This window comes from Ambystoma mexicanum, chromosome 13, assembly GCF_040938575.1.
Source record: "Ambystoma mexicanum isolate Mex_15411 chromosome 13, UKY_AmexF1_1, whole genome shotgun sequence".
In the NCBI taxonomy this organism is placed as follows: Eukaryota; Metazoa; Chordata; class Amphibia; order Caudata; family Ambystomatidae; genus Ambystoma; species Ambystoma mexicanum.
In genome coordinates, this window is record NC_090938.1 from 3532227 (window position 1) to 4108942 (window position 576716).

At 49.8% G+C, this 576716-nt stretch overlaps 1 protein-coding gene across 1 annotated transcript; it reads right to left on the bottom strand.

Moving 5' to 3' along the window:
- Positions 1-22002: 22002 nt before the first annotated feature.
- AHCYL1 (adenosylhomocysteinase like 1) lies at positions 22003-466593 on the bottom strand. Its single transcript, XM_069632975.1, has 17 exons — positions 466386-466593; positions 281027-281135; positions 278358-278501; positions 200143-200243; positions 198941-199043; positions 191781-191875; positions 173604-173710; positions 162468-162584; positions 162314-162377; positions 162083-162171; positions 150323-150393; positions 149525-149619; positions 117900-117998; positions 112019-112087; positions 51714-51792; positions 48091-48211; positions 22003-28268 (listed from the first exon to the last, which is right to left on the bottom strand). The coding sequence occupies exons 1-17, from the start codon at positions 466485-466487 to the stop codon at positions 28262-28264; spliced, it is 1572 nt and encodes a 523-aa protein (XP_069489076.1). The 5' UTR covers positions 466488-466593; the 3' UTR covers positions 22003-28261.
- Between the last annotated feature and the right edge of the window lie 110123 nt (positions 466594-576716).

Consider the following 576716-nt stretch of genomic DNA (forward strand, 5'->3'; position numbering starts at 1 on the left):
ACTTTTTCACTTACTCTCAGCTGGTACCTTACAGAGACCTTCGATTGAGCAAACACGTGGTGCTGGACCACTCTGTTAAAGATATCATATCTTGGTTTCAAAGTTCAATCACTCATCTGCAGTTCAACTTTACTCGCGTTGGTTATCACATGCGTTTCATACAATGTTCGTTCCAGCGCTAGCCATAGAATGTTGCTGCTTGCAACCTTGGCTTCAACACAGACTAGTCTTGTAAGGGTTTCCCCAACTCACCGGCTGTGTGGATTTCACTGACGCTGCTTTGTTGTTGGAGCCAAGGACAGTAGAATAGCAGCTGGAGATTCTCCCCACCTTGATTATCAACACAGGAGGGCCCTTCGTACCTCTGACACACAATGCAGGATTCCTCAGCCTCGTTTCCTGGTTTTACGCTTTCTATTCTCGAGGCTTTGTGAAAGTAACAGTTCCTTGTTGAAAAGGTCATAGGAACTTCCCTCCTTTAGATCCCCTTCTGTTTCACTGTCTTTCTCCTCATGTTAAACTGCCATCTTGGAACTGCTGTTTCCTCGTGTGCTTTGCTTTGCTCAGCCTTTTATCCGTGTGGGGAAGTGTAATGGAGGTCAGGTGTGTGTGATGGTCAGTAATTGCCTGACCTTTTCTCACCACTGTATTGGGACATGTCAGGTATACGGCTCGGGCGTTAGTCCATTTTCTCTCATCGTGGGCTGTCTGTGAGAAAGTGTTTGTGTTGTAAAGGGGTGGGGGATGAGTTCCTCAATATCCTACCTGGTATGATGGGGTAAAGGTGTTACAGGGAAGGGGATACTGCGTCTCGCCATCACCTGCCCCACTCCCACTCCCCAAAGACCCCTCACCCAGATGACCCTCCCGCACTGGTCTACCCCCAGGAACTGGATCCAAAAGTAATAGCTGTGTCCTGGCCACCTGGATAACAGATCTCTGGGGACCAGTGGGTGAGACAACTTCTAGTTTCTCACATGATACATTGCCCATATTGTGAATCCAAGCATATGCTATATATCATTGTTGAATTGAATTGGCAGATATTTCCTTATTGTTCTATTGGTTGTACAAGTGAGGGACAGATATCATTTTCTTACAGTGTTTCCTTTAGTTTATTTTAGGTAGGGAAATCCTTGTCAGGGTAGGGATAGTGAGGTGTGTGAGGGGTCAGAAATGTGAAGTGGACAATTTTTAAAAAATAAAATGGCTAAAGTTCAAAACACTTTTACAAAGTTGTTCACCTCACATATCTGACCCCTCACACACCTCATCAGGTAGATCCAACTTCTCGTTGATCTTCCTATTAGGCAGCAATGCCGTGTCACCCACCTGTATAGTGGACGGCACCAAGTGTCGACGTCTGGAATCCTTGTTATTTTTTTCCCTCTGTTTTGTGACCACCGTTGGCACTTCCAGTTCCTTGGCTACTCTCAACCTATGGTCTGGAATCAGTTAGCGAACCTTCCGTGGTACTAATGCCTCAGCCGGCGATACCCCTGTTGTCATGTGAGGCATGGTCCTATAGACAAATAGGAATGTCGTCAATGCTCTCTCTTGCGGCACGCCTTCCCCTACTGCTATCCAGAACATTTTATTGAGCGTGTGCATAAACCACTCCACATCCCCATTTGCTTTAGACCAGCATGGGGTAATGCGCTTGTGGTCAATGTCCAGGTCCCCGCCAACCTTACGAAAAGAGGGCCATTGTCAGTCCTAATGGAGTGAGACAGCCCTTGTGCCATGAAGGCATCCTCTATGACGGAGATCACCATCTCTGCAGATTTGGAATTCACGAACCGAACCACGGGATACCACGACAACTTGTTGAGTAACACCAAAAAAATGTTGTTCTGTTGAATCATCCTGAAGTACATGCTCAGGGTGTGCCACGGTTAATCAGCTCTCATTGGCGTTTTGTTGGGTGGTTTTGGAGTGGCCCCGCCACCTGGCACGACTGACATTGCGCTATCATTGAGTTCACATATGCCTCCCAATCCGGAAACCACACATTTTTCCTGGGTGCAGGCTTTTGTTTTGCATGCCCCCTGGTGCTTGTGTATGCTTTCTTCAGAACGGTCTGAATCATTGATGAGGGGAATTACTATCCTTGTGTCCCGGAGTAACAGTTCTACAGCTTCCACTGACAGTTCAGCGCTCACTCGCCAAAGACCAAAAGCATTCTCCACTGGCTATCTCTTAGCTGATCCATCAAATGAATAGCAGCATCCCTCAGTGCTTGCTCGTTTGCTTTGCAATCCCCTCCAATGACATGGAGTTTGGTACCGCGGCCCTGGTAACCATATTAACCAGTTCTTATGTTTCCATGGTATGCTCAGATTCCACCTGACTGTGCAGCACCGGATGTCGGGATAGATAATCTGCCCGGATTCAAACTCCTGACTCACAGTGCACTCTTAATGTGTAGTCCTGTAATTGTAGCAACCACCACTCTGAGAGGTGGACGCGACACAGAACCCTGCTGGTAGCAGCAATTTGTGGTCCGTGACCACTGTGACAGGCCGACCAAACCCATAGATGTGAAAGTGTCAGCAGCCCCACAGCATTGCCAGTGATTTTCGTTTGTTTGAGAAAAGCTCCTCCCCGGAGTGCGTGTGAAGAGAGAGAGCACATAGGGGCCCTCTAGTGGTTGGCAATGAATCTGCTCAGCAGAATGCTTGGGCATTATGGGGGCTGCCATCTTGCAGTTGTCATCAGCATGAACCGTCTGATTGGCATTCTACTCGCGTACTTCCAGCGATCCCAGAGCGACCAGTGTCAGGGGCGAATCATAACACTTCCTCTACCTTTCTTCGTCACAATCTGCATCTCTTTTACACAGCTACCATTTGTTTTTCTTTCCTTATCTCTCCTTTCTCGACTGATTTCTCTCCCTTTTTCACCAGATTAAGCTGTGTCCTTGCTCCACTCTGCTCTTATCTCCACTCTCAAACTACTCCAAACAAACAAACAAACTCTATCCATCCCATCCTTTTACTCCCTCCCGGTAGCCTCTTCAGTCGGCTTTCACCAGCTTCTGATCTTGCTATTCTCTTTTCTCTCTGTTCCTCTTATGATTCTTCAGTAATTGTTACTAAAAAAATGCGATTTTTATGATCCCATTCAATCCTTCTCTTCTCACCCTAAGCGTGTGTTTCTTGTGTATTCTTCTCCTGAGCCCTCTCTTCTCCCCTTTCTTCCTCTTACTTTGCTAACTATTGTACCTCTGAAGTCTCTCTTCTAGGCCCTTTTTTGCCGTCCTCCACTCCCGACTTCCTTTTTCTCTTCTCAATATTATCTCTCACACTTTTATCTTTGATTTTGATGCTGCCACATTCCTACCTTGCACTCAGCCTACTGCCTCACCCCACAATCCTCTACCCGTGTCTTTCATTCCTCCATGTATCCTTCCCTTCTACCTCACTTAACCTCTTTCATCAATTTCTCTTTTGACCTTCAAGTACGCTATTATTCTTCCTATGTTTAAGAAACATGCGCTTGACTCCACTTTTCTGGATAGTTTCCATCGTGTTTCCATTCTCCCGTTTCTCTCTATGGTGCTTGGGCATGTGGTCTATGCTCGAGTATCTTCTTTCCTTGACCAGATCTCTCTTTTCCTCTATCAGTCCAGATTCCGACTACCTTGTAAAGACTGGTAGGGAGTGTCTGTACTTCTGCTCTCTATTTGGTAGAGGAGAGACACAGAAGACCCCAGCCAAGATTCTCTATTACAGTAGCAATGGACGAGCAATCAAGGCCTAGCTTCTCAGGAGGTGATGTAGGCTGGTTCTTAAGTACAGTGTAGTCCCCAAACCCCCACAAAGGAATGTCCACACACTGTATTACTAAAAACACAGTCTTTATATAATTAATATTCAAAGGTATGTACACGATCACAATAACGCACTTTGTACTCGGAAGTCAACAATGATAAATATATACAATTCTAAAGTGGTACCACCAATGTCATCAAATCTCATTAAAGTGCATCAACTGTACAGTTAAAATGTCACACAGATCAATAATGAGGAAACCAGCAATAGAGATAGGCAGGAACGTAAGATGGTTGAAACAATAGTCTTATTTCCTCCTATTAAGGTTTTACCCCCCTAATGTACCTGGTGGAGTAGAGTTCGCCGAAGATGCATCGACCGATCCTTCTTGAGTGACTCCCTTTAAAGCAGGAGCCACGGATCGTCGAGAAGCGTCGAGGAACTCGGCGTTCGGTGTCGGGGAATCAACGGCCTTTCTTGAGTGCCCTCCCTTTAAGGCAGGAGTCACGGGTCGTCAAACGTCCGACGGCGAACAGGTTGAACTATGGCTGTGAAGTGGCAGCTTCGTTCCCAGCGGTGCTCGTCGACGACAGAGCATAAGCGTCCTGCAAGGAAGAGGCGTGCGGGGCACCTCGGTGACGATAGTTCTGGACTGCAAAGAGATGATGAAGAACTGTGGCCCAGCGAGGGCGTCGATTCGTCGGCGTCTCTGTGGTCCTCAGGTGGTGGGAAACCCACCGGCGGATGCTCCTCGGCACGTCGACGGTCGGGCCTTCTCCAGCGGAATAAAGCGGGTAACGATGCAGACGAGAGCGTCCGATGATCAAATGAAGTTCTTAGGCAAGCGGGAGCACGGCGGCTCCGGTCGGCGACGGCGGTCGTCGACAGTGGCGGACAACAGTCCGAGTGCTTCTCTTTGAGATTCCGCAGCAGTTCCCGTCTCGGGTCGGCAGCCTGTCGAAGGTCTGTCTACCAGGGAGCTTTGGCAAAGATCAGCTGAGCACGATGGTCCCTCGTAGCTCGGGAAGAGGGCGCCTTACCAGGTCCTCTCTGGGTCAGTCCTTGGAGGCACAACAGCTTTCAGATTGTGAAAGAGAGCAACAGCAATTCTTCTCGTCCAGCAGGGCTTCAAGTTCAAGCTTCAGTTGCTCCAGTTACTCATCGTAGTGGACTTCAGCTTCTGAACACGATTCCTAGCAGTGAGAGGTCCCCAGATATACTGTTGATCTCCCATTCATTCCGCTGGGTCACACTCAAGCATCCAATCACGACTAAGGGCATTCATGCAGGCAGGCAGCCAATCAGGCACACGAGGTATTCAGGCCATTCACTTCTCTCCAGACAATCACAACAAGTTATGTGTATTGGGACAAGTACCGAGCCATTCAACACTCCCAACTGCATTCATACCGGTTTCGGGCAGGGTTGTCTGTTACGCTCACCTTGCTCCCACAGAGGCGTCGATCTGGACTGGACTGCTGCGATCTCCACCAATGTGACGCGTAGGGCCGAGATGACGGACTGGCCCACCTAGCTTTGTTTGCTTGGCCCGTAGGGATATTCTTCTGCAAGTGGAGAAAGGGAATTAACCACCCGTGGAGTTGAGCGTAAATCCCCCCACCCCGTTGTTCTCCCCACTGATCACCTTGGATGTCCCCTCTTATAGTCTCACCTGATGATTTGAAAAGATGAGCTCTCCATCCTGCATTGAGCGCAGGGGCGCGTAGATAACCAGTTGCTTCACTGGCTCAAAGGAATTGGTGAGTTCCAGGACAATATTGACTCCGATATTCCCGGCAAGACGCCGTAAGTATGTAGTTCGTAAGAGTTCAAATGCCTGACTTTCACTCTTGTCCGATTCTTTGCAGGTTGCAGCTTGACCTTACTGAAGAGTTCCTCGTGGCAACCGGTAATGTTCTGGTAAGGATTTGTATTATCCAACACAGTTCGATAAAGTAATGTCCATATGTAACCTGTTGCTTTCTCCCTTATTCAGGCGCTGAGAGAAAGTATGAAGTCTCGGGGAATAATGCCTCCTTGTTTCACCTTGCTGTCCTTTTGTTTCCCCTTAGGGGCCGGGGCTCGGCTAGGATGCAGTGGAAGCTGCGCCGACCCGTGAAGAAGAATAGTACCCTTGGTGGTAAAATCAGGTAAGTCTATGGGGAGTATTCCTCTGTGTATTCCCTTGGCTCACCTTGCTGTTCTTGTCTTCTCCTTAGGTGCCGGAGTGCGGCGGAAACATGCAGGAGGATGCGGTGAAATGTGAAGATGCTGCGAAGGCCGGTGAGTTCAGCGCGGCGCTGCAGCAGGCGAGGCGACACGCATAAAATCACTTCTTTCTTCCAGTCGAAGGCGCGATGAATCGGGAATTCAGGTAAGGATCAAAGGTATTGCTATTGTTCTAACCTTTTCTCCTTCTTTCTCCCTTTTTCTAGGAGCTCCAAACTCGAGGCGGACGTGGCGGGAGACTGGATGCAGACTTGCAGGCACAGTGAGCGTTACGCTGCTGGATGCAGAATAACGCGAAGCGTGTGCTGCTCTTCGGGCGTGGTTTAAATAGCCTCCAAAGTAGTCCCAGGTAAATATTCCTCCCCAGCCCCACCCGAGTAAAAAATAGTCCCTAGGTAAAATAGTCCCTTCAAAGCCTCTTTTGGCTTGGAGCTCTTGCAGTATGGTCTGCATCAGGTAAGTTTGAAGCACGGTCTGCATCAGGTAAGTTTTAATCTATGAGCCTGGCGCCTATGGCGCCAGGACTGACTCTCCATATGAGCCTGGCGCCATAGGCGCCAGGACTGCACCCAAATAGCCCCTAGCAGGGGTTGTTGGGCTTGCTTGGGGTAACTTGATGCCTGCTTCCGGGGTTGCTGGACTTGGTCTGGGTCCCCGGGGGTAGGCATCATGACAGTACTCCCCCCAAGGCCCCTCCTAAAGTCGTTCTTCCCTGTTGTTTCGGTTTGTCTGAGAAATTTCGGTGGAATTTTTTCACCAATCGGGGTGCATGAACATGGTCACTAGGTTCCCATGCCCTTTCCTGTGGTCTGTAACCTTTCCAGTCGATTAAATAAAAAAGTTTTGACTTTATCAGCTTGGAGTCCAGGATGTTCTTAACTTCAAATTTGGGTTCTCCGTCTACAAGGATGGGGTGTGGTGGCTTGGTTAGTCTTGTCTCTGGTTGTACTGGCTTCAAAAGTGACACATGAAAGACGGGATGAATTAGCATATTAGCAGGTAAGTCCAACTTGACAGCCACCGGGTTGATAATGGCCTTAATAGAGTAAGGTCCCAAATATCTGGGGTTAAAGGTCCGTGTCCCCTTTAGAGGTATATGTTTTGTGGCTAACCATACTTGGTCCCCTATTTGGTATTGTGGAGAATCACTTCTATGCCGATCAGCATCTTTCTTGTATTTTTCTTTCGCCTGTTTTAAATGTGTAGTTGCTTCCTTAAAGGCTTGTGTAATCGTAGCGTGCAGATGGTCCACTGCAGGCATTTCTAAGTGTTGGGGTGAGTCAAGGTCTGAGGTTCGAGGATGGTGCCCATATAAGGTATAAAAGGGGCTTTGTCCTGTTCCAGAGTGTACTGAATTATTGTATGCAAATTTGGCGATCCAAAGAATGTCTTTCCAATTACTCTCCGTCTGATGTAACATACAACGCAGGTATTGTTCGAGAGTCTGGTTGGTCCTCTCCATTTGACCATCGGTCTGGGGGTGGTGACTGGTCGATAACCTCCCATCGATTTGCGCCAATTGACAGAATTTTTTCCAAAAATGTTAAATGAATTGACTGCCCCGGTCAGAGACCAATACGGACGGAAATCCGTGTATGCGAACAATGTTTTCGAGGAACTCCTTGGCCAGGATTGAAGCAGAAGGTAATCCCTTTAAAGGAATAAAGTGGGCCATCTTGGAAAAAAGATCCACAATAACTAGAATGGTGTTAAATCCATTGCATGGGGGTAGATCAGTAATAAAGTCTAACAATAAGGTGTGCCATGGTGTAGGCAGAATATCTAAAGGTTGTAAGAGTCCAGCTGGTTTTTTCTTTTGACTTTTGTTTTGGGCGCAAATGCCACAAGACATCACAAATGATTTAATATCCTTTCGCCAGGTGGGACACCAGAATTGTCTTTTAATTTTAGCTTCAGTTTTTGAAATACCTGGGTGCCCCTCCATTAGGGTATTATAATAACGGGAAATGACTAGCTCTTGTAGTTCCTTGTGTGGCAGAAATAGTCGTCCTTGGTAATAAGGCAGATCCTTGGTGACAGAGTAGTCCGGGCCTTTCTTTACCCAGTCCTGCAAGGCTGTAGAATCAAAGAGTTGCTGGATCTTTACCTGAATGTCCTTGAGAGTCTGTAGAGTAGTCATGCCAAGAATCCTTTGTTCGGGAATTAGAGGTACTGGTTCAGGGTTCACTTCTGCCTCTCCCATCCCTATTCGGGATAAGGTGTCTGCTTTACCATTCTTACAACCTGGTCAATAGGTTATCAAGAAATCGAACTCGGCAAAGAACAATGCCCATCGGAGTTGACATGACGATTGGGCCTTGGCTGTCTTTAAATACTGTAAGTTCCGGTGATCAGTGATCACAGTAATGGTATGCCTGGCACCGAGAAGATAGTGCCACCAAGCCTTGAAGGCGGATTTAATGGCTAATAACTCCTTATCGGTAACCGCATAGTTTAACTCAGGTGCCGAGAACTTTCTGGACCAAAACGCTACTGGGTGAAGCTGGCCAGTTTCAGGGTCCTTTTGAGACAGGACAGCTCCCATGGCTAGACTGGATGCATCAGTTTCCACTATGTATGGAAGTTCAGTGCGCGGGTGCTTTAATACAGGTGCAGATGTGAATTTCGCTTTCAGCTCTTGGAAGGCATTTCCAGCTTCTTCAGTCCACATAAAGCGTTTATTTTTTCGTAAGAGTGCTGTGATGGGATGTACAACATGTGAAAAATCCGGGATGAATTTGTGGTAGAAATTGGCAAAGCCGAGCATACTTTGTACTCCTTTAACTGAACTTGGTGATGGCCACTTAAGGATTGCGTCCACCTTTCGTGAGTCCATTCGGACTCCCTTTGGGGTCAGGATAAACCCAAGGAATTCAACTTCTGTGGCATGAAAAACACATTTTTCCAGTTTTGCATATAGTTTATGCTGGCGCAATTTCTCAAGGACTGCTCGGACGTACTTCACATGGTCAGATTCTGAAGAGGAGTATACTAGAATATCATCGATATATACGACAACACAAACATCAATGAGTTCACGAAGGACATCGTTCATGAAGTATTGGAAGGCTGCAGGTGCATTGCACAACCCGAAAGGCATCACCTGGTATTCGAATAACCCATACTTAGTGCGGAAAGCAGTCTTCCATTCGTCGCCCTCTTTTACACGTACCAGATGGTATGCCCCCCAGAGATCTAATTTAGTGTATATGCAAGCGTCCTTCACTTGGTCTAGTAGTTCCGGGATTAGAGGCAATGGGTATCGGTTCTTAACAGTTATCTGGTTCAATGCGTGGTAGTCTATGCATGTTCTGAGGTCACCTTCCTTTTTTGGCACGAAGAACAAAGCTGAAGATGCAGGGGACTTAGATGGGCGAATAAAGCCATTGGCAAGGTACTGGTCTAAGTATTGTCGTAGGTGAAGGTTCTCAGGTTCCGTAAGGGCATAGATCCTACTACAAGGAGGTTGTGCACCGGGAATGAGATTGATTTGGCAATCGTACGATCTGTGAGGAGGTAAGGTGTTTGCCTGTTCTTTTTGAAAGACATCCTGGAATTCTTGGTATTCAGGAGGTAGTTGCATGACTGCTGTGGTTACTGTGGCCAGGCTTGCGCTCAGATTTTTCTTTGGGTAACAGGTTTGCGCACAATCCGGGAAGGTTATTCTCTTCTCTCGCCAATCAATACAAGGATTATGTGTTTCCAACCAAGGTATCCCCAGTATTATTTGGAACTGTGGGGCCTTGATTAGATCAAACACAATAGCCTCTCGATGCCCATCCGCACCCAATAATGTATTCTCTGCGGTGGAATGAGTTACAGGCCCAGAGCCAATTTCAGTTCCATCAACTGCGGTGAAGACATCTGAGGTGGTTTTTCGGCAGAGAGGCAGATTCATCCTGGAAGCCAATTCGTTGTCCACATAGTTTCCTATGGCCCCGCTATCAATGTATGCCCTTACTGCGTGCATACGTGATGGCTGCCCTGGATCTATGAGGACCATTGGTATGATGAAATGCGAGGTCTGAGTATCCTTCAAGCTCGGCAAGCGGACCTCTACGCTTGTCAGGCGTGGTCGTTTCCAGAGTCTGACTCCATATGGCTTTTATCAGCAGCTCCTACCACCTTCTTGGGTGGTTTTACAGGGCAATCCTGTAGAAAATGCCCAGAAGTTCCACAATATAGACACAATTGCATTTGCCATCTCCTTTCTCTTTCCTTCTGGGTTAAGGGTCCTTTATCCCCTCCGATTTGCATGGGTTCTGAAGCCTCTGCTCCTTTGGGGTTAGCGTGGGTTTTGACCAACACCCTGTTCTCAAACTTGGCTCGATCAGCCTTTCTGTTCTGAAGTCTATGATCTAACTGGACCACTAAGTCTATATATTCAGCACAGTCTTGAGGTGGGTTCACGACTTGAGCCAAGACATCCTTGAGTTCTCCTCGAAGCCCTCGATGAAACAACGTGATTCGTTTTACCTCAGGCCATCCAGTTTCCACTATCAACCCATTAAAGGTCGTGATGTAAGATAGAAGGTCCTGGTTACCTTGTCGTAGGGACAAAAGTTTGTTATCCAGGGCCTGTCCTTGGGAGTGCCGGGCAAATAGTCTTTCCATGCTCGTTTGAAAGCCCTGAAAATCCCGAAGAATTGGGTCATCCTGAGTAACTAGTGGAATTGACCAATCAGCTGCACTGCCGCTGAGATATGACAATACAAAGGCTACCTTGGCTTGATCGTTTGGGAAGGCTCCAGGTCTGCATAAAAAGTGCAAGCGGCAGTGGTTCATAAACACGCCGAACCTTTTGGGATCTCCAGCAAAGCGTTCGGGTGGAGCTAGTGGAATATTTCCAGGTAGGTTTATTTGCACAGGGTTACTCGATAACACAGGAGCTGGATTTCCCCCGGAACCAGGTAGGGGTGCTTGTCCAGCCTGGCTTTGCAATAGTTGCCTAACAAGGTCATCAGTTCGCTCCTTTGACAAAATCAGTTCCCTCCTAAGGGCATTGGTTTCTTGACGGGGGGAATGTTCTTCAGCCCTCAGTTCCCCTAGTAATTGGGCTAATTGGTCAGTCTCTGAGGTATCCATAACGCCTGGGTGGGAATTTGTAGGTAGGCTTCGCGTTCTGTTACGCTCACCTGGCTCCCACAGAGGCGTCGATCTGAACTGGATTGCTGCGATCTCCACCTATGTGATGAGTAGGGCCGAGATGACGAACTGGACTGGCCCACCTAGCTTCGTTTGCTTGGCCCGTAGGAATATTCTTCTGCAAGTGGAGAAAGGGAATTAACCACCCCTGGAGTTGAGCGTAAATCCCCCCCATCCCGTTGCTCTCCCCACTGATCACCTTGGATGTCCCCTCTTATAGTCTCACCTGATGATTTGAAAAGATTAGCTCTCCATCCTGAATTGAGCGCAGGGGCGCGTAGATAACCAGTTGCTTCACTGGCTCGAAGGAATTGGTGAGTTCCAGGACAATATTGACTCCGATATTCCCGGCAAGACGCCGTAAGTATGTAGTTCGTAAGAGTTCAAATGCCTGACTTTCACTCTTGTCCGATTCCTTGCAGGTTGCAGCTTGACCTTACTGAAGAGTTCCTCGTGGCAACCGGTAATGTTCTGGTAAGGATTTGTATTATCCAACACAGTTCGATAAAGTAATGTTCATATGTAACCTGTTGCTTTCTCCCTTATTCAGGCGCTGAGAGAAAGTATGAAGTCTCGGGGAATAATGCCTCCGGTGGTAAAATCAGGCAAGTCTTTTGTGGTGAGGAGGGTTCCCCTTGTTAGTCCCTTGTTTCACCTTGCTGTCCCTTTGTTTCCCCTTAGGGGCCGGGGCTCGGCTAGGATGCAGTGGAAGCTGCGCCGACCCGTGACGAAGAATAGTACCCCCGGTGGTAAAATCAGGTAAGTCTATGGGGGGTATTCCTCTGTGTATTCCATTGGCTCACCTTGCTGTTCTTGTCTTCTCCTTAGGTGCCGGAGTGCGGCGGGAACATGCAGGAGGATGCGGTGAAATGTGAAGATGCTGCGAAGGCCGGTGAGTTCAGTGCGGCTCTGCAGCAGGTGAGGCGACGCGCATAAAATAACTTCTTTCTTCCAGCTCGAAGGCGCGATGAATCGGGAATTCAGGTAAGGATCAAAGGTATTGCTCTTGTTCTAACCTTTTCTCCTTCTCTCTCCCTTTTTCTAGGAGCTCCAAACCCGAGGCAGGCGTGGCAGAAGACTGGATGCAGACTTGCAGGCACGGTGAGCGTTACGCTGCTGGATGCAGAATAACGCGAAGCGTGTGCTACTCTTCGGGGATGGTTTAAATAGCCTCCAAAGTAGTCCCAGGTAAGTATTCCTCCCCAGCCCCACCCGAGTAAAAAATAGTCCCTAGGTAAAATAGTCCCTTCCAAGCCTCTTTTGGCTTGGAGCTCTTGCAGCATGGTCTGCATCAGGTAAGTTTGCAGCATGGTCTGCATCAGGTAAGTTTTAATCTATGAGCCTGGCGCCTATGGCGCCGGGACTGGGTCTCCATATGAGCCTGGCGCCATAGGCTCCAGGACTGCACCCAAATAGCCCCTAGCAGGGGTTGTTGGGCTTGCTTGGGGTAACTTGATGCCTGCTTCCGGGGTTGCTGGACTTGGTCTGGGTCCCCGGGGGTAGGCATCATGACACTGTCTCAGTCATTGTGTCAACCACCAGATACTAGTCATCCACAACACAGAATGCATATTCGTCACACACTCTATTCACCCGGGTCCCACCCACAGGAGGTACCCACAACATACATCACTGGGAAGGCTCCAGCTAGTCTGGCCGGGCCTTCACAACAACACCATATATGGCACTTCCACCCAACAGCCAGTCAGGGGGAAGGGACAGAGTCAGGGCTTCCCAGGACTTTGGGAAAACAAGGTAATAGGTAATAGAAAGCAAGAGGCCGCAGGGGCCATTTTGTTTTCCATCCGGAATCAACTGATCCCAATGGCAGGGCCGGGGTATCCCAAAATGGAGGACACTCTGCGCACCTGTCAAATTCAGCATGAAGCTGCCACCAGCCCATACCCTGCTCTGCGGGCCACCCACAGGTGCCCAAAAACATACACTAGGGACACAGGGTTGTACCCCCACCGATGGGTGCCATAAGGGTATCCCACGGGTCCGTTCACCAAACCAAAAAAGAGAGAGCTGCGCCACCAGGAGTCCCACATGAACTCCTGCGCGGAAAACACGACAGAACACATGATAAAAAGCAGTAACGGACAAGGATACGGAGGCCCTGTCCCTACGATGCATTTCCAGCATCACAGTCGCCCCCCCCCCCCAGACTGAGGGGGAGGGTGCCTAATCTCCCACGGGATAGACACCCTCATCCAGACGGTCAACATACCTTCTGGAAAGGCCATCTGCATTATCGTGACTCTTCCCTGGTCTGTGCTCTATGGTGAAGTCCAGCCATTGCAGGCTAATGGACCACCTGAGCAGTTTCGGGTTCTCACCCTTCATCTGCATAAGCCACTTCAGGGGCTTATGATCTGTTTGGACCTTGAAGGTAGACCCCGTAAGGTAGGGCCTAAAACGCCTAAGGCTCCAAACTATACTAAAACATTCCTTTTCAACAGTAGCCCACCTAAATTCTCTACCCTTGAGTTGTCTACTGATGAATATGATAGGATGTTCTCTCCCTTTGTCATCTAATTGGGACAAGACAGCTCCAATTCTGGTGTCGCAGGCATCCGTCTGGACGATAAAGTGTTGGCTGTAGTCAGGCACTCACAACACGGGTGCCCTACACAGACTTTCTTTCAATCCATCAAAGGCCCTCTGATAGTCTTCAGTCCAATTAACCTTCCTAGGCTGTTTGGGTGAAGTCAGAGCTGTCAGTGGGGCAGCTATGGTTCCATAGTTCGCCATGAAATTGCGATAATACCCAGTGAGGCCCAAAAAGGCTCTCACCTGGGTTTGAGTAGTGGGAGTCTCCCAGTTATGTACATCCTGTTCCTTACTGGGGAGAGGTTGGATTCGACCCCCTCCTACCTCATGACCAAGATACGTGTCTTTCCCTTGAGCTATCTGGCACTTGGTGGCCTTGATAGTGAGGTTAGCCCTTTACAAGGCCTGCAACACTCTACCCAGATGTGTCAAGTGCTCTTCCCAAGTGGAACTGTAGACGGCAATGTCATCTAAATAAGCCACACAAAAGGCTTCCAGCCCACTGAGAGCATGATTGACCAATCTCTTAAAGGTAGCAGGGGCATTCTTCAACCCAAAAGGCATGACCCTAAACTGGTAGAGTCCCTCTGCTGTTGAGAACGCCGTCTTTTCCTTGGCATGGTCCGTCAGAGCTATTTGCCAATAGCCTGAGGTGAGGTCAAAGGTGCTCACAAATTTGGCAGCACCTATGGTGTCCACGAGCTCATCAGCCCTGGGCAATGGGTGCGTGTCAGTTTTGGTGACGGCATTGACTCCTCGGTAGTCCACACAGAACCTCCAATCCTTGGTACCTGCCTGGGAACTTGCCTTGGGGACAAGGACCACGGGACTGGACCAGGGACTGGTTGAGGGTTCAATAACACCCAGATCCAACATCTTGGCGACCACAGCCTGGATGTGGTTCTTAACCGTATCTGACATTCGGTAGCTCCTGCTCTTGACAGGCACGCTGTCACCAGTGTCAATCTCGTGCTTACACCACGGTGTAAGGCCTGGCGTCAGCGAAAACAAAGAGGCATACTGCTGGAGCAAAGTCCTGCAGGCCCTCTGCTGCTCGGTTGTGAAATCTGGAGAGAGATGCACTCCCTCCACGGAGCTATCCTGAGGGTTGCTATGCAGCAAATCAGGAAGGGGCTCACTCTCATCCTCTTTTTGCTATGAAGCCAGCAAGAGACATGAGACTTCGGCTCGCCTGTGGAAAGGCTTGAGCCTATTAACATGGAATACCTGAGGGGCTACCTCTGGGATTCCCATAGTTGACCTCGCCCATCTTGGAGATTATCCTGAAGGGTCCAGTCCATTTATCTGCCAATGCCCGAGGCTTGATAGGCTCCATCACGAGGACCTCCTGTCCCGGAGTCCAATCCACTTGCGATGCTTTAAGGTCATGCCAGTATTTGTTCAATTCCTGGCTGGCCCTGAGATTCGCTGTTGCTTGACCCATCATCTGTGTCATCCTCCGTCTGAGGCCTAACACATAGTCCCCCACTTGCTCGGCGGGACCTGGAGGGGTGGCTTCCAAGCCTTCTCTGATCAATGCGTGTGTCCCCCTCACGGGATGTCCAAAGAGTAACTCAAAGGGGCTGAAACCAACACCCTCTTGAGGTACCTCTCTGTAAGCAAAAAGCAGGCATGGCGGGAGAAGATCCCATTTCCTCCTTAGGGGCTCTTCCAAAGCACCTAGCATGCCCTTGAGAGTTTTATTAAATCTCTCAACCAGACCATTGGTCTGGGGTGGTAAGAGGTGGAGAACTTGTAGGTTACCGCGCACTCTTTGCACATGGTTTTCATGTAACTAGACATGAAGTTGGATCCTCTGTCAGAGACAACCTCCTTGGGGAATCCAACACTGGTGAAAGTGCCCAGGAGAGCCCTGGCAACCACCTTGGCAGTAACAGTCCGAAAGGGGTATAGCCTCAGGGTACCTGGTGGCATGATCTACCAAAACCAGGATGAACCGATGTCCACCTGACGTGGGAGGGTCAAGGGGACCGACAATGTCAATGCCCACCCTCTCAAATGGTGTGCCAACCACTGGCAATGGCTGCAGTGGGGCAATTACACTGCCTCCAGTCTTGCCAGACAACTGACAAGTTGGGCAGATCCTGCAGTGGGACTCCACTTCTACTCCCATCCGAGGCCAGTAGAAATGGGCAGAGAGCCTCTGCTTAGTCTTCTTGGTACCAAGATGACCAGCCAAGGGCACCTCATGCGCCAACTGCAGTAGGAAGGGCCTGTAAACCTTGGTTACCACCAACCTCTTGAGGGCACCAGGTTCAGGTTTAGTGGGCTCACTAACAAGGAGCTCACCCTCCCAATAAATCTGGAATGTCCTAGGCACTTCTCCTTGTGCCTGGGACAGGACCTGTTTCCTCAGACCCTCAAGAGAGTGACACTCTCTCTGTCCTTTACAGAAGTCTGCCCGGGAGGGTCCCCCTTCAGCTAACAAGCATTGAAGATCGGGATGATCCTCCGGGTTGAGAACCTCTCCCACAGGATAGTCTTCTGGCTCTTCTCCCACAGGGGTTGAGACGGGGTTTACCACTGGACCCAGCCCGTCCGGAGCATGGACCCCAATGGGTGCTGTAAGAACAGCAGGAAGAGAAGGAGCTCCCTCCACAGAGGTGGCCTTCTTGCTCTTCCTTCGTCTTGCCTTAGGCTCGGGTACCTGACTCACTGGCAGACCCGGTGTCACCTGTGATCTAGTGACCGCAGCAGCAGTCATGGGAAGACCATCCGCGATCAATCCCAACTCCACTAGATCATTACCTAACAGAATGTTAGCAGGGACATTGTCCTGAACCAGGACAGGAAGCTTTGCTGTCTTGTCTCCAATTACGAGTGTGACGCGGGCTACAGGCGATAATCTAGGAGGCCCACCAGCTAACCTGGTGGTTCTCAGAGGAGCACCTACATAGTCCTCTGGCTTGAGCAGGGTCCTGTCCACCACTGTCATGCTTGCCCCAGTGTCTCTCAAACCAGTAGAAGGCTGGCCATTCAAGAGGACACTTCTCAAAAACCTATGGGTGTTCTGTGGGATAGTCGCCAGTACTTCTGCGTACTGGTCCCAGGCCCCAAGTGACACTAAGGAAATCTCTACAGGAGCACCAAATGTGATTCCGGTAGAGGAGGGGAGGACAGTGGCCTCCAACTCAGACATGGGGTAAGGGTAGGTCAGGCTGACAGCCTGTACTCCAAGTGCCTTACCTTTACACTTGGAGTCACCCCTTCTTTGATCCAGAGCCCCACAATCCCAACAAGTGCCGGGAGTGCGGGGTACGGTACTGGAACCACCGGGAGCCTGCTTTATAGCAGGTGGACCACTACTCTTATTCCCACCCACAGATGACCTATCCCCACTAGATTTTTGGGTCTTCGGAGAGGAGGGTTTAGGTTTACCCGACTGTGACTGCTTTTGGGACTCCTCAGCTTTCTGAGAGGCCCCCTTTTCTTTGTCCTTGTCCTTCCCACTGGAGTCCTTAGGGGACACCCGGTGGGAGACCCACTTGTCGGCCAACCTAGCCAGCTTGAAGGGATCCAAAATGTTCTGGTCAGCAACATACTGACGCAGCTCTGGTGAACAGGCTTCAGAAAAATGCTCAAAAAACAACAGGTGGGACAATTCAACAAAAGTTTTCACCTTGTAACCATCAATCCACCCCATCATATTCATGTGCGCAGCACTCGCCCAGTCAACCCAAGACACATTCTCTCTTTTCTTAAAATCCATGAACCTTTTAAGGAATTGGGTAGGTGTCTTGCCAAACTTGGCAATCAAAGCAGATTTCATACACTCATACTGACCCCTTTCTTCCACACTCAGCTTCAGAATACAGTCATACCCAGTCTGAGGCACTCTGCTTAGCAAACACTTAGCCCAATCTCTTTTTTCAACATCATGAATTGCACAAGCCATTTCAAACGCTTCAATCCATTGGAGGATATCTGAACCCTCCACAAACACACCAACCAAATCTTTCATGAATTTAGTTGCTGGGGACCTGACACTCTCACTGGATTTCGCTGAAGTCTCCACTTTAGCTTTCTCTAGCTGGATTCTCTGACATTCAGTGTCCTTGTCTTTGAGTTCAAGATCCCTATTTTTGAGTTCAAGATCCCTATTCTTGAGCTCCACTTGTTGAGCCAACTCCTCCTTCTTAAGATCAGCATCTATTTCCAACTTGCGATATTCGAAGGCCAATTTCATCCTCAATAACTCAAGCTCCAAGGAATTGCTGGGGTTCGGAATAGAGGCAGCAGGAATGGTGGCATTCCCAGAAACAGATTCAGTAGAAACCCCAGGGGCAGAGTCCTCATTGGTTCTATCCCTCCACCCCCCTCATCAAGAGTTTCACCATCGGTCTGGTAGTCCACCAGGGCAGCTATCAGCTCAGCCCTAGACTTATCCACAAAGTCCAACTCCCTTTCTTCACAAGCACTCTCGAGAGCCTCTAAGCTCATCCGAGTCAATTTACCATTTGCAATAGACTCCATTGCTTGTAATGCAGTTATTTTGTACACAACCAAACCTTAATTTAATAAAGTGCAGATATTTTGTAAGTGGCACGGTTATACACTGATTCATTAAAACCATAAGCATCCCACCGCTGCCACCAGTGTAAAGACTGGTAGGGGGTGTCTGTACTTCTGCTCTCTATAGGGTAGAGGAGAGGCACAGAAGACCCCAGCCAAGATTCTCTATTACGGTAGCAATGGACGAGCAATCAAGGCCTAGCTTCTCAGGAGGTGATGCAGGCTGGTTCTTAAGTACAATGTAGTCCCTGAACCCCCACAAAGGAATGTCCACACACTGTATTACTGAAAACACAGTCTTTATATAATTAATATTCAAAGGTATATACACGATCACAATAACGCACTTTGTACTCGGAAGTCAACAATGATAAATATATACAATTCTAAAGTGGTACCACCAATGTCATCAAATCTCATTAAAGTGCATCAACTGTACGGTTAAAATGTCACACAGATCAATAACGAGGAAACCAGCAATAGAGATAGGCAGGAACGTAAAATGGTTGAAACAATAGTCTTATTTCCTCCTATTAAGGTTTTACCCCCCCAATGTACCTGGTGGAGTAGAGTTCTCCGAAGATGCGTCGACCGATCCTTCTTGAGTGACTCCCTTTAAAGGAGGAGCCACGGATCGTCGAGAGGCGTCGAGGAACTCGGCGTTCGGTGTCGGGGAATCGACGTCCCTTCTTGAGTGTCCTCCCTTTAAGGCAGGAGTCACGGGTCGTCGAACGTCCGACGGCGAACAGGTTGAACTACGGCTGTGAAGTGGCAGCCTCGTTCCTAGCGGTGCTCGTCGACGACAGATCGTTGGTGTCCTGCAAGGAAGAGGCGTGTGGGGCACCTCGGTGATGATAGTTCAGGACCGCAAAGAGATGAAGAACTGTGGCCCAGCGAGGGCGTCGAGTCGTTGGCGTCTCTGTGGTCCTTAGGTGGCGGGAAACCCACCGGCGGATGCTCCTCTGCGCGTCGACGGTCAGGCCTTTTCCAGCGGAATAAAGCGGGAAACGATGCCGACGAGAGCGTCCGATGATCAAATGAAGTTCTTAGGCAAATGGTAGCACGGCGGCTCCGGTCGGAGACGGCGGTCATCGACAGTGGCGGACAACAGTCCGAGTGCTTCTCTTTCAGATTCCGCGGCAGTCCCCGTCTCGGGTCAGCAGCCTGTCGAAGGTCTGTCTACCAGGGAGCTTTGGCAAAGATCAGCGGTGCACGATGGTCTCTCGTAGCACGGGAAGAGGACGCCTTACCAGGTCCTCTCTGGGTCAGTCCTTGGAGGCACAGCAGCTTTCAGATTGTGAAGGAGAGCAGCAGCAATTCTTCTCGTCCAGCAGGGCTTCAAGGTCAAGCTTCAGTTGCTCCAGTTACTCGTCGTAGTGGACTACAGCTTCTGAACACGATTCCTAGCAGCGAGAGGTCCCCAGATATACTGTTGATCTCCCATTCATTCCGCTGGGTCACACTCAAGCATCCAATCACGACGAAGGGCATTCATGCAGGCAGGCAGCCAATCAGGCACACAAGGTATTCAGGCCATTCACTTCTCTCCAGACACTCACAACAAGTTATGTGTATTGGGACAAGTACCGAGCCATTCAACACTCCCAACTGCATTCATACCGGTTTCGGGCAAGGGCTGTCTCAGTCATTGTGTCAACCACCAGATACTAGACATCCACAACACAGAATGCATATTCGTCACACACTCTATTCACCCGGGTCCCACCCACAGGAGGTACCCACAACATACATCACTGAGAAGGCTCCAGCTAGTCTGGCCGGGCCTTCACAACAACACCATATATGGCACTTCCACCCAACAGCCAGTCAGGGGGAAGGGACAGAGTCAGACCTTCCCAGGACTTTGGGAAAACAAGGTAATATGTAGTAGAAAGCAAGAGGCCGCAGGGGCCATTTTGTTTTTCATTCAGAATCAACTGATCCCAATGGCAGGGCCGGGGTATTCCAAAATGGAGGATACTCCGCGCACCTGTCAAATTCAGCATGGAGCTGCCACCAGCCCATACCCTGCTCTGCGGGCCACCCACAGGTGCCCAAAAACATACACTAGGGGCACAGGGTTGTACCCCCACCCATGTGTGCCATAAGGGTATCCCACGGGTCAGTTCACCAAACCAAAAGAGAGAGAGCTACACCGCCAGGAGTCCCACATGAACTCCTGCGCGGAAAACACGACAGAACACATGATAAAAAGCAGTAAAGGACAAGGATACGGAGGCCCTGTCCCTCCGATGCATTTCCAGCATCACATACCTCCTCACTGTACTCAACCTGCTCTTCTCTATTTGAATAATGTTCTGCCTCCCACTCATCACTCTAAACTATCTCCTATCCTGGTCCGACTCAACTTGTTTGCTGCCTTTGACATTGTAGATTACCCCATCCTTCTATCTTCATTTGGTTTTTCCAGGTCTGTTAGTTATCCAATGGTTCTGCTCCTACGTTCACAACTGCGCTTACTCTTTTTCTTCGGCTGATAAACTCTGTGTCTTCATTTTGGCATTCATCAGGATCCATTCTCAGCCCTGTTCTTCTCTTCTCTATAAACCATCATTCGGGTCATTGTGTCTTTCGATCTCTCCTGTAAATACTATACCGATGATTCACAGATTTTTTTTCCTTTCTCCTTTTCTGATTCCTTCCACAAAAATCGGGCTGTCCTGCTATTCATTCTCAGATGCATTCCTACATTCTCCTCGTCAATCCTGCTAAAGCCTAGCCACCTTTATTTCCCTCAAACTACCTCCCTCTTTCTCTTCTACTGTCCCCCTACCTCATCACACAACTTAGGTGTTTAATCCTAAACTTTCCTCTCTCTTTATATTTAGGACATGGCCTACAACTTCTGTAATCAACTATCTGCAAGCCGGCTTTTCCTCTCGTTTAATATTACAAAGCTTCTCATCACATGTGTATTGTTTTTCATCTTGAGGATGCTTGGCTCTCTTTGTCAGACTCCCTGCTTCTCATCGTGTCTCTCTTGGCTCAGTCTTTAACTCTGTGTCTGCCATCTATTTGTTCTTCATGGTACCGCCACCACTTCCTTCCTTTGATCTCTCATCTCCTTTTTCCTTTCCTAATGTATTGTAAGTGCACTCATGGCCTCATTATGCCCTACCGGTCTGATCTCGCTTCCTTTTATCAACCTCTTTATCCACTTTGCACTCAGTCCCACTTTCTTCTCTTTGTACCAAAACCTCCCTGTGCCAAAGCTCTTTTTCCGCTCCTTTTCTCACCTCACTCATCAGCTTTGTTACAATCTGCCTCTTACTGTCAGGTGTTCCCCTTCTCTTGCCATTTTCCCCACATGTCAAATCTCAGTTTCTTCCTGCCCTCTGTGATTCTTAACATCTGCCCTCTTTTGACTACCTTCTCTTTCTTTTTGTATTAGTTACATGTTCCTTTATTATGCATTGTGCAGCGCTTTGGCGAAAGCACTAGATACATTCCAATAATAAATTACTAACACAAATGCAAGCCTGGACGTCTCTCTGTCACTCCCTGTTTAATCTGCCCGTGACAGTGCTAACTATTCGCTAAATTGCCAGCGCCTGGAATTATCACACATTTTTGAGCATCTGCAACAAGTCTGGGGTTCCAGGGCAAACATGTTTTTTCCATCCTCTGTGAAGGCTCCGCCCCTCTGCCACTGGGAGCCAGAGTCCGTCTGATACCTCAAGAGCTGCAGGTGAATGAAGGAAGAAGGTTCTTGATAAACTATAACATGCAAAGATAGTCGATGATCATGTTAATTGTACTAATGATTTATTGCTTATTTGCAAATATTAATATCAGTTTGCATTCATTAAAAATCATTCATATACAAAATAAACCTATTCGGCTGGATTGCTGGAGCATGCGCTAGCAATGCCCAGCCCCCTGCAGCCCTTAGCTCAGCGTTAGAGTGAGACGGTGACGTGAGGCAAAAGGGCTATATCACAACAAATCGATCCAAATGGACATGTAAGGCCTGGCAGACAACATAGCATGATCTATGAACATACAACGCACAAATGGTCCTGGTCGGTGACAACACAACGCGCATTAGGTGATACAGTTCCTGACCAATAGCATCTTGGAAAGCACAGCAGTCTTAAGCCCCTGAAGCAAGGAGGAGTCTGAGGACTTGAAAACAGGCCAGAAACTGTCCTTGTGCCATGGATTGCTGTTACGATGGCCAGGCAGGTCTTGGCAGTTCCACCTACATTACCAGGTAGTTTCAGGGAGGACAGGTCTTTCAATACTGCCCACCACTGGTGGTGGCAGTGCGGTGAGGAAGCATATCCTCTCATTATACAGAAGGATGTTAGCTTTGTAAACCTCCACATCTAAATTGAGGCAAAAACTAGATCGAAATCAGATATTAGGACCAATGTAGAAGAATGAAAGATAAACGGGTACATTTAAAGGAGGGAATGGAAGGCGCTACGGAATGGAATGAGAACACTGCAGCTGTTGGCGAATAAGGACATTGGGCCTCATTCCGAGGCTGGCGCTATCCATGGAGTAAATAGCACCATGGTAAGCAACCATGGAGCTATTTACTCCATGGAAATCCGGCATGGTGAATGGAGTAATTACCGGTCCATTCCAAGGTTGGAGGGACCGGTAATTCCCCATTCACCATACCTGTTCCCCATCCCCATTCCTGCCCCCATAGGGCTCAATGGGAATGGGGAAGGAGTAAATTACGGCACCGTAAATTACGGTGCCGTAATTTACTCCAAGGTCCCTTTGCGGGTTGGATTTTTAACGCCTGCTAAAAGCAGGCGTTAAATGCCAACCCGCAAAAGGGAACTCGGAATATGGTGGTAAGTGTTAATGGTCACCGTTGCCATTAACGGTGACCGTTAACCCTTACCGCCAGCCTTGGAATGAGGCCCATTGAGTATAGATCGCTGCCGGGGTCACGGTACATACATTCAATTTGGCTTCCGCTAATCGGTACTTCCTAGGTAAGAATTAATCAGTCTCATCCACAAACGGCTGCAATGGCTGCCTACTGTCATTTCAATAGTGACCCCTTCTGCCCATTGTTCCCAGTGTCGACTGAATGGTACCCAGTTAGTGCTGTGATTAGGGCAACTCTATAATTTAATGGTACATACGGCAAAACCGCTGCTCTAGAATGTTTAGGTGCTACAGTACAGACAACAAAACACAGACAAGTGCCTACATGTATGCCACTAGTGGCTGAGACAGCAATTCCTCCGGTCAGGGTTACGAGGTCAGTTCAAGGTGATACCAACTATATTCTATAAACGCGGGGAACAAGCAGGGGAGGGTAGAGATGGCATAGAGTTAAGGGACCCTGGAACAATGAAGTCAGAAACAGTGATGTCAAAAGGCATTGTTATGAAGTAAGGCAGGTGATGGAGGCGTGAAATGAAGGACAAAAGGGAGAAGATGATATGGATATAACACTGATGAAGGAGGGCGACAAAGAAAAACCATGACAAGCCCGGAGAATTTCATGAAAATATCCAAAGCAGCAGGCCCAGAATTCAAGTGTTTTTGGACAGAGTGGGGACCCGTTCGGCACTGCCTGCCTTATAACTCGAAGCAGCAGGTCCAGAATGCAAGTGCGTGTGAGCTTGGGACCGTCAGCCTCATACATTATACATTAAAAGCACTCCAAAGCACAGGGCTTGTACTGCATCTGTTGAGTGGTAGAAATCCTGATGTTAAAGGACATACACGCAATTTCAAATTGTTCTGTGTGGGGTCTAGTTTAGCCCCAATTTTGGTGCAGAAGTGGGGCATGTGCTAAAGAGTGGATACAGTGGTGTCCTCGGGAGGATAAACAGGTGACAATTTGGGGGCTGTAAGACCCTAATAGCATCTGAATTATGTTTTTTAATGGATATTTGTGAAGGCTTAAAGAATCACTTTCCAACCAAGCGAAGGGTGGTCACCAGACTCCTCCACCACCAACAAAGGGAGGTACATGGACGTTATTCAGAGTCCTTCCCCAACTATGAAAGGAGGACGGAGGATGGAGTCAGAATCCCAGCACATGCCAAGGCCAATGGTGAGCTGCTATTTTGGAGTAAGCCCTGTTACCACCTGCATCAGTTCTGTTGGGCTGGGCTATTATGTATGACTGGCAGGTCTATGACACGGTGCATCTGAACCGTGATGCAGTGCAACCCTTCATGCTAAGTGGTAAACAGCGCTAGCATGCTGCCTCCCTCTCGCGTTTGAGGACTCAGGGAGATAGTAGCATGCAGGGATTCCAAAGGAAAGCAGGGTTTGACCAGCTGCTGTAAATGGAGTAAGCATCAATGCACCAAAGCAAATGTGCTGGAGCCTCCTGGGCCTCGGAACACCATCAACGCCTTGTTCTGTAGATCGAATCGCTGAGTGACCCTGAGGACACATTAGGTTTCATCTTGTAGCTTCCCTGAGTGCAATGCACCAACCTAGCCTGGTTCTGGCATCTGTCATCCTTTGCTGTCGGCAGCTGTTATTTTGAAGTAGGAGGGGTCCGGTGGATTTGTGGGGGATGTTCTTCTCTTGAGCTGGTGATATGAGCTTCGGCCCTATCAGCATAATCAACCCCGGAGAAGTGTTTGGGGGAGTGGAAGTGGAGTGCCCTGAGTATATCCATAAGCACAGGGTACTCTCTTGGGTTATGCAAGGCTTTGAGTATTGTCTGTTTGCACCAAAAATACCCATCAAATGAGCACAAGGGAGGCAGGCTTGGCATGGATGCCACTGCCATCATCCTACTGATCTTTGGCTCATATAATGCATTACTGGCCACAGCAGATGGGATGTAAAAAGGAGCACTAGCCCCCTGGGTAGGGGAGTGTGACAGCAGAGCTTCTGGTGTGATCACAAAACATAAGAAGTGGAACAGGGACAAGCATCCTCAAGCTCATCCGAGACGCACTTCGAGCAGAAGACCTTGTGGGGAGGGAACCGGGTCAAAAGATCTTATGGGCAGAATCAGGAGGAGAAAGGGAAAAAGATCGCAACATGCCCTGGGCAGCATGAATAGTGAGCTCTGAAAGGAGGACATTATTGGGGCTGAATGAGGACATCTGAAAGAGGATGAATCAGAAGATACCAGAGACAGAAAAAAGGATGTGTGAAAGGAAACCAAATTCCTACATTGCTGGGCAGGCAGGATGAGGTGCTGATCATGAGGTTCTCTGGGGCATCTGTACAAGGAAAATGCAACAGGATGAAATTCTAAGGAACACATGGGGAGATATGCAGAGGAACAGGATCGAAGGCTCATTGAGGAGGTTATCTGGAAGGGAACTGACATGTAACAGGAACACAAGATCACTGGGGCAGGCACTGGGGCAGGCTGGGGAGGACATCTGAAAAAAAGGAAACTGTATTACAAGATCTGAACGATAAAATTAGGATATCCGAAAGGGAACATAATCGGGCAATCACTGGGGCAGGATGAGGAGGCGATCTGAAATGCAACAGGATTCCAGGGCAAGAAGGAGGATTTGAAGGGATCAGGATCATAAGATCCCAGGTGCAGGATCAGGAGGACATCTGAAAAGAAAAAGCGTCACTGGGCCAGAATAAGGAAAAGATCTGACAGTAAAGAAGACAATGGGACTGGTGGGGCAGGATGAGGAGGCTTTAAGAAAGGGAAGCACTGGTGAACTGAAGTGAGTGATCCACATTACCTGTCCGAAACACGTGTCCAAGACACAGGAATGTAGAACGGAGAAACACCTTCTCAAAAAAGTATTTTCTTTTTGGAAGTACCATTTATTCACCACATCAGGGAGCATTAAAGGCCCCAAAGCCAGCCTTTTCTGGGACATTATTATCCCTTTTAATGGCACGTGCTGGAATTTGTTTAATGGCCATTATACATTAACCGACAGAAGTACTTCTAGCAGAGAGGAAGTTCAATATCTTTTTGATTAAATCCATGTCTGCTAGTTTTCTAGCGTTGAGTAAAGGTTGTTTGTTTGAAATTAAACTCAACTAGCAGTTCCGAAGGCAAAACTCTGGCAATCAAATACTGCCTCTTACATGGCCTCCCGGCTCAAATTCCCTGCGTCTGCCTGAATGGATCTGAAACAAGAGTGACTTCCGGCACAGTGAGGCTATCTAATGTCCCGATGGCTGGTGAATCCAAAGGAAGCGTGAAAAGTATCCTGAAGCGTAATGACGTGCTGCAAGGCGTTCTTGAAGATGGACTATAGAGAGATGAGCCCAGACCTGCAGATGCAAATCACTTATAGAGAGATGAGGCCAGACCTGCAGATGAGAATCACCCAAAGGAGGGTTTTGGGGACTGTCTATCTCCCAGGGAGGGACCTCAAAGACCAGCTCTTCTTCCTAATTTCCCACTCGAGAGGGGTGTGTTGGTGGGGTTGGTAATCTCAGATACTTGCTCTGCCTTCTAGCTGCTCACTCATGTCACAACTGTAAACCTCCTCCTTTGACAGGGCAGGTAGAGTGTCTCATTGGCATCCTCTGCCAGCTATGCCCTCAATCAGGCACCAGCTCCAGCATTTAAATTCTTGTTCTGCAGGTGTGGGTGTCTAGTGTCAGGGGACAGGGACCTGCGCTGCCCCTGACAAGAACCTTCTTGCTCGAGAAGCAGACGGTGGCTTGTGAACCTAGTCTAATACTGTTCTATAACACACCTGCAATAACGGTGAAGTACTGGTCCAGGGATACCAGTTCACATCTGGCAAGGACTCAACTCTCATGCAAGACATAGTTACAGCCATAGGCCCAGTGTCAGGTGTCACACAGCTATTGTATAATAGAAATAACACCAGGCAGTGACTTTTAAGGCAGTGAAGACGGAGAGATTGGGACAGCTGTGTAGGTGAATGGGACGCTTTGGGGCACATAGAAGCGCCACTTCAAAAATGACCAGTCATGGAATGCAAAGACTGAAACAAGAGGTGAATGTCTGCAGATAGGCTGGGGGCATACATAGGCATTCAGAGGGCAGTCCAACCACATTGTAGGGCTGAAAGGACAAAATAAATGAAAAAACACACCACAGAGTTTAGAAGACCAACCAACACTGACTGGGAAATCATACCCTACCCTATTGCAGAAAACCGGGAAGGAAATGGAGCTCATTGTTGGGAGGTCAAACAGAGAGACTGAGGCAGACTGTCCCCTGTTACTGGGAGCTCAGGTGTGTGGACAAAATGTTCATAGACCAGTCCCTGGAATGATAGAGAGGAAAGAAGCAAACCTTGGATCTGGAAAAACAGCAGAAAGGAAGTTGCTCCAAGATCTGAGAGCAGAGCTACAGGACAAGAGTGAAACAGTGTCCTGCACCTGGGAAGTCAGAAAGACTGAAAAATGTGCCTGGTGCTTGGAAAGGTAGAGAAAAGGAAATGCAGTGTCAGAAGACAGGTGGGCAGAGAGGATATGCAACCAGCATCTACACCTCTGAAGGCAGATAAATAAACCCCACACTGTGCCTCTAGAGACCGACAGAGAGACAGAGAACTGTAGCCCTTCTCTAGGAGGGCAGATGGAGAGGACCTGCACCTCCAAAAACAGATCAATACACCCCACAGTGTGCCCCTAGAGACAGAATGAGAACTGTAGCTCTTTTCCAGCAGGGCAGATAAAGTGTGGGCACCTGCACCTCTGGAGACAGTCAGAAGATCCACAAACCGTGTCTCTAGGGAGAAATGGACAGATTGACAGACAAGAGTACTGTGCCCCTGAGAAGTGCACCATGTGTCTGAAGGAAAGACGGACAGAGCAGATGTGCTCTTGGGGGAGAATCCACACAGTACCTGGGGGAACAAAGAACACATACACTGCCTCTCAGAGGACAGACAGGCCTACCCAAGTAGCATACGTCTTTGGGACTGATGGATAAAAGAAAAACAAAGACAAGACTGAACAGCAATGATAAAATCACAGTGATATAGAAAATAAAATTAAAAAATATTTAACAATGAAGTAGAATAAAATAAAAAGATCTTAAAAAATAATCGTTTTCTCTCTAGATGACTTGAGGCTCTGGTACATCAGGGGGGTCTCTCTTAGTATCTGTAAGAAAAAGAGAAAACAAGAGTCAGCTTCATTTCTAAATAATAATGTACAGTAAGAGAGTTGACATTGCTTAGAATAGACAAGATGGGGGCTAAGATGGGAGCGCATGGAAGCTACCAAGAAACAAACGAATAGGGAGAGGATGGGAAGTGTAAAAGGGTGCCAAGCTGAGGACTGAATGGAAGCAGGAAGTCAAAAAGGAAGACAGTCAAAAGGGAAAGTGATAAGGAGTGCTATGGCTCCTTTTCTAAAGCTCCAACCAGATCCTTGGAGGTGCGCCAATATCTGGGTGACCCAATACAGCACCACCATGCTAATGCCCACCTAACCTACCACATGATCCCTGCATAAAACAGCTTAGCAGAAGCCCTACCTACAGCAGAGGCTGTACATGTACTGTGAGAAGCCTGAGGGTATTCTCACTCCTATTCCCCATGGATCCTCTGTGCAGGTGGCCAGGGAAAGGCCATCGCTTTTGGATCCCAACCGTGGGGGTGGACAAGCGAGGTAGGATCACCTGGATGGAGGGTCCTTGGGGACTGGGAGTGGGGGACCCTTGAGCAAGGTTAGATGTGGTATCCCCCTTTTCCTAATAACAAACCACCCAACCCATCTCCAACCTTTATGGCGTATACTCCTACGTCCCGTCCCCTTTCCTCCATACTTATGGGACATTCCTCCGTCCTGTGAGACGGGACCGGAGCACTTTGTAAAAAGCATCACATTTTTCAAAATGTGTCGTTCCTCTCTTTTTACGCGGGGTACCGCACTCGGCCGTAACCCCGCCCTTCTTAGCTCCGGCCAGCGCATCAGTCCTTTTCTCCACATGATCGGGACAAGACGCACTTGGATCTTTGGGAGATTTTTTCCTTCCAGTGTCCTTCCTTCTGCTCCGGCTTAGCGGTCGTGTAGTAGTCCGTCTATGCCATTCTGGTTAGATTTTCCCAATTGTTCTTCCTGCGATCAATGCTTTGCTAGGGCGGATCCCCATCCTCTTTGTTTAGAGTGTTTGGTTCCGGACCACCGATGGGATTCGTGCTTCTACTGCGATTCCCTTTCGGTCCGGGCGCTTCAACATCGTCTGGAGTGGTGGGAGGAGGTGTTTCAGCGCACTCCTCCTCTGCATTTTCAGAGCTCCATCGACGAGAAGAAAACACGCCCGGTAAGTTCTTTAGTTTTTAGAGCACCCTGGCTGGGGACTCCTTCCGGGGGTCTTCCCGGTCCGGGAGGAGCTTCAAAAGCTCTGTTACCGGGGTTTCCCCTGAGGTGCTTTCTAGGCCTATTAAGTGTACCAGAGTTTTCTCGAAGGGCCCCGGTAAGGAGCCTATTGCCACCGGATTACAATCCCAGGTCCCTCCTCTGGGGGCTGTTTGTGGGCTCAGTTCTACTTAGGTGGTGGGTACCAGAGCTTGCTTCGATGTCTCTTTGTCTGGAGCTTCCCATACAGACACTGAGGTACACCCTGAGGCCTCTGTGGAGGTTTTCTGTACTGAACTAAGGTTTGAGGCCCCTCGTGAGGGGGCTGTAACCAGACTCGGATCCAAGGTTCCTCTGTAGGCTAAGGTGACCGACAGTTCTAAGAGGCTTGTAAAGGTCTTGTCGGTGAGGTGTACTCCTCATCGTTCCTGCTCGGGCGGTGACACTGGTTCTGTCGAGGGGGGCATACAGTGATGTCCTTGACCGGAATTCCTCTGTTACCGGCGTGGCCGAGGTCCCTCCGTTGGAGGCTAATTTGGCTGATAGCATGTCTCAGAAACATCCTAGGCGACACAGTACTGGCTCTGCCGAGGTTCCTGTGTCAAGGCTAAAATGAAGACCCCTGACCCATCTGTGGAGACCCTTGCCTCACTCCCACATGTGTCGCAGTTCTCCTCAGGTGCTGACAAAATGGCGGCCGTTCCTGTGAAGACTACAGCAGCCATTTTGGATTCCACCCTTACACCTACGCCATTGGCTTTAGGTGCTGGGAGTGGTTTTTCAGGTGAACATCGTTTTCCTTGTGCGCATCCTTTTCGTCCAGTGTATGACTGGAACGCTCGGATGCATTTAATGCACACTGTCTCACTCCCTGTGGCATCTGAGTCCTTGATCTACGTTGATTCGAGTGGAGAAGGACCTTCTTGGTAGCCCTCTCCCTTACGCCCCTGGAGCTACTCCGCTCACGAGAGGCCCCTCCTGCCACGCCTAAACTGTCGGACGCCTTTTTCAGAAAATTTCAAAGGCTTATGCACTCCGACCCCATGAAGGAGTATTTCTGAGGTTTGTTTAGGGAAATATGCCCTCCAGTGGCTCCTGCGCCGTCGGTTGCAGCCGTGGCAACGGTGGTTCCAGCAGCTCCGCCTCTACCGGCCGGCCCGCCTCCAGCTCTCCCTCCCTTGCCTCCCTTGTCTCCAGTGGACAAATCTTCAGCAGGGCCAGATGCGACGCAGCTTGACCCGGATGTGTCGGATGACACACAGGGGGATCAGGACAGCGAGGACCAGCCCCGCTCTGTTAGAGCCTTCCACGACCGTGTGCTGGACGTGATGTGTCTTCTGGATGTTCCAGTACCCGAGGCACCCGCTCCCCAGGAAGGGGTGCTTTCTGGGGCATTCACCTTGTCATGTCTGGAGCGTACCGGCTTGTTCTTCCAGAAGGACGTTTTGTCCGAGGTCCGAAAGGGCTGGGATAAACCACACTCTGAACTGATTGTTAACAAAAAGATTGACACTCGTTATAGGCTTCATTCTTCGGAAGAGTTAGCCTTAGCGTCTTGTCCGCTCCCTTCCTCCACGGTGGTGGCGGCTGCCACGTTACAATCCAGACCGGCTTCAGCATCCTCTACAGCGGCAGCCCAGGTTCTGGCCAAAGAGGACAAGATTCTTGCCTCTTTGGGGAGGAAGACCTTTGCTAATTCAGCCCTGCAGTTGCATCAAGCGAATGCAGAGCTTGTGTTAGCGGGGGCGAATATGAAAATGTGGAAAGGTCTGTCGGAATTTGAGGAATTCATCCCCGCAGATAAACTAGACGATTTTAGAGCGGGTTTGTCAGATGCCAGGGTCCTGGCGCAGGATATGCTTGAGGCTGCGGCGCATCATGTCGACACCTCGGCTCGGGGCCTCATGCTTGGCGTGGACACCTCTCGTCAGGCTTGGCTTCATACCACAATGTTTTCCAAAGAGGTGCAGGATGAAGTTCTGGACTTGCCTTTTGACGGAAAAGAGCTTTTTCATTCATCGACAGACGTTGAACTGACCAAGACTAAGGACAGCACTCAGACTGCCAAGTCCCTGTCCGACTTGGTGAAACCGCCTTTCAGGGCGCAGAGGACATCTTCGCAGCCTCGGCCTTCCTCTGGATTTCAGGGGTTTCTGGATCGGAAGGCACGTAGAGTCGACACTCCAACAGGAAACTCCCGTCGGCGTCAGCAACAGGGCTGTTTTTTCTCTTGATCCTCGGCCTCCTCCTCAGGTTCTGGTGGTACAGCCACCGAAAAACCAGCTAAATGAGGATTTTCGGTGCTCGCACGAGACCCCGGTGGGACGGCGCATTGCGTCTCACTGGGAGGCATGGCAGACCATCACCAAGGACCGGTGGGTCTTTTCAGTTGCTCAGGTGGGCTTCCGCTTGCCCCCTCTCCCTACCCCACCCTTCAATCCTCCCTTCCAGCAGTCGGGGTCGCCCTCCCTCAGAGCCGAGTTCCAGAAGCTTTTGGATCTCAGGGTGGTGGAACCCGTTCCCCTATGGGAGCGAGGGGAGGGCTTCTACTCCCGGCTCTTTACGGTGCCCAAACCCAACCAGGCTGGCCTTCGCACCATCCTAGACCTTTCCCAGTTCAATCTCTCTCTTCCCCAAGAGAAATTCAAGATGATCACACCCTGTCAGATAAAGTCCTCCTTGCAGAAGGGCGACTGGCTCAGCGTGGTGGACCTTCAGGATGCTTATATGCATATCCTTATCTGGAGTCCGCATCGGAAATGCCTACGGTTTTCCATGGGGGAGGAGCATTTTCAGTTTCGTGTGCTCCCGTTTGGTCTCAGCTCGGGACGGTGTGTCTTTATGAAGATGATGTCGGTCATCGCAGCGTATCTTTGGCTGCAGGGTATCCATGTGTATCCGTATTTGGACGATTGGCTGCTGCGCAGTCCTTGTCCTCTGTCAGCCTCGAACAACCTTCAGTTTCTCCTCCAGCTCCTGTTTCACCTTGGGCTGTCAGTGAACTGGCAGAAATCCTCCATGACAGTCTTTCAGGACTTGATTTTCCTGGGTTTTCGTTGGAACACTATCGACTGCAGAGTATACCTGACTGGGGACAGAATGGCGGACCTCTTGGCCACGTGTCAGGCGTTTATGCGGTCGGAGAGCATGTCGACCTGGTGGTTCCAGAGGCTTCTGGGCCTCATGGCCTCGTGTGTGCTGGCTCTTCCTCTTGCTAGTCTCAAGATGAGGAGGACGCAGATGGCTCTTCAGAGCTCTTGGCGCCAAGCAGTGGATCCAGACTCCAAAATGATCCTGGTTCCATCCTTCATGAGGATAGATCTCCAGTGGTGGTCTTCTCTCAGCAATCTGTTGGTGGGCGCGGCTTTTCAAGACCCCTGCCCGCTATTGAAGTCACAACGGACTCATCCCTTCTGGGTTGGGGTGCGAAGTTGGATCTTCTTCAGGTTTCCAATCTATGGTCGCCACAGGACAGACAGCTTCATATAAATCACTTGGAGCTCCTGGCGATATTCCTGGCGCTGAAAGCGTTCAAGCCTGTCATTGTCAACAAAGTGGTCCGTGTCCGCATGGACAATGTGGTGTCCATGTTTTATATCAACAAGCATAGGGTTACTAAGTCCCTCCTTTTGTGGATCTTGCCATTCAGATTTGGGAATGGGCTGTTCAGCATGGCATCTGGCTGGTGGCGGTACACATCCCGGGCCAGCTGAGTGTTACTGCAGATGCCCTCAGCTGATGAACAATGGTCAGTTACGAGTGGGAACTGAACACAGGGGTCCTCTTACAAATTTTCCATTGTTGGGGCACTCCAGAAGTGGACCTCTTTGTGACGTCGACAAACAGAAAGCTTCCCCTGTATGCCTCCAGAAACGGGCTGGGAGCCTCCTCTCTGGGAGTTGCTCTCGAGATTTCCTGGCACAACATGAGAGCCTATGCTTTTCTGCCTCTGCCTCTGATTCATCAGGCGCTTTGCAAGTTGAGGGGCACAGTGAATTGTTCTCTTCTGTTCATAGCACCGTGGTGGCCAGCCAGGTTTTGTCTTTCAGAGCTTCAGCATCTATTGGTGTGTGCACTGATCAGGCTTACAATGGTTCCCAACCTGCTTCACCAGAGCGATCGGCAGTTGTGGCACCCCTCCCCACAATCGTTCAACTTGGCGGCATGGTGCCTGAGTTCAGATCCCTAGAGCACATCAATTTGTCCACAGATAACATGAGCATTATTCAGGCGCCCTGGAAGCCCTCGACAAGATCTCAGTATAAAAGTAAATGGCTATGGTTCTGCCCCTGATGTTTGGCTAGGCAGCTGGACCCCAGGGAGGCTACGATCAATTCAGTTCTGTCCTGTGTCTCACATCTGGCAGAGACTGGCATTCATATCTTGCCCTGCAGGGCTTTTCTGTCGGCTATTGCCACTTATCTGTCCATGGATAAGTGCTCTTTTTCGCTGTCAAATCCAGTCATTAAAAGACACTTTGCGGGCCTCATGCACCTTTACCCTCCTGTTCGCAAACCGCATCCAACGTGGGATCTGAATGTGGTCCTTACGGCCTTGTGCCATAAGCCCTTTGAGCCCATGGCTACGGTAGACCTTAAGTACCTTTCGTGGAAAGTGTCCTTCTTGGTTGCTGTGACTTCGGCAAGGCGTGTGAGTGAGCTCCAGGCCTTGTCGGTGGAGTGTCCCTTCCTGGGTTTTCAAAAGGATAAGGGACGAATCCTTCCTTCCTTCCAAAAGCTCTGATTTTCATCTGAATCAGTCAATCTTCTTGCCTGTCTTCTTCCTAAACCCAGCCTCAGAGGCTGAGAGGGTTTTGCATTGCCTAGACGTTAGAAGAGCTCTTAATTTCTATCTGGACAGAACATCTGAGTTTAGGAACTCTGGTCAGCTTTTGGTGACTTTCGGTAATCCGCAAGGTAAGCCGGCCTCGAAAGCGACCATCTCCAGATGGATTGCTGCCTGTATTTCTGAGGCTTACGCTGTTCAGGGCCTTCAACCTCCAAAAGGGATTCACGCTCATCTTGTATGGGGCAAGGCGGCTGCTGTTGCCTTCCAAAAGTATGTCCCCTGGGAGACTATCACGAAAGCGGCTACGGGGGCCTCCCCATCGGCTTTTTGTAGGCATTACTGTCTAGACATGAGCTCCAGAGCTGATGCTCAGTTCGGTCAAGCTGTGCTAAAAAAACAGTTTCAATAAGGAGTTTTCCATCCACCCGTAATTTCTGTGAGGAGTGCTTGGGAATCTCCCATAAGTATGGAGGAAAGGGGATGGGACGTAGGAGTATAATAAAGTTACTCACCGTAGTGACTACCTTACTCCTAGTACATAGTCCCCTTTCCTCCATACGCCCGCCCGCCATCCCCACTAATAAGGTTCTTCTATTATTGCTTAAAGGTCTCAGACCTCGCGATAGAAAAGGACTGATGGGCAATGCGCTAGGCGGAGCTAAGGAGGGCTGGGTTACGGCCGTGTGCGGTAGCCCGCGTAAAAAAAGAGGAAGGACACATTTTTGAAAAATGTGATGCTTTTTACAAAGTGCTCCGGTCCCGTGCCACAGGATGGAGGAATGTCCCATAGGTATGGAGGAAAGGGAACTATGGACTAGGAGTAAGGTAGTCACTACGGTGAGTAATTTTATTATTATCAACTAGCTCCCCTTTTTTTGTCTCAGTCATGTCATTCTAGTACTGGGACCAGGAAGAGACAAACAGGAGGCATACACACCAACATATAATCACACACGCTGGTACTGAGATGAGGAAGAGAGTCTCAGAGGTATACCGCTCAAGAGATCAGGTAGGTCACACTAATAGGCCTAACTATTGTCAGGCAATTGACAGAGAACACTCACACCTGCAGCTCATTCACACACCACAGGTGTATACAAGGTGGGAAGATAAAAGAGCAGAGAGAGGAGGGAGAGAAAGACAAGACACTGCTATGGGCTGTTGGATGCAGAACTGCCGTATGACAAGGGACGGAATACCAGGGATTGCAGAGGCTGGCGGTCCGAACTGGGACAACTTGAGAACAGGAGTTCTCTGACGTAACTGCAAGACAAGAGAAGGCAGCCTGCTGAAGGGCCGGCCTTCTAATGAAGAGGCAGTGTGCTCATTCTCCTGTGGTTCTGCAAGAGCGCAGGAATGTCTCAGGGGCAGAAGAGTGAACCCTATACGCAACAGAACAGAAGCAAGTCCAGTGCGGTATCCGAGAACAATGCAAAGAAAGCCGGTGAGTTTCAGAGACCAGGAAACCCGGTGTGAAACTGACCACGAGTGCTGTGAAGGAACCAGTGATTGTGCAAGTATACAATGTAGCACAAGGGTTGCGTAAGTCTGAAAGAAACGGAACACGTTCTCGAAAGTCTTTGTCTGAAGTGTTTAACAATTAACAGTCACGTGAAGTGTTAAAGGGACTGCGCACCTTGAGAAAAGGAAAGGGGCAGTCCTGAAAGGATCCAACTTGCGAGACAAACATTTCAATGGTGTAAACTAAAGAAATCTTTATCGCTCGGCCGTATAAAACCTACAAAACCAATTTGAACATTGAAAAGCAGATGGCTCTTTTTCTTAAATACTGGATTGAATGCAGGTCAACCACCAGAAGGTGAAAACCAGAAATTGGGAGTCTTTTCAGCCTATTAATACTGTGAATTATTTTGAACTTATGGAAGGCAACCCCAACACCTCTTCTGTGAATTATTCCGAACATGTGGAAGGGAACCCCATCATTTCTACTGTGAGCTATTCTGAATTTGAGGAAGGGAAGCCCAGCATTTCTACTGTGAATGATTTTGAACCTGGGGAAGGGAGCCGCAATATTTCTACTGTGAACTATTCTGAATTTGGGGAATGGAACCCCAATGCTTCTACTGTGAACTATTTTGAACTTGGGGAAGGGAACCCTGGTGCTTCTGTTGTGAACTTCCTTAAACATGGGGAAGGAACCTTGGGTCCTGATTCAAACTATTTTCCCTTTTGTCTATGAAAGATAATTTAGAGAGTGTGTTACAAAGCTACTTTACACTTGGCGAAGGGGCAGAACCTTGGGTTAAACACTGTTTTCCTTTGGTTGTTGATATCCTGACACATTGTATAGAGCCAGTTGTTAGGGCAAGTATAGGTTTTTCACACAGACAGATTCTTCAGTTGAACTCTTTGACTCAGACGTTCCTTGTTTTTTTTTAGGTAGGGAAATCCCACCCTAGATTAGGACAAGTTAGGCCTTCTTCCATCCTGACATTTAGGTGTTTATATTGAGATCTGAACCTGTTGTCTGTGTCAGTCTTTATGGTGCCCTCAGAGTACCCATCCCCTCCCCTCACTTTCATGCTTCGTTGATAGCTCCATGGCAATATTATTGCCAGATCACTGATCTTTCCTTTTGGAATTCACACCCAGCCTTTGTGCAATATCTCACTCTCTCGGGCCAGATGCCCCATGTTGCTCCTCAGGTATTGACACCACTCCTCCAAACCATCATCGCTGCCAAGCCTTCTTAAGGTGAACCAACAGCTTATCTAAATAGTTGCAACTCCTCAATCTTTCTCTTGATGTGCTGGTCACCCTCTAAAAATCTGTAAACCTAGTTGTAATCTCCTTCTCACTGAACAGGTTTCCATTTGACAGGCTGCGTTAGCAAAATAGGGGCTTTCACTTGCTCCGACTACCAAATATTGGGGTTTCATGCTGAACTCCTGGGTATTATTTCAATCCCATGTTGCACAGAAGACATGGGTACATTCCAGTTGTCATTCTTAGAGCATATTATAGCGATCACTGATATACCGGGAGCATAAAGGGCCGGTAACGGCCTACCAGCCCGAAGCAAAGGCAAAGCCGGAAGACCAAACAAGAGAGCAATCAATTGCAGAGCTGATTAGGGCTATATCCCAGTAGACCGAAGCCTATGTGGGCTATAAGCCTGCCCCTACCTAAAGCAGGATGACCAAAGACAAGAGGAGCTAATTGCAGAGCCTAGTGAGGTATAGAAGCCCACAGCCTGGCTAGGGTCCGATGACCAAAGGAGTGATGAGCCAAAGGAGGAACACGTTGTCTGCAAGCCAACAGGGGACTGTAGCCCAGTTTCCTGGCTGTAGCTACATGACCAGAAAAGAGCATTACCGGAGCATATAGTTGGCTTAAGCCTGGGAAGTTTATCCTGGGCTGGTGGGTGAGATCATAATTTATCTGAAAAACACCTTGGAGGCGATGGGAGAATACCTGCAGGTAAACTGCTGAGTATCCCCAGTGTTAAGGGGAATTGCCAGTTCTTACCTGGTAGGCCTGTGTCAAATCTGCACTGCTAGAGGCGCCTACGAAAAGAGCACTGGAGAAAACTGCAGAATCAAGGAAGGACAGAGGAGGAAATCAAGGATGTGTGCTGGAGCCGTATAAAAACCCTGTGAGTCTGAGCTAACCAGCGGAGGGCTATATCCCTGCAACTGTGTTTGTGGAATAGGGCAGGGTACTTGAACTCGGACGTTAGTTCCTCTGAGGTTCGACCCCTGCAAGTATTGGTTTGACCTCATTCAGACACTGTTGGACTCATGAGATATCCCTCTGTGTTCTGGTTATACCATAGCCATTAGCTTCTGTGAGTGTCAAATGATACATTCATTCAAAAGCTAAAAGGATGAGTGTAACCCACAAGGCAAACCCGTGAAGCCGGCTTGAACAGAATGACCAAGTCTGGTCTCAAAACTTGTTTCTTCATTTGTCACCTAGAAGGTGTTCCTCCCAAATGTGTTACACTGTCTCTAGTTGGCTATTTTCTTTTGTTTGTCATCTTCGACATCAGCAGTTTAAGAAATTGTATTCTTGTTGCAGTATTGTTCACTCCTTCCTCTCTTCCCGTGCCTGACCGCTCCTTCGCAACTCACCAGATCTTTTGGAATCACTGTTTTTACTGCTATGTACACTCAAATCAAATTCTCCCCAGACATGAGGACAGTGGCCCGTCTAACACCCGTATTCTTTATTGGTGTATGGAAGCCATACACACTTGTGTGTATGCCCCCTGCTCGAACTAAACCAAGAAATGGGCAAAGTACTGATACTCAACGTTACGCTCATCTGTGGAACTCATCCTTCAGGCAGTACACACTCTCTAGAGCCCTTCTTTATTCAACCCCAAGAACAAGCACATAGCTGGAGGCTTGCCTTCTCCATCCTCAATGGTGAGCAGAACAGTGCCTCAGACCATACAGGACATTGAGGACCGCATAGCCTGCAGTAAGGCAATTAAGACCTGGCCTTATACCTCTCTCTACACCCTTCTTTGCCCTTCTCCAATCTCTTGTCACAAATGCTCAACACTTACCATCTAGACCTCGGCGGCCCAAGCCCGACGGGCTCGGTACACGGTGAGAACGTGGTGGGTTCTCCCCCCAGCACCAAGGGTCCTGCGTTCTCCGTGGAGGTTTCCATGGCGCTTACACAACGCTGTGCGGTGTGGGCACCAGTCAGGTTCCCAACGCATGTGATCACCAGTCACGTGACTCCTACTACCTTGGTTGAGTAGTTGTGCTTTGCAAATGTTATATATAAGAAAGAGATGTCAAGATTCTGCTTGGTGGCAATCTCTGCTTGAGAAAAGATATGATTTTATTTATTTATTTAAAATTGTAGAGCGCACTACAGCCCGCAGGCATCGAGGCGCTATATCAGAGCTTAAGAAGGCTTGATTAAGGGTTACAAAGAAGCCGCCCAAGAGTGCTTGTTACAGTTCAGTTCAGAGAAAGTGTTTACAGAGTATCACAGAATGCATGCAGGTGCATATTGTCAAAGAATCCATGTTAAAGCAGTCAGACAAAGAGGTTAGTTTTGATGGCTTTGCGAAAGGCTGAGTGGGATTCAATGTTCAATGATCATGATGTGAGGCGGTAGGGAGTTCCAGAGTAGGAGGGCGACAGCAGGGAAGCTGGAGCCACCTGGCCAGACCTTACGGGTTCTGGGAACCGATAGGAGGTTAGAGTAAGGGGATCTGGAAGGTCTGAGGGTGGCGGGTTTGGTGATTCTGCATGACAAGTAAGGGGGGGCAAGGTCGTGAAGGCACATGTGAGTCAAGGCCAGGGCTTTGAATGTGATCCTCTCCTTGACTGGGAGCCAGTGGGCCTGTCTTCTAAGTACCGAGATGTGTTCTCTACGCGTGAGGCCGGTGGTGGCTCTGAGCGCGTTATTTTGAACGATTTGGAGTTTGGCGACATTCTTGGCAGAAGTGCCGATGAGTAGTGCATTACAGTAGTGAAGCCTGGAGCCAATTATGGCCCTGGAGATAGTGAGGCAGTTCTATTGAGACAGGAAGGGTCTGACTGCGTTGATGAGTTTAGAATGATAGGCAGATGAGGAGACTATGGCGTTGACCTGCCTCTCCATGGTTAGGTCAGGTTCGAGGTAAACAACTAGTGTTTTGATGGAAGGTGACACAGTGATGGGGATGTTGTCAATGGAGAAGGTGGAATATTTGTTATCCAGTGTGCTCAAGGTGGAGGGGGAACCAACTAGCAGCAGTTTGGTTTTCTGACTGTTGAGACATAGCCAGTTTTCTGCCATCCAAGATTGGATTGTTGTGTAGATGAAATTGAGGGTGTGCTGTGGCCTCGTGAAGATGTTGTAGAGGGTGGGGGCCGTGCAGATGAGAAAAGCTTGAAAACGGGGAGGTCCAAGAATAAGCTAAAGAAAAGATTCATGAAGAGGCTGGAGGGATGAGTGATGGGGTGGGGATTGGCCAGAAAAAAGAGCAGAAAGGTGTAAAGGCCACAAGGTTACATTCATAGTGGTATAAACACACTAAGCTGTGTCATGGGCCCACCACTAAGCCCCTGCCCCAGTGAGCACAGCCACATTCAAACGTCAGGAACCCCTGCACCAACAGCCTCAGAACCCACCCCACCACCCTTCTCCATAGCCCTCCTAAGCACAACCACATGGTAACCTCAGAACCCCCCACAAGCACAGATGGCCTCAAAACGTGCCTCCCCAATTCCCCTCTCCATAGCCATGTAAGCACAACCACATAGTAACCTCAGAACCCCCCACAAGCACAGATTGCCTCAGAACCCCCACACCTCCATCTCCCCTCCCCACAGCCCTATGAGCACATCCACATAGTAACCGCAGAGCCCCCCATGATCACAGACAGCCTCAGAACTCCCCCCAATGCCCTTTCTCACCCCTAAGCACAACCACATAGTAAACACAGAACCCCCCACACAAACAGCCTCAGAACTCCCATCTCTCCTCCCCATAGCCCTCAGAGGACAAACATTGAACAACCTTAAAACCCACACTAACTACAGATGGCTCATTGCATCTCTCAGCACAGACATCCTGGAACAACAGACTTACTGATTGGATTGTGGCACAAGCAACAAACAGAGGGCATAAATGGGCAGGCCACCATCTTAGAGTCAAGTGAGCCTGCCATGGTTAGCGGGTCTACTGACTGGATTCCTCTGCTGCCAATGAACACTTTCCCCTGCTCATGTGTCCTCCGGTTTGGGGACGTGCAGTCTGCCTGCTTCCCAGTATTTGCAGGCTGCAGCCCTACTATAGCCACCTATTGTTCCTTGTCTCCTACGTCCCTGAGTCTTCAGGACGATTGTGGATTGGATGCTGCAAGCCTAGTGTACTCTAAGCTCTCAGTGTTTTACAAAAATCGTCCTCATGATGAAGTGTTAGGATATGGCTCATCTCGTCACAGTCGCCCTTTCCACTGCCTTGTTTGCAGTATTCTTTTTTATTGGGGCAACCCCCATATATCCCCACAAACACCCTCCCTCCCCCACCTCTACCTAATTGAACAATTTTATATGAACACTAATCTGAACCTCCTGTCCTTAAAAATGCTACAAAAACACGACAAAATGGCAATTTCAACAAATGCAGTGAAATGACGCGTCGAGGCGGGCGGTTTGAGTAGTGATTGGGTTTCTGATCCTTGGTCTCATAATAACCATTAGTGCCCAGATATGTGGAGCCCTGTGTCACCAACTAAACACATTTATGGATGATCCACAAAAGAGTGGCTTCGTTCTAGGGGGTATTTTGGAGCTCTCTGCTAGTGGGGCTTGGGGAGGTGGGTGGAGTCCGGGGGATACCCCATTTACTGTTCCAAAGGTTGCATCACCTATCTGGTGCCTTTCCCTGGCCCAATGCGACCCTCTGTCATCAAATGAAATCTATTAGTGCCCGTCTGAAGCCTATGAAGCCCCATCCCAGGGGTACTCACCATTCATACCTCCTCATGGTCTCTTGGCTCCTCCTGATACTCCACTCGCTCACAGGATAAGGCTTTCGATCCTTCCCCTGCCTTAGGTTTGGGTTGGGGGCTCCTTTGCGTCCAACCACAGAGCCACTTGTGCCTCCCCGATGGTTTAAGGGTGACCTAGGATAATATCCTATCCAATCAAGTTCTGTGTGGAAAAGAAATCACTTTCCCTTCTCTCTCTCTGGTGCGTCTCTCACCCCTCCGTTTTGCTCTATCATGTACACAGTTGTCTGTTCCAAAGGGGAGGACCATTAGGATGGCTTGTGATTGACCCAGGCATTGGGTCCTGGGTCATATTCTGGGTTCCCTTTGACAGTTCTACTGCTCTGGCCCTTTATCTCCAGTGTCTTCTCTTCATAGGTCCAGACATTTCTCGCGCACCTGCCCCAATCTTTAAGTGGAGGCTCTCTTTTCACTGCCACTCCAAAACAGTGTTCACTGGATGGAAAAATAATGTCTTCTCCACAGCCCAGCCCACTTCAATCTGGCTCCTTCCCTTTGAGATCTTTCCGACAGTTTCTTTTTCAACACTTCCCTTTCTTTATAGGCCAGGGTACTCGCTCCTTCCCCACCTTCAGTTTTGGGTTGGTGCCTTCCCTTCCTCGGCCACTCCTGATTCACTCCCACACACACTGGGCCCTTGTCAGGCAGAGGGTATGTCGGCCTGCTGCCTGCGGTCTCTCCTTTTTAGGCTTCAATTCCTCAGGTCTTCCTTCTTCTTCCAGGTCACGGAGGTGCAACCCTGCAGGGGGCTCCACCTCCTTCACCCCACTGGCCTTGCTATGTGCTCTCTGGCTTGTATCTGCCCGAGCTTCTGATGGACAGCAGGGAGCAGGCCTAGATAGAGACCTCCCTTTTCCTACAGGGAGCAGTGAGTAGCACGTCCACTTCCTCTTGGCTTGTGCACCTTAATGGCTTCTTCAACCGCTTTTATACACCTGAGCCGATGTGTGTCTTTGTAAGGCAGCCCAGGATTGGTATTTTCCTTAGGCGGCTTGTTTCGGGTTCCATCATTGTCCCTTCTTGATTGGTTCTTTATCTTAATACTATTATTCCTTTTGTAATGGGCAATAGGTAAATTACCTTCAATATCGTTAATTGCTGGCTCTGCAGCTTCAAATGGATGCCCTGCCTTTAGTGCCATCTTGGAATTTCCTATGGGTCAGTTTGCGGTTCCACTGTGCTCTGGGGTTGCCTGTATTTGCTGGTTTAATGGGTGCGCTCTTCGTGCGGCCTGAAGGCAGCCTGGAATCTTCCTTCTTTCCTTTATGTGTGTATTCTAGTTTTGCTAAGCGTTTACCGTTGAAGTATATCTATATAAGTTCAGCTAACTGTCCTGGCAAGTGTCCGGGCTGCTGGGACTTGTAGTTGTGTTGCAATGTTTGTCTCTTCTGGCATTCTTCAGAGGGAAGACAAAATACTGCATCTCAGAGGGAGTGACTAGCCCAAGAAACCCAGACCAACCAAGTCCCCAGGGACTTGCTGGCTCATAGGAGAGGACAGGGAGTGTCTCGACCTCTCCACACCATCTTCAGTATAGAAACAAGAAAACCCCCAACCTAGTGTCTTTTTGCTCCACAAGGCTTTGTGACCCCGCTCTTCCTTCCTTTCATCTCCTCTTTCTACATCACCTTTCCTATTGCGCTCCCTTCATCCAGTGTTTCTCTTCCTCCTTTCCTCCCTTCTAATCCGTTCTTTCCCTATCCTCCTCGCCTCTCTTCTGTATTTTTCACCTTCCCTCATCTACTCGCTTTTCCACTCCTCGCCTGACCTTCACACTCTATCTACACTACTCCACCCCTTCAGTTTCTACCCTTTTCCTCTCTGCCTCCTCACTGCTCCAATACGCTTTCCTTCTCTCCCGTGTCTACCCTCCTTCTCTTCCCTCTCCTCTCCACCTCCTTGCTGTTTTGCCATGCTCTACTTCTCTATTGTATCTATCTTCTTCTCCTATTTCTCTCCCCTCTCCACTTTCTCCTCCATCCGCCAGGCTCTGTCCTCCTGCACACTCTCCTCCATACCAACTGCTTGTCTCCCTGACTCCTAACACCCAGACGAGATCTCTGTGCATGTTGTGTGAAACATGAAGGTGTCTACCTGGCTAGACCCTGGGGATCTGTCATCCAGGTGGCCATTACACGGCCATCGCTTTTGGATCCAGTTCCTGGAGGTGGACTAGTGAGGGAGGATCACCTGGATGGGGGGTCCTCGGGGAGTGGGCTTGGGACACCGACGGGGGAGACACTGTATCCCTCTTCTTTCAACACCTTTTCCCCATCCTACCACGTAGGACATTCAAAAACACTGCCCCCGCCCCTTTTCCCACACAAACACTTTTGCACAACACGCAAGAGAACAGACTAACACCAGAGCAGTTTACCTGACATGTCCCAATACAATGGTCAGGCACACACACCTGACAGCCCTTTCCCTTCTCCACAGGGATAAAAGGTGGAGCAAGAGAGCACAGTATGAGCAACCCAGACCACACGACAAGACAGTTAATCTACCCTGGCAGTTCAAGCAAAGGAGAAAGGTGGCGAGAATCGAGAGGGTGAGAAGGAGAGAAGCGACCTTGCCCTTTCCGACCCAAACCTGCGAACCCTTCTGAGAAGAAAATGTAAGCACGAGGACAATAGCTAAACAGTCATGCAGCAGATGTCAACGGTACACAGGGCATGCCTACGCCGATAAGCCGGAGCGAGGGAGACTCCTTCTACTGTGGTATCGGCCTTGACTCCAGCGGTGAGGAAAGCCAAGCATTTCATCACAGCCGGTGAGTTGAAGGGGAAGCCGATAAGAAACCGAACTGTATTGAATGAAACCCGCAAAGTGGCAGATTGAGAAGAGTTCAAAGAACTGTGAATTATAAGGGGAACACAAGCTGCAGAGGGGACCGGCACCGTGTGGGTGCTGACCCAAGAAACTATGGTCAATCCCGGGTGAATGGAAACTACTGATACCAGAAGGCCTTAGGAGAGCCACCAAGATAGGTCAAAGTGGTCATACATGACGTCTAGCAAAATCCACGTATAGTCGAAAGCCTTTGACCTAAAAACTATAAAACAAGGGAAGTGAATCCTGCAGACATTGAAATTGAATGTTAATAAGAAGTTGGAAAGAGTGAACCCGGTGGAGGGACGCTGACGAAGATGGGGGAAAAGTCTAAAGTCCCAAGAACCAGTGTGTTGACCAAGGTGAACCTGGAAGAGGGACGTCTGCGAGAACTGTTAAAAAGGTCATTAAGATTTGTGGAAGAGAAAAGCCATAGTGAACCCGGTGGAGGGAGGCTGATATTTGAGAGGGGTTGGCGCCCAGAAGAGGGTGACCCAGAGGTGAAGAGAAGTCACCTTAAGTGCAATCCAAAAGGAACATTTGTTGTGTTTTTTGTTAAAACCTATCAGGCCCACCGAATGCCCTGATACTGCTAGGAACTGCTTTTGAGGATCAAAACTCAGAAGGGGGAGATCCAGGGGGTGGAAAAACTATCACCCGAGAGCATGAAGGGAATAAGGGACAGCTTCCAGAAGAGGGGGACCCAAGGGTGAACCATTACCACCATAATCGAGAGCAATAGGGAGAGCGGCGGAGGGAGGCTGAGACTCGAGATGGCTTTGCGCCCAGAAGATGGGGACCTAGGGGTGAACCCATCACCCATTGAACATTGGAAACTGAACTTCATTTGTTTGTTATTTTGTTATCATGAGTACATCAGGTCCTTGAAGGCAAGAGACTTTCAAGAGAAACGAGACTTGGCCATCGACGACCCTGATAGCTGAAAGCAGAACTGCCGTCTTGTGCTGGAGAAACTCGAGAGTGTACTGTGCTACAAGATCCTACCTTACCCTCAAAACATGGGAAAGGGAGGCTCAGGCTACTGCATCCTGACATATTATTTGCGAACACTTCCTTCTTTCTCCTGAACATTATCCCACACTCGTTTACATTAGTTGTAAGGATTGGCAATAGGCTTTTCTTAGTATAGGCCCTTTTTATTTGACACAACACCACTAGGACTGCTTTATTTTTCATTTGATGGTCGATGCTTGCTCCTATCTTCGATTTAGGTTTAGATTAGGCATTTTTCCAACCTGCATACGGTTTAATAAATACCCTTGAACTGTGATCACTTGTGTCTGTCTTTACTGTTGCCACCATGAGTTCCTTACACTGTCCACTTAAGTTAGGCTGCAGTGGTGGGGCCGGGCTGTAGGATTGTGTCATTTTGTGGAGGTTTGTATGCACTTTGAGTATAACAGTGGAGTCATCCACGGATACGTAGCCAACGCAGTCTCCAAGTGCTTTCAATAGGAAAAGGACCATCCTGCAGAGGCTTCTCGCCTTGGTCTAGGCAATGTTTTGCTAAAGCCCAAGTCCACCTTCTGGCTACTCTCTTTGCACCGCTTCAATCATCTAATTTTCTAGGACACCCTCATTGATTTCCACTTTCTCCTTCACTACTAGACAGTTCCTCACTATACTACATTCATACCCAGCCAACCTCACATGCTGCCCTCATACACAGCTATGTGAGCCTCACATGCTGCACTCATACACAGCTATGTGAACCTCACATGCTGCACTCATACACAGCTATGTGAGCCTCACATGCTGCACTCATACACAGCTATGTGAACCTCACATGCTGCCCTCATACACAGCTATGTGAACCTCACATGCTGCACTCGTACACAGCTATGTGAACCTCACATGCTGCACTCATACACAGCTATGTGAACCTCACATGCTGCACTCATACACAGCTATGTGAACCTCACATGCTGCACTCATGTGAAGCTCACATGCTGCCTTCATACACAGCTATGTGAACCTCACATGCTGCACTCGTATACAGCTATGTGTACCTGGAATACTACATTCATACACAGCTAAAAACCTCACATGCTGCCCTCATACACAGCTATGTGAACCTCACACGCTGCACTCATACACAGCTATGTGAACCTCACATGCTGCCCTCATACACAGCTATGTGAACCTCACATGCTGCACCTGTGCACAGCTATGTGAACCTCACATGCTGCACTCATACACAGCTATGTGAACCTCACATGCTGCCCTCATACACAGCTATGTGAACCTCACATGCTGCACCTGTGCACAGCTATGTGAACCTCACATGCTGCACTCATACACAGCTATGTGAACCTCACATGCTGCCCTCATACACAGCTTTGTGAACCTCACATGCTGCCCTCATACACAGCTATGTGAACCTCACATGCCGCACTAATACACAGCTATGTGAACCTCACATGCTGCACACAAACATGGCTATGTGTAGCTCACATGCTGCACTCATACACAGCTATTTGTACCTCACATGCTGCCCTCATACACAGCTATGTGAACCTCACATGCTGCCCTCATACACAGCTATGTGAACCTCACATGCTGCACTCGTATACAGCTGTGTACCTGGAATACTACATTCATACACAGCTAAAAACCTCACATGCTGCCCTCATACACAGCTTTGTGAACCTCACATGCTGCCCTCATACACAGCTATGTGAACCTCACATGCCGCACTAATACACAGCTATGTGAACCTCACATGCTGCACACAAACATGGCTATGTGTAGCTCACATGCTGCACTCATACACAGCTATTTGTACCTCACATGCTGCCCTCATACACAGCTATGTGAACCTCACATGCTGCCCTCATACACAGCTATGTTAACCTCACATGCTGCACTCATACAGCCGATTCCCACATACTGTACATGACTATCATCACGACATAATAAACCAGACACCGCTGTGTGATCTTCCCCACATACTGTTCATGACTATCATCACGACATAATAAACCAGACACAGCTGTGTGATCTTCCCCACATACTGTACATAACTATCACGACATATAAACCAGACACCGCTGTGTGATCTTCCCCACATACTGTACATGACTATCATCACGACATAATAAACCAGACACCGCTGTGTGATCTTCCCCACATACTGTTCATGACTATCATCACGACATAATAAACCAGACACAGCTGTGTGATCTTCCCCACATACTGTACATAACTATCACGACATATAAACCAGACACCGCTGTGTGATCTTCCCCACATACTGTTCATGACTATCATCACGACATAATAAACCAGACACAGCTGTGTGATCTTCCCCACATACTGTACATAACTATCACGACATATAAACCAGGCACAGCTGTGTGATCTTCCCCACATATTGTACATGACTATCACGACATATAAACCAGACACCGCTGTGTGATCTTCCCCACATACTGTTCATGACTATCACGACATATAAACCAGACACCGCTGTGTGATCTTCCCCACATACTGCACCTGTAGTAGTTTGGCTTGAAAGGTCCATTCTTGTTAAGTCCCAGATACTTTGCTTGATCATCTGATAACTCTGTGAGATGAGCATCAAAGGAAGGCAGGTGCAAGCTTGCAACATATTCATCTGGTGAAAAACAGCGAGAAGCAGATGGTTTAGCTCAGTACAAGCCCAAATAGGAGTCAAGGCCCCACAACATAATACAACCGTGCACAAATCAGTACGCTGCAGGTCTGTCCAGCCCACGGCACGCCGGGACAAAAAACCATACCATGGCCTTCCCTACAAACTAACACTAGGTCTGTCCAACACTATACACTCTACCAAACACACTGCAGGTTTGCTCAACATACTACAGACTTGCCAATACACTACACTCTACTGCAGGTCTGCCCAGCCCACGGCACGCCGGGACAAAAAAGCCATAACATGGTCTTCCCTACAAACTAACACTAGGTCTGCCCAACACTATACACTTTACCAAACACACTGCAGGCTTGCTCAACATACTACAGACTTGCCAATACACCACACTCTACTGCAGGTCTGTCCAGCCCACGGCACGCCAGGACAAAAAACCATACCATGGTCTTCCTTACAAACTAACACTAGGTCTGCCCAACACTATACACTCTACCAAACACACTGCAGGCTTGCTCAACATACTACAGACTTGCCAATACACTACACTCTACTGCAGGTCTGCCCAGCCCACGGCACGCCGGGACAAAAAAGCCATAACATGGTCTTCCCTACAAACTAACACTAGGTCTGCCCAACACTATACACTTTACCAAACACACTGCAGGCTTGCTCAACATACTACAGACTTGCCAATACACCACACTCTACTGCAGGTCTGTCCAGCCCACGGCACGCCAGGACAAAAAACCATACCATGGTCTTCCTTACAAACTAACACTAGGTCTGCCCAACACTATACACTCTACCAAACACACTGCAGGCTTGCTCAACATACTACAGACTTGCCAATACACTACACTCTACTGCAGGTCTGTCCAGCCCACGGCACGCCGGGACAAAAAACCAGACCATGGTCTTCCGACAAACTAACACTAGGTCTGCCCAACACTATACACTTTAGCAAACACACTGCAGGCTTGCTCAACATACTACAGACGTGCCAATACACTAAAATCTACTGCAGTTCTGTCCAGCCCACGGCACGCCAGGACAAAAAAACCACACCATGGTCTTCACTACATACTAACACTAGGGACCTCATTATAACTATTGCGGAATGGGTTTAACGGCGCCGCTAATGGTGCCGACGCTGTTAAACCCATTCCGCAATATTACGAGGTTCCCTCGTGGGACCCGCTCTGGACGTCTAGTTTTTCCAGACGTCCATAGCGGGTACCGCGAGGGGACCAGGAAGCTAACAACGAGCCCATTCCTAATTACGAATGGGCCCGTTGTTAGATCCCTCCCCATTCCCATTGAGCCCTATGGGGGCTCGAATTGGAATGGAGAAGGACCGGGCCCGGGTTCCCTGAAGGAGGAAATACCGGGCCCTCCATACTCGAAATGGCCCGGTATTTCCCCATTCAGGGAACCCGGACCTGGACACGGTTTTGGAGGCAGCCATGCCCTTATTAAGGGTATGGCAACCTCCAAAGTCGTAATGAGGCCCTAGGTCTGCCCAACACTATACACTGTACCAAACACACTGCAGGCTTGCTGAACATACTACAGACTTGACAATACACTACACTCTACTGCAGGTCTGCCCAGCCCACGGCACGCCGGGACAAAAAACCATACCATGGTCTTCCCTGCAAACTAACACTAGGTCACTGCAGGCTTGCTCAACATACTACAAACTTGCCAATACACTACACTCTACTGCAGGTCTGCCCAGCCCACGGCACGCCGGGACAAAAAACCATACCATGGTCTTCCCTACAAACTAACAGTAGGTCTGCCCAACACTATACACTCTACCAAACACACTGCAGGCTTGCTCAACATACTACAGACTTGACAATACACTACACTCTACAGCAGGTCTGCCCAGCCCACGGCACGCCGGGACAAAAAACCACACCATGGTCTTCACTACAAACTAACACTAGGTCTGCCCAACACTATACACTCTACCAAACACACTGCAGGCTTGCTCAACATACTACAGACTTCACAATACACTACACTCTACTGCAGGTCTTGCAAATACACTATTCCCTAGTTTCTCGCCGTACACACTATTCTCTTGGTCTGTATTTATTTGGACTGATTAGATATTTCCAATAATCCCCCTGTCCTTGGAAATGTAGTTGAATCTGGATCCGCTCCGTGTTTTCTCTCCGTAAGAGGGAGAGGGATTCTGCGTGATGTAGCCCTTATTTGTTTGTTCCTTCCCAATTGTCTAGAAAACGTGTCCTTGTGATATATTTCCAAGTCATTCCTGGCCTCAAGGACTTGGCAATATCACTGTAAAGTAGCTTTGTCACACTTAACACAAGAAAGTAAGATAAAGAATGCTGAGCAAGACCAAAAAGCAAGAACAAATGTTCTGAGCAAGAGAGAAATGCAATAACACTAAGGATCGGGAAAGAAGAAAGCAAGGAAAATAAGATGGCGCAAGAGAGAAAGCTAAGAAAAACAAAGCCAAAGACCAATGAAAAGCAAAGAAAATAAATGAGCAAGAGAGAAAGGAAAGCAACGAAAAGGCAGGTAGGAGGAAACAAGGGCTCTGCTGGGGCAGAGAAGTGAGAAAATCACCAAGCCAGAGGAAAATGTAAGAAAAAAACAGAAGAGAGAAAATCAAGATAACAAGACTGAGCATGAAAGACCAGCAACAAAAGCAATGTTGAGCAGGAGAAAAAACCAGATCAACGGATATGCAGGATATGCAGGGGAAAAAGCAGAGAGCACGCCCACCAAGAGAAAAGCAAGAAAAACAATGCTCAGCAAGAGAAAGCACCAAGAGCAGACCCCTCTCTACGGTAGTCACTGTAAAGGGAACCATGTCTGTTGCTGCTTCAGCATTGGAATGCCAATGTGATCCCATCAGTGCATGTAGTGGCCTCGCCATGGGGCGCCAAAGTGCAGTAGGCACCAGCGGTGTGCACCAGCAGTGTGCACCAGAGGAGGCGCCGAAGAAAGCAGCGTAGAAGATAGTGAGGAGCTACAAGGTGGCAGCGAGGAGGAGTCTGGGAACCCTCCCACAAAAGGGATCATGGAGCCGGCGTTCCATATGCCGGGATCCTGGGGTGTGGGTAAGGGAGCGATGCATGGGCGATGGAGAGAGGAATGAGGAATAGGGCCGGTAATGGAAGTGGCACAGGTGAGAAGTGGGCAGAGCCCACAATGATTCCTTATGGGAATTCCGGAGGCACATGCACGCCCTCAGCACTGTGCATTGCTTGGCCAGAAACCTTGTTAAATTGCTATGAGAGGGCATGCCTTCTGTGATGAGGAGTATATTGCAATTGTGATACACATTCTAGACCACAAAATCCCCAGAAATCACCTAAGAACATGGGTACAATTCTACCAAGTCCCTCTATGCACTTTCAAAGAGTCCCAACTTATATACAAGTGTCTGATTCAAATATGTTAGTGCCCAGAGCTCTATCCCTACCTGCCCAGTTCTCATACTCACCCATTTTCTTAGGCAACAGGTACACATCCTGCTTATAGCGTCCATCAGGGGCGTTGTAAAGTTCTATCAGCGCCAGTGCCTGCACAAAAAGAGACCACTGTGTTATGCAGAGGGAGGGCACATCACTGAAGCTTTGTGTAAAGGGACTTGACACAACATGAAAAGCACAAGGTCACCCATCACTTCACAAGGACGATAGACAACATGAAGAGCACAGAGCACACATTTACTGTGTGAACCTGGTGGTTTCAGAATTCACAACAAAATCAGTGCATGAAGGGGAGCTGCAAACACATTATATAAGTGCTTCTTGCAAGGAAGACATGGTACCAAGAATAGACAGACACAAGTGATCACAGTTCAAGGGTGTTTTATTAAACTGTATAGGTAGGTTGGAAAAACACCTAATCTAAACCTAAATCTAAGATGGGAGCAAGCTACGACCATCAAATAATAATGAGGCAGTCCTAGTGGCCTTGTGTCAAATAAAAGGCCCTACACTAAAAAAAAACCTATTGCCAATCCTTACGCTAAATACAAAGAGAGTGTGGGATAGGGTTCACAAGAAAGAAAGAAATGTTCACAAATGATAAGTCAGGATGTGTTAGCTGGGGGTCTCCCTTCCCCACGTTTTGAACACGAGGGGCACATGCTCGAGCTTTCCCAGCACGAGACGATAGTTCTGCTTAACGTATCAGGACCTTCGGTGGTTAAGTCTCTTTTCTACAAAAAGTATTTTGCTCCAAGGACCTGATGGCTTCCAAAAATAACAAACAAAAGAAGTTCTGTTCCAAATGTACATTGGGTGATGGTCTCACCCCTGGGTCCCCCTCTTATGGGCGCAGACCGCTCAAACAGTTCTTATCAATATCAGGATCTTCGGCGGTTGTCTCTACTGCTTACGAGGACCTGATTGATTCAAAATGACAAACAAAAAGTTATTTTGGATTGCACTTGAGGTGATGATTCTTCGCCCCTGGGTCCCCCTCTTTCGGGTGCAGACCCCTCTTGAATATCAGCCTCCCTCTCGTCGGGTTCACTCTGGCTTTTTATTCCATGTGTCGCTGGGTGATGACTTTTCACCCCTGGATCCCCTTCTGCCGGGCTCAGAGCCTTCTCCACTGTTTGCCTCCCTCTATCGGGTACACTATGGCAATTATCCATTGAACATTATTTTCTCAAGTGCCGGGGGTGGGGACACTCCGCTTTCCCTGGTCTTTCTTGATGTCCTGTTTGCTGAGTGCCAAGGAGGACAATCCACTTCCTTTGGTCTTTCTTTCTTTTGGGATCTCCTTCTGCCGGGCTCGGACCCAAGTGCCAAGGGGGACAATCCACTTCCCCTAGTCTTCCTGGCCTCCCTCGATCGGCTCAGGCCTTTCCGAACAACTTCACCTTTGACACTCACAAATCTTAATGTCTTTTTAAACAGTTTACCATGGACATCCCTCTGCCGGGGTTCACTTTTGTCAACACACAGTTTCTTGGAACTTTAGACTTTGCCGCTCTTTATTGGCATCCCTCTGCTGGATTCACTCTTGCCATTTCACAATTCCTTTTACTTTCTTCTGATGCAGGATTTACTTCCATTGTATTCTTAATGGTTTGTCGGTCAAAGACTTTCGACTGTACAGGGATTTTGCTAGACCCCTGTATGACCACTTTGGCCTTCGCGGCTCCCCTAGGGCATTCTGGTATCAGTAGTTTCATTCAATGCGTGATTAACCAGAGTCTCTCGAGTGAGCACCCACGTGGTGCCGGACTCCTCTGCAGCTGCTCTTCTCCTAACAATTTATAGTTCTTTGAACTTTCCTCAATGTGCCACTTTGCGTCTTTCATTCAACACAGTTCTGTTTCTTTATCAGTTCCCCTTCGACTCACTGGCTGTGATGAACCTCTTGGCTTTTCCGAATATCTGGAGTTAAGGGCGCTATCACGGTAGGAGACGTCTCCCTCTGTCCTGCTTATCAGCGTAGGCATGCTCCATGTACTGTTGACATCTGCTGCAACACACTTGGGCTATTGTTCGCGGCCTTAAGTTTCCGTCTGTGAGGGTTCGCAGATCTGGGTCGGAAAGGGAAAGTTTGTTTCTCTCCTTGCCGCCCGTTTGGTTCTCGCTGCATTTCTCCTCCTCTTGAACTGCTGTGCATGGATAGCTCTCTCGTCGTACTGTATGCCTTGCTCTTCTTGTGCTCTTGTGCTCCACCTTTTATCCCTGTGGGGAAAGGAAAGGGCCATCAGGTATGTGCGGTTCTGGTTAATTGCCTGACTTTGCCTGACCCTTGGGTTGGGACATGTCAGGTAAACGGCTTTAGGGTTAGTCCGTTGTCTTTCGTGGTGAGCAAAAGTGGTTATGTTGGAAAGGGGGGGTTGCCGCTCTTTTTCCCACTTAGCAAGCCACGACCACCTGGTGCCTTTCTGGTTTCCGCTCTTTTTCCCTGCTTAAGGAGCCCTCCAGCCTCTTTTCCTTTGCAGATGGGGAGCAGGTGCAAGTGGATCTTGGTCACCTGGCCTAAGCCCCGCCTACCTGATGCCTTCCTGGTTGCCTCTCTTTTCCCTACTTAGCAAGCCCCGCCCACCTTGTGCCTTCTTGGTTGCCGCTCTTTTTCCCTACTTAAGGAGCCCTCCAGCCTCTTTTCCTTTGCAGATGCGGAGCAGGTGCAAGTGGATCTTGGTCATCTGGCCTAAACCCCGCCCACCTGGTGCCTTCCTGGTTGCTGCTCTTTTTCCCCACTTAGCAAGCCTCGCCCACCTGGTGCCTTCCTGGTTGCCGCTCTTTTCCCCTACTTAAGGAGCCCTCCGGCCTCTTTTCCTTTGCAGATGCGGAGCAGGTGCAAGTGGATCTTGGTCATCTGGCCTAAACCCCGCCCACCTGGTGCCTTCCTGGTTGCTGCTCTTTTTCCCCACTTAGCAAGCCCCGCCCACCTGGTGCCTTCCTGGTTGCTGCTCTTTTTCCCTACTCAAGGAGCCCGCCAGCCTCTTTTCCTTTGCAGATGCGGAGCAGGTGCAAGTGGATCTTGGTCCCCTGGCCTAAGCCCCGCCCACCTGGTGCCTTCCTGGTTGCTGCTCTTGGTGCCTTCCTAATTGCCCCTCTTTTTCCCCACTTAGCAAGCCCCACCCACCTGTTGCCTTCCTGGTTGCCGCTCTTTTTCCCTACTGAACGAGCCCTCCAGCCTCTTTTCCTTTGCAGATGGGAGAAGGAGCAAGTGGATCTTGGCCACCTGACCTAAGCCCCATCCACCTGGTGCCTTCCTGGTTGCTGCTCTTTTCTCCACTTAGCAAGCCCCGCTCACCTTGTGCCTTCTTGGTTGCCACACTTTTTTCCTACTTAAGGAGCCCTCCAGCCTCTTTTCCTTTGCAGATGGGGAGCAGGTGCAAGTGGATCTTGGTCAACTGGCCTAAGCCCCACCCACCTGGTGCCTTCCTGGTTGCCGCTCTTTTTCCCCACTTAGCAATTCCCGGCCACCTGGTGCCTTCCTGGTTGCTGCTCTTTTTCCCTACTTAAGGAGCCCTCTGGCCTCTTTTCCTTTGCAGATGGGGAGCAGGTGCAAGTGGATCTTGTTTACCTGGTCTAAGCCCCACCCACCTGGTGCCTTCCTGGTTGCCACTCTTTTCCCCACTTAGCAAGCCCCACCCACCTGGTGCCTTCCTGGTTGCCGCTCTTTTTCCCTACTTAAGGAGCCCTCTGGCCTCTTTTCCTTTGCAGATGGGAGAAGGAGCAAGTGGATCTTGGCCACCTGACCTAAGCCCCATCCACCTGGTGCCTTCCTGGTTGCTGCTCTTTTCTCCACTTAGCAAGCCCCGCCCACCTTGTGCCTTCTTGGTTGCCACACTTTTTTCCTACTTAAGGAGCCCTCCAGCCTCTTTTCCTTTGCAGATGGGGAGCAGGTGCAAGTGGATCTTGCTCACTTGGCCTACACCCCGCCCACCTGGTGCCTTCCTGGTTGCCGCTCTTTTTCCCCACTTAGCAAGTCCCGCCCACCTGGTGCCTTCCTGGTTGCCACTCTTTTTCCCTACTTAAGGAGCCCTCTGGCCTCTTTTCCTTTGCAGATGGGGAGCAGGTGCAAGTGGATCTTGTTTACCTGGTCTAAGCCCCACCCACCTGTTGCCTTCCTGGTTGCCACTCTTTTCACCACTTAGCAAGCCCCGCCCACCTGGCGCCTTCCTGGTTGCCACTCTTTTTCCCTACTTAAGGAGCCCTCCAGCCTCTTTTCCTTTGCAGATGGGAAGCAGGTGCAAGTGGATCTTGCTCACCTGGCCTACACCCCGCCCACCTGGTGCCTTCCTGGTTGCCACTCTTTTCCCCACTTAGCAAGCCCCACCCACCTGGTGCCTTCCTGCATGCCGCTCTTTTTCCCTACTTAAGGAGCCCTCCAGCCTCTTTCCCTTTGCAGATGGGGAGCATGTGCAAGTGGATCTTGGTCACCTGGCCTAAGCCCCGCCCACCTGGTGCCTTCCTGATTGCCGCTCTTGATGCCTTCCTGGTTGCCGCTCTTTTTCCCCACTTAGCAAGCCCCGCCCACCTGGTGCCTTCCTGTTGCTGCTCTTTTTCCCTACTTAAGCAGCCCTCCAGCCTCTTTTCCTTTGCAGATGTGGAGCAGGTGCAAGTGTCTCTTGGTCACTTGGCCTAAGCCCCGCCCACCTGGTGCCTTCCTGGTTCCTGCTCTTGGTGCCTTCCTGGTTGTCACTCTTTTCCCCACTTAGCAAGGCCCACCCACCTGGTGCCTTCCTGGTTGCCACTCTTCTTCCCACTTAGCAAACCCCGCCCACCTTGTGCTTTCCTGGTTGCCGCTCTTTTTCCCTACTTAAGGAGCCCTATAGCCTCTTTTCCTTTGCAGATGGGGAGCAGGTGCAAGTGGATCTTGGTCAACTGGCCTAAGCCCTGCCACCTGGTGCCTTTCTGGTTGCTGCTCTTTTCCCCACTTAGGAAGCCCTGCCCACCTGGTGCCTTCCTGGTTACTGCTTGTTTTCCCCACTTAGCAAGCCCCACCCACATGGTGCCTTCCTGATTGCCGCTCTTGATGCCTTCCTGGTTGCCGCTCTTTTTCCCCACTTAGCAAGCCCCGCCCACCTGGTGCCTTCCTGTTGCTGCTCTTTTTCCCTACTTAAGCAGCCCTCCAGCCTCTTTTCCTTTGCAGATGTGGAGCAGGTGGAAGTGTCTCTTGGTCACTTGGCCTAAGCCCCGCCCACCTGGTGCCTTCCTGGTTCCTGCTCTTGGTGCCTTCCTGGTTGTCACTCTTTTCCCCACTTAGCAAGCCCCACCCACCTGGTGCCTTCCTGGTTGCCACTCTTTTTCCCACTTAGCAAACCCCGCCCACCTTGTGCTTTCCTGGTTGCCGCTCTTTTTCCCTACTTAAGGAGCCCTATAGCCTCTTTTCCTTTGCAGATGGGGAGCAGGTGCAAGTGGATCTTGGTCAACTGGCCTAAGCCCTGCCACCTGGTGCCTTTCTGGTTGCTGCTCTTTTCCCCACTTAGGAAGCCCTGCCCACCTGGTGCCTTCCTGGTTACTGCTCGTTTTCCCCACTTAGCAAGCCCCACCCACATGGTGCCTTCCTGGTTGCGCTCTTCTTCCCTCCTTAAGGAGCCCTACAGCCTCTTTTCCTTTGCAGATGGGAAGCAGGTACAAGTGGATCTTGGTCACCTGGCCTAAGCACCGCCCACCTTCTTAGCCCTGCCTCTTCCTTCCTGCTCTTAACTCTTAGATCAAGGGCGTGTCTCGCCGGGGTGACCGAAGCCAAGGGCAGTCGAAGAAAAGGGCAATTTTTTTTTGGACCAGGAGGATCCAGGGCCCGAACCCCTGCTCAGACAGCAGGTAAGCATGCACCAATATGTGTTTACGCCCTCTGTCTCCACAGGCCATCCCCACCCCTCTGGTCCCCCCTTGATGTTCCCTTGTGCCACCCCCTGCTTCTCGCACACAGGTGTTGCCTGTTTTGCTTGATTCTTCTACCCTGCTCCCCCCCTCTCCAGCCTACTTCTGCAGCCTACTTCTGCAGGAATCTGTCCTGACACATTCTGGTTTCATTGGTCTTGCGGCCAATGCTGGATTTGACTTTTATGGACTTCACTGATTCACAGTGGGTCACCCTTGCTCATGGTGGCCCTGAATCATGGTGTTGCCATCTTCATCTTGTATCCAGGCTTGCAATATTATGTGCAACTAGTGACTTCTGCAATTGTATTCGCTCTCCCCTCTTTTTGACTGCTTACTCTCTGTTCTCTCCTCCTCTCCCTTTCTTCCTTTTCCTATCTCCTCCCTTCCTCCCCTTGCTTTCTTCTATGCACTTACTCTATCAGAATTGTCCCTGCACCTAGTATGATAGCAACCTTGTCTGTCTCCTCCCTTCTCCACTTACTTGTTTATTCCCTCCAACCCCTCCAACACTATCTGAAATCTCATCAGGCCTAGTACAATAGTCGCTTGTTTTGTTCCTCCCCTACCCTTTCTGCACCCTTCTCCCTCACCTTTTGTTTTCCTCCGGCTCTACCAGAAATGTTGTCAGGCCTAGTACGGTGTTCCTATATGTCGTCAGGCCGAGTATGATAGTTAATTTCACATCATTACTGCTCATGGCCTGTAAGAATGTCATGGTATTTTCCCTTGTTACCTCCTTTGCCTTGAAGCGCTTTGAAACACATTGGGCCTCATTACGAGGTAGGTAAGGACACCGGTGCCGGTAATCCCTTACCATCCTATTCCGACGTTCCTTAGCGGGTCCCTTCCTTAACGCCTGGTTTTACCAGGCGTTATGGAAGGGACCCGTTAAGGGACTTCAGAGCTAATAACGGTACCGCAAATTGCGGTACCGTTATTAGCTCCATCCCCATTCCCATTGAGCCCTATGGGGGCTCGAATGGGAATTAGTTCCCGGAATGGGGACTTACCGGGTCCTCCAAGGTTGGAATGACCCGGTATGTCCCTATTTCGGGAACCCGGACCCGGAATGCGGTAAGGGGGTAGCCATGGCTACCTCCTACCTCGTAATGAGGCCCATTGTGTATAGGCGCTATATAAATAAACAATCATATCATATCATATAATCAAAATATAAAGAAAAATCGAACAACAAGTGTTCTCCAAGGAGAACCCCTTGGATCCAGAGGGTGGGTCTCTTCCCCTGGATGATTAGGTAGGATGGCAAAAATGTCTCTTTATCCAACAGTACTTTTGGTTCTTTATACTGGATTCAGAATGTTCTGGCTCAAACAATTCATTCCTTGAAATCCAATACTTCCTTGGTTTCCTGTACTGTATTCACAAAGTTCTTCTTCATATGATAAATTCCACCATTAACTTTCTTTAACTTCTCTTGTACTTTGGCAGTGTCATGAGGGCTGGAGGCTGGAAGCTTTGGTCCCGATGGAAGCACCATTAAACTACACATTACGGCACCTCCAGCGCCGTTCTAGTAGTTACGTTTTGGGAGCATTCATAACGAGGTTAGCCACGCCCCCTCAGTGCGTTGCAACTATCTTCGTTTCCTCGCTCCACTGTAGTCGTATACTTCAGTGCTCCTAGCGTTCTCCAGCCTCAGTTTCCTCTTTCCTTCTGCATTGCCTTCCCTTCTGATTCTTACCTACTTGTCCTCCTGACTTTCGCTCCGGTATTTGTCTGCCATCTTTACCGTCTTACCGTCTCCTATTCCCCCCCCCCCTTGCCCTTTCTCCTACACCTGGTATTTCACGAGTTCCGGTGTTTTTTTTACCTTTCTAACGGCTCGGTGAGTTTTCTCCGTAGAGATTGGGGGATCCTTTCTCTTAGCCCATTTCCCTCCTCATTCTTTCTTTTACTGTCGTACTTTCACTGTTATTTTTGCTCCATCTGTTCGCCTACCTGAAGCCCTTCCTCCTTAGCTTCCTGTGTCACTGGCTTACCTTACATCTGGATACCGGGTGGTTGGTGAGGGCTTCCCCTCCTGGTTATACAGTCTACATACTGGGGAAACTCCTGCCCAGCCTCTACTACGGAACATTCTAGGAAATCTCAGACTCAGCCTTTGCTTAAGTACAGTTTGCGGAATCTCAAGACCAAGACTTTGGACACTCCTCCTCTTTCGGTTTCGGAATTGAATGCTACTGGGGTTTTTTATGCCGCTGGCTTTTTCCCCATATAGGGCTGTAGAGGGAAGGTGCCATATATTATTGCAGTCTGTTTTCTAATAGCAACCATTGTGGCGCATTCCCGAAACAGACCCTATCTCTTCTCAAAAAAAGGATATTCCAAAGAGACAACAGAACTACCCGGATTGGAATTATCCTCCAGTGAATCAGACACCGAGATACAGGTGAGCTCCACTCTTGACAGGCAGATTGCCTGGTGTATTCCTCTACCAGGAATCCTTTTATGGGCTCTTCACATCTGCTGGTGTACTCCGCTGCCAGGTATCATCCCACAGTTTTAAGGTTTTTATACAATTTCAAAAGGCTTGGTATATTTGGTTGCCTGGACTTCTTTTATGGACTTCTTAGATCCCCTGGTATACCTCTCTGCCAGGTATCTTGCTACAATGTTAGAGGCAGTATGCAACTTTGGTGGATTGCCTGGTATACTCCTCTGCCAAGAATCCTTTTGTGAGTTGTTCAGATACCCTGGTATACTCCCCTGCCAGGAATCCTCTAGTGGGTTCTTCTGATCCACTGGTATACTTCCCTGCCACGTATCTTTCCCCAAATGTCAACTTCCTGGTGTATTCCTTTTACCAGGACTTCTTACTGGTTTCACTGTCCTTTTCACCATGCCACAGCTGCATCAACTTTGTTGTGTTTCAATATGTTTACTTAGGGTAACACTTGCTCCAGCTTTCCCGCACATTGACATTTCGTGCATAGGAATTTGTTCATGTTTTGTTGCTGCACTTTATCGTGTCGGCATTCAAGTAATCTTTCTTTTGGGCATTGCTTTAACATTGGGTCCTGTCTGTATTTAAACCGTCTTTGAGTATTGACCATAATGATTTTTACAGTAAGGGGGATTTGTGGCATGACAACAAGCCACCAAGAACTTGGGTATTATAAGGTCTTCTTCTGGGGGAAGGGGAGAATACTGCATCTCGTCTGATGGAGCCGCCACTTCCCCCCGACCGCTGTCTCCTCTCATGTGATCCTCCCTCATATATTTGCACCCATGGTCAGGATCAGGTAGCGACTACGATCACCTGGCCTCATGGAAGGGGATCGCTGCCGGAATCAGTGATGACTCCACTGGATTCATCACAGACTGTAGTGCATTTCTGGGTCTCTCTTGTCCTAACTTGTATTTGCAGTGGATCCAGACCCCCAGGTGGGGGCGCAGGGGGTCATATATTGAGACTTTGAACTTTCCTGCCAATTAGTCATTTTTCTTAAAAGGCAATGAAATGTCTAAGTGCCCAAATGTAAGTCATCTGCCTGCTGGAGGGGGCTAAGTGGGGGTGACAAGGGGATCCTTCCTTTAACACCCCCGAATCCATCATCCAAAGGCTCGAAGAGACACCCAGCCTCCTGAGTCACATCACTAAAATCCCCCTTCCACACGCTGGACCGGATCCTCAAAAAGCAATGCAAATCAAAGGAACGCAGGAAATGCCCTGGTTTCATCAGAAATGCTCAGGTCTCATTCACAAAGATGACCTGAGCATTCAGGAGGCACTGAACCGTGGCGCAAAGAGGGACTGTTCATAAAGGGCCCCGTCTCTGTGAAAGTATCCAAAAATAATTGGGGCATGGAAATGCACATATGACAGCCGCGATTTAAACCACGGTTGTCACACTTAAAAAAAATACATCATGACAGGATCAAACAAGAGGATTTTGCAAAACACAAGCTTCTTTATGGAGACTTTCATTGGCTTTTTCCATAGGGGGCACTCGGTCTAGGCGCAGCTTTCGGAACACACGCTTCACCCATCACCGGTAACACAACCTATACCCCTTCTTGACTGCTATTTATCAACAATTGTCCACTGCTTTCCTTTATCAATGACGCTTGTCTCTTTCCTCAGTGTCACACTCTTTCAACACTTTCCTGTGGCTTGCTTGGCTACCCGGCACTTTATTACACCTTCTGTACTCTTCTGGCTCTTACCAATACAGGTCTTCCCTTAACCTGCAGTTCCTTGAACTCTTTTAACTTTGCCCAATAATTGTTTTTTTCTCTCATACCCTTCTTGGTAGTCTCTTGGCTTTGCCAACACTTATGGCTCAAACAATTAATTCCGTGGTATCTGCTACTTGCACTACTCTTGCACTACTCTGCTTTCATTTTACTCACAAGTACCCTCACTTTGAACACGCCCCGCCTGCCGCCATAAATTCACTCTACTCCAGCGCACTCGCGCTGCGCACCGCGAAGGACTGACAAGGACTGTTTGCTGTGCTGGTCTCTTGTCGAGGAGCTCTGCGCTTCGTTTTTGCACGGCCATCGTGCATTGGTGGACTTTCCTTCTTTGTGCCTCGCCTCTCCTGACTTTGTGCTGCCGTGAGAACAGGAGGAAGTCTTGCGCTGCGACACCGTTGTGCCTGACCTACTTCACGTCAGGAAACAGGTGCTTTGAATTGGGCTTCCCTCACTTTGAACACGCCCCGCCTGCCGCCATAAATTCACTCTACTCCAGCGCACTCGCGCTGCGCACCGCGAAGGACTGACAAGGACTGTTTGCTGTTTGCGGTGCGCGACGCGCTGCAAATGGCGGGCGGTTGCTTTTAAATTGTTAATCAAGTGTATTGGTAAGCCCTATTTTTCTTTAGTATTCTGTCCCTTTATTGACAGTTTAATTCACACTTACCTATGGCTGTGTTTTTAGAACGCAACCTCTAAATAAAACAAAAAAAAAAAAAAAAAAATATAAAAAGAAAAAAAAACACATCACTCTCTTCTTGTGAATTGTTAATGTTGTGATGGTATTATAGGTGACGTGTCAGACGCCAATCAACCACTAATTTATGGATTCTTCTTTAGTCATTTTAAGGAATGGGAAACGATTGCGGGAATCCAATATAAAATCTGGTCTCAAATCTATCTCAAAATCAAAAATGGAAGTAGTTGGGGTATCAGAAACTTGTATACAGTCTGAGCCTCTTGCTGACAGACAAACGACGTCTATTTCCAATCCTGTAGAACTGCTTTCTGAACAACACACAAGCATGGAAGGCTTTGTTCCTTCACTTGAACTACAAATGCATACACCTTTCACTCTACAAACTGCTAATGACATAGATACCCAAGCTAATGTCTTTCTCGGGGGGATGGATAATGGCCCTATGCCTATCTCAGACACTTCTATGCTCGCTCCTGGTATAATCTCGGCCTTAGAAAGGCGAATTAGTCTCTCTCTCGGCCCTTCTACTCCTGTATCAGCTTTTTGCGGAGCGAGGGAACATGTCCATTTTCATCAGACGCCATGTCCGTCCTCTGCGCCTTTTAATCACCCCTCTTCATCCAGAAGTCACTCACGCGAAATGTTCGCGCTGAGCAAAACGAGAAGCTCCCCCACTTTTGAACCTCAATCTCTCATAAACCCACAATACGAGAATACTGGATTCTCTGATCCTTTGAATAATCACTTACCACATGTGCCCTCCCTTGATCCTATTGCTCCCTATTCTCCTATATCCTCAATATCGAACAATGAAAATTCTTCACATTTACTGGAGCGTGAATTACATTCCTTTCCTGTACTAACCCGCATTTTAAATTTATTGGACAAGGGACATGAACTCACACACGTGTTATTAAAGGATATAAAAGAATCTATTCTTGACAATTCGATTAAACTAGCAAAAATCGAAGGGTTTATGTTAGCCCAGGAATCTTGTCATAAGTTTCATACTGCTTGTCCTGAACGTATGGCTGAGCTTGTAAAGAGAGGCTTGCCTGCCAACCTGGCAATACAGGCTTCAATATCACAAAGTACACAAACAACCGAGATTACATATTTGTTAAATGGCATGGCCACCACCTTTGCTAATGCCACTGCTGGAGTTAGTTTGCCTGCAACTTCTACTTCTGGTCCAACTCCAATGGACATAGCAGAGGTGGCGAAACTTCAGCATGAGAGAATATCACAAATTGAACAGCTGCTATATAGATCAGAGCTGTTCTCAGCTGACCTTCTTAACAATGATTTAAAGGCTCAGGCTGCTACTGCGGATGAGCAGGCTCCAGATAGTCCCTCAGCGCTTACAAACTTACTTGAGGATTCCATCTTGACCTCGACCGATCTGACTGAGATGCCATCAAATATTTATCATCCCTCTCGGAGGATAAAAAAATCCTATCAGAGAGCATTGAAACGAAGAAATAAAGCAAAGAAACACGATGCCGCCATTGCGAACGGTGGCAGTGCAGCCATCTCTTTACAGGCGTCAGCCAAAAATTGCACTCACGGGGATTTATCACTAAATACTTCACAAATTGGAAGCGAAGATTTTCGTTTTAATTCTAGCCAACTGAACGAAGAAAGCTTAATGGCGTTACAAATAAATTCCTCCAAAAAAGCCAAAAAAAAAGCAAAGAAAGGAATGTGTTCAAATTCTCTTAAACCCATTAGTGAGAATGCATTAGAAGATCTTACTCAAGCTGATGAATTAGTGGCCTGTGGAGATGCTGTAAGTTCCACCACATTAGTTCAGGCAAATCTCAATACTTTCTTTCCCCTGATTGCAAACAAAAAAACGTCGGGCTGTAGTGAGACTAGCAATATTAAGAAAGAAGCACTAGTATACATTACTCCAACTACTATGAATGTTCCAGCAATGTTTCCTCAACCCATGTCCACGACGCAATTGCAAGAACCACAATCCTCTCTCCCGCAGAACACTGATATTCAAATGCTCCCTCCAACTGTGTTGACAGCCTCTAATAATTCCAGTGGAGTGGCTCTAGCAATGCAAGCTGATTCACCTTTTGCCATTGCCATCTCCTCAGAGGTTACCCCAGTAGTGGCTGCATTTCCTTCTATGGAGGCGAGCATGACCTGTCGAGAGCCCATTGCTGAACATACCTCGGCTGTCGCACAGGTCATAGTTAATCGTGATCTGCGCTCCTTCAATGAAATCCCTGAAGAGACGCAGACCTTGATCGGCTGGTCCAGTAATCAACAAATCAACGGAGTGGCGCCCATCAATTGTTCATTCTTGATGAACACCATATATAAAATCCCTCCGTTGCGTAATTTAATCTCCCAAGACATTGAATGGATAAAGTTACCCTTAATCAACAATAACCGCATGCTTTGCAAGGTGATTTCGCCCATTATTGCAAAGCTAATTTGGGAGCATAAATTGGACCTAGCTTTCTTGGGATTGGAACTACAAGCATTTTCTTCTTTCGAAAAAGCAACGCAATTCTTGGAATTCATTCCCCCACCTACTCCGTCTAAATGTAATGCCCTGACTAACTCGGCCCTTACACCTTTTGAGAATGAAAAAAATTTAGTTCAGCTTGCCTCCCTTACTTCGGCTCTGAATGGACTTCTGGGAATTTTGCCGCTTTCTCAGCAGCCCTTACAAACAATGAGCACGTCTGCGGCAGTCTCATCATAATGTAACAAGCTTATTGTTCAATCCTGGAATTGCTGCGGCTTAAACAATCTTCTCACATGGTTTACAAATAGAAAACTGAACGCTCTTCCTTCTATTTTATTTTTGCAAGAAACCATGTGCTGTAAAGAATTTTGTTTTGATGGATTCACAGCTATTCATAATACCGCACACCAGCCACCGACTGGTCGGCCAGTTGGAGGCATTTCCATTCTTCTCAATAATGATCTTGTCTTTGTAATAAACTCTAAGCTGTGCTCTCAATTATTTGTAATGACAAATATCGACATTGACATTTCTGGGCCAAAAAAGGTGATGTTGATCTCCATTTATTGGAACCCCGCTAAGCTTCCCATTGATGAAGCAATTCATATTTTAAATGAATTACTAACAAAAACTTTTTGTAACTATCCAGCGACAGAAGTGCTGATTTGTGGCGACTTTAATGCTTATTTATTCGCATCTCAACAAGTTTATCCTTCTCACATAGCCTCTCAGCACTTCAAAACAGCACATGCAAATGGATTAAAATGGGCCCAATTTTTTTGGTCTTGGGATCTAATAATTGTAGATCCTTTACTCCCTCAAACTTTTCTAACTTGGCATAGGGGAACGGCTTGTTCGACTATTGATTATGTGGTTGTCTCCCAGGGTTTAGCGGGCATTATTGGTCCAATCACTTCGTTCTTTCCCGCATACGGCGATCATGCCATATTACAGTGTATCATTCTTGCTAAAACCCAGTCCTTTAGCAGACTCCAACCGCTGTCTTTAGTTCAAAGCGATAGACAATGTTTGTCTATTCATTGGAATATTTCTACTTGTCGACGTCTAACATTTTTAGTAAACCGGGACTGGTGGCCTGATCATGATCAAGGGGCACATTCCTGCCAGATTATCCTTGCATGGAATCTGCAAATGATTCATAATCATTTAATTGCTCTTGCAGAACTTGCATTGATACAGCCGCAATCAAATGCTCCTGAGTATGTTTTGACATGTAAAATCGCTAAATTAAAATCGGAAAGAAATCACGAGCTAAGAATTCTTAAACAAAACTGCTATTCCACACACTGTAGCAATTATCTTGTAAGAAAGAAATTATTACTAGGCAAATATAGATGCAATATAAGAGCGGCCAGATCGGCATTTCACCTAACTCGTAACCAAAACATGGTACGTCTAATCTGTAACCGCAATACGCGAGACATTTGGAAACTACTGCGTACAGTGAACATAAGCAGTAGGCCTTCGTTTGATTCTTCGATTGATGGCATTGCTTGGTCCAATTTTTATGCACAGAAATACCTGCTCCCATCAAGATTCTCTTCGGTAGATATTATGGACCTAGTTATTCACATTCCAATGATTTGCCCATGGACTATTGAAGACATTCTGTTTGCTATTTCCAAACTTAAAACCTCCAAATGTGCAGGTCCCGACGGCCTTCCTCCCTGTGTAATCAAAGACGACCCACTGTTCTGGGCCAATATTTTTTTGAAGATTTTTCAATCTATCTTTATTCAAAAATATCTTCCGACCTCGTGGGTTTGCTCTATTATCATCCCATTACATAAAAAAGGACCTAAAAATAACCCCCTCAATTATAGGCCTATTGCACTTATGGACGTGGCATCTAAAATCTTCTCTCTCCTCCTATTGAAGGAGGTTGAAGCCCACATCTCTGAGAATCATATTTTGAATAAAGTACAGACTGGTTTTCGAAAGAATATGGGCACACAATTAAATGCCACAATCCTAGCACATCTAAAAGCTGAAGTGCTTCGTCCTAATCATGGTCCAATCTTTATAGCATCCCTGGATTTATCTTCTGCATTCAACTGCGTTATTCGCAGTAGGCTCTGGAACAAAATGCTTCAACTGCAATTCCCCCCCTACTTAGTCGCACTAATTGCACTGTTACATGACAAAACATCTTTTAGAGTACGTATCTCGAGTCAGGGCAATTTGACTGCCCCCATTCCCACTGCAATTGGAGTTAAGCAGGGATGTATTCTCGCAGCAGTCCTATTCAACCTTTATCTATCTGACATTGAAGAGCTTTGGGACCCGGCTTTTTCTAACACAATTCGTCTTGGCAGACTTCAGCTGTCTTGGCTAGCGTATGCCGACGATGTGCTTCTTCTTGACAGTACCCAATCAGGTTTACAAAACAAACTGAATATTTTTCAGCATTATTGTGGCGATAACAATTTGACGATAAATTCTATAAAATCGAATATTCTCGTGCTCTCCTCAAAAACAAAACCTCGCAAATTTCGATGGCACTTGAATTTTTGCAATATTCGAATTGTTAAACAGACTATCTATTTGGGCTACAACCTTGCAAATAATTCTTCTGCTATTTTTTGGCAAATTACACTCGCAGAAAAAACACGTCCCTTGCAAAATCAAATGAAAATGATCTTCCATAAGTATTGTAAATTCTCTCTACTTCCGTTGTTTGAATTTTATTCCAAGAAGATTGAAGCAATAATTTTGTACAGTTTAGATCTTTGTCTCTTAGACCTATCAGTCTTTCTAAATAAACTTCAAGCAAAACTGTGGAAGGCCACATTAGGTCTTCCGAATTATCTTCCTAATTCAATATTACTACATGAATTAGGGCTGAATTCTTTGGCAGTGCGTCATGACTGGCGCACTTTAAAGAACTTTGCAAAAATGTGCACTCCGATTGAAAATTCTATCTATGAGGACTTTAAAATCATGTTGCAGGAAGCTTATCCCATATCGATTAGAACTTTCTACAAGCGTATGCTTTCTATTTTAGCGAGCATAAACATTTCTGCTGAAGCTTTTCCATCTAAATTACTTAAAGCACATAAACGACTGTTCGAGAATGACTGGGCGGTTATCTGTTCGCAAATTGCGGTTTACAAATCGTTCACCGAATATGCAAAATTCCGTCACAAGCAATCGCCAAAGTTACCATACTTGATACTCTGCCCTTGTGCTGAAACTAGAACCCTCTATATGCGATTCCGTCTAGATCTATTACACACGAAATCAAGAACGAAACATTGGGAGAGGAATGCTAATAATACTTACAGTATCAGTTGCAGATTCTGCAATAAATTGGAAGCAATCGAAACTTTAAAACATCTTTTTCTAGTATGTCCATTCTTTGAAACCGAAAGAGTGAAAACGATTAAATCTTTCAACTTGACAGACTCGAGTTTAGCAAGAGAATTAGTTTGGTCACGTTGTATGTGGGGTTCTTCAAATGCTATCATCCTAGCGACAGTACGCTTATTGAAAATCATTGAGGAGGCACTATCATCGAGCTTAGAGACTGCTCGCCATTGAGTCACAACTTTTGGTGTTTAGGTCAAGACTATATCCATGCATATATGTGTGTATCTATATATGTATGTATATATTTATCTGTGGTGATCACTAAGTTTTCTTTTATATGTTCACTTTCTTTGCCCTACATTATGTCTTTTAAAAATTCAAAAAAAAAAAAAAAAGTATTACATGATTTTATATACGATATCTGTAATTTGACGTTCTGTTTTTGGTCCTTTTTAAATTCTGTTTTAATTCTGTGAATTGATAAAGAATTATGATATTGTTGTTTATGTAATTTTGGGAATGAACTGAATGTACTAAATTTTACAAAGATGTAAAGATGTTATCAGATGTAACTTTTATGAACAATGCTATAATTTTGTAAAGATGCGTATGCATCAAAAACAAAATTTTGATTAAAAAAAAATTTAAAAAAGTACTCTTAACTTCCTTTTACTCTATGCGGCATTCAAAAGTGCTTATAATGTCTTCCAATTCGTTCAGTATTCAAAAGTATCTGTTTAAGCCTTCAAAATTGCTAATAACAACTTTCAGTGTGTTTGGTTTTCTAAAGCACTTGTTTCACCATTCAAAAAGTGCATTTAACAATTTTCACTTCGTTCACTATTCAAGAGTGCGTGTTTCAGGCTCCCGGAGCACCCTGGTAAGAGTGTTTCCTGTTTTCACTCACTGGCTCCACACAGCAGCTCCCTTCTGCTTTCCTTGGCTCCTCGCACTGCTTTCTGGCTTCTGGTAACTGCTCTACCTTCGCAGAGGCCATAGAGAGCACTGCTCGCTCTCCTGGCAGCTCGCAGTGACTTGAGTGCTTTGTGCGCCCCACAGCTCCTGCTGCGTGCACCCCGGCAGAGTGCCTACCGGACTTCCAGGCCCTCTCGCGGCCAGCCTCTGCCACAGCGTCGCTCTCTCATGCCAGACACAGCTCTCGACTCCCTTGCCTCCCGCTCCTTTCTCCAGCCAGATTCTCTCCAGCCCGATTCTGCAGCCCGCTTCTGTATCCTGCTTCTGTATCCCTCTTCTGTGTGTTTTCTCGCTGTGCGGCAAGGCTCTTTATACTTATTTGGATTGTAAAATGACCACAGGTCTGGGTCATTAGGCCAATTGCCTGACCATAGTGAATCTCGTTAGCTGGACATGCCTGGCTGTTCCATCGGTACAACTCTATAGCCCTCTTCTTCGTCTCAGTTCCAGAGTGGTGTTTGGGGATATCTGAATTAGAGGAAATGTGCATAACTCTATGTTGATTCTTCCTGGTTTTGGTACTTCATTGATATGTGTCTGTATTAACATATCTGACATGTGTTTATATCACCCAAATGAGGAGGTGTCCCCCTAGTTGGTCTTTTTCTCATCCCAGTCATGTGGTGGTGTTTTTGGGGGACATTTTGGAGGGAAGAAAAAGGAAAGGGTTGACAGACTCCAAATGCTTGAGGGATAGAAGGTTCATTCTGAAATGGGAATGTGGGTTACCATGTCTCACCAGGGACGTCCTCTCCCTACTCCACAAGTTCCCTCCACCCAGGTGATCCTCCCTCGCATATCCACCGCCAGGGTCGGGATCCAAAAGCGATGGCCTTTCTCTGGCCACCCGATGGGAGGGTCCAGGGAAAACAGTGAAGACGCCCTCAGGTTCCTCACAGTGGCTAAAAGAATTTCAGGGTGGACCAATATAGAGCTTGACAGATCGAGTCATCTTTGTCGCTATTCTCACAATTCGCACATGTACCACAAAGTAGTTCAAAGGTTTTTCCAGCAGTGGGGTTTCTCTTAAATAGTTCTTGATGTAGTTACGCTGGAACCTTGCAGTTTTCCTGCTACATACGTAATAAATGTTTATTTATTTATCTCTTTGAATTTGTAAAGCGCCCACTGCCCTGAGGCATCGTGGTGCTGTTAAGACAGCTTACTTGGTTACATAAGTGCTTTTAAAGGCATACAAACATGTTGCTTCATACAGGTTATAAAGTGCATGACATAGATTAGCTGGTTGTGTGTGCAAACTACAAAGGTGCAAATACATATTACATTGCAAGGTCTAAATAGTTTACGTGGTCAAATACAGTGAGCGAAAGCATGGTGCCAGACATTTCTTATATGGCGGTAGCAGCAGGCATTTGCGTGGACATAGATAGTTGAGCATATACGAGGTGCCAGCCATATGTTGCGTGGCGGCAGCGAATCATGTATGCAAGGCCATAATCAATGGGTAGGAATGTGGTGCCAGGCATAATAGACCAGAGAAGGCATGTAAGGATGCAGGGTACAAATCAGCTTCTAAAAGCATGGGGCCAGTCGCAGGGTGCGGGGTGGCAAGTGCATCGAAGGGCGTACTGCAGGTCTCAGGTATTACGGGTGGTTACACACACTACCGTGGTAGGGCGGTGTGCGGATGGACCCAGAGGTCCAGAGGGGGGTGGGCGGTTAGATAAATATACAGGTTGCTCATGCATATGGGGTGAGGTGGGGGGGTTACTCATGCATACGGGTGAGGCGGGGGAGTTACTCATGCATACCGGTGAGGTGGGGAGCTGGCGGGCGGTCGCTCATGCATACCGGTGAGGTGGGGGGTTACTCATGCATATAGGGTGAGGTGGGGGGTTACTCATACGGTGCATACGGGTGAGGCGGGGAGTTACTCATGCATACCGGTGAGGTGGGGGGCGGGCGGGGGGTCGCTCGTGCATACCGGTGAGGTGGGGGTTGCTCATGCATACGGGTGAGGCGGGGGTGTTACTCATGCATACGGGTGAGGCGGGGGGTTGCTCATGCATACGGGTGAGGCGGGGGTGTTACTCATGCATACCCGTGAGGTGGGGGGTGAGGCGGGGGTTGCTCATGCATACCGGTGAGGTGGGGGGTTACTCATGCATATGGGGTGAGGTGGGGGGCTACTCATGCATACGGATGAGGCGGGGGGTTGCTCATGCATACGGGTGAGGCGGGGGTGGGGGGTCACTCATGCATACGGGTGAGGCGGGGGAGTTACTCATGCATACCGGTGAGGTGGGGGGCTGGCGGGGGGTCGCTCATGCATACCGGTGAGGTGGGGGGTTACTCATGCATATGGGGTTAGGTGGGGGGGTTACTCATACGCTGCATACGGGTGAGGCGGGGGAGTTACTCATGCATACCGGTGAGGTGGGGGGCGGGCGGGGGGTCGCTCATGCATACCGGTGAGGTGGGGGTTACTCATGCATATGGGGTGAGGTGGGGGGGTTACTCATGCATACGGGTGAGGCGGGGGGTTGCTCATGCATACGGGTGAGGCGGGGGTGTTACTCATGCATACCCGTGAGGTGGGGGGTGAGGCGGGGGTTGCTCATGCATACCGGTGAGGTGGGGGGTTACTCATGCATATGGGGTGAGGTGGGGGGGCTACTCATGCATACGGATGAGGCGGGGGGTTGCTCATGCATACGGGTGAGGCGGGGGTCGCTGATGCATACGGGTGAGGCAGGGGTTACTCATTCATACGGGTGAGGCGGGGGGTGGGGGTGGTTGCTCATGCATACTGGTGAGGCAGGGTTGGGGAGGTTGCTCATGTATACGGGTGAGGCGGGGGGTTACTCATTCATATGGGTGAGGCGGGGGGTGAGGGGGTTGCTCATGCATACGGGTGAGGCGGGGATGGGGGGGTTGCTCAGGCATACGGGTGAGGCGGGGGTTACTCATTCATACGGGTGAGGCGGGGGTGGGGGGGTTGCTCATGCATACGGGTGAGGCGGGGGTGGGGGTGTTTGCTCATGCATATGTGTGAGGAGGGGGGTGGGGGGGTGCTCATGCACACAGGTGAGACGGGGGTGGGGGGGTGCTCATGCATACAGGTGAGGCGGGGTGGGGGTGTTTGCTCATGCAAATGGGTGAGGCGGGGGTGGGGGGTGCTCATGCATATGGGTGAAGCAGGGGTGGGGGGGTTGCTCATGCATACGGGTGTGGCAGGGGGTGGGGGGTTGCTCATGCATACGGGTGAGGCGGGGGTGGGGGTGTTTGCTCATGCAAATGGGTGAGGCGGGGGTGGGGGGGTTGCTCATGCATACGGGTGAGTCGGGAGGCACTTACCAGGAAACAAACAGGGCCTTAGAACCAACATTATGATAAATAAGCCTTGACAAGATGCAAGTTTGATGAAAATAATGGGTCGAGAAATCTTATCTCCACCCTTCTCCTAAGCAGGTTATACTACTGCTCAAACTTCTTTCTGGACTTACTCTCCAGTCCCTTACACCACTTGACAAAGAACTCAACTTTGAGTGCCACGCCCTCCTGAACACTCTAGCCGGCTGACTCCTTTTGTTATCACCATCAGCCCGCTTCCAGTTGACTATCCCGGAAACCTTTGATCATCTAGACCTTACCAATACAGCTTATAAAAATCTGCTGGACCTGAAACAAGGTTCCATAGATATTCTCACATATGTTACTCGAATGAAGAAGTTAGCGGCAGTGACAGGTATACAATAAGGCCTCTGTAGATAGGGCTGGTACACAGCATCTAGTCCGTAAGGTGAGGAAACAAGGACTTGTGTACAGTTGGTGCCATTGGTATGTGGGCCCAGAGTATGGATGTCATGCAGCTCTGTGGTGTGCGTTTTAAGGTTCATGTTAAAATGTCACAAATTTGAGCCTTGTCCATGTTAATGACTCACACTCTTTCAAAGTGTATATATTACAAATTGAAGCCAACAATCTGGTAAATGTTAAGAAAACCCTGAATATCAGTTGGGTTTAGGTTACACAGCTACATCACCCACTCATGTAAACATTATTGACTCTGTGAATACTGATGGAGAGGTGTGTGAGGAATCTGAGGGCGTCCTTACTCCTTTTCCAGCAGAATCCTCCTCTCAGGTGGCCAGGGAAAGGCCATCGCTTTTGGATCCCGATTCCCAACCCTGGGGGTTGATATGCAAGGGAGGATCACCGTAGTGGAGGAACCTTGGGGATTTGGGAGAGAATGTCTGCAGGAGAGACATGTTATCCCCTTTTCCTTGTAATAACCAACATTACTCTCCCGCTGCCTTAATAGGCTGTTGCCAATCCCATTCTATCATTCCCCCTCAGTCACACCACTATACTACTGGGACGAGGAAGAGGCGACTAAGAGTGGTGGACACAGGCATGTCCAGAAAATTCCACTAATTATGGTCAGGCAAGTGGGCTTGAGGACACACACCTGCAACCTGTTAAATGGTTGCAGGTGCATAAAAGGTGGGGCGACAATCAGTGGAGAGAGACCACCAGGAGAGAAGCCGGGCCGAGCGTTTCGGGCCTGAGGGGGGAGAAATCCTGCGTAGGAGGCTGCTGAGGAGGGTCCTGCCTGGATGCCAGGATGCCGGTAAGTACCTAGGATAGACTGTGGCGCTGAGGCTCAGGCAGGCCATGAGCGGGTCACAGTGCTGGGAGCCTCTCTGGTCGGGTGCCCACAGCAGGAGCTGTAGGGGACGGAAACAATCCAATTGCTGTAAGCTACCGGCAGCATTCGCAAGAGCCGAGCGGAGCTGCCGGCAAACCACAGAAAGAAGACTGGAGTGCGAGCGGGGCTCGCAATACCACAAAGACATGTATGCAGAGCAGAAGGAGAGGAAAGCAGCTACCCGGTGGAGCCGCCAGGAACCGGTGAGTGCACAGATGGGAACACTCGTACCGGGGCACTCCTGAGTGCTGTTACGGGCAAAAGTAATTGCAGAACGGATGAAATGTGATGTGCAAGATAAAGTGGACCCAAGGTGAAGGGTTGTAGTGAACAATTCTATTTATATTTTATTTATTTATAACATTTGTTACACGCCCAATTCTAGGGGTATCAATACGAACAAGCTGAACTGTGAACGAAAACAATATGAAATAAGAAATATTGAATACCGAACTAAAAGCAAGCTTTTGATAAAGCCTAGGAATGGAAGGCAAGCTTGTGTGAAATACAGAGAACAAGTTACTTACCCCTGGTAACATTCTTTCAAATGGATGTTCCTCCTACGTATTCCTCATTTTATGATATCTTCTTTCCAGCTTCAGCTACTTAGGAAAAATGTTTCTTCTCGGCAGAGGGTGCTGTGCATCGAGACGGTTGACCCGATGTCCCTCGAGGGCCTCGATCTCGGTTGACATCATCGTTGAGTACATATACCACATGCAGCATTCGTTGGCTTCAGTTCTGTTTTACGCCACCTATATGCAGAATTACCACTATTGACAAGTGCCTTTAATTTATCAGACCTTAAAAGAGCGTAAAGCCTAAAGCTAGGAAATTCTACAGTGGGGTAGGTTCGGAGGGCGATGAGGAATACATGGGAGGAACATCCAGTCGAAAGAACGTTACCAGGGGTAAGTAACTTATTCTTCTAATGGATTGTGTCCTCCCACGTATTCCTCATCTTATGATAGACCCCCAACCCAGTATTAAGTTCTTTTGGAGGAGGGAGTAAGAATTTGAGAGTTATTGTTTGCCAAGAATGGAGCACAGAACTGCCTTCCCAAATCTTACCTCATTGTTAGAAGTTTCTAAACAGTAATGTTTTGTAAACGTGTGGAAGGTGGACCATGTAGCAACCTCGCAGATGTCCTTTATCGGAACTCCCCTCTGAAAGGCATAGGAAGTTGCCATGCCCCTAGTGGAATGTGCCCTTAAGACTACTGAGGATCTTTCCCAGCTAGCCCGTAGCACTCCGATATAGCTAGTATGATCCATCTGGATAGAGTTTGTTTAATAACTAACAGACCTAGTTTGTGTCCTGTATAACAAATGAAAAGGTGGTTGCGCTGTTGCAAATTGCCATTCTTGAAACATAAAAGCTTCGAGCTCTCCTTGGATCGAATCTATGAAATCTTTCCTCTTCCTTGCCACGATGAGGTGGAGGACAGAAGACTGGAAGCACAATTTTCTGTGCTAAATGGTAATCCGATTCAATTTTAGGTAGAAAAGAGGGGTTGACCTTAAGGACAACCTCATCCATGACAAAGGTGGTAAACAGAGGTTTACAGGATAACGCCTGCAACGCATTCACCCTGCGGGCTGATGTTATCGCTACTAACAAAATAGTTTTGCATGTTTCTCTGCTTATGCAGTTGCACTGCAACCAAATTGTGTTCTTCTGTAAGGCAAAGATATGTAAAATTCGGGATCTGATATGCGCTGAAATACATGCTCCTGACACCTCCTCTGATGCTCTTTCTTTCCTGGCCACTTCCCCTGTCAATAATTTTGAGTTTATGACAGTGACTGACACCATGGATACCACTGCTCTTTCTAAACTGAAATCTAGCTCTCCTATGGATCCAATACCCCTGCATATTCTGCAAACTCTCTTTCATGAATTTATCCCTCTTCTTACCTCGGCTCTTCAGCATTCCTTCTCCACTGGCTATGTCCCTGACGCACTTAAACACACAGTGATCTCTCCTCTGCTGAAGAAGCCACATTTAGATCCCATTGCTGTGGAGAACAACCAACCTATTTCTCTCCTTCCAATAGTAATGAAACTGCTTGAAGCGAAGGCCACTCCACAACTTTGCCTTTTTTTCTAAACTAACCATCTTCTCCATCCTTTCCAGGCAGGCTTTTGCCCTGGTATCGGCACTGAGTCTGTTCTGGTTTTTCTTCTTCAGGACAGCAAAGAGGTTGGTGTCCTTAACCTTCTGGACCTCTCCGCGGCCTTTGCAATGGTCGATCATCACCAGCTTTTGCAGTGTCTCCATGAGGTAGGCATCTCTGGTACCCCTCTGAAATGGCTGTCATCTTTTCTCTCGAACCGGTTTCAAACTGTTTCTCTTTCTCCATTTAATTCATCCCCTATTACTCTTGACTGTGGGGTCCCGCAGGGATCAGCTCTTTCCCCTCTTCTGTTTAACCTATAGATGATGGCTCTCGTAAAATTGATTTCTAGTCACAGCAGCTATTTCTTCTCTTACACTGATGACACACAAATTCTCTTTCGTTTGAATGCTCACTCTACCGGTCCTCCTCACAAGCTAAAGAACTGCCTCTCTGCAGTCGTGGATTGGATGTCCACAAATCGGCTTAAGCTCAACTGTGATAAAAACCGAGGCTCTGTTGGTTGGTTCCACCTGTTCTAATTCTCTTTGGACCTCTGATTAATGGCCCTCCTGTCTTGGCCCTTGTCCCGAACCTGCTTCTGTAATCAAAAGCTTAGGCATAAAAATGATGTCTTCTGGATCCAGATCAGCCCAAGTGTCGGCAATCTGTCAAGCCGGCTACGCCAAACTCAAACTTTTAAAAAAGGTTCTCCTTTTCCACCTGGCTCATTCTAGATCCAAAATAGTTACAGCCGCCATTATGGGCTCTATTGATTACTGTAACTGAATCTATCTCGGCCAGCCTGAATTCCTTCTTCAACGTCTGCAGATTCTTCAGAACTCGGCCGCGCGTCTTCCTTTGAATGCTCACTCTCAGAAGCTTCTCCACCAACTCCACTGGCTCCCCGTGAAAAGCTGTATCAAGTTTAAGGCCCTCTGTCTTGTGCATCGAGCTATTCACAATGGTGGGGCAGAGTTCCTACAATCTAAATTGGTACCGTACAGACCCAACACAGCTCTACGCTCATCCAATCTTTCTTTGCTCTGCATCGCTTGCTTCCACCGATCCGATGCCAGAGGGCGGTCTTTCTCTGTGCTCGGTCTTACCCTATGGAATGCTCTTCATGTTGAAATTCGTAACATCCCTCACTTTCTCCCCTTTCGCAAATACCTAAAAACTCTATTATTTTAATTCCTTTGAATGTCCTCCTTCTCTTGCTTTTTAGCGCCTTGATGCCTTAACAGTGTTGTTCGCGCTTTATTAAGTTCTAATACAATACATGTTAGCAACCTTAAAGGGCAGGGATGGAGTGGCTCAAACGGCAGCGGTATAAGGACTTTACTGCTGACCTTCTGACTGAAAGCAAAACCTTCATTACATAATCTAGGAAGTCCCAATCCTTGTAACTCAGCCTCTCAGAAACCATGTGTGAAGGCTGAGTGTCTTGACCTCTGAATGGAGAACCCAACCCTCCTCTCGCGATAGAAAGTCCTCTCTTTGTCAAAGGCGTATTGGAGGGCAGATGAACATGTCCGGAAGGGACGCGTAGCACGTCCTCCTGGCCCAATCCGGGGTATTTAGGATCATGGATTTCCCAAACTTTCTCAACCTCCTGATCACGTGAGGAGTGACAGGGACTGGAGGAAATACATACAAAAGTGGAAACTCCCAGTCCACTACAAATGCGTTTCATAGAGCTCCTCCTGGGAGAAATTCCCTGGAGCAGAACAGTTCGCACTTATGGTTGACACTGGTCGCAAACAGATCCACTTGAGGGGTTCCCCAAAGGTGAAAATCTCTTGAAGGACTTCCTGAGCTAGTTCCCACTCGTGGAAAACCATGCTCTGCCTGCTCAGAGCGTCCACCGATGTGGTCTCCTCTCCGGCTAGGTGTACTGCTGAAGAGGAGATTGCTTCTTGAATTGGCCAGAACCAGTGCTGCATTGCCTCCCTGCACAGTGGTAATGACCCTACACCTTCTCTCTTGTTGAAGTGGTACATGGCCACTGTGTTGTCCATCATTATCAGGACATTCTTTCCCCGTAAAGAAGGCAGAAAGGCCTTCAGCGCCAGTCTGATTGCCCTCAGCTCCAAAGAGTTGATGTGTAGTTTGGACTCCGATGGAGACCAACAACCGCTGATTGTCCAATTGTTGGCATGTGCGCCCCACCCCATGAGTGAGGTACCCGTTACTACTGTTGCCTCCGGCCATGTTTGCCAAAAAGGTTCTCTCTTCAGAAAGTTGTCCTCGCAGGCCCAGCACAGGAGATCTTGTGCGACCATGCTCGAAACCTAAAGTACATCTGACATCTTTCCTGAGAAATGGGACCACTGTGTTCTGCGAGCCAATTGGAGGAATCTCATTCTCAGGCGAGCCTCTGGCACCAGGAAAATGCAGGATGCCATGAGGCCGAGCAACCTCAAAAATGTCGAAGGCCAGAAGACGCTGTGCATTCTGGAATTTAGTTACCATCTGCAGAATGCATTCAGCCCTCACCTCTGGTGGCAAGGCTTATCCCAGGGATGCATCCAGGACTGCTCCAATGAACTGGAGTCTTTGAGATGGTCCCATGTGGGACTTCTTGTAATTGAAGGAGAATCCCAGCCTGTGGAGAGAGTGACAGGTTACGCTGAGATGATCCAGGGCTTGTTTGGGTGAACGAGCCCTGATCAGCTAGTCGTGCAGGTAGGGGTAGATGTGAATCCCCCCTCTCCTGCGACTCGCTGCCACCACTGCCATTAACTTGGGTAAAACCCTTGGGCCAGAGGTCAGCGCGAATGGTGAAATTGATAATGAGAACCGCCAACGGTGAACCTCAGGTACTTTCTGTGCTTGTGATGGAAAGGCACATGAAAGTAAGCATCCTGAAGATCCAATGATACCATCCAATCCTGGAGCTGGAGGGCCTGAAGGACCTGAGAAAGTGTGGCCATCTTGAACTTGTACTTCCTGAGGAATTTGTTCAGGTATCTCAAGTCCAAGATAGGTCTCAGTGCGCCGTCTTTCTTGGGGATTAGGACATATGGGGAATACCATCCTTTGTTCCTCTCCATCACAGGTACTGGTTTTATAGCGCGTTTCTCTAGCAGGGTCAACATTTCCTGCAACAGGAGTGGGTCTGGAACATTTAGTGAATGGCATCCCGTTGTATGATCCGGAGGTCTCTGTATGAAAGGGAGGTAGTAAGTAATACCTTGCCATTCTTTCAGATGCTGTGAAAGTCTGCCTCCCACCGGGGTGCCGTGAGTCAAGATCTCAGAGAAGCAGCGGCTGATGGCAAAGACACCGCTGCTTGGGTGAGCTTTGCAGCTCTCCCTTGTCCACAACAAGGGAATCTTCTTTGACCCCTTTGACCAGCCTGTCCTCTCGCTCTTCCAACTGAGGAGTAGGAGCGAAAGGACCTACCCCTCCAAGATGATCCACTGGGGTGAAAAGGCTATGGCTTCCTTATAGCAGCATCTAGGGACTTGGCTGCCACCTTTGAGGTCGGCAGCTTATCAAGACTTTCGTCAGCCTTATTACCAAATAAATGGGAGCCATCAAAGGGCATATTAACGAGTCTAGACTGTACATCAGGTGCACATCCTGACTTCCTCAACCACGCAAATCTGCGTATGGCAGTGCTTGCCGCCATGGCCCTGCTGATGCTGTCAGCCGTGTCCAGACCTGATTGTAGCGACTCACACATGGCTATGTTCAGCCGCCATAGATGCACAGTCCCACAGGGTGAATGTGAATTCTGCAAGAGCACATGTAGAGTTAGCAGACTTTAAAGCCATGCTGCTAGCAGAGTATACTTTTTTGCCTATGAGTCAACGCGTTTAGCCTCCCAATTAGGGGGTATGGTTGCATATGCAGGTTCCTTAGAGGCGGATGTAGCAGTTGCACGACTAGACTTTCCAGAGTCAGATGTATCAGGTAGCCAGGGTCCCTACTGGATGGCCTGTATTTTCTGGTGAGATTTTTATTTACTGCAAGGGCTGGACTCTGGAGCCTCCCAGTTTGCTGCAACCCTTTTTTGGCGTGCCACATTAAATGGTAGTATAGGGTCATATTGAGGACCTTTGTCTGATATGTCTGTAAGGTCATCTTCCTCAAATGAAGGAGCTTGTCTACTCCATCCTAGGAACTCTACAACTCTGGATATGAGGCTTCTATATGATGCATCTGCATGATCAGCCGGGCCCGGTTTCCCAAAATATAGCTCTGGAGAGGTGTCTACCCCACTAGCTGTCTGTAGGGTGTCATCATGTAGTTCCCTAACCCTAGTATCTTCTGAAATTAAGCATTCAGGGACATTAGTAGCTCTATGAATACTAGGAGTATCCAATTGAAGACCACATGGAGGGGTTTCATCTGAAGTGTCATGGCCCTCATACATTGAGGATAAGGACCTGGAAAAATCCTTTTAGGTAGAGGTTTAAAAACGTTTTATTTTTCTTGACTTTTTTGAGGAAAAGGCGTCGATGAATGCACAGCCGGCATAATGCTTTTGCATCGGCGTTGAAGGCGTCGACGTCCGTGGCTTCGATGGTATCGACGATTAGTCCTTGGACTTGTGCTTCGAGGGACTCGACCCTCGACAATGATTTCTTGTATCAGCGAGTACTCAAAGACTCTTGAAAAGTCTTAGACTTATGACCCGGGCTAGAGGGCGTGCAGAGTTTTGCCTTCGCCTTATGCTTGTCATTGACCGTAGCATGACCACTTTTCTTATGTTCCGAGGAGGACGGGGTTTGTTCCTCGAAGATTTTAAACATTTTATTTCTAGAAGTCCCACTCATCTTTGTAGGAGGATTTAGTTGGGCAGATTATGCTCCTTTCCCAAGAGTTATCTGAGGAAGCAGAAGAAGAAGAGGGTGATCTATGCCTTCTCTTTGCTTTTTTTGATGACGAAGCAAAGTCACTGCTCCGTGAGTGGGATCGTTTTTTCGACCTTTTTTTTGGGAGGAGATGAATCTCTCGACTCGTGGGATGACTTAAATTTCGAAGGAGTGGACAGGGATTTGGGGACAATTCTACCCACTGACAGTTTAGCTTTTTTGCTCTTTTAAGGCCTTACCTGTCATTGACTGACAGGATCGACAGTCAGAGGTTTCGTGCTCGACATCTAGGCACCAAATGCATATTTTATGCAGGTCCATCATGGACATTTTGGCGCTGCATTTTAGGCACTTTTTGAAGCCTGTATTCAGAGTAGTAGGAGTCGAAGACAAGACCATCTCGAAACGTTTTAGTGGAAAACTGTAATTCTCAAAGCAATCGCATTAATGGAAAAATGGAACTGAAGCCAGTGGGCGCTGCGCGTGGTATATGTACTCGACGATGACTTCAACTGAGATGGAGGCCCTCGAGGGACATCGGGTCGACTGTCTCGACACACAGTGCACTCTGCCGAGAATAACATATTTTTTTCGAAGCAGCTGAAGCTGGAAAAGAAGATATCATAAAATGAGGAATACGTGGGAGGAGTGTCACGCCTCCTCCCTGCCACACCATTGCCAGACAACCTTTCAGGTTCACATCCGCCACCCCTAACCATGCACGCTTCATCCGCCGTGTTCCCCATAACATTCATCGCACTCAGCAACTGAATTACCAAGTACGGCTACGACCTTTCCTACATTGGAATTTGCCATGGCGCTTCTTTCCGGGACGGCACCCGTCCACGGGCGCCCGGAGACTACGATCCAGCGCACGGAGTGCTTCCGATCAGGTGACCAAACGCCGGCAACAGGCGGCCAATCGCCGGCAGACTCTCCGTGCAGCGTCGAGGGTCATGTGACGTGGATCTGCGTTTTCCTCGTGACTGTATCACGTGATCAATTCAACACAGTCAAAAGGACAGGGGAAACACGGAACAAACGCTTCACAGCTGCTTTTCGGAGTGCTGCACGGCGTTTTTGGATCTTGCTTAGAATTCGGATTTCTTTGACCACGGAACGTTGCACGGATTGCTTTTGGTCTCTTCCTCAGGCTCAGGCGAACTTTAATCTTCAAGCTTCACGACCTTTGGCTTTGCACACATTTTTGAACTTTGGATATTGGACTTTGGCTATCGTTCTCTCGGCTTTCGACCCTGGACTGTTAACGGATTGTTACGGATCATCCACTGGCTACCTGACCTACAGGTGTACTCCATCAAGAGTGCCCACAAGGACCCTTCTGTTTCCCCTACCCCTTTGAGGCATCCTGACCAGCACATTTGGGTAAGCCCTTTAGCTTCTTCCACCATATTGCATTGTGATCATTGTGACTGTCTGCCCTAATCATTTATTGCCTTACAGTGGTCAGGGGGTCCTTCCGGTGTTCCTGGTTCCAGCTTGACCGCACTCCACACCTGTGGCCTCAAGAATTGCAATGGTAGTGATATTATTCTTACCAGTGTGGTACTTGGGGACGGAGGTATCTTCATCTACACGACCATCAAGATCACAACAAGGAGACAATCCATTTGAATATATATATTGGAAAACAAAGAACAATTCATTTGAAATATGATGAAAAGTAAGCAATGAATATCACGGAAGAGTGTGAAAGTAATGTGGTGAAGGAAAAAGAGAACCACAGAGTGAACTGTAAGAAAGAACACATTGGGACTCATTATGGGTCCTGCGGCCTGGGAAGGCAGGCTCCGGCAAATTGTAAGTCCCCATTCCCATAGAGTCCTATGGGACTCTATGGGAGTGGGGACAAGGAAGCACCTGCACCATTAGCAAAGGTGCCGGTGCTTCTGTGAACAGTCTGCCTACCGTGGACGCTGTACTCAGCAGGGTCAGACCTGTCGGGCACAGCAGCCACGGCAGGCGGACTCAAGAGTTTGCCGATCCGGAAACAAGGGTGCCGGTGGGCTTACTGGCACCTTTGTTTCCAGACTGGCAAACTCCTAACGAGGCCCATTGTGGCAAAGTCAAGAGACTGACACAGAGGGAATCACATTGTGCCAAAGCCAAAAGGATGGCAAGGAGAAAGCCAAGTGAATGTGAAATAGCACACAGGCACAGTAGCAAAAGAACCTGTTTGGGCAAGAAAGCCTAGGGTTACTGGTTGCGTGACCTGCAGTGGGTGGACCGTGTGGTCCGACTATTGCACCTAGACTGGGGAATACCCTATCTATGAAAGTTGTGAGACAGGCATGGTATCAAGAGAGACACAGATTCAAGTGTTAATAGTTTCAAAACCTTTATTTACTGTAATGCTAGGGTTCCCTCAACTGATGTTTCCAAGGGCCATCAATGTCTGAAAGTCCAAAACCAAAATCCGTCTTGAGTCTAAACCTATCCTTGCCCTCACTCTCTGATAAAAGTTAGTAGGAAGTCTCTTTAAAGGAAAAATAGTGACTCAAAAATGAATATATACCAGGTGTGGCTTGGTCAGTATCATCAAAGTTCAGCACAAACAAAAAGAGGTTGTTAGTTAGCTATTCTCCACAAAGTTCTTACACTCTGTTCAAACAACTCCCAAAATCATTACTTCCTGGGGATTTCCTTCCCCAAGCTTCAATCCTTCCAAGTTTCAGATCCAACTAAAACATAACACAGTTTCTTCCTGGCTTCTCAGGGTTCCCTTCCCAAGCTTATTTCTTTTATTTATTTCTTCATTTGTATAACGCGCACAAACCCTAAGGCATCTGGGCGCTGTAGAGGAAAAACAAAAAAAAAAAGAAATGCCTGGTCACAGTCCAGGGACATGAATGGTGGGTACACAGGTGATACAGGTACGAGTAGATTACATCAGGTTACAGGAGCACAGCGTTACATTAGATGAACAGCCAGGTTTTAAGAGCTTTTCGGAAATACACAGTAGGAGTGCTCTGCTCTTAGCGCCTGTGGGAGGGCATTCCATTCCTTGTCTGCAATGACTGGGAAACTGGATACACCTGCTTTGGCTGTTTGTACTTAGGTTGGGAATGTCTGTGGGTGTAGGGAGTACTCATAGGCCTGGACGGGTGGATCATAGTGATTTTTTGTGATAGGTAAGGCAGAGCAGTTTTGGAGATACACCGGTGAGTAATGGTAAGAGTCTTGAAGGCAATTCTTTCGCTAATCGGGAGCCAATGCGCTGCTTTGCAAACAGCAGTGATGTGTTCTGTTTTGGGGATGTTTAGGGCAACTCGTAGGGTGTTATTTTGGATCATCTGGAGTTTTTTAAAGTTGTGAGCCCAGGTTCCGGCTGTCAGGAATCGGAATCAGGACATACACCCTCGGGGGAACGTCCCTGTCAGGCTTGACTATCGTGGTAAAGGCACTACACGTAGAATAATGGAAGCTATACACGCTCTTTGCTTCTACGACGGTCACCGTTCCTGTCTCATTACAGGTCATCATGGCGACAGGGTGTGCTTGCTCGTCCACTTCATTCACCCGGAAGCACTTCAGCAGCTGTGAGACGCATTGCGCAGAGACGCACATACGGAACTAATAAAACACACCCCCTGCATTGGCAGGCGCTTCTGATTGAAGTTTCTAGACCTGTTTGCTCTCGCTACGCTTCAGGACTTTTTGCCTTTGGAAGTTTTGTTTGTTGCCCTTGCTTAGTCTTGCTCCCCTCTTCCTTGGTTCCCCTCAACGTACCCTGCTTCTGTGTTCCTTTCTCCCGTTTCGTTCTGATTCCTGATTGCCTTCCCAGAGCCGACACGGACTGCCACTGGATTGCCTCTGCCACTCGTTGCACTTCGAGACGCTCCCCTTATGTGATACGACCCTGCAAAGCTAAACGGACTGCCACTTGTCTTCCCTCCTGACCCGTACGTTGCCCGCAATTTCCCAGACCCGGAAAGCCATACAGACTGCCCTTTGCTTCCTGTTTGGATTCATATGCTGCCCACACGTTGCCAGACCCGGAAAGCTACACGGACCGCCTACTGCTACTCATTTGGATTCTTACAGTGCCCACACGTTGCCAGACACGTAAAGATTAATGGACTGCCATTTGCTCCCTACTGGATACAGCAACTCCTTTTGCTGCCGCATAGGATTATTGCATTCCTTTATACTATCTGGTTGTTCACTTGCTCAGGACTTACTAAGCACCAGGCCTAGAGACGCTTGCTGAAGGTGCTTTTTTAGGCATCCTCGTTCCGTCGGGCTAGGTTTATGAACTTGTATCTGGGACCTATCTAGGTGTCCTTGTGTTGTCAGGGTAGGGTTCCTGGAGTTTTTCCTCACGTCGAACTTCCAGCCTGGCCGGACCATCGTGAAAACATCAAGGAGAACGCTTCATCATCCATCAGACTGGTTTTGCGGTAAGAGAGTACTTTACCTTCTGAGTTAGAGATGTTATCTGATCATTCTTGTTTAGTCCTTCATATTTTGTGTTTTTGTCTTAGACTCCAGTACTGGGATTCTGGGGACATTCCATCACCGCCTTAGATTGACCAGTTATCCTCTCTGTACCCATCAAGGTTGGTCTCTCTTCATTGGAGTTGGGGGGGGGGGTGGTTCAGTGTACGGTCTAAAGGTACTGACCTGTTTGTATTTTTCACAGCCGGTGAGTCGTGAGCGTGTCTCCTCTTTTGACTACCGCTAGATCTCTCTGTCTGTTTTTGTCTATACAGCAGAGAGTTAAAACAGTGGGAATAATTCTTCAGCTACTGTGCAGGCTCTCTGGACCTTGTCCCCCTTCTAAGGAGTTCCCCTCGTACAGTGGGTCTGACACCAGCAAAGAGATCGTTACAGTAGTTCAATCTTGCGCCAAGTACTGCTCAGGCGATAGGCAGCTTTCTGTGGAAAGGAAAGGTCTAGCAGCGTTTAGCAGTCTGGTTGAGTAGGTCGCTGAGGAGGCTATGGCATTTACTTGCCGGGTTAGTGACAGTGTTGCGGCCAGGTAAACCCCTAGGGTCTTGACCGCAGGTGAGACTTTGATCAGGGAGCAATCAATGTTGAAGGCTGCAAAGTCAGGATCTTGTTTTTTTAGCACGGACGAGGGCTCCCAGAAGGAGAAGTTCAGTCTTCTCATTGTTAAGACAAAGGCCGTGGGTTGCCATCCATCCTTAGATGGTGGCATAGGTGGAGTTCAGGGAAGCGGCATCGATGGTCTAGGTGCCGGAGGTAGTGGAGGAGGATCTGCATGTCGTCGGCACGCCACACTGTCCGTTTTATGCCTACTTGTTTCATCAAATAAGGGTTCACCTTTGATGGGCCTCTCAGGGTTCCCTTCCCCAAGCTTAGGCCTCTTCAGTTTCAAATACAAAATTCAACTTGTCAAATAAGTACTCACCTCTTTTTAGGCCTCTTAGGGTGCCCTTCCCCAAGCTTAGGCCCCTTCCGTTCAAAACACAAGTTCATTTCAAAACACAGAATTCAACTTGTCAAGATGTGCCTTTCTTTTATTTATCGTTCCTTTCACACACAACTTTTTCATGGGGTGTTATCAGAGACTTTCGAAAACGCTAGGTTCTTTGCTACTCCTAAGCACAACCACTCTGATCTTTGGCCCCTCTCTGTATTTCCTGTACCTGCTTTCCTTCTATCCTTTCCTCCTTCAGGTGCTTCCTGCACCCCTTTGTTATCTTCCACTTTGCTCTGCGCACTTGCACCTTCTTTGTCTTTCTCTTTTCTCACCTTGCCGTGCCCCTGGCTCCTTCCTTTGGGTTCACTTTCTCTTCACTGTGCCTCTTGCACATTCACGTCTTTGCCTCTGTGCACCCTTGCACCTGTCCTTTTCCTTTTCGTGCCTCTTGCACACTTGTTTTGCTCTCCGAGGCCCACTTGCACCTTCCTTTCACTTTCGGGTCACTCGCACACTTCTTATTTACTTTCTAGCCTATTTGCTTCTATTCCGCTCTCTTTAGCGCTTCGGTGCGCACTGGCCCCTTTCCTTTACTTTTGGGTCACTCGCACCCTTCTTATCTACTTTCAAGTCCATTTCTTCCTTTATGGTCTCTCAGTGCCTTTCTCTCGCTTTCCATTCACTTTCCGTTATCTTTCTTGTTTTCTGCTTCGTGCCGCTTGCAAACTGTGTCTTTTTCCCTTCCCGCTCCAGCTAGCCGCATGCTCCCAACTTTCTTTCGCTTTCAGGCTTGAAACTCAACGGGTAGCGTTGCGCTGGCGAGCGGTCCTCTCAGGGCATATGGGATTGAGGTCAGGGTCTCACCACCTGCCCCTCAGACCACCTTGGGACCGTCACACGTTCCAATGGAACGAGCATTTCTCCACACGTTGCCAGCAGGACATGGGCTGCCTAAATCCAGCTCCCTGGAGACACAGCTCCCTAGCCATGCTTCAGCCCCTCACAAGCACTGGGCCAGCGTCTCGGCACGCTGCTATTCTCCGGATGCTCAAGGCTTCTCTCCTTTCAGCTCCCTGATACTTGGCTTCTTTCCAGATACACAGCTCGCGCAGTTGATTGTGCAAAACCACACCTTTTATACTTATAACAAGATTCAAGTGGAGTCAGGTGTGAGTAGTCCGTGTGAAATGCCTCACCCTGCTGACCCTATTAATGGGACAACCTAATGGTAGTAGGTGGCAGTCTTCCTTTTGTTTTTCATTGTATTTCGTGCAGGTAATCCACACTACTCTCTTCTTCTTCCCAGTATTTGACGAAAATGGGGAGGGGAAGATGGAATGGGATTGCAAATATCCCATGAAAGCTGACGAAGGGAATTGAATTGGGATTGATTGTTACTTCTATTTACCAGAATGCTGTTAGGAGATTGACAGCGGATATGGGAACATTCTCTAGCCTTGGTGCACCTAACTCTTTTCCTCGTCTTACTTGAACCATGAATAATGGGCTTTGAATCTCAAGTAAAAAGAGCTGGATCAGGGCTAAGAGAGTCAGAATACCCCATGAAGGCTTCTGGGACTTCTTCCTCCTCTCCTATTGTCCCGTGGGTATACCGCATCTCGCCTGGGTCACGCCCATGAGTACATTAGTGTTGAGGGCAAGTATAGGTTTTTCACACAAGACTTTTAAGTTGAACTTTCTGACTCTGACTATCCTTCGTTTGTTTAGGTAAGGAAATCCCACCTTAGCATCGGGCAAGATAGGCCTTCAACCATCCTGTAAATAGAGCTATTTGTGTTTGAACCTTGACTGTGTTGTCTGTGTCTTGCTTCATGATGCCTTCACAGGTGATGGATGCCCGCCCCCTCCCCTGATTGGCGGCCTTCTGTTGTGTGTTTAGGGTTACTGGGCTCCGAGTCCCAGACTTGCTTCCTTCCTCGTGGTATCTGCAGGTGAGGAAATCGTTGACAAAGCCCCCCCTGGGCTTCAATTGTGTATTTTTATTTTGTTTGCTAAAAATGATTTTTATTTGAGCTTGAATCACTGCACCACGAGCACCATTGGTCCGCCTCTCGCTCCCTGCTTCCAGTTCCTGGTTGCTTTCCCCCAAGCCTCCCTGCCCGCCCCCTCCCCTGATTGGTGGCCTTGCTGCTCTTTACTGTCCCTCCTTGGGCAGCCCTCTGCCTGGCAGCCCCTGCGACTAAGGGCCCCTGGGCAAAGGGCGGCTCCCATAGAGGCGGCTCTTGGGTGTGTCTGCAGGTGTCCGCAGGGGAAGCCAGTTGCCAGCCATCTACCAGGGTTGATCCGCACGCTAACCTGTTTACCCCTGTCCACTTAGCAGACTCTCAAACTTAGATGTGTTTTTCTCCTGTTTTTAAAATTGCATTGTGAAAGTATTGAAAATTGCATTGTGAAACCTAGGCCTTTCTCCCTCTATTCAGGACTCTCAAACTTAGGTGTGTTTTTTCTTGTTTTTAAAATTTGCATTGTGATAGTCGTTTAAATCTGAGTGTCTTTCGTCTTGTCCAATTGTTCAACTTGTCTCGCCTCTCTCTGTCTCATCGCGTCTGCTTGCACCCTGCCCCGTGTCCATACCTAGTGTTCTCCCCTTCCCTCTCCCTTCCTCTTCTCTCCTCTCCCCACCTACTGTATGGTGCTCTCTGTCTCTCCTATTTTCTCTAACTGCTTCTCTATAGACTATCCTGCTCTCCTCACTAAATCTGGTAGGAAGAAGTTTAAAAAGGACATCCTTGTCTCCAACCCTAGCCTCCCTATCGCTGACACCTATACCAGTGCCCCCTCCAGGCAAACTTTCACCGATATCCTCTTTGTTGTTCCCTCACCAGACCTTTGGACCCTAATTATGGTCTCTGTGCTCTCTCCTTTCTCTTCTTCTCCCATTAATGGTGACACGCGGTGGGAGGCCCTCCTGACCTTTCCACCATTCCACTCCTCTAAGGTCATCATTAATGTGTATGTGAATGGTACCGTCTTGGTCCAAGGCCCTAAGGCCAACCTAGTCCTCTTCGATAGATGCTTCCAGCGCCTCATCAATTTCCTTTCTTCTTCTGCTGTCCCCTCTCATACCCCCCTGCTGCCTCCTCCTTGGCTACCTTGCCCTCTCGTCCTTCCCTTTCTCCCCATCCCTCGGGCTTCATCTACACCTCCGCAGGGCATACCTCTGATTTGTACCCCTCCCCAGAAGTCCTTCAAGGACAGCAACCTTCTTCATATTGCCACTCTTATCTCTCGCTCAGCTGTCAAACATTCCGACATCTGCCGCCTTCTGGAGGAACTTGACCTCGATGTCCTCGGTCTCACTGAGACATGGTTCATGGCCAGCTCTGCCACAAGCTTTAACATTCTCCTCCCTGATGAATACAAGATCCTCTCCGAGCACAGGTCCAACCGTTCTGGAGGGGGTGCAGCCCTGATCTTCCCAGAGTGGATTCCTGCCTCTGTCATTCCTACGCAGGCCTACTCCTCTTTCGAATGCCTCGTCTGCAGGATCTCTCCCTCTCCTAGCCATTCCCTTACTGTGGCTACTATCTATCGGCCACCTGGTCAGATCTCCTCCTTCCTCTCTGAACGGGCGGACCCCTCCTCTTCCCTCCTAGTCTCGACCACTCAACTCCTCCTTCTTGGAGACTTCAACATCCACCTGGATGCTTCCTGTCCTTCCTCTGGACTCTTTCGCGACCTTTGTGTCTCTCTCTCACTCTCTATTCTCCCCTCTGGCCCGACTCACTCTGCAGGGAACACTCTGGATGTTCTGATCTCCCCATACCTTCTCCTTTCTACCTCTCTCACCACTCCTCTCTCATGGAGTGATCACATTCTCCTTTCCTCCCAGCTCACCCTCTCTACCCCTCAGGCCAAGCCAACTCCAGCACTGCCATGCACCTTCTCGGTCATCCGACCCATGAAGCGCGTGTCAGTTGAGGCTTTCGCCGCCACTTTCTCACCCCCTCCTCACTCCCTTTGGCAGACTCACACCCTGACACAGCCCTTTCCATTCTCCACTCTGCCATATCTGATACTCTCGGTGTTCTTGCCCCTGTCATGAGGATCGGCCTGAAGCCCAAAGCCAAGTGCAACTCCTGGTACGACTCAGACCTCGTCACCCGTAAACGCGAGTGCAGGGTAGCTGAGAGGAAATGGCGTGCTTCATGTACATCCTCTGACAAACTGACCTGCCGCCTGCTCCAAAGTCAATACCGTCTCTCTGTCCTCACCAAGAGAGCTCGCATCCAAGCCTGTGTCTCTGCGGCATCCAACAACTCGGCTGAACTCTTTAAAATCTGCAAGGAACTGTCCAATCCTGCCGCAGTCTCTACCTCTCCTGTCCCTTCCCAGGCCCTCTGCATGGCACTGGCTTCTCATTTCAATTCTAAACCTTCCAGCCATCACTTCTTTGTTTTTGCTTTGTCACCCCGAGTCGGACGGGTATGCCCAGACGTGGGTCCCGTGCCTGCTGGGCCTAGAGACCCAAGCTACTCCTCACTGATGAGCCCCAACAAGGGCGAAACATGTTTGGGGATGCTTGTGGTCTCGTGCAGAAGGGATGTGACCTAGCAGTTCGGGCTGGACTGCCCCTTTTTGGGTGGGGCCAAGCCTGATTTGCATATGGTCTTTCCCCTTCTGTAATGGCTTGGCAGGTGAAGAACAGTGGTCTGGAGGGTTGCCCAGAGCAACGCCAGTGGTTAAGATTAATTCTAAACCTTCCAGCCATCACCTTTGTTTTTGCTTTATCTCTAAAACACAGTACACCCTGTCCTCTCTCTCCTCCTCTCCCCTTCCTCCCTCTACTCCCTGCTCTTCCTCTGGCCCTTCTTCAGCCACCTCTCCTCCCTCCTTCTCTGGCTTTCCCCTGTTCTCCCCAGACAAGGTTTCTAGACAAGTCCGATCTATGAAAGTCTCGCCACAACAAGTTCCTCCATGTTCCTCCAAAACCATCAAGGACCACATTGACTCCCTTGGCGACCTCTGCAACCACTCCTTCGCCACTGAAGTCTTCCCTTTCCCACTGTAGCACTCCCTTGTGCACCCACTTCTTAAGAAACCCTCTGCCGACCAGTCCTACCCGGCTAACTATCGCCCAATCTCCATCACTCCTTTCCTGGGCAAACTCTTGGAAAAGCTGGACATCTCCCAGCTCAATCTCCACACTGAATCTGTTGGTTGTCTCCATGATCATCAGTCTGGCTTCAGGGCGGCCAGAAGCACGGAAACTGCTCTCCTGAACATCCGTGAAGACCTGCTCTCCAACCTTGATGCCAACACCCCCTGTGTTCTCATCTTACTTGATCTCTCTTCTGCCTTTGACATGGTCAACCATGCCATTCTGCTCAACCGTCTGCGTGATAACTTGGGGATCACCGGTCAGGCCCTGGCATGGCTGACTTCTTTCCTCTCTGATCGACCCTCCCAGGTTCAACTTGGGTCCTTCCTCTCCTCTATATCTGCCTGTGGTGTTCCCCAGGGGTCTAACCTCTCTCACTGGCTGTTCAACCAATATCTGGCACTTCTTGCCCACCGCATTGCAGTGCTCTGCCCCAACTTCCAGTGCTATGCAGATGACATTCAGCTCATTTTCAGGCTACTGTCAGCCACCACTTCTCCTTCTCTCATCTCTGACTGTATGTCCGCCATCCAAGAGTGGTGTGCCGCCGATGATCTCTGCCTTAATGCTAGTAAGACCGAGATTCTCCTCATCGGCAAGCCCACTCCCTCCTTTCCTGTCACTCTCTGGCCGGCCTCTCTTGGCCCTCTTCCTGCTCCCACCCGTGAGGCTAAAAACCTCAGGGTCATCTTCGACTCCACACTCTCCATCTCTCCTCACATCTCTGACGTCTCTAAGAAGTCACACTGCCAGCTGCACCTCCTCAGAGGTATTCTTCCTTTCCTCTCCTTCCCCCAGAAGCTCACTGTCTCCAGAGCTCTGGTTCTCTCTAGGCTGGACTATTGCAATTGCCTCTTTCTAAATCTGCCTGCTTCTACTCTCCGCCCTATGCAACTCATCCAGAACAGCCCTGCAAGACTTGTCCTTGGCCTCAAGCCCAGGGATCGTATCTCTCCAGGACTGAAATCTCTGCACTGGCTCCCAGTGGCTGCGAGGATTAAGTTCAAAACCCTCTGAATTGTCCACAAGGCCTTCTGGGGCCTGGGGCCTCTATACCTTCAACTCTTTCTTCTTAAATATCTTCCTTCTCGAGCTCTTCGTTCATTCGCCTCCAACTCCCACAGGATCAGTCGCTTCTCCAAACAACAAGTTGGTGGTAGATCTCTTTCTTCGGCTGGGGCCTCCTTCTGGGGCAGCCTCCCTGAAACTTGAGGAGAATCATCTCCGGTTCCGGAAGCACCTCAAAACCTTTCTCTTGGCTTCTGCTTTTTCTCCTCCTCTCCCCTGCTGACTTCCTGGCTGATACTGAAACTGCACTGGTTACCTGGCCACCCTCTGATCTCGGGCCCAGGTCCCCTTCCCCACCACTCACACACCTGCACTGCCTTCCTTGCAACATCCTGCACTTGGGGACTGTTTTCTGTACCCCTTCAGTCCCACTACCAGCACTTGACACCTGATGTCTGCACTTATTCTTGCACTTGCCACCTGCTGGCCGTACCTTTACCTATTGTTATTTATTCTATTATCTCATGTACTGCACTGTCCCCTCTCCCTGCACTTTCCTCCTTCCCATGCACTTTTGCGATCTGAATGACACCTAGCCTTGTAGGATCGCTGTCTCTGTCTTCCCTCTGTTCCCCTTCCCTTGCCTCGTTGCGCCTTGAAACACTCATGTATTGGCACGTTATAAATATATCATATCATAGCATTTCATATCATAGATAAACGGGCCTATACAGTGCGGGCAACATACCAGGACAGTCTACATAGGTTGATCATTAGGGTCCCTGATCTACAGCTGTATTGTTACATCCTGCTATAAACGTTGGTCCTTGTGGCATCGCGGCAGGACGTGCCGTTCCGCATTTGTGAATCCCCCCAGTATGGTGGCGTCTCTTTCTTTCTATTCTTTGAGTGCCGGCATAGTTGTTTCACGTACTTCTCAGACGCTGTCAGCGGGTCATGTGACCGGATATTAGGAACCGATTGCTTTGCCTCCGCGCGTCGCTACTCCTTTAGCCCAGACGCTTCGTAAGTGATCGCCTCCTAGAGATCTTTACTCTCTGACTTGTGTTCGATTGCTAACCCTTTTCCCTCTTGTGTGCTTTAGCATTGAATGTTCCAGAATTAAGGGATTCTTTGATTCCACCCGCCGAGACCCCCTGCAGTGTATCGCCGGACCTCTATCCGAATCTAGTACAGTTGCTTTCATTCTACGGTACTTACTTTCAGGCCATTTCCTCTTCTCTCTTCCGCCATTCTGCTACTTTCTACTATTCTACTAACCATCCTCCTCTTCCGTACCTTCCAGGAGTGATCCTTCCATCCTTTCAGCCTTCCGAGTTCCTTGGTACACGGAGCGCAATTTGTCTACATTAGAACATCCGAGGCAGATATAGGTAGGCGCAGGGTTTCTGTGGGACTCTCCCCTTCCGACCTTTACCTCTCTCATCAGCTCTTTCTCATTTTACAGAACTCTTCCCGACTGAACTCGTACTTCAGCATCTCAGTTCCCGCAAGATTCCAAAACATTGAATCCAGCCCAGTACCAGAGTCTTCAGTGCCGCGCAGGTTTTTTTTACCATAGAGGGTTTCCCTGGGGGCACAGTCCTCTCTTCTCCTGGTTGTTCAATCCGGGTAGAGAGCGATTGGGCTTATAGGGAAGCCTTTGCAGTCGTCAGTACCTTTGCCCTTCCGGGTTACAGCTGGATGTACAGGTTAGTGCATTATTCTTTATATCTCTAACTGAGCTAATCGCTATTCAGATAACATGTATCCCGTTTGGGCCACTGAAAAGCAACAGAGCTGGCTCATTACGAGGGTGAGATTTGATTGTTTATTGTTGAGGGGTAATACTGCAAAGTGGCCTGGAAACCCTGAGGACCTCAGTTGCCCAGTGTGTGGGGCCTCAAAACAGGATTTAAAAAATGTTGTCCTATTTTGCCTTGGCTACGGGGACGTAAGAAACCATACAATTTTACAGATTTTGAAGCACACTAACATGGACCTGCTCTGTTGTGTTTTAAAGGGATAAGACTCTATTTTATTATTCTGTCATTTTTTATGTGATTGTATCTGTACGGTGTATAATTCTGTTAGTAAATAGTTCTATTTTTATCTTGTATTATGATGTTTTTTAAGATGTATATTGTTTGTGTTTGATGGATGTTTTTATGTCCGAATAAACATGATGAACTGAACTGTTTCCCAATTAGATGCAACCCTTTTTTGGAGGGAAATATGGAATGATAATAGTGGATCTTTCTCGGGGCCCTGATCCAATATATCAGTCAAATCCTCCTGCTCAAATGGTAGTGCAGGTCTACTCCAACCCAAAAATTCTACCATCTTGCACATAAGTTGTCTATATGCGGCGGTAGCGTAGCCAGTTGGATCTGGCTTCCCAAAATCTAATTCTGGAGAAGTATCTACTCCACTGGCTGTCTGCATGTCATGATATAAGTCCCCAACAACTTGAGACCTATCACGAACTGTAACTTCACCCTTAAAGTTATGGACAAGATAGCAACCGCACAGCTTCAGGAATATGTTGAAAGTCACGAGATCCTCCACCCACAACAATCAGGTTTTCGAGCCGTCCATAGCACCGAGACGGCAATGTTGGATTTACAGACCAAAATGCTGGGGATTATGGACAAGGGTAAGGCTGGCCTACTGGTTCTGCTGGATCTAAGTGCTGCGTTTGATCTGCTGGATCACCAGTTACTCCAACAAGCACCTGAAAAAGTTGGCAACTGCTCCAAGGAAGCAATAGGTTGGCTGTCCTCTTTCCTTGAGAACAGAATCTCTCGAGTACACTGGGGAGATACATTTTCATCTGAATTCAACATCTTTTGTGGCGTACCGCAGGGTGCTAGCCTTTCACCACTGCTCTTTAACCTGTACATTCGATTCCTGTGTGAACTGCTAGACCATCTGCAGGTGTTTTTCCCCAACTATGCTGATGACACTCAGCTGGTTGTGGAACTGAGCGGGGACTACGCTAAAGAATATTACAGGACTGAACAATCTCTATAACAATATAGAAGATTGGATGGAAAATAATTGGATGTGCTTAAATAGCAATAAGACCGAGCTAATGGTCTTCGGCTCCATCCAGGCATGGGCTAAACTTTCTTCTGACTACCAAGCATTTCAAATCAAAGAATCCCGTATTGAGGTCTCGGGCAAAGTTCAAACACTTGGCATGACATTAGAAGCATCCCTGAACGCGGATGCCCAAGCAATGTACGTAAGTAAAAACTGCGCCTACTACACCAGATTACTTAAAGCAATTAGACCCCTGCTCAGTGAGAACAACTGCACTACAATAGCTAGAGCCAACAGCTTATCACGCCTAGACTATGGAAACACACTCCTTGCAGTTGCCAGTAAACAAAGTATGCACACATTTCAACTGATTCAAAATAACACGATCAGAACAATCAAACAAAAAGCAAGAACTGAACATATTAGTGAAGCCACACGTGACCTCCACTGGTTGAAAATTGAAGACTGCATACAATTTAAATCATTGACCTTGACACATAAGTGCTTGTACGGCAAAGCACAAGCCTACTTGAAATCTAAAATCATCCTCCATAACCCTCCCAGGGCACTAAGATCAGAAGCCCAGGGACTAATAACTGGAATGATGCACAAGAAAGTACACGGCTTGGGTAGAGCATTCCCAAACCGTGCAGCGGCCAGCTGGAACAAACTTCCAACCAGCCTCAGGCTGGAGACTAACCACTCTACCTTTCGGAAGAAGCTTAAAACATTTATTTTCAAGTAAACCATCATGAGGAAATTCCTCTTAGGTCGAGAACTGCTCTAACTACTCTGGTACTTGTCATTGTCTTGTGAGCACTGTTTGTCTTTGTCTTCTCGTCTGCACCCCGATGCCTGCGGGCTGTTCGGCGCTATACAAATAAATGAATAAATAAATACATTCTAGACTTCAGAAATGAATTCATTTGGCACATTTTGGGTACCCATTTATCATCTGACGACTCATCGGCTTCATAAATTCAAGTTAACTTTTTAAGGAAATCCTTTCTTGGTAAGGGTTTGAAAATCTTACCCTGTGTTATTGGTGGCTTCCACAACTTCGAAGTAATCGTTGAAAATGACTTCGAAGTTAATGGTTTCATAGACTTTGACTGTGTCAGAGTCGACTTCAATACTGGCGTCGACGGCTCCGAAGCCGATTGCGTTGAAAAGATTTATATCATTTCCATTGGAGTTTCCGACTTCTTCTTCGAATAACCTTAGAAGGATTGGACTCTTGGCTTATTGAAGCCCTCCACGATTTCTCGTCGGATCGAGATTTGGATAGTCCTCAATGTATATCCAGTTCATGTCTCAGACTCAAAGGTTCCGGGGTTTTTGCCTTCGACTTCCCTTTGTCATCTTTAAGCAGAGAGACAGGGGCATGGACTTTTTCCTTTTCTAATGAGGGGCCGGGCCGCCTTCTCGAGTATTTTTATAATTTCTTTATGAAAAGTATCCCATTTGGCTGGGGAGTCGAATTTGGTTGGACGTTTGATTACCTAGGAGGAGGAATCACTAGAGGCTGAAGGTGACCTGTAATGTTGTTTCTTTGCCTTCTTGGAAGAAGACAAAGAAGGAACAAGTTACTTACCTGTAACTGTAGTTCTCCAGCATGGGTCTGGCATGGATTCACATGCTCATGAATATTCCCCGTCGTCAGGCTGGGAATCCTCGGTAAAGAAAAAATCAGTATCAGTTTCGTTTCTGATCTGTCTTTCTTAGTAGTAACCAATCACTGGTCTCTGGGTCATGACTGCTCTCTCCCTAAGCCCCACCCCTGGCAGCCATCCTCAGATTTGGTAGCACGTAAAGTGGCAGTATGACCAAGTGAAGAGCCGCAGAGGGGAAGGAGGGAGCGTTCGCATGTGAATCCATGCCAGACCCATGCTGGAGAACAACAGTTACAGGTAAGTAACTTATTCCTTCTCCAGCATGGGGTCTGGCATGGATTCACATGCTCATGAATATAAGAATACATAGCAGTACACACATGCACAACCACGGGAGGTGGCAAGGCTCAACATTAAGCAATACATAAAACTCAACATTAAGCATCTCTTACCTCCTCACCAAGCTCTTAAGCGAACAGGTTGCGCAGCACTGCCTGGCCGACTCTGGACTCCTCCCTGGAATCCCGGTCGACGCAGTAGAATCTCGTGAAGGTGTGCGTCGACCTCCACGTAGCAGCCCTGCAGATGTCCAGCAGGGGCACAACAGACAAGAACGCCGTGGTAGCAGCGATCGCTCTGGTCGAATGGGCTCTCGGACGGCCGGGCAACGGTCGGTCTGCCAACCGATGACAGTGCATGATGCAGCCGGAGAGCCATCTGGAAATGGAAGCCTTCGAGAGAGCCTTCCCTTGGTTCACAGGTCCAAAGTTCACAAACAGATGTGATGTCTTCCGAAAACTCTTAGTTCGGTCCACGTAGAACTTCAGCGCTCTAGCTCCATCCAGCGAGTGCAAAGTCCTCTCGGCCCGCGACGAAGGCGACGGAAAAAAGACTGTTAACACCAAGGGCTCGTTGAGATGGAAGTCCGACGGCACCTTGGGCAGGAAGGAGGGGTGCATCCTCAGCACCACCCTCGTCTCATGGAAAGTCAAGTATGGAGGCTTGCAGGAAAGGGCCTGAATCTCTCCCACGCGTCGTGCAGAGGTGATGGCCACAAGGAACGCTGTCTTCCATGACAGGAACTTCAACGGAGCCGAATGCAAGGGCTCGAATGGCGGGCCCATGAGCCTGGTCAGCACCACGTTGAGCTCCCACGCCGAGGCTGGAGCCTTCACCGGCGGGAACGATCGGAACAGTCCTTTCATAAACTCCTTCAACAGGCGATGAGACCACAGGGACGACTGTCCTGCAGTTCTGGTGTATCGGGAAATTGCTGCCAGATCTATCTTGATGGAAGTGTGAGCTACGGTAGCACTTGAGGGGCTGTAATCCATAGAGGGTTAATCTTTTGTGCACGGCACCAGACAGAGAACCTCTTCCACTTGTGTCCGTAGCACTTGAGAGTTGAGGACGCCCTGGCCTTTGCAAGAACCTCTCTGCAGTGAGCCGGGATATCATACCCTCCAAACGCTAGGGCTGCAGGAGCCAGGCCTGCAAGTTCAGCGACTCTGGGTCGTGATGAAGAATGGCACCTCCTTCTCTGGAGAGAAGATCTGCGTCCGTCGACAGTTTGACTGGTGGGGACGCTGACAAGTCCAGAAGGTCCGGGAACCATATCTGTCTAGGCCACCTCGGTGCAACGAGGATCATCCTGCACCGGGACCTCGAGTTGGTTGATGAGCCTGAGCAGCAACGGCAACGGCGGGAACGCATACAGGAACAGGCCGTCCCAGGGGAACGAGAAAGCATCGCCCATGCTCCTCGGCTAGGGGAAGCTGCTGGCGAACCTCTGGCACTTGGAGTTCGTTGCCGTCGCGAACAGGTCGATTTGGGGTTTGCCCCATCGCCGGAAGAGTTGATCCACTTGATCCTGGTGTAGTTCCCACTCGTGGCACGAGCGCAGCTCCCTGCTGAGTGAGTCGGCAATGGTGTTTTTTTATCCCTGCTAGATGAAAAGGCACCAGAAACATCCCCTGGGCAACGGCCCAGTGCCACAGATCCTGGGCTTCCTTGGACAGGGCTGGGGATCTGGTTTTTCCCTGCTTCCGGATGTAGAACATCGCGGTGGTGTTGTCGGCGAAGATCCTCACCACCTTGCCCTTGAGGGATGGGAGGAATGATTTGAGGGCCCAGAACACTACTCGGTGCTCCAGTATGTTGATGTGGAGCGGCTTCTCCTCCGGCAACCACAGGCCTCTCATGTGAAGATCTCCGGTGTGCGCTCCCCACCCCTCCAGGGTGGCATCCGTCGTCACCGTCACCTTGTATGCTGGGGTCTGAAAGAACAAGTTACTTACCTGTAACTGTTGTTCTCCAGCATGGGTCTGGCAAGGATTCACATGCTCATGAATATTCCCCGTCGTCAGGCCAGGAATCCTCGGTATAGAAAAAAAACAGTATCAGTTTTGTTTCTGATCTGTCTTTCTTAGTAGTAACCAATCACTGGTCTCTGGGTCATACTGCCCCCAGCCAATGACTGCCCTCTCCCTAAGCCCCGCCTCCGCAGCCATCCTCAGATTTGGTAGCACGTAAAGTGGCAGTATGACCAAGTGAAGAGCCGCAGAGGGGTAGGCGGGAGGGTTCGCATGTGAATCCATGCCAGACCCATGCTGGAGAACAACAGTTACAGGTAAGTAACTTGTTCCTTCTCCAGCATGGTGTCTGGCATGGATTCACATGCTCATGAATAAGAGAATACATAGCAGTACACACATGCACAACCACGGGAGGTGGCAACAGGCTCAACATTAAGCAATACAACAACTCAACATTAAGCAACTCTTACCTCCTCACCAGGCTCACCTTAGGCGAACAGGTTGCGCAGCACTGCTTGGCCGACCCTGGACTCCTCCCTGGAGTCCCGATCGATGCAGTAGAATCTTGTGAAGGTGTGCGTCGACCTCCACATCGCAGCCCTGCAGATGTCCAGCAGGGGCACACCAGACAGGAATGCCGTGGTAGCAGCGATCGCTCTGGTCGAATGGGCTCTCGGACGGCCGGGCAGCGGTCGGTTTGCCAACCGGTGACAGTGCATGATGCAGCCGGAGAGCCATCTGGAAATGGAAGTCTTCGAGAGAGCCTTCCCCTGATTCACAGTCCCAAAGTTCACAAACAGCTGTGACGTCTTCCGAAAACTCTTTGTGCGGTCCACGTAGAACTTCAGCGCTCTAGCTACATCCAGCGAGTGCAAAGTCCTCTCGGCCGGCGACGAAGGCGACGGGAAGAAAACTGGCAACACCAAGGGCTCGCTGAGGTGGATGTCCAACGGCACCTTGGGCATTAAGGAGGGGTGTGTCCTCAGCACCACCCTCGTGTCATGAAAAGTCAAGTATGGAGGCTTGCAAGATAGGGCCTTGATCTCTCCCACTCGTCGTGCAGAGGTGATGGCCACGAGGAAAGCTGTCTTCCATGACAGGAACTTCAAAGGCGCCGAATGTATAGGCTCGAATGGGGCCCCCATGAGCCTGGTCAGCACCACATTAAGCTCCCACGCCGGGGCAGGAGCCTTCACCGGCGGAAATGATCGGAATAGTCCCTTCATGAATTCTTTCACCAGGCAATGAGACCACAAGGACGCCCTTCCCGTAGTCCTGGTATATCGGGAGATTGCAGCCAGATGTATTTTGATGGAGGCGTGAGCCAGTCCAGCTTTGCCCAGCGACAGTAGGTACGGCAGTACTTGAGGGGCCGTAATCTGCAGAGGGTTAATCTTCTGTGCACGGCACCAGACAGAGAACCTCTTCCATTTATGTCCGTAGCACTTGAGAGTTGAGGACGCCCTGGCCTTTGCAAGAACCTCTCTGCAGTCGGCTGGGATGTCGTACCCTCCAAACTCTAGTGCTGCAGGAGCCAGGCCTGCAAGTTCAGCGACTCCGGGTTGTGGTGAAGAATGGCGCCTCCTTCTCTGGAGAGAAGGTCCGCATCCGTCGGCAGCTTGACTGGTGGGGACGTTGACAAGTCCAACAGGTCCGGGAACCAGATCTGTCTCGGCCACGCCGGTGTGACGAGGATCATCCTGCACCGGGACCTCTTGAGCTGGTTGATGAGCCGGAGCAGCAACGGCAGCGGAGGGAACGCATAAAGAAATAGGCCGTCCCAGGGGAACGAGAAAGCATCGCACATGCTCCTCGGCTGGGGGAACCTGCTGGCGAACCTCTGGCACTTGGAATTCGTCACCGTCGCAAAGAGATCGATTTGGGGTTCGCCTCATCGTCGGAAGAGTCGATCCACTTGATCCTGGCGTAGTTCCCACTCGTGGCACGAGCGCAGCTCCCTGCTGAGTGAGTCGGCAATCGTGTTTTTTATTCCTGCCAGATGAAGAGGCACCAGAAACATCCCTTGGGCGACGGCCCAATGCCACAGATCCTGGGCTTCCTTGGATAGGGCCGGGGACCTGGTTCCTCCCTGCTTCCGGATGTAGAACATCGTGGTGGTAGTGTCGGTGAAGATCCTCACCCCCTTGCCCTTGAGGGACAGAAGAAAGGTCCTGAGGGCCCAGAACACTGCACGGAGCTCCAAGATGTTGATGTGGAGAGACTTCTCCTCCGGGAGCCAAAGGCCTCTCGCGTGAAGATCTCAGGAGTGCGCTCCCCAACCTTCCAGGGAGGCGTCCGTCGTCACCGTCACCTGGTGAGCTGGGGTCTGAAAGTCCGTGCCCGCCGACAGATGGGAGCGGGTACCCCACCACCGGATCGCCTGACGGAACATCTCGTTGAGAGGGATCCTTTCCTCGAAGCTGCCCGTCGACTGGACCCAGCGGGCGTCGAGGAACTCTTGTAAGGGGCGCATCCGAAGCCTGCAAAGGCGCACCAGATAAATGCAGGAGGACATCATCCGAGGAGGGATTTGATAGATCTTACCCTGGCCATGTCCATGGCCAGCAGACGCTGCACCTTGCCCAGAATGGTCCTGGTCCTTTCCTCCGACGGCGAGGCCAGCCGCGCCACTGTGTCGAGCTTGGCTCCCAGAAACAGGGTGACTCGCGACGGAACCAGGTAGGATTTTGGAAAGTTGATGGAGAATCCCAGGTCCGTGAGCAGCTGGACGGTCTTCGCAATGTGCTCCACGGCGAGCTCCCTTGTCCTTGCCCGGATGAGCCAGTCGTCCAGGTAGGGGTAGACGTGGATCCCCTGTAGGCGCAGCCGTGCCGCCACCGGTGCAAGGCACTTGGTGAACACCCTGGGTGCCGACTTCAATTCGAACGGGAGGGCCTTGAACTGGTAGTGCCGCCTTTGGACCACGAACCTGAGGAACTTTCGGTGTCTTTTTAGAATGGGGATGTGGAAGTACGCATCCTCCAAGTCCAACGACGACAGGAAATCGCCCTCCTCCAGCTGTCCCAGCACGTGCTGGAGGGTGACCATACGGAACTTCTGTGCCTTGATGTACTTGTTCAGTCGTCGTAGGTCCAGGATGGGGCGCCATCCTCCTGTCTTCTTTTTCACAAGGAAGTACCTTGAGTAAACTCCGGAGCCCCGAAGCCTCTTTGGGACGAGCTTGATGGCACCCTTCTTGAGCATCGCCCTTACTTCCAACAGTAGTTCAGGGACGTGATTTTCCTTCATGGCCACGGGTGCAATGCGAGGGCACTTCTTCTGAAACTCGAGGGCTTGCCCTTTGGCCAGGGCGTCCAGCACCCAACGGTCGGTGGAGATGGACTCCCACACGCTGACGAACCTCGCCAGCCGGCCTCCCACTGGGGTGCTTCGGCGGGGGCCCGACCTCACAGTCGGTTCAATCTTGTTTGGAGGCCACCTTGCCTCCTTGACCTCCCTGTCGACGATGACGGGCACCACCTGACTTGCCGCATCCCCTGTAGGCTTCCTGGGACGAAGATCTTGCCGCTTGGCGGCACGTGGAGGAGCCACTGCCGGATCCCTTGGAGGCACCTTGTCTGCCTCCGGAGCTCCGAAAGGACGGCCGTCGTTGTTGGAGCACTCCCAGTGCCCGGGCAGTCTCTGTGTCTGTCTTGATGGCCTGAAGGGACTCATCAACCGCCTTCCCAAACAGGTTGTTCCCGTCAAAGGGCATGTCCAAAACCTTGGTTTGTACGTCCTGGCGGAAATCCGTGGCCTTGAGCCATCCTCGTCGTCTCAAGCAAACGCCGTTGCCCAACTGACGGAAACCGGTGTCGGCGATGTCGGTTGCCACCGTGATGGCGTGGTCCGAAGCAATCTCACCCTCCTGTAGGATTTCAAGGGCCTCAGCCCTTTTGGCGTCCCTAAGGAAGTCCAACAGAGGGGCGATTTTGAACCACAACTCCCTGTCGTAGCGGACTACGATAGCGAGGGCGTTGGCTGCCTTGATAGTCGTCGCTGCGGATGAGATGATCCGCCGTCCCATCGTGTCCAGCCTCCTGCCCTCGCTGTCCGGCGGGGAAGTTGATGTCGATGCCGATGCCCCCCCAGCTTTCTTCTTTGCCGCCGCCGAGACGACCGAATCCGGGGTAGGTTGCGCCCGAAGGCACAAGGGGGCAGCATCGGGGACCCGGTACTTCTTCTCATAATGGTCCCTCTTTGCCGGTGCCGTGGCAGGGTTCTTGAGGAGTGCGAGCCCCGCATCCCAGATGTCATCAAGAAGCGGTACGGCGAGGACCGTCTTCCTTTTAGCTTCGCGCCGTTGTTAAAGGAACCCTTCCTTCTTCTTCTCTTCTGGGCAGAGCTGGAAGAGCTCGGATGCTCTGGAAATCATGGCATGAAAGGATCCAATCTCGTCGGGTGGGGACGCCCGAGCAGGGTGAGATGGGGGACATGTCCCGTTGTCGCCTCCGTCGTCATCTGTACCTGTCGTAGCTGTGTCCGTGCCTGTATCATCCCCGTGGGTAGTAGACCGGGGGGAAGGCAGAGCAGGCCGCAGAGGTGGGAGAGGTGGCGTAGGATGCGTCCTCCTCCTCTTATGCGGTGGACTTTCCGAAGGTCCTGGCTCCGGTTCCCCCGTCGGGTCTGGCTCAGGTACCTCCGTCGGGGGGAGGGGCAACCTTGTCCTTATCTCCGAACATAAGGACTGAATCGCTGACAAAATGGCCACCGAAGTGTCCTGCGGTGCCGGAAACGATGGGCGCGAGGGCTCTTGAGGAGCCTTGTCGGTGACCCCGTCGCTCTCGTCGTCGCCCTCGTCGAGATTTCTCCCGATGGGCTGGGTCTCTTCCACGACTTGGATGAGCTCTTCTTCAGAGGTCGTGTCCGTATCCACGATGGCCACCAACCCCTCCCCCACCTTTTCCAACGAGGACTTCGTGGGGGTCTTCTCAATGGGCCTGAAAGACAACTCCCTCCGCGGTGGCAGGGAGACTCTGGGTCCTGAGGGCGCCTCCACTGGTGTAGCCTCCATAGGCTGAGCCAGGGCCGCGGCGACATCCTCAATCGAGATCTTAGCAGGGTGAATTAAGGCCATCGTCACCTTCTGGACGCCTGGGGCCTTCACCTTGGGCGGAGGGTCCGGCCTCGCTCCCCCTCTGCCGGAATCTTCGAGATCGACCGGAGCCTCTCCAGAAGCTTCGCCGGGTTCTCGGACTTCCTCTTACCCGAACCAGAGCCTTGGCTCGTGGTTGATGGCGCCGGGGAGGATGCGCCCTGCCTGGCAGCCAAGGAGCCCGACCGTTCGGCGCTCCCGGTGCCCGCGGGCTCGCGGTGCTTAGCCTTTTGTTGGGCCCCCGTCGCCGGGGCACCCTCACAGGACGTAGAAGACCGCTCGGACTTCTTTTTCTTCTTCTCGCCTGACGGGCTCTTCCCTTCCAGCCAGTTGGCGAGACTGAGGTGGCGATCCTTCACAGTTGGCGAGACTGAGGTGGCGATCCTTCATGGTCCGCTCCGACATGTTCCCACGAAACACACAGTCCTTCTCCGTGTGCGTCTTGTCCTCATGGAGACAGTAGAGGCATAACGAATGCTCGTCCTCCTTGAAAACATTCTGAAGCTGGCATCCAGGGCAGGTCCTGAACAGCTTCCCGGGCGTCGAGCTTCCTTTCTCCTGGGCCATGTCCGGGGTAGGCCTCGGAACTTCTGGAATCCTCCAAAAGCGTAACTCGACGAAATCTTCACCCTTGAGGGACGTAGAAAACTCTGAAACAGATCCCCGTTGATTGGATGTAGAAACGGTGGAGCTTGAGGCTCTATTTAACCGAAAAATGAGAAAAATCTCCTGAAAAAGCGCGAAAACGCAGCAAAAGCTCGATAGCTACAGCACGAGGACTCCCAACACTTGAACGTGCGGTAAAAATCTGAGGATGGCTGCTAGAGGCGGGGCTTAGGGAGAGAGCAGTCATTGGCTGGGGGCAGTATGACCCAGAGACCAGTGATTGTTTACTACTAAGAAAGACAGATCAGAAACGAAACTGATACTGATTTTTTTCTATACCGAGGATTCCCGGCCTGACGACGGGGAATATTCATGAGCATGTGAATCCATGCCAGACCCCATGCTGGAGAAAGTCTGTGCCCGCGGCGAGATGCGCACGGGTGCCCCACCATCGAATTGCTTGGCGGAATACTTCGTTGAGCGAGATCTTGTCCTCGAAGCTGCCCGTCGCTTGCGTCCAATGGGCGTCGAGGAACTCCTGCACTGGACGCATCCGAAGCCTGCACAGGCGCACCAGATAGATGCAAGAGGACATCATCCTGAGAAGTGACTTGATGGACCTCACTCTGGCCACGTCCGCGGCCAGCAGACGCTGTACCTTGCCCCGGATGGCCTGCGTTCTTTCCTCCGACGGCGAGGCCAACTGCGCTACTGTATCGAGCTTGGCTCCCAGAAACAGCGTGACCTACGACGGAACCAGGTGGGATTTGGGGAAGTTGATGGAGAATCCCAGGTCTGTGAGCAGCCGGACGGTCTTTGCTGTGTGTTCGACGGCGAGTTCCCTTGTCCCTGGTCGGATGAGCCAGTCGTCCAGGTAGGGGTAGACGTGGATCCCCTGCAGGTGCAGTCGTGCCGCCACTGGTGCTAGGCACTTGGTGAACACCCTGGGCGCCGACTTCAATCCGAATGGGAGGGCCTTGAACTGGTAGTGCCGCCCTTGGACTACGAACCTGAGAAACTTTCGGTGTCCTTTTAGGATGGGGATGTGAAAGTACACACCCTCCAGATCCAACGATGATAGGAAGTCACCTTCCTCCAGCTGGGCCAGCACGTGCTGGAGGGTGACCATGCAGAACTTCTGTGCCTTGATGTATTTGTTTAGCCAACGCAAGTCCAGGATGGGACGCCAACCTCCTGTCTTCTTTCTGACGAGGAAGTATCTTGAGTATACTCCGGAGCCCCGGAGCCTCTTTGGGACGAGCTTGATGGCTCCTTTCTTGAGCATCGCCCTTACCTCTAACAGCAGTTGAGGAACGTGGTTTTCCTTCCTGGCCACGGGGGGAATTTGGGGGCACTTCTTTAGAAATTCCAGAGTGTGTCCATGGGCCAGGGCATCCAGCACCCAACGGTCGGTGGAGATGGACTCCCACACGCTGACAAACTTTGTCTGCCGGCCTCCCACCGAGGTGCTTCGGTGGGGGCCTGACGCGACGGCCGGTTCAGTCTTGCTTGGAAGCAGCCTTGCGGCCTTGGCCTCCCTGGCAACGACGGCGAGATCCCCCTGACTTGCCTCGTCCCCTGTAGGCTTCTTGCGACGAGAAGCGGCCCACCTGACGGTAGGTCGAGGAGCTGCCGCCAAATCCTTTGGAGGCACCTTGCTTGCCTCCAGAGTTCCGAAAGGGCGGCCGCCGTTGCTGCAGAACTCCCAAGGCCCGAGCCGTCTCCATGTCGGTCTTGATGGCCTGCAGCGACTCATCCACAGTCTTTCCAAACAGATTGTTCCCGTCGAAGGGCATGTCCAAAACCTTGGCTTGCATGTCCTGGTGGAAATCCGTCGCCTTGAGCCACCCCCGCCGTCAAAGGCAAACGCTGTTGCCCAACTGGCGGAAACCGGTGTCGGCAATGTCCGTGGCCACAGTTATGGCATGGTCCGACGCCACCTCACCCCCCTGTAGGATCGCCAGGGCCTCTGCCCTCTTGTCGTCCGGGAGGAAGTCCAACAGGGGGGCGATCTTGTACTACAATTCCTTGTCATAGCGGGCCACAATCGCTAGGGTGTTGGCCGCCTTAATTGTCGTCGCCACCGACGAGATGACTCGTCATCCCACGGCGTCCAGCTTCTTTCCCTCGCCGTCCGGTGGGGAAGTTGAAGATGAAGCCGATGCCCTCCCCCCCCCGCTTTCTTCTTGGCCGCTGCTGAGACGACCGAATCCGGGGTTGGCTGTGCCCTAAAACACAACGGGCGGTGTCGGGGACCCGGTACTTCTTCTCGTACCGGTCCCTCTTGGCAGGTGTCGTGGACGGGTTCTTGAGGAGGGCAAGTCCCTCGTCCCAGATGTCATCCAGCAACGGCACCGCGAGGACCATCTTCCTCTTAGCCTCGCGCCGTTGGTAGAGGAAGCCTTCCTTCTTCTTCTCCTCAGGGCAGAGCTGAAAAAGCTCGGATGCCCTGGCAATCATGGCGTGGAAGGAGCCAATCTCGTTGGGCAGGGATGCCAGAGGAATCGGAGACGGGAGGCCAATCCCGTCGTCATCGCCGTCGTCATCCGTCCCCGTCGTGGCCGTGTCCGTTCCCGTGTCGTCCCTCAGGATCGGGGAAGGCAACAAAGGCTGAGAAGGCCGTGAGGGCTGAAGGGGCACTGGATGAATTCTCCTCCTCGTGTTCGGAGGGCTTCCCGACGGACCCGGTACAGCTGGGTCGTCCGTCAGGGGAAGGGGCAGTCTCGTCCTTATCTCCATGCATATGGCTTGGATTGCCGTCAAAATGGCCGCCAAGTTGTCCTGAGGCTCGGGTTGCGACGGGCGTGCCGGGAGCGACGGTTGAACCTCCACGGGAACCTCGTCGTCGTTGCCACCCTCGCTCTCGTCGAGCCCTCCTCGGGATTCCTCCCGTGGGGCTGGGCCTCTTCCAAATTCTCGGTCAGTTCCTCCTCGGAGGTTGTGTCAGTAACGTCCACTGCCCCCCTCTTTTTCCACTGGGGTCTTCACGGGGGTCTTCTCGATGGGCTTAAAAGAGGACGGAGGCAGTGGAACTCTGGGCCCCGAGGTCGCCTCCACTGGGATAGCCTCCACAGCCTTCGCCAGGGCCGCAGCGACTCCCTCGATAGAGGCCTTAGCCGGGTGAATCAAGGCCTTCACCACCTTGGGCGCGCTTGAGGCCTTCACCTTAGGGGGAGGGTCACCGCCTTGCTCCCCCTCGGCCGGTTCCTTCGAGATCGACCGGGGCCTCTCCAGAAGCTTAGCCGGCTTCTCAGATTTTCTCTTCCCCGAGCCAGAGCGTTGGCTCGCGGATGATGGCGTCGGTGAAGGTGCGCCCTGCCTGGCAGCCGAAGAGCCCGACCGTTCGGCGCTCCCGGTGCCCACAGACTTGCAGTGCTGTCCCTTCTGTTGGGCCCCCGTCGCCGGGGCACCCTCACAGGACTTAGAAGACCGCTCGGACTTCTTCTTCTTCTCACCTGCTGGGCTCTTGCCTTCCAGCCAGTTTGAAAGACGGGTCCGGCGCTCCCTCATAGTCCAATCCGACATGTTCATGCAAAACGCACAGTCCTTCTCCATGCACGTTTTGTCCTTGTGGAGGCAGTAAAGGCATTTCGAATGCTCATCCTCCTTGAACACATTTTGTAGGTTACATCCAGGGCAGATCCTGAACAGTTTGCCGGGAGTCAAGCTTCCCTTCTCCTGGGCCATGTTCTTCTCGTCCACGAGGTAGGCCTCAGAAACTTCTGGAATCCTCCAAGAAGCGTAACTCGATGAAAACTTCACCCTTGAGGGGCGTAGATAAATCCGAAACGGGTCCCCGTTGATCGGAAGTAGAAACGGTGGAGCTTGAGGCTCGATTAAACCGAAAAATTAGATAAATCTCCTTGAAAAAGCACAAAACGCAGAAAAAGCTCGAGAGCTATAGCACAAGGACTCCCAACAACACTTGAACGTGCGGTAAAAATCTGAGGATGGCTGCCAGGGGCGGGGCTTAGGGAGAGGGCAGTCATTGGCTGGGGGCAGTATGACCCAGAGACCAGTGATTGGTTACTACTAAGAAAGACAGATCAGAAACGAAACTAATACTGATTTTTTCTTTACCAAGGATTCCCAGCCTGACGACAGGGAATATTCATGAGCATGTGAATCCATGTCAGACCCCATGCTGGAGAATGATGCAATCGACTTCTCGATCGAGTTCTTTTAGTTCTTTTCTGTCGAGGAGACTCTCTTGACTCTTCAGACTTTCATTTTTTCAAAGTATTTAAAGGAGATTTCAAAAGTAGCCTACCCACTTTCAATTTACCTTTACGCTCCCTTAGACCCTTGTCGGTCATCACCTGACAGGAGCTACACCCGGACGTACGATGTTCTGTCCCGAGGCACCACGCATACGCGGTGGGGGTCGGTGATTGACATTTTCGACCCAAAATTGGCATTTCTTGAAGCCCGTCTTAGGCGTTGATGGATCCTACGGTGAAGACATTTTTGATTGTCACGAAGTTCAGATAAGAACCGAAGCGTGCTGTAATTCGTCGAAGCGAGAGCTCAGAAAAACGGAACTGAAGCAAACGGGCTCTGCGGCCGTACTTATACTAATGATGATGTCGACAGTTGAATGGAGGCCCTCGAGGGACATCGACTCGACCAGACAACACACAGCGCCCACTGTCGAGAAAAACATTTCAGAAGCAGCTGAAGCGGGAAAGATGTTATCAAAAGATAAGGAATATGTGGGAGGACCCAATCCATTCGATAAAAGGGAAATGCCTATAACGAGGTAATTGTAAAAAGGTGTTCTCAAATAAAAGTAAAATGGCTTTAATGCAAATGTTTTCCAGAATGGAAAATACCTTAATTCCAAGGGGTGTTTCCCTTCCCCTGGATCCTTCACATGATGGGGGTCATTCCGAGTTCGGAGGTAACCATGTTGCTATTAGAACTATGGCTGCTTCCAAACTCCGGTCCGGGTAGGCGGAATGGGGACCTACCGGGACATTCCGAACTATGCGGACCCGGTAAATCCCCATGCCGAATACCATTCCCCATTCCCATTCGAGCCCCATAGGCCTCAATGGGAATGGGGAAGGTGCTAATAACGGGCCCGCTATTTGCTCCCTGGTCCCCTAACGGGACCCGCTAAGGACGTCTGGTCTGACTAGATGTTTGCAGCGGGTCCCGCTAGGGAACCTCGGAATAGGGCGGTAAGGGGTTACTGGCAGCGGCATCCTTACTGGAGCCGGTAACCCCTTACCGCTCACCTCGGAATGACTCCCGATATCTCTATAATTGACAGTTCTTTATGCCCTCCTTGATCCACAACAATCTTGTTAGAGGAACACACTTCAATATTGTAAATTCACTTGCAACACAAGGTTCTTTCTGTTGAACACAAACACTTTTTCTGCTTAACAATCCTTGTGGGTTTGCAATATGTCTCGTATACTCCCCTGCCAGGACTCCTCCTGCACTCTCAAATGCCTGGTGTACTGTCCTGCCAGGTCTTCTCTTTGCAATTTCGAATGCCTGGCTTACTCTCCTGCCAAGACTTCTCTATGCACTTTAAAATGCCTAGTGCACTATCCTGCCAGGACTTCACTTTGCACTCTCAAAATGCCTTACAGTCCTCTTTAATATTCAAGTAGCATATACCCTTCTTCTTGCCTTGCTATATCTACTTGATAAACAATTCACACTTTTACTTTGCTTTCCACAATCTCATAGTTAAAAAATATTCGGCTCTTTTTACTTTCCGCAGTCACAATGTTAAAAAATCTTCTACTGTTTCACTTCTGTAACTTCCCAACATTCTGCTTCTCTTCAGCGATGTCGCCGAAAAGCCCCAGGGTCCCCACTCTGCTTTGGCAGACTCACCGGTAGTTTGCAGCATTCGCAGGCTTCCTCGCGCTCACGTTGCATGCCTTTGCTGCCGGATCCCCACTCTGCGCAGCTCCGATGTCTCACCAGGCTCCCCCTCGGCTCTGCTCCTGCATGCTGGCTTCTCTCTGGCTCCCGAAAGAACAGTGCTGCTTCTCTTGGCTGCCCGACACCCAGGGACCCTCTCGCGGTTCCTGCCGTCTCCTCAGCCCACCTCGCACACACCACGCTTCTTGCTTTCTTCACTGCCGGCGAACCCTTTCACCTCACCATACCAACCCGAACATTCAGCTTCTGCATGCCGACGCGTGCCTCTAGCTTCTGTGCACCGGCTCGTGCCTCCAGCCTCCGTCGGCATCCCTGGAGAGATCATGTCTTTTCCTGACTCCTTCTTTCAGTGTGATGGCCATTTTTAAAGGACCCATGCACAGGTGTTTCCATCCAATAACTAGCACGTTCACCACGTTCGCAATTCAGTATCAATTGCTTCCTCTTCCTCATCCCAGTACTTGAGTGGTTATGGGAAATGAAGTCCACTGAAATTGAGGATTTAGGTGGTTGTGAGAATAAAAGTCCATTGATGGTTTCTGATGCGTGATTCTTGAAAGCTCTTTCTTAATGAGTTCCCACGGAAGATCAGTTATACCTGAAGGAGAACTAACATGACCATAAGCCATTAGGGTATTGGGCAACAGGGAGTCTCCCTCATGGGAAAGTGGGGAACACTGCGTCTTATCCAATGAAGCCATGACATCCCCCAGTGGCTATCTCCTCCCATGTGATCCTCCATCATAAAGCCTCCCCCCGGGTCAGGATCAGGTAGCGGCTGCCGTCCCCTGGCCACATGGGAGGAGGCCACCGCTGGGGAACCCATGATAACTCCATTGTAGTCATCACAGCACGCACCCCCTCATCTTCACACGAGGGAAGAAGAAGGATTATTACAGAATGAGGCACTCACTCCCTCACCTCCACATGAGGGAATAAGAAGAATCGTAAAGGAATGAGGTGGCAATGAAGGACAGGCATTTCTTACCTGCGTGGTGGCAGTGATGGACAGTACAAAGGTGGGGACCGTTGAACAGCTGAGATTGAGAAGGCGACCCTAAAAGAAAACATGAAAAATAAAAAGTGTTACAGTTTTGTACTGGCAGGTCTGCACAGGGAGCTGCTGCCCAGTGTTATAGTGTAGTACTGGCAGGTCTGCACAGGGAGCTGCTGCCCAGTGTTATAGTCTAGTACTGGCATGTCTGCAGAGGGAGCTGCTGCCCAGTGTTATAGTGTAGTACTGGCAGGTCTGCACAGGGAGCTGCTGCCCAGTGTTATAGTATAGTACTGGCAGGTCTGCACAGGGAGCTGCTGCCCAGTGTTATAGTCTAGTACTGGCATGTCTGCAGAGGGAGCTGCTGCCCAGTGTTATAGTCTAGTACTGGCATGTCTGCACAGGGAGCTGCTGCCCAGTGTTATAGTTTATTACTGGCAGGTCTGCACAGGGAGCTGCTGCCCAGTGTTATAGTCTAGTACTGGCATGTCTGCACAGGGAGCTGCTGCTCAGTGTTATAGTCTAGTACTGGCAGGTCTGCCCGGGGAGCTGCTGCCCAGTGTTATAGTCTAGTACTGGCATGTCTGCACAGGGAGCTGCTGCCCAGTGTTATAGTTTATTACTGGCAGGTCTGCATGGGGAGCTGCTGCCCAGTGTTATAGTCTAGTACTGGCATGTCTGCACAGGGAGCTGCTGCCCAGTGTTATAGTGTAGTACTGGCAGGTCTGCAGAGGGAGCTGCTGCCCAGTGTTATAGTCTGGTACTGGCATGTCTGCACAGGGAGCTGCTGCCCAGTGTTATAGTGTAGTACTGGCAGGTCTGCACAGGGAGCTGCTGCCCAGTGTTATAGTGTAGTACTGGCAGGTCAGCACAGGGAGCTGCTGCCCAGTGTTATAGTCTAGTACTGGCATGTCTGCAGAGGGAGCTGCTGCCCAGTGTTATAGTCTAGTACTGGCATGTCTGCACAGGGAGCTGCTGCCCAGTGGTATAGTTTATTACTGGCAGGTCTGCACGGGGAGCTGCTGCCCAGTGTTATAGTCTAGTACTGGCATGTCTGCACAGGGAGCTGCTGCCCAGTGTTATAATCTAGCACTGGCAGGTCTGCCCGGGGAGCTGCTGCTCAGTGTTATAGTCTAGTACTGGCACGTCTGCACAGGGAGCTGCTGCCCAGTGTTATAGTGTAGCACTGGCAGGTCTGCACAGGGAGCTGCTGCCCAGTGTTATAGTGTAGTACTGGCAGGTCTGCACAGGGAGCTGCTGCCCAGTGTTATAGTATAGTACTGGCAGGTCTGCAGAGGGAGCTGCTGCCCAGTGTTATAGTCTAGTACTGGCATGTCTGCACAGGGAGCTGCTGCCCAGTGTTATAGTGTAGTACTTGCAGGTCTGCAGAGGGAGCTGCTGCCCAGTGTTATAGTCTAGTACTGACATGTCTGCAGAGGGAGCTGCTGCCCAGTGTTATAGTCTAGTACTGGCATGTCTGCACAGGGAGCTGCTGCCCAGTGTTATAGTTTATTACTGGCAGGTCTGCATGGGGAGCTGCTGCCCAGTGTTATAGTCTAGCACTGGCATGTCTGCACAGGGAGCTGTTGCCCAGTGTTATAGCCTAGTACTGGCAGGTCTGCCCGGGGAGCTGCTGCCCAGTGTTATAGTCTAGTACTGGCAGGTCTGCACAGGGAGCTGCTTCCCAGTGTTATAGTCTAGTACTGGCATGTCTGCACGGGGAGCTGCTGCCCAGTGTTATAGTCTAGTACTGGCAGGTCTGCCCGGGGAGCTGCTGCCCAGTGTTATCGTTTATTACTGGCAGGTCTGCATGGGGAGCTGCTGCCCAGTGTTATAGTCTAGTACTGGCATGTCTGCACAGGGAGCTGTTGCCCAGTGTTATAGTCTAGTACTGGCAGGTCTGCCCGGGGAGCTGCTGCCCAGTGTTATCGTTTATTACTGGCAGGTCTGCACGGGGAGCTGCTGCCCAGTGTTATAGTCTAGTACTGGCAGGTCTGCAGAGGGAGCTGCTGCCCAGTGTTATAGTCTAGTACTGGCAGGTCTGCAGAGGGAGCTGCTGCCCAGTGTTATAGTCTAGTACTGGCAGGTCTGCAGAGGGAGCTGCTGCCCAGTGTTATAGTCTAGTACTGGCAGGTCTGCACAGGGAGCTGCTGCCCAGTGTTATAGTGTAGTACTGGCAGGTCTGCCCGGGGAGCTGCTGCCCAGTGTTATCGTTTATTACTGGCAGGTCTGCACGGGGAGCTGCTGCCCAGTGTTATAGTCTAGTACTGGCAGGTCTGCACAGGGAGCTGCTGCCCAGTGTTATAGTCTAGTACTGGCAGGTCTGCAAGGGAGCTGCTGCCCAGTGTTATAGTCTAGTACTGGCAGGTCTGCAGAGGGAGCTGCTGCCCAGTGTTATAGTCTAGTACTGGCATGTCTGCACAGGGAGCTGCTGCCCAGTGTTATAGTCTAGTACTGGCATGTCTGCACAGGGAGCTGCTGCCCAGTGTTATAGTCTAGTACTGGCAGGTATGCACAGGGAGCTGCTGCCCAGTGTTATAGTCTAGTACTGGCAGGTCTGCACAGGGAGCTGCTGCCCAGTGTTATAGTCTAGTACTGGCAGGTCTGCAGAGGGAGCTGCTGCCCAGTGTTATAGTCTAGTACTGGCAGGTCTGCAGAGGGAGCTGCTGCCCAGTGTTATAGTCTAGTACTGGCAGGTCTGCAGAGGGAGCTGCTGCCCAGTGTTATAGTCTAGTACTGGCATGTCTGCACGGGGAGCTGCTGCCCTGTGTTATAGTCTAGTACTGGCAGGTCTGCAGAGGGAGCTGCTGCCCAGTGTTATAGTCTAGTACTGGCATGTCTGCACGGGGAGCTGCTGCCCTGTGTTATAGTATAGTACTGGCAGGTCTGCACAGGGAGCTGCTGCCCAGTGTTATAGTCTAGTACTGGCAGGTCTGCACAGGGAGCTGCTGCCCAGTGCTATAGTCTAGTACTGGCAGGTCTGCACAGGGAGCTGCTGCCCAGTGTTATAGTCTAGTACTGGCAGGTCTGCAGAGGGAGCTGGTGCCCAGTGCTATACTCTAGTACTAGCATGTCTGCACGGGGAGCTGCTGCCCAGTGTTATAGTCTAGTACTGGCAGGTCTGCACGGGGAGCTGCTGCCCAGTGCTATAGTCTAGTACTGGCAGGTCTGCACGGTGAGCTGCTGCCCAGTGTTATAGTCTAGTACTGGCAGGTCTGCAGAGGGAGCTGCTGCCCAGTGTTATAGTCTAGTACTGGCATGTCTGCACGGGGAGCTGCTGCACAGTGTTATAGTCTAGTACTGGCATGTCTGCACGGGGAGCTGCTGCCCAGTGTTATAATCTAGTACTGGCAGGTCTGCACAGGGAGCTGCTGCCCAGTGTTATAGTCTAGTACTGGCAGGTCTGCAGAGGGAGCTGCTGCCCAGTGTTATAGTCTAGTACTGGCAGGTCTGCAGAGGGAGCTGCTGCCCAGTGTTATAGTCTGGTACTGGCATGTCTGCACGGGGAGCTGCTGCCCAGTGTTATAATCTAGTACTGGCAGGTCTGCACAGGGAGCTGCTGCCCAGTGTTATAGTCTAGTACTGGCAGGTCTGCAGAGGGAGCTGCTGCCCACTGTTATAGTCTAGTACTGGCAGGTCTGCAGAGGGAGCTGCTGCCCAGTGTTATAGTCTAGTACTGGCATGTCTGCACGGGGTGCTGCTGCCCAGTGTTATAGTCTAGTACTGGCATGTCTGCACGGGGAGCTGCTGCCCAGTGTTATAGTCTAGTACTGGCAGGTCTGCACAGGGAGCTGCTGCCCAGTGTTATAGTCTAGTACTGGCAGGTCTGCAGAGGGAGCTGCTGCCCAGTGTTATAGTCTAGTACTGGCATGTCTGCACGGGGTGCTGCTGCCCAGTGTTATAGTCTAGTACTGGCATGTCTGCACGGGGAGCTGCTGCCCAGTGTTATAGTCTAGTACTGGCAGGTCTGCACAGGGAGCTGCTGCCCAGTGTTATAGTCTAGTACTGGCAGGTCTGCAGAGGGAGCTGCTGCCCAGTGTTATAGTCTAGTACTGGCAGGTCTGCAGAGGGAGCTGGTGCCCAGTGTTATAGTCTAGTACTGGCAGGTCTGCACAGGAAGTTGCTGCCCAATACCCACAGTGAGGGTCCTGGGGAACTGCTCCCTGGCCCAATCAATGACCATTGCACCAAATCCTCGCTATTAAGTTCATGGATCAACAGGGATTACATGGGTGTTCCCATGCCTGAGCAGGACCATATGTCCCCCTATACCCCAGACATATATGACCCACACCTGTTCCTGGGTCCTCACTAAATACATGTCCCATTAGGAGACCCAAGTTCCATCGCACTGACGAGGCCCAATGAGGCGCATACATCTGTGGGGTTGTTTGACGGCTCGTGCAGAAGGCATGTGACCTAGCCTGAATTGCATAGAGCCTTCCTTCTTTCTGTCATGGCTTGTCAGGCTGGAGGGTTGCCCAGTCCCTTTCTAGTGATTTTATATCATTCACAACCCTCCAGTCATCACTCTTCTTAGTTCCACTCAGAACCTGGACACTTTACTGTGTGTGCCCCACACTGGCTGCCCACACGCAATTGCATGTTCTGTATGTGTGACATGGGTCCATGATACCTCTCCCTGTGTACGTGTGGGCATTTGCACATGCATGTCTGTCCCACTCTGGTTCTCTAGACCTCACTGGATGCAACTCCCACTCAGGTCTCTAACGGCTCAATGTGTGTTTGTGTCCATACAGGTCCCCGATACGTCTCTGGATGTATGTCCTACTTGTGTGCCTAGCACAAGTGTGTGTGTGTGTGTGTGTGTATACACACACCCCACCCTGGTGCCAGAGGCCTAATGAAATGTATATCCCACTCACGTCCTGGACACCTCACTGTGTAGGAGTCCAATTCTTGCTCATGACACCTACCTGAATCTGCTGTAAGTGCGCGGGGAGCACTTGACACCTCACTGTGTGCGTGTACCCCACTCTGGATCCTGAGACATCACTATGTGCATATCTGACTTAGGTCCATGTTGCACATGTGCACGGTGTGCCCCACCTTTGCTCCTGAATCCATGCTAGACATATGTTGCACTCAGGCCCCTGACAGCGGACTTCTGTTCCATTTAGATCCCTGCTAGTTCTCTGGATGTTTTTCCCACATAGATGCTGAAGACTGTCTCCCCGTTCTGATTCCTGGTACCTCGCTGAATGTATGTCCTACTCAAGTCCAGGATACGTCACACCCCTGCACCCCAGACTGGTCTTCATCCCCAGGTGCACACCACCTTCGAGCTACTGCCGCCACTCTGCATACATGTGCTCTTTGATGTCTGTGGCCGGACTGGAAGTATGCTCCCCTGCTCGCGCCTGGACATAGAAACCTCCACTACAGGAAACAGCATGCACTATTCTGCCAATCACACACCCACAGATCAGATGTATAAACTAGCTTAGAATTAAACCAGAACATGTGTGTGCTCATTTCCAAGCATCTCAGGCCCACTCTGAAACTGCCCACCAGTTGGCATCTGTGATGTTAGAAGCTACAGGTGCAGCCTTCACTCAAGAGCCTAGATGCTTTGGCTGCCAACTCTTTCCAGGGCGCTGAGTGGGTGAGAGTTTGATTGTACAGGGCAGACCCATGGTAGCAAGCACACAATACTCAACTTGATCTTCACTTGAAGTGGCCAGTGCAGGCTGAGACTGAAAACTGCTGCCACCCTGGGGCATGATGCCACCTACTTGCACCCCCTGAACACTCCACGTAAACACAGAAACAAAGGAGGTCTTTATGGGGCATCACCTTCAGCGACCATCAATTCATTTCCTTGCATGATTTAAGGGGCGCACAAAGAACTTACCTCTGCAAGAAGAATAACCCGCTTGCCGTCTGGCCAGATGACATGGTCAACCTGAGAACGGACTCGCTCCCATGTCAGCTCTGGGGTACGCAGGCTGGTCTGTAAGGCAGAGAGAAGTTTCTTAAACATACATTGCAAAAGAACTTTAGGCACATCCCAAAAGAAGAGAGACATTAATAAGCGCTCACATGAGCATTGCCACTGGTGCCTACAATAATGAGAGCTGTCACTGATACTGACATGTTATGGAGAGGTCACATAACCACTGCCACTGGTGTCTACAATAATGAGAGCTGTCACTGATACTGACATGTTATTGACAGGTCACATAACCATTGCCACTGGTGCCTACAATAATGAGAGCTGTCACTCATACTGACATGTTATTGACAGGTCACATGACCATTGCCACTGGTGCCTACAATAATGAGAGCTGTCACTGATACTGACATGTTATGGAGAGGTCAAATGACCATTGCCACTGGTGCCTACAATAATGAGAGCTGTCACTGATACTGACATGTTATTGACAGGTCACATGACCATTGCCACTGGTGCGACAGAAATAATAGCTGATACGACCATCATTGGTGCATAGACCAGAACAAGAACGCATGTTGGTATCACCATTGGTGCAAAACGCTATGAGGAGTCACCAGACGATTCTCATCGGTACTGGTCAGTACCAGTAAGGACAACGTAACAGCACATTATCTAGTGCCCATTGATGAAACCAGCCACCAGAAAATGTCCTGTCTAAATGGCACGATACAATGAGACCTCACGCGCCCATTGATGAAACCAGCCAGCGGATAATGTCCTGTCTAAATGGCACGACACTATGAGATCTCACACGCCCATTGATGAAACCAGCCAGGGGATAATGTCCTGTCTAAATGGCACGACACAGTGAGACCTCACACACCCATTGATGAAACCAGCCAGCGGATAATGTCCTGTCTAAATGGCACGACACAATGAGACTTCACGTGCCCATTGATGAAACCAGCCAGCGGATAACGTCCTGTCTAAATGGCACGACACAGTGAGACCTCACACGCCCATTGATGAAACCAGCCAGCGGATAACGTCCTGTCTAAATGGCACGACGCAGTGAGACCTCACGTGCCCATTGATGAAACCAGCCAGCGGATAACGTCCTGTCTAAATAGCACGACACGATGAGACCTCACATGCCCATTGATGAAACCAGCCAGCGAAAAACGTCCTGTCTAAATGGCACGATACGATGAGACCTCACCTGCCCATTGATGAAACCAGCCAGCGGATAACGTTCTGTCTAAATGGCACGACACGATGAGACTCACACGCCGATTGATGAAACCAGCCAGCGGATAACGTCCTGTCTAAATGGCACGACACAGTGAGACCTCACACGCCCATTGATGAAACCAGCCAGCGGATAATGTCCCGTCTAAATGGCACGACACAGTGAGACCTCACACGCCCATTGCTGAAACCAGCCAGCGGATAATGCCCTGTCTAAATGGCACGACACAATGAGACCTCAAGTGCCCATTGATGAAACCAGCCAGCGGATAACGTCCTGTCTAAATGGCTCGACACGATGAGACCTCACACACCCATTGATGAAACCAGCCAGCGGATAACGTCCTGTCTAAATGGCACGACACGATGAGGCCTCACACGCCCATTGATGAAACCAGCCAGCGGATAATGTCCTGTTTAAATGGCACGACACGATGAGACCTCACACGCCCATTGATGAAACCAGCCAGCGGATAATGTCGTGTCTAAATGGCACGACACGAGGAGACCTCACGTGCCCATTGATGAAACCAGCCAGCGGATAACGTCCTGACTAAATGGCACGACACGATGAGACCTCACACGCCCATTGATGAAACCAGCCAGCGGATAATGTCCTGTCTAAATGGCACGACACGATGAGACCTCACACACCCATTGATGAAACCAGCCAGCGGATAATGGGCCTCATTACGACCCTGGCGGTAATCCGCCGTCATTACCGCCATGGCGTAATGAACGTTAACGCCGTGGGACGATGGCGTAAAGGGCGCCACATTACGACCCATCGCGCACGAGCATTACGCCATGGCGGTAATGTAAACTGCGCCATGGCGGTAGTGCCCCCAAAACGGCACCTACCGGCATCGTATGCGGCGCAAGGTGCACCACCGCCACCGCCGTACATAGCGGTGACCGTAGTTAGCGGTCACCGCAATTAGCGTTGACCGTAGATAAGCGGAACCGGAAGTAGCGTCACCGCGGCGGAACGGGAAAGAGCACGGCGGCCATCTTTAAAAACACAATCCATTGCCATCCTCCGAAACCACTGGACATCCGAGCCTGAGACCCCGCAAATACCGGCTTCAACCTTCTACCTGCAGGAAGATGCCTAAAGTTGTGAAAAAAGCCTGTGACCGCCAGCGGCAAGACCGCTTCTCCAGAGAGGAGCTTACCATGCTAGCGGAGACCCTCCAGGAGAACGCTGCAGTGGTATTCTCCAACCAACTGACAAGACCGGCCATATCCAAGAAGAAGGCCATATGGGCACTGGTAGCTCAGCGGGTCAGTGCCGTGGGAACAACACCCCGCAATGTCAAACAGTGCCGCAAGCGGTGGGACGATCTCCGGCTCAGAGTCAGGAGCATACTATCAGCTAACATGAACCTGGCAATGGCAACTGGGGGAGGATCGGAGTCCCCTATAAAATTGCAGCCATGGGAGGAAATCTGTGCCTCCACAATCGGAATGCAGAGCATTGAAGGAGTAGGAGGAATGGAGAGAGGAGCCCCGACATCGGGCGATGCAGGTAAGTGGCTCAAATCAAGGCATGCAAATCTCACCTAAGTCCATTCATGTGAAGTACAATGTTGGCCCATAGTGTAAATGCAACACATCAGCCGGAGACTGCCCACAGATACATCCGATCTGCACCCTGTACACATGCAGTATGCACACCCTAACAGCAGCCACCCACATACCTCCATGCTACTTCCACACAAAAGGGAGACAACTTTTTTCCCCTGCATGAAATGTGCCACATGTACTAACTGATAAGATGCCAGTCGCCACAATGCCCGGCCAATGTCCGCAGACCCATCAATAACACTCTCCCTCCTCTGTCCCACCACAGGCTCAAATTCTGACCTTGAGGAAGAGGACACCACTGCCTCCACACCCACCAAGAGGGCCAGGCCAACTGTGCCAACACCACAACCCTCCACCTCTGCCCTCCCGAGGAAAACCCCACAGCAGCCAAAATCCATGCAAGGGAAACAGGACAGGGCACAGACAGCCACCCCAGCAGGCAGTACAGCAGCAGCAGCAGCAGCAGACATCACACAAATCATGCCCACAGAAGCCACAGCCTCTGCTGCAAGCAGCACAATTGGGGAAACTGCTGCCATTGCTGCCTCCTCCGACAGCGAAGCAGGGATCTTTGAGGAGAGTGATGTCAGAAGCCCCACAGGCCACCCTCATTCCCCCTACCTGTCCCTAAGCAGCCCGCATGCGGATGCCACACAGGGTCAGCCAGAGGATGACGATTGGCCAGCCACTCCATCCCCGCTGCAGGGGCAGATCAGCCCAATGGGAATACCACTGCCATTAGCCATGGGCCAGAATACCAACCATTCTCTGGAGGCGATTGCCACCCGGCAGCAGCAACTTTCCTCGCTGCTCGAAGAACATGTTGCTGAATGTGGGGGGTCATGTGCAGCAATGGAGAAATGTGCAGAGACAGTGAAGGCAGCTATAGAGTCGTCCACAAAGGACATCTGCGCGGAACTAGCTGCTGTGCGGCACGCCATCACTGACCTTGTGCAGACAATACGGGCCATGCGTCCAAATGAGCAGGCAGGATCCTCCTCGGTTGCCAGCTCGACACCGAGCAGCCCCATCCGCCGATCGGGGAGGAACCTCCGCAGCACAGGCAGGGGTGCCCCGGGGGCCAGTGGAGGGGGCTGCCAATAGTGGCCGGACAGTGTAGGAATCCTACTTCTGACACTGCTGCACAGACTAACTCACACCTTTGTTGGGATTCCAGGGGGGGGGGGAGGGTGGAGGGGGGAGTGGGTGTGTTGGGGTGTGCAGGGGGGTGGCGGGGAGGTGTGTTGGGGAGTTAAGGGGGGAGTTTGGGGGGGTGTGTGTGCAGGGGGGAGGTGGGAGGTGGTGGGTCACAACGTTCCATGTCTTGAATACACTTTTACCTTGGAAAAAAACCCAGAGTGTGTTGATTTTTTCTTTGCGCATGTGTGCTTTATTGGTGTACAGTCCACAGTGTGCATGTCCCGGTGCCACACAGTGCCCCAAGTGCAGTCACCATATGACACACACCAGCCATGTGTGCTAGAAGCAGTGGTCGATGATAGTTTGGCGCATTGCACGCCCCTCCTGTGCATTGCCTCCTCCATGGGGTGCCGCCCCATCTGCTCCCTCCTCATCCTCATCGTCAGGTGGTTGTAGTTCTGCGTCAGGGGGCAGGGGCACATTCTGCCTGACGCACATATTGTGTAGCATTACACATGCCATGACGATCTTTGCCACCTTCTCATGGCCATACAGGAGTGCCCCACCAGACCTACTGAGGCTTCGGAACCGTGCCTTCAATAGGCCGAATGTCTGCTCTATGACCACACGAGTACGTGTATGTGCACGGTTGAAGTCCTCCTCGTGCTGGTTCTGCGGGTTCCGGACTGGTGTAAGGAGCCAACTCTTCAGGGGATAGCCAGCATCACCTGTATGTAGGCGAGAATGTATGTGTCAGTCATGTTGTCTGATCAGGAACATGATGTTCCATCATGGCTTGCTTCCAACTGTTAATTTGGCTCACATCTACATGACCTAATTTATTCACACAATGCTACCTGTATATGCTCATGGCCTCCATGGCCTGTTTTGCATGCCATCACCCAATGTATGCAGAGGGGTTGTGTGCATTGTAAGTGCCCATCCTCTGTCTCCGATCTCCGTGTTACTCACAGACAGGTGGAGTATGCATCCCCCCCCCCTTTCAGCCAGGTGGAGTATGCATCCCCCCCCCTTTCATCCAGGTGGAGTATGCATCCCCCCCCCCTTTCAGCCAGGTGGAGTATGCATTCCCCCCCCCCTTTCTGCCAGGTGGAGTATGCATCGGTACGTCATTCACCTGCCCACTTCCATTACATTGGACTCACCGAGTAGCCAGGATCTTGGGCCTGCATGTTGCTCCATGTAGCGTGGTATTGTGGAGTTCCTCAGGACCATGGAATCATGGGTTGATCCGGGGAATCGGGCACAACAATGTGTGATGATCTTGTTGGAGTCACAGACCATTTGCACGTTGATTGAGTGGAACTGTTTCCGGTTGCGGTACGGTACCTCCACGGCACGTGGAACCACCAATTCCACATGGGTGCAGTCGATGGCACCAATGCAACCGGGTATGCCGGCTAGTGCATGGAAACCCACTTTGGTGTTAGCTATCTCCTGTGCAGTCCGTGGTAATGAGATGTGGTTGTCTGTGTGCTTGAGGAGGGCATCGAGCACTTGGATGAGTGTTTGCGAGAATAATGGTTGTGAAATGCCATGCAGGTGCCCCACTGTGTGCTGGTAGCTGCCTGTGGCCAGGAAATGGAGTACAGCCACTACCTTCAGTAGGGGGGGGATGGCGGTTGGACTTTCTATCATGCTGACGATGTCGTTGTGTGTCATGTCTACGATGGCGGTGATGGTGTCCCGGTCCAAACGGTACAGGGTGTGGATCTGCTCAGCAGTGAGGTTGAATGGATTGGCTCTGATGCGTGGGATTGGGGGCTGCCTGCGTGGTGGCACTGGCTGTGCAGGTGGGGCTTGCTGGGCCTGCCTTGCCCTCCTTCTCCTCCTGCGTCTCCTCTGTGCTGCCTGGTGTTGTTGCTGTTGTAGTAGTTGTTGTTGTTGTTGTTGCTGTTGTAGCACATGCATTGCTATCAGGTCCTCCAGCCCCAACATTGCCATTCGAATTGGTATCATTGTGGAGTGTGTCTGGGTGTGGGAAGGGGTGGGGTGGGCTCTTTTTGTACTTCCTGAGTCTGTATTGCCTTCACCTGTGCTGTTTCAGTGCACCTGTGGCAGCTGCATTCACTTAACATGGCCCTTTACGGTTGGTTCGCGATGGCGTTGTTAGCACCATGGTGGTAAGGTACTTAACGGGCTGGGTGATGGCGTTAGGTGCATGTCCGCTTGGGTCGGGATTTGCGTAACTTTCCGCCATGGCGCTAAGTACGGTGTGGGCGGGCGCGGACCCTTGTCGCAGTTAGCGGCAGCGTTGACTACGATGCCGCTAATGGCATCGTAGTTAACGGTCACATGTCATGATCGGACCTGGCGGAAAAAGATGGCGGTAACCATTTACCGCCATCGTTTTTCACTTAGCGCCAGGGTCGTGATGAGGCCCAATGTCCTGTCTAAATGGCACGACACGATGAGACCTCACACGCCCATTGATGAAACCAGCCAGCGGATAATGTCCTGTCTAAATAGCACAACACGAGGAGACCTCACGTGCCCATTGATGAAACCAGCCAGCGGATAATGTCCTGTCTAAATGGCACGACACAATGAGACCTCACACGCCCATTGATGAAACCAGCCAGCGGATAACGTCCTGTCTAAATGGCACGACACAATGAGACCTCACACGCCCATTGATGAAACCAGCCAGCGGATAATGTCCGACACAATGAGACCTCACATACCCATTGATGAAACCAGCCAGCGGATAATGTCCTGTCTAAATGGCACGACACGATGAGACCTCACACGCCCATTGATGAAACCAGCCAGAGGATAACGTCCTGTCTAAATGGCACGACACAATGAGACCTCACACGCCCATTGATGAAACCAGCCAGCGGATAACGTCCTGTCTAAATGGCACGACACAATGAGACCTCACACGCCCATTGATGAAACCAGCCAGCGGATAATGGCCCTCATTACAACCCTGGCATTAAGGGGTTAACAGCGCCGTAAAAGGTGGCGGCGCCGTTAGCCCCTTAACGCCTGATTACGAGGTCCCTTTGCGGGTTGGCGATTTTAACGCCTGCTTTTTGCAGGCGTTAAAATCCAACCCGCAAAGGTACCTTGGTGCTAAGTACGGTGCCGCAATTTGTGGCACCGTACTTAGCGCCTTCCCCATTTCCATTGAGCCCTATGGGGCAAAAATGGGAATGGGGAAGGGCCATGGCGGCATGGGGAATTACCGCCCCGCCAACCTCGGAATGGGGCGGTAATTCCCCATTCCGCCATGGCGGAGTCGGTAAGTTACCGGCATGGACCATGGTGCTATTAGCACCATGGTCCAACGCCAGGGTCGTAATGAGGGCCAATGTCCTGTCTAAATGGCACGACACAATGAGACCTCACATGCCCACTGATGAAACCAGCCAGCGGATAACGTCCTGTCTAAATGGCACGACACAATGAGACCTCGCATGCCCATTGATGAAACCAGCCAGCGGATAACGTCCTGTCCAAATGGTACGACACAATGGGCCTCATCACGACCCAGGCGGTAAGTTACCGCCTGGGCCGTGACTTTACCACCATGGCGTAAACTACGTTTACGCCATGGTGGTTGGCGGACTTACCGCCCCATTCGGACCTTGGCGGGGCGGTAAGTCCCCAATCCCCATTTACCCTTCCCCATTCCCATTTTTGCCGCATAGGGCATAATGGGAGTGGGGAAGGCGTTAATTACGCCACCGTAAATTACGGTGACGTAATTAACTCCATGGTCCCTTAGCGCCATGGATTTTAACACCTGCTAAAAGCAGGTGTTAAATTTGCCATGGCGCTAAGGGACCTCGTACTCAGGCGGTAAGGGTCGGCGCTGTTTACAGCGCCGTAAACCCCTTACTGCCTGGGTCGTGATGAGGCCCAATGAGACTTCACGTGCCCATTGATGAAACCAGCCAGGGGATAACGTCCTGTCTAAATGGCACGACACAATGAGACCTCACGTGCCCATTGATGAAACCAGCCAGCGGATATTGTCCTGTCTAAATGGCACGACACAATGAGACTTCACGTGCCCATTGATGAAACCAGCCAGCGGATATTGTCCTGTCTAAATGGCACGACACAATGAGACTTCACGTGCCCATTGATGAAACCAGCCAGCGGATAACGTCCTGTCTAAATAGCATGACACAATGAGACCTCACGTGCCCATTGGTGAAACCAGCCAGCGGATAACGTCCTGTCTAAATGGCACGACACGATGAGACCTCACATGCCCATTGATGAAACCAGCCAGCGGATAACGTCCTGTCTAAATGGCACGACACGATGAGACCTCACGTGCCCATTGATGAAACCAGCCAGCGGATAACGTCCTGTCTAAAAGGCACGACACAATGAGACCTCACATGCCCAATGATGAAACCAGCCAGCGAATAACGTCCTGTCTAAATGGCACGACACAGTGAGACCTCACACGCCCATTGATGAAACCAGCCAGCGGATAACGTCCTGTCTAAATGGCACGACACAGTGAGACCTCACACGGCCATTGATGAAACCAGCCAGCGGATAACGTCCTGTCTAAATGGCACGACACAATGAGACCTCACACGCCCATTGATGAAACCAGCCAGCGGATAACGTCCTGTCTAAATGGCACGAAACAGTGAGACCTCACACGCCCATTGATGAAACCAGCCAGCGGATAATGTCATGTCTAAATGGCACGACACAATGAGACCTCACGTGCCCATTGATGAAACCAGCCAGCGGATAATGTCCTGTCTAAATGGCACGACACAATGAGACCTCACGTGCCCATTGATGAAACCAGCCAGCGGATAATGTCCTGTCTAAATGGCACGACACGATGAGACCTCACATGCCCATTGATGAAACCAGCCAGCGGATAGTGTCCTGTCTAAATGGCACGACACGATGAGACCTCACCTGCCCACTGATTAAACCAGCCAGCGGATAACGTCCTGTCTAAATGGCACAACACGATGAGACCTCACACGCCCATTGATGAAACCAGCCAGCGGATAATGTCCTGTCTAAATGGCACGACACAATGAGACCTCACATGCCCATTGATTAAACCAGCCAGCGGATAATGTCCTGTCTAAATGGCACGACAGGATGAGACCTCACCTGCCCATTGATGAAACCAGCCAGCGGATAACGTCCTGTCTAAATGGCACGACACAATGAGACCTCACCTGCCCATTGATGAAGCCAGCCAGCGGATAACGTCCTGTCTAAATGGCACGACACGATGAGACATCACACGCCCATTGATGAAACCAGCCAGCGGATAATGTCATGTCTAAATGGCACGACACAATGAGACCTCACGTGCCCATTGATGAAACCAGCCAGCGGATAATGTCATGTCTAAATGGCACGACACAGTGAGACCTCACACACCCATTGATGAAACCAGCCAGCGGATAATGTCCTGTCTAAATGGCACGACACAATGAGACCTCACATGCCCATTGATGAAAGCAGCCAGCGGATAGTGTCCTGTCTAAATGGCACGACACAATGAGACCTCACCTGCCCACTGATTAAACCAGCCAGCGGATAACGTCCTGTCTAAATGGCACAACACGATGAGACCTCACACGCCCATTGATGAAACCAGCCAGCGGATAATGTCCTGTCTAAATGGCACGACACAATGAGACCTCACATGCCCATTGATTAAACCAGCCAGCGGATAATGTCCTGTCTAAATGGCACGACAGGATGAGACCTCACCTGCCCATTGATGAAACCAGCCAGCGGATAACGTCCTGTCTAAATGGCACAACACGATGAGACATCACACGCCCATTGATGAAACCAGCCAGCGGATAATGTCATGTCTAAATGGCACGACACAATGAGACCTCACGTGCCCATTGATGAAACCAGCCAGCGGATAATGTCATGTCTAAATGGCACGACACAGTGAGACCTCACGTACCCATTGATGAAACCAGCCAGCGGATAACGTCCTGTCTAAATGGCACGACACGATGAGACCTCACCTGCCCATTGATGAAACCAGCCAGCGGATAACGTCCGACACAATGAGACCTCACATGCCCATTGATGAAACCAGCCAGCGGATAATGTCCTGTCTAAATGGCACGACACAATGAGACCTCACGTGCCCATTGATGAAACCAGCCAGCGGGTAACGTCCTGTCTAAATGACACGACACAATGAGACCTCACGTACCCATTAATGAAACCAGCCAGCGGATAACGTCCTGTCTAAATGGCACGACACGATGAGACCTCACACGCCCATTGATGAAACCAGCCAGCGGATAATGTCCTGTCTAAATGGCACGACACAATGAGACCTCACACGCCCATTGATGAAACCAGCCAGCGGATAATGTCCTGTCTAAATGGCACGACACGATGAGACCTCACGTGCCCATTGATGAAACCAGCCAGCGGATAATGTCCTGTCTAAATGGCACGACACAGTGAGACCTCACACGCCCATTGATGAAACCAGCCAGCGGATAATGTCCTGTCTAAATGGCACGACACGAGGAGACCTCATGTGCCCATTGATGAAACCAGCCAGCGGATACTGTCCTGTCTAAATGGCACGACAGAATGAGACCTCACACGCCCATTGATGAAACCAGCCAGCGGATAACGTCCTGTCTAAATGGCACAACACAATGAGACCTCACACGCCCATTGATGAAACCAGCCAGCGGATAACGTCCGACACAATGAGACCTCACATGCCCATTGATGAAACCAGCCAGCGGATAATGTCCTGTCTAAATGGCACGACACAATGAGACCTCACACGCCCATTGATGAAACCAGCCAGTGGATAATGTCCTGTCTAAATGGCACGACACAATGAGACTTCACGTGCCCATTGATGAAACCAGCCAGTGGATAACGTCCTGTCTAAATAGCACGGCACAATGAGACCTCACACGCCCATTGATGAAACCAGCCAGCGGATAATGTCCTGTCTAAATGGCACGACACAATGAGACCTCACCTCCCCATTGATGAAACCAGCCAGCGGATAACGTCCTGTCTAAATGGCACGACACGATGAGACCTCACGTGCCCATTGATGAAACCAGCCAGCGGATAATGTCCTGTCTAAATGGCACGACACAATGAGACCTCACACGCCCATTGATGAAACCAGCCAGCGGATAATGTCCTGTCTAAATGGCACGACACGATGAGACCTCACGTGCCCATTGATGAAACCAGCCAGCGGATAATATTGTCTAAATGGCACGACACAATGAGACCTCACGTGCCCATTGATGAAACCAGCCAGCGGATAATGTCCTGTCTAAATGGCACGACACAATGAGACCTCACATGCCCATTGATGAAACCAGCCAGCGGATAACGTCCTGTCTAAATGGCACGACACGATGAGACCTCACGTGCCCATTGATGAAACCAGCCAGCGGATAATATTGTCTAAATGGCACGACACAGTGAGACCTCACACGCCCATTGATGAAACCAGCCAGCGGATAGTGTCCTGTCTAAATGGCACGACACGATGAGACCTCACACGCCCATTGATGAAACCAGCCAGCGGATAATGTCCTGGCTAAATGGCACGACACAATGAGACCTCACACGCCCATTGATGAAACCAGCCAGCGGATAACGTCCTGTCTAAATGGCACGACACGATGAGACCTCACAGGTCCATTGATGAAACCAGCCAGTGGATAGTGTCCTGTCTAAATGGCACGACACGATGAGACCTCACCTGCCCACTGATTAAACCAGCCAGCGGATAACGTCCTGTCTAAATGGCACAACACGATGAGACCTCACACGCCCATTGATGAAACCAGCCAGCGGATAACGTCCTGTCTAAATGGCACGACACGATGAGACATCACACGCCCATTGATGAAACCAGCCAGCGGATAGTGTCCTGTCTAAATGGCACGACACAATGAGACCTCACACGCCCATTGATGAAACCAGCCAGCGGATAGTGTCCTGTCTAAATGGCACGACACAATGAGACCTCACACGCCCATTGATGAAACCAGCCAGCGGATAATGTCCTGTCTAAATGGCACGACACGATGAGACCTCACGTGCCCATTGATGAAACCAGCCAGCGGATAATATTGTCTAAATGGCACGACACAGTGAGACCTCACACGCCCATTGATGAAACCAGCCAGCGGATAATGTCCTGTCTAAATGGCACGACACAGTGAGACCTTACGTGCCCATTGATGAAACCAGCCAGCGGATAACGTCGTGTCTAAATGGCACGACACAATGAGACCTCACGTGCCCATTGATGAAACCAGCCAGCGGATAATGTCCTGTCTAAATGGCACGACACAATGAGACCTCACATGCCCATTGATGAAACCAGCCAGCGGATAACGTCCTGTCTAAATGGCACGACACGATGAGACCTCACGTGCCCATTGATGAAACCAGCCAGCGGATAATATTGTCTAAATGGCACGACACAGTGAGACCTCACACGCCCATTGATGAAACCAGCCAGCGGATAGTGTCCTGTCTAAATGGCACGACACGATGAGACCTCACACGCCCATTGATGAAACCAGCCAGCGGATAATGTCCTGGCTAAATGGCACGACACAATGAGACCTCACACGCCCATTGATGAAACCAGCCAGCGGATAACGTCCTGTCTAAATGGCACGACACGATGAGACCTCACATGTCCATTGATGAAACCAGCCAGCGGATAGTGTCCTGTCTAAATGGCACGACACGATGAGACCTCACCTGCCCACTGATTAAACCAGCCAGCGGATAACGTCCTGTCTAAATGGCACAACACGATGAGACCTCACACGCCCATTGATGAAACCAGCCAGCGGATAATGTCCTGTCTAAATGGCACGACACAATGAGACCTCACATGCCCATTGATGAAACCAGCCAGCGGATAGTGTCCTGTCTAAATGGCACGACACGATGAGACCTCACCTGCCCATTGATGAAACCAGCCAGCGGATAACGTCCTGTCTAAATGGCACGACACAATGAGACCTCACCTGCCCATTGATGAAGCCAGCCAGCGGATAACGTCCTGTCTAAATGGCACGACACGATGAGACATCACACGCCCATTGATGAAACCAGCCAGCGGATAATGTCATGTCTAAATGGCACGACACAATGAGACCTCACGTGCCCATTGATGAAACCAGCCAGCGGATAATGTCATGTCTAAATGGCACGACACAGTGAGACCTCACACGCCCATTGATGAAACCAGCCAGCGGATAATGTCCTGTCTAAATGGCACGACACAATGAGACCTCACATGCCCATTGATGAAAACAGCCAGCGGATAATGTCCTGTCTAAATGGCACGACACAATGAGACCTCACATGCCCATTGATTAAACCAGCCAGCGGATAATGTCCTGTCTAAATGGCACGACAGGATGAGACCTCACCTGCCCATTGATGAAACCAGCCAGCGGATAACGTCCTGTCTAAATGGCACGACACAATGAGACCTCACCTGCCCATTGATGAAACCAGCCAGCGGATAACGTCCTGTCTAAATGGCACAACACGATGAGACATCACACGCCCATTGATGAAACCAGCCAGCGGATAATGTCATGTCTAAATGGCACGACACAATGAGACCTCACGTGCCCATTGATGAAACCAGCCAGCGGATAATGTCATGTCTAAATGGCACGACACAGTGAGACCTCACGTACCCATTGATGAAACCAGCCAGCGGATAACGTCCTGTCTAAATGGCACGACACGATGAGACCTCACCTGCCCATTGATGAAACCAGCCAGCGGATAACGTCCGACACAATGAGACCTCACATGCCCATTGATGAAACCAGCCAGCGGATAATGTCCTGTCTAAATGGCACGACACAATGAGACCTCACGTGCCCATTGATGAAACCAGCCAGCGGGTAACGTCCTGTCTAAATGACACGACACAATGAGACCTCACGTACCCATTGATGAAACCAGCCAGCGGATAATGTCCTGTCTAAATGGCACGACACGATGAGACCTCACACGCCCATTGATGAAACCAGCCAGCGGATAATGTCCTGTCTAAATGGCACGACACAATGAGACCTCACACGCCCATTGATGAAACCAGCCAGCGGATAATGTCCTGTCTAAATGGCACGACACGATGAGACCTCACGTGCCCATTGATGAAACCAGCCAGCGGATAATGTCATGTCTAAATGGCACGACACAGTGAGACCTCACACGCCCATTGATGAAACCAGCCAGCGGATAATGTCCTGTCTAAATGGCACGACACGAGGAGACCTCACGTGCCCATTGATGAAACCAGCCAGCGGATACTGTCCTGTCTAAATGGCACGACAGAATGAGACCTCACACGCCCATTGATGAAACCAGCCAGCGGATAACGTCCTGTCTAAATGGCACAACACAATGAGACCTCACACGCCCATTGATGAAACCAGCCAGCGGATAACGTCCGACACAATGAGACCTCACATGCCCATTGATGAAACCAGCCAGCGGATAATGTCCTGTCTAAATGGCACGACACAATGAGACCTCACACGCCCATTGATGAAACCAGCCAGCGGATAATGTCCTGTCTAAATGGCACGACACAATGAGACTTCACGTGCCCATTGATGAAACCAGCCAGCGGATAACGTCCTGTCTAAATAGCACGGCACAATGAGACCTCACACGCCCATTGATGAAACCAGCCAGCGGATAATGTCCTGTCTAAATGGCACGACACAATGAGACCTCACCTCCCCATTGATGAAACCAGCCAGCGGATAACGTCCTGTCTAAATGGCACGACACGATGAGACCTCACGTGCCCATTGATGAAACCAGCCAGCGGATAATGTCCTGTCTAAATGGCACGACACAATGAAACCTCACACGCCCATTGATGAAACCAGCCAGCGGATAATGTCCTGTCTAAATGGCACGACACGATGAGACCTCACGTGCCCATTGATGAAACCAGCCAGCGGATAATATTGTCTAAATGGCACGACACAGTGAGACCTCACACGCCCATTGATGAAACCAGCCAGCGGATAATGTCCTGTCTAAATGGCACGACACAATGAGACCTCACGTGCCCATTGATGAAACCAGCCAGCGGATAATGTCCTGTCTAAATGGCACGACACGATGAGACCTCACACGCCCATTGATGAAACCAGCCAGCGGATAATGTCCTGTCTAAATGGCACGACACAATGAGACCTCACACGCCCATTGATGAAACCAGCCAGCGGATAATGTCCTGTCTAAATGGCACGACACGAGGAGACCTCACGTGCCCATTGATGAAACCAGCCAGCGGATAATGTCCTGTCTAAATGGCACGACACAATGAGACCTCACACGCTCATTGATGAAACCAGCCAGCGGATAACGTCCTGTCTAAATGGCACGACACAATGAGACCTCACACGCCCATTGATGAAACCAGCCAGCGGATAACGTCCTGTCTAAATGGCACGACACGATGAGACCTCACGTGCCCATTGATGAAACCAGCCAGCGGATAATATTGTCTAAATGGCACGACACAGTGAGACCTCACACGCCCATTGATGAAACCAGCCAGCGGATAGTGTCCTGTCTAAATGGCACGACACGATGAGACCTCACACGCCCATTGATGAAACCAGCCAGCGGATAATGTCCTGGCTAAATGGCACGACACAATGAGACCTCACACGCCCATTGATGAAACCAGCCAGCGGATAACGTCCTGTCTAAATGGCACGACACAATGAGACCTCACACGCTCATTGATGAAACCAGCCAGCGGATAACGTCCTGTCTAAATGGCACGACACGATGAGACCTCACACGCCCATTGATGAAACCAGCCAGCGGATAATGTCCTGTCTAAATGGCAAGACACGATGAGACCTCACACGCCCATTGATGAAACCAGTCAGCGGATAATGTCCTGTCTAAATGGCACGACACGATGAGACCTCACACGCCCATTGATGAAACCAGCCAGCGGATAATGTCCTGTCTAAATGGCACGACACGAGGAGACCTCACGTGCCCATTGATGAAACCAGCCAGCGGATAATGTCCTGTCTAAATGGCACGACACAATGAGACCTCACACGCCCATTGATGAAACCAGCCAGCGGATAACGTCCTGTCTAAATGGCACGACACGATGAGACCTCACGTGCCCATTGATGAAACCAGCCAGCGGATAATATTGTCTAAATGGCACGACACAGTGAGACCTCACACGCCCATTGATGAAACCAGCCAGCGGATAGTGTCCTGTCTAAATGGCACGACACGATGAGACCTCACACGCCCATTGATGAAACCAGCCAGCGGATAATGTCCTGGCTAAATGGCACGACACAATGAGACCTCACACGCCCATTGATGAAACCAGCCAGCGGATAACGTCCTGTCTAAATGGCACGACACGATGAGACCTCACACGCCCATTGATGAAACCAGCCAGCGGATAACGTCCTGTCTAAATGGCACCACACGATGAGACCTCACACGCCCATTGATGAAACCAGCCAGCGGATAACGTCCTGTCTAAATGGCACGACACGATGAGACCTCACACGCCCATTGATGAAACCAGCCAGCGGATAACGTCCTGTCTAAATGGCACGACACGATGAGACCTTACACGCCCATTGATGAAACCAGCCAGCGGATAATGTCCTGGCTAAATGGCACGACACAATGAGACCTCACACGCCCATTGATGAAACCAGCCAGCGGATAATTTCCTGTCTAAATGGCACGACACAATGAGACCTCACACGCCCATTGATGAAACCAGCCAGCGGATAATGCCCTGTCTAAATGGCACGATACGATGAGACCTCACACGCCCATTGATGAAACCAGCCAGCGGATATTGTCCTGTCTAAATGGCACGACACAATGAGACCTCACACGCCCATTGATGAAACCAGCCAGCGGATAATGTCCTGTCTAAATGGCACGACACGATGAGACCTCACGTGCCCATTGATGAAACCAGTCAGCGGATAATGTCATGTCTAAATGGCACGACACAGTGAGACCTCACGTGCCCATTGATGAAACCAGCCAACGGATGATGTCATGTCTAAATGGCACGACACAGTGAGACCTCACACGCCCATTGATGAAACCAGCCAGCGGATAATGTCCTGTCTAAATGGAACGACACGAGGAGACCTCATGTGCCCATTGATGAAACCAGCCAGCGGATACTGTCCTGTCTAAATGGCACCACAGAATGAGACCTCACACGCCCATTAATGAAACCAGCCAGCGGATAACGTCCTGTGTAAATGGCACAACACAATGAGACCTCACACGCCCATTGATGAAACCAGCCAGCGGATAACGTCCGACACAATGAGACCTCACATGCCCATTGATGAAACCAGCCAGCGGATAATGTCCTGTCTAAATGGCACGACACAATGAGACCTCACCTGCCCATTGATGAAACCAGCCAGCGGATAACGTCCTGTCTAAATAGCACGACACAATGAGACCTCACACGCCCATTGATGAAACCAGCCAGCGGATAATGTCCTGTCTAAATGGCACGACACAATGCGACCTCACATGCCCATTGATGAAACCAGCCAGCGGATAATGTCCTGTCTAAATGGCACGACACAATGAGACCTCACGTGCCCATTGATGAAACCAGCCAGCGGATAATGTCCTGTCTAAATGACACGACTCAATGAGACCTCACATGCCCATTGATGAAACCAGCCAGCGGATAGTGTCCTGTCTAAATGGCACGACACGATGAGACCTCACCTGCCCAATGATTAAACCAGCCAGCGGATAACGTCCTGTCTAAATGGCACAACACGATGAGACCTCACACGCCCATTGATGAAACCAGCCAGCGGATAATGTCCTGTCTAAATAGCACGACACAATGAGACCTCACACGCCCATTGATTAAACCAGCCAGCGGATAATGTCCTGTCTAAATGGCACGACAGGATGAGACCTCACCTGCCCATTGATGAAACCAGCCAGCGGATAACGTCCTGTCTAAATAGCACGACACAATGAGACCTCACACGCCCATTGATGAAACCAGCCAGCGGATAATGTCCTGTCTAAATGGCACGACACAATGAGACCTCACCTGCCCATTGATGAAATCAGCCAGCGGATAACGTCCTGTCTAAATAGCACGACACAATGAGACCTCACACGCCCATTGATGAAACCAGCCAGCGGATAATGTCCTGTCTAAATGGCACGACACAATGAGACCTCACCTGCCCATTGATGAAACCAGCCAGCGGATAACGTCCTGTCTAAATGGCACGACACGATGAGACCTCACGTGCCCATTGATGAAACCAGCCAGCGGATAATGTCCTGTCTAAATGGCACGACACGATGAGACCTCACACGCCCATTGATCAAACCAGCCAGCGGATAATGCCCTGTCTAAATGGCATGCACGATGAGACCTCACCTGCCCATTGATGAAACCAGCCAGCGGAAAACGTCCTGTCTAAATGGCACGACACAATGGGACCTCACACGCCCATTGATGAAACCAGCCAGCGGATAATGTCCTGTCTAAATGGCACGACACGATGAGACCTCACGCGCCCATTGATGAAACCAGCCAGCGGATAATGTCTTGTCTAAATGGCACGACACAGTGAGACCTCACGTGCCCATTGATGAAACCAGCCAGCGGATAACGTCCTGTCTAAATGGCACGACACAATGAGACCTCACGTGCCCATTGATGAAACCAGCCAGCGGATAATGTCCTGTCTAAATGGCACGACACAGTGAGACCTCACGTGCCAATTGATGAAACCAGCCAGCGGATAATGTCCTGTCTAAATGGCACGACACAGTGAGACCTCACGTGCCCATTGATGAAACCAGCCAGCGGATAACGTCCTGTCTAAATGGCACGACACGATGAGACCTCACGTGCCCATTGATGAAACCAGCCAGCAGATAATATTGTCTAAATGGCACGACACAGTGAGACCACACACGCCCATTGATGAAACCAGCCAGCGGATAGTGTCCTGTCTAAATGGCACGACACGATGAGACCTCACACGCCCATTGATGAAACAAGCCAGCGGATAATGTCCTGGCTAAATGGCACGACAAAATGAGACCTCACACGCCCATTGATGAAACCAGCCAGCGGATAACGTCCTGTCTAAATGGCACGACACGATGAGACCTCACGTGCCCATTGATGAAACCAGCCAGCGGATAATGTCCTGTCTAAATGGCACGACACAATGAGACCTCACCTGCCCATTGATGAAACCAGCCAGCGGAAAACGTCCTGTCTAAATGGCACGACACAGTGAGACCTCACACGCCCATTGATGAAACCAGCCAGCGGATAACGTCCTGTCTAAATGGCACGACACAATGAGACCTCATGTGCCCATTGATGAAACCAGCCAGCGGATAATGTCCTGTCTAAATGGCACGACACGAGGAGACCTCATGTGCCCATTGATGAAACCAGCCAGCGGATAATGTCCTGTCTAAATGGCACGACAGAATGAGATCTCACATGCCCATTGATGAAACCAGCCAGCGGATAATGTCCTGTCTAAATGGCACGACACGAGGAGACCTCATGTGCCCATTGATGAAACCAGCCAGCGGATAATGTCCAGTCTAAATGGCACGACACAATGAGACCTCACGTGCCCATTGATGAAACCAGCCAGCGGATAATGTCCAGTCTAAATGGCACGACACAATGAGACCTCACGTGCCCATTGATGAAACCAGCCAGTGGATAATGTCCTGTCTAAATGGCACGACACAGTGAGACCTCACACACCCATTGATGAAACCAGCCAGCGGATAATGTCCTGTCTAAATGGCACGACACAATGAGACTTCACGTGCCCATTGATGAAACCAGCCAGCCGATAACGTCCTGTCTAAATGGCACGACACAGTGAGACCTCACACGCCCATTGATGAAACCAGCCAGCGGATAACGTCCTGTCTAAATGGCACGACACAGTGAGACCTCACGTGCCCATTGATGAAACCAGCCAGCGGATAACGTCCTGTCTAAATAGCACGACACGATGAGACCTCACATGCCCATTGATGAAACCAGCCAGCGGAAAACGTCCTGTCTAAATGGCACGATATGATGAGACCTCACCTGCCCATTGATGAAACCAGCCAGCGGATAACGTCCTGTCTAAATGGCACGACACGATGAGACTCACACGCCGATTAATGAAACCAGCCAGCGGATAACGTCCTGTCTAAATGGCACGACACAGTGAGACCTCACACGCCCATTGATGAAACCAGCCAGCGGATAATGTCCCGTCTAAATGGCACGACACAGTGAGACCTCACACGCCCATTGCTGAAACCAGCCAGCGGATAATGCCCTGTCTAAATGGCACGACACAATGAGACCTCAAGTGCCCATTGATGAAACCAGCCAGCGGATAACGTCCTGTCTAAATGGCTCGACATGATGAGACCTCACACACCCATTGATGAAACCAGCCAGCGAATAACGTCCTGTCTAAATGGCACGACACGATGAGACCTCACACGCCCATTGATGAAACCAGCCAGCGGATAATGTCCTGTCTAAATGGCACGACACGATGAGACCTCACACGCCCATTGATGAAACCAGCCAGCGGATAATGTCCTGTCTAAATGGCACGACACAATGAGACCTCACACGCCCATTGATGAAACCAGCCAGCGGATAATGTCCTGTCTAAATGGCACGACACGAGGAGACCTCACGTGCCCATTGATGAAACCAGCCAGCGGATAATGTCCTGTCTAAATGGCACGACACAATGAGACCTCACACGCTCATTGATGAAACCAGCCAGCGGATAACGTCCTGTCTAAATGGCACGACACAATGAGACCTCACACGCCCATTGATGAAACCAGCCAGCGGATAACGTCCTGTCTAAATGGCACGACACGATGAGACCTCACACGCCCATTGATGAAACCAGCCAGCGGATAATGTCCTGTCTAAATGGCAAGACACGATGAGACCTCACACGCCCATTGATGAAACCAGTCAGCGGATAATGTCCTGTCTAAATGGCACGACACGATGAGACCTCACACGCCCATTGATGAAACCAGCCAGCGGATAATGTCCTGTCTAAATGGCACGACACGAGGAGACCTCACGTGCCCATTGATGAAACCAGCCAGCGGATAATGTCCTGTCTAAATGGCACGACACAATGAGACCTCACACGCCCATTGATGAAACCAGCCAGCGGATAACGTCCTGTCTAAATGGCACGACACAATGAGACCTCACACGCCCATTGATGAAACCAGCCAGCGGATAATGTCCGACACAATGAGACCTCACATACCCATTGATGAAACCAGCCAGCGGATAATGTCCTGTCTAAATGGCACAACACGATGAGACCTCACATGCCCATTGATGAAACCAGCCAGAGGATAACGTCCTGTCTAAATGGCACGACACAATGAGACCTCACACGCCCATTGATGAAACCAGCCAGCGGATAACGTCCTGTCTAAATGGCACGACACAATGAGACCTCACACGCCCATTGATGAAACCAGCCAGCGGATAATGGCCCTCATTACAACCCTGGCATTAAGGGGTTAACAGCGCCGTAAAAGGTGGCGGCGCCGTTAACCCCTTAACGCCTGATTACGAGGTCCCTTTGCGGGTTGGCGATTTTAACGCCTGCTTTTTGCAGGCGTTAAAATCCAACCCGCAAAGGTACCTTGGTGCTAAGTACGGTGCCGCAATTTGTGGCACCGTACTTAGCGCCTTCCCCATTTCCATTGAGCCCTATGGGGCAAAAATGGGAATGGGGAAGGGCCATGGCGGCATGGGGAATTACCGCCCCGCCAACCTCGGAATGGGGCGGTAATTCCCCATTCCGCCATGGCGGAGTCGGTAAGTTACCGGCATGGACCATGGTGCTATTAGCACCATGGTCCAACGCCAGGGTCGTAATGAGGGCCAATGTCCTGTCTAAATGGCACGACACAATGAGACCTCACATGCCCACTGATGAAACCAGCCAGCGGATAACGTCCTGTCTAAATGGCACGACACAATGAGACCTCGCATGCCCATTGATGAAACCAGCCAGCGGATAACGTCCTGTCTAAATGGTACGACACAATGAGACTTCACGTGCCCATTGATGAAACCAGCCAGCGGATATTGTCCTGTCTAAATGGCACGACACAATGAGACTTCACGTGCCCATTGATGAAACCAGCCAGCAGATAACATCCTGTCTAAATAGCACGACACAATGAGACCTCACGTGCCCATTGATGAAACCAGCCAGCGGATAACGTCCTGTCTAAATGGCACGACACGATGAGACCTCACATGCCCATTGATGAAACCAGCCAGTGGATAACGTCCTGTCTAAATGGCACGACACGATGAGACCTCACGTGCCCATTGATGAAACCAGCCAGCGGATAACGTCCTGTCTAAATGGCACGACACAATGAGACCTCACACGCCCATTGATGAAACCAGCCAGCGGATAACGTCCTGTCTAAAAGGCACGACACAATGAGACCTCACATGCCCAATGATGAAACCAGCCAGCGAATAATGTCCTGTCTAAATGGCACGACACAGTGAGACCTCACACGCCCATTGATGAAACCAGCCAGCGGATAACGTCCTGTCTAAATGGCACGACACAGTGAGACCTCACACGCCCATTGATGAAACCAGCCAGCGGATAACGTCCTGTCTAAATGGCACGACACAATGAGACCTCACACGCCCATTGATGAAACCAGCCAGCGGATAACGTCCTGTCTAAAAGGCACGACACAATGAGACCTCACATGCTCAATGATGAAACCAGCCAGCGAATAACGTCCTGTCTAAATGGCACGACACAGTGAGACCTCACACGCCCATTGATGAAACCAGCCAGCGGATAACGTCCTGTCTAAATGGCACGACACAGTGAGACCTCACACGCCCATTGATGAAACCAGCCAGCGGATAACGTCCTGTCTAAATGGCACGAAACAGTGAGACCTCACACGCCAATTGATGAAACCAGCCAGCGGATAATGTCATGTCTAAATGGCACGACACAATGAGACCTCACGTGCCCATTGATGAAACCAGCCAGCGGATAATGTCCTTTCTAAATGGCACGACACAATGAGACCTCATGTGCCCATTGATGAAACCAGCCAGCGGATAATGTCCTGTCTAAATGGCACGACACGAGGAGACCTCATGTGCCCATTGATGAAACCAGCCAGCGGATAATGTCCTGTCTAAATGGCACGACACGAGGAGACCTCATGTGCCCATTGATGAAACCAGCCAGCGGATAATGTCCAGTCTAAATGGCACGACACAATGAGACCTCACGTGCCCATTGATGAAACCAGCCAGCGGATAATGTCCAGTCTAAATGGCACGACACAATGAGACCTCACGTGCCCATTGATGAAACCAGCCAGCGGATAATGTCCTGTCTAAATGGCACGACACAGTGAGACCTCACACACCCATTGATGAAACCAGCCAGCGGATAATGTCCTGTCTAAATGGCACGACACAATGAGACTTCACGTGCCCATTGATGAAACCAGCCAGCCGATAACGTCCTGTCTAAATGGCACGACACAGTGAGACCTCACACGCCCATTGATGAAACCAGCCAGCGGATAACGTCCTGTCTAAATGGCACGACACAGTGAGACCTCACGTGCCCATTGATGAAACCAGACAGCGGATAACGTCCTGTCTAAATAGCACGACACGATGAGACCTCACATGCCCATTGATGAAACCAGCCAGCGGAAAACGTCCTGTCTAAATGGCACGATACGATGAGACCTCACCTGCCCATTGATGAAACCAGCCAGCGGATAACGTCCTGTCTAAATGGCACGACACGATGAGACTCACACGCCGATTAATGAAACCAGCCAGCGGATAACGTCCTGTCTAAATGGCACGACACAGTGAGACCTCACACGCCCATTGATGAAACCAGCCAGCGGATAATGTCCCGTCTAAATGGCACGACACAGTGAGACCTCACACGCCCATTGCTGAAACCAGCCAGCGGATAATGCCCTGTCTAAATGGCACGACACAATGAGACCTCAAGTGCCCATTGATGAAACCAGCCAGCGGATAATGTCCTGTCTAAATGGCACGACACGATGAGACCTCACGTGCCCATTGATGAAACCAGCCAGCGGATAATATTGTCTAAATGGCACGACACAGTGAGACCTCACACGCCCATTGATGAAACCGGCCAGCGGATAATGTCCTGTCTAAATGGCACGACACAGTGAGACCTCACGTGCCCATTGATGAAACCAGCCAGCGGATAACGTCCTATCTAAATGGCACGACACAATGAGACCTCACGTGCCCATTGATGAAACCAGCCAGCGGATAATGTCCTGTCTAAATGGCACGACACAGTGAGACCTCACGTGCCCATTGATGAAACCAGCCAGCGGATAATGTCCTGTCTAAATGGCACGACACAGTGAGACCTCACGTGCCCATTGATGAAACCAGCCAGCGGATAACGTCCTCTCTAAATGGCACGACACGATGAGACCTCACGTGCCCATTGATGAAACCAGCCAGCGGATAATATTGTCTAAATGGCACGACACAGTGAGACCTCACACGCCCATTGATGAAACCAGCCAGCGGATAGTGTCCTGTCTAAATGGCACGACACGATGAGACCTCACGTGCCCATTGATGAAACCAGCCAGCGGATAATATTGTCTAAATGGCACGACACAGTGAGACCTCACACGCCCATTGATGAAACCAGCCAGCGGATAATGTCCTGGCTAAATGGCACGACACAATGAGACCTCACACGCCCATTGATGAAACCAGCCAGCGAATAATGTCCTGTCTAAATGGCACGACACGATGAGACCTCACGTGCCCATTGATGAAACCAGCCAGCGGATAATATTGTCTAAATGGCACGACACAGTGAGACCTCACACGCCCATTGATGAAACCGGCCAGCGGATAATGTCCTGTCTAAATGGCACGACACAGTGAGACCTCACGTGCTCATTGATGAAACCAGCCAGCGGATAACGTCCTGTCTAAATGGCACGACACAATGAGACCTCACGTGCCCATTGATGAAACCAGCCAGCGGATAATGTCCTGTCTAAATGGCACGACACAGTGAGACCTCACGTGCCCATTGATGAAACCAGCCAGCGGATAATGTCCTGTCTAATTGGCACGACACAGTGAGACCTCACGTGCCCATTGATGAAACCAGCCAGCGGATAACGTCCTCTCTAAATGGCACGACACGATGAGACCTCACGTGCCCATTGATGAAACCAGCCAGCGGATAATATTGTCTAAATGGCACGACACAGTGAGACCTCACACGCCCATTGATGAAACCAGCCAGCGGATAGTGTCCTGTCTAAATGGCACGACACGATGAGACCTCACACGCCCATTGATGAAACCAGCCAGCGGATAATGTCCTGGCTAAATGGCACGACACAATGAGACCTCACACGCCCATTGATGAAACCAGCCAGCGGATAACGTCCTGTCTAAATGGCACGACACGATGAGACCTCACACGCCCATTGATGAAACCAGCCAGCGGATAACGTCCTGTCTAAATGGCACGACACAATGAGACCTCACGTGCCCATTGATGAAACTAGCCAGCGGATAATGTCCTGTCTAAATGGCACGACACAGTGGGACCTCACGTGCCCATTGATGAAACCAGCCAGCGGATAATGTCCTGTCTAAATGGCACGACACAGTGAGACCTCACGTGCCCATTGATGAAACTAGCCAGCGGATAATGTCCTGTCTAAATGGCACGACACAGTGAGACCTCACGTGCCCATTGATGAAACCAGCCAGCGGATAATGTCCTGTCTAAATGGCACGACACAGTGAGACCTCACGTGCCCATTGATGAAACCAGCCAGCGGATAACGTCCTGTCTAAATGGCACGACACGATGAGACCTCACACGCCCATTGATGAAACCAGCCAGAGGATAACGTCCTGTCTAAATGGCACAACACAGTGAAACCTCACACGCCCATTGTTGAAACCAGCCAGCGGATAACGTCCTGTCTAAATGGCACGACACAGTGAGACCTCACGTGCCCATTGATGAAACCAGCCAGCGGATAACGTCCTGTCTAAATGGCACGACACAGTGAGACCTCACGTGCCCATTGATGAAACCAGCCAGCGGATAGTGTCCTGTCTAAATGGCACGACACGATGAGACCTCACACGCCCATTGATGAAACCAGCCAGCGGATAACGTCCTGTCTAAATGGCACGACACGATGAGACCTCACATGCCCATTGATGAAACCAGCCAGCGGATAACGTCCTGTCTAAATGGCACGACACGATGAGACCTCACGTGCCCATTGATGAAACCAGCCAGCGGATAATATTGTCTAAATGGCACGACACAATGAGACCTCACGTGCCCATTGATGAAACCAGCCAGCGGATAACGTCCTGTCTAAATGGCACGACACGATGAGACCTCACGTGCCCATTGATGAAACCAGCCAGCGGATAGTGTCCTGTCTAAATGGCACCCTCAAAAGGGATCATACAGTCATGGACATGATTAAAGGTTTGTCCTAATGTAGTTGGGTAATGGGTAAGCAGCAGGTCCCAGGTCACACAGGTTATTAGTACGCAACGCCTAAGGTTAAAAAGAACAATCTTCCTAGGACGAATAGAAGTATACTAGCTCCACCCAGCATATGATCTGCCGATCTAGCGCTCGCACTCGCTCTCTCTCGATCTCGGTCAGTGCGATCTTTGTGATTGTACTGCCACGCTCTCTTGTTCTCTACGCCTTGGTCTTTTTCCTCTCTTCCTGTCTCTCTATGGCTGTCTCTCTCTGGCCGCCTGCCTGAACAGTCCCGACTAAGCGTAAACAGACATTCCGAGAGCATTCTGAGCCCATGGCAAAGCATCATGGGTGCTTTGCTAATCATAACTGGCACATTTGACTATTTTATAGGTTTTGCATTGCAACTATAAGATCATTTTAACTAATTGTTTTTACAGAATTTCTGACGTTTCTATAAGAAAAGATTAACCACAATGTCCTTTTAACAAAGGTTCTTTTTCAGTTGAAGATATGTATTATGGCAGCGGAACTATAAATGGATATTCCAATACCTTTCCCTTCCTTGTGCTCACTATGGGTATGCTTTCAGCGTTACATGGGCATAGTGAACCACCATGACCTGTGGGCCTTTGACCATGGTCCGCACACAGTGAACACACCCACAGTGCTCACTGGGCATGGACTGCTGCTATGCCCAGTGGGCCTTTGCCCATGCTCCAGGCGCAGTCAACACACGCAGTGCCCACTGGGTATGGACTGCCACGATGCCCATTGGGCATTTGCCCAAGCTCCAGGCACAATGAACAAACCCACAGTGCCCACTGGGCATGGACTGCCGTCATGCCCATTGTGACTTTGCCCAATCTCCAAGCAAAGTGAAAGTCCCATGTTGGAGGTTGGCTGATGGGACTGGTGTGGTCCTTGGGCCGGTGGGCAAGTGGGGATGGGTGCCAAGACCGGCTCTCTGATGTGGCCCCCAGGGAAGGTACAGAGAGGAACCCCCAGGTTCACCAGACCATCGGCATCCTCGCCTCTATAGTTCTGTCTTGGGACCATGATTGCTCCTGGCTTTCATGCGTTTCTTTCTTGCTTAGTCTGGATGTGGATTTATTGTCGGTGGGTTACTGTGAATGTTACATTGTGTATGTTTCATAATGTCTTGCATTGTGTTAGTCATGAGTCAGGGCTGTGAAACAGGTTCTTCTGGTGTATATCTTCCCTACCCGCCAGGGGGGATAGTGTAGCAGGGAAATGAGGTCCTGAAAGATAACTCACCATTAAATTAGAGGCAAGGCCCAAAGGGGGTGAGCTCCAGAGCATGGACAAAGTCACATGTGCATGTCAACAAGTACCCCTCCGCTACCCAGTGAAGGGTGAGTGGAGGTCCCAGGTCCCTGCTGTGTCCAGAAGAAACTCCAGCATTGAAGAGCCTGGAGCAGCCCAGAGAAGCCCCCGCCCTGTTTGATTGACACACCTTTATGTATGCCCTGAGGCTAGCCAATGATAACTCGCTGGGAGGATTGCCCTATTGTAGTGCAGAACGGATTCACTGTTAATGCTTCAGGGTATTTACAAAAAACCTCTCAACCACATAATGCCAGCCTTATACTTCCGACTGCTAACGACCAATCCCAAGTCGGCTCCCAAGTCGGCTTCAGTCCCATGAGAGCAAATGAATCAGCTAACGACCAAGCCCAAGTCGGCTTCAGCCCCATGAGAGCAACTGAATCAGCTAACGACCAATCCCAAGTCGGCTTCAGCCCCATGAGAGCAACTGAATCAGCTAACGACCAATCCCAAGTCGGCTTTAGCCCCATGAGAGCAACTGAATCAGCTAACGACCAATCCCAAGTCGGCTTCAGTCCCATGAGAGCAACTGAATCAGCTAACGACCAATCCCAAGTCGGCTTCAGCCCCATGAGAGCAACTGAATCAGCTAACGACCAATCCCAAGTCGGCTTCAGCCCCATGAGAGCAAATGAATCAGCTAACGACCAATCCCAAATCAGCACTCCTCTCTATATGGGACAACCCAAAAAATTAACATGGACAACAGCAGCCAAACAGCCCTCGTACTACTGGACATACCAGCCGCCTTTGACACAATCAGGCACACAACTCTAACCAAGAGACTGCAGGAATGTGGCAATCCAAGCTTCGTACTACAGCGGCTGCAATCTTTCGTCATCATACAAACCGAAAGAAGACACCTGCTCAGAGGCTTATCATTTCTAGAGCCAGATTGAAGTGCCTCCATCTCAGAGCGGTTTCCGCTCTATGCAAGGGAGAACCTCATATAGACCACTGTCTGTTCTGCCAAGCTCTGACTGAAGACCTTTAACGTGTTATCTTTTTTTGCCCGACTTACTCATCAATTAGAGCTACGACTCTAACTCCAATATTACGCGAGCAGGGCTTCACACCATGTCACCTGGCTCTGACGTACTTGCTGTGGGCCGACACTCCAAGAACAAGCTGGGCCCTATTGCCATTCTTAAAATTTGCATCGGACAAAAGATGCAAATTAATAGCTACCCACCTCCAAGCCCCACCTTATCGTTTATTGATTTCTACCATTCTAATTACGTTGTAAGGATATGCTTGTTTGTTTTATTATTTATAATGCACGCCAGACCCGGGGGTATCAGGGTGCACAAAGGTAGCAAGGAAATTCTCAGCTTGGGTACAATGCTGTGTGATACATGCAGAGAAGATACATAATATACCCCCAAAAGAAGATGGCAGAGGCTGTCCGGAGTAGGGTGACCGAGAGTTATGATATATACGGTATATACAAGGTAGGGAGGTGGGGTGCTGCTGCTGGTGGCGTCGGGATTTAGTGGTCGTTGTCTTTAAACCAATTGATGACATTGGGCCTCATTACGAGTCCGGCGGTAACCGAGCCAGAAAAACCGGCAGGTTACCGCCAGACTCGTATTACCATTCCGCCTCCGTGATTCCCGGAATTACCAGGGCAATACGACCCCTGTGACCCGGGAATTCCAGAGGCGGAATTCTGTTAATCCCCATTCCCATGGAGTCCCATAGGACTGACTCCATGGGAATGGGGAAGTGGAAACACCGGCGCCATGCTGTAATGGTGCCGGTGTTTCCATGTCTGCCTGCAGGTGGGTGGTGTTACACCCGCCCGGTCAGACCTTGCGGGAGTGACACCTCCCCCCTGCAGGACTCGGAATCAGCCGGCAGCGGCGAGTTTACCACCCCCGTTCTTTCCGGACTGGATGACTCGTAATGAGGCCCATTGTGTCGGAAGTGGGAGTAAGTTTGGTCAGCTCTAATGGCAGGAATTAGGGGGTTCAGACACTGCACACCTTACCAGAGGTATTCTAAACACTTATGTAGTTATAACTCCTATTAGATTCCAAGTATCCCAAGGCTAATCTAGTGACAATATTCCTCCGGTCAATGGACACTTTGTTTTCACTGGGACTGTACAGTCCTTTTAAAGTAGATCAACAGGGACTCATTTTTCATGTTTGCAGTGTCTCTTTTACGGGTAGTTGAGAGGCTGTAATAATATGTTTTTCTGTAACAATATCTTTGATGTTTTATTGTGTACACTTGTTTCATGAAATTAAAGGAATGAGAACACACCTACTGCCATTTACATCAAACACTAGAAACATCACCTGAGGTGGACCACAAGGATCAAGCCTCTCCCCCCACCCTCCCAATGAAAGTCATTCAAACCCAGCAGGTGCCTGCACACACCAGCCCAATACCTGCACAGATATCCTGAGACTTAAAATCCGTGCAGAGCCAGAGCATGTCAGTGTGGGATGAGGAACACATGCACGGTTCCAGTCCTGGCTCTCACACCTCAATGTCATTGCAGTGCACACCTCCAGAGGGGTAGGGGGGGCAAGAGAGGGGGCAAACAGAGAGAAAGAGAGAGAGAGAAAGAGAGAGAGAGAGAGAGAGAGAACAAGAGGGAGGGAAAGCGAGAGGGAGGGAAAGAGAGAGGGGGTGGAGGGGGACAGAGCCAGAGCATGTCAGTGTGGGATGAGGAACACATGCACGGTTCCAGTCCTGGCTCTCACACCTCAATGTCATTGCAGTGCACACCTCCAGAGGGGTAGGGGGGGCAAGAGAGGGGGCAAACAGAGAGAAAGAGATAGAGAGTGAGAGAGAGAGAGAGAGAGAGAGAGAGAGAGAGAGAGAGAGAGAGAGAGAGAGAGAGAGAGAGAACAAGAGGGAGGGAAAGAGAGAGGGGGGAGGGACAGGGCCAGACACCTCAATGAGGACGAAGGAGAAAAATAGAGCGTCTCCCAATAACGACATGGCGCCCGCCAGGGGTAAAGGAAGGAGAGAGAGGGGGCAGAGGGAGGGAGAAAGAGAGCAAAGCAGGTTGAAATGGGGAGAGAGATTGGTGCACTCATTTTGAATTTGGTAAACTTTCATTGACATTTCCATGCCTCAAATGATTGCTGAAAAAACAGGGTATTTGCATTGCAACTTCCAGAGAAGATGAAAAAGCTATTTTTTGTGACCAGATCTTGAAATTGGGAGGGATGTGCGGCATTCTCGAAAAATCAAAGAAAACAATTATACCGGGGTCGAAATGGTGCTTTTTCAGCATCTGCATCAGCACCTTTTTTCCAGGGATAATTTTGAGCGTGAAAACCTTCATGGCATTTCTCATATTCAGTTTTGCCTAAATCAGTTGAGTGGCACATTTGGTGAATCTTAATGGACGAGAAGGGAAGTAAAAGAGGAAAACAGATGTTCCTATCTGGTTCGATGTGACCGAACGACCACAGGCTTAAGGCTCAGCCTATTGGCTCCTCATATACTGAGGCTAGCCTACGTAGGGCACGGGGTTTTGATGGTTGGTAAGGGGAGAGAGGTACCCTGGGCACTGCCAGTATAGCTCACCACGTCGATCTCGGTGTTGGAGTGCCCCATGTTACACACGATGCAGCCGTTTTTCATCCGGTCCAGCTGCTCCCGAGTCACTACATTCTTATTTCCTACAGAGAGAGAAGGGATTCAAGTCAGAGGTGAAAGCATAACATGCCAACGCATAACTCACCAAGGGGGTCTTCCGGTCTACACTCCAGCGGGCAGTGGGCTCACACATCTAAGTCCCCTCGGGAGATTCAGGGGCAGATCACAAGTCAGCCAGACTACATGAAACGGGTGGCTAGTGGGGGCCCTAAATGACACGCCCAGCGGGGGGCGCGAGGGGAACATTCATCAGCAACAGTGGAAGGATCAGGAGGGTGCTCTGATGGGATGGGAAAGACAGGATGGGTAACAGAAGGAGCGCTCCGCACTGACACGGAGAAAAAAGAAGTGTCGTTTGCATTTAAAAAAGAATTTAGAAAGAAAAGCGGAAATGTACAGCCTATGGGAATGGAGGATGGAGTGACCTAGGCGCGCCAGAATGGACTGGGCCGTGCTTGGCAGCAGAAGGAGGTTTAGCTGGCGGACCGGTATCCTGCACACCACACACCTGTATGTCTTCTGCAAACATTTCCACTCTGCTGTATAGCGCACCCCCTCCTGCCCCGTCTCTCTGACATCCCCCCCCTTTGCGCAGAGAGTCCATGGTTCCTGTGATCCTGCCACCGCGTCTGCAAAGGGTCTAGTGGTGCTACTTGAACTGCCACACAGTATCAGCCCCCCCCACACACCCCCCGCCCCCCACTTTCAGACCCCAGGCCACTCTACCTGTGCAGGTGATGACTACATCCACCAGTCGGATGACCTCATTCAGTTTCACCACTCGGAACCCGTCCATGCTGCCAAGAGAAGAGAAGAGAAGAGAGAAGAAGGATTAACAGCAGCACACGGGGCACGGGTGCACGTGCAAGACGCCTGCCCATCGCTAGGAGGCCTCAAAGGGGGGAGAGCAAAACAGAACCCACCCCAAGCACCTGCGCGCAAAGAGAAGTCACATCTGCAGAGGCAGCAAGAAGGCAGAGGAAACGAGGCCACGTGCCAAGGGGCCAGGGGGTGCGAGATCGAGCTTCTGGGGCACCTTCGGCCACCCACACACTGGCCCACCGACCTCTGGCCCATCTCCAGATGCTTTCAATAAGATTGAGAAACATACCCCCTCAGCCCACTGAGCTTGGCCACTGTTCTCTTAATAAACCTCAGCAACATGGACCCCATTCTGGGCACAGCGCCCGTCCTGTCATCTCCAAGCTATTGCCGGGCACTGGCCTGGATGGATGACGAATGCCAATCCTTGCCCAGAGGCCGCATTGATGTGGGCAGCACTTGCACGCAAGGTGCCGCTATTCTGCTCAGGGTGGGGAACCTCGGTTAGCATATCCCCCCCAGGCGATCACAGACTCCGCTGAATCGGGGCTGCCCGCCCACGATCCATAACCCATGCTACTGTTCATGTGGTTCCGTCACATTTGAAATCTTAAAAATCGATTTTTTAATGAGCGGTACTGCTATTTTGATTGTAATACAAAAATAAATACTACACAATGTTTGATGTTGTTGAATGTTGTCTTCCAACATTGCAGAGGCATATAACGTCTTGTAACCGCTTTCAGTTTTGCACAGCAAATGCTTTCTTTTAATTGTGCCCTTGCCCTGCTCCCAGCAACAGGCTCATTTAAAGTGCAGACCATAAGTACATTGGCAGCAGAGAAGCAGCATTCCTGAGCATTCCTGAGCTGGCGCTACACACCCACAGGCTTAGAGCTGCAGAAAAAGACGGAGTGTCTATTAGACTTACTATCGGCATTCGGGTACCATCTATGCGATGTGCAACTCTCTGCCAGCGTTCAGGTACTCTATGGGAATCAGTGACACTCTGCCAGCGTTCAGGTACTCTATGGGAATCAGTGACACTCTGCCAGTGTCACAGATTCCCATAGAGTTCCTGAATGCTGGCAGAGTGTCACTGATTTACATAGAGTACCTGAATGCTGGCAGAGTGTCACAGGTTCCCATAGAGTACCTGAATGCTGACAGGGTGTCACTGATTCCCATAGAGTACCCTGAATGCTGGCAGAGTATCACTGATTCCCATAGAGTACCCGAATGCTGGCAGAGTGTCACTGATTCCCATAGAGTACCTGAATGCTGGCAGAGTGTCACTGATTCCCATAGAGTACCTGAATGCTGGCAGAGTGTCACTGATTCCCATTGAGTACCTGAACGCTGTCAGAGTGTCACAGGTTCCCATAGAGTACCTGAATGCTGGCAGAGTGTCATAGATTCCCATAGAGTACCTGAATGCTGGCAGAGTGTCACTGATTTACATAGAGTACCTGAATGCTGGCAGAGTGTCACAGGTTCCCATAGAGTACCTGAATGCTGGCAGGGTGTCACTGATTCCAATAGAGTACCCTGAATGCTGGCAGAGTGTAACTGATTCCCATAGAGTACCTGAATGCTGGCAGAGTGTCACTGATTCCCATAGAGTACCCGAATGCTGGCAGAGTGTCACTGATTCTCATAGAGTACCTGAATGCTGGCAGAGTGTCACTGATTCCCATAGAGTACCTGAATGCTGGCAGAGTGTCACTGATTCCCATAGAGTACCTGAATGCTGGCAGAGTGTAACTGATTCCATAGAGTACCTGAACGCTGGCATAGTGTCACAGATTCCCATAGAGTACCTGAATGCTGGCAGAGTGTCACTGATTCCCATGGAGTACCTGAATGCTGGCAGAGTGTCACCAATTTACATAGAGTACCTGAACGCTGGCAGAGTGTCACTGATTCCCATAGAGTACCTGAATGCTGGCAGGGTGTCACTGATTCCCCATGGAGTACCTGAATGCTGGCAGAGTGTCACTGATTTACATAGAGTACCTGAATGCTGGCAGAGTGTCACAGGTTCCCATAGAGTACCTGAATGCTGGCAGGGTGTCACTGATTCCCATAGAGTACCCTGAATGCTGGCAGAGTGTAACTGATTCCCATAGAGTACCTGAATGCTGGCAGAGTGTCACTGATTCCCATAGAGTACTCGAATGCTGGCAGAGTGTCACTGATTCCCATAGAGTACCTGAATGCTGGCAGAGTGTCACTGATTCCCATAGAGTACCTGAATGCTGGCAGAGTGTCACTGATTCCCATTGAGTACCTGAACGCTGTCAGAGTGTCACAGGTTCCCATAGAGTACCTGAATGCTGGCAGAGTGTCATAGATTCCCATAGAGTACCTGAATGCTGGCAGAGTGTCACTGATTTACATAGAGTACCTGAATGCTGGCAGAGTGTCACAGGTTCCCATAGAGTACCTGAATGCTGGCAGGGTGTCACTGATTCCCATAGAGTACCCTGAATGCTGGCAGAGTGTAACTGATTCCCATAGAGTACCTGAATGCTGGCAGAGTGTCACTGATTCCCATAGAGTACCCGAATGCTGGCAGAGTGTCACTGATTCCCATGAGAGTACCTGAATGCTGGCAGAGTGTCACTGATTCCCATAGAGTACCTGAATGCTGGCAGAGTGTAACTGATTCCATAGAGTACCTGAACGCTGGCATAGTGTCACAGATTCCCATAGAGTACCTGAATGCTGGCAGAGTGTCACTGATTCCCATGGAGTACCTGAATGCTGGCAGAGTGTCACCAATTTACATAGAGTACCTGAACGCTGGCAGAGTGTCACTGATTCCCATAGAGTACCTGAATGCTGGCAGGGTGTCACTGATTCCCCATAGAGTACCTGAATGCTGGCAGAGTGTCACTGATTCCCATAGAGTACCTGAATGCTGGCAGGGTGTCACTGATTCCCCATAGAGTACCTGAATGCTGGCAGAGTGTCACTGATTCCCATTGAGTACCTGAACGCTGGCAGAGTGTCACTGATTCCCATAGAGTACCTGAATGCTGGCAGAGTGTCACTGATTCCATAGAGTACCTGAACACTGGCAGAGTGTCACAGATTCCCATTGAGTACCTGAACGCTGGCAGAGTGTCGCTGATTCCCATAGATTACCTGAACGCTGGCAGAGTGTCACTGATTCCATAGAGTACCTGAACACTGGCAGAGTGTCACAGATTCCCATTGAGTACCTGAACGCTGGCAGAGTGTCACTGATTCCCATAGAGTACCTGAACGCTGTCAGAGTGTCACAGGTTCCCATAGAGTACCTGAACGCTGGCAGAGTGTCACTGATTCCCATAGAGTACCTGAATGCTGGCAGAGTGTCACTGATTCCATAGAGTACCTGAACACTGGCAGAGTGTCACAGATTCCCATAGAGTACCTGAATGCTGGCAGAGTGTCACTGATTCCCATAGAGTACCTGAATGCTGGCAGGGTGTCACTGATTCCCCATAGAGTACCTGAATGCTGGCAGAGTGTCACTGATTCCCATTGAGTACCTGAACGCTGCCAGAGTGTCACAGGTTCACATAGAGTACCTGAACGCTGGCAGAGTGTCACTGATTCCCATAGAGTACCTGAACACTGGCAGAGTGTCACTGATTCCATAGAGTACCTGAACACTGGCAGAGTGTCACAGATTCCCATAGAGTACCTGAATGCTGGCAGAGTGTCACTGATTCCCATAGAGTACCTGAATGCTGTCAGAGTGTCACTGATTCCATAGAGTACCTGAATGCTGGCAGAGTGTCACTGATTCCATAGAGTACCTGAACGCTGGCAGAGTGTCACAGATTCTCTATGGAATTAGTGACACTCTGCCAGTATTCAGGTACTCTATGGGAATCTGTGACACTCTGCCAGTGTTCAGGTACTCTATGGGAATCAGTGGCACCCTGCCAGCGTTCAGGTACTCTATGGGAACCTGTGACACCCTGACAGCGTTCAGGTACTCTATGGAAATCAGTGACACTCTGCCAGCATTCAGGTACTCTATGGGAATCAGTTACACTCTGCCAGCATTCAGGTACTCTATGGGAATCTGTGACACTCTGCCAGTGTTCAGGTACTCTATGGAATCAGTGACACTCTGCCAGCATTCAGGTACTCTATGGGAATCAGTGACACTCTGCCAGCATTCAGGTACTCTATGGGAACCTGTGACACTCTGCCAGCGTTCAGGTACTCTATGGGAATCAGTGACACTCTGCCAGAATTCAGATAACAAACATTTATCGGAGTGACAAGGGTACTCTTAGTCCATAGTCCCTTTTCCTCCATGCTCTTGGGAATGTCCTCGTCCCTGCCATCATTTTATTACTGTCGATTTATGTGCCAGGCTCTTCGGTCTGACTCTTGGGGTAGAGTTACCATGGTAGCTGGGAGCTACTGCCCGCCACATGATGCTGGGCACAAAAGCAGCGTGAGCAGCATCCCATGACTCATCCCAATATGCTTTTGTGAGTTGCATGGCGTGCTGGAGGAAGGAGTCGGACAAAGGGGTGGCGTGGTATAAACACTTCTTTATTAAACAATAAGCAAAAAGGCCTAACTCTCCCTATTCTAAAGGGTATTCCCTACGTAACTAAGTAAAACTCGGGTGCTCATCGTCAGGGTGGTTATCCAACTGTCCAAAACGACCTAACTCCAGCCTTACCACTATATAGACAAACGACATACAGCACATCAGAAGGACTCCCTTCTCCTAGTTCATTGCTATCCAGCTTGGTGATTGTGTTCAAGAGTCTTAACTAAGAGTTCATGTTCCGCAAGGATATAGAATACAAGGAGGATACCTCTCTCCTCCGGGTCCAACGGTTGAATGCCTTGACAATATATTTGCCAACAGTTGCCATAGTTTCTGAATCAACTTCTTCTTATTAAGCCTTGTACTTCTTAAAAGGTTTCTGTTCTGGCTTCCAAGTGAACACGCTGTGGTATATAACCAGGAGAAGGCCTCCCATCTACTGGTTCACTTGGATGTCTGGTAACCACTCTTATTAAGCCTCGAGCTCTCAGCAGGATTCTCTCACATTTAGTTTAAATCTTCCACATCCTCCTGGTTTCTGTGGTTCAATGACACTTTTACAAACTTCGCAACTGGTACTGGGACACGAGAGATCACTCTCGAGGTTTACTTCACTTTGATTGCCTTAGCCACATTCCATGAAACAAGGCAGATTACTCCAGAGGCTTTGGTTATCTTCACAACAGTTACTTAGACGAGGGTGATCACTCCTGATGCACTTCTGACTCACAATGTTACTCTTAGCACTTCTTCACCAACCACTGTAACGAGGGAGCTCCCTCCTGATGCTTTATCAGCTTCACAACAATTACTGAGACAAGGAAGATTACTCCCAATGCACTTGTCACCAGGGACGTCATTTCACCAAAATGCCAGGGGTAGCGGAAGTGACATCACACGGCTCTTGACCTCTGATGACATCACAGGAAGTGATGTAATTTTACCCTGCCCCAAGTGGCATTGCGGGAAGCGATGGCACATGACCTTCATATGCGTCTAACACTCGTGTTTCCAGGCGCTCTAATTTCAGCCACATATAAGAACCATGGCATAGAGGGAGGTGAGATTTGTCCACGATCACACATTTGAGGAATGTAATTTTCCAGATTCGATGTGGAGCCTATATGTAAAATACACATAATGCAGTACACGTCACAGGGTAACCGAAATCTCTAATGAATCTCTAATGCAGGCTACAGCTAGTGTATGAAACATCTATAGATCAATGGACATAGAAGTACTCGTTATCTGTGGCATTGATATGTTAAACAAGCCAAAAAAGCACTGACATGGGCAGGCGTGCGCATTCTGTTTACCCAGGAGCAAAATGTTGCACGAGCAAGGCCTGAAAACTAAATAATTGACCAGGATTTAGTATCACCAAAATTCCCTGGTTATAAATGTATTTTTGAGTCAGCTACCACTACGATAGAAGAAACCTATTGTGCGGGTGTAGGCTGCGGCCATCTGTCTCCGTGTGCATTTATCTTTAAGCTATGTGACAAGCAACCACATGCTGTCCCCCACAACCCAGTGCCGAACATAACACCTTAATGTCCTAGGCTTTGATACATGACTCTTCTTCAGTCTTTTTTAACGGGGTGAGGGTTGGGTGGTGTAAAGAGGGTGGGGCTGCACTTCCGTCAAGAGTGGGGCTCAATGCATCTACGATTTTCAGAGCTCTATGAGTGAGGTGCGTTATTTAATTACCCCCACAGGACCGGCCCGTGAATGTAGCTTCCACAAACCACAAATCCCTTTCCAAGGAGTTTGAGTGGGGAGGGGTGGGTCACTCCATGGCGCTCTCACTTGTGAGACTCTGTGTCCAACACTTATTTTCTTAAATCGTGTTGCACCAGAGCAGGGTCCTGGACAAGTTTGCAGCCCCTCTTAACCAGTCACATTACACTTGAATGCGTTCAAGGTGAACCGAGCCCAATCAGTGGCGTAGCACCACATTTGGGGGCCCCCCTGCGAGCCATGCTGAGGCCCCCAGCTCCTTAACAAATAACCAACCACAGGGCACGCCACATACCGGGCCAGCCCAACTACCACATGTGCGCAATGTCCATGATGATTATGCAGCTACTGGGGCATGCGTCAAGTGAAAGAAGTAAACATGTTTGTTAATCAAAGCTTAAATGTTTCACCTAGCATAGAAAGAAGGGGGCGGTGCCTGGTCCCAGTGGTGGCTGGTGAGTTGTTTTATTGGAGGGTGTAAATATTTGCCACCAATTTGCAATAGTAACTGAGCATAGCGAGGGGTTCCATGAACTAACGAAAACGGGTTTGGAGGGGTTAGAGGGTTTCTTCCTCCTCCCATTTGAACATGTTTTGAATAATGGGTTAAAATGGTGCATTACACAGCACACTCTCTGTGAAAAGTTGGGTAAAAGGCCAGGCAGTTTGCAATCATTTTTTTTAAGGTGTAGGGTAACTACATTTCCATGCTGGCTCCACCAACATATGCTAGTATTTCCATATCAGACCATACTCATGTTCGGTTTGAGGTGTTTTTATAGTATCATTACTGGCACTAGTAACAAAGCTAGCACTGCCAATATATGCCAGTACTCCTATGTAAGAAAATACTCCTGTTGGTTTGGCCATTAAAAGTGACATGTCACAATTAGAAAACATGTGCAAACTTGTTCCAATGTATGCCAGTCTAGACCCATAAGAGCACTTATCATCCTTGCTTCATCATAGAGGCTCAGTTAATAAAAAGGCATGCTACAGTAAGAAATATACAGGCCACTACACCAAAACCTCAGTCCAGCGAGGTAACACTACTTATCATGCTTGCTTTATCAAGGAGGACGAGTAATACATGTCATGCCACAGTAAGCAATGGCTAGACTGGCTGTACCAGAATGTACCAGAATGCCAGTCTAGCCAGGTAATGACACACGTGAACTTGGCTTTGCCCGAAAATACCAGTAAAACATGGAAAGTCACACACACGCATCGCCCACCCATACATCTTCATATATACACACACACACACACACACACACACACACACACACCTGACCCCCAATATAAGACCCTGCTTCTCACTGACATCACTCTTGCCACTTCTCGACCGCCACTGTAACAAGGGAGATCCCTCCTGATGCTTTGATCAGCTTCACAACAATGAATGAGACAAGGGAGATCCCTCTTGATGCTTTGATCGGCTTCACAACAATGAATGAGACAAGGGAGATTCCTCTTGATGCTTTTGTTATCCTCCCCCTTCTGGGTCTAAGGTGGTTAGCGTTACCTCTTTCTTTCTGGGACCACGTTGTCTGTTCTTCCTGGGACTTTGGGGCTGCTCTTCTGCATTCGTCGCCACTATTTCATTGCTTCTCTCTACCTGATTCGGTTCTGCAGGGCCTTTGTTTCAGCGGTATCAGCGTTGTTAAGGTACCTACCGATCCACCTCGCTGAGATTATGCCACCGTTCACTGGATTGCCACCGGCATTGGTTGGGCCTCCTTCTAGCTCCAGAGGCTTCTTCCGACCTGCCAGCCATTTCCTCTCAGTATTTAGTCAAAATATAGCTTTTGAAAAATCAATTAAAAAAAGATTGATTTCGAAAGACCGCTCTGTGACCGCACAGAGCCGTCTTTCTAAAGCGAACTCTCAGCCCCTGCGATGCACACGAGAGCGCGCAGGGGCTGACAGGCACAGCTCGACCGAGAGGAGTCACGGGAGGGCCAGGTGTGAGAGTGTGTGAGTGTGTGTCAGAAAACAAATGTTTGAGAAGGGCAAGGGCAGGTGGGAAATGCAATTGTTTTTGTGTTTGTGCGTGTATGCAGTGGGGGGCTGGGTGAGCAGGGCAGTAAAGTGCAAAGTGAGGTTTGGGGGGGTGAAACCCCCTGAATTAAAAAAAAAGAAACCCTCAGGCATGTACATTTTCGTCTTTATGAGGGCCGCACATAATCGGCTGAAATAAATCAGTCTTTTTTTATGTGCGACCTTCAAAAAGTGGAAAAATTACATAGAACCGCCCTCTTCCGAGTGCTCGTTTCTCCGTCTTCTGTCTTAGTGGCCGGGTTTACAGCTTCTCGGGCAGGTGCGTATTCACGCTGGCTTCTCTCTGGTTTCAGGCAGTTCTTTGATTGTTTTTATGGTAGGTAGCTGGGGTCTCCCCAGCGCAATGTCAAAGTCCCTTATCTGTATCGATGATGCACTCTTCAGGCCTCCTCCAGCCACCTCTTCTCAGTACTTTCGAAGTCACATGGAAGAGTAGTTTGCATAACCCCTGTGATCTTCTTCTTCACAGTATTTCCATAAGACAGTAAACTGGGTTTTATAGAAAGAAAAGGAGGAGTCTCTCAATAACATAGCGGCACTGTCAGGGGCTTTTCTTAAAGGTCTTAGGGATTTCGGGGACTCAAAGATAAGAGGGAAAGGGAGTCACCAAACCCCTGAGGGAAGTCTCTCCCTGTGAGGTCCTCCAGCTTTCACCACCCCTAGGAGGAATATCAGGTAGCGGTCTCCCCTCCCTAGCCTCACAGGTAAGAGCTCCCCCATGGCAAGAAGGGACGTGATCCCACGATTCAGCACAGTTGGTAGGCGCTTCTCACGAGAACCAGACCTATAACACTGTCCCATTAAGGGGGCATAATGTCTAGACGGATCTGCTGAATGCTCCACCCTACCCTGGCAGGTGCCATCCAAATTAGGCCTGTTGTAAAAGGAGTACAGAGTATAGGCAAGACGTTAGTCCTCAGAAAAATGGGCAATTGTTGGGGAGCTCTGCAGTGTGGAGAACCCTTTGAATGATGAGGGAAAGTGAGAAGAAACTTGTGCGATCCTCAGCGTGCCTCCATTCCCTGACGTTGTGGATTACTCACAATCATGGGAGGGCGACGAGGAATCTGCTGCACTGCAACACTCTATGCGCATGCATGTGCATCAGGATCCAGAATGCTGCCAGCACGCAATTAATTATTTATTTCATCATTTATAAAGCGCACGTAACCCAAGGGCATCAAGGCGCTAGTGCAGGAGTTACATTACAACGTCGAGAAGAGACATAGAGCAGCGTGTAAGGCAAATGGAGTGTCTGTATGACAAGTTCTAGAAGGATGCACCTCCTCTACACCCCTTTGGAGAATAACAGTGTTTTGAGATGCTTACGGAAAGCCCAGTAGGATTGCTCCGATCTTAGAGTCAGTGGGAGGGCATTCAAATTATTGGCGGCAATGGCCATGAAGCTCAGTCCATCTGATCTTCGTAGTCTAAATCTCTGGGTGGTAAGGCATTCATACCAGCTTAGTCTGTGGAGCAAAACATCAAGAGCAGCAGGGAAGCCACACACAGGACAGCGTTTGCCACTCCGGGATCGATCCATGAGAGGGAGAGAGAAAGACTGATATAGTCTGCAGTGTGGTATACTTAGATGGAGGGTAGATGGGGGAGGGCAGGTGGCACAGTAATATGGATTCAGACTAAAGTGGTAAAGACAGATTATCCTACACCATGCTTGAGGACACAGAGGGGAGGAATGGAGGCATTCTGAGATGCGGAGGGCCAGAGGAGGCAACGCTGAGGACAGAGAGGAGGATTGGAGGCACTCTGAGATGCGGAGGGCCAGAGGAGGCAACGCTGAGGACAAAGAGGAGGATTGGAGGCACTCTGAGATGAGGAGGGCCAGAGGAGGCAAATCTGAGGACAGAGAGGAGGGATGGAGGCACTCTGAGATGAGGAGGGGCAGAGGAGGCTAAGCTGAGGACAGAGAGGAGGATTGGAGGCACTCTGAGATGAGGCGGGCTAGAGGAGGCAAAGCTGAAGACAGAGAGGAGGAATGGAGGCACTCTGAGATGAGGAGGGCCAGAGGAGGCAAAGCTGAAGACAGAGAGAAGGAATGGAGGCACTCTGAGATGAGGAGGGCCAGAGGAGGCAAAGCTTGAGGACATAGAGAGGAGGATGGGGGACACTCTGAGATGAGGAGGGCCAGAGGAGGCAAATCTGAGGACAGAGAGGAGGGATGGAGGCACTCTGAGATGCGGAGAGCCAGAGGAGGCAAAGCTGAGGACAGAGAGGAGGATTGGAGGCACTCTGAGATGATGAGGGCCAGAGGAGGCAAAGCTGAGGACAGAGAGGAGGAATGGAGGCACTCTGAGGCGAGGAGGGCCAGAGGAGGCAAAGCTGAGGACAGAGAGGAGGAATGTAGGCACTCTGAGATGAGGAGGACCAGAGGAGGCAAAGCTGAGGACAGAGAGGAAGATTGGAGGCACTCTGAGATGCGGAGGGCCAGAGGAGGAAAAGCTGAAGACAGAGAGGAGGAATGGAGGCACTCTGAGATGAGGAGGGCCAGAGGAGGCAAAGCTGAGGACAGAGAGGAGGATGGGGGGCACTCTGAGATGCGGAGGGCCAGAGGAGGCAAAGCTGAGGACAGAGAGGAGGATGGGATTCACTCTGAGATGAGGAGGACCAGAGGAGGCAACGCCGAGGACAGAGAGGAGGATTGGAGGCACTCTGAGATGATGAGGGCCAGAGGAGGCAAAGCCGAGGACAGAGAGGAGGAATGGAGGCACTCTGAGATGAGGAGGGCCAGAGGAGGCAATGCTGAGGATAGAGAGGAGGAATGGAGGCACTCTGAGATGCGGAGGGCCGGAGGAGGCAAATCTGAGGACAGAGAGGAGGGATGGAGGCACTCTGAGATGCGGAGAGCCAGAGGAGGCAAAGCTGAGGACAGAGAGGAGGATTGGAGGCACTCTGAGATGAGGAGGGCCAGAGGAGGCAAAGCTGAGGACAGAGAGGAGGATTGGAGGCACTCTGAGATGAGGAGGGCCAGAGGAGGCTAAGCTGAGGACAGAGAGGAGGATTGTAGGCACTCTGAGATGAGGAGGGCCAGAGGAGGCAAAGCTGAAGACAGAGAGGAGGAATGGAGGCACTCTGAGATGAGGAGGGCCAGAGGAGGCAAAGCTGAAGACAGAGAGGAGGAATGGAGGCACTCTGAGATGAGGAGGGCCAGAGGAGGCAAAGCGATACACACCCTTCATTGCAGCAGACAGAGGGTACAGAGATGGTATATCCAGGAGTCTACCTTACTTCATCACAGCGAGATGGGCAGTACAGGAGGATAGCATTGTCAGTCTTACCACGCCTGTAAGGCACAGATGGGGTCGATTTCTGTGATACACACAACGGCTCCCAATGCTTTCAGAGCTGCACAGCACCCCTTTCCAACCTGCCGAGAAAATGTAAAAGTATCAGTGGGGAGATCCGATGTAAACTACTCAATGGAAACAAACAGAGCACTTCAGAGAGAAACATAATGAAACTGCAGCGAGAGTGAGAGGATGAAAGGCAGAGAAAGAGCAGAAACGCACCTCTCCATACCCGCAAATGACCACTTGCTTCCCGCCAAACATCACATCGGTGGTCCGCTTCAGCCTGGAGAAGACGAATATATAAGGGTGAAACGGAGCTTGCAACATCTGAATATAGCAAAGGTGCCCTAAAAGGGCCTCAGCCCACACTCACCCATCCAAAATGGACTCTCGGCAGCAGTACAGGTTATCAAACTTCTGTTTGGTGACTGAGTCGTTCACATTCATGGCAGGGACACAGAGTTTTCCAGCTTTCGACAGCTGATACAACCTACGGGGAGTAGTGAAGAGGCAATTCAGAGTCTGTCACTCTATAGGAGGGGTAGAAATATCCCACCAATCGGACAGCAGACGATTTGCACAATTAACAGCTAAGAAAGTAAAGAACTGCCCAAAGTCAAACTAAGAGAAGAAGCAGCCTTGGACCCAAAAAGCAGACCTAGGTCAGAGGAAAAGGAGAATTTCAAAGTGATTCAGACCTACTAATCTTTGCTCTCCCTCCTACATAGTCTGCAAGTTCTTCTGGAAGCAAGGCTCTGTTGTCTCGCTCTACCTGCTTCCCAAATGTTTAGGAATTGCCGGTATTGCGAGCGAGACAACAGAGCCGTACTTTCAAACATCAGAGTGAGATAAGAAGGAACTGCTGGCTTGCCCAAAACATATTAATAACAGAAGAAAAGGCCTTTCTGCCCAAAATCATATTATCATCAAAATAACAGCTGGGATCCAAACTGATGTCTAGTCGGTCTTTCGCTGGAGGGTTTGAACACAGATCTCCAGTATTGGTGTATTTTACAGATTGACATACTTTTGAATTGGTCTAACGCTTATCCTGGGAATCCCCAGAACGTTTAAAATCTCTTCAATATGGAAAGCCAACCTTTTCCTATTGTTTAACCATAGCCTACGTAAATAGATGCATGTCCTCTTGTGATCATTTGCACGCGCCTTCCAGCCACTCACCAACTGCTGCTGATTACCTCTTTTCCGAACCCACATATTCGCTATCAGATTTTTGCCACAGGTTAAGCCAAACATAGCCCCACCAGCAGCCTCCTTGGGAAGGAGGGCAGCCATTTGTGCACTGTGACCAAGTTCTCACTTTGAACCCGGGAACAAGCAGCAGAGTGGTGATAGGGGCTGAGTGCAACCCCAAGCTAGAGGATGATGGAATCTGAGGAGGTGAACAGGCGACCCGGCATCACCCATGCTGCCTTACTAGGGTGAGCGAGGAACTTGACACATGAGTTTACCTACGAACCCCATTAATAGCCATGGAGAAGGACTTCCCTATAAAGATCAGGCGGTTAGTCTTATCTGTCCTTACTAGATTCTAGAGAGGTTGTCCCTTCCAGTCACCCAAAGAATGCCACCTGGGATCAAAAAGCATGTATGCCGCTTTAAGGGATCCAGGCTGCAGGCCTTAAAAATGAAGAGACATTGTAAGGATTCAAGGTTATCCTCAACACTCATGCATGTCAAGGTGAAGTAGGATTTCTCATAGTGAGTCTAATGCATTGGATTCTCTCACCACAGCTTCTAGGGGAGAGGAGGGCAGTTGTAACATAGTCAAGCAAAGTTTGAAATCCAAATGGTGCCTGGCCTTACAATAACTTTAGGAGCAGACTCTATAAGACCACCTGACCCTAAGCACATGAGCCAATCCAATACCAAGCCAGCCCTCAACTCCCAGGTGCAGCAAGTTCTGCTAGACTCCACCTAAGGGAAAGGCAATCAGGATAAAAAAGCAGCCCTTGAAAGTGCCTCGGGGTGGGCTTCCCAGGTAGGTGCTGCTGTGGAGTGTTTACAGGAGAGAGGAGAGCTTGTTGGAGAGATAGATGCTTATTGGTCATGCAGGAGATTGGAGGAGGAGTTTTAAGGCTAGGAAAAGGGAGTTGTGCTGAGAAGGAGGTATCATGTCTACGGGGAGGTTGTCTAGTTGAAGGGGGTTGCAATCTCTGTGCTGGCAAAAGTCAACCCCATAGGAACAGCTAGAAAAGCAAAGTCCCAGAGAGAGGGGGAGATATTTGCCACAAACCTGAGCAGCAGGCTGGATCTGCAGGTTCCAGCGAGCCAGAGTTGTTCAGGGGAGACATTCATGGTGGCTGGAGGAACAAGTCAGTGAAACTTCCTCAAAGGGCTGGTGAGGGTGACTCCTGGGACAAAGCCACCGAAAAGAGAGGAGAGCAGTGGCCTGACCAATGGCCCAGAAGCCTGGGAGCAGTATTTTATGCTAAAGAGGTTTGGCAGGTACTTGGACCATTTGGAAGTAGCTCTATAACTGTGGCATGTGCTGAACATCCAGCAACGGAGCAACCCAAAGCAAACAGGCCTACTCGCGCAGGTTCAGGAGTCCCTGGAATTCCACAAGCCGAAGACAAAGATTCTGGTTTTACAGTGCATGATGGATCTGGCTTGGACGGGAGCTGGACGGGAGCCAAACAGAGATCCTTGTACGACAATGTTCTTCTCTGTGTTGACTATTCACTTGCTTTTTCCCTGGGAGGGAAGGGGGACAGCCCACATTTGGAGCAAAGAACCCATTCTTTAGAGCAAGGCTAGTCCCTTCCCTCACATTACGGCCTGACATTTGGAGGCACCACCTTGATACATTCTATTTTAGTCTGTCCACCAAACACCTCTTCTACGGTATTCTGTGTCAGAGTGCCAGTTCTGGAAACGCAGAGATAGGCTGATGTTCTACCTGCCCGTCAAAGCATCTAGAATTGACACACATGCTAGAGATCTAGACCCACAGGTAAGAAACATTTCAACTCATTATTCGGTCTTTTACAAATGCACATAACTTTGAAGATAGTTGATTATTTAATAATGGAAGCAATCCAGATGTACCTCAACACATTAAATAAGCATGTGTGGCACATTATTGTTTCCATATTTGGGATGGAGAGTAGGAGGCCTCTCATTGAAACACACTCCTCTGCACGGTCTGACCAGCCAGTGCATCCGCTTGCGCGGTCGTGTCCTGACAGTAGTGCTTACAGAACAAAGTATATTTCTCCTGGAGAAATGTATTTGCAAAGAAGTCGCAAGTTTGTAGTGTTGCCTCTAGTTGAATGAGAAGTTACACGTTTTGGTAACAGTCTTCTTGCTTTTCCAAAGGAGAACTTTAAACAATACACAATTCCGCTAGGTACGACTTGTTCTGAAATAGCTTGTCCTTTATTCTGAGTTGAATAAGACACAAAACAACTGATGAAAATGTCTGAGAGCCTTAGTCCTTTCTAAGTAGTCATTTTTCCATCTAGAGCAGGAAGAGCATTAGTAACCAGGCTCCAGTACTTGTAGTCACTGGCGAAGGGATGCTATGCTTCAGATGGAAGCCTGACACCACTGGAAGCACACAATGAGGGTTACTTCCCTACAATGTGCGCTGATGAAGTTTGCATCACCGACAACCTCTCTGCTCAAGTTACAGCTAGATTAAAATGCACCTCCAAAGATAGACATGTCAGAATTCAAGAGAACTATGTCTCAAATGGAGCACGGTCTGAGCACCCATAAACTTTGAAATGTCTGAGTTGGCAATTGCATATGGATTGTTGGGGCCAGGCTTGCATGCTCTGGCTAATGGTAGGGTTGTTCCCTTGAAACGGGAGCCAAGAAGGCACCTTCAGGCACAGATCCCGGTCGAGGCTGAGCTCTCGATCCTTGGCTCTAAAGAATGTGTGTGGTCGTTGGTGCAGTTATCTGCATTCTTGGAGCCCCGTGCTCACCATGAGTTGGTGGCCCACTTTCATGTCTGGGGCTCAGCCCTGTGCTGCCGAGACTAGTTTCCCATTCACGCAATACGCACATGCAGGCCCTTGAGTGAGTGAGGAGCTTCTGCTGACAGTAGTTGATACATTGTCCCGTTCCTACTGCGCTCAATGGTTTAGGCATCTCCTTTCCCCTGACAGACTTCCCATGCATGGGATGAATGCTGCCTCCTTTTCTGGAATTCTTGCTGGGCTCTATTATGGTGTGCTCACTCACCATGAGTGGCCAGGAGGACGCTCCCATGCCCGGCATCCTTGGCTTGCGCAGTTAGGGGTTGAAGTGCTCCCATACCTGTTCCTCTCCATATAGATTCGGGGTGTGCTGAGAATCCGCCCTTCTGTGCACCCCTATGGGGTATGGCTCTAGTTCTCTCGGGTCCCTTGCGCTGTCTATGACCCCTCATGCATGGATTGAACCCAAGGAGCCTGTTCCCTGCACGTACCTTCTTTCTTTGTCATGACAGACACCGCAATGAAGTCTCTGATTTCACAAGATGTTGTTGTCCCTATGGTCTCGTCCCCGGGCGCTAGCCTGCTGAGGAGAGGCCGTCCCAAAAAGCATCCAGGTCGCAACATGTGTGTTTGCCCTAAACATGCCGGGCAATAACTGCAGTTTGGCAGAAGCAAAACTTCCTGGGCAACCTGCACAGCACCGGAACCCGTTGGGCATAAGAGATATGTTTTTTCCACCAATTTTGAGAGCAACTCTACACAGTAGCCCCCGAGCTATCTGGAACTACAACCAAAAGAACCGAGGCTATAGCCCACTGACGCATTCCTCAATGACCTCCATTCTACATCACCACACCCTGATAGAGGGATTGTCACCTTTAACAAGAATATGCCACATCCCCTTCAGGTGTGCTTCAAGTGTCGAGAGTCAAGGCACCCTGTGCTGCAAACATTTCCACATTTCCACAGTCGCTACAGGACACAGAATGTAAACCCACTTGCAGAGCCGCGCTCACCAGATCTAAGTGAGAAATTAAGCCTTCCTGTATCACAGTGGTGTGGAATTCATTCAAGGCACAAGGCACGTATGTTGCTTTTAATACTCGGCTACCTTTGTGGTACACATTTGCCAAAAATACAATCCTCTCCTTGGAAGCAACCCCCCCCCCCCTCACTCTCACCAATTGCCTTTTTCACCTCACCATCTTCCTCCCACAGATATTCAGCACCCTCCTCTTTATTCACACCAACTCCCTCCTCAATGTCACCAAGCTCCTCCTTCAAAAGCGTGCTTATATTACCCCTGATCTCACCAACCTCTTCCAGATTTGATATTCAACCAGCTCCTCCTTCAAAATCTTGCCCATACCCCCTCAATCTCACCAAGTCCCTCCAGATATGATATTCAACCAGCTCCTCCTTCAAAATCTTGCCCATACCCCCTCAATCTCACCAAGTCCCTCCAGATATGATATTCAACCAGCTCCTCCTTCAAAATCTTGCCCATACCCCCTCAATCTCAACAAGTCCCTCCATATATGATATTCAACCAGCTCCTGCTTCAGAATCTTGCCCATCCCCCCTCAATCTCACCAAGTTCCTCCAGATATGATATTCAACCAGCTCCTCCTTCAAAATATTGCCCATACCCCCTCAATCTCACCAAGTTCCTCCAGATATGATATTCAACCAGCTCCTCCTTCAAAGGCTCGCCTATATCCCACTTGATCGGCCAAACCTCAAGATATTCACCAGGCTCCTTCTTAGTCACACCAGCCTTCTCTTTAATCTCTTCAGCTTCGTCCTTACTATCACCAAACCACTACTCCAGATCTTACTCAAGCTATCTCTAAAATTCACCCCAATCCTCATTACTCTCACAACCTTTTCCTTATTCTCACGCACCAACTCCTTAAATAGTCCAAGATTTTAGAGGGAAGTCTCTCCCCCTCTAGCCTCCAATCTCTTACCCTCCTGATTCCTTCTCCAAACTCATTTGTCCAACTCCTTCTATTTTACTCTGGCCAGCTCCTTTAGTAAACAATGACTTCCTACCTCCAAACAGCCATACCAACTATCTGAGCTTGGGACCTTTTATAATGAGGCCACCTTCCAGACCCTCTCTAGTGGAAGAGGATACAGGTGTGCTAGCTGGGATGGGTATTGGCTCTTGGGCTCCGCCTTGGGAATAGCATATAGCCATGATGTGGGACTTCTCTGCCCGCCACATCCTGGTCCTGCCTTCCAGGGGACTCAGGTGTGTTACTTCGGACAGCTGGGGTGAGGATTGGCTGGTACACCCCACCCCTGAGGATGGCTTCCAGTTTTTATGTGGGACTTGGTGATTACTAGTCCCTCCACTTGGGTGGTCTGATCTCTGGATGTCACTCCTTGATCCTGCCACAGGGTACACCCCCTTAGCTTATCTCTTCCAAACTGTATGAGAGTTGAGGGTTTGTGTGATGGCTGACTGACGGCTTGTTGAGTTTCCTGTGCCAATTCAGGCCCCCCTCTTCCCCTCTGCAGACTTGCATGGAATTTCTGTATCCATTTAAAAGGAGCCGAGTGTGCAGGCAGTGCCGGTTCTGCTGGGATGTCATTCCTCGACTTGTGTTGCCTCATACCATGTGACGGAGACTAAGTGGGGTTGACTAGTGGGTCCCCCATATACCTCAACTGGATCCCTCATCCATATCTTGGTGAGGTAACTAGTCTTTTTGGTCTCCATATTAGATGTCACCAGAACAAGGCTGGTGGCTTTGTCAAAGGCTTCAAGCGCAACACAATCCTTCTCGAATTAACTGCCACAAGAGCAAGGCATTTTAAGAAAACCTTTGGCCCTTACCAAATTCTAAAAGGCAACAATTTAAACTAGTACTGCTGTGAAAGGAGCTTTTGGCTGATGAAAGTAAGCATCCATTAGATGCAAAGCACACAGATTTGCCAGATCACAGTCTCCCTGCGCAAGGGCACCCTCTTGACAGTCTTTTACACAATGAACTTGTCTAATGCTTGCAGTACGCAACAGATCTGTGCTCTCTTTTCATCTTCATTTGAGAGTCACTTGAATACACTCCCTGTCTTCTTTGCAACCACCTTGATAGAACCTATACCCTCTGATTCACCTCCCGCTCCCCGTCAGCTGTTCTAAGTGCTCCATTGGCACCACTTCCCATGCTACTGGCATGTACAGAGGGCTTCACTGGAATGCCAATGTGTGCACAGAAATGCAAATCGCGAAGAACTTCAGCATGGCCTGTGGAGGGAATTTGTAGAAAATCACAAATGGTGTAGACATTGCTGAGAGATCTTGATCCCAATTGGAGCAGGTACTCGGCCTCCTTCAGTGCAGAGTCCTCAGACGCAGTCCTAGAGGGAAGGGGCAGACGAATGACCTTGCCTGTATACATCTCCTTGCATCCTTCCCCCCACCAGCACTTTAGTTTTTCTAAGGATTTCTAAGGGGCTTCTGGCCTCTTACGTTATGCCGCCACACCAGAAATCTCCGTGGCCCACCCCGCCTCATTCTGGTGGACCCATTTCAACAGCTGACAAAAATCATCCTGAAAGGGATGAAGGCAGTAGACACAAAACGTGTGTGGGTCCTCCCACCCCATCTTCTTTCATCACAGACACCTCACACCGGTTTCAGAACTACAGGCAGCTGACAAGCATGAACTAACCTGGCCCCTGGAGCTCTGGTGCACCCTGACAACCAAAACCCCAAGTTTCCTGTACAAATCACACTTCCAGACATCCCGAAGCAGCGAAGCTGGAGCAGTCTCCAGGGATGCCTGTGTCAATGGGCGGGAAAAGAATCTGAAGGCGGGCAGTGCCTTAGGACACTCATTGCTTAGTGGCGGGCTGGCTGTTCATGTGCTCTAAACTGGACATGCAAATATTTAAGAAAACTATGGTAAAAAAAATAGAAGAACCTGTGATTTCCAGCCCGCGAGGTGAAAATTAAAAATGATCCGTATCTATAAAGACACAGTAATGGAGATCAGCAGAACCTGTGTTCTTGCACACAATCAGACTGTGACTACCACTGGCCAAAGACTGACCAGGTCACTTCCCACCTTTGAAGCCTGAAGGAACTGTCAGTAAGGTGAAGGCTGCTAAGAACATTAGGTGGAGGACCCCAGAGGTACTGTTAGGAGCTGTGTGATCTGCAAGGTAGTGGCTTTGGTGAAGTGAGACTTTGTGTAGTGTTGTTAGAGCAGAGTGCCTAATGGGGCTTTCAGGCGCTTGAATGGCTCTGTTGAGTGCTGTGTAGGGATGCATGTTCTGTGGGTGGGGCAGGGCTGTGTGGCCCCGCATGTCCTTTTGATCCGCTGAGGCACTGTTAGGACCAGTGTGTGGTGCGTGATCCTGCAAGGCGCTGGCTGTGGTGATGTGAGACTCTGGGTGATGGGGTAAGAGCAGAGGGCCCTTGCTGGACCCTGTGAGGTGCTTAGCTGACCATGGAAGGTAGACTGGTCAGGTGCTGTGAGTATATCTGGGGGAGGGTGGGGGCAGGTCTATGTGGCCCTGCATGTCCAGTTGATCCTCTGAGGCACTGTTAGGACCAGTGTGTGGTGCGTGACCCTGCAAGGCACTGGCTGTGGTGATGTGAGACTCCGGGTGGTAGGGTAAGAGCAGAGGGCCCTTGCTGGACCCTGTGAGGTGCTTAGCTGACCCTGGAAGGTAGACTAGTCAGGTGCTATGTGTATATCTGGGGGAGGGTGGGGGCAGGGCTGTGTGGCCTCCATGTCCTGTTGATCCTCTGAGGCACTGTTAGGACCAGTGTGTGGTCCATGATCCTGCAAGGCGCTGGCTGTGGTGATGTGAGACTCTGGGTGGTGGGGTAAGAGCAGAGGGCCCTTGCTGGACCCTGTGAGGTGTTTAGCTGACCCTGGAAGGTAGACTGGTCAGGTGCTGTGAGTATGTCTGGGGGAGTGTGGGGGCAGGGCTGTGTGGCCTCCATGTCCTGTTGATCCTCTGAGGCACTGTTAGGACCAGTGTGTGGTGCGTGATCCTGCAAGGCGCTGGCGGTGGTGATGTGCCGTTCCCCTTTTTTCTGCTGACGAGATTTCGAGACAAGTCCGATCTATGAAAGTCTCGTCAAAACAGGTCCACCTCTGTTCCTCCAAAACCATCAAGGACCACATTGACTCCTTGGCCCCTGCCCTGGCTGACTTCTGCAATCACTCCTTCGCCTCTGGAGTCTTCCCATCCCCCCTCAAGCACTCCCTTGTGCACCCCTTCTTAAGAAACCCTCTTCCGACCCCTCCTGCCCAGCTAACTATCGCCCAATCTCTATCACTCCCTTCCCGGGCAAGCTCCTGGAGAAACTGGCCATCTCCCAGCTTAATCTCCATGCTGAATCTGTTGGTAGTCTTCATGACCATCAGTCTGGCTTCTGAGCCGCCAGAAGCACGGAAACTGCTCTCCTGAACATCCGTGGGGACCTGCTCTCGAACCTTGATTCTAATATTCCTTGTGTTCTCATTTTGCTTGATCTCTCTTCTGCCTTTGATACTGTCAACCATACCATCCTGCTCAACCGTCTCCGTGATAACCTGGGAATCACTGGTCAGGCTCTGGCGTGGCTGACCTCTTTCCTCTCTAATCGACCCTCCCAGGTCCAACTGGGGTCTTTCCTTTCTGACATCTTTTTCTCTACCTGTGGTGTCCCCCAGGGTTCTAACTTCTCCCCCTGGCTTTTCAACCAGTATCTGGCACTTCTCGTCCACCGCAACGCCGCTCTCTGCCCCTACTTTCAGTGCTATGCGGATGATACCCAGCTCATTTTCAGGCTACCCTCGGCCTCCTCTTCTCCTTCCCTCATCTCTGACTGTCTTTCTGCTATCCAGGACTGGTGTGCCGCCAATGACCTCTGCCTTAATGCCAGTAAGACTGAGATCCTACTCATCGGCACACCCACTCCCTCCTTCCCTGCAGGTCTCTGGCCGGCCTCTCCTGGCCCTCTTCCTGCTCCTACCTGCAAGGCAAAAAACCTCAGGGTCATCTTCGATTCCACACTCTCCTTCTCTCCTCACATATCTGACGTCTCTAAGAAGTCACACTACCAGCTACACCTCCTCAGAGGTATCCTTCCCTTCCTCTCCTTCCCCCAGAAGCTCACTGTCTCTAGAGCCCTGGTTCTCTCGAAGCTGGACTACTGTAACAGCCTCTATCTAAATCTTCCTGCCTCTACTCTCCGTCCTTTGCAACTCATCCAGAACAGAACTGCGAGACATGTCCTTGGCCTCAAGCCCATGGACCATATCTCTCCAGGACTGAAATCACTACACTGGCTCCCAGTGACTGCGAGGATCAAGTTCAAAACCCTCTGCATTGCCCACAAGGCCTTCTGGGGCCTTGGGCCAAAATACCTTCAACTCCCTCTTCCTAAATATCTTCCTTCTCGAGCTCTTCGCTCATCCGCCTCCAACTCCCTCATGGTCAGCCGCTTTTCCAAACAACGAGTTGGTGGCAGATCTCTCTCCGCTGCAGGGGCCTCCCTCTGGAACAGCCATCCTGCCCCCCTGAAACTTGAGGAGAACCATCTCCGGTTCCGGAAGCACCTCAATACCTTCCTCTTCGCCTCCGCTTTCTCTCCCCCTCTCCCCTGCTAAAGTTACTAAATTGCACCGAATCTGCAACTGGGCCACTCACCTTCTCGGTCCTTGGCCCAGCCACTCTCCCCTGCACTGCCTCCCTGGCACCCCCTGCACTACGGGACTGTGTCTGTATCCCTACAGCCCCCCTTCCCAGCACTTATCTGCACTTACTTCGCACTTGCCACCAGCTGACCCTTGTTACTTTCCTGTATGCTATTACCCTGTACTGCACTTTCCCCTCTCCCTTTCCCCTTGCACTTCTCCCTTTCCCCTCCTCCCTTGCACTTGCGCGAACTGAATGACACCTGGCCTAGTAGGATCGTTGTATGTCTCCCCTTGTTCCCCCCTGCCTCGTCGCGCCTTGAAACACTTGTGTATAGGCGCGTTATAAATACCATATCATATCATATCATATCATGTGAGACTCTGGGTGGTGGGGTAAGAGCAGAGTGCCCTTACTGAACACTGGCCCTCATTACGACCCTGGCGGTAAGGGGTTTGCGCCAGCGTTAGCTGCGCCGACCCCTTACCGCCAACTATGAGTTCCCATAGCGCCATGGTCATTTTTCCGCCCGCTTTTTGCGGGCGTAAAAATCCATGGCGCTATGGGACCTTGGTGTTAATTACGCCACCGTAATTTACGGTGGCGTAATTAACTCCTTCCCCACTCCCATTATACCCTATGGGGCCGAAATGGGAATGGGGAAGGGTAAATGGGTCAATGGGGACTTACCGCCCCGCCGACCTCGGAATGGGGCGGTAAGTCCACCATCCGCCATGGCGTAAACGGACTTTACGCCATGGCCGGAAAGTCCGTCGATGGCGGAAAAAATCCGCCAGGGTCGTAATGAGGGCCACTGTGAGGTGCTTAGATGGTGGGGTAAGAGCAGAGGGCCCTTGCTGGACCCTGTGAGGTGCTTAGCTGACTTGTTAGGCCACCCATGGGCTTCTCACCTGTGGACTCCTGTTACACTCTCCTCCACGATGCCTCTGATCTTCTTAAAAACATTGGGGTACTTCTTATACACCCAATGGGTTAAATCTCCACCATCATCCAGGATCTGCAGTGTAGAAATAAACTTCTGGTGAAAATGAATCAACCATCGCTGATGAGTCTCAGAAGCATCACTAAAAATGCAGGTCGGGACTAAGATCGAAGCAAAACCAAGACAACAACAGAGAATGCAGAGAGCACAGATTATTAGAGAATTGAGTGAGAACGTGAGAGGATAATCGCAAGAGAGAAGAAGACAGTGTGGGAGAGCCCCAGAGAGAGGAAGAGAACCTGAGGCAAAGAGCTGAAGAATCTGAAATAATGTAGCAGAAAGAATGTATGTGATGGCGATTCTGTGGGAGAGTGTGAGTTAGTGAGAGCCAAGCACTGAAGATCTGAAGGGAGTCTGGGGGATAATCAGGGAGTGCGCGACAGAGCATACTGAGAAACTGCGTAAGAGCATGTGTATATAAGAACAATCGGGTGAGCCCTTCTTCTGGGTGGAACGCACAGAAGCTGACACAACACTTAAATGCAGTAACAGGACATTGTGTTCACCACAACAAGGAATTGTCAAGAAGCAAAATGTAAGTCTGTTACAACAGTTCTAGGAGTGGGGGCCTTCCACTGCTGCTTGCAAGTTCACTTGGTAACTGTAGCCATTGCCTTCAATTTGGGGGTTCACAGTTCCAAAATCTTGTTGGTTGAGTATGCTATTCTGGGCCTTTTGCAGCTGGGGCACTATGGGCTTGGGTATGCTGGCAGGTCTCCCCCAGCTTACCCAAGTCCTGTGAAAGTCTTCCCAGTAGGGTCCCACTACCCTGTGCTCTTGGGATGAGGCTGTGGGTGCTCTCTACCAGTCGGCTGCCTCACTGTATTGTTCCCTGAGTAATTTCCTTGCGGACTACCCCACAGTGAAATCCACGGTCTAGTACCTACGGTGAGAAACCTGAAGGTGTCTCCCTGTCTAAACCTCAGGGATTTGTCATCCAGGGTGCCAGGACACGGCCATCGCTATTGGATCCAGTTCCTGGGGGTGGGCCAGTGAGGGAGGATGGGGAGTCCTCGAGGAGTGGGAGTGGGACACCGTCGGGCAGGGGTGTTGCTATGTCTGGAAAAGGTCCGGGGCTATGCTAATGCCAGGACTGTCAGGACTCGGGGCTAGCTAGCCTTTTGGTTCTAGCCCCTGAGATTCGATCTGGGGCTGCAACCAAAAGACAAGGGGATAGGGTCAGGCAAAGCCAGGCATTTGATCAGAATCACACACAACTGACTGCCCTTTCCTTCTCCACAGGGATTAGAGGTGGATCAAGAGAGTACAATACAAGCAAGGCGAGCACAGCAGACAGCACGACGAGACACAACGAGACGGCTAATCAGGTACGGCAGTTCAAGAGATGAAGAAATGCGGCAGGAATCGAGAGGGTGGCGAGGAGAGAAGTGACCCTGCCCTTTTTGTCCCAGGTCCGCGGAACCTTCGTGGAAGAGAGCCTAAAACCGCAAACAATAGCAAACGTATCTTGCAGCAGACGGTAACAGTACAACGGGGAAGCATACGCCGATAGGCAGGAGTGAGGGAAGCTCCTGCGCCCGTGGTACCAGCCATGACCCCAGAGAAGCCAAAAGCCAAGCAGTTAATCACAGCCGGTGATTTCAGGGGAGAACCAATAAGAACCGGGCTGTGTTGGGTGAGAATCGGAAAGTGGCAAGTTTGAACTATGTTCAAGGAGATATGAAAGAACTGTAAACAATATTAAGGGGGAGATCAGCGACAGAGGGAAACCGGCACCACGTGGGTGCTGACTCAAGAGACTCCGGTCAATCCCCATCTGAGCGAAACTACAGATACCAGAAGGCCATAGGAGGGTCACATAAATAGGTCAAAGTGGTCATAATGAGGGTCAAGCAAAATCTCCATACAATCCAAAGACTTTGATCTGCAAAATGTGTGAAGAAAAGTGAAGTGAATCCCCCAGTGAGAGGACATAAGGGAAGCAAATCCCAAAAGGGGCAACCCCTAAAGTCCCAAGAACTGTTTGAAGGGACACTGAGAAATTAAGGGAACTGAATCCCGCTAAAGAGACTGAGGAAGCCATAGAGAGCCCGGAGGAGGAGGCTGAGATTTGAGAGGGGTCCGAGTCTGACCAAGGGAGATCCAGCGGGGAAGCTATCATCCAAGTGCTAGCAGTCAAGGGGGTCTGAGCCCGACCGAGGGATATCCAGGAGTGAAGCCATCACCCAAGAAATGACAGTCAATAGGGGTCCGAACCCGACCAAGCAAGTTCCAGGGTTGAAGCTATCATCCAAAGTTTATAAAGAAAAGAACTGTTATATCATTTGTGGAGTACGATATGTGAGAGGTCAGTGCCCAGAAGAGGGGGACACAGGGTGAAGCCATCACCATACGTGAATAGTGGCTAAGAATTGAGAAAGTGTCAGCACCCAGAAGAGGGGACCCAAGGGGTGAACCATTATCACCCTAACAAACTTTCATTTGTTTAAAGTTGTTTTGTAACAAGTCAGGCCCCGAAGGCAAGAGACTTTCAAAGGAAACAAGACTTGGCCATCAACGGTCCTGAGAACTGCTATTGGAACTGTCGTCTCGTGCTGGAGAAGCCTGAGACTGTACTGTGCTCCAAGATCCCACCTTACCCCGTGCCCAAAACACGGGGAAAGGAGACTCGAGCTACCGCATCCTGACATATTATTTATGAACTCTTCTTTCTTTCTTGAAAACTGTCCCACACCGTTGTTTATTTTAGTTGTAAGGTTTGGCAATACGTTTCTTAGTATAGGCCCTTTTTATTTGCCACAACGCCACTTGGACTGCCTTATTTTTCATTTGATTGTCGACGCTTGCTCCCATCTTAATTTAGGTTTAGAATAGGCGTTTTTCCAACCCGCATACAGCATTCATTGTTCAATAAACACCCGTGAACTGTGATCACTTGTGTCTGTTTTACTTTTTGCCACCATGAGTTCCTCAAACTACTCTTAACTTCGCTATGCTCTGCCCTGGACCCAATAGGCCGATTGGAACCAACCCAATCTTGCTTTGAGAGGGCCAGGGGACCACTCCGGTGGTGATAGTGTGGAGTACAAATGTCCTTTAACATTAACATTTGTAGGGATTCCTCTCACCTTCTCCAGAAGAGTAGGGTTATCCCGCCTCTAGTCAGCACTTCTTTCTCGCACACCAATTGTAAAGGTTTCTGCTTCCTCTACTCCCCAAGAACTCTTCCTCACTTGATGACAACCTGCACTACTTCCAGCCTACTACCAACTCTCGCCCTTCCTCTGATGGTCCATCTCTAACACCTCGCCTCATTCTGATGACCGCTCTCACCTACTCCAAAATCTCCCTCTAGCTGTCTCCCCCTGCTCTACTCTCAGCGCTCCGCTTTTGTGGAGCTCTTCACTAAACGCCATCTCTAACACCTACTTGAACTCCCCGCAGCAATAGATAGAATGAGCTGGCTGCATTATGTAGTAGGGTCCCCCCCTCCCCAGTGCTGGGGAATATTGATTTTGAGACCACCTGTGCACCGAGGATAGGCTACTAATAGGCTCTGGGTTGGTGGTCATGTGGTTTGGAAGGGGCCTTGGATGTGACTGCCCAAGAGTGTAGGCTTGATGCTCCAGCTAAGCATCCACTAGCTTGAGAGGGCACCTGACTCCTTTGACCGCCCCACTCTGGATTCCCAAGGTCACGCAGGGGGTTTTGTTTCACTACCTATTGATCTCACTCACAAGGCTGTCCCGTTAGGGTGGTCATCTCATCAAGATTTTAATGTTAACTCTCTATACAGTGACCTTCTTCAGACTGATTTTGTGAAGCAGGTTATCCCCAAAAAATCTGCAAGACTGGTTTACAACTTCAAACCTTACCATCACACGTCTTCAACACTTGGTCAGCTCCAACTCAAGGTCCCTAAAGACTCCTCTATTTTCCCTCAGTGTTTAATTGCTCGTAGCTGTGCCTGGCATATCCTACCCCGATATAGCTCCCTCTGTCAGGGGGTTCTTCATCAGGGTTGAGAACAGTCGTACTGCAATGGACACTAGAGTCTGAGGTGCTCTCTCTTCCCTCTGGAGTTTATGCCATGAGCAGGGCCTTTCTCCCCCTCTCTTTTTTCTCCCCTTGTCTCCCTCTGAAGTGGGCTGAGGAGAGTGGTCCTAGATATATATTTACAGACAACCAATCAATGCAAATAAACTCCAGGCTCTGGGATTAGTCTGTAAGAGGAGTTGAAAACACAGAGACTCATCTTGGAAAGTAACACTTTGGGCCTCATTACAAGTAAGGCGGTAAGGCAACAACGGCGCTGGTATCGCTACCGGCATAGTTGCTACCATACCGCCATACTACGAGTTGTGGTCACGGATCTCGCTCTACCCGCCAGGTTATACCTGGCGGGCAGTGCGGCACCCGCGAGCACAACTCGTGGATGCACCGGTGCATCCGAGCTCCCCATTCCCATTCAGCCCTATGGGGCCGAATGGGGATGGAAAGTCCCTTCTTGCCGGCACCGCGAATGAGCAATTACCGGGTCCACCGACCTTGGCATGACCCGGTAATTGCCCATTCGCGGGTGCCGGTGAAATCAACAGTCCGGCGGCAGCCGTGCCTTTGTTACAGGCACGGCTATCGCCAGACCCGTAATGAGGCCCTATGAATGTTTGGGCTTGTAACAAGAAGAACAAAATAAATTTGCGTTCAAGCGCCAAGAAGAAAATAAAAATAGAAGTGCCTGCTACTGTTATACAGTTAAGAGCACGTAGGTCCTTCTTGTTCTAAACCGATCACAGCAGCAGTAGATTTACACAAGACTTTAGGGATCTACCAGTGCTCTGCTGTACCTCCACCACTGTTCAATGGGTTCTATGTGAAAGCAAGCCAAAGTGTGAAAATGCAGTCAGCAAAACGTCGCTTTCAAAGATCTAGTCCTTCAATACAAGCAATCCAAAGTGTGAAAATGCAGCCGCAAAACGTCGCTTTCAAAGATCTAGTCCTTCAATACAAGCAATCCAAAGTGTGAAAATGCAGCCAGCAAAACGTCGCTTTCAAAGATCTAGTCCTTCAATACAAGCAATCCAAAGTGTGAAAATGCAGCCAGCAAAACGTCGCTTTCAAAGATCTAGTCCTTCAATACAAGCAAGCCAAAGTGTGAAAATGCAGCCAGCAAAACGTTGCTTTCAAAGATCTAGTTCTAGTCCTTCAATACAAGCAATCCAAAGTGTGAAAATGCAGCCAGCAAAACGTCGTTTTCAAAGATCTAGTCCTTCAATAAAAGCAATCCAAAGTGTGAAAATGCAGCCAGCAAAACGTCGCTTTCAAAGATCTAGTCCTTCAATACAAGCAAGCCAAAGTGTGAAAATGCAGCCAGCAAAACGTCGCTTTCAAAGGTCTAGTCCTTCAATACAAGCAACCCAAAGTGTGAAAATGCAGCCAGCAAAACGTCGCTTTCAAAGATCTAGTCCTTCAATACAAGCAATCCAAAGTGTGAAAATGCAGCCAGCAAAACGTCGCTTTCAAAGATCTAGTCCTTCAATACAAGCAATCCAAAGTGTGAAAATGCAGCCAGCAAAACGTCGCTTTCAAAGATCTAGTCCTTCAATACAAGCAAGCCAAAGTGTGAAAATGCAGCCAGCAAAACGTCGCTTTCAAAGATCTAGTCCTTCAATACAAGCAAGCCAAAGTGTGAAAATGCAGCCAGCAAAACGTTGCTTTCAAAGATCTAGTTCTAGTCCTTCAATACAAGCAATCCAAAGTGTGAAAATGCAGCCAGCAAAACGTCGTTTTCAAAGATCTAGTCCTTCAATAAAATCAATCCAAAGTGTGAAAATGCAGCCAGCAAAACGTCGCTTTCAAAGATCTAGTCCTTCAATACAAGCAAGCCAAAGTGTGAAAATGTAGCCAGCAAAACGTCGCTTTCAAAGGTCTAGTCCTTCAATACAAGCAATCCAAAGTGTGAAAATGCAGCCAGCAAAACGTCGCTTTCAAAGATCTAGTCCTTCAATACAAGCAATCCAAAGTGTGAAAATGCAGCCAGCAAAACGTCGCTTTCAAAGATCTAGTCCTTCAATACAAGCAAGCCAAAGTGTGAAAATGCAGCCAGCAAAACGTCGTTTTCAAAGATCTAGTCCTTCAATAAAAGCAATCCAAAGTGTGAAAATGCAGCCAGCAAAACGTCGCTTTCAAAGATCTAGTCCTTCAATACAAGCAAGCCAAAGTGTGAAAATGCAGCCAGCAAAACGTCGCTTTCAAAGGTCTAGTCCTTCAATACAAGCAACCCAAAGTGTGAAAATGCAGCCAGCAAAACGTCGCTTTCAAAGATCTAGTCCTTCAATACAAGCAATCCAAAGTGTGAAAATGCAGCCAGCAAAACGTCGCTTTCAAAGATCTAGTCCTTCAATACAAGCAAGCCAAAGTGTGAAAATGCAGCCAGCAAAACGTCGCTTTCAAAGATCTAGTCCTTCAATACAAGCAATCCAAAGTGTGAAAATGCAGCCAGCAAAACGTCGCTTTCAAAGATCTAGTCCTTCAATACAAGCAATCCAAAGTGTGAAAATGCAGCCAGCAAAACGTCGCTTTCAAAGATCTAGTCCTTCAATACAAGCAAGCCAAAGTGTGAAAATGCAGCCAGCAAAACGTCGCTTTCAAAGATCTAGTCCTTCAATACAAGCAAGCCAAAGTGTGAAAATGCAGCCAGCAAAACGTTGCTTTCAAAGATCTAGTTCTAGTCCTTCAATACAAGCAATCCAAAGTGTGAAAATGCAGCCAGCAAAACGTCGTTTTCAAAGATCTAGTCCTTCAATAAAAGCAATCCAAAGTGTGAAAATGCAGCCAGCAAAACGTCGCTTTCAAAGATCTAGTCCTTCAATACAAGCAAGCCAAAGTGTGAAAATGCAGCCAGCAAAACGTCGCTTTCAAAGGTCTAGTCCTTCAATACAAGCAATCCAAAGTGTGAAAATGCAGCCAGCAAAACGTCGCTTTCAAAGATCTAGTCCTTCAATACAAGCAATCCAAAGTGTGAAAATGCAGCCGCAAAACGTCGCTTTCAAAGATCTAGTCCTTCAATACAAGCAATCCAAAGTGTGAAAATGCAGCCAGCAAAACGTCGCTTTCAAAGGTCTAGTCCTTCAATACAAGCAATCCAAAGTGTGAAAATGCAGCCAGCAAAACGTCGCTTTCAAAGGTCTAGTCCTTCAATACAAGCAATCCAAAGTGTGAAAATGCAGCCAGCAAAACGTCGCTTTCAAAGATCTAGTCCTTCAATACAAGCAATCCAAAGTGTGGAAATGCAGCCAGCAAAACGTCGCTTTCAAAGATCTAGTCCTTCAATACAAGCAAGCCAAAGTGTGAAAATGCAGCCAGCAAAACGTCGCTTTCAAAGGTCTAGTCCTTCAATACAAGCAATCCAAAGTGTGAAAATGCAGCCAGCAAAACGTCGCTTTCAAAGATCTAGTCCTTCAATACAAGCAATCCAAAGTGTGAAAATGCAGCCAGCAAAACGTCGCTTTCAAAGATCTAGTCCTTCAATACAAGCAAGCCAAAGTGTGAAAATGCAGCCAGCAAAACGTCGCTTTCAAAGATCTAGTCCTTCAATACAAGCAATCCAAAGTGTGAAAATGCAGCCGCAAAACGTCGCTTTCAAAGATCTAGTCCTTCAATACAAGCAGTACAAACTGTGAAAATGTTGCCAGTCATAAGGTCGCCAAAAAAGCTATTTTCAAATACACAAAAGTACAAGGCTGTAACCCTAAATATACCCCAAACCTTTAAGAAAACCTCTGCAATCACCCTAACTCCATTCCTAAACCTTCCACTAACCCTGTTCCCCCTGAACTCCTACAGAACACCAACCCTTCAGCGCCCTAAAGCATTTTATATGCATGTTACTCAATACAAAATGCACAAAGAACCTCATCTCCAACCCTATCATCAGCTCAAAGTACAGAGCCCTTGCCCTAATCCAAACGCTTGCTCTAACACTAACCTTGGCCTCACCATAACTGCAACTCTGACACTTAGCAAATGCTTACTTTACCCTCACCACTAGGTGTATCCTGACCTTTATCCTATGCCAACATTACCAGCCCTCTCCAACCTCCATATCCCTTTCATTCATTAACACTGATCCAAACCATTACTCTTTTAGCCCTAGCCTTACAATAACCCTGGCACTTAATCTACTCAACTTCTTTACTCTAAACCCTATCCTTACCTCATCCTCTATCCTAACCCTAAACCATGCAATCACAAGCCCACTAAACCCTTCTTAATCCTAACTATAGCAGCACCACATTATTGGCTACTTTTCAGCTGCATTTTTGACTACTTCTTGCTGGGCGACTTTTTCACTGCAGAGGTATTTTCACTACGACTTTTTCACTGGCTACTGTTTAATGATGAAGGAACTATGCATCTTTGCCAGCAAAAAAAGCAAACTGCTCCAAATTGCAAACTCGATGCCACCACCACCATTGCAAAGCAGCGGCACAAGCAGCAAACAAAGAACTCCAAGAGCAGGAACTCCCAATACTCCACATGAAAGCATCTCATCTGTTGTCGTTGCTGATGGCATGGCATGGGCACATGGTTTGGTAGCTGTGGCATTCATTATAAAAGTTCAACAGAAGTACTGCGAGTACACCGACATAAACATATTGTTGGACACATACCAAGAAAACGCAATCAAGACTATGACCAGGCAACAGCGGCTGCAGGGAATTGCACCGGCCCGCTACACAATCATGGACAGCAGAAACACAGATACATTCACTGGGAAGAAACCACTTTCCCATTAATAGCAAAGATGAAATACCTGTTTACCTAGCTCAGAAATGTGTGTGGGCATGCAGAAACGGCCAGAACATACTGTGTAGCGGTGTGGCGCACAGAAGTGGCACATCATATCATTCTTTGCAGTAGAAGAGGCCGAGAGACAGATATTCTTCATGCTATCAATGCCAAAGAAAGAGGAGCTACTAACCTCTCTCTTCATCCTTCTTTTATTTGCACAATACACATGTATGTTCATGCTTACTATAAGAAGCGGTCCAAAACTCCCCAGAGTCTAACTTTGTTTCTACTTCAAACACCTTATTTCAACTGCAAGGATATTCATGTCACTGGGCTCCGTGAAGGTTTCTGCCTTTCCTGCTGGACCTGCATGCACGGGTACTTTTTTGTCAGGTAAAAAACATGTCTAAACAGGTACTTGACAACCGGAAGAACAAATTACTTACCACTGGTAATGTTCTTTCTAATGGATGTTCCTCCCACAGACTCCTCATATTTGATATATCCAATATCCTGCTTCCAGCAGAGGGTGCCGTGCGTTGTCGACTCGAGGTCCCTCGGCAGCTTCCATCCAGCTCTTGGATGTGACGTTGGCACTGGTATAAACAGCAAGCACCGCGCCCGTTGCCTCAGTTCAATCTAAATCAATGAAAATTCCCCCAAGGTTAGAGGGGCAGGCTGGGAGGGCAATGAGAAATCAGTGGGAGGAACATCCATCAGAAAGAACATTACCAGAGGAAATTAATTTGTTCTTCTAATGGATCGTGTCCTCCCACGGATTTCTCTTTTTTGATAGACTCCCAAAGCAGTTGGAGGTGGGACTAAAACATTTTCTATTGATTTACGCTGTGAAGAACAGCTTTGACAAATCTAGCTTCCTGACCCGACAAGGAATCAAGGCAATAATGCTTAGAGAAGTTGTGCATTGAAGACCAGGTTGCGGCATTGCACAGAGGGTGTCATGGCCCATAGAACTTGCCCCTTCTGGACCTCCTGGTCCTTATCGAGCCGGGGCTTGTATTCCTTGTTACTCCCAACATGGCCGCAACAAGCGACTTGCCTCACACCAGCTTTCACGTCGCACACGGCATGTCCTATAAATTGGCCACGCCCCCGCGGCCCCGCGCGTCTCAATGCTATCATTAGGTAGTGACTTGACGTGTGTGTGCTGTTCGGCGAATCTTCTATCCAAGATCCTGGTTTCCTTCCTCCTTCCTTCTCCCTTTCCCTCTATTCGACTCCTGGAATCCCCACTCTTAGCGACCGCTACCTACTTTCCTGGACATCCTGGAATAACGGCTTTCCCGGAACTCTGAACGCGCTCTGCAGCCGGACGAGACTCGAGCGAGTCTATACGAAACCCGATCAGTCCACAAGAGGAATCCTCCCGCGGAACAGAGCAAGAAGCGATCCCAGGTGAGACGGGGGGAGATTTACGACAGAGGGTGCATCACAAGAGAAAGGATCAATATGTTTAGCTCTACACCAGCTGCAAAATCTAATCCAGCGGCAGTAGTATAGTGCTTTTGTTGCTGGTCTGCTGGCCGAAATGAACACCTATGTCATGTTTCCCGGGAGGTACCAATCCTTGTAGCTTAACCTCTCAGAAACCAGGCGAAAAGGTTCAGATTTTTGATTTATGGGTGAAGAATTCGACCCCCGTCTTGCAAAAGCAGGTCTGCTCTCTGGGGAAAATGGATTGGAGGGCGGATGGACATGCCTAGAAGACCCGGGTACCAAGTCCTCCTGGCCCAATCCGGAGCAATCAGGATCATGGACTTCCCGAACTTCCTCAACCTCCTGATGACATGAGGAATGACGGGACTGGTGGGAACGCGTACAGAAGTGGAAAATCCCAATCCACCACAAAAGCATCCCCCAGAGCTTCTCTCTGAGAAAATTCTCTGGCGTAGAACAGGTCGCAATTCCTGTTGACACTGGACACAAACAGATCCACTTGAGGGGTTCCCCAAGGGTACTCTCACTCGTCAGAGACTGTGCCCTACCTGCTCAGAGCGTCCACCGTCGTGCTCTCTTCTCCAGCTAGATGAACAGCCGACAAAGCTGCATTGCCACTCTGTACAGTGGTAATGACCGTACACCTCCTCTCTTGTTGCAATAATGCATGGTCACTGTGTTGGCCGTCATTATCAGGACGTTCTTCCCCCACAAAGAGGGTAGAAAGGCCATCAGTGACAGTCTGATTGCTCTCAACTCCAAAAGGTTTATGTGTAGTTTGGACTCTGATAGAGATCAAAGACCGCTGATTGACAAATCGTTCATGTAGACCCCCCCATCCCTTGAGGGAGGAGCCTGCAACTACTGTTACCTCTGGACACGGTTGCCAAAAAGTTTCCCCTTTCATCACATTTTCCTTGCAGGCCCACCGCAGGCGATCCTGTGCGACCTTGCTCGGGACCTGTAGAAGGTCCGTCATCCTGCCGGAGTACTTCCACCATTGGGATCTGAGGGCCCACTGGAGGGACCACATCCTTGGGTGGGCCTCCGACACCAGGAAAATGCAGGATGCCATTAGCCCGAGCAAGCTCAGAAAATCAAAGGCTGGAAGATGATGGGCATTCTGAAACTTTTCCACCATCTGCAAAATATGCTTAGCCCTTAAATCAGGGGGCAAAGATTTCCCCAAGAAAGAATCCAGGACTGCACCTATAAATTGAAGCTTTTGGGAAGGTTTAATGTGGGACTTCCTGATACTGAGGGAGATGCCCAGTTTGTGGAAAGAGTGCAGGTGCTGTTGAGATGATCCAGAGCCTGTTTGGGAGGATGTACTCTGATCAGCCAGTCGTCTAAATAGGGAAAGATGTGAATATCTCCCCTCCTTAGATTCACTGTCACCACTGCCATCAACTTGGTGAAGACCCTTGGGGCAGAGGGCAGCCCGAAAGGCAGTAGCCAAAACTGAAAGTGAGAACTGTCAATGGCGAAGCCGGGTACGTCTTGAGCTTGGGATGTATAGGGACATGGAAATAAGCACCCTGAAGATCCAATGACACCATCCAATCCTGGAGTTGAAGGGCCTGGAGGATCTGCAAAATAGTGGCCATCTTGAATCTGTCCTTCCTGAGGAACTTGTTCAAGCATCTCAGGTCCAAGATGGGTCGCAGCCCTCCGTCGTCCTTAGGAATCAGAAAATAAGAGGAGTACCAGCCATGGTTCCTCTCCGCTAGAGGTACCATTTCGATTGCACCTTTCTCCAGCAGGGAATATCTTCCAGAAGGAGCAGATCTGGTTCCAGGAAGGGATGTCTGCTTGGCGGACAATCCGGGGGGCTTTTTTAAGAATGGAAGGCAGTACCCATGGGCTACTGTTTGCAGTGCCCAAGCATCTAAAGTAATGCTTCACCATTCTCTGCCTCCCAATACCGTCTTGTGGACCAATTACTTCAAGCGGTTCTGTTGCTGTGGATGCAGCGGAGGGCAAAGAGGCTGAGGCTTTGTAGGTAGTTTTACCTCCATGTCCTCGTGCACAATGGGGAAGTCTTCTCTGACCTCTCTGAGCCATCTGTTGCCTTGTCCTACCGACTGACGAATAGAACCAAAAAGAGCGACCCCTCCAACTTTGAGCGGTTGAGGGTCTAAGGGCCTCATTACACGGTAGGCGGTGGACCAAGGTGCTATTAGCACCTTGGTCCATGCCGGTAAAATACCGGCACCGCCTTGGAGGAAAGGGGAATTACCGCCCTATTTCAAGGTTGGCGGGGCGGTAATTCCCCCTTCCCCCATTGCCCTTCCCCATTCCCATTTTTGCCCCATTGGGCATAATGGGAATGGGGAAGGTGCTAGTTATGGTACCGCAAATTGCGGTAGTGTAATTAGCACTCTGGTCCCTTTGCGGGTTGGTTTTTAACGCCTGCTAAAAAGCAGGCGTTAAAGTACCAACCCACAAAGGGACCTCGTAGTAAGGCAGTAAGGGTTAACGGTTACCGGTACCATTACCGGTGACCGTTAACCCTTACCGCCTTCTGTGTAATGAGGCCCTAAATTGTGTTTGGCGAATTGCTGCTCCTAACGATTTAGCAGCTGCCTTACATGCCTGCAGCTTCTTCAGAATCTCATCAGACCCCAAGAGCCAAATAGATGTGAACCATGAAACGTCATGTCTAGCCTGCACATCTGGGCCAAACCCAGACTTGCACAGCCATGCAAATCTCCTAGCAACCGTGCTCGCAGCCAAAGACTGACTCACACAATCAGAAGTGTCTAACCCAGACTGTAATGATTGACACATTGCATCCTTACCATCCTGGACAATATTAAGGAATCCTTCCCTCATTTTCCCTTCAGGAATATGTTCTGTGGCTTGAACCACAACACCCCACAGGGTCTATGTGTACTTTGCCAGAGCACAAGTAGCATTAATGGCCTTCAGAGCCATACTCCCTGCCGAAAAGAACCTTCTTTCCCATGCCAGCAAACTTCTTGCCGTCCCTGTCAGGAGGGATTGTCGGGTAGGCAGCCGCCTTCGAAGTAGTCATAGCCACTTCCACACCTACACTTTCCAGGGTAGAGTGCATAGGGAGATACTCCGGGGCTATAGCTGATGGCCTTTATTTCCTTGCCAGATCTTTACTCACGACCGGTATAATGTCTGGCTTCTGCTACTTGTCGATGATTCTGTTTTTCTATGCCGTATGAAAAGGCAAGACAGGATCCTTGGGCGGTCCCTTACCAGGATGTCTGTCAGGTCATCCTGCTCTATGTCGCTGACAGGACGTCCCCAGCCTAGGTATTCTGCCACCTTACCCATGACAGACCTGTAAGATGCATCAGCATGACCAGCTGAATCAGGGGGATGGCGGGGGGCAAAATCTACTTCTGGTGAAGTGTCTAAGACACTGGCATCTTTTAAGCAGTCAACCAAATTCTGCAACTTGTCCCCTTCTGAAATGAGTTTATCAGGTACATTTGGAGTACCAACTCCAATCCACAAGGAGATTATCCTCCTCCTCAACCTCATCTTCCTCAAAAATGGAACCATAGACTTAAAAAGTCTTCCTTGGACAAAGGCTTAAAAACCTTAGATGGTTCGGAAAACAAAGTCGATGGCTTCAACGTCGAAGGCCTTGACATCGAAGAACTTGATGCTGACTCCTTCAACGGAGTAGAAGAGGGAGGCAGTGACTTCAACTTTTCTTGAGTCGACGAACTGGTCGACACCACGCAAGGGTACTTCTCTGACACACTGCCAGGGCTCTTAGGTATGAGAATAGCAGTCTTTAACGATTCCCTGTGGGCCTCATCAGGCATAATGGGGTCAGAAGCTTTTTTTCAGTTCCTTTGAAGGGCTGGGGGGGACCGCCTTTGAAAACATCTCAAGCATTTGGAGGTGAAATTCCTCCCAATCAGCCTTAGATGCCTGCTTGCTAGGAAAGCTTACCTCTTTCTTGTCAGGCGAAGAATCAGAAGATGCATGGGAGCAATGACGTCTATTCTTGGATCTCTTATACAATGACAACTACGAATGTCGTGAATCACTCCTGAATCTGGAGTGCTTGGAGTGTTTTTGTATGCTTTTCCGACTCTGCTGAGAGATGTCCCTCCAACTTTTCTCATCGGACGATCTCTTTTTATAAGGGGTGGCCAAAGGAGATTTGGATGCGACCTACCCAGGATGAGCTTTCTGTTCCTCTCCTTCAAGGCCTTAACGGTAATCGACTGACATGACACACAGTCATCGACCTTTTGATCCACCCAAAGACACCAGAGGCATATCCTGTGAGGATCTGTAATCAACATTTTCGACCCACAGTCCGCACACCTCTTAAATCCCGTCTTCGGAGTAGACATACTTCGAAGATAAAAGGTAAAACACAGTTGAAAATCGCGAAGGTGATCGAACTGTTTGAAGCGTGCTGTGCATGCAGAAAAATTGAACTAAGGCAACAAGCGCAGTGCATGCTATTCATGCCAGCATCAATGTCAAGTAGGCTGGCAGTGTGCTGTTGGTATCAGCCTGTCAGTGAGGGTGCACAGTGTGGCCCTTGTGCAGGGGATGACTGCACGCCTCTGCCTCAACACCTGCATCCCCATCATCCTCCTCCTCCTCTCCCTGGCTTCCTGTTGCCTCTGCTGGTACTCCGGAACCTGTAGTTGTGGATTCGTATGCATCGCCTCCAGCTCCATGTTTGCGACAATGACTGGCAGCATGGTTGTGTTGGGAAGTGTTTTGGGGGAAAGTGTTGCCCTTTTGTCCTCTTCCTGTGTGCATTGGGTGCACCTGGGTGGATTGGGTGCACCTGTGGCCTTATTTCCATCACCCGTGTCTATTTACCGACTGCTCTGAGGTGTTGTTATTTCCGTCTTGGTTTTACCGGTAACAACGACAAATGATAGCCGGTATTACCGTCCAATCCAATCTCTTAATATTGCGGTGATACCATTTTATTTGTTATTTTCATTGCCAGAAATTCCGAATGAAGTGATACCAGTGCCGGTAATGCCAGCAACTGTGTTCTGGCAAACTCATACTGTAAAAGTGCTGGTAAACGGTATTACCGGCCCTTTCACGTATGCCGGCAAACTCGTAATGAGCCCAATGTTCTGACTGCAATATCAGAATTCATTTCCTAATCAGGTTTACCACTTATGAATGTTGACCTGGAGGCTGAAGGAGAGAGCTGAGAGGAATACGACCCTGACAACATTCTTCCGTTTTTCAATGTGGCTCCCCCAAGTGCAGAGGGTTAGATGAACTTGTGGAACATCTGAGGCAGTGGTGTCATACCCTTGTCTACCTGGGTTCCAGCCCCACACTTCCGTAAAAGGAGGATCCGTGCGTCGTCCATGGGATTAAAGACACCCAGTCAATATTGTTCCATAATATGGGCTAGGGAGTGCATATAGATGTTAATATGGTTCCATAATCTGGGCTAGGGGCTGCATATAGATGTTAATATCGTTCCATAATCTGGGTTACGGGGTGCATATAGATGTTAATATGGTTCCATAATCTGGGCTAGGGGCTGCATATAGATGTTAATATCGTTCCATAATCTGGGTTACGGGGTGCATATAGATGTTAATATGGTTCCATAATCTGGGCTAGGGGCTGCATACAGATGTTGATATGGTTCCATAATCTGGGCTAGGGGCTGCATATAGATGTTGATATGGTCGAATAATCTGGGCTAGGGGCTGCATACAGATGTTGATATGGTTCCATAATCTGGGCTAGGGGCTGCATAGAGATGTTGATATGGTTCCATAATCTGGGCTAGGGGCTGCATACAGATGTTAATATGGTTCCATAATCTGGGCTAGGGGCTGCATATAGATGTTAATATGGTTCCATAATCTGGGCTAGGGGTGCATATAGATGTTAATATGGTTCCATAATCTGGGCTAGGGGCTGCATACAGATGTTAATATGGTTCCATAATCTGGGCTAGGGGCTGCATATAGATGTTAATATCGTTCCATAATCTGGGTTACGGGGTGCATATAGATGTTAATATGGTTCCATAATCTGGGCTAGAGGCTGCATATAGATGTTAATATCGTTCCATAATCTGGGTTACGGGGTGCATATAGATGTTAATATGGTTCCATAATCTGGGCTAGGGGCTGCATATAGATGTTAATATGGTTCCATAATCTGGGCTAGGGGCTGCATACAGATGTTAATATGGTTCCATAATCTGGGCTAGGGGGTGCATATAGATGTTAATATGGTTCCATAATCTGGGCTAGGGGCTGCATATAGATGTTAATATGGTTCCATAATCTGGGTTACGGGGTGCATATAGATGTTAATATCGTTCCATAATCTGGGTTACGGGGTGCATATAGATGTTAATATGGTTCCATAATCTGGGCTAGGGGCTGCATATAGATGTTAATATCGTTCCATAATCTGGGTTACGGGGTGCATATAGATGTTAATATGGTTCCATAATCTGGGCTAGGGGCTGCATATAGATGTTAATATGGTTCCATAATCTGGGCTAGGGGCTGCATACAGATGTTGATATGGTTCCATAATCTGGACTAGGGGCTGCATACAGATGTTGATATGGTTCCATAATCTGGGCTAGGGGCTGCATATAGATGTTAATATGGTTCCATAATCTGGGCTAGGGGGTGCATATAGATGTTAATATGGTTCCATAATCTGGGCTAGGGGCTGCATATAGATGTTAATATCATTCCATAATCTGGGCTAGGAGGTGCATATAGATGTTAATATGGTTCCATAATCTGGGCTAGGGGCTGCATATAGATGTTAATATGGTTCCATAATCTGGGCTAGGGGCTGCATAGAGATGTTGATATGGTTCCATAATCTGGGCTAGGGGCTGCATATAGATGTTAATATGGTTCCATAATCTGGGCTAGGGGCTGCATATAGATGTTAATATCGTTCCATAATCTGGGCTAGGGGCTGCATACAGATGTTGATATGGTTCCATAATCTGGGCTAGGGGCTGCATACAAATGTTGATATGGTCGAATAATCTGGGCTAGGGGCTGCATACAGATGTTGATATGGTTCCATAATCTGGGCTAGGGGCTGCATAGAGATGTTGATATGGTTCCATAATCTGGGCTAGGGGCTGCATATAGATGTTAATATGGTTCCATAATCTGGGCTAGGGGCTGCATATAGATGTTAATATGGTTCCATAATCTGGGCTAGGGGCTGCATACAGATGTTGATATGGTTCCATAATCTGGGCTAGGGGCTGCATACAGATGTTGATATGGTCGAATAATCTGGGCTAGGGGCTGCATACAGATGTTGATATGGTTCCATAATCTGGGCTAGGGGCTGCATAGAGATGTTGATATGGTTCCATAATCTGGGCTAGGGGCTGCATATAAATGTTAATATGGTTCCATAATCTGGGCTAGGGGCTGCATATAGATGTTAATATGGTTCCATAATCTGGGCTAGGGGCTGCATATAGATGTTAAGTAATAATTGCCAAGGGGAGGGAAGTCCTAGATAAATATCAACTAACCATGATGGACACCAGGGATCCTGAGGTGAAGCCAAGGCCCGAACTCCCCAGTCAGAACCGGTTCTAGGGCAATAGAATACTAGGTAACCCCTAAGGGCACTGCTTGATTGTTCATACGAGTAGAAAAAGGGAAACGGCCTGGGCAGGCAGAGCAAAATCAAACTTTCTACATTCAATGATGGGGCTGAAATCCTTAAAGTGGGTTGTCCAGCACTGACTCTACTTGCTGCGTTCCCAGGTCCCTGGGTCTGTTGAGCATGCTTCACTCAAGCCGAGGAAGAAGTTACATCAAAGGAGTGGTACAACAGAGCAAAGCAGGGGAGGTGTAGATTAAGAGGAATTTCAACGTACCATATTTGCCTGCCATCCTTCCATGTTGACACAGCGATCAATACACCACCAGAAGTCATCCTCCGACTCACCTTTCCAGGCAAACACAGCAACCCCTACAGAGAAAGAGAACACCAATTATAGGCCAAAGCGCACCCTGTAGATAACACACAGCTATTGGAGGCTGAAGCCCCCTCCCCCACATAGACAGAGAGCACCAACCCTGGGATTAATAGACAGCGCCCCTGCAGAGACAAAGCACACACATCAAAGGTTGCCTGATCAATCTCCTCCTGCAAAGACAGCGAGAAGCAATCAAAGGATGACAGAGCAACACCTCTTTAGGGACAGACAACAGCAATGACAGACTCTAACTCCTCTGCATAGACAGAGGGCACCGATCAGAGGCCAAAGGAGCAAAGCCTGCAGCAGATACAGAGGGCATAGTTCACAGGGTGAGTAGACGCTACGCCGCCATTGTTTGCCATGGTAATGGTAGCCCAATAAAACAAACGTCCCCTTCAAGTCTTGAACAGCACAAAGGGCACAGGCACCCCTATACCCTTTTGTGCAGCCAGACTGCACTATGTAAAATTAGACTCGCTTTTGGTTTCACCCCAAACATCGTGTACTATAACAGAAACTTTGACAAAGAGATCTCAGCAGTGCTTTTCAAGTACACCTTGAATATATGATCTCAGGGGTGGCTAGCAAGTACACTCGGGGGAGGGTAACAGTGGTCACTACAGCAAGTGCACCTGGACCAGGAAACAAAGGATGTGGAGGAACTATACTCTGACATGGGGATTTCGCTGGTGTGGGGCAAATACATTAGGCCGAGGTAAACAGTGGTGCTAACACAAGTACACCTTGACAAGAGGATCTTAGGAGAGAACAAAGTGAGCATAAGTCTGTCATGCACATTCCTCAATACAGGACAGAATGAAACAGCATTAAGAGCCTGGAATTTTGATTGTCACCTGCTGGGCACACTATGGGAAATATGTTTGAAAGACAGGCTAAGATGTGAGAGATCAGAGGAAGATGTCAAGGGATGAAGCAGGAAACAAGAGTGAAGGGGGGAGGGAATGTCAGAGACAGAGGGATCAACAAAGGACTTGAGACTCTTCTAAGGGTTAATCAAAGACTTCTATTTGGTCCAAAACACAAGTGGGGTTGGAATAAGGATAACCAAATGCAGATCATTTTCCTTAACACAGTGAGAGGATTTAGGGATAACCAACATGGGTAGAGAGCCAGGCTCTTGATAGCCATGGCCCTAAGTCTAAAATATCTGGACCTCTTGTAAAAGTGCATATAAACAGATTAGCAATGACAAAGGTTCCAGAAATAACTGGCAATTGTATCTTTTAGTAAAGTTCGCTCGCAATCCCAATCCAAGATGGCCCCCAAAATTCAAAATGAGGCTTGAACAACCCAAGCCTTGGTTTGGAAAGAACAAAAAGAAGTGTAATAAAGACACCATATTTAAAGAGAACAAGAAACAAACATGGTGCCTTTGCAAAAGGTTTCTGCACACTGTTCCAGACATTGCTGCATGTGTCCAGAGATTATGAACCCGTTTTTCTGCCTGCTTTGATATCCTGAGCCTTTCCTGTTCTTGTTGTAACCACTTGGTTCTAATTGTGTCAGATTTGCTCTGCCTTTGCAGATGCTTTGGTTTCATCTGGGTTTCCCAGTACATGCTCCTGTCTTTTGCTTACTTTAACTCATTGGCCTCTTGTTTGGAAATGTTTTACCTTGTTTTGGTTTATTTCCTTATTCCTGCACATGTTCGCCTCACACCTCTCCAACAGGGCACAACTCACCCAGATGGGCCTCAACAGATACTAGCACCACCCAGTAACAGGCTCCATCCTGTCCCACGTCATCGTCAACCTCTACATTGAACCTCAGGGGGAACAGCTCGTCATCCCGACATCAAGATACAGCAATGCACAAGTGATACACAGCTTGCATTAACAACATGCCTTCGACTCAAACATTGCCTGACCCTTATCCAGGCTTGGATGTCAAACGCCTGTCTGAAGTTCAACCCTACAAACATTAAATGCATTCTCCAAGAAAACTCCAACAAGCATAACCAAATCCAGAATTGGCTGACTGACATGAAACTCAACGGATGCACGCCTCAATTCTCACCCACATCTTTTGGCTTTACTGTTGACTTTGACCTCTCATTTAAAGCACACATCACCAAGAAGACCCAAATAACATGGTACTAGCTTGGGATCCTCCGCAAGGTCGGTTTTGCAACAGTTATCCTAGTGTTATGCCTCGGCAGGCCCGGAGGAGGATTATTGCCCTTCGTAAGGGCATGCGTCACATTGCACATCCATTCTACGCCCACTGGCAACTGCCCTGGAAAATAGTGGCTTCGGCCCACTCCGCAGCGCTCTGCGGCAAGTTGGACTACGATTCCCAGCCTTCCGCCTCCCGCTGTCAGCAGAGAGGCGATGATGCGTGAACCTCGGTTTCGTCCGGTTCCGCCTTTCTCCTTCCCGATTTAAACCTCAGAACCGGGCAAGACGCTGCTTCTGATTAAAGTTGCATCCCGGTGTTTAGAAGTTCCGTCTTCGATCCTACTTTACTTACCTGTGTACCAGACCTGTTTCCTCCTTCACGGACTGCTTTTGCCTGCCGCTTTTGGAAAACTACTTACCCGTGTACCAGACCTGTTTCCTCCTTCACAGACTGCTTTTGCCTGCCGCTTTTGGAAAACTACTTACCCGTGTACCAGACCTGTTTCCTCCTTCACGGACTGCCTGTACCTGCCGCCCTTTGGAAACCTGGGATCACGGCATCGGTAAGACACTTCTTTTTCACTGCTTGCTAAACAAGCATTTCTTGTACTCATTGTACCTTGCCGCTGAACTCCATCACCTGCAATACTCCAACCCAATTGTGCCTCTTATTTTTGCTGTTACCATCATCCCCACAATCAGACTTCCATTGGACATTCTTCAGTAGTGCACAGGGACGCCTTGCAGATAGTGCACCTACCCGACTCTAGTGTGGCCCTCGTTCCGCCCGGGTTCAGTTCCCTAACTAACCTACCCATTTGTTATTTTGCACTTCCGTTTTATGAACTCTTTGGGACAAAACAGACTCAACAGCACAGCAGTGGTAAGGGTTTTCTATTCTTATGATTCCGTACCTCGTATCTAATCGACCAATATAGTTAGTATAGGTTACATTCTCCTTTCTTACTTATAGGTGGTTCCGGTTGCCTTAAAACAAGGGGAGGGCATAGCTCAGGTACTACTAGAAAGAAGTATCAAGGAAAAGGGATTCTCTTAAAGTTCCAATTGCTCACCTCTTGTTTTTCCTTTACAGCTGGGTTCTTGGCGGCGTGTCCTCCCCGCCCTTTTGAGCGATCAGTCCATCTGCCTGGTCCTACCCAGCAGAGGGTCATATCGTTAAAAAGGTCTTGTGCCCTCACAGAGAGGAGGCTAGGTTGGAGGCCCCGACCTAGCTCTTCAATCAATAGTTCAGTCCTGTGTCTTCCGGCCACCGGTTTGGTTTACTTCCCGTCCGGTGAGTAACACCTAGCCCTTGTAATCTCCTACCTGTACATTGACAATGTCCCATTCGCAGAACCCTCTCTGACAGCCGCCCAGCACACTTAATCAGAGAACTAATGAAATTCAACCACATCTCCCCATCCTCACTGAGTTACAATGGCTACCGCTTCCAGCATGCACCAGGCTTAGGACTGCCCGCATCAGCTACAAATCAGTCACAACCAAAGGTACTTGGATGAGACACTCACTATCACCGGAGGCAGCAAACTACCAGACGCCACAATATCATGGATGTCCAGTGCTTACCTAAGCTCAACCCCTCCAAGACTGAATCCCTACCATTGACCAACATCACTGAACACCCAGACATCCAGGCCTGGCTCTCTGATATGCACTTCAAGGGCTTCACACCCCATTTGGCCATCTGCACCAAGTCCCTTGGGTTTGACATTGACAGACACCTCACCTTCAAACAGCGCGTAGCAAGGAACACGCAAACGGCCTGGTACCAACTTTCTCTCCTGTGGAAAATGAAGCCCTTCATCCTAGAAAACAACTTCAGATCTGCTGTGCAAGCCTTGGTCCTTTCCCACCTGGATGGTGGCAATGCCCTTTTGGAAGTCCTTCCGGTGAATATCTGGCTCCCTTAAGATGTGTCCTGCATGCTGCAGCATGACTCATCAAAGGACTCAACCACATCACCACAACCCTCATCAAACGGCACTTGCCCCTGTGCAAGCCCGTACCATCTTATAATCCTGCGGCCTCATCTGCAAGGCTGTCCCCCTGAAGTCTCCAAGCTCCTTCACTGAGAAACTCAGCATCCCCAGAGGCCTGTGATCCACCAGAAGTAAGGAAATGTGCAGACTAGAACTCTGACGCTGCAGGAAAGAAAGGTCTAGAAGGCAGGCCTTCTCTGACTATGCCCCAAGACTCTGGCACCTCCTCTCCCTCAACATCTGACTCGCCCCCTCTCTTCTAGAGTTCAGAACGGAGCTCAAGACCCTTTTCTTCAAGGAATGGCTCCTCCCTAACACCTAGGTCCATCCACCATCCACTCCCATTGCTACTTGTAGACCCATTGCTGACAATTGCCCGCTCTGCCCTGCTGTTAGATCCCCACTCCCTTGTTTCTCTGCTCCCTAACGTTGTTCTTCACCGCATGAGTGTAAAGTGCTCTGTTGCTTCCCAAAGCGAGGTCTGCGTTCAATAAATGCCCTTATAATAATAATAATAATAATTTCACCAGGCTGGAAAGAAAAGGGCAATATGGAAAATGTCAGTGAACAGTCCTTTTCCTGCTATGCATCTTGCCTCTGGAATAAGTTGCCAATGCAGATAAGACTGTTCCCTTCATACTAAACTTTAGGAAGGACCTAAAGACACTTGTATTCAAAGAACATCTTGCCAACTACCCCAACCCTATTCTGCCCCACTAGAGTTCCCCCCTACCCATGCAGCTCCTCAGCACCCTAATTGCAACCTCCTGGATGTGTCCCCTTTGTGCAGTGCTCTGTTGCTTTCCATCTAGGTTGGGGCTTTATACATCTCATGCACACAAACACACACAGACGCTCTCTCCTTGGTTGTGAATATGTGATATTCTATCCTCACGATTTCTCTGCACTTTAGCATACTGTGGAGGATTCTTAGTTAGGGTGTGTTGGTGGTTCACTGTGTGTCGTGCTGGGACTCATAGTGGTTGCTATTCCTCGCATTCTCTGCCTATTTCACTCCGCACCCCCGCGTGTTTGCTCCATTTCTCTCATGCAGGCCGCATTGGTTGCGCTAGTTGCATGTCTAGAACCCTAACAGTAGTGTCGGGAGTCCTCTAGTCTACGACAGGTCTTTTGAATTGACACCTTACTGTCCTTACACCTCCGGAGGAATTACTGAGGCATCGCTGAATCCCAGTTACTGGGAGAATTCTCATGCGTCTTGTTTCTTGATTGAGGGCACAGATAATTATCAAGGTTTGTGAACATATCTATCTCCGATTCCTATTTAGTGCTCAAGTATTAGTTGCTTGGATCATTCTTTTGAATTGTTGGTTCAGCTCCCTCCAGGTTGGATTTGAAAACCTTTAGGATTCCAGAAGGCCACAGATTCAAGTCAGGTCAGCTGGGTGGCTTAGAAATAGCCCACATTATTAACAGAATAAAAGAGAATCATTCATATGTCGGCTTTTCCTTCTCTCTCTCTTTCTCTCTGGCGATGTAATCTCCATTTGGGTTCTCAAGTGGATTAAAGCTCCCTCACACTGCCAGTATTTGGATTAGGGTTCCTGGACAGCCTGTTTCTGCTCGTCTTCGCTGACTCGTTTTGTTAAACATGTTTTCTTTACTTCCCCCTAGTGCGTTTGCTGGTCTCGCCAGTATCCGGCGTAGGGCTGTGCTTGGGTCTTCAGGCTTTGCCCCAACAGGTCTTCGGGCCAAGATTCACTAGGCTCTCAACTCTCTCAACACAGATACACTCGCTGCTATCCAGCTCTGGTCCCAGTGGGGTAGCCTTATGGCTCTGGGAAACCTTATCAATCGTTGGCTCTCTTTGCTTGCCCAATGGTGGTAAATACCACTGGGCTTCACAGTCCACCTCCCCAACTTTCCGCCATCTGTAGCCACTAGGGATGGCCTTGTTTTTGCATTACTGATTGCCAGTCCACAGCTGTGAGGGCCAATGATTGTAAAGATAGGTCCTTAATCTTGGAATCGGGTGGCCTTGCCATAGCTACCACCCGATTTTGCCGTCCTTACTCTCCTGGGCTTCTGTTTCTGCTACTCATCTCCCCAGACAACTGCCAGTGTTTGTTCATGGTTTCAGCTGGTTCTACATTGGCCATGAAGAACAGGTGAGGGTGTGGTTCTGATGTGATTCACAATCCACGCTCACAGCTAGTTCTCTCTCTGCTTAGGTATGGGTAGCGAGATTTAAACCTGCAGTCTCCCTGTCGTACGCTTATCCTTCTCCAAGGATTTAGGGGTCTATGCTTGTTGGTTATAATAATGAGGGTGGGAACTGGGGAGAGGCCCTGGTGATAGCCTGTATAACTCCTACAGGGGTGGTATCCCTAGCCAGGGGTGACACCCCCACCCCCTGGCCATCAGTGTCCCTGACACCCCACTTCTTGGCCTCACAAGCAAGACTCTGTCCTAGACCATGCAGACCAAAGTGAACAGTATATCGAGAGAACCAGCAGAACAGTAGGAGTGGACTAGTGGGTCTAGCGCTGGGTCGGAGGAGAAGAAAGGGTGCAAAGAACGGTACAATAAAGAATAGTGGTCAAAGAGAATCAAAGTGAGGACAGAGGAAAGGACAGGGAGACAGGAAGAGAGGGTGCATGAGGATGATGTGGGGAAGAGTGAGCATGGTGAATAAGAGAAAAGAGAGCAATGGAGCGGAGTGAATAAAAGGGTGGAAAGGATGAAAGAAGGTCCAGAGCATGTTAGGATTAGTTCAGTGGCCCTAAAATCAGGCAATACATAAAAGTTTTCCACTGAGCAAGTAAGAAGTTGGAGAGGCAGATGTGCCTGAGGCAGGGGATGCTGAATGCTCCACAACAGCGAGCCGCATGCACAGTGAAGAAGCGAGGACATAGTTCTCTGATAAGAGAGTCACTGGAAACCATGCTGTACATACCAGACTCTGCCAGAGCAGCCGCAACCTCGTTCTGTGTGGAATAGATATTGCATGCCGACCAGCGGCACTGAGCTCCCAGGGCACACAGCGTCTCGATCAAGACCTAGCAATAGAGGAAGAGAACTTCAGACAGTCGCAAGCAGTGCCCTGGCTAGATCTGGGTGATAGCGGTTCACACTACTTTCCTGCAACAAAGACTCTCTAGCTTGGGACCTTTAAAGGAGTCCTGCTCTGGTTGGAGCGGCTCGGAAGAACCTGATTACATCCAAATTCTGGTTGAACTTAGACAATGCCTGGCTTTCCATGATTTCATTTTTAATGGCATTGAATTGTTCTTTTCATCTAGTTCACAACAGTTATTCTGAGAAGACTTGACTGAGCTTTGATACCAGAAAGTGAGCAGCTTGGTGGTTAAGACGCATGGGGTATTGAGTTGAAGACAATCTAAACCAGGTTTTGGAGTCAAGACTTGGTGAAAGTAGTCTTAACAGTCTCTCGTCCGCTTTCCAATCTTAGTGGGGCACTCCTCCACACTAAATCAACAAAGGAGGAGAGCACTCCCTCACAGCCAGTAGAAGATCAGAATCCATGTACATCCCCAAAACCAGCAGGGGACCAGACCACTCCCAAGGCGGAAGTACAAACTACCGCCATGAAATCAGTGGAGAACCAGAGCACTTCCTCACACTGAATCTCCAGAGGAACCCTCCCACCACAGTCAGGAAAGGACCAGACCACGTACTAATCCCAGCCTTGATATCCAGTACTGAATATGCAACGTTCTACCCTGAGCCAGCAGATAATCAGAACAACTATGCCCTGCTAGCACTGGTCTAAACCCTTGCCTTGCACAACAAGGTGCAACCAAACCCCCACCACTACCCACCCACAGATCACAGACCCACACCCATCAGCCAGCAGATTAACAGATTGCCTTGCACAGTGAGCCAGCAGAGGACAAGCCCCCCCCCCCCACCCAGCCCCACTATGGCATGCAGAGGCATAGACACTCCCCAAGTCACAAAGGGTAGTTCAGCAACCCCATCTCTCCACACAGTAAGACTGACAGAAGACTCAACAGTTGCTAGCAGAGAACTAGAATGTGTTGCCCACCTCCCCCAACTAGGAGATGCACTCTCCCAGAGACTCCATGAACTCCTCAAGAGGCTCTTCCTTACCTTACCTGTGCTCAAAGTACTCACCGCTGTCTGGGCTGTTATATGAGTGCAGCCGACGATTTTAGCCCCAGCCAGAGGTTTCTCTCCCTGGGCCCGCTTCCGGAGGGAAATCAGAGCCAGCATGTCTAGAAAAGAAAGAGAATCCAGTGTCCAATCCAGATCAGCAGTATCATGTCTCCATTCAAGCTCATCCTGTACGCCCTTTTGACATTTATTCACTTGGTTACAAACTCTTACATTTCTACTTCTAACCTCTGTCACATCTCACTCCTTACATACCTCTCTGTTGCTCTTCTGTTCAACATCCATGTCACTCCTCTTCTTCCCCCACCTCTTTTCGATCTCAGCTGGCGAAGGACCATAGGCAAAGGGCACCTCCCTAGGGTACCTCCACTGCCTGTTTGCCTGCCCGCCCTGCATACCGTTTACAACTACAATCAAGCACAGTGGCAAGAAGGGGGAGCACAGCCAGTGCTATGCTTCTGAAATCTTGCCACTACTTCATTACTACCACCTGAAGTTTCCCATTGTGTTGAATCTAGCTGCCCTGTGAAGTTTTGCCACTGCCTTAAGTCTTGCTGCGCTCTGAAGTTTGCCATGGCTTTAAATCTTGATGTGTTCTGAAACTTGCCATTGTGTTGAATCCTGCTGCCTTACGAACTTTGTCATTGCCTTTACTCTACTCACCACCCCTGCTCCTCGCTCCTCTGCTGCTCACCTCCCACATGCCACATACACCCATATGGGCTAGCCTTACAACACACAAGCCCCACATCCGCCACATGAACAAACTGCTGCAAACATACCAGACGGTGGCCGTTGCCCCTTGTGAGACAGGCATGGTGACAAGAGAGACACAGACTCAGAAGAACAAGTTACTTACCAACTGTAACGTTCTTTCGACTGGATGTTCCTACCATGTATTCCTCATCTCGGATAGGATAGTGGCCTTCGAAGTGATAATAGTAGTGATCGCAACCCAATCAGCTTGAAACAAAGTGGTCTTATGGGTGGGGTAGGCCTGCCAGATAGATTTCCTTGCATGATAACATGGAATGATGTGTCCAATAGGAGAAGTACATGGGAAAGAATCCGGGACACAGATCTGCACCTAGATATTCTGGCAGCGAACATATCCGCTATTTATGGAATTCTAGATAGTGTCGTGGATCCAGCGCAGGTGGTGGGGGCCCTTATCAAGGGCTTCACGGCAAAGTGCAAGGGAAAGGCTAGCCCTTGTAAGAGGGGATGGTTTAATGACTATTGTAGTAGTGACCATAGTGTTCAACGCCTGCCTTGACACTGGCTACCTTGTGGAAATCAGCCATCATCTTTCCCATCTTTAAAAAAGGGGACCCTGCGAGTCCGACGTCTTACAGACCCATAGCCTTGTTGCATAGCTCTTTAAACATTTTTGGGAGGATACTGCTGGGTTACATAGAGTCCTGGCTCACAGAGAATGCAGTCCTCTCAGATGAACAAGTTACTTACCAACTGTAACATTCTTTCGACTGGATGTTCCTCCCATGGATTCCTCATCTTATGATGAACGTATCTCGCCAGCTTCGCTGCTTCGGAAAATAAATTCTCGGCAGAGGGCTCTGTGCACGAGGTCGTGGTGTCGATGTCCCTTGACGGTCCCCGTACCAACGTCACCATCAGTATAAGTAGCTCGTGCCGCGCCCGTTGGCTTCTGTTCTGTTTTGTCAAGGAAATATTCGAGGAACGCCCAGGCGTGCCTCATGACTGAAAACCTCTTTCGGGAGAGAGAAGTATAAATAACACAAACTGGACTGCGGGGTAGGATTAGAGGGGCGATGAGGAATACGTGGGAGGAACATCCAGTCGAAAGAATGTTACAGTTGGTAAGTAACTTGTTCTTTGAATGGATTGCGTCCTCCCACGTATTCCTCATCTTATGATAGACTCCCATAGCAGTGGACATTTTGGAGGTGGGAGTACTAATAATTGTTCTCATGGACGGAATGAAGTACCGCCATAGCAAATAATCCTTCATTGGAAGAAGAAGCATCTAAGAAATAATGCTTGATGAAGGTATGCATTGATGCCCATGTTGCGACTGAACAAATACCCGCTACAGGGACTCCCCTCTTCAGAGCTGCAGAAGTAGCCACCCCCTAGTGGAATGGGCTCGAAGCCCATCCGGTGGGTCCTTTCCTGCCAGTCTGTAGCATTCAATTATAGCCAAAATGATCCAGCGGGATATAGTCTGTTTTGTCAACGCTAATCCCAATTTATGGCCAGTATAACCCACAAAAAGTTGGTCATCCTGACGCAGTTTTGACATTCTTGATATATAAAAACTGAGAGCCCTTTTTGGGTCCAGCTTATGCAGTCTCTCCTCTTCTTTGCCCAAATGAGGAGGAGGGTAGAACGTTGGTAGTATGATTTTTTGTGACAAGTGAAAGTCAGAAACTACTTTTGGGAAGAAAGAAGGTTTAACCTTAAGTACCACCTTGCCCTTGTGAAAAGTGGTGTACGGAGGTTTGCATGAGAGAGCCTGCAACTCACTAACCCTGCGGGCTCATGTTAAGACCACAAGAAGGACTGTTTTTAATCTTAGAAGCCTCAAGGGACAGGAGTGCAGAGGCTCAAAAGGTATACAAGTTAGAAACTCAAGTACAAGATTTAAATCTCAAGTTGGGACATGAAAAGGGGCTAGAGGGTATACATTCGTAAGCCCTTTCAGGAATTGAATGATTAATGGAATTTTGAAGTAAGAAACCTCTTCAGAGGAGCGCTTGAAAATGGACAGCGCAGCCAGATATCCTTTAATTGTTCTGATCTTGAGCCCCAGATTTGCTAGATGCAATAGGAAAGAAAGCACCATTGGAGTGCCACATTGAAAAGGGTCCACATCCTTATCCCTGCACCAGACAATGAATTTATTCCAACAACACCGGTACAGGGATTTAGTTGCTGGCCTTCTGGCCGAAAGCAACATTTCCATTATGTCATCCGGGAGATCCCAATCCTTGTATCTCAACCTCTCAGAAACCATGCGTGAAGGTTGAGTGTCTTGACCTCGGGATGGAGAACCCGACCTTCCTCTTCCGAGAGAAGATCCTCTCTTTTTGAGAGATGTATTGGAGGGCAGATGGACATGGCCAGAAGGTCTGGGTACCATGTCCTCCTGGCCCAATCCGGGGCAATTAGGATCAAGGTTCTCCTGAACTTTTTCTAACTCTTGATTACATGAGGAATCACGGGGACTGGGGAAAACGCATACAGAAGTGGAAACTCCCAGTCCACCACGAACGCGTCTCCCAGAGCTCCTCTCGGAGGAAATTCCCTTGAGCAGTACTTTTCGCACTTCCGGTTGACCCTGGTCGCGAACAGATCCACTTGAGGGAGTCCCAAAAGGGTGAAGATCTCTTGAAGGACGTCCTGAGCTAGTTCCCACTCGTGGGACACTGTGTTTTGCCTGCTCAGAGCGTCTGCCGCTGTGTTCTGCTCTCCAGCTAGGTGAACTGCCGATAGAGAGAGATTCCTTTTCGTATTGCCCAGAACCAGAGCTGCATTGCCTCTCTGCACAGTGGTAGTGACCCTACTCCTCCTCGCTTGTTGAGGTAGTACATGGCCACTGTGTTGTCCGTCATTATCAAGACATTCTTTCCCTGTACAGAGGGCAGGAAGGCCTTCAGCGCTAGTCTGATTGCCCTCAGCTCCAACAGGTTGATGTGCAGTTTGGACTTCGATGGAGACCAACGACCGCTTATTGTCAGATCGTTGGTGTGGGCTCCCCACCCCGTGAGTGAGGCGTCCGTCACTACAGTTATCTCCGGCCCAGAATGCCAAAAAAGATTCTCCCTTGAGAATGTTGTTGTTGCAAGCCCACCAAAGAAGGTCTTGAGCAACTGTGCTTGGAACTTGCAGAGGATCTGACATATTCCCAGAGAATTGGGTCCACTGAGTCCTGAGAGCCCATTGAAGAGATCTCATCCTCAATCGGGCCTCAGGCACAAGAAAGATGCAGGATGCCATGAGACCGAGCAACCTCAGAAAATCGAAGGATGGCAGATGTTGGGCATTTTGGAACCTTGTTACCATCTGCAGAATGTGGAGAGCTCTCACCTCAGGAGGCGAGGCTTTGCCAGAGGAAGTATCCAGGACTGCTCTGATAAACTGGAGCTTTTGGGATGGTATCATGTGGGACTTCTTGTAATTGAGGGAGAAGCCCAGTCTGTGAAGGGAGTGACAGGTGATTGGCAGATGATCTTGAGCTTGTTCGGGAGAACGCGCTATGATCAACCAATTGTCCAGGTAGAGGTAGACGTGAATCCCCCCTCTCCTGGGACTAGCTGCCACAACCACCATCAGTTTGGTGAAAACCCTCGAGCAGAGGTCAGCCCGAATGGCAGAACTCGAAACGGATAGTGAGAACCACCAACCGTGAACCTCAGGTACTTTCTGTGCTTGAGATGGATCGGCACATGAAAGTAAGCATCCTGGAGGTCTAGAGATACCAACCAGTCCTGAAGCTGGAGGGCCTGAAGGATCTGAGAAAGGGTGACCATCTCGAACTTGTCCTTCCTGAGGAACTTGTTCAAATTTCTTAAGTCCAAGATGGGTCTCAAACCTCCGTCCTTCTTTGGAATGAGAAAGTAAGGGGAGTAGCAACCCTTGTTCCTCTCCGCTACAGGTACATGTTCTATTGCACCTTTCTCTAGCAGGGTTATTATTTCCTGCAAAAGGAGCGGATCTGGGATCTTGGTAGAATTGGCTCCCAGTGGATGGTCCTGAGGTCTTTTTAGGAAGGGAAGGCAGTAACCTTGAACTACTGTATCCAGTGCCCAAGCATCTGAAGTAATGCCCCGCCATTCTTTCAGATGCTGTGAGATTCTGCCTCCCACCGGGGTCTTGTGTGATAAGGCCTCAGAGTGACTTGGAGGCGTCTGGAGGAGCAGCTGAGGGCAAAGATGCCATTCCTGAGGCTGGTTTCGCACCTTTTCCTCGTCCACCACGAGGGACATTCCTTTTACCTCTTTGTATGGCCTGTCCTCTTCCTCTACCAAAAGAGGAGCAGTACCGAAAAGAACGACCTGTCCAGGAAGATGAGCCCGAATAAGGTTTCTGAGGCTGTTGCATAGAGGCGCTGAGAAATTTAGCCGCCGCTATAGAGGTCTGCAGTATTTCTAAGCTTTCATCAGCTTTACTGCCAAACAGCCTAAAGTCATCAAAAGGCATGTTGAGTATCCTGGCCTGCACATCAGGTGCAAACCCTGACTTCCTCAACCATGCAAATCTGCGTAGCACTGTGCTTGCAGCCATGGATCTGCTGATACTATCAGCAGTATCCAGTCCAGACTGGAGACATTCCGCCATTGCCTCCTTGCCATCTTTTATAATATTCAGGAAGCCTTCCCTTTCCTCGCCTTCCGGAATATGATCAGTCCCACAGGGTATGGGTGAACCTGGCCAGGGTACAGGTGACATTTGCTGACTTGAGAGCCAGGCTACCCGAGGTAAAGACCTTACAGGCCCAAGCATCCACCTTGTTATCCTCTCTATCCGGGGGGATAGGTGGATAGGCTGTTTGTCTTGACGAAGTTTCTGCCTGAACCTCCAGACTCTCAGGCGTGGGATGCCTCTTTAAGTAATCAGGGTCACAACTAGAAGCTCTGTATTTCTTTGGAAAATTACAGTTAACTGCAGAAGCAGTCTCAGGAGCCTCCCAGTTTTTTTCCACTGTCCTCTGAAGTGCCCTATGGAAGGGGAGAACTGGGTCCTTCTGGGGGCCCTGGTCCAGGATATCAGTCCTATCATTCTGATCAAATGTGGGTGAGGATCTACCCCAGCCCATGTATTCCACAACCCTGTTCATCAAACTCCTGTGCCCTGAATCTGCATCTTCTGCAGGGTCAGGTTTTGTAAATTCTAGCTCTGGTGACATATCAATGCCACTAGCAGAGTGAAGGGTGTCACAAGGGTCTCTCATTTTCGATTCTGGATCGATTAACTCCTCTGGCACTCCTCTGGTACCAAACTGTACCCCAAAAGGAGAAACTTCTTCTTCTGAGGCACTCTCCTCTTCAAAGATAGAGGACATACACTTCAAAAAGTCTGATTTAGGTAAGGGAGTAAATCTTCTTTCCTGTGTCTGAGTTTGCCTCAAAGGGATCGAAAGAGTCTTCGAAGGCATCGATGACGTCTTCGAAAAAGGTGCCAAAAACTCTGATGGCGTCGACGAAGTGCTCGAGGGCTTCAACAACTTACGTTTCTTCATCGGTGTCGGGGAATCACTTGATTCTCGAGGTACCTTCGACGATTTGACGTCGGGTTGAGATTTTCGAGCTTCACCCATACTACGGTTTTACCCACAGTAGTTTTTAACTCTCCTGTGTCGTCCAACGGAGCAACCAGGGTCTGGCTCTTTCAATGTTTATTTGAGGGGGTTGAGGCTGCATTCTCAATGACCTTCATCATCTGCTTTCTAAATTCATCCCATTTCCTTGGGGAATCCGACTTAGTTGGACATCTTACCAATTCGGTAGACGTGTCACAGGAAGGGGAGGGAGATCTGTGTCTCCTCTTCATCATCTTTGAAGAAGAAGATCGAGAATGTTTCGATCTATTACGTGATCGAGACCTCTTCGGATGTTTACGCCGATCCGAATCCTTCGATTTGCCCGACTTTCTATGTTTTTTTGACAAAGCCTTCGAAGAGGCCTTGGAAGCTTCCCGCCCCACTGCCAGTTTACCTTTTCTCTTACGAATAGCTTTCTCTGTCATCGACTGACAGGAGCCACAGTCGCCAGTTCGAAGGTCCGAACCCAGGCACCAAAGACAAACGCGGTGAGGGTCAGTAATCGATAAAACATTTTTACCTCGTCTTTGGAGTAGAAGGGGTAGAAGAAGACAACATTTTCTGGAAGAAAATTTGAAGCGCGCCGTTAACTAGAGAGCGAAGCAATCGGAAAAACGGAACTGAAGCCAACGGGCGCTGCACGAGCTACTTATACTGATGGTGACGTCAACATGGCACGGAGCTCATTGAGGGACATCGTCGCCATGACCTTGTGCACATCGCTCTCTGCTGAGAATTTATTTTCTGAAGCAGCGAAGCTGGCGAGATACGTTTATCATAAGATGAGGAATACGTGGGAGAACACAATCCATTTGAAATACAGTTTGGTTTCTGCCCCGGGTGGGAACCATGGAGCAGAGTTTAAACCTGTATTTATTGGTTTTAAATTCCGTCTTTTGTAAGGGAGAGGGGCTGTATCCCGTATTAATGAACCTGAGCACGGCCTTTAACAAAGTGGATAGATCGAAGATGTTTGCCGTGCTCGGGTCCTTGGGATGCCCGGAGGAAATTTTAACTGTGCTACAAGAACTTCACAGGGAGAACCAGGCTTGTGTGTGCAGCGGAACAGGGGGACAATGCACCATGTGCTTTGAGGTGGGATGTGGGGTTTGTCAGGGCTGTGTTCTAGCCCCAATCCTGTTAATCCTTTACATCAATGGGCTATTAAATGCCTTGCTGGATACTGGAGCGGACTATCCGAATCTGGGGGGCAGGGCCTTTCCGGTCCTGGCTTAGGCAGATGATACAGTGTTAATAGCCAGGACCCCCAGGGCCCTCCAGATTCTGATCACCGCTTATGCTGCCTTTATGAATAGCCTAGGGTTAAAAATAAATTCCACAAAATCATTGGTAATGGGATGTGTGGGAAGGAAAAGGTCGGCAGAGATGCGCTCAATGCTACGTAATGGGGTTAATATTCCTAGTTAAGGAATTTGACTACCTGGGAGTAAGATTGGAGGAGTCTGTTACGGGGAGTGCTCATGTAACAAACAATCAGTGAAAATGAGCCAATATGTAGGTGGCATCTCCCGCCTCTTGTCCCGCTGTCAGGGCCAAACCCTAGATGCAGCCTTAAAAGGCTATGCAGCGCAGACAAAGGTCGTGACACTGTATGGAGCACCACTATGGGGTTTTTCAAACACACCAGAGATTCAGGTCAAGGAGAATACGTTTTTTAAAAGGCTTTTGGGACTCCCGGATCCACACCTTGCATTTCCGTTCATAGGGAACTGGTAATGGATTTCTGGAAGAACAACGGGTCTTAGCACTGATCACTTTTTGGCTTTGTCTCTGGGTGAACGACTACGCCAATCAAAGTCATTTTATCATTAGGACCATTATGGCAAGAGAGAATTGGCAAAAAATCCCTTGGGTAGCATTCATTGATGAAGCCCTGTCCCCATGTAATATTTGCGTAGTTTCTCCACCAGATAATCTGCTGACCTCTGGGCAAATGTGCTCTTATAAGCACATTTTGACCCGGGCAATGAAGGAGAAAAGGGACCTTATGGAGTTTGTCACAAACTCGGACAGAGCTCCCGCAGTGATCAGCAGTGTGAATGAGATCGAGCGATACCTCCTTGGAGCTCCACAAGGGGAGACCGTTGGCTGATCACGCATGCCAGATTTGATTGCTTACAGCTGAGGGGAACTATGGCAAAGGGGTCTGGGTACCCTGAAATACCTGGGTTATAGAAGACATTAGGTTAGGTATTACTAGTGTCTATAGTGGTGGCAAGATAAGGTAATTGCATAGAAAAAAAGCATTCCTTAACTTAACTATAATATCAGCCAGCCACTATTGTCCCAGTTCAAGATGGTGGAGTACTTCCTGTCCAGCAGTGATTGGTCATTGGCCATTGTGATGCAGTTTGGAACCTTAGGAAAGGTTCTACGCTGCCTTTCATTCAGGATCAGCTCATGGATGGTCACAGCGCATCTAAGCTCCAGTAATTTCAAGGAGAGAAACTAAAGAAAACTCCAGAATACCAGAATAGAATTCTTCAGAAAGAGCCTGTGAAGTGACAATTCAGATAAGTGACTCTGTAATGCTAACCAATTTGTGAGAAAAGTTATATTTTTATTGAGTTAACTCAAGTTCAGTTATATTTTTGAAAAGTCAATAATTTCAAGTTATTAATTGATGGAAAGTCAAAGACAGCATGTTGATCAACAAATGTAAATAATTTCGGATAAGAAACTAACTACAATATTCAAATGAATGATCGTTTCATAAATGTGCGCACAGTATTTGAAAAATCAATCCATCAGCTCGCGTGCGTCGTTAGAAAACAAGCAGCGTGAGCAGAGGCGTTCGTAAGGCTTCGTGGTTTGGCATTATTTGAGGAAAGGACCCGACTACGTGCAACGGCGTGTCCGGGAAGTTCCTCGCAATAAGCATTATTGTTTTTGTAGCATCGTAGTTGAGGAGATATGCGAAGCCGCAGTAATCTTTTCTGCGTGGTTTCATTCCGGAGGTTGTGAGTGGCTTCAAGTTAAAGCAAGCGCGCATTGATTGAAGTCAGCGAACTTTTTTTTGTTACCCTTTCGCAATCCAGTGATCGAGCGCAGCGGTCTCAATACAGAGGGCAGCGTTTATCTGATTAACGTGATACTGAGGCGGCAAAGAGACATCAGGTATCGTGAGCGCTGCATCAGTTTAAAATCTTTTCAGCTTGACGAAAATAACAGCGCATGGTATAAAACTAAGATACAATATTTCTACAGATGAAAATAATATCAATCAATAGAAATACAAGTCAAGTACCCTCATCAATTTAAAGACAATTAAGAATTTAGCAGAAAGAACTTTGTTATGTTCAGCAAGCATTCAAAGACATTCCATTCTTACAAGTAAAAGTAAAATAACAGAACAATTGAAGATTCTTAATAACACAGAGGAAATTCAGATAGTGTTTGTGGAGTTTGTAGTTATAAGAATTCAGCAGAGCTAAGCAAGTATAAAAGAAAAGTTAAGATTCTTCAAGAGTCTCTAAGTATCTGTACAGAGACTGTCAGGTAACAAAGGGTTCTGGGAAGGTACATAGTAAATTGGCAGTGAGTTGTTTTTATTAAAATTTAACTGTTGATGTATCACTGTATTTTGCAGGTAACCAGAGTTCCAAAGTTCCAAGCAGTAGAGGACTCCACTGTTTCCTGACCGTTTGTTTTGTTCTCCAATTCCCCCTTTCTCCCATTCTGGTCAATTCAATAATTGTTCTATAGATTGTTGGATATACTGGTTTGAGGGACTAGGTGGGCTATTCCTGCAGGAGAACGGCGCTGGGACCTGATACGGCGTACGGGGTAGATAGAGAGGACTTGAAGCACCTCCTATTGTTTTCCCAGCATACAACATCGTTAGACGGTCCACCTTATTGCTGGTTCTCAGGTGATATAACATTCGCTCCCATAGGCCAGCAATGCTCTTTATTCTGGCTGCGGATTCTATTGACGGCTTGGGCACTACTGCCCTTCTTGAAAAGAGATATTTACCATAGAAAGGGGATATTGGCCCAAATGAACTGAATTGATTGTTACAATTTATTAAATATGTACTGTGCACTGTAATTTGTGTTTTTTTATGTTTTGAGCTTTTAACTGTGAGAACACCATTTTTTATAAATGAGATGTAAGGGCCATTTTTTACATGTATTGTACTTGTGTGTTTATGTGTTTGATGGGTGAATTGATCTGAACAAACATATTGACTGAGTGACTGAAATGTATCACAGTTCAATTTTTAAGCTTCTCTGGGATCCTTTCAACACTGTAAAGCCAACCAACAAGTCTCCACCTTGGCCGGGCTTCTTAGGGTGCCCTTCCCCAAGCTCATGCCCCTTCCAGCTTTCAAACACAAAGTCAGTTTTATCGATTTCTTAAGTAGGCCTCTCAGGGTTCCCTTTCCGCAAGCACAGGCCCCTTCCAGATAGATGAGCGACGCTGCCTGCTTCTATCTGCTGGCTCTATGGAGAAAGTTGATGCAGGCCACGTGGAGGCGGCCATCTTGCATTGGAGCTCATGCTTCTGTGTTAAATAAGCATTTTGGTAGCATTTCCTCAGAAGCCTCCTCCTATCGAACGAAGAGCTGCAGGGGCGGGCGAGCTCATCACTCCTGATATTCCGTCGTGGAAGAAAGGCCCGGACAGGCATCGGGCCTTAAAAGGGGCCCTTAGATGGATACTGTTAGGGAGGCATGGTATCGCAAGTATGACACTGACACAGGCGGTTCAATTTGTAAAACCTTTATTCAGTTTTCAGGGTTTGGAAAAACTCCTACTTTGCCCTGTAGCTATGATGTGAGTAGTCTCTTTCATCAAATAATAAAGAAAACACAGCCCTAGTCAATCTTTGTCAAATCAAAATGGCCTATACTAACAAACCCTAATGCCTGCCCTTTATCTTATACAAAAAGTGTGTAAAGGGGAATATGTATGCAAAGGAAAATCAGTGTTATAACATTAAGGATCAAAGTGTCTGAGTCAGCTCTCCTCCCCATGTTGGTCAGCGCAGACAAAGGCGCCCCCCGCAGACAGGATGACACACTATGGCTCGGCTCAGGTTCTCAAAACAAAGGCAGTTCAAAACGTGGATCGAGGCCCACCGGGCCTTCCACGTTAAAGTCACTTACTCCAGCGTTCAAAACTTTATTTCACAGTTCAACCAAAAAGGTCACGTAGGTCTCCCTCCGTCAGGCTCGGACCTCTCAAAGCTTTAACAGTTCGTATAGGTCTCCCTCAGCAGGGCTTGGATCTCTCAATCACAGCACTTGCAGGGGTTCCCTTCCTCAAGCTTAATTCACATTCATTAGGGGTTCCCTTCCCCTAACTTCTCACACTTCCGGTCTTTCTCAGTCGGGCTCAGACCTTTCACTGATGTCGAAGACTTTTGAATGTGCAAGGCTTTTACTATAGACCTCTACAGGACCACTTTGACTTTCTCTTTAGCTCACACTCTTATGCTATTTGTCCCAGTGTCTCTTGGTCTTAGTTGTTCAGCACCATAAGCACAAAAGTTTAAAGAAATCTTTCTCTTCAAGCATTCACCCTTTCACTTCCCCTTTTGCCTGGATTAATCTTGACCATTACGCAGTTCAGAGTTTGTTCACTTTGCCACTTTATAACAAAACATTTTACATTTTGCTGAGACTTTCGATTGGGTTACTTCCTTTCACCGGACTACTCTGTTGCTCTGTATCAGTGTCTTCACAGTTATCAGTCACTTAAAAGTTAATCTCTGGTTAGCTTTCTTTCGCGTCTCATCAGCAAGCGCGTATCCTTCAATTGTGAGATATACTGTTGCAACTTCAATCATTACTTACACACACACCAGCCTTTCATGTTGTTTGCTAACTCACTGGCTGTGTGCATTCCTCTCTTGTCTTTTTCAGCTTAAATTCACAAGTCAAGGTTAATACCACAGACTTGGCCTCGTCTCCCCAACTCTGTCGTTCACCCGGTAGGGTCGCTGGCGTCCTTGAAACACAATGCAGCCTTCTTGTCTGGGATTTGGCCTTCTCTGCGTATCTTTCACGGCTCTTCAGAGGCAACAACCTCCTGCAGGGATATTCTGGGTTTCTCTACGCTTTGCTCTCGTCCCTCGATCGGTTGTTCTGCGTCAGTAGGTTCGCCTCCCCCCTGGAAGATCTGCTCCTTCTCGTGTTCCACCTTGCTCAGAGTGTGTCTCTATGTTCCTCCTTTTATCCATGTGAGGAGAGCTAATGTGTATCAGATGTATGTGATTGAAGTCAATTGACTGACATTGCATGACCCAATTGGCGGGACATGTCCAATGAGATATGTAAGGGTTAGCCTTTTAACTCTCAGTCGCCCTCTTCCTCGGCCCAGTGCTTGTGCAGAAAGGTGGGGGGGAGTTGGGACGTTGGAGAATCCTATAAGATAGGATGAGATATGGGAAAGGGGGGACTACTGCACCTCACCATCGGTTACCTCACTCCCACTGCCTGAAGACCCCACACCCAGGTGATCCTCCCACACTGGTCCACCATCAAGGTGTGGACCCAAAAGTGATGGCCGTGTTCTGGCCACCTTGATGTTAATGTTAATGTTAAAGGATATTTGTACCGCGCACTATCACCACCAGAGTGGTCCCCTGGCGCTCTGGCGGCTCTGAAAAAGGGAAAAGCGTACTAGCGGGTGAGACACCTTCAGGTTTCTGAAATACTCTTCCCCTATGCGATGTAGTCGCATCTGTTTCACAGGGGAACCGAAAGAGGAAATCCACATTCCCTTGGTCTTTACCTTTTCGGTGCTCCACAGTGAAACAGTAAGGTTGCAGATCTAAGAACCATCGCATGACTCGAGGGTTAGTCTTTTCGTTGGCTAATCCAAACTAGTGGAGAATGGTCCGTGACAAGTGTGAACTTTCTCCCTAGGAGGTAGTATCTAAGGTGGATAATGGCCCACTTGATGGCAAGGGCCTCTAATTCCAGCACAGAGTCATTGTTTTCATGTGGAAAAGGTTTGCGACTCGTAAACAATATGGGATGTTCCAATCCGTCGCACATTTGTGATAAAACTGCTCCTAGCCCTGTAAGGGAGGCATCTGTTTGTAGTACAAATTCTTTTGAGAAATCTACCAGGTTTAGGATCTGGTTCTGGCACAGGGTTTGTTTTAGGTTGTTGTAACATATATCATCCTCGTCAGTCCAATTAATTTTCTGGGGTTCAGCTTTCTTTAGTTTATCTGTCAGCCTAGCTGTCCTGTCTGAGAAGTTTGGGATAAACCTACGGTAATAAACGATTAACCCTAGAAAAGCATGCATCTAGTACGGCTTTCACTTTCTTGCATTGAGGTCCCATTCCCTACAAAGAAGCTGAGGTATTTCACGGCTGATTGGGCCAGTCTGCATTTGGATGAATTGGCAGTTATGACAGCTTCTCTGAGGGCTCTCATAATAGTAAAGAGATGGAAAAGTTGGTCTTCGCAAGTTTTAAGTGTAACATTTTGTCCATAAACCGTTGGAAACTGGCTGGAGCCTGATGTAAGCCAAAAGATAGTACTTTGAACTGAAACAGTCCTATGGGCATCGAGAAAGCTGTCTTTTCCTTATCAGGTCTATACACTGGGACTTGCCAGTACCCTTTTGTTAAGTCTATGGTTGATAGAAAGGTGGCGTTTCCGAGTTTTATCAATTAAGTCATCGATGCGTGGCATGGGATAAGCATCGAAGTCAGAAATGGCATTAACTTGGCAGAAATCTATGCAAAATATCCAGGAATAGTCAGGTTTGGTGACCAATACGTTGGAGGAGGACCATGGGCTTGAAGAGGATTCAATAATGTTTGCTTTTAACATTTTATTCATAGGTTCAAAGATACTTCCCGTCCAACCAGTTACCCCGACAGGATCTAATAACCAGTTCTGCCTGTATATATAAAAAATCGATGGGTTCTTCCTTGGTTTTTATAAATTACAGGAGCGTTGATGCATCCAATCTAATTAGTAGTAGTGATGAGGGACAGTTTGTTCTCCTATCCCTATAAGATAGGCGGCGCACCATCCATTACCTAGGGCAAGGCACTCCTGCCGGTGAGTTTTACTTAAGCCTTCTGTGGATGTTTCTTTTCTATATAGCAATCCTTGCTTTAAGATGAAAGGACTTACCTTCTCTACACGCTCTCCTTTGGGAATTGCTTGTAAAAAAGCCTCAGCGAGGGCGGGCTCATTTCGCTGGGTAAAGGCCAGGTCGGGATAGATGGTAGGCTCTTCTCCCTTTTTATCTTCAGTGTTAGATGGTTCATCAGCTTCCCCAAAGCCTAAGGTACCACTCCCCATTTCTTCTGGTTCACTTTTAAAAAAATAAGGAAATAGAGCTTTTTCAAGAATCCCTTGGACAATTGTGCCCCCATGATGTACTTCAAATGGGATCTCACTATGGTTCTTTAAGAGAACCTTTATGTCTCCTCGGAAGTCGGCATCGATGGCGCCTGCTGGACGTCTATACCGAACTTCCAAGCCAGGCCAGATTTTGAGGCCAATCTTATATAACACCCAGGAAGGAGTATCAAATCTAGGTCTGTGGGAATCATTCCTCTTTTCCCAGGAGGGATAGTAGCCTCTCTACTGCTACAGCTATCAAAGCCTATTGATTCTTTTGTGGCAACAGAGGGGTTGGAGGCTCTATGATTGAGCTTCTGGAATTGTAGGGTTCCCCAATTTGTTTCAATTGAGTCACATCCCACTCCTGACACCACATGTAAGGAAGTCATGTTATCAACAGCAAGACAGACACAAGTGACCACAATTCAAGGGTGTTTATTGAACTTTCGCAAGGGTGTGATAAACACCTATCTAAACCTAAATCTACAGATGGGAGCAAGCTACGACCGTCAAATAATAATAATAATGCATTCCTAGTGGAGTCTTGTCAAAATAAAAAGGACCTATACTAAAAAAACGATTGCCAATCCTTACTGCTAATTTACTAATAGTGTGGGAGTAGTATTCATGAAGAAGAAAGAAGTGTTCACAAAATGATATGTAAGGATGTTCGGACCAATGGCCTCCCTTCCCCATGTTTTCAGCACGCGGCAAGGCGGTTCATTCAAGCAAAGCACACACTCTGGCTTCTGCGGTACCAGGATACAGTTCCATTACCAGCATCAGGACCTTTTGTGTCCAAGTCTCTTTACTTCATAAAAAGTCTCTTGATTCAGAGGGCCCGATGTACAAAAACAAGATGCAAAAGTAATTTTCTTTTTACAATTATTCAATTTGGGTGTTCACCGTGGATCCCCCTCAGCCAGGACCAGATCCCTTTCCAAACAAAAGTTCAACGTTGGATCACCCTCTTCCGGGCTCAGATTCCCTTAATACAATTATCAGAGAATATTCTTTCTTGGGTGACTCACGGTTCACCCCATATCCCCCTCAGCCGGGCTCAGATCCCTTTCTTTTAACCAATTAGTCTCCCTCAGCCATGCTCAGACGAATTGCAGTATACCTGAAACTATCGAAGACCTTCGAATGTGCACAGGTTTAGCTTGAACCGTTGCAGGACCACTTTGATCTCAAGATTCCCTTTTGTCACACTTAGCATCAGTTGGATACCTAACAGAGACTTTCGAATGAGCCCCCACATGGCGCCGGACCACTCTGTCTTCAATGGGCCTCATCACGAGTTGGGTGGTAGCCCTTAAATGCAGTGGTAACGCTATTACCGCTGCATTAAAGGGTCTGCCCAATCACAAGTCTGGCAGCATCTACCCTCAGCTCCAAGCTGGGGGTAAATGCGCCAATGTAACGCCCATTTTCGGGGGCAATTAGAGCTGCACTATTAGCGCGCACTAAATGCGCCGCAAATGCCACATTGGGTCCCACAGACCCAATGGGGAATGGGAAATACCCATTACCACCCAACCCTTGATCCGGCGCTAATAGCACCGGACTGGGTGGCAGGAACGCTATTAGCCCGGGCGGTATCCCAGCAGTAATACTGCTGGGATACCGCCCAACACATCGTGAGGCCCAGTATCTTTTCTTGGCCTCCCAAAGATCAGTCACTCCTTTGGTTTCCAATTATATTCGCGTCGCTCGGCACATACGTCACACACTGTTCTCTTTAGATATCTTCATACAATGTTGCTGCTTGCAACCTTGGTTCAAAACACAGGCTGGTTTGGTATCGGTCTCTCCGACTCACTGGCTGTGCTGTCTTTACTGACTCTACTTTTTTGTAGGAGCCAAGGACAGTACCACGGCGGCAATCGCTCCTCCCGCCTTGGTTATTGACGCGAGAGAGTCCCGGGTACCTCCGACACACTGTGCAAGTTTGATCAGCTTTAGTTCCTGGTCTTAGGTTTTTTACTTTCCAAGGTTCACAAAAGTAACAGTCTTTAAGGGTCAAGTGTAGTTCCCTCCTTGCAGCCCTCTCTGGTCTCGCCGTCTTTCTCCTCGTTTTAAACTGCCATCTTGGAACTGCTGTTCCCTCGTGTGTTTTGTCTCACTCAGAGTGTGCTCAGAGTGTGCTTTCGTGCTCACCTTTTATCCGTGTAGGGAAGTGTGATGGAAGTCAGGTGTGTGTAATGGTCAGTAATTGCCTGACCTTGCCTGACCATTGTATTGGGACACGTCAGGTATACAGCTCTGGTGTTACTCTGTTGTCACTCACGGTGAGCTGTCCGTGAGAAAGTGTTTGTGTTGGGAAAGGGGGACATGGGGGTGTCCTGTCCATGACCTGGCCACCTGGATGACAGATTCCCTTGGACTAGTGGGTGAGACATCTTCAGGTTTCTCACATTGGACACTGCTATTCCATACAAAGATGCTGAGGTATTTCACGGCTGATTGGGCCAGCTTACATTTCATTTGGATGGATTGGCAGTTAAGCCGGCTTCTCTATGAGGGTTCTCATAATAGTAAAGAGATGGTAAAGATAGTCTGCCCACGTCTTACTGTAAACGACTATGTCGTCAATTTAAGCCCCAAAGAAATCGCAGTAGGGCTGTAATATCCTGTCCATAAGCCGTTGGAAAGTGGCTGGGGCCCCATGCAGGCCAAAAGGGAGGATTTTAAACTGGAATAGTCCCAGGGGCATCGAGAAAGCTGTCTTTTCCTTATCAGGTCCATGTACGGGGACATGCCAATATCCCTTGGTTAAGTCTAGGGTTGATAGAAAGATGGCACTTCCAAGTTAATCTATTAACTCATCGATGCGCGGTATCAGATAGGCATCGAAGGCGGAGATGGTGTTAACCTGTTTGAAGTCTATGCAAAACCTCCAAGAATGATCAGGTTTTGTTAGCAATATAATAGGGGAGGACCGTGGGCTAGAAGAAGGCTCGATAATGTTTGCCTTCAGAATTTTTTTCACTTCCTCTACCACTATTTGTTTTCGGACTAAGTACCATGTACTCTCCCTGGTTTCTCGCAGAATACATCAGGGAATGCCATGACCAGGTCATTTAAATCTTCTTGCTTTTGTCTAGATAGTTCTTGGGGAATGAGCTCTGAATTGTCGATCTCCTCCAGTATTAAACAAGACAATATTGAAGTTGAGTCAGTAGAAAGATTTTCTTTCCACTCCTTTAAGAGATTTACATGGTAAAGGTGTTTGTTTTTGCTTCTTATCAGGTTGGGCTATTTTATAGGTATAAGTCCCAGTTTGCTCTTGTACCTCATATGGCCGTGCCACTTTCAGACAAGTTTATTTTCAGAGGTAGGTAAGAGGACTAATACCCTTTTTCTCCTACTGAAAAGGATCTTAAATGTACTTTCTTGTCATAGGTGGACTTCTGTTCGGCTTGAGCTTTTTCCATGTGACTGTAGACTAGATTTCTAAACAAAGTAGCCGTTTGTGAAAGGGGAATAGTTGCCTCTTGCCTTTCTTCCCAGGTCTCTCAGAGCATGTCTAAGACCTCTCTTGGTTCTCTACGTTAAAGTAGTTCAAAAGGAGAGAAAACGGTGGAAGCCTGAGGGGTCTTTCTTGCTGCAAATAGGGCCCAGGGGATGATGCTATCCCATTTGTTTCAATCCTGATCTACCAATTTTCTCAAAATCATCTTCGAGGGTTTTATTAAATCTCTCGACCAATCCGTCCATTTGGTGACGGTAAACTGAGGTTCTTAAGGTGGAGATATATAGTAATTCCTTGACTTCACTCATCAATGTGCTCATAAAATTGTATCCCTGATCTGTTAGGATTTCCTTGGGGAAACCAACCCTAGAAAAGAATGGTAAAAGATGTTCTAAGATCTGTTCGGGTTGTATTGTTCCACATCGGGGAAGGCTTGGCTTCTGGGTATTGGGTAGTGTAATCAACGATTACAAGGACATATTTATTACACAGTCTAGAGGTCTCCAATGGTCCAATGATATCCATCCCAATTCGGGAAAAAGGCCCTTCTATGATTGCTAAGGGATTTAGCGGGACAGGTAAGGGAATATGTGCACTGGTTTTCTGGCATATTTCGCATGTCTGGATTAAGTTCATTATGTCTGCACGGATACCAGGCCAGTAGAATTTCCCACTGATCTGAGCTTGGGTCTTAGATTGTCCTCAATGTCCCCCAGTCAAATGAGAATGTGCAATCTCTAACACAACCTTACGATGGGTTTTTGCAATTACTAATTGAACTTTGCTTAGGCTTTCTCTGGAGGTTTCCTTTCTATACAGTAATCCCTGTTTCAAGAAGAAAAAGGGTCTCATCTTTTCTTGTTCTTCTCCCTTAGGAATTACCTGTACGAAAGCCTCTGCGAGTGCTGGATGATTTCACTTGGTGAAGGTTAAATCGGGAGGATGGTAGGTTCTTCTTCCCTCTTTGCCTCAATGATGGGTGGTTCATCAGCCTCTCCAAAGCCTAAGCTACCTCTCTCAGTTTCTTTTGGTTCACTCTCTTCCTTAAAAAAAAAATTCTCTGTGAAATGTTGTCCCTCCAACGCATTTCAAATGGAGTTTTGCCATGATTCTGTAGGAGAACCTTTACGTCTCCCCAGAAGTCAGGATCTATGATGTCTGCTAGGACATCCAGACCAAACTTCCAGGCTAGACCAGATTTTGGGGCTAGTCTTATATAACAACCCTCTGGGGGTATTAGCACTAAGTCAGTGGGAACCATCCATCTTCTCCCTGGAGTGATAGTAGTGTCTCTGCTACTACAAATGTCAAAGCCTATGGATTCTTTTGTGGCGGTAGAGGGATCTGGGGCTATGTGACTAAGTTTCTGGAAGTCTAGGGTCCCCCAATTTGTCTGAACTGAGTCACATCCCAATGCTCACACAACGTGTAAGCAAGACATGGTATCAAACAATGAAGACAGGCACAAGTGATCTCAGTTCAAGGGTGTTTATTGAACTTCAAGGGGTTGGTTGAACGCATATCTAACCTAAATCTAAGGATGGGAGCAAGCTACGACCATCAAATAATCATAACGCAGTACTCGTCAAGCCTCTGTCAAAATAAAAGGGCTTTTACTAATAAACCTATTGCCAATCCTTTTTTTTAAAAAAACATGTTATTGACATTTTCCAAACCAACAACAGATTACAAACCACACAAAACTGCTTCACATCATGTCATCATATCTATTACTCAACTGATCCTAACTCTACTCCAAACTCCCCCCAACTCAGCCTATACACAGTGCCTCAAGGAATAACCTAATCACACTGCAGCTCCTCCCCCACTGTAGCATGTGTAGCCACCTCTTCGTTATTGCATGCAAACAAGGTCACAGTTAGCGCTATCCATCATTGAATTCCCTTCCTGAGTCTGCATCCTGTTCTCCCAGTGCCTTCTCCCACATCCAAGTTTCTGCTGCAACCCACTTCTCCAAGTCTCTCCACCACCTAGTTACACTCGGTTCCTTGGCGTCTTTCCACTTCATGGCTATGCTACGTTTGGCCACTATGTACATCAAGTCTTTGATTTTATTCAACGATTTATCTTTCCCGCTTCTCTTATATCGACCTAGCATGCAAGCCTCTGGGGTCTGAATATCCAATTCTATACCTCCTCGGTCGCTTTATGTGCCACATACCCCAAGAACCTCTGCACTACCAGGCATCCCCAAAACATGTGTATAAATCCGGAGCCTTCTTCCGTACATCTGGGACATTCCTGTTTGCCCGCACCCGACCTATTGCTAATCCTTACTTCTGAATACAAAGGGGGTGTGGGACAATAAGGTATGCAACAAAGAAAAGTGTTCAAGAAATAATATGTCAGGACGGTTGAGCAGTTTGCTTCCCTTCCCCGCGTTTTCAGCACGGAGCAAGGTGGCATGTTGGAGCTTTGCATACACTCTGGCTTCTTTACAAAGAGGACACAGTTCAAAGCACAGACATCAGGGCCTTCTACCAAAATCTCTTTTCCAATAACAGTCTCTTACTGGAGAGGGCCTGTCGTACCAAACAGATATCAAAGTTCCATTTCTATTAGGATCTTCACATGCACAAGTTATCGCTTCCAGTATTTATCATGTGCTCCCTCTTTCAGGCTTGGACCCCTTTGTACCACAATGTTTACTCTTGGTCTCCCTCGTTCGGGCTTAGACCATGGATCTCCCTCGTTTGGGCTTGGATCCTCTTGATATCAAAGTCTTTCGAATGTGTGATGGGTTTTGCTTAAACCGTCGCAGGACAACTTCGACTCACTTCATACAATATTCTCATCAATCTTTTGGCTTTAATTTCTCTTGGCGGGATACCTTACAGAGACCTTCGATTGAGGACATTCATGGTGCCGGACCACTCTATTAACGGTATCGTATCTTTCCTTCGCAAGTTCAAACATTTATCAGCAGTTTAGCTTTACTCGCGTCTTTCATCACACGTGCTTGCAACCTTGACTTCAAAACGGACCGGTCTTGCATCGGTCTCCCCAACTCAACTGCTGTGTTGATTTTTCTTTCTAATGGTTCTTTGTTCTTGGAGCCATGGACGATACCCTGGTGGCTACTGCTCCTCCCCACCTTGGCTGGTTACGTGGGAGGGCCTTTGGTATCTCCGACACACAATGCAGGAGTTTTCACTCTGGTTTCCTGGCCTTATACTTTCTGCTTCAAAGGTTTCTGGAAAGTAACGGTTTCTTGCCGAAAAGGTCAAGGGTATTTCCTTCCTTACAAACCCTTCTTGGTTTCCTGTCTTTCTCCCCTCGTTCAGCTGCCGACTCGAAACTGGTTTTCCTTTGTTTGCTTTGCCTCACTTAGAGTGTGCTCTTGTGCTCCACCTTTTATCTGTGTGGGGAAGTTTAATGGAAGTCAGTTGGGAGTGATTGTCAGTAATTGCCTGACTTTGCCTGACCATATTAGGGGGACATGTCAGGTACACTGCTCAGGTGTGAGTCTGTTTTCTCCCAGAGCGGGCTGTCCCTGTGAAAGTGTTTGTGACGGGAAAGGGGGAGTGAAGGGGGGGTAGGATGGGGTAAAGGTGTTGCAGGGGGGAGGATACCGCCTCTCGTCATCCGGTGTCCCACCCCCCGAAGACCTCTCACCCAGGGGATCCTCCCACACTGGTCCACCCCCAGGGTCTGGATCCAAAGGTGATGGCCATGCTCTGGCCACCTGAGAGAGAGATCCCCGGGGACTAGTAGGTGAGACACCTTCTGGTTTCTCACACTATATATAGCCAAACAGAGCCCTATACACAAAGGTGTTACCATGGATTTATTGGGCCCCACATAATGGGGAACACCAGCAACCATATAGTGGTCTCAATACTGAGTTTATACTCATTTTTGAATACATCCTCTTGACGATTCACTAAATGGCTCCCTGTATCCAAAAGAGAAGTTCTTCTGGACAGCAATTTGTATGGCATCACTCACCAAATCATACTTCTCCACAGTTGAATGGCCTTTAATAAAACAATGTTCATTCTCACTGACAATCTGTGTTACCACTAGACTCAACTATTTGCAAAATTCTTGGAGCATGTCATATTGTAAGTATTAAGGAGTGGTATGGGTCTATATGGTGATACATTCAAAGGATTTTTCGCAGACTACTGATAGAGAATCGATAGAGAAATCTTAAGAGAAGGACTGGCACCCTAACCTATAGGTCTTTCTTGCACAGCGCACACCCAAGCCGATTCTCCAGGAAGGTGATCCCAAATTGCTGTGAGTGGCAAACTGTATTCTCATGCAAGCTGTGGTGCTACCATTTTCACATGCAGGGCAATTATGAATCAGATTCAGCGAATAAATACTGTGATGAATCCGATGGTGTCATCACTCCTTTCCCACCGGTGGCCTCTTCCCATGTGGCCAGATGACGGCAGCCGCTACCTGATCCTGACCCTGGGGGTAGCTATATGAGGAAGGATCACATGGGTGGAGAAAACCCTTAGGTGAGTAGCATGACATCATCGGAAGTGACATGGTATCCCCCTTTTCCTTTTGAAGATACCCCATCCATTCCACAGGCCTTTTTTGGCCTATTGTCATACCTCCCCGCCCCCCGACACACCCCCTCTTAACCACCAAGGAGACTCCTGAAACCAACTTCCCATACTCGGCACACAAGTCATCAAGAACTGACTTGCCTTTCAAGACCACTGAAAACACTGTCCCAGACTCTGCATACAAGTTATCAAGAATTTACCTTTGTTTTCATAAATGTGAAAGTACTGTGACGAGAAGGATGAACTGCGCAATGCAGATTACTGAAGGCCAAGAGCGCAAGCTGAGGTCCATTTGTTGCAAGAACTTGCTTGATGCCAGGAGATTTAAACCAGCGAACCAGCTGACAATCAGACACTGGCTGGAGAACTCACCACGCCTCAGATTTTGACCGAGGGACTGCATCGCTGGTACGAGGTCCATGGAGCCAACCGGCTCATCAAGGAGTCTGAGGGAAGCTTTCAGTAGGTTCCGGTACGCTGCAGGGACGCCCAAAGCAGGAGAAGGGCTCCAGAGCATCCGCAGGCACTGTAGAGCAGCTTTCCTACTGCCCAAGCCAGGAGGGACACCGAGCAGGCGAGCAAGAGCCGCGAGAGAGACAGAAGCTGCAGCGCAGAGGCAGTGAAAGGGAGTGCAATGCCGAAAAGCCACCACACGCATACTGCAGGAGAACCTGCATGCGCCATCAAGAACCACTGTGTCCATCCAAGGGGAGCAGGGAAACTGGGGCACATTGGTAAGTATGCCAAAAGCATATAACAACAAATGCAATATACAAGAAAAAAGCGCTATTGAATATCATATAAAGAGACAGAACCAAGCCAAGATAATAGGCTGTCAAGTTTGTGAATACGCAAGGTCCATATATGAGAAAAGCGCTGGCAAGAGCAGATACCAGGCAGATTCAAGTCACAAGAGTGTAGCACTGGTAGGAGAGTATACCAGGCAGTTGCACGCATTTTCATATAAGAAAGCCCAGGCAGGAGAGTATACCAGTGTTACGTTCACCTTGTCTCCGCGGGGATGTCAGGCGTTGTTGGGAGGACAGCCGTCTGGACTGCTGGGCTCAATAACTCGGGAGATATAGTCTGCTATGGGTCTGCTCCTAGGATGGAAAGCAAGGTCAGCTGTGGGCTACTGGTACATGTGTCCGCCGAGACCTCCCTCCCTGGTTGCTCTTCCCTTTCTATGGGTATTGAATTCTCCCCTTGAATGCTCCTCAACTGATATTTGTGATTGGTGGGCTATCCGTCCTGCTATTTGTTGCAGGGGTGCTGTTGCAGGGCACAGGCTCTAATGGACCAAATTACGTCACTGGTCTGCTTGACAGTCCGGCTGTGGCTAAGACTAGACTGCCCTGATTAGCCAAGGAAAGTCTTTCCTTTTCTCCTACTTGTTATCTGTCTTTCTCTTGACCTTTTCTGTTATTTTCTTCTGTCTTCTTTCTTGTCATTTCGGTTACTCCCTTTTAAGGTGTTTTAACGTTGTCCTTACGTGCTGTTCTTTCTCTCACATGTTTTTTCCTTCCTCTGCAGGAGCCGAGATGAAGTTGGTGTCCGCGGGACAAAATGCTCCGACCTACTCCGCTTCGGATGAGCTTGCGAAGAGATGGAGCGTTGCGCACAATAACCTGGTAAGTGTGGCTACTCGGGGTTTAAGTTGCAGGGTGCGCGTGAGTCTTTTGTTTTCCCAATCTGACCTGTTGTCTTTCTTGTTCTTTCTTCCAGGTGCCAAGTAGCTGTGGTTCTGAGGATCGATGATTAGGCCGCTGCTGGAGTTCTACGGCGGCGTCTGGAAACAGGTTTTAGGGAGAATTCTCTGTTTAGACTGAATTTCCTAACCTAGTGAGTCCCCCAGCAGCTTTGCTGGATTTCTGGAGTTTGTTCTTTTTCCTGCTAAGAGTGAGACTCTTTTTCCTCACACTCTTGGACATGATTTGAGGTGTTTCTTTGACTGTTAATGTGTTTTATGGGCTATGGGGTCTTTTACTCCATAGGGTCTCATGTGTTTTTACTATGTGTGTTACACAGCACCCTCAGTACAGTAACACAGGGGTGTCATAATGACACCCCTCCATAAACTCCATACCCTGGGACTGACTACTCTCTCTCAGGACATGTAAAGTCATCATTGGCTTTACTAGTCCCAAATTATTAACAGAAACCAGTACAAACCATCATATTGTGGACGTACTGGTCGGGGCAATTCGATTGCCCCTGGTCTGTTTTTCGAGAGGGTTCTGTGCAGTCCTCCCTCCTCGAGTTTCTGGCTGGTGACAGTGGTTACCACGCGTAATATTCCTTAAGAATATTCTCTATGGGATTTTCCCATGTATTTTAAACGCACCACTTTTTGGTGCAATGTTAACGATACCGCCGGTTTATTTATTTAATATTACTTCACCGGTAGGGTCTTTTTGCCAGAACTCGGTTTTAAAATGGCGTTTGTGTTCGCCTCTGTAACTCCAAACCAAAGGTCGAGCCCTTTGTTCCACTTTTGGCGGGCTTCTACACAGAAGCCCTCCAAAGTGGTGCCCCTCTGTCTGGGTACCACAAGGGGTGTGGGAGGGGGTTTAGGCACCTTGGACTAAGTTGCCTTGCCAAACCAAGTCACACTCTTGCGTGATTGGCCCAAGTGGTGAGCCACCCCGCTCACCACTTAGCATGTTTGATTGACAGCTAGGCTGAATGAATGGGGGTTTCTTGCATAAAAGCAGGGCTTTTGGGACTGGAACTTCAGAAGTCGCCACAGGACCTGAAAATCCGAAGAGGGAGAAGCTGAGCCGACCTGCAACGACGACACCACCGGTGGAGCCCTGCTGAACCGTCTCACCACTTCCCAACGTCAGAAGAGATCTTCTTGCCGGAGAATCTCTTCCCCTTGAGCTGGTGGGGACAACCAGTTCGCTTTCTTTTTCGCCTACCAGGACGTCTAGTGGTCGAATTGCCCGTGCCAAGCACCCCGGCAACTGGATAGCCACTTACCACTGGACCGTGAAGAAAAGGACCGCTCCTTTTAATCGAGAACTCCGCGGCTGGTTTCTTCCCTGGCAGTGCAACGACCGTCTGTTTTCCTCCATGACGAGATCCTCTCTTCCCCCGGACGAAGCACCGACTTGCACCCACTGCCAGGAACAACTGCCCCCGCTAGAGCATTCTCACCATTTCAAGGTACCGTGTCCGCCTGGCCTCCCTTTCTATAGATTGCTACAAGGTGACAGTAAATCCTTAACCTTCTGGACTGGGCTGGCCTCTTGACCATCTAATTGGTCCCTTTCTTTTGGTCCAACTCCTTTCTGAACCTTCGAGACTTTTGTGCACTTTTCAACCGTGTGACCTTGGACACATTTCGTTCCGGATCCTCTTAAAGTGGGTCCGGCCTTCTGAACTTTAACTTCACGGTTTTATTCTGCCTTCCTCTCGCACTGTGTTCTTCTGAAAGTGTTGGGATCTGTTTCAATCTATGCTTTGCCTTTCTCTCCCTTTTAAACCGAATTATTAGAGTGCCATCTGCATTAAGCGCTCACCGCTGTCTGAAAATAAGTGGTGCTTTACTTAAGACGTGTCTAATATTCTTTTGAGGGAGTGTATATACTTTAGTGACTGTGTTTTTGAATGTGCTTGATATTAGTGCCGTGTGTTTTCATAGATGTGTTTTTAAATAAATAATTATATATCTTTTACACCAAAGCTCTGGTCAGTGTTTGCTTGTTTTTTCTGTATTTACCTGCCCTATTGTGTATGCTCTGTATACTGCCTAACTCTTCTTGAGAGAAGTCTGACTGCTCAGCCACAGCTAGCAGGTAAATCTGGGTGGTGCTGACTGCTAACAATTGGGTTTACTGCTAACTCCTGTAGTCTTAAACTTTTTGCAGAGGTCCCTAAGGGAACTGCACAGGTTTCTGCCTAACAACAGGTAAGCATTGTTTTAATAGTGTTTGTTTTGTCTTCTTCCTTGCAGCAAAAATGCTGTAGAAAATAGAGAGCTGGTCGCGGTGAGCGTCACGCTGCTTGGGAGCAGAGTAACGCGAAGCACAGATTTCAGCAGGGGAGCTTAAATACTCAACCACACCCTGCCATTCCCGAAAGACTAGTCTGCATGCACTGCTTGCAGGCAGAAACAGCAACTCACCAACCCTCCATCTTGAATAAGGGGGAAGCAATTCCTGTTCCATATGAGTCTGGTGCCAAAGGCACCAGGACTGAACCCAGTTGACTCCTTTGGGGGCACAGCGTGATCTGTTCAGAGTGGGGCCCAGGAAATGTTTAAAGGCGCCCACTACATTATGGGGTACTGGTGCCCCTGAGCACCGAATCGTGACAGCACTGCCCCCAAGGCCCCTCTCAAGGGTGAAATCCTTCCGGGGCCTGGCTTAGTCGGGTGGTTGCGAAGGAAACGCTTCACCAGCCGTGGTGCATGCACGTGGTCACTAGGTTTGCATGTTCTATCTTGCGGACCGTAGCCTTTCCAGTCTATGAGGTAGTACAGCTGGGACTTGACCATCTTGGAGTCTAGGATGTCTTTGACTTCATATTCCGATTCCTCATCCACAACCACGGGTTCTGGAGGTGTTTTGACTGGTGTACCAGGCTGAACAGGTTTCAGTAGCGAAACGTGGAACACAGGATGGATTTTCATGTAAGAGGGTAGAGTTAGCTTTATGGCGGCAGGATTGATTATTGCCTCGATGGTGTATGGGCATAGGTATCTTGGCCGGAATGCTCTGAGCCCTTTCAAGAGAATGTGCTGAGAGGCCAACCATACAGCGTCTCCGACTTGGTAGACGGGTGCCTTCTTCCGATGTTGATCTGCACATTTTTTCTGTCTTTCTTTGGCCTTGGCCAGTTGTTTTGCTGCCTTCTTAAGAACACCAGTGATTGTGGTATGCAAAGTTGTTACTGCCGGCATTCCCAGTTCTTCAGGTGGATCAAAGATGGAGGTTTGTGGGTGTCGCCCGTACATTGTATAGAAAGGACTTTGTCCGGTACTGGTATGGATGGCGTTATTATAAGCATACTCAGCTATCCACAGCATGTCCTTCCAGGTGTTTCTGTTTGGTGGAGCATGCACCTCAGGCATTTCTCCAAGGTCTGGTTTGTCCTCTCTGTTTGGCTGTCGGTCTGGGGATGGTGGCTTGTGGATAGCCGAACATCGATTTGTGCGAGTTCGCAACTCTTTCTCCAGAACCTCGAAACAAATTGGCTGCCACGGTCAGATATCAGGACCGATGGGAGTCTGTGTAAGCGGACAACTTGTTCCAGGAATACCTTTGCCAGGGTGATGGCAGTTGGGAGGCCTTTCAAAGGAATGAAGTGGGCCATCTTTGAGAACAAGTCTACCACGACCAGAATGGTGTTGAAGCCTCGACTGAGGTGAAGATCTGTGCTGAAATCGAGGTAAAATGTGTGCCAGGGTGTTGGAGGTATTTCTAGAGGCCGTAAGAGACCTGCAGGCTTTGTCTTTTGTGATTTGTTTTGTGCACAGATCCAACAAGTTGATACAAACTGGAACACGTCTTTCTGCCAAGTCGGCCACCAGTAACTTCTCTTGATTTTGGCTAGTGTTTTGGTCACTCCCGGGTATCCTTCAATTAGTGAGTCATGATAAATTGCAATGACCTGGTTCTGTAAATCCTTATTTGGAATATAAAGACACTCTTTATAATATGGCAAACCTTTGGTGACCATGTGTTTTTTCCCCTTAGAAAGGCACGCCTGTTGCATCTCTATGTTCATGTGACGTTGGACCTCAAGTTTTAAGTCCTCTAGAGGTGAAGTTACAGTAAGTGCCCCCATAATTTTTTCTTCTGTGATGATAGCCACTGGGTCAAGTGTTGCATACGCATCTCTCTTCACCCATTTGGGACAGAGCGTCAGCCTTGCCATTACGTATCCCTGGGAGGTAGGTTATCACGTAGTAATATTTGGCAAAAAAAAGGGCCCAACGGAGCTGACGAGACGACTGCGCTCTTGCTATCTTTAAATATTGCAGATTGCGATGGTCCGTAATCACAGTGACTATATGCCGGGCCCCTGGGAGATAATGCCTCCAAGCTTTGAATGCTGCCTTAATTGCCAGAAGTTCTTTATCGATAATGGTGTAGTTCAATTCCGGGGCTGAGAATGTACGTGACCAAAATGCCACAGGATGCAGTTGACCAGTATCTGGGTTTCTTTGCGACAGGACTGCTCCCATAGCTATGTTGGAGGCATTAGTCTTGACCACGTATTGGAGATCAGGCCTGGGATGTTGTAAGATTGGGGCTGAGGTGAACTGCCGTTTCAGATTCTGGAAAGCTTCTTCCGCTTCTGTCGACCACTGGAAACGCTTTTTCTTTCGTAAGAATGAAGTGATTGGGTGGACAATCTGTGAGAATCCTGGAATGAAGCACTGATAAAAGTTTGCAAACCCGAGAACACTCTGGACTCCCTTTACTGATGATGGTGAAGGCCAGTTGAGGATGGCGTCTACCTTTCGTGTATCCATACGAATGTCCTGTGGTGTGAGTATAAAACCGCAGAACTCGTCTTCCGTTACGTGGAAGGAGCATTTTTCCAGCTTGGCATATAGATGATGTTGCCAGAGTTTCTCGAGCACAGCCCGGACATGTTTGATATGATCTTCCTTGGTAGCCGAATAGATCTGGATGTCGTCAATGTAGACAAGTGTGCAGACATCAAGCAACTCCCGGAGTACGTCGTTCATGAAGAACTGCAACGCTGCAGGGGCATTACAAAACCCAAAGGGCATGACCTGGTACTCGTACAGGCCATATTTAGTACGAAAGGCGGTCTTCCATTCGTTGCCCTTCCTAACTCTGTCGAAAGAGAAAAGTATATCGTGCCTCCTATTGTAATAAATATATTAATATTGACCTACGCCAAGCTGATCGAAAGTCGCTTGCGAAAGAAATCCGTGTTGCTAGGTCCTGACCTTAAATCCATGTACGCCGCCATTTTAGGTCAAACCGCCATTTTAGGATTCGTTGTGTAAAAGTCACCCTGTGAGTTAAAATGGTGGACGATGTCATTCCAAAATACAACATGGCCGTCTTGACCTCTGTACATAGCTAATGTGTAACTTGCCTGCAGGCCACTTGTTGAGGTCGTGAACTGAGACCTTGTCCTTCATTGACCTATGTGTAGAAGGATTACTCGTGCAATGAAACTAATCCACGAGCATATGTTGAGACAATGTATTCAATTACTGACCAAAGAACATCTGTTTAACTACATTGTATTTAATGTTTAAGAAGGCCTGCATGGAAAACCTTAGAATACACAGTTATTGCATAGGCTTGTTGATACATGTATTAAAAGCAAACCAGTTAATGCGGTTATTTGAGATTTGGCACGAACCCTAGATCGGTGATGTATTAAAAGGAATATTAACCCGAAGTGGGGCTGAACATCGCGCCCACCAAATGTATAAAAAGCTAATGCATTCTAATGTACAGCGTCTCTCACTGAACACACTGAACCACGCTGGAGTTCGTTGTGTTGTACTGAGGGCCGATAGCTATGTGATTTTGCTGTTTTTGTAACTGGATTCAGTATAAAATAAAGTACTTTGTATGTTCCTTTGTAACCCTTGTTCGGTGTATTTCCTTTTGGGGTACTCAGCCTCGATATTTTGATTCTGTTTTCACAGTTGGCGCCCGAATAGGGACCCTCAAGATTGATGCCGGATTGTTGAAGGTTGACGCATGCTATCGGACCGGGATCGGACGGTGTGACATAAGGGGCCCCCTGAACGAGACGCCACACCTCAGCAGCGCTGCACGACGCGATCCTTGGACGATAAGCGTGTGGTCCGAGACGCCATCTTGACGAGGGTCCACTTATCGAGGCGGGCAGATTTGCCGAAATCACCATACACGAGGTAAGATTAGTTAGATAAGATTTTTAGAAATCCGATCGGACCTCCTTAGGTTTGGTCAGGTGAGTCGTGACCCGATTCTTAATTTAACCCTGACAATTTGAATTTTGGCGCATTGTATCTGCAGACACAATTATTGAACAGGTAATACCAGGAATTTGAGATATGCCTGGGAAATTGTCTACCTGCTTTAGGGCATTATTCCGCAGTGATAGACAATCTTTGGAATTTAGCCGTCCCGCACCACAGGAGGGGTCGCCGGCATGTACTATGTACTGTAAGCATGGCATTGGAAGTATAGTATTTATTGATATTTGGCACAGACAAAACAGACATGCCTCCGAACTTCAGTGGCCAAACAATGGTAGTTTTGAGATCCCTCTTATTGAATATTTGGAGTCAGTCTTGTTAAAGAAAAAGGCTAGACCTGCAGCATTTGATGTTTTGCAGAATTGGAAAAAAGAAGCGTTGCAACAACTTAAAAGTAGAGAGAAACATGCACGCCGTCATAAAACGAACGCTGAAAAAGCGTTGTTATATGATCAAGACAAACAGTCTGAGGCGACTAAAAATATGGATAGGGCTTTCTCACTCGGAATTCAGAAAATCTATCCTTCTAAAGATCTTCATATTTCTGATGAGTTTATTGACAAAATATTAAATGAACGAAGGCCTGGTGCCTCTGTATGTTCCTCTTCCCGCTGCTGTACCTCTTCCTGCTGTTATTCCTGCTCTTCCTGCTCAACCTGTTGTTCCTATTTCTCTGGTTGTTGTCCCTCCACCTGCTCCTCTGCCTCTTTTTATCGCACCAGTTATAGTACCTCCATCGAATTTGCCTGCTGCCTCTCTTCCAAGTAGTCCTGAGCCGCTTGTAATCGATCGAGGTACAGGAACAAAGGTTGTCACTCGCAATACTGTACCGCCGGAGAAGAAACGTGAGTTAATTGCATGGGCTAAGCATTGTATGGAGAAGGATGATAAAGCTAGCGTTTTTGCCACACTTTGTAATACGGATAATTTTCCTGAGAAAAATGTTTTTATTTAAGGTTTAGCGATTCAGTTATGTATAATGTGGGGAAGATTAAATAATGCGGATGTTCCTCAAGGGTTAAGGGATCTAAATACTCTAGCGCTTTCTAGAGACACTCTGGAGAAGGTAAATGAGTATGTCGAGAGGTTATTTGGGTATAGAAAGGAGTTAGAAAAGTTACAGAATGAGGAAGATGGAGAGGAAAATATGTATGTACAGAAACGGTTCCTTGCGTGTCGTAAACCGATATCGGAGGAATACGAATTTGTAAGAAAGACGCGATTAGATGGATTTCAGACATATCGATAACTCCAGTTGAGGCATATGACACATATAGTCAATATACGCTAGAAATGCAGAGGAAAGTGATACAGGTAATGGTAGAGTACCTGCAGGATGAGTGTGTGAAAAGGAAGATTAGTTGTCCTACAGAGTTATTGAGCATTTATAAGAGAGCTTTTTCACTTGACACTTCTTCGACTGCTTTAGCGCTCGACTTGGCTCTGTTGCTTAGTAAGCGTTCGGAGTCACCTATTTCTCAGTTGCCTATGAGAGAGGTTCCTCCGACATTTGTCCCAAAGGTTGAGGTTGAGGTTGCGGCCGATGCTGCGCAGGGTATAGTCGCTGTGAACATTCCCACATATTATGTATCACAGTTTGTTCACGTCCCGTTCTCAAGACAGGAAGTGAATACAATTAGACAATCTATTCCTGATATTAGGAAAAATCTGACAGGGTTGTATAAAGAGATAGAATCCGTTTTGCAGTCCTCAGTGTTCACCTTAGGTGACATTGATTTGTTGTTTCCTGTACTCCTGCCCGTAGATTTATGGAAACAAGTTAGAACTATTGACAACGTACCTGGGTTGGGAGATACGTGGGTGAATATAACTAGACTCGATGGGGAAAGGCCAGCTGGCGAAAGACCGCCTCAGGTGATATTAACTCTGCCTGATAGAATCGTTGCTAAATTAAAAACCATAATTCCTGAAAAGAGAATTATTTGGGACAAGCTTACGGCCTGTGTCCAAGGAAAGTCTGAAGGTGCTACCGAGTTCTTTAATCGGTTCGAACAGGTATTCTCGGATTTCAGTGGACCAGACTTAGGCACAGAGGCTGGGAAAAGATTATTTGTGGACAAATTTGTATGTGGATTGCTGCCTGACATCCAGTCACAAATTATGTCTTCTGAGAGCGCTTGGCAGGCGAAATCACAATCAGAAGTACTGCACGTGGCTCAGTACTATAAGAACCGTGTCAATAATGAAAAAGATAGGATTGAAAAACAGAAAGGCGTTTTAAAAACTAAAGTGCTATTGCAGCAAATTGTTAGGGGCCCCAGAGGGGGTAGTTCTCAGGTTAGAGGTCAGTATGTCCCGCAGGGGAATGTGCCCTTGGGTCCTGTGAACTTTAACCAGTGCGCTTATTGTCGTCGAGAGGGTCATTGGTGAGCACAATGCCCCGTCCTTCAACAAAGGTCGAATAATGCATTTGGTAATATGGGTAGGCGATCCAGAGGTCGCCCGGGCGTAGGGGGCCCTGGTACAGGTCACTTTACACAGGACCCTCGGCACCCTTTTTCGCAGGACAATTAGACTTCGAGTGTGGACACCAGGAACATATTTGATCATCCTTCCGCTGCATATTTATCTGAAGAGCTTCCTTTTGATGATATTCTGTTTCGTTAGAATTGCCCGAAGCAGGGTTTGGAACCTACACCTATTCCCGTCAATCAGAAAGGTCCCTACGTTGAAATGGTGGTGGGAAATAGGAAACATCAGTTTTTGATAGACACTGGAGCACAGAAGTGTTTCATTGATCATTCGCGGGTTCCAAACATTCCACTGTCAGGGCAAACCAATGTTTCTGTATGGTTTTCTGGTACACCAGTTGTTTGTCCGGTTTCTATGCCGGTACCTATTTCTTTGGGTCCCTTTACGGACCAGTGTCCATTTCTGTTGACTTCGGATTGCGGAGAGAACTTGCTGGGGTTGAATTTGTTAAAAGAATTAAATGCAGTGATTTATTGTTCTTCTGATGGAGTGCGCTTGACGATTTCACCACAGCAATTTTCTGCCTCGCAATTCTTGACTAGACCTTTGCCTCCAGAATTCATTGATGTACCAGAGAGCTTGTGGGCTGTCGACGACAATGATGTCAGTGTTTTACAGATTGAGCCTGTCAAAATAGTTTTGAAACATGGAATTGAGCTGCCACGCATTCCCCAGTGTAAGATTTCGGTTGAGGGCGAGCGAGCTTTGAAATGTATTGTTTTCGATTTTGTGCATCGCTGGGTGATTGAAGAAATTTCAGGAAGTTTGTGTAACAGTCCGATTTTACCCGTGTACAAAAAAGGCGATAATGTAATTCCATTTCGATTGTTTCATAATTGATTTACGTGCCATTAATAAAGTTGTGGCACCACAATTTCCAATTGTGCCTGATGTAATGACAATCCTAACCATGATTCCAGCTACAGCTACTTACTTTAGTGTTGTGGACTTAAAGAATGCGTTCTTTAGTATTCCTATACACAAGGATAGCAGATATTTGTTCGCGTTCACCTTAGGGGGACACTCGTTTACATTTACTGATGCACCTCAAGGGTACACAGAGAGTCCTAGTATTTATAGTAGGGCTTTGAAAGAACAACTTGATACCCTTGAATTGCCCTCTACCTGTACTTTGCTTCAGTACGTTGATGATTTGCTTCTAGCTGCTGCCTCTGAGAGTGCCTGTAAGGAGGGCACTGTGTTATTACTTATTCATCTAGCTAAGCATGGTCACAAAGCTTCGCTTAAAAAATTTCAATATTGTTGTCAGGGGGTCGCCTATTTAGGCTATCTCCTGTCAAAGGAGGGAAGAAGATTGACACCTGAAAGAATAAAACACATTTCTGGCATGTCTGTCCCAAATACACAGAAGGAAGTTAGGGCCTTGATAGGTATGGCTTCTTACTGTAGGTTGTGGATCCCGAATTTTTCACTAGTGATCAAACCGATGTTGGCTTTGACGAAGAAGGGCATTTCTTCGCCATTGCCATGGAACGCGGTACACCAGCTGTCGTTTGACTTGCTTAAGACTGCATTATGCTCTGCACCAGTTTTGGGCACACCAAACTATGAAAAGGCCTTTGTGTTGTTTGTGCATGAATGTGATGGATGTGCTTTGGCTGTATTAACGCAGGAACATGGAGGGAAGAATAGGCCGTGCGGTTACTTTTCTTACGCCCTTGATCCTGTAGCATGCGCTTTGCCAAGATGTTTGCGCGCTGTCGCTGCTGCTGTCGCTGCTGCTGTCGCTGCTGCTGCCGTGTCTGTAAAACAGAGTGAGGGAATGGCCCTAGGCCATGATCTAACCCTGCTGGTGCCTCACTCTGTAGATGTTCTACTGAACCGAACTCAAATGCAACACCTCACTTCTGCACGGTTGACAAGATATGAATTGATCTTGTTTGTGTCATGATCTCTGCTTCCAAAAGATCAGGACTTGCCCGACTCCCTTGGAAGCAGACCCATAACGCCGGTTCCGAGTGCCAGCCAGTCCCAATTGGGACCTTTTGGACCCTGTCCTGGCGCCAGTGGCACCAGGCTCATAAAGATGCCCAGTCCCAGCGCTGGAAGCGCCGGGCTCATAATGCTTGGGTGGACTTACCTGCAGCAGACCATGCCAGTTGAACCCCTGATCCTCTTCTGTTTGGGACTACTTTTCCTGTTGGGTGGGGCAGGAGCCACTCCCTAGGTTCAGAACACTGGAACTCTTCTGGAAAGCAGGAACTCTTTTCTTACCTAGGCGTGGCTGTGGAAGGAGACACCTAAGCACTACAGGAGGCTATTTAAACCACACCCGATGGATGAATCTTGCTTTGCGTTATTCTGCATTCTCTGCAGCAGAACGCTCATCGTGTCTTCTGCTTCTGATCCTGGGCCTAAGGGAACAAAGGCTTACCATCCTGGAATCCAGTCTTCAGCAGCACCTGTAAAGACAAAGTAAGAACAGGTTAGCACTACGGTCTTCAGTGGCAGCGCATCTCTGGTCCATCGGCTGTCACCAACGCCTCGCGCTGCATTCCGGCATCTGAAAGACAAAGGCTTACCTACTCTTTGCATGCTCCGGAGGTCTTCGCACTGCATTCCGGCATCTGAAAGACAAAAGCTTACCAGCTCTTCGCACGCTCCGGAGGCCTTCGGCGCTGCATCCCGCATCTGAAAGACAAAAGAAGGTGCGTTTAAAGACATTGGGCAACTTTATTACTCACGTGCCATTACTCCTTCCCACGCCGAATCCAGTGGGTATTCCAGCACCCTTCAGCTTCTCTAAAGCTCCGAACTTGTACCTGCAAGATAAAAGGGACAGTTAGTGCGCATCGTGAAGCAGACTACAAGCGCTTACTTACGTGCTTCCAGGCGCTTCTATTCCTCACGCGGGTTCGATCCTCAACTCTCATCAGCCCGCCATCCGCCATCGCAGGAACCCTGCAAAACAAGAGATATCATTACAAAAGACTTTTAAGACATTTGAAGTGCCCAGAACTTACCGTTCGTGCAGTTAACGACGGACAGCAGTCCTCTGAGGTCAAGAGGCCTGCACCCTTATCCAGTGAAGAAACTGGTTACGGCACCCTGCCCCGAGGCAGATGGAGAGCTCGGCGTTCACTTACCTAAGGTGAGGGTGTTAACCTTTGGGGTTCTACAGGAGAAGAGAAAGGGAAAAGGAGAGAGGCACCCAATAACCCCAGTTCATTAATCCCATATTTTCTATCTGCAGACATCTTACTCTTCGAGTCAGACATACAGTGCACAGAGGTCCAGCCCAAAGAGCCAACCGTGTGTTACACATCACCTTTGAAGATACGGCATTCACCCAGTCAAGAACGGCGTCTCTGCGGGAATCAGGTGAGCGTTACAGAACGCAAAGCCTATCGCAAAACTCCCACCCAGGCGCTATGGAAACCGCGGATACCGACCAGCTAGCCCAGTTACTTGGGGAACTAAGAGCAGAAGTGCATGCAGCCCGTCAGGAAACTAATGCTCTAAGAAGGGAACTGATTATTTCCAAGGAGCGAACAGACGATCTCGCTAGACAATTGCTACAGTCACAAGCCGGACAAACTCCGTTACCCGCATCAGGGGCAAATCTTCCTTCAACATCCTCTACGAACCCAGTGCAGATCAACCTACCTGGGAATGTACCTCTGGCTCCGTCCGAACGATTTTCTGGTGACCCAAAGAGGTTTGCAGTATTTATTAATCAGTGCCGGTTGCACTTCTTATGCCGGCCAGCAGCCTTTCCAACTGATCAAGCTAAGGTAGCTTTCGTGCTTTTGTACCTTAGTGGCAATGCGGCAGACTGGTCGATCCCTCTAGTTAATCAAGATGATCCGGTTCTCCATGATTTTCAAGCTTTTCAGTTCAGTATGGAAAAACTGTTTGCAAGACATTCACAGGGGCAGGCCTTGGACAATGAGCTCCTTTCATTGCGACAGGGTAATCAAGACCTTTTGGCTTATATTGTGTCTTTCAACAGACTGATAGTGGAAACTCGATGGCCTGAGGACAAAAGGATTACGCTGTTTTATAGAGGTCTACGTGGAGAGCTCAAAGATGTGTTAGCCCAAGTAGCGAATCCCCCGCAAGACTGTTCGGACTATATTGACTTAGTCGTTCAAATTGACCACAGACTGCAGAACAGGAAGGCCGATCGTTCCAAGTTTGATGCTCGAGTATTTTCCAAACCACCAACTCCTACCAAAGGAGTAGACTCCGGGGAACCCATGCAAATAGGGGGCCTGAAAGGACCACTAACACAAAAGGAGCGGGAAAGGAGAAAACAGCTGCAATTATGCCTCTATTGCGGAAACTCGGGGCACTTTCTTCGAGACTGTCCGGTGAAACCAGCCAAGAAGGCAGTAGGAGCTGCAGTTACCAGGGTCACAAACTCTGAGCAGGGAAACGACCTTGCCCGACAAGAATAGAGGTCCTCTTGCCGAGCGTTAAAACCAGTTCTGTGACCTCGCATTTCGTGATACCTATGGTCCTCATTAGCCCTGAACATCCGGATCGATTACATGCGATTGAAGCTTACGTCGACAGCGGTGCCATCGGCAATTATGTGGATCATGAAATGGTTTTGAGGATGAATCTGACTCTTTGTCCAAAGGCTGTAAAGGACGTCATTACTACGGTGGATGGTACGGAGATAGCCTCCGGACCAGTAACGCATACCACCCAAGAAGTGACGCTAGTAAGTCAAGATGGACACCATGAGAAGATTGTGTTCGATGTGATCAAGGCCCCTCAGTTCCAGATTATTCTAGGAATTCCTTGGTTAGAGAAGCACAATCCTCAGATCGATTGGCGAGCAAGAACGGTTCAGTTTCCAGAATGTGTCTCTACTTGTCACCCTCGACCTGGTGTTGCACTGGCAGTAATTTCCTCGGAGGCTCCCCAGTTACCTCCTGAATACCTAGAATTCCAAGCTGTTTTCCGGAAGGATCAGGCTAACTCTCTACCTCCTCATAGGTCTTATGACTGCCAGATAGACCTGATACCTGGATCTACTCCTCCTTGTAGTAGAATTTATGCCCTCACCGAGCCTGAGAATCTTCACCTCCGACAATACCTGGATCAATACCTAGCGAATGGGTTTATTCGTCCTTCCAAGTCCCCTGCTTCCTCAGCTTTGTTCTTCGTTCCAAAAAAAGAAGGGGACCTTAGAACTTGTATAGATTATTGCGCCCTGAACCAGATCACCGTTAAGAATAGATATCCGTTACCTTTGATCCCTGAACTCCTGGACCAAGTCAGAAAAGCATGCATATATACAAAGCTGGATCTTAGAGGAGCCTACCACTTGGTACGAGTAAAAGAGGGCGATGAATGGAAGACGGCCTTCCGCACCAAGTATGGGCTATTTGAATATCAGGTCATGCCCTTCGGACTTTGCAATGCCCCGGCCGCCTTTCAATATTTTATGAACCATGTCCTCAGAGAGCTCATAGATGTGTGTGTTGTTGTTTACATTGACGACATCCTCGTTTATTCTTCATTGGAAACTGAACATCGGAAACATGTGAAAATGGTCCTCGAGAGATTGCGTCAACACAAACTTTTCGCTAAGTTGGAAAAATGTGTTTTCAACGTGACTGAAGTTGAATTCTTGGGATTCATATTATCACCTAGCGGAGTGCGTATGGATTCAAAGAAGGTCGATGCAATTCTCAAATGGCCATCGCCATCCTCCGTAAAAGGTGTTCAAAGCATGTTAGGCTTCGCTAACTTTTACCGCAGGTTTATCCCCGAATTCTCTCGAATAGTCCAGCCCATCACCGCCTTGTTAAAGAAAAACAAACGTTTTGAATGGTCTACCGAGGCGGAACAAGCTTTCCAGAATTTGAAGACTAGATTTATCTCTGCACCGATCTTAAAACATCCTCGCCCAGAACTCCCCTACATCGTTGAAACTGATGCTTCGAGCCTTGCCATGGGGGCAGTTCTATCACAAAAGGACCCAGTAACCAATCAGTTGCATCCCGTGGCATTTTGGTCCCGCAAATTCTCGCCTCCTGAAATCAATTACACTATTACTGATAAGGAACTTCTAGCTATCAAGTCCGCCTTTAAGGCTTGGCGGCATTATCTTCTGGGGGCCCGACACACCGTTACTGTGATTACAGATCACCGAAACCTGCAATATTTGAAAACCGCAAAAGCTCAATCCTCTAGGCAACTCCTTTGGGCACTATTCTTTGCCGAGTTTGACTTCATAATTACCTATCGACCTGGTACAAAAAACGGTAAAGCTGATGCCCTTTCTCGGATGGGAGTGGAAGAACATTTGATCAATCCTAAACCTGTACCTATCATTCCCGAACAAAGAATTCTAGGTGTAATCGCCACACAATCCATAGAGGAAGTTAAGGATAAAGCCAGGCTACTGGTAACTCCAGCAGACATACAGAATTGGCATCTGTAGTGAAAGGACTTTACGGTGAAGGACAACCTATTATATTTCCAAGAACGGTTATACCTGCCCAGCACAGATTTACAGAAAAAGGTAATCTCTTGTTATCACGATTCTTTAATGGAAGGACATCCCGGTATGACCAAGACCTCGGAAAAGATCAAGCGCTACTTCTGGTGGCCGTCTTGGAAAAAAGATATCAGAGACTTTATAATGTCCTGTGGAGTATGCGCCCAAAACAAGAGTCAAAAGGAAAAACCAGCCGGCCTCTTACGCCCTATTGACATCCCGCCTCGCCCTTGGCATACGCTTTCTATGGACTTCATCACCGATCTACCTCCATGCTCCGGATACAATACGATCCTAGTAATCGTGGACCTATTCTCCAAGATGGCGCATTTCATTCCACTCAAAGGCTTACCAACAGCAGCAACTCTGGCCCGAGAATTTCTCGAAAACATCGTCCGACTGCACGGTTTTCCTTCAGTTCTAATTTCGGATCGAGGTAGTCAATTTATTTCTCATTTTTGGCGAAGTTGCTGTCGGTCGGCACAAATTGATGTGAGACTTTCGACCAGCCACCACCCTCAAACCGACGGACAAACCGAGAGGACCAATCAAACTCTGGAACAGTATTTGCGCTGCATGCTACAACAAACTGAAAAAACTTGGAAAGATATCCTTTGGATAGCCGAATATGCCTACAATAACTCTGTCCATTCGGGAACTGGGAAGACCCCGTTTTTTCTTTTATACGGTAGTCACCCTCAAACCTCGGAGTTGGATCCACTCCAAGATCTTGGAACACCAGCAGTAGACCACCTGCATTCTACAATCACCCAAGCCTTTAAGGAAGCCGTTTCTCACCTTCAAAGGGCTAAAGAACAATACAAGAAAGGAGCAGACCAACATCGGAAGGAAGCCCCCCAATATCAAGTAGGAGATCAAGTCTGGTTATCCACCAAATATCTACCTCTAAAAGGACAACGCACATTCAACCCAAGATACCTTGGTCCCTATTCCATCACTACCATAGTAAATCCAGTAGCGGTCAAGTTGGACTTGCCCCCTCACATGAAGATGCATCCGGTCTTCCACCTCTCTCTATTAAAACCCGTGCAACCTCAAACCCGACTAACTACATCTCCAAAACCTATTCTAGTTGATGGAGAACCCGAGTTTGAAGTCAAAAGCATCCTGGATTCCAAATCTAAACTATTTTACCTGATTGACTGGAAAGGCTACGGTCCCCACGAAAGATCCTGGGAACCTGCAGAATATGTCCACGCGCCTCGTCTAATCAAAAGATTTCATCGAACATTTCCTAACAAGCCCAAACCCCCGGAGAAGCCCGGTTTGGGAGGGGCCTTGAGGGGGGGTGCTGTCATGATCTCTGCTTCCAAAAGATCAGGACTTGCCCGACTCCCTTGGAAGCAGACCCATAACCCCGGTTCCAAGTGCCAGCCAGTCCCAATTGGGACCTTTTGGACCCTGTCCTGGCGCCAGTGGCACCAGGCTCATAAAGATGCCCAGTCCCAGCGCTGGAAGCGCCGGGCTCATAATGCTTGGGTGGACTTACCTGCAGCAGACCATGCTGCTTACTTACCTGCCAGTTGAACCCCTGATCCTCTTCTGTTTGGGACTACTTTTCCTGTTGGGTGGGGCAGGAGCCACTCCCTAGGTTCAGAACACTGGAACTCTTCTGGAAAGCAGGAACTCTTTTCTTACCTAGGCGTGGCTGTGGAAGGAGACACCTAAGCACTACAGGAGGCTATTTAAACCACACCCGATGGATGAATCTTGCTTTGCGTTATTCTGCATTCTCTGCAGCAGAACGCTCATTGTGTCTTCTGCTTCTGATCCTGGGCCTAAGGGAACAAAGGCTTACCATCCTGGAATCCAGTCTTCAGCAGCACCTGTAAAGACAAAGAAAGAACAGGTTAGCACTACGGTCTTCAGTGGCAGCGCATCTCTTACGTGGTCCATCGGCTGTCACCAACGCCTCGCGCTGCATTCCGGCATCTGAAAGACAAAGGCTTACCTACTCTTCGCATGCTCCGGAGGTCTTCGCACTGCATTCCGGCATCTGAAAGACAAAAGCTTACCAGCTCTTCGCACGCTCCGGAGGCCTTCGGCGCTGCATCCCGCATCTGAAAGACAAAAGAAGGTGCGTTTAAAGGCATTGGGCAACTTTATTACTCACGTGCCATTACTCCTTCCCACGCCGAATCCAGTGGGTATTCCAGCACCCTTCAGCTTCTCTAAAGCTCCGAACTTGTACCTGCAAGATAAAAGGGACAGTTAGTGCGCATCGTGAAGCAGACTACAAGCGCTTACTTACGTGCTTCCAGGCGCTTCTATTCCTCACGCGGGTTCGATCCTCAACTCTCATCAGCCCGCCATCCGCCATCGCCGGAACCCTGCAAAACAAGAGATATCATTACAAAAGACTTTTAAGACATTTGAAGTGCCCAGAACTTACCGTTCGTGCAGTTAACGACGGACAGCAGTCCTCTGAGGTCAAGAGGCCTGCACCCTTATCCAGTGAAGAAACTGGTTACGGCACCCTGCCCCGAGGCAGATGGAGAGCTCGGCGTTCACTTACCTAAGGTGAGGGTGTTAACCTTTGGGGTTCTACAGGAGAAGAGAAAGGGAAAAGGAGAGAGGCACCCAATAACCCCAGTTCATTAATCCCATATTTTCTATCTGCAGACATCTTACTCTTCGAGTCAGACATACAGTGCATAGAGGTCCAGCCCAAAGAGCCAACCGTGTGTTACACATCACCTTTGAAGATACTGCATTCACCCAGTCAAGAACGGCGCCTCTGCGGGAATCAGGTGAGCGTTACAGTTTGCTCCTCACATTCAAATTATGAGGTGTTGTGTCCTTAATCCGGCTGAACTCCTACCTTTTCCGCAAGATGCTACTTGCGGCGATGAAGTACCACATGATTGTTTGTATACGACCGAACAAGAGGCAAAGGGTAGAATTGATTTGAAAGATACTCCCTTGGATAATCCGCAAGGAGAGCTGTTTTGTGACGGCTCCTGCTTCAAACTTCCGGATGTACATCTACAGCCGCTTATGCGATCACTACATTGAGCACGGTTGTGGAAACTAAGAGAATCACGCATAATTCTGCGCAGGCCGCAGAGATTATAGCATTGACCTGAGCTTGTGAACTTTCCAAAGGGCTTGCAGTAAATATATATACTGATAGTCTTTGGGGTGGTCCACAACTTTGGGAGACTTTGGTCAGAGAGAGGGTTCCTAACGTCGCATGGCACTAAAATTCAACATGGCTCCCTAATAGTACAACTACTCTCAGCGCTTGCGCTCCCTACTCAGTTAGCAGTTATGAAATGTGCAGCACATCGAAAGATTGTAGATGATAATGTAAAAGGGTATGCTTTCGCTGATCAGATAGCTAGACAAACTGCCACTGATCTCTTCACGGAGATGTATGTTTCAAGGGAATCTGTAGATGCTTATGCACTAGATGAGGGTGTTGGGTCTGTACGGGATATCTAAGCTGACGCACCAAACTAATATGGCTGGACGCCTTACCGATCATGTTACTAGCCATGCGTACAACCCCTCAAACTAAGACTGGGCTCTCTCCATTTTAGGTGGTAATGGGGAGACCTGCCAATATCTGGAACCTTCCAAAATGTCGAACTTTAAAGAATGTTGAAAATGTACTACCTTCAGATTATTGTAGCCAATTGACTAAAAACCTGTTTTTGATTCATCACCAGGTACGAGAAGCTTTACCTGTGCGATACGAGGGCCCGGGCCACGGCATACGGCCTGGGAGTTGGGTGCTCGTCAAATCATTTGAGCGCACCTCCTGCCTCGTTGGCGTGGCCCATTCCAAGTCCTGTTGGTCACCCAGACATCTGTGCGGGTCGCTGGGCGAAAGAACTGGATCCACGTGTCTCACATCAAGAAACGTCCTCACCCTGTGCCACACGCTACAGAAGAAACAGAACCCCTCGCTGACACTGCAACCAATGATCCGAAAGCAGTAAGCAGCACTGAGAGTGTGTCGGAGAATCTCTCTGAGCCCGGGAGGCTTGGGGAAGCTGCCATTTTGTTTCCGCACTCTCCACAAATTTTGCATCCGGAAACTGCTGTTTCGAATTCAGCCCCTTCACTTGCCTCCGACACGTTGCTTCCAGCAGGAAGTGACGACATATTGTTTCCGGATCAATCAGCACCAGGAAAAGTACGATATAACCTACGACCACGAAGATAGACTTACAGCACCGTTTTGCTGTGCATCTGATAGACTTACAGCACGGTTTTGCTGTGCATCTGATAGACTTACGGCACGGTTCGGCTGTGCATTCGGAGAAGGAAAAGAGTCATCGAAGGCTTGCTTTTTGCCCAAATTTGAGAAAGGGGATTCTGTTGGCTGGGGTAGTGGAAGGACTAAGAAGTCGCTCGACCGGGAGGTCGCCAGCAACGAACTTTAGAGTGTCCGTTTGAAGACTACGATGCCCGCCACCGCTACCGTTCGTATGGGACTTGTAAATAAGGGGGTGACCAACCGGGACAATGGACAAAATGCCTGGCCCCGAAAATGTATTGCTGTATTCTTATAATGATATTTGTTTTTTTAATAGTCGCTGCCTTAGGATTGTGGTACCTCGAGGAAACTCACTCTTTAGAACTTTTGTTGCCTACTGAAAGTGCACCCATTGTTCCTACTCCCTTTGTACATTTGCATACTCTATCCCCTCGGTATTCCCAGCACAGACAAAGGTACCACAATAACACTTTACTGCTTATCATGAATGCTACACATGCCATTTTTAATAAATCTAACTGTTGGGTCTGCTCACATTTACCGCAACACGGGGATTAGGGGCTAAATTGGTATATTCATCCTTTACCGTTGACAACTGCCTGCTATGCTTCTCTTAGAGCACTGTTTTTTGGCCGATGGAATGATAGCATCTCAGGGAACTTTGATGGCACCAATTTGAATAGTTTTGAGAAACGTGCTTTGACTCCCCTGCAATGCTCGCTTTTTGCAAATAGGAGTAAACCGAATGTTGCTTCTATTAGGCCTTCTGATAAACTGATTCGTCCTTTCCAATCTTTGATTTCCTTTAAAATGGCTCCAATAGGCAATAAAGATGCCATGCCTCCTTCTTACACTGTTAACCATAGCCCCAATTCAGTTTCTTTTTGCATACAGAGGAATGGAACTCAGTCAATGGGAACTTTTCTAGGTTGTGCCAACGTTGCAAATTTGACTGGGGAGAACAGACCTTTGTATGTAGGCAAACCTGTGTACCTTGTCTGCGGTAATGTAGCATTCCCATGGTTGCCCAGGGATTGGCAGGGAACCTGTTATTTAGGGATCCTGTTACCTGGGGTGTTTATAGCTAGTACAAAAGAAGTTTCGAAGGCTCGTCCACGGCGGGACGAGAATGGCGACACCCCAGCACAAGTCTTGGGAGATATAGCTAAATCAGCTGTGCCATTTTGGGGGCAGATAGCGAATTCAGAAGATATCAGAAAACTTGCGAGAGTACTGGGGAGAACCGTCAACCGGACCACGGACATACTCTATAATATGACGTTAGAACAAAAGGCGAAAAGATTAGTAGCACTTCAAAACCGAATGGCATTAGATGTCATTCTAGCTGAGCGTGGTGGAGTGTGCAAATTAGTGGGGTCCGCTTGCTGTGTTTTTTGTTCCAGATTCCTCCCCAACTATCTTCAAGGCAATTTAGAATCTGCACGTCCTTAGTTCCGAAGTGCATGTTCCCGAGGGAAAGTGGGATCTGAGCGCTTGGTTCTGGGACTTCTTGCAATCTTGGGGTTGGAAGGTACTTTCGGTCTTACTAATTATTTTGGGAATCCTGTTGTTTCTTTGTTGCTGTATTCAGTGTCTACCTATTAGGTGTTCGATGCTAGGGGGGTGTTGCGCACAAGCGATAGGTTCGATCGGACATAAAGTGTATTCCCCAGATAAGACTTCCAAAGACTATGTGTTGAAGGATATTTTAGCAAATGACCTGATGGCAATAGATATTTCAGATAGTGATTCAGGGTGCATGGACGATTATGCATGGAGTTATTTGCAAGGAGATCCAAAGTAGTTTTTAGCACTTGGCATAGGCCAAAAGTAGGGTTTGTCGAAAGAGAAAAGTATATCGTGCCTCCTATTGTAATAAATATATTAATATTGGCCTACGGCAAGCTGCTCGAAAGTCGCTTGCGAAGGAAATCCGTGTTGCAAGGTCCTGACCTTAAATCCATGTACGCCGCCATTTTAGGTCAAACCGCCATTTTAGGATTCGTTGTGTAAAAGTCACCCTGTGAGTTAAAATGGTGGACGATGTCATTCCAAAATACAACATGGCCGCTTTGACCTCTGTACATAGCTAATGTGTAACTTGCCTGCAGGCCACTTGTTGAGGTCGCGAACTGAGACCTTGTCCTTCATTGACCTATGTGTAGAAGGATTACTCGTGCAATGAAACCAATCCACGAGCATATGTTGAGACAATGTATTCAAATACTGACCGAAGAACATCTGTTTAACTACATTGTATTTTATGTTTAAGAAGGTCTGCATGGAAAACCTTAGAATACACAGTTATTGCATAGGCTTGTTGATACATGTATTAAAAGCAAACCAGTTATATGCGGTTGTTTGAGACTTGGCACGAACCCTAGATCGGTGATGTATTAAAAGGAATATTAACCCGAAGTGGGGCTGGACATCACGCCCACCAAATGTATAAAAAGCGAATGCATTCTAATGTACAGCGTCTCTCACTGATCACAATGAACCACGCTGAAGTTTGTTGTGTTGTACTGAGGGCCGATAGCTATCTGATTTTGCACTGTTTTTGTAACTGGATTCAGTATAAAATAAAGTACTTTGTATGTCCCTTTGTAACCTGTGTTCGGTGTATTTCCTTTTGGGGTACTCAGCCTCGAAATTTTGATTCTGTTTTCACAACTCGTACCAGTTTGGTGTAAATCTGGGCGTCCTTGACTTGGTCCAGGAGTTCTGGGATGAGTGGTAAAAGGTAGCGGTTCTTAACCGTTATCAGATTCAATGAACGGTAATCGATACATGTCCTCAGATCCCCCTCCTTCTTGGGGACGAAGAAGAGGGGTGACGCTGCAGGTGACATTGACGGGCGGATGAAACCGTTTACTAGGTATTGGTCGAGGTAGGTTTTCAAGTGGAGATTCTCCTGTTCAGTGAGTGCGAAGATCCGACTGCAGGGAATCTGGGCTCCTGTTATAAGGTCTATCTGGCAGTCGTAGGGCCTGTGCGGAGGTAGCGTATTTGCCTGATCCTTCCGGAAAACATCCTGGTAATCCATGTATTCGGATGGCAACGTGCCCATTAGACCCAGCATCTTTCCTTCTATTGTCAGAGTTCTCACTTGAGTCCCTGGGAGGGACTTCGCCTGGTAACAAGAACCAGCACATTGTTTCGAGAAGGTTAAGACCCTTGCACGCCAGTCGATTTGAGGGTTGTGGGCTTCCAGCCAGGGCATCCCCAGAATCATCTGGAACTGCAGAGCGCTGATAAGGTCAAAAATGATATCTTCCCAATGCCCGTCTTGACAAAGAAGAGTTACTTCTACACTACACTCTCAGAGGAAGTGACCCGGCTTTCCACAGTACAGGCATAGTTGCTGCTGTCTCCTTTTTTCCCTCTCAGCCTTGGTTAGTGGGCTCTGCAAGCCTCCGATCTGCATGGGTTCAGGATGGCTCTCGGGTTGCCGGGACTGAGCTTCTCTAGCCTGGACGTACACCCCTCAGACTGGGCAAGATCACACTTGTCAAGTTGCACGGCTAAGTCCATGTACTCCGCACACCCGTCGGGTGGATTCACTACCTGAGCCAGAACGTCTTTCAGCTCTCTCCGCAGACCTTGGTAAAAAAGCGTGGTTCTCTTTTCTTCCAGCCAGTTTGATTTAGCCACTAACCTGTTAAAAGTTGCTATATATGTCAATAGGCCTTGGCTGCCCTGCCGGAGCAGCAATGGTTTGTTGTCCAAGGCCTGGTCTCTGGTGTGCCGGGCGAATAGCTTTTCGAGTTTGTGTTGAAACCCCACGAAATCGTAGAGCAGCAGATCGTCGATATTTACCAATGGAATTGACCAGTCGGCGGCGCTTCCAACCAAATACGAGAGCACAAATGCGACCCTTGACTGGTCGTTGGGGAACATCCCTGGTCTACATAGGAAGTGCAAGCGGCACTGATTGATAAAGATGGCATATTTGTTGGGGTAGCCCGCGAAACGTTCAGGTGGGGCTAAGGGGACAGCACCAGGCAGGACGACTTGCACCAGCGCGGGCTGTAATGTCAGAGAGGATGGAGTCGTCCAAGCAGTGGGGCTTGATCGGCTTGTGTCTGAAGTAATTGTCTTGCTAAATCATCGGTATGATCCCGATTCACAATCAATTCCCTTCTCAGGGCGTTGGTTTCTTGTCGGGCCGCGTGTACCTCCGCTCGTAACTCCCCAAGTATCTGGCTTAAGTTGGTCAATGTTCGAGGTTTCCATGACGTCCCGGCAGAGGTTCGGAAGAGGCTTCGCGTTCTGTTACGCTCACCTTGTCTCCGCATGGACTTCGGGCGTTGTTCGGAGGACAGCTGTCTGGACTGCTGGGCTCGATAACTCCAGAGATATAGTCTGCTCGGGGTCTGCTCCTAGGATGGAAAGCGAGGTCAGCTGTGGTCTACTGGTACATGTGTCCGCCCAGACCTCCCTCCCTGGTTGCTCTTCCCTTTCCCTGGGTATTGAATTCTCCCCTTGAATGCTCCTCACCTGATATTTGTGATTGGTGGGCTATCCATCCTGCTATTCGTTGCAGGGGTGCTGTTGCAGGGCACAGTCTCTGATGGACCAAGTTACGTCACTGGTCCGCTTGCCCAGTCCGGCTGTGGCTAAATCTAGTCTGCCCTGATTAGCCAAGGCAAGTCTTTCCTTATCTCCTACTTGTTATCTGTCATTCTCTTGACTTTTTCCGTTGTTTTGTTCTGTCTTCTTTCTTGTCGTCTTGGTTACTCCCTTTTAAGGTGCTTTAACGTTGTGCTTACGTGCTGTTCTTTCTCTCACATGTTTTTTCCTTCCTCCGCAGGTGCCGAGATGAAGTTGGTGTCCGCGGGGCAAAATGCTCCGACCTACTCCGCTTTGGATGAGCTCGCGAAGAGATGGAGCGTTGCGCACAATAACCCGGTAAGTGTGGCTGCGCGGGGTTTATGTTGCAGGGTGCGCGTGAGTCTTTTGTTTTCCCAATCTGACCTGTTGTCTTTCTTGTTCTTTCTACCAGGGGCCGATTAGCTGTGGTTCTGAGGATTGATGATTAGGCTGCTGCTGGAGTTCTACAGCGGTGTCCGGAAACAGGTAAGCGTTGTTCTAATAGTGTTTGTTTTGTCTCACCATTGACTATACTGGCAAGGGCTGACAGGAGTTGTGGGCAAACAAGTGGAGGGCTGCAGGCTGCCAACCTCTGTTCTAGGTCCTGTACTATATACAGAAACAATGGCAACCAGTTTAGCAGTAAGTCTGCCAGTCCTAGGCTTTGGTGAGTGTCCGAAAGGGACAGTAAGGCCTATGTTGTGAATGCAGCCAGGAGGTCTTAAAGAACAAGGATGATGACCGCATCAGAGTGGTACAGAGACAGCATTTCAGACAGCAACTCAAGTAGCATGTGACTGCGATGTTGAGTGGGCAGACTTGGGACTGGCCCTCGAGGAAGAGATTGTGGATTGTTCTTTGGTTTGGTGCCGTCTCGTAGATCTTACCTAATAATAGGAGTTTGTAAAATGGGTGGAAATTGTGAAGGATAGACCAGTGTTTTTGAGCACTGAAGAGAGATGGCCTTTTTAAAGATTACTGTAAATTAGTTAATCTGCCTCTGTGCAGTAGGTGATGGGCCTGGGTCTGTGGCACAGCAGGTGAACTTCATGAACATGAAAAGTGGTCTGTCTGAAGTTGAAGCATCATGGCGGCTGGCATACAGCAGTGCGAATACTAGAATATATGCGTTGTTGCTGGCAGGTTGGAAATAACTCCACAGTTTAGTAGCAGAGAGGAACAAGTTACTTAACCCTGGTAAAAAAAAAAACTGCGACTGGATGTTCCCCCTATATCTTTTGATATTATCTTCCAGCTTCAGCTGCTTCAGAAAAGAATGTCGGCAGAGGGCACTGTGCGTCGATGTGGTCGACTCGATGTCCCTCGGGGGCTGCCATCCCTGAGTTGACATCATTGTCGGGATATATAGCACGCGTAGCACCCGTTGGCTTCAGTTCTGTTTATACGCCTTCCTCATGCAGAAATACCTGTGTCAGTGAGTCCCAGACAGTACTCTGAAAAAGCTTTAAGTGTAATGCCTGGAAATTCTACAGCGGGTTAGCTGGGAGGGGCGATAAGGAATACGTGGAAGGAACATCCAGTCGAATGAAGGTTACCAGGGTTAAGTATCTTGTTCTTGGAATTGATTATGTCCTCCCACATATTCTTTATCTTTTGATAGAGTCGCAAAGCAGATTCCTCATCTTATGATATTCGTATCCTGCAAGCTTCGCTACTTTTTTCCGAAGCAGCAAAGCTGGCAGGATACGAATATTATAAGATGAGGAATACGTGGGAGGACACAATCCATTCGAATGGTAGTTTTAGTGGACATGAATGGAATGGCTCAAAAGGAGCCCACATCAGAAATATCAACACAAGATTAAGATCTCAAATCGGTACTTGAAAAGGTGTAGGAGGGAATATGTTAGTGAGTCCCTTTAAGAATTGTGTGATTAATGGTATCTTGAAGTAGGATACCTCTTCAGATGTGCGCTTGAAGTTTGAAAGCGCTACCAAATAACCTTTTATTGTTCCAATCTGGAGCCCCAGATTTGCCAAGTGTAACAAAAAGGACAACACATAGGTGTATTGCACTGAAAAGTATCCACATTCTTTTCCCTGCACCAGCTGCAGAATGTGTTCCAACAGCAGCGGTACAAGGATTTAGTTGCTCGCCTTCTGGCCGAAAGCAAAATCTCCATTATGCCATCCGGGAGGTCCCAATCCTTATATCTCAAACTCTCAGAAGCCATGTGTGAAGGTTGAGAGTCTTGACCTCTGGATGGAGAAACCGACCCTCCTCTCGCGAGAGAAGATCCTCTCTTTGTGGAAGACGAATTGGAGGGCAGATGGACATGTCCAGAACGTCCGGGTACCATGTCCTCCTGGCCCAACCCGGAGAAATGAGGATAATGGTTTTCCCAAACTTTCTCAAGCTCCTGATCACATGAGGAATGACAGGGACTGGAAGAAACGCGTACAGGAGTGGAAACTCTCAGTCTGCTATGAACGCGTCTCTTACAGCTCCTCTTGGGGAACGTTTCCTGGAGCAGAACAGTTCGCACTTATGACTGATCCACTTGAGGGTTCCCCAAAGGGTGACTGTGCTCTCCCTGCTCTGGACGTCCACTGCCGTGTTCTCCTTTCTGGCTAGGTGAACTGCCGATAGGGAGATTCCGTCTTGAATTGCCCAGAACCAGAGCTGTATTGCCTCCCTACACAGTGGTAGTGATCCTACACCTCCTCTCTCGTTGAGGTAGTACATGGCCACTGTGTTGTCTGTCATTTTCAGGACATTCTTTCCCTGTACAGAAAGACCTTCAGTGCTAGTCTGATTGTCCTTAGCTCCAAATGGTTGATGTGTAGTTTGGACTCCGATGGAGACCAACGACTGCTGACTGTCAGATCATTGGTGTGGGCTCCCCACCCCATGAGTGAGGCGTCTGTCACTACCGTTATCTCCGGCCATGGTTGCCAAAAAGGTTCTTGCTTCAGAATGTTGTGCTTGCAGGCCCACCACAGGAGATCCTGTGAGTCACTGCTCGGAACACGAAGTAGGTCTGACATCCGGCCCGAGAATTGACATCAATGTGTCCTGAGAGCCCATTGGAGGGATCTCATCCTCAGGCGAACCTCTGGCACCAGGAAAATGCAGGATGCCATGAGGCCAAGCAACCTCAAAAAGTCAAAGGCCGGAAGACGCTGTGCACTCTGGAATTTGGTGACCATCTGCAGGATGTGTAGAGCCCCCACCTCGGGTGGCGAGGCTTTTCCCAAGGATGCATCCAGGACTGCCACGATAAATTGGAGTCTTTCAGATTGTATCATGTGAGACTTCTTGTAATTGAGGGAGAAGCCCAGCCTGTGGAGAGAATGGCAGGTAATGCTGAGATGTTGCAGGGCGGCCTTTTCGGGAAAACAAGCCCTGATCAGCCAATCGTCCAGGTAGGGGTATATGGGAATCCTTCTCCTGAGTCTTCGCTGCCGCCACTGCCATCAGCTTGGTGAAAACCCTCAGGCAGAGGTCAGCCCGAATGGCAGAACTCAAAACTGATGAGAACCGCCAATGGTGAATCTCAGGCACTTTCTGTGCTTGTGATGGATAGGTACCATCCAATCCTGAAGGTGGAGGGCCTGAAGGATCTGAGAAAGTGTGACCATCTTGAACTTGTCCTTCCTGAGGAACTTCTTCAAGCATCTCAAGTCCAAGATGGGTCCCAATCCTACGTCCTTCTTGGGGATTAGGAAATAGAGAGAGTAACACCCTTTGTTCCTCTCCGTCACAGGTAAAGTTCTATAGAACCTTTCTATAGCAGGCTCATAATTTCGTGCACAAGGAATAGATCCGGAACTTTGAATGAGTGGCTCCCCGGTGGATGGTCATGAGGCCTTTTTAGAAAGGGGAGGCAGTAACCGGGGCTACTGTTTCCAATACCCACTCATCGGAAGTAATACTGCGCCATTCTTGCAGATGCTGTGGGAGTTTGCCTCCCACCGGGGTCTTGTAGGGTAAGGCCTCAGAGAGGATTTGAGGCGGCTGAAGCAGCAGCTGATGGTAAAGTAGCAGATGCTTGGGCTGACTTTGCACCTCTCCCCGGTCCACCACGAGGGAATCTTCTTTGGCCCCTTTGAGTAGCCAGTACTCTAGCTCTTCTGACTGAAGAGTAGAAGCGAAAGGACGTACCCCTCCAAGATGATCTACAGGGGTGACATAGTTGTGGCTGTCTGATGGCGGCACCAAGGAATTTGGCTGCCACCTTCGAGGTCTGCAGCTTCTCTAGGCTTTCGTCAGCCTTGCTGCCAAACAGCTGAGTGCCATCAAAGGGCATGTTAAGGAGTCTGTTAAGGAGTCTAGATTGCACATCTGGGGCAAAACCTGACTTCCCCAACCACGCAAACCTGCGCATTACTGTGCTTTCCGCCATGGCTCTGCTGATACTATCAGCCGAGTCCAGTCCTCATTGTAGAGACTCACGCATAGGGCCTCATTACGAGGTTGGCGGCAACCCGTCAGTGCTACTGGCGGGTTGCTGTCAACTCCATAACACTGTTTCCGGTGCCAGAGATCCCCCCGGTACCCCAGGGTCATTCCTATCGGCCCGGGATATCAGGCGGCGGAAATTGTTAGTCCCCATTCCCGTGGAGTCGGGGAATGGGGACTCAGAAGCACTGGCACCATTGCTAGCCGTGCCGGTGCCTCCGTAACAACTCTGCCTTCTGGGGTTGTTGCTCCCGGCAGGTGAGACCTGCCGGGTGCAGAGGTCCCCGGAAAGCAGCGTTGTATTCTGCCGGTCCATAAAGGGTGCCGGTACATTGCTACCGGCACCCTTATTTCTGGACTGGCAGACTTGTAATGAGGCCCATACTCCTTACCGTCTATTACAATATTCAGGAAGCAGTCTCTCTCTTCCCCTTTGGGAATTTGTTCAGCTGCCATAGCTATACAGTCCCACAGGGTTAATGTACATTTTGCCAAGGCGCAAGCGGCTTTAGGAGACTTGAGAGCCATGCTCCCTGCAGAAAACCCTTTCCTAGCCCAATCGTTGAAATGCCCATCTTTAATGTCTGGTGGGATGGTTGGATAAGTAGCCTGTTTGGAAGTAGCCGTCACTGCCTGAGCTACTAGGTTCTCTCGTATAAGGTGCTTTGATAAATATCTTGGGTCGCAACTTGATGGCCTGTACTTCTTGGCAAGGTTTTTATTCAACACTGGGCTTGATTCAGGAACCACCCAATTCACCATAACCCTTTTTTGAAGTGTGATATGAAATGGGACAGTCGGATCCTTCTGTGGACCTTTATCAAGAATATCTGTCAGGTCGTCCTGCTCAAATGGTGGTGCAGGTCTGCCCCATCCAAGAACATCTATAACTCTGGTGATAAACTGCCTGTAAGAGGCACCTGTACGGTCTGCCTTGCGAAACTCAAGTTCCGGTGATGTGTCCACACCACTAGCAGATTGGAGATTGTCATACAAATCTTTCAATCTGGGCTCCTCTGAAATTAGGATTTCTGGGGCATTAGGTGTGCCAAACTCCAACCCAAATGGTGGAGTGTTGTGGTCCGAAGGCTCGTATTCCTCATAAATGCAGGATAAAGACATGAAAAAAATCCTTTTTTGCTAATGGGTTGTAGGGTTTTTCAACTTGAGTGGGTAACGGCGTCGACGATAATGCCGCTAACGGTCTTGACGCTAATGGCTTTGTCGGTCTTGACGCCAATGGCGTTGACACTATTGACGATTTCTTCATCGATTTTGGCATTGATGGAGCCTTTGAAGGGCTTGGCCCTCGACTTGATGGGGTCTTCGATGATTTCTCATTGTGTCGAGAACTCAGGGGTTCTCGAGGGGTCTTCGGCCTATGTCCCAGGCACGAGGGGGCACAGGATTTTGCCTTAGCACTTTCCTTATCAGCTTTCAACAGCACGACAGGAGCATGGCTTCTTTCCTTCTCTTTTGAGGGGGTTGGGCCTCCTTCTCGACAGATTTTAACATTACATGCCTAAATTCTTCCCACTGGGCTGGAGTGTAGGATTTGGTCGGATATGGAATCTGATGAAGTCGAAGACGGCGACCTATAGTTCCTTTTCTTTGCCTTTTTTCAAAGAGGGTGAGGAATGATTTCATCTGCTCCTGGAGGGAAAATGCTTTTCTTCCTTTGAGAAGAGCCACCTCTCGACTCATCAGACGATTTTTTCTTCACCGGAGTCGTTGATGGGGATTTAGTAGGGGGCCTACCCGCCGCTAATTTTCTGTGATGCTCTTTCAGAGCCTTACCAGCCATGGACTGACAGGACTCACAGTCTGCCGTCCTATAGGCTACACCAAGGTACCACAGACATTCTAAATAGGATGTGGGGTTCCTAGGTGGCCCACGTGAGGTGCGGCTGAAAAGAATGGATTTCCACACGCATCTAGTCAGACAAAGACTCATCAAGTTCCTGTATGCTTTGAAGTTATTGAATCCAATGTTTATTCTGTGAGCCCAGCACAGGCCCAGCCAATCAGAATGGAATGGAATCTCAGCCTAGAAACCTGGCAGGGACAAGCACGCAGTGAAGAATCTAATAGCTGGAAATCACCCTTGACCTGCAAATAGGCCCACACAGGCTCTGAATGTTCCCACCCTCAGCATAATGTCCAGCATGAAAGGTATGCTTGGGAGAACATGTACCGCTTAACACTTTAGAGATCCTGGACCCTAACCAAGCCCCCCCCCCTTGTTATCTGAAGGGTTACATGGTGGCCTCAATTATAGTCTATGACAACTGCTTCCATTGCTAGAGCAAAGATGTGAGAGTCAGTGAAAAACACTTCTCAGTTCCACAGGCGACAAGGTCATGACCTTGTCAAAGGGGGATGGAAACCCCTCTCAGCATGGGGTGTTAGGCCTACCGGAGAGGAATTCAGAGCCAGTCCTATCACAGAGAGAGACAGTGGCAGTTGAGAAGGCCCCAATTCCTGTCCCCTCCCCAAGTGCCATACCGATATGCATCACCCCATGCCTCTTAACCAACATGCTCGCCATGTTTTTCCCTTGCTTTTTCAGAAATACCAAAGAAGCAACAGTTATGGGAGGGCAGTGTGGTCTAGTGGTTGGAATTCAGCTAGACCTGCAGTGTATCTTCCTGTTCAGCATACATCGAGTGTGTTTCTATGCTGTGGATCCTTCTGCCAGAGATGCTGTCCCCTGTGAGTTCCTCATTGCCCTTTGCTTTTGGATTCTTTCAGTTTCTTGTTCCTGGTATTCATCTCTGCACCTTCTTTCCATTTCCCATGTGTGTTTCCTTCCCTTGCTGCCCTTCATGGACTCTGCCTGCCACCTGTTTTCTCCTGTACTTCTTACTTGTGGTTTCATTACTGATCTTCAAGCCGAGGCTGCCCCACTACCGGTTCTCCTTCAAGAACTCCCTGATGAAGAATTCAGCTTCCTCATCTTCCTGGACAGCTTCACATCATCACCATCAGGAAGGGGTTTTCCCCTTAGTGGAGCGTTCCATCATTGGGGACAATTCTCCATGGGCTACCCTGTGCTCTGGCTGTTCCTTTAGTTAGAGGGCAGGGTGGTTGGTTATCGGGTGGCTATACTTCTTCACCTCACCCCTCTTGCAATGAAGCAAGGTAAAGACAACGTCTGATACTCTCCCAAACTGACCCGCCTTCTAGCCAGCAGCTGTCACCCACAGTACGAAGGGTATAGAGTGCCCTGCGCTGCTTCCTTAGATCCTTGCACAGCCTTTATTTTGGCTTGACATGGACTTGACAGGATATTGTGATGGTCAACCTGGATTGGTAGAGTACATGGCACCAAAACACCTTGTGCCTTGTGTGATGAATCCTGCAGAGTCATCACTGATCCCCAGCCTAAAGTCCCCTCCCATGTGGCCAGGGGAAAGCAGCGCTACCTGATCCTGATCCTGACGCTGACCCTGGGGGTGGTATTCTGAGGGTGGATCACATGGGAGAAGATGTGTGTCACAGGAGAGTGGTGACTCCACAAGGAGGGAAGCGGTATATTTCTCTTTATTGTGAAGAAGATCCTTTAATTCCAGAGTATTTAAAGGTTTGCTGCCAGCATTCAAAACCATCTGATTTTAAAACTCTGAGAAATACTCTGATTAAACATAACCCTGTTTAGTCTACATGTATACATGGCAAACCTAGAACATGTGAACCATCTGATGTTTATGGTAATTGTAATTTTATTGCAACTGTTCAACCATGTGATTTAAAATCCATTGAAACTTGTTTGGACTCCAGGTCTCAGAAAGCTCCAAGTACTGTGACGAGGAAGAGGAGCAAGGAGTTTTTGTGGAGGATAAGTGACCCTAAGAATACTGTGCAGTCTAGTTGTCATGAATCTAATCTGCTGCGCGGGACCTTTACATTTCCAAATCACCTGCAGCAAGGGGGACAGGAGGAACACAGAAGTAGAGAGAAGGAAGGCTGCAGACAGCGTGGAGCAGGAAGCATGACCGTGGTAGAGGAAATCCCACAAGGAGCAGTGGGGAGAGACGCTTGTGTTGGGACCAGAGGAGAGGAGCTCCGGAGGAAGAGAGAAAGCAGACGGTGCACAGAAGGCTGTGTAAGGAGAAGCGGTCCTGCAGAGCTGTGCGGCGAAGGACAGAAGAGCCGACTCGGAGACCCAACGAGACTCTGCCTAGAAATGGAAGCTGGCCCCTCGCAAACACTCTTTAGCAGCCGCACGTTGGACCGGTGAGTCAGCCTAATTGCATAGGGGCCCCAGGGACATAAGAATATGCTAAAAAGCATTTTGACAGTACTTTTGAATACCGACATAATATAATTGAATGTGGTCCAATTCTCATGACATGAGATGTCAGTTGGGGGATACTTGGTACCAGCATTGCCTAAGCAAAAATACATTGCCAGAAGAACAACAGTGGCAACTATGGTACAATTACTCTCCTGACATAAGATGTCAGTTGGGGGAACCTGGAACAAGCATTGACAAGAGTCAAGAGAGAATGAAAGAAAGACTGACAGGCAGAGCTTGAACAAGCCCTCAGGCACAGGATGTCTGTTTGGGGGAAATTGGCACAAGTAACAAATGAAGTCAATAAGAGTGTGCTAGTGAAGAAGCACAATTGTGTGATACTTAAAGATAAAGTTAATGTTGCAGAGAAGCCTGATGAGGGCATCAGGTAGTGAAGACTTTTTGGAAAAAGATACCTGGCAGGCGAGTGAACCAAGAGGGGCATATTCCTGGGAGGAGAGTAAAGCATGATATCAAACGTATACCGTTGAGGAGTTTCCTGGCAGGAGAGTGTACCGGGAAACTCACTTTGAATTGGTGTGTTGAAAAGAGACTTGGTCATATTAAGTTCTTGCTTCCTTTGAACATTTTTTCAACCAGGAACTTTGAAGACTTGTGTTTTGCCATAGTTGAATCTATGCTGTGAAAAATACATTTGTCTTGCCATCCTGAAATGTAGAAAAGAATTTCACTTTGGCTTCTTTTTTTTATTGTTGTTTGGTTAATTAAAAGTCAACCTTTAACATATCACTATAAAATTCAAATGTATACAATTTCACACATTATATGAAATTTATACATTGAAAATGGGTTTCATGAAATTTCATAAGATTTAAAACACATACAAAACAAACAATCAATTATGAAACAAATAAAAACAGATTAAGCATGAGATCACTAAAAATAACAGAGTTATAATAATCATGATATTAATGATATATATTAAGATCGATTTAGCATAAGATCTAAGTTCAGTGATTTAAAAAAACCAGCAACCGCAATCACTGTGTTGGTAGTACGACCCGCTAAACATATGGTCCATATTGTGTCAGCCTCACCCATTAAAACAGCCCCTTACATTTTGTTAAATAGTTCTCTCTAGAGCCCTGGATGGCAGAACAACATAACAATAGATGTCTAAGAGTCTGGCGTGGTTCATCCACATTACAAAAACGTCAGGTCGTTTGCTCCACTGATAACATTCCATATCTCACTAGAATCTGTTTGGTTAAGATCATGTTCCAACAAAAACACAGAAAAAGTGACCTAGTTAGTTTGTCTGGATAGATAGCAGGAAAGGGAGCAAGAACTCCTAATTTCTTGTAATATCCTTGCAAATGACCTTAAGAGGGGTACTGATGCATTATCTCAATAGTGGTAGTCCAATCATGATTAAATAAAGACTGTTTGACCCGAGTCAGGCGTTGGACTAATTCAACAGATGATATTGTCTTCTTTGACAAGACCGCCCTGGGTCTCCAAAGGAAATTGGATCCATTTTTCCATTACACCACTGCTGACAATATGGTGGTTAGTGGACGAAAATAGAAAATGGAGATTTTCACCTTCAAAACTAAACCTAAGACCATGTACTGGACTATTGGCAGCTGTAGACTGAATAGAGTGCTTTCTCTACATTATCTGGGGTACATCCTCTCTAACAGCAGTTCACAAGAGGTCTGGAGGCCATCTTTGAAGGATAAAATGTGACCTCTAATTTCCCAACTAAAACGTAACTATCAACAGCTCTGTAAGTTCTCAACTACGCCAGTCCTGAGATATTACTTGGCAAAAATCGAACCAGTTCTGCTCTATGACCTTGACATAACTAATGATAACTTGGGCTCTTAACTGGATTCTATCCAGGGCCAGATATGGAATGAAACTTTGTGTCTTGCTATGACCTTGGCAAACATAATTGTGAGACACGAGTTTGGACACATTTCTCTGTAAACCAGACATCACTGGAGACAGTTAATGACATATGCCAAAATCATCTCACCTCCATCAAATTCCATTTATGAGGATTTAAGAGTCATGGTTGAGGATGGCTCGGTCGATTCCATTACCACTTTTAAAGGCAAGATGACAAACATCTTGGAAAAAGGTTGCTCTTCAGAGGAAGAACTTATCCCTCGACCACTCTCTACCAAAGTTAAGCTATTTAGGTATGACTGGGCTTACACCTGTGAAAATGTTACATCAAATGCTGGGTACAAGGAGTATGCCAAATTTATAACGAAAAGAGGTGATATACCAAGATATTTATGCCTAGTTCCCTGTAACAAGGTGCATGATATTCATATGCGCTTTTGGCTGAATCAGCTGTCCACACTGGACCAAACCAGTCGTTGGAAAACTACTGGGGTTGATTTGACCGACTGTCGCATCTGCAAGCAGCCTGGCACCATTGAATCCTTGAAACATCTGGCCACAGCGTGTTCGAGTTTGACTGAACAAAGGAAGCAACACTTCAAAGGAAAGATTTCTCCTGATGCTGATTCTATTGATGATTTTATGTGGACTCGGATAACGTGGGATGAGAGCTCTTCACTGCTAATAGCTTTGCATCATTTTCTTTTGGAGACGTTTGTGGTACTTCGCAATTAATGAGTTTTCTTCATTTATTTTTATTAATCTTCCTTTTGAGATTTTATGCAATTGCAAGTTTTGGGATTTTGAAATGCTTGATGTTTGATAACATTGTAAAGGTTTTGATAAACCAAACACAATAAAAAAATACAATAAAAAATGCAACAAATAAACTACCCACTTCCTCCAGGGAATTGCCACAAAATGTATGCACATCTTTGATCCAAGTACTTCCATTTTCCCCCAAACTCACCTTAAGGTCAACAAACAGAGAATCCTCCACTGGACACAAAATCTTACACAAAAGTGACAATATTGTCCAGTGCCCTTGAGCATTTAAAGATAAAATCCCTAGTTTGTATCTAATGGCATAAATAGGAACTGAATAAGGTAGTTGAAGAATTATTCTCCAAATCACAGCTTCAATCATGGGTAGATAATCTAAAACAGAAAGGGCGTAACATTCTATCCCGTATAATAATTTGGGCACTGTTTTACCAAGATAATATCGTATTACCGGCCATAAGGAGAACTTCCCATATCTCGAGTCGATCCTAAGCAGTTGATTAGCCATTGTGGAGGCTTGATCCTTAAATCACCTATGGTGTTTAGCCAAGATAGGTCTTGGTGTAACCAAGAATCCAAGATATATTAAGGGTTGAACCGTAACCAATGATTCAGCGCCAGTCCGCCACCTAAATGTACTCATTTTAGAAGAATTCAACTTCACGGATTGACTCCCAGCATAAGTGGAAAAGGCACTGATTAGACGTTGAAGAGGGGTACAATCAAAGATACGGAAATCATCTGCATAGGTTAGCCAGAATGGTCTGAGGTTGTGCAATTTGGGAGTAACAAAAGTTGCTGACTTCAATTGTTCTACAAAGTCTGACATATTTAAATTAAACGGGCAAGGAGCCAAAACGCATTCATGCACGATAAGTTTGACTAGTGTGGGACAAATGGCCAGAATAATTTAAACAAACTTGAACACTGGAGTTTGATTAAAGACCAATAATTAACCTCCAAAGGCCTGCAGCAAATCTCCATGAATGACGATTATTCCACAATAAATTATGGCCAACTGCATCAAAAGCAGCCGAGAGGTCCACTGATGCGACAAATATGGAATTATACCCCCCCCAGCCCCCAACTACGTGCTGAATACAGTTCAGCAAAAGACCATTCAGGGAAGCCCCCACGTTCCGCCTGAAACCAGTTTGCCATTTTTCCACCCTCTGTGTCCTCTTTGCCCAATTCTCTAAATGTGACAACAAAATTGAAGAAAAAACCTTGCTATCAGCGTCAAGCTGGCTATGAGCCAGTAATTCAAAGGGTCCATCCATGCTCTTTTTTTATATATTGGTACAATATATGCAGTCGACCAGGAGGGCGTAAAAAAGTATTGGTTTAAACTATATTCTTAAACAAGTGTGATAATGTTTGGGCCCAAACTTCAGGTTCATTTTTTAACAAAAAATTTGAGAGCCCATTTGGGGAGGGGGTTAGGGAGGCACTAATCTTGTTTATCATATCAAGCATCTCCTGGAACCCGAAATCAAAATAATGAAGAATGCAGACATTCACCAAATTCGGAGAAAACCTTGTCGAAACCTCTTTTGGCTGTGAATATACTGTACAAAAATTAGATACTCAATTGGCTTCATGAACGGCATCAATTTGCGTGCTTGCTTGTGACGGGTCAATAATAAGTCACCATAAAGCCTGTTCGTTTTTTGTTTTTTTTAAAGCATACAATATGGCCTTGGCGGCCTCCTGAGGCCTGTTCGCATGAGTTTGATTAAGCCAATTCTAAAAGACTGCCAAATTCCTTTGGACAGACTTGCCCATTTCCCATACGATGGATCGTTCCTATTTGTCAGTTTCCTAAAAGTGTGCCTCATTTCCTCTTTTCCTTGGTACCTTGATACCACCTCTTCATTATACACGTGATGATGCATTTTATTCTGGATAAAATTCCTCTGTATTCCCAGGACTTTAGTGTACTCCAAAAGAGAACCCACAAAGTTACCACAATTATTTACATCTGCAGTTGTTCGCAGAATGTTGCAACAGATGTGCGAAATGATTATTGACTGGTAGCTTTAACGACATTCCAGTTTATTCTATTACCAGCTACATTTGTCCTCATACCTGATAAGCCCTGTACCTGCGAACCCTGCAGCCACCCAAAGAAATGTTAAAACGGGCATCAAGCTTTGGAATGATCACAATAACATGAAGGGATAATATCAAAGTCAAGACATTTCCAAAGCATCCAACTATGAAAATAAATATTGTCAATAGTTGATTGGGCGGATCTGTTAGTTCAAGTTGGAACATTAGGCAATTTACCAAAGGTAATGTTATTCAGAGGAGACAGTCTAAGTCCACCCAATCCCCCAACCAACGTCTACCGTTTACATGTTTAGAATTATTCCCCGCCTTAAACAATACAGCATCTTCCCCAAGGCTAACATTAATGCATTCAGAATTCACATCACACACAATCACTATATGGCCATTGTGGGAACAAATCCAATCGTTCACATAATTAATAGGAATTTATATGGTCTCCTTCAGGTCCTTAATACCATCATGCCAATAAATGTTTACAATTAAAAGATCTTGGCAGTTCTCACATGTCATTCTGATATGGGTGGCTAAAATACCAAAACTCACGTCAGCACCCCCCACAACTGAATACCGTGTAGGATTTGACCAAAGTTAAGATACCACCAGAAGGGCAACCCACACAGTCCTTCTTAGCCAACTCGAATGTCACAGCATAACCATCAAATGAAACGCTGGAGGACAATTCAACCATATTTCTTGCAAAGCAATAATCATGTAGGATTTGCGTGGCATACCTTTTGCTGGATTAGAGAATAAATGCGAATGACCCTGAGTGTTCCATGACAATATAGATAACTGATTATTCTGGGAGCCAACAGGCCTTATTCCAACCTGCATTGTGGAAAAGCCATTTTGTGTTCCCATTCTGAGAGATTAGAAAATACTTTTTTTTTACCAATTAATCTTGTGGAAGGAACATTTGTTTTCTCGTCCTGAGCAGAGTATTAGGTAAAAGAGACATTTGTATTTGAATTGAATTAAATTGATTGTTTATTTGTAGAGCGCCTATACACAATGTGTTTCAAAGCGCTTCAAGGAGAGAGGGAACATGGGAGAACAACAAATTACTTACCAACTGTAACGTTCTTTCGATTGGATGTTCCTCCCACGTATTCCTCATCTTAGATATAGCCTTACCTTCAGCTTTGCTGCTTCGGAAAATTTTTCTCTCTCGACCAGAGGGCGCTCTACTCGAGGCTGCGACGTCGATGTCCCTCGCCGGCCTCCGTCGAGCGCTGACGTCATCCGCTGTATAAATGCCTGGAGCGCGCCCGTTGGCCTCAGTTCTGTTTTTTCGTATATCGTAGCCAATGGATTGTAGTTAATGGCGGGCCTCTTTTGACCCAAGCCTTAAAAGAATTTAGAGTGTAAATCACGTAAACTGTACTGTGGGGTAGGCTGGGAGTGTCGACGAGGAATACTTGGGAGGAACATCCAATCGAAAGAATGTTACAGTTGGTAAGTAACTTGTTCTTCGAAGGAATTGTGTCCTCCCACGTATTCCTCATCTTAGATAGACTCCCAAAGCAGTTTTGTATTGGAGGTGGGAGTACAGAAATGTTAGTCATGTACAGAATGAAGTACTGATTTAGCGAACAGACCTCCTTGTGAAGAAGTCGAATCCAGAGCATAATGTTTTATAAAAGTGTGCATGGATGACCATGTGGCTGCTGCGCAAATATCTTGCACAGGGACACCCCTTTGAAGTGATGTTGAAGTTGCCATGCCCTTGGTTGAATGAGCCCTCAGCCCATCTGGAGGATCTTTTTCAGCCAATCTATAACATTCATTTATAGCCAAAATTATCCATCTAGAAAATGTTTGCTTAGTCACGGCTAGTCCCAATTTGCAGTCAGTGCTTCCCACAAAAAGTTGGTCACACTGACATAGTTTTGCCAATCTTGAAATATAGAAGCTAAGAGCTCTTCTAGGATCTAATCTATGTAGCCGTTCCTCTTCCTTACTTGCGTGAGGAGGAGGGAAGAAAGTAGGCAGTGTTATTTTTTTGTGACAGGTGAAAATCTGAGACAATTTCTGGCAAGAAAGAGGGTTTTACTCTAAGGACCACTTTATCTTTATAAAAGATAGTGTGAGGAGGCTTGCTAGAAAGTGCCTGCAACTCACTTACCCTGCGGGCTGATGTAATTTCCACAAGAAGTATTGTTTTTAAAGTAAGGAGCCTTAACGGACAAGAATGTAAAGGCTCAAATGAAATGCATGTGAGGAACGTTAGTAATAAGTTTAAGTCCCACACAGGAACTTGAAAAGGTATTGAAGAAAACACTGTCATGAACTACAGAATACGCCACTTTTGGACTTCCTGGTCCTTGTCTCAACGGGGCTTACACTCCCTTGTACTTCCAACATGGCCGTCCACTGTGAAACACCTTCCTCGCTCTACACCTTAGATGTAGCGTGTTCTATTTATAGACCACGCATCCCGCGGCTCCGCGCGTCTCAATGCTATTGCGAAGTAGCGACCAGACGTGTGCTCCGTAGCTCGCGGTATTGTTTCCCTTGCTTCTTCCAGCCTACCCCATTCCTAGTCCCTTTCCTTCCTGTCTTGATTCCTGGACTCGTGTGCTAGTTAAGCACTCTGTTAATTTCCCGGATTCCTGGATCCTTGCATCCCGGAACTTTGAACGCACGCTGGAGTTGGAAGAGACTCGTGCAGCCTTATTCAAGACTCGATCAGTCCGCAAGAAGACTTCGATCAAGAAATCCAGCAAAGATCGAACTCAGGTGAGAAGGGGGGAACTCCTTGACAGTTTGAGACGCCAACCGACCAAACTCGATATGGACATGGAAGCGGCCGTCCAGGACCTGATGCGCGGCATGCAAGAGCTATCAACCGAGGTGCAGAATCTAAAGGCGGAAAACACCGCTCTCAAACAATTAGTTCTATCCCCTGATTCTGCCACAAAAGAAAGTGTGTTGCTGGGTGGCATAGTGGACAAATACGATGGCTCGGCAAAAACCCTTCGCGGATTCCTGGATTCATGCTTGGTCCACTTTACTTTTAAGCCCTACTACTTTTCAACTCCCAGGGCTAAGGTGGGGTTCATAATTTCCCACCTTTCAGGAAACGCCTTAACCTGGGCTACACCCCTCGTTAATTCCGGCAATGCTCTTCTAGATGACTATGATGGCTTCATACAAGCCCTTAAGACCATGTTTGACCGTCCAGAGCAGGTCTATAGTGCCCAGGAACGCCTGTTAGACTTTCAGCAAGGATCCCAGGATATGCTCACCTATGTTACCCGATTCAAGCAATTAGTCAAGGAAGCTGATTGGTCCCCTTATGTCGAGTTTTACCCTTTTCAGGAGAGGACTGAACGAGGAGATTAAGGATGAGTTGGCCAGAGTGGCTCGCCCAAACTCATTCCAGGCACTAATGGACCTTGCCATGCAAATAGATTTCCGTATCCAGGAAAGGAAGGCAGAGAAGAAGAAATCCAGGGGTAATCCTCCGAAGCTGTCCTTTGAGAGTACTACCAAGACGGACACAAACCCAGGCTCAGTCTCTGAACCAGAACCCATGCAGGTAGGAGCTTTCTGTGGACCTATATCTCCACAAGAAAGAATGAGAAGGATTCATACGGGGTTGTGCATGTATTGTGCCTCAGACAAACACTTGGTTAGGGAGTGTCCTCTAGCCCCTACTCGGCGTTCGGGAAATGCCAGCTCCTGATCCTAGATGGAGCAGAGCTTCGAGAGAGAGATGTTTGCTCCACATCAATTCCATCCTTGAACTCTCCTGGACAAAACAGTTTGGTGATACTACAGGCCTTCCTGTCGCACTCCAAGACCTATCCCATTCTGGCCTTGGTAGACTGCGGAGCTATGGGAATTTTCATTGATCAAGACTGGGTTGTTAGTCATCATATTCTGAACGAGACACGAAGCATCATGCAGCTGGTGGAAGCAATCGACGGAAGACCCCTCACTTCAGGACCCATAAGTCTGCAGACAAAAGAGATCCAACTTTCCATAAACCATCACCAAGAGCGGATTACATTCGACATCATTAAGTCAGCTCATTACCCCATGGTATTGGGTATGCCCTGGTTACAGAAGCACAATCCGTATATCAATTGGACAGCAGGATCACTATTCCTTGGCTCAGAGTTTTGTATGTCCCACTGTCTATTCCTGGATCCCTCCTCGACACCCCCTAAAGAACCACTAAGAGACCAGAAAACACCACTCATGGTTTCCAATATCATACAAGTCCCAGGGGCCTATCAGGGATATGCTGATGTATTTTCAACTGCCATAGTCCAGGCCTTACCCCCTCACAGACCTGAAGACTGTGCCATAGATACAGATCCCTCAGCAGTGATTCCCTTCGGCAGAATGTTTATCCTTTCCGAACCAGAGAAAAAGGCCCTCCGAGAATACCTGGATACCAACCTTGAAAACGGCACCATAAGACCCTCCAAATCTCCAGCGGGTGCTTCGTTGTTCTTTGTTCCCAAGAAGGACACCAAGGAACTCAGACCTTGCCTCGACTATTGTGGCTTAAATCAATGCACCCTCAAAGATCGGTACCACTGCCCCTGATCTCGCATATCCTGGAAGCTGCGAGAGGCGCCGTAATATTCACGAAGTTGGATCTCCGGGGTGCCTATCATTTGATCCGTGTCCGGGAAGGAGACAAATGGAAAACAGCCTTTAGAACACCCTTTGGTCACTATGAATATCTAGTCATGCCCTTTGGACTAGCTAATGCCCCCGCAGTTTTTCAACGTTTTATGGATAGGGTGTTTTCTGACATGTTATTCCTCTTCGTCATTGTCTATCTGGATGACATATTGATCTTTTCCAAGGATCCTCTAAAGCACGAAGAACATGTAAAGGCAGTATTACAACAACTCCGTGAACACAAACTTTTAGCCAAACCCGAAAAATGCTCGTTTCACGTTACTTCTGTTCACTACCTAGGATTCATCCTCAGCCCAGAAGGAATTGGTATGGACCCTTCAAAGGTAAAGGCCATACTGGCATGACCCGCTCCCACGTCCGTGAAACAAGTTCAATCCTTCCTGGGGCTTGCCAACTTGTACCGGAAGTTCATTTCTACCTTTTCTGAGATCGTTCAGCCGATCGTTGCCCTCTTGAAGAAAGACACCCCCATTATCTGGTCTACACCGCAAGATAAGGCATTCCAACGTTTAAAGACAGAGTTCACGCAAGCCCCCATCTTGGCCCAACCCGACATAAATCAGCCATTGCTAGTGGAAACGGATGCCTCTAACTATGCCATAGGAGCGGTCTTGAAGCAGGAACTTGAGGATAAACTGGAACACCCCATTGCTTACCTCTCACGAACCCTGACTCCCAGTGAGACACACTATTCCGTCCTGGAAAAGGAACTGTTAGCCATCCGCCAAGCCTTCACTGAATGGCGACATCTACATCTGGGTGCTAGATATCCAGTTCAGGTCCGCACGGACCATTGGAATCTTCAAATTCTACAGTCGTTGGAGTGCATGAACAGTCGTCAGGCGCGTTGGACCTACTTCTTTGCCCATTACCAATTCCAAATCACTCATGTTCCCGGATCACAAAACATGATTGCTGACGCCTTATATCGGCGTCCTGACTATGTAACCAGTGAAGACAAGGCCTATCCTAAGATGTTTCCCCACACGATCTTTGTAGCTCAAGCAGTCAACCTCCTGGAAGAAATTTGAGTGCAAATCCAATCCTCTGACCTCTGGAAGGATATTTCAAGGAAGAATCCATGGAACCTAAGACTTAAGGAAGGATATTTATTCAAGGACAATGCACTGGTCATTCCTACACAGAAATTACAACAAAGAATAATAAACCTCTGTCATGATACCCTTCACTCCGGACATCGTGGCATAACCAACACCCTCCGTCTTATACAAAGACAGTTTTGGTGGCCTGGAATGAAGACCAACGTACAGCAGTACATCAAAGCTTGTACTGTCTGCAGTCAAAATAAACATGATAACAAGAGACCAGCGGGTCTTCTACTGCAAGCTACACTGCCAACAAGGCCATGGGAATTCATTGCTACAGACTTCATTGTAGAATTACCACCTTCACGAGGGTACACGACCATCATGGTTACCATTGACTTGTTCACTCATATGGCTCATTTTACACCCCTGTGTAAGCTGCCATCCTCGTCCGAGCTTGCTGGAATCTTCCTGGAACACATATTCCGTTTACATGGACTTCCTTCCAAGATCATATCTGATTGAGGACCTCAATACGTCTCTCAATTCTGGAAACATCTCTGTCGCATATTGGGAATCCAACGCGCCCTCTCTTCTGGTTATCATCCCCAAACCAACGGGGCTACAGAATGTGCTAATCAGACCCTGGAGCAGTATCTTTGATGTTTCGCCACCAAGGTTCAGGATGACTGGTCGCTCCCGATACCCGTGGCTGAATTTGCCTACAACAATTCTGATCATTCAGCACTTAAGACCAGTCCCTCTTATTGTAGCCAAGGTTTCCATCCATCGGTTCTACCCTCTGTTCTCCCTCATCCTACACCAGTACCTACTGTCGACTCCTGGATAGAAACCCTCATCAACGTACACCAGGAGGCCAAAGAAAACTTAGAGAGGGCCAGAACACACACTAAGAGGTATGCAGATTTCAAAAGAAGACCAGGTCCTTCTTATGCAATCAGTGATCAAGTCTGGTTGTCCTCGAAATTACTACGCCGACATCTACGGCCAAACAAGTTGGCCCCTCGGTACTATGGTCCATTTCCCATCAAGGAAATTATCAATCCAGTTTCATACGGATCAGACTACCAGACTCCTGGAAGAAAATTCACCCAGTATTTCACACATCTTTATTGAAAACCCTACACCCAATCCTCCCGGAAATCCTGCCGACCTCCTCCTCTACAGGTCGACAACCAATTGGAATATGAAGTATCCCGAATATGTGACTCCAGGTATAAACGGGGTCAGCTTCAATACCTGGTTGAATGGAAAGGATATCCTCCTAGTGAAAGAAACTGGGAACCACTTTCTAATCTCAAGGCCCCTCGACTACTCAGAAGATTTCACCTTATACACCCGGGCAAACTCGGAGGAACGGGCCTTCGGAGGAGGCATGCTGTCATGAACTACAGAACACACCCCTTTTGGACTTCCTGGTCCTTGTCTCAACGGGGCTTACACTCCCTTGTACTTCCAACATAGCCGTCCACTGTGAAACACCTTCTTCGCTCTACACCTTAGACGTAGCGTGTTGTATTTATAGACCATGCCTCCCGCGGCTCCGCGCGTCTCAATCCTATTGCGAAGTAGCGACCAGACGTGTGCTCTGTAGCTCGTGGTATTGCTTCCCTTGCTGGAAGACCAGCCTACCCCTTTCCTAGTCCCTTTCCTTCCTTTCTTGATTCCTGGACTCGTGTGCTAGTTGCGCACTCTGTTAATTTCCTGGATTCCTGGATCCTTGCATCCCGGAACTTTGAATGCACGCTGGAGTCGGAAAAGACTCGTGCAGCCTTATTCAAGACTCGATCAGTCCGCAAGAACACATTGATCAAGAAACCCAGCAAAGATCGAACTCAGGTGAGAAGGGGGAAACTCCTTGACAAACACATTATTTAGACCTTTTAAGAATTGAGTTATCAAAGGTATCTTAAAGTAAGATTCTTCCTCTGAGGAGCGCTTAAAAATGGATAGCGCTGCTAAATAACCTGTTATCGTGCCAACCTGCAGCCCCAGATTAGCCAAGTGTAACAGAAAAGATAATATTGTGGGAATATTACACTGAAACAGGTCCACATTCTTATCTCTGCACCAGTTACTGAACTTGTCCAATGACACTGATACAGAGATTTAGTTGCTGGCCTTCTGGCCGAAAACAAGATCTCCATGATGTCATCCGGAAGGTCCCAATCCTTGTATCTCAACCTCTCAGAAGCCATGCATGAAGGTTGAGTGTGTTGATCTCTTGCGAGAGAAGATCCTCTCTTTTTGGAAGACGTATTGGATGGCAGATGGGCATGTCCAGAAGGTCTGAGTGCCACTTTCCCCTGATACAATCCGGGGCAATTAGGATCATGGTTTTCCTGAACTTTCTCAACCTCCTGATTACCTGAGGGATCACAGGGACTGGAGGAAACGCATACAGAAGTGGCACCTCCCAGTCCACTAGTAACGCGTCCCCTGTCGGAGGAAATTCCCTTGAGCAGTACAGTTCGCATTTCCTGTTGACACTGGTCACAAACAGATCCACTTGCGGGGTTCCCCAAAGGGCGAAGATCTCTTGAAGGACTTCCTGAGCTATTTCCCACTCTTGGGAAACTGTGCTCTGCCTGCTCAGAGCATCCGCCGCTGTGTTTTGTTCTCCGGCTAGATGGACTGCTGACAGAGAGATGAGATTCCTTCTTGTATTGCCCAGGACCAGAGCTGCATTGCTTCTCTGCACAGTGGTAGTGACCCTACTCCTCCTCTCTTGTTGAGGTAGTACATGGCCACCGTGTTGTCTGTCATTATTAGGACATTCTTTCCCCGTACAGAGGGCAGGAAGGCCTTCAGCGCTAGTCTGATTGCCTTCGGCTCCAATAGGTTGATGTGTAGTTTGGACTCCGATAGAGACCAACGACCGCTGATTGTCAACTCGTTGGTGTGAGCTCCCCACCCTGTGAGTGAGGTGTCCGTCACTACTGTTATCTCCGGCCATGGTTGCCAAAAAGATTCTCCCTTGAGGATATGTTCCCTGCAAGCCTGCCATTGCAGATCCTGTGCTACTCTGGATGGGACTTGCAACAGATCTGACATTTCCCCTGAAAATTGGGACCATTGAGTTCTGAGGGCCCATTGAAGGGATTTCATCCTCAATCTGGCTTCTGGCACCAGAAAAATGCCTGATGCCATAAGACCGAGCAACCTGAGAAAATCAAAGGCCGGTAGATACTGGGCATTCTGGAATTTTATTACCATCTGCAGAATGTGGTGAGCTCTCTCTTTGGGAGGCGAGGCTTTGCCCGAACAAGTATCCAGAACTGCTCCAATAAACTGGAGTTTCTGATATGGTATCATGTTTGACTTTTTAAAATTCAGAGAAAACCCTAGTTTGTGAAGGAAGTGGCAAGTTTTGGACAGTTGTTCCTGGGCTTGTTCTGGAGAACGTGCCCTGATCATCCAATCGTCCAGGTAGGGGTAGACATGAATCTCCCCTCTTCTGAGACTCGCTGCCACTACCGCCATCAACTTGGTGAAAACTCTCGGGCAGAGGTCAACCCGAATGGCAGAACTAGAAACTGATAGTGAGACTTGCCAATCGCGAACCTCAGGTACTTTCTCTGCTTGAGATGGATTGGTACATGAAAGTAAGCATCCTGAAGGTCCAATGATACCAACCAGTCTTGGAGTTGGAGAGCCTGAAGGATCTGAGAAAGTGTGACCATCTTGAACTTGTCCTTCCTGAGGAACTTGTTCAAGCTTCACAAGTTCAAGATGGGTCTCAGTCCTCTGTCCTTCTTTGGTATGAGGTAATATGGCGAATACCAACCCTTGTTCCTCTCCGCTACAGGTACATGTTCTATTGCACCTTTCTGTAGCAGGGTTAAGACTTCCTGCAACAGGAGCGGGTCTGGATGTTTGACAGAGTTGTATCCTGGCGGGTGATTCTGAGGTTTCTTTTGAAAAGGAAGGCAGTAACACTGGGTTACTGTTTCCAGTGCCCAAGCATCTCAAGTAATGCCCGCCATTCTTCTAGATGTTGTGAGATCCTGCCTCCCACTGGGGTCTTGCGAGTCAAAACCTCAGAGTGGTTTTGCGGCAGCTCCAGCAGCAGCTGAAGGGACATATGCCGCTGCTGGGGCAGGTCTAGCACCTTTTCCTCGCCCCTGAGGAAATTTCCTTTGCCCTGTTTGACTGGTTTGTCCCTTTCCTTTCCCAAATAAGGAGTAAAATCGAAAGGGACGACCCTCCAGGAAGATGAGCCTGTGTAGGGCTGTTGTTGAGGTTGTCGTATAGCGGCACTGAGTGATTTTGCTGCCGCTTTGGAGTTTTGCAGCTTCTCCAAACTTTCATCCGCCTTGCTGCCAAACAACCTCGAGCCGTCAAATGGCATATTAAGAAGTCTAGATTGCACATCCGGGGCAAAACCTGACTTTCTTAGCCACACAAATCTGCGTAGCACGGTACTAGACGCCATGGACCTACTAATACTGTCAGCTGTGTCCAAACCTGATTGAAGGCATTCCCCCGAATCCTCCTTTCCATCCCTTACTATGGATAGGAACCCTTCAAGTTCCTCACCTTCAGGGATGTGTTCAGCTGCCGCTGACATGCAGTCCCACAGGGTATATGTAAATCTTGCAAGGGTGCAAGTTACATTTGTGGATTTTAAAGCCATGCTCCCTGACATAAAAATCTTTCTGGACCATGCATCAACCTTTTTATCATCCCTATCAGGGGGAATTGTAAGGTATGCAGCATTTCTAGTAGAGGTAGCTGCTTGAACTACCAGACTTTCAGGAGATGGGTGTATTCGGGATCTGAGGGACAGGGTCTATATTTTGACACATACTTCTTATTTACTGCCGGAATAGTTTCAGGGTTTTCCCCATGTAGTGTTAACCTTCCTTTGTAAGGCTACGTGAAAAGGAAGTATGGGGTCCTGCTGAGGCCCTCCTGAAAGGATGTCAGTCATGTCATCATCCCGATAGACAGGTGAATTTCTACTCCATCCCTTGAATTGAGTTACCCTGTTCATCAATTTTCTATAACCCGCATCAGCATGTTCAGCTGGGTCAGACTTTTCAAATTCATATTCTGGAGATGTATCCAGACCACTTGCTGACTGCAAGCACTCATATAAGTCTTGCATCTTAGATTGAGGGTCAATTAACTCCTCAGGGACTTGTTTTGTACCACATTTAACACCAGCAGGTGAAACCTCTTCTTCTGCTGATGAATCTCCTTCATATATGGAGTACATGGTTCTAAAAACATCATGTCTACTTTCTGGATGAAACACCTTTTCAGGTGGCATAGACTTTATCATTGGTGTCGATTTTGTCATTGGAGTAGACAAAGACGTTGACAAAAGCGTTGATGGCATTGATGTTGTAGCCATTACTTTCGATATTGTTGCAGTATTTTTCGACACCTTCGAAGGACTCGTCGACCCTGTCGAAGGAGTTGTCAAGACCATCGACACCGCCGAAGGAGCCTTCGACACCGTCGACTGTGCACTTGACGTAACCTTTTTAGGTTGGGTCATCCGCACGTTGTGCTCGACCGCCTTCGATAGAGGCTTCGAGGACGTTTTAGATGAGGACTTTGATTATGTATGAGAGTATGACGCCATTTTCTTGAGTTCTACCTCCGATTTATGAACCGGTAGGCTTTCTCTATGAGGTGTCTGGGAAGATTCCCTGGACGACACCCTCAATGATTTTTTGTTGGATTTTCTCATTTTAGATCTTCCCCTGTCACTTTTTTTGTGAGCAGGGGCATGGTCTTTCTAAGACTTTTTTGAGGGGGTCTGGGCTGCATTCTCAAATTTATTTAACATAGATGCTCTGAAAGCTTCCAACTTTCTTGGGGAGTCATGTCTGTCATGTCTCGACGGACATGTTATGACTTCCTCAGACGATGTCGAGGAAGAGGAAGAGGGAGACCGGTGTCGTCTTTTCTTCGCCTTTTTAGAGGAAGAAGAAGAGGACTTCCTGGATCTACTCTTCGACCTAGATTTTTTATGACGTTTTGCTGAAGACTCAGCCGAGTCTTTTCTCCCTCTCGAAGAAAACTTCGAGGATTCCTCCCCCACTGCCAGTTTATCACTTCGTTCTTTTAAGGCCTTATGGGTCATCGACTGACAGGAACCGCACTCATCTATACGGTGGTCGGAACCGAGGCACCAGAGGCAATTCCGATGGGGATCAGTTAGCGACATCTTTCTCCCACATTTCTGGCATTTCTTGAATACAGTCTTGGGTATCGAAGGATTAGATGAAGACGACATTATCATACGAACTGAAGCGCTGTTTTCTCAATCCGAAGCGAAGCTAACGGAAAAACAGAACTTAGGCCAATGGGAACGCTCGAGGCATTTATACAGCGGATGACATCGGTGCTCGACGGATGCCGATGAGGGACATCGACGTCGCAGCCTCGAGTGGAGCGCCCTCTGGTGGAGAGAGAAAAAATGTACGAAGTAGCAAAGCCGAAGGTAAGGATATATCTAAGATGAGGAATATGTGGGAGGACACAATCCATTTGAAATACAGTTACATTCTTGAAAATCCTTGAAACAGTTCAGAATGTGAAATATAACTATCTTAATCTGCCTGGTGACATTTCAGATAATGCAGGTGCAAGTGACAAATAAGGGAGCTGGGCCAGAAGGGGGAAATTAGAAAAAACAAGCAATTACATTACTATGCCTGACGGCAATTGACGTAGTGCCGGGAAGTATCAAGAGGTGGGGAAGGGGGGGGAGGGTATGGACAAGGGAGAAGGAGAACAAAACCAGCAACGAAAATACTAGGTCAGACGACGATGCAGAATAGTGCTGGAGGGGGAGGTGGGAGTGCTCGAGGGGGAGGTTGGAGGAGAGACAAGGAGGGAAGGGGGAGGGACAAACAAGCTACTATCAAAGGTCACACGACAGATAAGTGCTTAAGAACAGTAGTATGGGGGGAAGGGGAAAGTGGAAGAGAAGACAGGTGGCTACGATTACTATGCTTGATGGCAACTGAGGTAATGCCGGAATTTAACAAGAGGAGGGGAGGGATGGGGAGGAGGAGAGGGCAGGAGGATGAAAAGACAGGTGGCTACAATTACTATGCCTGACGGCAATTCAGGTAGTGCTGGAATTTATCAAGAGGAGGAGAGGGATCGGAGGAGGAGAGGGCAGGAGCAGACAGGCGGCTACGATTACTATGCCTGACGGCAACTGAGGTAGTGCCAGGAATTTAACAAGAGGAGGGGAGGGGAGAAGGGAAAAGGGGTGAGGGGGGGACAAAAAGGCGACCAGCATAATAGGGCAGACGACCAATATAGAGTGGTGCTGGAGGGGAGGGGTAGGAGAAGAGAAGGAAGAAGGGGGGGTGACACAGAACAGGAAACCATCATACAGATCAGAAGGTAAGTATGAAAACAAGTGGTAGCAAACTCAGAGAGGGAGAGGGGGGTACAACACACAATCTAGGGAGACAGAAAAAGGGGGGGGTAGGGCAGGCACAACCATCGGGAGGGGGGCAAAGGAGGAGGGCACAAACATCAATCAAATGGGGGCAGGAGGGAACAGACATCAATAACAAGGGGCGGGGGAGTTAGAGGGTGAAGCGCACGGTTAACGCAGGGGACAGGGAAGGACTAACTAACTGAAAGTGTGGCAGGGGGGGCACCCAAGCCATCGGGGAGGCAGGGGACACACACAGAGCATACCGGGGGGAGGGGACACATAGAGCATACCGGGGGGCAGCTTGGCAGCGTACATTGGTGGACAGGGGTAGACAGGGCCTTTGTTGTGGGCCTTGGGTGGAGGGCCCGCTAAAGCCTGCCGGTCTCTCATTGGTGTAAAAAAGCTCAGATGCGGCCAATCGGGATGCAGGAGGAAGTCAGAGGAGCATCGGGAGACAGACAAAGAAAACGTCGGCCATCTTTGAAGTGCCACAAGGATTACAGCAACACAACACAATTGCTGCAATAGCACTTAGTGGGAGCAGGAGGAGAAAACCAGGCTGCACAGTGGCAAGGCGGAAATTGAAAGGCATTTTGGCACATAATAAAAATAATTATTTTTCTTTTTTTGATCTGTGCACCAAAGTGCATTGTTAATTTGTGGCATGGTGCACCTACCTCAGGAGCAAAGCAGGATGGCAGGAGAAAGGAGAGCCTTTAAAAGGCTGGTTTTCACACAGAACATTGTGAATAGTTTCCCTAAAATAATCCAGGGGAAGGGAGCCAGCCCTTGGATAGCAGAGGTGTTTTGGTTGGAGTTATATGTTGGAGTTATTGCACTTTTCTATTGAGTTGAACTCTGAACCATTTACCTTGCACATTTTGCTTATATGTATTAGTGTGAGGGGCAGATGGAATTTGGACACAAGGTCATCTTGTTTTAGCTTTAGTTGCATAGGAAGGGACACTCACGCTGGGATAGGGAACGTTAGGCCTTTATCTAAACCATGTTCTGTTAATAAAATGGCTACTGTTGAGAATGATACCTCTTTGTGTCCGCCTCTCATTTCTGACCCCTCACACTTGGGTCGTCTAGATGGGGGTCAGATGCCAGGCACGTTCGCAAGGGGTGGAACTCGGGGTTAATGAGGCCCCCCAGCCCTCTTGACAGTCATGGACTGTTCCACTGAGCCCTCAGAGCCAGCTGGAGGCCTTTGCACCAAGGATTGACTCGGCTGCTGCTCTAGAGTTCTGGCACTCTCTTCCTCTATGCCCCTTGGCTCTTTCCCAGGCTTCCTTTCATCTCCTCGCTACTTCTCTTTCTATTGCTGTTCTCCTCTCTGCTACTATTGCTCCTCCTCATCTCCTTGGCTTTATCCTCCCTTCTTGCATCTTTGTTGCTTCTCCATGCCCTCTCTCTACTCTCCTCCTCTCTCTCCTTTTCCTACCAAATCCTCTGTTCTGCCCTTCATTTGTTCTCCCTCCTCTACTCCTTTTTGTTCCTTAACATTCTCCTCTGCTTCTCTGTCTCTACCATCTTTTTTCCTCATCAGGGTTTCCTATTCCTCTACCCCTCCATTCTCTTGATTGACCCCCCTTCCCAATTCGTCATGCTCTATCCTTCTACTTGGACCCTCTTTCTCTCTTCACCACTGCATTCCTTCTTCTCCCTCTTTTCTATCTTCTCCTCTTCTTCGCTCTCTCTCTTCCGCATACTTCACTCTTGTCTCTCCTACCTTGACCTCCATTCTTCTGTCACCCTCTGTCTCTGCAATGTTCTTTTTCATCCAGCTCAGCTCTTCTCTCTTGCCCCAATAGTTCCTCCTCTACCTCTGCTTCACTCCCTCTCCTCTTTCCCCCCTGACTACATCTCTACATTCTATCATGAACTTTACTCTCAAAAGCTCTGGCTCGGACACTCCCTTCTCATCTCCCTCCTCTGCATTCCAATGCAGGAAGAACACCAGAACGTTTATGTATTGGAGTGTGTTCAGGTGCATGTAGTGTGTGAGCTTGGACCCTTCCCCAATTCTCTGTCAGGCGTTCATGCGATAATGTCCTCCAATGTCACTGAGCAGTTTCAGGGGCACTCCAGCGAGTGACACAAACGAGGCGAGTGGTGGACTGGGGAGCCAGGTTGATCTGCCAAACGCCTCTTCCTCCTCCGGGGGCGGGAGGGGACATCAATGAACTTGCAGCCATTCCCCATGCGGAGAAGGTAAGGGGGTTTGGGGTCTCCTGGCAATCACTATGTCATGTTTTAGCCACGTCAATTTCAGCTGCATAATGTTTTAGGCCATAAGGCTCTTTGGCGACAAGGAAGCACTCACACTGATCAAGGTACCGAAGTGATGAGAAAGATCTTGCGACATAAAGAAACGTCTTGCAATATAGAGACAGATGCTGTGATGTCACAGTCATTTTCTAGATGTCGCAATCAGAAGTATGTTCACAGTAATGCTGAGATCCCCTGTGTCAATGTCAAGGGAAACTGAAAGCCTTGCAAGACAAAACACGCAACGTTTGTATGAAGGTGCAGATGAAATGGTCAAAAGTGAGGGGGGGCTGGTGCACTGATCCCCAGAGACCACGAAGAACCGGGAAAAGACAGCTTGAAAAATCAAAGTGAAAAAATGACAAAATCAGCAACAGGCTTTCAAGGGATCTAATGTAAGACGAAGAGAAGTCTGGCTTGGATTCAGTGGAGTGCATGGTGTGACTGTGCTCTGAGGGAATTGTACATGTAAAGGCACAATATGTTTTTTGGCTTGTACTTCAATTTGTAAATGTGTAATTATTTCACTTCCTGCCGGTTTGGAAGATACTTCTGAAGAGTCAGTACTTGAGACGTGGAGATAAACCCTGACAGCAGGACGCTACATAACATTCAGAAGCTGGGGTCCCTCCTTAGGGGCCTATTGTAATACTAGACAGGGATACTCACCTCACTCCTAGATCGCTTCCTGGTCAAGACCACCTCTCAACCTCCTGATTCACTACAAGAGGGGCTCACCTCATGAGTCAGGATCTCTCTTGATCCCAAGATAAGGTGCTCACTTGCCTCTGAGGAGGGGGTGTACTAGGTTATCACCTCAGGACCTCCTGGACCTCCCCACCGTCACCCCAGATCAAGTAAAGGGACCCACCAGCCTCCCTCCTCTAGCTTTTCCTGCTCACCTTGTTCCGCTATTTCGATCTCCCGCCGCCCGAACTCTGCCTGCTTGATGTTCTTAACACAGAAATCGCCGGCTCCTTTGGAATTGTTTTGCTGTTTGTCCCGCGGTGACGTTTCGTCGTCTGAACTGTCTGTGTAGGACGCCGCTAAAAACCAAAAGGAAAATGGACATGTCAGGAAAGGTATGAGTGGGACAGAGGGGCTGTGCAACAACTTGAAAGATAATGCCAAAAACAGTAGGTTGGACATAGGGCCTCAATCTGACAATTTACCAACAACATCGGTTACCGTTGCTGCCACTCGGTCCTGTCGATTTACCACAGTGGGGTAGGTCCCCTTTTGTGTAGTCCATAAGCCTCCGTGGGGATTTCTGTCAGGTTCACCCAGAGCGGTAATTCCGGACTGTAAATCTGATCATTTTGCAGATTAAGGTGTCGTTTTTACCTCCTGGTTTTAGCTGGAGAAATATTCCTCCACTGTTCCACCAAACTCGTAGTGCGGCAGTGCACGGATGTGGTGGTAAAGTAGCAGTAACAGAACCAGCACCTCTTTTTACCACAATGCCGTACTCGTAATGAGCCCCATAGACTTTTAGGGCAATATGGGAAACATGGGACAAGATAAAGACCCTTGGATACATACATGAGCCACAGAGGCAGCTGGGCAAGGACTCTTCAGAGTCATGAAACGCAGGGGAGATCGGGTCATGGATCTTAGGCAATACAAGGCATAGGGGCCAGACACAAGCCACTGGGGGCGGGGCCATGGAAGGATGCTTAAGCACACACAACACACAAGGTGACTGATGGACACTCCTGGGGACACACAAGGAGGGACACGGATAGTTAAGGAGCGAAAAACACATACAACAGATAAAGGACTCTTGGTATAGACAAAACAAAGGAGACCAGGCAGGGGCTCTTGGGAGAGATGAAACAAAGGAGACCAGGCAGGGGCTCTTGGGATAGATGAAACAAAGGAGACCAGGCAAGGGCACTTGGGATAGATGAAACAAAGGAGACCAGACAGGGGCTCTTGGGATAGATGAAACAAAGCAGACCAGACAGGGGCTCTTGGGATAGACAAAAGAAAGGAGACCAGGCATGGACTCTTGGGAGAGAGGAAACAAAGGAGACCAGGCAGAGACACTTGGGATAGACAAAACAAAGGAGACCAGACAGGGGCTCTTGGGATGGACAAAAGAAAGGAGACCAGACAGGGACTCTTGGGATTCCGAAAGGAAAGGACACCGGGCAGGGGCTCTTGGGAAAAACAAAACAAAGGAGACCAGGCAGGGGCTCTTGGGAGAGACAAAACAAAGGAGACCAGGCAGGGACTCTTGGGATCGAGAAAAGAAAGGAGACCAGGCAGGGGCTCTTGGGATCGAGAAAATAAAGGAGACCAGACAGGGGCTCTTGGGATAGACAAAAGAAAGAAGACCAGGCAGGGGTTCTTGGGATCGAGAAAAGAAAGAAGACCAGGAAGGGGCTCTTGGGAGAGACAAAAGAAAGGAGACCTGGCAGAGACTCTTGGGATAGACGAAACAAAGGAGAGCAGAAAGGAACTCTTGGGATAGACAAAAGAAAGAAACCAGGCATAGACTCTTGGGATAGACGAAACAAAGGAGACCAGAAAGGGACTCTTGGGATAGACAGAAGAAAGAAACCAGGCAGAGACTCTTGGGATAGATGAAACAAAGGAGACCAGGCAGAGACTCTTGGGATAGAGAAAATAAAGGAGACCAGGCAGGGGCTCTTGGGATAGACAAAAGAAAGAAACCAGGCAGAGACTGTTGGGAGAGACGAAACAAAGGAGACCAGACAGGGACTCTTGGGATACATGAAACAAAGGAGACCAGACAGGGACTCTTGGGATACATGAAACAAAGGAGATCAGCCAGGGGCTCTTGGGATACATGAAACAAAGGAGACCAGACAGGGGCTCTTGGTATAGACAAAAGAAAGGAGTCCTACCAGGGGCTCTTGGTATATACAAAAGAAAGGAGTCCAGCCAGGGGCTCTTGGGATAGACAAAAGAAAGGAGTCCTGCCAGGGGCTCTTGGGATAGACAAAAGAAAGGAGTCCAGCCAGGGGCTCTTGGGATAGACAAAAGAAAGGAGTCCAGCCAGGGGCTCTTGGGATAGACAAAAGAAAGGAGTCCAGCCAGGGGCTCTTGGCATACATGAAACAAAGAGACCAGGCAAGGACACCTGAAACATGAGATACAGGGGGCCAGGCAAGAACACTTGTGATACACAACAGATAGAAGGCTAGGAACAGTCTCTTTCTATACATGAGACACCTCTTAAGGTATAGAAGACACAGGGTGCTAGGCAAGGAATCTAGGAATACTTGATACAGGGGGGTTAGCAGGGACTCTTGGGATGCATAACACATAGGGGGTTAGGCAGGAACACCTCCTCCATGAGACACAAGGGGCTGGGCTATGTACTTTTGGATATATAAGACACAGGAAGTCAGGATACAGGATACACAGAGGCTTAAGAAGTATCTCTTAAGACTACTCAAGTCACAGAGATTATTGGGGTAGTTGAGAAATCTGCCCCCCAGCACAGGTTAAGGTTTCAGAGGCTAGACAAAGACCCTCCAGGCAGACCTAAAACACAGGCGGCCCAAAGACTCATGGGGGGACATTGGGGAGGGACACTTACCGGAGCCATAGCTGTCAGTGGACGACTGTGAGACCGAGCGAGAGAGGGACCTGCGGCCGCTCTTTGTGGGGAAGCGGCTGAACTCCTGCATGTCGTCAGCAAATTGGATCTGTTGGAAGTAACAAACAGAAACGTTAGGTAAATATCCACAGTTCCTCTGGTTCCCATCTCGAGGGATGCTGTGCATATAGAGCCGACTGCTTATTCTGAATGAGAAGAAGTCATGTCATGATGTGGAGCGCCCTGCAGTGTGCCTTTCTTGCAATACCCCCCTTTCCCCCATGGATGTTGGCACAGCCACACTGGAAGGGTGCTCCAAAGCCCAATCGAAGTCTCAGCTGACTGCTCCCCAGACACACAGCAACTAAGGCGGCGACACATAGCAAACACACGCCTCATCCCAGTGACGTCTACCACGCTAAAGCCAACTTGATTTGATTTGGATTTGTAAGGCGCCGAAGCCCGCATGCATCAGGGCGCCGAGAACCCTACAAGAGTGGGAAAAGCTGGCAGCGAGTAGGCATAAGCTGCACCTGAGCTTCTGAAAAAGAATAGTCTTTATCCTCTTCCTGAATCTCAAGTGGTTGGTCTCGGAGCATAGCTCCTTGGGAAACTGATTCCACAGAGTGGCGGCGTGGACAGTAAAAGATCTGCTCATGCCCCTCGTTCTTCGACTTATTGGGATAGATAAGCGCACAGACTCGCTTGCTCTAGTGAATCTAGGATGATGCTGAATTAGAACACAATCTCTCAGGTAGTCCGGGGCCTTGCCATACAGGCATCTATGAACAATGGTCAGAGCTTATAAATGGACCTGCGCTTCCACTGGGAGTCAGTGTAGGCTCTTCCTGTGTATCGTGATAGGCTGATGTCTAGGAATCCGGTTGACTATGTGCACAGCATCAGTCTGGAGAACTTGGAGGCGCCTCATACAATTTTTACAATCTCCAATCATTAGAATATTACAATAATCGATCCTCGGCCTGAGTAACTCATGCACGAGGGTTATAACTTAAAATATAACGGATCTTGCACCTGGTCTCCAATGCCAACCAGTGCATCATCGTATCACAGACATATGGGGCAGCACTCTGGACACAGACACCCCAAGTGTTCTTGTCACAAATCACTTAGAAACGGGCTCACACACACAGTACCCGAGTACTACAAACAAATGTAGCCCCCCAGCCCCGTTTCAGATTTGGCTGAGTGCCAAGGGTCAGTTTTGGAAATAACGTCTGCTTGTAGCCTAGAACAGCTTGGCTTGCCCGACACCAATGGCTAGCCCCCTCAAGCCAACGCGTGCCATACAAGCATGCCGCAAGCATGTCTCATGTGACATTGACACAGGGTCAGGACACATCTAGAAGAGATTTACACACAGTGGGTCCTATTTGCCTCTCATGTGCAAGTTAGATTTGCAGCACTCTCCTCCGCGACCACTCTACAATACTTCGGAGGGTTGTCTTCAGCCGCATTGTCAACTATCTCAGAGTAAACTCCCTTGTTGACCCCTTCAATCTGGTTTCCTGGTAAAACATTCGACTGAGACTGCTCTTATCCTAGTCACAACTATCTTACTACCGCCCAGAGCTGTCCCCTCTCTTCCTTACCCATCCCTCCCTCCTTCCATCTCTTCAAGGACACCACACTCGACTGGATAGCGTACTCCTTCTCCATCTCATGAGGCCCAGTGTCCCTTCCCATGGGCGTCCCTCAGGAAGAGTCAGTTCCCACTTCTTTTCCCCCTATATACCTTCTACCTTGGCAAACGCATTTCCCTCTTTGGCTTTAACTACCACCTGTACGCTGGCAATACCCAGAAATTATTCCTCGTCTTCCTCTCTGCAATATCCGAACCCATAACCAGTTGCCAACCTGCCATCTGGATGGCTCTACACGTCCTCAAGTTATACTCCAGAGAGATGGATGACATCCATCTCCCTGCCTCCAATGCCAACCCTATTCTCCATGCGACTATCTAGCCCCCTGACCTCCCCAGCCTAATACCCATAGCTTGCAAACCTTTGGGTTCTCCTAGACAGAGACCCAAAACTCTCAGTTCACCACAGCCACTGCCACTGCAACCAATCTCAACTTCCTAACCTTTAGAAAAACCTGCCCACACCTCACGCGCAACTCAACCAAAAAGCTTATCTCTACCCTTGTACTCCGCCAACTGTACCACTGTGTGAGCATACTTCTCTTTTGCTCCTCTTAACAAAGTCCTTAAGTGCAGAGTGAGCAGTGTGTGTTTGCTGCTTGTTTGGAACCTGAACTTTCTTTCTTGCTTTTGCTGCCGTGCCGTCAGAGACTGGAGTCTGTTTACAGTGGCAACTGAACTCTGCAGGCAGAGCTACAAAACATCACCCCTCGGCGGAGCCGAGGCGGAGTGAGCGGAGTGTGTTTGCTGCTTGTTTGGAACCTGAACTTTCTTTCTTGCTTTTGCTGCTGTGCCGTCAGAGACTGGAGTCTGTTTACAGTGGCAACTGAACTCTGCAGGCAGAGCTACAAAACATCACCCCTCGGCGGAGCCGAGGCAGAGTGAGCAGAGTGTGTTTGCTGTGTTCGCTGGGGTAGCAGAGGGCCACACGAGAACTACAGCCCATTGCAATGCAGCGGATACTTACCCCGACCACTCTACGCTCCCCAACCCTGCAGCGCTGTAAATCTGAGACCGCTATCCCGTGCCCTTGTCCCCGCGAGAACATCTGCTTGTTACAAGTAAGTGAAACGGGGGCGGGGAACTGACGACTGAAAGCGTATTGTTAAAAATGCCTCTAAACCAAGGCAGTGTAAACAATCAGGCGGGTGATACCTCCGATGATAATGTCAAAACGGGAGAACCAATTAAATGACTCCCGTTGTAGCAAAGCCCTGCAATCTAACAACAGTTCTACGGAATGTACGAGTGAAAAAACATTGAAAAATCATATCACCTGTGATACTTTACGAGACCAGAATGACACGGGGAGGGAAATAAGCTTGTTATTAACACTTGTGCAACGTGCCCTCCTGCCCAAGCCCACATATAACACATGAAAGACTGGGGAATTCAAAAAGCCCCGAGATTCATCCCCTTAACAAGGTTTACGACTGTTTCCAAACTCCTGCCCAAGCCCAACAAAGAACTTGCGAACATCAATAGTTCCGATGAGCTTGATGACCTTGATAACACTCTGGAGCAACTACAAAGTCTATTGAAGCCAAATATCCAGCCGCACCATGACGCGTGGCAAAAGAGGCAATCAAGCGATGACGATTTTGAAAAAGCGACACAAAATGTTTTTGAAGAAATTGCGAGTCTAAAGAAGCTATCAAATGACACTGTTCACACCTTAGACCAAGAGAAAGACAAAGCTTCCGGCTCACATCTAGAAGACGTGATTCCTTGGTAGTAGCCGACAAATTGATAGAAGATCTGAGAACCATCAACCAAGCAATTTCTTACACACAACCGAAAATAAATATGTCCCATGTGCCTCAGACCCTTGAATCACAGGTACCAGTTGGACTCTATTTTCCTTCACCTCTCGATACGCTTAAGGCAGTGAACAATGACCGCTGCCATCAAGAAAATTTGTTTCAACAACTTAAGCGCAGAAGAATGGACTACAGCTTTAATGGGAAAATTTAGTTGTCGCAAAAAAGCTTGTGCACAGAGGGAAGATCATTAAGAAACAAAGTGCTGTCGACCACAGACAATATTCCAGCTCTGATACAAGCTCCTCTGATTCCGAATCCTCAGGTGATAGAAATAATATCATAAGTGGAATCATGAGCCCACAAAATACCCACACACATGGCATCAAAGCCAGTCTCAATGGAAACGGACAACAATGCTTCAACTTAGTTGAGCAAATCATCAATGAATTACGCCCAAGCTTAACCTTGGCTCTGACAATCACAGTGGCGCCCTTAATTAAACTCTATGAACAGCTAAACGAGACGTGTCGAGACCAAACCACTCTGTTGGCGTTACTGAACACCAATATGATAAACTGTGAGGACGAAATTAAAGGTTTAAAATCCCACATTAAAAACGACACAAAGTCCCATAGAACTTTTATGGAAATAATTAAGGAGCAACTAAAAACAAATGCGGATGATAAACGATTGTTAGCAGAGGTGGCTCGAGAAACTGTTTCAATGATGAATAACCATCATATGATGACCACCAAACATTTGCATAATGAAGGAGACTCAAAAGAAAAAGTACACAAAGATCAAACACATAAAAGTGATAAGGCTACAAATCTTGCAACACAACAACAATGTGCTTCACTGGAGGTCAAAAACCTTAACGCAGAGGAAGACACTGTGATCTATGTAGAACCTAATGAAGTGCCAATAGCAGAGCCATGGGTCGATCTGCCCAAAGCCAAAAACGATGAGCCACCTAGCAATGTCACTCCATTAAAACATCATACATCACCGGAAACTGTTTACGAAAGTCTCCCCTCAACCTCCGCCCAAGCCGATGGCCTCCCTTCCTTACCACAAGAACTTGAGCTTCCAACAGTGGAGAGTGCCACTAAAACATCAGAGAAATGTCATAATAACTTCCCAATTTTTGAGAAAGTAACCCAAGGAGTAAAAGAGAAGAGGCTTTGGGAAAGAAAACCTGTTTGAAACAACAACGGAAATCAAAAAACATCCAAAGACAAGAATAAACTCAGGCACGAGGTTCTTGTAAATTTCTAAGAAACGTGAAGACGCTAAGCGCATTGTTGCAGACTAGAGTGGACACTGAATCTGCCGACAATATTAAAACAAAAGCTCAAGCGAAAGTAGACGATAAAAACAGTAAACGCAGATTCAGTAGATCCGAACGTCGCAGAACTAATCGAAATTGTTGATGAAGAAGTTGCGGAAGCGAATATGATCGAACTACTGGTAAATCTTTCCACACACAATGACGTTCATGAAGACTCCTTGAATATCCCTGCACTGTCGGATCGACCAGAAAAGTCTTGTGAAAGTCTGGCCGATTTCCCGGCAGCAGCGACCAAAAAGGTCAGCCCTATGGGAAATGTAGGTGTAAGGCTAAAGCAAACACGCAAAATAATCAAGCCAATCCCTGAAGTTAATGGCTCCTCAGCCAACCATGCTGAAGAGGTGCTCGCCGAGCCCACCTATTTGACCCTAAGCGAGCGGCTAATTAGTATTGAAATTAAAAAAAGACAAATCTTACAACCTCCAAGTAAAGTGGAAACTTGGAGATCGAACGAGGATCGAATAAATGTACAACCTGACCTCCAAAATAATGAGAAATGCCGCTCGACTGGTGAGACGCAGGGTGAAACGTGCACAAGATTTGAAGAAGGAGAAACAGCACACTCGAAACATAGTTGGACGCAGAAGACGCAAAGGACTCATCAAACAAGTTCCTCGAGTTATTGTTTCGTTTTTGAAAAAGTCTTAAGAGGAAAGGACGAACTAATCCTAAATAGTCGAACCATCTTACAATTGTTTAAGCATATCCCACAGCTGAGATCCATCACTTCTGAGGACATAAAGACGGTAGAATTTATTAACGAGAACATAATGGATATGGTGAAACTCCACATCCAGTCAAGAATCGTAAGAGACCTGATGCTGAACAACAGCTTGGATTTAAATTCTCTGGGATTTAACCTTTCAGAATGGCACGACAAGGATATAGACTGCTCGAACACACTTAGTGTGAATAGGGGAATTGATTATCCTAAAAGGAGTGATGAACTTTCTGAGATTCTTAGAAGAAATGTCACCCAAGGATGCCATGTGAACCCCAAAATGACTGACCACTTACTAGGAACAAATGGCAGACACATTTTCAATGAGGTGACAACGAGAACAGTAGAACGTGATGCAATTAAGGTTACCTTCGTGCCTAACGTGACTACTCCGATTAACACCACAAAAATAGCCAGTTCAGATTCTTCCAAGGAAAAGGCTCCTGGTTCTGGCTTGCGGGAGCCTTAAACGATAACTCAGAAGTATAACGCCAGAAGCAGTTGATGGACCAGAACTTAAGGATCGGATCATGGAACACTCAAGGGCTTGTTCACCTCTTTAACACGGCACCAAATGAACTCGAAGAATTGGACATAATTTGTTTACACGAAACTTGGGTCTCAGAATGCCCAGTTGCTTCAATTATGAAATTGCCTTCAACCCAGCAATAAAACAAAAGAAAGGACGCCCGAAAGCTGGTGTGATTACTTTGGTCAAAAGTGGAATGCAGATGTTTTTGAGATCTTCAAAAAACATATCTTCATACATCCAAGTTTCGGTAATCGAAATAGGGAGTGACGAAACCTGCCAAGGCCAAAAGATTGCCATCATAAACTTATATTGGCAACACAGTGCGTCAGATGAATCAGACTTTTTAGACCAAATATGCAATCTGATTGACTCCATACAAAGTGAAGATGAGAAAGCTGAGATAATACTATGTGGTGATTTAAACATGACTTCACTTCACTTGGCAGACTCCAAAAAATAAACCTGCGTGTTGATAACCGAAAGGATGAATATCTGATAAAATCAGCCTAGGTTGAAGAAATGGATGCATGGAGAATGTTGCTCCTGAATGGAAACATACGTGGGGACATTCCGCCGCAAAACACATGGAGTGACGGAAAACACCAATCGATTCTAGATTACTTCTATGTATCAGACTCAATCTGCGGCCAAATTACAACCCTCAACGTCTTGGAGATGAAACAAAATGACCATGACTTAGTAATGGTCACCATAAATGGATTTCACCGAAATGACAGAGAGCATTGGCTAACTATTATTATTGTTGAACCCGGCAGAAACAGAATTCGACTGAACGAAAGGAAAATCTCAAAAATGTCAGAAATACTGGGAAATACTCATAAGGATGGCATAGACACTGCCGAAGAGTATACCACACTGTTTGACCAATATTCAGAGAAGGACCATGGCCCAATAAAGTCCAATTTTAACCACAAACACAAGTATGATCAAAAAATAGTTCTAAGAAAACGAGAGTTGCGAAAAATTAAAAGGCAACTAAAGAGAGAAGGAAAACCGGAATGGTGGATTGAATTCAACAAGAGTAAAAAACTATATCAAAATTGGTTAAAATTGCAAAAGAAGAACATGATGCAAGAAGATGCCGAAGCAATGCTAAAAGTAATGTCAAATGGAAATCTGGGCAAATACTGGGCGGTCATAAACAAAATTGAGGCTCCACAAAGAGCGCTCTTATCAAGTATGGTGTCAGAGGAACAGTGGATAACACACTACAAAGAAGTGATTTTGAAACAAACAATAAGCATTTACGAACTACCTGAATCAAAAAAAGACTGGAACTTTCGAATCTCTGAAGAAGATATCTTAAAGAACATTAAAAACCTTAGTTCTTCAAGAGCCCCAGGTCCTGACAGGCTCACAAACTATCTCCACAAAGAATATCCAGAAGCTTGGTCTGAATTTTGCTTTAATTTATTCCTGAACATACAAACGAAAAAAAGAGTTCCTACTTCATGGAAGAAGAGCATCATTGTGCCTATATTTAAAAAAGGAGACAGAGCCCAACCAAGAAATTTCAGACCGATAGCATTGCTTGATGTAGTGGGGAACATTTTCTCCACCCAGGTTCTTAACCAACTAATCAAATGGATAAAAGAAACAAAGACTTACGACATCAGACAAACGGAGTTTGTGAGGGGAGTAGGATGCTCCCTAAACCTGTTGATGCTAAACATTCTAAAGATGGAAGCAATTAAGACCAACAGTAAGGTATACGTAGCTTTCGTAGATTTAACATATGCATTTGACAGTGTGGACCGGCAGATACTAGGCAAAAGCTCGAGCAGTTCGGCTGCCCAGGAAACCACATCACAGCAATCTACGATCTACACTCCGAGACATCAATCTGGATAAGATTAAATCAGGCTGGGCTTCTCTCCACCCCAATCCCGACATCTAGGGGTGTAAAGCAGGGATGTCCGCACGGAGCTACGCTGTTTAATCTCCTAATTTCTGATGTAAGCGGGGCCTTCTGCGAAGTGAGATCCTTTTCCCCAAGATCAATGAAAGAGTTGGGCCACATGGTCTCTGCAGACGATATGGTTATATTAGACCAAACCCCTATCGGACTGCAGCGAAAACTAACAGCTCTGAAAACCTAAACAGAAAAAAATGGTCTAATAATCAACCCGAGCAAAACAGAGATTTTGATTCTACAAAACCTGAGGATCAAGCAGGTGAAGAAAAACACGAAAGACCTAAAGTGGTATATTGGAGCCGATTTAGTAGCCCGAGAAAACCAGGTTCAGTACTTGGGCGTAACAATCAACTCGAACATAAATGATGATCCAATGATTCAAAGGATAAGGCGAAAGTGCAGAATGCTAATGGCCCATGGGGCAATGATTAACAGGAAATATGGCAAATTTAGTCTAAAACCAGTTATGGAATTTTATTGAGCCAAAGTAATACCATCACTAAAATATGGAGTCGAAACTATGCTGGGATGCACCCATATAATTTGGCCATGGTGTGAAAATACCTTTTGGACTAGGATTTTGCAACTGCCGAGGGGAGCCCCGATTGCGTGTCTCCGGTATGAACTCGGAATGATCTCGATAAATGCCCAAATCAAATGGAACACCTTAATTTTATACCGGAAAATCATGGGGGCGGACAATTTGACTCAGTTCCAAATCTTGGATTCTAGAAGATCCAAACAGAGAAACTCAATATTTGATATGCGGAAAGAAGCTTGCGAAAAAATACTAATCAATCGACATTGACACTCTAATCCAAAATTCTAATAACATCAAAAGGAAGCTGTGGGACCAAGATTGGTTTGAAACATCGGAACAACTAAGAGCACACCGTTGTATGAAGAATGCTCCTTCTGAAGCCCGTGAATGCCACAACCTGCCAAACTACCTCAAAAAATGTCCTTCAAAGTTTAAGAGAAGATCATTCATGATGTTCCGATTAAACTTGCATCGAACTAAGGAAAAAAAGAATATCTGGAATAAGGTCTTAACGACTGACGAACATTGTTGCTTCTGTGAAAAAGCAAATGAATTGTTAAAACACTTGGTTTTGCTCTGTCCTAAGTTTGAAGGCATCAGACAATCCATCCTTAAGAGAGTAAATGTCCTAAAAACTAGATGAAGGCGAAAATAAACAAGTGCCTTTTGCCCTAACATTCTTTATGGAAGCAATGGAAAAGACTCTAAGTAGTGTTGAAAATGTCACTCGACACCAGATGGACTTATAAGAGAAAAATAGAGAGAAAAAGTGTGACGATTGCGCTTTCTTTGACCTTTAAACTATATTTTAAAAGTTTGTAACAAACTATTGAAAAAATAAATAAATAAATAAGTCTGCCTTAAATTGTCAGCATGCACCCTTTTCAACATAGCCTGATCTTCTCATCACTTTACCTACCACCCCAATACTGGAGGGCTCTCTATGCAAATGGCTCTCCTTAAATTCCTGATTCTCGTATTCCATCCATGGTTTTGCAACACACTCTGCTCCTCTTCTCGTCAAACCCTATCACTCTCCTGCCCCACCTTGCTCTCCTGCCCCTGCTGCGCCTCCTGCCTGCATTGAGATGGTCCTCCCCACCTTACTCTCCTGCCCCTGCTGCCACTCCTGCCTGCAGTGAGATGGTCCTCCCCACCTTGCTCTCCTGCCTGCATTGAGATGGTCCTCCCCACCTGGCTCTCCTGCCCCTGCTGCCACTCCTGCCTGCAGTGAGATGGCATGCCCCACCTTACTCTCCTGCCCCTGCTGCCACTCCTGCCTGCAGTGAGATGGTCCTCCCCACCTTGCTCTCCTGCCTGCATTGAGATGGTCCTCCCCACCTGGCTCTCCTGCCCCTGCTGCCACTCCTGCCTGCAGTGAGATGGCATGCCCCACCTTACTCTCCTGCCCCTGCTGCCACTCCTGCCTGCAGTGAGATGGTCCTCCCCACCTTGCTCTCCTACCCCTGCTGCCACTCCTGCCTGCAGTGAGATGGTCCTCCCCACCTTACTCTCCTGCTCCTGCTGCGACTCCTGCCTGCATTGAGATGGTCCTCCCCACATTGCTCTCTTGCCTCTGCTGCTACTCCTGCCTGCAGTGAGATGGCCTGCCTCACCTTGCTCTCCTGCCCCACATTGCTCTCCTGCCCCTGCTGCGCCTCCTGCCTGCAGTGAGATGGCCTGCCTCACCTTGCTCTCCTACCTCTGCTGTTACTCCAGCCTGCAGTGAGATGGTCCTCCCCACCTGGCTCTCCTGCCCCTGCTGCCACTCCAGCCTGAATGAGATGGCATGCCACAACTTGCTCTCCTGCCTCTGCTGCTACTCCAGCCTGCAGTGAGATGGTCCTCCCCACCTGGCTCTCCTGCCCCTGCTGCCACTCCAGCCTGAATGAGATGGCATGCCCCACCTTGCTCTCCTGCCCCTGCTGCGCCTCCTGCCTGCAGTGTGATGGCATGCCCCACCTTGCTCTCCTGCCCCTGCTGCCACTCCTGCCTGCAGTGAGATGGCCTGCCTCACCTTGCTCTCCTGCCCCACATTGCTCTCCTGCCCCTGCTGCGCCTCCTGCCTGCAGTGAGATGGCCTGCCTCACCTTGCTCTCCTACCTCTGCTGTTACTCCAGCCTGCAGTGAGATGGTCCTCCCCACCTGGCTCTCCTGCCCCTGCTGCCACTCCAGCCTGAATGAGATGGCATGCCACAACTTGCTCTCCTGCCTCTGCTGCTACTCCAGCCTGCAGTGAGATGGTCCTCCCCACCTGGCTCTCCTGCCCCTGCTGCCACTCCAGCCTGAATGAGATGGCATGCCCCACCTTGCTCTCCTGCCCCTGCTGCGCCTCCTGCCTGCAGTGTGATGGCATGCCCCACCTTGCTCTCCTGCCCCTGCTGCCACTCCTGCCTGCAGTGAGATGGCCTGCCTCACCTTGCTCTCCTGCCCCACATTGCTCTCCTGCCCCTGCTGCGCCTCCTGCCTGCAGTGAGATGGCCTGCCTCACCTTGCTCTCCTACCTCTGCTGTTACTCCAGCCTGCAGTGAGATGGTCCTCCCCACCTGGCTCTCCTGCCCCTGCTGCCACTCCAGCCTGAATGAGATGGCATGCCACAACTTGCTCTCCTGCCTCTGCTGCTACTCCAGCCTGCAGTGAGATGGTCCTCCCCACCTGGCTCTCCTGCCCCTGCTGCCACTCCAGCCTGAATGAGATGGCATGCCCCACCTTGCTCTCCTGCCCCTGCTGCGCCTCCTGCCTGCAGTGTGATGGCATGCCCCACCTTGCTCTCCTGCCCCTGCTGCCACTCCTGCCTGCAGTGAGATGGCCTGCCTCACCTTGCTCTCCTGCCCCACATTGCTCTCCTGCCCCTGCTGCGCCTCCTGCCTGCAGTGAGATGGCCTGCCCCACCTTGTTCTCCAGCCCCTGCTACCACTCCTGCAGGCAGTGAGATGGCCTGCCCCGCTTGCTCTCCTGCCCCTGCTGCCACTCCTGCCTGCAGTGAGATGGCCTGCCCCACCTTGCTCTCCTGCCCATGCTGCCACTCCTGCCTGCAGTGAGATGGCCTGCCCACCTTTCTCTCCTGCGCTTCCTGCCTGCAGGGAGATGGCCTGGCCCACCTTGCTCTCCTACCCCTGCTGCCACTCCTGCCTGCAGTGAGATGGCCTGCCCCACCTTTCTCTCCTGCGCTTCCTGCCTGCAGGGAGATGGCCTGCCCCACCTTGCTCTCCTGCCCCTACTGTCACTCCTGTCGGCAGTGAGATGGCCTGCCCCGCTTGCTCTCCTACCCCTGCTGCGCCTCCTGCCTGCAGTGAGATGGCCTGCCCCACCTTGCTCTCCTTCCCCCGCTGCCACTCCTGCCTGCAGTGAGATGGCCTGCCCCACCTTTCTCTCCTGCGCTTCCTGCCTGCAGGGAGATGGCCTGGCCCACCTTGCTCTCCTGCCCCTACTGTCACTCCTGTCGGCAGTGAGATGGCCTGCCCCGCTTGCTCTCCTACCCCTGCTGCGCCTCCTGCCTGCAGTGAGATGGCCTGCCCCACCTTGCTCTCCTTCCCCCGCTGCCACACCTGCCTGCAGTGAGATGGCCTGCCCCACCTTTCTCTCCTGCGCTTCCTGCCTGCAGGGAGATGGCCTGGCCCACCTTGCTCTCCTGCCCCTACTGTCACTCCTGTCGGCAGTGAGATGGCCTGCCCCGCTTGCTCTCCTGCCCCTGCTGCCACTCCTGCCTGCAGTAAGATGGCCTGCCCCACCTTTCTCTCCTGCGCTTCCTGCCTGCAGGGAGATGGCCTGCCCCACCTTGCTCTCCTGCCCCTACTGTCACTCCTGTCGGCAGTGAGATGGCCTGCCCCACCTTGCTCTCCTGCCCCTGCTGCCACTACTGCCTGCAGTGAGATGGCCTGCCCCACCTTGCTCTCCTGCCCCTGCTGCGACTCCTGCCTGCAGTAAGATGGCCTGCTCCACCTTGCTCTCCTGCCCCTGCTGCCACTCCTGCCTGCAGTGAGATGGCCTGCCTCACCTTGCTCTCCTGCCCCACATTGCTCTCCTGCCCCTGCTGCGCCTCCTGCCTGCAGTGAGATGGCCTGCCCCACCTTGTTCTCCAGCCCCTGCTACCACTCCTGCAGGCAGTAAGATGGCCTGCCCCAACTTGCTCTTCTGCCCCTGCTGCCACTCCTGCCTGCAGTGAGATGGCCTGCCCCACCTTTCTCTCCTGCGCTTCCTGCCTGCAGGGAGATGGCCTGGCCCCGCTTGCTCTCCTGCCCCTGCTGCCACTCCTGCCTGCAGTAAGATGGCCTGCCCAACCTTGCTCTCCTACGCCTGCTGCGCCTCCTGCCTGCAGGGAAATGGCCTGCCCCACCTTGCTCTCCTGCCCCTGCTGCTACTCCTGCCTGCAGTGAGATGGCCTGCCCCACCTTGCTCTCCTGCGCCTCCTGCCTGCAGGGAGATGGCCTGCCACACCTTGCTCTCCTGCGCCTCCTGCCTGCAGTGAGATGGCCTGCCCCACCTTGCTCTCGTGCCCCTGCTGCGCCTCCAGCCTGCAGTGTGATGGCATGCCCCACCTTGCTCTCCTGCCCCTGCTGCCACTCCTGCCTGCAGTGAGAGGGCCTGCCCCACCTTCCTCTCCTGTGCCTCCTGCCTGCAGAGAGATGGCCTGCCCCACCTTGCTCTCCTGCCCCTGCTGCCACTCCTGCCTGCAGTGAGATGGCCTGCCCCACCTTGCTCTCCTACCCCTGCTGCGCCTCCTGCCTGCAGTGAGATGGCCTGCCCCACCTTGCTCTCCTGCCCCTGCTGCCACTCCTGCCTGCAGTGAGATGGCCTGCCCCACCTTTCTCTCCTGCGCTTCCTGCCTGCAGGGAGATGGCCTGGCCCACCTTGCTCTCCTGCCCCTGCTGCCACTCCTGCCTGCAGTAAGATGGCCTGCCCAACCTTGCTCTCCTACGCCTGCTGCGCCTCCTGCCTGCAGTGAGATGGCCTGCCCCACCTTGCTCTCCTGCCCATGCTGCCACTCCTGCCTGCAGTGAGATGGCCTGCCCCACCTTGCTCTCCTGCGCCTCCTGCCTGCAGGGAGATGGCCTGCCACACCTTGCTCTCGTGCCCCTGCTGCGCCTCCTGCCTGCAGAGAGATGGCCTGCCCCACCTTGCTCTCCTGCCCCTGCTGCCACTCCCGCCTGCAGTGAGATGGCCTGCCCCACCTTGCTCTCCTGCCCCTGCTGCGCCTCCTGCCTGCAGTGTGATGGCCTGCCCCACCTTGCTCTCCTGCTGCCACTCCTGCCTGCAGTGATATGGCCTGCCCCACCTTGCTCTCCTGTCCCTGCTGCGTCTCCTGCCTGCAGTGAGATGGCCTGCCCCACACTGCTGTCCCGCCCCTGCTACGCCTCCTGCCTGCAGTGAGATGGCCTGCCCCACCTTTCTCTCCTGCCCCACCTTGCTATCCTGCCCCTGCAGTGAGATGGCCTGCCCCGCCTTGCTCTCCTGCCCCTGCTGCGCCTCCTGCCTGCAGTGAGATGGCCTGCCCCACCTTGCTCTCCTGGCCCTGCTGAACCTCCTGCCTGCAGTGAGATGGCCTGCCCCACCTTGCTCTCCTGCCCCTGCTGCGCCTCCTGCCTGCAGTGTGATGGCATGCCCCACCTTGCTCTCCTGCCCCTGCTGCCACTCCTGCCTGCAGTGAGATGGCCTGCCCCACCTTGCTCTCCTGCGCCTCCTGCCTGCAGGGAGATGGCCTGCCCCACCTTGCTATCCTGCCCCTGCTGCGCCTCCTGCCTGCAAGGTGATGGCATGCCCCACCTTGCTCTCCTGCCCCTGCTGCCACTCCTGCCTGCAGTGAGATGGCCTGCCCCACCTTGCTCTCCTGCGCCTCCTGCCTGTAGGGAGATGGCCTGCCCCACCTTGCTCTCCTGCCCCTGCTGCGCCTCCTGCCTGCAGTGTGATGGCATGCCCCACCTTGCTCTCCTGCCCCTGCTGCCACTCCTGCCTGCAGTGGGATGGCCTGCCCCACCTTGCTCTCCTGCGCCTCCTGCCTGCAGTGAGATGGCCTGCCCCACCTTGCTCTCCTGCCCCTGCTGCCACTCCTGCCTGCAGTGGGATGGCCTGCCCCACCTTGCTCTCCTGCGCCTCCTGCCTGCAGTGAGATGGCCTGCCCCACCTTGCTCTCCTGCCCCACCTTGCTCTCCTGCCCCTGCAGTGAGATGGCCTGCCCCACCTTGCTCTCCTGCCCCTGCTGCCACTCCTGCCTGCTGTGAGATGGCCTGCCCCACCTTGCTCTCCTGCCCCTGCTGCCACTCCTGCCTGCAGTGAGACGGCCTGCCTCACCTTGCTCTCCTTCGCCTCCTGCCTGCAGGGAGATGGCCTGCCCCACCTTGCTCTCCTGCCCCTGCTGCCACTCCTGCCTGCAGTGAGATGGCCTGCCCCACCTTACTCTCCTGCCCCTGCTGCCACTCCTGCCTGCAGTGAGATGGCCTGCCTCACCTTGCTCCCCTGCGCCTCCTGCCTGCAGGGAGATGGCCTGCCCCACCTTGCTCTCCTGCCCCTGCTGCGCCTCCTGCCTGCAGTGTGATGGCATGCCCCACCTTGCTCTCCTGCCCCTGCTGCCACTCCTGCATGCAGTGAGATGGCCTGCCCCACCTTGCTCTCCTGCGCCTCCTGCCTGCAGGGAGTTGGCCTGCCCCACCTTGCTCTCCTGCCCCTGCTGCCAATCCTGCCTGCAGTGAGATGGCCTGCCCCACCTTGCTCTCCTGCCCCACCTTGCTCTCCTGCCCCTGCTGTGCCTCCTGTCTGCAGTATGATGGCCTGCCCCACCTTGCTCTACTGCCCCACCTTGCTCTCCTGCCCCTGCAGTGAGATGGCCTGCCCCACCTTGCTCTCCTGCCCCTGCTACCAGTCCTGCCTGCAGTGAGATGGCCTGCCCCACCTTGCTCTCCTGCCCCTGCTGCCACTCCTGCCTGCAGTGAGACGGCCTGCCTCACCTTGCTAGCCTGCCCCACCTTGCTCTCCTTCCCCTGCAGTGAGATGGCCTGCCCCACCTTGCTCTCCTGCCCCTGCTGCGACTCCTGCCTGCAGTGAGACGGCCTGCCCCGCCTTGCTCTCCTGCCCCTGCAGTGAGATGGCCTGCCCCACCTTGCTCTCCTGCCCCTGCTGCCACTCCTTCATGCAGTAAGATGGCCTGCCCACCTTGCTCTCCTGCCCCTGCTGCCACTCCTGCCTGCAGTGAGATGGCCTGCCACACCCTGCTCTCTTGCCCCTGCTGCCACTCCTGCCTGCAGTGAGATGGCCTGCCTCACCTTGCTCTCCTGTTCCACCTTGCTCTCCCGCCCCTGCTGCGCCTCCTGCCTGCAGTGAGATGGCCTGCCCCACCTTGCTCTCCTGCCCCTGCTGCCACTCCTGCCTGCAGCGAGATGCCTGGCCACACCTTGCTCTCCTGCCCCTGCTGCCACTCCTGCCTGCAGTGAGATGGCCTGCCCCACCTTGCTCTCCTGCCCCTGCTGCCACTACTGCCTGCAGTGAGATGGCCTGCCTCACCTTGCTCTCCTGCCCCTGCAGTGAGATGGCCTGCCCCACCTTGCTCTCCTGCCCCTGCTGCCACTCCTACCTGCGGTGAGATGGCCTGCCTCACCTTGCTCTCCTGCCCCACCTTGTTCTCCTGCCCCTGCAGTGAGATGGCCTGCCCCACATTGCTCTCCTGCCTCTGCTTCCACTCCTGCCTGCAGTGAGATGGCCTGCCCCACCTTGCTCTCCTGCCCCTGCTGTCACTCCTGCCTGCAGTGAGATGGCCTGCCCCATCTTGCTTTCCTGCCCCTGTTGCTACTCCTGCCTGCAGGGAGACAGCCTGCCCCACCTTGCTCTCCTGCCCCTGCAGTGAGATGGTCTGCCCCACCTTGCTCTCCTGCCCCTGCTGCGCCTCCTGCCTGCAGTATGATGACCCGCCCCACCTCCTCTCCTGCCCCTGCAGTGATATTGCCTGCCCCACCTTGCTCTCCTGCCCCTGCTGCCACTCCTGCCTGCAGTGAGATGGTCTGACCCACCTGGCTCTCCTGCCCCTGCTGCGCCTCCTGCCTGCAGTGTGATGGCATGCCCCACCTTGCTCTCCTACCCCTGCAGTGAGATGGCCTGCCCCACCTTGCTCTCCTGCCCCTGCAGTGAGATGGCCTGCCCCACCTTGTTCTCCTACCCCTGCTGCGCCTCCTGCCTGCAGTGAGACGCCCTGCCCCACCTTGCTCTCCTGCCCCTTCTGCCACTCCTGCCTGCAGTGAGATGGCCTGCCCCACCTTGCTCTCCTGCCCCTGCTGCCACTCCTGCCTGCAGTGAGACGGCATGCCCCACCTTGCTCTCCTGACCCCGCTGCGCCTCCTGCCTGCACTGAGATGGCCTGCCCCACCTTGCTCTCCTGCCCCTGCAGTGAGATGGCCTGCCCCACTTTGCTCTCCTGCCCCTGCTGTGCCTCCTGCCTGCAGTGAGACGGCCTGTCCCACCTTGCTCTCCTGCCCTGCTGCGACTCCTGCCTGCAGTGAGACGGCCTGCCCCACCTTGCTCTCCTGCCCCTGCTGCGCCTCCTGCCTGCAATGAGACGGCCTGCCCCACCTTGCTCTTCTGCCCCTGCTGCGCCTCCTGCCTGCAGTGAGACGGCCTGCCCCACCTTGCTCTTCTGCTGCTGCTGCGCCTCCTGCCTGCAGTGAGACGCCCTGCCCCACCTTGCTCTCTTGCCCCTGCTGCCACTCCTGCCTGCAGTGAGACGGCCTGCCCCACCTTGCTCTCCTGCCCCTGCTGCCACTCCTGCCTGCAGTGAGATGGCCTGCCCCACCTTACTCTCCTGCCCCTGCTGCGCCTCCTGCTTGCAGTGAGATGGCCTGCCCCACCTTGCTCTCCTGCCCCTGCAGTGAGATGGCCTGCCCTACCTTGCTCTCCTGCCCCTGCTGCACCTCCTGCCTGCAGTGAGACGGCCTGCCCCACCTTGCTCTTCTGCCCCTGCTGCGCCTCCTGCCTGCAGTGAGACGCCCTGCCCCACCTTGCTCTCCTGCCCCTGCTGCCACTCCTGCCTGCAGTGAGACGGCCTGCCCCACCTTGCTCTCCTGCCCTTGCTGGCACTCCTGCCTGCAGTGAGACAGCCTGCCCCACCTTGCTCTCCTGCCCCTGCTGCGCCTCCTGCCTGCAGTGAGACGGCCTGCCATACCTTGCTCTCCTGCCCCTGCTGCCACTCCTGCCTGCAGTGAGATGGCCTGCCCCACCTTGCTCTCCTGCCCCTGCTGCGCCTCCTGCCTGCAGTAAGATGGCATGCCCCACCTTGCTCTCCTGCCCCTGCAGTGAGATGGCCTGCCCCACCTTGCTCTCTGCAGTAAGATGGCATGCCCCACCTTGCTCTCCTGCCCCTGCAGTGAGATGGCCTGCCCCACCTTGCTCTCCTGCCCCTGCAGTGAGATGGCCTGCTCCGCCTTGCTCTCCTGCCCCTGCAGTGAGATGGCCTGCCCCACCTTGCTCTCCTGCCCCTGCAGTGAGATGGCCTGCCCCACCTTGCTCTTCTCCCCCTGCTGCCACTCCTGCCTGCAGTGAGATGGCCTGCCCCGCCTTGCTCTCCTGCCCCTGCAGTGAGATGGCCTGCCCCACCTTGCTCTCCTGCCCCTGCAGTGAGATGGCCTGCTCCGCCTTGCTCTCCTGCCCCTGCAGTGAGATGGCCTGCCCCACCTTGCTCTCCTGCCCCTGCAGTGAGATGGCCTGCCCCACCTTGCTCTTCTCCCCCTGCTGCCACTCCTGCCTGCAGTGAGATGGCCTGCCCCGCCTTGCTCTCCTGCCCCTGCAGTGAGATGGCCTGCCCCACCTTGCTCTCCTGCCCCTGCAGTGAGATGGCCTGCCCCACCTTGCTCTTCTGCCCCTGCTGCGCCTCCTGCCACCTTTGCTCCTTTTCATCTCTTGCCTTACACCAACCAACAAAGTCATCTCTTCAATGGAACTCTTCAAAAACGAGACTGAATCTTGGCTACTCGCATTCGCAATGGAAGGATCTTTCAAGCCCCTCCCCCTCCTATGCAAAGTAACCGCCCAACCCACCCCTCCCGCATTAGGTCCTCAGGCTACTCCATGTCAATGGTAACATGTTGTACTGTCCTGCTGCCCCTGCCCTGGTTTAAGTTCCTATTCTTACCCCTTTGCCACCTGGCATGTGCCAGTCAATCAATGCTCTTATGTAAAGTCACTGTGCCCTGGAACTGCCTCTGCTCATCTGTTTGAAATGGCAACAGACCCGCCACCTTATAGCGATTATGCGATCCGGCAAAATGCCGCGAAAAAGGCATGAAAACGGAAATGTTTGCAAAAATAATCACAAAAAAGGCGGTTTTTGCAAAAACAACCTTTAAAAAAAATATAGGACACAACGGGCCAAGTTCTCTAAACTTTTCTGGGCACAATTAATTAAATGGGCTGGCACATCTCATCAGTTGTGCCAAAAGAAATAGCGGCCCAACCCACAAAAGGACAGCCGAGTACACAACATGAAAGTTTGCAGTCTGCAGTGGTTTTTACTGCACCCATCGGCGTCCTCGTGTCTGGTCACCATTTCACAGACACTTTCTTCTGAGCATTCTATATGTGCCCATTCACATGGCCCTGTTCACCTCTTTGCATATTTGTGCAAATCGGCGGTCATTTCTGCGCATTTAAAAGCACGTTCCAAATTTACAAACAGGATGCGCTTTTAAATGTACAGAAAACTATGGCAACCCCATGTGTGTGCTTTGAGCAGGCGCAGGGGGCGCACACTGCATGACAGGGTCTTCCCTGGCCCTGTCATGCAGCTTTATTTTTTAAGTGAGACAGCAGAGGTCTGAACCACTTGCATTTCTGTTCCTCAGAAAGGTTTGTGGGGGGGTTCATTTTACAGTGATAGGTCCCCCCCCCCCCCCCAAGGACCCGTCAGGGTGTAATGCGCTGGGAGCCTGTAGAACAGTGTCGAGAGAGCACCTCTGACCTGACAGTAATGTATGCAAGGCGTGGCCGCCGCAGCAGTCGCGCTACAGCTCAGTCCTGTGCAAATGTGCAGGTCACCTTTGCGAATAAGGTGATCGACTCATTTCCCGAAAATGGGGCATCCATATCCTGTGCTCGATTTTTAGATGCTCAATTTTTTGAGGATCTTGGCCAAAATCAAAATTTTTAAAAAATAGTCTCAATATGTGGGGGTGAAAAGAGAGGGATGGGGAGTGATGGGCCAGATGGGGAGTGATAGGCAAGAAAGCAGAGGGAGAACAGTGGGCTAAAGGGGTAAGTGGTCAGCCAGAGGCAGAGCCGTGGGCCAGAAAGCAGAGAGAGAGAGAGAGAGTTTGGCTGAAAAGAATTGCAGATTGGAAGAAAGGATGAGGAAAGTGTGTGATAGAATGGGAGATAGAATGCAAGATGCAGAAGTAGCACAAAAGAATGAAGGACTGTGGACTGCGGGAGCAATTGGCGAGCGTAAGGTGTGAGTTTGGAGTGTGGCAGAGACTGGGGGAGTGCAAGCTGTGACTTGGCAATGAGATGGAACATGCACATGAGTGAGATTTTTGAGTGTAAGTGGTGATGAGGAATTGGTGAGCGTGAAAGGCGTTGGTGGGAGACGTGTGAGCGTGTTTGGGGATTAAAGAACATAGAAGGGAAATATTTTCACCATTACCACAGATGATGGTCAATAAAGTTAATAATATTAAATAGGCAGGCACATTACTCCAAAAACGTAGAGCAAAACAAATACTGGTCTGTCAAGCCTGGGACATCTAGCACTCTTCCTATTAAATTCATCCAATAGGTGCTAATAATGACAAGCTGGCTCTCTTGCAGCCTCACATGCTGCCTCTTTACTGCAATGTGCTAATCTTACACCCTCAAGTCATTAAAACATGTCCTGCAGAAATGCTGCAATATGTAAAGTTTTGTGCCACAAAATTAGCTTTTTTGTGCTGCAACATTTTCCATTTCATGTCACAATATCCTGGAGGATCTCATAAATGCACACACATGCACTAGCAGCGCGATCCTCAGAGGGAGCTCCGGCTTAACGAACTTAACAAACCTTACAAGTCCATCCGAGCATGACCCATAAACAATGACCGAGCCTTACAAGTCCATCCGAGCTTGTACCATAAACACTGACCGAGTCTTACAAGTCCATCTGAGCATGTACCATAAAAACTAACGAGCCTTACATGTCCATCTGAGCATGTACCATAAACACTGACTAAGTCTTGCAAGCCCATCCGAGAATGTACCATAAACACTGACAGAACCTTACAAGTCCATCCGAGCATGTACCATAAACACTGACCAGCCTTACATGTCCATCCAAGCATGTACCATAAACACTGACCAAGCCTTACAGTCGATCTAAGCATGTACCATAAACACTGACCAAGCCTTACAGTCGATCTGAGCATGTACCTTAAACACTGACCAAGCCTTGCAAGTCCATCCGAGCATGTATCATACACACTGACCGAGCCTTATAAGTCCATCCAAGAATGTACCATAAACACTGACCGAGCCTTGCATGTCCATCCGAGCATGTACCATAAACACTAACCAAGCCTTACATGTCCATCCGAGCATGTACCATAAACACTGACTGGGCCTTGCAAGTCCATCCTTGCATGTCCAAAAAACACTGACTGAGCCTTACATGTCCATCCGAGCATGTGCCATAAACACTGACCAGCCTTACATGTCCATTCGAGCATGTACCATAAACACTGACCGAGCCTTGCAAGTCCATCCGAGCATGTACCATAAAAACTAACCGAGCCTTACAAGTCCATCCGAGCATGTACCATAAACACTGACAGAAGCTTACAAGTCGATTCGAGCATGTAGCATAAAAACTAACCGAGCCTTACAAGTCCATCCGAGCATGTACCATAAACACTGACAGAACCTTGCAAGTCCATCCGAGCATGTATCATACACGCTGACCGAGCCTTATAAGTCCATCCGAGCATGTACCGTAAACACTGACCGAGCCTTGCATGTCCATCCGAGCATGTACCATAAACACTGATCAGCCTTACATGTCCATCCGAGCATGTACCATAAACACTCACTGGGCTTTGCAAGTCCATCCTTGCATGTCCAAAAAACACTGACTGAGCCTTACATGTCCATCCCAGCATGTGCCATAAACACTGACCAGCCTTACATGTCCATTCGAGCATGTACCATAAACACTGACCGAGCCTTACAAGTCCATCCAAGCATGTACCATAAACACTGACCAGCCTTACATATCCATCCGAACATGTACCATAAACACTGACCAGCCTTACATGTCCATCCGAGCATGTACCATAAACACTGACCGAGCCTTGCATGTCCATCCGAGCATGTATCATAAACACTGACCGAGCCTAGCAAGTCCCTCCGAGAATGTACCATAAACAGTGACCAGCCTTACATGTCCATCCAAGCATGTACCATAAACACTGACCGAGCCTTACAAGTCCATCCGAGCATGACCCATAAACAATGACCGAGCCTTACAAGTCCATCCGAGCATGTACCATAAACACTGACCAGCCTTACATGTCCATTCGAGCATGTACCATAAACACTGACCGAGCCTTACAAGTCCATCCAAGCATGTACCATAAACACTGACCAGCCTTACATATCCATCCGAACATGTACCATAAACACTGACCAGCCTTACATGTCCATCCGAGCATGTACCATAAACACTGACCGAGCCTTGCATGTCCATCCGGGCATGTACCATAAACATTGACTGAGCCTTACAAGTCCCTTCGAGAATGTACCATAAACACTGACCAGCCTTACATGCCCATCTGACCATGTACCATAAACACTGACTGAGCCTTGCAAGTCCATCCGAGCATGTATCATAAACACTGACCGAGCCTAGCAAGTCCCTCCGAGAATGTACCATAAACAGTGACCAGCCTTACAGTCGATCTGAGCATGTACCATAAACACTGACTGAGCCTTGCATGTCCATCCGAGCATGTATCATAAACACTGACCGAGCCTAGCAAGTCCCTCCGAGAATGTACCATAAACAGTGACCAGCCTTACATGTCCATCCAAGCATGTACCATAAACACTGACCGAGCCTTACAAGTCCATCCGAGCATGACCCATAAACAATGACCGAGCCTTACAAGTCCATCCGAGCATGTACCATAAACACTGACCAGCCTTACATGTCCATCCGAGCATGTACCATAAACACTAACTGAGCCTTAAAAGTCCATCCGAGCATGTACCATAAACACTGACCAGCCTTACATGTCCATCCAAGCATGTACCATAAACACTGACTGAGCCTTGCAAGTCCATCCGAGCATGTACCATAAACACTGACTGAGCCTTACATGTCCATTCGAGCATGTACCATTAACACTGACCGGGCCTTGTAAGTCCATCCAAACATGTACCATAAACAGTGACCGAGCCTTACATGTCCATCCAAGCATATACCATAAACACTGACCGAGCCTAACATGTCCATCCAAGCATTTACCATAAACACTGACCGAGCCGTGCAAGTCCATCCGAGCATGTACCATAAACAGTGACCGAGCCTTATATGTCCTTCCGAGCACATACCATACACAGTGACCACCCTTAAATGTCCATCCGAGCATGTACCATAAACACTGACTGGGCCTTGCAAGTCCATCCTTGCATGTCCAAAAAACACTGACTGAGCCTTACATGTCCATCCGAGCATGTACCATAAACACTGACCGAGCCTTGCATGTCCATCCGGGCATGTACCATAAACACTGACTGAGCCTTGCAAGTCCCTCCGAGAATGTACCATAAACACTGACCAGCCTTACATGTCCATCTGACCATGTACCATAAACACTGACTGAGCCTTGCAAGTCCATCCGAGCATGTATCATAAACACTGACCGAGCCTAGCAAGTCCCTCCGAGAATGTACCATAAACAGTGACCAGCCTTACAGTCGATCTGAGCATGTACCATAAACAGTGACCAAGCCTTACCTGTCCATCCGAGCATGTACCATAAACACTGACCAGCCTTACATGTCCCTCCGAGAATGTACCATAAACAGTGACCAGCCTTACATGTCCATCCGAGAATGTACCATAAACAGTGACCAGCCTTACAGTCGATCTGAGCATGTACCATAAACACTGACCGAGCCTTACAAGTCCATCCGAGCATGACCCATAAACAATGACCGAGCCTTACAAGTCCATCCGAGCTTGTACCATAAAAACTAACCGAGCCTTACAAGTCCATCCGAGCATGTACCATAAACACTAACCGAGCCTTACAAGTCCATCCGAGCAAGTACCATAAACACTGACCAGCCTTACATGTCCATCCGAGCATGTACCATAAACACTGACTGAGCCTTGCAAGTCCACCCGAGCATGTACCATAAACACTGACTGAGCCTTACATTTCCATTCGAGCATGTACCATTAACACTGACCGGGCCTTGTAAGTCCATCCAAACATGTACCATAAACAGTGACCGAGCCTTACATGTCCATCCAAGCATGTACCATAAACACTGACCGAGCCTTATATGTCCTTCCGAGCACATACCATACACAGTGACCAGCCTTACATGTCCATCCGAGCATGTACCATAAACACTGACTGGGCTTTGCAAGTCCATCCTTGCATGTCCAAAAACACTGACTGAGCCTTACATGTCCATCCGAGCATGTACCATAAACACTGACCAAGCCTTACATGTCCATTCGAGCATGTACCATAAACACTGCCCAGGCCTTGCAAGTCCATCCGAGCATGTACCATAAACAGTGACCGAGCCTTACATGTCCATCCAAGCATGTTCCAGAAACACTTACCGAACCTTACAAGTCCATCCAAGCATGTACCATAAACACTGACTAGCCTTACATGTCCATCCGAGCATGTACCATAAACACTGACTGAGCCGTACATGTCCATTCGAGCATGTACCATAAACACTGACTGGGCCTTGCAAGTCCATCCAAGCATGTACCATAAACAGTGACCGAGCCTTACATGTCCATCGGAGCATGTACCATAAACACTGCCCGAGCCCTGCAAGTCCATTTTAGCATGTATCATAAACACTGACAAGCTGTCCAAGTCCATCCGGGCATGTACCATAAACACTGACCGAGCCTTATATGTCCTTCCGAGCACGTACCATAAACAGTGACCAGCCTTACATGTCCATCCGAGCATGTACCATAAACACTGACTGGGCCTTGCAAGTCCATCCTTGCATGTCCAAAAAACACTGACTGACCCTTAGATGTCCATCCGAGCATGTACCATAAACACTGACCGAGCCTTACATGTCCATCCGAGCATGTACCATAAACACTGACCGAGCCTTACATGTCCATCCGAGCATGTACCATAAACACTGACCGAGCCTTGCAAGTCCCTCCGAGAATGTACCATAAACACTGACCAGCCTTACATGTCCATCCGAGCATGTACCATAAACACTGACCGAGCCTTGCAAGTCCCTCCGAGAATGTACCATAAACACTGACCAGCCTTACATGTCCATCCGAGCATGTACCATAAACACTGACCGAGCCTTACATGTCCATCCGAGCATGTACCATAAACAGTGACCGAGCCCTACATGTCCATCCGACCATGTTCCAGAAACACTGACCGAGCCTTACATGTCCATCCGAGCATGTACCATAAACAATGACTGAGCCTTACATGTCCATCCGAGCATGTACCATAAACACTGACCGAGCCTTGCAAGTCCCTCCGAGAATTAACCATAAACACTGACCAGCCTTATATGTCCATCCGAGCATGTACCATAAACACTGACCGAGCCTTACATGTCCATCCGAGCATGTACCATAAACACTGACCGAGCCTTACATGTCCATCCGAGCATGTACCATAAACAGTGACCGAGCCTTACATGTCCATCCGAGCATGTACCATAAACACTGACCGAGCCTTGTAAGTCCATCCGAGCATGTACCATAAACACTGACCGAGCCTTGCAAGTCCCTCCGAGAATGTACCATAAACACTGACCAGCCTTACATGTCCATCCGGGCATGTACCATAAACAATGACCGAGCCTTACATGTCCATCCGAGCATGTACCATAAACACTGACCGAGCCTTGCAAGTCCCTCCGAGAATGTACCATAAACACTGACCAGCCTTACATGTCCATCCGAGCATGTACCATAAACACTGACCGAGCCTTGCAAGTCCCTCCGAGAATGTACCATAAACACTGACCAGCCTTACATGTCCATCCGAGCATGTACCATAAACAGTGACCGAGCCTTACATGTCCATCTGACCATGTTCCAGAAACACTGACCGAGCCTTACATGTCCATCTGACCATGCTCCAGAAACACTGACCGTGCCTTACATGTCCATCCGAGCATGTACCATAAACAGTGACCGAGCCTTACATGTCCATCTGAGCATGTACCATAAACACTGACCAGCCTTACATGTCCATCCGAGCATGTACCATAAACACTGACCAGCCTTACATGTCCATGCGAGCATGTTCCAGAAACAGTGACCAAGCCTTACATGTCCATCCGACCATGTTCCAGAAACAGTGACCAAGCCTTACTTGTATCCCGATACATACCATCAATACTGATGGTACCTGACATGTCCATCCTGACAGGGCCTGCGCCAGGTGTGTGCAGCTGCACTTGGCCCCGCGCTGATGGGGGCCCTGCGCAGAGGGTGTTGTTGACCCACTCGTTTTGCAGGCTGCAGCGTGTGCCGTGTGCTCAGAGTAACTCAACCTGCTGAGGTGCACTCTGAGCACACGGGCGGCCCACACTTCAACATGCATGATGACGGGGAACTTGCCGGAGTTGTGGAATATCTTGGCTGTTCTACCTCGAGGCTGAGCTCCCTTTTTGTTTGTCCTTTGAGGCAACGTGTCACATCTCAACCTCCTGCTTCCATTCTGGAAAGACAAATACCCCCCTCCCAGCGGCCCAATAGGCCCTGCTGGCCTTTTGGGCTCTGCAGGGGGGACATGCCAGGGAATGAGAAATACACTTTGACACCTTCTCTTTAAGGATGCCATATCGGACACATTTTTATTCCTTACATTATAACGAAAAATGCGACTTAAAAACCAGACATCACCAATAACAATAAACCTCCTGGTACTGACAGGTGGTCCAGGCGGACCGCGCCCTCCGCCCTTCAAGACGGCGCATGGTGGCGAGGAGGTTTCCAGCTCCCCACCATCCCTGCTCTGTGTGGGGGGCATCCCAGGAGGCAGGGGTGCTGCTAGGTCTGGAAAAGAGCCGGGGCTACGGTGATGTCGGAACTGTCGGGACTGGGGGCTACCTAGTATTTTGGGCTACAACCAAAAGACCATGGGCTATAGCCCCTTTAGCCCCCCCCAGCCCCCCAGCGACGCCTCTGCCAGGAGGCGCTCTTCAGCCTTGCTCAGGGCTTCTGCGTGGAACGCATTTCTGAAAGCAAACTGATTTCAGCTCAGATGTCTGCAGGGGAGCATTCCCCACAAATCCTGGGGCCGGCCCTCTAAGGTTGCCCTTGAGTGCAAGCATGGGGGGCAGCGCACGGCGAGACTCTCATTGGTATGACGGTATCGTGGCCAGGTCAGTCCAGAGAGTAGGGCATCATAGGGTGCTTGGGAGCACTCAATATGTGAGCAGCTGATGCGATTGCCTGATGGCGGCTGCATCCTGACATTAGGTGTGGTGGTGTTGAGAGATCAGTTGAGTGTGTGCAGTTTGGTGGTTGATCTCCGAGGCTGGATCCTGGAGGCGTTAGGCCTGTGTAGGATGCTTATGTGTGCATCTAGGCCGAGTTTTCATGGGGTATAGCTGCGTTCTAGCAGGATGTTGAGGTGTTCAAGGAGTATTGTTCGTATGTGAGCAGCTAGGCTGAAATTGATCGAGGGGTGCAGCTGCGCTCTAAGTGTTGGTGTAGAGTAGAGAGTGAGCATAGTGATAGGAGAAGTGAGTGTCTGGAGTGGTTTTTTTATTCCTACAGCTCACTGTTCCGGATTACATGTACGCGTTTCTCGATAGCTGCGCTCAGAGGAGATGCACAGGAGGCAGATAGGCCTGGGCAGTGGCCTCAGGAAGCGGATAGTCAGCAGTCATATACCTAGTGCTTGCAGGACGCTAAGCTTGTCATCTACGATAACCAGGTCCTGATTCTGTCTTGGTGACTTATTAGTCGCTTTCAGTGGTGTCATTGCTCCGTATCTCCTCAAATATTTGTCCGCAGGTTGCAGGGTTTCAGCGGCCGTAGGTGGTCTTATTCGGGTTTATGGAAAGAGCCCGTTTTTAGAGCTTTTCCAGAAATGTCAAGGCGGTAGAGGGGCCCACTGTAGGACTCGACTACTCATTCGCAGGATACAAGCAGCTTTTGAGGGCAGACCCAAAGGTCAGTATTCTGGAAAGGTTCTCGATATCACAGGGTAGTGAGGTCCACGGAGGCTGGGAGGAGGGCATGAGAAGTAGAAGAAGCTGTGGTGGGCTAGAGGGTCTGTTATCTGATACATTAAGCTCGGCTTCGGAGGGAGAGTAAAGGTAGCAAGTGTTAGCCAGGTTTGTAGAGGTGAAATCCCACGCATAGTCTTGAATGCCAACAGGAAGAATTTGAAGAGTGACTCGTACAGCTGGACAGATAGCTCAGCAGGTTGAGATCTCCCTGCTAATATCGGTATGTGATCTGCAGGCCGTGGCTTTCAATCCTGGGCAATGCAATCTCTGCCTTTCATCCGACTAAATGTGCCATGTGGGTACCAGTGACGGTCAGGAAATAATAATAATTGCATATCAAACATTTTATGGAAAGGGTTTTGGCGAATTATTATTATTTAATTGTGGGCCAATTCCCCCAAGACGTTGAGCAGGGGAGTGCGAGTTTCAAATGAATAATAATGGAGAGTGCGGCCCTAATGAATAGCGCCTGACGTGTGCACCCTGAAGTGTAGAGCCACCCTCCAACCAACCATAAAGGGACCAGAGATCCCTGCTCTGCCATTCACCCAGCATTCATGCCAGGCACTGCACCCCGATACCACAGCCAGCCCCGTTTCTTGGCCCGGGCGCAGAGCTGAAGCGCTCAGGAGGGGGGCGCAGTAAGGGGTCCACCCAGAAAGCTGCGTTTGAGCTTTCCGGACAACAGATGAAGCAGCCTGCTGTGCGGGTGTGTGCTCCTGTGTGATGTGCGGCTGCTGCTCTCTGCTGTGCCGGTGTGTGCTCCTGTGTGATGTGCGGCTGCTGCTCTCTGCTGTGCCGGTGTGTGCTCCAGTGTGATGTGTGGCTGCTGCTCTCTGCTGTGCCGGTGTGTGCTCCTGTGTGATGTGTGGCTGCTGCTCTCTGCAGTGCCAGTGTGTGCTCCTGTGTGATGTGTGGCTGCTGCTCTCTGCTGTGCTGGTGTGTGCTCCTGTGTGATGTGCGGCTGCTGCTCTCTGCCGACTGCAGGAATGCATATTCCAAACGCAGCGCATGAGATGCTCTGGAGTCACGCACCCCGTGCACCCCTCATTCTTTGTGCTGACAGCCTTTCAAGTGGGGCAAATTATAGGTGATGGCTCATTCAACAAGCTATAGTTTTTACACATATGTGCTTAACATGTCAGTGTTAAGAACTGGACATGGGGCATTTTTACTCACAAGGCCAGCACAAGTATCAGTTAGCTGACCAAACCTATGCATTCATCAAAGAGAATTAACGTGCCACACAGAAAAAGTTTTAAACTATGTTCTTTAGGTTCATGTCTCTTTATTTGACACACCAAAACGTTTTTTTTTGTATATTACTTTTTAGTTACATATGGCGCCTCCCTGGGAAGGTTATTTTCTTGCTTAAGTATTCAAGGGGCTGATTTGGGACATGGACTATATGCATTCGCTCAGCATCAAAGTTCTTATAATTGTCTAAACAAGCCAGGCACTGTCTAGCGCGCACACCAGATAGCAACTCAATGTCACTTGGCACTTTGATTAGGAAAGCAGTGTTCATTGGGTGTCACTATGCAGACAGTAGTCCATGGCAAAGCAATACAGTGAGATATGTGTACAGAAATTATTTGTGTGCTGCACAAGTCACCAGCCTGTTGGTTAATGGTGTCTATGTGGTGCTCCCTTATGTAACAGAACATATATATATACCTGTTTTTGTCTGATGTGTCCAATGTCCATACAAGAGCAGACTGGAACCGTGTGTGTATTTGGCTCTGACGAGCATGCCACACTGTGCCCACACTGAAACGCATAAAGCAATCAAGGAAGTTGCCTCAAATTACATCCACGAGGCCAAACGCCCTTTCTACACTGTTGCACCATGGTTTTCACTAGCTGCAAGCCAGCACTAATGAGAAATGCTAATGCCAGCTCTGTTAGAGCATGGACCTGCTCTTATTTTGCTGAAATAACCCCTCAGGTCTGTGTAATAGTGAGGAGGTAGTGGCTGAGGAACTGTAGACACTTTACCATGCATTCGAAGCAGGGCTTGTTTAAAACGCTTCCTCGGCTTATTACTGATCAGGCTAAAGTTTCAAAGAGGTACAATCCTTTCTGTGCATTGGGTCTCTCTTGCGCCGTGTCCTGCCCTGTCCGTAGATAGAATTCCCTAAAGATGTTTCTGTATTGGGGTTGGGCATGCTCGAGATCCAGCCCTTCCTGCTCTAAAATTCTCCAGAAACAAGAAGCAAAAGAGCCCTTGTACCCATTTGAGTGGCTGATGTTGCAGCCATTTTATACTCACATCCAAAAACTTAAGCTGTCCAAATGAGCATGAATGGTTTATGGTTACAAACATTTTACTGTTAAGGTGAGTGTTGTGAACAGTGATTCGAGCACCAAGTCATGCGTCGATTATGCATTTAGAGATTCACACATATAATCCTTTTATCACAGACTTGTTTATCAAAGGTAGAGATCTCTGATCACTGTTACAGTCCTGAAATGCTCTGTGATTTAATGAAAAGCATATAGGAATCCTCATTGGTGCTATTTGTCCCTGTTCCCACCCTCGGAGAGGTATTGTGAAAGAGTAAAATAAGAGTGCACACGACTGTTCATTTTGGAATGATAACCTTTACGAGAAAATAATACATATGGTTAGTCTACTATGGCCCCTTCCGAAATACAAGTGGGGTGGTACGAACAGAACTTCGGCAACACAGGGCCAGGGGTCAGTGGGCCCTCAGACGCTGGTAGGCTGGTCACACCCCAGTGTACCAGTACGGACAGGTTGACACTGCATTCATGCAAGGCCTTCCCTAAGAGCAGGTGACAGAAAAACCATGTACTTGGGCAGCAGCAGCAGCTGTGTTTTCACATTAGATTTCTTCTGTAAAGTGCTTGAATTACAATGAAATGAAACCAGCTGCATTTATAGAGCATATGAGACTCACACATGCAAGTGCCATGGCCGGGATCCAAGGTATACAGGGGTCTCGCAAACTTTCCCATACACTGGATCCTCAGAATAGGGACGACCGACCTTGATCCTGCCTGCTGCGAGATGGTTCAACCAGCCTTAGACCTGGCTACTTTGGGTCAATATGGCCTGCCTTGGTCCTGCCTGCTCTGAGATGATCTGCCGCACCTTGGTCCTGCCTGCTGCGAGATCATCGCCCCTCCTTGATCCTGCCTGCTCTGAGATGATCGCCCCTCCTTGATCCTGCCTGCTCTGAGATGATCTGCCGCACCTTGGTCCTGCCTGCTGCGAGATCATCGCCCCTCCTTGATCCTGCCTGCTCTGAGATGATCGCCCCTCCTTGATCCTGCCTGCTCTGAGATGATCGCCCCTCCTTGATCCTGCCTGCTCTGAGATGATCGCCACTCCTTGGTCCTGCCTGCTGCGAGATGATCGCCCCACATTGGTCCTAGCTGCTCTCAGATTATCGCCGCCCCTCCTTGATCCTGCCGGCTCTGAGATGAACTGCCCCGCCTTGGTCCTGCCTGCTGCCAGATGGTCTGCCCTGCCTTGGTCCTGCCTGCTGCCAGATGGTCTGCCCCGCCTTGGTCCTGCCTGCTGCGAGATGATCTGCCCCGCATTGGTCCTGCCTGCTGCGAGATGGTCCCCCCTCCTTGGTCCTGTCTGCTGCGAGATGGTCGCCCCTCCTTGATCCTGCCTGCTGCCAGATGGTCTGCCCTGCCTTGGTCCTGCCTGCTGCTAGATGGTCTGCCCTGCCTTGGTCCTGTCTGCTCTGAGATGATCTGCCCCACCTTGGTCCTGCCTGCTGCAAGATGGTCTGCCCCACCTTGGACCTGCCTGCTGCGAGATGATCTGCCCCGCCTTGGTCCTGCCTGCTGTGAGATGGTCCCCCCTCCTTGGTCCTGTTTGCTGTGAGATGGTCGCCCCTCCTTGATCCTGCCTGCTGCCAGATGGTCTGCCCTGCCTTGGTCCTGCGCTGCCAGATGGTCTGCCCTGCCTTGGTCCTGTCTGCTCTGAGATTATCTGCCCCACCTTGGTCCTGCCTGCTGCGAGATTGTCTGCCCCGCCTTGGTCCTGCCTGCTGCGAGATGATCTGCCCCTCCTTGGACCTGCCTGCTGCGAGATGATCGCCGCCCCTCCTTGATCCTACCTGCTCTGAGATGATCTGCCCCGCCTTGGTCCAACCTGCTGTGAGATGGTCTGCCCTGCCTTGGTCCTGCCTGCTGCGAGATGATTGCCGCCCCTCCTTGATCCTACCTGCTCTGAGATGATCTGACCCGCCTTGGTCCTGCCTGCTGTGAGATGGTCTGCCCGGCCTTGGTCCTGCCTGCTGTGAGATGATCTGCCCTGCCTTGGTCCTGCCTGCTGCCAGATGGTCTGCCCTGCCTTGGTCCTGCCTGCTGCCAGATGATCTGCCCCGCCTTGGTCCTGTCTGCTCTGAGATGATCTGCCCTGCCTTGGTCCTGCCTGCTGCGAGATGATCTGCCCTGCCTTGGTCCTGCCTGCTGCGAGATGATCTGCCCTGCCTTGGTCCTGCCTGCTATGAGATGGTCTGCCCTGCCTTGGTCCTGCCTGCTGTGAGATGATCGCCGCCCCTCCTTGATCCTACCTGCTCTGAGATGATCTGCCCCGCCTTGGTCCTGCCTGCTGCGAGATGATCTGCCCCACCTTGGTCCTGCCTGCTGCGAGATGGTCTGCCCCACCTTGGTCCTGCCTGCTGTGAGATGGTCTGCCCCACCTTGGTCCTGCCTGCTGCGAGATGATCGCCGCCCCTCCTTGATCTTACCTGCTCTGAGATGATCTGCCCCGCCTTGGTCCTGCCTGCTGTGAGATGGTCTGCCCTGCCTTGGTCCTGCCTGCTGCGAGATGATCGCTGCCCCTCCTTGATCCTACCTGCTCTGAGATGATCTGACCCGCCTTGGTCCTGCCTGCTGTGAGATGGTCTGCCCGGCCTTGGTCCTGCCTGCTGTGAGATGATCTGCCCTGCCTTGGTCCTGCCTGCTGCCAGATGGTCTGCCCTGCCTTGGTCCTGCCTGCTGCCAGATGATCTGCCCCGCCTTGGTCCTGTCTACTCTGAGATGATCTGCCCTGCCTTGGTCCTGCCTGCTGCGAGATGATCTGCCCTGCCTTGGTCCTGCCTGCTGCGAGATGATCTGCCCTGCCTTGGTCCTGCCTGCTATGAGATGGTCTGCCCTGCCTTGGTCCTGCCTGCTGCAAGATGATCGCCGCCCCTCCTTGATCCTACCTGCTCTGAGATGATCTGCCCCGCCTTGGTCCTGCCTGCTGCGAGATGATCTGCCCCGCCTTGGTCCTGCCTGCTGCGAGATGGTCTGCCCCACCTTGGTCCTGCCTGCTGTGAGATGGTCTGCCCCACCTTGGTCCTGCCTGCTGCGAGATGATCTGCCCCGCCTTGGTCCTGCCTGCTGCGAGATGGTCGCCCCTCCTTGGTCCTGTCTGCTGCGAGATGGTCGCCCCTCCTTGATCCTGCCTGCTCTGAGATGATCGCCCCTCCTTGATCCTGCCTGCTCTGAGATGATCGCCACTCCTTGGTCCTGCCTGCTGCGAGATGATCGCTGCCCCTCCTTGATCCTACCTGCTCTGAGATGATCTGCCCCGCCTTGGTCCTGCCTCCTGTGAGATGGTCTGCCCTGTATTGTTCCTGCCTGCTGCGAGATGATCGCCGCCCCTCCTTGATCCTACCTGCTCTGAGATGATCTGCCCCGCCTTGGTCCTGCCTGCTGTGAGATGGTCTGCCCGGCCTTGGTCCTGCCTGCTGCCAGATGGTCTGCCCTGCCTTGGTCCTGCCTGCTGCCAGATGGTCTGCCCCGCCTTGGTCCTGCCTGCTGCGAGATGATCTGCCCCGCCTTGGTCCTGCCTGCTGCGAGATGGTCCCCCCTCCTTGGTCCTGTCTGCTGCGAGATGGTCGCCCCTCCTTGATCCTGCCTGCTGCCAGATGGTCTGCCCTGCCTTGGTCCTGCGCTGCCAGATGGTCTGCCCTGCCTTGGTCCTGCCTGCTGCCAGATGGTCTGCCCTGCCTTGGTCCTGTCTGCTCTGAGATGATCTGCCCCGCCTTGGTCCTGCCTGCTGCGAGATGGTCTGCCCCACCTTGGTCCTGCCTGCTGCGAGATGATCTGCCCCGCCTTGGTCCTGCCTGCTGTGAGATGGTCTGCCCTGCCTTGGTCCTGCCTGCTGTGAGATGGTCTGCCCTGCCTTGGTCCTGCCTGCTGTGAGATGGTCTGCCCTGCCTTGGTCCTGCCTGCTGTGATATGGTCTGCCCTGCCTTGGTCCTGCCTGCTGCGAGATGATTGCCGCCCCTCCTTGATCCTACCTGCTCTGAGATGATCTGCCCCGCCTTGGTCCTGCCTGCTGCGAGATGATCTGCCCCGCCTTTGTCCTGCCCGCTGCGAGATGGTCTGCCCCACCTTGGTCCTGCCTGCTGCGAGATGGTCTGCCCCACCTTGGTCCTGCCTGCTGCGAGATGATCTGCCCAGCCTTGGTCCTGCCTGCTGCGAGATGGTCGCCCCTCCTTGGTCCTGTCTGCTGCGAGATGGTCGCCCCTCCTTGATCCTGCCTGCTGCCAGATGGTCTGCCCTGCCTTGGTCCTGCCTACTGCCAGATGGTCTGTCCTGCCCTGGTCCTGCCTGCTGCTAGATGGTCTGCCCTGCCTTGGTCCTGTCTGCTCTGAGATGATCTGCCCTGCCTTGGTCCTGCCTGCTGCGAGATGGTCTGCCCCACCTTGGTCCTGCCTGCTGCGAGATGATCTGCCCCGCCTTGGTCCTGCCTGCTGCGAGATGGTCGCCCCTCCTTGGTACTGTCTGCTGCGAGATGGTCGCCCCTCCTTGATCCTGCCTGCTGCCAGATGGTCTGCCCTGCCTTGGTCCTGCCTACTGCCAGATGGTCTGCCCTGCCCTGGTCCTGCCTGCTGCTAGATGGTCTGCCCTGACTTGGTCCTGTCTGCTCTGAGATGATCTGCCCTGCCTTGGTCCTGCCTGCTGCGAGATGGTCTGCCCCACCTTAGTCCTGCCTGCTGCGAGATGGTCGCCCCTCCTTGGTCCTGTCTGCTGCAAGATGGTCGCCCCTCCTTGATCCTGCCTGCTGCCAGATGGTCTGCCCTGCCTTGGTCCTGCCTGCTGCCAGATGGTCTGCCCTGCCTTGGTCCTGCCTGCTGCCAGATGGTCTGCCCTGCCTTCATCCTGCCTGCTGCCAGATGGTCTGCCCTGCCTTTGTCCTGCCTGCTGCGAGATGATCTGCCCCTACTTGGTCCTGCCTGCTGCGAGATGATCGCCGCCCCTCCTTGATCCTACCTGCTCTGAGATGATCTGCCCCGCCTTGGTCCTGCCTGCTGTGAGATGGTCTGCCCTGCCTTGTTCCTGCCTGATGCGAGATGATCGCCGCCCCTCCTTGATCCTACCTGCTCTGAGATGATCTGCCCCGCCTTGGTCCTGCCTGCTGTGAGATGGTCTGCCCCGCCTTGGTCCTGCCTGCTGCCAGATGGTCTGCCCTGCCTTGGTCCTGCCTGCTGCCAGATGGCCTGCCCTGCCTTGGTCCTGCCTGCTGCGAGATGGTCTGCCCCACCTTGGTCCTGCCTGCTGCTAATGGTCTGCCCTGCCTTGGTCCTGTCTGCTCTGAGATGATCTGCCCCACCTTGGTCCTGCCTGCTGCGAGATGGTCTGTCCCACCTTGGTCCTGCCTGCTGCGAGATGATCAGCCCCGCCTTGGTCCTGCCTGCTGCGAGATGGTCGCCCCTCCTTGGTCCTGTCTGCTGCGAGATGGTCGCCCCTCCTTGATCCTGCCTGCTGCCAGATGGTCTGCCCTGCCTTGGTCCTGCCTGCTGCTAGATGGTCTGCCCTGCCTTGGTCCTGCCTGCTGCCAGATGGTCTGCCCTGCCTTGGTCCTGCCTGCTGCCAGATGGTCTGCCCTGCCTTGGTCCTGCCTGCTGTGAGATGATCTGCCCTGCCTTGGCCCTGCCTGCTGCCAGATGGTCTGCCCTGCCTGCTGCCAGATGGTCTGCCCTGCCTTGGTCCTGCCTGCTGCCAGATGGTCTGCCCTGCCTTGGTCCTGCCTGCTGCCAGATGGTCTGCCCTGCCTTGGTCCTGCCTGCTGTGAGATGATCTGCCCTGCCTTGGTCCTGCCTGCTGCCAGATGGTCTGCCCCACCTTGGTCCTGCCTGCTGCGAGATGGTCGCCCCTCCTTGGTCCTGTCTGCTGCGAGATGGTCGCCCCTCCTTGATCCTGCCTGCTGCCAGATGGTCTGCCCTGCCTTGGTCCTGCCTGCTGCTAGATGGTCTGCCCTGCCTTGGTCCTGCCTGCTGCCAGATGGTCTGCCCTGCCTTGGTCCTGCCTGCTGCCAGATGGTCTGCCCTGCCTTGGTCCTGACTGCTGACAGATGGTCTGCCCTGCCTTGGTCCTGCCTGCTGCCAGATGGTCTGCCCTGCCTTGGTCCTGCCTGCTGCCAGATGGTCTGCCCTGCCTTGGTCCTGCCTGCTGCCAGATGATCTGCCCCGCCTTGGTCCTGCCTGCTGCGAGATGACCGCCGCCCCTCCTTGATCCTGTCTGATAGGGGGCGATGCAGCCCACCTTGGGGCAATGTGGCTTCCTTGGCCTGCCTGCTTTGGGATGATCTGGACGTCTTGGGCTTACCTGCTTTGGGGCGATCAGGCCATTCTTGGGCCTGCCTTGATGAGGCTGCCAGCTTCGTGCAATGATTCCTGTCTTGGTCCTGCCCGTGTGGTAGGATGCCAAGGCTTGGTCGGCCTCACGAAGCTCCTGCCGGCGGCATTAGGCCTGCATGAGCCCCAGTCTCGCCGGGTCTCCCAGTGTCGACCACCGCAGGCTGGAAAGGGCCTCTCTGCATTTCTGGCACAGTTCTGCTCTTCGGAGTGAAAGCTCCTGGTGCTGCTTGGGCCAAAACTGATGGGGCCCCTCTGTACCCCTGTGGCCCCTGCAGCGCAGCCTAGTCCCCCATCTTCTGGTGGCCGGGCCCTGGCCGCACATCCGAAAATAAAAACACCCCGTCAAAGAGATTTCAAAATGCGAGAAAAATATGGGAGGCTAAAAGGAGGCTGGGATTGGGCTGTAATCCCTGCTCTAGCATCAAGAGCTCAGGGCAAGCTCCCAGCTGAGCTTCCCCAGCTGCTCAGTGGCAGATCCGAACCCCCCGGGCCGCCTCATCCTGCAGCCCCTCTGGGGGGTGGGGGGACTCGGCTCCGACCCCCTACCAGTATAGTCTATTCAGTTCAGATCATGTGATCTGCAGGCGGGCCCCCAGTTATCAGCCTGAGCTTTCTCTAGGAACACAACATTCACCCCACCCTAAATGACATCAGCAAGGCAGGAGGATGAAAGGGCTGTGGCCTGGGGAGGGGGGTGGGCAATGGCGGTGAGGTGGGGGTCATATATCCTTTCATACCAGGGTCCCGAACTGGACAGAGATGGTGTCTGTACCTGGACAGAGGAGGGGTCTGTACCTGGGCAGAGGAGGGGTCTGCACCTGGACAGAGGAGGGGTCTGTACCTGGGCAGAGGAGGGGTCTGTACCTGGGCAGAGGAGGGGTCTGTACCTGGGCAGAGGAGGGATCTGTACCTAGACAGAGGAGGGTTCTGCACCTGGACAGAGGAGGGCTCTGTACCTGGACAGACGAGGGGTCTGCACCTGGACAGAGGAGGGGTCTGTACCTGGAAGGAGGAGGTGTCTGCACCTGGACAGACGAGGGGTCTGTATCTGGACAGAGGAGGTGTCTGTATCTGGGAAGAGGAGGGGTCTGTACTGGACAGAGGAGGTGTCTGTATCTGGGAAGAGGAGGGCTCTCTACGTGGGCAGAGGAGGTGTCTGTGGGCATAGGAGGGGTCTGTACCTGGGCGGAGGAGGGGTCTGTACCTGGACAGAGGAGGGTCTGTACCTGGGCAGAGGTGGGGTCTGTACCTGGACAGAGGAGGTATCTGTACCTGGGCAGAGTAGGGGTCTGTACCGGGGCAGTGGAGGGGTCTGTACCTGGACAGAAGAGGGGTCTCTACCTGGACGGAGTAGGGGTCTGCACCTGGACAGATGAGGGGTCTGTATCGTACCTGGGCAGAGGAGGCATCTGAACCTGGACAGAGGCGGGGTCTGTACCTGGCCAGAGGAGGTGTCTGTGGGCAGAGGAGGGGTCTGTACCTGGGCAGAGGTGGGGTCTGTACCTGGACAGAGGAGGGGCTGGACAGAAGAGGTGTCTTTACCTGGGCAGAAGAGGTGTCTGTACCTGGACAGAGGAGGGTTCTGCACCTGGACAGAGGAGGTATCTGCACCTGGACAGAGGGGTCTGTACCTGGACAGACGAGGGGTCTGCACCTGGACAGAGGAGGGGTCTGTACCTGGAAGGAGGAGGTGTCTGCACCTGGACAGACGAGGTATCTGCACCTGGACAGAGGAGGGGTCTGTACCTGGACAGAGGAGGGGTCTGTACCTGGACAGAGGAGGGGTCTGTATCTGGGAAGAGGAGGGGTCTGTACTGGACAGAGGAGGTGTCTGTATCTGGGAAGAGGAGGGCTCTCTACGTGGGCAGAGGAGGTCTCTGTGGGCAGAGAAGGGGTCTGTACCTGGGCAGAGGAGGGGTCTGTACCTGGGCGGAGGAGGGGTCTGTACCTGGGCGGAGGAGAGTCTGTACCTGGGCAGAGGTGGGGTCTGTATCTGGACAGAGGAGGTATCTGTATCTGGGCAGAGTAGGGGTCTGTACCGAGGCAGTGGAGGGGTCTGTACCTGGACAGAGGAAGGGTCTGTACCTGGACAGAAGAGGGGTCTCTACCTGGACGGAGTAGGGGTCTGCACCTGGACAGAGGCGGGGTCTGTACCTGGCCAGAGGAGGTGTCTGTGAGCAGAGGAGGGGTCTGTACCTGGGCCGAGGAGGTGTCTGTGGGCAGAGGAGGGGTCTGTACCTGGGCAGAGGTGGGGTCTGTACCTGGACAGAGGAGGGGCTGGACAGAAGAGGTGTATGTACCTGGACAGAAGAGGTGTCTGTACCTGGGCAGAAGAGGTGTCTGTGGAAGAGGTGTCTGTACCTGGACAAAGGAGGGGTCTGTACTGTACCTGGGCAGAGGAGGGATCTGTACCTGAGTAGAGGTGGGTCTGTACCTGGACAGAGGAGGGGCTGGACAGAAGAGGTGTCTGTACCTGGGCAGAAGAGGTGTCTGTACCAGGGCAGAAGAGGTGTCTGTACCTGGACAGAGGAGGGTCTGTACTGTACCTGGACAGAGGAGGCATCTGTACCTGGACAGAGGAGGTGTCTGTACCTGCACAGAGGAGGGGTATGTACCTGGACAGAGGAGGAGTCTGTACCTGGACAGAGGAGGCGTCTGTACCTGGACAGAGGAGGCATCTGTACCTGGCTAGAGGAGGGGTCTGTAGCTGAGCAGAGGAGGTGTTAGCGGGCAGAGGGGGGTCTGTACCTGGGCAGAGGAGTAGTAATCAGAGCACAGATGGCTACTGTGGGGGGGGGTAGTGATCGGAGCACAGCAGGCTACAGAGTGTGGGGGTAGTGATCGGAACAGAGCAGGCTACTGGGAGGGCAGTGATCGGAGCATAGCAGGCTACAGGGGGTAGTGATCGGAGCAGAGCAGGCTACTGGGGGTAGTGATCGGAGCAGAGCAGGCTACAGGGTGTGGGGGTAGTGATCGGAACAGAGCAGGCTACTGGGGGGGCAGTGATGGGAGCAGAGCAGGCTACGGAGGGTAGTGATTGGAGCAGAGCAGGCTACTGGGGAGTAGTGATCGGAGCAGAGCAAGCTACAGGGTGTGGGGGTAGTGATCGGTACAGAGCAGGCTATGGGGGGGCAGTGATCGGAGCAGAGCAGGCTACAGGGTGTGGGGGGTAGTGATCGGAACAGAGCAGGCTACTGGGGGGTAGTGATCGGAGCAGAGCAGGCTACAGGGTGTGGGGGGTAGTGATCGGAACAGAGCAGGCTACTGGGGGGGCAGTGATCGGAGCAGAGCAGGCTACAGGGTGTGGGGGGTAGTGATTGGTACAGAGCAGGCTACAGGGTGTGGGGGGGTAGTGATCGGAGCAGAGCAGGCTACTGGGGGGTAGTGATCGGAGCAGAGCAGGCTACATGGTGTGGGGGGTAGTGATCGGAGCAGAGCAGGCTACTGGGGGGGTAGTGATCGGAACAGAGCAGGCTACTGTTGCTGCTCTCGCAGGTGAGAGATTTGGCAGGCTCTTGCTGTTGCAGATGTGGGCCTCGGCCTGCAACTTGCTCAGTTTTCTCCTTCAAGGAAATGAAAGAACAAGAAGTCATCTCTCTCCTGAAATCTATCAAACCCACGTTTTGTAAAGGGGACACCTGCCTGCTCCCCTCATCAAAGAATACGCCCCTACCCTCGCCCCCTTCCTCACGGCCTTTATAAATGCCAATTTCACGACAGGCCAAGTCCCATCCTGCCTCAAGGAAGCTTGGGTACGCCCTCTCCTGAAAAAAACCCTGCTCGCCCCAACCATCCCAGGGAACTACAGAGCTATCACCACAGTCCCTTTTCTCTTAAAGATCCTCGACAAAACAGCTTAACTGCAAGTCCAAAAACACCTTGCGGCTAATAACCTACTTGGTCTCCGGCAGTCAGGCCTCGGTCCAGGCCAGGGCACCTAAACCGCCCTATTAGACCTCAAAAACCAAATGGATGACTTCAGAGACTCGGGCAAACCAGCCCTCCTTCTGCTCCTTGACCTGTCCGCAGCTTTTGATTTGGTGGACCATAATACCTTGTGCCCCCATCTCTCATCCAATGCCAATTTCTCCCCCAAGGCTAAAGACTGGATCAGATCCTTTCTCCAGGAAAGAGTTATGAACGTTTTTTCTGATCAAGCCTGCGCCCACCATAGTCTTATCAAATGTGGAGTCCCACAGGGCTCGGGCATTTCACCCACACTCTACAACCTGTTCACAAGGTCACTATTCAACATACTGGACACGCTAGGCAACACATATACTAATTATGCTGATGACACGCAGGTCCTCATCCCCCTTACAGGCAACTATGAGTCTGACATGAAAACCCTTAACTCCATCTATTTAACAATCCAAACCTGGATGGCAGAAAGCTGGCTGTGTCTGAACGGTGAAAAAACTCAACTACTTCTTATTGGATCACCCGCAACCCTAAAGAAACTTGACAAATAGTACTGCTCATTCACTATCGACAATATGCAAATCCCTGTCTCAGAGGCAGTCAAAACCCTGGGGGTATACCTAGACTCCAACCTCTCTGTGATCCGACGGGTTAACGCCATCACGTCCGCGGCGGCTTTCCACTCAAAACTGATGAATGCAGCTAGACCTTTCCTGTCAGAGCAGAATTGCCTCACCATAGCGAGAGCAATAATCGTGTCTCGGCTTGATTATTACAACGCCCTTCTAGCCGGCACCTCTGCTACAAATATCAGTAAAACTCCAGACTATTCACAATAATGCCCTCAGGGCTGCCACTGGCATATCCAAAAGAGATCACATTTCAATAACCAGGAGACAAGTCCATTGGCTTCCTATCAAAGAACGCATCATATTCAAAACCCTAGCCCGCACGCACAAAGGCATCCACAACACTGCCCCCCGGTACCTATCGCAGAGAATAGCTAAACCAACCCTAGACAGACCCACCAGAACCGCATATACCAATCGAATTACCATCCCTAACACCATGAGGGCCCGTGCAGGAGGTTCCAGTTTCCCGGTTATTGCTGCAACCCATTGGAACACCTACCACCCCACCTCAGAAGCATAAGACTTGCACATAGCCTTCCAGAAAGCTATAAAACATTGTTGTTTGTTTAGACTTGGACTGATTGGCCTCGTTGCTTGCCGAGATTTTCAGCTACCACCATGTCAGCTACCACCATGTCAGCTACCACCATGCAATGTAAGCTACACTTATACCATGTGACATAACTAACTTGTAACCATCTATGTAACCATCCATGCCTCGCTCTGTTAGGTGTTTCTTACTGTAACCTTGAGCCAAGAACTCTCACCTGTAACTAAGACATGTTCTTGCGACAGCGCCTCGATGCCCTTGGGCTGTAAGTGAGCTTTACAAATATAAAAAATAAAATAAATAAAAGTGCTCTGGGGGGTTGGTGCAGGGGATCTGGAGTCTATGCACAGGCTCTAGGGCGCAGGGGTTCTGGAGCCCTATTTAATGTGCCCTGGGAGCTTAATGCTGGGGCTCTAGGGTCTGTGTACCGGATCTAGTGCACAGGCGTTCTGGAGCCCTGTGTAATGTGCTCTGGGGGGTTGGTGCAGGGGATCTGGAGTCTATGCACAGGCTCTAGGGCGCAGGGGTTCTGGAGCCCTATTTAATGTGCCCTGGGAGCTTAATGCTGGGGCTCTAGGGTCTGTGTACCGGATCTAGTGCACAGGGGTTCTGGAGCCCTGTGTAATGTGCTCTGGGGGGTTGGTGCAGGGGATCTGGAGTCTATGCACAGGCTCTAGGGCGCAGGGGTTCTGGAGCCCTATTTAATGTGCCCTGGGAGCTTAATGCTGGGGCTCTAGGGTCTGTGTACCGGATCTAGTGCACAGGCGTTCTGGAGCCCTGTGTAATGTGCTCTGGGGACTACGTACAGGGGTTTTGGGCTCTATGCAGGGGCTGTGGGGCACAGAGGCTCTGGATTCTTATGTAACATGCTCTGAGTACATGGTGCAGGGGCTTGGGTGTCTGTGCACGCCTGTAGGGCACTTGGGTTCTGCAGCCAAACCGTTTGGCACTGGGTGGGGCAGATATGACCTCTGCGATACCGCCAGTCTCATGGGCAACTTCTGGCATATGCAGCTCAAGAGGGACAATCTTCTGGGTCTGGCCCGGGGGCTGGCCGATGTGGGGCACAGCTGAGCCGCCTGGTCTGGGTTGCCCCGCCCATGCGGTTTTTGGCTGTGTGGCCCGGTCCTCACCACTAGTCGCTCCGTACACGCTGCCATGTCTTTGCTGTTGAGCCTGCACAGACTGACCCCTGGCTGTGGTGACTGCTCGATAGGCCCTGTGAGTGCCTGGGCTGCACCAGGCATGCAGTCTGGGCCCACAGTTGATGCTGTGTTATCCCTGACAAACGTGTACCAGCGAGTAACAGTCATTTAGCTGCCAATTGTCGCCGCTGGCTCCTGCTTTCAACTGTTCCGCCCACTCAATGTTCACTCTTTTCAAGTTTCTCTCCCCTGAACATTTGTTCCCCTTCCCAGCCAACTCCTGGGGCAAGGGAGTGTGAGGGGCCAGAAATGCGAGATGGACACAAAATTGTAGTTTTCTCAATGTTTGCCATTCATTAAAATAAAAATGAGTGAGATAAGTGCTTATCTTTCCCTATCCTAACAAGAATGTCCCTGCCCTAGCACCCTAAAACTAAAGCAAGATGACCTAGTGTCCAAATGTATCTGACCCGCGCACCGATACATATAAGCAAAGTGTACAAGGTAAATATATCTGTCTTCAGTTCAACAAAACAGTGCACGAGTTCAAATGTATAGTTCTTTTAAAGTATTCCTTGCGACCAGGGTTTGGCCCGCTTCCCCTGGATCAATTCAGGAAAATCGTTGAAAAAGTTATGATTCAACGAAGTTCCTTTCAGTTCCATCCAAAATATCTCTTCTTGAAAACACTTGTTCAAAAACCAAAGCCATTGTTTCTTCCACACAGTATCCTTTTCTCAGGATAAAGAGAAGATATTAGAACATCATAATAATTTTTGCAATAGAATGCTTTTGTCAGGATAGCACACCAACTGTCTTTCATGATCTAACAGTTTTGTCAGGATGATACAATATAACAGTTTATTTTCACAACATTTCTTTACCAAAACCACATTTCTTCAAAGTGACTCTCTTTCCGAGGGAACTCGCCTGCCAAGACTAACTACAACTGGTCCCTTTCCTGGTTCACTCGCCTGCCAGGAAGAAAACTCCTGCTACTACAATTGGTATTTTCTGTTAGTGGCAATATTTGTTGCAGGGTTCTCTACACCAGCATCCCATATGAGGAGAGTTGAACAATGACTGCTGGTTTTAATAGTCTCCTAACTCTTGGCAGAGTAGGTTACAGGTTTCTACAAGTTGATATCTCATAAAAGGGGAATTGCGCCCTTGCTGCCTTTTTACTGCTTCTTTATAGCTTCTTGGCTGTTGGCAATGTGGGTTACAGGATTCCTCAAGTTGATATCTCATAAAAGGGGAATTGCGCCCTTGCTGCCTTTTTATTGCTTCGTTATAGCCTCTTGGCTGCTGGCAAAGTAGGTTACAAGTTTCTCCAAGTTGATATCTCATAAAAGGGGAATTGCACCCTTGCTGCCTTTTTACTGCTTCTTTATAGCCTCTTGGCTGTTGGCAATGTGGGTTACAGGATTCCTCAAGTTGATGTCTCATAAAAGGGGAATTGTGCCCTTGCTGCCTCTTTACTGCTTCTTTATAGCCTCTTGGCTGATGGCAGAGTAGGTTACAGGTTTCTCCAAGTTGATATCTCATAAAAGGGGAATTGCGCCCTTGCTGCCTTTTTACTGCTTCTTTATAGCCTCTTGGCTGTTGGCAATGTGGGTTACAGGATTCCTCAAGTTGATGTCTCATAAAAGGAGAATTGCGCCCTTGCTGCATTTTTACTGCTTCTTTATAGCCTCTTGGCTGTTGGCAATGTGGGTTACAGGATTCCTCAAGTTGATGTCTCATAAAAGGAGAATTGCGCCCTTGCTGCATTTTTACTGCTTCTTTATAGCCTCTTGGCTGTTGGCAATGTGGGTTACAGGATTCCTCAAGTTGATGTCTCATAAAAGGGGAATTGTGCCCTTGCTGCCTCTTTACTGCTTCTTTATAGCCTCTTGGCTGATGGCAGAGTAGGTTACAGGTTTCTCCAAGTTGATATCTCATAAAAGGGGAATTGCGCCCTTGCTGCCTTTTTACTGCTTCTTTATAGCCTCTTGGCTGTTGGCAATGTGGGTTACAGGATTCCTCAAGTTGATGTCTCATAAAAGGAGAATTGCGCCCTTGCTGCATTTTTACTGCTTCTTTATAGCCTCTTGGCTGTTGGCAATGTGGGTTACAGGATTCCTCAAGTTGATGTCTCATAAAAGGAGAATTGCGCCCTTGCTGCATTTTTACTGCTTCTTTATAGCCTCTTGGCTGTTGGCAATGTGGGTTACAGGATTCCTCAAGTTGATGTCTCATAAAAGGGGAATTGTGCCCTTGCTGCCTCTTTACTGCTTCTTTATAGCCTCTTGGCTGATGGCAGAGTAGGTTACAGGTTTCTCCAAGTTGATATCTCATAAAAGGGGAATTGCGCCCTTGCTGCCTTTTTACTGCTTCTTTATAGCCTCTTGGCTGTTGGCAATGTGGGTTACAGGATTCCTCAAGTTGATGTCTCATAAAAGGAGAATTGCGCCCTTGCTGCATTTTTACTGCTTCTTTATAGCCTCTTGGCTGTTGGCAATGTGGGTTACAGGATTCCTCAAGTTGATGTCTCATAAAAGGAGAATTGCGCCCTTGCTGCATTTTTACTGCTTCTTTATAGCCTCTTGGCTGTTGGCAATGTGGGTTACAGGATTCCTCAAGTTGATGTCTCATAAAAGGAGAATCGCGCCATTGCTGCCTCTTTATTCCACTTATTTGGTATTCAAAATGATCTGTTACTGCAAAATGGCCTGTTAGGAGCGCCCCGGGGTTATCTTATTCCTCCCCTTCGACATCTCTGCGTTACTCCTTGCTGCTGCGGCGAACGTTTTGCAGTCCGACCATACTGTTGACAGTTCCTGCACAGCTTCAGCGGACTGCATGGCTGATCTCTGGAACTCCACCTGCTCCGGCCGGTCGCCGCATCCTCCAGCATGTTGAGTGACTTGCGTTGTGTCGGAGCATGTATCAAACAGGATGGTCTTCTCTCCCCGCTGTGGACCACAACTCTGCTTCCTGCTGTGCGTACTCTGCAAAGCTGCACACCTTCTCATTCTGCATCGGCTTCAGCCGATATCAGCACTCCTGCTTCCGCTTCATCTGCTTCAGTGTTTCTCCCTACTTCTGCTACTCCTTGACACAGCTGAGGTTTATTCTCAATTTTAAATGTCCCGCTCAGGTGCTTTAACTTTAAACTAGACTGCACCGTTCTTTCTGAAGCACTTTTGATCCTCACTGACTCTGTCCTTCTTCCTCGTCCCAGTACCACTGGCATTATGGACCTTGGGAGTCCATAGGAGTTATGGCTCTTTCCGCTTTACATTGATTTAATTCTGATTGCTTGGTGAGCTGAGAGTTATCAGAGTTACGAGTTGGTATATAAATGGTTTGGGTTTTACCATTCGGGTAAGGACTTCTACCTAAGACAGAATAGTGACAATTTGAGGACGCTACATTTGATTCATGAACTCTCAAGTTAAAACCTTCTTCTGTCTGGATGAGTTTCCATAGAATGTTCTTTGTGTTGTTTCATGGGAGGAACCTGTGCAATGACGGCGGCCATTAGGCATTTAGGAAGTATAGGGTCCTCATCCCCACAGGAAGATGAATACTGAGTCCCTCCCAAGGGAGTCACCACTTCCCCCCGACAGCGTCTTCTCCCATGTGATCCTCCCTCACGATGCCACCCCCGAGGTCAGGATCAGGTAGTGGCTGCCATCTCCTCCCATGTGATCCTTCCTCACGATGCCACCCCCGAGGTCAGGATCAGGTAGTGGCTGCCATCTCCTCCCATGTGATCCTCCCTCACGATGCCACCCCCGAGGTCAGGATCTGGTAGTGGCTGCCATCTCCTCCCATGTGATCCTCCCTCACGATGCCACCCCCGAGGTCAGGATCAGGTAGTGGCTGCCATCTCCTCCCATGTGATCCTCCCTCACAATGCCACCCCCGAGGACAGGATCAGGTAGTGGCTGCCATCTCCTCCCATGTGATCCTCCCTCACGATGCCACCCCCGAGGTCAGGATCAGGTAGTGGCTGCCATCTCCTCCCATGTGATCCTCCCTCACGATGCCACCCCCAGGGTCAGGATCAGGTAGTGGCTGCCATCTCCTCCCATGTGATCCTCCCTCACGATGCCACCCCCAGGGTCAGGATCAGGTAGTGGCTGCCATCTCCTCCCATGTGATCCTCCCTCACGATGCCAGCCCCTGAGTCAGGATCAGGTAGTGGCTGCCATACCCTGGCCACATGGGAGGAGACATTAGGCTGGGATTTAGTGATGGCTCAGCAGGATTCAACTCAGGAGGCTTTGTCCATTGTTCGCCTTTCTTTAGACATCCCATCGAGCACTGCAGTGGGTCCATTTCTTTAGACATCCCATCCAGCACTAGGGTGGGTCCCTTTCTTTAGACATCCCATCCAGCACTACCGGGGGTCCCTTTCTTTAGACATCCCATCCAGCACTGCGGTGGGTCCCTTTCTTTAGACATCCCATCCAGCACTGCAGTGGGTCCATTTCTTTAGACATCCCATCCAGCACTAGGGTGGGTCCCTTTCTTTAGACATCCCATCCAGCACTACCGTGAGTCCCTTTCTTTAGACATCCCATCGAGCACTGCAGTGGGTCCCTTTCTTTAGACATCCCATCCAGCACTGCAGTGGCTCCATTTCTTTAGACATCCCATCCAGCACTAGGGTGGGTCCCTTTCTTTAGACATCCCATCCAGCACTGCAGTGGTTCCATTTCTTTAGACATCCCATCCAGCACTACCGTGGGTCCCTTTCTTTAGACATCCCACCCAGCACTACGATGGGTCTCTTTCTTAAGACATCCCATCCAGCACTACGGTGGGTCTTTTTCTTTAGACATCCCATGCAGCACTGCGGTGGGTCCCTTTCTTTAGACATCCCATCGAGCACTGCAGTGGGTCCCTTTCTTTAGACATCCCATCCAGCACTGCAGTGGCTCCATTTCTTTAGACATTCCATCCAGCACTAGGGTGGGTCCCTTTCTTTAGACATCCCATCCAGCACTGCAGTGGGTCCATTTCTTTAGACATCCCATCCTGCACTAGGGTGGGTCCCTTTCTTTAGACATCCCATCCAGCACTATGGTGGGTCTTTTTCTTTAGACATCCCATCCAGCACTAGGTTGGGTCCGTTTCTTTAGACATCCCATCCAGCACTAGGGTGGGTCCCTTTCTTTAGACATCCCATCCAGCACTACCGGGGGTCCCTTTCTTTAGACATCCCATCCAGCACTGCGGTGGGTCCCTTTCTTTAGACATCCCATCCAGCACTGCAGTGGGTCCATTTCTTTAGACATCCCATCCAGCACTAGGGTGGGTCCCTTTCTTTAGACATCCCATCCAGCACTACCGTGAGTCCCTTTCTTTAGACATCCCATCGAGCACTGCAGTGGGTCCCTTTCTTTAGACATCCCATCCAGCACTAGGGTGGGTCCCTTTCTTTAGACATCCCATCCAGCACTGCAGTGGTTCCATTTCTTTAGACATCCAATCCAGCACTACCGTGGGTCCCTTTCATTAGACATCCCACCCAGCACTACGGTGGGTCTCTTTTTTAAGACATCCCATCCAGCACTACGGTGGGTCTTTTTCTTTAGACATCCCATGCAGCACTGCGGTGGGTCCCTTTCTTTAGACATCCCATCCAGCACTGCAGTGGGTCCATTTCTTTAGACATCCCATCCTGCACTAGGGTGGGTCCCTTTCTTTAGACATCCCATCCAGCACTATGGTGGGTCTTTTTCTTTAGACATCCCATCCAGCACTAGGTTGGGTCCGTTTCTTTAGACATCCCATCCAGCACTACCGTGGGTCCCTTTCTTTAGACATCCCATCCAGCACTACCATGGGTCCCTTTCTTTAGACATCCCATCCAGCACTAGGGTGGGTCCCTTTCTTTAAACATCCCATCCAGCACTACTATGGGTCCCTTTCTTTAGACATCCCATCCAGCACTACCATGGGTCCCTTTCTTTAGACATCCCATCCAGCACTATGGTGGGTCAGTTTCTTTAGACATCCCATCCAGCACTACGGAGGGTCGCTTTCTTTAGACATCCCATCCAGCACTACCGTGGGTCCCTTTCTTTAGACATCCCATCCAGCACTACCGTGGGTCCCTTTCTTTAGACATCCCATCCAGCACTACCGTAGGTCCCTTTCTTTAGACATCCCATCCAGCACAACGGTGGGTCCCTTTCTTTAGACATCCCATCCAGCACTAGGTTGGGTCCGTTTCTTTAGACATCCCATCCAGCACTACCGTGGGTCCCTTTCTTTAGACATCCCATCCAGCACTGCAGTGGGTCCCTTTCTTTAGACATCCCATCCAGCACTACCGTGGGTCCCTTTCTTTAGACGTCCCATCGAGCACTACTGTGGGTCCCTTTCTTTAGACATCCCATCCAGCACTGCGGTGGGTCCCTTTCTTTAGACATCCCATCCAGCACTACCATGGGTCCCTTTCTTTAGACATCCCATCCAGCACTAGGGTGGGTCCCTTTCTTTAGACATCCCATCCAGCACTACCGTGGGTCCCTTTCTTTAGACATTGCATCCAGCACTACCGTGGGTCCCTTTCTTTAGACATCCCATCCAGCACTACCGTGGGTCCCTTTCTTTAGACATCCCATCCAGCACTACCGTGGGTCCCGTTCTTTAGACATCCCATCCAGCACTACCGTGGTTCCCTTTCTTTAGACATCCCATCCAGCACTTCCGTGGGTCCCTTTCTTTAGACATCCCATCCAGCACTACCATGAGTCCCTTCCTTTAGACATCCCATCCAGCACTACCATGGGTCCCTTTCTTTAGACATCCCATCCAGTACTGCGGTGGGTCCCTTTCTTTAGACATCCCATCCAGCACTACCGTGGGTCCCTTTCTTTAGACATCCCATCCAGCACTGCGGTGGGTCCCTTTCTTTAGAAATCCCATCCAGCACTGCAGTGGGTCCCTTTCTTTAGAAATCCCATCCAGCACTACCGGGGGTCCCTTTCTTTAGACATCCCATCCAGCACTAGGGTGGGTCCCTTTCTTTAGACATCACATTCAGCACTACCGTGGGTCCCTTTCTTTAGACATCCCATCCAGCATTAGGGTTGGTCCCTTTCTTTAGACATCCCATCCAGCACTGCCGTGGGTCCCTTTCTTTAGACATCCCATCCAGCACTACCATGGGTCCCTTTCTTTAGACATCCCATCCAGCACTAGGGTGGGTCCCTTTCTTTAGACATCCGATCCAGCACTACCGTGGGTCCCTTTCTTTAGACATCCCATCCAGCACTAGAGTGGGTCCCTTTCTTTAGACATCGATTCCAGCACTACGGTGGGTCCCTTTCTTTAGACATCCCATCCATCATTACCGTGGGTCCCTTTCTTTAGACATCCCATCCAGCACTACGGTGGGTCCCTTTTTTAGATATCCCATCCAGCACTAGGGTGGGCCCCTTTCTTTAGACATCCCATCCAGCACTGCGGTGGGTCCCTTTCTTTAGACATCCCATCCAGCGCTAGGGTGGGTCCCTTTCTATAGACATCCCATCCAGCACTACGGAGGGTCGCTTTCTTTAGACATCCCATCCAGCACTACCGTGGGTCCCTTTCTTTAGACATCCCATCCAGCACTAGGCTGGGTCCCTTTCTTTAGACATCGCATCCAGCACTGTGGTGGGTCCCTTTATTTAGACATCCCATCCAGCACTACCGTGGGTCCCTTTCTTTAGACATCCCATCCAGCACTACGGTGGTCCCTTTCTTTAGACATCCCATCCAGCACTACCGTGGGTCCCTTTCTTTAGACATCCCATCCAGCACTAGGGTGGGTCCCTTTCTTTAGACATCCCATCCAGCACTACCGTGGGTCCCTTTCTTTAGACATCCCATCCAGCACTACGGTGGTCCCTTTCTTTAGACATCCCATCCAGCACTGCGGTGGTTCTCGTTCTTTAGACATCCCATCCAGCACTACGGTGGGTCCCTTTCTTTAGACATCCCATCCAGCACTACCGTGGGTCCCTTTCTTTAGACATTGCATCCAGCACTACCGTGGGTCTCTTTATTTAGACATCCCATCCAGCACTAGGGTGGGTCCCTTTCTTTAGACATCCCATCCAGGACTAGGGTGGGTCCCTTTCTTTAGACATCCCATCCAGCACTAGGGTGGGTCCCTTTCTTTAGACATCCCATCCAGCACGACCATGGGTCCCTTTCTTTAGACATCCCATCCAGCACTACCTTGAGTCCCTTTCTTTAGACATCCCATCCAGCACTAGGGTGGGTCCCTTTATTTAGACATCCCATCCAGCACTGCGGTGGGTCCCTTTCTTTAGACATCCCATCCAGCACTAGGGTGGGTCACTTTATTTAGACATCCCATCCAGCACTAGGGTGGGTCCCTTTCTTTAGACATCCCATCCAGCACTACCGTGGGTCCCTTTCTTTAGACATCCCATCCAGCACAACCGTGGGCCCCTTTCTTTAGACATCCCATCCAGCACAACCGTGGGTCTCTTTCTTTAGACATCCCATCCAGCATTACCGTGGGTCCCATCCAGCACTACCGTGGGTCCCTTTCTTTAGACATCCCATCCAGCACTACCGTGGGTCCCTTTCTTTAGACATCCATCCAGCACTAGGGTGAGTCCCTTTCTTTAGACATCCCTTCCAGCACTAGGGCGGGTCCCTTTCTTTAGACATCCCATCCAGCACAACCATGGGTCCCTTTCTTTAGACATCCCATCCAGCACTACCGTGAGTCCCTTTCTTTAGACATCCCATCCAGCACTAGAATGGGTCCCTTTCTATAGACATAACATCCAGCACTAGGGTGGGTCCCTTTCTTTAGACAGCCCATGCAGCACTACGGTGGGTCACTTTCTTTAGACATCCCATCCAGCACTAGAGTGGGTCCCTTTCTTTAGACATCCCATCCAGCACTAGAGTGGGTCCCTTTCTTTAGACATTCCATCCAGCACTACCGTGGGTCCCTTTATTTAGACATCCCATCCAGCACTGCGGTGGGTCCCTTTCTTTAGACATCCCATCCAGCACTGCGATGGGTCCCTTTCTTTAGACATCCCATCCAGCACTAGGGTGGGTCCCTTTATTTAGACATCCCATCCAGCACTACCGTGGGTCCCTTTCTTTAGACATCCCATCCAGCACTACCGTGGGTCCCTTTCTTTAGACAACCCATCCAGCACTACCGTGGGTCCCTTTCTTTAAACATCCCATCCAGCACTAGGGTGGGTCCCTTTCTTTAGACATCCCATCCAGCACTAGGGTGGGTCCTTTTCTTTAGACATCCCATCCAGCACTGCGGTGGGTCCCTTTCTTTAGACATCCCATCCAACACTACGGTGGGTCTCTTTCTTTAGACATCCCATCCAGCACTACCGTGGGTCCCTTTCTTTAAACATCCCATCCAGCACTACTTTGGGTCCCTTTCTTTAAACATCACATCCTGCACTACCGTGGGTCCCTTTCTTTAGACATCCCATCCAGCACTACTTTGGGTCCCTTTCTTTAGACATCCCATCCAGCACTAGGGTGGGTCCCTTTCTTTAGACATCCCATCCAGCACTAGGGTGGGTCCTTTTCTTTAGACATCCCATCCAGCACTGCGGTGGGTCCCTTTCTTTAGACATCCCATCCAACACTACGGTGGGTCTCTTTCTTTAGACATCCCATCCTGCACTACCGTGGGTCCCTTTCTTTAAACATCCCATCCAGCACTACTTTGGGTCCCTTTCTTTAAACATCACATCCTTCACTACCGTGGGTCCATTTCTTTAGACATCCCATCCAGCGCTACCGTGGGTCCCTTTCTTTAGACACCCATCCAGCAGTACCGTGGGTCCCTTTCTTTAAACATCCCATCCAGCACTAGGGTGGGTCCCTTTCTTTAGACATCCCATCCAGCACTAGGGTGGGTCCTTTTCTTTAGACATCCCATCCAGCACTGCGGTGGGTCCCTTTCTTTAGACATCCCATCCAGCACTACCGTGGGTCCCTTTCTTTAAACATCCCATCCAGCACTACCGTGGGTCCCTTTCTTTAGACATCCCATCCAGCACTACCGTGGGTCCTTTCTTTAAACATCCAATCCAGCAATACTTTGCGTCCCTTTCTTTAAACATCACATCCTGCACTACCGTGGGTCCCTTTCTTTAGACATCCCATCCAGCACTACCGTGGGTCCCTTTCTTTAAACATCCCATCCAGCACTACCGTGGGTCCCTTTCTTTAGACATCCCATCCAGCACTACCGTGGGTCCCTTTCTTTAAACATCCAATCCAGCACTACTCTGGGTCCCTTTCTTTAAACATCACATCCTGCACTACCGTGGGTCCCTTTCTTTAGACATCCCATCCAGCACTACTTTGGGTCCCTTTCTTTAAACATCCCATCCAGCACTACTCTGGGTCCCTTTCTTTAAACATCCCATCCAGCACTACCGTGGGTCCCTTTCTTTAGACATCCCATCCAGCACTACCTTGGGTCGGATGGTTCAGTCCAATATAACAGGTATGTTAGTAGAGAAACATATAAACACTAAATACATGGATGATTGTCACCTGGGCGACGGTCATGTAGCCCACCTAGACGGCCCATCTTGGGCCAGGAGATAAGCATAGGTCTGGGCACTCTACTCAGCTTGCGCTTTACTCTGGCTTGTTTTGGCGTGCTGCCACCCCGTGTGGTACAGGGATGCGTATTTGCCCGGTTATCTTGCGCTTGAGATCGTTAAGACTCTTGAAATTATGGTTTATTATGTAAATTGTGGATCTTTAATATCAACGTTATTAACCACAATGATAACAATGATATTAAAGATCAAAACGTTACATTATAAACCATAATATCAAGAGAGTTATCGCCCTCAAGCGCAAGGTGCCCGGGCAGATACGCCTTCCATATTGGCCCAGGGACTACATACCACCTGCTTGCCACCTGCTTGCCTTGGCCCTGTGAGTAGGCCCCCCTGCTTACTTATTGTCTATTAGTACCCGGCAGGCGCGTGGCCTAGCCCTGAAGGCCCTAAAAGCATGAGTACAAATGAACACTAAACTCATACAATCCTAAATGTTATCCAGTTTGCAAAAGCAAAATAAATAGAAGCGGGTCAAAGAACTGGACTTCGCCTCGATAGATTGCCATGAACTAGTGGAAGAGCGCGGGCCCGGGCCCGGGTCACGCCTTATGGCTTGGGAGGGTGTCCCCGGGGATTGGGGGCCTTGGTGGGGAGTGGGGCACTTCTGCAGCAGGATCTGAAGCGGTGACCCGAGGATGTGATGGCGTCGGCTGATCTTAGGGACTCTAAAGCTGATAATTGCCCACTTTCCCATCACCTGGTGATGGCCCTGACTAATGGCCGTGAAACCGGCGGGTCCGACTCGCCCCTTCCAGCCAGAACTAGAGCCCCTCCCGTTGCTTCGTCACCTGCCATAAAGCCCCGGCCTCCCCCAGATCCCCAGCAGCCTGGCCTTGTGGTACACGTTGCCGCTTCCCAGAGAGGGGTAGACTTGGGTCGGTTCCATGTGTTTCTCGTCAGTCCAGAGTGCCCCAGGGCCCTGAGTGTGACCAGGCTAACCAGGCACTAGGACAACTGCCACTGTGTTCCCAGGACTGAGACCAGACACCAGATGTATGGTTCATTAAACAATGCTCAAAAGAGATCGTGAAAGGGATAAGGATGTGTGTCGAACTCGGCCAGTAGGTGTCAGGATGGTGGCTCCCAGTGCCCTCACCTACTGTTTGGGAGGGGGAGCGGATGGGGGCGCAGGGGGGCAGAGGGCGCAGTTCGGCTACAAAAGGGCTTAAAAGAACAGGCACTCCCACTCTTGCTCCAAATGGGTTCTTCTACAAGATGCCCAGTGCTCCGGAGTCTAGGGAGTCCCAAAGTTAGGTGACCGGTGCAAATCAAAAGTCCCAAAGTCTCCACCAAAAACAAGAGTCGTCGTCCCTCTACAAGGAGGTGGCATCTCTTCTCATAGGGTTGGTGGGAAAGTGGGCGCCTTCTCTGGCACCTCTGGGCTGTGGGCTTTTCTGAGCGAGGGATGCACGGCCCGCCAGGGTCCTCCTGACCGCTGCCTCCCAGGCCTTCCCCTTGGGGTTCTTACTTTGAAGAGCAGCAGGCATGGGGGCCAACTTTAGATGTTTGCTACCGGGTCAGACATTTCCCACAGCTCCCAAAGCAACCGAGCCGTACCCTCATTTTATAGCAGGAATTGGGGAAAAAGCCAAAGGGTTTAAAGGCAGGTCTAAAAATATAACATCTCAGCAATCGTTACCTAACCTGCTGAGTTGTCTCTGCAGAATTCTGCTTTAGGATTCCTCGACCAACTTTCAGACTTCCAACTTTCAGTACCTGAAGCCGCTCCCCGAAGCTGCTCAAATCCCTGCGTTATCATGTACAGGACTTCCATCCAACATGGTTTCGCTTATAGCAATATTTACACAGCGCTGAACAGTCGGCAAATGAAAGCAGTTCCCATCTCCAGGGGGCAAAGTGAGGTTTCTTCGCCCACTGCTAAGCAGTCTACTCTGCGCCTATGAATTGCCGGCGATCCTCCTTCCGAGGCACATTGGCAGTAAGCACCACTCAGCAGGTAGGTGGCCCGTCTCACTCCCCCAGACCACCAACCAGTGGCCTCGCGAGGCCTTTCCATGTTGCATCACTTACTCATTTTGCAAGATGTCTGCTAACACTTCACCAGGAGCCAGAAGCATCACCCATTTTGCAAGATGCATGCTAACACTTCACCAACCCTGAGCCCAGCAGCAGAGGAGCCAGAAGCATCACCCATTTTGCAAGATGTCTGCTAACACTTCACCAGGAGCCAGAAGCATCACCCATTTTGCAAGATGCATGCTAACACTTCACCAGGAGCCAGAAGCATCACCCATTTTGCAAGATGCATGCTAACACTTCACCAAGCCTGAGCCCAGCAGCAGAGGAGCCAGAAGCATCACCCATTTTGCAAGATGTCTGCTAACACTTCACCAGGAGCCAGAAGCATCACCCATTTTGCAAGATGCATGCTAACACTTCACCAAGCCTGAGCCCAGCAGGAGAGGAGCCAGAAGCATCACCCATTTTGCAAGATGTCTGCTAACACTTCACCAGGAGCCAGAAGCATCACCCATTTTGCAAGATGCATGCTAACACTTCACCAGGAGCCAGAAGCATCACCCATTTTGCAAGATGCATGCTAACACTTCACCAAGCCTGAGCCCAGCAGCAGAAGAGCCAGAAGCATCACTCATTTTGCAAGATGCATGCTAACACTTCACCAAGCCTGAGCCCAGCAGCAGAGGAGCCAGAAGCATCACCCATTTTGCAAGATGTCTGCTAACACTTTACCAGGAGCTAGAAGCATCACCCATTTTGCAATATGCATGCTAACACTTCACCAAGCCTGAGCCCAGCAGGAGAGAAGCCAGAAGCATCACCCATTTTGCAAGATGCATGCTAACACTTCACCAAGCCTGAGCCCAGCAGGAGAGGTACCAGAAGCATCACCCATTTTGCAAGATGTATGCGAACACTTCACCAAGCCTGAGCCCAGCAGGAGAGGAGCCAGAAGTATCACTCATTTTGCAAGATGCGCCTGAGCCCAGCAGGAGAGGAGCCAGAAGCATCACTCATTTTGCAACATGCGCCTGAGCCCAGCAGGAGAGGAGCCAGAAGCATCACCCATTTGCAAGCACATGCTAACACTTCACCAAGCCTGAGTCCAGCAGCAGAGGAGCCAGAAGCATCACTCACCAATCCTGAGGCCAGCAGGAGAGGAGCCAGAAGCATCACCCATTTTGCAAGATGTGCCTAAGCCCAGCAGGAGAGGAGCCAGAAGCATCACGCATTTTGAAAGATGTCTGCTAACACTTCACCAAGCCTGAGCCCAGCAGGAGAGGAGCCAGAGCATCACCCATTTGCAAGCACATGATAACACTTCACCAAGCCCGAGTCCATCAGCAGAGGAGCCAGAATCATCACTCACCGATCCTGAGGCCAGCAGGAGAGGAGCCAGAAGCTTCACCCATTTTGCAAGATGTGCCTAAGCCCAGCAGGAGAGGAGCCAGAAGCATCACCCATTTTGAAAGATGTCTGCTAATACTTCACTAAGCCTGAGCCCAGCAGCAGAGGAGCCAGAAGCATCACTCATTTTGCAACATGCGCCTGAGCCCAGCAGGAGAGGAGCCAGAAGCATCACCCATTTGCAAGCACATGTTAACACTTCACCAAGCCTGAGTCCAGCAGCAGAGGAGCCAGAAGCATCACTGATTTTGCAACATGCGCCTGAGCCCAGCAGGTGAGGAGCCAGAAGCATCACTCATTTTGCAAGATGCATGTTAACACTTCACCAAGCCTGAGTCCAACAGCAGGAGAGCCAGAAGCATCACTCACCAATCCTGAGCCCAGCAGGAGAGGAGCCAGAAGCATCACCCATTTCGCAAGACGCCTGCTAAAACTTCACCAATCCTGAGCCCAGCAGGAGAGGAGCCAGAAGCATCACCCATTTCGCAAGACACCTGCTAACACTTCACCAAGCCTGAGTCCAGCAGCAGAGGAGCCAGAAGCATCACTCACCGATCCCGAGGCCAGCAGGAGAGGAGCCAAAAGCATCACCCATTTTGCAAGATGTGCCTAAGCCCAGCAGGAGAGGAGCCAGAAGCATCACCCATTTTGCAAGACGTATGCTAACACTTCACCAAGCCTGAGCCCAGCAGGAGAGGAGCCAGAAGCATCACCCATTTTGCAAGACGTATGCTAACACTTCACCAAGCCTGAGCCCAGCAGGAGAGGAGCCAGAAGCATCACCCATTTTGCAAGACGTATGCTAAAACTTCACCAAGCCTGAGCGCAGCAGCAGAGGAGCCAGAAGCATCACTCACCAATCCTAAGCCCAACAGGAGAGGACCCAGAACCATCACCCATTTTACAAGATGCGCCTGAGCCCAGCAGGAGAGGTACCAGAAGCATCACCCATTTGCAAGCACATGCTAACACTTCACCAAGCCTGAGTCCAGCAGCAGAGGAGCCAGAAGCATCACTCATTTTGCAACATGCGCCTGAGCCCAGCAGGAGAGGAGCCAGAAGCATCACTCATTTTGCAAGATGCATGTTAACACTTCACCAAGGCTGAGTCCAGCAGCAGGGGAGCCAGAAGCATCACTCACCAATCCTGAGCCCAGCAGGAGAGGAGCCAGAAGCATCACCCATTTCGCAAGACACCTGCTAACACTTCACCAAGCCTGAGCCCAGCAGAAGAGGAGCCAGAAGCATCACCCATTTGCAAGCACATGCTAACACTTCACCAAGCCTGAGTCCAGCAGCAGAGGAGGCAGAAGCATCACTCACCGATCCCGAGGCCAGCAGGAGAGGAGCCAGAAGCATCACTCACCGATCCCGAGGCCAGCAGGAGAGGTGCCAGAAGCATCACCCATTTTGCAAGATGCATGCTAACACTTCACCAAGCCTGAGCCCAGCAGGAGAGGAGCCAGAAGCATCACTCATTTTGCAAGATGTATGCTAACACTTCACCAAGCTTGAGACCAGCAACAGAGGAGCCAGAAGCATCACTCATATTGCAAGATGTATGCCAACACTTCACCAAGACTGAGCCCAGCAACAGAGGAGCTAGAAGCATCACTCACCAATCCTGAGCCCTGCAGGAGAGGAGCCAGAAGCAACACTCATTTTGGAAGATGTGCCTGAGTCCAGCAGGAGAGGAGCCAGAAGCATCACTCATTTTGCAAGATGCATGCCAACACTTCACCAAGCCTGAGTCCAGCAGCAGGGGAGCAAGAAGCATCCCTCACCAATCCCGAGCCCAGCAGGAGAGGAACCAGAAGCATCACCCATTTTGCAAGACGCATGCTAACACTTCACCAAGCCTGAGCCCATTAGGATAGAGCCAGAAGCATCACTCATTTTGCAAGATGCACCTGAGCCCAGCAGGAGAGGAGCCAGAAGCGTCACCCATTTTGCAAGATGTATGCTAACACTTCACCAAGCCTGAGACCAGCAACAGAGGAGCCAGAAGCATCACTCATTTTGCAAGATTCGCATGAGTCCAGCAAGAGAGGAGCCAGAAGCATCACTCATTTTGCAAGATGCATGCTAACACTTCACCAAGCCTGAGCCCAGCAGGAGAGGAGCCAGAAGCATCACACATTTTGCAAGATGCGCCTGAGTCCAGCAAGAGAGGAGCCAGAAGCATCACTCATTTTGCAAGATACATGCTAACACTTCACCAAGCCTGAGCCCAGCAGGAGAGGAGCCAGAAGCATCACTCATTTTGCAAGATGCATGCCAACACTTCACCAAGCTTGAGTCCAGCAGCAGGGGAGCCAGAAGCATCACTCACCAATCCTGAGCCCAGCAGGAGAGGAGCTAGAAGCATCACTCATTTTGTAAGATGTGCCTGAGCCCAGCAGGAGAGGACCCAGAACCATCACTCATTTTGCAAGATGTGCATGAGTCCAGCAAGAGAGGAGCCAGAAGCATCACTCATTTTGCAAGATGCATGCTAACACTTCACCAAGCCTGAGCCCAGCAGGAGAGGAGCCAGAAGCATCACCCATTTTGCAAGACATATGCTAACACTTCACCAAGCCTGAGTCTGGTAGGACAGGAGCCAGAAGTATCACTCATTTTACAAGATACATGCTAACACTTCACCAAGCCTTAGCCCAGCAGGAGAGGAGCCAGAAGCATCACCCATTTTGCAAGACATATGCTAACACTTCACCAAGCCTGAGCCCAGCAGGAGAGGAGCCAGAAGCATCACTCACCAATCCTGAGCCCAGCAGGAGAGGAGCCAGAAGCATCACTCATTTTGTAAGATGCGCCTGAGCCCAGCAGGAGAGGAGCCAGAAGCATCACTCATTTTGCAAGATGCATGCTAACACGTCACCAAGCCTGAGCCCAGCAGGAGAGGAGCCAGAAGCATCACCCATTTTGCAAGACATATGCTAACACTTCACCAAGCCTGAGCCCAGCAGGAGAGGAGTCAGAAGCATCACCCATTTTGCAAGACACATGCTAACACTTCACCACGCGTGAGCCCAGCAGGAGAGGGGCCCGAAGCATCACCCATTTTGCAAGATGCGCCTGAGCCCAGCAGGAGAGGAGCCAGAAGCATCACTCATTTTGCAAGATGCGCCTGAGCCCAGCAGGAGAGGAGCCAGAAGCATCACTCATTTTGCAAGATGCGCCTGAGCCCAGCAGGAGAGGAGCCAGAACCATCACTCATTTTGCAATATGCGCCTGAGCCCAGCAACAGAGGAGCCAGAAGCATCACTCATTTTGCAAGATGTGCCTGAGCCCAGCAGGAGAGGAGCCAAAAGCATCACTCATTTTGCAAGATGCGCCTGAGCCCAGCAGGAGAGGAGCCAGAAGCATCACCCATTTGCAAGCACATGCTTATACTTCACCAAGCCTGAGTCCAGCAGGAGAGGAGCCAGAAGCATCACTCATTTTGCAAGATGCATGCTAACACTTCACCAAGCCTGAGCCCAGCAGCAGAGGAGCCAGAAGCATCACTCACCAATCATAAGCCCAGCAGGAGAGGAGCCAGAAGCATCACTCATTTTGCAAGATGCACCTGAGCCCAGCAGGAGAGGATCCAGAAGCATCACCCATTTGCAAGCACATGCTAACACTTCACGAGGCCTGAGCCCAGCAGGAGAGGAGCCAGAAGCATCACTCATTTTGCAAGATGCATGCTAACACTTCACCACGCCTGAGTCCAGCAGCAGAGGAGCCAGAAGCATCACTCATTTTGCAAGATGCATGCCAACACTTCACCAAGCCTGGGCCCAGCAGCAGAGGAGCCAGAAGCATCACTCACCAATCCTGAGCCCAGCAGGAGAGAGCCAGAAGCATCACTCATTTTGCAAGATGCGCCTGAGCCCAGCAGGAGAGGAGCCAGAAGCATCACCCATTTGCAAGCACATGCTAACACTTCACCAAGCCTGAGCTCAGCAGGAGAGGAGCCAGAAGCATCACTCATTTTGCAAGATGCATGCTAACACTTCACCAAGCCAGAGACCAGCAGGAGAGGAGCCAGAAGCATCACCCATTTTGCAAGATGTATGCTAACACTTAACCAAGCCTGAGACCAGCAGCAGAGGAGCCAGAAGCATCACTCATTTTGCAAGATGCATGCCAACACTTCACCAAGCTTGAGCCCAGCATGAGAGGAGCCAGAAGCATCACTCATTTTGCAAGATGTGCCTCAGTCCAGCAGGAGAGGAGCCAGAAGCATCACCCATTTTGCAAGATGCATGCTAACACTTCACCAAGCCTGAGCCCAGCAGGAGAGGAGCCAGAAGCATCACCCATTTTGCAAGATGCATGCTAACACTTCAACAAGCCTGAGCCCAGCAGGAGAGGAGCCAGAAGCATCACCCATTTTGCAAGATGTATGCTAACACTTCACCAAGCCTGTGTCCAGCAGCAGAGGAGCCAGAAGCATCACTCATTTTGCAAGATGCATGCTAACACTTCACTAAGCCTGAGCCCAGCAGGAGAGGAGCCAGAAGCATCACTCATTTTTCAAGATGCATGCTAACACTTCACCAAGCCTGAGCCCAGCAGGAGAGGAGCCAGAAGCACCACCCATTTTGCAAGACACATGCTAACATTTCACCAAGCCTGGGCCCAGCAGGAGAGGAGCCAAAAGCATCACCCATATTGCAAGATATATGCTAAGACTTCACCAAGCCTGAGTCCAGCAGCAGAGGAGCCAGAAGCATCACTCACCAATCCTGAGCCCAGCAGGAGAGGAGCCAGAAGCATCACTCATTTTGCAAGATGCATGCTAACACTTCACCAAGCCTTAGCCCAGCAGGAGAGGAGCCAGAAGCATCACCCATTTTGCAAGACACATGCTAACACTTCACCAAGCCTGAGCCCAGCAGGAGAGGAGCCAGAAGCATCACTCATTTTGCAAGATGCATGCCAACACTTCACCAAGCGTGAGTCCAGCAGCAGGGGAGCCAGAAGCATCACTCACCAATCCTGAGCCCAGCAGGAGAGGAGCCAGAAGCATCACTCATTTTGTAAGATGCGCCTGAGCCCAGCAGGAGAGGAGCCAGAAGCATCACTCCTTTTGCAAGATGCGCCTGAGTCCAGCAATCGAGGAGCCAGAAGCATCACTCATTTTGCAAGATGCATGCTAACACTTCACCAAGCCTGAGCCCAGCAGCAGAGGAGCCAGAAGCATCACTCACCAATCATAAGCCCAGCAGGAGAGGAGCCAGAAGCATCACTCATTTTGCAAGATGCACCTGAGCCCAGCAGGAGAGGAGCCAGAAGCATCACTCATTTTTCAAGATGCATGCTAACACTTCACCAAGCCTGAGCCCAGCAGGAGAGGAGCCAGAAGCACCACCCATTTTGCAAGATGAACCTAAGCCCAGCAGGAGAGGAGCCAGAAGCATCACTCATTTTTCAAGATGCATGCTAACACTTCACCAAGCCTGAGCCCAGCAGGAGAGGAGCCAGAAGCACCACCCATGTTACAAGACACATGCTAACACTTCACCAAGCCTGAGCCCAGCAAGAAAGGAGCCAAAATCATCACCCATTTTGTAAGATATATGCTAAGACTTCACCAAGCCTGAGTCCAGCAGCAGAGGAGCCAGAAGCATCACTCACCAATCCTGAGCCCAGCAGGAGAGGAGCCAGAAGCATCACTCATTTTGCAAGATGCATGCTAACACTTCACCAAGCCTGAGACCAGCAGCAGAAGAACCAGAAGCATCACTCATTTTGCAAGATGCATGCCAACACTTCACCAAGCCTGAGCCCAGCAGGAGAGGAGCCAGAAGCATCACCCATTTTGCAAGACGCATGCTAACACTTCACCGAGCCTGAGCCCAGCAGGAGAGGAGCCAGAATCATCACCCATTTTGCAAGATGTATGCTAACACTTCACCAAGCCTGAGTCCAGCATCAGAGGAGCCAGAAGCTTCACTCACCAATCCTGAGCCCAGCAGGAGCGGAGCCAGAAGCATCACCCATTTGGCAAGACGCATGCTAACACTCCACCAAGCCTGAGCCCAGCAGGAGAGGAGCCAGAAGCATCTCCTATTTTGCAAGACGTATGCTAACACTTCACCAAGCCTGAGCCCAGCAGGAGAGGAGCCAGAAGCATCACTCATTTTGCAAGAGATGTGCCTGAGCCCAGCAGGAGAGGAGTCAGAAACATCACTCATTTTGCAAGATGCATGCCAACACTTCACCAAGCCTGAGCCCAGCAGGAGAGGAGCCAGAAGCATCACTCATTTTGCAAGATGCGCCTGAGTCCAGCATTAGAGGAGCCAGAAGCATCACTCATTTTGCAAGACGCATGCTAAACTTCAACAAGCCTGAGCCCAGCAGGAGAGGAGCCAGAAGCATCACCCATTTTGCAAGATGAACCTAAGCCCAGCAGGAGATGAGCCAGAAGCATCACTCATTTTTCAAGATGCATGCTAACACTTCACCAAGCCTGAGCCCAGCAGGAGAGGAGCCAGAAGCACCACCCATGTTGCAAGACACATGCTAACACTTCACCAAGCCTGAGCCCAGCAGGAGAGGAGCCAGAATCATCACCCATTTTGCAAGATGTATGCTAACACTTCACCAAGCCTGAGTCCAGCATCAGAGGAGCCAGAAGCATCACTCACCAATCCTGAGCCCAGCAGGAGCGGAGCCAGAAGCATCACCCATTTTGCAAGACGCATGCTAACTCTCCACCAAGCCTGAGCCCAGCAGGAGAGGAGCCAGAAGCATCTCCTATTTTGCAAGACGTATGCTAACACTTCACCAAGCCTGAGCCCAGCAGGAGAGGAGCCAGAAGCATCACTCATTTTGCAAGAGATGTGCCTGAGCCCAGCAGGAGAGGAGTCGGAAACATCACTCATTTTGCAAGATGCATGCCAACACTTCACCAAGCCTGAGCCCAGCAATCGAGGAGCCAGAAGCATCACTCATTTTGCAAGATGCATGCTAACACTTCACCAAGCCTCAGCCCAGCAGCAGAAGAGCCAGAAGCATCACTCATTTTGCAAGATGCATGCCAACACTTCACCAGGCCTGAGCCCAGCAGGAGAGGAGTCAGAAGCATCACCCATTTTGCAAGATGAACCTAAGCCCAGCAGGAGAGGAGCCAGAAGCATCACTCATTTTTCAAGATGCATGCCAACACTTCACCAAGCCTGAGCCCAGCAGGAGCGGAGCCAGAAGCATCACCCATTTTGCAAGACGCATGCTAACACTCCACCAAGCCTGAGCCCAGCAGGAGAGGAGCCAGAAGCATCTCCTATTTTGCAAGACGTATGCTAACACTTCACCAAGCCTGAGCCCAGCAGGAGAGGAGCCAGAAGCATCACTCATTTTGCAAGAGATGTGCCTGAGCCCAGCAGGAGAGGAGTCAGAAACATCACTCATTTTGCAAGATGCATGCCAACACTTCACCAAGCCTGAGCCCAGCAGGAGAGGAGCCAGAAGCATCACTCATTTTGCAAGATGCGCCCGAGTCCAGCATTAGAGGAGCCAGAAGCATCACTCATTTTGCAAGACGCATGCTTAACTTCAACAAGCCTGAGCCCAGCAGGAGAGGAGCCAGAAGCATCACCCATTTTGCAAGATGAACCTAAGCCCAGCAGGAGAGGAGCCAGAAGCATAACTCATTTTTCAAGATGCATGCTAACACTTCACCAAGCCTGAGCCCAGCAGGAGAGGAGTCAGAAGCACCACCCATGTTGCAAGACACATGCTAACACTTCACCAAGCCTGAGCCCAGCAGGAGAGGAGCCAGAATCATCACCCATTTTGCAAGATGTATGCTAACACTTCACCAAGCCTGAGTCCAGCATCAGAGGAGCCAGAAGCATCACTCACCAATCCTGAGCCCAGCAGGAGCGGAGCCAGAAGCATCACCCATTTTGCAAGACGCATGCTAACACTCCACCAAGCCTGAGCCCAGCAGGAGAGGAGCCAGAAGCATCTCCTATTTTGCAAGACGTATGCTAACACTTCACCAAGCCTGAGCCCAGCAGGAGAGGAGCCAGAAGCATCACTCATTTTGCAAGAGATGTGCCTGAGCCCAGCAGGAGAGGAGTCAGAAACATCACTCATTTTGCAAGATGCATGCCAACACTTCACCAAGCTTGAGCCCAGCAATCGAGGAGCCAGAAGCATCACTCATTTTGCAAGATGCATGCTAACACTTCACCAAGCCTGAGCCCAGCAGCAGAAGAGCCAGAAGCATCACTCATTTTGCAAGATGCATGCCACCACTTCACCAGGCCTGAGCCCAGCAGGAGAGGAGTCAGAAGCATCACCCATTTTGCAAGATGAACCTAAGCCCAGCAGGAGAGGAGCCAGAAGCATCACTCATTTTTCAAGATGCATGCTAACACTTCACCAAGCCTGAGTCCAGCAGCAGAGGAGCCAGAAGCATCACTCACCAATCCTGAGCCCAGCAGGAGAGGAGCCAGAAGCATCACTCATTTTGCAAGATGCATGCTAACGCTTCACCAAGCCTGAGACCAGCAGCAGAAGAGCCAGAAGCATCACTCATTTTGCAAGATGCATGCCAACACTTCACCAAGCCTGAGCCCAGCAGGAGAGGAGCCAGAAGCATCACTCATTTTGCAAGATGCATGCCAACACTTCACCAGGCCTGAGCCCAGCAGGAGAGGAGTCAGAAGCATCACCCATTTTGCAAGATGAACCTAAGCCCAGCAGGAGAGGAGCCAGAAGCATCACTCATTTTTCAAGATGCATGCTAACACTTCACCAAGCCTGAGCCCAGCAGGAGAGGAGCCAGAAGCACCACCCATGTTGCAAGACACATGCTAACACTTCACCAAGCCTGAGCCCAGCAGGAGAGGAGCCAAAATCATCACCCATTTTGTAAGATATATGCTAAGACTTCACCAAGCCTGAGTCCAGCAGCAGAGGAGCCAGAAGCATCACTCACCAATCCTGAGCCCAGCATGAGAGGAGCCAGAAGCATCACTCATTTTGCAAGATGCATGCTAACGCTTCACCAAGCCTGAGACCAGCAGCAGAAGAGCCAGAAGCATCACTCATTTTGCAAGATGCATGCCAACACTTCACCAAGCCTGAGCCCAGCAGGAGAGGAGCCAGAAGCATCACCCATTTTGCAAGACGCATGCTAACACTTCACTGAGCCTGAGCCCAGCAGGAGAGGAGCCAGAATCATCACCCATTTTGCAAGATGTATGCTAACACTTCACCAAGCCTGAGTCCAGCATCAGAGGAGCCAGAAGCATCACTCACCAATCCTGAGCCCAGCAGGAGCGGAGCCAGAAGCATCACCCATTTTGCAAGACGCATGCTAACACTCCACCAAGCCTGAGCCCAGCAGGAGAGGAGCCAGAAGCATCTCCTATTTTGCAAGACGTATGCTAACACTTCACCAAGCCTGAGCCCAGCAGGAGAGGAGCCAGAAGCATCACTCATTTTGCAAGAGATGTGCCTGAGCCCAGCAGGAGAGGAGTCAGAAACATCACTCATTTTGCAAAATGCATGCCAACACTTCACCAAGCCTGAGCCCAGCAGGAGAGGAGCCAGAAGCATCACTCATTTTGCAAGATGCGCCTGAGTCCAGCATTAGAGGAGCCAGAAGCATCACTCATTTTACAAGACGCATGCTAAACTTCAACAAGCCTGAGCCCAGCAGGAGAGGAGCCAGAAGCATCACCCATTTTGCAAGATGTATGCTAACACTTCACCAAGCCTGACTCCAGCAGCAGAGGAGCCAGAAGCATTACTCACCAATCCTGAGCCCAGCAGGAGAGGAGCCAGATGTATCACTCATTTTGCAAGATGCATGCTAACTCTTCACCAAGCCTGAGCCCAGCAGCAGAGGAGCCAGAAGTATCACGCATTTTGCAAGATGCATGCAAACACTTCACCAAGCCTGAGCCCAGCAGGAGAGAAGCCAGAAGCATCACTCATTTTGCAAGATGAACCTAAGCCCAGCAGGAGAGGAGCCAGAGGCATCACTCCTTTTTCAAGATGCATGCTAACACTTCACCAAGCTTGAGCCCAGCAGCAGAGGAGCCAGAAGCATCACTCATTTTGCAAGATGCATGCCAACACTTCACCAAGCCTGAGCCCAGCAGGGGAGGAGCCAGAAACATCACTCATTTTGCAAGATGCATGCTAAAACTTCCCCAAGCCTGAGCCCAGCAGGAGAGGAGCCAGAAGCTTCACCCATTTTGCAAGGCGCATGCTAACACTTCAACAAGCCTGAGCCCAACAGGAGAGGAGCTAGAAGCATCACCCATTTTGCAAGATGTATGCTAACACTTCATCAAGCCTGAGACCAGCAGCAGAGGAGCCAGAAGCATCACCCATTTTGCAAGACACATGCTAGCACTTCAACAAGCCTGAGCCCAGCAGGAGAGGAGCCAGAAGCATCACCCATTTTGCAAGATGTATGCTAACACTTCACCAAGCCTGAGACCAGCAGCAGAGGAGCCAGAAGCATCACTCATTTTGCAAGATGCGCCTGAGTGCAGCAGGAGAGGAGCCAGATGCATCACCCATTTTGCAAGATGCGTGCTAACACTTCACCAAGCCTGAGTCCAGCAGCAGAGGAGCCAGAGGTATCACTCATTTTGCAAGATGCATGCTAACACTTCACCAAGCCTGAGCCCAGCAAGAGAGGAGCCAGAAGCATCACTCATTTTGCAAGATGCATGCTAACACTTCACCAAGCCTGAGCCCAGCAGGAGAGGAGCCAGAAGAATCACTCATTTTGCAAGATGAACCTAAGCCCAGCAAGAGAGGAGCCAGAAGTATCACTCATTTTTCAAGATGCACGCTAACACTTCACCAAACCTGATACCAGCAGCAGAAGAGCCAGAAGCATCACTCATTTTGCAAGATGCATGCTAACACTTCACCAAGCCTGATACCAGCAGCAGAAGAGCCAGAAGCATCACTCATTTTGCAAGATGCATGCCAACACTTCACCAAGCCTGATACCAGCAGCAGAAGAGCCAGAAGCATCACTCATTTTGCAAGATGCATGCCAACACTTCACCAAGCCTGAGCCCAGCAGGTGAGGAGCCAGAAGCATCACTCACCAATCCTGAGCCCAGCAGGAGAGGAGCCAGAAGCATCACTCATTTTGCAAGATGCATGCTAACACTTCAACAAGCCTGATACCAGCAGCAGAAGAGCCAGAAGCATCACTCATTTTGCAAGATGCATGCCAACACTTCACCAAGCCTGAGCCCAGCAGGTGAGGAGCCAGAAGCATCACCCATTTTGCAAGACGCATGCTAACACTTCACCGAGCCTGAGCCCAGCAGGAGAGGAGCCAGAAGCATCACTCATTTTGCAAGATGCATGCTAACACTTCAACAAGCCTGATACCAGCAGCAGAAGAGCCAGAAGCATCACTCATTTTGCAAGATGCATGCCAACACTTCACCAAGCCTGAGTCCAGCAGCAGAGGAGCCAGAAGCATCACTCACCAATCCTGAGCCCAGCAGGAGCGGAGCCAGAAGCATCACCCATTTTGCAAGACGCATGCTAACACTCCACCAAGCCTGAGCCCAGCAAGAGAGGAGCCAGAAGCATCACCCATTTTGCAAGATGTATGCTAACACTTCACCAAGCCTGAGTCCAGCAGCAGAGGAGCCAGAAGCATCACTCACCAATCCTGAGCCCAGCAGGAGCGGAGCCAGAAGCATCACCCATTTTGCAAGAAGCATGCTAACACTCCACCAAGCCTGAGCCCAGCAAGAGAGGAGCCAGAAGCATCACCCATTTTGCAAGACGTATGCTAACACTTCACCAAGCCTGAGCCCAGCAGGAGAGGATACAGAAGCATCACTCATTTTGCAAGAGATGTGCCTGAGCCCAGCAGGAGAGGAGTCAGAAGCATCACTCATTTTGCAAGATGCATGCCAACACTTCACCAAGCCTGAGCCCAGCAGTAGAGGAGCCAGAAGCATCACCCTTTTTGCAAGATGTATGCTAACACTTCACCAAGCCTGAGCCCAGCAGCAGAGGAGCCAGAAGCATCACTCATGTTGCAAGATGCATGCCAACACTTCACCAAGCCTGAGCCCAGCAGGAGAGGAGCCAGAAGCATCACTCATTTTGCAAGATGTGCCTGAGCCCGGCGGGAGAGGAGCCAGAAGCATCACTCATTTTGCAAGATGCATGCTAACACTTCACCAAGCCTGAGCCCAGCAGGAGAGGAGCCAGAAGCATCACCCATTTTGCAAGACGGATGCTAACACTTCACCAAGCCTGGGCCCAGCAGGAGAGGAGCCAGAAGTCTCAGCCATTTTGCAATATGTATGCTAACACTTCACCAAGCCTGAGCCCAGCAGGAGAGGAGCCAGAAGCATCACCCATTTTGCAAGATGCATGCTAACACTTCACCAAGCCTGAGCCCAGCAGCAGAGGAGCCAGAAGCATCACTCACCAATCCTGAGCGCAGCAGGAGAGGAGCCAGAAGCATCGACCATTTTACAAGATGCTCCTGAGCCCAGCAGGAGAGAAGCCAGAAGCATCACTCATTTAGCAAGATGCATGCTAACACTTCACCAAGCAGGAGAGGAGCCAGAAGCATCACCCATTTTGCAAGATGTATGCTAACACTTCACCAAGCCTGAGCCCAGCAGGAGAGGAGCCAGAAGCATCACTCACTTTGCAAGATGCGCCTGAGCCCAGCAGGAGAGGAGCCAGAAGCATAACTCACCAATCCCGAGCCCAGCAGGAGAGGAGCCAGAAGCATCACCCATTTTGCAAGATGCATGCTAACACTTCACCAAGCCTGAGCCCAGCAGGAGAGGAGCCAGAAGCATCACTCATTTTGCAAGATGCATGCTAACACTTTACCAAGCCTGAGCCCAGCAGGAGAGGAGCCAGAAGCATCACTCATTTTGCAAGATGCATGCTAATACTTCACCAAGCCTGAGCCCAGCAGGAGAGGAGCCAGAAGCATCACCCATTTTGCAAGATGTATGCTAACACTTCATCAAGCCTGAGCCCAGCAGAAGAGGAGCCAGAAGCATCACTCATTTTGCAAGATGCATGCTAACACTTCACCAAGCCTGAGCCCAGCAGGAGAGGAGCCAGAAGCATCACCCATTTTGCAAGATGCATGCTAACACTTCACCAAGCCTGAGCCCAGCAGCAGAGGAGCCAGAAGCATCACTCACCAATCCTGAGCGCAGCAGGAGAGGAGCCAGAAGCATCGCCCATTTTACAAGATGCTCCTGAGCTCAGCAGGAGAGAAGCCAGAAGCATCACTCATTTAGCAAGATGCATGCTAACACTTCACCAAGCAGGAGAGGAGCCAGAAGCATCACCCATTTTGCAAGATGTATGCTAACACTTCACCAAGCCTGAGCCCAGCAGGAGAGGAGCCAGAAGCATCACTCACTTTGCAAGATGCGCCTGAGCCCAGCAGGAGAGGAGCCAGAAGCATAACTCACCAATCCCGAGCCCAGCAGGAGAGGAGCCAGAAGCATCACTCATTTTGCAAGATGCATGCTAACACTTTACCAAGCCTGAGCCCAGCAGGAGAGGAGCCAGAAGCATCACTCATTTTGCAAGATGCATGCTAATACTTCACCAAGCCTGAGCCCAGCAGGAGAGGAGCCAGAAGCATCACCCATTTTGCAAGATGTATGCTAACACTTCATCAAGCCTGAGCCCAGCAGAAGAGGAGCCAGAAGCATCACCCATTTTGCAAGATGCATGCTAACACTTCACCACGCCTGAGCCCAGCAGGAGAGGAGCCAGAAGCATCACCCATTTTGCAAGATGCGCCTGAGCCCAGCAGGAGAGAAGCCAGAAGCATCACTCATTTAGCAAGATGCATGCTAACACTTCACCAAGCAGGAGAGGAGCCAGAAGCATCACCCATTTTGCAAGATGTATGCTAACACTTCACCAAGCCTGAGCCCAGCAGGAGAGGAGCCAGAAGCATCACTCACTTTGCAAGATGCGCCTGAGCCCAGCAGGAGAGGAGCCAGAAGCATAACTCACCAATCCCGAGCCCAGCAGGAGAGGAGCCAGAAGCATCACTCATTTTGCAAGATGCATGCTAATACTTCACCAAGCCTGAGCCCAGCAGGAGAGGAGCCAGAAGCATCACCCATTTTGCAAGATGTATGCTAACACTTCATCAAGCCTGAGCCCAGCAGAAGAGGAGCCAGAAGCATCACCCATTTTGCAAGATGTATGCCAACACTTTACCACGCCTGAGGCCAGTGATTTTGAAGAGCAGGCACTCAATCCAGAGGTTTTTTCTTCAAACATGACACTCCTGCCCCCATTGTTCAAGGCGAATGGAGGCAAATCCCCCTTCTGCCTGCATTTGCTCTGCAGTTATGGCAGCGGGGGGGTCCCGCCAGGCTGGGCACACGGTGCGCCACGGCAGCCTTTCACAACAGGTTTCTCTTGTTGTCACGCTCGGCGGTGGTATTGGTCTTGCTTCCCCACTCTCTTTGGAATCCCTCCTACTCCCAACCCTATCCTGTTCAGTTACACCCCCTGAGTACTCAACCTTTGCTTTTCTGATCTTTACCTGTTACTCGAAACGCTCCCAGCTGATGGATGTCCCCGCCATAGTGATCGCTGACCTCAACCTCTCCAATATGGCTTATACCCAACAGCTCTAACTCCACTCTACTCTCTCCGACAACTCACTAGTCAAAACTACAGAACTATCCATCCACACGAAGGAGACCTCTCTCTCATATTTCCATCTTCTTATGCCTCTGCCACTCTCTCTGTCACTTCACCATCTCGATTCTTCCGCCACTCCCCCATAACCCTTTGACATACATCAACAAATATTAATTCAAGCCCGACTGCACGGTCCCCTACCTCGCCCAGGACAAAATATTGCTCCAAACTCTCCCTCCTCGACTTATTCACACCTATTAAACTTGCCTTTCCCAAATTCAACTCTACACTGCCTACAACCTTCCATGATCGCTACTCTGGCCATTCCTTCCCCACCTTTCGCCCATTTTCTCACCCATGGATCTTTTGACAGGGTCTAGGACTTGAACCTGTCTGGGGGGCACAGGGATCCTGGCAGTATACTGCATGGAACTGGCGCCTGGAAGTAAGCAATGAGCATGCATCCGGCTCAGGAGAGGGACAAGGCAGCCATGCGCATGCGTCACTTTAATCAGCAATAAAACACAAGCGTCTAGTGCGCGTACCCTCTGAGATACAGTCCTGCTGACTTTGATTGGAAACATTGCATTTCAATGCATTGGCTAACTTCTATGTATTCCAACTGTATGAGAAAATGTGGGGGTTCAGGAGAAAAGGGCTTCGATACTATGGGCTATGCTAGGGAGTTGATTGCGGGCTGCACCAGGACGGGCTGCACCAGGAGGGAAGGGATCTAGATCCCGTCGCTCTCCAGAGCATTGCAACACGAGGAGACACCAACAAGCCACCGCTCTCCAAAGTACTATGGGTCGCTTGCGAGGCCGAGCCCTGCTGGGAGACTATCAGAAGAGACACTATTCTCTAGAAAATCCTGATTTGCTGGAGTAACTGGAGTAGAAAACCTCCTGGAGATACAGAGGTTTACCTTGAGCTGGAAGCTGGAGAATAAAACAGGTCCACGTAATTCCTTTGGACATCATTCAAGAGCCAGAATGCCTGGCGGCCACGCGGGAGCATTACAGCCTGAAGAAAGAAACCAGCAGTTGGGATTCAACCTTGCAAGCACTCTCACTCAACAAGATTCATGCTTCACGAACCAAGTATTATCACGGCTAAAGCTGAGTGTGGCACCGGACGAACACCAAGACGAAGGGAATCAAGAGAGCGCAAAGAGCGCAGCATGTGGGAAGGAGGCAGGGCTAAGCGGTTTTTTAGAATGACTGCCCTTTTGAGGCAACTCCCCTTTGTTGCTCAGCATTCTCTCACATCTCACTAGGGTAGTTGCATTTTCGTTTTTGCATTGCTGTTGTGCTAAAAACGAGGCCTTTTCCCCTATTTTTAGGAAAGTCGCATCTGGGTGTATCTCACAGTGCTTTATCCACCCCCCACCTTTTCTCCTGTCCACGCTGTTCCTGTGTTCCCCTGTGGTGTGTTGCCTGCTTGTGCCTCTTGAGTGCCTCCTTCTGTGTGAACCCCCCTCCGGTGCTTCCTGTGGAGCGCGGCTCTGGGCTGTGATTCCTTTCCTCCTTCACTCTCCCCTCTTGCCTCCTTGCACCCTCTATGGTGCTCTCAATCTCTCCATCTCCTCAAACTGCTACTCTATCTCCTATCCTATCCCTCTCACTAAGACTGGAAGGAAAATGTTAAAGAGGGACATCCTGGTCTCCAACCCAGGCCTCCCTATCGCTGATGCCTACATCAGCGCCTCCTCCAGACAGACTCTTACCGACATCCTCTTTGTTGTTGCCTCGACAGACCTATGGGATCCTCTGTTGGTCTCTGTTCTCTCTCCTTTCTCCTCCTCTTCCATTAATGGTGGCACCCGGTTGGAGGTCCTCTTGGCCTCCTTCAGATCTTCCAAGACCTTCATCAATTTCTATCTAGGACGTGTGTGGCGAGAGGACGGGGGTGGCGAGAGGACGTGGGTGGCGAGAGGACGTGGGTGGCGAGAGGACGTGGGTGGCAAAAGGACATGTGGTGGCAAAAGGGCGTGTTGTGGCGAGAGGGCGTGTTGTGGCGAGAGGACGTGTTGTGGCGAGAGGACGTGTGTGGCGTGAGGACGTGTGTGGCAAAACGACATGTGTAGCGAGAGGACGTGTGTGGCGAGAAGACGGGTGGAGGGCCGACGAATGTGCAGAACGGACGAATCGCTTAACTGCATGAAGTCCATAGTATACCTAGAATGCATGGATCCTTTAAAAGATCATACCTCATATCACACCTCACGCTTACTCTCTCCTTACACCACCACCCAACTAGAACACAGAGATACTATGACACCATTCGGTATAACTGTTCTCATATCAACATCTGACGCCGCTCACTCCACATCACTCTATGTAATCACTGCTGGTCTCGCACCCCCAGCCAGGCGTTCTCCTCAGGCCTTACGCTGCCACTCTCGGTCTGGATAATTCCTGCCAGATTCGAACACATACTCCTGACCTCTCAGCCACCACACCTACCGCTATGAAGCAGCTTCCACAGGAATTTTCGCACCAGCTGCACACATACCAGATGCGCACTCGCACCTATTGGACCCTCTCTCCTCCCTCTACTGACAAGAACTTCGGTTCCCAAGGGCGTTCACCTACCAGCGCCTTCAGACCATACCAATGGTATATAAGGCGCTATATAAGTGCAAAATAACATAACATAACATAACATAAATGGGACTTTCAGGGTCCAGGACACTCAACCTAATCCACTCCTTCTTGATAGGTATCTCCCGCTTATCAACTTCCTCCCTTCTGCCACCCCTTATAACACCTCTCTAGCTCCTATGCCACCTCCATCTACTGCCTCTGGCCATTCTACCACATCATCTGGGTGTACCTCACTCCTGAACCCCACCCTGGAAGTATTTCAAATGTGGCAACCTTCTCCATGTCGCTACTCTCAACTCTTACTCTGCTGTCAAACACTCCTGGTTCACGGGCAACTTTGTCCCGAGTTTTGACACTCTCCTCCCCGAAGGCTACAAGATCCTCTCTGAGCCTAGAAGTAACTGGCCCGTCGATCTTTCCTGAGTGTGTACCTGCTTCTGTCATTCCTACGCAGGCATATCCCTTCTTTGAATATCTGGTCTGCAGACTCTCTATCTCTCCTGGCTGCTCCCAGACTGTGGCCACCATCTACAGGTCACCTGGCCAGGTCGCCCTCTTCCTCCCAGAGTCGGCTGACCTCTCCTCTTATCTCCTTGCCTCTATCTCTCAACTTCTCATCTGCGGAGACCTCAACATCCACCTGGATGCTTCTGACTCCTCCTCTGGGATCTTCGCAACCTTTGCGACTCTCTCTCCCTTTCCATTCAACCCCTGGTCTGACACACTCTGCCGGACACACCTTGGATGTTCTCATCTCCTCAGAAATCCCCCTCTCTAACCCTCTCACCACTCCACTCTCCTGGACTGACCACTTTCTGCTCTCCTCTCACCTAAAACATCTTGCCTCTCAAGCAAAACCTTCCCCAGCACTGCCACCTTCCTTCTCGGTCATTGGGCCCATGAAGTGAGTGTCAGTGGACGCATTTGCCTCTACTTTCTTTGCTCCTCCTACTCCTGCGGCTCACTAGCACTCAGACACAGCCTGCATCTCTCTATCTCCAACACTCTGGACATCCCTGCCCATGTAATGAGAATATGTCTGAAGCCTACTTCCAAGTGCAACTCTTGGTACGACTCCAACCTCGCAGCCCTAAAACGCAAGTGCAGGGTGGCTGAGAGGAAGTGGAGGGCTTCAGGCGCATCCTCTGATAAATTGGCCTGCCGCCTGTTCCAAAGGCAATACAGACTCTCTGTCCTCTCCAAGAAGAGGGTCCACATGCAAGCCTGCGTCTCTGCAGCCTCTAACAACACGGCCAAACTCTTTAAAATATGCAAGGAGCTGGCCAATCCTACTTCAGTTTCCACCTCTCATGTTCCCTTCCAGGCCCTTTGCACAGCATCTCATTTTACCACTAAAACTCTGAACATCCTGTCCTCGCTTTCCTATTCCTCTCCCTCTTCATCTCTCTGGCCTGCTTTGCCCGCCTCTCCCTCTCCTCTTCCTTTTTCCTCCTTCTATCTAACAACACCTGATGATGTCTCCAGACAAGCCTGATCTATGAAAGTGTTGTCCAAACAGGTGCTGCCCTGCTCTTCCAGAACCATCAAGGACCACATTTCCACCCTTGCTCCAGCCTTGGCCGATTTCTGCACTCACTCTTTCGCCACGGGATCTTTCCCCTCTCTCAAGCACTCCCTTGTGCACCCTCTTTTAAAAAAAAAACCTGCTGATCCCTCTTGTCCTGCAAACTATCGCCCGATTTCTATCACTCCTTTCCTGGGCAAGCTCCTGGAAAAGCTGGCCATCTCCCAGCTTACTCTCCACACTGAATCTGTTGGTTGTCTCCATGACCATCAGCCTGGCTTCAGAGCAGCCAGAGGTACAGAAACTGCTCTCCTGAACACCCGTGAAGATGTAATCTCTAATGTCGACTTCAGCTCCCCTTCTGTCCTCATCCTTCTTGACCTTTCCTCTGCTTTCAACACATCAATCACGCCACCCTAATCAACCGACTCCATGTGAACCTGGCCATCTAAGATCAGGCCCTGGCATAGCTGCCCTCCTTCCTCCTGGACCGTCCCTCCCAGGACAAACTTGGGTCCTTTCTTTCCACCACCTCTCTCTCCACGTGTGGTGTCCCCCAGTGCTCTATCCTCTCACCCTGGCTCTTCAATGTCTACCTGGCCCCTTTGGCCCATCTCATCTCTACCTTCTGCTCTAACTTTCAGTGTTATGCGGATGACACTCAGCCCTCTTTCAGGCTTCCCTCAGCCTCCTCTCTCTCGCTCATTCCTGACTGTCTAGCCGCGATTCAGGATTGGTGCGCTCCTAACAATCTTTGCCTTAATGCTAGTAAGACAGAGATCCTCCTCGGTGGAACCCCTGCTCCCGCTTTCCCTCTCTCACTCTGGCTGCCCTCTTTGGGTCCTCTACCCTCGCCTTCCTGTGAGGCAAAAAACCTTGGTGTCATCTTCGACTCCACTCTCTCCTTTTCTCCTCACATCACGGACCTTGCCAAAAAGGCACACTTCCAGCTGCACCTCCTTAGAGGTATTCTACCCTTTCTCACTTTCGCTCAGAAGCTTACTGTCTCCAGAGCCCGGTTCTCTCTAGGTTGGGCTATTGTAACAGCCTCTCTCTCAATCTGCCTACCTCTACTCTTCGCCACCTACAACTAATCCAGAATAGGACTGCAAGACATATCCTTGGCCTCAAGCCCAGGGACCGTATCTCTCCAGCCCTGACATCTCTCCACTGACTCCCGGTGGCTGCAAGGATCAAGTTCATGAACCTCTGCATCGCCCACAAAGCCTTCGGGGGCCGGGGCCTGCACTACATTCAACTCTCTCTTCCGATATACATTCCTTCTCGAGCCCTTCGCTCAGCTACCACCAATTCTCTGAGGGTCAAATGCTTCTCTAGGCAGACAGTGGGGGGTAGATCTCTCTCCTCTGCAGGTGCCTCCCTCTTGAATGGCCTCCCTGCCCCACTCAGACTTGAGAAGGACCACCTGAAGTTCCAGAAGCAGCTCAAGAATCCCTCCTTTTCCGCCGGAGCGGCGGACTAGGAGAGGACGCGTAACACGGCGCCAACTGAAGGAGGCAGACACCCTGCCCCGCTGGTGCCTGGAGCAGCCACGCAAGACAACAGCAGAGAGTGGAGGGGAGAGACGGGCCCGTGGACTCCTGCCGGGCGGAACGAATCGTACAAGCGGGAGCTGCCTGCGATTGGGAAGGTAGGCGGTCCCCGCTGCTTGCGGCCAAATCCTGCCGTGTGCTTTCGGGCGCACACGAACCCGTCCCCCGCAGCCCCCGCGGATGCGCTTGGCCGCCGGAGCGGCAGACGAGGAGAGAACGCGTAACACGGCGCCAACTGAGGAAGGCAGACACCCGGCCCAGCTGGAGGGCGGAGGGGAGACACAAGCCCGGGGACCCCTGCCGGGCGGAACGAGTCGCACAGCGGGAGCTGCCCGCAAGTGGGAAGGTAGGCGGGCCCCGCTGCTAGCGGCCACATCCTGCTGGGTGTTTTCGGGCGCACATGAATCCGGCCCCCGCGGAGGCGTTGTCTCACCGGAGACAGGCATGATTCCACACCCCGCCCCGCGTGATAGAGACTGAGCGGCTCCGGGGGGAGCGAGAAAGTTGTTGGAAGTTTGGGGCCCTGGGGAGCGGATTTGGGAGAGCGGCACCGCGGCGCCTGAAACGACGCACTAAGCCACAATACCAATGTGGTGTCCATCACTAAACACTACATGAGCAGCGATTGGAGTGCCTGCAGACCTGAGGTGACCTGAGGTTGGGTGCTTGAGACACAGTCTGCAGACTGACCTCTCAGCAGTGCCACAACTAGAGGCCAACAATCAAGCACACATTGCTGCAATAGAGAAGTAGAGTCCTTGCGGAGACACCACACGGAACACACAAGGAAAGGGGCGTACGGGGGGGAAAGGGGGGCAATCCCCAAGTGCGCAAACCAACCCACCCATCAACCGTTGGGCGCCAACATAGCCTACCAGCTCCGGAACGGGGTACCGTACCTACCCGCCCTACAAACTGTCTTAACGAACATACGTCGCAAAGCCTTATAAACAGTGCGTGAGTGGGGCCGACCTGCCGCGGTCCACTATATACCTTCAGATATGGGGAAGGATAAGGCAAGGGGCATGACAACGCAGAGCAAAATAGAGCAGTATACGACCCCCGCCCAAGCCCTCCCGCCGGAGCAATCCAGTACTAGCGCAACACCAGAAACAGAGGAGAACATTTCGCTGAAGGATGTCATGAACGCCATAGCAAGCTCGAGAACCTCCATGGAAAAGAAAATGGATGGCATCAGCGCAGAGGTGTCATTATTACGCCACGACCTCCAAAAACTCACAGCCCGTACTGGAGAAGCCGAAGGTCGAATATCTGAAACAGAGGACAACTTAAGAACAATGAACCAGCAAATGTCAGGAGCACTAGCCCGCCTCAAAGCATTGGAAGAAAGGGTGGAAGAGGGGGAGGGCAGGGCAAGACGAAACAACATTCGGATCCTCGGTCTGCCGGAAAAAACGGAAGGAGCAAGCATGGAATTGTTCCTAGAGCAATGGCTCGCGGACATCTTTGCCCCCAAGACCTTGTCGAACTTCTTCTCAATTGAACGGGCCCACCGAATGCCAACTGGCAGGCAAATCCCAGGTGCCCCACCCCGCACAGTGATCGCGAAACTCCTGAACTATAGAGACCGAGATGCAATACTCCAAATGGCCAGAACCAAGGGCACTATAACGTTCAACGGCTCCAAGATAGGTTTCTTCCCGGATTTCACTAGAGAAGTGCAAAGAGCTAGACAATCCTTTGGCCCTCTTAAAAAACGTCTCCAGACCCTCAACGTAAAATACGGACTCCTATTCCCGGCGCAGCTGAAAATATACTTTAATGGAACAACTGTGCACTTCACGGACCCAGCTGAGGCATGGAATTGGGCGGCAAGACACCTGGAGGGTGACTGGAGGCCAGACGGAAGACAAGGTAACGGTAGGAATCGCCCGAGACGAGACAGGGTACCTCCTGAACTCCCGCAACACCAACCCCAGGCACAGCCAAACAGGGACAATGACTGAAATGGAGAATAAGGTACCCATTCGCAGTTACGCTTTAAGACCCGGCACCATGTTATTAGACCATGTTAACAGCGAATTAATTGTGAACCCGATGTCTGTATAACTGACGGCCCAGACCACGCAACCCCCACGGCCGGAACAAGGCAACTTAAGACTAAGTAGAGTTATACCACTTGAGGAATAGTTCTAGGTTGAGGAGTTGACTGTCCCTTGACAGTCGGTTGTATTTGTATGTTCGGGCGACAGGTACTTCAAGTTGGGGTGGAGTATAGGGTAGGGGATGAAAGGGAAAGTTTTAATGTTGCTTTGTTAGTCTGGATCCATAGCATGTCCAACCACAGACCTAAGTGCAACCCTCTGCACATTACACCCTGCTGTACTATGTATTGGGACCATGTTCCTGACAGACACACCAAAGGGAGGCAGCTCTCCCGACTCAAGCATCCTGCGTGCCCTCTAACGGGAAGCTCTAGATGACACACCCACAAACATACACTTTAACGATGTCATGTGCAATGCTATGGATCGTACCCATCTTAGAGGGCGTAACCCGGATGTTCCCACGAAACTCTCCAACTTTGTGTCCGCCCTAGGCCTCCGAGATGTGTGGCGCGAATTGCACCCCCAAGATAGAGGCTACTCGTTCCACTCTGGAGCCCATGGCTCCCTCTCTAGACTTGATTACCTCCTGGTCCCGAACACAGACCTATACAGGGCAATATCCGCAGAATTCCTCCCTCGTGGAATCTCGGACCACTCCCCCCTATTGATTGAAATACGAACGCACTCTGTAACCCCCCCTAGAACGTGGAGGCTAAACAGCTACCACCTTGGCTTCCCAGAATTGGTAGACCGCCTTACGGAGGTGTCCGATGAATACTTTGACATAAATATACCAGCAGTGGATGACCCGGTGGTGGTGTGGGAGGCTTATAAAACGGTGCTGCGTGGGGAAATCATCTCCTGGGTAGCAAACAAAAAGCGGGAGAGACTCCAAAAAATAGTAGAGGCAGAGGCTGAAATGGTCCAGGCCGAAAGCACGCATATTCTTGACCCTACCCCGCAGACTCAAGGGTCCCTCAAACTAACCACAGAAACCCTAAGAAATATCATGCTAGATAATGCCAGGCAGGCCCACTGGGACACCAGAGCGAGGATATACGAGCTGGGGGACAAGGCGGGCAAAATGCTGGCCTGGCTGGAGAGGAGGGAGGAGGGGAGACGTCATGTCAGGGAGATTGTTGCCCCGAGTGGTGTTGGATACCAGACGGATGCTGAAATAGCAGAGGCATTCGCCCAGTTCTACGCGGAACTCTACCGAGTCCCGACAGCACCTTTCGACCCGACCCTACTGGATGAAATTACACTCCCAGCACTGACACCACAACAACGGGAGGAGCTAGAATCGGATCTCTCTGAATCCGAAATAGCCGAAGCCCTAGCGCAACTCCAAACAGGGAAAACACCGGGCCCTAATGGTTTCCCGGCCGAGACCTGGCAAAAACTTGGAGGGAATAAAATGGCGACCCCCCTTTACAGGATGTTTCTTGGCGCCCGCGACCAGGGCACCCTCCCACCTGACCTATGTAAAGCCACCATTGTGGTCATTCCCAAACCCGATAAGCCCCCGGAACAGTGCGCCTCTTATCGGCCTATCTCGTTAATTAACAGCGAAGCCAAGGTTCTTGCTAAGCTCCTTGCTAACCGGCTGCAATCAGTGATCCATACCTTGATCCACCCGGATCAATGTGGCTTTATGCCACACAAATCAACGCGTATGAACCTGCGCCGGCTCCATCTGGCGCTGGAGCGGGCCCCGATCATTGACACCCCTCTCGCCCTACTGGCAGTAGATTTTGAAAAGGCCTTCGACTCGGTTAGGTGGGACTGCCTTTGGGAAGTCATGAGGCGTATGGGGTTCGGAGACAGCTTCTTGAAATGGGTGAAATTACTGTACACTAACACTCGAGCGGAGGTCAGAGTGAATGGTTGGCCGTCCCGGTCCTTCCCGTTGGAGGACCGCGTCTCCTTGTACGCAGATGACCTCCTGATTTACCTGGGGGACCCAGCTCGGTCCTGCCCCAAGGTGACGCAGATGCTTACCCGTTTTGGTGACCTTAGTGGGCTTAAAATCAATTGGGGAAAATCAGTTCTCTTCCCGGTGAAAGGCAATGTGCAGGCTGACCCTCGGGAATGTCCGTACCGAACAGAACCGCAAGGTTTTCGATACTTGGGGATCTGGGTGACCACAAACCTGAGTGAATACACACTACACAATTTTCAACCGGTCCTTGACCGTTTTGTCAATGACGTCCACCACTGGAGACTTCTTCCTCTTACGCCCATGGGAAGAGCCGCACTCTTTAAGATGATGACTCTCCCAAGGTTTCTCTATGTCTTACAAAATGCCCCACTAAAGATCCCAGACTCCGACTTTAGGCGGGTTGAATCCCTTTTTCGGGAACTAATATGGGGGGGTGGTCAGCCGAGGATAGCGCTAACTACGCTCCAAAGATCGGTCTGGGAAGGTGGGATAGGAGCTCCACGCCTCCAAACATATTATTGGGCTGCACAGCTGGCAGTGGTCAACGACCTGCTTCATGGAGATAGGGAGCTCCCCCACATCAAGGCCGAGGTTGCAGCCATGCACGATACCGACCCATGGCAACTGCTATACCAAACTCTTCCGAGACCCCTTCCACCAACGACCACGATTCATACTATTGTGGTTTGGAAACAGGCGCATAGATTCGTTGGGTGGGAAAATAGTGTAACTGTGGCACAACCCCTGTGGAGAAATTGTAACCTGCCCGAGATAAAGAAGCTTCAACCATGGCCCCGATGGGTAAGGGCTGGGATTCTGAGGGTTGGGGACATTCTTGAGGAGGGGGACATAGCCTCGTTTGAAACTATCCAGCAAAAATTCCAACTCCCGGGCACTGAGCGATACCACTATGTACAGCTGGCCCACGCCCTAAGAAACCACATACCTGCAGGCACCAATATCCCGGATTACACACCAATAGAGCGTAACATATTACCAGCTCTCATCCCCACCAAATGCACCTCCATCCTATATAATGCTATTACATCCTTTGCTACGCCAGAACTCACGACCCTGAAAGCTAAATGGGAGGTGGATGTAGGGGTGATAGATCCAGAAGACTGGATCCAAGTACTAATGCACCCAAGGGAGGTGGCCGTTTCTTCCAGGATTCGGCTGGTTCAATTAAAGATCCTGCACAGGGTCTATTACCCCAGGACGATACTATATAGATGGGAGAGAGCCTTGAACCCGAATTGTCTCCGCTGTGGGGATGAGGAGGGGACCTTCTTCCACATCCTGTGGGCATGCCCCCAAATCCGCACCTTCTGGAGTGAATGCTGTACTGTACTCGGCAATGTCTTGGCGTGCCGCATACCACTAGACCCGAAGATTCTCATTTTGGGTGTTCGGATGAGATTGGACTTACTAAATGGGGCAAGCTGCTCCTGAACACAGCAGCGGGACTGATGAAGCGCAACATAGCGCAAAAATGGGGAGCCCCGGAGTCCCCAACGATGGAGCAATGGGCAACAGATATGAACATTTGTGCCACTATAGAGCACCGAGTATATACTGCCAGAGGATGCCCTACTAAGGCGGACAAGATATGGGGAAGGTGGGAAGAGAATGGACCCTAGAACCGGCTGGACCCTGTTGTGTGCAGTGAGGGGGATATGGTCGGATTGCACTAAAACCTGGGGTAATGTCATGGGTGATTGATACCTGATCTGTTAATGTTTGAATTTTGGAAGGACATGCTAATCCACACAAGCTGTTGTTGTGTTGTTTTGAATGTAAAACAATAAAAAATGTTTTATTAAAAAAAAAGAATCCCTCCTTTTCTCCTCTGCTTTCTCTCTCCCGCTTCCTTGCTAACTTACCTGTCTAACCTATCTGCTGTAACCATACAGCCCCCTGCCTCCTTGCACTTACCCAGAGCTGCGCCGCCCTGGCTGCACTTACTCAGAGCCATGGTTCCCCGATTTCACTTCCCCCTATCCTCTACCTTGCACTTCCCCCTCTACTTCCCCCTGCACTTCTCGTTGTCACACTTGCATGATACGAATGACACAAGGTCTGCTAGAATCGTTTGTCTTGTCCTCCGTATATCTTCCCTCCCTTGTCTTGTGGCGCCTATAAACCCTTGTGTACAGACGCGTTATAAATGCCATACCATGTCATATCATAGCCCAACCACAGAGGAAATATCAGATAGAGATTGGGCAGCTGAGTCAGCGGAAGAGCCAAACCAATGGAGGAGGGAAGGATGGACAGGATCATGAAAAGACGGATATAAAAGGCACGCGAAAGCACAGAAAGTGCAAAGGTATTCAGGTGAGGTCAGGAGGTGTGGAGGGGGACCGAGAGACAAGCAAGAGGACGGAAGGTGGAGAAGACTGATAATATTTTTTGATGTTACTGGAGGCTATTGCAGGTGAGGTGTCAATTGTGACTGAGAGTGGTACCAGGTTTGGAAGAGTGAAGCTTTGAGTGGAGAAGTGGGTGGGAGAGTTGAAGGAGTAGAGACTGGGTGAGAGATTGGAGGAGAGGAAAAGGTGAGAGGAAAACAAGAGGAAATGACGGATGACAACGGATGACAACGGGAGAGGAGAGATAAGAGGGGACATGAGAGAGGAGAGGTTAGAGGAGTGAGGAGAGGGGAAAGGAGAGAGGAGAGAGAAGATGGGAGAGGGAAATAAGAGTAGAGTAGGAGGGAGAAGCAGGAGTAGGAAGGCCAGGAAAAGGAATGAACTGCCTGAGTGCGAGATAGAAATGAACAGTGTGGCTGAAGTGGGCAGAATGTAACCTCATTCTTAAGATCATCTAGAGTAGGGAGCCGTAGGATGTCGGAGGGGAGTGAGATGGAGAAGGCCTCGGCCTACAGGCCCTCACCTGAAGACAGACTAGGGTAGTCTGGATTAGGGTGGAGGGAGCCCAAGGGAGTTCGAGACAGAGAGGGCTGCCGTTTAGTCTGGACATTGCCTTCTCCATAAAACACCAAAGACCCGTAAACTATCCTTTGGAGTCTAAGAACTTGGGAAGCTCTCTGTGACAGGCTCCCCAGTCATCTAGCTTTTGGGGACGGCGATATGTTGCTACTTGCGCAGATGGCACAAAGACTGCTCTGTCCTCTGTTCTCACTGCCTTCAAGGACTCTCTACTTACCCTGAGCACTGCTCTCTTCATAGACCAATCTTCCTTCTAGACCAATCTTGTTTCCTCTCTCTGCTTGCACCCACCGACACACACAAACTAACCATGACTGCCCCCAATAACAGCTCCAATTGCCCCTCTCTCGCTGCACCAATGTCTTTGCCTCCAACTTCTCCCCTAAAATCACTGAAATACGAGATAACCTGTCCACACTTCTATTTCTCCCACCCCCTCCCTTATTCTCTCCTCCTTCCATCTTCCCAGCACTCTCCTCTTGATCACCCTCCTCTCCCGCAGATCTTCTGCCCCCCCTGTGCTCTGGCAACTCATTGTGTGCTCCAGTTGACCTCTTTGTACCACAAATTGTTAAAGAACTTGCACTTGTCACCACCACTCACCTCTCCCCTTTATGCAACCACTCCGTCTCAATTGGTATCAGCCACAGTCCTCCCTCTCATTATGAAACCATGGGCTGATTCCAACAAACTGTAATTATGAAGACCCTTCTTCCGTCTTCCCTACCACTCCAGAATCCTCGAGAGGGCTGTCTTCATCCGCTTTGGCCAACTATCTCGAGCTACGCCCACTTGCAGACCTCTCTAATCTGGATTCTGGTCCAAATAATCCACCGGGACTGTGCTAATCCACATACCCAATTCTCTTAATACTGCCCACCACTCTGACTGCCATTCTCATCAATCTAAACCTTTCTTCTGCGTTTGACGCTGTGTATTATCCCTCCTTCAATCTATGTCCCTCCTCGATGTCAACGACAGTGTAGTTGTCAGGGTGTCGTACCTGCTTGATTGCTCCTACTCCCCAAGCCTCCTTCCCATGAGTGCTCATCAAGTATCACCCCTTTGCTCACTTTTCATCACCCTATACACAACCTCCCACTGCAGACCCTTTTCCTCTTTTGGCTTTAACTGTCACCTCTTCACGGACGATACTCAGATATTCTTCTCCTTGGCCTCCTCTTCTCCTGAAATCTACAAACACATCTGCAACTGCTTAACGATCAACTACCAACATACATCTACACTGCTGGATGCTAAGCTCTTCAAAGATGGACGCCATCTTTCTCCTTGCCAGCTGCGCCATCCAAGCTTTCCCCTATCCCATCTCTCCAATCCAATGACCTCCACACCCCCTCACCTACCCTGATGTTCTCTTTCACACCCACCCAAAACTCTACCAGTTCATTATGTTCACTGTCAACACAGCCATACTCAACCTTGCATTTATGAGAAAAATCCATGCACACCTCACGCACTTCTGAATTAGAACTCTTCTCTCTACACTTGTGCTCAGCAAACTGGACAGCTACAGAAGCTTACTTCTTGGTCTACCCTGCTACTCGTTTGCTTCCCTTAACAAAGTCCTCAGCTCACAGACACCCTTTTCAATCTACCCGGCTCGCCATGCAAAATCTGTGTCTTTTTACATTCCTTCTACTCATCTTTGCTCATCCATCCATCATTGTGCCCCCAGTACTTCGCTGCATTCATATCTCTCAAACTCTCCACTCCGCCTCGGTTCACAACCTATCAGTCCTCCGTGCACCTCCTCCCACTCCTTTTCCTTAGTTGCTGAACACAACTAAAATTCTTGCACCAGTCATCAAAGCCATCTCTTCAATGGGATTCTACAAGATGAGGCTCAAACTCACCTACAAGCAATAGGAGGAGCCTCCCAAACGCCCCCAAGCAAACCAGCCTCCATGCTGCCCGCAGAGCTGCTCTACGTCATTTCTGAATATGATGCTCTCAGGCAGTCGATTAAAAAAACATACTTTGTTGTCCTCCAGTCTGTGTCATACGTTGCTTTTCTTACCCCTTCGCCACATGGTATAAGCCATTCGTCCCAGCACTGCTCTTATTTAAAGGGGCCTTAGACCAGGACTTCCACTGCTCTCCGGTACTGACTACAAATGGCAGTACCAGGAAAATGCTGATTCCATGTCTATACAAAAGCCAAACTGTTGGCTTTGCTAATGTTTGTTCAGAATAGATGTCCCTGAATATGCTTTCTAGCCAGGTGGGTCACTTTTGGAGCTGGGCGGCTCAGTTACATCGCCGGGCGGCTCAGTGACATGGTCGGGCGGCTCAGCGATGGAGCTGGGTGGCTCAGTGACATGGCCGTGTGGCTAAGCGATGGAGCTGGGTGGCTCAGTGACATGGCCAGGTGGCTCAGCGATGGAGCTGGGGGGCTCAGTGACATGGCCGGGCGGCTAGGCGATGGAGCTGGGCGGCTCAGTCACATGGCCAGGTGGCTCAGCAATGGAGCTGGGCGGCTCAGTGACATGGCGGAGCGGCTTGCGATGGAGCTGGGCGGCTCAGTGACATGGCCGGGCGGCTAAGCGATGGAGCTGGGCGGCTCAGTGACATGGCGGAGCGGCTTGCGATGGAGCTGGGTGGCTCAGTGACATGGCTGGGCAGCTCAGCGATGGAGCCGGGTGGCTCAGTGACATGGCTGGGCAGCTCAGCGATGGAGCCGGGTGGCTCAGTGACATGGCTGGGCAGCTCAGCGATGGAGCCGGGCGGCACAGTAACATGGCTGGGTGGCTCAGCGATGGAGCCGGGCGGCTCAGTAACATGGCCGGGTGGCTCAGCGATGGAGCTGGGCAGCTCAGTGATATGGCTGGGCGGCTCAGCGATGGAGCCGGGCGGCTCAGTGACATGGCCAGGTGGCTCAGCGATGGAGCTGGGTGGCTCAGTGACATGGCCGGGCTGCTCAGCGATGGAGCTGGGTGGCTCAGTGACATGGCTGGGCTGCTCAGCGATGGAGCTGGGCTGCTCAGTGACATGGCTGGGCGGCTCACTGATACAGCTGGGCGGCTCAGTGACATAGCTGGGCGGCTCAGCGATGGAGCCGGGTGGCTCAGTGACATGGCTGGGCAGCTCAGCGATGGAGCCGGGCTGGTCAGCGATCGAGCTGGGCGGCTCAGTGGCGTGGCCAGGCAGCTCAGCAATGGAGCCGGGTGGCTCAGTGACATGGCTGGGCAGCTCAGCGATGGAGCCGGGCGGCTCAGTGACATAGCTAGGCGGCTCAGCAATGGAGCCGGGCAGCTCAGTGACGTGGCCAGGGGGCTCAGCGATGGAGCTGGGCGGCTCAGTGATATGGCTGGGCAGCTCAGCGATGGAGCCGGGCGGCTCAGTGACATGGCCAGGCGGCTCAGCGATGGAGCTGGGTGGCTCAGTGACATGGCCAGTCGGCTCAGCGATGGAGCTGGGCGGCTCAGTGATATGGCTGGGCAGCACAGCAATGGAGCCGGGCGGCTCAGTGACATGGCCAGGCGGCTCAGCGATGGAGCTGGGTGGCTCAGTGACATGGCTGGGCTGCTCAGCGATGGAGCTGGGTGGCTCAGTGACATGGCTGGGCTGCTCAGCGATGGAGCTGGGCTGCTCAGTGACATGGCTGGGCGGCTCACTGAAACAGCTGGGCGGCTCAGTGACATAGCTGGGCAGCTCAGCGATGGAGCCAGGTGGCTCAGTGACATGGCTGGGCAGCTCAGTGATGGAGCCAGGCTGGTCAGTGATCGAGCTGGGCGGCTCAGTGACATGGCTGGGCAACTCAGCGATGGAGCCGGCGGCTCAGTGACATAGCTAGGCGGCTCAGCGATGGAGCTGGGCTGCTCAGTGACATGGCCGGGTGGCTCAGCGATGGAGCTGGGCAGCTCAGTGATATGGCTGGGCAGCTCAGCGATGGAGCCAGGTGGCTCAGTGACATGGCCGGGCAGCTCAGCACTGGAGCCGGGTGGCTCAGTGACATGGCTGGGCAACTCAGCGATGGAGCCGGCGGCTCAGTGACATAGCTAGGCGGCTCAGCGATGGAGCCGGGCGGCTCAGTGACGTGGCCAGGGGGCTCAGCGATGGAGCTGGGCGGCTTAGTGATATGGCTGGGCAGCTCAGGGATGGAGCCGGGCGGCTCAGTGACATGGCTGGGCAGCTCAGCGATGGAGCCGCCCACATGGCCAGGCGGCTCAGTGATGGAGCCGGGCAGCTCATTTATGGTCAGTGGGTTTTATTTTGTTTATGGAGAAGTTTGTTTTTGTGGGGTGTGAAGGGATGTATACAACGGGGTATTCTCTCTCTGAATGAAAGCATGTATCTTGTTAACAATCATTTTCGTTTAATTAACTTAAGTTATGTGTAAAATATGTCTGCCATGTAATTATTTACAATCACAGTCGAATGGAAGCCATGTCTCAAGTCTGTGATGGTGCCAGAGGCGCTTGAGACGCTATAGGAACCCCTGCTGACTCAAGCAGGGCGCGCATGTGCGCCACAGGCAGGTCAGGTGGGGAGTGGTGGCAACTCTTGCAGCCTTTGCCCAGGCAAAGGTTACTGCACTCAGGCTACTTCTACGCTCATGCCTCGGAAAATGAGGCCCATGAAAGGACAATTAAGAAGCAAAACACACAGAAGAAAACATTAAAGGCAAATGAATTGCTTGTTACTCCGGTTCTCGGAGTTAAACAGTAACTGGGAACACAGCAATATGTGCTGCAGGCCAAGGGGCAAGACTCCATGTAAGAGCAGTAGCTTGGCCTGATCTTCGCAGCCTCTAGCTACACAAGGGGGGAGGGGGAGGAAAGGGCTTAGCACCCACTCCTGCTTGCCGCGTCCAAGAAGATGCAGCATTTGGCTGATCTTGGCAGCCCAGCTGCACAGGGGGGCAGGGAGGGGGGGTCTGCTTGCCTGCGTCCTGTGCTCCCGGCATGCATTTCTTACATAACCTGGGCATGTGTCCACCTTTGTACCATCACACCTGCTCATTCTCTTTTGCCCCTTTCCTTTCCCTCCCAGTAAGGTGCAGAATGAGACATGTTCTCTTTTTGCATAAAAAGGCTGCAGATTTATTTTCACAACATAATAAATTCAAAACACTGCAAACAACACAACTTTGTGAAAAAAAGTTCCGAAGGTGCAGCGACTGCTCCGTGTCCAAAACCTGCTTCCCCGTTTTCCGAACAAAGTCCGCAGAAGGCCCAACTCCCCCAACCCTTCGTGCTCCTGGGCTGGGGGAGTGCCGTTTTTTGGGGGGAAGCTGAGCCCTCATTGCTACCACCAGACGCCCCTGCCGCTTAGGCCCCCAAGAGGCGCTTGTCCCGATAAGAGCGAAGACCCTTCTGGCTTTCCCATGGCTCATTCAGAGACTGTATCTTGCCACTGGTCGCCAAAACACTGCCTCGCCGTCCTGCGACGCCAACGTCCAGGCCCCGCCGTACCTTATGCAGGGGGGGTGAAAAACTAAAAGCAGCTCCTCTGGTGCGGCAGGCGTCCTTCTGCTTGGGGCTGGATGCTTCTGCAGCAGCATGACGCCCGCAGGCTTATATGGCGCTAGGCATGCCCTCTTCCTTTGTCGCCCTTCTCAGGCTTTTCTGCGCAATTTGGCCCACTTACCACGACCCTCCCCCCTCAGCCAGGGTGGTGGGAGGAGGACCCTGCCCAAGTTATCTGGGCACCGCCTCCATTTTCCCTCCGTCGCCACCTTCATATTCTTCCGTTAGATTGCGGCGTAGACCCTTCATGGTCGCACAAGCCTTAAAGCATTTGTTTGTGTCATCGCAAATTCTTCAAACCAAAATGGCGAAACCATACACTGAGGCATTTGCCTACAGGTCCAGCTAAGCCCAAGAAATACAAAAACAGCTTGAACAGAACTGCCCCGTGGCTCCCCAAAGCAAGAGCTGTTAGTGGAAGCCCATACGCTCTTCCTCCGTCAAGAAATCTGCGTAGTCAAGGCAGCCTCGGGGAGCAGATCTCTCCCTAGGAAGAGCCCACTGACACCGCTCCCCAACAAAGTGCATAAAAGCCCCCAACTGGCAACCTGGCATCAGAGCAGGGCAAAGGTCAAAGGCCTTGCTTGACATAAGAGCTGGGGAACCTTACCAGATCTACGGACCATCTCATTCTACCAACACATGACAGACCCCGGGGGGCCTCGTGCTAGCGGCGAGCCCCTGCAGGCAGACGGGGGTTCCCAGGAACTAGTGCGAGAGGCCGGGCTCGAGTGGAGACGATGTGAAGGGAGCATGAAGGTGACGACGAAGGCACCACAAAATGGAGGAGGCACCCCCGATAACCCAGCCAGTGTCCCCCTCCTGACCTTTCCCTCTCTGGAGAAAGGTGAGGTGCCGTGCCCAGCGCGGCAAAATGCAAGCAAAGCCTGCAAAACTGGAAAGCGCGGCGAAACTCGGGGAAAGCCCACGAAAGACAGACAAAAGAAAGGGGAGGGGTTTCCCTCTTTATAATGGGCAGGATCTGCAAAGAAGGCAGCATCCAGCCGCCACAAAGGACACCCTCCCACGAGGAGCGGAGGAACTTTTCGTCTAATGGGGTTGCGGGGGGGCTCAATGTACCGCAAGCTTTACAAAGCCAACAACCCATACCAGTGACCGGCACAGGCTCAATAATTGGGGTTGGCCCGGCGTACCAGCTGGGTTTAGCTGCAGGGGGTGCAGCTCAGCCACCCACATGGTGGGGGCAAGGGGTGACTAACACAGGGTTAACTCCAGGGCCTAGTTCAATTGTCGGCCAGGACGTGGTTTGGGGGACAATGACGCAATATGGGAGATCAATGCCGGGGTTTGCCCCAGTTAGGGTGGCAGTCAATTCTTTATCTTGGCACATAGCAATGTCAGTCAAGGAAAGGGTATGGAGGAAGGAATTCATAGAAATCCTTGATCTGGTGGGGATGGAGCCACTGGGAAACGGGTTGAAAGAATTATCCGAGAAGGAAAAGGAGAAGAGGGATAAGGAGACACCTGAAACGGAGGCTACCATGCATAATTTGTTAAAGGCATTTTTGGTATATACTTCAATAATGATAGAAAAATACCCTCAGGACGCGTTAGCAATGCTGGCTTATGGTCATTACATCCAGGATATTTATTTGAAGCAGGGGGGCAAAGGGTGGCTACAGTACGATCGGGCATTTCGCTTGAAAATGCAGGTACGGCCAGCTCTATCCTGGGATGAAATGGATGTGGGCGGGTTTTTGGATAGTTGGTGCTCAGAGGAGAAGGAAGCGAAAAAGCCACGGTAGAGAAGACCCAGGTTTGGAGGCGTAGGGGGGGTTTCACCCGGCGGGGCAGGGCGTCCTTTCGCGGTCACTCCTCCTGGAACAGCAGAGCCAGCTACCAGGGGGAGAAAGCGGACTGCTGGAGGGTCAATACAGAAGAAGGTTGCCCCTTTGGTAAATCTTGCCGATTTAGGCACCCTCGCGGAGGCAGCGGAAAGGAATGCAGCGCCTCGGCCAGCGAAGGGAGATGCAGGAGCAGTCCAAAAGGGAAAAATAGGGTAAAAAAGGAATGAGGTGGGAAGCATGATGTCAAAAAACGCCCCCGAAACAAAGATGTAATGGATTGATTAAAAGTGGGCTACCAACCCCAATTAATTTGCAAGCAATGACTCTGTGGTTGAATGTTTATCATAACTGTGATGATGCTAGATTGTTATGGGAAGGTTTCAGGTGGGGGTTCAGGATCCCATGTACGGAATTAAGAGGGGGCACAGAAGCGCGCAACCTAAGGTCGGCGCTAGGGATGCCAGAAGTGGTGGCACAGAAAGTGGCCAAGGAAGTGGCTCTGGGCAGAGTGGCGGGGCCATTCAAGCAATCACCATGGCCAAACCTAGTAGTATCACCGCTAGGTTTGGTGCCCAAGAAAGAGGAGGGGCAATATCGTCTGATCCATCACCTCTCGTTTCCTGAAGGGGAGTCAGTCAATGATGGGATTAGCGAGGAAAGGTCCAGAGTGCATTATACTTAAGTGGCTCTGGGCAGGGTAGCCGGGCCATTCAAGCAATCACCATGGCCAAACCTAGTAGTATCACCGCTAGGTTTGGTGCCCAAGAAAGAGGAGGGGCAATATCGTCTGATCCATCACCTCTCGTTTCCTGAAGGGGAGTCAGTCAATGATGGGATTAGCGAGGAAAGGTCCAGAGTGCATTATACTTAAGTGGCTCTGGGCAGGGTAGCCGGGCCATTCAAGCAATCACCATGGCCAAACCTAGTAGTATCACCGCTAGGTTTGGTGCCCAAGAAAGAGGAGGGGCAATATCGTCTGATCCATCACCTCTCGTTTCCTGAAGGGGAGTCAGTCAATGATGGGATTAGCGAGGAAAGGTCCAGAGTGCATTATACTTAGGTGGCTCTGGGCAGGGTAGCCGGGCCATTCAAGCAATCACCATGGCCAAACCTAGTAGTATCACCGCTAGGTTTGGTGCCCAAGAAAGAGGAGGGGCAATATCGTCTGATCCATCACCTCTCGTTTCCTGAAGGGGAGTCAGTCAATGATGGGATTAGCGAGGCAAGGTCCAGAGTGCATTATACTTAAGTGGTGAGGGCAGCTGGGAGGGGAGCCCTTATGGGAAAGTCTGACATTGAATCAGCTTTTCGGTTGCTTCGCATTCATGCTGAAAGTCAACATTTATTGGGTTTTAAGGTACAAAATCTTTACTATTACGATAAATGTTTACCAATGGGGTGCGCCATCTCCTGTGCCTATTTTGAAGCATTTAGCACCTTTCTGGAGTTCACAGTAAAACAAGAATGCCCGGAAGGGGCAGTGGTCCATTACCTCAATGATTTTCTGTTTATCGGGGAGAAGGGGTTGAAGGAAGTTGAAAACCTCATGGGGACATTCGAGAGACTGATGAAGAGTACGGGGGTTCCGCTAGCCAAGGAGAAGACAGTGGTCCCAGTGACTTGTCTTACCTTTCTGGGGATAGAGATTGATTCTGTGAAAGGGGAATGCAGGCTGCCCCGGGACAAGGTGACAAAACTGAAAGGGATCATCAAGGGTCTAAGAGGGAAGAGGAAGGCTACCTTGAGGGAGCTCCAGGTCTTGGCAGGCTCTCTCAATTTTGCAGGGAAAGTCGTTTGCAAGGAGCGTAGAATTGAAAACAGTCGGCCTACAACATGCAGGACAACACGTCAGGCTAGGGTCAGAGGTGCGTGAGGACCTGGCCATGTGGGACACATTTTTGGACAACTTTAATGGGGTGTTAATATGGCGTAACAAAGGGAACAGTGAGGGCAGGTGCAAGTTGTTCAAAGATTCATCTGGTGCATTGGGGTTCGGGGCAATCCTTGACAACAAATGGTGCGGCTTGGCATGGCCGAGGGAGTGGCATCGGAAAGGGGTCACCAAAGACATCACGCTTTTGGAGCTCTTCCCCATTGTGGGAGCATTTAAACTGTGGGGGGAACAGCTGGCGAACAGCAAAATCATGCTCTGGTCGGACAACTTAGCGGTGGTCCAAATTATTAACCAAGGTTCCGTCAGTGGCAGAGGGGTTTTGCGTTTACTAAGGGAGCTTCAGAGATGCATGCTGGTGGGAAATATAGAGGTACGAGCCAGGCACATTCCGGGGGGTGCAGAACACGGCAGCTGATGCTCTCTCTGGTTTACAGTGGGAGAAATTCTGAGAGAGTTGCCCGGGAGCAGAGAAGGTGATGTCCTCGTTCAAAACTCAGTGGTGGGGCATGATTGGGGCAATCTGAGTACCCTCATCCAGACGGCCCTGGCTCCAGGCACAACAAGGAGGTATAAGGCTTGGTGAGAGCGGTAGCTGAATTTCAAACGAGAGGTACTAGGAGTAAACCAGCAGGAGTCGCCGGTAAGGGCCTTTGTGGGCTGGGGCTGGCGTGAAGGGAAAACCAGGCCTTGGATGGCGCACCATCTGGCAGCTATCACCCACTTCTGTAAACTGAGAGGGGAGAACAACCCTACTAAATAGCATTATATTGGAATGGCGATGAGAGGGTGGGCCCGACAAGTAAAGTCTAGAGGGGATGACAGGAGGCCCATTGATGTGGTCAAGCTGCAGAAGGTGGTGGTTTGCCTGGGGCAAATCTGCCACGGGGATTACGAGACGGCATTGTTCAGAGCAGCTTTTACGTTAGCCTTCTTTGGGGCATTCAGGATAGGCGAACTGGTACCAGAGAACAAAAAGGCAAAGGGTATGAGATTTTTGCAAATACAGGATGTGCACTGTTCAGAGCTACAAGTGACGTTATGGCTAAAAAGCTCAAAGACGGATCAGGAAGGCAAGGGGTGCACAGTGTCATTGCAGCTCATCACAGGGAGCACGATATGCCCAGTCAGGGCGGTATCAGGATACCTCAAGTTGAGACCCCCCTCGGTAAAGGAAGCTCTGCTACTCATCCACCAGGATGGTTCAGCGCTAAGTCGCTTCCAGTTTAAAAGAGTGATGGAGCTGGCGTTAGGAGGTATTGGGGAAACGGAAGGGGTCTTTGGGACGCACTCATTCCGGATTGGCGCTGCTACATCTGCAGCAGATGTTGGAATGGGGGAAGTGGCAATCAAGCAGATTGGGAGGTGGAAATCTGGTTGTTACAAGAGATATATCAGGCCCGATAAAATGTGAGGTTAAGGGTTTTCCTTCTTTTTTCACCAGCGCCCGCCCGAAGAAGGAGGAGATCGGTATGGGTGATAGGACACTCTTTTGTGTCTAGGGCAGGGGCAAGCTGGACAGAGGAACAAGAAAAATTGACGGCGGGCGAGTTCAGGATAGGTTGGCACGGGGTGCCGGGTATGAAATGGGCACAATTGCAGAGGCAGGTGCACAGATTGTTGAGCATTGAGCAAAAGCCAGACATACTGGTTATCCACTTAGGGGGTAACGATCTGACAAGCTTGGGGAGGGGAGCTCTGATGCGTGCAATGATGTGCTCATTGCAGGAGCTAGCAGGAGAACTGGGGGAAACAGAAATTGTTTGGTCAGAGATCATCCCAAGGCCGGAATGGAGAGGTGCAGATAATCACGCAGCAGTGGAGAAATCCAGGAGGAAGCTGAACTGCGCAATGGCAAAGTTCTGCAGGGACAGGGGATTTGGGCAGGTCAGGCACGGCCTGATCAATCTGAAATCCCCGGAGTACTTCCTCAAGGATGGGGTGCACCTGAACCCATTGGGCATGGATCTCTTCTTTTGGAATATCTGCACAAAAATCCTGGAAATGTAGGAGGAAGGGGGGAGCCACGGTGGGTGGTAACCCACTCGTGGCGTGGCGGTGTTTGGCCGAACAAACACATGAGACAGACTCCGGATGAGCCAGGAGAAAGCAAGAAGGGGCAGGGGCGTCTGGGAGGAACAACTAGGGCTCAGCTTCCCCCAAGGAAACGGCACTCTCCCCGCACAGGAGCACCTGCAGGGGCAGGAGAGGCTCGGACCCCAAGGTTGGGAGAGTTGGGCCTATTCTGGACACTTGGGGAAGGAAAGGGGGAAGCAGGTTATTTTGGACACGGAGCAGTCGCTGCATCTTATGAGTAATTTTTCCACAAATGTGTGCAGTGTGGTTTTGGTTTTGTGTTATTGTGGAATAAATCTGCGGCCTTTTATGCCAAAAAACAAACAGGTCTCATTCTACACTTTCTGGGGAAAAAGGGAATGAGTTGTGGATATGTTTGGATACGAATGGACGGATGCCAGGGTTATTGTTCCCAGTCCCATCTCCATGGCAGGGATCTTGGGGCAGCCCCTGCCTGAATGACCTGTTCCAGCACTCTGCGGCATATCAGATGCTGAGACACTGCAGCTGGCACTGGAAGACACCAAGAGCGCCCCTGCAGCGGGGGCGACCCCACACAGACAGGTGGCCATCTCCCTGCCGCTCTGCTGCCGCCTGGGTAGGCCGTGCGGAGGCTGCCACCGAGGTAGAGGCAGACCCTGACTGTGAAAGCCAGGAACCACCTCCAGCCCCTGGAGTGAAGGGCTCCGGACAGACGCAGACTCGGTAGGCCAAAAGAGCTCCCCACTATTCTTCCAGTTACCTCAACATCTACATCTCGCAAGACTTGCACCCCCCCCCCTGTCCTCCCACGCACACACGCCGACAGGGAGGGGCGGGTGTCCCTTCAGACAGTGCTGAAGCGGCTGGAAGCTCCGAGCTCTTTAGGCTGTTAGGATGTCATTTACACAGCGCCTCGTGACGGATGCCTCCAGCTTCAATGCTCTGTAACTGTAGCTGTGCCTGTGCGCTATTTAGCGTGGACCGGACCTCGCCCTAATGTTCAGGCGTGCGTTCACTCACTGAGCTACCTTCCCGGCACGGTTTCACCATCACTCGCCTACACTGTAAGGCCTGGGCATGAATCATAAGCACGACCACCACTGCTAAGGACCCCTAACCTATGGCATGGTATGATATGAGAAGTCATGGCGTGGTCCTATGTGTCGTTGGGGTCTTGGGACAGTGGCATCGGTCTCAGTTGAGTTACATGGAGCTCTCTGTCAAACTTGGGGTGACTCCAAAGAAATGACCTTCTCGACATAGTGACGGACTCCCTGCCCTCCCTGCAGGAGCAAGCAGGGCCTGCTGCTCTACAGGGGGTCCTGAACTGGCAGGGTTGCCTGTCACCCTCCACAAGGGAGCTCCCAGGCGTCCTGCAGACGGTCCTGCACCCCCCTCTAATCTCAAGCAGGTGCCGCGATAGTACGCAGGGCGTGCTCGCCCACAGGGCGAGCGAGGGCTTATCTCTGGTAACTTATTAAAGGGCTCCGATTATTAAGCAGGTGAAACGTGCTTCTGCCCGGTTCCCATGCCTGGGCGGGCCAGAACATGGGAAACGCATGTGCTACATAGGCAAGCCCTGATCTTTAAAACACGCAATGCTTGCACTACAAAAAGTCCGCTCAAAACCTCATAGGTAGGTGGGTAGGTAGGTAGGTGTGCTGCCCTCGAAGACTGAACACACGAGGCGCTCTCACGCCCTGCACAGCCGAGTACTGACCTAGCCAGCAAAGCGATGCTGGCAGTGCCAGCCTGTACTGGGGGGGCCCGCAGTCATTCCTCACGAACCTACTCTTCCGGGGACCAGATATCGGCCCTCGGGCGTCCATGCACAGCGGCCCCCTGGGGTGAAGGACTGCTCGTGTGCCCCCAGGCAGGCCCCAGAAGACCGATCACGTGGAAACGTGGGTTCAATCCGCCCCACCAACCATCTCAGATCCTTATTTTTCCTTCCCCAATTATTAGCCAGATTCCTTATTTACGCTATATACACAGTTAGGTGCGATTTCAGTACTCCTTTTTCAGGAGGCAACGGGCTTAACATGTGTGTTGAATTCTGGAACTTGCACACCTAATGGCCACACGATTTATTTTTTAGAGAAGCGTCTTCAGAACGCAACGAGCTATGTTACAAGCACTGGACTCTTTGCTGAAGTTATATCGGCACTCTAACCTGTTGTTTCTCTGTGTCTGCTCTCCATACAGCACTATACAGTAACGATTTCACAAGTGTAAACGATATACATATATACAATACTGGTGTATAGCTAGAGCACTGGCAGTCTAGGGGAACTGGCGAAGGCCACAGCATATCCGCATCAACCTAAACTTGTACATTACCTAGTTCCATCCCCCCTAGGGGACGAGTGCTCCCAGAGAAACTGGCGAAGGCAGGGACTGTAATCATGCCGCCAATGACGAGTGCTCCCAGAGAAACTGGCGAAGGCAGGGACTGTAATCATCCCTCCTAGGTGACGAGTGTTCGTAGAGAAACTGGCAAAGGCAGGGACTGTAATCATGCCGCCAATGACGAGTGCTCATAGAGAAACTGGCGAAGGCAGGGACTGTAATCATGCCGCCAATGACGAGTGCTCATAGAGAAACTGGCGAAGGCAGGGACTGTAATCATGCCTCCAATGACGAGTCCACGCAGAGAAACGGGCGAAGGCAGGTACTGTAATCATGCTGCTAATGACGAGTGCTCGTTAAGAAACTGGCGAAGGCAGGGACAGTAATCATGCCTCCAATGACGAGTGCTCCCAGAGAAACTGGCGAAGGCAGGGACTGTAATCCTGCCTCCGATGACGAGTGCTCTTATAGAAACTGGCGAAGGCAGGGACTGTAATCATGCCTCCGATGACGAGTGCTCCCAGAGAAACTGGCGAAGGCAGGGACTGTAATCCTGCCTCCGATGACGAGTGCTCGTAGATAAACTGGCAAAGGCAGGGACTGTAATCATGCCTCCAATGACGAGTGCTCCCAGAGAAACTGGCGAAGGCAGGGACTGTAATCATCCCTCCTAGGTGACGAGTGCTCGTAGAGAAACTGGCGAAGGCAGGGACTGTTATCATTCCTCCGATGACGAGTGCTCGTAGAGAAACTGGCGAAGGCAGGGACTGTAATCATTCCTCCGATGACGAGTGCTCGTAGAGAAACTGGCGAAGGCAGGGACTGTAATCATCCCTCCTAGGTGACGAGTGTTCGTAGAGAAACTGGCGAATGCAGGGACTGTAATCCTGCCTCCGATGACGAGTGCTCGTAGAGAAACTGGCGAAGGCAGGGACTGTAATCATCCCTCCTAGGTGACGAGTGCTCGTAGAGAAACTGGCGAAGGCAGGGACTGTAATCATCCCTCCTAGGTGACGAGTGCTCGTAGAGAAACTGGCGAATGCAGGGACTGTAATCCTGCCTCCGATGACGAGTGCTCGTAGAGAAACTGGCGAAGGCAGGGACTGTAATCATCCCTCCTAGGTGACGAGTGCTCGTAGAGAAACTGGCGAATGCAGGGACTGTAATCCTGCCTCCGATGACGAGTGCTCGTAGAGAAACTGGCGAATGCAGGGACTGTAATCCTGCCTCCGATGACGAGTGCTCGTAGAGAAACTGGCGAAGGCAGGGACTGTAATCATCCCTCCTAGGTGACGAGTGCTCGTAGAGAAACTGGCGAATGCAGGGACTGTAATCCTGCCTCCGATGACGAGTGCTCGTAGAGAAACTGGCGAAGGCAGGGACTGTAATCATCCCTCCTAGGTGACGAGTGCTCGTAGAGAAACTGGCAAAGGCAGGGACTGTAATAATGCCTCCAATGACGAGTGCTCATATAGAAACTGGCGAAGGCAGGGACTGTAATCATCCCTCCTAGGTGACGAGTGCTCGTAGAGAAACTGGCGAAGGCAGGGACTGTAATCATCCCTCCTAGGTGACGAGTGCTCGTAGAGAAACTGGCGAAGGCAGGGACTGTAATCATGCCTCCTATGACGAGTGCACGCAGAGAAACTGGCGAAGGCAGGGACTGTAATCATCCCTCCTAGGTGACGAGTGCTCGTAGAGAAACTGGCGAAGGCAGGGACTGTAATCATCCCTCCTAGGTGACGAGTGCTCGTAGAGAAACTGGCAAAGGCAGGGACTGTAATAATGCCTCCAATGACGAGTGCTCATATAGAAACTGGCGAAGGCAGGGACTGTAATCATCCCTCCTAGGTGACGAGTGCTCGTAGAGAAACTGGCGAAGGCAGGGACTGTAATCATCCCTCCTAGGTGACGAGTGCTCGTAGAGAAACTGGCGAAGGCAGGGACTGTAATCATGCCTCCTATGACGAGTGCACGCAGAGAAACTGGCGAAGGCAGGGACTGTAATCATCCCTCCTAGGTGACGAGTGCTCGTAGAGAAACTGGCGAAGGCAGGGACTGTAATCATCCCTCCTAGGTGACGAGTGCTCGTAGAGAAACTGGCAAAGGCAGGGACTGTAATAATGCCTCCAATGACGAGTGCTCATATAGAAACTGGCGAAGGCAGGGACTGTAATCATCCCTCCTAGGTGACGAGTGCTCGTAGAGAAACTGGCGAAGGCAGGGACTGTAATCATCCCTCCTAGGTGATGAGTGCTCGTAGAGAAACTGGCGAAGGCAGGTAATGTAATCATGCCGTCAATGACGAGTGCTCGTAGAGAAACTGGCGAAGGCAGGGACTGTAATCATGCCTCCAATGACGAGTGCTCCCAGAGAAACTGGCGAAGGCAGGGACTGTAATCCTGCCTCCGATGACGAGTGCTCGTATAGAAACTGGCGAAGGCAGGGACTGTAATCATGCCTCAGATGACGAGTGCTCCCAGAGAAACTGGCAAAGGCAGGGACTGTAATCCTGCCTCCGATGACGAGTGCTCGTAGAGAAACTGGCGAAGGCAGGGACTGTAATCATGCCGTCAATGACGAGTGCTCGTAGAGAAACTGGCGAAGGCAGGGACTGTAATCATGCCTCCAATGACGAGTGCTCCCAGAGAAACTGGCGAAGGCAAGGACTGTAATCCTGCCTCCGATGACGAGTGCTCGTATAGAAACTGGCGAAGGCAGGGACTGTAATCATGCCTCAGATGACGAGTGCTCCCAGAGAAACTGGCGAAGGCAGGGACTGTAATCCTGCCTCTGATGACGAGTGCTCGTAGAGAAACTGGCAAAGGCAGGGACTGTAATCATGCCTCCAATGACGAGTGCTCCCAGAGAAACTGGCGAAGGCAGGGACTGTAATCTTGCCTCCGATGACGAGTGCTCGTATAGAAACTGGCGAAGGCAGGGACTGTAATCATGCCTCCGATGACGAGTGCTCCCAGAGAAACTGGCGAAGGCAGGGACTGTAATCCTGCCTCCGATGACGAGTGCTCATATAGAAACTGGCGAAGGCAGGGACTGTAATCATGCCTCCGACGACGAGTGCACGCAGAGAAATTGGCGAAGGCAGGGACTGTAATCATGCCGCCAATGACGAGTGCTCGTAGAGAAACTGGCGAAGGCAGGGACTGTAATCATGCCTCCAATGACGAGTGCTCGTAGAGAAACTGGCGAAGGCAGGGACTGTAATCATGCCTCCAATGACGAGTGCTCGTAGAGAAATTGGCGAAGGCAGGTAATGTAATCATGCCGCCAATGACGAGTGCTCATAGAGAAACTGGCGAAGGCGGGGACTGTAATCATGCCGCCAATGACGAGTGCTCATAGAGAAACTGGCGAAGGCAGGGACTGTAATCATGCCTCCTAGGTGACGAGTGCTCGTAGAGAAACTGGCGAAGGCAGGGACTGTAATCATCCCTCCTAGGTGATGAGTGCTCGTAGAGAAACTGGCGAAGGCAGGTAATGTAATCATGCCGTCAATGACGAGTGCTCGTAGAGAAACTGGCGAAGGCAGGGACTTTAATCATGCCTCCAATGACGAGTGCTCCCAGAGAAACTGGCGAAGGCAGGGACTGTAATCCTGCCTCCGATGACGAGTGCTTGTATAGAAACTGGCGAAGGCAGGGACTGTAATCATGCCTCAGATGACGAGTGCTCCCAGAGAAACTGGCGAAGGCAGGGACTGTAATCCTGCCTCCGATGACGAGTGCTCGTAGAGAAACTGGCGAAGGCAGGGACTGTAATCATGCCTCCAATGACGAGTGCTCCCAGAGAAACTGGCGAAGGCAGGGACTGTAATCTTGCCTCCGATGACGAGTGCTTGTATAGAAACTGGCGAAGGCAGGGACTGTAATCATGCCTCCGATGACGAGTGCTCCCAGAGAAACTGGCGAAGGCAGGGACTGTAATCCTGCCTCCGATGACGAGTGCTCGTATAGAAACTGGCGAAGGCAGGGACTGTAATCATGCCTCCGACGACGAGTGCACGCAGAGAAACTGGCGAAGACAGGGCTATAATCATGCTGCCAATGACGAGTGCTCGTAGAGAAACTGGCGAAGGAAGGGACTGTAATCATACTGCTAATGACGAGTGCTCGTAGAGAAACTGGCAAAGGCAGGGACTGTAATCATGCTGCCAATGACGAGTGCTCATAGAGAAACTGGCGAAGGCAGGGACTGTAATCATGCCTCCGATGACGAGTGCTCGTAGAGAAACTGGTGAAGACAGGGCTGTAATCATGCTGCCAATGACGAGTGCTCGTAGAGAAACTGGTGAAGGAAGGGACTGTAATCATGCTGCTAATGACGAGTGCTCGTAGAGAAACTGGCAAAGGAAGGGACTGTAATCATGCTTCTAATGACGAGTGCACGCAGAGAAACGGGCAAAGGCAGGTACTGTAATCATGCTGCTAATGACGAGTGCGCGTAGAGAAACTGGCGAAGGCAGGGACTGTAATCATCCTTCCTAGGTGACGAGTGTTCGTAGAGAAACTGGCGAAGGCAGGGACTGCAATCATGCCTCCGATGACGAGTGCTCGTAGAGAAACTGGTGAAGACAGGGCTGTAATCATGCTGCCAATGACGAGTGCTCGTAGAGAAACTGGTGAAGGAAGGGACTGTAATCGTGCTGCTAATGACGAGTGCTCGTAGAGAAACTGGCGAAGGCAGGGACTGTAATCATGCTGCCAATGACGAGTGCTCGTAGAGAAACTGGCGAAGGCAGGACTGTAATCATGCTGCCAATGACGAGTGATCGTAGAGAAACTGGCAAAGGCAGGTAATGTAATCATGCCTCCAATGACGAGTGCTCGTAGAGAATCTGGCGAAGGCAGGGACTGTAATCATGCTGCCAATGACGAGTGCTCATAGAGAAACTGGCAAAGGCAGGTAATGTAATCATGCCTCCAATGACGAGTGCTCGTAGAGAAACTGGCGAAGGCAGAGACTGTAATCATGCTGCCAATGACGAGTGCTCGTAGAGAAACTGGCGAAGGCAGGGACTGTAATCATGCCGCCAATGACGAGTGGTCGTAGAGAAACTGGCGAAGGAAGGGACAGTAATCATGCCGCCAATGACGAGTGCTCGTAGAGAAACTGGTGAAGACAGGGCTGTAATCATGCTACCAATGACGAGTGCTCGTAGAGAAACTGGCGAAGGCAGGGACTGTAATCATGCCGCCAATGACGAGTGCTCGTAGAGAAACTGGCGAAGGAAGGGACAGTAATCATGCCGCTAATGACGAGTGCTCGTAGAGAAACTGGCAAAGGGAGGGACTGTAATCATGCCTCCAATGACGAGTACTCGTAGAGAAACTGGTGAAGACAGGGCTGTAATCATGCTAAATGACGAGTGCTCGTAGCGAAACTGGCGAAGGCAGGGACTGTAATCATGCCGCCAATGACGAGTGCTCGTAGGGAAACTGGCGAAGGAAGGGTCAGTAATCATGCCGCCAATGACGAGTGCTCGTAGAGAAACTGGTGAAGGCAGGGACTGTAATCATGCCTCCGATGACGAGTGCTCGTGGAGAAACTGGTGAAGACAGGGCTGTAATCATGCTGCCAATGACGAGTGCTCGTAAAGAAACTGGTGAAGGAAGGGACTGTAATCATGCTGCTAATGACGAGTGCTCGTAGAGAAACTGGCAAAGGAAGGGACTGTAATCATGCTGCTAATGACGAGTGCTCGTAGAGAAACTGGCGAAGGCAGAGACTGTAATCATGCTGCCAATGACGAGGGCTCGTAGAGAAACTGGCGAAGGAAGGGACTGTAATCATGCTGCTAATGACGAGTGCTCGTAGAGAAACTGGCGAAGGTAGGGACTGTAATCATGCTGCCAATGACGAGTGCTCGTAGAGAAACTGGCGAAGGCAGGGACTGTAATCATGCCGCCAATGACGAGTGCTCGTAGAGAAACTGGCGAAGGAAGGGACAGTAATCATGCCGCTAATGACGAGTGCTCGTAGAGAAACTGGCAAAGGGAGGGACTGTAATCATGCCTCCAATGACGAGTACTCGTAGAGAAACTGGTGAAGACAGGGCTGTAATCATGCTAAATGACGAGTGCTCGTAGCGAAACTGGCGAAGGCAGGGACTGTAATCATGCCGCCAATGACGAGTGCTCGTAGGGAAACTGGCGAAGGAAGGGTCAGTAATCATGCCGCCAATGACGAGTGCTCGTAGAGAAACTGGTGAAGGCAGGGACTGTAATCATGCCTCCGATGACGAGTGCTCGTGGAGAAACTGGTGAAGACAGGGCTGTAATCATGCTGCCAATGACGAGTGCTCGTAAAGAAACTGGTGAAGGAAGGGACTGTAATCATGCTGCTAATGACGAGTGCTCGTAGAGAAACTGGCAAAGGAAGGGACTGTAATCATGCTGCTAATGACGAGTGCTCGTAGAGAAACTGGCGAAGGCAGAGACTGTAATCATGCTGCCAATGACGAGGGCTCGTAGAGAAACTGGCGAAGGAAGGGACTGTAATCATGCTGCTAATGACGAGTGCTCGTAGAGAAACTGGCGAAGGTAGGGACTGTAATCATGCTGCCAATGACGAGTGCTCGTAGAGAAACTGGCGAAGGCAGGGACTGTAATCATGCCGCCAATGACGAGTGCTCGTAGAGAAACTGGCGAAGGAAGGGACAGTAATCATGCCGCCAATGACGAGTGCTCGTAGAGAAACTGGTGAAGACAGGGCTGTAATCATGCTGCCAATGACGAGTGCTCGTAGAGAAACTGGCGAAGGCAGGGACTGTAATCATGAAGACAGGGCTGTAATCATGCTGCCAATGACGAGTGCTCGTAGAGAAACTGGCGAAGGCAGGGACTGTAATCATGCCGCCAATGACGAGTGCTCATAGAGAAACTGGCGAAGGAAGGGACAGTAATCATGCCGCCAATGACGAGTGCTCGTAGATAAACTTGGGAAGGCAGGGACTGTAATCATGCCTCCAATGACGAGTGCACGCAGAGAAATGGGCGAAGGCAGGTACTGTACTCATGCCTCCAATGACGAGTGCATGCAGAGAAATGGGCGAAGGCAGGTACTGTAATCATGCTGCTAATGATGAGTGCTTGTAGAGAAACTGGCGAAGGCGGGGACTGTAATCATGCAGCCAATGACGAGTGCTCGTAGAGAAACTGGCGAAGGCAGGGACTGTAATCATGCCTCCAATGACGAGTGCACGCAGAGAAACGGGCGAAGGCAGGTACTGTAATCATGCTGCTAATGACGAGTGCTCGTAGAGAAACTGGCGAAGGCAGGCACTGTAATCATGCCTCCAATGACGAGTGCTCGTAGAGAAACTGGCGAAGGAAGGGACTGTAATCATCCCTCCTAGGTGACGAGTGCTCATAGAGAAACTGGCGAAGGCAGGGATTGTAATCATTCCGCCAATGACGAGTGCTCGTAGAGAAACTGGCAAAGGAAGGGACAGTAATCATGCCGCCAATGACGAGTGCTTGTAGAGAAACTGGCAAAGGCAGGGACTGTAATCATGCCTCCGATGACGAGTGCTCGTAGAGAAACTGGTGAAGACAGGGCTATAATCATGCTGCCAATGACGAGTGCTTGTAGAGAAACTGGCGAAGGAAGGGACTGTAATCATACTGCTAATGACGAGTGCTCTTAGAGAAACTGGCAAAGGCAGGGACTGTAATCACGCTGCCAATGACGAGTGCTCATAGAGAAACTGGCGAAGGCAGGGACTGTAATCATGCCGCCAATGACGAGTGCTCGTAGAGAAACTGGCGAAGGAAGGGACAGTAATCATGCAGCCAATGACGAGTGCTCGCAGAGAAACTGGTGAAGACAGGGCTGTAATCATGCCACCAATGACAAGTGCTCGTAGAGAAACTGGCGAAGGCAGGGACTGTAATCATGCCGCCAATGACGAGTGCTCGTAGAGAAACTGGCGAAGGAAGGGACAGTAATCGTGCCGCCAATGACGAGCGCTCGTAGAGAAACTGGCAAAGGCAGGGACTGTAATCATGCCTCGAATGACGAGTACTCGTAGGGAAACTGGTGAAGGCAGGGACTGTAATCATGCCTCCGATGACGAGTGCTCGTAGAGAAACTGGTGAAGACAGGGGTGTAATCATGCTGCCAATGACGAGTGCTCGTAGAGAAACTGGCAAAGGCAGGGACTGTAATCATGCTGCCAATGATGAGTGCTTGTAGAGAAATTGGCGAAGGCAGGGACTGTAATCATGCAGCCAATGACGAGTGCTTGTAGAGAAACTGGTGAAGGAAGGGACAGTAATCATGCCGCCAATGATGAGTGCTCGTAGAGAAACTGGTGAAGACAGGGCTGTAATCATGCTGCCAATGACGAGTGCTCGTAGAGAAACTGGCGAAGGCAGGGACTGTAATCATGCCGCCAATGACGAGTGCTCGTAGAGAAACTGGCGACGGAAGGGACAGTGATCATGCCGCCAATGACGAGTGCTCGTAGAGAAACTGGCGAAGGCAGGGACTGTAATCATGCCTCCGATGACGAGTACTCGTAGAGAAACTGGTGAAGACAAGGCTGTAATCATGCCGCCAATGACAAGTGCTCGTAGAGAAACTGGCGAAGGAAGGGACAGTAATCATGCCGCCGATGAAGAGTGCTCGTAGAGAAACTGGCGAAGGCAGGTAATGTAATCATGCCTCCAATGACGAGTGCTCGTAGAGAAACTGGCGAAGGCAGGGACTGTAATCATGCTGCCAATGACGAGTACTTGTAGAGAAACTGGTGAAGACAGGGCTGTAATCATGCTGCCAATGACTAGTGCTTGTAGAGAAACTGGCGAAGGCAGGGACTGTAATCATGCCGCCAATGACAAGTGCTCGTAGAGAAACTGGCGAAGGAAGGGACAGTAATCATGCCGCCGATGAAGAGTGCTCGTAGAGAAACTGGCGAAGGCAGGTAATGTAATCATGCCTCCAATGACGAGTGCTCGTAGAGAAACTGGCGAAGGCAGGGACTGTAATCATGCTGCCAATGACGAGTACTTGTAGAGAAACTGGTGAAGACAGGGCTGTAATCATGCTGCCAATGACTAGTGCTTGTAGAGAAACTGGCGAAGGAAGGGACTGTAATCATGCTGCTATCGACGAGTGCTCGTAGAGAAACTGGCGAAGGAAGGGACTGTAATCATGCTGCTAATGACGAGTGCTCGTAGAGAAACTGGCGAAGGCAGGGAATGTAATCATGCTGCCAATGACGAGTGCTCGTAGAGAAACTGGCGAAGGAAGGGACTGTAATCATGCTGCTAATGACGAGTGCTCTTAGAGAAACTGGCAAAGGCAGGGACTGTAATCACGCTGCCAATGACGAGTGCTCATAGAGAAACTGGCGAAGGCAGGGACTGTAATCATGCCGCCAATGACGAGTGCTCGTAGAGAAACTGGCGAAGGAAGGGACAGTAATCATGCAGCCAATGACGAGTGCTCGCAGAGAAACTGGTGAAGACAGGGCTGTAATCATGCCACCAATGACAAGTGCTCGTAGAGAAACTGGCGAAGGCAGGGACTGTAATCATGCCGCCAATGACGAGTGCTCGTAGAGAAACTGGCGAAGGAAGGGACAGTAATCGTGCCGCCAATGACGAGCGCTCGTAGAGAAACTGGCAAAGGCAGGGACTGTAATCATGCCTCGAATGACGAGTACTCGTAGGGAAACTGGTGAAGGCAGGGACTGTAATCATGCCTCCGATGACGAGTGCTCGTAGAGAAACTGGTGAAGACAGGGGTGTAATCATGCTGCCAATGACGAGTGCTCGTAGAGAAACTGGCAAAGGCAGGGACTGTAATCATGCTGCCAATGATGAGTGCTTGTAGAGAAATTGGCGAAGGCAGGGACTGTAATCATGCAGCCAATGACGAGTGCTTGTAGAGAAACTGGTGAAGGAAGGGACAGTAATCATGCCGCCAATGATGAGTGCTCGTAGAGAAACTGGTGAAGACAGGGCTGTAATCATGCTGCCAATGACGAGTGCTCGTAGAGAAACTGGCGAAGGCAGGGACTGTAATCATGCCGCCAATGACGAGTGCTCGTAGAGAAACTGGGAAAGGAAGGGACAGTAATCATGCCGCCAATGACGAGTGCTCGTAGAGAAACTGGCGAAGGTAGGGACTATTATCATGTCTCCGATGACGAGTACTCATAGAGTAACTGGTGAAGACAGGGCTGTAATCATGCTGCCAATGACGAGTGCTCGTAGAGAAACTGGCGAAGGCAGGGACTGTAATCATGCCGCCAATGACGAGTGCTCGTAGAGAAACTGGCGACGGAAGGGACAGTGATCATGCCGCCAATGACGAGTGCTCGTAGAGAAACTGGCGAAGGCAGGGACTGTAATCATGCCTCCGATGACGAGTACTCGTAGAGAAACTGGTGAAGACAAGGCTGTAATCATGCCGCCAATGACAAGTGCTCGTAGAGAAACTGGCGAAGGAAGGGACAGTAATCATGCCGCCAATGACGAGTGCTCTTAGAGAAACTGGCGAAGGCAGGGACTGTAATCATGCTGCCAATGACGAGTACTCGTAGAGAAACTGGTGAAGACAAGGCTGTAATCATGCCGCCAATGACAAGTGCTCGTAGAGAAACTGGCGAAGGAAGGGACAGTAATCATGCCTCCGATGACGAGTGCTCGTAGAGAAACTGGTGAAGACAGGGCTATAATCATGCTGCCAATGACGAGTGCTTGTAGAGAAACTGGCGAAGGAAGGGACTGTAATCATACTGCTAATGACGAGTGCTCTTAGAGAAACTGGCAAAGGCAGGGACTGTAATCACGCTGCCAATGACGAGTGCTCATAGAGAAACTGGCGAAGGCAGGGACTGTAATCATGCCGCCAATGACGAGTGCTCGTAGAGAAACTGGCGAAGGAAGGGACAGTAATCATGCAGCCAATGACGAGTGCTCGCAGAGAAACTGGTGAAGACAGGGCTGTAATCATGCCACCAATGACAAGTGCTCGTAGAGAAACTGGCGAAGGCAGGGACTGTAATCATGCCGCCAATGACGAGTGCTCGTAGAGAAACTGGCGAAGGAAGGGACAGTAATCGTGCCGCCAATGACGAGCGCTCGTAGAGAAACTGGCAAAGGCAGGGACTGTAATCATGCCTCGAATGACGAGTACTCGTAGGGAAACTGGTGAAGGCAGGGACTGTAATCATGCCTCCGATGACGAGTGCTCGTAGAGAAACTGGTGAAGACAGGGGTGTAATCATGCTGCCAATGACGAGTGCTCGTAGAGAAACTGGCAAAGGCAGGGACTGTAATCATGCTGCCAATGATGAGTGCTTGTAGAGAAATTGGCGAAGGCAGGGACTGTAATCATGCAGCCAATGACGAGTGCTTGTAGAGAAACTGGTGAAGGAAGGGACAGTAATCATGCCGCCAATGATGAGTGCTCGTAGAGAAACTGGTGAAGACAGGGCTGTAATCATGCTGCCAATGACGAGTGCTCGTAGAGAAACTGGCGAAGGCAGGGACTGTAATCATGCCGCCAATGACGAGTGCTCGTAGAGAAACTGGCGACGGAAGGGACAGTGATCATGCCGCCAATGACGAGTGCTCGTAGAGAAACTGGCGAAGGCAGGGACTGTAATCATGCCTCCGATGACGAGTACTCGTAGAGAAACTGGTGAAGACAAGGCTGTAATCATGCCGCCAATGACAAGTGCTCGTAGAGAAACTGGCGAAGGAAGGGACAGTAATCATGCCGCCGATGAAGAGTGCTCGTAGAGAAACTGGCGAAGGCAGGTAATGTAATCATGCCTCCAATGACGAGTGCTCGTAGAGAAACTGGCGAAGGCAGGGACTGTAATCATGCTGCCAATGACGAGTACTTGTAGAGAAACTGGTGAAGACAGGGCTGTAATCATGCTGCCAATGACTAGTGCTTGTAGAGAAACTGGCGAAGGCAGGGACTGTAATCATGCCGCCAATGACAAGTGCTCGTAGAGAAACTGGCGAAGGAAGGGACAGTAATCATGCCGCCGATGAAGAGTGCTCGTAGAGAAACTGGCGAAGGCAGGTAATGTAATCATGCCTCCAATGACGAGTGCTCGTAGAGAAACTGGCGAAGGCAGGGACTGTAATCATGCTGCCAATGACGAGTACTTGTAGAGAAACTGGTGAAGACAGGGCTGTAATCATGCTGCCAATGACTAGTGCTTGTAGAGAAACTGGCGAAGGAAGGGACTGTAATCATGCTGCTATCGACGAGTGCTCGTAGAGAAACTGGCGAAGGAAGGGACTGTAATCATGCTGCTAATGACGAGTGCTCGTAGAGAAACTGGCGAAGGCAGGGAATGTAATCATGCTGCCAATGACGAGTGCTCGTAGAGAAACTGGCGAAGGAAGGGACTGTAATCATGCTGCTAATGACGAGTGCTCGTAGAGAAACTGGCGAAGGCAGGGACTGTAATCATGCTGCCAATGACGAGTGCTCGTAGAGAAATTGGCGAAGGCAGGGACTGTAATCATGCCGCCAATGACGAGTGCTCGTAAAGAAACTGGCGAAGACAGGGCTGTGATCATGCTGCCAATGACGAGTGCTCGTAGAGAAATTGGCGAAGGCAGGGACTGTAATCATGCCGCCAATGACGAGTGCTCGTAGAGAAACTGGCGAAGACAGGGCTGTGATCATGCCGCCAATGACGAGTGCTCGTAGAGAAGCTGGCGAAGGCAGGGACTGTAATCATGCCTCCGATGACGAGTACTCGTAGAGAAACTGGTGAAGACAGGGCTGTAATGATGCTGCCAATGACGAGTGCTCGTAGAGAAACTGGCGAAGGCAGGGACTGTAATCATGCCGCCAATGACGAGTGCTTGTAGAGAAACTGGTGAAGGAAGGGACAGTAATCATGCTGCCAATGACGAGTGCTCGTAGAGAAACTGGCGAAGGCAGGGACTGTAATCATGCCTCCGATGACGAGTACTCCTTATGAAACTGGTGAAGACAGGGCTGTAATCATGCCGCCAATGAAGAGTGCTCGTAGAGACACTGGCGAAGGAAGGGACAGTAATCATGCCGCCGATGACGAGTGCTCGTAGAGAAACTGGCGAAGGCAGGTAATGTAATCATGCCTCCAATGACGAGTGCTCGTAGAGAAACTGGCGAAAGCAGGGACTGTAATCATGCTGCCAATGACGAGTGCTCGTAGAGAAACTGGCGAAGGCAGGGACTGTAATCATGCCGCCAATGACGAGTGCTCGTAGAGAAACTGGCGAAGGAAGGGACAGTAATCATGCCACCAATGACGAGTGCTCGTAGAGAAACTGGCGAAGGCAGGGACTGTAATCATGCCTCCGATGACGAGTGCTCCCAGAGAAACTGGCGAAGGCAGGGACTGTAATCCTGCCTCCGATGACGAGTGCTCGTAGAGAAACTGGCGAAGGCAGGGACTGTAATCATGCCTCCGACGACGAGTGCACGCAGAGAAACTGGCGAAGGCAGGGACTGTAATCATGCCGCCAATGACGAGTGCTCGTAGAGAAACTGGCGAAGGCGGGGACTGTAATCATGCCGCCAATGACGAGTGCTCGTAGAGAAACTGGCGAAGGCAGGGACTGTAATCATGCCTCCAATGACGAGTGCACGCAGAGAAACGGGCGAAGGCAGGTACTGTAGTCATGCTGCTAATGACGAGTGCTCGTAGAGAAACTGGCAAAGGCAGGGACTGTAATCATGCCTCCAATGACGAGTGCTCGTAGAGAAACTGGCGAAGGCAGGGACTGTAATCATCCCTCCTATGTGACGAGTGCTCGTAGAAAAACTGGCGAAGGCAGGGACTGTAATCATGCCGCCAATGACGAGTGCTCGTAGAGAAACTGGCGAAGGCAGGGACTGTAATCATGCCGCCAATGACGAGTGCTCGTAGAGAAACTGGCAAAGGCAGGGACTGTAATCATGCCTCCGATGACGAGTGCTATTAGAGAAACTGGCAAAGGCAGGGACTGTAATCATGCCTCCGATGACGAGTGCTCGTAGAGAAACTGGTGAAGACAGGGCTGTAATCATGCTGCCAATGACGAGCGCTCGTAGAGAAACTGGCGAAGGAAGGGACTGTAATCATGCTGCCAATGACGTGTGCTCGTAGAGAAACTGGCGAAGACAGGGCTGTAATCATGCTGCCAATGACGAGTGCTCGTAGAGAAACTGGCGAAGGAAGGGACTGTAATCATGCCGCCAATGACAAGTGCTCCTAGAGAAACTGGCGAAGGCAGGGACTGTAATCATGCCGCCAATGACGAGTGCTCGTAGAGAAACTGGCAAAGGCAGGGACTGTAATTATGCCTCCGATGACGAGTGCTAGTAGAGAAACTGGTGAAGATAGGGACTGTAATCATGCCGCCAATGACGAGTGCTCATAGAGAAACTGGCGAAGGAAGGGACAGTAATCATGCCGCCAATGACGAGTGCTCGTAGAGAAACTGGTGAAGACAGGGCTGTAATCATGCTGCCAATGACGAGTGCTCGTAGAGAAACTGGCGAAGGAAGGGACTGTAATCATGCCGCCAATGACGAGTGCTCGTAGAGAAACTGGCAAAGGAAGGGACTCTAATCATGCCGAAAAATGACGAGTGCTCATAGAGAAACTGGCGAAGGCAGGGACTGTAATCATGCCGCCAATAAGAGTGCTCGTAGAGAAACTGGCGAAGGCAGGTAATGTAATCATACCCCCAATGACAAGTGCACGCAGAGAAACTGGCGAAGACAGGTACTGTAACCATGCCACCAATGAGAGTGCTCGTAGAGAAACTGGCAAAGGCAGGTAGTGTAATCTTGCCGCCAATGACGAGTGCTCATAGAGAAACTGGCGAAGGCAGGTAATGTAATCAGCCGCCAATGAGAGTGCTCATAGAGAAACTTGCGAAAGCAGGTACTTTAATCATGCCATCAATGAGAGTGCTCCTAGAGAAACTGGCGAAGGCAGGTACTGTAATCATGCCTCCAATGGCGAGTGCACGCAGAGAAACTGGCGAAGGCAGGTACTGTAATCATGCCACCAATGATGAGTGCGCGCAGAGAAACTGGCGAAGGCAGGTACTGTAATCATGCCGCCAATGACGAGTGCTCATAGAGAAACTGGCGAGGCAGGGACTGTAATCATGCGACCAATGAAACGCCAGCCTCAGAATTACCAGTTCTCTTTTCCTTTTCTGTCAAGCAACTCTTCAAATCTGCTATCCCCATCCATGACCGTCCCCCAGCTGCAGTGGCTTGAGCATGGCGCCACTGAGGGCTTCGATTATCGTAGCAGCACCTTTTCCCTAATAAAATACTGACCCAGGCAATGTGCTTTGTTTCTATTCATATCTTAATCCTTCCCATCTGGTACCTTTAAGAGCTGTGTCTGTAAGTGGTCCTCATTCACTGCTTGACGGCTGATGATCCAACTATGCCCACAGGGTTTAAGGCGGGTGCAATTTTGGTAAATCATTGAGACTTTGTGCCACTTTTTGGATCTCATAGTCCCTTCATTGCATTGGAGGTACTTCCCAACGTTGGGCCTAGCCATTAGACAGCTTTCACCCGAATAATCAATGACCACTTATTACTAAGTAGGTGTGAATATCCAAGTGAAACCTTTTCCGAGTTCAGCCAGCAGCTCCACCCCTAGTACAGGGTTTTCCAAAATATGCCTAGGCGTTCGAAAAGGATGCTCGACATATTTTTGCATGTTAGATATAATTACGCTTCACATCCATGCCCTACAAAAAAACAAGAAACCAAAAAAACGAAAAGAAAAGTGGTGCACGGATCAAAGTAGCTCACGGGGCTCCTTAGACAAGGCACTGTATGCAAGAATCTGAGAGGAGAGTCACTGCATTGGATGGCCGGAGCCAGGAGTGAGAGATTAGTCATGTTATCCAAGAGTCACTGTATACTTTTGGGTTAAAGCAAGTTTTAAATTGGCCCGAGCCCGGTGGAGGGAGACTGATTGAACATTGTGTTAAACCGATCTGAGCCCCGGCTGAGGCAGATCCTGGGTGAACCCTGAATCACCTGAGAAATTTGATACATGAAAATCCTATGAGCATTGTGTTAAAGGGGTTCTGAGCCCGGCTGAGGGGAATGCGAGGTGGATAGTGAATCACCTGAGAAATTGAGTATGCATGAAATCCTAAGAGAAAAATAATGTATTGTTTGTCGCATCAGGCCCTCTGAAAGAGCAGCCCTTGAAAGGCAAAGAGACTTGGGCACAGAAGGCCCTGATGCTAATGTTTGAACTGCACCCTCGTGCTAGAGAAGCCAGGGACTGTGCTAAGCTCGAGTGTGCCGTTTTGTCCCGTGCTGAAAACGTGGGGAAGGGAAGCCAATGGCCTGAACATCCCGACATATCATTTCTTGAACACTTTTCTTTTTTTTACATAACATTGCTTCCAACACCATTTGTATTTGGAGGTAAGGATTAGGAATAGTTTTTTTTTTAGTATAGGCCTTTTTTTTTTTACAAGACACCACTAGGACTGCGTTTTTATTATTTGATGGTCATAGCTTGCTCCCATCTTTAGATTTAGCATTAGATGAACAAGTTACTTCTTACCTTGTAACGTTCTTTCAATGGGATGTTCCTCCGACGTATTCCTTATCTTGTTAGATTGCATTCCAGCCAGCTTGCTGGCCTCGGAAATATTTTCCAGTAGAGGGCGCTGCGTGTCGACGTCCCTCGAGCTGGTGTCCCTCGGCAGCCTCTGTCTTGGCACCGACATCATTGTGCGTATAAATAGACTCGCGCAGCGGCCGTTGCTCAGTTCCGTTTTGAAGCTTGAAATTAGCTGTGCATGAATTGGTTATTGACCTTGAAGGAGCGTAAGCTGCAACTACAAGGGAAGTTCTACTATGGGGATGGATGGGAGGGGCGATAAGGAATACGTTGGGAGGAACATTCCATCGAAAGAACGTTACAAGGTAAGAAGTAACTTGTTCTTCGAATGGATTGTGTCCTCCGACGTATTCCTTATCTTGATAGACTCCCATAGCAGTGATGTGAAAGAGGAGGTGGGAGTAAAATTGGAATATTCCCCTTTAAGAATGAACAGAATGTAACACAGCTTTGCCAAATCTTGTCTCCTGGCTAGAGCAGGAATGCAGACTAAAGAAGGTATGTGTGGACGACCATGTGGCAGCCGCACATATGTCCTGAATCGGTACCCCTCTTTGAAGAGCCGAAGAGGCTGCGATACCCCTGGTTGAATGAGCCCCAAGGTGTTGAGGGGGCTCTTTCGCTGCCAATTTGTAGCATTCTAGAATGACTAAAATAATCCATCTTGAAATGGTCTGTTTTGTGATTGGCAATCCTAATTTGTGTCCTGCATAACCTACAAACAGTTGGTCTGCTTGCCTTATCCTGGCAAGTCTGTTGATATTAAAACCCAAGGCACGCCTTGGATCCAGCCTATGTAGCCTCTCTTCCTCTTTCCCTGGACGGGGAGGAGGATAGAGGAGGATAGAGGGTAGAGGAGGATAGAATGAGGGTAAGGTTATTTTCTGAGTGATGTGGAACTCAGAGACCACCTTTGGGAGGAAATTAGGCTTCACTTGTAAAACAACTTTGTCTTTGTGAAAAATGGTATGAGGTTTGCAAGATAGAGCTTGTAATTCGCTCAATCTTCTGGCAGATGTTAGAGCCAATACGAAGACTGTTTTAAGGGTGAGAAATCTTAATGAACAAGAATGGAGTAGTTCAAAGGGAGTACCCATCAGAAAATTTAAGACTAGATTTAAGTCCCACAAGGGAACTTGGAACGGCCTTGGGGGATAGACATTAGTTAAACCCTTCAGAAATTGGATTACTAGGGGTAATTTGAAATATGATGGCTCCTGCGCAGTGCGCTTAAAGATCGACAGAGCTGCTAGATAGCCCTTGATCGTACCAACTTGAAGACCTGAATTCGCCAAATAGAGCAAAAAAGATAACACCATTGGAGTACTGCATGAAAAAGGTTTGATATTCTTTTGTCAACAGCAGCTTCAAAATCTGTTCCAACGGCAGCAGTATAAAGTCTTTGTTGCTGGCCTTCTGGCTGAAAGCAACACCTCCATGAAGTCATCCGGGAGGTCCCAATCCTTGTTTCTCAACCTTTCAGAAACCAAGCGTGAAGGTTGAGGGTTCTGATGTCTGGATGGAGAACCTGACCCCCCTTCTGCGAGAGAAGATCCTCTCTTTGCGGAAGACGAATCGGAGGGCAGATGGACATGTCCAGAAGGTCCGGGTACCACGTTCTCCTGGCCCAATCTGGGCAATTAGGATCATAGTCTTCCGGAATCTTCTCAACCTCACGATCATTTGAGGAATGACAGGGACTGGAGGAAACGTGTATACAAGTGGAAACTCCCAGTCTACTATGAACGCGTCCCCTAGAGCTCCTCTCGGGGGAAATTCCCTTGAACAAAACTGATCGCACTTCCTGTTGATACTGGTGGCAAACAGATCCACTTGAGGGGTTCTCCAAAGATCTCTTGAAGGACTTCCTGAGCTAGCTCCCACTCGTGGGAGACTGTGCTCTGCCTGCTCAGAGCATCCGCTGTCAAGTTCTTCTCTCCGGCTAAGTGAACTGCCGATAGAGAGATTCCTTCTTGAATTGCCCAAAACCAGAGCTGCATCGCTCTCTGCACAGTGGCAGTGATCCTACGCCTCCTCTTTTGTTGAGGTAGTGCATGGCCACTGTGTTGTCTGTCATTATTAGGACATTTTTCCCCTGTACAGATGGCAGAAAAGCCTTCAGTGCTAGTCTGATTGCTCTCAGCTCCAACAGGTTGATGTGTAGTCTGAACTCCAATGGAGACCAACGACCGCTGATGGTCAAGTCGTTGGCATGGGCTCCCCACCCCGTGAGTGAGGAATCCGTGACTACTGTTAGCTCCGGCCATGGTTGCCAAAACTGTTCTCCGTTCAAAATATTCTCCCGACAGGCCCACCACAGAAGGTCTTGAGCTACTTTGTCTGGAATTCGTAGAAGATCTGACATCTTTCTGAGAATTGTGACCACTGGGTTCTCAACGCCCACTGGAGAGATCTCATTCTCAGGCGAGCCTCTGGCACTAGGAAAATGCAGGACGCCATGAGAACGAGCAATCTCAAAAAGTCAAAGGCTGGTAGACGCTGGGCATTTTGAAATCTGGTCACCATCTGTAGAATATCTTGAGCCCTCACCTCTGATGGCGAGGCTTTCCCCAGGGAAGTGTCCAAGACCGCTCCGATAAACTGAAGTCTCTGTGATGGTATCATCTGTGACTTCTTTAAATTGAGGGAGAAGCCCCGCTTGTGAAGGAAGTGGCAGACATAATCTAGCTGGATCTGAGCTTGTTCCAGGGACGCTGCTCTGATCAACTAATCGTCTAGGTAGGGGTAGACGTGAATCCCCTCCCTCCTTAGACTTGCAGCCACTACCGACATTAGCTTGGTGAAGACCCTCGGGCGGAGGTCAGCCCAAATAGCAGAACTCGAAATTGATAGTGAGAGTTGCCAATTGTGAACCTCAGGTATTTCCTGTGTTTGAGATGGATTGGCACATGGAAATAAGCATCCTGAAGGTCCAGAGATACCAACCAGTCCTGAAACTGGAGGGCCTGGAGGATCTGAGAAAGGGTTACCATCTTGAATTTGTCTTTCCTGAGGAATTTGTTCAAGTCCCTAAAGTCCAAGATGGGTCTCAGTCCTCCGTCCTTCTTTGGTACGAGGAAGTAGGGAGAATACCAACCCTTGTCCCTTTCCGCTACCGGTACCGGTTCTATGGCACCTTTCTCTAGCAGGTCTACAATCTTCTGCATAAGGAGCGGGTCTGGAAACTTCAAAGAGTTGTTCCCCAGTGGATGACTCTGAGGGGTGTGTAGGAAGGGCAGGCAGTAACCTCGGGCAACTGTTTCCAATGCCCAAGCATCTGACGTAATAGCCTGCCATTCTGCCAGATGTTGAGTTAACCTGCCCCCTACTGGTGTATTGTGAGGGGAGACCTCAGAGGAGTTTAGAAGTGGCTGACACAGATGCCGAGGGTAAAGCAGCACCTGCTGCTGCAGTTTTTGTACCTTTTCCCCCGTCCACCACGGGTGAATCGTTTCTGACCCCTTTGAGCTGGCTGTCCTCTGCCTTTTCCGATTTGCGGAGTAAAAGCGAAAGGACCTACCCCTCCAGGAAGTTCCTGAGGGGCGATTCGGAGTCTGCCGGTTTGCAGCCCCAAGAGATTTCGCTGCTGCCATGGATGTTTGTAACTTCTCCAGGCTGTCATCAGCCTTCTTACCAAATAAAGAAGTGCCATCAAAGGGCATATTCAAAAGTCTGGCTTGTACATCTGGGGAAAATCCAGACTTCCGCAACCATTCAAATCTGTGGATTGTGGTAGTTGCCGCCATGGCCCTGCTGATTCTGTCAGCAGAATCAATGCCAGTTTGAAGGGACTCGCACATTGCATCTTTCCCATCTTTGATGATGTCTAAAAAGGCTTCCCTTTCCTCTCCTTCCGGGAGACAGTCAGCCGCTGATGAAGCACACTCCCAAAGTGTATGGCTGAATCTTGCAAGCGTGCAAGTGGCGTTAATAGATTGAAGCGCCATGCTACATGCTGAAAAGACTTTTTTTGACATAGCATCAAACCTTGTCCTGTGGAATAGTAGGGTAGGCAGATCTACTATTTGATTAAGTTGCTGCTTGTACGACCAAACTCTATGGAGTTGGATGTTTGCTCAGGTATTCAGGTTATGTAGCAGATACCCTGTATTTGGCAGATAGTTTCTTGTTAACTGCAGGGATAACTTCAGGGGTTTCCCAATTAGCAGAGATCTTTCTTTGCAGAGCAGTATGAAAAGGAACAACAGGATATTCCTGTGGACCTTTAACTAAAATGTCAGTAAGGTCATCCTGCTGAAAAGAAGGTGTAGGTGTAGGTGTAGACCACCCCATGAATTCTATTATTCTTGCCATAAGAACCCTATAAGGCGTCTCAGCATGCTCCCCAGGGTCTGGCTTAGCAAACTCTACTTCTGGAGAAGTATCTAAACCACTTACTTCATGTAAAGAGTCTTGAAGATCTTTTAACCTGTTCTCTTCAAAGATAAATTCCTCTGGTATAAGTGTTGTGGTCCTTTGTAAAAGGTCTCTCATGGTCGGAATCCTCCCCTTCCTCATATATAGAGAACAAAGCTCTAAAGTAATCAGACCTAGGGTATGGTTTAAAACCCATTTCTAGAGCAGAGGGGGCCAAATTGGTTGTCACCGGTTGAGAAAACGTCGAAGTTGTCGACGTGGAAGTCAAAGGCTTCGACAAACCTGAAAAGGGCGTCGAAAAAGTTAGAAGAGGCCTCAAAGTACTCGAGAGGATCGGAATCCTACTCGGAGTCGTCAAGGTTGTCGACGACATCCTCGAGGTAATGGTCGAGGTCCTCGACACCTCTACTGTCTGAGATGTAGTGACAGCTGTAGGTCTGTCTTTTATCGGCGTCGACATAGGCGTCGAAGACGGTGTTGATGCAACCTATTTATTCGTCGACGGACCCTTCGCCAAATGCGTCGATGATGCAGATCTATGAGTCGAAGAAACCTTCAACGACGGCATCGATGACGCGGATTTACTGCCTTTACTTGAGGGTTCATGACGCTCTCGGGTAGTTTATTTCGCCGGGTGCAACGACTCGCAGCGTTTTGATTTTTCGGGTCTTTCACCCAAGGTATCACCTTTAGCCGTCTCCGAGGGGGTCGAGGCCGCTTTTGCACGATGACGTCGGCGCCGAGATGGAGGCTGTTGAGGGACACCAGCTCGAGGGACGTCAACGCGCAGCACCCTCAACTGGAAAGAATTTCCGAGGTCAGCAAGCTGGAATGTAATCTATCAAGATAAGGAATACGTCGGAGGACATAATCCCTTCGAAAGGCGTTTTTCAAACCCTTTTCTAAGTAAAAAAAAGAACCTTGATGGTGGTCACTTGTGTCTGTCTTACTGTTGATACCATCCCTTCCTTAAATGTTGCAGAGAACCCCTGTGCTTGGGTACACTTACGCCAGGTCACAGAGAACCCCTGTGGTTGGGTACACTTCTGCCAGGTCACAGGGAACCCCTGTGCTTGGGTACACTTCCACCAGGTCGCAGAGAACCCCTGTGCATGGGTACACTTCCGCCAGGTCGCAGAGAATCCCTGTGCTTGGGTACACTTCCGCCAGGTCGCACAGAACCCCTGTGCTTGGGTACACTTCCGCCAGGACACAGAGAACCCCTGTGCTTGGGTACACTTCTGACAGGTCGCAGAGAACCCCTGCGCTTGGGTACACTTCCTCCAGGTCGCAGAGAACCCCTGCTCGTGGGTACACTTCCTCCAAGTCGCAGAGAACCCCTGTGCTTAGGTACACTTCCGTCAGGTCGCAGAGAACCCCTGCGCTTGGGTACACTTCCGCCAGGTCAAACAGAACCCCTGTGCTTAGGTACACTTCTGCCAGGTCACAAATAACCCCTGCCCTTGGGTACACTTCCGCCAAGCCGCAGAGAACCCCTGTGCTTGGCTACACTTCCACACTTCCGCCAGGTCGCAGAGAACCCCTGTGCTTGGCTACACTTCTGCCAGGTCACGGAGAACCCCTGTGCCTGGCTACACTTCTGCCAGGTCACAGAGAACCCCTGTGCTTGGCTACACTTCTGCCAGGTCGCAGAGAACCCCTGCGCTTGAGTACACTTCCGCCAGGTCACACAGAACCCCTGTGCTTGGGTACACTTCCACCAGGTCGCAGAGAACCCCTGTGCTTGGGTACACTTCAGCCAGGTCGCAGAGAACCCCTGTGCTTCGCTACACTTCCGCCAGGTCACAGAAAACCCCTGTGCTTGGGTACACTTCCGCCAGGTCACACAGAACCCCTGTGCTTGGGTACACTTCCGCCAGGTCACACAGAACCCCTGTGCTTGGGTACACTTCCGCCAGGTTGAAGAGATCCCCAGTCCTTGGGTACACTTCCGCCAGGTCGCAGAGAACCCCTGTGCTTGGGTACACTTCTGCCATGCCGCAGAGAACCCCTGTGCTTGGCTACACTTCCGCCAGGTCGCAGAGAACCCCTGTGCTTGGCTACACTTCTGCCAGGTCACGGAGAACCCCTGTGCTTGGCTACACTTCCGCCAGGTCGCAGAGAACCCCTATGCTTGGGTACACTTCCGCCAGGTCGCACAAAACCCCTGTGCTTCGGTACACTTCCGCCAGGTCGCACAGAACCCCTGCACTTGGGTACACTTCCACCAGACCACAGAGAACCCCTGTGCTTGGCTACACTTCTGCCAGGTCGCAGAGAACCCCTGTGCTTGGCTACACTTCTGCCAGGTCACGGAGAACCCTTGTGCTTGGCTACACTTCCGCCAGGTCGCAGAGAACCCCTGTGCTTGGGTACACTTCCGCCAGGTCGCACAGAACCCCTGTGCTTGGGTACACTTCCGCCAGGTCGCACAGAACCCCTGTGCTTGGGTACACTTCCGCCAGGTCGCACAGAACCCCTGCACTTGGGTACACTTCCGCCAGGTCACACAGAACCTCTGCGATTGGGTACACTTCAGCCAGGTCGCAGAGAACCCCTGCGCTTGGGTACACTTCTGCCAGGTCGCAGAGATCCCCAGTCCTTAGGTACACTTCCGCCAGGTCGCAGAGAACCCCTGCGCTTGGGTACACTTCCGCCAGGTCGCAGAGATCCCCAGTCCTTGGATACACTTCCACCAGGTCGCAGAGAACCCCTGCACTTGGGTACACTTCCGCCAGGTCGCACAGAACCCCTGTGCTTGGGTACACTTCCTCCACGTCGCAGAGAACCCTTGCGCTTGGCTACACTTCTGCCAGGTCGGAGAGAACCCCTGTGTTTAGGTACACTTCTGCCAGGTCGTAGAGAGCCCCTGTGCTTGGGTACACTTCCGCCAGGTCGCAGAGAATCCCTGCGCTTGGCTACACTTCCGCCAGGTCGCAGAGAACCCCGGTGCTTGGGTACACTTCCGCCAGGTCATAGAGAACCACAGGCCTTGGGTACACTTCCGCCAGGTCGCAGAGAACCCCTGTGCTTGGCTACACTTCCACCAGGCCGCAGAGAACCCCTGTGCTTGGCTACACTTCCGCCACGTCGCAGAGAACCCTTGCGCTTGGCTACACTTCCGCCAGGTCGCAGAGAACCCCGGCGCTTGGGTATATTTCCGCCAGGTCGCAGAGAACCCCTGCGCTTGGGTACACTTCCGCCAGGTCGCAGAGAACCCCTGCACTTGGGGACACATCCGCCAGGCCGCACAGAACCCCTGCGCTTGGGGACATTTCCGCCAGGTCGCAGAGAATCCCTGCGCTTGGGTACACTTCCACCAGGTCGCACAGAATCCCTGCACTTGGGTACACTTCCGCCAGGTCGCACAGAACCCCAGCGCTAGGGTACACTTCTGCCAGGCCGCACAGAACCCCTGTGCTTGGGTACACTTCCGCCAGGTCGCAGAGAACCCCTGCGCTTGGCTACACTTCCGCCAGGTCGCAGAGAAGCCCTGCGCTTGGCTACACTTAGCCAGGTCACACAGAAACCCTGCGCTTGGCTACACTTCCGCCAGGTTACAGAGAACCCCGGCACTTGGCTACACTTCCGCCAGGTTACAGAGAATCCCGGCGCTTGGCTACACTTCCGCCAGGTTACAGAGAACCCCGGCACTTGGCTACACTTCCGCCAGGTTACAGAGAATCCCGGCGCTTGGCTACACTTCCACCATGTTACAGAGAACCCCGGCGCTTGGCTACACTTCCGCCAGGTTACAGAGAACCCCTGCGCTTGGCTACACTTCCGCCAGGTTACAGAGAACCACTGCGCTTGGCTACACTTCCACCAGGTTACAGAGAACCCCTGCACTTGGCTACACTTCCGCCAGGTCGCAGAGAACCCCTGCGCTTGGGTACATTTCCGCCAGGTCGCACAGAACCCCGGCACTTGGCTACTTGGCTACACTGGCTCAAGGCTGCAGGGAACCAAGAGAGCAAAGAAACGAGACGCTGGGGAGGAACCAGCACTCGCCTCCCTCATAGCATGGTTATGAGAAGGGGGGCAAGGGGGTAAAGGGGTGTCCTCGAGCAATGCAAACGCCCGAATCCCCTTTTCCCATGCACTTGCGCGATCTGAATGACACCTGGCCTAGTAAGATCGTTGTCTGTTCTCCCCTTGTTCCCCCCCCTTGCCTCGTCACGCCTTGAAACACTTGTGTATAGGCACATTATAAATGACATAGCCGCCACATACCACACTGTGCCATCCCAGGTCCTGTATTGTGGTACCTGTGTCCTGAAACGACTCTGTTACTTCAGCAGCCCCCCAATCCATTCCCTCTCCTCTGCCCTCCACCAACCCCCCCACCTGAAATAATCACACTGACACGTTTATGGATGTATAGGCCGCAGTTGCACTCCTCGGCAGGCAGTTTCCAGGTAGTGCAGGTGCCAGCCTTCAGCAGCCAAAGGCCCGCCGGATGGAATGCCAACCCGGCAGTGCGACGCCTGAACAACAGGTCTCCCCAGGACACCAAGTCCTGGCCCCCCAGCAGGCAGGCAGGGTCTGCCTAGGTGAGCCCAGCCGTGCATGCCAGCCTGGTGTAATCCCCGCCTGCAGGGCCAGCGAAGAATGCAGCTCTGTTATGCAGCCTGAGGAGAGAGCCAGGCAGAGTTACACAAATACATTCCAGGCGCCTTGGGTCTGAAGCCAAACCACTTAATCCTGGGTCACCGGGGGGGGGGGGGGGGGGATGGGGTCAAGTCTATTGAAAAAGCACAAACAACAAGAGAGGGGACCCCAGCTAACAGATAAGCTGATGAAAAAAGAGGACTGAAACAATTCAAATAAAAAAACTTCCTTCCAATCTGCTGCACCAGCAAGCCCAGGAGCCGAGAGCCAGGGAGAACACTGCAGCGACCAAGGCGCAGGACCAGCATGCACTGCGCTAGAGGAGACAAGTTGCTGAGCATCGCGATAACAGGGGCACAGCACTAAGCAAGGCTAGCACCTGAACCTGCACTAACAGCACACTGACCGACACGAGCCCCTATCAGCACACTGACCCCCAGCCCCTATCAGCACACTGACAGACACCTGCCCCTGTCAGCACACTGACCCCCAACCTCTATCAGCACACTGACCGAGACCAGCCCCTATCAGCACATTGACCCCAGCCCCTATCAGCACACTGACCGAGACCAGCCCCTATCAGCACACTGACCCCCAGCCCCTATCAGCACACTGACCGAGACCAGCCCCTATCAGCACACTGACCAACACCAGCCCCTATCAGCACACTGACCGAGACCAGCCCCTATCAGCACACTGACCCCCAGCCCCTATCAGCACACTGACCCCCAACCTCTATCAGCACACTGACCGAGACCAGCCCCTATCAGCACATTGACCCCAGCCCCTATCAGCACACTGACCGAGACCAGCCCCTATCAGCACACTGACCCCCAGCCCCTATCAGCACACTGACCGAGACCAGCCCCTATCAGCACATTGACCCCAGCCCGTATCAGCACACTGACCCCCAGCCCCTATCAGCACACTGACCAACACCAGCCCCTATCAGCACACTGACCGAGACCAGCCCCTATCAGCACACTGACCGAGACCAGCCCCTATCAGCACACTGACCGAGACCAGCCTCTAACAGCACACTGACCGAGACCGGCCCCTATCAGCACATTGACCCCAGCCCGTATCAGCACACTGACCGAGACCAGCCCCTATCAGCACATTGACCCCAGCCCGTATCAGCACACTGACCCCCGGCCCCTATCAGCACACTGACAGACACCAGCCCCTATCAGCACACTGACCCCCAGCCCCTATTAGCACATTGACCGAGACCAGCCCCTATTAGCACACTGACCCCCAGCCCCTATCAGCACACTGACCGAAACCAGCCCCTATCAGCACACTGACCGAGACCAGCCCCTAACAGCACACTGACCTAGTCCAGCCCCTAACAGCACACAGACCCCAGCCCCTAACATCACACTGACCGAGACCAGCCCCTAACAGCACACTGACCGAGACCAGCCCCTAACAGCACACTGACCCCAGCCCCTAACAGCACACTGACCCCAGCCCCTAACAGCACACTGACCGAGACCAGCCCCTATAAGCACACTGACCGAGACCAGCCCCTAACAGCACACTAACCGAGACCAGCACACTGACCCCCACCCCCTATCAGCACACTGACCGAGATCAGCCCCTATCAGCACACTGACCCACCACCAGCCCCTATCAGCACACTGACCGAGACCAGCCCCTATCAGCACACTGACACCCAGCCCCTATCAGTACACTGACCCCCAGCCCCTATCAGCACACTGACCGGGACCAGCCCCTATCAGCACACTGACCCCCAGCCCCTATCAGTACACTGACCGAGACCTATCAGCACACTGACCGACACCAGCCCCAAACAGCACACTGACCGAGACCAGCCCCTATCAGCACACTGACCGAGACCAGCCCCTAACAGCACACTGACCGAGTCCAGCCCCTAACAGCACACAGACCCCAGCCCGTATCAGCACACTGACCCCCAGCCCCTATCAGCACACTGACAGACACCAGCCCCTATCAGCACACTGACCCCCAGCCCCTATCAGCACACTGACCCCCAGCCCCTATCAGCACATTGACCGAGACCAGCCCCTAGCAGCAAACTGACCGAAACCAGCCCCTATCAGCACACTGACCGGGACCAGCCCCTATCAGCACACTGACCCCCAGCCCCTATCAGTACACTGACCGAGACCAGCCCTTATCAGCACATTGACCGACACCAGCCCCTAACAGCACACTGACCGAGACCAGCCCCTATCAGCACACTGACCCCCAGCCCCTATCAGCACACTGACCGAAACCAGCCCCTATCAGCACACTGACCGAGACCAGCCCCTAACAGCACACTGACCGAGTCCAGCCCCTAACAGCACACAGACCCCAGCCCCTAACATCACACTGACCGAGACCAGCCCCTAACAGCACACTGACCGAGACCAGCCCCTAACAGCACACTGACCCCAGCCCCTAACAGCACACTGACCCCAGCCCCTAACAGCACACTGACCGAGACCAGCCCCTATAAGCACACTGACCGAGACCAGCCCCTAACAGCACACTAACCGAGACCAGCACATTGACCCCCACCCCCTATCAGCACACTGACCGAGACCAGCCCCTATCAGCACACTGACCCACCACCAGCCCCTATCAGCACACTGACCGAGACCAGCCCCTATCAGCACACTGACACCCAGCCCCTATCAGTACACTGACCCCCAGCCCCTATCAGCACACTGACCGGGACCAGCCCCTATCAGCACACTGACCCCCAGTCCCTATCAGTACACTGACCGAGACCTATCAGCACACTGATCGACACCAGCCCCAAACAGCACACTGACCGAGACCAGCCCCTATCAGCACACTGACCGAAACCAGCCCATATCAGCACACTGACCGAGACCAGCCCCTAACACCACACTGACCGAGTCCAGCCCCTAACATCACACTGACCGAGACCAGCCCCTAACAGCACACTGACCGAGACCAGCCCCTAACAGCACACTGACCCCAGCACCTAACAGCACACTGACCCCAGCCCCTAACAGCACACTGACCCCAGCCCCTAACAGCACACTGACCGAGACCAGCCCCTATAAGCACACTGACCGAGACCAGCCCCTAACAGCACACTAACCGAGACCAGCACACTGACCCCCACCCTCTATCAGCACACTGACCAAGACCAGCCCCTATCAGCACACTGACCCACCACCAGCCCCTATCATCACACTGACCTAGACCAGCCCCTATCAGCACACTGACACCCAGCCCCAATCAGTACACTGACCCCTAGCCCCTATCAGCACACTGATCGAGACCAGCCCCTATCAGCACACTGACCCCCAGCCCCTATCAGCCACTGACCCCCAGCCCCTATCAGCACACTGACCAACACCAGCCGCTAACAGCACACTGACCCCCAGCCCCTATAAATACACTGACCGAGACCAGCCCCTAACACCACACTGACCCCCAGCCCCTATCAGTACACTGACCGAGACCAGCCCCTATCAGCATACTGACCCACACCAGCCCCCATCAGCACACTGACTGAGACCAGCCCCAATCAGCACACTGACTGAGACCAGCCCCTATCAGCACACTGACCGAGACCAGCCTCTAACAGCACACTGACCGAGAACGGTCCCTATCAGTACACTGACCACAACCAGCCCCTATCAGCACACTGACCCCCAGCCCCTATCAGTACACTGACCCCCAGCCCCTATCAGCACACTGACCGGGACCAGCCCCTATCAGCACACTGACCCCCAGCCCCTATCAGTACACTGACCGAGACCTATCAGCACACTGACCGACACCAGCCCCAAACAGCACACTGACCGAGACCAGCCCCTATCAGCACACTGACCGAAACCAGCCCATATCAGCACACTGACCGAGACCAGCCCCTAACAGCACACTGACCGAGTCCAGCCCCTAACAGCACACAGACCCCAGCCCGTATCAGCACACTGACCCCCAGCCCCTATCAGCACACTGACAGACACCAGCCCCTATCAGCAAACTGACCCCCAGCCCCTATCAGCACACTGACCCCCAGCCCCTATCAGCACATTGACCGAGACCAGCCCCTAGCAGCAAACTGACCGAAACCAGCCCCTATCAGCACACTGACCGGGACCAGCCCCTATCAGCACACTGACCCCCAGCCCCTATCAGTACACTGACCGAGACCAGCCCTTATCAGCACATTGACTGACACCAGCCCCTAACAGCACACTGACCGAGACCAGCCCCTATCAGCACACTGACCCCCAGCCCCTATCAGCACACTGACCGAAACCAGCCCCTATCAGCACACTGACCGAGACCAGCCCCTAACAGCACACTGACCGAGTCCAGCCCCTAACAGCACACAGACCCCAGCCCCTAACATCACACTGACCGAGACCAGCCCCTAACAGCACACTGACCGAGACCAGCCCCTAACAGCACACTGACCCCAGCCCCTAACAGCACACTGACCCCAGCCCCTAACAGCACACTGACCGAGACCAGCCCCTATAAGCACACTGACCGAGACCAGCCCCTAACAGCACACTAACCGAGACCAGCACACTGACCCCCACCCTCTATCAGCACACTGACCGAGACCAGCCCCTATCAGCACACTGACCCACCACCAGCCCCTATCAGCACACTGACCGAGACCAGCCCCTATCAGCACACTGACCCCCAGCCCCTATCAGTCAACTGACCGAGACCAGCCCCTATAAGCACACTGACCGAGACCAGCCCCTAACAGCACACTAACCGAGACCAGCCCCTATCAGCACACTGACCCCCAGCCCCTATCAGCACACTGACCAAGACTAGCCCCTATCAGCACACTGACCGAGACTAGCCCCTATCAGCACACTGACCCCCAGCCCCTATCAGCACACTAACCCCCAGCCCCTATCAGCACACTGACCCACACCAGCCCCTATCAGCACACTGACCCACACCAGCCCCTACCAGTACACTGACCCCCAGCCCCTACCAGTACACTGACCGAGACCAGCCCCTAACAGCACACTGACCCCCAGCCCCTATCAGTCAACTGACCGAGACCAGCCCCTATAAGCACACTGACCGAGACCAGCCCCTAACAGCACACTAACCGAGACCAGCCCCTATCAGCACACTGACCCCCAGCCCCTATCAGCACACTGACCAAGACCAGCCCCTATCAGCACACAGACCCCCAGCCCCTATCAGCAGACTGACCCCAGCCCCTATCAGTACACTGACCCCCAGCCCCTATCAGCAAACTGACCGAGACCAACCCCTATCAGCACACTGACCCCCAGCCCCTATCAGCACACTGACCGAAACCAGCCCCTATCAGCACACGGACCAACACCAACCCCTAACAGCACACTGACCCCCCACCCCTATCAGCACACTGACTGAAAACCGCCCCTATCAGCACACTGACCGAAACCAGCCCCTATCAGCACATTGACCGAGACCAGCCCCTAACAGCACACTGACCGAGTCCAGCCCCTAACAGCACACTGACCGAGACCAGCCCCTAACAGCACACTGACCGAGACCAGCCCCTAACAACACACTGACCGAGACCAGCCCCTATCAGCACACTGACACCCAGCCCCTATCAGCACACTGACCGAGACCAGCCCCTATCAGCACACTGACCCACACCAGCCCCTATCAGCACACTGCCCGAGACCAGCCCCTAACAGCATACTGACCCCAGCCCCTAACAACACACTGACCAAGACCAGCCCCTATCAGCACACTGACACCCAGCCCCTATCAGCACACTGACCGAGACCAGCCCCTATCAGCACACTGACCGAGACCAGCTCCTATCAGCACACTGACACCCAGCCCCTATCAGTACACTGACCGCCAGCCCCTATCAGCACACTGACCAAGACCAGCCCCTATCAACACACTGACCCCCAGCCCCTATCAGCACACTGACCAAGACCAGCCCCTATCAGCACACTGACCGACACCAGCCCCTAACAGCACACTGACCCCCAGCCCCTATAAGTACACTGACCGAGACCAGCCCCTAACAGCACACTGACCCCCAGCCCCTATCAGTACACTGACCGAGACCAGCCCCTATCAGCATACTGACCCACACCAGCCCCTATCAGCAAACTGACTGAGACCAGCCCCTATCAGCACACTGACCGAGACCAGCCTCTAACAGCACACTGACCGAGACCGGCCCCTATCAGCACACTGACCGACACCAGCCCCTAACAGCACACTGACCCCCAGCCCCTATCAGCACACTGACCAAGACTAGCCCCTACCAGCACACTGACCGAGACCAGCCCCTATCTGTCATGAACCATAGAACTTGCCCTTTCTGGACTTCCTGGTCCTTATCGCGACGGGGCTTGTATTCCTTGTTACTCCCAACATGGCCGTGCCAAGTGACTTGCCTCGCACCAGCCTTTACGTCGTACACGGAACGTTCTATAAATTGGCCACGCCCCCGCGGCCCCGCACATCTCGCCGCTATCATTAGGTAGTGACTAGATGTGTGTGTGTGCTGTTTGGCGAATCCACTATTCCTAGTTTCCTGGCCCCTTCTTCCTTCCTTCCTCCTTTTCCCTCTAAATCTGCACCCGGAATCCTCCGCTACTTTCTTCCTGGACATCTTGGAACTGCGACCTTCCTGGAACTCTGAACGCGCTCTGGAGCCAGACGAGACTCGAGCGAGCCTATACAAGACCCGATCCGTCCACAAGAGGAATCCTCCCGCGGAACAGAGCAAGAAGCGATCCCAGATGAGACGGGGGAGATTTATGACACTATCAGCACACTGACCGACACCAGCCTCTAACAGCACACTGACCGAGACCAGCCCCTATCAGCACACTGACCGAGACCAGCCCCTATCAGCACACTGACAGAGACCAGCCCCTATCAGCACACTGACCCCAGCCCCTATCAGCACACTGACCGAGACCAGCCCCTATCAGCGCACTGACCGAGAGCAGCCCCTATCAGCGCACTGACTGACACCAGCCCCTAACAGCACAGTGACTGACACCAGCCTCTAACAGCACACTGACCCCCAGCCCCTATCAGCACACTGACCCCCAGCCCCTATCAGCCCACTGACCCCCAGCCCCTATCAGCACACTGACCGAGACCAGCCCCTATCAGCACACTGACCGAGACCAGCCCCTAACAGCACACTGACCGAGACCAGCCCCTAACAGCACACTGACCCCCAGCCCCTATAAGCAAACTGACCGGGACCAGCCCCTGCCAGCACACTGACCTCCAGCCCCTATCAGCACACTGACCGAAACCAGTCCCTATCAGCACACGGACCGACACCAACCCCTAACAGCACACTGACCCCCAGCCCCTATCAGCACACTGACCCCCAGCCCCTATCAGCACACTGACCGAAACCAGCCCCTATCAGCACACTGACCGACACCAACCCCTAACAGCACACTGACCGAGACCAGCCCCTATCAGTACACTGACCCCTAGCCCCTATCAGCACACTGACCGAAACCAGCCCCTATCAGCACACTGACTGAAACCAGCCCCTATCAGTACACTGACCCCCAGCCCCTATCAGCACACTGACCGAAACCAGCACCTATCAGCACACTGACCGACACCAACCCCTAACAGCACACTGACCCCCAGCCCCTATCAGCAAACTGACCGAGACCAGCCCCTATCAGCACACTGACCCCCAGCCCCTATCAGCACACTGACCGAAACCAGCCCCTATCAGCACACTGACCCCCAGCCCCTATCAGCACACTGACCGAAACCAGCCCCTATCAGCACACTGACCGACACCAACCTCTATCAGCACACTGACCGAGACCAGCCCCTATCAGCACATTGACCGACACCAACCCCTACCAGCACACTGACCAAGACCAGCCCCTATCAGCACACTGACCCCCAGCCCCTATCAGCACACTGACCGAAACCAGCCCCTAACAGCACACTGACCCCCAGCCCCTATCAGCACACTGACTGAAACCAGCCCCTATCAGTACACTGACCCCCAGCCCCTATCAGAACACTGACCGAAACCAGCCCCTATCAGCACACTGACCGACACCAACCCCTAACAGCACACTGACCCCCAGCCCCTATCAGCAAACTGACCGAGACCAGCCCCTATCAGCACTGACCCCCAGCCCCTATCAGCACGCTGACCGAAACCAGCCCCTATCAGCACGCTGACCGACACCAACCCCTAACAGCACACTGACCCCCGCCCCTATCAGCACACTGACCCCCGCCCCTATCAGCACACTGACCCCAGCCCCTATCAGTACACTGACCCCCAGCTCCTATCAGCAAACTGACCGAGACCAGCCCCTATCAGCACACTGACCGACACCAGCCCCTAACAGCACACTGACCCACACCAGCCCCTAAGAGCACACTGACCCCCAGCCCCTATCAGTACACTGACCGACACCAGCCCATAACAGCACACTGACCCACACCAGCCCCTAAGAGCACACTGACCCACACCAGCCCCTAAGAGCACACTGACCCCCGCCCCTATCAGCACACTGACCCCAGCCCCTATCAGTACACTGACCCCCAGCCCCTAACAGCAAACTGACCGAGACCAGCCCCTATCAGCACACTGACTGAAACCAGCCCCTATCAGCACACTGACCCCCAGCCCCTATCAGCACACTGACCGACACCAGCCCCTAACAGCACACTGACCCCCAGCCCCTATCAGCACACTGACCGAAACCAGCCCCTATCAGCACACTGACCCCCAGCCCCTATCAGCACACTGACCGAAACCAGCCCCTATCAGCACACTGACCGACACCAACCTCTATCAGCACACTGACCGAGACCAGCCCCTATCAGCACATTGACCGACACCAACCCCTACCAGCACACTGACCAAGACCAGCCCCTATCAGCACACTGACCCCCAGCCCCTATCAGCACACTGACCGAAACCAGCCCCTAACAGCACACTGACCGACACCAACCCCTAACAGCACACTGACCCCCAGCCCTTATCAGCACACTGACTGAAACCAGCCCCTATCAGTACACTGACCCCCAGCCCCTATCAGAACACTGACCGAAACCAGCCCCTATCAGCACACTGACCGACACCAACCCCTAACAGCACACTGACCCCCAGCCCCTATCAGCAAACTGACCGAGACCAGCCCCTATCAGCACTGACCCCCAGCCCCTATCAGCACACTGACCGAAACCAGCCCCTATCAGCACGCTGACCGACACCAACCCCTAACAGCACACTGACCCCCGCCCCTATCAGCACACTGACCCCCGCCCCCATCAGCACACTGACCCCAGCCCCTATCAGTACACTGACCCCCAGCTCCTATCAGCAAACTGACCGAGACCAGCCCCTATCAGCACACTGACCGACACCAGCCCCTAACAGCACACTGACCCACACCAGCCCCTAAGAGCACACTGACCCCCAGCCCCTATCAGTACACTGACCGACACCAGCCCATAACAGCACACTGACCCACACCAGCCCCTAAGAGCACACTGACCCACACCAGCCCCTAAGAGCACACTGACCCACACCAGCCCCTAAGAGCACACTGACCCCCGCCCCTATCAGCACACTGACCCCAGCCCCTATCAGTACACTGACCCCCAGCCCCTAACAGCAAACTGACCGAGACCAGCCCCTATCAGCACACTGACTGAAACCAGCCCCTATCAGCACACTGACCCCCAGCCCCTATCAGCACACTGACCGACACCAGCCCCTAACAGCACACTGACCCCCAGCCCCTATCAGCACACTGACCGAAACCAGCCCCTATCAGCACACTGACCCCCAGCCCCTATCAGCACACTGACCGAAACCAGCCCCTATCAGCACACTGACCGACACCAACCTCTATCAGCACACTGACCGAGACCAGCCCCTATCAGCACACTGACCAAGACCAGCCCCTATCAGCACACTGACCAAGACCAGCCCCTATCAGCACACTGACCCCCAGCCCCTATCAGCACACTGACCGAAACCAGCCCCTAACAGCACACTGACCGACACCAACCCCTAACAGCACACTGACCCCCAGCCCCTATCAGCACACTGACTGAAACCAGCCCCTATCAGTACACTGACCCCCAGCCCCTATCAGAACACTGACCGAAACCAGCCCCTATCAGCACACTGACCGACACCAACCCCTAACAGCACACTGACCCCCAGCCCCTATCAGCAAACTGACCGAGACCAGCCCCTATCAGCACTGACCCCCAGCCCCTATCAGCACACTGACCGAAACCAGCCCCTATCAGCACGCTGACCGACACCAACCCCTAACAGCACACTGACCCCCGCCCCTATCAGCACACTGACCCCCGCCCCTATCAGCACACTGACCCCAGCCCCTATCAGTACACTGACCCCCAGCTCCTATCAGCAAACTGACCGAGACCAGCCCCTATCAGCACACTGACCGACACCAGCCCCTAACAGCACACTGACCCACACCAGCCCCTAAGAGCACACTGACCCACACCAGCCCCTAAGAGCACACTGACCCCCGCCCCTATCAGCACACTGACCCCAGCCCCTATCAGTACACTGACCCCAGCCCCTATCAGTACACTGACCCCAGCCCCTAACAGCAAACTGACCGAGACCAGCCCCTATAAGCACACTGACTGAAACCAGCCCCTATCAGCACACTGACCCCCAGCCCCTATCAGCACACTGACCGACACTAGCCCCTAACAGCACACTGACCAGGCCTAACCGCAATCACAACAATGAGGGCAGCTACTAACATGCATTAATTGAGACCAACCACTGACACCAAAGGCGATGGCCATGTATGTCAACATTGTAAATAAATGAATTGAGCGTTTGTAGCATCATGGTTCATGCCAGGGACCAGTCTGTAAGTGTGAGACGAGATTCGAACCTGTGGCGCTCTGCTTTGTCTTGATTCCAACACGTTGCCACTGAGCTATTCTCCTGGCGCCACAGTACTATGACATTCCGATACACTTGAGTAATGCATGGAGCACCCCACAAACAAACAGGTAGGCCTCCAAGAAAAGGAGAGGACAATCGAGGAAGGAGAGGCTGTGAAGCAACAGCAGATGCCACAGGAACTCTCACAGAAAATCGAGGAAGGAGAGGCTGTGAAGCAACAGCAGATGCCACAGGAACTCTCACAGAAAATCGAGGAAGGAGAGGCCGTGAAGCAACAATAGATGTCACGGACAATCGAGGAAAGAGAGGCCGTGAAGCGACGACAGATGCCACAGACAATCGAGGAAGGAGAGGCTATGAAGCGACAACAGATGTCACAGAAACTCTCACAGAAAATCGAGGAAGGAGAGGCTGTGAAGCGACAACAGATGTCACAGAAACTCTCACAGAAAATCGAGGAAGGAGAGGCTCTGAAGTGACGACAGATGTCACAGACAATCGCAGAAAGAGAGGCTGTGAAGCAACGGCAGATGTCACAGACAATCGAGGAAGGAGAGGGTGTGAAGCAACAACAGATGCCACAGACAATCGAGGAAGGAGAGGCTGTGAAGCGACAACAGATGTCACAGAAACTCTCACAGAAAATCGAGGAAGGAGAGGCTGTGAAGCGACAACAGATGTCACAGAAACTCTCACAGAAAATCGAGGAAGGAGAGGCTATGAAGCGATGACAGATGTCACAGACAATCGAGGTAGGAGAGGCCGTGAAGCGACGACAGATGCCATAGACAATCGAGGACGATCGAGGAAGGAGAAGCTGTGAAGCGACGACAGATTTCACAGACAATCGAGGAAGGAGAGGCTGTGAAGCGAACGACAGATGTTACAGACAATTGAGGACAATCGAGGAAGGAAAGGCTGTGAAGCAATGACAAATGTCACAGACAATCGGGGAAGGCGAGGTTGTGAAGCGACGACAGATGTCCCAGACAATCGGGGAAGGCGAGGTTGTGAAGCGACGACAGATGCCACAGACAATCGAGGAAGGAGAGGCTGTGAAGCGACAACAGATGTCACAGAAACTCTCACAGAAAATCGAGGAAGGAGAGGCTGTGAAGCGACGACAGATGTCACAGACAATCGAGGAAGGAGAGGCTATGAAGCAACAGCAGATGCCACAGAAACTCTCACAGAAAATCGAGGAAGGAGAGGCTGTGAAGCGACAACAGATGTCACAGAAACTCTCACAGAAAATCGAGGAAGGAGAGGCTCTGAAGCGACAACAGATGTCACAGAAACTCTCACAGAAAATCGAGGAAGGAGAGGCTATGAAGCAATGACAGATGTCACAGACAATCGAGGTAGGAGAGGCCGTGAAGCGACGACAGATGCCATAGACAATCGAGGACGATCGAGGAAGGAGAAGCTGTGAAGCGACGACAGATTTCACAGACAATCGAGGAAGGAGAGGCTGTGAAGCGAACGACAGATGTCACAGACAATTGAGGACAATCGAGGAAGGAAAGGCTGTGAAGCAATGACAAATGTCACAGACAATCGGGGAAGGCGAGGTTGTGAAGCGACGACAGATGTCCCAGACAATCGGGGAAGGCGAGGTTGTGAAGCGACGACAGATGTCACAGAAACTCTCACAGAAAATCGAGGAAGGAGAGGCTCTGAAGCGACGACAGATGTCACAGACAATCGAGGAAGGAGAGGCTGTGATGCGATGACAGATGTCACAGACAATTGAGGAAGGAGAGGCTGTGAAGCAACAACAGATGCCACAGACAATCGAGGAAGGAGAGGCTGTGAAGCGACAACAGATGTCACAGAAACTCTCACAGAAAATCGAGGAAGGAGAGGCTCTGAAGAGAGAACAGATGTCACACAAACACTCACAGAAAATCGAGGAAGGAGAGGCCGTGAAGCGACGACAGATGCCAGACAATCGAGGATGATCGAGGAAGGGGAGGCTGTGGAGTGACAACAGATGTCACAGAAACTCTCACAGAAAATCGAGGAAGGAGAGGCTGTAAAGTGACGACAGATGTCAGACAATCGAGGAAGGAGAGGCTGTGAAGCGACGACAGATGACACAGACAGTCGAGGGAGGAGAGGGTGTGAAGTGATGACAGATGTCACAGACAGTCGAGGGAGGAGAGGGTGTGAAGTGACGACAGATGTCACATACAATTGTGGACTATCGAGGAAGGAGACGCTGTGAAGCGGCGCCAGATGTCACAGACAGTCGAGGAAGGAGAGGCAATGAATCGACAGCAGATGACACAGAAAATCTCACTGAGAATGGATGGCCAATGTAATTCATGTACTTGGCTCCTAGATATCACACCTTGACCTCGTAGCATGCTGAGTTGCCAGGGACCCCGCTAGGACACTTGTATTTTTGGAATTCCTGCTATTCACTGCCCTCGGGGGCTGTCTACCCAGCGTGCGCTGCGGCCGGATTCCCCATGTTTTCCGCTCCTTCCTGTCTTCCTCTACTCTCATAAAGGACAGTCTCTGCTAGAGACACCCGCCCACTCCAGGGTGCCAACTACCTTGCATGAATGGCACCACTACCAAGATGACGCCATAGCCGCACCAAATGGGTTGCCCACTAGGCCCTCCACCTACCTCCACACACTACTCAATCACACTACACAGAGCTATTTAGATCCTGCTTCTAGCCTAGGAGCTCCAGGTGAGCCTGACAACAAGAGAAATCAGGAGTTCCTTTTGGCTCCCAGGCCTACTGGTGACTTAACAAACATGCATGTGACATTAACTGAGTGTTTGAGAATGTTAGCAAAGAAGAAATAGGAAACATCTGGGACACAATTAAACATACTGGCAAACGAGAAAGTGTGCATCTCATGCGGTAGTTGCACTCGCTCCTGGTTACCCACGAGCAGGTCCTTCCTACTGGATGATGCCAGACACCCAGGAGCCAGTTTTAGCTCCTGCTCATCGAATCTTCATTCACAACTCAACAACACATACATCAAATAAGCCACAGGCAACTGGCGTACCCTTCCAAAAGAATCTACTCACATATGACTGCTGCTGCCAATGCATGGTAGCACCCCTGGCACGCAAGGCTCCCCTCTGCACATAGGAGACCTAGAAACAAGCCTGTGGGCAGAGCTTGGGGGACTTCTGGAAAGTACCCATCAACACAACAGCAAAGCTAGCTTGCATGTTCCCTCTCTCCCAGCTGAGCTAAGTGCTATCCTCTCAGAGCTCAGGGGACTTCCGGAAAGCACCCATCAACACAACAGCAAAGCTGGCTTGCATGTTCCCTCTCTCCCAGCTGAGCTAAGTGCTATCCTCTCAGAGCTCAGGGGACTTCCGGAAAGCACCCACCAACACAACAGCAAAGCTAGCTTGCATGTTCCCTCTCTCCCAGCTGAGCTAAGTGGTATTCTCTCAGAGCTCAGGGGACTTCCGGAAAGCCCCCATCAACACAACAGCAAAGCTAGCTTGCATGTTCCCTCTCTCCCAGCTGAGCTAAGCGCTATCCTCTCAGAACTCAGGGGACTTCCAGAAAGCACCCATCAACACAACAGCAAAGCTAGCTTGCATGTACCCTATCTCCCAGCTGAGCTAAGCGCTATTCTCTCAGAGCTCAGGGGACTTCCGGAAAGCCCCCATCAACACAACAGCAAAGCTAGCTTGCATGTTCCCTCTCTCCCAGCTGAGCTAAGCGCTATCCTCTCAGAACTCAGGGGACTTCCAGAAAGCACCCATCAACACAACAGCAAAGCTAGCTTACATGTACCCTATCTCCCAGCTGAGCTAAGCGCTATCCTCTTTCAGATCAGTCACGGCGCATGGCGACCATGCCCGTGGCAGCGGTAACACGACATGACATGACAGCACATTGCTTCCTACTCGCCAGGAGTCAACTATCACTAGCCAATAGCTTGTCGCAAGCGCGACCCAAGGGTTTCATTCCCCCAAGAAGCATTTGGAAATACGGGAAACTTAAAGGGGGGGTTGGTCAGGGTTAGGGTTAGGGTTACATACATTTAGGGTTTGGGTATTTTGAAGATGGAGTCAATCGAAAGGATGTGCAGAGCCCCCAACCTCCTCCCCGCCCTCCGCCCCATGGAAAAGACACAATGAACAATGGATAACAGTTAGGCTGGGGGGAGGGGATGGTGTTTGAAGTTGCAAAAGTAAATGTCATTTACAAAAAAAGGGGTGGCACGAGCGTCCAACCCAGGTTAAATAAACAATGCTGAGAAAAGCCAACTGACAGTGTTGGGGGCGAGTTCCAGATTCCTGGCCATGCAATTTTGTAGGTGTTAAATTATTTGCAGTAAAACAATTTAGTTAAATATTAAACAAAAACTCAGTAGGTTAATGGTAAGGCCAAAACGAAGAAAGAAACCCCATGCTTAACTGAAGGTGAGATTATATATCAGTAACAGAAAGAGAAACCGAAGCTATTAGACCTGGTCTTATTCCAACAAGCAAGGAACGGACTAGGACCGTTCCAGGGTACCCGGAAATCGCAAATCACATCAAACAATTGTAAAAGAGATTTCTTTATTTGAATATATAGGTTTAGGGCCTTTGCCCAAAGCGCTGAGATTTGACGTGAACGACTTGCACGAGGGGACTGTGGCAGAACACATCTCCGGAAGTAAATACAGGTAGTGACACCGAGGGGGGACATAGATACTGGGATGGGGTCTAGAAACCCCAAACATTCCTACAATATGTGCAGGAAATGAGAAGGGAACGAGGAGGCGGCAAGTGGAGTCTGAGGAAGCGAGGCGAGGACGGCGCGCAGGTCAGAGGCCAAAGAAGAGGATGCGTTGAGCACGAGTTGGACCAATAAGGATGAGTCTGAGAAACAGGGAAGGTATTAGACGAAGATGGTAGAGATGCTGTAGGGTTTAAAGTGGACTAAGCAAGAAGCCATCAACAGGAGACAGGAAAGGGGAAGCGCGCGGGGGAGGTTTGCAGCTGTTCCAAGAGAGCAGAAGATGATTGGCAGAGACCTGGGCACATGGAGCAGGTGTGTGGGATGTTGTGAAAAGCAGGAGGGTGGGAAGCGGAGAAAAGTAGAAGGCTGCAAAAGAAACTCTGATTTCATAAGGGGTTCTCGAAAGAAAGTGAGAGGACAGCAGCGAGGCAGGCATAGAAGCGGCCATGAAGTGATCAATGTCTACACAAGGTCTGTGCGGATCCACGGTCTAAACGAGGGCTGCGCAGATCCACTGTCTACACGACGGCTGCGTGGAGTCAATGTCTACACGAGGGCTGCGGGAGCACTGTCTACATGGGGGCTGCACGGATCCACTGTCTACACGGGGGCTGCGCGGATCCAATGTCTACACGAGGGCTGCGCGGATCCAATGTCTACACAAGGTCTGTGCGGATCCACGGTCTACACGGGGCCTGAGCCACAGAGAGTCAAGACCCTTCCTGTGATCAGCACGATGGAAGGAGAGCAGGTCCCTGTGGCAGCATAAGCCGGATCGTCACTGGAAGGGCCACCCCTTGTGGATCGATGGTTCGGGGTCTGAAGATCAGAGAGGGGGTAGTGCCAAGAGCTAGGCCATGGAGAGACTATGAAGCCTCTTTGCCACCATCTCCTGGGCACCCTGCCAGGGCCTAGAAACCATCCGTGCATACGCTGCATAACCAGGGCCTCCTGGCCCAGAGCCAGCTCATGCAGCCGGCACTTTGCTAGGTCAGGCGCAGGCCAGGCTTTCATTTTCCAACTCGGCCCCTTTGATTAAGAAGAAAGAACTCGCCAGAGATTAGCAGGACAATGACCGGCGCTGTGCGCAGAATTGCGCACACCGCCTTTTACTTTCCCTAAAGAAAACCTGCCTTTCTTCTCTTCGCCTCCTGGGCTCCTGGCACTCTCTGAGGCCCAGAGGGAGCTGCATATTTCCAGAGCCATGGTCACTGCACGAGTCTGGACACCAGCATAGCGTGGTGGACTTAGAGGCTGGCCTCAGGGCATGCAAGACATGATAGAAGCCCTTCAGAACGCGGCTGCGACAAGACAGGGGGAGGACAGGACACACGATCTTACTATAGGCCTTGTGTCATTCAGACCGTGCAAGGGAGGGGGGGGGGCAGGGCAGCAATGCTCTGAGGAAGTGCAGCCAGGGCAGTGCAAGGAGAACAAGGGGCTGCAGGGTTATAGTTACAGCCCCTAAGTGCGTGGTAGGCCCGGAGGCAGTGCAGGGGTGACTGAGCAAGAAAGAGCCTGGTACCCAGTGCCAGTGCCTTGAGGCAGTGCAGGGGTGACTGATCAAGAAAGAGCCTGGAACCCAGTGCCAGTGCCCGGAGGCAGTGCAGGGGTGACTGAGCAAGAAAGAGCCTGGTACCCAGTGCCAGTGCCCGGAGGCAGTGCAGGGGTGACTGATCAAGAAAGAGCCTGGTACCCAGTGCCAGTGCCCGGAGGCAGTGCAGGGGTGACTGATCAAGAAAGAGCCAGGCAGTGCAGGGGTGACTGAGCAAGAAAGAGCCTGGTACCCAGTGCCAGTGCCCGGAAGCGGTGCGAGCCTGGTACCCAGTGCCAGTGCCCGGAGGCGGTGCAGGGGTGACTGATCAAGAAAGAGCCTGGAACCCAGTGCCAGTGCCCGGAGGCGGTGCAGGGGTGACTGAGCAAGAAGGAGCCTGGTACCCAGTGCCAGTGCCCGCAGGCGGTGCAGGGGTGACTGATCAAGAAAGAGCCTGGAACCCAGTGCCAGTGCCCGGAGGCGGTGCAGGGGTGACTGATCAAGAAAGAGCCTGGTACCCAGTGCCAGTGCCCGGAGGCGGTGCAGGGGTGACTGATCAAGAAAGAGCCTGGTACCCAGTGCCAGTGCCCGGAGGCGGTGCAGGGGTGACTGAGCAAGAAAGAGCCTGGTACCCAGTGCCAGTGCCCGGAGGCAGTGCAGGGGTGACTGATCAAGAAAGAGCCTGGAACCCAGTGCCAGTGCCCGGAGGCAGTGCAGGGGTGACTGAGCAAGAAAGAGCCTGGTACCCAGTGCCAGTGCCCGGAGGCAGTGCAGGGGTGACTGAGCAAGAAAGAGCCTGGTACCCAGTGCCCAGAGGCAGTGCAGGGGTGACTGATCAAGAAAGAGCCAGGCAGTGCAGGGGTGACTGAGCAAGAAAGAGCCTGGTACCCAGTGCCAGTGCCCGGAGGCGGTGCAGGGGTGACTGAGCCAGAAAGAGCCTGGAACCCAGTGCCAGTGCCCGGTGGCGGTGCAGGGGTGACTGATCAAGAAAGAGCCTGGAACCCAGTGCCAGTGCCCGGTGGCGGTGCAGGGGTGACTGATCAAGAAAGAGCCTGGTACCCAGTGCCAGTGCCCGGAGGCGGTGCAGGGGTGACTGAGCAAGAAGGAGCCTGGTACCCAGTGCCAGTGCCCGGAGGCGATGCAGGGGTGACTGATCAAGAAAGAGCCAGGCAGTGCAGGGGTGACTGAGCAAGAAAGAGCCTGGTACCCAGTGCCAGTGCCCGGAGGCGGTGCAGGGGTGACTGAGCCAGAAAGAGCCTGGAACCCAGTGCCAGTGCCCGGTGGCGGTGCAGGGGTGACTGATCAAGAAAGAGCCTGGAACCCAGTGCCAGTGCCCGGTGGCGGTGCAGGGGTGACTGATCAAGAAAGAGCCTGGTACCCAGTGCCAGTGCCCGGAGGCGGTGCAGGGGTGACTGAGCAAGAAGGAGCCTGGTACCCAGTGCCAGTGCCCGGAGGCGGTGCAGGGGTGACTGATCAAGAAAGAGCCTGGAACCCAGTGCCAGTGCCCGGAGGCGGTGCAGGGGTGACTGATCAAGAAAGAGCCTGGTACCCAGTGCCAGTGCCCGGAGGCGGTGCAGGGGTGACTGAGCAAGAAAGAGCCTGGTACCCAGTGCCAGTGCCCGGAGGCAGTGCAGGGGTGACTGATCAAGAAAGAGCCTGGAACCCAGTGCCAGTGCCCGGAGGCAGTGCAGGGGTGACTGATCAAGAAAGAGCCTGGTACCCAGTGCCAGTGCCCGGAGGCAGTGCAGGGGTGACTGAGCAAGAAAGAGCCTGGTACCCAGTGCCAGTGCCCGGAGGCAGTGCAGGGGTGACTGAGCAAGAAAGAGCCTGGTACCCAGTGCCCAGAGGCAGTGCAGGGGTGACTGAGCAAGAAAGAGCCTGGTACCCAGTGCCAGTGCCCGGAGGCAGTGCAGGGGTGACTGATCAAGAAAGAGCCTGGTACCCAGTGCCCAGAGGCAGTGCAGGGGTGAATGAGCAAGAAAGAGCCTGGTACCCAGTGCCCAGAGTTAGTGCAGGGGTGACTGATCAAGAAAGAGCCTGGTACCCAGTGCCAGTGCCCGGAGGCGGTGCAGGGGTGACTGATCAAGAAAGAGCCTGGTACCCAGTGCCAGTGCCCGGAGGCAGTGCAGGGGTGACTGATCAAGAAAGAGCCTGGTACCCAGTGAGACTCTGAGGGTCAGGGCCGGCCATAGGATTTAAACGCTCTGCTTTAAGAAAGAAAGCGATGAGCATTGCTTCGGAGGCCACCAGCGCCTATTGGGCTGCTGGGAGGGGGGGGCTGGCGTTTGTCTCCTCAGAGTCGCAATAGGAGGTCCACAGGTGACAAATTACCTCACCAGAAGAAACAAAAACCTTGAGGGACAGACGCTTTTAAAAAAGATTTGCCAGCAAGCTTCCCCATCATCATGCAGGCTGCAGCGTGAGCCGCCTGTGTGCTCAGAGTGGACTGCAGCACACGGCCCACGCTGCAGCCTGCAAGAGGGAGTCAACGGCTCCCTCGGCGCAGGGCACTAGCAGGTGCGCGGCCAACTGCAGCCGCACATGCTGCACACGCCTCGCGCCAGCCCTGCTGAGAGTAGCCAAGCAACTAGTCGGTACAGCAGACAGGTATGTCAGGTAGAGAGAAAGAAAGCAGAGGAGAAGAGGAAAGGTTTTAGCTGCTTCCAGGACTTCAGGTGGTTCTGCTCAGGTTTGTGAGGGGCAGTGAGGCCATTTCAGAGGGAGACACTTGCAGAGGAGAGCAAACTACCCCCTCTCTCTGCCTGGAGAAGTGTCTGACCCTCAGAGAGTTGGGGGTAGCTGAGTGAAGGGATCAATAAGAAAGATATTTTGGAAGAGAGTGTTGGATGTAGAAAGCCTTGTGGACAATGCAAAGGGTCTTGAACTCGATCCTTGCAGTACATGGAGCCAGTGGAGAGATTTCAGGTCTGGAGGGATGCGGTCCCTGGGATTGAGGCCAAGGATAAGTCTTGCAGTCCTGTTCTGGATTAGTTGCAGAGGGCAGAGAGTAGTGGAAGGCAGATTGAGAAAGAGGCTTAAAGAACAGGAAATTGAATCAGACGTGCCTGGAATGTTCAGCATCAGAAAGTGTCTGTAAGGTCAGACATCAGAACGATTCTGTAAGTCAGGCATCAGAAACTCCCTGTAATGCTAGTCACCAGAACGGGCCTGTAATGTCAGGTATGAAAATGTGCCTGTAATGTCTGGCATCAGAACTTGCCCCAAACGGCAGGCATCAGAATGCGCTTATATTGTCAGGTGTAAGAACGCGTCTATAATGTCAGGTATCAGAATGTGTCTGTAATGTCAGGCATCAGAACGTGTCTGTAAGGTCAGGCATCCGAACGTGTCTGTAAGGTCAGGCATCCGAACGTGTCTGTAAGGTCAGGCATCATAACGTACCTGTAAAGTCAGGCATCAGAACGTGTCTCTAATGTCAAGCATCAGAACGTACATGTAATGTCAGGCATCATGACGTGTCTCTAATGTCAGGCATCAGAACGTGTCTCTAATGTCAGGCATCAGAACGTGTCTCTAATGTCAGGCATCAGAACGTGTCTCTAATGTCAGGCATCAGAACGTGTCTCTAATGTCAGGCATCATAACGTACCTGTAAAGTCAGGCATCATAACGTGTCTCTAATTTCAGGCATCATAACGTGTCTCTAATGTCAGGCATCAGAACGTGTCTCTAATGTCAGGCATCAGAACGTACCTGTAATGTCAGGCATCACAACGTGTCTCTAATGTCAGGCATCAGAATGTGTCTGTAATGTCAGGCATCAGAAAGTGTCTCTAATGTCAGGCATCTGAACGTGTCTGTAATGTCAGGCATCAGAACGTGTCTCTAATGTCAGGCATCTGAACGTGTCTCTAATGTCAGGCATCAGAACGTACCTGTAATGTCAGGCATCAGAATGTGTCTCTAATGTCAGGCATCAGAACGTGTCTCTAATGTCAGGCATCAGAACGTGTCTCTAATGTCAGGGATCAGAACGTACCTGTAATGTCAGGCATCAGAACGTACCTGTAATGTCAGGCATCAGAACGTGTCTCTAATGTCAGGCATCAGAACGTACCTGTAATGTCAGGCATCACAACGTGTCTATAATGTCAGGCATCAGAACTGTCACACCGCTCCCCGCACGAGCTACGACGCTTCCTACACAGACACGCCCCCCCACGTCCACAGCCCCGTCCCAACCAGCACCCAAACACACACGTCCCGACAGGGGTACCTCATTACCTTATCAGGTGTCACGCTATGGGGCACGACGTGGCATGCTCGGCAGGACTGGAGTTTATCGCCCTTCAGGTGTGTGGCAAAGGACTGGAGTTTATCGCCCTTCGGGTGTGTGGCAAACGAACTGGAGGCTCCATCACAGAAACGCACGGAGAACTGCGCGGCCCGGAACACGTGACTCGTTGCCTAGCAACTCTCGATGCTTGGGCATACGTGTCACGCGATAGTGGTCACGTGTTCCTTCCCAGGGATAAAAGGAGCCCGTCTCTGCTGCCACGTCTGCTCGAACCCGCTGTTCCTTTCTGAACAACAGGCTTTCGGTTCTCTAGGACCACGCTCCTAATCACAGGTATATAGTGTCCTGGGTGTATTCACAAAGTATTTACATACTGTACAGTTACCTAACCTTATACCTTCCTTTACAGCGCTCCAGGGGTTCTTCCGGTTGTTCCTGAGTCCTGGCTCTACGGACTACCTTCTTTGGCCCTAAGCATCACTCTGGCGATATTATTGTGGTTGTCAGTTTGATGCTTGGGAACAGAGGGATAGCCCATACTCTGCACGACCAACAGCCGCGTGACAGACTGTGAAGCCTTTGGTCATTCAGAGTATGAATCCCTCCACCGGGGACCCCGTGACCGCTTTGATGCAAGCAGTAGCGGCCCTCAGGACCGACATGGCAGCTGCTACAACAGCCATACATGACCGTCTTGATGCCTTACAGAGCACTCGTTACCAGTTACCCCCAGACACCGAATTCGGGGAGTCCGGTCCCTCGGATCAGCCAGCACCTACCCCGGCCTCTGCACCCACGCCTATGTTGTTTCCGACACCCGTTCCTCTTGCTGCCCCAGAACGCTACCAGGGGGACCCTCGGAAATACCGAACTTTCATTAATCAATGTAAGCTCCACTTCTTGTGCAGACCCTTGGCTTTCCCTGATTCAGTCACAAAGGCTGCATTTCTTCTATCACATTTATCTGGGGTAGCAGCCACCTGGGCAAATCCAATGTTGGAAAACGACCACCCGGCTCTGTATGATTTCGACCTCCTCACAACGGAAATGGCCAAGGTCTTTAATACACACCATAAAGCCCAATCAAGGGATCTGGAACTCCTGGACCTAACACAGGGTAAGCTATCATTGATAGAATACATAGCTAGGTATAACCAGCTCGCCGCCGAGACTTCCTGGCCAGAGGAGAAAAAGGCGATCGTGTTCTACCGTGGCTTATGTAACACCATGAAAGATGCGCTTTCAGTGGTTCCTACCCTTCCCTCTGTATTTTCGGATCTGGTGGATCTCGCGTTACAGATAGATGCAAGGAGATCCGAGAGAAGGACAGAAACAACGTTCACTAGCCAGTCCGGTCAGGCCTCTTCCGCCACACCTTCCGAACCCATGCAAATAGGTGGCATCCGAAGCCCGATAACACCGTCCGAACGTGAACGCCGGAGGGTGGATAACGCCTGCTTTTATTGCGGGTTAAATGGGCACTATGTAAGGGAATGCCCCCGACGCCCTAAAAACAAAACCCCGGGTTTTCAGAAGGCTCGCCCGTGATACAGGGGGCACCGGCGAGCCTGTCTTCAAACACCTCTGAACCCGCCTTCGGCCCTGTCAGACCAGTGATAGTCCAGGCCCTTATGAAACCTACTAGGGAGGTCGCACATGTGGTCCATATAGTGATTGACTCTGGGGCCACTGGTTGTTTTATCGATATCGCCTTGGCCCATCGTCTCAACCTACCCCTGGTCAGAAAAGAACACCCGGAACCCATACATGCTGTTGACGGCAAGTCCTTGTCGTCCGGCCCCGTTCAGTTTCAGACCGCACCCTTGGAAGTATTGATTCAGAGCACCCACAGGGAAATCATGTCATTTGACCTTATCACTACACCACAATTCGGTGTCATTTTGGGAATACCCTGGTTACGACAACACAACCCGCTGATCAACTGGGGGACAGGACAGGTCACGTTCGAGTCAGAGGTGTGTCAGCAGTTTTGTCTTGTGGATGGCGACACGCCCTCCTCTCCTGCCAATATCCTGGGCGCCATGGCCTCTACTCGCATTACTGACGCAACCTCCGAGACTGGGCCTTCACATACTGTGGGGGCCATCCTGGCTAGTATCCCCATCGAATACCACAAATACCATATGGTTTTTGATAAAGCCACGGCGGAGGGTCTCCCTCCACATAGGCCATACGACTGTCCGATTGATCTGGTTCCGGATGCGCCCATACCCAGGGGGAGGATCTACTCATTGTCCCAATCAGAGGAGCAGGCCCTCAATGATTACATCCATCAGGCATTGCAATTGGGTCACATCCGTCCATCATGTTCCCCTGCCGCCAGCCCGATATTTTTTGTGCCAAAAAAGGAAGGCGACTTGCGTCCATGTGTGGACTACAGGAAGTTGAATGCCGTTACCATAAAAAACAGGTACCCTCTCCCCCTCATCTCCACATTGCTGGACAGATTAACCAGGGCTACCATTTTTACCAAGTTGGACCTAAGAGGGGCCTACAACCTGATCCGTATGCGACGTGGGGACGAGTGGAAGACGGCCTTCTGCTCTCGGCAGGGGGTATTTGAGTACACCGTGATGCCCTTTGGGCTTTGCAACGCCCCCGCAACTTTCCAGCGGTTTATCAATGACGTGTTCTCTGACGTCTTGGATACGTACGTGGTGGTATACCTGGACGATATATTCGTTTTTTCGCCCTCCATAGAGGAACACATTGTTCATGTCAGAGAGGTCCTCTCTCGCCTTCAGGCGAACGCCCTGTTCGCCAAGCCGGAGAAGTGCATTTTCCATTCAAAGGAAGTGGAGTTCCTAGGTTTCCACATCTCCCCCGGAGGCCTGTCTATGAACCAGTCCAAGGTTCGTGCTGTCATGGAATGGCCGACTCCGACTAACGTTAAACAACTGCAGTCCTTTCTTGGTTTCGCTAATTTCTACCGACGATTTATCGCCGGCTTCTCTTCCATCGTTTCTCCACTGACCGCCCTGACCAGTCCTCTTGCCCCGTACTCTTGGACCCCCACGCAGCAAAGGGCGTTCGAGGCACTCAAATCCAGGTTTACTTCTGCCCCGGTCCTACAACACCCCGATCCCGACCTCCCCTACGTCCTGGAAGCAGATGCCTCTTCGTTTGCACTAGGCGCGGTGTTGTCCCAGCCATGTCCAGCCACGGGCCGGTTACATCCGGTGGCCTATCATTCTCGGAAATTCACAACAGCCGAAACTCACTACACTGTAACCGAGAAAGAACTGCTGGCCATCAAGGACGCCCTCCAGACATGGCGACACCACCTCATGGGGGCTAAGCACCAAACGGTGGTTTATACAGACCACAAAAACCTGCAAGACCTGGCCTCCCTGAAATGCGTAAACAGTCGGCAGGTACGCTGGCACTTGTTTTTTGCTGCCTTCGATTTTGTTGTGAAACACAGACCAGGCCTCATCAACGGCAAGGCTGATGCTTTGTCCCGATCTCCCGGTGGTGATTCCTTGGTTTCGTTCCCAGACACTCTATTAGGGAAAAGCCATGTTGTCTGCTTATGTACGCCCTCGCCACTCATGCTCACCGCTATTAGAGAATGGGTTTCTCAACATCCCCATACGCTCACGGAATGGGACATCACTCTCCAGGATGGGCTCCCTTTCATTCAGGGCAAACTATTCCTTCCTACATGCGATGCACGCAACCAGGCGCTGGCATGGTCGCATGATGCGGCCATAAATGGCCATCCCGGGCAACAACGCACCCTTGAATTGTTACAACGCTGGTGCTGGTGGCCATCCATGAGAAAGGACATAGAAAACTATGTAAACACATGTTCCATATGCGCACAATGTAAAACACGTAGAGGACGGCCATTGGGGTTACTCCTGCCATTACCCATACCTCCCAGGCCGTGGCACACCATCTCGATGGACCTCATTACTGACCTACCTCGCAGACAGGGTTACGATACCATATGGGTTGTCGTCAACTCATACACCAAAATGGCCCGTTTTATTCCCTGCACAGGCATACCATCGGCCCCAACACTAGCTCGCCTGTTCTTCAAAACGATATTCTGTCTTTTCGGTTTACCACATGTCATCATATCAGATCGGGGATCCCAGTTCACGTCCTGCTTCTGGCGTGCTCTTACCAGTCTCCTGAGAATCGATGCTCACTTCTCTTCGGCGTACCACCCCGAAAGCGATGGGCAGACAGAGAGGGTTAACCAAGCCCTAGAACAGTACCTGCGCTGTCTGTCCCTCCAGTACCAGGACTCTTGGTTCAAGCTGCTCTATCTGGCTGAGTTCGCATACAATAATTCCCGTCATTCGGCCACTGGGTTCTCCCCTTTCTACTCCCTGTACGGGCAGCATCCTCGCGCCCTACCGCTCCCTGACTTCTCTTCTGCCACTCCGGCTGCTAACGCCTGCGTGCGTGATTTAGCAGGTGTCCAGGCACATACTCTGGTCCACCTCCGCGAGGCTCAGTCGGTGATGAAGGCCAAAGCGGACCGTAAGCGGGCCGAGGCGCCGGTGTATCATGTGGGCGATCGGGTATGGTTGTCGACCAGACACCTGCGGATCCCTGGTTGTCGCAAGCTGTTGCCCCGCTTTGTGGGCCCCTATCGGGTCGCCAGAATACTCAATCCCGTGACTGTTCTGCGTGCTTGGCGGATCCACCCGGTTTTCCACATCTCCCTCCTCAAGCCGTTCCTTGCTTCCATTCGCATCCTTGTTCCTCCCGCCCCGGTTTCTGTGTCTTCCCAGGACGTTTTTGAGGTCAGTGCCATCCTCGGGTCCCGCTTCCATAGAGGCCACCTACAGTACCTGGTGGACTGGCTGGGTTATGGCCCCGAAGACCGGTCCTGGGTTCCCTCCCATGACGTCCAGGCCCCTCTTTTGGTGTCGCAGTTCCATAGGGATAACCCGGCTTGCCCACGGGGTCATGGGCCATTGCGGGGGGAGTCTGTCACACCGCTCCCCGCACGAGCTACGACGCTTCCTACACAGACACGCCCCCCCACGTCCACAGCCCCGTCCCAACCAGCACCCAAACACATACGTCCCGACAGGGGTACCTCATTACCTTATCAGGTGTCACGCTATGGGGCACGACGTGGCATGCTCGGCAGGACTGGAGTTTATCGCCCTTCAGGTGTGTGGCAAAGGACTGGAGTTTATCGCCCTTCGGGTGTGTGGCAAACGAACTGGAGGCTCCATCACAGAAACGCACGGAGAACTGCGCGACCCAGCGCGGCCCGGAACACGTGACTCGTTGCCTAGCAACTCTCGATGCTTGGGCATACGTGTCACGTGATAGTGGTCACGTGTTCCTTCCCAGGGATAAAAGGAGTCCGGTTACGGAAAGCGTTGCTTCACAGCTGTTCTCTCTGGATCACGTGTTGCTTGCGCTTCGTTTTCAAGTCTCCTTACCTCGCCAGACCCCTGCTCTGTTCTACGGATTTCTCAGTGCCTAACTCTTGTCTGCTTTGTCTGCTTTGGAACCTTGGATTATTTGGTTGACAAACTATTTTTGCCCTACGGATTGCTTGTGTCTCACCCCTTGCTACCACGGAATTTGGATCCACCGATGCCGACCTACGCTCTGCCCTACGGACTGCCTTGTGTCTAGCCTCCTGGACCGCTCTGCTACTCTCTACTTTTCACAGCACAACGACTCTGTCCTAAGTGGTCACCTGCCCGTCTCTGCTGCCACGTCTGCTCGAACCCGCTGTTCCTTTCTGAACAACAGGCTTTCGGTTCTCTAGGACCACGCTCCTAATCACAGGTATATAGTGTCCTGGGTGTATTCACAAAGTATTTACATACTATACAGTTACCTAACCTTATACCTTCCTTTACAGCGCTCCAGGGGTTCTTCCGGTTGTTCCTGAGTCCTGGCTCTACGGACTACCTTCTTTGGCCCTAAGCATCACTCTGGCGATATTATTGTGGTTGTCAGTTTGATGCTTGGGAACAGAGGGATAGCCCATACTCTGCACGACCAACAGCCGCGTGACAAGAACATACCTGTAATGTCAGGCATCATGACGTGTCTCTAATGTCAGGCATCAGAATGTGTCTCTAATGTCAGGCATCAGAACGTGTCTGTAAGGTCAGGCATCAGAACGTGTCTCTAATGTCAGGCATCAGAACGTGTCTCTAATGTCAGGCATCAGAACGTACCTGTAATGTCAGGCATCAGAACGTACCTGTAATGTCAGGCATCTGAACGTACCTGTAATGTCAGGCATCTGAACGTACCTGTAATGTCAGGCATCATGACGTGTCTGTAATGTCAGGCATCAGAATGTGTCTGTAATGTCAGGCATCAGAACGTGTCTCTAATGTCAGGCATCAGAACGTGTCTGTAATGTCAGGCATCAGAACGTGTCTCTAATGTCAGGCATCAGAATGTGTCTCTAATGTCAGGCATCAGAACGTACTTGTAATGTCAGGCATCAGAACGTGTCTCTAATGTCAGGCATCAGAACGGGTCTGTAATGTCAGGCATCAGAACGTACCTGTAATGTCAGGCATCAGAACGTGTCTCTAATGTCAGGCATCAGAATGTGTCTGTAATGTCAGGCATCAGAACGTGTCTCTAATGCCAGGCATCTGAAGGTACCTGTAAAGTCAGGCATCAGAACGTGTCTCTAATGTCAGGCATCAGAACGTACCTGTAATGTCAGGCATCAGAATGTGTCTCTAATGTCAGGCATCAGAACGGGTCTGTAATGTCAGGCATCAGAACGTACCTGTAATGTCAGGCATCAGAACGTGTCTCTAATGTCAGGCATCAGAATGTGTCTGTAATGTCAGGCATCAGAACGTGTCTCTAATGTCAGGCATCAGAACGTACCTGTAAAGTCAGGCATCAGAACGTGTCTCTAATGTCAGGCATCAGAACGTACCTGTAATGTCAGGCATCAGAACGTACCTGTAATGTCAGGCATCAGAATGTGTCTCTAATGTCAGGCATCAGAACGGGTCTGTAATGTCAGGCATCAGAACGTACCTGTAATGTCATGCATCAGAACGTGTCTCTAATGTCAGGCATCAGAATGTGTCTGTAATGTCAGGCATCAGAATGTGTCTGTAATGTCAGGCATCAGAACGTGTCTCTAATGTCAGGCATCTGAACGTACCTGTAATGTCAGGCATCTGAACGTATCTGTAATGTCAGGCATCAGAATGTACCTGTAATGTCAGGCATCAGAACGTGTCTCTAATGTCAGGCATCAGAATGTGTCTCTAATGTCAGGCATCAGAATGTGTCTGTAATGTCAGGCATCAGAACGTGTCTCTAATGTCAGGCATCAGAATGTGTCTGTAATGTCAGGCATCAGAACGTGTCTCTAATGTCAGGCATCAGAACATACCTGTAATGTCAGGCATCACAACGTGTCTATAATGTCAGGCATCAGAACATACCTGTAATGTCAGGCATCAGAACGTGTCTATAATGTCAGGCATCAGAACATACCTGTAATGTCAGGCATCAGAACGTGTCTCTAATGTCAGGCATCAGAATGTGTCTGTAATGTCAGGCATCAGAACATACCTGTAATGTCAGGCATCACAATGTGTCTATAATGTCAGGCATCAGAACATACCTGTAATGTCAGGCATCAGAACGTGTCTATAATGTCAGGCATCAGAACATACCTGTAATGTGAGGCATCAGAACATACCGGTAATGTCAGGCATCAGAACGTGTCTCTAATGTCAGGCATCAGAACATACTGGTAATGTCAGGCATCAGAACGTGTCTCTAATGTCAGGCATCGGAACATACCTGTAATGTGAGGCAGAGTGAAAAAGCAGTAGCAGAACATGCACGACAGAAATACAGAGGGTACAGCACCTTTGGATTAAACACAAAAGGGCAGTGGGCATGAATTTATATCAGGCCTCTGGGTTTAAGATTGCGAAACGTGCCAGGATAGATAACTCGGGCGTTTTAGGGACTCTGAGCATAGACACCCTTCTCTACGTTTCCGGTTCTCGGGACAGTTAACTTAAGCAGCAGAAACACTCACTAAAGCAGACAGGACAGATGCCTATAGAAAAAGGTGTTGGGAGGGCTAACAGATGATGGGAGGAGCCACTTCAGAAACTGGGTGGGGCAAACTTGGAGGCCCCGCCCCCTCTGTTCTACTCCAAAAGTTATCTGGCATTGGGCGCAATCAAATGATACATTTTAAAGCGTGAGATTGACAAAGCGATTGGATTTAAAGATAACATACACATTTACTTGCTTTGATAATGTTTACATCTGAAGGCCAGGTATCTGATCAGGCATCACTCTTTAAGCTAAACGACCGCCAGGGCGCCACGTGGAAGTACCTCATGCCACTGACCCAACTCCCACACGAGATACAAACCATACATTCCTGTTCATTATACCATTATATGTCGGTATAAACATGCTCACGCTGGCTGCACCAGAATATGCCAATATTCCCACATATGAACATACTCAGGTTTGCTTTGCGCATAGTGCCCGTAATGATACTATAAGAAAACATGTTCCTCACAGTCAAAAATGTCAAGCCACAGAAAGAAATGGCTAGGCTGGCTGTACCAAAACACCATTCTAGCCACGCAATAACACATATCATGCCCGTTATAGAAACCCAGTAAAAAATATACATTTTTCAAAAAAAGGTAATGCCACAGTAATAAATGACTAGACTGGCTGCACCAAATTGCCATTCTAGCCACATGACACATCCTGCTTGCTTTATTATGGATGCCCACTATGATGTTACGTTTAGCAAAATGCCCCTTTCCCTCGCAATCAATCTTTGTGAGGTTCTTCTGCATAGCTGGAGCCAAGCACACGGGGGGTAGTTCCCTTCCCAAGTCACTTCCCATTTCTCTTTTAATGTAATAGACGAGGATCCCCTTGTTTCCAAGAGGGCTCTGTATAAGGAACCTATTAGCCCTCTGGAGCCGGTACCAGTGTCCAAAACTCTCTCGAGGGGTGTAAGCTCTCTTTGTAATTTGTCCTTCCAGATTTCTCTAGTCATGACTCCCTTCAGTTGTAAATATAAGAATACGGGAAGTGGTCCCAGCCCCAGCGCTTCCTCGAGTTCCTGAATGGTGAGAAAGGACCCCCCCCCCCCTTCCAGAGCTGTCCTGCCCTCTCAAGACTGGCTTTATACCAATGTTGATACCTTGCGGGGTACGGGATTGCGTCACAGATTCCTGGTACCCAAAGGGGGCCCAGTCGGGAGGGCCAAGTTGTGACACCCTTCATCCCTACTCCCTGCTGCCAAATGTTCCATAAGGTTCCCAATATGGGGCGGTCTCGTATCCTCCTGAGTAACTTCGGCCTGGGTACCCATAACCTCCCCCCCACCATTGCGGGACAGAGTTGGTGGTTTCAAGCCATTGCAAGTCTTTTTGTTGCCTAAGGTGAGGGATCAGAACTCTCAGTTGCGTGGTCTTATAGTATGAGTATCTCTGGTAGCCCCACCCCCCACTATGCATTGGAGACTGCCACAAGAAGCGTGTAAGGGAGCCCCTGGTTTTCCTAAAGTAGTCGTCAGGTATCTGTATGGCGAGAATTTGGAAGAGATATAGAATCTTTGGTAGGATCACCATATTTATTGCATTGCGTTGCCCCATCCAGGAAAGTGTGAGCTGGTTCCAATGCTCACGGTCTTTCTCTGTGACCATCATCGGGGTGCCGGGGGGATGGGGAGATAGCCTCATATAGTTCTTTGAGGTCTCTGGTGACATTGATGCCCAAATACCTTAATGTGCTCAAACTGATTTTCATGCCGAGGGGGACAAATCGCACTATATCTACATCTTCATCTATTGGGAAGATGATCGACTTTCCAGTGTTTATCTTGAGCCCTGCCAGCTGACCATATATCTCTATTACTTCGATTGCCGCAGGGATAGAAGTCAGCGGGTTTATTACGTGAAGTAACATATCGTCCGCATAGAGTGCCAATTTGTAAGTCTTTTGCCCAACTGCAATTCCCTCTACCCTTTGATCTCGTCTTAGCCTTTGGGCAAGAGGTTGTAATGAGGGAACAAAGAGTAACGAAGATAGAGGGCAACCCTGCCTGGTTCCTCTCCCCAGGTTGAGCCATAGAGGATGGCCCTCATTGACTTCTACGGAGGTTTTTGGGGAGGAGTAAATTGCTCTAATGCCCCACAGAATTCTCGGCCGCAGTACTGTCTTTGCCAGGACCCTCTCTAGGAAGTCCCATGCCACCCTGTCAAACGCCTTTTCCACATCTATGGAGAGAAGCGTAGGATCCCACTGCATCCCTTGGGCTTCATGTATTAGGTGGAGTGTTTTCCTCATGGTGTCTGCCCCTTGGCGCCCCATTACAAAACCCACCTGGTCAGATTATACCAGTTTGGGCAGGTGGCTCTCTAATCTGGCTGCGATGACCCTGGCGTATATTTTGGCATCCATGTACGATATTGCTCGGTGGGACCCACAACATTTAGGGTCCCTGCCTTCTTTGGGTATTACTGTGAGAAGGGCCTCAGCGAAGGAGTCTGGTGCCCTTCCCGTTTCTACAATTTCATTGAAGGATGGCGACATAAAGGGGGTCAGAATTGCTGAGAATGTTTTATAGAAACCTGGGGTGAAGCCATCATCAGCAGGTGCTTTCCCTAACTCAAGACGTCCAATGGCTTTTTGTATTTCCTCTTCTGTAATCTGGGTGTGCAGGGCTACCGCCTCTGCCTCCGACAGAGAGGGGAGGTGTGATTCTGTTAGGTATTTATCTATAGCTCCTGCAGGTGCTGTCCCTTCACTACTGCCACACTACGACTTGGAAGAATGTATTCGCGCTTGAATATGGTCATAGGTAGGCTGCATTATTTTATTCGCCTTTCTTGGCCCATTCATTATTGGCCTCTGGCTCGGGTCAGGGTCTGAGCTACAGACCCCAGCAGGCTTCTGGATTTCCCACTTCCTAGCCGTGCCCCAAAAGATTACCACCAACAAGTTTTGTGGTTTCTCTCGGGAGCTCCCCTTCTGGCTCTCTCCCAAGGTATGGTTCTGCCGCTGGGTTGGGCGCTCTGTCCCACACGCTCACACACACCATCCCATTTTAGGGTTGGCCCCCGAGTCTGTCTCTCACTTTCCCGGGTCACCTCCTCAGCGCGGACTGGTGACCCCTTCTCATCACATCGTAGTTCTGGTCCCTTGGCCTGAACAGTCGCTCCAGGTCCCTGTACCCTCAAAGTCTTCTCAGTTCTCTGAGGATTTGAATTGGCTCTAGTCTCAAGCTCTCGGTCTGTCTTCTTCTTTATCCCTCAGCGGTGATTATCCTCATTACTCCATCTTCTCGGGCGGAGGATGTGGTCGTGGGCTGGGACTCTTCATGGTCTGTGTGGTCTTGTCACAGTAGTAGTCTCAAGTTCACGTTTCAACTCCTCCTTCAGTGAGGAGACAGCATCTCTTGTCTACTGCGGGAGTTGAGGGGGTACATAATCCCTGATCTCTGATTGGCTGGTGTGGTCAGGTGACTCTTTGCAGTGATCTGAATGTGAGGCGGGCCGGGCCCAGGGGTGTTGCTAGGTCTGGAAAAGATCAGGGGCTACACTAATATCGGGATTGTCGGGACTCGGGGCTAGCTAGCCTTTTGGTTGTTGACCCTGAGATTCTATCCGGGGCTACAATGAAAAGACCCGGGGCTATAACCCCCTAAGCTTCTCCCCTCACCCCCCAGCAACGGCTCTAGGCTTTCTATTGCAAAACTCGTGGGAGATGGCTTTAAAACCTGTTAAATGCCGAGGACGAGTATGCTCGCCCTATTTGCCTAGAAATGCATAACAGTCCAGCAGTGAAACGTTAAAGGGTTAAAAGGGCTAATGGCCTTGTTTGAACTAATACCATGTGCTTTTGGTGTTTGTTTCTTTCTTGTTTTCTACGTCTGGGGAATTCCAAATGTTTAGGTCCCACGTGTCCCCCTTTCTGTTGGGAATTTCGAGTTGTTTGCAGTGCGGTTTTAGGGGTTCGGCTGAACGGGCTGAAAGAGGTTTTTTTAGTGTTTTGTACTGGCTGAGAGAGGGGAACCCTTTGTGAATGAGGGAAGTGTTGGGGTATGTTCCTTGCCCTCTGGCCTCCGAGAAGTGGGACCGTGGTTCCATTAAAAGTAACCAATGAGTCCTCGCTGGAGATTGGGGTTATGGGGGGGAAGAGGGCGGGGCTCCTGATGCCTGACTGGGTCTTGGGCAGTCCTATCGAAACTGCTCCCCAAACAGTGGAAAGACAACTCCGCGCCCAGTCCTCACTGTGGGGCCTGCACTGCCATGTGGTCTAATGTCAGGGAGCGACCTTGCAGGAAGTAGGACATACCTGCAAGAAAGCTGGGCGGGGCATCTTACAGAGACAGAGCGTTGGAGGCACATTTTCAGGCAACTGTGTGTGTGTGCCTTGTGCAGACTGCACTGGTAACCTCGGTGTAAAACAGCATGCCTGTGGCTCAAGAGGGGCCGCCTCGCATCCTGTGCAGGCTGTTTACAGGCAGAAGTGCACAGGTGAGGGTGTGTGTGGCCCCCTTTCCAGACCTTCATCCTGATGCAATCATGCACAGTGCTCTAACGGTGGGGGCGGGGGTGTTGTGACAGCTGGTACACATTCGGCCTCATTAGGAGTATGGCTGTATGGTAATACTGGGCCAGTAAGCTACCGGCACACTTGCTACCGTACCGCCATACCATGAGCCGTGCTCGCGGGCGCCTGCCAGCCCGCCAGGTCTGACCTGGTGGGCAGCACCGGTGCATCCGAGCTCCCCATTCCCATTGAGCTCTATGGGGCTCAAGTGGGAATGGGGATATAAGCGTACCGGCACCCACGAAAGGCCAATTACTGGGTCTGCCGAACTGCATGACCCAGTAATTGCCCATTCGCGGGTTCCGGGCGGGATGCAGATCTGGCAGCAGCTGTGCCAGTTTTACCAGCACGGCTACCAGCAGGGTTATAATGAGGCCCGTTGTCTTTCTGGTCTGGAGTGGGGCATTTGTGGGATGCCTGTATATGCATGAATGGTTTTTTATAACGCGCTTAATACCGAAGGAACCCATGTTGCTCTGCCATGTTGCTTCCAAGACCAGCGTGTTGCCCCTGAGCTATGCTACCCGTGTAGCAGCGACATCAGACGCCGGCTCTTTCCTGGTCCCCTTAGTCCCACACTCCCCACCTTTGGGACACTCACGCCTGTCCAGGTTAGCCTGTTTTTTCCATTTTATTCATCCTAATCAATAAAAGGGGACAACACACCGAAAGAAAAGGGGACATTTTATCATAAAAACCAAACAATGATGTTGAAAAGACAAGTAGTGAAATAATTCAAATACTTCAACATGAATGTTGACGTTTGCTGGAGCTTCCACCGGTGCGCCACCGAAAAGGAGCCCCTTTTTGCCACTTGGCTTTGGGGATTGTGGGGTGCTTGGTCCAAAGTTGAAGGAAACACCATACCGTCGAGATTTAATTCCAATTTTGCGTTTAATGTTAACGGTTTTTCAAACTCTGCCTCTTTGCAATAACTAAGCTTTCAGGAAAAGAGTTTTATTTAAAGTGTTCAATGACCAGAGATTGCCAATCTACTGGATATGTCACGATAATGTGCGACTACACTCCACAGGAATCCTCTGACTCCACAAGTTGTCCATCAGGCGACAGAACCGTAACACGTGCTTCAATGCCACTCTCCCTCCCCAGGTGGTCATGCCAACGGGCACAGTTGTCACGCAATGCCGCCCTGGCAAGTCCCACCCGTGCCGAAATGTCATCGTTTTTACACCCTCCGCCCGTGGGTGGCACAGTCACACTCCACCAAGGAAGCCTGGCATTTATTCTGGACCTTCTCACTAGGGACCTCTTCGCCCGGTCGCTACTCCAAGCTCCCATCTTCCACTCCTACCTACAAAGCAAAGTCCTAGGGGGTCATTACAAGTTGGGCGGTAAGGGATACCGGGCACCGGTAAGGAGACCGGTGCCGGTAATCCCTTACCGCCCTATTCCAAGGTCCCTTGGCCGGGACCGTAAGGAACGTGTGGTCAGACCACACGTCCCTTACAGCTCCCGCTAAGGGACCAGGGCGCTAATAACGGGCTTGCCATTCGCGAGCCCGTTATTAGCGCCCTCCCCATTCACATTGAGCCCTATGGGGGCTCAAATGAGACTGGGGAATGGCATGTTCAATGGGGACGTACCAGTCCCGCCAGGGTCCGACTACACCGGTAAGTCCCCATTGAACTACACCGGTGCCGGACCCGTTATTGGTGGCAGTCATGGCTCAAATAGCGTCATGACTACCACCAATCTCGTAATGAGGCCCCATGTCTCCGGCGAGGTAGCCCGGAGAGCCGTCCATCGGCTGAGGGGCCCGTTAAGTTTTCACAAGTAGGGAACCGGAAGCCTGGAACCAGGTTACATCCGATGTCTTCCATTTCACTCCACCAACCAGAGTCTCCTCCTCTGATCCCTTTGAATGAGCCCAGTTTCCCCGGGGGTGTCCCTCCCACAGAGAGAGAACCCTCCAAGCTAAACCGCTGGCCTGGATGGCTCGTGCTACTGTGGCAGTGATGGGCCCTTATATTGGTGAAACCTTGGCTCAAAGAGCGCCCACTCAGGATGGGCACTGCCTCTACCTGAAGCTATACCACCACCGTTGGTAAATAAACACAGGCACACCGTCTCTGTAGGCAAATGTGGTAATGTGCGCTGACATTCAATTCTAAAGTTTCATGTTTCATAGAACCTGTTTGCGTGACATATGTTGAGGCCTGCGCCATGAGCCCTCAGCGGGTGCGGCTTACAATGTTTGACCCCAGAACAAGGACTTGCAGGTGGTCAACAGGGATGACCTTACACTCAAGACCATTGGAGCAGAGTTGAACGTTGAGAAGTGGCAGGCGAGAAGACCAGTGGTGACCCCTGGGGCTGATGCCTTGGACGGCTGGCACACAGCCACTACCCTCCGACCAGAAGCCCTTCTACCCCAGCCTCAATCTGGGATGCAGGCTTCGCATCTCTTAAAGCTCCATGCAGGGCCGGAGGGTGGAGTGGGAAGCCTGGGTGAAGGTGGCCCCCGGGCAATGTTTGGAGGTGATGCCAGTGGGACAGAGGAAAGTGGCAGTAGGTTCCCCGAGTCCTAGGCCATAGAGGTGGTACGGCAAAGACGCAGGACTGACTGCGCTATCCCACACACAGCGGCACGAAGTGGATGCATTCTGTGAGGCACAGTGTGAGGAGCCAGGCTGTGTGAGTGGGGGGGGGGGCAGGTGGTGAAGGACATCAAGCCCACACATACGCATACATGGGGGGCCGCTCTCTCGAAGCGCCACCCTGGCGAGTAGAAATTAACTGAGAGGGCCCCTCCCATAGAAGAGCACCTACCGCAGGGGTCATAGCATGTGATCCTTAGAAACTGCTGGGGCTGGCACGCATACCCTCCTGCGCGGACATTAATGAGCGGGATCAAGACCGCGGGGCACAATGGACACAGTGGCAGGCTGCCTACCAACCATTTGGGCCACCCTGGCTAACCGGGTGTTCGGAGGAGAGGAAATCGGCGGTGGGGCGATATAAAGTGAGGGTGTCCACAGTGTCCTAAATGACATGTTGGAAAGTAATGTTGGAACAGTGGTCCCAGTCTGACTCCACAGCCACTGGTGATCCTTGTGAGCAGCACTCTAATACTGGGCTGGGGCGAAACCGATAGACAGCCTGGGGGGGTCCAGGAAGGAAGATACTGCAGGTAAACTGTGTTGGTCAGTGTGTACAATAGGTTCTGTTTAAGTGTATGGACGAACTACCAATCCCCCCGTTGGCGCCATATATCACCCAAGTCCCATGCGTTTTGTTATCAGGAAACCAGGATAGTGGCTTCTCGCCACTTAGCAAATCTATGCCCCCCTCCCAACCGCCCCAACTGGTCTAGAGTGGGGGAAAGGATGTAGCCGCCCCCCCTACTGCCTGGTGGCAGGCAGCAGGTCAGAGCAAAAGTACCCTGGCCTACATTGGGACGGGTAGTAAGAGAGCTGGCCAATGGGATGTGGTGCGACATTATGTAAGCCTACAGAGCTGGCCAATGGGATGCGGTGGGACATCATGTAAGCCTACAGAGCTGGCCAATGGGATGTGGTGCGACATTATGTAAGCCTACAGAGCTGGCCAATGGGATGCGGTGGGACATCATGTAAGCCTACAGAGCTGGCCAATGGGATGCGGTGGGACATCATGTAAGCCTACAGAGCTGGCCAATGGGATACGGAGGGACATCATGTAAGCTTACAGAGCTGGCCAATGGGATGCGGTGGGACATCATGTAAGCCTACAGAGCTGGTCAATGGGATGCGGTGGGACATCATGTAAGCCTACAGAGCTGGCCAATGAGATGCGGTGGGACATCCTGTAAGCCTACAGAGCGAGCCAACGGGATGCGGTGGGACATCATGTAAGCCTACAGAGCTGGCCAATGGGATTGCGGCGGGACATCATGTAAGCGTACATCCTGCAATATGGCTGCTGGAGAGCTCAGTGGCCTTCATGTCTTCTTCAGCCTGATAGAGCAAAGCCTTTTCCTTACCCCATATCTAATCGGAATCACCAGGTAGAGCAGATCGCCCTCTAGATCTTAGGGGGCGGGCGGGGTAAGCCTTTGTTCACAGGTAGGGGGCGGAAGCTACCAGCCAGGCATCCAAAGTCACTCGCCCCACGCATGCAGCACACCACTTCTTAATTGTCAAGAGTCAATTATAACTCACCAATAAATAGTGGCGAGTACACATTTGAAGGCCTGGAAAAACAAAAAACATAAAATACTTCCGGAGCACAGTGCTGCAGGCTTTGGATACAGATATAGCGCCTCCTGCGTGCAGACAACTCTACTGTGAGTGGCTCCTACAGTCTGGACTATGTGCCGCCGGTGGTGCACCAGATAGGATTTGGAATTGGGAGTAGTTTACTCTCCGTTTTTTAAAGTTGAGAGAGAAATGATATTTTAGGGAGTAAAACAGTAAGTCCCTTTCCCGACTGTATAAGCGAGTACAGGTATGTTTCAGCCAGACAAGAGAAGCGCGTTGCAATCATTATTCCTTTTCACCTCTTTGGGTCAGGCATTCGCAGTAGTGCTTTCTTCCTCTGGCACTACTGGTCCGAACACACCCATGGAGCTGTGTGGGAAAGCAGGGGCACCAGCTAAAGGTTTTCCTTTTTTTGTTGGGAGTATCTGTAATCCCTATTTTTTTTTTGGCGGGGGGGGGGGGCATGAGCCAATTTTTAGGAAGTAAAAGTGGCCAATACACCCCTTATCTGTAGGGCGGTGTCGCACAGAAACCTACCTCTAGAAGATGGAAGTGGACTTGACCTTTGAACTGCAGGAAAAACCGTTTTGGTAAATCAAGAGTGCCTGTGTGTGTATGCGGGCTAGTGATTGCACCCGGAAACAGTGTCCATTAGCCCCTAACCTTCAGCATGTGTGCGCTAAATACATGTTCTCAGAATCCTAGCCCAGAATCCATGTTTGCAGGCCCCCACCGAAGAATCAGTCTTTGCAAGATGCTAACCCCCGGGTCATCATTTATAAGACCAATTCTAGAACGAATGTTAGCCTAATCCTTTCCCAGGACCTGGATTTGCATACATGCAGCTTTCCAGTCACACGCGTGCTAGAGCGGGATCCGAGATCCAGTGCATCATAGGCTATGAACAGAAATAAAAGTCCAAGAGCGCCTAGACAGTGACTTCAAGGCGGCTGAAGCAACTCTGCCAGGCGTCCGGGAGCTCCCGCGTGGATGTTTGCCTGTTGCTTGTGTCCAGTTGATGGACTCTGTGTAGCGGTAAGGTGCCTTTTACACTCTCTTGCCGGTATCTTGTTCACGTCCATACATGGATTGGTGGTTGCTGGGGTCCATGCAGTCTGCGTTTGATTTTTGGTTGCTTAGCCCGGCAGGAACAGCGCTACGTCGAAGGAAGGCCTTCAGCCGTTGAATGAAGCCACTGCAGGCTGTAGCCAGTCCACGACGTCTTCTCTGCAGGCCACAGAGCAGGGCGACGGCAGCTGGAGCCTCGGATTTCAGTGGCTTTCTTTGCGATGTGGAACGGCTCAGGCTTTGGAGGTGAGTGAGGGTGCATGGTGCAGGCGGGGTGGGCTATGGCTCAGAAATATTATTGTGTTGCAAGGAAGATGGTGAAATGTTGCTAGAATCCCAGAGCTGAGGTTCTTAGGGGCGCTGGGCCTGCAGCTGCACCAAAGGTTTGTCAGTTGAAGGGTTTGGTGAAGTGTTAGGCTTTGCTCAAGGTGGCCGCGTGGCCACAAATGTGCAGTTTTTCTGTCAGATTAATAGACCTTCCAAATGTAATGGCCTCACAAGATAAGGGAGACACTAACTCACTACCGTGTAATCTAGTGCAGAACGTCCTTCTAGAGAGTGAAATGGCACTGGGCGGGTGAGTAGTGAGGAGACATGGGGTGTGGAGCGAAGCGAGTGGACTCAGGAGCGGGGGGGGCAAGAGTGAGCGGGTCAGAGGGGATTCATTTTGCTACAACACACCGAACTCGCCAGATACATTGGGTTTCTCCCAAAAACCTTTCTTGCAAACTGGGCCAGCTTGAGAATAGGCTGGAGGGACTCTAAAGAGTGACCTGTGAAAAGGGGTTCCTTCAAAAGCGAACGTGTTGCTAAAAGCCCCAATGCAATACTGTGCATGGAAACGGACATGCATGTGCTGCAAAGAACCACAGAGCACCCCGGCATTAATTATGGGCAGCAAAGAAAAGACAATATAATCCATCACAATGGGATGGGACGCCATGGCTGGGAGAGCGGGCGGCCTGTGCAAGCCTCACTGCCGCGCGCTTCTTGCCTCCGCTACACCCTGGTCTACCATTCCACCTGTGGAATAAGTATTCTGTGCACCCCCAAAACAAGGGGGTGTCCCTTCCTTCCCGAAGCCCCCCAGAAGTCACTGCAGAGTGACCAAGGGCCCAATGAAAAAGTGGCCCACAATGGGAAATGGTCAATCGCTACTTTTCCAGGCAGACAGTTTGAATACTTCCTAAGGAGGGCGCGGGTAAAACCTGTTGCAAAGAGTGCATTTTGAAGCATATTTGATTATTAACACAAATTCCAATGACCAACTGTGCAGTGCAGTTATATTATCAAACGGACAGATGTTTTAAAAATAATTGACCGAATTTGACACAAAACCCAGGCCCACTCTACTATGCTTAGCCGGCTCTTGGGCATGGCCCTGCTGCCCTAAAGGTTAGCCCGAGCCTTGGTAACTAGCAAGGTCAGCGATCAAAAAAATGGAAAGGCTTGAATTCCTTCACAGAAAGTATTGCTACTATTCATGTACAGCAAAGGAAAAGCCCAGGAAAAGATATGGATTTGAAGGCTGTTCCACTCTTCTTTAGGCGTCAGACATTTGATATAGATCTCTCATTTGGTCTGTCGTGGGGATGCAGAGTGGTCGAACCTCTGACCTGTCACATCACAAAAGCAGATGACTACACATGAATAATGAACACTGCTCGTCATACGTGCATTCAGAAGGATTGACAAATAATGTACATTTCAATGGAGCCATATAATAGAGGGGTACCGCGGGGTGCCTACTGCGGGAGATTGGTCAAGATGCAGGTGGGAGTAGGGAAGAGCGCTCTGTTGGCGATTGTTTGTGGTACACGTCAGTGTGAGTGGGGAGAGCATATTGTATGCAATTGTTTGTGGCACAGGTGTGAGCAGGGAGAGCATATTGTATGGGATTGTGATACAGGTGTGAGTAGGGAGAGCATCTTGTATGCGTTTGTGGTACAGGTGTGACTAGGGAGAGCATAATGTATGCGATTGTGGTACAGGTGTGAGCAGGAAGAGGATATTTTATGCAATTGCTTGTGGTACAGATGTGAGTAGGGAGAGCATATTGTATGGAAGTGTTTGTGGCACAGGTGTGAGCAGGGAGAGCATATTGTATGCGATTGCTTGTGGCACAGGTGTGAGTAGGGAGAGCATATTGTATGGAAGTGTTTGTGGTACAGGTGTGAGTAGGGAGAGCATCTTGTATGGAAGTGTTTGTGGTACAGGTGTGAGCAGGGAGAGCATATTGTATGCGATTGTGATACAGGTGTGAGTAGGGAGAGCATCTTGTATGCGTTTGTGGTACAGGTGTGAGTAGGGAGAGCATATTGCATGCGATTGTTTGTGGTACAGGTGTGAGTAGGGAGAGCATATTGTATGCGATTGTGGTACAGGTGTGAGCAGGAAGAGGATATTTTATGCAATTGTTTGTGGTACAGGTGTGAGTAGGGAGAGCATATTGTATGCGATTGTGGTACAGGTGTGAGTAGGGAGAGAATATTGTATGCAATTGTTTGTGGCACAGGTGTGAGCAGGGAGAGCATATTGTATGGAAGTGTTTGTGGTACAGGTGTGAGCAGGGAGAGCATATTGTATGCGTTTGTGGTACAGGTGTGACTAGGGAGAGCATATTACATGCGATTGTTTGTGGTACAGGTGTGAGTAGGGAGAGCATATTGTATGCGATTGTGGTACAGGTGTGAGCAGGAAGAGGATATTTTATGCAATTGTTTGTGGTACAGGTGTGAGTAGGGAGAGCATATTGTATGCGATTGTGGTACAGGTGTGAGTAGGGAGAGAATATTGTATGCGATTGCTTGTGGTACAGATGTGAGTAGGGAGAGAATATTGTATGCGATTGTGATACAGGTGTGAGTAGGGAGAGCATCTTGTATGCGTTTGTTGTACAGGTGTGAGTAGGGAGAGCATATTGTATGCAATTGTTTGTGGCACAGGTGTGAGCAGGGAGAGCATATTGTATGCGATTGCTTGTGGTACAGATGTGAGTAGGGAGAGCATATTGTATGGAAGTGTTTGTGGTACAGGTGTGAGCAGGGAGAGCATATTGTATGCAATTGTGGTACAGGTGTGAGTAGGGAGAGAATATTGTATGCGATTGCTTGTGGTACAGATGTGAGTAGGGAGAGAATATTGTATGCGATTGTGATACAGGTGTGAGTAGGGAGAGCATCTTGTATGCGTTTGTGGTACAGGTGTGAGCAGGGAGAGCATATTGTATGCAATTGTTTGTGGCACAGGTGTGAGCAGGGAGAGCATATTGTATGCGATTGCTTGTGGTACAGATGTGAGTAGGGAGAGCATATTGTATGGAAGTGTTTGTGGTACAGGTGTGAGCAGGGAGAGCATATTGTATGCAATTGCTTGTGGCACAGGTGTGAGTAGGGAGAGCATCTTGTATGGAAGTGTTTGTGGTACAGGTGTGAGCAGGGAGAGCATATTGTATGCGATTGTGATACAGGTGTGAGTAGGGAGAGCATCTTGTATGCGTTTGTGGTACAGGTGTGAGTAGGGAGAGCATATTGCATGTGATTGTTTGTGGTACAGGTGTGAGTAGGGAGAGCATATTGTATGCGATTGTGGTACAGGTGTGAGCAGGAAGAGGATATTTTATGCAATTGTTTGTGGTACAGGTGTGAGTAGGGAGAGCATATTGTATGCGATTGTGGTACAGGTGTGAGTAGGGAGAGAATATTGTATGCAATTGTTTGTGGCACAGGTGTGAGCAGGGAGAGCATATTGTATGCGATTGCTTGTGGTACAGATGTGAGTAGGGAGAGCATATTGTATGGAAGTGTTTGTGGTACAGGTGTGAGCAGGGAGAGCATATTGTATGCGATTGTGATACAGGTGTGAGTAGGGAGAGCATCTTGTATGCGTTTGTGGTACAGGTGTGACTAGGGAGAGCATATTACATGCGATTATTTGTGGTACAGGTGTGAGTAGGGAGAGCATATTGTATGCGATTGTGGTACAGGTGTGAGCAGGAAGAGGATATTTTATGCAATTGTTTGTGGTACAGGTGTGAGTAGGGAGAGCATATTGTATGCGATTGTGGTACAGGTGTGAGTAGGGAGAGAATATTGTATGCAATTGTTTGTGGCACAGGTGTGAGCAGGGAGACCATATTGTATGCGATTGCTTGTGGTACAGATGTGAGTAGGGAGAGAATATTGTATGCAATTGTATGTGATACAGGTGTGAGTAGGGAGAGCATATTGTATGCGATTGCTTGTGGTACAGATGTGAGTAGGGAGAGAATATTGTATGCAATTGTTTGTGGCACAGGTGTGAGCAGGGAGAGCATATTGTATGCGATTGCTTGTGGTACAGATGTGAGTAGGGAGAGCATATTGTATGGAAGTGTTTGTGGTACAGGTGTGAGCAGGGAGAGCATATTGTATGCGATTGCTTGTGGTACAGATGTGAGTAGGGAGAGAATATTGTATGCAATTGTATGTGATACAGGTGTGAGTAGGGAGAGCATATTGTATGCGATTGTGATACAGGTGTGAGTAGGGAGAGCATCTTGTATGCGTTTGTGGTACAGGTGTGAGTAGGGAGAGCATATTGCATGCAATTATGGTACAGGTGTGAGTAGGGAGAGCATATTGTATGCGATTGTGGTACAGGTGTGAGCAGGAAGAGGATATTTTATGCAATTGTTTGTGGTACAGGTGTGAGTAGGGAGAGCATATTGTATGCGATTGTGGTACAGGTGTGAGTAGGGAGAGAATATTGTATGCAATTGTATGTGGTACAGACAGGTGCGAGTAGGGAGAGCATATTGTATGCGATTTTGATACAGGAGTGAGCAGGGAGAGCATATTGTATGCAATTCTTTGTGGTACATGTGTGAGCAGGGAGAGGATATTGTATGCGATTGGGTTACAGGTATGTGTAGGGAGAGGATATTGTATGCAATTGCTGGTGGTACAGACAGGTGTGAGCAGGGAGAGCATATTGTATGCGATTGTGATACAGGTGTGAGTAGGGAGAGCATCTTGTATGCGTTTGTGGTACAGGTGTGTGTAGGGAGAGCATATTGCATGCGATTGTTTGTGGTACAGGTGTGAGTAGGGAGAGCATAATGTATGCGATTGTGGTACAGGTGTGAGCAGGAAGAGGATATTTTATGCAATTGTTTGTGGTACAGGTGTGAGTAGGGAGAGCATATTGTATGCGATTGTGGTACAGGTGTGAGTAGGGAGAGAATATTGTATGCAATTGTTTGTGGCACAGGTGTGAGCAGGGAGAGCATATTGTATGCGATTGTTTGTGGTACAGGTGTGAGTAGGGAGAGCATATTGTATGCGATTGTGGTACAGGTGTGAGCAGGAAGAGGATATTTTATGCAAATGTTTGTGGTACAGGTGTGAGTAGGGAGAGCATATTGTATGCGATTGTGGTACAGGTGTGAGTAGGGAGAGAATATTGTATGCAATTGTTTGTGGCACAGGTGTGAGCAGGGAGAGCATATTGTATGCGATTGCTTGTGGTACAGATGTGAGTAGGGAGAGCATATTGTATGGAAGTGTTTGTGGTACAGGTGTGAGCAGGGAGAGCATATTGTATGCGATTGCTTGTGGTACAGATGTGAGTAGGGAGAGAATATTGTATGCAATTGTATGTGATACAGGTGTGAGCAGGGAGAGCATATTGTATGCGATTGCTTGTGGTACAGATGTGAGTAGGGAGAGCATATTGTATGGAAGTGTTTGTGGTACAGGTGTGAGCAGGGAGAGCATATTGTATGCGATTGTGATACAGGTGTGAGTAGGGAGAGCATCTTGTATGCGTTTGTGGTACAGGTGTGAGCAGGGAGAGCATATTGCATGCAATTGTGGTACAGGTGTGAGTAGGGAGAGCATATTGTATGCAATGGTTTGGTACAGATGTAAGTAGGGAGAGCATATTATATGCAAGTGTTTGTGGTACATGTGTGAGTAGGGAGAGCATATTGTATGCAATTGGGTTCCAGGTATGAGTAGGGAGAGGATATTGTATGCAATTGTTGGTGGTACAGACAGGTGCGAGTAGGGAGAGCATATTGTATGCGATTTTGATACAGGAGTGAGCAGGGAGAGCATATTGTATGCAATTGTTTGTGGTACATGTGTGAGTAGGGAGAGGATATTGTATGCGATTGGGTTACAGGTATGCGTAGGGAGAGGATATTGTATGCAATTGTTGGTGGTACAGACAGGTGCGAGTAGGGAGAGCATATTGTATGCAATTGTTTGTAGTAGAGGTGTGAGTAGGGAGAGCATATTGTATGCAATTGTTTGTGGTACACGTGAGAATAGGGAGAGCATATTGTATGTGATTGTTTGTGGTAGAGGTGTGAGTAGGGCGAGCATATTGTATGCGATTGTTTGTGGTACAGGTGTGAGTAGGGAGAGCATATTGTGAGCAATTGTTTGTGGTACAAGTGTGAGTAGGGAGAGCATATTGTATGCGATTTTGATACACGAGTGAGCAGGGAGAGCATATTGTATGCAATTGTTTGTAGTAGAGGTGTGAGTAGGGAGAGCATATTGTATGTAACTGAATGAAAATAAAATTAAAAAATATATAAATTGTATGCAATTGTTTGTGGTAGAGGTGTTAGTAGGGAGAGCATATTGTAAGCAATTGTTTGTGGTAGAGGTGTTAGTAGGGAGAGCATATTGTATGCGATTGTTTGTGGTAGAGGTGTGAGTATGGAGAGCATATTGTGAGTGATTGTTTGTGATACAGCTGTGAGTGAGTTCGGAAACCATATTGCATGTGATTGTGGTACAGGTGTGGGTAGAGAGTGTGCATTGTCGGAGAAGGTTTGTGATACAGATATGCGTAGAGAGAAGGTATTGCTGGTAATTGTTTGTGATACAAGTGTGGGTAGAAAGAGTGATTGTTTGCGATTGTGATATGAGTAGAGACAGTGCACTGTCAACCAAACGTTGTAATACATGTGTGGAGAGAGAGCATATTGTCGGCAAACATTTGTGATACTGGTGTACAGGTTTGAGGAGAAAGAACTATTTGTTTTTCTTTTTATTAGTTTTCTGAGTCAACTGGTCAACTGGTGTCACAACAGATGTCAAAATAGTATGGGACACTGTATCCTAAGGCAGACTCTACCCTATGAGGCACTCTATCTACCCTATGGTGTACTCTATCCTAAGGGAGAGTCTACCCTAAGGGAGACTCTACCCTAAGGGACACAAAATCCTATAGGAAACTCTATCCTAGGGGACACTCTATCCTAAAGGACACTCTATTCTTCGGGGGCCACTATCCTAAGGGACACTCTATCCCAAGGGACACTCTATCCTTAGGGATACACTATCACAAGGGACACTATCCTAAGGCACACTCTATCCTAAGGGACACTTTATCCTAAGGGACAATCTACCCTAAGGGACACACTATCCTTAGGGATGCACAATCACAAGGGATACTATCCTAAGGCACACTCTATCCTAAGGGACACACTATCCTAAGAGACACTCTATCCTTAGGGTGACACTATCCTAAGGGACACTCTATCCTTAGAGACACACTATCACAAGGGACACACAATCCTAAGGGACACACAATCCTAAGGGACACACACTCCTATGGGACACATTACCCTATGGGACACACTACCCTAAGGGACACTCTACCCTAAGGGACACACTACCCTAAGAGACACACTATCCTAAGGGACACACTACCCTAAGGGACACACTACCCTAAGAGACACACAATCCTAAGGGACACACAATCCTAAGGGACACACTACCCTATGGGACACACTACCCTAAGGGACACTCTACCCTAAGGGACACACTATCACAAGGGACACACTATCACAAGGGACACACTATCACAAGGGACACACAATCCTAAGGGACACACTACCCTATGGGACACACTACCCTATGGGACACACTACCCTAAGGGACACTCTACCCTAAGGGACACTCTACCCTAAGGGACACACTATCCTAAGGGACACACTATCCTAAGGGACACACTATCCTAAGGGAAACTCTACCCTAAGGGACAAACTATCCTAAGGGATACACTATCACAAGGGACACTAACCTAAGGCACACTCTATCCTAAGAGACAATCTACCCTAAGGGACACACTACCCTAAGGGACACACTATCCTAAGGGACACACTATCCTAAAGGAGACTCTACCCTAAGAGACACACTATCCTAAGGGACACACTATGCTAAGGGAGACTCTACCCCAAGGGAGACTCTACCCCAAGGGACACACTATCCCAAGGGACACACTATCCCAAGGGACACACTATCCCAAGGGACACACTATCCCAAGGGACACACTATCATGGGCGGCACAGGAATCTTCCCTTACATTACTTGACTCCTCCTTGGAAACTTTGCTAATGTAAGATACAGTCGAAGTTTGATAACTCAAAGAAAAATTTAAAAAGATCATTAAAGCATACACGCCCCAAAAAAACAACGTAATGAAAATGTACTTAAAAGAGATATTGAGGGTACACAAAAGTGTTCATTGTGCATGACAGCTCCCTACACCATGTGCCATGTTATGTTAAAGGTGGCAGTGTTTGGGACAAAGCATTCTATAATGCAGTGAGTGACAGTTGTTGTCACTCACTGCATCAGTTTACCTTAATCAACACTCCAGGGGTTAGGCTTGGCTGGTACCGGCCCGCTAGCCCGAGCTGAGGTAGACACCAGCGATTGGGGGAGAGGTCACCTTTCCCTGGCAACATCGCTGAAAGTATAGAGCTAGCAATAAAGGAACGGTCGAGGGGTTAGGCTTGGCTGGTACCAGCCCGCTAGCCCGAGCTGTGGTAGACACGAGCGATTGGGGGAGGGGTCACCTTTCCCTGGCACCATCGCTGAAGGTACAGAGCTAGCAATAAAGGAATGGTCCAGGGGTTAGGCTTGGCTGGCACCAGCCCGCTAGCCTGAGCTGTGGTAGACACCAGTGATTGGGGGAGGGTTCACCTTTCCCTGGAAACATCGCTGAAGGTACAGAGCTAGCAATAAAGGAACGGTCGAGGGGTTAGGCTTGGCTGGTACCGGCCCACTAGCCTGAGCTGTGGTAGACACGAGCGATTGGGGGAGGGGTCACCTTTCCCTGGCACCATCGCTGAAGGTACAGAGCTAGCAATAAAGGAATGGTCCAGGGGTTAGGCTTGGCTGGCACCAGCCCGCTAGCCTGAGCTGTGGTAGACACCAGTGATTGGGGGAGGGTTCACCTTTCCCTGGAAACATCGCTGAAGGTACAGAGCTAGCAATAAAGGAACGGTCGAGGGGTTAGGCTTGGCTGGTACCAGCCCGCTAGCCCGAGCTGTGGTAGACACGAGCGATTGAGGGAGGGGTCACCTTTCCCTGGAAACATCGCTGTAGGTACAGAGCTAGCAATAAAGGAATGGTCGGCTTGGCTGGTACCGGCCCACTAGCCTGAGCTGTGGTAGACACTAGCGATTGGGGGAGGGGTCACCTTTCCCTGGCACCATCGCTGAAGGTACAGAGCTAGCAATAAAGAAACGGTCCAGGGGTTAGGCTTGGCTGGTACCGGCCCGCTAACCCGAGCTGTGGTAGACACCAGCGATTGGGGGAGGGGTTACCTTTCCCTGGCACCATCGCTGAAGGTACAGAGCTAGCAATAAAGGAACGGTCGAGGGGTTAGGCTTGGCTGGTACCGGCCCGCTAGCCGAAGCTGTGGTAGACACCAGTGATTGGCGGAGGGGGTCACCTTTCCCTGGAAACATTGCTGAAGGTACAGAGCTAGCAATAAAGGAACGGTCAAGGAGTTAGGCTTGGCTGGTACCGGCCCGCTAGCCCGAGCTGTGGTAGACACCAGTGATTGGGGGAGGGGTCACCTTTCCCAGGAAACATTGCTGAAGGTACAGAGCTAGCAATAAAGGAACGGTCGAGGGGTCAGGCTTGGTTGGTACCGGCCCGCTAGTCCGAGCTGTGGTAGACACCAGTGATTGGGGGAGGGGTCACCTTTCCCAGGAAACATTGCTGAAGGTACAGAGCTAGCAATAAAGGAACGGTCGAGGGGTCAGGCTTGGTTGGTACCGGCCCGCTAGCCCGAGGTGAGGTAGACACCAGCGATTGGGGAGGGGTCACATTTCCCTGGCACCATCGCTGAAAGTACAGAGCTAGCAATAAAGGAACGGTCGAGGGGTTAGGCTTGGTTGGTACCAGCCCGCTAGCCTGAGCTGTGGTAGACACGAGCGATTAGGGGAGGGATCATCTTTCCCTGGCACCATCGCTTAAGGTACAGAGCTAGCAATAAAGGAACGGTCGAGGGGTTAGGCTTGGCTGGTACCAGCCCGCTAGCCTGAGCTGTGGTAGACACGAGCGATTGGGGGAGGGGTCACCTTTCCCTGGCACCATCGCTGAAGGTACAGAGCTAGCAATAAAGGAATGGTCCAGGGGTTAGGCTTGGCTGGCACCAGCCCGCTAGCCTGAGCTGTGGTAGACACCAGTGATTGGGGGAGGGTTCACCTTTCCCTGGAAACATCGCTGAAGGTACAGAGCTAGCAATAAAGGAACGGTCGAGGGGTTAGGCTTGGCTGGTACCAGCCCGCTAGCCCGAGCTGTGGTAGACACCAGCGATTGAGGGAGGGGTCACCTTTCCCTGGAAACATCGCTGTAGGTACAGAGCTAGCAATAAAGGAATGGTCGGCTTGGCTGGTACCGGCCCACTAGCCTGAGCTGTGGTAGACACTAGCGATTGGGGGAGGGGTCACCTTTCCCTGGCACCATCGCTGAAGGTACAGAGCTAGCAATAAAGAAACGGTCCAGGGGTTAGGCTTGGCTGGTACCGGCCCGCTAACCCGAGCTGTGGTAGACACCAGCGATTGGGGGAGGGGTTACCTTTCCCTGGCACCATCGCTGAAGGTACAGAGCTAGCAATAAAGGAACGGTCGAGGGGTTAGGCTTGGCTGGTACCGGCCCGCTAGCCGAAGCTGTGGTAGACACCAGTGATTGGCGGAGGGGGTCACCTTTCCCTGGAAACATTGCTGAAGGTACAGAGCTAGCAATAAAGGAACGGTCAAGGAGTTAGGCTTGGCTGGTACCGGCCCGCTAGCCCGAGCTGTGGTAGACACCAGTGATTGGGGGAGGGGTCACCTTTCCCAGGAAACATTGCTGAAGGTACAGAGCTAGCAATAAAGGAACGGTCGAGGGGTCAGGCTTGGTTGGTACCGGCCCGCTAGTCCGAGCTGTGGTAGACACTAGCGATTGGGGGAGGGGTCACCTTTCCCTGGCACCATCGCTGAAGGTACAGAGCTAGCAATAAAGAAACGGTCTAGGGGTTAGGCTTGGCTGGTACGGGCCCGCTAGCCCGAACTGTGGTAGACACCAAAGATTGGGGGACGGTTCACCTTTCCCTGGAAACATTGCTGAAGGTACAGAGCTAGCAATAAAGGAACGGTCGAGGGGTTAGACTTGGCTGGTACCGGCCCGCTAGCCCGAGGTGAGGTAGACACCAGCGATTGGGGAGGGGTCACATTTCCCTGGCACCATCGCTGAAAGTACAGAGCTAGCAATAAAGGAACGGTCGAGGGGTTAGGCTTGGTTGGTACCAGCCCGCTAGCCTGAGCTGTGGTAGACACGAGCGATTAGGGGAGGGATCACCTTTCCCTGGCACCATCGCTTAAGGTACAGAGCTAGCAATAAAGGAACGGTCGAGGGGTTAGGCTTGGCTGGTACCGGCCTGCTAGCCCGAGCTGTGGTAGACACCAGAGATTGGGGGAGGGGTCACCTTTCCCTGGCACCATCGCTGAAGGTACCGAGCTAGCAATACAGGAACGGTCCCAAGGCAGTATGAGTCTATAGACGAGTGCACTTCCTTGGGTGTATGGGGGAGGGTTGCTGTAGTGTTGGGGTCCAGGTGAAGTTCTGGCAGGTGTTTGCGCATTGTAGCCGTGTTCTGGGCCTGCCCAGGAAAGCACACGTCTTGGGGTTGCTGGCTTACGACACGGGAGACCTGCTTGCTTTTTGCTACTTTGGCGCGAGGAGGGGGGCAGTATTTCCCAGGAGTGCTGTGTTTATTTTGGAGCTTGTTTTTAAGTACATTTGGGGGATGGTCTTGGAGGCGGGTCTATTAGTTCTCCCAGAAGTGCTTTGGAAATACTCAACAGATGGAGGACTGTGCCGAGTGGTGGTCTAGAGGTGCTTGTCATGGGCATCCCAGGAGGTTTCACTTTTTGGGGGGCTTTGCTCACAGCGCGCAGTAGCAGAGCTTGTGGGGGGTACTTCGTGATGACTAAAGGTGTCTCCTGATTTGACCACTTTCTTGGACACCTTGGCGGTGGTGTTACTGGAGAAAGTGGCTCTCTGGAGGGGTTCAGGAATCCTAGGGGCTTTGGTCTCCGTGCCCCGTAAGGGAGGCAGTTGGTGCTCTGCAAATGTCCTGTGGTAGCACACCTTCTTGGGTCCAGGCTACATCTGTTCATCCCAGAGGCGTGCTTGGGGAGTTTGCTACCAACACAGATTATTTTCCGACTGCCTATACCCCTTCCCCAGAACCCCTCCATGGTACTCAGATTCACCACCATGTCAGCCACGCCCACTCTCGCTTTTTTCTCCCTTGTTCTCTGATCGAAATGGTATTTTCGGTTTTCAGGCAATTTTGGTAACTTTCGTTCCGTTTTTTTCCAGGCAAGAGGTGCAGCCTTTACTCAAATACCAGCTGATGAACGTGAGGGTAAAAGACTGGAGGAGCCCTCACCCATGTGGGGGTGATCTGTGTGAAAGTCAGTCTGAGGAACTCCCCTCTGGGGAGGCCAACGAGAAGGGTCGGCCTGGAGCGGCAGTGGATCTATGAACACTCTCCTACTCAGGGTCATTCGTGAACCCCGGCGGAGGTAGGGGGAGTCTGAGTGGAGGCGGGGCAGGGTGGACACCTTCTGTGTGGCTTTGGTGAGCCCGGGTGGAGGTAGGGGGAGTCTGAGTGAAGGCGGGGCAGGGTGGACACCTTCTGTGGGGCTTTGGTGAGCCCGGGTGGAGGTAGAGGGAGTCTGAGTGAAGGCGGGGTGGACACCTTCTGTGGAGATTTTGTGAGCCTGGGTGGAGGTAGGGGGAGTCTGTGTGAGGGAAGGGCAGGGTGGACACCTTCTGTGTGGCTTTGGTGAGCCCGGGTGGAGGTAGGGGGAGTCTGAGTGAAGGCAGGGCAGGGTGGACACCTTCTGTGGGGCTTTGGTGAGCCTGGGTGGAGGTAGGGGGAGTCTGAGTGAAGGCGGGGTGGACACCTTCTGTGGAGATTTTGTGAGCCTGGGTGGAGGTAGGGGGAGTCTGAGTGAAGGCAGGGCAGGGTGGACACCTTCTGTGGGGCTTTGGTGAGCCTGGGTGGAGGTAGGGGGAGTCTGAGTGAAGGCGGGGTGGACACCTTTTGTGGAGATTTTGTGAGCCTGGGTGGAGGTAGGGGGAGTCTGAGTGAGGGAAGGGCAGGGTGGACACCTTCTGTGGAGCTTTGGTGAACCCCGGCGGAGGTAGGGGGAGTCTGAGTGAAGGCGGGGTGGACACCTTCTGTGGAGATTTTGTGAGCCTGGGTGGAGGTAGGGGGAGTCTGAGTGAGGGAAGGGCAGGGTGGACACTTTCTGTGGAGCTTTGGTGAACCCCGGTGGGGGTAGGTGGAGTCTGAGTGAAGGCGGGGTGGACACCTTCTGTGGGGCTTTGGTGGACCTGGGCAAGGGTAGGGGAGTCTGAGTGGAGGCAGGGCAGGCTGGACACCTTCTGTGGGGCTTTGGTGAGCCCCGGAAGAGGTAGGGGGAGTCTGAGTGAAGGCAGGGCAGGGTGGACACCTTCTGTGGGGCTTTGGTGAGCCCCGGAAGAGGTATGGGGAGTCTGAGTGAAGGCTTGGCAGGGTGGACACCTTCTGTGGGGCTTTGGTGAGCCCCGGAAGAGGTAGGGGGAGTCTGAGTGAAGGCAGGGTGGACACCTTCTGTGGAGAATTTGTGAGCCTGGGTGGAGGTAGGGGGAGTCTGAGTGAGGGAAGGGCAGGGTGGACACCTTCTGTGGGGCTTTGGTGAGCCCCGGAAGAGGTAGGGGGAGTCTGAGTGAGGGAAGGGCGGGGTGGACACCTTCTGTGGAGCTTTGGTGAACCCCGGTGGGGGTAGGTGGAGTCTGAGTGATAGCGGGGTGGACACCTTCTGTGGGGCTTTGGTGGACCTGGACAAGGGTAGGGGGAGTCTGAGTGAGGGAAGGGCAGGGTGGACACCTTCTGTGGGGCTTTGGTGAGCCCCGGAAGAGGTATGGGGAGTCTGAGTGAAGGCTTGGCAGGGTGGACACCTTCTGTGGAGATTTTGTGAGCCTGGGTGGAGGTAGGGGGAGTCTGAGTGAAGGCAGGGTGGACACCTTCTGTGGAGATTTTGTGAGCCTGGGTGGGGGTAGGTGGAGTCTGAGTGAAGGCGGGGTGGACACCTTCTGTGGAGATTTTGTGAGCCCTGGTGGAGGTAGGGGGAGTCTGAGTGGAGGCTGGGCAGGCTGGACACCTTCTGTGGGGCTTTGGTGAGTCCGGGTGGAGGTAGGGGGAGTCTGAGTGGAGGCTGGGCAGGCTGGACACCTTCTGTGGGGCTTTGGTGAGCCCGGTTGGAGGTAGGGAGAGTCTGAGTGGAGGCTGGGCAGGCTGGACACCTTCTGTGGGGCTTTGGTGAGCCCTGGTGGAGGTAGGGGGTAGTCTGAGTGAAGGCAGGGCAGGGTGGACACCTTCTGTGGGGCTTTGGTGAGCCTGGGTGGAGGTAGGGGGAGTCTGAGTCGAGGCTGGGCAGGCTGGACACCTTCTGTGGGGCTTTGGTGAGCCCGGGTGGAGGTAGGGGGAGTCTGAGTGGAGGCTGGGCAGGCTGGACACCTTCTGTGGGGCTTTGGTGAGCCCGGGTGGAGGTAGGGGGGAGTCTGAGAGAGGGAAGGGCAGGCTGGACACCTTCTGTGGAGCTTTGGTGAACCCCGGTGGGGGTAGGTGGAATCTGAGTGAAGGCGGGGTGGAAACCTTCTGTGGGGCTTTGGTGAACCCCGGTGGGGGTAGGTGGAATCTGAGTGAAGGCGGGGTGGACACCTTCTGTGGGGCTTTGGTGGACCTGGGCAAGGGTAGGGGAGTCTGAGTGAAGGCAGGGTGGACACCTTCTGTGGAGATTTTGTGAGCCCGGGTGGAGGTAGGGGGAGTCGGAGTGGAGGCTGGGCAGACTGGACACCTTCTGTGGGGCTTTGGTGAGCCCGGGTGGAGGTTGGGCAGGCTGGACACCTTCTGTGGGGCTTTGGTGAGCCTGGGTGGAGGTAGCGGGGAGTCTGAGTGGAGGCAGGGCAGGGTGGACACCGTCTGTAAGCCTTTGGTGAGCCTGGGTGGAGGTAGGGGGGAGTCTGAGTGGAGGCAGGGCAGGGTGGACACCGTCTGTGGGCCTTTGGTGAGCCTGGGTGGAGGTAGGGAGAGTCTGAGTGGAGGCAGGGCAGGGTGGACACCCTCTGTGGGGCTTTGGTGAGCCTGGATGGAGGTAGGGGGAGTCTGAGTGGAGGCAGGGCAGGGTGGACACCTTCTGTGTGGCTTTGGTGAGCCCTGGTGGAGGTAAGGGGAGTCTGAATGGAGGCAGGGCAGGGTGGACACCTTCTGTGGCGCTTTGGTGAGCCCCAGCGGAGGTAGGGGGTCTGAGTGAGGGCAGGGCAGGGTGGACACCCTCTGTGGGGCTTTGGTGAGCCCGGGTGGAGGTAGGGGGAGTCTGAGTGGAGGCTGGGCAGAGTGGACACCCTCTGTGGGGCTTTGGTGAGCCCCAGCGGAGGTAGGGGGGAGTCTGAGTGGAGGCAGGGCAGGGTGGACACCTTCTGTGGGGCTTTGGTGAGCCTGGGTGGAGGTAGGGGGAGTCTGAGTGAGGGAAGGGCAGGGTGGACACCTTCTGTGGAGCTTTGGTGAACCCCGGTTGGGGTAGGTGGAATCTGAGTGAAGGCGGGGTGGACACCTTCTGTGGGGCTTTGGTGGACCTGGGCAAGGGTAGGGGAGTCTGAGTGAAGGCAGGGTGGACACCTTCTGTGGAGATTTTGTGAGCCCGGGTGGAGGTCGGGGGAGTCGGAGTGGAGGCTGGACACCTTCTGTGGGGCTTTGGTGAGCCCGGGTGGAGGTAGGGGGAGTCTGAGTGGAGGCTGGGCAGGCTGGACACCTTCTGTGGGGCTTTGGTGAGCCCGGGTGGAGGTTGGGCAGGCTGGACACCTTCTGTGGGGCTTTGGTGAGCCCGGGCGGAGGTAGGGGGAGTCTGAGTGGAGGCAGGGCAGGGTGGACACCTTCTGTGTGGCTTTGGTGAGCCCTGGTGGAGGTAAGGGGAGTCTGAGTGGAGGCAGGGCAGGGTGGACACCTTCTGTGGCGCTTTGGTGAGCCCCGGCGGAGGTAGGGGGTCTGAGTGAGGGCAGGGTGGACACCCTCTGTGGGGCTTTGGTGAGCCCGGGTGGAGATAGGGGGAGTCTGAGTGGAGGCTGGGCAGGGTGGACACCCTCTGTGGGGCTTTGGTGAGCCCCAGCGGAGGTAGGGGGAGTCTGAGTGGAGGCAGGGCAGGGTGGACACCTTCTGTGGGGCTTTGGTGAGCCTGGGTGGAGGTAGGGGGAGTCTGAGTGAGGGAAGGGCAGGGTGCACACCTTCTGTGGAGATTTTGTGAGCCTGGGTGGAGGTAGGGGGAGTCTGAGTGAGGGAAGGGCAGGGTGGACACCTTCTGTGGAGATTTTGTGAGCCTGGGTGGAGGTAGGGGGAGTCTGAGTGAGGAAAGGGCAGGATGGACACCTTCTGTGGAGCTTTGGTGAACCCCGGTGGGGGTAGGTGGAGTCTGAGTGAAGGCGGGGTGGACACCTTCTGTGGAGATTTTGTGAGCCCTGGTGGAGATAGGGGGAGTCTGAGTGGAGGCTGGGCAGGCTGGACACCTTCTGTGGGGCTTTGGTGAGCCCGGGTGGAGGTAGGGGGAGTCTGAGTGGAGGCTGGGCAGGCTGGACACCTTCTGTGGGGCTTTGGTGAGCCCGGGTGGAGGTAGGGGGAGTCTGAGTGGAGGTTGGGCAGGCTGGACACCTTCTGTGGGGCTTTGGTGAGCCCGGGTGGAGGTAGGGGGGAGTCAGAGAGGGAAGGGCAGGGTGGACACCTTCTGTGGAGCTTTGGTGAACCCCGGTGGGGGTAGGTGGAGTCTGAGTGAAGGCGGGGTGGACACCTTCTGTGGGGCTTTGGTGGACCTGGGCAAGGGTAGGGGAGTGAGTGAAGGCAGGGTGGACACCTTCTGTGGAGATTTTGTGAGCCCGGGTGGAGGTAGGGGGAGTCGGAGTGGAGGCTGGGCAGGCTGGACACCTTCTGTGGGGCTTTGGTGAGCCCGGGTGGAGGTAGGGGGAGTCTGAGTGGAGGCTGGACATCTTCTGTGGGGCTTTGGTGAGCCCGGGTGGAGGTTGGGCAGGCTGGACACCTTCTGTGGGGCTTTGGTGAGCCCTGGTGGAGGTAAGGGGAGTCTGAGTGGAGGCAGGGCAGGGTGGACACCTTCTGTGGCGCTTTGGTGAGCCCCGGCGGAGGTAGGGGGTCTGAGTGAGGGCAGGGTGGACACCCTCTGTGGGGCTTTGGTGAGCCCGGGTGGAGATAGGGGGAGTCTGAGTGGAGGCTGGGCAGGGTGGACACCCTCTGTGGGGCTTTGGTGAGCCCCAGCGGAGGTAGGGGGAGTCTGAGTGGAGGCAGGGCAGGGTGGACACCTTCTGTGGGGCTTTGGTGAGCCTGGGTGGAGGTAGGGGGAGTCTGAGTGAGGGAAGGGCAGGGTGCACACCTTCTGTGGAGATTTTGTGAGCCTGGGTGGAGGTAGGGGGAGTCTGAGTGAGGAAAGGGCAGGATGGACACCTTCTGTGGAGCTTTGGTGAACCCCGGTGGGGGTAGGTGGAGTCTGAGTGAAGGCGGGGTGGACACCTTCTGTGGAGATTTTGTGGGCCCTGGTGGAGATAGGGGGAGTCTGAGTGGAGGCTGGGCAGGCTGGACACCTTCTGTGGGGCTTTGGTGAGCCCGGGTGGAGGTAGGGGGAGTCTGAGTGGAGGCTGGGCAGGCTGGACACCTTCTGTGGGGCTTTGGTGAGCCCGGGTGGAGGTAGGGGGAGTCTGAGTGGAGGTTGGGCAGGCTGGACACCTTCTGTGGGGCTTTGGTGAGCCCGGGTGGAGGTAGGGGGGAGTCTGAGAGAGGGAAGGGCAGGGTGGACACCTTCTGTGGAGCTTTGGTGAACCCCGGTGGGGGTAGGGGGAGTCGGAGTGGAGGCTGGGCAGGCTGGACACCTTCTGTGGGGCTTTGGTGAGCCCGGGTGGAGGTAGGGGGAGTCCGAGTGGAGGCTGGACATCTTCTGTGGGGCTTTGGTGAGCCCGGGTGGAGGTTGGGCAGGCTGGACACCTTCTGTGGGGCTTTGGTGAGCCCGGGTGGAGGTAGGGGGAGTCTGAGTGGAGGCAGGGCAGGGTGGACACCCTCTGTGGGGCTTTGGTGAACCCTGGCGGAGGTAGGGGGGAGTCTGAGTGGAGGCTGGGCAGGGTGGACACCTTCTGTGGGGCTTTGGTGAGCCTGGGTGGAGGTAGGGGGAGTCTGAGTGGAGGCAGGGCGGACACCCTCTGTGGGGCTTTGGTGAGCCTGGGTGGAGGTAGGGGGGGTCTGAGTGGAGGCAGGGCAGGGTGGACACCCTCTGTGGGGCTTTGGTGAGCCTGGGTGGAGGTAGGGGGAGTCTGAGTGGAGGCAGGGCAGGGTGGACACCTTCTGTATGGCTTTGGTGAGCCCGGGTGGAGGTAAGGGGAGTCTGAGTGGAGGCAGGGCAGGGTGGACACCTTCTGTGGGGCTTTGGTGAGCCCTGGCGGAGGTAGGGGGACTCTGAGTGGAGGCAGGGCAAGGTGGACACCCTCTGTGGGGCTTTGGTGAGCCCGGGTGGAGGTAGGGGGAGTCTGAGTGGAGGCAGGGCAGGGTGGACACCCTCTGTGGGGCTTTGGTGAGCCCGGGTGGAGGTAGGGGGAGTCTGAGTGGAGGCAGGGCAGGGTGTACACCCTCTGTGGGGCTTTGGTGAACTGTATTGATTAAGTAACGTTGAGCACCATCCCTTTGCAGGTGCTTCACGTGGGAGCAAAGAGACTCATGAGAAGGTTGAAGAGAGATTATAATGTGACAGGAACGGAGCACAGAGCGGGTGAACATCAGAAAAGTGAAGGAGGTGTCAGGGATCTCAGTGACTGTGATGCAAGTCACAGAACATACAAGAACTTAGAGTAATTAGAATAAGGTGAAGGTCAGATAATGTAGAGGGTGGGGTCTGAGGGGACAGAGGCACTCACCTTCATGGGGGTTGGTGTGTGGTGAACTGAAGGGGCACACACCTTCTTGGGGGGAGTTGGTAAGCCCTCGCCAGAGGTGGTTCTGTGTGTAGCTCTCTAAGGGCTTACAATACCTTGTGGGTGCAGGTTAGACCTTAGCTGGAGGGAATCTGTGGAGGGGCGGGCCCTGTCTGGGGAGGGGGGAGGAGTTCTCAGAGACACTCACCTTTTTGGGGGCTTTCACTAAGCGATAGTTCTAGGGGATCTGTAGAGGACAGGGGCTGCAATCACCTCCTTGTATATCGTTGAGCCGGGTTCTGTGCTTCCCTCACCTTCTGGGGGCTTTTAGGGAACTGGAGGATGGGGCTGTGGAGGGATCCCCGGTGCACTCACCTTGGGGGGGTGCTAATCACTTTCTTTGTGGGGGTGAATCTGTTTCAATGTAGAGTCTGGGGGGGATACTGCCACAGTTGGGGGGATGTGTGTGATGGTGGGCTGTGTGGGGAGGGGTCCCTGGTGCATTCTACTTCTGGGGGCTCTCACTGGGGGTGGGGCAGTCTGGTGTAGACTATTGGGGGGTCTATGTGATGGTGGGGCTGTGGGGGGGTTCCTTGGTGCATTCTACTTCTGGGGGCTCTTACTGGGGGTGGAGCAGTTTGGATGTAGGGTATTGGGGGGTCTGTGTGATGGTGGGGCTCCCTGGTGCACTCACCTTCTGGGGGCTCTCACTGGGGGTGGAGCAGTTTGGATGTAGGGTATAGGGGGGGTCTGTGTGATGGTGGGGCTGTGGGGAGGGGTCCCTGGTGCACTCACCTTCTGGGGGCTCTCGCTGGGGGTGGATCAGTCTGGGTGTAGACTATTGGGGGGGGGTCTATGTGATGGTGGGGCTGTGGGGGGGGTCCCTGGTGCACTCACCTTCTGGGGGCTCTCACTGGGGGTGCAGCAGTTTTGGTGTAGGGTATTGGGGGGTCTGTGTGATGGTGGGGCTGTGGGGGGGGTCGCTGGTGCACTCACCTTCTGGGGGCTCTCACTGAGGGTGGAGCAGTCTGGGTGTAGGGTATTGGGGGGGTCTATGTGATGGTGGGGTTGTGGGGGGGTCCCCGGTGCACTCTCCTTCTGGGGGCTCTCACTGGGGGTGGAGCAGTCTGGTGTAGACTATTGGGGGGGTCTATGTGATGGTGGGGTTGTGGGTGGGGTCCCTGGTGCACTCCCCTTCTGGGGGCTCTCACTGGGGGTGGAGCAGTCTGGGTGTAGGGTATTGGGGGGGGTTGTGGGGGGGTCCCTGGTGCACTCTCCTTCTGGGGGCTCTCACTGGGGGTGGGGCAGTCTGGGTGTAGACTATTGGGGGGGGTCTATGTGATGGTGGGGTTGTGGGGGGGGGGTCCCTGGTGCACTCTCGTTCTGGGGGCTCTCACTGGGGGTGCAGCAGTCTGGGTGCAGGGTATTGGGGGGGTTCCCTGGTGCACTCTCCTTCTGGGGGCTCTCACTGGGGGTGGAGCAGTCTGGTGTAGACTATTGGAGGGTCTATGTGATGGTGGGGTTGTGGGGGGGGTCCCCGGTGCACTCTCCTTCTGGGGGCTCTCACTGGGGGTGGAGCAGTCTGGTGTAGACTATTGGGGGGGTCTATGTGATGGTGGGGTTGTGGGGGTCCCTGGTGCACTCTCCTTCTGGGGGCTCTCACTGGGGGTGGAGCAGTCTGGGTGCAAGGTATTGGGGGGGTCCCTGGTGCACTCTCCTTCTGGGGGCTCTCACTGGGGGTGCAGCAGTCTGGGTGCAGGGTATTGGGGGGGTGCCTGGTGCACTCTCCTTCTGGGGGCTCTCACTGGGGGTGCAGCAGTTTGGATGTAGGGTATTGGGGGGGTCTGTGTGAAGGTGGGGTTGTGGGGGTCCCTGGTGCACTCTCCTTCTGGGGGCTCTCACTGGGGGTGGAGCAGTCTGGGTGCAGGGTATTGGGGGGGTCCCTGGTGCACTCTCCTCCTGGGGGCTCTCACTGGGGGTGCAGCAGTTTGGATGTAGGGTATTGGGGGGTCTGTGTGATGGTGGGGCTTTGGGGGGGTCCCTGGTGCACTCTCCTTCTGGGGGCTCTCGCTGGGGGTGGAGCAGTTTGGATGTAGGGTATTGGGGGGTCTGTGTGATGGTGGGGCTTTGGGGGGGTCCCTGGTGCACTCTCCTTCTGGGGGTTCTCACTGGGGGTGCAGCAGTCTGGGTGCAGGGTATTGGGGGGGTTGTGGGGGGGTCCCTGGTGCACTCTCCTTCTGGGGGCTCTCACTGGGGTGGAGCAGTCTGGTGTAGACTATTGGGGGGTCTATGTGATGGTGGGGTTGTGGGGGTCCCTGGTGCACTCTCCTTCTGGGGGCTCTCACTGGGGGTGGAGCAGTCTGGGTGCAGGGTATTGGGGGGGTCCCTGGTGCACTCTCCTTCTGGGGGCTCTCACTGGGGGTGCAGCAGTCTGGGTGCAGGGTATTGGGGGGGTCCCTGGTGCACTCTCCTTCTGGGGGCTCTCACTGGGGGTGCAGCAGTTTGGATGTAGGGTATTGGGGGGGTCTGTGTGAAGGTGGGGTTGTGGGGGTCCCTGGTGCACTCTCCTTCTGGGGGCTCTCACTGGGGGTGGAGCAGTCTGGGTGCAGGGTATTGGGGGGGTCCCTGGTGCACTCTCCTTCTGGGGGCTCTCACTGGGGGTGCAGCAGTCTGGGTGCAGGGTATTGGGGGGGTCCCTGGTGCACTCTCCTTCTGGGGGCTCTCACTGGGGGTGCAGCAGTTTGGATGTAGGGTATTGGGGGGGTCTGTGTGAAGGTGGGGTTGTGGGGGTCCCTGGTGCACTCTCCTTCTGGGGGCTCTCACTGGGGGTGGAGCAGTCTGGGTGCAGGGTATTGGGGGGGTCCCTGGTGCACTCTCCTCCTGGGGGCTCTCACTGGGGGTGCAGCAGTCTGGGTGCAGGGTATTGGGGGGGTCCCTGGTGCACTCTCCTTCTGGGGGCTCTCACTGGGGGTGCAGCAGTTTGGATGTAGGGTATTGGGGGGGTCTGTGTGAAGGTGGGGTTGTGGGGGTCCCTGGTGCACTCTCCTTCTGGGGGCTCTCACTGGGGGTGGAGCAGTCTGGGTGCAGGGTATTGGGGGGGTCCCTGGTGCACTCTCCTCCTGGGGGCTCTCACTGGGGGTGCAGCAGTTTGGATGTAGGGTATTGGGGGGTCTGTGTGATGGTGGGGCTTTGGGGGGGTCCCTGGTGCACTCTCCTTCTGGGGGCTCTCGCTGGGGGTGGAGCAGTTTGGATGTAGGGTATTGGGGGGTCTGTGTGATGGTGGGGCTTTGGGGGGGTCCCTGGTGCACTCTCCTTCTGGGGGCTCTCACTGGGGGTGGAGCAGTCTGTGTGTAGGGTATTGGGGGGGATCTGTGTGCGGGGGAGGGGCGCTCGCGCGCGCTCACCTTCTTGGGGGCTTTGGTCACGGTGGCCATGAAGGAGCGCCGCCTGGACTCCTCCATCTCTTTGGTGAGCTTCTCCTCCTCGGGGGCGGTAGAGATCGACATCTTGGGGTGCGGGATCAGGAGGCACCTGCGGCTCCACTTCCTGCCCCGGCGGCGGCGCGAGTCCCTGTCACCAGCGCGAGCTCCGGCAACTGTCACCCAGCCTGACGCGGGCCACGCCCCCGGGCGCGCGGGCCACGCCCCCAGGTAGCACGGGGCACGCCCCCAGGTAGCGCGGGCCACGCCTCCGGGAGTGCAGGCCCGCCCCAAGAAGCGGAAGCCCCGCCCACAAAAGCGCAGGCCCCGCCATCTGCAGGGAAGCCGCGCCTTCTCGAGTAGGTCAACGTCCGCTGCGACCACGCCCTCCTCTGCGCATACCCCGCCCTCTCAAGCACATTCCGCTCATTCTGCGGAACTTGCCGCGCCCACTTCTGGAAAAGGCCACGCCCACCCTGGCGCAGCACTGTCATGTACCGGCATTGGATCACGCCTCAGCCTCGCCTCCCTCATCGAGCCACGCCCCCAATTCAGACCAGTTCCACTTTTTAGAATGAGACTCCGCCTCTTTCCGAGTATCTACCGCCCACAGGGTCCGCCCATTGAACAGCTGACCAGAGGTCCCAGCCAATCAGCACTCAGCTGCGAGCGCCACTACGTCCCGTTGCCCGTCGGCTGCTTGCTTCCTTAGCCCCGCCCCTTGCCCTTGACTCTTCTACTCACGCAGTCCCCCTTGCGAGCCACTTCTGTACTCGGCCCCGCCCCCTCCTGCACGGCCGCCCGGCCCCGCCCCCTCTGTCATTCTTTCACTGCAGAGACCGGGTTGCGGCACTCGCGCCCCGCGTGACCCGGACGTCAAACAGACTTCATCGCGTACGTCAGGTACTGGACGGCGCCTCACAGCCTGTGACGCAGAACCAGAAATGAACGACGTAGCGTGTGACGTTTTAATCCTCTGCGCCCCTCTTCCTCGTCCCAGTACTTACCGGTGCTGGCACTCCCAGACTGAAGCTGTAGCCATGCTCGTCTCTGGTCTTTGGAAACAGCCTATTCCCCTGTTTTTGATCATTCATTTTACCCCCCCACCCTTATTTCTGAAAACAAGAATTCTTTAACCAACTTTATACTCATGCTTCAAAGTGTTATCCAAGAAAATAAATAAATACATTTAAAAAAAAAACAAAAAAAGTGTTATCCAAGGAATATGGAAATCTTCAGGTGAAGCAAGACTTCTCTTCAGAAGCAATGGAGAAGCTGGGGCATCGCCGCTAATGGAAACATGACATATTACATTCAGACATGCCAATCGTGCCGATATAGGCTGGAGACTCCTGATTTTCCAGTGAAAAATATTGCTATTTCTTATGGTCTCACGCCTAAAATACCTGTAGCCCCAATGCACTCCAATGGGGAAATGCACATCCCCGATTTTCATTTGTAAATCTCCCTCCCAGGTGCGTCTGAATGTTGGCATGCATGTACATTTAAGGTTGGATGAACATGCCTAACGCCGTTCCGCAGACACATTGGATCCCTGCCAACATTTTGCCCAATACGTAAAATTTGGCTGCATTGCCGGAATTGGTAGTTTGTGGCCTTAAGTGCTGAAATTTCATTTTTTTCTAAATGTTTAAAACAAAATCAATTTTAAACAGGAAAAGAGGGTTTCGTCCCTATAAGTGAGAGATCTGCTTCTATCTGAAAAATCAAATGCGGATGGTTCAAGGGCACATCTTTTCACTCACATGGCCGTTCTCTCAGGAACAGTCTAATTCACACCCGCCCCAACACTCAAGAGACCTGCCCGACTTCCTAAGAAAAACAAAGACACATTTCTTCTGCTCCACCTGCCGCCAAAATTTGCTGTGACAAGGTCTCCTAATTTCTGACTCTCCAGTTGCATATTTTTCATGAGCTACCTTTCAGCCACGTTAGGTCAATCACCTACACTGACCACTCGTGATATGCTTCAAGGATTCTTTGGCATAAAGGCTTTTCTATTACATAGCTCTCAACTCACACGCTTTTGGTGGGTGTCACCTGCCTTGTAAAGGGCTGACTCACCCGCCAAGCCTCCTCCATACCCATTCATTCCAATGGGCATCTCACCCGCCAAAAACAAAATCGGGTGATTTCACCCGCCGTTGCAACACAAATGGTTGAGAGCTATGCTATTATTCCCTGAGGGCACAACAAGAGTGTGCTTGTTGACCCAATCCCGCTTCAACTATAACTATATGCACACTGTTTAGAATCCACCAGACGAGTGACCATGCTCTGGGTGCATCTTTGCTGTCCTCAAAACTGTGCCTCTTCTCAGAATCCATCCAGTTCCTCAACAGCGTCTAATCTGTCTTCAGATCTTCACTTGGAACTGAATCCTGCCTTGTTGCCATCTGGAATGATCTTAAAAGACACACAAACTCAAAAGGCTGCGCCACCCTAATCATACTCGACCTTTCAGCAAGCATTCAACAACGTTGACCACTCCATCCTCATTGACAGACTTCACACACTCAGCATCAGGGACTCAGCCCAGAAATTGATATCCTTCTTCCTCCCCAACTTTATTTATTTATTTATTTATTTATTTATTTATTTATTTATTTATTTATTTATTTAATGTGATACAGTCTATTTAATAAACTTTACACATATTAATAAGTAAGCACCATATATAGATTAAACTTCCGTGAGCAGAATAATAACAATATAACAATAATATAACAATATAATGATAATAAACTATTTACACATATAAAATCAATCTCAAAGCTCAAAGCTCGGATAGCATATGAAATAAAAAATAGAGAAGGTGCTGAGAAGAAGAAGAACAAAGGGCCGGGGCAGTGACAGTTATAGGTTACGAGTACTGATTTCAGATCTGAATATTCAATATTTCTTCTATCTTAATCCAGATATTGAAGAGAGCTATCATTTCTCGCATGCTCTCAGAGTTCATGCAGTGATGCCAGAATAATGACGTTCCAATTGATGCTGGATTATGGGAAAACTTTCCCAGATGACAATGGATTACGTCAATCATAGTGCCACATTCTGTCAAAACATGTCTTGCTGACTCTAATACTTTGTTTCCTTCACACAGCCGACAGGTGCGTTGTTCCAATGGCAACTGCTGTCTTCTGCCCGTGACCAACAGAATAGGCAGTTGGTTCATCCTTAACAAAAGGATAAATCGTCGCAGTTTTTTTGAGGGACATAGATTGAGATACCCTTAGGGTTGCAAGAATGAGTACAACCTATACTGAACAAATGCGTAGCTTTTCAACGCGCTAAGGTGAGCGAAATTCTCTAGCCAATCCCACATTTCTACCCTCTTATCAAGTGCATTTTGAACTTGCTTGGTATATGGGGCCAGCTCGCCAGGTCCATCCAATGATAGCAAGAAATTTTATCATCGTCGCAGATGGAGACTGAGGGTTTTGTTTCTTGCACAATTCTTGGAAGATGGTAAGCAGGAGAGGGTTAGCTGTTGTACTGCGCATTTTCAAAAAGTGCCCCAATCTCCTTTTCATGACGATAGCCTTCATAGAGGGTAGCCCTAGTTCTAATCGAATAATTGCCATCGGGACTCCCGGGCACAGGCCAAGTATGCGACGCCAGAACTTCCCCTCGATGATTTGAAGCCAGCTAAGATCTAAGTCTAGAAGTGAATCTAGACCATAAGTCATCATAGGGATAAATACCTGCATGTATAATTGGTGCGTACCCCAGAGCGAAAATCTTCCTTGCTGATTGGTAAAGTTGGCTATTAAAGATGTTACTTGTGCTGCTCGCATTGTACGTGAGAGCTTAAGAGCCACATAGTCCCCATTGGGCTCAAAATCAATACCTAAATAACGGTAGAGTGGGGCGTATGAAATCAAGTTGTTATTCACCCTGAGGTTCACACAGGACACTTTTTTGCTAGTAAATCTCAATACCTTAGTTTTGTCTAGGTTAATAATGAGACCATTAGATTCGGCGTACTCCCATAATGCAATGGCTGATCTACGTAAGCCACTAATAGTGTGGTCAAAAATGACCAAATCATCAGCATATGCCATGACGGTACAGGCGGAGTCCCCGATTTTGGGGGGGCAATTATGAGTAGAAGTTAGAGCAAGCGGGATATCATGCACATACAGATTGTACACTAGGGGGGCAGTCACACAGCCCTGCTTGACCCCCCTATTTTGATATACCTTGCCAGTCAGATGTCCCTCCTGGTCCAATTTTAACCTGACTGAGGTATTCTGATGTAACAATCTGAGAAAATATAGTACGCCAGCAGGGCAACCTAGAGCAGCCAGTTTAGACCATAGGCGTTCTCTAGGTACCAGATCAAAAGCTGCTTTAAAGTCGATGTATAGTGCATACAACGGTGGCTCATCTCTTTTACGGGCTCTTGCTCTTAGTAGATTCATTACCATCAAATTGTACCCGGTGGAGTAGCCTTTTATGAAACCACATTGGAATTTGGATAATATATGGGCCTCATCTACCCATGTCTGAAGGTCCTTGAGCAACAGAGCGGCAAACAGTTTGCCTGTCGTGTCCAGCATAGAGAGGAGTCTGTAATTATTCGGGTCTAGCCGGTTTCCCTTTTTAAATACCGGGATCAACACGGCTGTTTGCCATGATTTAGGTATCACCCCTTGGTTCAGAATTTTCTCAAACATAATTGTCAACAATCCTGCCCAAAACTCAGGTTGGGCTTTGATAACTATGTTGGCTAGGCCATTAGGGCCGGGAGCTCTAGAGGATTTTAGAGTTTTTATCTTACAGAGTATCGCTGTGTATGACATATCAAATGATATACTAGATCTTGGAGGAAGCGATGGAAGACTCTCCTCTGGCTGCACGATGGCGTTACGATTCAACAGGAAATCCTCCCATTCCTTTGCACCGATAGGGTTTGCAAGTTGCCCCTTAGTAGTTTCTCTAGCTTCACGCAGAAGTGCCCAGATGCTACGAGTGTTTTTCGAGCAAATGGTGTGAATCAATTTCTGATATGCCAGAGTTCTTTCGGTAAGCCGTAGCTTTTTGATATTGGTTCTGTATTTATTCTTGCATTTCCTAAGAGCCACCCTGAGATTTTCTAAAGGTTCGCTCCTTTGTTTGATCGTGCGCAGCTCCCTTCTAAATTCCCTCTTAGTGTCTCTGATCTTTTTGTTAAACGGGGGTATACCACCCTCTGGTTTAATCATACTCCGATTAGGGGTTGAGGCATGAGTATTAGAAAAACGACTGATCCAAGTTTCTATGGCTTCTATAGACATATCGTTGAAGTTGGGTAATAGGGGCCAGTTCTCAATGTTTAATGCTTCTGAAGCCAAGTGTATGCTCTGGGCAGTCCACCTGATGCTAGAGCCCGCTTTGTTTACCTGAATTGTACCCAGATTACTCTTTTCTGATTTAGTGTGGACAATATTTAATACACACTGAAGTGCAGCGTGGTCACTCCATTCATTTAAAGATACCATTAGGTCAACAACACATAGCAACATTTTAGGGCACATAAATATATAGTCAATTGTACTGGAAGAAGAACCGTTAGCCCACGTTTGTTTTCCTGGATGGTCACTAAGAGTGTAACCATTCACCATCTCAAGATCCCAGTCATCAAACAAGAGACGCCATTGCAGGCCTTCAGTATCTTTTTTGCTATGCGTAAGTAACCGCTTGTTTCTTAGCCTAGAGTTTTTTGGGTGTAGCCCTCCCTCCCCCGGTATTCGGCAATTGAAATCGCCAACTACCATAACCTCCCCAACACACAGGGCTTTAAGTGGGCCAGGGCCTGCCGGGGCTGGGCCCCGGCAGGCTCCGAAATTTCGTTTTGAGGCAGGGCCCTGCCGGGGCCCAGTAATCTCCCCTGGCAGCCCCGGCCCTTACACGAAAAAGACATTTTTATCTACATCCTGAAGAGCTCGCTCGTTTGCGAGAGCTTCAGGCTACAGAAAAAAATGCCTTTCAGCCATAATGGTGGCGCCGCACCTGCGAGGCATCCCTTTAATCCAGAGATTCCCGTCGGCCGGCGCCACCATTATGGGAAAAATGTGAGGCCGCTGAAAGCAGAGGCCTTGCTTTCTATTTTTTTTTTTTAAATATTTATTTACAATTTAACCACAACAAGAATACAACAATCACATAGCAAATACAATAAATACAACAAAGGGAAAAAAGAGAAAAAAAAAAAGAAAAAAAAACCCACCCAGCAATGTATACAAACCTCAAGCCAATAAATGTTTACATATAGTCTACTTGCTAATACAGATCTAAGAATGAATCCCACACCTTAGCATGTACTTGCATTTTCCTCAATCGCCTATATATTATCCTCTCATTATTTGCCAAGGAAATCATCTCATCAATCCAGCTTTCCGCAGTTGGAGGAATCCGGGATTTCCAACCCCTCAAGATCAGTCTTTTAGACACTGAAGCTCCCCTAAACAAAAATTTCTTCTCAGACACCGAAAGATCTTCAAGTAATTCACTACATCCCAAAACCATCGTCTTAAAGTCCAGGTCAATTGTGCGATCCAGGACCCGCAAGCACATACTGCAGACCTCATGCCAGAAGCCCCGTACCCTGACACAATCCCAGAGCATATGTTCAAGAGTCCCAACATCCAAACCACAGCACCAACACGCGTCAGAATCAGTCATGCCCCTCTTCTTGAGCTTCTCCGGACACCAAAACACCCTGTTAAGAACTTTAATTTGTCTTGAACGTTCACACAGATTGACCGAACAAAGCTGTACATTCGCACAGATCTCATTCCACATATCAATGGTAATCTCGCAACCCAAACGCCTACTCCATTCCTCCACCAATCCAGCATTATCTTTATAACTTGCAACCATCCGGCGATACAATCTGCTCGCCACCGACCGAGAATCCATCGCCAAACTCTCCAAAACTTCAAGTTCACACCCGTCAATCTCACCTACGCACCTTTTTAATTTTCTGTAATCCGCAATGGACACATTCTCAATATCAAAATCAGCACATAATAGATCAAAATCAATGAATTTCTCGTCTCTGTAAATGTCTCTAATCCATTGAACACCACCAAGAAACCACTCCGGCCAAAAAATAGGCCTACCAGCCTCAGTGATGGATTTATTAAACCAAATCGATGCCGAAGGAGATGTCTGAGCAGATGAGCCACACATTTCATGAACGTCCCTCCACACATCTCGCAAAAATCCAGTCAAGGGAAGCGTCCGACCTCTATTGCTAACCGACGTAAGTATCGCTCGTGGTGCAAGAGGACCCAAAGCACTCGCCTCCGCCACCGCCCAAGCACCCGGAGACACACCCAGAAAAGGAATCAAAAATTGACAAGAGAAGGCAAGATGATATGCCCTAAAATTGGGGACCCCAAGACCCCCTCTGTCAGCAGGGAGCTGTAGCTTCCACAACTTAAGCATAGGTGGTTTCCCATCCCAAAGGAAGGTTTGCATAGAAACATCAATCGATCTCCAGTAACTTGCGCTAATCTTCATAGGAAGCATACTCAGAATATAGTTTATTTTGGGGGCCGCCACCATCTTCAAGGCGTTCACCTTGCCCCATAATGACAAACGCAAAGCCGACCATCGTAACAAGGATGACTTTAGTTCACGACAAGCCTCCCCCAGATTTGCTTCCACCACATCATACACGATCGGAGTTAACCAAAGCCCCAAATATTTCATTTTGTGTGTGCACCATTGAAAACCAAATCCCGTCACCAAGGATTTAACACAACTCCTTGTAATAGGCAAAGCCTCCGATTTCAACCAGTTAATCAAATAACCAGACGCCGCATGGAACCGGTCCAAAACAGCCATCAATGAAGGCAAAGAGACTTCCAAATTTCTCAAAACCAATAGAAGGTCATGCGCATAAAACCAAGTTTTTTGTATAACTCCATTAAAAGGCACACCCTCCAAGGTCAAATCATTCCGCAGAGCAATTGCAAGTGGCTCGATAGCCAACACGAACAATAAAGGTGAAAACGGACAACCCTGCCTAGTGCCACGCCATAGAGTAAAGGGTCCGGACAACAAACCGTTCGTCTTAACATTAGCCGTAGGGTGAGCATATAAAAGTGAGACCCAAGAAATAAACTCATCACCCAAATTCATTGACCTCATCACAGCAAACATATAATGCCAATTAACACGATCAAAAGCCTTCTCGGCGTCCAAGGAAAACACAGCCACATCATCGTCCAGATCTTGGGCCTTAGACATGGTCAACAAAAGACTCCGAATGTTGCTGGAGGTCCTACGGTTTTTTATAAAACCTGATTGATCTGAGTGAACAAGTTTCTGAATCAAGTCCTCAATACGTAACGCAAGAACCTTGGCCAAGATTTTGTTATCGGTATTTATTAAACTTATCGGCCTGTAACTTGAAGGTAGAGCACAATCCTTTCCCTTCTTAAGGAACACAGAGATGGTGGCATGATTAGTAGATTCTGGAAGAACCCCCACCTCCCTGGATTCAACATACATGTCTCTCAGAAGGCCCAACACCGCCTCCGGAAGAACCTTATAGAATTCAGCCGGCAGACCATCAGGACCAGGTGTTTTCCCAGAGTTCAGACTTGCAATAGCAATCCTAATTTCATCGACACTAACTGACTGACTCAAACCATTCATGTCATCATCCGAGACTTTTGGAATAGTCAAACTGTCCAAGAAGCCCGCACCACTGCCAGTAATACCAGCCTCATCCTCGTACAGCTTCATGTAGAAATCTTTAAAAACAGTATTAATCTCGCAAGGGTCAAAAGGGACCACTCCATCTGTCCCCTTTATAGAATTAATGGCACCCTCCGAGATCTGTTGCCTTAATCTATAGGCAAGCCACCTGTCACATTTTTCACCTTTCGCAAAGTAAGCGCTTTTGATTCTATATAAATCCTTCTCAGCTCTTGCGCCCAAAACATCATTCAAGTTCCTCTTCAACCGCTTTACTTCCATTCGTTTGTCAATATCATTCGGATCACGAATCAGATCACCCATCACTTCTGCAATACGAGCTTCAGTGTCTCTCTGCACCTTAGACAACCTTTTCCTCCTACCACAGGATAAACCCAGAACAATGCCCCTCATCGTACATTTGAATGCCTCCCAAATGACTTTCTTACTAATAACATCAGAAGAATTCTCAGTCACAAAACATTCAGCTTCCGTTCTAATCTTTTCTAAAATAGACTCATCATGTAATATAAAAGTATTCATCTTCCATTGAAAAGTCCTGCAAAAATCAAAGACAGGCCCAAAAAAATAGGCGCGTGGTCGGTGACAGCTATACAGCCAAGTCGGCTATCCAAAAGTTTGGCAGTCGCATCACCAGCAGTAAAAAACATATCAATCCTCGAATAGGTGTCATGTGCTTCCGAATAGAATGTATATTCTTTGGTGTCTGGGTGGTGTAGCCTCCAGCAATCCTTCAAATCAAAATCCTCAAGCAGTGCCCGAAAAGAACCAAAATGCCCATCCTTCCTCTGTACAGCAGAGCGTCCAGTGCTATCCATGGATGAATCAATCACCAGATTGAAATCCCCACCCAAAATGATATTAGCTGAATCCAAATCAAGCATCATCTGTGACACCTCCCCAAAAAAAGTGCCACTGTCCACCGAGGGAGCATAAACATTACATAGCACATGTAGGACACCCTGTATTTCCACCAGCATAGCCACCGCCCGCCCCTCCCGATCACAAGTGGTCTTTAGAATCTTGACTGGAGAGCCCTTCCGCAAAAGAATTGCCACCCCCCTGGACTTAGAGGAATAGCAAGAAGCAGCAACCTCACCCATCCAGCTTTTACGCAAGACCCCAATATCCTCCAACAAAAGATGAGTTTCCTGCAAAAAGTAAACATCACACAGCATATCTTTTAAGCAATTCATAATCTTCTGCCTTTTGAGAGGATTATTCAGCCCATTAACATTCCAAGAGGAGATCTTAAGTTGAGAGCCCCCAGCAGTAGACATGACATAAAATTCAAGCGATTTCAAAGAACGAAAAAAAATAAAAAACAACCAAACAAAAAGAAGAACAACCCCAAACCCTCTGCAACAGAAAAAGGGCACCAATGCAGAAGAAGCACAGGAGACCAAACCAACACTCCAGCACCCCTCCCAAATCCAAGGTAGCCTTGAATCCACCAAATCCTTTAATGTTAACAATCAAAGTCATAAATAAATAACGTTCATGGCAAGGCACCCAATTCCCCCAAGATAATCAATCAACTAAGGAAATCCCAACCCCATAAAATCTAGTAAAAGTAGCAATCAATTCAGTGAGATGAACAAGCATCAAAGAACAGATCTCAACCATGTGAAACCTGCAAACAGCTGCAGCAACAGATGACAAATTACAAACACAGATAAAGCCTTAAAAGCCAGCATATTAGTTAATTGAAGAAGAGAGGACCTATATAAAAACCATGTACCAAACAGTGGACACAAACAGCGAAAATAGCGAACCCAGCCCGAAGACATTAAAAAGAGCATGCACATGACGCCCCGCCAGATAAATATGCTGAATAATAGTTTTTTTTTTTTTTTTTTTTTTTAAACACATAAGCTGTAGGAAACTATCCCATAACAACAGAGACTGTAATAATGTCAGCAGCCCCATTCCAAGAGTTAAACTTTGCCTCATCGTCACTTTAAATCCCTCAGTCTCCAAAAACATTGACACCGGATGTGGCACAGCTGATCCTTAACATTTTCGTATATACATACATCCTTGTGAAAAAAGTGTCCAGCTGCCACGGAAGGCTCAATGCCCAGGCCGATATAAATGGAACACATCAGATCCTAGCATGCGTTATGGTCAGGACGTGTGCCATAAATAGCACCATAGCATCCATTCCCAATTCCATGCAACAACTTTAAAGGTAGGTGAAAAATCCCAATGCAGCTCCAATCCCACCATCACTCACCGCTGCCTCAGTAAGTTATGTCCATTCAGCCGAGCACCAAGTCCCAAAGCGCATTCTTTCCCGCGACGGAGCAATGAAGCAAATCATTTGTTGATAGTCAGGCCTTCCACCGCAATCCTAAAGCTTTCAGCTTTCATGGAGCCGATAGAATGTAGCCCGCAGCTGTGATCACACTGAGTACCGGAGAGAGAGGGAAACACAGCTGCAAGTGGGACCAGGAAGTAACTCAGCTTTACTCTACAGCACGGAAAGCCTACATCATCATGAAGACACCAGCACTCGCATCATACGAAGTTATGAAAGTTCCAATCCAACGAAAAAAAAACAACTGTGGCAGTAGATGGGCGCCATTTTAACCCATAAAAAGTATACAAAAACGAATAGAAGAAAAAAGGGTTTAAAGGGAAACATTTCGTTTCAATCTCACCCCTTTCAATCCATTTTGTGTCTATTCAGCAACAATGTTGTTATCATGAACACCAAGCTTTCTAAATACTGGAGCTGCCACGCATTCGCGAGAGTTTCAGTATTTAGGAAAAAGGCCTCTGCTTCCAGTGGCCTCACCCTTTCAGCCTTAATGGTGGTGCTGCCCCTCCCCAGCTGGCGAGGGGCAGCACCACCATTAAGGCTGAATAGGCAGGCGCTGTCCCCTGCCAGGCAAGCCTATGCAAAATAAATGCAGAGATCAGCACCCTCTCCCCATAGGGGAGAGGGTGCTAATCTCTACAAAAGGCTGCCTGGCAGGGGTGGCAGTAGCCCATTGAGCCCAGGCTTGTTAAGGGGGCGTGGCCTAACGGGCCACCAAGACCCCCACTGTTAGGCCACGCCCCCTCGATGAGCCCCGGCTCGATTTGTAGTGCCACTTAAGGCACTGCCAACAGATCTCAAATACTACACAGGCCTCCATTCTCCTCGGCTCCCCGCCCAGTTGCCGATTGAGGGCTGCAGGGTGCCTCTCTCTCCACACTCCTCTTCAACCTCTACCTGAGCCCACTTCCTGCACCTATTCGATCCCATGGACTATTGTGCTATAACTATGCAGACAACACCCAAATCATCTTCAAAATCCCAAAGTGACCCACCTCTACATCCCCAATTTCCCAACATGTCCCTCAGAAATCAAACACTGGATAACGGCCAACTGCCTCCTACTCAATACTGGAAAAACAGAGATCATGCACTGTAAGAAGACCACCCTCCCTGTGGCCGCCCTGCCTAGTCCCAACTCCAACACAGTAACACATCTCAAATGCTTTATCGAAATGGACCTGACCCTATCTCCTCGTGTCAACTCCATGATAAAATGCAGTCTCCCAGATCATTGCTTTCATCCTTTCACGCCCAGATTATGCTAATGCTGTATAAGTAGGGGGCCTGCATCGCAGATAAAAACACTCCAACAAGTACAAAACACAGCTGCAAGGCTCCTCCTAGCTCTCGGTTTAAGAGAACATATCACCTCCGCCCTCCCTGTCCTTCACTGGCTTCTGATCGGGTAACAATCTCCATCAAGTCGATGTACATCACCCATCAAGCTCTTCACAACAAAGGACAGTACATAAATGTGTACACTACACATAAATGTATACGCTATACGTCTAACGGAAACCTCAGACCAGGCTCAGCACTTCTTCTTGTCATTTCAGTGACAAAATTATCTCACATGGGCAGCTCTTCCTCACTCCAAGCACCCACCATCTGGAACTCCCTCCCATTACCCATCTGAGGCTTAGAGGACCACCTCGCCTTTAGGAAGGCACTCATAAAGTGGTTCTTCCCATCTGTATCCTCATAGACTTAGTTTGGATCGCACTCAGGTGCAAACTATCGCCCACCTCCTCTCTGGGAAATCGGGCACACACGAGGAGCCTATTTAGTTGGGACATCAGTCTTCTTAATCAGGCCTTTATGAAACTCTCTGCATGACTAACTCTAACTATGATTCAGTCTTTCTTCATCCAGACCCTAATAGACTGTATCCTAGGGAGTACAGCTGTATCCCACCGGGGGTTTGGTCCGCACAGCCACAAACGTCTGTTATACACACTGTTTACTGCACCCACCCTAAACATGCATCAGCTTCGGCACAAATGCACCTCCAATAGAATAGAGCCGAGTCCCACGCATAATTCTGTCCAGCCATTCGCATAGCCTGACTCTTATGTACCCTCTGACTCTTTGACAATTTGTCATAGAACCCGTCTCCAAATCTGATAATTACGGGCTGCTTTTAGGGACCTAGCCATTCCCTACCTATTTACGTCTATAAATGCACACATGCATTTTACAACTCCTTTCATCACTTCTCGATTGTCTGACTACAGTATTTAATATACTGAACAAATACCAATAACATAGCATAACCTAACTTCCTCAATGCGGCCTCATCTGGCCAAAGCGTGGCATACAGTGCTTAAAAAAAAACACAAAACGAATTTTAAAATATCACCTTTTACTGTTTGGATGATTTTTCTGACAGTGTTCATATGAAAATATCATCAATATCAATGATGGTTGAATCCCATCAGGTCATGCTCTCTTGGTTGACAGAGTAATGTTGCAAGGAACCCACCTCTCTCTAAATGTCTCAGTGCATCATCTCACATCTGCTTCTTCCTGTGTCCGCAGCCCCAGACAAGGTTTTGTTCACTTGTGATTTTTTTGTTGGGTTTACTGCACACGTATGGGATCTTTTGGTTCACCCCCTGCATTCACTCACATTATTTTGTGGGTTCCCAGCCCCAATATTGGGCCTACATCACTCTATCCGCAGAGAAGATTGAACCCATAGACCTAGGGCCCTTTAAGACAAGGTAGCAATACTTAGAGATACATGGGGATGCAGAATGTACTCAAACATCAATAATCAAAAACGACTCAGGAAGTTGGCAATACTTGGTCTGTTTTATTTGCAATTGTCTAAAACAGGAAGTTACAACAGACATCAACGGACATTTCTCTCAGCGCATGTTATAAAAAACACAACGTTTATAGTAAAAATGTGTCATAAGTGACGTCACACTACGTGGCAAACTACAAAAACCTACTTGGGGATGGGATAGGCTTACAGGGAACATCTAAGTATACGTTCCATACTGACGGGGGTTGTGATTGGGCCTCTACCGTCAGGTGGGCAAATATGCCCATCCCAAGTGCAAGTCATCTTCTGTGTCATTCTAATACACAACACTTCATTGGTTATACAAACTATAGGGCTCTTTGATACATGGCCCTCTACAATTGGTTTGACACCCTTGTACCCTCCTGGAATATTCTACACGCTAGCGGCATGCAGGCTACCATGCCAGGTGCAGGGAGGGTCGGCGTGATCATGCCTCCCCACCCAATTAGCCCAACATCTATCATCACTCTTGCAGTCTGCCAGTCAATTACAGCTTTGAACTTGGCCTTACAGAAGCCCTCTGTGCCTGGGAATAAAAGGGAGTATCTTCTTGGCTTTGGTGTAGCTTGACCCAATGTCTATTTTGATCTGACCATGTGACTTGGAGACCGCATTTTCAAGCTCTTTGCAGCATTTAATATTATTAAATGATAAACTCTTGATGCCTTTAGTGTTTTTCCATTTCACCTCAAACAGAAGTTTGTTTCTTTCTCACGTTCATGTAACTACTGGATGGACACCCAGGCTCACGGTGGCCTCGACTTCTTGCTGCTGGGCCAGCCAAGCCTTTCTTGTATTTCTCCATCGCCTTTAATTATTTTCCAACTGCGCCGCACTGAAAAATCCTTTCCAATCATGAGGTTTCAAGCCCTGCTTAAAGTGCGTCATGGACTATCCAGATTCTACACATTCCTCTGTATTATACATTGGCATATCGCCGCAACTATTCACTACGTAGCCAGCCTTATGATCACTTGTCTTCTTGCGTTACTGCGTCTGTACATGCGTAAACTGATTTAGCATTTTCTTCAGCATTTCTATAGCATGAGCATATTCATCTCGGGCCCGAAATGTTGCTCATCTTTACCACCTTCTCTTCAGATTTTAGAGAATGTCTATGTTATTTTACCTCATGTATCTTTTCTGGGTGCGTCAGCTCCGCTCTGCATGATGTCACCGATCTTCTTTTTCACTTGTTTTCATACTTCCTCCAGGACCTTGCCCAGAAGACCACCATATCTTCGTGAATGCATACAGGTTTTTTTCAATGGATTTCTTGTTTCCAAGATTCTCTGCAGTACAGGCATTCTCACTGGTACTGCACATGTCGCAATTTCCGGTTCCCAACATAGGTAAAATGAGGGCAGAGCTTTTGGTGGGGATACTTGAATCCTCCTCTATACTCCCCCCTCTGTTCGATTCATCGACCACTCTCTCATCAATCTTCACATCAAGACATCCTCGTCTGAAGAAGTGCTTCTTTGGGACCCATATCTTTATGACTCCCTTTAGGCATCCTGCTGATTTCACATGCTCATCAACACTCCAAGTCATGAGCATGCATTGTTCATTGAAACTGCAATGCATCCATCTCCCCACATGCTTCTTGTGGTTTTTTGGGTACAGGAACTTTGTTTCCTCAGGTACATGAATGCTGGTCTTCACGTAGTCTCTGATTTCCTCATCTGTCAGCTCCTTTGGTTCAAATCCTGATTCAACATCAATCACAATCTTCATTCCTACTGCTTTCTTTCCAGTCTTCTTGCATTGTGTGATTATTATCCTGATCACGCATAATCCAAACATGATCATCACCAACAGGGCTCCAAGTAACTTGGAGATATTCGCCATCCATTGTGGAACCCATGAGAAGATTGACCCAAACCAGCTGTCATCAGCAATGTCTTCTGTCTCGTCTTCCATCTCGACGTGTAGCTTTGCCAGCATCTTATGGCCTCTTCAAGGTGCCATTCTCGTCATCGTGAGATGCAACATTATTCTCCAATTTTGGCACAAACACCTCCATCCATAGCTGTGATCATGTCCATGACATGTCTGTTCTGAAGAGTTATCAGTTTTATGACTCTCAGCTCCTCCTTTAGAGCATTGAATCCACTTTATAATGGTGTTGATCGTCTGCAGAACTCCCATCTGGTTATCTATAACCATTTAGTATTCGCCATCGTCTAAATCCCAGGTATGAAGATGACAGTAAAAACTGAAGAAGTCTTGCTGAACAATCTGTGTTCATATGGAATGGCATCAAAAGCTTCTATCAATTTAGCTGAAAAATAGTTCTCCCTCTTCATTCGATTCAGGAGCTTAGCAGATCTCTTCTTCCTCAGGTGAGCATCTGAATTTGGGAACTCACCAATCTTCAAGTCACTCTTTGGGATTACCAACCCTGGAACATGGACAATCACTGTAGAACATAGTCCTCCCCAATCTCTGGGCAGCTTCATGTATGCTCTGGATCCACACGCCCAGTAGTGATACATTATCACTGCTGTCCGGTCCACACGCCCAGTGGTGATCCATTATCACTGCTGTCCGGTCCTTCCTTTGTGGTACATCAAAGATTCCTCTGCACTGCTGATTCTCTCCAACCTTTCTCATGCCATTGTTTCTGAAACATATTTATGTACTTGCCAAAGGCACTATCTGTAATGGACCTCCTTTGTCTTTACAATGTCAATAATTTGCAAGCTTTGGCCATGGAGGTTTGCATCCATGTTCCACTTGTTCAATAACTGGTTTGTGATGACCAGTTACTGCTTCAGCTTTACATATGATTACACCTTCTTTCCATCCGTCTGGAGAAAGCACGTTCCTCAGATCTGCATCTGACCTCTTTCCTTGCAGCTTCAACCCTCTTCATCAGTGTTTCCTTTGCAATTGAGTCTTCTGTTGACTTCCCATCTGATTCCTCCTCTCTTCTTCATACCAGGCTGTTCGTATATTATCACATGGTTTTTGGTATGCACTCTCACTCTTGTCTTCAAATCTTGGACATAATCATCTTCACCTGGAGCTGACCATTCTGTCACCCATACCAAGGATGCCGTTTGGCCCTGGAATTGACCTCTCATATGGCAGAGTGCAAGGTGAGTCAGGCAATGAGCTGTTTGAACATCTATTTCAATAGCTATAAATATCTTAGACTTTCCCATAGAATATGGTAGGAGTGCACATACTTAGCAATCCTCCTCCGAAGTTCTCTTTCCCACCTCTTTCATGCGTTGATACCACATGTTGTTCCCCAAATGTGCTGTACTGTCCAAATAATTGTTCAGTTCATAATCATACTCTCTTGCACTTCTTTTAGGTCTCTGTTTCATTCTTGCCAAATGATTCTCCCTATAATGAAATTAAATGAAATGATATTTTATTTATATTGCGCTCATACACAAGTGTTTCAGAGCGCGACCAGGCAAAAAGGGAGAAAAAAAAAGAAAACAGCGATCTTACTAGGCCCAGTGACATTTAAGAACGCGCAAGTGCATGGAAGGGGGCGGGGGGTGGAAAGTGCGGAGCAGAGGAGAGAAACAGAATAAATATAAAATAAAATAAATAAATAAATAAGGGTGATAAATCATGGTAGTGCAGCTAGCAAGTGGCAGGTGAAAGTTAGTCAGATAAGGTATATCTGATAAGTGCAGAAGAAAAGTGGGAGGGGGACTGTATAGGTACAGATACAGAGCCCTAGTGCAGGGGATGGCCTGGAGGCAGTGCAGGAGTGTGGCACTGTGAGCAGGTACCTGGGCTCGAATGACAGAGAGTGGCCAGGTGCACGATGCCAAAAGAAGAAACAGATCAACAGGGGTGAAGGGGGGTAAAGGCAGAGACAAAGAGGAAGGTCTTGAGGTGCTTCCGGAACCAGAGATGTTTTCTTCAAGTTTCAAGGTGGCCGGGAGTCTGTTCCAAAGGGAGGCACCAGCCGAAAACAGAGGTCTACCCCCAGCTCATTTCTTTGCAAAACGACTAACCTTGAGGGAGTTAGAAGTAGAGGAGGGAAGGGCTCGAAAGGGGAGATATTTGCAGAGGGAGAATTGAAGGTATTTTGGACCCAGGCCCAAGAAAGACTTGTGGACAATGCAGAGGGTTTTAAATTTAATCCTTGCATTCACTGGGAGCCAATGAAGGGATTTCAGGATAGGAGAGATACGATCCCAGGCCTTGAGGCCAAGGACAGGTCTTGCAGTCCTGTTCTGGATTAGTTATAAAGGGTGGAGAGTGGCGGCAGGTAGATTTAGAAAGAGGCTGTTACAGTAATCCAACCTGGAGAGAACCAGAGCTTGGGAGATTGTGAGCTTTTGAGGGAAGGAGAGGAAAGACAGGGTACCTCTAAGGAGGTGCAATAAAAGGTTTCACTTTTTGGAGACGTCACAGATGTGTGTGGAGAAGGAAGGGGAAGAGTCAAAGATAACCCCAAGGGTATTGGCCACGTAGGTGGGGGTAGGAGGAGGGCCAAAGGAGGCCAGCCAGAGAGTGAGAGGGAAGGATGGATATGGTGTACCAATAAGGAGGATCTCGGTCTTGTTGGCATTTAGTGATAGATCATTGGCGGCACACCAATTTTGAATGACGATTTTACAATCAGAGATGAGGGAAGGAGAGGAGGAGGCTGAAGGAAGCCTGAAAATGAGTAGGGTGTCGTCAGCATAGCACTGGAAAGGTGAGCAGAAAATGGAGTTGCAGTAGGCGAGAGTTGCCAGATATTGGTTGAAAAGCCAGGGCGAGAGGTTAGACCCCTGGGGGACACCACATGTGGAGAGGGAGATAGAAGATAGGACCATAAAGTAAATCAAGAACGGATCTCCCTCCAAAGGGAAGGTTTGGATTTTTGCCACATGCATAGGTATCTCTACATGAGCTATTGGAGTAGGGATAATCACATAAGGCCTTGGCTGTCTCACAATGTCTAGTTCTGCCAAGGTAACTGGAGTGGGAAGAATCAAATGGACCATTGCTTTCTTGGGACCAATGAAATACACAGAGTGGATTAACAGAATCAGAAAAACAATGATAAATGTAGAACAAGCATATATTATGCACCAATACATAAGGCTCCACCATCGATGCCTCTCCACTCGTCGTTGACTCTGCTCACTTTCTGTACCTGCAATATGCTCTATGGCCCACATGTTTGCCTATCATTACTTTTAAGGAAGAAAAAACGTGTTTTATTCAGGCAAACATGTCAGATGCTCCGGTAGCTGTTGAATCTGTTCAATGATTTCCACAAGTAACTGACTGATTGCTGGACGGTTTATAGGATCTCGCATAAGCACAAATGTGTTGGTGTTCCTCCAAACAAGATAAGGATGAACTTGAAGCAAATAGTAAAAGATCATAACAAGTAGCTTGTGGGCATCGTCGCTAGACAGGTTCATCTGCACCTCCATTAAGATGCTCAGGTAATAGTCTGATCTGTCTTATTATTTCTGCCTATAAGTGTCTAATAGTCAGGCCATTCTTAAGATCCTGGACAAAAGTACGTATGTCAGTGCTCCTCCCAACAAGAGCAGGGTAAGCTCTGAGTATAAATATGAAGACAACAAGTAGTAGTCTGTTTATATCAGCATCACACAGCACCATAGGCACCTCAAAAAGAAATTCAGTGAGAAATGAGTCAGGGAACTGCTCCCTCTTCCAATCATCAAACACAAAGTCCAAGTGTCACGATCCTGCTCGCCTGCCACCCAGCACCGCTACATGCATCTCTTCCTTTATTTCCTTGTTTTACCGCTGCAGTTTTGGACTAATCTAATTGCAGGTTCCATTCCGGCTTTTGGGTTAAACCAGCAGATGCATTCTGGGACATGTATGCTGTCCAAAAGGCAGAGGGCTGGAGGAGGCATACTAAATACATTTGTTTGCAGCAAGCTACTAAGAGCTGCAGAGGGGCTGATTGCATTCACCTGTTCTAAGCTACTGCATGCTCGGCTGCAGAGAGCTGGAGAGCACTGGATTAGAAACCACTTCTGCTACTGCTGCAGGCTACTGAAGCCAGGGCTGGACTTAATTGAACACAGCTGCCAGAGTCTGCAATCAGCTCCACCCCGCTGGCCTGCTGGCTGGGAGGGCCTTTATAAGCTCACTTTGAACAGAAGCAGTTGTCAGTCAACTGCTTCCACTGGGAGTTCGTGCTGGTGCTCCTGTTAATAGTTTTTGACCTTTCCTGGAAATCCTCTTTTGGTCTTTTGATTCCTGTTGCTGTTGATGCTTGCAGCTCCCTCACCAGTCTGCTGAAGCCTTCTGCCCTGCTCCTCTGGGTTCCCACCTGGCAGCTCTGCCACACTCTGCTGCCTTCTGCCCTGCTCCTCTGGGGTCCCACCTTACGGCTCTGTCGCACTCCGCTGTCTTCTGCCCTGCTCCTCTGGGCTCCCACCAGACTGCTCTGCCGCACTCCGCTGCCTTCTGCCCTTCTCCTCTGGGCTTCCCTGCCTGGCAGCCTTGCCACACTCCTCTGCCTTCTGCCCTGTTCCTCTGGGCTCCTTGCCTTGCAACCTGTCTGTTCTAACTTCTGATATCCTATGCTGTGCTGTACCTGGTTATTTCTTTCAATGCTGCTTTCTACTTGTATACATCTTGGTCTACTGTGGTGTCTCCACTTGAATCCGTTTTACAGTGTGACCCTGGGTTGGTCTCCGTTCAGATCAGATAAGGGAAGACGTCTGTTGCCTTCACCTAGTCCGTTGAAGTCATACCTGCCTCAGTATATGGTCTTTCAGTTTTACCCTTGCACTGAGTACAACAGTTTCCTCGGCACGCCTACGTCACGACGTTGCTGTATGACTGTTGTTAAGAGTAATCTGCTGGTACCTGTTATGGCCAGGGTTACGCTAGGCGCAGGATGTCGCAGGAATAATCAGGCAGACACGGAGCGTTGCTTATAACGTCTTCTTTATTTCAACTCCACACATCAACCGGAACTTTCCCCCTTCCCCCGCCCCCTCCCACGTCACTTCCCTTTCCTGTGCTCCCGCCCTCCCTGTTGTCCTGGAGACATCAACATGACATCTCCCCCCTTTTTAAACAGTTACCAGACTCTTTGCAAACAGGCAACGGTCTGGTGTGCCTCTAATCCATTTCCTCAATCCATCGTCAAGGTCTGTTCTTGGCCCTCTGAGGGCGGGCCTGATTCCGCCCTGGAGACGGTCCGGTCCCCGCACCTTCCTTCTCCACTTCCTGTTCCGATTCCTCTGAGTCCCACTGATCTCCTTGATAAGGATCGTCCGACTCATAGTCGATGGGGGCCTGCACTCGCCCACTCAGGCGCCTCGCTCCTGACTGTGGAAGTTCTTTGAAGTGGGACGAGTTCCTGGTGATGGATCCCTCCATCCCTTGAGCAGTGACCATAGAGCCCTTCTTTTGTGTGACGAGTAGGGGTTCTTCACGGAAGGCTGACGTGTGTTTGTGTGTTAGCAGTTGTTTGACTGCCACTACGTCTCCCACCTCTATTTGAGATGCCTGTGCCCGCCGGCGAGTATCAGCATACTCCTTCATTCGGGATTTGGCTGTCGCATCTCGTTCTCGTACCTCTGGGTCCAGAGCGGGGGGTGGATTTATCACTTCGGCCTGGGGAAGGCGCGTCTGCCTGTTTCGTCCAAACATGAGTTCAGCCGTCGTCTTCCCTGTGGTGCTATGTGGTGTCCCTCTGTAGTCCCTCATAAATTGGTTCAAGACTTGTTCGTACGGCTGCCCTGTCAGCCGGGTGATCTGTAGAGCTCTCTTCAGGTTTGCCATGAATTGCTCGATCATTCCGTTGGCTTGAGGCAGCAAAGGGGTGATCTTCCTGTGGTGGAATCCAAGGTAGTCTGCAAACTGAGCGAACTGATGTCCACAGAATGATGGGGTCCATTGTCCGTCTTAAGTACCTTGGATACTCCATAGGCCGAGAACATGTGGTCTAGAGCGGGTCTGACGTGATGGGCTGCCGTGGAAGATATGAGGCGGACATCAGGATATCGTGAGTATCCATCCATCATGGCCAGGACATATTTCCCCCCCTCTATGGGCCCAAAGAAATCGGCCGCGACTGCCTCCCATATTCTCTGCGGGACCTCTGACATGACTGTTACGGAGTGGACCTCCGATATGTGTTTCCCCTTTAAGGGGGTGTGTACCTTGTGACAGTGTTGCCCTTTTAAGATGGGCCATGACTACGTCATGGCCCAAGATAATAAAAGGGAGCCCGCAGGCACGTGCGGGCAGACACGGCTCCGGACACCATGACTAAGTAATCTGTGTGCGTGTCCTTTATTGTGGCCTGCAGGCCCGCCCGGAAAACAAGGGGCCTGCAGGCCACGGCATCATGGGGCCTCCCACACGGCCACCCAGGCGAGCCTGCCTGTGTCAGCAAGATTAGCCTTGCCGTCTACTGAGGCACTGAAGCCTCCCCAGTGCTGGTGTCCCATAGCACTGCAGGGGGGGTGTTGGAATTGAAAATATATTATGCCTCCTATCGCAGTATTTGAATGTGTGTTGGCCTACGCCAAGTTGTCTAAAATATCATGTAAAAAGACTCAGCGGCAAGGTCTTGACCTTAACGAAAAATTGTGTAAGTCGCCATCTTGGATTTAGCCGCCATTTTAGGTTCTCCCTGAATATCAAAATGGAGGCCGAATGACATTCTGAGTGAGATTCTGGCCGTTGTGACCTCCGCACACATGAATAAGTAATATGCCTGCAGGCCACTTGTCGGGGTCGCGAACTGAGACCTTGTCCTATACCTGACCTATGGGTAAATGTACAACTATATCAGCGAAACTGATCAAAAATGCATAAATTATAGGATTGACCTGGCAAGGAACCCTAGGCCTGGTCCTAAGAATGGTTAACCCGCGAGGGGGTTCGCCAGGGCTGGATAAAGAGTATAAAAAGCCCAAGTATTCCAATGTACGGTCTCTCTACTAATGCATCGAACCTTCGTTGAAGTTTGTTACGTTAATCTGAGAGCCGAATAGCTATCCGTTTGTCAATTGACTTTTTGGTAAGTGTTGTAGCTTTTAAATAAAGCACTTTGTATGTCTTTTGTAACCTGTGTTGGTGTGTTTCCTTTGGGCTTCCCAGCCTCATATCAATTTCTTTGTTTTCACAGTTGGCGCCCGAATAGGGACCCTCAAGATTGATGCCGGATCATTGAAGGTTGACGCAGACTATCGAACCGGGATCGGACGGTGTGATTCTACGGGCCCAACTGAACGAGACGCGATACCTCGACAGCGCTGCACGATCCGATCCTTGGACGATAGTCGTGTGGTCTGACACGGCATCTTGACGAGGGTCCATTTTTGAGGCGGGCAGATTTGTCGAAACCACCAAACACAAGGTAAAATTCGTTAGGTAAGTTCTTCGATAAACCGTACGGTCCTCCTTAGGTTTGGTCAGGTGCAGTCGTGACCCGGCTCTTAATTTAACCCTGACAATTTGAATTTGGCGTATTGTATCTGCAGACACAATTATTGACCAGGTAACACCAATTTTTTGTGAAATGCCTGGGAAATTGTCTAGCTGCTTTAGGGCTCTGTTCCGCAGTGACAATCTTTGGAATTTAGCCGCCCGGCACCACAGGAGGGGTCGCCGGCATGTACTATGTACTGTAAGTATGGCATTGGTAGTATAATATTTAATGATATTTGGCACAGACAGACCAGACATGCCTCCGAATTTCAGTGGCCAATCAACGGTAGTTTTGAGATCCCCCGTATTGAATACCTAGAATAAATCTTGCTAAAAAGGAAGGCCAGACCTGCAGCCTTTGATGTTTTACAGAATTTGAAAAAAGAAGCATTGAGGCAGCTTAAAAGTAGGGACAAACATGCACGCTGTCATAAAACAAACGCCGAAAAAGCGTTGTTATATGATAAAGAAAAACATTCAGAATCAGTTAAAAATATGGATAGGGCTTTTTCACTTGGAATCCAGTAAATTTACCCCTCTAAAGATTTCCATGTTTCCGAAGAATTTATTGAGAAATTGTTAAACGAACCCAGGCCTGATGCCTCAGCGCCACCTCCATATGTTCCTATTTTGGGCACTCTGCCCATTCCTGCTGTTACTCCTGCTGTTATTCCTGTTCCCCCTGTACAACCTATTGTTCCTAGTCCTCTAGTTGTTGTTCCTCCACCTATCGCACCGCCCCTTCCTTCTGCACCGATAGTTGCACCTTTTTTAAATTTACCTGCACCTTCGCTTCTGAGTGGTCCCGTAATGACTGAAGTTGATCCAGGTGCAGGATCAAAGATCGTCACTCGTAATACTGTTTCTGCAGGTAAGAAACAGGAATTGTTTGCATGGGCTAAGCACTGTATGGAGAAAGGTGATCAAGTTAATGTTTTTTCTACATTATCTAATTTGAATAGTTTTCCCGAGAAAAATGTTTTTATCGAAGGTTTGGGGACTCATTTATGTGTGATGTGGGGCAGATTACAAAAATCGGATCTTCCACAAGGAGTGAGAGATCTGAATGCTTTGGCACTTTCGAGGGACACAGAGCAGAAAGTATATGAGCATGTTGAAAAATTGTTTGAGTTTAGGAAAGACTTTGAAAAGTCACGAGATGAGGACGACGAAGACGATAGAATATATGTACAGAAACGGTTCCTTCCGTGTCGTAGATCGGCACTTGAGGAAATACGAATTTGTACCAAAGATGCGATCCAATGGATCTCGGATTCATCGATTCCGCCAGATGAAGTGTATGACACGTATAGTCAGTATACAGTAGAAATGCAAAGAAAGGTAATTCAGGTAATGGTACAGTACCTGCAAGAAGAGTGTGTAAGAAAGAAGGTTAGTTGCCCCATAGAATTATTGGGGATTTGTAAAAGGGCTTTTTCGCCCGACACTTCTTCAGCTGCCTTAGCGCTCGACCTGGCTCTGTTGCTTAGTAAGCGGCCGGAGGTACCTATATCTCAGTTGCCTATGAGAGAGGTTCCTCCGACCTTTGTCTCAAAAGTTGAGATCCCCGCCAACGCTGGGACTGGTGCCCCCGCTGTGGATATCCCTGCACATTATGTATCACAATTCGTTCACGTCCCGTTTTCACGACAGGAAGTGAACACTATTAGACAATCAGTTCCCGATATCAGGAAAAACCCGACGGGGTTTTACAAAGAAAAAGAGTCTGTCTTGCAGTCCTCTGTGTTCACCTTGAGTGATATTGACTTGCTATTTCCTATACTCCTACCCGTAGATGTATGGAAACAGGTTCGGACAGTAGACGATGTGCCAGGGTTGGGAGATATGTGGGCTAATATGATTAGGATTGATGGGGAAAGACCAGCTGGTGAGAAACCACCACAGGTAATACTTACTTTGCCTGATAGAATCGTCACAAAATTAAAAACTATAATTCCAGAGAAAAGAATTATTTGGGACAAGCTTACGGCCTGTGTTCAAGGAAAAACTGAAGGCGCCACCAAATTTTTTAACAGATTCGAGCAGGTATTTTCTGACTTCAGTGGACATGATTTAGGTACAGAGTCTGGGAAAAGGTTGTTTGTGGACAAATTCGTACGTGGATTGTTGCCTGACATCCAGTCACATATTATGTCCTCTGAGAGCGCTTGGCAGGCAAAATCCCAATCTGAGGTTTTGCGCATGGCTCAGTATTATGAGAACCGTGTTAATAATGAGAAGGACAAAATTGAAAAGAGGAAAGGAGATTTGAAAACCAAAGTATTATTACAGCAAATTGTTAGAAACCCCATAGGAGGCACGACACAGACCAGAGGTCAGTATGTCCCAAAAGGAAATGCTCCTTTGGGTCCTGTGAATATTAATCAATGTGCTTATTGCCGCCAAGAAGGTCATTGGTGAGCACAGTGTCCCGTCCTCCGACAAAGGTCAAACAGTGCGTTTGGGAGTATGGGTAGACGACCTAGGGGCCGCCCTGGAGCAGGGGGCCCTGATAGAGGTCAGTTTTTACAAGATCCTCAGCAACCTTTTTCACGGGAAAATCAGACCTCGAGTGTGGACTCGAGGAACATATTTGATCACCTTTCTGCTGCCTATCTTTCTGAAGAGCTTCCTTCTGACGAGGCTCTATTTCATTAGGATTGCCCGAAGCAGGGTATGGAACCTTTACCTATTCCCGTCAATCAGAAAGGCCCCTACGTTGAATTATTAGTACGGAATAGGAAACACCAGTTTTTGATAGACACTGGAGCGCAGAAGTGCTCCATTGATCATTCTCGGGTTCCAAACATTCCACTGTCAGGGCAAACCAATGTTTCCGTAGGGTTTTCTGGTATACCAATTGTTTGTCCGGTTTCTTCACCGGTGTCTGTTTCTTTGGGTCCCTTTACGGACCATTGCCCTTTTCTTCTCACTTCAAACTGTGGAGAGAATTTGCTGGGGTTGAATTTGTTAAAGAAATTGAATGCAGTAATTCATTGTTCCTCTGATGGAGTACGGCTGACGGTTTCACCACAGCAACTTCCTAATTCTCAGTTCCTGATTCGACCTTTACCTCCTGAGTTTAGCATTGTCCCAGAATGTTTATGGGCGGTAGACGACAATGATGTCGGGGTATTACAGATTGAGCCCGTTAAAATAGTTTTGAAACATGGAGTGAAACTACCACGCATTCCGCAGTATAAAATATCAGTTGAGGGCGAGAGTGCTTTGAAATGCATTGTCTCCGATTTTGTGCATCGTGGGGTGATTGAGGAGATTACAGGTAGTCTGTGTAACAGTCCGATCTTGCCTGTATATAAGAAAGGCGACAATGCAATTCCATACCGGTTCATAATTGATCTTCGTGCTATTAACAGAGTCGTCGCCCCACAATTTCCAATTGTGCCTGATGTGACGACGATATTGTTTGTTGTTTGTTTGTTTGTTTGTTTGTTTATTCATTTGTTAAGCGCACCACACTCGTAAGTAAAAGGGCGCAATGACAAGGAAATGCAAGGCTTACATGATTACACAGGTTACAGACAGGATATATACAATATGAACAATAGGACTGTGGCTAGTTTGCATGAATGCGGGAAATATACAATATGAACAATAGGGCTGTGGCAGTATAGTATGATTACAGGATATATACAATATGAACAATAGGGCTGGATCAAAGGTGCGTGCACTAGGATATAAAACTTATATGAGTACACATGCATGGGCAGCAGTATTTACATAAAGAGAGAGTATAGCAAGGTATACTGTTTCTTGATTGCAGGATAGTGTCCTCAGGGAAGGGTGATGGGTAACTAAGGATTGGTGGCAGTGATATGCTTTATTAAGTTTTTCCTGAAGAGTGGATATGGTTGGTCAGCTCTTAACTCCTGGGGCAGTGAGTTCCAGCTTCTGGCTGCCTTAACAGTGAAGCTGTTGCCCCCGATGGTAGTCAGTTTGTATTTGGGGATATTTAGGCAGTTAGTGTTCCCCATTCTAGTGGGTCTGAGAGAAGTTCTTCTCTGAAGTTTGTCTATGAGGTAACTGGGGGCCGCGTTGTTCAAAGCTTTGTGTGTCAGAGAGAGTGTTTTTAGAAGTATTTTATTGGATGTGGAGAGCCATTTGTGTTGATGTCTCAAGGCAGAGATGTGGGTTTTCTTATTTATGCCAAGGGCTGCTCTTAAGGCATTATTCTGTAGGGTTTGGAGTTTATTAGTGATGGATTTGTTAGCCCCAATGTAAAGGGCATTGCAATAGTCGATTCTAGAGAGTATAAGAGCTCTAGCCAGGATCAGACAGCTATAGTCAGAGAGGAATGGTTTACCAGCTCTAAGAAGTTTGCATGTGTAAGCCGTAGACGAGGTAAGGGATTTGACCTGTTTGTCAAAGGATAGTGTGGAGTCCAAGTAGAATCCCAGGGTTTTTACTTCCTTGGAGACTTTAATGGTGTTGCCGTCAATATTGAAGGAAGAGTAATCTTGACCTAGTTTTTTAATATTGGCCTGCGAACCCAATATTATTAGTTCAGTCTTATCATCGTTCAAGCATAGGCCGTGTGTGGCCATCCATGCTTGGATGATAAGGTAAATTTTGTTCACTAGGCCCGTGTCCGCACTGTAATCCCCAGAAAGTGGTAGGAGAATCTGAGTATCATCTGCATAGTTAGTGTAGGTGACACCCAGCTGGTCCAGATCGTCGAACAATGGCTTAGTGAAGATGTTATATAGGGTGGGCGAGACGCAGGATCCTTGCGGAACGCTGCATAGGATGGGTGTAGGCTCGGCAGATGCTGAGGAGGAGAAGACTCTCATGGTCCTCTCACTCAGGAAGGACTCGATCCACTTGATAGCGTCCGTGGAGAAGTGAGCTGCAGAGTCAAGGTGCCGACATAAGACCTTGTGGTTGACCAGGTCGAAAGCAGCGGAAAGGTCGAGTAGGAGCAGGAGTACCGTCCTTCCTTTGTCTCTCAGTTCGTCTATCTGGGACTTGAGGTCGATTAAGGCAGTCTCAGTTCCGTGCATTGGACGGAAGCCGGATTGTCTGTTGCCCAGGAGTTTGTGCAGTTCTAAATGCTTCTGTATTTGAGTGTAGGCGGCTTTATCCAGTATTTTTAGTAAAAATGGGACCGTGGTAATAGGTCGATAGTTAGTGGGAATGAGGGGATCAAGTGTCTGTTTCTTGAGGAGTGGTAGCACCCAGGATTGCTTGAGGTTGGCAGGTATAGTACCTGTAGCAAAAGAGGCATTTATCAGTTTGGTTATAAATGGGGAGAGTTCTCTAGCAGCGTCTTTTATTAGCTGTGCAGGGCAGATGTCCCCTTTACAGTTTGAGGGTTTTAAAGATAGGATGATTTTTTCTACCTCTAGGATGGACATTTTTGAGAAGTGGAATGTGGCATTGTGTGCCGGTGGTGGCTCATTGGGCTGGAGAATGTTAGGCAGGTGCTGTAAGTTTAGAGCCTTCTTTTTTAATTGGATTTTGTTCTGAAGTGTATCGATTTTATGCTCTAAGGCTTGTTGTATGTCAGTACACCAGGATTTGTCCTTGGTGCAGACGTCCGGGGTAGCAATAGGGGACTCTAGTTCTTTGAGTATGCAGAAGAGTTCCTTCATGCTTGAGTTTGAGCTAGCAATGCGTTGGTCATATGAGTTACGTTTTGCTTGGCAGATTTCCTTTTTGTAGAGTGAGGAGAGTACAGTTAATTTGGCTTTATTCTCGCTAGATGGGCATCGTCTCCAGTTTGTTTCACTTTTGTTCTTTAGGGTGCGAAGGTCTTTGAGTTGTGGGGTGAACCATTTGTTTAGGTGGGCTATGGGTTTGCTCGGTCTGAGTTTGATAGGAGCAATTTTAACCAGAGTGGTAAGCATAATATTGTTGAATTCCTGAACTAGGCCGCTGGGGTCGAGATTATCAGACAGTGTATTGAGAGTAGGCAGTATGGCGGGGATGATTTTTTCTACCGTAATACTTTTATTACTTCTGGTTAGGCATGGTGGCGCTCGTGGTCGGACCAGTGGAGTGGGTCTGACAGTGGATAAGAGAAAGGAGATCAAAGAATGATCTGTCCATGCTAAAGGCAGGATGGATGTGATAGTGGCAGAGCAGTTGAGGTCGGCTACCCAGTCCAGTATTCTCCCTTTTATGTGGGTGGGTGTAGAGACTTTTTGAGTAAGGCCTAGTGCTTTGATCGTATTGGCTATTTCTGTGGCATTTTTGTCTGTTTGGTCGTTGAATCCTAAGTTGAAATCGCCTAATATAAGTAGTTGGGTGGAGGGTTTCAGGTTGTTCATGATTATATTATGCAAGTCTTCCTCGAAGGTACCAAGAGGGCCAGGTGGTCTGTATATGAGGTGTATGGTAATGGATTGTGACTCATTAATCTGCATTTTGGCGGTGAGGGATTCGCATGATTGTAGAGATTGGGTGGGGGCTAGTCTGAGACCAAGAGCCGTTTTAGAGATGATAGCGATGCCGCCTCCTCGTGTATTATCACGGTCTTGTCTGAGAATGGTGTAGTCGTCTGGGACAGCTAACATGAGGGTAGGTCCTGCTGCAGTATGGAGCCACGTTTCCGTGATTGCGAGAAAATCCAGGTTCCCTTCTGTGATTAAGTCGGCAATATCCGTAGCGTGAGCGACTAGTGATCTAGCATTAAGGAGCGCTCCCTTGAGAGGGGGGTCCTCGGGAGTTTTGTTGACTCGGATGGGTTTGTCAGTGGTAGTGTAAGCTTTGGGATGGAGGTTATTAAGCTGGAGGGTGTTCTCATTCGAGGTAAATGTTTGAGTAGGCCGTTTGGAATGGCTAGGCATTCGTGAGCTAGGTTTGTAATTGGTTTTGAGGTTGGAGGCCGGAAGGGTTCTTCTCAATGGTTCATGTAATTTGGTTAGTCTTGCGCGGAGTCTGTTGTTTCTATTAGGAGTGGTACAAGGAAGGGAGGCATATAGTATTGTTTCTTGGGCCTTGCAGAATGTGGGGAGCTTAAGTTGCATATCGTTAGTAGTGAGTTGGCTTAAGTTTGAAGTAGGTATTGGTGACTGAGTAATGTGGATGTGACTGCTGAGGACCGATTGTGTGAATGTAGCCATGATGCAGAGGGCTAATGCTAGGTGTGGCATCCTTCCAGTTCTAGGAGAGAGCTGTCTAATGGCGACCATAGGGCACAACACAGGGCACAATATAGGTTAAATGTGGTCTATTGGCGACCATAAGGCACAACACAGGGTTCAGCATAGGTTAAATGTGGTCTAATGGTGACCATAGGCACAACACAGGGTTCAGCATAGGTTAAATGTGGTCTAATGGCGACCATAGGGCACAACACAGGGCACAATATAGGTTAAATGTGGTCTATTGGCGACCATAAGGCACAACACAGGGTTCAGCATAGGTTAAATGTGGTCTAATGGCGACCATAGGCACAACACAGGGTTCAGCATAGGTTAAATGTGGTCTAATGGCGACTATAGGGCACAATATAGGTTAAATGTGGTCTAATGGCGACCATAGGGCACAATATAGGTTAAATGTGGTCTATTGGCGACCATAGGGCACAACACAGGGTTCAGCATAGGTTAAATGTGGTCTAATGGCGACCATAGGGCACAACGCAGGTTCAGCATAAGTTAAATGTGGTCTATTGGCGACCATAGGCACAACACAGGGTTCAGCATAGGTTAAATGTGGTCTAATGGCGACCATAGGGCACAACGCAGGTTCAGCATAAGTTAAATGTGGTCTAATGGCGACCATAGGGCACAATATAGGTTAAATGTGGTCTAATGGCGACCATAGGGCACAATATAGGTTAAATGTGGTCTATTGGCGACCATAGGGCACAACACAGGGTTCAGCATAGGTTAAATGTGGTCTAATGGCGACCATAGGGCACAATATAGGTTAAATGTGGTCTAATGGCGACCATAGGGCACAATATAGGTTAAATGTGGTCTATTGGCGACCATAAGGCACAACACAGGAAGTATCACGATAACAGAAATGCAGTTCGCATGCCCACGAGTGGTGGCGTACTAGCGAGATTGTGAAGTCAGTTTCAAACGAGGGCGCTTGGGCAAGTAGGCAGCTCATGCAAAGGACACCATGGATCTTACAAAGAAGCTGAGTGAACACAGGTGTCAGATATGGTGTCAGCTAGATTCGAGATCTGTCAGGGTAGCAGGAAAGGCACTACTGCAACTAGTATAGCATAGCAAATGAGCAGCCAGTGATTGTACTCACGTGGTTTGCGGTCCAGTATACTGTTGATCATCCACGTACAGAGCATGCAATTGAAAAAGAAGAAGAGTTCCCCATATGAGGCAATTGTACAGCGCGACCTTTATGATGGTAATCGGGGTCCAACAGTATGCTTCCGTGGCGAACAGGGGCAAACAGGGCAAGCAGCCTTATGGTGGCCTTGAGGTGGCCGCCGGCTTCCGCCTGCCGGCGGATGTTTAGGCTTAAGAGCAGCCTACGCAGGGTTGCTCAGCAACGTGGGACGCTCAGCCTCGCTTTCAGGCCGCGTCGCGCCCGACATTTTGTTTTTCAAAAAGTCGGCGCGAGCGGACCTGGGGGATGTAGAGGCTGCGGGGGCTCCTTTGATGAGGTGGGGTGCCCTGGGGGGGCAGATTGGCTAGATGCAGGGGCAACAGGGATCTGCTTTGGATCCTATGAATGGATCACCGCTGCCGTGTGATCCGATGCTTTCGGCCCAGTCGAGTCGTCTGTATCGATGTCCAGGACGGTGGTGGGGGGCTCCTGCCCACTCTACGGCGAAGGGGGTCTGTGGGGGCAAACAGGGCAAGCAGCCTTATGGTGGCCTTGAGGTGGCCGCCGGCTTCCGCCTGCCGGCGGATGTTTAGGCTTAAGAGCAGCCTACGCAGGGTTGCTCAGCAACGTGGGACGCTCAGCCTCGCTTTCAGGCCGCGTCGCGCCCGACATTTTGTTTCAAAAAGTCGGCGCGAGCGGACCTGGGGGATGTAGAGGCTGCGGGGGCTCCTTTGATGAGGTGGGGTGCCCTGGGGGGGCAGATTGGCTAGATGCAGGGGCAACAGGGATCTGCTTTGGATCCTATGAATGGATCACCGCTGCCGTGTGATCCGATGCTTTCGGCCCAGTCGAGTCGTCTGTATCGATGTCCAGGACGGTGGTGGGGGGCTCCTGCCCACTCCACGGCGAAGGGGGTCTGTGGGGGCAAACAGGGCAAGCAGCCTTATGGTGGCCTTGAGGTGGCCGCCGGCTTCCGCCTGCCGGCGGATGTTTAGGCTTAAGAGCAGCCTACGCAGGGTTGCTCAGCAACGTGGGACGCTCAGCCTCGCTTTCAGGCCGCGTCGCGCCCGACATTTTGTTTTTCAAAAAGTCGGCGCGAGCGGACCTGGGGGATGTAGAGGCTGCGGGGGCTCCTTTGATGAGGTGGGGTGCCCTGGGGGGGCAGATTGGCTAGATGCAGGGGCAACAGGGATCTGCTTTGGATCCTATGAATGGATCACCGCTGCCGTGTGATCCGATGCTTTCGGCCCAGTCGAGTCGTCTGTATCGATGTCCAGGATGGTGGTGGGGGGCTCCTGCCCACTCCACGGCGAAGGGGGTCTGTGGGGGCAAACAGGGCAAGCAGCCTTATGGTGGCCTTGAGGTGGCCGCCGGCAATGGTCCTTGCTACGGCTATGCACTTCAGCGTTGTGCATTTAAAAAACGCTTTCTTTAGCATTCCTATACATAAGGAAAGTAGATATCTGTTTGCGTTCACCTTGGGGGGACGCTCATTTACATTTACCAGTGCACCTCAAGGGTATACTGAAAGTCCTAGCATTTACAATAGAGCTTTGAAAGAGCAGCTCGACACCCTTGAATTGCCACCTACTTGTACGCTGCTTCAATATGTTGATGATTTGCTGTTGGCTGCAGACTCTGAGAGTGCTTGTAAAGAAGGCACTGTACTGTTGCTTGTTCATTTAGCTAAAAATGGTCATAAAGCTTCACTTAAAAAAATTCAATATTGTTGTCAGGAGGTCGCCTATTTAGGCTACCTCCTGTCAAAGGAGGGGAGAAGATTGACACCTGAAAGAATAAAACACATTTCTGGCATGTCTGTTCCAAATACACAGAAGGAAGTCAGAGCCTTAATAGGTATGGCTTCTAACTGTAGGTTGTGGATCCCGAACTTTTCGCTAGTGATAAAACCGATGTTGGCTTTGACGAAGAAGGGCATTTCTCTGCCACTGCCATGGAAATCGGAACATCAACGATCATTTGAGCTTCTCAAAACCGCGTTATGCTCTGCACCGGTTCTGGGTACTCCAAATTATGACAAGGCCTTTGTGTTGTTTGTGCATGAAAGTGATGGATGTGCTTTGGCTGTGTTAACACAGGAACACGGAGGGAAGAATAGGCTGTGCGGCTAGTACTCCTCCGCCCTTGATCCTGTCACATGCGCTTTGCCAAGATGTTTGCGAGCTGTCGCTTCAGCTGCCGCGTCTGTAAAACAGAGTGAGGGAATGGTCCTAGGCCATGATTTGATTTTGATGGTACCTCACTCTGTAGATATCCTATTGAATAAACCCAAACGCAACACCTTACCTCTGCGCGGTTAACAAGGTATGAATTAATTCTGTTTGCCCCTCACATCCAAATTAAGAGGTGTTGTGTTCTTAATCCAGCTGAACTCTTACCTTTCCCGCAAAACACTGTTTGCGGTGATGAAGAATTACATGACTGCCTGTATACCACTGAACAAGAAACAAAGGGCAGGATAGATCTCATAGATACTCCTTTGGATAATGCAGAAGGGGAGCTGTTTTGTGATGGCTCCTGCTTCAAACTTTCAGATGGTACATCTACAGCTGCTTATGCAGTTACTACATTGAGTAAAGTTGTTGAAACTAAGAGAATTTCGCATAACTCCGCACAGGCCGCAGAGATTATAGCATTGACCCGAGCTTGTGAACTCTCCCAAGGGCGTATAGTAAATATATATACTGATAGCCAGTACGCATTTGGGGTGGCTCACAACTTTGGAAGGCTCTGGTCGGAAAGAGGGTTCCTGACCTCGCATGGGACCAAGATCCAGCATGGCCCCTTGATAGTGCAATTACTCTCGGCACTCTCACTCCCTAAACAGTTAGCGATCATGAAATGTGCAGCACATCGTAAGGTCATAGATGATGTAGGCAAAGGGAACACTTTTGCGGACCTGATAGCCAGACAAACGGCCACAGACCTTAGCACGGACATGTATGCCTTGAGGGAAACGAGAGATTCTTATATAATGGATGAAGGTATTGGGTTTGTGCGAGATATTCAAACTGATGCCACAGTAGAAGAATCTAGAAGGTGGGCTGAAGGAATGGGGAAACTGGATGATGAAGGGTGTTGGGTGGATACATCCGAAGGAAAATGGTTGCTCCCTGATTCATATGTATTGGCAATGGTTACGATGGCACACGGTCCTACACATGTGTGTGCCCAGCAGATCACGAAAATGTTAGAACAAGTTTGGGTGAATAACAAGATTCTGGAGACTGCGAAGAGGCATGTCCGAAACTGTATGATCTGCTTACAGCACAATGTGGGTAAGGGGACAGTAACTCTAAGGGGAAGTTTTGGGCCCCCTTCTGTTCCCTTCGAGGTCATTCACTTTGATTTTATTGAGATGGAACGATGTAACAATCTGAAATATGTTCTTGTAATTATTTGTGCCTTCAGTAAATGGGTCAAGGCTTTCCCCGTTAAAGATGCTACCGCCATGACCACTGCAAAGATTATGGTAAAATAATTCTTTCCCCGATTTGGGCTCCCGAGGGTAATCTGGTCGGATAATGGTCCCCATTCTATTGCAGCAGTAATTTTGCAGATATGCACAACCTTACGTATTGAAAAACGTTTTCACTCAGCTAGACATCCTCAAAGTGCTGGGTTGGTGGAAAGACACAATGGTATCTTAAAGAATAAGCTTGCGAAAACATGTGCCGATACCAAATTGAAATGGCCAGATGCCTTACCTATTGTATTATTAGCTATGTGTACTACACCTCAAACTAAGACTGGGCTCTCTCCATTTGAGGTAGTGATGGGGAGACCTGCTAACATTTGGGGTCTCCCAAAACCTAAAGCCCTGAGAGAGGTGGAAAATGTATTGCTTGTAGACTACTGTAACCAGTTGACTAAAAACCTGTATTTCATTTATCACCAGGTGCACTCGGCTTTACCTGTACGGTTCACGGGCCCAGGACACGATATACAGCCTGGAAGTTGGGTCCTAGTGAAGGCCTACGAGAGGTCTTCCTGTCTCGCGCCTCGCTGGCGGGGACCCTACCAGGTGTTGCTGGTCACCAGGACAGGAGTGCGGGTGGCTGGAAAGAAGCACTGGATCCACGCAACGCATGTCAAGAAACTTCCTCACCCGACGCCACACGTTACAGAAGAAGCAGGACCCCTCGCTGATGCTACAGTCTCTGATCTTGGAGTAGCAAACAGCGCTGTGAGTGCGTCGGAGAATTTCTCTGAGCCCGAGGAGCTTGGGGAACAGTCCATTTCGTCTCCGCACTCTCTTGAAAAATCACTTCCGGAAAATACTGTTTCAAGCTCCGCGACTTCCGTCGCCTCCGATACGTCGCTTCCCTCAGGAGTGACGACACCTTATTTCCGGATCAGACAATCTTGGGTACCACCAGGTCCAACCTTCGCGAAGGAAATAGAACTACGGCACAGGTTTTTCCGTGCATCTGGAAGAAGGAAGTGATTGGAAGTTTTCTTTTGTATAAGAAAGTTCTGTTGAACAAAAAGGGATTCTGCTGGCTAGGGTTGGGAAGGACTAAGAAATCGCGCGACCGTAGCGTCGCCAGCAACGAACATTGGGGTCGTCGATTGAGGAACTACAATGCCTGCCACCTCCACTGCTGCTCCCCGCACTGGACTTGTGAACAAGGGGGTGACCAACTTGGACAATGAACAATGTGCCTGGGCCCCGAAAACGTACTGCTGTGTTTTGATAATGATAATTGTTATTTTTGCAACTACTGCTGTAGGACTTTGTTATTTTGAAGAAATCTATCCTCTGAAACCTTTACTACCGACCAAGATTGTACCAACTGCTTTGACTCCCTCTGTACACCTTCACACTCTGTCCCCTAGAGACTCCCAACATAGACAAAAGTATCATAATAACACTCTAACGATAGTAATGAATGCAACTCATGCCATTTTTAATAAGAGTAATTGTAGGATTTGTACTCATTTACCGCAACATGGGAACAAGGGACTAGGATGGTATATTCACCCTTTACCTTTAACGACTGCTTGCTATGCCTCTCTTAGAGCACTATTCTTTGGCCGATGGAATGATAGCATCTCAGGGAACTTTGATGGAACTAATCTGAATGATTTCGAGAAACGTGAATTAACTCCCCTGGGATGCTCGCTCTTTGCAAATAGAAGTAAACCTAATGTCGCTTCTATTAGGCCGTCTGATAAACTGTCTCTTCCTTTTCAAACTTTAATTTCCTTTAAAATGGCTCCGATAGGCAATAAGGACGCTGTGCCTCCTTCTTATTCTATAAATCATAGCTCTGACTCTGTCCCCTTTTGTGTACAAAGAAATGGCACGAGGCCAATGGGAGATTTTGAAGGTTGTAAAAACATTGTAAATTTGACTGGAGAAAACAGGCCTCTGTATGTAGGGGGGCCTGTTTGTTTGTTTGTGGTAATTTAGCATTTCCATGGTTGCCCAAGGACTGGCAGGGAACCTGTTATTTAGGAATATTGTTACCCGGGGTATTTGTAGCTAGTACATTGGAGGTTTCTAAGGCTCGCCCACGGCGGGACAAGAACGGAGATACCCCTGGGCAAGTATTGGGAGATATAGCGAAATCGGTTGTGCCCTTTTGGGGACAAATAATAAACTCTGAGAACATTAGGGGATTAGCAAGGGTACTGGAGAGAACAATCAACCGGACCACGGACATACTCTACAATATGACCTTAGAGCAAAAAGCAATAAGATTGGTAGCACTCCAAAATCGGATGGCATTAGATGTCATTCTGGCAGAACGAGGTGGAGTATGCAAATTAGTGGGGTCCGCTTGCTGTGTTTTCGTACCAGACTCCTCGCCGACAATTTTTAAAGCAATACAGAACTTGTATACTCTTAGTTCTGAAGTACATATCCCTGTAGGAGATTGGAATCTTAGCACCTGGTTCTGGGATTCTTTACGATCTTGGGGTTGGAAGGTGCTCTCTGTTATTCTGGTTATTCTGGGGATTCTGCTATTCCTTTGTTGCTGTTTTCAATGTCTTCCGAGTATATGTGGAATGCTAGGGGGATGTTGTGCCCAAGCAGTGAGCACAATAGGACATAAAATATATGCCCCAAATACAGCATCTAAAGAATTTGTGTACAAGAGGTTCTGATGAACGACCTAATGGCTATAGATATTACAGACAATGATTCGGGATGTATGGATGACAACACATGGGGTTATTTGCAAAAGTATTAGAAATGATGTTAGCACTTGGCATAGGCCAAAAGGAGGGTCTGTTGGAATTGAAAAGATATTATGCCTTCTATCGCAGTATTTGAATGTGTGTTGGCCTACGCCAAGTTGTCTAAAATATCATGTAAAAAGACTCCGGGGAAAGGTCTTGACCTTAACGAAAAATTGTGTAAGTTGCCATCTTGGATTTAGCCGCCATTTTAGGTTCTCTTGTAATGTGGAAGTCACCCTGAACATTAAAATGGAGGCCGAATGACATTCTGAGTGAGATTCTGGCCGTTGTGACCTCCGCACACATGAATAAGTAATATGCCTGCAGGCCACTTGGCGGGGTCGCGAACTGAGACCTTGTCCTATCCCTGACCTATGTGTAAATGTACAACTATATCAGCGAAACTGATCAAAAATGCATAAATTATAGGATTGACCTGGCAAGGAACCCTAGGCCTGGTCCTAAGAATGGTTAACCCGCAAGAGGGTTGGCCAGGGCTGGATAAAAAGAATAAAAAGCCCAAGTATTCCAATGTACAGTCTCCCTACTAATGCATCGAACCTTCGTTGAAGTTTGTTACGTTACTCTGAGAGCTGAATAGCTATCCGTTTGTCAATTGAATTTTTGGTAACTGTTGTAGCTTTTAAATAAAGCACTTTGTATGTCCTTTGTAACCTTTGTTGGTGTGTTTCCTTTGGGCTTCCCAGCCTCATATCAATTTCTTTGTTTTCACAGTGGGACTGGAACGATGTCCCGTGGCCAGCCCCCAACCTTCCAACCTCCGAGGCCCTGGGCCTCCTGATGCTGGTGTCCCATAGCATCCAACGGGGGAGCTGGTACGATGTCCCATGGCCAGCTCCACCCCCCAACATTGGCGAGGAGGAAGTCGTCTCTCTCTCAAGATGGAAAAGGAGAGAGAGAGACGACCACAAGCACATGAAGTGCAAGCAGTCTCTACATTCCTTTCAGTGCAGCACCTGACCCTCACTGCAGCCAGGAAGGACCCGCGCTCCACCACACATACTACGGTAATAGCCATCCTGCAGTGAGCTGCATCCTGCGGTGCCTGGCAAGAAGGAGGGAAAATTTGAGCGGCCACAGCCGCAAAGAAAGTGGCGGTTCCTGGGGGGAGAAAGTGATTCTCCTAGGTCCCCGCTGCACACTTCGCAAGCCAGGAATAAAGGGCCTCATGCCCCACAGTGAAGTGCAGCATCGACCCCATTGTAATGGAGGCGGCGTCAGAAGGAGGCCGCGCGTGCTTTCCAACTCCCAAGAGGAAAGAGGAAGAGCGCCCGACCCACAGTGCAAGCTAGGATTGGCCTGCGCCTCACTGCCATAGCTGCGGTGCAGGCCCGGGCCACCCTAGGGTGAAGTGCGCCACACGGCATCCGCCACATCAAAATGTCCGTGTGCCCGCCCAGGGGCAAAGGATTAGAGCGGACACCGCCGCGAAGGAATGCAGCCTCGGCTGCAAGTATCGAGCAGCAACATCGCCCGCATGGAGGAGGTGAGCTGCCCCCACCATAAGGAAGAGCATGCCCGTTAGCCTGGCCCTGCCGTTTTGGGGAGGAGGAGTCCTGGGAGTAGGCCCCCCCTGGCTGCGGCCCTATGCATGGAGGGTGCTCGTGCGGCCAGGAAGGGAGCCTGCCCGCAAGACCGAGCGGCACCCACCGCCGTGGCCGGGGAAGAGAGTTGGCAGCCCCGCTGTGCTGTGAGCAAAGGAAAGGAAGATGCCAGGCGACCAGTGCCGCACCGAGAGCCCCCCAGAAGAGGAAGCCGGCTCGCCGGGAAAGAGGTGAGCTGCCCGCCCCTCCCCACCTCTGAGCAGAGGAAGCGAGTCCTGCGGCCGCGGCCGCAACGAAGAGGGGCTGCCCCTCCCCCACCCACACACCGCACAACACGAAGCGGCTACACACGCGGCATCCGCCACATGGAGAAGTGAGCCGCCTCTCCCCCACATGCCTGCCGCCACCACGGGCCAGGCCAGAGGGAAAGCGGCATGAGCCAAATTATAAAAGCCGCAGATGCGCTGCGGCCACTCCGCCCGCGGCGCGGAAAGTAAATGCTCCGGAACGGAGCGATAAAGGAAGTAAGGTGCTGCTCCCTTGCACACAGCTGCCGATGGTGAGTGCCACACTGCTCCGGTGGGAGCTGTAAATAAAATAAAACCAAATGTGCGCTCTAGGCTGGCGCTGCCCGTTTGTCCCCAGGAAAGTCAACTTACACCTCGGTGACTGGGGGCCTGCAGCCCCGAGGCCTTGGCAACGTGTATAAGCCCAAGGACACATCAGCCCACGTATCCTGGGCCCATGTTGTGCACACTGTCAGTGGACTCTTCCAGCATAACCAGATCAATGGCGAGGATAGAGGAAGGAGAAGAGCGGAAAGGGAGGGTTGCAGCTCTCACGAGTGCTTGTGCACCCCCTAGACATGTATCTCCGACACCCTGCCATGGAAGCCACCCGGACTGCCTGCTCTACAAGTGGCCTCAACACCATGCGAGCCACTGCAGTCGCCCTGTCTGCCCTACAGGTGGGGGGGACACCGAACCACCAAGGTTCTTGAACGGCCTGCCCCTGGTGCCGCCACGCATGCCAGGCGGGCACAAAACTGAACCAACACCAAGAAGCAGCGAAACAGACCAGCAATGGGTTGCAGCTCATGGCGAGTGCTTGTGCACCCTCCGGTGACGTCGAAGAAAAGGAACACTCCTGGTTGGGTTAACATCGCCAGAAAAGGGGGTGAGTGGGGTCCGTCACCCCACACCCTGTCGGCAGCACGTGGAACAGCCGGGACACCCAGAGATGCCCAGAGATATGTGGAGTGCTGCCCTGCCCACAACAGCAAGGGACTATGCCGATGTGGCCCCTGCGACTTACCAGGCACGGCTTTGCCGGCCGTGAACTGTACTGTCACTTAGCTTTCAGGGGACTCAGTAAACTGTGTTGTGATGCTGCGAACCTGCATAGTATGTACATGTTTAAAGTGATCTCAGTAAAGGACAGCAATGTCAAGCTGTGCTCCGGCATTTGGTAGGAGTGTCCTACAATGGTGGCAATTCCGTACCCGAGGTTAATAAAGGGTTCTGTAATTTGCGGTCCAACTGCCAGCCATCCACCAGACAGGGGCCCACTGTGACTGGCACCTGTGGGGGGGGTGAGTTGACAGACAGTGACAGTTATGAAGTCAGTTATGCTTGTGGTACACTGGTTAATCGTTATGTTGGAATCGCACATGTTTTGTTCCCTATGAAAAAGGAGGGATGTTACAGAGTGGACCTCCGATATGTGTTTCCCCTTTAAGGGGGTGTGTACCTTGTGACAGTGTTGCCCTTTTAAGATGGGCCATGACTATGTCATGGCCCAAGATAATAAAAGGGAGCCCGCAGGCACGTGCGGGCAGACACGGCTGCGGACACCATGACTAAGTAATCTGTGTGCATGTCCTTTTATTGTGGCCTGCAGGCCCGCCCGGAATACAAGGGGCCTGCAGGCCACGGTATCATGGGGCCTCCCACACGGTCACCCAGGCGAGCCTGCCTGTGTCAGCAAGATTAGCCTTGCCATCTACTGAGGCACTGAAGCCTCCCCAGTGCTGGTGTCCCATAGCACTGCAGGGGGGGCTGGTACGATGTCTCATGGCCAGCCCCCACCCTTCCAACCTCCGAGGCCCTGGGCCTCCTGATGCTGGTGTCCCATAGCATCCAACGGGGGAGCTGGTACGATGTCCCATGACCAGCTCCACCCCCCAACAATGACCAGGGGTTCTGGGTGGAGATTCGGTGTTATAAGGCAGCATGTGGGGCATGCTTTTAGTGCTGCCTCAACCAACTTGTCCATGTGAGGGAACCATACCTTTTGGCGGAGCATGCGTTTGGTGGATACCATGCCCCTATGAGTTTCGTGAGCTTGTTCGATGACCTTGGCTCTCATTGCTTCCGGAATCACCAGCTTACAGTCTTTTAGGAGCAGGTGGTCTCCTGACACTGTGAGCTCGTCCTTCACTTGAAGCAGTCGTTCCACGTCCTCTTGTATCTTCCCTCCTGCGGCTCTCCCCCTTTCTTTTGCCCTACGCCACAAACCGGATACCAGTCCTTCACAGATGATGCGGCAGGCGAGGTCGCCCTCGGTTTCTCTGGCGAGTGTCTCCATGTTGACCCCTTCCGGTGTGGTCTGATGTATGAGATACCTTAGGTATCTATCGGCCACCGATGGTTCAGGTGTGCTTTCTTCCCGTGATCTCCTGGAAAGGAAGTCGGCCCGGTTTTCACCCTTTCCCGGCCTATGGATGATGTCAAATGCATAGTCTTGTAGTCTTAGGCCCCACCGGGCGATTCGTGGAGGCATCTTGGCCTGGGGATTGCCATATAAGAAGAGCAGGGCTTGGTGGTCTGTGACGACCTGAAATGGTTTTCTGTATGGAAACAGGTGAAAGTGTTTGCATGCCCACACCACGGCGAGCCCCTCCTTCTCTGCTTGTGAGTATGCCTGTTCGGTTGTGGACAGGCTACAGCTTGCGTAGGCTACTATGTGTTTCTGAGATGGATCTTTTGGATCGAGTTGTGCTAGAATGGCCCCCAGCCCCACAGGGCTGGCGTCAACGGTCAGCTCAGTCTTCCTACTCGGGTCATAATATGACATGTTTTCCGCTTTCGCAACTCTCTCTCGTATTAGTTCAAGTGCCTTTTGACAGTCGGTGGACCATTCAAATTTCACATCCTGATGTGTTAAGTGTCTTAGCGGCTCGCTGACTGATGCAAAGTCCCTGATTTATCAGCTTCAATAACTGGCTAAACCTAAGAATGATCAAAGTTCCGACAAGTTGCTTGGGGCGGAGGTGTCGTTGAGTGCCGCAACTTTTTCCGGGTCAGGAGTCATTCCGGACTCCGAGAATACATGTCCGAAGAATTTGAGTGTGTTTTTGAGGGATTCACATTTGTCCCTCTTTAGGGTGAGATTGACATTGTGTAGGGCCTTGCATACCTTCATCAGGGTGTCATCGTGTTTGTTCACGTCTGTGCCGAATATCAGTATATCATCCGAGTAATTTAGACAGTTTGGGATGTGCTTAATGATGTTATGGACCTCGGCCCGGAAAGTTTCTGACGCCGAGGACACCCCAAAACTCAGTCTTTTATACCTGAAGAGGCCGACATGGGTGACAAATGTTGTCATGTTTCTACTTTTTCGGGGTGTAATACTAGCTGGTGGTACCCCTTTTGCAAGACGAGTTTGCCCCGTTCAATAGGTGAATCATGTCCGTGATGCGGGGCGCAGGGTGTCTCTCTCTTCGGATGGCTTGGTTCGGGCATCGCATGTCCACACACAGTCTTATGGCATCAGATCCCGATAGGGGACACCCATGTGGTGGGTCCTGTGGCTCTTTCAATAATGTCCTGTTCCAGAAGCTTTTGGAGCTCATCTTCAACCTTCTTTCGGATATTTACTGGTATTCCCGTGATATGGTTGAGCTACTGGGGGTACCGCCTCGTCCACATGGAGCTTAACTTGTCTATTCTTGAGCTTGCCAATTCCCTTGAATATTCCGGGGTACAGGTTGTTTATCATCTCTGTTGGGTCTATGTACTTATGGACCATGATGTTATATAGGATATGTATTAAGCCCATGTCAGCGGCCGCCTTAAAGCTTAGAACACAACCGCTGTCGGTCTCCGTGGCCAGAACATGTATTGGCACTCTCATTTCATGGCCTTTGTACCGACAAAGTCCATTGAACTGACCCAGGCACCTCAGAGTTGTCTTGGCCCCATATGCATATATGTCCACGGTTTCTGGGCTTAGCTTAGGTTTCTGTGGGAGGTCAGCGTAGACTTTCTCACTCACCACGTTGACCGTTGCCCTGGTATCAATGAGGAACTCTGTTGGCCTCTCTTGTAGTTTAATGATGAGTGTCGGGCTGTGGGCTGTTGCGGAGGGGTTACCCAGCGCGTACACATAGGCCTTCTTCTTCTGGTCACTCCCCGATGAGCTGGGGTCAGAGTCTGTGGGGGACTGCTCCACAAGGTATCGGACATGGCGCCTTGATCTGCGCTCGGGTCTTGCGCGCATCACAAACCTTCTTCTTTCTCTCCTCTTCTGCCGATCTTCCCCAGAGTCTCTGTCTCTCGGTTCAGTTGCGGGTTGTGTCGAGGTGGTTGGTACGCTCGGTGCTGGGTTGTTGTTTGATGATGCTCCGTATCGGACTCTTGAACGGGCCGGGTTGTCTTTGGGTCGGTCTCTCCCTCGGTCTCGGAACAGCCTACATACCGCTTTGAAATGGCCTTCTTCGCCACACGAGGTGCAGCGTTGTCCGACTGCGGGGCATGTCCCATCATAGGGGTAGTCGAACCCAGATTTATAGCAGAAGAGTTCTTCGGTCTTCCTTTCTGGTAGTAGTCTGTTTAGGGTTTCCCCTGTGGTGGTGTTGCCAAAACTCTCGACTTGGGATTCAATGGCTCTCTCAACTCTTGCCAGCGCTAGGATTTCCTCCAGCGTGTGAGATCTCTGCAGCAGTTTCCTGCGGAATGCTTGCGATTCACATCCGGAGATGATTTGCGATATCAGGGCTTCAGTGTTTGAATAGATTGCAAAGTCGCAGTGTTTTAGCTTGGTGTGTAGTCGCATCACATATGTGTCCATTGTTTCCCCTTTGGCCTGCTTGGTGCTATGAAACAGGTGTCTTTCATAATCTACATCAGTATGCGGTGCAAAGTACGCTGCTAGTGCGTCTTTGAGGTCCTGGATTGAGTCTATTGAGTCCTGGGGCATTTCATCAATGATGTCTCGAGTGGCGGATCCTACGGACAGTTTTAGGAGGCACACTTGCCTGGCGTCTGCGACGGGCCCTGTGGCTCCCATGTATAGATCAAAGTCTCTGATCCACTTGGTCCACCTGGGACCCATGTTACTGGCATCTGTCACATCAAATGCTCCTGGCATCTGAGCTGCCAGTGTGTCTGGTAGTTGGTATGGGACATGATCAGATGCTGGTGCTAGTGGCGCTTGTGGCCAATTCCCTTGAGCCTGTGCTTCCTGTCCATCATCTTGGCCCAACATGTTGTTTAGTGGGGTAGTCACTTACCGAGTAGCGTGCTCTGACAGCTCCTTCTCTCTGATGGCTGCCGCTGGGGTACGAGCACCATCCACTGGGTAAGTCAATGGCTGTGTTTCTTTAATGTTCCCTCCCCCTTCTCAGGGATTGGCTATATTACTCTCCAACGCTGGATGGCCGCCACATATGGCACGAGCACCATCATTGCGTTCCAAACCCCATCTGGGAATTTATAGCACTCCTGTGCTGTAGGCCTCAATCCCGGGTCTTCCAGTGCACCTACAGCGGGCTTGCTCATGCAGGTATTGTCTGTGCCTCCTTCCCCCGTGCGAGTCCGTGGCCACGTGGGGCGCTCCCTTCCATGGGAAGCATGTGCGCTGGATGCGGGGTGGGTGTAGCGAGGGAGGAACACTCGCTCCCATGGGCGGGCACGTTGTCGGGTGCCTACCGTCCCTGCTGCTGCTGCCGGTGTTCCACAGCCCCTCCTCCCGGCAGGTCACTGCTGCGGCCTGGGCCGCGTCCTGAGATGCGCGCTCGCTCTCCTCGGTCCTGCTGGGGCAGGCTTGCGTCCTCGAGCTCCCCGCTCTCCTTGGTCCTGCTGGGGCGGGATCGCGTCCTCGAGCTCCCCGCTCTCCTCGGTACTGCTGGCGTGATGGCACGCTCCTATGAGAGGTGCACCGCCTGGGTTGTCGCGACCTTCGTCGCCATTGTTATGGCTAGGGTTACGCTAGGCGCAGGATGTCTCAGCATTAATCAGGCAGACACGGAGCGTTGCTCATAACGTCTTCTTTATTTCAACTCCACAAATCAACCGGAACTTTCCCCCTTCCCCGCCGCCTCCCACGTCACTTCCCTTTCCTGTGTTCCCTCCCTCCCCGTTGTCCTGGAGACATCAACATGACAGTACCTATCCCAAGGGCTTTCCTTAATCCCTGGAGACCCCTTATCATATTCCAGTACACCCTTATTTCTGATCTATCCAAGTTGCCCAGTGTACTTGCTTGTCTTTGCCTTTTCTCTGTCTCTTTGTTTACAGCCTGCTCCTGCAGTTCCTGTGAATACCTGTTTCAACTAACAGCTTGGTATGTACCGTTAATCTGTTATATGCTAACATTGTCTCCGGAATCTCCCTTAATCTGCTTGCATACAGTGAGAGATAGCCTCTGCCCTGTACTCTCTGCTTAAACTTGTGACACCAAGTCTGGCATATTTTGCTTACTTTTGCACTCCAGAGTCGAATGTCGGCAAAACTCCTGTGGCTCAAGAATAATAGCTTTTTCACTCCTTGCTTAGCAGCTGCAAAGAGTGTCTCAGGGGAGCCAGAGTCCAAATGTACACTTGATCTGTCTACTTGACAGTCCATGCGTTCTTCTTCCTCATCATCGATCGAGTCTGCACGTGCTGAACTTCTTCTCCTTGACTTGCTTCTGAATGGGTTGGGAGTGCTGTAGTGTGATGCTGGAAATGCATCAGAGAGACAGGGTCTCTGAATCCTTGTTCTTTACTGCTTTTTATCGTGTGTTCTGTCGTGTTTTCTGCCCAGGAGTCCATGTGGGACTCCTGGCAGTGCAGCTCTCTCTTTTGGTTTGGTGAACAGACCCATGGGATACCCTTATGGCACCCATGGGTAGGGGTACAACCCTGTGCTCCTAGTGTATGTTTTTGGGCACCTGTGGGTGGCCCACAGAGCAGGGTATGGGCTGGTGGCAGCTCCATGCTGAATTTGACAGGTGCTCTGGGTGTCCTCCATTTTGGGATACCCAGGCCCTGCCATTGGGATCAGTTGATTCCTGATAGGAAACAAGATGGCCCCTGTGGCCTCTTGCTTTCTATTGCCTGTTACCTTGTTTTCCCAAAGTCCTGGGAAGCCCTGACTCTGTCCCTTCCCCCTGACTGGCTGTTGGGTGGAAGTTCCATATATGACTGACTGGAGCCTTCCCAGTGACTGTATGTTGTGGGTACCTCCTGTGGGTGGGACCTGGGTGAATGGAGTGTGTGACCAATATACACTCTTTGTAGTGGTTGTCTGGTTTCTGGCATGAGAGACAAAGACTGAGACAGCCCTGCCCGAAACTGGCCTGAATGCAGTGTGTAGTGTTGAATGGCTGGGTACTTGTCCCAATCCACATTCCTTGTTGTGAGTATCTGAAACGGAGGAGTGTGGCCTGAATGCACTGTGTGCCTGATTGGCTGACTGACTGCATGAATGCCCTTCTGTATGATTGCCTGCTGAGTGTGTGCCAGCAGTGTGGATGAGAGAGAGAATAGTATATCTGGGGACCTCTCACCACTAGTAAGTGTTCAGAAGCGTTCAGAAGCTGAGTCTCCACTCTAAGAGTAACTGGAACTGCTGATCCTCGACGCCCAGCTGGAAGAAGAAGACTTGCTGTTGCACCTGCTTCGACCGATCTAAAAGCTGCTGAATACGTCGAGGACTGATCCGAGAGAGGACCTGGTAAGGCGCCCTCTTCCCATGGTCCGAGGGATCATCGAGCACCGCTACATCTTCGCCGAAGCGCACTAGAAGTCAGACCCATGAAAGGCTGCCGACCCGAGACTGGACTGCCGAGGAGATCGAAGTGAAGCACCCGGACATCGCCGCCGTCGAAGTCCATTGCCGTCGACCAGGGTTCGCAGGTCTGTGTAACCGCTGGAGGCCCGTCGAAGTTGTGTTGCCCAGCCGTGGGAACCACTTGACGCCGTGCCGCCAACGACCGGAGCCGTCCGCTCCTTGCTTAAGAACATTTGAATCGAAGGACTCCCTCGTCCGCACCGTCGACCGCTTTATCCTGCCGGAGAAAGTCGAGGACGACCAACGCACCGAGGAGAAACCTGCCGGTGGGTTTCCCGCCACCCGAAGACCACAAAGACTCGAACGACTCGACGCCCTTGCTGGGCCCCCGTCTTCACAATCTTTGCGGTCCAGAACAATTGTCATCGAGGTGCCCCGCACGCCTCTGCCTTGCAGGACGCCAACGCTCCGTCGTCGACGAGCACCGCTTGGATCGAAGCTGCCGCCTCATTGACGCCGTTCTACCCTGTTTGTTGTCTCGCCGTTCGACGCCCCGTGTCTCCCGCTTCAAAGGGAAGGCATTCAAGAAGGGCCGTCGATTCCCTGCCGCCGAACGCCGAGTTCCTCGACGCTTCTCGACGCCTCTCGACGATCCGTGACTCCCGCTTGAAAGGGGGTCGCTCAAGACGGATCTGTCGACGCCTCTTCGAAGAACTCGACTCCACCAGGTACATTGGGGGGGTAAAAACATTATAGGAGGGAATAAGACTTGCAGAACAATATATGGACTGGGCTTGTGCTATATCTTTATTTTACAGGTTGCCCAGGTGGGGGGATCTCCACACAGAACTGTGTCTAGTGGTAGGGGCCAGTATTCTGCCTATTGCTAACCATCTTATTTTCTCTCCTCTCTCTATTGCTGGTTTCACTCTATTGATCTGTGTGACATTGTTACAGTATTGTTGATGCACTTTAATGAGATCTAATACAAAGGGTGGTACCACTTTAGAATTGTATATATATTGTATATATTTGCCATTGTTGATTTTCCTAAGTACAAAGTGAGTTATTATGATAAGTGTACATAACCTTGAATATTGATTATATAAAGACTGTGTTCTAACCAATACAGTGTGTGGACATTCCTTTGTGGGGGCTTGGGGACTACACTGTACTTAAGAACCAGCCTGCATCACCTCCTGAGGAGCTAGGCCTTGATTGCTCGACCATAGCTACCGAATAGAGAATCTAGGCTGGGGTCCTCTGTGCCTCCCCTCTACCATATAGAGAGCAGAAGTACAGATCACCCCCTACCAGTCTTTACATGTAGCCTCGCCAGCGTAGACTTTCACATCTCCTTGTTGAATCCAGGCTCGTCTTCCTAGGAGTTTAACTGCCGACTGAGTGATGTCTTCCACAATGAAAGGGCACCTGAAATGGGGCTCGTGCCACTTTCATGAAAAGTTTCTGATTAAAACCTTATCTCCAGCAAAGAGTCCAGGTAAACATAATTCTTTAGCTGTGGTTGCTGTATGTTCTTCATCTGTGTTCTGACCGACACCCAGTCCGCTTGACTTGATCTGAAATCACAGAGATACTAGCTGTCATACATGTTAAGTACGCACGTAACTCATCACCTAACAATTCTGCAGTTGTCTGGACATCACTTCTAGTCCTCGATGGAGGAGTATGGAGGAGTTAGAGGTGTTCTCATTCGCCTTCCTTTAACTAGTTTGTGGGGCGTGAGGTGGTGGTCAGTGTTGGGCTGATTTCTTAATGCATATAATGCAAGGGGTAAGCAGTGCAGCCACCTCTTTTTCAATGTCAGGTTCAACTTAGCTATTCTCTCTTTGAGCAGACCGTTGAGTCTCTCACATATTCTGTTCAATGGCAGGCGATAAGCAGAAGAAAACGTATGCTTAATTCTAACTAATACGCTAATTTGTTCAAATACCTCATTCATAAAATGGGGGCCATTGGCTGATCTCAGCACCTCACACACTCCCCATCTAGGAACTACTTCTCGGACTAAAAACTTTGCAGCGCAAGTGGCATCAGTGTGTGTGAATGTACCGGCCTCGATCCACCTTGAGAAGGGGCACACCACCACTATCATATACCTATATCCATTACAGACATGCAACATAACATCATAATCAATATGTAAATGCTGAAAATGACAATTTGGTCGAGGAATTACTCCTCTGACTGTTCGCAGTATGTGCCCAGCAGTAAACATTTGACATACAATGTAATTTACTACATAAAAAGCAACGTGTTCTAATAGGTTAGGTACTAACCAGTCCTCCATAATAGTTGCTGCGAGCCTCTCCCTAGTGACATGCACAGGGTAGTGTAGCTTTTCTAATGCCACCCTTAATAAGGCTACAAGCATCACCGGTTTACCAGGGCTGTCTTCTCGGCGCAATGCCTCAGAAGGGGATAAAGAACACCCCCTCCGTGTTCACAGGGTCTTTCTCTTCATGTGGAGCCTCACCTTGAGCTGACATCAATTGCGTTCTCGATAAGTGGTTAAAACTTTCATTCACAACCATCATCACAACAATTTTCCTTTCACATCAGGCATATCAAAACTCATTATATCAGGTGAATATGCAACCCTTTTTGCCTCTTCATCTGCGGCTTGCTTTCCGCGTGAAATAAAGTCTATTTTCTTAGTGTGCCCTGCACATTTAACTATTGCAATGTTTATTGTGAGTTGTAGTGCTTTAATAAGTCTGTCCAATAATGCTGCATGTTGCACTGGGTGCCGTCCGATCGGAGGTAACCCCTCCTGCATTGGGGAATGGATATGCTTGAGCATTGGATTCTGGATGTGCTTATGCATTGGATGCTGGATGTGCTTGTCAAATAGAGAGTGGATGTGATTGTGCATTGGAGGCTGGACATGCTTGTGCATTGGAGGCTGGATGTGCGTGTGCCTTGGAGGTTGGACATGCTTGTGCCTTGGAGGTTGGACGTGCTTGTGCATTGGAGGCTGGATGTGCTTGTGCATTGGAGGCTGGACGTGCTGTGCATTGGAGCGGATGTGCTTATGAATAGTAGACTGGGAGTGCTTGTTCATTGGATGCTGGATGTGTTTGTCAAGTCAAGACTGTATGTGCTTATGCATTGGAGGTTGGACGTGCTTGTGCATTGGAGGCTTGGACATGCTTATGAAATGGAGACTGGATGTGCGTGTGAATTGGAGGTGGAAGTGCTTATGCATTGGAGACTGGATGTGCTTGTGCATTGGAGACTGGATGTGCTTGTGCATTGGAGGCTGGATGTGCTTGTGCATTGGAGACTGGATGTGCTTGTGACTTGAAGGCTGGATGTGCATTGGGTGCTGGATGTGCTTGTGCATTGGAGGCTGGATGTGCTTGTGCATTTGGAGACTCGATGTGCTTGTGCATCAGAGGCTGGATGTGCTTGTACATTGGAGACTGGATGTGCATTGGCAACTAGATGTGATTGTGAATTGAAGGCTGGATGTGCTTGTGCATTGGAGACTGGATGTGCATTGGGTGCTGGATGTGCTTGTGCATTGGAGGCTGGATGTGCTTGTGCATTTGGAGACTGGATGTGCTTGTTCATTGGAGGCTGGATGTGCTTGTGCATTGGAGATTGGATGTGCATTGGGTGCTGGATGTGCTTGTGCATTGGAGGCTGGATGTGCTTGTGCATTTGGAGACTCGATGTGCTTGTGCATCAGAGGCTGGATGTGCTTGTGCATTGGAGACTGGATGTGCTTGTGCATTGGAGGCTGGATGTGCTTGTGCATTGGAGACTGGACCGGCTTGTGCATTGGAGGTGGATGTGCTTATGCATTGGAGACTGGATGTGGTTGTGCATTTCATGCTGGATGTGCTTGTGAAATGGAGACTGGATGTGCTTGTGCATTGGCGACTGGATGTGCTTGTGCATTGGAGACTCGGTGTGCATTGGGTGCTGGATGTGCTTGTGCATTGGAGGCTGGATGTGCTTGTGCATTTGGAGACTCGATGTGCTTGTGCATCAGAGGTTGGATGTGCTTGTGCATTGGAGACTGGATGTGCATTGGCAACTAGATGTGATTGTGAATTGGAGACTGGATGTGCTTGTGCATTGGCGACTGGATGTGCTTGTGCATTGGAGACTGGGTGTGCTTGTTCATTCAAGGATGAATATGCTTGTGAAATGGAGACTGGATGTGTTTCTGAAATGGAGACTGGATGTGCTTGTGATTTGGAAGCTGAATGTGTATGTGTATTGGAGGCTGGATGTGCTTGTGCATTGAAGACTGGATGTGCTTGTGCATTGGAGACTGGGCGTGCCTGTGCATTGGAGACTGGATGTGCTTGTGAATTGAAGGCTGGATGTGCTTGTGCATTGGAAGCTGGATGTGCTTGTGCATTGGAGACTGGGCATGCCTGTGCATTGGAGACTGGATGTGCTTGTTCATTGGAAGCTGAATGTGTATGTGCATTGGAGGCTGATGTGCATGTACGTGTGCACTAGAAACTGGGTGTTCTTGTGCATTGGAAGCTGGCTATTGTCGTGCATTGGAGGCTGAATCTGAAAAAGTGTTAAAACCTGGGAAGAGCCAAGGACCAGGAGGAGGTCATCTCTAGGGGATTACAGTGATCCATTTGCCATGGTAGAATTCAGGCAGCCATACGAGAAGGCTTGTTGAGTACCTGGGGACAGCTGCTAGTAGGGACCAGTCACAAAGTGGAAGAACGTTTGCTCAATGTGTCAGAGTCACTATATAGCCCTATTGTTGCAGAGCTGGTCAGGGGCACTTTATCCTCTCTATGAGCAGTGCCAGACAGATAGGGTGAGTTTTAGAGAATGGTGGCAAAGAGAAGATACCAGCACTACCCCAAGACCTTAGAACTACTATCCAGGCGCAGGGAGGGCAATTCTATCTAGATCAACTCAGGTGAGGGTTGTGGTGCCTACCCAAATTGCCCCAGGCAAGGGCAGTCAATACAAAGAGACCTCTACGGAAGGAGGGAGAAGTACGCCCCCATTCCCCAAGCTGCACAGGTGAGATGGCCAAGGAAACCCCTAGGGTGGAAGTGGAAACTGCACCTTCCAGACTTTGAATACACAAGGGATTCTAACATACCCCGGAGGCCATAACCATCCGAGGGACTTACAGGGCCAGGACAAAGATGGCAAGGATCGGCCAGGGTGTTGGAGAACCAGACCTCACCACAATGACAACAGTGCCCTATGTAAGGGAGGCATGGTATCACAAGTATGACATTGACACAAAAGATACAATTTGAAAAACCTTTATTCAATTTTTGTGGCTTGGAAAAACTCCTGTTTTGCCCTATAGCTAGGATGGGAGTAGTCTTGACCATCAAATAATAAATAAAATAGTCTTAGTGGAGTCCGTCGACTCAAAATGGCCTATACTAACAAAACCTAATGCTTGCCCCATCTCTTGTACAAAAAGTGTGTAAAGGAGAAAATGTACGCAAAAGAAAGTCAGTGTTCAAATATAAAGAATAAATGTGGTTGAGTCTAATCTTCTCCCAACATTAAACAGCATGGAGTAAGGCGGTCCCTGTAGCCAGGATGACACACTCTGGCTCAGGTTCTTAACACAAAGGCAGTTCAAAACGCGAATCGAGGCCCGCCTGGCCTTCCACGTTAAAGTCTCTCTTTCCAGCTTTCAAAACACAGTTCAGTAAAAAGTAATGCCGGTCCCCCTCTGTCGGGCTCAGACCTCTTAAAGATATTGATATTTTATTTATATCGCGCTCGTACACAAGTGTTTCAGAGTGCGATATAAATAAAAAAGCAAACATTTCACATCAGTCTCCCTCAGTCAGGCTCAGACCTTGACCTTTCAATGCAAAAGTTTAAAACACTTGTAGGGGTTCCCTCCCCCAAGCTTAATTCACATCCTTTGGGATTCCCTTCCCCTAATTTATTACACTTCCGGTCTCCCTCAGTCGGTCTCTGCCCGTGTCCTGATGTTGAAGACTTCAAGTGTGCGTGGCTTTTACTACAGACCTCTGCAGGATCACTACGATTTTCTCTTCCGCTCACACTCTTGTGCTATTTGCCCCAGTGCATCTTGGTCTGGGTAGTTCAATGTCGTAAGCACCAAAGTTCAACATTCAGCTTTTTACTCTCCCCTTTCCTCTGGGTTAATTTTGATAAAGTTGCGTTTACAGTTCATTCACTTTATCGCTACAAACATTGCAACTTTCACAGAGACTTTCCAGTGGGCTATTTCCTTTTGCTGGACCACTCTATTACTCATTATCGCTGCTTTTACAGCTATCATTCCATCAAAGTTCATTCACAGGTCTGCTTTGCTTCACGTCTCATCCACATGCACGTGGCCTTCAATTGTGCGATATAATATTGCAACTTCAATCCTTCCTTAACACACACCAGTCTTTTGTGTTGCTTGCCAACGCACCGGCTGTGTGTGTTTCTTTCGTGTCTTCCCAGTTTTTCAATTCATGAGTCAAGGTTAGTACCACAGGCTTGGCCTTGCCTCCCCAACTCTGCTGTTCAATCTGGAGGGTCACTGGGGACCTTGAAACACAATGCAGCCTTCTTGCTTCTTGTTTGGGATTTGGCCTACTCCATGTGTCTTTCTTGGCCTTTTGGAGGCAACAACCTCCTGCAGGGAGCTTCTGGGGTTCTCCACCCTCTGCTCTCGTCCCTTGGTCCGTTGCTCTGTTCCAGTAGGTTTACCTTTGCCCTGGAAATCCTGCTCTTACTCGTGCTCCACCTTGCTCAGGGTGTGTCTCTATGTGCTGCCTTTTATTCTTGTGGGGAGAGCTAACTGGTATCAGATGTATGCACTTAAAGTCAAGTGCCTGAGTTTTCATGACCCAATTAGCTGTACATGTCATATGCAATATGTAAGGGTTAGCGTCTTTAGTCTCAGTTGCCCTCTTCCTAGACCCAGAGTTTGTCAGGAAAGGGGGGGGTTGGGACATCAGAGAATCCAATAAAATAGGATGGGTTAGGTGTAAGGGAAAATGGAGAATACTGCCTCACACCATTGGTCGTCACACTCCCACTCCTTGAAGACCCCTCACACAGGGGTCTTGAAGAAAGGATCACGACTTTCAAGAAGCATCAAGGAAAAAAAACATAATACCAGGACTTATAGCTGACGAGTGGTGTAGCGTGTGTCAAAGGTACACAGGGCCCTCTCGCATTGATAGCCAAGGCGGGGAGAAGCAATGGCCACCGTGGTACAGTCTTTGACTCCGAAAGCAAAACAACGCCAATGAATTCAGCGCAGCCAGTGAGTTGAAAGAAACTGACAGCAGACTGGGATGTGTTATGCTCAAGGTTGCAAGTGGCAACATTGTATGAACAAAGAACGTGTGCGCGATTGAACTTTATGAAACCAAAATAGGTACCAGATACAGAGTGGTTTGGTGCCACTTGGTTGCTCACTCGAAGGTCCCTGTTTGGTATCCCCATAGTGTGTAAAAGATTATTGATCAGTGAAATTGAAGTGGTTCTGCAACAGGTTAAGTTGAATCTCATACACATTTGAAAGTCTTCGATTGCCTATGAACTGAAATTGGTCTGAACCAGGAAGAGGGGGGCTGCCAGGATTCCATGTGTGAGAACACCTACTCCACGCCATGTGCGCTTTTCCGCTTCATCTACATTGCCAAAAGGCAAATACCCCCACTGCAAGGTTATTCACCATACCCTTTTGCACTCAAAACCCTGGGCCCCTTGTTACCACATTCAGAATGCTCTCTGAGGCAGATCACAATTCTGTGAATGTTGGAGGTTGCCTTGGAAGCATTGGTGTCCCCTGCACGTACAGCATCACGCATTCCATCCAGGGAGCAGTGGATTGAGCAGTCATGTAACTAAGTGAACTTAAGCTTTGCCTGCCCGCCTCTCCGATGCTTCTGATTTTGTAAAGTTTCCTCTGTTACTCTTGTCTTTGTGAATTACGTTAAATCCTGTTACCAGAGCCATTTGCCTGTCCTTGGAACTTGTCTTGCCTCGTCCCTTGCCTTGTATTCTTGACCCCACAGTAACAACCCTTTTTTGCCTCCTGGATTCATTAGCATATCGGATTATACTTCGCCACTGAACAATGCCAACTCGGACCGCATACGGACTGCTTTGCTTCCTGTCTTGGACTACTGTATCTGCCTGCCTGTTGCCGACCCTGCATCTGCTTGGATTGCCTTCCTGTATCGTGGCCATAAACATTGCAACCCTTGTTCGCCGGTGACCGCGCATGGACTGGAGACTTCCTATAGTGAGTATTCACTGAGCCGTTAGGCGTCGTCGTGCCGTCGGGCTAGGTGGCTCACCTGGGACTAGAGACTGCTTGTCATATCGCTGCTTAGGCGTCCTCATGCCATCGGGATAGTCTTACCTGCTGGATTGTTCATCACGCGCCGAGGGACATTGGACCATTCTTCCTCGTACTTTCCAGGACTCCACACGGTAAATCTTACTATACTCTGGCCTCTCCATATAGTCTCTGCCCCTTAGGCCTACAGTAATAATCCCCGACTGTGTGTTGCAGATAACGCCATCCGGATTAAGGAAAGGGAGTTCTGGAAGTAAATCCAAGGTTCCTATTGTGACTTCCACACAGGTTAGCATTTTCACTTGTGTGGTTATGTATTTTCTGCTCAGTTATTATCTTCTGGTCCATTGATGATATTTTATTTCTTTTGCAGACTATGGTGTTCGTGTTGTGTCCTCTCTTTCAATTAATAGATTCCTCTGTATGTGAACATAATATTCAGAGGGGTACATTGGTACGAAGAACTCGCTGCCTACACTACGAGTTCAACAGCTTTGGAAATCCGGAATCCACTGAGCAAGGCGAGTTGTGACAAGGGATAATTGCTTAAAAGGGGACCTGAGCCCAGAAGAGGTGGATCCGGGTGACCAGTAAAACTCACCCACAAAGATATTGTTGTGGCAAATGTGAACACGACTGAGGGAGGCTAGTTGTGAAAGAAGGATCTGTGCTCGGCTGAGGGGGGTCTCGGGCGAAGAGTAAACCACCCGACTTGAATATTTGGAAAGGAAATTTTCTTCGTTTCTGATAAATCAGGCACTCTGATGCAAGAGACTTTGAATGAAATACACTTGGGTACAGAAGGCCATGATGTTGGTAAAAGGAACTGTGACAAAGAAGCCCAAAGTGTGCTGTGCTCGAGTGACCTGCCTTGTTCTGTGCTAAAAATGTCATTCGAAACCTTCCACCCATCACTTTTGTGGTCAGTTTGTTTCTCCTTGTGAGAGAGGGTATGCCCAGACGTGGGTCCCTTGCTCGCTGCGCCACAGGGAACCAGCCTGCACCTCACTGAGGAGGTCCAACAAGGCCGAAACATGTCTGGGGTTGCTTGGTTTTCTGTGCAGAGGAGACCTGGCCTAGCAGTTCGGGCTGGGCTGCTACCTTCGGTGGCGGCAGCTGCTGACTGATTTGCACTTGGCTGGTCCCCTTTTGCAATGGCGCAGATGGGCTAAAAAACGGTGGTTTGGAAGGTTGCCCAGAGCAATTGCCAGTGGTTTAGATTCATTCGAAACCTTCCACCCATCACTTTTGTGGTCAGTTTGTTTCTCCTTGTGAGAGAGGGTATGCCCAGACGTGGGTCCCTTGCTCGCTGCGCCACAGGGAACCAGCCTGCACCTCACTGAGGAGGTCCAACAAGGCCGAAACATGTCTGCGGTTGCTTGGTTTTCTGTGCAGAGGGGACCTGGCCTAGCAGTTCGGGCTGGGCTGCTACCTTCGGTGGCGGCAGCTGCTGACTGATTTGCACATGGCTGGTCCCCTTTTGCAATGCCGCAGACGGGCTAAAAAACGGTGGAGTGGAAGGTTGCCCAGAGCAATTGCCAGTGGTTTAGATTCATTCGAAACCTTCCACCCATCACTTTTGTGGTCAGTTTGTTTCTCCTTGTGAGTGAGGGTATGCCCAGACGTGGGTCCCTTGCTCGCTGCGCCACAGGGAACGAGGCTGCACCTCACTGAGGAGGTCCAACAAGATCGAAACATGTCTGGGGTTGCTTGGTTTCCTGTGCAGAGGGGACCTGGCCTAGCAGTTCGGGCTGGGCTGCTACCTTCAGTGTCGGCAGCTGCTGACTGATTTGCACATGGCTGGTCCCCTTTTGCAATGGCGCAGACGGGCTAAAAAACGGTGGTGTGGAAGGTTGCCCAGAGCAATTGCCAGTGGTTTAGATTCATTCGAAACCTTCCACCCATCACTTTTGTGGTAAAAAATGTCAGGAAGGGCAGCCAACGGCCTAAATATCCTGACTTATCATTTTGTGAACACTCTTTCTTTTTGTGAACATTATCCCACACTATTTATAGCATAGCGGTAAGGATTGGCAATAGTTGTGTTTCAGTATAGGCACTTTTCATTTGACTAGACTGCACTACGAATGTATTATTATTATTATTTGATGGTCGTAGATTGCTCCCATCTTAGATTTAGATTTAGATTTTCACACCCCTGATAAAGTTCAATAAACACCCTTGAACTGTGATCACTTGTGTCTGTCTTATTTTGATACCATGGGCTTCATTACAAGTATGGTGGTAAGGCAACAATGGTGCAGTTATCCCTATCGGCACGTTGGTACTGTACTGCCATACTAGGAGCTCTGCTCGCGGGTGCCTTTGCCTCGTAATGAGGCGCCATGCCTTCATTTCATATGGTGTCAGGGGTGGGTTGTGACTCAATTGAAACAAATCAGGAACCCTGCAATTTCAGACCCTCTTTTGCAATGAAAGATTCGATGGGTTTCGATATCTGTAGAAGTAGAAAAGCTATTATCCGCACGGGGAAAAAGAGGAATGATTCCTGCAGATTTGGTTTTGATACCCCTCACGGAGTGTTACATAAGGTTAGCCCCAAAATCTGGCCTAGCTTGGAAGTTCGGTATAGACGTTCTAGCAGGTGTCATCGATCCCAACTTCCGGGGAGACGCAAAGGTTCTCTTACAGAATCATGGTGAAATCCCATTTGAAGTGCATTGTGGGGAGCAAATTGCTCAAGGAATTCTGGATAAGGCCCTATTACCTAATTTTAAAGAAAGTGAACCAGACAAAACAGAAAGAGGTACATTAGGCTTTGGGGAGGCTGATAAACCTTCTAACATTGAAGAAAGAAAGTGAGAAGAGCCTACCATCTATCCCAACCTAGCCTTCGCCCAGCGAAATAACCCAGCTCTCGCTGAAGCTTTTTTACAAGCTATTCTAGAAGAAGATATACAGAAGGGGAGCCCTTTTTTCTTTTTAAAGCAGGGGTTGCTATATAGAAAAGAAAGATCTACAGAAGGCATAGAAAATACACAATTAGTAATCCCCAAAACCCCCAGAAAGATTGTACTAGAGATTGGGCATTCCCATCTAACCGGGGGACACTTAGGGCAATCCAAAACCCAGGCGCATATCAGTGGGAAGTTTTACTGGCCAGGTATCCATGCTGATATAAAGACCTGTATTCAGACGAGTGAAATGTGTCAAAAAACAGCACTCAGATCCCATTACCTGCCCCTCTGAATCCTTTACCAATCATAGAAGTCCCTTTTTCGAGAATCGGGAGGGACATCATTGGATCTCTAGAAAAATCTATACTGGGCAACAAATATGTCCTCTTGATTGTTGACTAAACAACCACGTACCCCGAGGCATTCCCAATGCGGAATAATACCACCGAGCAAATTCTCAAAAACCTCCTGCTGTATTTCTCCAGGGTTGGCTTTCCTAAGGAAATACTGACAGATCAAGGTTCAAATTTTATGAGCAAGCTCATGGCTGAAGTCAAAGAGCTAGTCTATATTACCACCTTATGAACTTCTGTGTACCATCCCCAAACAGATGTTTGGTAGAAAGATTCAATAAAACACGTAACTTGATCCTTAGAAAGTTGGTAGATAAGGATGGGAAGGACTGGGACCAAATGATCCCCTGGGCACAATTTGCAGTAAGGAAAACCCCTCAGGCCTCTACTGGATTCTCTCCTTTTGCACTACTTTATGGCAGAGAACCGAGAAATGTCCTGGACATGCGCCGGAAAACCTGGGAAGAACGAGAAGAGGCACCAATTCCCATCTCACAAAACACAACTAAATTGCGGGAACATATGAGACCTGCTGAGATCTAGTCTGTACCCATTTGGAAAAAGCCCAGATGCAACAAAAAACCACTTACCAAAAGAGGTTGAGCTTAAGATTGTTTTCCATAGGACAAAAAATCACTAGTCCTCTTGCCCACCTCGGAAAACAAGCTTGTATCTAAGTGGCCTGATTCATATGAAATATAGGAACACAGGAACCTTTACTTATAAGATAACCCAACCAGACAGGAAATAGAAGGTCCATCTATACCATGTAAATCTCTTAAAAGAGTGGAAGGAGAACCTGTCAGCCACCCATGACACAATACTATCCTGTTTGGTTCCAGAAGAAATAGACTACTTTGAATTAATTCCTCCAGAGCTACTTATTCAACAACAAGAAGATCTAAAATATGTAGTCACATCATTTCCCGATGTATTCTCAGAAAAACCAGGACGAGTGAAAGACACCTATCACTACATTAGAACACCTAAGGGAAAAATGGTTCATCTGAAACCATATGCACTCCTGGAAGCCCGTAAACAGATATTGGTTGAGGAAGTGAATAAGATGTTAAGAGCAAATATTATCCTCCCCTATCGTATTGGTCACTAAACCTGACCTTTCATGGAGGTTTTGCATAGATTTCCGTCAAGTTAATGACAACTCTGACTTCGATGCCTTTCAAATGCATTGCATCGATGACCTAATTGATAAACTCGGAACCACCACTTTTCTATCCAGCCTAGACTTAACAAAAGGGTACTGGCAGGTCCCAGTATATGGGCCTGATTGTCATGATGCCTACCCCCAGGCATCCGGACCCAGCCCATCAGCCCCGGGAGCAGGACTCTAGACATTTAGTAAAACCTCAGCAGCCCCAGCTAGGGACTATCTGGGTTCAGTCCTGGCGCCTTAGGCGCCAGGCTCATAGTGGGAATCAGTCCTGGCGCCTAAGACGCCAGGCTCATAGTCATTACTTACCTCAGGCAGACCATGCTGCAAATGACTCCAATCCAACATGAAGCCTGAAAGGGACTATTTTTCTACAGGGACTATTTTTTACTCGGGTGTGGTTCTAGGGACTTCTTACCTGGGACTACTTTTGAGGCTATTTAAACCACACCCGACCAGCAACACACGCTTCGCATTATTCTGCATCCAGCAGCGTAACACTCACCGTGCCTGCAGCCTGCATCCAGTCTTCTGCCACGCCCGCCTCGAATCCGGAGCTCCTAAAACAAAGAGGAAAGAAAGGGACAAGGGTAGGAAACAAACTTATTTCTATTCCACACCTGATTCTGGATCCATCTAGTCTCCGGAGCTGTAAAGAACATCATTTCTGCACGCGCCGCACCTCCAGCTGCAGCGCCGCACCATACTCACCAGTCTTCACAGCATCCTTCGGGTCGGCGCTGCCTCCATCATTTCTTCGCCGAACTTCGGCACCTAGGAGACAAAAGAAAACCACAAGGTGAGCCGAGGGAACCAACAAATATAATTCTTACCACCATAGACTTACCTGATTTACCACCGGTGGCATCCTTTTGTGACTCTCCATATTTTCATGTGCCGCATCTGTAAAGAGAGACAAAACAACACGTTTTCCTCGTGCAACGTTTACCGGACAGCGCCGGGTAATACGGACTCTTACCTGAGCGCCACCAGCTGCCACAAGAGCATCTTTTCACGAGCCCGCTGCAAGACAAGAAAGGAAGGGGGGAACAAGAGTGAACATCGGACATATTGAACTCTATGAACTTAATACTTACTGGTCCTCACCAGGAACCTCAGAGTCAATACTCTCCGGAACTCTCCCGAGCCTTCAAACCAGTGAAGTAACTGGAATCGACGCGCCCCTGCAAATCCACACAGGATGGAGAGCTCATCTTTCAAGAATATAAGGTGAGATTGCTGTGAGGGCATTTCGGAGGTGATTAGTTGGGGAGGACTGTGGGGGTGCCATCACTTGAATCCACAAGTGGCTAAATCCATCTCTCCACTTGCAGGAGAATATTTCTACGGGTTAAGCAGACAAGATTAGGAGGGCAGATCCAGTCAGTCATCGCTGCACTACGCATCACGTGGGTGGAGACCGCAGCTGTCCGGGTCTGACCGACGCCCCTGTGGGAGCCAGGTGAGCGTAACAGAACGCGAAGCCTATCTACAAATCCCCACCCGGGCGTTATGGAAACCTCAGAAACTGACCAACTAGCCCTATTGTTAGGGGAACCTAGGGCAGAAGTGCACTTTGCGCGCCAAGAGACTAATGCCCTCAGGAGAGAACTGATTGTGTCAAAGGAGCACACTGATGATCTTGCTAGACAATTACTGCAAAACCAAGCTGGGAAAACACCATTACCTTGACTTTGGGGGGAATCCAACTCCTGTTTCATCGAGCAATCCTGTGCAAGTGGTTCTACCAGGGAGCATTCCTTTAGCTCCACCCCAATGTTTTGCTGGGGACCCAAAAAGTTTGCCGTGTTCATGAACCAATGATGCTTGCACTTTTTATGCAGACCTGGAGCTTTTCCGAACGACCAAACCAAAGTAGCCTTTGTACTATCATATCTTAGTGGCAGCGCAGCGGATTGGTCAATTCCATTAGTTAACCAGGATGACGCTCTTGTTCGGGATTTTCAAGGTTTTCAATTGAGCATGGAAAGACTATTTGCCAGACATTCACAGGGACAGGCCCTGGATAACGAACTTTTATCATTACGACAAGGTAACAAGGATCTACTAACCTATATCGCCACTTTCAATAGGTTAGTGGTGGTAACCGGATGGCCAGAGGTAAAACGAATTACATTATTTTATCGTGGACTTTTGGGGTGAACTCAAAGACGTTTTGGCCCAAGTTGTGAACCCACCTCAGGATTGTGCAGAATATATAGAATTAGTGGTCCAGTTAGACCACCGACTTCAGAATAGAAAGGCTGATCTAGCAAAGTTTGAGAATCGGGTATTGGTTAAACCCAATGTTACCCTCAAAGGAACAGATGTATCAGAACTGATGCAGATTGGGGGGTCAAGGGACCTTTAACTCAAAAGGTAAGAGAAAGAAGACATCAGATGCAATTGTGTCTGTACTGTGGGCCTCAGGACATTTTCTACGGGATTGCCCTATAAAAACATCTAAAAAAGTAGTCAGAGTTGCTGATAAAAATCAAACAGAGCCTGATTCGGGAAATGACCAGGCCCGACAAGCGTAGAGGTCCGCTTGCCGAGCTTGAAGAAGGATACTCACACCTCGCACTTCATCATACCAATGGTCCTTATAGATCCAAGGCAGCCATCACGTATGCACGCAGTGAGGGCATACATTGATAGCGGGGCCATAGGAAACTATGTGGACCACGAGTTGGCTTCTAGGATGAATCTATCTCTCTGCAAAAAGACCACTTCGGATGTCATCACCATAGTCAATGGAACTGAAATTGCCTCTGGGCCTGTAACTCATTCCACCGCAGAGATGACACTATTGGTTCAGGTTGGGCATCAAGAGACTATTGTGTTTGATTTAATCAAAGCCCCGCAGTTCTAAATAATACTGGGGATACCTTGGTTGGAAACACATAATCCTTGTATTGATTGGCGAGAGAAGAGAATAACCTTCCCGGATTGTGCACATACTTGTTACCCAAAAAAACCCTTGAACCAAGGCATGGTCACAGTCGCTACTCCAGTCGTGCAGTTACCTCAGGAATATCAAGAATTCCAGGATGTTTTCCAAAAGGAACAGGCAAACACCCTACCACCTCACAGATCATACGATTGTCAAATCGATCTCATACCCGGTGCACAACCTCCATGTAGTAGGATTTATGCCCTTACGGAACCCGAAAACTTTCACCTACGACAATACTTGGACCAATACCTTGCTAATAGCTTCATTCGTCCATCCAAGTCCCCTGCATCTTCAGCTTTGTTCTTCGTGCCTAAAAAGGAAGGGGACCTCAAAACGTGATTAGACTACCGCGCATTAAATCAGATCACTGTTAAGAACCGATACCCATTGCCTCTGATCCCTGAATTACTAGACCAAGTAAAGAATGCTTGCATCTACACTAAATTAGATCTCCGAGGGGCATATCATCTGGTACGTGTAAAGAAAGGCGACAAATGGAAGACTGCTTTTCGCACTAAGTACGGGTTATTTGAATACCAGGTGGTGCCCTTCGGGTTGTGCAATGCACCAGCAGCCTTGCAGTATTTTATGAACGATGTCCTTCATGAACTCATTGACGTCTGTGTTGTTGTATACATAGACGATATTCTAGTGTACTCCTCTTCAGAATCAGACCATGTGCAGGACATTCGTGCAGTCCTTGAGAAACTACGCCAGCACAAGTTATATGCACAATTGGAAAAATGTGTTTTTCATGCTACGGAAGTTGAATTCCTTGGATTTATCCTGACTCCAAAAGGAGTCCGAATGGACTCTCGAAAGGTGGACGCAATCCTCAAGTGGCCATCACCCAGTTCAGATAAAGGGGTACAAAGCATGCTCGGATTTGCTAATTTCTACCGCAGATTCATTCCGGATTTCTCACATGTTGTACACCCTATCACAGCACTTTTGCGAAAAAACAAACGCTTCTTGTGGACCGAAGAAGCTGAAAAGGCCTTCCAAGAGCTGAAAGCAAAATTCATGTCTGCACCTGTCTTAAGGCATCCACGCCCCGAACTTCCATACATAGTTGAAACTGATGCATCCAGTTTAGCCATGGGAGATGTCCTGTCCCAGAAGGATCCTGAAACCGGTCAACTTCACCCAGTAGCATTTTGGTCCAGAAAGTTCTCGGCACCCGAGTTAAACTATGCGGTTACCGATAATGAATTATTAGCCATCAAATCCGCCTTCAAGGCTTGGCGGCATTATCTTCTCGGTGCCAGGCATACCATTACGGTAATCACCGATCACCGGAACTTCCAGTATTTAAAAACCACCAAAGCCCAATCGTCGCGTCAACTTCAATGGGTATTGTTCTTTGCCGAGTTCGATTTCGTGATCACTTATCGACCAAGTTGTAAAAATGGCAAGGCAGATGCCTAATCCCGCATAGGGATGGGAGAAGCATATGCGAACCCGGAACCGGTGCCTATAATTTCAGAACAAAGACTTCTTGGCATAACCACCCTACAGACACTAGAGGATATTCAAGTAAAGATCCAACAACTCTTCGATCCAACAGCCCTGCAGGACTGGGTGAAGAAAGGCCCAGACTACTCAGTCATCAATGACCTACCTTATTATCAAGGGCGACTATTTCTACCACACAAGGAACTGCAACAACTAGTCATCTCCAATTATCATGACACCCTGATGGAAGGACACCCAGGTATCGCAAAAACTGAAGCTAAAATTAAGAGACAATTCTGGTGGCCCACCTGGCGAAAAGACGTAAAGTCATTTGTAATGTCTTGCGGCATTTGCCCCCAAAAAAAAAGTCAGAAGAAAAAACCAGCTGGCCTCTTACAACCTTTGGATATTCCACCTACACCATGGCACACCTTATCGTTAGACTTTATTACAGATCTACCTCCATGTAATGGATTTAACACCATTCTAGTTATTGTGGATCTTTTTTCCAAGATGGCCCACTTTATTCCTCTAAAGGGATTACCTTCTGCTTCAATTCTGGCCAAGGTGTTCCTCGAAAACATTGTTCGAATACACTGATTTCCTTCCGTATTGGTCTCTGACCGAGGTAGTCAATTAATTTCCCATTTTTGGAAGAAATGTTGTCAACTGGCGCAAATCGATGTGAGGTTATCAACCAGTCACCATCCCCAGACCGATGGTCAGACGGAGAGGACCAACCAGACCCTTGAACAGTACCTACGTTGCATGCTACACCAGACCGAAAGTAATTGGAAAGATATTTTATGGATTTCCGAGTATGCATACAATAACTATGTACATTCAGGAACCGGACAAAGCCCCTTTTATACCATATATGGACATCACCCTCGAACCTCAGAACTAGATTCGCCTCAGCATTTAGAAATGCCTGCAGTTAGTCATTTGCATTCTACTATTACACAAGCCTTTAAAGAGGCAACAGAACATTTGAAACAAGCAAAAGAGAAATATAAGAAAAATGCTGATCAACATAGAAGTGAAACTCCACAATACCAGATTGGGGATCAAGTTTGGCTGGCTACAAAACACATACCTCTGAAGGGAACTCGGACTTTTAACCCTGGATATTTGGGACCTTACACTATTAAGGCCATTATCAACCCGGTAGCCTTCAAATTGGAATTACCCTCTAATATGTGCATTCATCCTGTCTTTCATGTTTCACTTTTAAAACCAGTTCAACCAGGAACAAGATTAACCAAACCACCCGACCCCATCTTGATAGATGGAGAACCTGAATTTGAGGTAAAAAATATCCTGGACTCCAAGATGGTTAAATCAAAACTTTTTTATTTAATCTATTTGGAAGGGCTACGGACCACAAGAAAGGTCATGCACCTCGGTTGGTGAAAAGATTACATCGGAACTTCCCAGACAAACCAGGGCCCAGGGGAAGAACAACTTTAGGAGGGGCCTTGGGGGGGAGTGCTGTCATGATGCCTACCCCAAGGCACCCGGACCAAGCCCATCAGCCCCAGGAGAAGGCATCTAGACATTTAGTGAAACCTCAGCAGCCCCGGCTAGGGGCTATCTGGGTTCAGTCCTGGCGCCTTAGGCGCCAGGCTCATAGTAGGAATCAGTCCTGGCGCCTAAGGCGCCTGGCTCATAGTCATTACTTACCTCAGGCAGACCATGCTGCAAATGACTCCAATCCAACATGAAGCCTGAAAAGGACTATTTTTCTACAGGGACTATTTTTTACTCGGGTGTGGTTCTAGGGACTTCTTACCTGGGACTACTTTTGAGGCCATTTAAACCACACCCGACCAGCAACACACGCTTCGCGTTATTCTGCATCCAGCAGCGTAACACTCACCGTGCCTGCAGCCTGCATCCAGTCTTCTGCCACGCCTGCCTCGAATCCGGAGCTCCTAAAACAAAGAGGAAAGAAAGGGACAAGATTAGAAAACTAACTATTTCGAATTCCTCACCTGATTTCGGATCCATCTTGTCTCCGGACCTGGAAAGAACATCATTTCTGTATGCGCCGTACCTCCAGCTGCAGCGCTGCGCCATACTCACCAGTCTTCACAGCATCCTTCGGGTCGGCGCTGCCTTCATCATTTCTTCGCTGAACTTCGGCACCTAGGAGACAAAAGAAAACCACAAGGTGAGCCGAGGGAACCAACAAATATAATTCTTACCACCATAGACTTACCTGATTTACCACCGGAGGCATCCTTTTGTGACTCTCCATATTTTCACGTGCCGCATCTGTAAAGAGAGACAAAACAACACGTTTTCCATGTGCAACATTTACCGGACAGCGCCGGGTAATACAGACTCTTACCTGAGCGCCACCAGCTGCCACAAGAGCATCTTTTCACGAGCCAGCTGCAAGACCAGAAAGGAAGGGGGGAACAAGAGTGAACATCGGACATATTGAACTCTATGAACTTAATACTTACTGGTCCTCACCAGGAACCTCAGAGTCAATACTCTCCGGAACTCTCCCGAGCCATCAAACCAGTGAAGTAACTGGAATCGACGCGCCCCTGCAAATCCACGCAGGATGGAGAGCTCATCTTTCAAGAATATAAGGTGAGATTGCTGTGAGGGCATTTCGGAGGAGATTAGTTGGGGAGGACTGTGGGGGTGTCGTGATTGCTAACGGCTAGGTCTCTCTCCCGTGACCCCTCCTTACCTGAGGTTCCTGAAGATGTGCTCAATGTTCGTGAGGTCCCTCTACTTCCTCTAGTAGTAGCCGTCTGGGTCTTTTTTCTTTGGCCCTTTACCTTCTTATCGTGGAGGTAGGGACGGGCTTGACTGGAGGCCACCTTGGCAACTGAGGAACTCCCCGCCAAGAGGGACCCCCAGTAAGCACGTCCTAAAATCCAGGGAAAAAGCTTCTGCGGCACCAAAAAAACCCTGAAGCACACTGGCTGAACGTGGAGCTTGATCGGACCGGCGGTAGAGATTCTGCAGGCCGTCGAAATTATCCAATTTCAAGGGGAAGCTCCTTGGAAGGTAATTGTAGATAGGGAAAGGCAGAAGGAAGAGGAAGACAGAACAGAGCGAGGTATAGGGATGAACGCCTAGAGGGGCTTTAGTGTGTGCAGAGGCACAGGAAAGGAAAGGAATCCCACGGCCCGAACAGAGATGACACTGGAAGCCGGAGGCGAGCAGAAGGAGAGCACTCAACCGAAGCCGGATGAGAGAGAGTGGGAACGAGGGGAGAAGGCAAGGGAAGATGCCGGGCGGAGAGGTACAGAGCGAGGAGGGACGGAAGCCGAAGAAACTCCCGTAAGCAGGACCAGGACCAAGAGCGAACAGCTGGCAACGCGAACTAGAGTACCGAAGCCAAAACAGGAAGTGGGAGCGATACAACGCACTGAATGTAGGTTTCAGTGCGTTGTTATAGAAACGCTGCCTGGAAGCGGCCATCTTGGAAGAAGACTAGACCGTACGTAACGGTTCCAGCCCTAGATCGATCACCTAAGTCGGGAAAGGGACCATCTATGCCAGACCTTCCATGGCCGGAACATAATAGTATGACCTCTTCTCTTCGGGGTCCCCCCCGGCTTGCCAGGATGTTTTCTGTGGAACAATCCCAGCAGACGAGGTGCATGGATGTGATGCGGGGTTCCCAGGTACGTTCCGCCACTTAGTATCCCTTCCAATGAATCAGATATTGTAGGGACCCCCGGTAATATCTGGAGTCCACAACATGAGACACTTCATATTCCTCCGGCTCCGAGACAGGAGGTATCCTTAGTTGGATTCTGGGTCTCTGGTAGGGATCCGGCACGTAAGGCTTTAATAGGGAAGTATGAAACACGGGGTGAATTCTCTTCATCTTCTGGGGGAGTCGAAGACGGTACGCCACTGGGTTAACTTGTTCGATTATCGAGTAGGGACCCAGGTACTTAGGAGCGAATTTGCCAAGGTGTAACCATCGAGGTAGGTATTTGGTCGAAAGCCAAACCAAAGTGCCTGGTGTCCATTCTGGGTTGCTTTGTCTATGTCGATCTTCCCGCTCGTTGGTATTCTTGCGGCTGTCCTCCAATGCCTTCAGGGCCATCCTTTGGGTGGATCGAATTGCTTCCAATAAACTGTCCACGGTGGGAGAGTCTGAACAGTTCTTCCGAAGGCCTGGTACATGGGAAGGGTGGAATCCATAGGTGCACAAAAACGGACTCATCTTTATGGCAGAATGATATGTGTTATTATATGAAAATTCTGCCAAGGGTAACAAGGATGTCCAGTTCTCCTACTCCCTGTTACAGAAACTTCTGAGGTATTGCTCGAGTGTGGCATTCAGCCTCTCAGTCTGGCCATTGCTTTGTGGATGGAATCCCGATGATAGTGATCTCTGTATTCCTAATTGTTTACACAAGGAAGCCCAGAATCGTGATGTAAACTGCGACCCTAGGTCTGAAAGTACAGTTTTGGGTAGCCCATGCAGTCAAACTATTTCACGAAGAAATACTGTTGCCATTTCTGGAGCTGTTGGGAGTCCTGCAAGTGCGATAAAGCGGGCCATCTTACTAAAGGAATCCACGGTGACCATAATAGTTCTGTGACCTTCCGAGGGTGGTAAATCCACAATAAAGTCAGTAGACACGTGTTCCCAGGGCTGAGAGGGTACCTCCGGTTGTTGCAACAGACCCAAAGGTCTGCCAGTTTGGGGTTTGTTAACAGCACATACAGGACAAGAGAACACGTATCGTTTGACATCTTGAGACAAGGTTGGCCACCAGAAAAGACTCTTCACCAATTCCGTCGTATTCCTCAGGCCCTTATGTCCTGCCAGGGGAGACTCATGGCACCACCTCAGCACCTGCGTCCTCAGATCATGCGTTGGGATGAATAAAGCTGAGTCGTGATATAATAGTCCGTCTTTGAGAAGGAGATTGGGGTCTATACGGTTGCAGCGCTGATTCCCCTCTTGCACTGCTTGCAGAAAACTAGAGACCACTGAAATAAATTTCTTGTTGGCAAGTAGCAGCTCGCTTCTGGACTGTGTCTCAGAAGAAACTTCCCAGCTTCTAGACAAGGCGTCTGCCAAGATGTTTTGAGAGCCTTGTAGATACGTAAGGTGGAAGTCGAATTGAGAAAAATAATATGCCCACCTAGCATGTCTAGCGTTGGTGCACTCCATCTGTTGCAGCACCCGCAGATTACGATGGTCAGTTCTTATGACAAAGGGCTCAAGGGATCCTTGTAAGAGGTGCCTCCATTCCTCACAAGCTTTCTTCATTGCCAGGAGTTCCTTCTCCAATACCGAGTAATTTCTTTCACTAGGGCTCAAGGTTTTGGAAAAATAAGCTACCGGATGTTCCGCTCCGTCCTCAGAGTGCTGGAGCAGGGCCGCTCCAATAGCGTTCTCAGACGCATCGGTCTCCAAAACAAAGGGACGTGTCTGGTCAGGTTGGACCAGAATGGGAGCAGAAGTAAACAAACTCTTGAGATGCTGAAAAGATTGTATTGCGTCGGAGTCCATCTGAAACCTAACCCCTTGTTTCAATAGTGCTGTGAGTGGTAGAACAATCTTAGAGAAGTGAGGGATGAATCGACGATAAAAATTCGCCAGCCCTAAAAACCTTTGAACCTCCTTGATACACCTGGGTTCTGGCCATCATAATATGGCTTCAATCTTCCCTGGGTCCATCCTGACACCCTTATTGGATAGGATGAAACCTAAATAGGGGATAGAGTCAGCATGAAATTGACATTTTTCGAGCTTCACCAAGAGCTGATTCTCTTGCAGACGTCTCAGAACTTCCTTTACCACCTGGATGTGTTCGTTCAGATGTAGCGTTTCCCTTCTTCCGGGGAGGCACATTGGGACAATTACGGAGTAAATGTTTAGATGACCCACAGTACATACATAGACCCAATTCACGTCTTCTTCGCCTTTCTTCAGGTGTCAGCGGGCCCCTGGCTGAACCAATCTGCCTAGGTTCTTCAAATACAGACTCCGGCTTAGGTACTACCTTGGTTGCTGGAGGAGGGTCATTCAAGGGAGAGTAACCCCGTTGCCGTCTCTTCTCAAGGCGTCTCTCATTCAGTCATATTCGATCTGTAGGGTTAAGGTAACCAGTTCTTGGAACGAACCAGGTCGTGAAACCCGCGATAGTTCATCTTTGAGTTCTTCGTGTAAACCCCTCCTAAAGATGGTTTGTTGTGCCGAATCTGGCCATCCAGACTCGGTAGCCAACTTCTGAAATCTGGAAACATAAGTTTGGACGTCAGCACCACCCTGCCTGACGTCCAACATAGCTTCATATGAAGCAAAAACCACCTCAGGGCGATTGAATCTTGCTTGAAACTGTTGCGGAAACTGATCAAAATACTATAAGACCGGGTCGTTATTAGTCACTAATGGAGTGGCCCATGCCAACGCATTCCCCATCAAGCTTGAGATTAAGAAACCCACCTTCGCCTTATCTGTCTCGAAGGTCTTTGGTCTAAATATGAAGTACACCTTACAGGCATCCATAAATTCCTTCCATGACCTGGGATTTCCATCATACTTGCCAAACAACAGAGCCATCAGGGGCAGGTCACCTCTATCCTCATTGCGTGCGGCCACTTGTTGTCTCAAAGAGTTGTTCTCTGCCTGCATGTTTTGCATTTGCACTGTGAGTCCGTGGATGGCAACCACCAACTCTTGATATTGTTCCAGGGTAGCCATGGGTGTTTTCTGACGTTGTATACTGTCGTGATTGGAGGTGATTAGTTGGGGAGGACTGTGGGGGTGTCGTGATTGCTAACGGCTAGGTCTCTCTCCCGTGAACCCTCCTCACCTGAGGTTCCTGAAGATGTGCTCAGTGTTCGTGAGGTCCCTCTACTTCCTCTAGTAGTAGCCGTCTGGGTCTTCTTTCTTTGGCCCTTTACCTTCTTATCGTGGAGGTAGGGACGGGCTCCACTGGAGGCCACCTTGGCAACTAAGGAACTCCCCGCCAAGAGGGACCCCCAGTAAGCCCGTCCTAAAATCCAGGGAAAAAGCTTCTGCGGCACCAAAAAACCCTGAAGCACACTGGCTGAACGTGGGGCTTGATCGGACCGGCGGTAGAGATTCTGCAGGCCGTCGAAATTATCCAATTTCAAGGGGAAGCTCCTTGGAAGTTAATTGTAGATAGGGAAAGGCAGAAGGAAGAGGAAGACAGAACAGAGCGAGGTATAGGGATGAACACCTAGAGGGGCTTTAGTGTGTGCAGAGGCACAGGAAAGGAAAGGAATCCCGCGGCCCGAACAGAGATGACACTGGAAGCCGGAGGCGAGCAGAAGGAGAGCACTCAACCGAAGCCAGATGAGAGAGAGTGGGAGCGAGAGGAGAAGGCAAGGGAAGATGCCGGGTGGAGAGGTACAGAGCGAGGAGGGGCGGAAGCCGAAGAAACTCCCGTAAGCAGGACCAAGAGCGAACAGCTGGCAATGCGAACTAGAGTACCGAAGCCAAAACAGGAAGTGGGAGCGATACAACGCACTGAACGTAGGTTTCAGTGCGTTGTTATAGAAACGCTGCCTGGAAGCGGCCATCTTGGAAGAAGACTAGACCGTACGTAACGGTTCCAGTCCTAGATCGATCACCTAAGTCAGGAAAGGGACCATCTATGCCAGACCTTCCATGGCCGGAACATAATAGGGGGTGCCATCACTTGAATCCACAAGTGGCTAAATCCATCTCTCCACTTGCAGGAGAATATTTCTACGGGTTAAGCAGCCAAGATTAGGAGGGCAGATCCAGTCAGTCATCGCTGCACTACGCATCATGTGGGTGGAGACCGCAGCTGTCCTGGTCCGACCGACGCCATTGTGGGAGCCAGGTGAGCGTAACACTGATAAGGAAAAGATAGCTTTCTTAATGCCCCTAGGACTATTTCAATTCAAAGTCCCCCCTTTCAGGTTACACAGTGTGCCATCCACTTTCCAACACCTCATGGACAAAATATAGCAACCCTACTCCGATTTCTGTGGAGCTTATATTGACAATATCGTAATTTACAGTAAAACCTCGGAGGACCACCTTTTCTATCTTTCTACTATTATGAGAGTCCTCAGAGAGGCTTGCCTAACTGATAATCCATCCAAAGGCAGACTGGCCCAGTCAACGTGAAATACCTCAGCTTCTTTGTAGGGAATGGCACTGTAAAACCTCAACATGAGAAAGTGAAAGCTGTCTTAGATACTGCTACACCTAAAACTAAAAGAGATCTCAGAGCCTTTCTAGGGTTACTAGGATATTACTGCAGGTGTATCCCAAACTTTTCAGACAAAAAAGCTAGGCTGACAGATAAACTTAAGAACGCCGAACCCCAGAAAGTTCAATGGACTGATGAGTATGATATATGTTACAACACCTTAAAACAAATTCTGTGCCAGAACCTAATCCTAAAAGTAGTAGATTTCTCGAAGGAATTTGTATTGCAAACTGACGCCTCCCTTACAGGTTTAGGAGCAGTCCTATCAAAAGTCTGCAATGGATTAGAACGCCCCATTTTGTTTACGAGTCACAAACCTTTACCATGTGAAAACAATTACTTCGTGCTGGAATTAGAGGCCTGTCCATCAAATGGGCCATTATCCACCTTAGAAACTAGCTCCTAGGGAGAAAGTTCACACTCGTCACGGACCATTCTCCACTAGTTTGGATTAGCCAATGAAAAGGCTCAAACCCTCGTTCCATGCGATGGTTCTTAGACCTGCAGCCCTACTGTTTCACTGTGGAACATCGAAAAGGTAAAGACCAGGGGAATGTAGATTTCTTTTCTCGGTTCCCATGTGAAACAGATGCGGCTACATCGTATGGAGGAAGGGTATATGAGAAACCTGAATGTGTCTCATCCGCTAGTCCCCAGGGATCTGTCATCTAGGTGGCCAGGACACGGCCATCGCTATTGCGTCCAGTTCCTGGGGGTGGACCAGTGCGGGAGGATCAACTGGATGGGTGCGTCTTCGAGGAGTGGAAGTGGGACACCGACGGGTGAGATGTGGTATCCCCTTCCTTTTGACCCTTTTTCCCCATCCTAGGATATCTAGAACCTCAGCCCCCCCTTTTCCGATACAAACACTTTCTCATGGCAGTTCACTGTGAACGACAACGGACTAATACCAAAGACATGTCCCAACACAAGGGTCAGGCAGAGTTAGGCAATTACTGATAACTACATACACCTGACTTCCATAACACTTCCCCACATGGATACAAGGCAGAGCACGAAAGCACACTCTGAGCCAAGCCAAACGCACGAGGAAGCAGCTATTCCTGGATGGTAGTTTAAATAGAGGAGAAAGGCGGCGAGACCAGAGAGGATGACAAGGAGGGAGTTACCCTTGCCCTCTTCAAGAAAGGATTGTGACTGTCAATACACCTCAAGGAAAAGAAAAATAAGACTAGTGAACTGAATAACCTCAGCCCTTTAAGATGAGTAGAAATTACCCTGGAGATGAATGGGGTTGCAGATTTTATTCCTACATCAATAATCAAAATGACTCAGTTAGTTGATGAAAAGGATAACTGTTTTATTTTCAATTGTCTAAAACAGGGAGCACAACGAACATCAAAGAATTTGCTCAATCCTCTTACTCAACGGGTTTTATAAAAAACTGAGCTTACATATCAAAAACTCGTCATCATTGATGTTGACCTATGTCATTACCAACGTCATCCTACGTGGCAAACTACAAAAACCTAGTGGCAACTGTGATAGGCTCTTAATGAACCTCTAAGTATATGCTCTGTACTGGTATGCAACAGTGAAGAAAAGTGATAGGTTTCTTACCATCAGGTGAGGCAACTAAGCCCTCCCCCAAAATGGGCACTATGAATGTCACTAAATACACAACGTCCCATTGGCTATACAAACTATAGGACCTTTAATTACGCAGTCCCCTACAATTGGTTGGCACTCTAACCTTCGTCAGTACTTTTCCACCTATGTATAGCAGCATGCAGATTGGACTTCCAGGTGCTGGTGAGCTCATCTCAGCCCAAGCTTCCCACCAATTAGCATATCAATCTATCATCAGCTCAGTGTTCAGCATAGTCAATTAGGCTTTTAAGCTCAGCCTTGAGTTTGTTCTGTACTGTAAAGAATGGGGGGAGTGAAGGCAACGCTCTGCCCTCAGGTGTAGGTGTGAGCATCTTGCTCATCCAACTTCATCCTTCTACGTGACTGAAGACCATGATTTTAAGCTTTCACTGGAGGTCATTACTACGTTTACACCATGGTGGATGGCGGATTTACCGCCCCATTCCGAGGTGAGTGGGGCGGTAAATCCCCATTTCCCATTTTCCCTTCCCCATTCCCATTTTTGCCCCGTAGGGCATAATGGGAGTGGGGAAGGCGCTAATTACGCGCCGTAAATTACGTCGGCGTAATTAGCACCATGGCGGGTTAGTGCCATGGATTTTAATGCCTGCTAAAAGCAGGCGTTAAAATCGGAATCAGGCGTTAAGGGTTAACGGTGGCGTTAACCCTTAACGCCTGAGTTGTAATGAGGCCCACTGTCTTTTAAACACTATTTTTAATAGACCTCTGACGTCTTCCTTGTTTTGTTAATGCCTTCTGAACAGGAGCTTGTTCTTTCACATGATTTTGTATCCAATTATCAGTTCACTCCAGCCTGATAAAACCTTGGCTTCTTGGCTTGGCTTCACGGCTCATCCAGCCTCGCCTTTTCGAGATTCACTTTTAATTTGTGTGTTTGTTTTACTGGAAAGAGGCCTTTCTTTTTTATTCCAACTCTGCTGTGACACGTAGTGGAAACATCCATCCTTTACTCTTTATGCATATATGTATATATTGGCGCATGCCGCAATCTATTCACTATGAAGCTGCCTTAAGATTACTTTGTCTACCTGCATTTCATTTGCATCTGTACACGTGTAAACTGACTTGATATCTTCATCCATTTTATGGCATAAGCTTCTTCACCTTGATCTCAGGATGTCACCTATCCTTGATACTTTCTTGATGCCTTATAGAATATCTGCATTCTCTAGTGTCTGCATCGTTTCTAGGCACGTCAGCTCTGCTCTGTGTGATGTCACCATTCATCTTGACCATTCATTTGTTCTGCTTCTTCCGGGATTTCATTCAAACGGCCATCATATTTCCTTGTATGCAGGTATGGTTTTCTCAATGGGAACCTTTCCTCCAGGATTCTTCTAGGTATCAGTATTTTCACTGGTACCGCACACATTTCACATCCGGGCTCCCAACATATAGGCAATATGGGTGAGGTGGTTGAGGTGGGGGTACTTGGCTCCTCCTCTACACTCCCCCCCTGGGCGATTTATCAAACACTCTCTCATCATCCTTCACATCCAGACATCTTGGTATAAAAAAGCGCTTCTTTGGGACCCATACCTTTATAACTCCCTTCAGGCATCCTGCTAACTTCACATGCTCATCTTATTTCCATATCAAGAGACTGCACTGTCCATTGGGACTACAATAGATCCATGTTCCCACATACTTCTTATGATTCTTTGGATAGAGGAACTTCGTCCCCTCAGGTGCATGGATACTGGCCTTCACAAAGTCTCTGATTTCTTTGTCTGTCAAGTCTTTGGCCTTCCATCCTTGTTCAACATGGATCATAATCTTCATCCCTATGGCCTTCTTGGCTGTTTTCTTGCATTGGGAGATTATTATCTTGATCACAGAAAATCCAAGCAATATCATTAGCGTCAGAGCTCCAAGGAACTTAAAAATGTCTGCCATCCATTGTGGAACCCAAGAGAAGAGTGATCCATACCAGCTGTCATCAGTAATGTCTTCTACTTCATCGATCATCTGGCCGTGGAGTTTTGTCATCATACCTATGGCCTCCGTAAAGGTTCCATTCTCGTCATCATGAGAAGGTCTGAATGTGCAACATGATTCTCCAATTTTTGCACAAGCACCTCCATCCATAGCTGTGATCATGTCCAAGACCTATCTCTTCTGGAGAGTCATCAATTGTATAGCTCTCAACTCTTCTCTGATAGTATTGAATACCTTTATTGTTGATAGTCTGTAGCAATTCCCATCTGGTAATCTGCAGCCATTTGGTATTTGCTCCAACCTGGACACTTGGCATGAAGATCAACGAAGAAACTGAAGGTGTCTGGCTAAATAGTCTATGCTCATAGGGAATAGCATCAAAAGCCTCTATAGATTTTGCTGAGAAATAATTCTCCCTCTTTATTCTTCTTATCAGCTCCACAGATCTCTTCTTTCTCAGGTGAGCATCTGCTTTTGGAAAACTGTCAAAGTTTAAGTCACTTTTCGGAATCACCAATGCCGGAACATGAACATTCACTAATAAGCATCGTCGTACCCAATCCTAGGGTAGCCTCATAAATGCTTTAGATCCACATACCCAATAGTTATCCATGATTACTGATGTTCCAAGTATCATTCCTGGTACATCAAAGATTCAACCACACTTCTGATTCTCGTCAACTTTTCTTGTGCCATTATTTCTGAAGCACAGTGTTGCACTCTCTAAAGGCACTATCTTCAAGGGTCCTGCCATGTCTTCAACCCTGGTCAGTAGCTTAGCAAGTCTTGGCCATAGTGGCTTACAACCATTCTGCACTATGTCAATGGAAGGGTTATAACAACCAATGACCACCCAGGCTCTGCAGACCAACACTCCTTCTTCCCATCCATCTGGTGATAACACTGAACCCCAGATCTGCATTTGACCTCTGTTCCTCCATCTAAGAATTTATTCTGCAGATTTTCCTGGACTCTCCAGTTTTTTGTTTACTTCCCATCTGATTCCAGCTCCTTTTACTCCAGGCTTCTCGTATCTGATCACATGATTCTTTGTGTGAGATCTGTTTCTTGTCTTCGTGTCTTGCACATAATCATCTTCATCTGGATCTGTCCATTCAGTTGCCCATTTGAGATAAGCCTCTTGCCCCATAAACTGGCCTCTTGTTCAGCAAAGTGCTATGTAAGAAAGACAATGTGCTGTCTGGACGTCTATTTCAATAGCTATGAAGATCTTAGACTTCCCCAATGCTATTAGGCAGGAGTGCACATACAAAGCATTCCTCCTTTGAGGTTCTTCTTCCCACTTCCCTCGTATGTTGATACCATATGTTGTTTCCCAAATGTGCTGTACTATCCAGGCAATCATTTAGCTCAAAGTCATCCTCCCTGGTATCCCTCTTAGGTGGTATTCTTCTCTTATGATCTGCCATGATTATCTCATACAACATGTCAGCATAACTCCTTCTAACTGGGCCAATCATAGGTACATCTGTCAGTGGACTGGGTGTGGTACATGAACATTCTGTGTAGGTTCACCTTTCATCACCCATTTCTTTTGTCTCCCTTGTAAAGCCTGTCTCTGGTATCCAAAAATAATCTCCAAGCCACCTTTAGCATGTGAAGGACTATTAGTGACATTTACCTCAGACTTAGGTGATTCCTCATCATTCTTTGGAATGGGGATAACTACATAGGGTCTTGTCTGCTTAGTAGTTGCCACGTTTCTACCTTTCTTTTGCTTAGGAAGATTCTCAGGAGTTTTTGCTCCTTGCACATCTATGTAATAGGCTGTTCACACAGTGAGTGAAAGCAGTATTATTATAAACAGAATGCAAGCATAAATAACACAGAGATACGAAAGTGTACAGCATCGATTTTTTACACAACGTGGACGTCTCTCTGAATCTGGCATGATGATATTGCTACTAATGCTGCCCATTTTTATTGCCTAAGGAAGGAAAAATGAAACTTTAATATGGCACCATTATGCCCTGCTTCTGGGAACTGCTGATCTCACTTACAAACCTTTTTGATCCACTGATTGCTTATTGGACAATGAACACGACTTCCCAGTGGACCCCTCAAATCGCCCTTTCACTAGACGACATGATGATTTTCTTTCAGCATGAAATAAGGGTTCTTTTTTAGCCAGCAATCCATCGATCTGTCCCTTGAAGAAAGCCTCACTCTGATCTCAGAGTTCTCTCGGAATAAGTATTTACTTGAAATATAATGTCTCTCTAAATTTCATTCAATGCTGCATTACTTCTCGGATCCCTTCGGAACGTACAGACATCTGTGAGTCTATTAACAAGCTGTGGGCATTCTTCAATCAGGTAATAAAATACAAGGCTGACCAGTCTGTGTGCATTGTCAGCTGATAGGGACATTTGCACTTTACCCACTGTACGCAGGAAGCTGCAAAACATGCTCAATAATCGCTGTGAGCAATCTCCTTACGATCAGACCAGTCTTAAGATCTTGCACGCACGAAAACGTGAATGCTAGTAGTTCTCCCCAAATTGCAGGATATGTGTGTAACACAAAAAGAAAAACTTCAAATATGATCTGTGAAACGTTGTCATGGGGTACCACCATGAGCAAATCCAAACAGGAACTCAGTGAGAAAGGAATCAGGGTACTGTACCCTCTTCCAATTGTCGAAAACGAAATAAAAATCTGGCATATTTTTCTTCTTATCAAGGCTTAAGCATGCTTCAGTCCAATGTCACAAATCCCTTGGCTCAAGAACAGATAGCCTCCCTTAACTTTTCCCCAAATGACAGAAAAAAGTGTTGGAAATAAGCCACACCAAATTAACTCTTTGTCTTTACTCGACAGCTTCTGCGTCCTTCTTCCTCGTCATAGACCTATCTGCACGTGCTGACGTTCTTCCCCGATGCTTGCTTCCAAAAGGTGCGTGGTGATGTGGTCTCTCCAGCATAGATCTTTACATCTCTTTGAAAAGTCCAAGCACGTCTGCCCTGCACTCTGATTGCAGACGGCGTGACCGTTAAAGCAGGGCTCGTCCCACTTTTTTCTTGTATGGTTGCGGATTAGGATTGCATCTCCAGGGAACACTTTAGGAATACATAGTTCTTAAAATCTACTTGTTGAAGCATCTCCTTCTGTGTTCTGTACTGCCTCACACCCTTTTCGCTGTAGCTGATCTGAAATGACAGAGATACTTGAAGTCACACAAGTAAGATAGTCACGTAACTCCATTCCTAATAGTTATGACGTTGGCTGGGCATCACATCTAACTCTGGATGGAGGTGTGAGGGGTGTCCTCATTCGCCTCCCTGTCACTATTTCATCGGGGCAAGATGGTGGTCCGAACCTGTTTGGTTACTCAATGCATATAATGCCAGTGTTAGGCAATGAAACCACCCTTTCTTCAAGGTAAGCTTCAACTTGGCTATTCTTTCTTTAAGAAAGCCGCTGAGCCTCTCACAGATCCCATTTCCGTGTGGATGATAAGCCAAAGAAGGCTTGTGCTTTATAGCTTTATACCAAGCAACAAACTTATCTGCTCAAAGACTGTGTTAACAAAATGAGGGCAATTATCTGATCTTACTACTTCACATATTCCCCATCTAGGAAATACTTCTCGCACTAAGAAATTTGCTGCACAAGTGGAATCTGGGTTTGTACATGGACCAGCCTCAATCCATCGTAAAAAGGGACAGACTACTACAATCATGTATCTATACCCATTACATACTTGCAGCATATCGACAGTCAATATCTAAATGCTGAAAGGGGCCATTGGGTCTCGGGATAACTCCTCTAACTGTGAGCAGTGAGTCCCCAGTGGTGAACTTTTGACAAACAATGCAATTCACCACATAGAATGTAACATATTCTAACAAGTTTGGTACAAACCAATCTTCTGCAATAGTTGCAGTGAGGTTTTCTCTGTTCCAGCGCCACCCTTTATAAGGCGAAAGGCATTACTGGTTACCAATGCTGTTTTGCCACCACAATGCTTCAGAGGGGTTTAAAGAACACCCTCGTTGTGTCCATAGATACATCTCATCTTGAGGTTCTTCTCCCTGAACCTCTATTAATTGTGTCTTCCAAAGATTACTATAAGATTCAGACACACTCATCACCACCATTTTTTCATTTACATTAGGCGTATCAAATGACATGACATCTAAACATGCAGCGCGTTTGGCTTCATCGTCGGCTGCTTGATTTCCGCATGAAAAAAAATCTGACTTTTTAGTGTGAGCTGCGCATTAACGACTGCGATGGTTACATGCGAGTTGTAGTGCCTAAATAAGCCTGTCCAATAAGGTGGCATGCTGCACTGGAGTGCCATCCACTCTGAGGTAGCCCCTCCTTTTCCAACGTGCTAATCCTGCGTGCACTGTCGATGTCACATAGGCGGAGTCACTGTACACTGTTACTTCCTGGTCTGCATGATTCTCGAGCGCGACTATCAGCGCCACTAACTCTGCAGTCTGTGCTGAATAGTGAGATGGGAGTCGTGCACTTACCAATGTTTGGAATTCCCCATTGGCTGTTTGTTTTACCACAGCGGCACCTGTATATCTCTGCCCATCATTTTGATCGATCCTTGAAGAGCCGTCAATAAAAACTATTTCTCCCGCTGTCAAAGCATTTTCTTTTATCCTAGGGATTTCATCAATGAACACTTCATAGTTCGAATAATCCTGCGCATGCTCATCCGCTACCACTGGTTCAGCTACAAACTTGGCAGGATTCCCTAATTTGCATCAAACTATTTTAATTGCTGGATTTGATATGACTACTTCATAGGCAGCAGCCCTTTGAGACGTCAATGTCCCTTTAGGTTTCTCTTTGATGGCAAATAATGCATGCTCAACAAACAACATCACAGAGAATCCCATCACTATACTTGCAGCCTTCTCAATGGCCAACGCGGCGGGTGCCAAAGATTGTTCGTACGGAAAATGACCCCTCATTACTGGGTCTAAAATCCCACTGTAATATGCAATAGGCTTTTACCCCAATGTGGTTCTCTGTGTAAGGACTGCTGTCATAACAGTACCATCCGTATGCAAAAACAAAAAGAATTCCTTGGCATAATTGAGAATCCCTAAAATTGGAGCTGTACAAATTGCCTTTTTCAATTCCTCAAAACCTTCTTCCATCTCCTCAGTCCAAACAATTTCCTCTTGCGTTGCCTGTGCTTTCTTTAGAGCTTGTAATAAAGGCCTTGTATATGAACTGTAATCAAAGACCCATGCTCTGACATAGTTACATAGTCCCAGAAATCCATGCATGTGCTTTATCATGTGTGGCTTTGTTGTTTTCAAGATAGCTTCAGCTTTCTCAGGAGTAACCTTTTTTCCTTCATGCAAAATCAACTGACCTATGTACAACACTTCCTGTTGACAATACTGTAACTTCTCCTTGTCAACCTTATATCCCTTTTCAGCGAGTGTAATCATCAACTGAATAGAATCCCGTCTGCATCCTTCCTCTGAAGTGCTGCAAACTAAAATGTCATCTAGGTATTGTAACACAACACTTTCCATATCAACATTGATTAAATCCATCTGGAGAACTCTATTGAAAATCGATGGAGACTCACAGTACCATTGAGGTAATCTTGTGCTTTTTAACTTAGTCTGTCTGAACATAAATGACGTCAGATCCTGCAAGTCTTTGTGTAAAGGGATTGAGAAAAACACATTTTTCAAATCAATCAAAGTTAAATATTGTGCTTCAACAGCTATGTTCCATAAAATTGTAGCAGTATTAGGAACTAGATTTAACTCGGCCCCTACAATCTGGTTAATCGGGCGTAAATCTTGAATTAGCCTCCATGAGCCCCCTTAGCTTTTTTGATAGGACACACTGACGTATTGCACGGTGACTCTCATGTCACCAAGATGCCTTGATCCATCATGACGGAAATCGTCTAAAAAATACCTTCATGTGCCTCAGTAGACATAGGATACTGTCGTGTTCGAGGCAAAATTGTTCCTGGCTTCATTTTAATCTTTACTTTTCCAACCCCTTCACTGGGCCTAAGTCATAAGGGCCTGTCATCCATAATGATGCTGGCACTTTTGCCATGTCTTCCTCAAAATACTCGGGAGTCTTTTTTGCTAGTATCATTCTCTGGGGAACCTCACGTTTGATTGCTTTTACCCAATAAGTAATACTCATCTCAAATATCACTTCCTCATCTGATGGATGATCTCCAAACATGTCCTCATCAGTGATGTCAGTCAATCTGTAACCCTCCACAATGGCAATCACTGTGCACCATTGTCTGCCATCATGATCATTCCCATCAAGCAAAGACATTTACCCTCACACTATGGCTGCTTGTAGTTCTAAGGGAAAAATGTGCCCTTCCTCTTCATCCATAGGTATCTTTGCCCTGAATAGAAACTCATCAGGTATTCTCATAGTTCTGCCTACTAAGCCTGGTAGCCATGTCAACAAAATGCGTACCCCATAATGAAAAACTTCAGGTTCCAACGGAACTGCTCTCATGGTCACTTGTCCTGCAAACGCCATAATACATTCGCTCATGTTTAAATAATGCATTCCTGGTGTTGAACACACTATACATTTATCAGTAAATGAGTTTGTCATATTCTACTTAGTCATTAGATCTCGTCCTAATATATTGACAGGTGTCTTCCTTGAATACAGCAGTGGCACCGACATGTCACATTCTCCTATAGAGACTGGTAAGTCTTCAGTAAAAGGAACTCTGCTTGTAGCTCCTGTGAAACCTTGAGAAATCATGGCATTGCCAGACTTAAAAAAATGTCCCCCTTTTATACATGAGTGTGTTGCAACGTGTCTACTAAAAATGAAAAACGTTTGCCTCCTATACTGACGTCTACCCTCGGTTCCTCGTGAGGATTTGGCATCACGGATAGTATTGAACACATCAAGTCTCCCAGTAAGCTGTCCTATTGTGGGTACAGCCTCATTCCTGTACCTGTAAAATGATGCCCTCCCTCTACAGTGACACCCCTATCCTAGGAGCCATTAGCTGCCCCATACTTGTGCATTGCTGTATCTGCATAGGGGAATGCTGCGACTGCCCTTGCAGCAGATTCACTGCTATTTGCTGCATTTTGCAAATCTTGCTGCATTCTCGGTGCTTGTGCCTGTTGCACTGTTTGATTCCGAGCAAACCCATCCCAACTCTGCTGTGAATAAGCAGGCGGGTTTGAAGTCCCTCTACAGTGACACCCCCTATCCTAGGAGTCATTAGCTGCCCATACTTGTGCTTTGCTGTATCTGCATAGGGGAATGCTGTGACTGCCCTTGCAGCAGATTCACTGCTACTTGCTGCATTTGCAAATCTTGCTGCATTCTCGGCGCTTGTGCCTGTTGCACTGTTTGATTCAGAGCAAACCCATCTCAACTCTGCTGTGAATAAGCAAGCGGGTTTGAAGTCCCTCTACAGTGACACCCCCTATCCTAGGAGTCATTAGCTGCCCATACTTGTGCTTTGCTGTATCTGCATAGGGGAATGCTGCGACTGCCCTTGCAGCAGATTCACTGCTACTTGCTGCATTTGCAAATCTTGCTGCATTCTCGGCGCTTGTGCCTGTTGCACTGTTTGATTCCAAGCAAACCTATCTCAACTCTGCTGTGAATAAGCAGGCGGGTTTGAAGTCCCCCCTCTTGAAAATTGACCATTCTGCACAAACCCTTGACTTCTACATATACAAGCTAAATGATCTGTTATACCGCATGCTCAACATATAGACGGAGGTCTCCCCATCTGTCCTCCTGGCATGCCTTGATTATCATTCTGCATGTTTTGAAACCCACCTTGATTATTCTGAAAACCTCTTCCTCTAAAACCTCCCCTTCCTTGTGCTATAAACCCATCATTACCTTGGTCCAACTGCCTTTGATTATTCACCTGCGGCATGTTTGTCGCCTGCTGTGGATTTGATCCGTCTCCACTGGTTATCATTGCCCCTTCAATAGAATACTTAGATAACTTTTTTTACACTAACTTTGCTTCTTCGCCTTTCCTAATATCATCTTTTTTGCAATTCTTTTCTTGCAAGATTCTGCAATAATGTGCGATGGTCAGCTGCATTTCTGACCACGCTTTTGCCTCCATACCCACTAACTTCTTAAGCTGCTTCTGTACTGGGTCTGGCAGCCCTTGGCACAGTATATGATAGAACACAGGTATAGATTTTCCCCAAGCTTTGCATGTCTCCAAGCTATACTGCTCTTGAACATTCTGAATGTAAGTAAGCGGGTCTTCCCCTTCCTGCATCTTTTTCGTCATTGTAGCTCCCATATCAGATGTGTCTGGATACAGCACTCTAAGCGCTTTCCAGACCACCGGCCTGTAGTTATTGAATGGTGCTCCATCATGAGCAGTGTTACCTGAACTAACACCAGCATACCCTGCTCTGGACCAAACATCATCAGCTCTCTCTCCAAGGATGGCAATCAAGAGACCCTTAATGTCCCCTACATCCCATGTATTTCCTCCTGTCATCTTTTCTAATTCATGTATCCATTTCCCAGCACCAGAAGTTAAACTCTGAAGTTTATACCTTAAATTATCCTTGCCCATCTGGGGCCAAGGTATATACTGTGGTCTAGCTCCCCCTTTCTCTAGCAAGGGAAACTGTGAAACCCGAAACTCACCCTAATTTCCCATCATCTGTCTATTCACGGCAGGGATAATATTTCCACATCACCTTCTTCCTGGCAGTGAACTTAATCTGCTCACATACGGTGGCGACTCGCCCTCTCACCATGGGGTTGCCCTTTAGGTTGATCTGACTGCGTCAATGCGTTATGCCTTTACCATCGAGTTTGAGAAAAATCAGACCACCCATCCATTCGTTCTGTAGAAGTGCTAACTCATCATCTTTATCTCTTTCTTCCTTCCATCTCTTTATTTCTCTTACTATATCTAAAGATGTGCTTGCTCGATTACTTCTCTCCTTGTCGCCTCTCTCCTTGTCCCTCGGGACCATAGGAATTACATCTTTCTCTGTATTTCTCTCTGATCCCTCGTCACTGCTTTGCGCAGGTGACTCAAATGCCGAGTTACTATACCCTGTTGCTGCCTTAAGCTCCCTCAGTGGGTATAACCCATCGTCTTTCTTGTTTTCGCCATCTATTTCCGGTGGGGTGGGGGGAGCAGAAGACTCCTCACCCCCCTCTTTGCATACATTAAGGATCCAATCTATAGGAGGCTGCTCTTCTCTTTCCTCCTGGTACATTTTCCAAAGTTCTAAGCTCTCTAGTCGCTTGTCTAGCTTTTTTTCCGTATATGCTGCATACAAATATGTTGTCATATGCTGCAGGACTACCTTTGAAAGTGACCCTCCTTGCGCCCATGCCATAACCATTTTGTCTGCAGTTCCCTCAACCCATTCCGCACTATACTGTCTAAGCTTGGGTGCATGTTTTGGCAATTGCTTGCAGAGGTGCACAAGTGGAATAACATCCTCCATTTTTGACTCTTCACTTCACTCTTGACTATCAATACTCATTTGCTTTTGTCACAGGTTTTGAAAACAATACGTTTCAGTAAAAGAACATAATATGAGCATGAACCAATCGTCGCAGGCTCCAATCCCTTTAAATCACGTTTTTTACTTTAATCTTGCTAAAATTACACCATCAACTTAAAGTCAAACAACCAATTCCATTTTTCAACCTCGTATTTCTCCTTTTTTCAACAATCACTTTGAACTATTACGTCATCACCAACACATAAATACATAATACGAACAGACAAACAGACACACTCTCTCACGATCTTTTTTCTAAGACTAGTCTTTCCCTCTAAATCAATACTTCTACAGAGTTTAAATCAACCTCTTTAAGTTACGTCTTTAACCAAACTCGTCATCTAATGCTTCCGCTATGGGATTTTAGGTAAAGATTTCTTCTGTTATGTTCTTTAAAACGCAGGCACAGGGCGTATTCTATTATCATGGCAGTCTCCTCACGATACCTCTTATTGCTTGGCCTCACACAAGTCAATTTCTATTCAATATTTAACACTCTTATTCTCGAGTTATATTTATCCCACCTCCCTCCGTTACACTTCTTTCCCTTATCAATTCTTGTCACTCATCACCACACTCAGTTTTGCCAACTTGCTCAGTTTTTACTCACCATTCGCATGTTCGTCTTCCGACTCTCTGGATCGTACGCCTCTTTTACCGCCTTTCCAACTTCCGTTCGTTCAGCTTCTCGTAAACCGTGGGAGGGGATTCCGTCTGAAACCGGTAGGACCCATCACACCCTTTTTGCAAAATTTTAGCAATTTACACTAAACCACTATCTACAGGGAGCTTCATGCCCTGTTAGCTGAATGGCAGAGGTCTTGTGATATTGCCGGGACTCGAAAGTTGACTTATATCAATGGATTTTTTAAACAATCCTCTCGCTACCAAGTGAACTGAATAACCTCAGCCCTTTAAGATGAGTGGCAATTACCCTGGAGATGGATGGGGAAGCAGATTTTATTCATACATCAATAATCAAAATGACTCAGTTAGTTGGTAAAAAGATTAACTGTTTTATTTTCAATTGTCTAAAACAGGGAGCACAACGAACATCAACGAATTTGCTCGATCCTCTTACTCAATGTTTCATAAAAAACAGAGCTTATGTATCAAAAACTCGTCATCATTGACGTTGATTTACATCATTACCAACGTCATCCTACGTGGCAAACTACAAAAACCTAGTGGCAACTATGATAGGCTCTTAATGAACCTCTAAATATATGTTCTGTACTGGTATGGAACAGTGAACAAAAGTGATAGATTTCTTAACATCAGGTGAGGCAACTAAGCTCTTCCCTCAAAATGGCCACTATGAATGTCACTAAATACATGACGTCCCATTGGCTGCACAAACTATAGGACCCTTAATTACGCGGTCCCCTACAATTGGTTTGCACTATAACCTTCGTCAGTACTTTTGCACCTATCTCTAGCAGCACACAGATTGGATTTCCGGGTGCTGGTGAGCTTGACTCAACCCCAGCTTCCCACCAATTAGCATGTCAATCTATCATCACCTCAGTGGTCAGCGTAGTCAGTTATGCTTTGAAGCTCTGCCTTGAGTTTGTTCTGTACTGTAAAGAATCGAGGGAGTGAAGGCACGCTCTGCCCTCAGGCGTAGGAGTGAGCATCTTGCTCGTCCAACTTCATCCTTCCACGTGACTGAAGGCCATGATTTTAAGCTTTCACTGGCCATCATTACAGGTTAGCCAGTCCGGATATAATGGTGCTGATAAAACCGTACTGCCACCGTTTTCCGGACCGGCTAACTACAAGTTCTGTGGCCTTGTGATGTTACACCCACCAGCTCTGAGTTGGTGGGCGTAACGACAACGGGCACAGATGGATGTGGAAACACCAGCACCATTAAGACATGGTGCTGGTGTTTCCACTTCCCCATTCCTGTAAGTCTACTGGACTCCACGGGAATGGGAATTTACAGAATGCCGGCTCCGGAATTACTGGATCACCAGGGCTGTAATGCCCTGGTAATTCTGACAAGTCCAGAGCCGGTAAATCCCTACGGTCCAGTGGCAACCTGCCGGTTTTACTGGGACGGCTACTGCCGGACTCGTAATGAGGGCCACTGTCTTTAAAATACTATTTTAATAGACCTCTGATGTCTCCCTTGTTTTGTTCAAGCCTTCTGAACAGGAGGTTGTTCTTTCACACGATTTTGTATCCAATTGTCAGTTCACTCCAGCCTGATAAGACCTTGGCTTCGTGGCTTGGCTTTATGGCTCATCCAGCCTCGCCTTTTTGAGATTCACTTTTAATTCATGTGTTTTCTTACTAGGACACAATGGGAAGAGGCCTTTCTTTTTTAGTCCAACTCTGCTATGACACGTAGTGGCAACACCCATCCTTTACTCTTTATGCATATTTGTATATATTGGCACATGCCGCAACCTATTCACTATCATGCTAGCCTCAGGATCACTTTGTCTACTTGTGTTTCTTTTGCATCTGTACACGTGTAAACTGACTTGATATCTTCATCCATTTTATGGCATAAGCTTCTTCACCTTGATCCCAAGATGTCACTTATCCTTGATACTTTCTGGATGCCTTATAGAATATCTGTATTCTCTAGTTTCTGCATCGTTTCTAGGCACGTCAGCTCTTCTCTGTGTGACATCACTATTCGTCTTGACCATTAATTTGCTCTGCTTCTTCCGGGATTTTATTCAAACGGCCATCATATTTCCTTGTATGCAGGTATGGTTTTCTCAATGGGAACCTTTCCTCCAGGATTCCTCTAGGTATTGGTATGTTCACTGGTACCGCACACATTTCACATCCGGGCTCCCAACATATAGGTAAAATAGGTGAGGTGCTTGAGGTGGGGGTACTTGGCTCCTCCTCTACACTAGGAATTAGAGCTGACGAGCAGTGTAGCATGTGTCAAAGGTACAAAGGGCCCTCTCGCATTGATAGCCAAGCCGGGGAGAAACGATTGCCACTGTGGTACAGTCATTGACTCCGACAGCAAAGCAACGCCAATGAGTTCAGCACAGCCGGTGAGTTGAGAGAAATTTACAGGAGACCGGACTGTGTTATGCACATGGTTGAAAGCGGCAACATTGTATGAACAAAGAACTTGTGTGCGATTGAACTTTATCAAACCAAAATAGGTACCAGATACAGAGTGGTCCAGCGTCACGTGGGTGCTCACTCGAAGGTTTCTGTTTGGTACCCCCATAGCATGTAAAAGATTATTGAATAGTAAAATCAAAGTGGTCCTGCAACGGGTTAAGTTGAATCCTGTGCACATTTGGAAGTCTTCGATTGCCTACGAACTGAAATTGGTCTGAGCCCGTAAAAGGGGGACTCATTTTTTTAAAGTGGGTCTGAGCTTGGAAGAGGGGCATCTGGGGTGATCAGTAAAACTCACTCACAAAGATATTGTTGTGGCAAATGTGAACCCAACTGAGGGCTGCCTGCGAATTAAAGTTGGTCCCAATCCTATTTAGGAAGGCTAATTATGCAAGAAGGATCTGAGCCCGGCTGAGGGGGATCCTGGGCGAAGAGTAAATCGCAGGACTCGAATATTTGGAAAGGAACTTTTCTTTGTTGTTTCTGCTACATCAGTCCCTCTGAAGCAAGAGCATTTGAACGAAAGAGACTTGGGCACAGAAGGCCCTGATTTTGGTAACCTCATGCCGAAGAAGGCCAGGAGTGTGCTGTGCTCGAGTGACCCACCTTGTCCCGCGCTAAAAACGTGGGGAAGGGAGGCCAATGGCCTAAACATCCTGACTTATCATTTGTGAACACTTCTTTCTTTTTGTAAACATTATCCCACGCTATTTTTAGAATAGAAGTAAGGATTGGCAATAGTTTCCTTTTAGTATAGGGCCTTTTTATTTAACTAGACTCCACTAAGACTGTGTTATTGTTATTTGATGGTCATAGCTTGCTCCCATCTTAGATTTAGATAGGTGTTTTTCACAACACTGATAAAGTTCCATAAACACTCTTGAACTGTGATCACTTGTGTGCGTCTTACTTTGATACCATGCCTACCTTACATACTCTTAACCTATGCGACATAGCCCCATCTGTTTTGCAGGGAAACCGGGAAAGGAAATCAACGCTGCCCTGTTCTTTTCTTTACCTTTTCGGAGTTCCACAGTGAAATAGTAGGCTTATAGGTTTGAGAACCATTGCATGACTTGAGGGTTAGAGGGTTAGAGTCATTTTGTTGACTTGTTGTTCGGATGTCTATCAATTCATGGTCTATCTGGCAGCATTGGAGCAAACAGCACCCTCACAGGGTTTTCAGCCCTTCAAGATGGCGCTGGGTTTGTTCACTGCTTGAGAGATCTTGTAACACTGCAGTTGTTCACAAGAGGGCGCCCAGGATGAGATCCGTTCCAAGGATTGTTGACACAGAGGGAATGTTAGACTGCCTTAACACTGCTTAGACCAGGTAGGACAGTTGACTCGTCGTGTAGAAGACGATATCTTACTGCCAATACAATTCTTAGTCGTACCAATAGATGGTATGAGAATTCGATTAGCTGGAAGATGGACTCTGCACCCTGGAACAGAATCGTCACAGGAGGCTTTATATAAGAAAACATTAATCAGGAACTAATCCAGGGCGTGAGCCTGTAGGCAAAATGAAATTATTATGATTTTCAAGTTGAACAAGGGATTTGGCAAAGAAACATAGGTAAAAGAAGAGTGTCTTACCATTGAAGGAGTCCTGAGGTCGTGAAGAGTCAATTGGACTTGCAGACAGGACAACTCTATCCCACTGGCACGAGGACGCCTGCAATGGAGTCCAGTTCAAGCAACCTAACACCGACAGCATGAGGACACCTAACACCAAGAATGCTAAAAAGGAAGTCTCTAGTCCAAGCACACCGGGTGAAGTCCACAAACAGCGGTTTTCCCAATTGTCCAGAAAACAAAGTACTTGGTGACGAGAGTTCCGTGGAAGTTCCGGTTTTGGAACTTTTCCTGGCAGTGACTGAAAACAGTATCTTGAAGCAAAGCAATCTGAATCAGCAGTCTGAGTCGGTTCTATTTCCTGGTGGTGACAAAGACAAAACAACGTGAGGCTAATCAATCCGTGTCAGCAGTCCAGGACGGGTTTACTTCCTGGTGGCCTCTGAAGACAAAAACGTAGGCAAAGTCAATCCTTATTAGTGGTCCGGGTCAGCATTAGGGAATCAAGGACAAAGCAACAAGAGGGCGTAGAAAGAGGTAAGGGCAAAGACAGGAGTTCGAGGCACATAGGAACAAGGTACGCGGCTGGATACCAGATTCAGAAGTGCCGCTTGCGAGCAGAGGAGGAGCGTTTATTCTGATCAGCTGACCTGCCATACCGTAACGAGCAGGAGGAGCACGAGCGAAATGTAGGACGCCACCGTCTCCATGGCAACAACCAACGGTCTCGCAAGGACCACAAGCATTTCGGTATTTTACGATAGAGCTTCAGTGCAGTACCTTTCCCAGCAACCACGGGAGGGACCCGATGCACTCATGCAGTGGATAAGCGACCAGCTGTCCCTGGCAAATAGTTGAATTAGAGGCATTGGAACTGACAGGGAAACAGCGTAAGAAGCAGTCCAAGGGTTAGCGCCTTGCGTCGCTTCGTTTTTTCCCACTGAGCGCTGGCGCTTCACACTACTTTGTTATCATTCATTACTTCCTTTCAGCCCTTCTGCCTTGCCTTCTCCTTAATTCCTCCTCTGCCCCTCCCGCTTCACTCTGCCTGCCTGCTCTGTGAACCATATTCTCTTAGTCTCTTAGTGTATCGGAGTTCCTATTCCATCTCCAATTGTTTCACATGCCACCTTTGTGCTTCGATGCACTCCTCTGACACACAGGCAAGTTTGGATTACTTCACTTCGGCGGAGCGAGCAGTCGCACCATCCACCATCTGAAGATTCCTCATCTTCGACAAGGGTTTTCCCTACACAGGTTTTCCCTTTGGGCATCGCCCATAGAGCACACATGATCGCCCTATTAAAATTGGGGAGTGTGGATGCTCTTGTGGTGTTGCAACAGGTTAGTCGCCTATTGCAAATCCTCACACTTATCCATACCAAAGGTGAGTGGTTGGTGAACTTTCTCCCTAGAAGTTAGTACCTCAGATGGATAGTTGGCCATTTGATGGCAAACACCTCTAATTCCAAGAAATAGTAGTTCTTCTCACATGGGAAGGGTTTACGAATAGTGAATAGAATGGGGTGTTCCAATCCATTGTATATTTGCTCCCAACCCTGTGAGGGATGCATCGACCTGTAATACGACTTCCCTTGAGACGTCTACTACTCTTAGTATTGGATTTTGGCATAAGGTTTGTTTCAGGTTCTTGTAACGTGCATTCATCCTCATCAGTCCAACACATTTTCTGGGGTTCTGCATTTCTTAGTTGTCTGTCAGTCTGGCTGTTCTATCTGAACAATGTGGGATAAACCTACGGTAATAACCAATCAATCCTAGGAATGCCCTGAGGTCTCTCTTGGTCTTGCGTGTGGGGGCATCTATGACGCCTTTCACTTTTTCTTGCTGGGGCCGGACACTGCTATTCCCTACAAAGATGCCTAGGTTTTTGACGGCCGAATGAGCCAGCTTACATTTTGATGGATTGGAGGGTTCTCATAATAATAGAAAGATGTCAATATAGGCCCCACAGAAATCAAGGTAAGGCTGTAATATCCTGTCCATGAGTCGTTGGAAAGTTGCAGGGGCCCCATGCGGTCAAAAAGGGAGGACTTTGAATTGTAATAGTCCCATTGGAGTTGAGAAAGCTGTCTTTTTCTTATCCGGTCCATGTACCTGGACCTGCCAATATCCCTTGGTTAATTCTAGGGTTGACAAGAATGTGGCATTTCCAAATTTATCTATTAACTCATCAATGCGTGGCATAGGATAGGCATCAAAGCCAGAGATGGCGTTGACCTGCCTGAAGTCTATGCAAAACCTCCAAGAATGAGCGGGTTTAGTCACTAACACAATAGGGGAGGTCCATGGACTCGAAGAGGGCTCGATGATGTTTGCCTTCAGAATTTTTCTAATTTCATCCATTACTATCTGCATTTGTGCTTCTGGGTGTCTACAAGGCTTCAAATTGACCACTTTTCCCTTTGGAGTTCTGATATAATGATAAGTACCATGTTCTCTCCCTGGTTTCCTACAGAATACATGGGTGAAGGCAGTTATAAGGTTGTTCAAATCTTCTTGTTTCTGTTTAGATACTTCTTGAGGAATACGTTCAGAGTTGTCTATCTCCTCGGGTACCAAACAAGACAATATGGAGGAGGTAGAAGCGGAAGGATTATCTTTCCACTCCGTTAGGACATTTACGTGGTAAAGGTGAGTCTTTTCTTTTCTATCTGGTTGGGCTATTTTATAGGTACAGTCCCGGTTTCCTCTATTGCCCCATATGGCCCATGCCACTTTGAGACAAGTTTATTTTCAGAGGTAGGTAAGAGGACTAATACTTTCTGTCCCACTGAAAATTATCTTAAATTTACCTTCTTGTCATATGTAGATTTTTGTTGGGCTTGAGCTTTCTCCATGTTAGTGTGGACTAGACAACGGGCGAGTTTCACGTGCTCTCGCCATCGGGCAGCTGTCTGTGAGAGGGGAATAGGTGCCCCAGGTATACTGGAGCATGTCTAAGACATCTCTTGGTTCTCTACCGTAGAGTGACTCAAAAGGAGAGTAACCGGTGGATGCCTGAGGGGTCTTTCTGAAAGGAAGGCCTGGTATCAAAGTAAGACAGACACAAGTGATCACAGTTCAAGGGGGTTTACTGAACTTTTATCAGGGCTGTGTCTAAACCTAGATCTAAGATGGAAGCAAGTTACGACCATCAAATAATAACAGTACAGTCCTAGTGGAGTCTAGTCAAATAAAAAAGGGCCTATACTAAAAAAAACAATTACCAATCCTTACCACTATGCTACAAAAGAGTGTGGGATAATGTTCACAAAGAGAAAAAAGTGTTCACAAAATGATAAGTCGGGATGCTTAGGCTGTGGGCCTCCCTTCCCCAAGTTTTCTGCACGGGACAAGGTGGGTCACAGCATACTCTTGAGCTTCTTCAGCACGAGGTCACAGTTCCTTTTACCAACATCAGGGCCTTCTGTGCCCAAGTCGCTTTCGTGCAAAGTCTCTTGCTTCAGAGGGCCCTATTCACCCTACACAACCAAGGAAGGCTCTTCTCCAAATAGTCAAGCCGGGCAATTTAGTCTTCACGCTGGATCCCCCGTAGCCGGGTTCAGATCCTTCTTTCACAATTAGTCTCCCTCAGCCGGGCTCAGACCAACTTTAATTTGCTGGCATCCCTCAGTCAGGTTCACGTTTGCCATAACAATATCTTTGCAGCTGAGTTTTACTGTTCCCCTGGATCCCCCTCTTCTGGGCTCAGTTCCCCTATTACAAATTGGTCCCCCTCAGCCGGGTTCAGAACAATTTCCATTCATAGGCAATCGAAGACTTTCAAATGTGAACAGGCTTCTACCTAACCCGCTGCAGGACCACATTGATTTCACTGTTCAATAATCTTTTACATTCTCAGGGGGAGGGAGTGCCAAACAGAGACCTTCGAGTGAGCACCCACATGGCGCCGGACCACTCTGTATTTGGTACCTATTTTGTTTTCACAGTTCAATTGCACACAAGTTCTTTGTTCATACAATGTTGCTGCTTGCAACCTTGAGTGTCACACTTTCTGGTCTGTTATCAGTTTCTCCCGACTCACTGGCTGTGCTGAACTCATTGGCATTGCTTTGCTTTCAGAGTCAAGGATAGTACCACGGTGGCAACCACTTCTCCGCGCCTTTGCTATCAATGCAGGAGGGCCCTGTGTACCTTTGACACTCGCTTCACTGCTCGTCAGCTGTAATTCCTGGTCTTATGTTTCTTTTCCTTCAGGTTCTAGAAAGTAGTGATCGTTTCGTGAAAAGGGCAAGGGTAGTTCCCTCCTTGTCATCCTCTCTGGTCTTGCCACCTTTCTCCTCGTCTAAAGTGCCATCCTGAAATAGTTGCTTCCTTGTGCATTTGGCCTTGCACAGAGTGTGCTTTCGTGCTCCACCTTTTATCCGTGGGGTGAAGTGTGATGGAAGCCAGGTGTGAGTAATCAGTAATTGACTGACTCTGCCTGGCCCTTGTGTTGGGACATGTCAGGTACACGGCTCTGGTGTTAGTCCATTGTTACTCACGATGAACTATCCGTGAGAAAGTGTGTGTGTCAGAAAATGGGGGGGAATTGAGTTTCTAGATATCGTACCTGGTAGGATGGGGAAAAGGTGTCATAAGGAAGGGGATACCATGTCTCACCCTTCAGTGTCCCACCTCCACTCCCCAAAGATCCCTCATCCAGGTGATGTTCCCGCACTGGTCTACCCTCAGGAACTGGATGCAACAGTGATTGATGTGTCTTGGCCACCTGGATGAAAGATCCCCGGGGACTGGCGGGTGAAGCACCTTCAGGTTTCTCACATTTCTTATTGCAGACAGGACCCATGGGATCATAAGATCCCAGTCCTTCCCATCCTCGTCTACCAATTTTCTCAGAATAATTGTGAGGGTCTTGTTAAATCTCTCTACCAATCCATCCATTTGGGGGTGTTAAATGGGGTTCTTAAGGTGGTAATGTGTAGTAATTCCTTAACTTCGCACATAAACCCACTCATGAAATTGGTTCTTTGGGCAAACCATTCCTAGAAAAGAATGGCAATAGGTGTTTTATAATTTACTGGGTTGTGTTGTTCGGAATGAGGAAGGCTTCTGGGTACTGGGTAGCGTAATCAATAATTACGAGAACATATTTATTACCCAGACTGGAAGTTTCCAACAGGCCATTGATATCCATCCTGATTCGGAGAAAGGGACTTTTATTATCGGTAATGGGTTAAGAGGGGCATTTTAGGGAATATATGAGTTGTTTTTTTGGCATAGCTCACATGCCTGAATGAAGTTCTTCATGTCAGCATGGATACACGGCCAATAGAATTTCCACTGATGTGAGCTTGGGTTTTAAATTGTCCCAAGTGTCCCCCTATCACATGAGAGTGTGCAATCTCTAGCAAGATCTTGCAATGGGCATTACTAACTGAGTTTTACTTAGGCCTTCCCCGGAGGTTTCCCTTTTATATAGTAATCCCTGTTTCAGGAAGAAAAAGGGACTCCCCTTTTCTTGTCCTTCTCCCTCAGGAATCACTTGTAAGAAGGCCTCTGCAAGTGATGGATCATTTTGCTGAGCGAGGGCTAGATCGGGAAGGTCCCTCTTCCCTCTTTGCCACAGTGATAGGTGTTTAATCAGCCTCTCCAAAGCCTAAGCTACCTCTCTCAGTTTCCTCTGATTCACTTTCTTCCTTAAAACAGGGAAATAGAGCCTACTCTAGAATTCCCTGTGCAATTTTGTCCCCACTGTGTATTTCGCCACGGACTGTAGGAGAACCTTTATGTCTCCCAGAAAGTCTGGTTCTATGACGCCTGCCAGGACATCTAGACCAAACTTCCAGGCCTTAACAGATTTTGGGGCCAATCTTATATAAAAACCCAGAGGGGGCATTAGGATTAAGTCTGCGAGAATCATCCCTCTTTTCCCTGGAGGGATAGTGGCTTCTCTGCTGCTAAAAATGTCAAAGCCTATGGACTGTTTTGCGGCAGTAGATGGGTCTGAGGCTCTGTGACTATGTTTCTGGAATTTTGGGGTACCCCAATTTGTCTTAATTGAGTCGTATCCCACTTCTAACACCATATAAAGGGGAGGCATGGTATCACAAGTATGACACTGACACAATGGGTATAATTTGAAAAACCTTTATTCAATTTTCGGGTTTGGAAAAACTCCTTTTTACCCCTCTAGCTAGGATGGGAGTAGGTGCGACCATCAAATAATAAATAAAACAGCCCAAGTTGATTCTGTCAAATCAAAGTGGCCTACACTAACAAAACCTAATGCCTGCCCCATCTCTTGTACAGAAAGTGTGTAAAGGAGAATATGTGTGCAAAAGAAAGTCAGTGTGCAAATATAAAGAATAAATGTGGCTGCGTCAGCTCTCCTCCCCTTGTTAGACAGCACAGAGTAAGGTGGTCCCCGTAGGCAGGATGACACACTCTTGCTCAGGTTCTTAACTCAAAGGCAGTTCAAAACATGGATCGAAGCCCATCTGGCCTTTCACATTAAAGTATCTGTTTCTAGCTTTCAAAACACAGTTCAACAAAAAGTCACACCGGTACCCCTCTGTTACGCTCCGACTTTGTAAAGCAAAACGTTCACGTAGGTCTCCCTCAGTTGGGCTCAGACCTTTCAAAGCACTTGCATGGGTTCCCTTCCCCAAGCTTAATTCACATAATTCAGGGGTTCCCATCCCCTAATTTATTACACTTCCGATCTCCCTCAGTTTGGCTCAGACCATTTCCTGATGTTGAAGACCTTCAAGTATGCGTGGCTTTTACTAGAGGCCTCTGCAGGACCACTTCAACTTTCCCTTCAGCTCACACTCTTGTGCTATTTGCCCCAGTGTTTCTTGGTCTGGGTAGTTCAATGTCGTAAGCACCAAAGTTCAATGTTTACCTTTTTAGTCTACCCTTTCCTCTGGGTTAATTTTGATCACTTTGCTTTTAGAGTTCATTCACTTTATCGCTACAGACATTGCACCTTTCACAGAGACTATCAAGTGGGCTACTTTGTTTCACCGGACCCCTCCGTTACTCAGTATCACTCGTTTCACAGTTATCGTTACTTCAAAGTTCATTCACAGGTCTGCCTTTCTTCACGTCTCATCCACACTCACACAGCCTTCAATTGAGCGATATGATGTCGCAACTTTAATTTTTCCTTAACACACACTGGTCTTTCATGTCGCTTGCCAACTCACCGGCTGTGTGCGCTTCTTTCTTGTCTTTACAGTTTTTCAGTTCACGAGTCAAGGTTAGTACCACAGGCTTGGCCTCACCTCCCCAACACTGCTGTTCACCCGGGAGGGTCGCCGGGATCCTTGAAACACAATGCAGCCTTCTTATTTGGGATTTGGCCTTCTCCAGATGTCCTTCGCTGCCTTTTGGAGCAATAACCTCCAGCAGGGAACTCCTGGGGTTCTCCACCCTTTGCTCTCGTCCCTCGGTCGTTGCTCTGCTCCAGTAGGCTCGCCTTCGCCCCAGAGGTTCTGCTCTCACTCGTGCTCCACCTTGCTCAGAGTGTGCCTCTATGCTCAGCCTATTATCCATTTGGGGAGAGCTAATTGGTATCAGATGTACGCACTTAAAGTCAAGTGTCTGACTTTGCCTGACCCAATTAGTGGGACATGTCCAATGAGATATGTAAGGATTAGCCTCTTTACTCTCAGTCACCCTCTTCCTCGGCCCAGTGTTTGTGTGGAAAGGGGGGAGTTGGGACACCAGAGAATCCTATGAAATAGGAGGGGTGAGTTGTATGGGAAAATGGGGAATACCGCGTGTCACCATTGGTGGTCTCACCCCCACTACTTGAAGTCCCCCCACACAGGAGATCCTCCTGCACTGGTCCACCCCCAGGGTCTGGATCCAAAGGCGATGGCCGTGCCCTGTCTACCTGAGAGAGAGATCCCTGGGGGCTAGTAGGTGAGACACCTCTTGGTTTCTTACACCAGGGACACTTTATTTCCCTGAAACTGTGAAGCTCTATGTTCCTGAACACCCCAAAGTGGGCGTAAGGGTCATGGTTCATAGAACAGGGCTGTAGTTCTGGGTTCAGGCCCAGCGCTCTTTACAGGGGCTGGACTTCTGGGTTCAGGCCCAGCGCTCTTTACAAGGACTGGACTTCTGGGTTCAGGCCCAGCACTCTTTACCGGGACTGGACTTCTGCATTTAGGCCCAGTGCTCTTTACAGGACTGGTCTTCTGGGTTCAGGCCCAGCGCTCTTTACAGGGACTGGACTTCTGGGTTCAGGCTTAGCGCTCTTTACAGGGACTGGACTTCTCGGTTCAGGCCCAGCGCTCATTATAGAGCAGGAAATGTCCTGTATGCTTTGATCAGGGGTTACATATTTTCTTGGGCTCTAGCCCTGAATTTTCAGTGGGCTCTCGTTAGGGTTTATGACTCCATACTGCCTGCTGGCAGCGCAACAGTTAACATCTTTGTTTTCCTCTGTGACGGTGCTTAAGCGGGAAGAGTCTTGTTGGACTCTGCCTACCTGGGAGTAGAAGTGGAGTCCCACTGCTGGACCTGTCCCACTTGTAAGTAGTCTGGCAAGACTGGAGGCAGTGTCATTGCCCCACTGCAGCCTTTGCCAGTGGTTGGCACACCATTTGAGAGGGTGGTGTAGGCCCTGTTTTTTTTTCCTGGCCCGGGAAGTCTAGTATCATGAATACCCAGGAACAGACCAACAGATAACAGACCAACAGATGTCACCTGGTTACATGGTCCTGCTGAGGCCAAGGGTGCACTCTTCCCTCCCCCAGAGCAGAGACAGCTTCAAGGCATACCACCCCACCATCCCAGTCCACCTGATCTGGTGGGGCGCGCTTAGCAACCTGCAAATGAAAAGGTTAGTAACTCAGGAGATGAGCCACAATGCTGAGCTCCCAAGTTTCGATACCCTTGTGGGTTTTATATAAAACCTTGTTAACTTTGTTTAAACAAGAAAACACATCCTCTTTCTTCATCCCAGCCCCATGCTACAATTCCGTGTTCCTCTTCCGTGTTTAATAATGCATTGATCATGAGTAATAGCAACTGATTGCACAAACACATCAATAAATGAACTTAAAGCAAGTTCCTATACATACCTCCTATGGGCACCATACTTTCCTCCTCAACCTCCCGCTTCCTCACAACCCATTGCTGGCTTTACACCCTCTCAAACCTCTTCCCTGCTGCAGTCTGCTCTAACCCAAAACCTTTCCCTTTTCCTCGTCATCATGGTCACATAACACGTCACCCAACACACAGTACCTTTTTCTGTCCTATGTAATCGGGTCAGTCCTGGATCCTGTCTGTCCCACTCTGCTGCGAGTGGTGCCAGGATATCTTGCCAGTGGCTATGGCAACCCTGTTCATTGTTGGTGCTTTGGGAGCCCCAGTCCTCATGGGATGGGTGGTGTCTCCACAGAGCTTTGGGAGCTTTGTGCTTAAAATAGGCTATAGAAGCCCATTACTCAGTGCAGGGCCTGCAGGAGTTCTTCCAACCCACTCCTGTGAACCCGAATGTCTGGGGGTCTGGCACTTTAGGATGTCTGGGAGTCTGGCACCTTAGGCTGCCATCAGACGGACATTTTCTGGCAGACCGTTGGGCGAAGGGAGCATTTTCTATTTGTGTTATTCTCTAAGGTATGCCCCCTCCTTATGAGTGATATCAAAGGGTTTGAGAACTCCTCTCCTGCTTCTAAAAGTAATCATGTTAAGATGCGCGTCCTGCCCGCCGCTTCCTCCTTCACCGGAAGCGCAGATGCCATGGGCCATCCATAAACTCTTCAGAGCTGCCATGCTGCCCGCTGATTACAAGTGCCAGGCATATTCATGCGGGCGTTTTGTTGAGTGCCACATGTTGGCTTGCAGCCATCTCGGTGCCCACCAGGCAAACACAGGAACATAGAAACTCGAACCTCGATCTAATGGACCGATGGTTGCATCTCCAGGGGTTTGAAAGAGAGCGACCAGATCCTTGCCCTCTGATTGGAGCAGGGTCCCGCAGCAGAGTTACTGCTGAATAAGCAAAATCATGAGATCATTTTAACAACTTTCTAATTAATATTCTGTACAAAAGCCACAATCCAAAAAACACAGCTGCAATGCCTAGCGCGACCGCATAGTGTCAGCATTGCTCCATCACAGCCCTGCTCTGCAGTAGTTAATATTCAATGGACCTAAGACCGGCCGATTTCCTATGAGATTCACAATTCTTTGTCAAGAATATTGAGCTGTTAAATCATGTGACAGGGCCTGCCATGAGCTGATCCTGCCATGAGCTGTGTCTCCTATCTGGAGTGCCTGCCATGAGGTGATCCTGCCATGAGCTGTGCCTCCTATCTGGAATGCCTGCCATGAGCAGATCCTGCCATGAGCTGTGCCTCCTATCTGGAATGCCTGCCATGAGCTGATCCTGCCATGAGCTGATCCTGCCATGAGGTGATGCTGCCATGAGCTGATTCTGCCATGAGCTGATCCTGCCATGAGCTGATCCTGCCATGAGTTGATCCTGCCATGAGCTGTGCCTGCCATGAGCTGATCCTGCCATGAGCTGTGCCTCCTATCTGGAGTGCCTGTCATGAGCTGGTCCTGCCATGAGCTGTACCTCCTATCTGGAATGCCTGCCATGAGATGATCCTGCCATGAGCTGATCCTGCCATGAGGTGATCCTGCCCTGAGCTGATCCTGCCATGAGCTGTGCCTGCCATGAGCTGATTCTGCCATGAGCTGTGCCTCCTATCTGGAGTGCCTGCCATGAGGTGATCCTGCCATGAGCTGTGCCCGCCATGAGCTGATCCTGCCATGAGCTGATCCTGCCATGAGCTGTGACTGCCATAAGGTGATCCTGCCATGAGCTGTGCCCGCCATGAGCTGATCCTGCCATGAGCTGTGCCTCCTATTTCGAGAGGCCGCCATGAACTGTGTCCGCCATGAGCTGATCCTGCCATGAGGTGATCCTGCCATGAGCTGTGCCTCCTATCTGGATTGCCTGCCATGAGGTGATCCTGCCATGCGGTGATCCTGCCATGAGGTGATCCTGCCATGAGCTGATCCTACCATGAGGTGATCCTGCCATGAGCTGATCCTGCCATGATATGTGCCTCCTTTCTGGAGTGCCGGCTATGAGGTGATCCTGCCATGAGCTGTGCCTCCTTTCTGGAGTGCCTGTCATGAGGTGATCCTGCCATGAGCTGATCCTGCCACAGCTGTGCCTCCTTTCTGGAGTGCCTGCCACGAGGTGATCCTGACATGAGGTGATCCTGCCATGAGCTGTGCCTCCTTTCTGGAGTGCCTGTCATGAGGTGATCCTGACATGAGGTGATCCTGCCATGAGCTGATCCTGCCATGAGCTGATCCTGCCATGAGGTGATCCTGCCATGAGCTGATTCTGCCATGAGGTGATCCTGCCATGAGCTGTGCCTGCCATGAGGCGTGTCTGCCATGAGGTGAGCGTGCTAAGAGGTCTGCCAGAGATGGGCTGGCCACGTGTGCACCTGCTAGGAAGATAGCCCACCACGAGCTGCGCCCACCATGACCTGTGCCTGCAATGAGAAGTGCCTACATTGGAAACCGCCGGCTATGAGGTGCGCCTGACATGTGGTGCACCTGCAGGAAATCAGCCTGCCATTCGGCGTGCCCACCACAAGATGTGCCTGTAATGAGGTGATCCTGCCTTGGGTTGTGCTTGCCATTAGATGTGCCTGTAATGAGGTCATCCTGCCTTGGGTTGTGCTTGCCATTAGATGTGCCTGGAATGAGGTCATCCTGCCTTGGGTTGTGCTTGCCATTAGATGTGCCTGGAATGAGGTGATCCTGCCTTGGGTTGTGCTTGCCATTAGATGTGCCTGTAATGAGGTGATCCTGCCTTGGGTTGTGCTTGCCATTAGATGTGCCTGGAATGAGGTCATCCTGCCTTGGGTTGTGCTTGCCATTAGATGTGCCTGTAATGAGGTCATCCTGCCTTGGGTTGTGCTTGCCATTAGATGTGCCTGGAATGAGGTCATCCTACCTTGGGTTGTGCTTGCCATTAGATGTGTCTGGAATGAGGCATGCCTGTGATTAGATGTTACTCCCCTGCTGCCTGCCCGTCTATTGATGGGCTTGTCATACGTTATGCCTGCCTGGCAGGTGCCTTCCATGAGGTGGACCTGCCATGAAGTATGCCTGCTATGAATTGTTCCTGCCATTGAGTCTGCCTGCCTTGAGGTGTGCCTGGCATGAAACGTGCCAGCCATCAGGTGTGTCTCCCAAGACATGTTCCTTCCTCGAGGTGTGCCTGGCATGAGACCTGCCAGCCATTAGGTGTGTCTGCCAAGAGAAGTTCCTTCCTCGAGGTGTGCTTGGCATGAGACGTGCCAGCCATTAGGTGTGTCTGCCAAGAGAAGTTCCTTCCTCGAGGTGTGCTTGGCATGAGACGTGCCAGCCATTAGGTGTGTCTGCCAAGAGATGTTCCTTCCTGGAGGTGTGCCTGGCATGATACTTGCCAGCCATTAGGTGTGTCAGCCAAGAGATGTTCCTTCCTCGAGGTGTGTCTGGCATGAGACGCGCCAGACATTAGGTGTGTCTGCCAAGAGATATTCCTTCCTCGAGGTGTGCCCGGCATGAGACGTGCCAGCCATTAGGTGTGTCAGCCAAGAGATGTCCCTTCCTCGAGGTGTGCCCGGCATGAGATGTGCCAGCCATTAGGTGTGTCTGCCAAGAGATGTTCCTTCCTCGAGGTGTGCCTGGCATGAGAAGTGCTAGTCATTAGGTGTGTCAGCCAAGAGATGTTCCTTCCTCGAGGTGTGCCCGGCATGAGATGTGCCAGCCATTAGGTGTGTCTGCCAAGAGATGTTCCTTCCTCGAGGTGTGCCTGGCATGAGATGTGCCAGCCATTAGGTGTGTCTGCCAAGAGATGTTCCTTCCTCGAGGTGTGCCTGGCATGAGATGTGCCAGTCATTAGGTGTGTCTGCCAAGAGATGTTCCTTCCTCGAGGTGTGCCCGGTGTTAGGGAGAATTCTAATTTCGTGGCTCATTTCCCTTAACTATAGAGTCCCCCAGCAGCATTGCTAGATTTGAAGGGTTTGTTTCTTTTTACCTGCTAAGAGTGAGTCTCTTTTTCCCACTCTTGGGCATCTTTGCTATGTGTGTTCTAGGCTATTTTTGTGTTTAATGCCTATGGGATCTTTTCTCTCACCCCCTAGGAACCATCTTTATGCACATGTGTTACACAGCACCCTCCGTGACGTGACACAGTGGTGTCGTAGCAACCCCCAAACATAGACTCCATACCCTGGGGCTGACTACTGTCTCCCAGGGCATGTAAAGTCCCCATTGACTTTACTAGTCGATTTTTATGAACTTAACCAGTACACCCCATCTTAATATGGAGGTACTGGAAGGGGTTAATAGTTTTTACCCTATGTTCATTTTCGAGAGGTTACCTTAAAGTTCCCCTCTACAAAGTTTCTGGCTGGTAGCAGTGGTTACTACCTTTTATATTTGACCGTAAATATTTCTCTATGGGATTTTCCCATTGTTCGCGGCTACCACTTTTACTGACAGCCTCTAACATACCGCCGGTTTATTTTATTATTAACTTTACTCCGGTAGTTTTTATTTGCCAGAACTTTGATAAAACTTCTTTCTCGAGTCTTACTCCATTTTCCTAACCCAGGTCGGGGATCCTTTGTTCGTCCTTTTGGTGGGCTTCTGCCAATAAGCCCTCGTTTCGGCACCACTGAGTCTGGGGTGGGTCTGTTGTTTGGGAGGGGGAGTAGAACCCCCGGACAGAGTTGCCAGAGCAACTCAGGTCACACTCTAACCTGATAGGCTGGAGGGTCTCCCACCAAGAAGACCACTCCACTGTGTGAGTGACAGCTAGGCTGTATGAATGGGTCTCTTTCTGCATAAAAGCAGGGTCCTGAGGACTGGAAGAGCAAGACAATGCCACTGGAACTACGGAACCGAAGGGAAGAGAAGCCAGAGACATCTTCAACATCTACACCACCGGTGAAGCCCTGCCGGATTGTCTCACCACTTTTCTTCCACACGATGAGAGGACATCTTCAACGAAAGAGCCTCCTTCCATTGAGCTGGTGGGGTCAACCAGTTCACCTATCGCATCCTCGGACCTGCCTTCGTCGACTCGACAGTGCCCCGCACTTGAAGACCGGATAGCCAGGCAGCTATCAACCCGGACCGCGATTAAAAGGAGCGTACCATTTAAACTTTGTTTGGCAGCACCGCGGCTGGTTTCATCCCTTGGTAGTGCAGCGACTCGAACCTTCCTCCACGACGAAAACCTCTCTTCCTCGGTTGGACCCCTCGACCTGCAGGAACTACCAGGAACAACCGCCACCGCAGGAGCCATTTCTCCACGTTTAAGGTACATTGTTCCGCCAGGCCACCCTTTCTCCGTGGTAGCCCTAAAGGTGTTTAAAATCCTTTAACTACTTGTGGGGTCGGCCGCCCTCTCTCTTAACATTGTCTTTCGCCCGCATCTACCTCTTCAAACGTCTTCTACCAAAGACTTGATTTGATTTGATTTTATTTATAAAGCCAGGCCCAGGGGCAACCGGGTGCATACTCTTAAACATGTTACAAAAAGCAGTAGTTACAGAAGTTACAAAAATATACAGCATATATACATGTACATACTCTTAAACATGTTACAAAAAGCAGTAGTTACAGAAGTTACAAAAATATACAGCATATATACATGTACATACTCTTAAACATGTTACAAAAAGCAGTAGTTACAGAAGTTACAAAAATATACAGCATATATACATGTACATACTCTTAAACATGTTACAAAAAGCAGTAGTTACAGAAGTTACAAAAATATACAGCATATATACATGTACATACTCTTAAACATGTTACAAAAAGCAGTAGTTACAGAAGTTACAAAAATATACAGCATATATACATGTACATACTCTTAAACATGTTACAAAAAGCAGTAGTTACAGAAGTTACAAAAATATACAGCATATATACATGTACATACTCTTAAACATGTTACAAAAAGCAGTAGTTACAGAAGTTACAAAAATATACAGCATATATACATGTACATACTCTTAAACATGTTACAAAAAGCAGTAGTTACAGAAGTTACAAAAATATACAGCATATATACATGTACATACTCTTAAACATGTTACAAAAAGCAGTAGTTACAGAAGTTACAAAAATATACAGCATATATACATGTACATACTCTTAAACATGTTACAAAAAGCAGTAGTTACAGAAGTTACAAAAATATACAGCATATATACATGTACATACTCTTAAACATGTTACAAAAAGCAGTAGTTACAGAAGTTACAAAAATATACAGCATATATACATGTACATACTCTTAAACATGTTACAAAAAGCAGTAGTTACGGAAGTTACAAAAATATACAGCATATATACATGTACATACTCTTAAACATGTTACAAAAAGCAGTAGTTACGGAAGTTACAAAAATATACAGCATATATACATGTACATACTCTTAAACATGTTACAAAAAGCAGTAGTTACGGAAGTTACAAAAATATACAGCATATATACATGTACATACTCTTAAACATGTTACAAAAAGCAGTAGTTACGGAAGTTACAAAAATATACAGCATATATACATGTACATACTCTTAAACATGTTACAAAAAGCAGTAGTTACGGAAGTTACAAAAATATACAGCATATATACATGTACATACTCTTAAACATGTTACAAAAAGCAGTAGTTACGGAAGTTACAAAAATATACAGCATATATACATGTACATACTCTTAAACATGTTACAAAAAGCAGTAGTTACAGAAGTTACAAAAATATACAGCATATATACATGTACCGAAGGGTACCATTAACAGCGTATAACACAGGGACAGAGCAGAGAGAAAATGTATATTCAGTCCTGTACCCCACATGGAGTCTGGACTGTGTCAAGGTCTCATGAGTCTTGGGAGAGCAGCCATGTTTTAGCATTGTTCTTGAAGGAGTGGAATGATGGTTCAATTCTGATAGGTGTGGGCAAGGTGTTCCAGAGTTTGGAGGCCAGGATGGGGAAGCTCACCCCACCAGCTTTTTGGAGTTTGCATCTAGGCACAATGAGGCTGTGAGTTTGGTAGGTCGAGTGGAGGTGTGGCGTGAGAAGCGAGCGGACAGGTAAGGTGGGGCGTTGTTGCTCAGACATTTGTGAGTCAAAGCTAGGGTTTTCAGGGCAATTCTCTGTTTTACCGGGAGCCAGCATAAGTCCGATCTGACGGAGGAGATATGAGAGCGTCTCGGGATGTTTAAGGCTGCCCTTAAGGCATTATTTTGTACAGTTTGCAATTTATTAAGGTTAGACTGACTGGTCCCTAGGTAGAGAGCACTACAGTAGTCGATTTTGGCCATAACAAGAGTTCTGGCGAGTGTGATACAGTTGGTGGAGTTTAGGAAGGGTCTACAGGCAGTGATAAGTTTGCAGGTATAGGCCGAAGCTGACCTAACTGCATTTATTTGTCTGTTCAGAGAAAGCGAGAAGTCAAGATAGACCCCTAGCGTCTTAGTATCTTTGGAGACTTTAATGTCATTGTCGTCAATAATGAAGGACTTGGAGGTTTGCTCTAGTTTGTTGAGCCGATGATTTGATCCTAAAAGTAAGAGCTCAGTCTTATCATCGTTAAGGCAAGGTTCGTGCTGTGCCATCCAGGCCCGGATGACCGAGTAAACATCGTTAAGGGCTTTGGTGTCAGCTGTGTAGTCTCCTGTGATAGGGATGGGTATCTGGGTGTCGTCCGCGTAGTTAGTGTAGGAGACACCCAGATAGTCAAGCACATCGAAGAGGGTCTTGGTGAATACGTTATACAACGTAGGGGATACACACGAGCCTTGAGGAACGCCACAGTGAATAGGGGAGGGATCCGCTGATGCCAGCGGTGAGAAGACCCTCATGGATCTATTGCTCAGGAATGAGTGGATCCAGGCATTGGCAGAGTCGGAGAAGTGGGCTGCGGATTTGAGATGCTGGCAGAGTATTTGGTGGTTGACCAGATCAAAAGCCGCGGAGAGATCGAGGAGAAGGAGAAGAGCTAGCTTCCCATTGTCCTTCAGTGACTCCATCTGAGTTTTCAAGTCGATCAGAGCTGACTCCGTGCCATGTTTAGGGTGGAACCCTGATTGTCTTAAGCCCAGGAGATTGTTTAGTTTGACTGCAGCTGCAAGAACATTTTTGCTCCTAAGCTCTTGGTCCTGTACCACTGACTCTGGCTCAGGCCTATTGACTCGGGCTGATTTGTTAGATCTGCTCTCACTAGATTAGTTTTCAATGAGAAATGGGTTGATGCACCTAAATCTTCTAAACCCCGCTTCCTTCCTACTGTTTTAACTTGTGGAGTGCCATTTTGCTCAGTTTTCATTCACTTGTCTTTTGGTTAAAGTATCACTGTGCATTACTTGCTCACAAAACTTCAGGGAAGTGTTGCTAGGGGGTGTCTGAAGATATTTCGGTTTAACTTGTGCTTTCCCTCCCTTTCGTTGAATTGGTAGAGTGCCATTTGTAGTAGGTTTTCACTGTGGGGGTTTTCCTCAGTTTTCACTATACCGCAAACTTGTCTACAATTGAATAGGGAGTTGTATATGCTTTTCTTTTGACTAAACTTAACTTACCTTATTAACTGTGCTCTATGTGTTGACTTAGAAGTGTATGAAATAAATATATATTCTCTTTTTAATACAGACCTTTGGTCACTGTTTCCTTGCTCCATAGTACTGTACTACCTATTGTGTGAACCCTGAATACTGCTCATCTCCCTCTTGAGATAAGTCTGACTGCTCAGCCACAGCTACCAACTAAATCTTTGTGGTACGGACTGATACCAAAGGGGATTTATTGCTCTCACCTGTAGTCCTAATCTGGGGAAGTGCTCCCTAAGGGAACTGCCCTGGATTCTGCCTAACACCCGGCATGAGATGTGCCAGCCATTAGGTGTGTCAGCCAAGAGATGTTCCTCCCTCGAGGTGTGCCTGGCATGAGATGTGCCAGCCATTAGGTGTGTCTGCCAAGAGATGTTCCTTCCTCGAGGTGTGCCCGGCATGAGACGTGCCAGCCATCAGGAGTGTCTGCCAAGAGATGTTCCTTCCTCGAGGTGTGCCCGGCATGTGATGTGCCAGCCATCAGGTGTGTCTGCCAAGAAATGTTCTTTCCTCGAGGTGTGCCCGGCATGAGACGTGCCAGCCACTAGGTGTGTCTGCCAAGAGATGTTCCTTGCTAGAGGTGTGCCTGGCATGAGACATGCCAGCCATCAGGAGTGTCTGCCAGGAGATGTTCCTTCCTCGAGGTGTGCAAGATGTTCCATCCTCGAGGTGTGCCCGGCATGAGACGTGCCAGCCATCAGGTGCGTCTCACAAGAGATGTTCCTTCCTCGAGGTGTTCCTGGCATGAGACGTGCCAGCCATTAGGTGTCTCTCCCAAGAGATGTTCCTTCCTCGAGGTGTGCCCGGCATGAGACGTGCCAGCCATCAGGTGTGTCTGCCAAGAGATATTCCTTCCTTGACGTGTGCCCGGCATGAGACGTGCCAGCCATTAGGTGTGTCTGCCAAGAGATGTTCCTTCCTCGGGGTGTGGCCGGCATGAGACGTGCCAGCCATTTGCCAAGAGATGTTCCTTCCTTGAAGTGTGCCCGGCATGAGATGTGCCAGCCATTAGGTGTGACTGCCAAGAGATGTTCCTTCCTCGAGGTGTGCCTGGCATGAGACGTGCCAGCCATTAGGCTTTTCTGCGAAGAGATGTTCCTTCCTCGAGGTGTGCCCGGAATGAGACGTGCAGCCATCAGGAGTGTCTGCCAGGAGATGTTTCTTCCTCGAGTTGTGCCTGGCATGAGACTGCCAGCCATTAGGTGTGTCTGGCAAGATATGTTCCTTCCTCGAGGTGTGACTGGCATGCGACGTGCCAGCCATTAGGTGTGTCTGCCAAGAGATGTTCCTTTTTTCGAGGTGTGTCTAGCATGAGACGTGCCAGCCATCAGGAGTGTCTGCCAAGAGATGTTCCTTCCTTGAGGTGTGACTGGCATGAGAAATGCCAGCCATTAGGTGTGTCTGCCAAGATATGTTCCTTCCTCGAGGTGTGCCTAGCATGAGACGTGCTAGCCATTAGGTGTGTCTCCCAAGAGATGTTCCTTCCGCAACGTTTGCCCGGCATGAGATGTGCCAGCCATTAGGTGTGTCAGCCAAGAGATGTTCCTTCCTCGAGGTGTGCCCGGCATGAGATGTGCCAGTCATTAGGTGTGTCAGCCAAGAGATGTTCCTTCCTCGAGGTGTGCCTGGCATAAAACGTGCCAGCCATTAGGTGTGTCAGCCAAGAGTTGTTACTTCCTCGAGGTGTGCCTGGCATGAGACATGCCAGCCAGAAGGTGTGTCTCCCAAGAGATGTTCCTTCATTGAGGTGTGCCTGGCATGAGACGTGCCAGCCATCTGGAGTGTCTGCCAGGAGATGTTCCTTCCTCGAGGTGTGCCTGGCATGAGACGTGCCAGCCATCTGGAGTGTCTGCCAAGAGATGTTCCTTCCTTGAGGTGTGACTGGCATTAGAAATGCCAGCCATTAGGTGTGTCTGCCAAGAGATGTTCCTTCCTCAAGGTGTGCATGGCACGAGACGTGCTAGCCTTTAGGTGTGTCTCCCAAGAGATGTTCCTTGTATGTATCCCTGTGTAGAAGGGAAAGGACTGTCAGGTGTGTGATTCTGGTCAATTGCCTGAGTTTGCCTGACCCTTGTGCTGGGACATGTCAGGTAAACGACTCTGGTGTTTGTCCGTTGTCCTTCCTGAAGTGCGAAAGTGTTAGAGTTAGAAAAGGGGGGGCAGGCTGTTTGTATATCCTACGTGGTTGGATGAGCAAAAGGTGTTATAAGAAGGGGGAT

Excerpts from the sequence above, each read along its gene's own strand:
- AHCYL1 (XM_069632975.1), bottom strand. The coding sequence starts at position 466,487 with ATGTCGATCTCTACCGCCCCCGAGGAGGAGAAGCTCACCAAAGAGATG. Across the intron at positions 162,378-162,467 it reads CGAGAGTCCATTTTGGATGG|GCTGAAGCGGACCACCGATG; the intron begins GTGAGTGTGGGC and ends CGTCTTCTCCAG. Across the intron at positions 51,793-112,018 it reads CCATCACTGCCACCACGCAG|GCACTGGCGCTGATAGAACT; the intron begins GTAAGAAATGCC and ends CTTTTTGTGCAG.